We start from the raw sequence: 528868 nt of genomic DNA, 5'->3' as shown, positions 1-528868 counted from the left end.
GTTTCTCCCTGTCTTTGTAGGCAAGTCTAGCCCTATTGTCCGTGAGATATTTTGGTGTCGGCGCTGCGTATCGATCCCAGTACATGTCCCGCGTACCTCCGCACGCCGAGGACGCAACTCCTGGGCCAGTCGACACCCCTATGCACCGTACTAACCAAAGGAATCAAGGCCTGCCCCCTGAGCACGAGCCGTTTACTACACTTTGCAGAACCCACAACAGCCTCCCTTCCACGCCCAAACACACACACACACACACACACACACACACACACACACACACACACACACACACACACACACACACACACACACACACACACACACACACACACACACACACACACACACACACACACACACACACACACACACACACACATATACCTTGTGAGTCCGCCGCTCGAACAAATTTCTTTATTCCAGGCTCGACCTGCGCGCTATCTTCAGCACACCGGTCAACGACGGCATTCATGGATATACACAGCTGGAAAAAGGGAAATTTTGCGTAGGGCACTCACATAAATCCCAGTTAAAAATCGGCCACCTTGCTAGCTGTTTAGACAAAGCGGGTCAACGGGCTTACATCTTCATGTCTGACTAGTGAACAACCTCTTCTGAGTGTCGACGCTGATCAGCGATGGTATGCAAGGAAGCAACTTGGTAGTTCATGACGGATGGCAGTTGGAGCATGCTGTAAGAACCAATGTGGCCCTAGATCAAATTCACTCACAGATTAGACGTGCGTGATGGCATCCAAAGGAATTCATCAAAAGGCAAAAATAGACAATGTTATGGTCAGCGAGTTGGCGCTTTTGGTAGGTGGCTTCACTGCTGGGAGCAGCAATTTGACAATAGGCCATTCGAACATCAAACTGGTCACTCAAAGATGTAGATCGGCAGGCAGCCGCAAGCAAGGATGTGGTGTCAAGTAGTTTTACGGGTTGCTGGCCACAATCTAAGGTGGTGCGTTGAATGAAAAACTTTGTGCATAGATAGCTGCAGCAAAGCAAAAAGTTGTCTCAATAGTGATCAGGACTGATATACATAACAATTAGGTCGGACAAAGTGTAGTGACACCTCATTGCGCGGAGGATAATAGCAGTCGAATGTCGTGTGGAGGGTTTAGGCACTGCGGAGTCTTTCCTGAAGGACTGGGGAAAGAAATATTTTCCGGTGACCGCTAATCAGCATACGGAGAGCACCATACCGCAATATTAACCCCCACAGGAAAAATTCAGCAACTTCGGAAGCGGCATCTTTGTGAGGTGATCAGTTTCAGCTCACAGCGTGCGATGATCAGTGGCTGTGACAACCGTGATAAAGGGCAGGCGTGAGAGGTATGGGGCTGATAAGTCAATGGGGACTAACATAATCAAAAAGCAGAGATGAGCCTGAAAGAGGTTATGAGGCTTGCCTGAAATGCCGGTCCACTGCGTACGATGCTGACAAGATGCACAGTATAAAATGTATTACGCGATGCTGGTAGAAAGCCAACGCTAGAAGCAGGGTTTTCTTGTCCTAGTCTTGCTTTGCCTATAAACCAGGCAGCGGTGTCTGTGGTAAACGGCTAACACTCGATGACGGAGAGAGTTAGGTACAATGGGGATCCATTGAAGACCAGTAGGGTTGTAAACATAGCGGTAGAGCCTTCCGTGTTCAAACCTGATCCGGTGGAGCTTATTAGAGGTTATTGATCACTTGGAGCGCTGATTGTGCTGCAGTAAAGATCACCTTGCTGCAAGGCCGGAACACCAATGCTCATGTCCATCGGAGACAGGTCAATGATTGCAGCATGTAGGTGATCATCAGAAGGCTGACGTCAAAGCGTAGTGTAAAAGCCGCACATGAGGTTTTGTGAGAAGAGGGCAGCGGACAATGAGAGAGGGCATCTGCATCGAGGCGTTTTTTGCCAGATTTGCATGTGATGATGAAGGTACACTCTTGTAGATGTAGTAGCCAGCCCCCCACATGTCTTATGTGTTCTTGAATGACAACAGCCAACAGTGTGCATGATGGTCTGTAACGATGCTGAAGTGGTGGCTTACAAATAGGATCGAAACGTTTTGATAAACCAAACAAGGGTAAACCTTTCTAAAAAATATTTTTTATTGTTCTCAACCAAATATTGCACAAGCCCACTTCCTCCATTCAAAACCTAAAGCATTATGAGTTCATCCTGCTATAATACATTAAATGCTGGGCACATACTTTCTATCTACTTGTCTGAGCCAGGCCGGAGTGATGCTCCGTAATGCTGTAAATACGCTCAGCGCCTTCGAGAGATCGGGTAGCATATGCCAGCATTGCGTTGCATAAAAAAGCATAGGTGTATTTCCCCACTGTTGTTAGAATGAATAATGGCTGTTGCTCTCTCATCAAAGTGTGAAAACACAGGAGTTGAAGTGACTGATTTTCTGTATAATAGGGAGGTATGGTAACACTTGATGGTAGATGAAAAGATCAATTCCGTATTCAAATTGTTGTATAAAGTGCATACAATGCAGGCCAAGTTTCTGATAAAAAATCCCAATTACCAGGCCAACCCAACCCCGGAAGAGAAGATTGGGCTTGTTGATGATTCACTATAGGTTAACAGCTCAAACAACGTAACGCAAAAACGACAGAACAGTATGACACAACGAGTGCTGGCATTCAACAATGTTTATTTCGATAAACACTGTGCAGATAAAGCAGCACCACACTTGCGACAGACACATGAGTTCGAGATATTAAACTTTCTGTCGTGTAGTGGTAACAATGCCCTTGGCGAGAAATAACATGGCTTCCAATTTAGTGCAACAAACTCTTGATGGGGATGCTTCGTGCCTGCAAAGAAACTACGCAATTGGTGGCTACGATAGCAGCGAGCGTGCATGGCGGTCGTCCATCTACGACGGCGCGTTGTATTCATCTGCACTTAATTTAAATTGGGCGAAGAAGCACCTAGAGAACCGACCAGCGTCTCGAAAATTACGGAAACATTTCTGATTCGCTACGATCATTCGGGAACGCTCTCGGCGTACCTTGTGCTGCATAGAAAGTGATCAAACCACGTCTCGCGATAACGAGTATGAACTAGGTCGTTCTATGCGTCACAATAAATATTATAAGGCCGCGCACCCGCGGCTGTTGAACACAACGAGAAATAAATCTTCCAATAGTTCGCGGAGATAGAGTGATTTTCTTTGTGCGCACAAGCGTACGAACTGTATACGAAGAAGTCATATATCTGTGGCACCTGTATTGTTCGCATAATGGAAGTGTGATCACCAAAAAACAGTAGAAAGTCAGCGCTCGGTGTGTCATCTTCTCTAATGTTCTCATTACATTGTTCGTGCTCTTAACACCGATGAAAAATAGTGTAGCCCTGAATCTCTACGCGATAGGAGGTGAAGGAAGTCTAGGCTAATTATGGGTTAGACACGTCGAATAAATATGTATTTCAAAAGGACTGCGAGCAAGGCCGCTGACTGTGCAGAAATGAAGTCAGTGCTTCTGGTTGCCGCGATTACAGAAGAAGATGTCGGAGAGAGAGTTCCAGGTGGTGGTGAGGAGCAGTAAAGTTTGGTGTCTTCGTCAAAAAGAAAAGCAATAATTCCTTCCTTTCGTAATAATGACCATTCGGCACGAGTGTTAAGCACCAAGGTTGGAGTAGGTGAGACAGGAGGCAAGCACCATTCAGTCGGAGGTACACAGCGGTGCTGGGATCACTAAAGCGTCCCACTTCAGGGCGTAACCCAGGATAACAATGATTAATTGCTGCCCGCAAGGGATCAAAACGTGGTAGGGGCAGGGGCAGCCAGCATACGCATAGGGGAGGAGGGAGAATTGGGTTCGAGCACAGTGTCTGCAATTTGAATCTGGATGTCGCGTCAGATCAGGGTAGATGCAAATCCCAGCCTAGATCACAACATGTATGCATGGGATCACTACTAAGTTATTATGATGCTTCTAATTATCATTATGCATGTAATATATATATATATATATATATATATATATAATTATATATATATATATATATATATATATATATATATATATATATATATATATATATATATATATATATATATATATATATATATATATATATATATATATATATATTGGCTGTGTTGTAATAAGAACAGTAATAGAGGTACCATGATAATTTTTGTTTTCAATGACCAATGACAAGTTTACATGTTGTACGCTAAGAAAAATTGGACCTTAGGATTGCAACCGGCAGGTAAGGGGGGGGGGGGGGTAGCACGGATCGAACATGGTACCTGCGGATGCTCAATCACAGGCCCACCGCTCCGGGTTTTCCCTCGGTTTTACGTATATATATATTTTGCAGCAGACTAAACGGCGTTATTACAGGTGAAACATTGACGGATGACGATAAAAAGCTGGTTGTCAGTGGCTCGAAGCCCAGAGCAGTCTGCACGCGTCTTTCTTCCTCTAGCTCTTCAATAAGCTGCTACGGGGTGTAACAATTTCCCCAGGGGCAGACGATTCTCGTGTTGGAGAAAATTCTTCAGATTGACAGGCAGCGTTTCAACGTAGCCGCACGAACGACTTGTGTGTTGCAAGAATGGCGGTTCCCCGTCATAACTTTTGCGCCAGCATAGATAATGTCATTCAGTTTACCGAAACGAAGAAGGGGCCATAATTCTTGTACAGAAACTTCTCACACAATACTCGCTTGAGGATAGGTGCCCAAAGCCAAACGAAGTGTCCAGGAGGAAGTCGGTGACACAGGGAGTTGTACTCTTTCCCACAGCATTGAGAATTCAGGGTGCGTAAGCTTGATTTATACGGGATTCCTCGTTACGTCATATTACTGTGTAACACATGCCTTGTATTTGGGGGAAAGCAGGAAGGTAGTAATGAGGAAACCGCGAGGAGTTCTGGCATGTAGCAAATAGAAGGAGTATACTAGGTAACCTTATGGTTTGCTGTTTTACAAGTGTAATTTACACAGTAGCACCTCGTCAGAGTTGCCATGTCAGACGAGACGTAAATGGACAACATAGTTGTCAGGGTATGGTTGGTGCGTTCGGTGAGACTTGGTCTGCAAGTAATACGGTGGGGAGGTTCGGTAGTCTGATCCACAAAGCTGGATCGTTTACATCAGGTCACGAGCAGTAAATTTCCGTTCACTATCACTTATAACACGGATTGCACCATGGCGATAATCAACAGTGTAAAAGGGAATGAAGAAATATCAGCTCCCTGTGGTAACATGTGCAGCGGTCTACGTGTACCTATTGAGATTGTCTTCACAGACAATCGGTGAGACTATTAGACTGCGCTGATACTGTGTGAAGTATTGGTAGTCTCATCCAAAAAGCTAGCGATCGCCATCTAAAATCGTTTTAGAAGGACCAGGCAGGACAATTCCAACCTTTTCCAGTGGTGAATTAGGCGGTTTGACGAACTTAAAAGGCCTGCCGGCCGACGTTGTATGCATGCCTTAAGTAGTTGATATTGTTCACATATTGCATCGTACTGCTTGGTCCTCTTATAAACTGTGGCCAATAAAACTCCTGCGAATTTCGTGCAGGGTACGAGAGAAGTCTAGATGTTTAGATGTGATATCATTGTTCATAGCATGCAAAACTTGCACGTCGAGCTCATGAGCAAAATATCAGTAGCTCATGAGCAAAATATCGTCTTTGATCCAAATAGCGTTGAAACTGCTTTTCCTTCTGCCACTTCTATAGAAGACGCAGTGAGGGTCGCTTCGTAGCTTACGCCTAAGTCGCTGTACCAGAAAACGTCGGTGCGAGCGAGGATAAACACCTCTCGAAACTGTCTTCATCATTGACTGAAGTCGACAATGGGTTGCGTGCGCAACCGTCTGCACTACAGTGATGTCACACACTTTGTACGTGACACCAATTATAATCATCATCAACATCGACCTGATTATACTCAGTGCAGGATGGAGTCTTCTTCCATATTACTCCAAATGTATATTCGGTTTGGTAGCACTCGTCACCCAGCACAACTGAAGCTGAGCAGAGGCCAACCGGAACTAGCTTTACCCCCAACTAAGCAAAACTTACTGTTTTTGTCCCACACAAACATAACTTTCTGTCGAAGGTGATTCATAAATGAAAGACTGATATGCTAGCACAGCTGCACCGATCTAAGTCAAAACGTCCGAGTTACCATTGTCCGCAAACAATGACACTTTGGCTTTGGGATGACGATCGGAAGAGATATTCGTGACAAACGATGCGGCGACACGAGGATGTTGACCGGATTTTTTGCGGTGGCGGGGAATGATCCTGCGATCGAACACAAGGTGGCAATTGCGTGCACGCCGTTGGGAGGAAGGAGGTCGATAGAAATTATCATTTGGCTGCTCCCTCTGCTGCGTCATTCATGAATCGTGGGGATCGTTGTACAGGGTGTCAAGAATTTGGCCGCGCGGGCAGAAGCGGGAGATCTGTGTGCTGTCCCCATAGTGTAACATATCGGTTGCTGGCTACTTAGCAGTTGACAAAAGGATCCCTTGGAGACAGCGACGAGGCGACGAACAACCGACGCGGCTTACCACGAGGCACTTCAACGGATATCATGAAAGCTACTGGAAATAGGGGTGCGCCGTTGGTTGCTGGGTCAACTTAATACTGCACTTGTAAGATATTTTTCTTGTTTAGTGCCGTCCATGGCGTACGCTGCTAGCATGATGACATAGAGCTAGATGTCTAGCGGTAACACAAGTTGACATTTGTATCTTGATGCTGAGTTTCCAGCTCCTCGCCTGCAGTACTACTGATAATCGAAGTGATGTCTGTAGCCTGCGGGATGTAGGTGCTGGCGACGGTTGTCACATTGTAATGGCGGCCGAATTTGGGCGCTATCCGATGCGCTTTCAGCGCTTCGAATGCACTGAAGTCTTTGATGACATCCACAATCGTAGCAAGGATGTCTCGCCAAAGACGTCCTCAGCAATACCCTTGAGAGGATGCCCTACCTTGTCTTCTTCAAACATCTGGCTGTTGACAATGCGACAAACTTTCGATGCATCCTCGGTGTATTATGTTCATGTCTCACCGGACAGCTGGGCTATCTAGCAAAGTAGATGGTCAGTGCGCTCCTTCTTCGCAGAAGTATCTCTAAAGGACTTAGGACCTTCAACAAACCGGTTGTAAGTCGTGAGGATTTCCTCTTGGCTGTTAACCAAGTCGGAGCCTTGGCAGCAAGGAAGGAAACAACGTTGTGCATGAGGTCGGTATATTTGCAACAATTGTCCTTGTTCCCCCTCTTGTAATGTCTGAGACTTTCTTCAATGTTACCTTCGGGCTAACCGTACACACTACGCGACTCTTGCTGGTGGGGCAAGGTCGTCTCTTCTCCAACTCGCTGTTCCTGAGTCTACGTCTCTTTGGTTGTAGCCACCGGCATGCACTCGAAAAGGTGGCAAACCAGGTACACGGAGGATGTGAAGATGTACTGACGATTGTAGGCCGTTTTTATCCATCCTCTAACTCAAAATGTAGGGATGAAATGGTTTTAATGCTGGTGAAAGCTTTATGCGTGAAAGCTCTTCGCAATCACTCAGAATCCAGATCAGTCTTCGTGCATCTCTCTCTCTCTCTGCTTCTTCCTCGAATTGCTCTTTAGGACGCTACGCGGCAAAGAGTATATTGTCACCTGGTGGCAATATCGGCGCCAAATTCATGTACCCACTCAAGGCAGTGTTTGTAAAAACAAATATTATCAAAATGAAAAGTAATAAACCCGATAGAGCGATTAAATGGTCACGAATAGAATTAGCAAAGCGGTTGCGTCGATAGCAGCCCTTGTGCTCTGTGGTCGTCCATCTTCGGATACCCGCTGAATGTGGTTGCTCAAAATTTACACTTGGCGAGGAAAATATAGATAATCTGGGCAAAGTTGGCTAGAAAATCCTGGAATAATTTGGACATAGATTCACTGAGTAGTAGTCATAACAATTATATTTCGGAGCAACTTCTGCCGCAAAGAAAGGGACAAATCTTGTTTTCTGCTGCACTGAGCATGGACAAGCAGCAAAGTGATAAGGTGCCCTGCTAAAGGCAATTGAAAGCAATAATAAAGCGTAAAATGTTTTGAGGCTATATTTCTTTTAAAAAGCATTGTCTGAATGCTTTTAAAGTGAACAGAGAAGGATAAATATAAATATAGATTTATACACCAAGTGTTTTTAGCGCGCGTAGCATGGCTGAAAGTGCACAAACAATGGACATGTGGGCGTGCAGTGCGCTGCAGCGGTGTTATCGTGCTGTCGAGATGGCTTCGGAGTGCAGCTGCCCAAAATGTCGAAGGACTGGTAAAGGCCAAAGCACGGCCGGAGAGCTCTTTCACAGCTCGCGACGGCGCATCGGCGTCCAAATTCAGACTTCCTGTCCTGGCTTGTAGTCTGCGCCGCGTCGTTGCATGATGTATTACCAAGCATCGATGCGTTGCTAGCGTTTGATGCGTAGTCCAGCGAGTTGTCAATTTTTTGTTTTGTTCCTGAAGGTGTGGACACGTCGAGGCTTTCTTCATCTCTTATGTGTAGCCGCTTTGCTTCGAGCGTTGTTATAGGCATCGAGTGTTACAGATAAATTTACCTAAGGCCCGATGGAGTACTAATTGTTGTGTTCTGTTGTGCAGTTTGCGTACACAACAACGCTCTGTTGTTCACATTGCTTGCAGATGTAGAAGGGTGTCAGCCGGCAACGTGTATGGCTGTAACCTAGAATCATCAGACAATGCTTAGGTGTAAATGCTACCCAGTCGAGGCGGTAGTTCGGGACCGAAGCTGCGGTGAGTTGGGCCTTCCGTGATCTCTTCGGGGACTCAAGGAAGATACTCAGTTCGCCATCATTTCCGTTTATTGCTTAAGAACTAACTGGTTTGCACAAGAATCAGTGTTCGTAGCTTGTTTAGAGAGCGAAAGAGAAAAAAGAGAGCAACAAAAGAAGTGCAAAACAAAATATTTTGCGTTACATTCTAATGCGAAATGTACACTTCAAGAACTCACAATAAAACAAACGGCAAGTGTCAAACTCTTCTAAAGAGACCCGCCTGGCTCCTCTTGTTACAAAACATACAAGATGACCGGCAACAGGAAATTTAAGCCCCGTCAAACAATTTTTCCACACATAGACTTCAAAAGGCAAGGCGCGCAGAAAAATAATTATACGTATGCACCTCGGAATACATAGCAAGCGTCCCGGTTTCCCTTTCTCTTTGTATGCCCAGGCACGGTACCACGAGCCTTTCCAAACACACCCTTCTACTTAAAACCAGTGACTTACGCCATATGTTTTTATGTTCTGACTGCGTTTTGTACCGCATCTCGAGAGAAAATTACTGCAACCCAAGGCTCCAGAGTAGGTTATAACCGTTTTTGCCCGACATATTTTAACCATGTGAGTGGACAGAGGTAGGTATCCACTAAGAATCTCAATACAGAGTCATTACTATCGAGGTTTTAGATGTTTTAGAGGTTTTAGCCCACACCAGACGGGCGCATTCCTTTTCAGGAGCGCCGTATGGTACCTCCATGTAAGTGAGCTTTTGGATCACATAGAAAACTGGGTATTCATGTCCATTGACATACATTTGATACAGTACAGCACCCATGACCGTTTGGCTTGCGTAGCACTTTATTATATTCTATCGGGTATTCGCAAGGCATCAAACGAGATCTCAAACATCAACAAGCGCTTGCTTTAGTATCTGAAAGGCATTCTCTTTAGCGCTGCGGTAAACGACTCACTTTGGCTTGTCCTTACGGAAGTGTCGCTCAAAGGATTCACGAGTTGCATGTACTGTTGTATATCCTGAAAGCAATAGCCTACATGCCCTACGAATGCCCTGGCCATTGTTATTTTTGGCTATTTTAGGGTAGGCAGACGTACTTAGCCGTATGATCTAGGAAGGTCGGCGAACACCAATTCCTACCATACGACTCAAGTGGCTTACTTACAAAAGAGAGATTAAACACTTCTCAAGTTTTACTGTGTCAGGTCTCGTATGGCCTGCAAAAAACGTTCTCGTAAGTGTAGCAGCGGTACCCAACTGTGCGAATATAATTTTGTCACTGAGGCAGGCAACTGCAAAACTCGCCACGCAGCGTAGCGCCTTGCTCATCAGGCTTTCAAAACAGAATGGTGCGTTATTCAGTCCGAAGGTCAAGACAGGTTTAAAACACTTAAAGGGGCTGCAAAACCCCACAAAGTAAACATGCACAAAGGAAAACAAATGCCGCGAACCGCAGGTCTTTCGCAGTCAGGGACCACTTTCAGTGCCCACAAACAAGGAAGAGGGCAAAGTGAACTTTGCAGCGCTGACACTTTCGATACTCTGTTGAATATTTGTAATTAGTAAAAGCTGATGCCTGGTTACCGCATCAGGTTTGCTGTAATCGACACAGAGTAACGGATCTTTCCTTAGCGTTTCGACACTGACCATAGGGAACTACGATCGCTCTCATATTCCTCAATCCCTCCTAATTCTAACATCTTTTCTACCTTTTGTTGAAGAATTTTTCGGTGGTGGGGGTGACATTCTCTACGTATTTCAGTTAACCGGTGTACCTCGTCAGTTATCTCAATGCCGTAGGTGACCAGATGTGTTTTCCTGGTAACCTCGAAAACAAATCTCTAAAGCCTGCGATCGGTTAGTGGAGGCTATCTGCCTGTTCTGGTTCAAGAGAACTGTGCTGGACGGCTAGTTACTCAATCTCAGCTGCGTGTTATCATGCGCTTCGAGCTACTTGCTTGGAATTTACAAGCTGTACTGCTCTGGCATGTTTAAAGTCAAGCTTATGGCTGCCCGTTTGTTTTGGAAAAGCGCGTCACATAATAGATATTGGTGCTTGGGCACTTTTTCCTGAGGCAGATGGTGAATATTTGCACGTTTTCTGTTACGTTAAAGATCCTTTTTGGTTGCCGTGTGCAAAGTCAGGCTTCGGATGCCTGTCTGTTTTCGTTATTGGAACGGTGTATAATACAAGAGGTATTTATTGTTTTTTTAAAGAAGCGGTTTTCCAGTGTCACATTTCTGAGTGCCAGGTTTTCAGTGATTAATCTAAGCAATGTTAAGCGACAAATATTCTACAGACTTATGTGGCACTCGGTTTCCGGGACTCATATCATCATCATTATCATAATCATCATCATCATCAGCAGCAGCAGCAGCAGCAGTGTAGAAATAAGTGTAGAAATTCTTCAGTGGATTGGACGCGCGCTCACCTAGCTCTACGAATTAACCTTGTACAACTCCGCGGGTTTCCTCCAAACATCAATTTTTTTTTCTTTACTTACTCCTTAATTTTGCATTACAAGCACAACGTCGGAGCTGGTCTTTTGGGACATGGGGACCTATACGGTATCGCGCCCAAAACATTTCAATCGCGAAAAATGTATCACGGTGTAACAGAATGTGTGGTAAAACAATGACTTTTTTGCACAGCTTAGCTCGTGGAGTATTGGTTGTGCTTCTTTTTAACTGTAAATATAAAAATGTTTCATAGCAGTTCTAAAACTATCCGTTGCATAAAATAAATAAATAAATGTTTGCACAAAACAATTTTATTGCGCAAGCGGCAGTGCTACAAACTTGAGACTTCTTGAAGAGGCACGTTCGGTGTTTTTAGCCCTCGTAATACACGATTTCTCCCCAATAACACATCACCATATGTCCCGAAAATAACGCTCAATCCTAAATATCCACACATTTGCCCATAAACCACAACAGCTCATTGGAAACAAAAATGATCATGGGAGACTTACGTCGATACCACTCGGCCTTGAACATATGTACTCACAACGCGCACACACATATGTGTATGTGCGTACGTACGTACAGCCTTGGTCAACAGAGTAGAGTCGGGGCGTCTGCTTCCAAGCTATGTAGTGGTGCTGATTTAGCATTAGTGTAGGTCATTCCAATTGGAGTAGATAGGGCAAAACTCTTCTTACCATCAAGTTAACATGAAACACTGGAGATCCATTACAAGCCGCACGAAGGGGCTCAGAACCAGACCCCTTGGGCTCTACACTTTTGCGGACTGTACGTACGTACCGATGTACGTGCGTACGTATGTATGTACGTACGTATGTATGTATGTATGTATGTATGGACGTACGTATGTATATGTACCTATGTATGTATGTATGTATGTATGTATGTATGTATGTACGTATGTATGTATGTATGTATGTATGTATGTATGTATGTATGTATGTATGTATGTATGTATGTATGTATGTATGTATGTATGTATGTATGTGTGTATGTATGCATGTATTTGTTGTCCCAGCGAATAGATACTAAGGGTTCGAAAATATTATGAGACCGAGTTAAGTGCAACCGATTCAGAGCTGTACAGAGTCGCCTGTGTTAATCTGCACTATTTGTTGTTCACCAAATATAATTTTATTATTTATTTTATTTACAAATTCTGCAAGCCATTACGGCCCATGCAGGAGTGGTGCAAAAACTAGCTGCCAGCTTGATACATCATACACATTGCTCAAGACCATAAAACATGCAGAAACACACAAAAATCCTGGAGAAAACAATGGTGAAGGATATAATTACAGACTACACTTTTAAAAAAATTACATGAGATAATCTTCGAGTTCCTTTGCGAAATTATTTGATTCCGTTAGTTTTACCGACAAGGAATTCCAATCTGCAATCGTTCTTGGAAAAAAAACTTTGTTTGAATGCTTCCGTGCGCGCAAAAATTGGGACTAAGGAATTATTGTGGCTATGTCTGGTTTTTCGTGCTGTTGATCGCTTTATGCAATTACTTGAATCTAAACTTACCTTACCTGTAAGAATTTTGTACAAAAATATTAACCTGCTAACTTTTCTACGAGTCTGTAATAGAGGGATACCGCGTTGCTTCATCATAAGTGATGGGGAATCTAGCCTTTTATATTTGCTGAATACAAAGCGAATAGCTTTTCTCTGTACCCACTCCAACTGACATATCTTTTTTGTTATAAGGGTCCCAAATTATCGCCGCATATTCGAGCTTTGTCCTAATAAGTGCATTATAGGCAGGCAACCTTGTTTCAATCGGAGCCGTTTTAAGTTTCCTTTTAATAAACCACAATTTTATTAATGAAGAACTGCAGATATCTGATATGTGACGGGATCATGAAAGATTGTTCGCGAGTGTAACAATGACTAATGTATTAGTAATAATAATGTATTAGTAATGACTATTTATCTATTTTTAATTATTGACACGTGGATAAACGTATCGAGAAATACGACTACATGTTTTGTTTCTTTAAAGGTGCAACTTTTGCAGCTTTACTGAGATGCCTCCAAAAATGCTGTATTGTCACCAGGCGTTATTTGAAATCATTCGCTAAGTGCGTACACCTTGATTCATCGGACAGAACACTGAAGAGAAAAGCGGATTTTGGTATCTATGATGACAGAAGGGGGTATAGTTCGGTGGATGAAGACTAATGAACTAACTCAGCAAAGCTCGGACTGCTCTTACGGAATTGGGACTATTCTTCGAGAGTAATGCGCACGCCACCTGTTTTGATTAAACATGGAATATAGCAGCAATAAGCACATAAGGTGACACGATTTATGAGTGCCGTTTTCTGCTTTTATGCGAGAGCAGTCATGCACTCACTGTTTGCACTTTTCGAGACATCAGGAGACCACCAGACATGGCCTAGCTGGCCGGTAATCACAAATCTACCTCCGCCTTTCAGACAAGGTGTCCAGCATTCACGTCTCTTGGATTACAATATAGACAAGGTGCACCAACGCCCAGAGGCGCCTTCTTAAGGCCTTGTTTAAAAAGGCCTTTTGTAGTAATGGGATTTTGTTATAAGTAACATTGTAGTGTATGACGGCATACTGATGAGTATATAATGATAGACATATAATTAGACAGTTCATGAGCATGTGATGAGTATTTGAGGTAATAGGCCAAACATTTTAAGCATCAATAATGAAGCGGAAGGCAGGAAGGAGTGCACGCAAAAAGGATCTTCGTATCTGAATTAAATCAATGTACGAATTCTTAAATGTCTTGTGGACAATGAAAGTTGATTGTTCTTTTATGTAGCCATCGCCCGAAAAACAATTCCCTTATTTGCCGTCTTTCTGAGATATATGCAATAAAGATATTTTTTTAAAGCTAGGACTTCCCCGCCATCATCGAGCCAAGGTAGGTATTAGACACAGGATCTAACTTGGGTACGGAGCGAGTAGCCGCCGCCAAGCTTCTTGAAACGAATAGCGTGCGGAGTCGGCAGAGCTTGCGTCAGCTTTCTACACCTGCTTTTTTGCCACACCTGGTAAACATTATTTGCTGGGTAAGTGAATCCTCAAGCATATACTATTGCCTGACGAAAGGCCACACAGTTTTCAGCCTGCTGTTTAGCTCCACCTCCACGGCTGCCTATTTGTCTCGCCTCCCAGTACCTTCACCTTCAAACGCATTAGACACTTTCCTATCGTCTAGACCCGGCTGTTAGGCACTTGAGGGTCTCAGAAATCAATGAGAAAGCCGTGCATTGCAGACTGCACTTCCACTTCGAATCAAACAACATCAGTTCGTTTCTGCCGAGAGTTATGGTTTTTCCGCCCTGTAAACTATGTTTTCGATATCAGTCTAACCCAGCTTTACAACACAGCACAACAATGGTATCATTTGTATGACAGGGCTTTCCTGCGCTATACGGCAGCCATCTTTAATTGATGCAATTGCAGCAGCCTTGGGCTAATCTTTTTCTACAGAGTGAAATCATTCACACCTAGATTACTTTTCTAGATAAATGTTATGTTTGGTAGTATGGTACATAAGCATTTTACGCAGAAGTTATATTATGCTCATTGCATGCAAAACAATATGAATTCCATTATATTATGACGTAACTCTGCACTAGAAAGCTTTTATGATGAGTTGAACATTTTTGATGATTTTGTGCACATATACATAATTATATTTAGTCCTCTATAGAAAATAGAATAATAAAAAATTTTGTATTTAGAGATATAATTAGAAAAACAAATAGGCAAACATAAATTGCGACATTACCTTTTTCAGATCAGTATTGAGCCTTGTTACGACGCTTTCGAGAGACTTTGCTGTGCAGGACAAAACAATGATTAGAGCAAGAAGGAAGCACATGGTATTTTGTTCCGCGATGGAGTTGTGATGAATGTCGAGCAATGGCTCTTGTAGTCTTCGCGCAGAGTGTTCTGCCTATCGTCATCAACCGTTGACAATTGAAAATGAGCTTTATTGTTATATGCAGCGATGTCGATTAGAGTCTCGAAGCATAATCCACAGGCCTGACAGTCTATGTTATGAAAGCCAAAAAAAAATTGTTTTTCTGTATAACATTGCAATGTTGTGAAAGCTGGTGCTCATGGCAAGGTTTGAGAGATTATGGCGGAATAAACCCAGAACATTCTTTTGGCTCCAAATATTGATTGAGAATTCTCCCTTTCGCTTAAATAAATAAATTCTCAAGTTTAAAGAAACAAATTACGTATGTGTTTTTTTTAATCAGTATTTATTGCCTCAGGGCATCAGTAGGGTATGAGATGAAGAATGAATAAATGACGAAATGAATGGAAAAAGGTTGGCTGATTTTATGAAGTCCAGAAGAGAACGATGATGAGGTCCCTGCGTCCGAGTAACATATGAGGCAGAATCGGTTGCTGAAAGGCCAGCTATGCTCAGGTGCCGGATTCGTTTAATTTGAGTGCTGGGAAGTCCCACAGCAAGTGGTGGATGTGGGCCTCAACATCTTCGTTTTTACAGATTGGGCACACTGGGCGGTGATATAAGTGTTGGAAGTATGACCCCGTCCTAGTTACAGCTGGTGTAAGGGTAACACCGACCCGGATCCTCCTAAGCGCAGCCTGCCCTGCACGGGTGAGACCTCGGGGAAGGAATATCGCACACGGAGGGATGAGTGCACGTGTGCAGCGCCGGAGGTGTTCCTTTATTGACAAAAGGAAGGTAGCGTCGTCCACTCCGTGGAGCCGTGGGATTGATGCGTCTTGGATTACGAGGCGGGTTGCTAAATAAGCTTGACTTTAGGAAGCCAGCAGATCCCCTGAGACCCACTCAATGCGTACAGACTGTTGGATGCGCGCCGCAAGCTGGTGGATGTCTTGGCAAATTTTAGGGCAGCGGCTGACACGTCGAAGCAGACGTACGGCTTGAAGTGCGTTAGTACGGGTGACTACGTGGGCTCTAGGGAGCATGGTTATGGAAGCCACGGAGCAGAGTGCCTCCTGAACTGTCACGAGCTCAGCGCAGAAAGATGTAAGTGGTTCCGAAAGCTGACACGTAGTGGTCTGATTCAGGCCAGGTCTCCGTGGACAGTAGACTGCCGTTTTGGCTTCACAGCCTTGCAGGCTTCCATCCACGTACACTACTATGGAATCTTGAGGCAGGTGAGTAGTTTGCTCTTCAAATTGCTGGCAAAGCAACGATGCCGAGATGGCAGATGTTGGTCTGCGGATATCAGTTGGCTTGTTGTCTCCTAACTGTTCAAATTTCCAGGGAGGGAGAACTGGGCGCAGGTGGCTCAAGAATAATGTGTGACGTTGTATACGCCCTCAGTACTTGCATGGAATGTGACAAAGTGGCCTTGAGTGTGCGAGTATCACGGCGCTGCTGCACCAGTTCATCTATGGTGTTGAGCTGCGCATTCTCCTGTAACGCTACTACCGGTGTGAGTCGTGGAAGTCATGTTTTGGTCCTCATAGCTTCTCGATTTACGGCTTCAAGGCTCTTGTAAGGTGCTGGAACTGGACCTGATAAACAATACGTGGCTGCAGAACCGCCCTCACTAACTGTCGTGCAACAGACGAGCCAGCGCCACCTGTTTTAGGTACAATTCTTCTTATTAAACTCATAGTTTGAAGTGCTTGCTTTCTGGCCTGAGAAAGCCAAGCAGTCGCTGATCCTGATTGGTGAATTGTTAAGCCCAGAATTTTCAGGCTCGAACTTTCTTTTATTGGGGTGCCTGATAGAGTCGAAATCGATTTGAGGTAAGTTTACTGCGTCCTGAGAGGTTGGCGACTGACCTGTATGAAGTTTTGCACACAGAAAGTTGAAGGCCAATGGAGGATGCGTAAAAAGAGATTACGTCTAATGCTGACTGAAGGGCTGCCTCTTGAGGGAGAAGATCTTAGTGAGTGCTCCATACCGTGATATCACCTGCGTATTGCAAAAACTTGATTTCCGGGATATCATGTAAGCGCCACGCCAATGGTATGAAAGTAATATTGAACAACTTCGGAGACAATACTGATCCCTGGGGTACGCCACGTAGTGAAACGAATGAACCGACTGTGTCACCACTGAGGCGTATTGCAAAATTTTCTTCCGTCCAAAAATGATGCGAAAACGTGTGTACTCTTGGAGGGAGACAAAGCATGTCAAAGGCATTCAGAATTGCAGCATGACTGATGTTGCCATATGCCTTTTCAACGTCCATTGCTAATATGGTACGTACATTGCGGCTGCAGGTAGATGATAGAACTGCTGATGCCAAGACAGCCAACCCGTCCTCGGTACCTATGTATGGACGAAATCCAATTTGAGCAGGGTGATAAAAACCGTGCTGTTCAAGCCACCAAGAAAGTCGCATGGCTAGCATTTTCTCTGCTAGCTTGAAAAGCGTTGATGTTAAAGAAATTGGTCGTAAATTGGCGAGGCCTGTTGGAGGCTTCCCAGGTTTGGGAACAGGGATCACGACAGCGGTTTTCCAGCTCGGTACGACACCATCACGCCACACTTTGTTTATGGTGTCTAGTAGTTCAGGAAGTGCAGCAGTTTTGAGGTTCTTGTAAGCCTCATACTAAATTTCGTCCAGGCCGGGCGCTGTTTTCCGTTTCGCATCGTCAATTGCAGCCAGCAGCTCAGACATTAAAAAGGGGCTCGCAATTCCATCTGCGTCGGCAGCAGATGGTAATTTCCATGCGTCTGCAGGGATACCTGCCAAATTAAGATTTGCAGCTGAAGGGTGCAGTATATAGTATTTTGGGAAACATTTTCATGCAGCTTCTTTGGCGAAATTGCTCGGCGAAAAATTAGCCGCAGAGCATGCTGTTGCTGCTGCGTCAGTAGAACGACGACCGTGTTCGATTGCACGAAATGTTCACCAGAGTGAGACATTCGATGATTTATCAGAAAATTGTTCACACCATGCATGTCACTGGCGTCATGAGAGATCGCGTTCATATCTCCGAGCCTTCGCAGTAAGATAATTCAGTCATGTACATGCCTGCCCCGAAGTAGGGTTTCGCGTAGCAGCCAGCTCAGCTTGACGGCGGGCTGCCCACAAGTTAAGCAGGCCGATATCTGGTGCCGGCCGACCTACATCAATCTAGGTAGTAGTCGTAGCGCTGTTTAGTGCTCTTTGTATACGGTCAACAAGGAGTAACGGCGAATCTGAAGACATACTGTCCAGACATGAGCGAAAGCTGTCCCAATTTATCACAGAAAATTTGCGGCATAAAAGGCGGAGGAGACGGGAGGGATGGAGACCGAAGATGATAGGGTGGTGATCACTTTTCCAGCAGTCTGGCTCCATGTGCCATGAGGGAGTTCCCGCCCCCAACCACGACGTCAAGTCTGGAGCATAGGCAGCACAACTTATGTAACGCAGAGGCCATGTTGCTGCCCCAGGGTGATTAAGCAGAACAAACAAGGCATCGGTGAAGGCATGCCGCACACGCTTACTACGAGGGCTTGCAGTCGGATACCCCTTATCCGGGTGAGGGGCGTTAAGTCGCCTCTGACTAAAATTGGACACCCGGGGTAGTGCCGACGAACACTTATAACCAACCAAGATTATTACGGTAAGGGGCGCCTCCAGCTGATCGAACGTAATATGAAACAAGAACAACGGTTTCTTTCAGAAATTTCGCAGCAACTTCTACTACCTCTTGGTATGATGTGCACCAGTTTTCGAGAGAAAGGCGCATATGAGGAATACGCGTTTCAACATATACCGCCGCTTTTCTCGGGGGAAGAGCAGCCTGCACGCGACGGTCGGTCATTGGAGGAGGCACGTAGCCGCTGAAGCCCGGAATGGATGGCAAGGCGTTCGTTTCCTGAAGTAACATAGTTCACACCCGAAGCTTGTTAAATCGCAGTGGGGTCTTAAGCTCGGCCACCTTCGTGGAACTGCTTCTACAATTCCACTGTAGTACACCAGAAAGACCTGATTTCGCAATTTTCGTGTGCTAGTCCAAGCGCTGCAGTATCACCAATGTCAAGTTGGACAACTGGTTGACCATATTGTGGAGCAGCGATGTACATCATCATCATCATTATCATCATCATCATCATCAGCCTGATTACACCCACTGGGCCTCTCCCATAGTTCTCCACTTAACCCGGTTCCGAGCGATGTTGCAGAGTTATCATTAGGCGTTATGGTACACTGGGAAAAGGCAGCAAATGGCCCTGTTGCGCGGGATGAAGGCGGCGGTGCTGGGCAAATGCTAGATTTGGCGGTTACTTCTGCAGCTCGCCGACGTCGAGCAAGCATTTCACGGTGTTGTCGGAGCTTAGAGACCTTTGCTAAGAGACGATTGATTTGCTCAACCACTACAGCCATATCGTCGTCTGGTAGATCAGTACGCTGCTGTATTGGCTGTTGTCGGCAGCGTTTCTTGAGCACTGTATCGTTAGACTTTGCGTAAGCTGGAGGACACTAACACATAACTAACGTACGTGTTAGTGTCACCTGATCTCATTCCCCAGTACCTGTCTAGTGGCCGCTCCCATGAGAGAATCGATGGTGATTCCTCTAGGGCGGCAGAGGACACATTATGCGAAATTCTACCACGTGAGGGCAGTACAAAACAAATCCCCTACTGAGTACAATGAGGACCCATAATGCAAGCGAACAGGAAGCTGGCAAGGTCGTTGTATTTGTGAGCGTGAAAATATTCCTGAAACCTGTCCATTACAGCATTCCGATATCAACGAATGGGGCTATTTTTGCTTCATTCCAAAGCCGTGGCCAATTTACGCACCAGGGTGTTTCTGATTTATATTATCGTTACCGGCAAAATACCCGGTAATATCTGCTAAGCATTTATAGCTATCGTAGAAATGCTATTCTAAAAATTGTAACGTCTTTAAATTCGGTACAAAAGACGTGCCAATAAGTTTTTCAGTCTCCTGCAGAAGCGTGTGTGGCTTACACATTTTTAAATGTTATATTCAGAAAAAGCCCTTCATAGGTTGTTTAAATGTTTTACGAATATCTTAGTCAAAATTTTTCACTCCAAAGAAAGCCGTTTGAGCGGTCTTTAACTTAAACGGGTTAAGTTTTTAGAAGAATGTGCAGCGACTTATAGCGCCTGTATATGTACCGATCAAACTGACATCATTTTATGTGTTACAAAGCTGAAACGCAAAATATAGTGGATTCATAATTTTAGCAACATTTGTGCGACTCTTTTCTTTGAGAGCCAATGCAATCTCGAAATTTGCTATTCATCTTGAGATCTTCTGGCGCCTCGGGTAAATATTTTTTCGAGCCTTATTCATTTTAGAACGCTAAACCCTGCTTTTTCCGTAGATCTGGTTACCTAGCAACTGAACGCCCGCCAAAACCTTTCCTTCTTCCTACCTGAGCTAGCAGTTTAGTAGATATGTGCCTGTCTTCGTTGAACACAATGGTGCTACACAAGAGACTCTTGTGAGGGTTTCTTGAGGGCGTATCTGACGTACATCATTTCCTTATTGTGTGGTTTTGGTAAATAAAGTCTTAGGGCAGTCTCATAGAAACCAGTTTCCAAATGTTTTGATTAAGGCTTTTTTATCAGCCGCAAAGTGCTCGCAGTCGCGCGCTGCCTTCAAGAACGTTTTAAATTACCTACAGTTGATTCGCTTAAAAAAGAGCACAATTTGTGTTTAAAAATTAAACAGCAGCCTGGACAATAATACATTGCTTCTCGCTAAGAGGAGATAATTTTTTAATGAACTGCCACCTTTGTCAGTAGTTGTCTACTTTTCATCATTGATCTCTGTATTTCGGAATGCCTCTATTCGCGGACGTTCATCAGCGCATGCATATAGAGACTTCAGACCACTCTCAAGTATATGCACTTCCAAGAGCGGACCTGTGTGGTTTGGTACTTTACTGAATTTGACACATAATCAAATCGCTTTTCTTAATTTTCATGGCATGAGTGTGATCAGTGTAACCTCGTTTGTATTTTAAGCACTTTCTTTTGTACATACACTTCCGTGCACTAAATAAAATTCAATAGATAGTTAGCGCTTTGTCTTTTGTATATCTCACCTCCTTGTCTTTTTTGCGCATCGACCTTCGGCAAAATGAACGAGTTCCACCAACTAACATTCTAAAACAGCCATTAGATGGGTAATACTATGAAAAAGACCTGCGTGCTTTTCACGGTTTGGCAAATGAAGGCTTCGCTAATGTGTTGGGAAGCAAGTACTTTCCTTCATTTGTACAGGCCCACAAAATTTTTTCAAGCATCCTTTTCACGTTTGACTAAGAGGTCAGCTTTCACGTACTTCAATATCATGTAAATACCAAAGTGGGGACATGTTTGTTGTGACTGAAAGCTTCACACTGTGTATCACATTCACACATAGTCAGCCACGCACAATTATTCATTGGGCTGGTTGGTTGGTTTGTGCGGTTTAACGTCCCAAAACAACTCAGGCTATGAGAGACGCCGTAGTGGTATTCATTAGGCATTGTGCATAGAGAAGCCAGATATTCTATAAGAGGCGAAAATAATAATGGCTTGCGGCTTCATGTTAATCAGCATAGAAGCTACAGGTAACAAGAATCTGTCATCATTTGTCAACGAAACACCCGGTAAACAGTCCGAGGAGAATGTGTTTGTATAGCCTCGAAGCTGTGCTCAGTATGCCGCGCTGACTTTATCGCTCACACGAAGCAGCATGTTTGGCCTTCGTTCAATAAACCTGAGAAGGAATAGATTGCGTCTGCCACACAAAGTGGAACCGGCAGTTTTCACAGTAAGTGGAGGGAAACGAACAGCCGCGCACGCCAGATTGTTTTGTGTAAGATATCCTCGTGAGTACGCCTCGGAGTCTGAGTCACTGCACTGTATTCTTTCTTTGATCCTGGCGTGTGTAGTGAATGGTCCCTGGTATATTTCTGTCCAGATACCTTGGGCAGGCTATAAGGTACCTCTCCAGCGCCTGAAGCATCCTGCCTACCGTCGCTCTACCGAGATCAGGAGGTCGGAGATATGACTGTCGACCAAGTTCAATAGTTTGGAGAGTTTTTTATACGTCCAGATATCAAATACAATCAGTGGCTCAGTGTGCGCTGTGCCTTAGATTGTAGTTTTAAAACGGTGCAGCCTATGAGCTTGTTTAGTATGAGAGTTGTCTTTCACAGATTCAGATTGTCTTCTATGCAGTACCTTCCGTTTGTACAATATAGGCACTGTGCTGGCCATGTCCAGTCCACCATGGAATCAGTCCATGGTCAACACAGTAGCAATATTTGGGCGATAGTTCGTGCAGCCTGCTTTAATGAACATCCGCACTCTGAAGAGCTTACATCAGGTGACCGAGGCAAAGTCGATAGAATTAGTGATTAAACGATTAGCAAAGTGCAAGCACCAGAAAAAGACAGTTGCAAGAGGAGGTAGAACATAAGGCCCAATAACGTCTTGCATGGCAGTCACTTAGGTGTATGTGTGTATTGGCAGGCACCTTGACCTCCGATGTTAAACAGAGCTAATACAATATATGATGTAAGACTCTGATTTTCGCAACCCCTAAAATGCTTGTCTCTTGCAAAAGTAGTGGTTTATCCACGTTGAATGTATCTTTGCAATGACATTTCTGCTGGGAAAAGACTACATGCTGAAGAAGATATATACTCAGTTTTCACATTATCTTGGCATAACTGGAGGCTAGTGTTACTGACAAAGATGGGGCTACATATATAACGTCCTTGAGTCGTCAGGTACAGTTTTCTAATGGAAATTGGCAGGGAGGAATCCTATCATCATTGCTTCCGTCGAAAAGCGGGAGCGCACTAAATGCCCCGTTGGCTAGTGTGTGAATTGGGAATAGGCAGCCTTGGTTCCTTGCCGCAATGCGTAGCAGATAGCCGCTGTGGAGATTTTATTGCACTGGTGGGGCTGCTTTGGCCGGGTTCACAGGGTCATTTTTCTGTGGCGCTAGTGGCGCTGGTAAGATAACAGTGCCCTCAGCGTGATAAAAGCACCATTTCGAAAAGATTTACTTAAGCTTTCGATGCCAATGTGCACGTCTGCTGCAATTTACTAAGTTGACTACTCTGATATGTACGTGGAGGCGACTAATGAACACTTTCATGTGTCTAAGACTACACCATGCCGCCATGTCTGCTCTGTTGGGTTAGCTGGCGGGCAGTTTAGACTGTGTCAGCTTTTGCTTCGGTCGGCTGCAATGATGTAAAAGGAAAGAAGAAGGGCAGAAAGTAGCTGCTTAGCAAAACCGTTATAGTTTTCTGATGTACACGGGGACATAGATTCGACAATCTGAAGCTCTAGTTGCGATTCGAAATTCTCAAATCGAAGTAGCTACCACCCATGAAAACCTTAGCTAGGCTGGCGATTGTTCAGAACCACTCTATGAGCGGTGCACTGGCGTTCTCGATGTTGGTATAACTGTATATTGAAACAAACCTTTTATGGACTACAACAATGGAGATGTAATATTTATTGTAACTTTTTGCTTCATACCAAGTAGCTTTCAACTACACATCAATGACCACCATCTGTATTATATCCAAGACGGCAGTGCGGATGACGAATTCAGTGAGCCCGTGGGTGTCACATGCTCGTTAGGAAGCATGGGTATGCTTAAGGCGGGGATAATGGTTGGCACACAACCTTTTTGCCAAATGCAGAACTGAATACGTCTCACATATTCAAGGCGCTGGTCGCACTAGGTAATTCTTTGTGAGAGCAGCCTATGTTTCTTGGAAGTTCAAAAGGCGCTTCTCAGCTTGTGACGTTGCATGTTTGTACGGTTTCGAAAATTATTTTTGTGTGAGACATTATATCAACTTTCAATAGCTGCCGTTGATTTGTTTATCCACTCTTTGGCATGCTTAATAACTGCCGATTCTCTGCCTCCTCAAAATTGTTTACACTGCATCTGTGGTCGGTATGGTAAACAATTGGCTCAACATGCGTGATCCATCTCATGTATCGCATGCTCTGTGATATGGGGATGCTTCGTTCGATGCGCGTTAGAAGTTGCACGAAGCATAATGATAGATATGTGCTCTGAGAATACTGCGTTCATTGCTGCCTGCTGTTGACTACGGATAGCTGCGTTTCCCTCAGTACTGAAAATGCAAAAAAGCCAATGCGTGCATTGTGTGTGTGTTTCTTGGAATCCATAAAACATGTTTCTCAATAAAGAAACAATAGCCATGGCTTGTACCGCAGGTCTCTCTAGCGAGTAACAACTGTATTGCCTAAATTGCAGAGATATGGTAGCGAGAATAGCGAAAGAAAATCATTTATTTAAGAAAAATAAAATAAAGATAATGCGCGCGTGATGCTATACTGAATGATGTCTTTACATTTTGGATTAGCTGCAAAATGCTCAAACAGAAGCTGGAGTGCAAGCACATATAAGGAATCACGCAACATGTTCTCATGCAGCATACCATTATCTGCTACAGAACGAGCTTTCATGCTTTCTTTCGCTGAAAAATGCTATATAAATTTGTTGTTGCAGGGTACAATTTACGTAGTCCTCTGCTAAGCTCGGATCCCGCTAAACGTAACACTACGTAGTAATATGTTCCAAATGCTAGTGGGTATTGCACTACTGATAAGAAATTTCTATAAGGTTGCACAATTCTTCTTAAGTCATACTAGCGCAAGTACAATTTCATTCTTTTTGTTTGCGCTCAGCATTGCAGTTGGGGAAAATTCTTGCGGTCTCTTGCATGTTTACATTGCAATAAGCGTTATAAAAAGTACACAGCAAAACACGTTTGGAATTAAGGTGTCCGTCTTAGTGCTGCTCTCAATGAAGTCTCACTGGCCGACAGGAATTGTACTTGGGCCTATTAGGGCCAACCTTAAAGTCCCCTCTCTTATGAATGAGACTAATGTTTGCATTCTTCCATGGTTGCGGTACCGTCTTTAACTTCAGGCACTGCGTATAACGGGTGGCCAGATTTTCTAGCACGATATCGCCCCTGTCTTTTAATAAATTTTTGTTATATGATCCTCCACAGCTGATTTCCCCCTTTTCATAGTTTATAATGCTTTCTTGACCTCGTCCTTCATCACTGGTGGAACGTCTGACTGTTTTTAACTACCGCCAATATCTTTACAGTCCTCACTACTTTGGCTACTGTATAGATCTGTGTAGAACTCCTCGGCTACTTTGACTACCTTGTCTATATTCGTGATGACGTTGTCCGCCTTGTCCCTTATCGCATACATCTGGATTTTGCCTATGCCGAATTTCTTCCTTACCGCTTTAAGGTTACCCCCGTTCTTTACAGCATGCTCAATTTTCTCCTTGTTATACTTCCTTATATCGGCCACCTTGCGCCTATTGATCAGCTTTGATATCTCGGCCAATTCTATATGGTCTGTTGGATTAGAAGCTTTCATACTCTCACGTTTCTTAATCAAATCTTTCGTCTACTTAGACAGCTTATCGGTATCCTCTCTAATTATCCTACTGCCTGCTTCTACAGCCCACTCAGTAATGATATCCCTGAAATTATTTTTCATTGCTTTTAGGGTAATGTCGCCATCCTCGGTTAGAGCTGAATATCTATTCTGTAGCGAGATCCTGAATGTTTCCGCCCTCCCCCTCACCGCTAATTTGTTGATGGGTTTCTTTATTACTAATATATTGCGTTCCTTGTTCAGATTTATGCTAATTCGGGACCTCACCATCCTGTGGTCACTGCATCGCACTTTCCCGATTACCTCTACATCTTGTATAATGGCGGGGGTTGAACACCAGTATGAAGTGAATTTAATTTAATCTCCCCGTTAGGACTTTTCCATGTCCATTTCCGGTTGTTAGGTTTGCTGAAGAAGGTATTCATTATTCTTAAGTTATTGCGCTCTGCAAACTCAACTAGTAACTTGTCCCTGCTATTCCTACAGCCAATGCCTGCCCGCTTTTTCTCTACCTTTGCATTGAAGTCGCCCATTAGTACAGTATACTGCGTCTTTACTTTTCGCATTGCCGATTCTACATCTTCGTAGAAGCTTTCAACTGTCTGGCCATCATAACTAATTGTAGGAGCGTAGGTCTGTACAACCTTCAGTTTATATCGCTTATTAAGCCTAATTACGATGCCTGCCAGCCTCTCATTAATACTGTTACGATGAAATAAGAAGGGGTGTTTATTTACAGTGCTGATGTAGCGGAACAAGATGAGGCCTACTAGCGCCCAGAAGCCAACGCTACTTCCCCCTCTTCTACCACACCATCACAATCCTTCATCGTCGTCAGTAGCGTGACATTTCCCCCCTACTCAGACGAAGCCTTCTGGGCGTGTTCGTGTGTCGTTCGAGGCTGACATGGTTTCAAGCGGGCAACATGATATAGTTCGGTTTTGGCAGACCGGCGACCCGATGCTGTCAGGCGGGCTATTGCGTAAGTTAAATCACTAATGCGTTTGACAACCACATATGGGCCGTCATAGTGGGGCCAAGAGTTTTTGACGTAGGCCACGGCGCCGAATTGGACGCCATAGCCAGAATAAATCACCTACAGAGTACGTGACCCGCCGGTGACTGGCATCGTATCGCACTTTAGAACGTTCTTGTGAAGCACCAGACCGTAATCGGGCGATTCTCCGAGCTTCTTCGGCGAGACAGAGGGTCTCAGCCAGGCAGGGGCTTCACGGCTTGTGAAGGGCAGGATAGTATCCAGGGAGTAGCGTGGCGGTCTGGCATAGAGCAGGAAAAATGGACTGTACCCAGTCGTCTGATGCGTGGCGGTAATAAACGCATACGTGATGAAGGGTAGTATGGTGTCCCCGTTCTTATGCCCTGCGTCCACATACATGGCTAGCATGTTGATAAGCGTTCTGTTGACGCGTTCAGTCAAGCCATTTCTCTGGGGATGGTATGGCGTCGAGTGTCGGAAAGTTACGACATATAAACGCATGAGCTCTTCAACAACATCAGCAGTGAATTGTCGGCCCCGGTCAGTGATGACAATTCGTGGCGGCCCGTGTCGTAAGATGACTGAGTGCAGCAAGAAAAGCGACACCTGATGCGCCGTAGCAGATGGAACAGCGGCGGTTTCACAGTAACGCAGATTACAATCCAGCGATTTCCATCCACGGACTTGGGAAACGGACCTACGAGGTCAATGCCTACTTGATCGAACGGAGCTTTAGGGGTCTTCACAGGGTGCAGCAAGCGAGACGGAGTTGCAGTTGAACGTTTGTGGCGTCGACATTGCTTGCATCTGGCAACGTAATCTTCAATAGTCGAGCGCATTCTGGGCCAGTAAAATCTTTCTTGAGCACGGTGGAGTGTTCGAACCGATCCTAAATGCCCAGAAGTTGGATCATCATGCATAACACGCAATACGTCCGTGGACAGCGTCTTGGGAACTACGAGTAGGTATCGCTGGCCGACAGGCGAATAACGCTTTTTCCATAGGAGGCCATCATGCACACAAAAACGGCTTGTAGGTACGCTGGCTTGTGCAAAGAGAGGCTGCAGACTGCTATCATTTTGCTGTTCCGTTTTGAAAACATTCGTGTCAGGGAACGCTGGCTCGAGGGTCGATAAATAATTGTCTAAATCGTCGCTTCAGGTTCAGTCATTGCCATTGGCATCCTAGAAAGACAATCTGCGTCTGCATGACGCCTCCCGCTTTTGTACACCACGGCAAAGTCATATTCCTGTAACCGGAGGGCCCAGCGTGCGAGGCGACCACATGGGTCTCGAAGGTTCCACAGCCAGCAAAGTGAATGATGGTCAGTTACGATAGTAAACGAACGTCCATACAAGTATGAACGGAAACGCTGCACAGCGAAAAATACAGCCAGGCATTCCTGTTCGGTGACTGTAGTTTCGCTCCGGCTTGCTCAGGGTACGACTTGCGTACGCGATAACATGCTCTCGTTCATCGTGCCGTTGGACAAGGACTGCACTGAGACCGATTCCACTAACGTCCGTGTGTACTTCTGTCACTGCAGCAGGATCGAAGTGACATAGGATGGATTTCGACATTAAAAGGAACTTCAGTTGACGAAATGACGTGTCGCTGTCTGCTGTCCAGTCAAAAGTAGAGTTTTTGTGGAGAAGGCACGTCACTGGGTAAGCGACGTCAGCAAAGCGATGTGTAAAGCGTCTAAAATACGAACACAACCCTAGAAAACTGCGCAACTCCTTCACTGTCTGCTGGAGTTTAAAAGACTCAACCGCGGCAGTGTTCTGTGGATCCGGCATTACGCAATCACCATTGACAAGGTGTCCTAGCACCAGCGCTTGGCGCTCTCCAAAGCGGCACTTTTTCGAGTTCAGAATTAGGGCGGCGTTGTGCAGACAACTCAAGACACGTACTAGATGGTCATTGTGTTCTTGGAAGGATTTCCCAAATATGACGATATCGTCCAGATAGCAAAGACAAATGTCCCATCTTAAGCCGCGCAAAACTGTGTCCATAAAGCGTTCAAATCTGGCCGGCGCAATACACAGCCCGAATGGCATAACATTAAACACGTAAAGGCCATCTGGCGTTACGAAGGCTGTTTTTTTTTTTCTTATCCGCAGGGTCCATTGGAATTTGCCAGTAGCCAGATCTGAGATCAAGACAAGAAAAATAGGACGCATCAGAGAGGCAGTCGAGGGCATCGTCTATGCGAGGAAGAGGATAGACGTCCTTTTTCGTAACAGAATTTAGACGCCGATAATCGACGCAGAATCGCCACGAACCGTCTTTCTTGCGTACAAGAATAACAGGGGCAGCCCAGGGGCTAGATGACTCCTGTATCACCTTCTTCCGTAGCATCTCCTCCACTTGCTCATGAATGACTGAGCTCAGATGGGGACACGCGATATGGCTTTTGACGAATGGGACAAGCCGAACCAGTGTCGATGCTATGATGGGTCCGATGTGCAGGGCGAGAGGTTGGTCCGTCTGTTTGAGAAAAGTCAAACATAGGCGAAAAAGCTAGAAGAATATCCACAAGAGTACGGCGTTGAGGTGAGCTGAGATCGGCGCTGATCATGCGGAAGATCGAAGTTTCATCAGCAGGCAGAGGTACGGTGGCACTCGTAGCATCTGTGACCAAAGCAACGACGTGGGGCGCATCGGGTCCACAGGAGGCAAGCTTCAATCCCTTTGGTAAAACTGCGGGCTCGGACGATGGATTGATTGTCCATAACGAGGCACTAGTGTGATGCACGGAGATCATAGAGTGAGGGATAATTACATTTTTCTTCAGGCATGCTGAGTGAACTAGGTGCACCACGGCCTGGAATGAAACCTGCGCAAGAAGTGGAATGGACACGGGGACGAACATTGCAGACAAGGGTGGAACTACTGTGTCTTCGGTAATACTAAAAACTGTTTCTTCATCACGGCCACTTTCAAAAAGAGTCGGCAGATGCGAGCCATCAAAATGAACCTCTTGACTTCGGCAGTCCACGGTAGCGCCACAAAGCTTCATTTTTCCTAAAATGATGTCATGCGTAGAGTGGGGTAAGACTACGATTTCGGCTTGAAATATTGCACCACCCACAGACACTTGCGCACTACACACACCCAGTGGTCGCAACGCCTCTCCACTCACACCACAAAACGTTAAAGCACGGTCATATTCAAACATCACTTTGCGTCCCAACAAGCGCCTAAACTGATTAATCATCACAGACACAGTGGCACCCGTATCTACCAAAGCTAATGTACACACACCATCAATGAACACACGAATTTTGTTTTTGAGCATTGCAGTTGGAGGGATGTTGGCACACAGCACATTTCCAGTGGCCTCACCCCCATCGGTCGCGCGGGTTAATTTTACTGATGGGGCGACATGGAGCGCCGCCGCGGTGATGGAGAACGACGCGCACGGAAGGCGGGTGGAGGAGTAACACTTCGCTCAGATGCTGGGGAATGGTCGCGGAGATTCCCGTTCTGGATGTTGCCGAAGTACCCACGGGGAGTATTGGATTGCTGGAAAACGGGGCTGTATTTCCGATGGTTGGGTACTGCTGGAGCCACCGGGCGGTTATAGCGTGGCGGGAACCTACTGCGGCAGTACCTGGCGATGTGACTTTCGACGCCGCAGCGGTAGCATATCGGTGGGGAAGGTATAAAATGCTGTTGTGGATAAGAGCCAGGCACAGCAGGGTGCATCGTAGGTCTGGCTGAATGCTCACACTGCACAGGAATCCTTGTAGATCTAATAAACGATCTAGGTGCACTTGAGGTGATGTCCTACCTTGGGGCGTCAAGCATCGACGCAGTCGGGTTGGCAAATTGCATTGGCAGGTAGTCAATAGTAGCTGCAATTTCAGGAGCTTGGGAGAAAGGCTGCACTTGAATCGCTTGTGTTGGTGAAGCCGGCCGTTTAGAGGCCCTCTGGAAAGAAACCTCAGCAGATTCATGCAGGCGAAGCGTGTTGATCCGTAGAAGTTCTTCGAGCACGATTTGCTGGATAGTTGACGGAAGATCTAGTTGGGCATGGCCATCAAGACTGGCCATGGTAGGCACGTTGGTCAGCCGCCCAAATTTTGACGCAATACGACGTGTTTTAAAAGCTTGAAACGCGCGGATGTGTCTAATGACATCGGAGACAGTGTCAAGGTTGTCTTTGGCGATTAAGAAGTTGTACACGCCCGCCGCGATACCCTTCAAAATGTGACCGACTCTGTCTTCCTCGGGCATGTTGGAATTGACACATTTGCATAACTTGAGGATCTGTTCTGTGTAAGTTGTACAAGTTTCATCGGGAAATTGAGCTCTTTGAGCAAGGGTCTGCTCAGCCCGCTTTTTGCTGGGAACATAGTCATCAAAACGCAGTTTTAATTCGGTGGCGAACCGTTCCCAAGTCGTCAAGTAATCCTCGCTATTCTCAAACCAGGTCATAGCCGTGTGAGTGAGAAAGAAAACAACGTTTGTTAGCATGGTAAGAGGGTCCTACCGGTTGTACCGACTAACTTGTTGATAATCAAGTAGCCACTTCTCAACGTCCTCACCTTCTTCTCCGGCAAAAGGTAGCGGTTCCCGGTAAGGCTGGGACGGAATAGGGCTGGAGTGGGCAGGTTGCCGCCAGCCTGGCTTGCAGCGTCGCGGCTTGCACGGCTTGAGTCGGTGTGGTCCATGATGGTCGCGAGCGGTGGCAGTCCAGCGATGCGGCGACTACGTCGAAGCTCCAGTTGGTCTTGCAGCGCTGTAGGTAGGGATCGTACGGAGCACCTTCCACCAAGTTGTTACCATGAAATAAAAAGGGGTGTTTATGTACAGTTCTGATGTAGCGGAACAAGATGAAGCCTACTAGCGCCCACAAACAAACGCTTCTTCCTCCTCTTCTACCTCACCATCACAATCCTTCATCGTCGTCAGTAGCGTGACAATAGTATAGAATTCATCTATATTACCCGCTGTATACTTATTGACAAAGAACCCTATTCCTAGTTCTCGCCTCTCTTGTAAACGTCGATAACACAGTACATGCCCATCCTTTAGTACAGTACATGGCTCATTCGGCCTTCTAACCTCACTAAACCCTAAGACATCCCATTTCATATTTTCTAGTTTCTCTAAAGGCACTGCTAAACTAGCTTCACTAGCTAGGGTTCATAGCGTTAAACGTTTCTAGGGTCAGCTTCCAATGGCGGCCTGTCCAACGGAGCCAGGAATTCTTAGCACCCCCTGCAGCATCACAGCTCTTACCGCCGCCGTCGTCAGTTGATCTGCAGCCGCTGGTAACTGAGGGTCGGGGTTTTATGGCAGTGAATAATGCTAAAATATCCGCGCCGCCTCAGGTGTCCTCAATCTAAACGGAGAGATGCAATTCTATCCAAGCATCTTACGGCCTTGCTCAGTGGAGAGTTCATGGCGCGTTTTCTCGGTCCCTTGGGTCCAGTGAGTCGCCCGTAATGTGTCCCTACTTAAATAATCTTGTATGGTGTTCTCGGGATGGCAGCATGGAGTTTTCATGGTAAAAAAAGCTCTAGTAGACTGGGATAGGCGAGATCACGTCGCCTTTTTCTAGGTTCAGGGAGATGGGGTGAGGCGTAGATGTATGTCTGCCGTTCGTTCTCCAGGAGTGGCTGCTCGCCCGTTCCCCTTCGCACGAGCCACGCGACGATATAAGCGCGCGCGCCACAGATGAGTCGTGGTGTTCACAAGTTCGGCGCCTAGCGACACGGTGTGGAACTAGCTACTTACAACAGTGAATGTTTCTTCCTTTAGCATCTAGCGAATACAACGTTCCGACAAGTATAGTTTTATTTCTAACACTTAGAGTAATGTTCCATGATGATTCTTATCCGGGGCGTTCATGTCTACAAAATATTTGACTTGTTACGGATTCGCCACAGCACACGATTTTAGATTCTCTGTAAGAAAGATAGGCAGTAATAAATGGAAATTTTCATATTCTCCAATATACCTGAGAATATTGAAATTTTGCCAGTTTGCCTTCCGCTTCATTACCAAAACCAATCCTGAGTTTTTTTTCCTAGAGGGAAAGCATATCAAAGCTGTTTTTTTTTTATTCTGGTTGTTTACAAGGAAACTCTGGCAACATGTTTGAAGCGTTACTCGCCAAAAAAAGCTTTCTGTTGTTTTATTAGTATGCGATATACACTTAACGTTATTGGTTTTCATTAGAAATAGCTTTCTTCAATCTGAATTAAACGCGAACTATCCCAGCAGTCTGTGTTTAGTGGGTTCGCCAAAAACAATTATGCTTGCTTGAAAGGCCTGATCACAAATATGCACTAAAATTACAGTGGGCATGCAGGCATTCTACCCCGTATTCACAATGGATAGGCAGCGAAACAACCTATAGCGAAGTCAGACTCTCTAGAGTGCAATGCTTTTTTCGCTATTTTGCCCATGGATTTGCAAGACCTTAGGTGCAAAAAAAGACCTTTTGCTTTCCATATATATATATATATATATATATATATATATATATATATATATATATTGTGAAAGAAGGCCAGGTCGAGACGCCAAAGTCGTGACGGCAAGGCAAGGACGCTGTGTCAGCGTTTTATTGTGATCGAGAACCCAGGCGCGTGCTGGAGCCGACGCCGCGGGACGATGGCTATGGTATGTACAAAAGAAAGAAGAAGATTATGGTATGCACAAATGAAAGAAGATCCGTGGAAGGCTCACACAATCTTCCCCGGGGGTCGCAAGCGGCCAGTCTGGCCGCTCCTAACCAACCGATGCACCGCGGCGCACAAACGGCTTCAAGCGGGAGACATGAACAACTTCAGTTCCACGGTGGCGTCGATCGGCTGGGGGATCAACAGGTGTGACTTGGTAGTTCACGGCGGAAGATTGGTTTATGATCTGGTAGGGACCAAGATAGCGACGCTGAAATTTATCACTGAGGCCCTGAGCGCGCAGTGGTGTGTAAGGCAGGACTTCGTCACCGGGACGAAAAGAGACCGCACGATGCGTAGAATCGTAGCGACTCTTGCGATCTTCCTGGCACGCTTCTGTGTTGAGGCGGGCAAGATGACGGAATCTGGCCACACGAGATAAGAACTGGGTAGGTACTGATGTGGAGTAGTCGGGCGTAGAGAAGGAAGCGTCGAGAATTATAATGGGAGGACGGCCATAAACGAGGAAAAATGGAGAATAACCGGTAGTCCGCTGTACTGCTGTGTTATAGGCGAAAGTGACCAATGGTAGAATAGTGTCCCAATTTCGATGATACGGTGTGATGTATATGGAGATCATATCCGATAAGATGCGGTGAAATCGCTCAGTCAGACTGTTAGTCTGGGGATCGTAGCTTGAGGTTGCCTTATGAACGGTGGATGACGCGTAAAGAACTTCGGCAACGACTGTCGATAAGGCCATCGCATGGTCACTTAGGAGCACCCGAGGAGAGCTTTGACGCAATACAATTGATCGTAAAAAGAAATTTGCTACTTCTTGAGCGGAACCGGTCGGTACAGGTGCTGTCTCAGCGCAGCGTGTAAGGTGGTCGACAGCTGTTACAATCCAATGGTTACCCCCATTGGAGAGAGATAGGGGACCATATAAGTCGACGCCTACTACGTCCAATGGCGTGGCGGGACAGGGAACAGGTTGTAGAAGGCCAGCGGGCGAAGACGTCTGCCGTTTGCGACGTTGGCACGGAGGGCAGGATGCGACGTATTTGGCAACGCTGGAAGATAGGCCAGGCCAAAAGAATCGTTTGTCAACACCAAGGTGACCTGCAGTAGCGTCATCGTGGAGAGCCGCCAGTATACGTGGGCGAAGCACACGCGGCACGACAGGGAGCCAACCAGTTCCATCAGGGCAATACACGTAGCGGCGTAGTATGCCATCTTCGAGTTTTAAATTGCGAAGCTGTCGGCGAAGCCTAGCATTGGGCGGGTTCGAAGCGCCGTTAAGGCGGTCGATGATGGGCCAACAGTAGGCATCAGCTAATTGCTGCGAGCGGAGTGCGCGTTTGTGCTCAGAATCGTCAAAAGAAACTGTTGTGATATGCGTCGGGGGAAGAGATGGTCGGCTGTGGTCAGAGGTGGAAATTCGTTGCGAAGAAAAACAGCAGGCTGATTCCGTAAGTGGGCAGCGAGAAAGGGCGTCGGCGTCTTGGTGTTGGCGAGCCGATTTATAAACGACGTCGAAATTATATTCTTGCAGGCGTAGAATCCAGCGGCCAAGTCGGCCTGTTAAATTTTTCAGTGAAGACAACCAGCAAAGAGCATGGTGACCGGTCACAACTGTGAAATACCGACCATAGAGGCAGGGGCAAAACTTTTCAACAGCCCAGACGACGGCAAGACATTCCTGCTCGGTAATGGTGTAGTTTTTCTCAGCTGGAGTCAAAGTCCGACTGGCGAAGGCAATGACTTTCTCACGCGAAGTTACATCGCGCTGCAGAAGGACAGCGCCAAGACCGTGACCACTGGCATCAGTGTGCCGGATGGTAGGAGCGCTGTCGCTGAAGTGGCCAAGAACGGGATCTGATGAGAGGGCGTGCTTTAGGTCGGTAAAAGCAGTGTTGCACTGTTCAGTCCACGCGAAAGAGCTGCGCGCTTTAAGTAGTTCATGAAGTGGCGCAGCAATAATTGCAAAATGCCATATGAAACGCCAGAAATATGACGCCAGGCCGAGGAAACTGCGCAAATCTGCAGTCCGTTGCGGACGAGGAAAGTTCAAGACCACGCTGATTTTATCTGGGTCTGGACGAATGCCGTCACTGCTAACCAGATGTCCCAATATTTTAATTTCCTTTTGTGCAAAGTGGCACTTCTTGGTGTTGAGCTGAAGGCCCGCTGACGAAAGGCGCGTCAGGACTTCATTCAGGCGCTTGAGATGGTCGTTAAAATTTGCCGAAAAGATAACAATGTCGTCCAAGTAACATAAGCAGGTTCTCGATTTTAGGCCACGAAGTACAGTATCAATCACACTTTCAAATGACACTGGTGCGTTACACAGGCCGAAGGGCATAACATTAAACTCGTAAAGTCCATCGGGAGTTGCGAAAGCGGTTTTCTCTTTGTCGCCCTCATGCATTGGTATTTGCCAATAACCTCAGCTGATATGCAAGGTCGAGAAATATTCGGCGCCTTGGAGAGAGTCAAGGGCGTCATCTATTCGCGGCATCGGGTAGACATCTTTACGGGTAATTTTGTTTAGTGCGCGATAATCAACAGAAAATCGTACCGATCCGTCCTTTTTTTTAACTAATACTACTGGGGAAGACCATGGGCTTGTTGATGGACGATTAATATCGCGACGGAGCATGTCATTCACATTTTCTTCGATTACTTTTCGTTCCGAGAGAGAAACCCGATAAGGTCGTCGGCGTACGATCGAGTTACCTTCAGTAATGATGCGGTGGTGTGCAATACTAGTCCGTCCCAGTGGAGGGAAAGTGGCATCGAAAATGGCTTATTGGGCCTGAAGCAATTTCAGCAATTCTTTGCGTTGGTGCGGCGTGAGGTCCGGACTGATTGTCTTCGATAGCATCGGAAGAGAGACGTGCGATGATTCACGTTGCTAAGGTAGCGGGGTGGTGAGCACCATAATGGACTTAGGGTGAGCATCCACTATGCATGGCAGGGAAGTTCCTTCAGTCAGGACGATGGATTCACGCGATGTGTTCGTGGCAGCTACTATCGCTGAGCCGCTGCGGTATCGTACAAGACTTGATGGGAAGGCGATTCCACGTGCAAGATGACGATGAGATGGTGCGATAAGTACCTCCCCGCCAGTGATGTGTTCCGAAACAACGGTAACAAGTTTTTCGCACTGTGGAGGCAATACAGTGTGAACTGCGGCAATGAGGGAATGACGTCCTTCAGACATGTCAGATGAAAAATCACTGTCTGTCATATGAATGACACGGTCGCCACAAGAAATTAACGCTGACGCGGTCGACAAAAAATCCCAACCAAAAATCATCTGATGCACACACGGTGAAAGCACAGCAAACTGCACATGGTGGCGGACGCCGTCTATAACAATTTGAACTGTACACTTTGCTGAAGGATGTAGAGGGACGTCATTTGCTCCACGAAGTTAAGGTCCATCATATGGTGTCGTTACTTTTCGCAAACGGTGGCATAAATCAGCGCGAATAACAGAAATTGCAGCCCCTGTGTCAATCAAAGCTTCGACCGGTAATCCTCCAGCTAAAACGGAAATCATATTGTACGGGCGATGAGGAGGACTTTTGGTAAGTTCGCCGAGTGCAGTTTCACCTCCGGAAACTGCATCGCTTAGTTTTCTGAGTGACGGACAGGAACAGTTGTTGCTGGGCGATGTGGAGAAACAGAGCGGAGTATGGGGAAAGGGACCGGCGTCGGGAAACATGGGCGCCACTTTGTTCAGACGAGGATAGCGGTGGTGGAGAAGATCGACGAGGTGGGCTGCCCAGGTAGCACAGAATGTGGGGCCCCGGTAGGTCCGATGTAGGCAAGTGGGGCTGGGGCAACCATCATAAAACCTGCATCGGTCCCCGATGGGGCTAAAGTGGGCAAGCCCCATTTGGGCTTGCCCCAGCTCCTCCTGCATGGGTCCCATAGCGGCGTTTCTTGGGCTAATGCAGAGCACATTCCTGCATCCAGACCACAAGGGTCCCTTGCCGGATATTTGAGGGCAATCCAACCTAAATGTGGGCTTTTTATGGGAAAGCCCTCATAGATCCGAAGTGAGGCCGCCCCCATTAAATCTTTGTGGGACCAACATCGGCCGTAGTGGGGCAAGAAAACGGACATGCCCACATACTGCCCCAATCGGCCCCTTGTAGGTTACTTGAGGGCAGGTGAAATATGAATAAGGGCTGAATTTGGGCAAGCCCTCGTGAAGCCCAAATGAGGCAGCCTTAGCTAAACCGCTTTAGGTCCCACATAGGCTGTAATGGGGCTGGAAGGCGGGCGTGCCCGCATGGTACCAAAATCGGTCCTTTGAGGGGACTTTGAAGGCCCGTGCAACAGCAGGTGGGCTCTAGGTTCAAAAACAACGTCCAGCCAAATTGGGGCTGCCCACATAAAACTGCTTTATATCCCACATGGGCCGTAATGGGGCTGGAAGGCGGGAGGGCCCGCATGATACCAAAATTGGTCCCTTGTGGGGAATTTGAAGGCACGTGCAACAGCAAGCGGGCTTTAGGTTCAAAACCAACACCCAGCCCAATTGGGGCTGCCCACACAAAACCGCTGTAGGTCCCACATCGGCCGTAATGGGGCTAGAAGGCGTGCGTGCAATTGCGTAATCATTGTTTCCAACCTTTATTTGCATTAGATGTTGCCCTAAATTACTATTATAGATGATTTGTATAACAGTTGTTGCCATGTTTAGTCGATTAGAAATTTACATGGCTTTAGTTCTCGCGCTCGTGCAAATTGCGCTACAAATACTAAAACAAACTGATTGCTAACTGTTGCCTCTTATGTGGTTGCTTTGGACAGCCTGCAACTCGCAGCACAATATTACTGTTCAGAACACACATCTCCACAGCCTGAACAAGATGCACATGAAGTCATTTCGGCTAGATGAATGTTATGAATTATTGTAAAATTTAATATTGTGGCTGTTTAGAAAGTGCAGACATGTATAAAATAATTACCTAATTATGTGCATAAATATTGATTGGGAAGACTTAGACTAGGGCTTTCCATCAATTTCCTACATCGGACCCTTATGAGAATAATGTGGGCAAGCCCAAGTGCGGCTAGCGCTATAAAACCCTCGTTGGTCCTATGTCATTATCTGAGGGGCTAACTGAAATAAAAAAAAAATGTTCCTCCAAAGCGGCTGCCCAAATCGGTCCAAAGTAGGACCATCGCGGGGAGTTGGCGGGATGTACCCTTTTAACAATGCCGGAAAAAAGTGGGCAGCCCCGCAAGGTCTGCCTGCATCGGCCCCTAGTGGGGCCCATTAGGGCTTTGTCGACAGCCCCCTGCGGGCCTACGTCGGCCCCTCTTGCAGCACCCACATTGAGCCCACCGGGGCTGTCCTGCATTGCCTACATCGGGCCCACCGGGGCCCACCCTTCAGAGCCCACTTTGTGCTACCTGGGTGTGCATAGATCGTCGCTGATAACAAGAGGGTACGTCACTTTCGAAGGCGTCGTAACTACGCCGCTCGTTCTGAATGCGTCGACGACAGAAGCGGGAAATATGTCCTCTGATTTCACAGTAGTAGCGCACTGGGCGAGAGGGGCGCCAAGGTGCGTAATAGGGCGGCGCAGGCTGAGCCGTCGTCACGGCGTTGATGTGGTTGTAGGGCGGTGCTTGCCGTGGGGGGGGGGGGACAAAAGGAGGAGGGGATGCAGCAACGTGAGCATAAGTCGGCGCTGTACAAGGTGCAGGAGGGTCAGGTGCGACAGGGTGGGTGATAGTTGCCAATTCTTCTTTAATGATGGTGCGGAGGCTGGCGTCATAGGAAGAAGAGTGATCACACCCGGGCCGGCAGAAAGGGCTCAAGGCTTGGAGCTCCTCGCGGATTATCGCTCGAATTAGGGGTCGTAGATTCAATTCAGTAGAGGGGGGCCAGTAGAGAAGTCTGGCTGCAATCGGGAGGACTGCAGGTGTTCGAGCCGTTGACAGGTCGTAATAATGGAATCAACACTTGATGGATTCTGGGCGAGTAGGGTGTTATAAGCCACAGAATTGATTCCTTTCATGACATGGTGCACGCGTTCAGGTTCAGGCATGGTGGGGCTAATACGCCGGCAGAGTGCAAGTATGGCCTCTATGTAAGAGGCATACGACTCATCGGGACCTTGACGACGGGAAGCGAGCTTGTTCCTCGCGATCTCAGTCCGAACTGCGGGGTCGGCGAAGTATTGGCGGAACTGCTGTTTGAAGGTGGGCCAGTTAGTGGTGTGGGGCTCGCTGTTGATAAACCAATTCCTGGCGACCTCAATCAGGTAGAAGGAAACGTTGAGGAATTTTAAAGCGTCATCCCACCGGTTAGGCACTGCAGCGTTCATAAGTGTCAAGCCAGTCATCCACGTCCTCGTCGCGACGACCGGCGAACAGCGGCGGGTCGCGTTGTCGTGTGGGCACAGTGGGAGGCGGCGGTGTAGCCGAGGTAGAGGGTCCGACCTGGTCGGGACTGCTCTCGGCTGACATAACGATGGTGGTTGTTGCCAAACGGCGACCGCAACGTAGCTCCAGCGAAAGACAGGGCACAAGGCAGTAAGTGGATCAAATTGCACCTCCACCACTTGTGAAAGAAGGCCAGGTCGAGACGCCAAAGTCGCGACGGCAAGGCAAGGTACGCAATGTCAGCGTTTTAATCTGATCGAGAACCCAGGCGCGTGCTGGAGCCGGCGCCGCGGGTTGATGACGATGGTATGTACAGAAGAAAGAAGAAGATTGTGGTATGTACAAATGAAAGATGATCCGTGAAGGCTCACAATAGATATATATATATATATATTGTGAGCCTTCACGGATCTATATATATACATATATGTATATGATGGTGGGCTACTTACTCTTACACAGTGATAAGCTACTGAATGAGGTCGCAGTGTTTTAATTTTCCAGCCATAAAATAATCCATGTGTTTCGAGTCATTCTTTTATTCGTGCCGTTGAAAGATGCTTGCTAAAAGCGCAATTATAGCGTGTTATCTTCGCATGTATATCTGTATACTTCTGTATAGTATGGAACGTGCCATATTTTGATGTATGCGCTAACGCGCTGATCGGTTTTTGTCACGTGACTACCTATTTCTTTGATCTGAAGCTCGCAGATTGTCGTTCTTCTGCCTCTCTTACTTTCCTTGGTATCTGAAGTGCAGGCAGCAGGATAGTCTGTAAAGTGAACTACCTTGAAATCTTTTCAGAAATTTGGCTCTGTCCTCATGGTCATTCATCAGTGCAAATGGATGTAATCTTGCTAATAGCGTCCAAATATTTCTTCCTACATTACATCCCAAGAGATGTCATAAAAAAAGCGGCGTTCATTTTCGGAACTTATTTGTAATGTTCCTAATTGAGAAAAATTTATTTCAATATTTTCCAGCATATATTTTCATCTAGTTGGAAGGCGACTTGTCTCGTAGTTTATGGGGAAGTGGCTTAAGAGAGATTGGTGGCAGTTTCAGAATTACCAGAATAAAAACTGTAATATGTTCTTGTTTGGTTATAGAAATAGGTAGTTTGGGAACTTTAGTGGGGGAGCCTAGCATCTAGAAGCTAGGCGTATATTACAATACTATAAACAGTTAGTGAACATCCCGATGCATGCGATTCAACTTCAGAAATTGTTTCTCGAATGACCACCCTAGCAGAAGAAATGAAGAGGAACCAAACATCTATTCTGTGGCTATGAAACTATCGCAAACCTCTATATCTAGCTCTGATGCAGAGCTTTCTGCAGGTTTAGAAAACAATCACTCATTGCAGCCCAGATCTCCCCTGCAACGTTAATGGCCTTTTTAACTTCCACTTTGATATCAAGGTCTGCAAAGTTTTCCTACTGAGTCCGGGAAACGTCGTGATTCTTTGTAATGATCGCATGCATTTGAAGGACTGTTGGAAAAATATCGTAATTTTTGTTTTGTTCTATTTTCGTCCACACACTGAATGAGGAAGATAGCATTATCTTTCCACCACTCTTATGATTCTGTTTTTTATGGTGAAAAGAACACCAAATGCCTCTACTCCATCTAATTCCCTTTCCGTTCTCATTTGCACTGATACAACCAGATAATACAAAATTCTTCAAAATTGGTTGAAAATAGATGCGAAATCTGGCCTCCAAAATACAGGAAATTATCCCAATCTTATTTAGGAGGTTTCGTGGAACATAAGGGAAATCTTTAAACTAACAAAACAGAAATAGATTGCTGTAATAAAAAGCCGTACTTTGATGCACTTAATTTTGTGCCAAATATAGGACAGTTCCTTTAGGCGATTATATTTTAGAAGTTCACATTGAATTATATACAAATCGGTACACATTTGACCAATTTGCACGTTCGCAAGGCTAAAGGAACGAGTTACTCCAGCCTGCGAATTAAAATCAATGCAGTAGACATTCGCAATTATACAACAAAGTTCTATCGTTGAATATCAGTGTTTTTAAAAATATTTCACTAGAATGCAGTACTGAAGTTGTATGCTAAGAGTGAACTCCAGTTTTATTGACCGATAAAGGTTAATGAGAAAATGAAATGCATGATATTAAGACCCTGTTTTGCTTGTAATATGGAATAAGCAGTGCCTCAAGAGGTATCATTGCGGGGCATTTGTCCTAGGCGGGCTGGGATAAGTTCTGATGTTACATCGTTGACAAATGGATCATATTGCCGCGGTTACAAAGCCGTAATATTTTTCTGCGCTGAATCCACGTTTAGTGCATGTTGGCGATGCTGATGTCACATTGATAAGTTGGAACAATGCAAAGAGCTTTCAATTACCATCCTAAAGCATTACTCCTCGCTTTTTTCTTCCTGGTATATTCCAAAAAGTGCAGCAAATGTGAACGCAAAGCTTGCTGATGATGTTTCGCGCTGCGTGACCCAGTTTTCAGAGTACTGTAAGCACACTGCACTAAGGACAATATTCGTTAGGAATTGACAAATATATGGTAAAGAAAGCTAATGCGCAGAAAAAATAAGTCGGCAGCCTAATTTGTTTATTGTTTCAAAATGCTTTCTAAAACAGTCACATAATAGAATGTTTTGCGTATAGCGAATGACCTGAATTTTATAAAGTGGCTACATGAAGAAAATTCCAGTTTATATCATTCTGTTGATGTTATAAATTTTGTTGAAATTTTATATCTTATCCTTGCTTGAATCGTTTGTTGCCTAGTGCAGTTTGGACATTACATGTCTAACAAAGTTGCTGTATTGTTCAATACAATTGAAATTAGACCTGTTCTCTTACCACTTTTAGGTCAGTGCTTAGCATAGGTTTGATTTCTTTGGCAAAACTTGCAATACTTTGTAAAGAATTAAGCACAACGCAAACAAAGCAGACCACTGGGCTCCGGTTCATGGCGCAAGAAGAATTGCTCCTGTCGGGTCGTGGATAAACCAACATCCAGCGACTTAAAAAAAACGCAAAATACTTGCAAACATAATGACGTGCTTTTGGGCTGTGTATGTCAATGGCAATACTTGCTCAGACGCTGAAACCGTACGCTGATGTGCTGATTCGCAATACAATAAAGGCCTCCAACACACTGGAGTTTATGGTCAATATATCATGGGCTCTGCCAGCATGAATATGGGCTGGCTATCGACGGCAGGCTGATACAGGATGCTATCGGAATCGAATTTGTTTCAGACTCTTGTTGTGATAAGCCTTATGCGCTGTGAATGAATTCGGATCGAAGGAAGTCGCTAATAGCAATTCAAAATGTCCCACATAGGACACATTATTCGCTGATCAATAAACGTAAATTGCATTTACTCTGAAAGAAGATATTGCAATAGCTTTCTATTCACTCGATATTATATTTTTTTAAATTTGATATTACACTTCACCCGGCCAGTTCATGTTGTTGGCGATAGTTTTCTGACAGCGTTTTTGTTCTTGTAACGCGACCTTCTGCATCTGCCTGGCTGATGTTTCGATCAGCAGCACGCTAGGGTGCCTACCCAGCAGCGTCTCCGTCCACGGTGTTAACAGCTTTTGCACGCTAAACATTTCGACAGATTTGCCCGTCTGGTTGGGATGATGATTAAGAGAAACTTGAAAATTCGTCATTCGTCAGTCATCACTTTTTTATTTACAGACACCCAACGTTCAGGATGCGGCTCGGCTCCTTCTTCAGGAGTACATGACGCAAGGCTTCGTGCTCCTCATCAAGCGCCACTTCATGCACCCCTGAAAAAGGAGCCAAGCTGGCTGCGTAATGTCGAATTTCTGTATATAAAAAAAGTTATCGTGGCAGAGTTTTATTTTTTTTAGCTTTTGCACGTGACTCAATCTTTGCGTGTCAAATGGGAAGGATCAAGTGACAGTAATTATGACATAGAACCTACGTCACAGCTATCTTCATAGCTTTCTTTAATCTCTCAGCAGGCTTTTTTAACTTTTGCCCGCCTGTCTGGCAACCCGCTGGCGTGACTGAAGAAGATTTGCCATCCCTGCCCTCTATAAACGCTTTTTCTTTCAAACATTTTTCATTCTCTTTCTGAGACAGGGCAGGGTGAATGGGGGAATGGTCGCCTGGATTAACATTGGTAAAACGTATTTTTTTCGCTCTCCTCTTTTTTGTGGGCGTGCTTACCGGGGAAGAGGTTTCAGAATTCTCGAGCGGGCGGTCGACAGAAAAGCCCTATTCGCAGTGGTTCATCACCGGCCGAACAGCTACGGCTGGCGAGTAACCCTCAGGGAAAAGAAAGGAACAGATTCTGGCTCATCCCTCCCTTCCCCCCTTGAGTGTTGGTGTCGCGCGTCAGGTCTGATGTGAAGCATAGGTGTGGACTGCGCACGTAGACCACCGGTTTATTTCACTGGCAAGTTCCGCCGTCTATACCATCTCGACGAAAAACCCCTCACCCTTAAGCCACAACCGACAGTGAATCCACGAGTGTGAGAGTGCGTGAAAACTCACAAAAAAAGAGGCTATCAAGACCCTTCCTTGATTATTGGCTCACCCTCAGCCTAGTAATAACGGGGAATGTAACCCAATGAAACTCCGTAGCGATCGAGTGTGCCCAAGTCGTCTCATCCTTTCCTTAAACTGCAAAACGTGTAAATAAGCGACGACACTTCTGTCTTGTGTAAAATGGGCTTCATCTTCACTCACTGTCGAGCGCGGCCCCCGAGCCTCTCCTGTAACACCTAGCATCTCCCTCGCCACGCCTCGCTAACTGTATTGCCTTATTCATTATTTTCATTAAGACGTTCTTATTTACGGCCTCTTCCAAACTCTTCTGTCTGATCGCTTCCTTCTGTATGTATGTGTGAGCCCGTTGTGTCCCAAAACGGTGCGGGCTGAACAATTTACTTTATACAGCCCAAACTAACCTTTGTATGCGCATGGGCCGTGCCCTTTTCGTTGCAAGTGCCGAAATAAAGCGACGGTTTGGGTTTATCCTAGCTCTGCGTTGCCTTTTCTCTTTCGACATTCGTTCATTCATGTATCCTCATATAATTGGCGCGACCATATTACATTGAATGCGAGAGTTGGCCAGAATTTGAGGAGCGCTAATTAAAGATCCTAGTAGGAGAATGTGCTGTTTTCTATAATGCATCCAGCATCTTTATCATTCGCTTTCTGGTAAGCGAGCTTGTGAGACTCTCGTATCCACAATTCGCAAGAAGCAGTGCTACCGCTAGAGGTCTCATATGCCTACCAGAATTTCCGCTAACCACGCCTTACCCCCATTTCCCTCTCCGTGCTACGTACCTACATTGAATGTCCAAGGCTTTACCGTGCTTCCTATATCTAACGTTTTTTTTTTTTTTTAATTTCATTTCAGCCGCTTTTTTCCCGCTTCTATTAAACGCACTTATCTCTTTGCTCATCCACGACCTCGCCTTGTTTCATACAACGCAAATCTAGAGACGTTAAGCTTCAAAGTCTGCACAGGGTTGTTCAATATAATAAGGAACAAAGTTATAGCATTCAAGGTAAGTTAATCGTTAATCCATGATCTATGCGCCAAGAATACGTTTTTCTTGTTTTACTGACTTCAATGAATGTTGGCATATGTAATGCCCAAAAGTGATTTTTGAATTTAATAGAGGAAAAACGAGAAGTCTTTTGATCACACTGATAGTTCCTTTTCATACTGAGTGTCCGTGTATGAAGCACTACACGCGGAGAGCAGTGTCAGAAACCGAGCAGCGAGCGGAGCTCGAGGAGGTGGCATGCCTACGTGCTTACTTGCATTTCGTTTACAAATACTGGTCGTCAAGCCGAGTTTCTGAAATGAAGCGGTAGCAGAGTGTTATTATAGGGAGTGAAGAAGAGCTTCAGACCCCCCTTGTCTCGAGTCTGCCCATCTGCAGCGGTTATGAAAGGAGTGTAAATATTATAGGAAAACCAAAAGATCATGCAGAAGAACCTCAGCCTACAAAGCCGGAGCGTCCGTCGCTAGTGAAGAAAAAGAATTGCCAAATAAACGCGTGTAGAGGGCAAGAACGTACCTACACCCCGTCTCTCCTACTCGGTCATCAAAGCGGAGGGAAAGAGCATAGCGGGAAATAGTTCGAAAAGCCAAAGCGTGTTGAGAAGTCAAGGAAGATCAGATTGGCAATACATAGCCATTAAGTAGGTTCTATGTCACCATTAGTGTCACATGATCTTCCCCAGCTGGCGTAAAAAATTGTGTGCCCTTTTGCACAGTCACGCGCTGCACGGTTGCCATATTGTTGTAAGGAAGCGGTAGCTCATTTGCGGTGCGTAATTGGCGGTTTGGTGGTTTTGAAGATAGTAAAGCGATTGCACTATTGAGCTTCAGCACACGAAGGCTACCAGCTATTGCTCTCCTTACAACACCGGATTGAAGCGAGGAGACTCAAATATTTCGCTTCCGGTGAGACTCTGAGCATAAAAAAATGTTTGAGTCGCGGTGAAATGGCAACGGGGGGAAACGACCTATAAACATAAACTCGGTGCAGAAGTGAGGATAGATTTTCGTTCTGCCTGTTTTTGATGTATTTCTTGCTATTAAAAATGTCGATGCGGTTGGATTTCCTCTGAATTGTATACTTATTTGGCGCTTCCTCTTAGCAGCCCTTCGCCGTTTGGTACTTTATGGCTTGTCTAATTGTTGCGCTTTCATCAGTCGCACTAGTGTATTCGTAATACTAAATGAACAACATGACTAGTACAGCATGTGAATGCTGCGCTTATTGTTTGTGGTTCGTTTACTGGCTACTGTTTGCTAGCAGTTCGTTACGACGTTTAGAAATATTGCACTACGGCTTCGATGTAGCGATTTCGTTGCGCGAAAAGGGGCAGAAGAAGCGAAGAAGACGACGATGAGTGCAAGCGCCCAGGTGAGCCGTAGCATTATTCACTAAAAATGTGTGACTCTAATGAGTAGTCAATAATGCTACCTACGAGACATCATTGTGTAGTGACAAATCATATATTTGCCAGACGATGCTTCAAGTGAAGAGTTGACGCTGGCGGCATGCATAAAAGTCTAAACAATACGGAAAGCACACGTCGTGTGCAGCATTGCTTGCGTGCTCTCATTCTAAACTATATTTTCATTATTTCAGACTCATGGGAAGAAGTGAGTAAGAACAGGTCGTGAAAAATTAGCCCTGGATATATGCCTTCAATTGATCGAGGGACAGTTCAATCCATTTTAAGCAATTTCATAAGATTGCTTTTCTACTTTTTATATACAAATTCTAGAGGACACTTTAGACGACTATATTGCGGTGAGACGAAATCAATTATGCGGGGTCGATCATAGCCCCCCGCATACGGCATCTCTATCTCCTTCTCTTCTTTCACTTATATCTTCCTCCCTTCCTATACCGTGCGGTACATGTGTCCGCGGAGAATTGAGACAGATACTGCGTCTTTTCTATCATGTAAATCAATTTCAAAAACCGCTGATCCCTGCTATACTAACGCCTCCTAGACATCTCTGCTTCTGTTTGGTGGGTGATGCGACGTTCGAGGAAGCGGCAAATAAAAGCCGCCCCACGGACACCTGGATCGGACGCCCGGCGGGGTAAGCTTCGTATAATTATTAATCACTTGGTGACGTCATGAGGTGTAAATCGTAAACCCCTTGTCGAACACGACTAGCAATTTCATTGAACACATCAAAGTTCACCGGCTTTCTATAATTTTTTTACAAGAAAAGAAAGACGCAGTATCTGTCACTTCCTGAATACCGCTATCATTCTCACCATAGAGAAGGCGCATAATGAATAGCGTTTCACGAATCGGGGCGTGGGGCATAGAGATTGAGGATGTGGTTCCATTTGACGTTATTATGTTTATGGCCCTTAACTGTATATGGCGCTCCAGAATGGCAGGCTATCACTGTAACAGGGATGCCAGACCTGCTCGAATTTACTTTCTAGAGACTATGGAGTGGTTATTGCCATCCAAAAAGTGGCTGAAGAACCTTCCAAATGGCTCTCAAAGGTAGAGCCTTTGTTGTCGCTGCGGGAATTTTAATGTGACGAGGCCAGTCTAAATCTGACTGATCATGACAATCATTCATGTACATGCCCTTATGTGTCTTTTTTCATGTTTTGATCGGAGGTTCGTGTTATGTTGTATGCCTAAGTCAGGCAGTAAAGAAAAAAAAACGGTGCGTGCGCAATTGGTAAAATTCTGGTTAGGGGATCCAAGGAATGGAAGTTCGATTCGCGGTGGAGACAAGGTTTATTTGTTGAATTCTCACTCTCGCTCTGGAAAGTGCAACACCTCTGCTGACAACCTCCTGACAGCCTTCTGTTGACAACGTTGAGGCATTAGAGTCTTTCGCCTTATTAATGCTAATACATTTCCCTGCCTCACACATTCATACGTGTGCAGCTCAAAGGGTGCCTATGCATTCTTCTTTTTCTTCTTAATAAATGATCGGGGCTCGCTTTTGTATTCGTAGTCATTTTCGTAGGCATTGTCGTTTTCGTTTGTACTCCCTTTCCAGCCCAATAAATCTCCATAACGGCAGACAAGAAACTAGCACAAAATGTGTTTTTACATTTTAAATTGCGCTAGCTTCATTCTCAGGGGGTATACGAATGCTTATGGAAATAAATGAAATTTGTTGTTTACATCGCTACTACTCTGCTCGGCCTTGTTTCTTCAACTAATTTTTGAAGTATGCTAATTTCTCTTTGCAAGCAGCTAACTTTTAATAACTGTGGCCTAAAAACATGCACATCGCATATAGTAATCCTTCAATCTTTAGGAGCAGTCTTTGCATGAATTCGAAAGAAACTGCCTGACAAAAACGGATATTTAAAAGCTCTACACTGCGTGTCTCCTTGTTTACCCGTCATTCTTGCTACATTCATTTTTCTTTCATTTAATTTAGCCCTAAATGACAAAGCATACCACATGCTTAACAGTGTTGTTTCTGCGCGCCGCTAATAAGAAATGCAGCTCAACGGAGAGCAGATACTATCAGGCATTCTACGACCCAGTTAGGAGGAGCGTGGGCACCACTTCTAGCTGCTGCTGTCCAGTGTATCGCCCCCTCTGAGTCCATCTCTAAGTAACCTTACATCATGTTCCCGGGACAGAAAAAGTGTAGATTCAGCAAGTCAGGTCTGTTTACTCGGAAGGTGGCACAGGCGGGTTTGTGCCGCCTCCTCGCATGCCTGGTGAGGCGGGCTCAACTGTAGCAGAATGTCTACCGCTCATTCTCCAGGAACCGAGGAACCGCTGCTCGCCCGTTTCCCTTCGCATGAGCCAAGCTACTCAACAGGGGTATGCCCCATGTTGCCATGAAACCTACAAAACTGTATATTTTTTTTGTTTTTTAGCAGCCGCCGGCTTGTAGCCTTCTCTGATTCTGTCTTGCATATCTATTCTGTATTCTTTCTTTGTTAATACTCGATGTCGCGAGACCGCCTTTATCAGTTTCTTAGTAGCACAAGATGCGCCGAGATCTGTCTCGAAGATTCCGTCCACTCGCATGTTTCTACAATGTTGCAGGTTGTGCCAGTAAAATTTTGCGGCTTTATCTAGATGGTTCTGAGCCGCCTTTAAACCGAGCGCTGACGTGTGCGACAGGCATTCTCAGTTCAATGATCGACTAACACATTTGTTGCTATCGTCGCCGCCGAGTTGCTTAGTTCTTTTGTGCTTGCAAGTCAGCCCAAATAAAGAATTTTTTCCAGTGAACTTCAAGCCTCCTCAATTCTCGCCAATGGCTTTGTCACCACTACGTGACAGTATGGACGTCAGTCATTTGCTTGGCATGTTCGGCGCTTGTCGATTCCGCGTCACGCTATCTCTTCCCAGGATTATATTTCGTTTGCGTTGAAGATCCTGCGTTAAACCGCGATCAGGATCAGAGTTTGACTCAGTTTATAAAAGAAATGTGGCACGCTAACTTTTTAGCTACGAAAGAGTAGCAGGTAATTTAGGGCATACTTTTCCAGACCTTCATCTCGAAAATTTTTGGGAACAACGCATTCTCGCCCTGCGTGAGTACAGAGCAAAGGAAGAACACCAATCCGTAGGCGCCGTCCGAGCTTAATTATGGCTGAGGCGCGCGATTACGTCAAAAATTGTCCACGGATCGATGACATGATTTCCGCTCACGTTTTAATGGTAACATGAGTGCACAACACATATGGCAGCTGTTCCGCACGTGGCAAGGGAAATCAAAGCGCCCTACAGCAGCTGAAGCAACGGCTCTTCGCATGCGCATAAAAGACGAACGGCTGGCTATTCAGGCTGGTGACGTGTTTTTCCCGCAACTTGCTACTATACTGGATACTTCAATTTACGCCAAAGACTCAGAAACTCAAAATACTCCAATTTGCAATATACCACTTCACCAAGATTTAGGTCAACCTTTAATTCTTTCTGAGCTGGACACAGCTTTTGCAAGGGCAAACACCATAAGTACACCAGGACCAGACGGGGTTACTGTCTCGCAACTTTGCAACCTTCTGGAAGGCTATTTGAGTACCTCCTTGATGTCATAAACATTTTGACGACAGGTAAAATCCCTGAACCAGGGAGTGAATAGCTTAATATACCGATTTCTAACCATGAAAGCCACCCAATCAATTCAGCAATTTGCAGCCAATAGCACTGACCAGGTACCTGCTCAAGGTTATGAAACGAATGGTCCTGGAGAGCCTTGTTTACTTCTAGAAAGAAGCTGTGTCTTTAACCCTCACCGAACAGGATTCGGCCAGGGGCTAAGCGCCCAAGACGTGCTCCTCATGATGTGGCAACAGTTTCTTGACGTGCATTAGTCGGTGCAATTGAGAACCATGATTTCCGTAGATGCCCACAAAGCATAAGGCTCTGTAATTCATACACCCATCATTGAGTTAGCCAAGTTAGCTGGAGTGCGTGGCCGCCTACTTACGTTCATTAAGAAAGTTTTTGCCCACCGAACGTATCAATTTAAATTCGGTGACCATGTTAGGAATCCAAGGCCCAAAAATACTGGCGAACCGCACGGAGCGGTACTTTCGCCCACATTATTCAATCTTGTAATGGCGAGACTTGCGCCGCTCCTTGCTTCATTCCTTCCCTGCATTATGCCTTGTATACAGACATCTCTATATGGATAACACCAGGCTCTGTGGGGGACCACGAACAGACTCTCCGACAAGGCGCAGATGACATAGGAAATTTCTTAACCATAGTGGGCATGTCTTTATCACCGGAGAAGACGGAATACGTTGTTTTTCTTAAAAGTCCACACACGCGCAGGCGGAATCAGTCCAAAGATTACATACTTTATACATGTCCGGACAGCGTATTCGACTTGAAACTACCATACGAATTCTAGGGGAGTATGTTCACTAAGACGGATAGGGCACAGTATGGGTGAGTTAAGTAAGGTCACAATGCAAGACACTCCTACACCTCATTAGCAGAATAACCAGTCTCCATCGGGTACATAGGAGAAGGAGACCCGCCAGCTAATTACAGCCCTTCTCAACTACCGCATCATGTACGCATGCAAATTTCACATAATCACAAGAAGGCAGTCTTTAAACCTTGAAAAGCTCAACCGAGAAGCCATCCACAATATCACGGGTCTGCCGAAATACACGCCTCTTAAAAAGCTGTACGGGCGCAGTAGCATGAACCTTCTCTCGGAGATTGCCGAACAGGCAAATCTCGCCCAAAGTGATTGGCTAAGCTGTACCCCAGCTGGGCGGGGTACATCCTAGAAGAACTTCATATTGCTCCAAACAAAAAAGTTTTTCCTTCAAGTGACTATGTGTATCGGCCTTGGGCCCAGCCAATTTTGCTGACAAATGGCAGGCCATTGCCACAAAATATGACTTCTCGTTGTTGCAAATAGGAGTGACCCAAGCGTTTCGCTAAGGCGCATAGCCGCAGCTAAGCGAACACACCAACGGCTCTACCATAATAATATATACTGATTTGACAGAGAAAATGCTTCCCACAACCAATGTCAATAACAGACACTGATGTTCCCAAGTATATCCGACAGTGGCGTGGGTCGATGTCACCCATCGTGTGGTGAATACATATACACTGCCCATCGTCGATGACATCGAGACTGTGGAAGCACAGCTTGCAACCCTTTTAAAAGCAGCGTAGTGGGTAATACAAACCTTTCGAAATATGATTCCAAGCCCAGACTTTATCTCTTCACGGACTCGTCTCGCGCGTATGAAGTGTACAGACGAATGACTTCGACTATGTCAACATACCGTAAAATAACCGGTCATTTATTATAGACATATGACGGCTTGAATCTCAAGCTAAACATTACAGCAACGATTTCTTTGGTGCCTGCACACGCAGGCATTGGAGGCAACAAGTGGGCCAACATCACGGCGCGAGCAGCAACAAGCAAAATAGCAACCACGCCGAACGCGCTTTCAATCATAGCGGGTACCAAAACCTGCCCGTTGGAACCCTCGACCTTCAAAGCAATCGCGAGGAAGCGACAGTGCGAGGCCCTTGACCACCTTCGCAATGGAAGAGAGGAACGCTCCGAGGAACAAGCACGTCCCATTCCCCCTATCCCGGAGGAGTTAAAGAGGGCCACGCAGACATCAGTCTACCGCCTCGCAACTAATACTTCTTTAACCCCATCGTTGAGACAAACATTATTTCACAACGTCCACGACGAAAGATAGTGTCGTCACTGCCGATGTCCAGTGACCACTGCCCATATATTGGAGGACTGTCAAGCGCATTCTGACATTCGAATCAGAGTTCTCGCCTATATTCCAACTGCCATCCGCCCGACCAACTATATATCGACTGGGTCCTTCCGCTGTCTCTCGTCAAAGCGGTCGTCGCTATGCTGTGGTCAAAGCTTGGAGAGTTTGCTGGCTTAGGCCTCTTAGCCAAACTTTACTGCAGATGTCACAGACAATCTAACCAGCACCCTTCTCGGCCGCCACGATTATGCTGCAGCCAGATGCCGCCACAGATGCCAGCAGTAAAAGGGCAGTACATGGCTGTCAATAAATGTCTCAATAAATCAATAATTATTTAGCGCAACTACCGTTCCCGCCGGAAGTGTTCTAATAGAGTAAATCTGCGATGATGATTTTCGTCCGGGAAGTTCAATTGTGCTAAACGATTTCCTTTTTTATGAACCGTCTAATGAACAATAAATGATTTTAAAGGGATAATTTTATGGCCTTTAATATACCAGGGGAGGTTTGTGTCCCGCTAGTGAGTTCCCACTTTTGGACGTAAGAGAAATCTCCATTTTGCTCGTAGCAGACAACCATGGAGACTATTTTTTTTATTCGTAGTTTGGCTTGCATACATTTCTCTTCGCCACCCTCGCTCGATACGGTAGATAGTCAGACTCCTGCTATTGCTATTGTTTTCCGCATTTATTCCATCCATTCGGAATTGTCTAGTGATTGAAACAAGCATTGTTTTGGTTATGTAGAAACTAAGCATTTTGGTATTGTTATGAGGGGGTGTGTGCCTAGATTGACACGGCGACAAACCCATTCTAAGTAATCGAGACATTTTATATTCCGATGAAGAAAATTAGCGAGAAAGTCTAAAGCCATTATTTTATTGTTGCCGTCTGACTATGCTTGCCAAACGAGCAATTACAGGGGATCATCTTCGCAAGTATATTTGTACATCTCCGTATAGTAGTAGGAAACGCGACATATTTTGTTGTAGGCCTTCACGCATTCAACGGTTTTTATCACATGACTGCTTATTTCTTTGATTCGAAGCTCGCAGGTGCTGGGCGTCCTTCCCCTATTGTTACTTTCGTTGTAATCTGAAATGAAGCCAGTAGCAAAATCTGTAAGATGCACTACGTTGAAAATGCTTCAGACATTCGGTTATTCCCTTTATCTCGCCCTTCAGTGAAATTGTTGTAACCTCCTAACATTGCGAAATATTTCTTCCAGTATTACACGAAAAGAGCAATTGACCTGTGCAAAAATTATGTTTATTTGAAAAACGAATTTAAAATCCTCTTACTTGTGAAAATGTGCAGTTCAAGGCTAAGTGGATCTGTTTTGTGGCTGATTGGAAGGACAGCAATCACGTATTGTGTAGAGAGAAGGCTTAAAATAGTTCGAGAAAATTTGTCAGCATGACTAAATTAAAAATGTAAATACTAGTTTTATTTGCTTGTAAAAATGGTTCGGATTACAACATGCGTATTTAATTACCAGAAGTATGTACGGTGCGGCCAAACTTAAATTAGTGCACCAGCCGAACGGCCATTAGTTTGGCACGGAATATAATTCTGTAAGTAGTCTATACGTATCCAGACGTAGAGCAAATACAGTTTTTCAGTTTCTTGAACGTCCTTGTAGCACAGAAAATATTGATCGACCGAACACATTACTGTATTCTTACGGAATTATCGCAAAACTACTTTCGATGCATCTAACGTATTTTCTAGTCTCTACAGAATATTTTAATTGTGTTGACTATGCGTTGCCATCCTATTTGATGGTGCGCCCCGAATGAGCCATACAGGGAAATTCCATTACGAGTCTTGGCGCCACATTGGACGGTGCATACGCGGTTAATGCTGTGGTAGCGGCAGTGTGCAACGGGTATTGCGCGGTGCTCGTGAACGTATTCGGCACCACGGTTCTATCTTCTGTTTCACTGACCTCGCCAGCTGAACCTATAACATTTGTTTTACATGCGGAACCAGTTGGAAGCAGCAGTAGCGGCTGGGGAAAATGTGGTGGACTGCGCACCGCTTCCGCAGGGCGAATACTCATTAGGGATCAGTGCCGCAGTTAACAATGCATGAAGATTTCTCTGTTGTATCTTTCACAATTTGGGAAGCACTCGTAGATTATGACTAGCAGCTTACCGGTATCACTCAAGAGGAAAATACACAACAGTTGCATCTTACCTATATTCATCTATGGGGCTGAAACGTGGAGGCTAACCAAGAGACTCCTACTTAATGTGAGGACAACCCAGAGGGCTATGGAACGAAAAATGGTAGGGGTAATATTAAAAGATAGGAAGCGTGCAGAGTGGGTCAGAGAAATAGCTCAGGTTACCGACATTCTAGTGGAAATTAAGGAGATGAAATGGGCATGGGCAGGACATTTAGTGCGAAGAGAGGATAAGCGATGGTCGCTAAGGGTAACATACTGGATTCCAAGGGAAGGAAAGCGTAGCAGGGGATGGCAGAAAGTTACGTGGGAAGATGAGGGTAAGAAGTTCGCATGGGTCAAGTGGTTGCAGCTAGCACAGAACCGGGTTAAGTGGAGAAATATTGGAGAGGCCTTTGCCCTGCAGTGGGTATAATCAGGCTGATGGTGATAATGACAACGATCTTTGCAAATGTATGAGTTTTCAGTTATATATATTATAATTGCAATAGTAACTATAGACGCAAGCGCACAGAGAACCGCCTCACTAATTTACTGTGAAATGCGAGCCTGCTCAGGTACTGTATTTTTCTCAATAGTACCTATTTATATTCAATATTGTTACGTGGCAGGAGGCGTTCACATCACGTCAACATGGATACACTCAAAAAGAACGAGACACAATCAAAGGGCGTACCGGACGTGAAAACAGACCACTGCCAAGGATTCGGGCCCCGAGCACGCGCCATGTGCACACACACTTCGTCTGCCTCATCTTCGAGGAGTACACCAGTAGCATAATAACTTGACGCCGAAGAACCATCGCGGTGATGCTTAGCGAATGTCGGAACATTGTAGATTCTAGGGTTTACGGCGCGAGACGTGAGGAGTATTCGAATGGATGGTACAGGAAGTGCACTCGAGAAGGCAGGTTCCGGTTCGTGGGTGATGGCTGTGACTTGGCGCCGTACATAATACGGGTCCATATAGCGAGAAAAAAGCTTTTCCGAGAGCCAAATGTATCCCAACTAGATCGCCAATCCAAAGGAGGAGGTTTAATTATATTTGCCTGTACAAAAGTCTGTCACAGGGCTAAGATTTCTTTCCAGCTACCTCCTAAGGATTTGTATTATTGGCCCTAGACTTTGAAATTCCAGGGCACTGTCCGTTTTCCTTAGTGAATGCTTATTTCCCTAGCTGGGTACAAGATACAAAACTTCTAGATCTGCTATTAGTTAATTGTCGAAACTCAGTTCTGGCTGGTGATTTTAACTCTCATCATGTGTCATGGGACTGCAAGACAGATAGTAGTTGCAAGCGTCTTTGGGATTGGGTAACACATAATAATTTTTCCTGTAGAAATTACTTTCATAAGAAAACACACCCAACCTGTCTTAGAAATAACTTTTACTTCTCCCAGTCGTTTTGCTAATAATTGGTCGACACTTGATTGCGGCCCCTCTAGTGATCACATACCGATTGCGTTTGATGTTAATCGCCCTGTAACTCCAGCGACTTCTCAGTGGAAGTCATTTATTAACTGTAATACTATCACTTAACGCTATGCTCTCATCTTGAGTCAGTGACTAACACGGATGAAGAAGAAAAATCAAAGCGCTTATGCTCGGTGATTGAGAATTGCCGTAAGAAGTCTGAGATCTTGGTACGGAGCTCAAAAGGGAATACTTCAGCTGTTTGGTGGAATGCTGATTGTTCCCGAGATTACAGACGTAGAAAGGCGGCATGCAAAACGCTTCTCCACAACCAGTGCCCGAAAAACTGGCGGCATGATTATAAGTTCATTGGAGCTACTTTTAAACGTACAGTTGCAAAAGCGAAGGATGAGTATGATGTTAAGCATTTTGATTTCCTGTCCAAATCTGTCAACCAAACGGCTATTTTTGGTTTTTTACGCTCGCGGAAAAAGATTCCGCAATCACAAATTCTACCTTCCTTTATTGTGACTCTCCATGAAGCACTAGACACAATTGAAACACTTGCCAAAGGACTGGAGAAGCGTTTCTCGTCTACACTCCCTTCATGCTCGATATCTGTAATGCCAATGGATCCAGTTAATTATGATCCTCAAATTTCCGTTTGTGAGCTTCCTTCTATAGTTATGAGATTACCAGCCGCTGCTGATAACGTAACTTCAAAAATTTTTAAATTCTTTTTGACGAGTCATCTGAGACGTCTTAGAGCTAGTAAATTATTTCATCAAACATGCTTGGATACACCCAGAATGAAACTTTGCAAAATAATTATTTTACTTAAGAATAAGGGTGGTACCTTTACCATAGATAATATTAGACAAATTGCATTAACATCAAACATTGTCAAATTAATTGGAAGAGTCATACTTATATGTATTTCGGGCTTCATGAATCAAGGAAATATACTCAGCCCCTGTCAAATTGGTTTCCGTCAAAAGTGTCCCATCTGGAATGCGCATGCTGACCTCGCGAGTCGAGTTCCTTTAGGGCGGCGCCAAAAATGCACGCTGCCTTGATAACGCTAGATATAGCCAAAGCCTATGATAGTGTTGAACATAGCATTCTATTGAAAAAATTAAAAGCTCTTCAGTTTCCACATTATTTAGTAGCCTGGATATCTGAATTCCTCCAAAACCGAGATTTTTACTGTGCATTAAATGGCGTTCATTCTGGCAGATGTAAGCAAGCCAGGGCAGTGCCGCAAGGAGCAGTCCTCTCACCAGTCCTCTTCAACATACTACTGAGCTTAATTCCAGTTATTCATGACGTTCGCAGTTACGTATATGCAGATGATATTGCGTTTTTTGCAACTGCATCGGATATTCAATCCCTTTATCTCAGCTTGCAAATGTACCTGAACTTTATTGAGAATTGGTTGTGTGGCTTGCGTCTCAGATCAGATGTGAACAACAGCGCGGTCCTCGTATTCAATATAAAAGATCCTGTAAATCTGTCTGTAACGTACCAGCAGCAAATAATACCACAGGCTAAATCATTAAAGTATTTAGGGGTCACTTATGATGATAATCTTTCATGGCAGCCCCACATTAACCATATTGCTACGAAAGGGGCTCGGGCCGTGGGCATGTTGCGCCGAATTAGTCGTCCCCGGTCTGGAATGCGAAGAGATGTGCTTTTAATGGTTTATGTTATGTATGTGCATCCAATTTTAGAGTTCGGTTCAGTCTTGTTTTCTGGTTTAGCAGCTTAGAAAATTCGACCGCTTGTTCTCTTGGAGCGAGAAGCGCTTCGGTTGTGTCTTGGACTTCCAAAATTTGTTGCCAGCAACGTGCTCTACCTTGAAGCCCGGATTCCTCCCTTGATATGTAGATTACAAATTCTAACTGTTCAGACGTACCTAAGGATATATGAATCAGAATTTCACCGATTTATATCTATTTTTTGCTGTCAACCGACTTCCTTTTTCGGTGTCCATTGGCCTAAATTTCACCCCCGGCAGGTTGATATGGCCAAAATTTGCTGGACCCTTTAAATGTTTCCCTTCCTACTATTCTACCCATACAAACCATCTGTTCATCTGTTGAAATTGTCTTTGACGACATATTCCTGAATAATGCTAAAGACTTATCATCCGTTATTCTAAACGGATTATTAGAATATCATTTAAGGAGCCTTTCTGCTAGTTTAGTAGTAGCTACTGACGGATCTCAATATAATGAAAAGGCGGGTGTGGTATATATTGTCCGCATTTCGACTGGTCTTTTTCGGTTCGGCTTCCGACTTCACCCCAATTTTTGAAGCGGAGTTTCTGATGGTGGTACTCCCTTTACGGAAACTAGACTCCTTTTCTAAAGTGGCTGTAATTTCCGACTATCTGTCGTTTTGTTCATCCCTTTTTTCTTCGGCGGATTCTGCAATAGTAAAAACCTCTCTCCCCCTGATCCCTAGACATTTGAAAATTGTACGTATGGTATGGATACCAGGCCACAGCAATGTGACTTAAAATGAATATGCTGATAGTTTGGCAAACGAATCCCTCAATGGCCCCGTATTATCTATCCTTCCGGCGACAGCGTACATCACCGCAGCGAGGTTTCGAAGAAACGTTCTATTAAATATGAAAAATGGACATCTTTTAAGATCTGATGACTACCTGCATCTAAATTATTCTTGGAATAGAAAATTATGTCATTCACGGCAACTGGAGATTTCACTAACAAGGCTGCGATGCCGTATCCCACCTTTAAATTTCTATCTTTACAGGTCTGGTTTGACATTGTCTCCCGTCTGCGCATTTCGCGGTGAACAAGAAACATTAGATCACTTTTTATTGTTTTGCCGCCGCTTTACTACGTTGAGAAAACAGTTGATGGAAAGGCCATTGCAAAAGCTTGGCCTTAGTTTAAGTAGCCTGACATTGTTATCATTTGGCGCCACCATCCTTGGGCACAGTCACAGGTCTGTTTTTACCGGCATGCAAATTTGTTGACTGGAATCAAATCATTTGCCTTAATAGATATTTGAACATCACTTGTTCTACAATTGCAGTGTCAATCTCCTGTGTGTGTTCCTACTTTTCATTTTATATTTCACTTATTTCCCGTTTTGATTCCTTTCCTCTAACCCTCAAATACCTTTTTTATGCAAGTATAATTCGAAAATTTTCTTTGCTACTCAATTCTTGGCCGATCCTTCTCTGTGGGTATGTGCCATAAGCTATTTGGTCAACAACGATAACAACAAGGTTGCCAGAGCAGCACTACGGACAATGGCAAGAAGGAGCTGTCGAGATGGCTTCTGTTGTAGTGCTCTTGCTCAGAAGTTTGGGATGCTTGCAAGCGTAAACAGACGAATAGCATGATCGGGACGGGCAATGGCTTCACGGGAGTATTCAGAATGTGGAGGATCAGATGACCGAAACATTTGGTCAAGCGGTGGCTAAGGCTCCCGGCTGTACAAGAGGTAAAACGAATAGTAACCGGCAGTGTAATGACGGGACAAGTTATACGCAAATATAATGTATGGGGGAACGATGTTTTAGTCACGTTGATGACTTACATTGCGGTTATGTCAGTACGAGTGCGATTGAGCCGCTCAGTGAGTCCATTAGCTTGTGGTCGGTAAGCGGTTGTAAACGTATACTTAGTTGAGCACGCGCGAAGAATGTCATCCAGAGCTGCTGAAAGGACGGTGCGGGCACGGTCAGTGAGCAGTTGGCGGAGAGCTCGATGATGAAGAATGAGGTCGTGAAAAAGAAAGTAGGCGATATCAGCGGCAGTACTCGTGGGCAGCGCGCGCATTTTGCGTACCGGGTGGCGTAATCTGTGACTACTGCAACTCTTCTATTGCCAGAAGTGTACTCAGGAAAACGTTCGAGAAGGTCCTACCTAACACGGTATAATGGCTCCGGAGAGTTGTCAATGAGCCGAAGAAAGCCAGCGGTAGCAGACCCAGCCAGCGTTCGACGGTGACACTCATTGTAAGCCCCAACGTAATGGCGCAAAAAGCGGTAGAGGCCAGGCCAAAAGAATCGATGACGGATTCGATCATACGTACGAGTAACACTTAGATGGGCAACAGTCTAGAGATCTCTAGTTCGTGGAGGACGATTGTTTTCAAGTGCTTTGGGCTACTAAGAGAAGAATAGGACCGGTGGGTTGAAGATTCCGGCGATATAAAATGCCGTCAACGAGAACAAAGAGGTTCTATGAAGGGTAGGTTTGGGTGGACGTTAGGCGATCAACGGTGAAGAGAACTTCTGGATCCCGATGCTGTTCTTCGCCTATAGTTGTAAACGGTGACGGAGAGAACAGGTCAATGGCCCATGCGCTCGTGGGAGTATCAGTCTGGGCAACAGAATAACGAGACAGGCAGTCGGCATCTTTGTGCAACTGACCGTAATTGTAGATCGCAGCGTGGTCATATTCTTGGAATCGTAACACCCAGTGCCCAAGGTGACCAATAGAATCCTTTAGAGAATAAAGCCAGCTCAGTGCGAAATGATTAGCGACAACTCTGAATGGCCTGCTACAGAGATAGGGTCGAAATTAACCAACAGCCCAGATCAGGACCAATAACTCTCGATAGGCAATGCAGTAGTTCTCAGAATGCGACAGGAGGCCGCTGGAACAGGGAATTACTAGGTGAGTTCCGGATAGGCGTTGGAAAAAGATGGCTCCGATGCTATGGCTACTGATATCAGTACGGACGTCTGTTGGAGCTGACATATCAAAGTGTACCAAGACCAGTGCGGCGATAAGCTTTCTTATAAGCTGGGCGCGAGCTTGACTTCTGGAAGACCCCCAGGAAAAATTTACAACTTTTTAACATCTGTGAGCGACTGAGCAATGCAGGCAAAACTTGAATGAACCTACCAAAGTAGGAACTAAGAAAAAAACAACTTCGGACGTCATTGCTCGAACGGGGCACCAGGAAGATCTTTACTGCTCGGATCTTGTCTGGATCGGGACGTACCCCCGTGGCATGGAAAAAAAGCCTAGTATCTTGAGCTGACAACGGGTGAAAAGGCATTTTGATGATTTGACAGCAGCCCGGCATGGCAAAAGAGAGACAGAATTTTAGAAATGTCGGCCATGCGAGATGAAGGCGTGGGTGCAGCATGAACTCAAACGAAGCGTGGCTTTTGAAAATTTTGCCAATACGAATGGCGCGCGCTCACTGCAGTAGTGCTGGCTGACATTTTAGTGTAAAAGTTCTGACGGACTACAAAGTGTTGAATCTTTCACAGAGCTTGTGTGCCTACTTCTCGACGTGCCAATCAGTTTGACACTTAAAATTGGCGTGCACATGGCTCGCTTGTTTGAAACAGATGTTTCGCAATGCTTTATTCGTCCAACCTGGTCGGCCAGGGTGATTTATTGCTAAATTGCTACTTGGTACAGTCGATCCGGACCAGGGATGTTGTGGTTTGTATATTCTGGGTTCGGGCAAAAAAACAACTTAAAATTGAACAGACAGATTTGAACCCAGGATCTTCACTTGGATGAATGTATGAACGCCTTAGCTAACCGCCGGTGTTTATTTAATGCATACTTGAAAAGGAGTGTGAGGATAGATATACAGATATGAGGGTTGTATCTTTTGTACAGAATAATACGCACTTATAATAACATTCCATCAGGGGTGGCGTGCACCAGACCGACGGCCGTTATGCTTTCACTGCGGCGAACCTGGTCATATCTATCGGTGCTGTTCCTACCGTTGACTGGGCCTCGAAAGGTTTTCCGCTGATTCAGCGAGGCTTCGCTAGGGCAAACGGCCTCGAGCCGTTGAAGATTTTGTCAATGATCAACGCCGTGCTGTTCCGTCTCGTCTGCGGCAATCTAGGTCACCGTCATCTAAGGCTCGCCCTTCGCCGTCTGCTGCGAGTTCTTCATGGGCAGCTGCAGGGCCGATCGCCCAGTCCATGGCGGGAAAACTGAAACCAGCGACATTCGGGGGTAGGCTCGCCGTACATCACTGCGCTGGACCTCCCATCGACGCATGCACGGAAAGACTGCGCATCGACATTAGAAAATTTCGTAGTTATCGATCATAACGCCACCTAGACGCCACTACGACGCACCTGCAACTACGACGAATGGCCGATGGAACCGACGACGCAACAACGCACCCGCAACGATGACAATTGCCGGTTGAACAAACGACACAAACACGCACCCGCAAAGACGACGAATTGCCGGGGGAACCGACGACGCAACAACGCACCCGCAACGATGATGAATTTCCGGTGGAACGGATGCCGCAACAACGTACCTGCAACGACGACGAATTGCAGGTGAAGAAGATCGCGTGCACCGACATAGAGAATCAGATACTCAGAAGCCTGATATTCGCGACCAGCTTTCGTTGGACATACCCGTAAACTGGATAGTCGCCATGTTCAAGCTTTGTTGGATACTGGTGCTTATTATTCTATTTTGAGTAGCCACTTTGCTGCAGCTCTCAAGAAGGTTTTACTCCATGGGCTGGCACATTTGTTCATACTGCGGGTGGTCACCTGATTACCCCTCTGGTCATGCACTCGGCCAGAGTTCAGTTTCACGAGTCGACAGTTGTGGTAAACTGCCTTGTTCTGAAGAGCTGTTCGCGTGACCTGATTTTGGGCGTAGATTTTCTGCGTTAATATGGCGAAATTATTGACCTCCGAGATTTTAAGGTCTTGTTTTAAATTGAAAAAGCAGTGGCCCTCAGCAGTGCAAAGCGACCACTCAATGTGCTTCAAGTTTATGCGGACAGTATCACGCTGCCACTACGAATCTGCACCTTCGTTAATGACAAATGCAATGCGCTTCATGATGGTGACGCAATAGCGAATACTAACGTCTCGTTACTGTTAACGCAAGGCGTCTGTGTGGCCTGCAGTTTGATCCATCTTCACCGTGGTCACTCAAAGGTACTTGTTACCAATTTGCGCACGAATATCGGCCCCTCCTTCGGGATAATTAAGTAGCTTTCGCCGAATGCATCTTTGATGTCTCGGAGTGCTTGTCCACAGAAACCGCGACACCGCCCACATCCCTCGACAATCTAGATGTCAGTTCAGAGCTATCGATAAGCCAGCGTGAATAGCTGTTTTCATTGCTACTCGAATTCAAACAGTTTTTTGCATCGTCGTCAAAAGTGAATAAAACCCCCATCTCCATGCACCAGATCGTGACGTTCGATGATGTGCGCCCAATCCGGCACCAACCATACCACGTCTCTTCGACCGAGTGCGAAGTTATTAAATCCCAGGTTATTGATATGCTCGAAGATGATGTTATGTAGCCTTCAAATAGCCTGTGGTTCTGCTCGGTCGTTCTAGTTAAAAGGAAAGACAGCACGTTACGTTTTTGTTTCCATTACCGAAAACTGAACGCGTAACCAAGAAGGATGCCTTGCCGCGGATTGACGACTCTCTCGACGCCCTTCGGCATGCGAAGCATTTTTCGTCCATCGATCTAAGAAGTTGCTACTAGAAGATTGAAGTAGATGAGCGAGATTATGAGGTGACGGCCTTTGTCACAGCCTACGGCCTTTACGAATTTAAAGTTCTACCTTTCGGCCTGTGTTCCGCGCCGGCAACATTTCAGCGGATGACGTACACTGACCTCGCCGGCCTTAACTGGCAGTGTTGCCTAGAGTACCAAGATGACTTGGTGGTCTTCGCAGAATCGTCTGCACAATATCTCAAGCGCCTGCGGTCACTAATGGAAGCTCTTCGACCCGCTAACCTAACTTTAAGCCACAGAAAGGCCACTTTGGCTACTGAGAGCTTAAATTTCGCATCCATGTCGTCAGCGCCGCCGGCATGGAGCCCGACCCTGACAAGCTTCCTGCTGTTGCAGGCAAAAAAGCTGTTCGCCGATTTCTCGGCTTGTGCAGTTACTACCGGCGTTTTATCGGTAGACTTCCATTATCTCGCTTAACCCCTGACTCGGCTTATTCGGAGAGACATTTATTTGGACTCACGAGCAAGAAGCTGCTTTTGTCAGGCAGCGTCTCCGCCTCCAATCGCCGCCTGTTCTAGCCCATTTCGATGAGCAGGGGGAGACATTGGATTGGATTGGTAAAACGTTTATTTGGCCGTGCAGTAGAAGGCGCGGTAGCGCGCGCGCGCTCCGGACAGGGCCTACGTCATCCTCTGGGCACCGGCCGCGCGGCCTGGGGCCCCGCTCGCCGTGGCCGGCTCGCTCGTTCCCTGCCGGGCCAGCGCCTTGATGCCCTGCTGGACGGCCCAGAGTTGTTCGTCTTGTTGCTCCCTGCGGCTGCTTCCAGTCGCGGCGGAATCCTCCCAGACTTAGCTTCTTCCTGGTACTTGTTGCAATTCCACAGTCTGTGTGCGAAGCCAGTCGTCTCCGTTCGGCAGACTCTGCATTTTTCTGTCGGGTGCGTCTCGGGATACATTCTGTGCATCAGCGACGGGCTGGGGAGTGAGCTCGTCTGTAGCTGTCTGAATAAAACGGTTTGCTCTCGACTGAGCCCCGAGCAAGGGGGTGGAAGAGTTCCGCGATCTAGGCGGAACGCCTTGGTTATTTCGTTGTAGGCGGTCATTCGGTCCTTGGTGCTGAACCACAGCGGCCAGTCGACAAAGGCGCGGTCAGTTAGCGCGCGCGCCTCGGCGTGTGCCGTCTCGTTGTGGTTGGCGTTGCGGTCTGACGCTTCGCCCGCGTGCGCTGGGAACCACTTGATTCTCACTTGTCTGTTGCCATCGTCGTTCTTGGTTGCCTGCAGTATGCGCACCGCCTCCTTCGCTATTCTGCCTTTGGCGTAATTTCTCACCGCCTGCCTCGAGTCGCATAACACTGTGTGGCTGTCGCGGTCGGCGATGGCCAGGGCGATGGCCACCTCCTCCGCTAGCTCTGCTTTAGTGCATCTCATGCTGGCCTTTGCGCGAACGGTGCCGGCCGCGTCGACGACGACCGTCGTGAAGCCGTGTATCTTGGCATACTCAGCCGCGTCAACGTAGCGTGCGTGTGTGTCGGCCGCGTGCTGGTCTATCAGCGCCTTGGCTCTCGCTGCTCTCCTCCCTTTGTTATACTCCGGTTGCATGTTCTTCGGTACCGAGTCCAGTCTTATGTAGCGCCTGATCTCATCGGAGACGGGGAGCTGCGTCTGCTCCCTGCCTTGATATCCAATTCCCAGGTTGTTCAGGATTTTCCGGCCGGCCTTGGTATTAGACAGTCTTTCGAGTTGTGCGGCGCGTTGAGCCTCGGCTATCTCCTCAAGCGTGTTGTGCCCCCCCCCCCCCCCCCCAGCTGTAGGAGGCGTTTGGTGCTCGTTGTTTCGAACAGTCCCAGTGCCGTCTTGTAGGCTCTGTCGATGAGTATATCTATCTTGTTTCTCTCGCTCTTCTTCCACTTGCGGTAGGCCGCCACGTACGCTACGTGACATATGACGAACGAGTGGATCAGTCTGATCAGGCTCTCTTCCCTCATTCCACTTTTCTTGTTCGTGACTCGTTTGAGTAGTCTCGTTGCATTCTCCGCTTTTGCAATGAGCCAGGTGACAGTATCGCGGTTTCTGCCGTGCGTCTTCATCGTGATTCCCAGCACTGATTTTGTTGATGCTTGCGATCGCGTTTCCCTCTCTGGTCTTGACTTTGATTGTCTGGTACTCTCTCGGGCTGCTTTTGGGTTTGCGGTGCTTGACGGGTGGGTAGACGCGGAGCTCCGACGAGCCCGATTCCGTCGAGTTGGTCTTCCATCGCATCAACAGCCGCCTGTAGGGTGGATTCGATGTTGGCATCGCTGCCCCCTTCTACCCACAGCGATTTGTCGTCGAGGTTCGTAAGCGCCTTGTTGGTGATGCGGTCCAGCCCGGCCGCTGATCTGCTGTTGAGGTCCTGCAGTGCCGTGCGAACTTCTTATACGTCTATATCTCTGTCGAGACGGGCGTTGTGCAGCCCTCCGTATGGCCCGTGGCACTCCGTGGGCGTAATCGGCTGGTATCTGTCGCTGATGCGTGTCGTCACCTTATCGGCGCCGTGTTTAGTTACTTCTCGATGGATGAGTTTCGCCAGTCGGTCCCTTTGGTGTGACTTAGTCTTGGTTTTGTCGAGCAGATGCTTCAGCAAGTTCCATGTTTTCCCGTTGTGCATCTGGCCGTCGGCAGCATTGCATATCTCGTTCCACTGTTGCGCACATAGCGTGCGACAGTGGTCCTCGATTGCTCTGTTGAGTTCTGCGACTTTATTTCGTAGCCTACGATTAAGACGTTGTTTTTTCAATCTGTTGAGAATGGACTGCTTGGCCTCGATAAGGTGGGCCAGTCGGCTATCCATTCTGTTCATTTCGAGGGTAGTTACTATATCCTTGGTTGAAATTCGAACATCTTGTAGGATCTTGTTGGTCCACGCGTCGATGTCGTCGCTTTCGGTCTCTTCCGCCTCCTGATTCCTGTTATCTCTGAAAGCGGTCCAATCGATCCACGTATGCTTCCTGACGATGGTACTGCTCTGCTCCGGTATGACGATTTCCACGATCATGTGGTCACTGCCGAGGTCCACCCCCGTGTTCCTCCACGTGATCGGGATCGGCTCGTTGTTCTTGACGAACGTGAGGTCGGGGCTGGTATCTCGGGACACGGAGTTGCCCATTCTCGTTGGGTAAGCCGGGTCGGTTATGAAGGTATAGTCGAGTTCCGCCGCGTTGTAGACATAAATACACACCGACGCCAGTAACATTATCCTTGGGGCGGTTGTCATGCAAAATCATGAGGAACAAGTCTTCGCCTATGCCTGCCGTATTTTCTCCCGCGCCGAGATGAACTATTCAACTTGTGCAAATGAATGCCTCGCCATTATTTCGGCTCCTGCGAAATTTTGCCAATACCTTTATGGTCGTCCATGTAAAGTGGTCGCTAAATGCCATCCCCTGTGTTGGCTGGCCAACCTGCGTGACCCATGCGGCAGCCTGGCGCGATTGAGCCTTCGCCAACAGGAGTTCGACCTCACTATAGTCTATAAGTCCCAACATAAGCATGAAGATGCTGACACGCTCTCTCGTGGGCCTGTCGAGCTCGCTTCACCAGACACGGAATACGCTGGCAGATTTCTCAGAGCTGTTGACGCCTCAGATATGTCTCATCAGCAGCGTACCGATCCAGAATTAGGTGCCCTGATCGATTATTTAGAAGGTCAGCTAGTCGCCATATCTAAGTGCTTTTCTCGGAGCCTCTCAACTTTCTCCCTGAGAGGTGGTGGGCTCTGTAAGCAGAACTCTAGATCCGAGTCGATAACCTACCTCTTAGTGGTAACCACAGCTCTGCAAGAGGAAATCCTTTCTGCGTGCCACGAGGAACCAACTTCTGGCCACCTGGGCTATTCTTGCACATTTGCTAGAATACGACAGACATTCTACTGGCCCAACCTTGCCACTGTTGTTAAGCGCTTTGTCGAGAGCTGTCGATAAAGACAGTTTCGGAAGATTCTGCAAATCAAGGCCTGCAGGCCTCTTCATGCCGATAATACCACCATGCGCACCGTTTGATCAAGTCGGCATGGACCGTCTCTGTTCTTTCTCTCGGTCCGCTGGTGGCAGCCGTTGGGTAATCATCGCCACAGACTATCTGACTCGCTATTCCGATACCAAACCGTTACCTAGTGCTACATTTAAAGTTACCCATTTCTTTGTACACCACGTCATACTACAGCTTGGTGCGCCTACCTGTATTATTACTAATAGAGGGACTGCCTTTACTTCGCAAATGATGAAGTTTTTCATCTCAGTTGTACAGCGCATCGAAAAGCTACTGCTTACCGTCCGCAGAGCACCGGGCTGATTAAAAGAATAATATCATCGCGGACATGTTGGCGATGTATATGGACGCTCAGTACAAGACTTGGGATGCATTCCTACCATATATGACATTCGAGTACAATACGGCAGTCCACGAGACGACACATTTCAGGCCGTTTTGCCTCGTTTACGGCAGGGAGGTTCGGACGATGCTGTACGCAACGCTCCCTTGCAAACAGATAGCGAGCGTTGTTCTGACGCCGAGCAGTTTGCCCAAGATCCTGAGCAAGCATGCCAACTAGCACACGTCCATATCACCTAGCAACTCTGCAAGGATTCACGTCTGTACAACCTCCACAACAGACAAGCTTCATTCAGCATTGGATACCAGGTGTGGGTGTAGACCCCTGTTCGACGCTGCGGGCCATTAGAAAAGCTAAATAGCCCCTACTTCGGACCTTTGGAACTTATAATATCATGCGGCGCCTCCACAACCTCAACTACGAGGCGCTCCCGGATGGACCAGAACACAGAGGCCGTTGACTACCTCGTACAGAGAGAGTTCATGTATCGCGAATAAAGCCACATTTTGCGCTGTGACTGACAAACTCAGTCAACCAACTTTTTGTTTGCTTTTGTCTGCTTGTGTGCGCGTGTGACTATGTGCGTTACGCTTATGGAGGGAGGAATGCCAGGGAGTGCTCGGAGCGAAAAGACGTTGAAATGAATCGGCTACGCACTCGTAGGACATACCTAAAATTCGGATTATAGAATTCTACCTGTACCGGCTCTTTTAAGCTAGTCACAGACGCCAACACCGAGGAAATGTGAAGGATGTATTGTTGCTACAGAATGATACGCACTTACTTTAACATTCCATGAAGAGTGTCATGTCATCGAAATTTCGCACGCACTCGGCATTGGGGTACATTCAGGTTCGAGTGACTTCTCTGCTAAACGAAAGACTTTAAAATCGGTTATCGTGCACCTAACGAACATTGAAAACTTCATGAAGAAACCCGTTTACGGTTTCAAGAATCTGAAGGCCCTGAGGCCGTGAATATATGACACGGTAGGCATTATTCACTAAAAGTCCTGAATATATCAAATTTTATGAATGGCTATAGGCAGTTCTGTCATTTGAGTAATTGCAGAATATTTGAACGGAACATCGGAGTTTCAGAAGGAAGTGTTAGTTGTCCATGCTACAAAGGTTGCTTTCTTCTGAGGCCATGTCTTACATGAAAGGGGTTTGAAAACAGCAGAAGGAAATATGTTTAACAGTATATCTTCTGGGCAGGCTATCAAGTCTGCATCCCATCTTCTCCTGCATACCCCTAAAATATTAGTGATTTAGGTTCATGCCTATAAACTACATTCGTACTAGATACAGAATCTAACAACAGCACTAGTGCTTCAACGAACTTATTTAAGCGCCTTCGTGATCGCAATGTTGCATACTGTTACTTTAGCCGGCCTATGCCACGTTTTTGTACTAACTACAAGTTCACAAAGTCCTTGTGTTGCCTCAATGTTAGAATTTCTCTCGCACCTTTGATCCACACCAGTGTAACCTTAATAAAGTTCTTGATACTTTTCAGAAAAATGTTACCCCTTTGACGAAAAACTTAGCATCTTCTGTTGCTCTGCCGTTGGTCAGGGCTTTCACTTCGGCGTAGCGAGTCATGTATCGGTTCCCACGATGATCCACTTGTTTCCCGCTGATGAAGTTGGAAGGGGCCGATACGGTGCATCCCAATTCGTTGAAAGGGCTTTACCGGGGGAGGTATTGAGCTCTGTACACCAGCTGGTCTAATCTCAGGTGTCTTGCTACGCTGGCACTCAGGGCACGCTTTCACGTAATCAGCAACATCTGCAGACAACCGCGGCCAGTAATACCTCTCTTGGATGCCATGCATAATTCTCGACAGCACGAGGTGCTGTGATGTCGGCTCATCGTGGAACGCATGCAATATTTTCTTTTGGAGTTCCTTAGGCGCAGCAAGGAGGTATGTTCTCCTGTTTGGTGGATAATGTTTCTTCTCAAGGACGTAGTTGTGCAACGCGAAGGATGACAGCTGATGCCTGAAGACTGTCGGAGCTGAAGCATTTTTACTTATAGGTAATCCTCCAGGTTTTCCAATAGAGGATCCGAGCGCTGCTGCTATGCAAACCTGATGCCCAGGAGGCGCGCCTTCTTCGCATTCCTTCAGAGGCGAGTCTGCATTGCCCCGCCACAAGCAGTTTGCATCCGAGTGCTTGCGACCAGACTTATTCTTGCAGGCGTATGCTTCATCATCCAAGGCGGCAGGAGGGGTCTTTCGAATTGGCAAGTCAGCAGAGCGCATGGTGATCGCTTACTACATTTAACGGTCGTACGTATAGGTAGTACGCAAAGAATTTCGACGTGGGTCAGATGATCGCGAGGCATTCTTTTTCAGTCGTCGAATAATTGGTTTTGGTTCATGAGAGGGACCTACTGGTGTAAGCGATAACTTTTTCTACACCGGCATGCCTCTGAACGATAACGGTGCCTATACCTACGCTGCTTGCGTTGGTATGCATTTCAGTCTCGGCGTTTTCTTCAAAATGACCGAGAACAGGTGGGGACAGTAAGCAGCGCTTTAGTTCCTCAGAGATTTTTACTTGCGGCATTCTCAACTTAAGCGGTACGTCTGCCTTTTATGCAGCGTCAAAGCTTCGGCGAGGGACCAAACGTTCTTGATGAATTATCGGTAATGCGCGCATAGCCCAAGGACTCGGCGCATAGCTTTCTTATCACCTGGCTGGGAGTCTGCCCGATCGCAGCTCTTTTGATTGGTTCTCGAATAACGCTGTCATTAATTACTATGTGGCTAAAGAACAACAGCTCCTCCTAAGCGAAGTGGCACTTCTCTGCTTTCAATGTTATCTCTGATGACTTGATTGTGTCGAGCACTGCGCGAAGCCTTTTCTATTGGTCTTCAAATATCAAAGAGAAGACAACGACATCCTCTAAATTCACCAAACAAATATGCCATTTCAAGCTAGCCAGTACTGTATCCTTTACTCGCTGGAACGTCGCGGGTGCGGAGCAGAGTCTGAACGGCATTACCTTGAACTAGAAGAGGTCATCTGGTGTCATGAACTCGGTCTGCTTGCACTCTCTTTGGTCGACATCTTTTTGCCAGTAGCCACTCTTTACGCCCATCGATGAGCTACACAATCTAGTGGCGTACTTCACACGCTAGATATCTTTAAATTTTATTCGTTTCGGAGAACTTGCAAAGCAGGGAAAGAGCACAAATAATCGACAAACAAGGCACACGCGTGGAGCGAGACGCTGGAGGATTCTTCATTCCTTTCATTAGCCAGGCATGGTAATACATCAATGTATTCTCTTCCATAGCTCTGGTAGCTCTGCAAGCCATACGGAGAACTGGTGACATTGATGAGTTTGCACAGAACGGGCAATTTGCCTTTACTTGCTTTTTTACCTTGCTTTGCAGAGCCAGTCCAGTGTGTCATGAATCACCGTGGGAATCCATTACATGACTCGCTACGCTGAAGCGAAAGCCGGTAGAGCAGCAGAAGTTGCTAAATTTTTTGTCGAACGAATTCTACTGATACACTGCTCTGCTGAAGTGCTCATCACGGAGAGAGAAACTGCCTTGACGGCCGAATTCATGCCGGTCATTTTGCACAACAGTCAAACTAGTCACCGGAGGGCAACTGCCTAGCATCCCCAGACCAACGGTCTTAAGAAGTGCTTCAACAAAACAATCGCAGACGTGTTCGCCATGTACATCCACGCCGAACACAAGGCATGGGATGCCATTCTGCTGTATGTGATCTTCAAGTATAACACGGCCGTACAGACGATAATCAGATCAACCCTGTTCAAGCTTGTGTACGGCAGGGAGCCCACGACAAAGCTCGATGCGATGCAGCCACACGTGACAGAAGACATCCTCGACGTCGCCGACTACTTGCAGTGTGCAGAGCAAGCCCGACGACTCGCCCGGCTGCCTAATAAAGACCAAGAACGCACCGACGCGCGACAATAAAACTTGCGACGACGCGACTGAGAATACAACAAGCCGGAAGACCAAGTCTGGGTATGGACGCCGATTCACGTGTCACCGACTAAGTAAAAAGTTGTTACGTTGACACTTAGGGCCATACAAAATTCTTCGCCGCGTCGGACAACTGAACTAAGAAGTCAGTCCCGACGATACGACAGCCTTCCAACAGCGACTTGCGCACCCAGAATTCGTAAACAACAAAGAGCACAGCAGAATCTGCATTGGAGTAATTCGAAAGCTCGGAGGCTACTGGTGGTTGCTTCTAATTGCATAACTCACTTATTGTTTACACATTTTAGTCTTTGGTAGTTTCGAATTGCGTGCCAATCCCTTCCTATTCCCTTTCTCGACTCCACTTGCGGTTGCGCGACGTCATCCTTGCAGTCCCATGACTTCACTTCTTGTTTACCCATTTGAGCCTTCGGTAAATTCAAATTGTGCGCCATTCCCTTCCTATGCCCTTTTTCGGCACTACTTCCTTTGCGCGACGTCAAATCCTTGACGTCACCCTAATTGACTGCTTTGATTAACTAGTTTAGTCGCTGAGACATCAAAATTGCGCGCCAATCCCTTCCTATTCTCTTTTTTGGCTCAACTTCAGGTTCTGTGACATCACATTCTTCACGTCACCCTAACTGACAGATTTATATAACTATTCCAGCATTCGATACATTCAAATATTTCGCCAATCCATTGGTTAATGAGACCATTTTCGCATTTACCTTTACATTGTTGCCTCTAATTAGCTATCTAATTAACCTGATGGCCTATAGATTTTTTCGGAAACAATCCTTCACCATATATCGATCGACACCACTCATGAACCTTCACCACTTCTCAATTACTCACCACTGCTGCAAACAACTTTTACATTTTCGCCTGTAATTAATTACCTAAATACCTTTCTGGCCTAAATATTTATTCGTCAACAACATTACGTCACATTCTATTGATTGACACCAGCAATGAACCTCTACCACGTCTCAATCACTCACAACTGTGGCGGTCACGATTTTGTTAAGGCGGTCTGCGGACGCGGTCTGCGGGAGATATCTGTGAACATAGCGAATTAATGCTTTCGCATTATATTCTATACTTTCTTTAAATCTGGTAAGGATTTGACCCTCATCCTGTTCCGTGGAGTCTGCGGGAGGTACCCGGGAGATGAATTCTGCGGAAACCCTAATCGTTGCCTCATTTCAGCCCAGACCCTGGTGACCAGGAATCGAGATTATATGTTTTGTCGAAGGACCTGCATACCTCATGGTCACTCGACGTATTCTTTCTGCCAGAGGTGTTACCCAGCCGGTCTCATAGTTCCGCCACGCCCTTCGTGAATCCAAATATAATCATCGGCGATACAATACACAAGCAAAAGGGCTCAGGAAGGCGCCGAACGCGTGCTAATTCGGATTTTTACCAACATAATGTATGCCCGGCTATTATGAAACACTTTGACCCGATCGTCAACGGCACGTGCCAGCACTGTGACAATGTAGGAGATACCCACTACATGGTGTGGGCCGTCCAACAAAATCCAGTTTTAGCCCCCAACCCTAACCTCTACACTAGAGGACTGGGAGGCGGCCCTGCTTGGCTGCTCGAACCTTCGAGCCCAAAAAGGCTTTGTTCCGAAGAGCCAGGACGGCAGCATCCACCAATAGTATCCCCCATTAGGGACACCACCTAGTATGTGGGTCTCCCTAGGGGGCCCACACCCCTACTTCAAATAAAAGTTTTTACCACCACCCATGATTCGTACATTTTTTACGCTTGAAGCCGTATTACGCGCGTTAAAGAATCCGTGATATTTGAACTGTCTAATGTTGATGCTTAACCTTCTTGCTTTATTTAAAACATGAAGGCGATGTATACTAAAGAGGGTGGGGGGGGGGGAGAAAACCGCAGACCATTCAATCTGTATTTGTTACAGCTTCTTGCATGCGACCTTATCAGTGTGATTGTAGCGCCGAGATCAATTCTGTATTGCTTTTTTTTCATGTTTGTTGTCGCGAGACGTAGCTTTATCAGTCTTTTGTTGTCGCGAAGATGCGTGGAGATGTCTCTCGAAGATTCCGACCACTCGCGTATCTTTCTGCAATGCTCTAGGTTGCGTTAGGCACTGTTGGCGGCTTTATATAGATGTTTGTGCGCCGCCTTTACACTGAGCATTGACAAGTACGACGGGTATTCTTATTGCGACGATCGACGAGCAGGCTTCTTGTTATCTCCGCCGCCGATTCTCTTATTTATTTTGCGAGAGCAAGTCATCCTAATAAAGAGTTTTGTGACTGTTTTTTCGATTGTGCCGGTCACCTTGTCACTCCGCCGTGATAATATGCGGTGGGAAATGGGCCGATGGAGAGGAATGTACCTCTAATTTCCCTGTATGGCACGTCGTATTCTCGAAGAAAGAATTATTTTTTGGAACAGATGGAAAAAGCATTTTCAAATTTCGCGAAGCCGCAAAGCTGCAAATTTTAGGTCCTGAGGCACAAGCACTGATATGAAACCACACAGAATCAACGGGTTGATAACGTTAACGTCTTCCTATTGCATAAACGTACTTGTTCACATGATATATTTTTATGACTCGACCGATAAGTTGGCACTCTCAGTGTTGTGTGCGCAATTTCCATGAACAATATTTAGCATTCAGTTCTTCCAGCTTGGCCTTCATTACTAAATTGTATATGTTAATACTTAGGCAATGTCACTAAGCTACATTTGAAATACCAAGGGCCCAACCAGTCTGGCTATATAGTTTTTATTTCAATTACATATGTTGGCATGAAATCCCTGGAATCTGGAGTTGTGCAGAAAGCGGGTGGGGCGTCATCGTTTTCTCCATTTTTGCTCCAACGCAACTGTTTCCCTGCCGAAATTGTGAAGACTGTAAAGTGGGGCTGCGCACTTCTTTTCGGAGGCTGCACGTCGAGCATGCTTGTGCGAACCGAAGTTGCTTCCTCCTTCGCAGAACCGTGACATTTGTAGGAAGTGTCGGTGGCACGTGTACTGAATTAACTGTGACGAAATCACCGATTGACGCGGTAAATGAGGAAATGTTACTCTGTTTGAGCTAGGGATACTATGGCAAGAGAAGTAACCAGGTAAGGTACCCTGCCTAATTGTTTAAAGGACTACAAACATCTATTGGAGTGAGAAATGTTTTGGACATATAGAAACATAATTTCTCGCCAAATACGTTGTCAGATGGTTAATCATAACAACACAAAACTTTTACCTTAAATGGTGGCACCGGGAGGATATTAAAGCTTTAATTAAGGCAACCTTAGCTGCCTCGCTTCGTTCTGGACTTGCAGCAGCAGGCAACTAGAAAGAGCATTTCTGTCACCTGCCTTCGACAGCTCGTCCCATAGTTAGCACATGACTGCTAAGCGCTACCCTTCACAATCATTGTTCCGTTCAGATCTGGCGCGCAGTCTTCCAGGCCACGTGATAAAGAGAGAAGCCGTCTCTATTGCAGTTATTAGGTGATATAAAGCCACCCCAACCTATCAACGAGCTACAAAATACAAGCGCTCCTTCCCGGTATGCAGCAAAGTATAAGTTAAATGCAATTTTAAAGCACATTATGTGCCCATCCTGCACACTACAAAATGCTTTAAAGTACCACAAAGGATGCAATAAAAATAAGCTAACTTATTTCTTCTACCCTTTACTTGCACAGGTACAGGCCTCGGTAGAATAACAAATATCTGCAATATTGAATGAAAGAGGTGGTCTGTGAGGCCCACTATGTCACTGCCCACAAAAACACAAGAAACGAAGCCAAAGTAATGAATATTCTAAAGTGACTATAGAGAAACCAATAAAACTGAAAATCGGGTCAGTTGTTTATTTTCGTGTCCTGGCGTCAATATGTCTTACATCTGAAGCCTTTGCCAGAGTTTAGAACAATCTCAACTCGGAGCAAACTCTAGCATTGTGTCTAAGGGTTCGTTTGCTCTCCTTATCATAATTTTCTGGTTTTATACGGAAGCGTTAGGATGCACCTCGCTCATGCAGTTTTAAGATTCGAATCTGCTTTATATATCGAACATATTTGTACCACATAAAACAATGTATGCCGATCACTCCTTCAGTAGAGTGGAGGGCTGGCCAGTTGTTACATATTAGTAAAGACTGAAACAAGGCGAAGGACGCAGACATAGAGAGGCACGACTCGTTTTCAGTTTTGAACCCCGTGAAACACGGTAACTCGAACCACCTTAGCAGGCTGAAGTGTTCGAAACTATTTTGCCCCAGAAGGAGCGCAGCGGGGTTTGCGGAGCCTTTTCCAAGCGCACACCCCTGTGAGAGCCGGGCGCCAGGCCGGGGGACGCTTGTACCCATTTTTACCGGTGGGTGTCCGGCGGCGGGTTTCAAACGAACCACCTGATGCTCTCTGTCAGCGGCGCCCTTCCGCGCACTTGAAACTTTAGTAACAATCACTCCTTTCAGCTCGTTCTGCGTTGTCAACCAGACTAGTGGGCATTTACTGCTTTGCTCTCAATTTTCGTCCATTCCAGACATACGCCTCAATGGAAGGCGTTTTAAGTAGCTCTGTCTGTGTATTTCTAGGTGTTACAGATCAAGCATCCAAAGTGACGTGTGCGTTAATGGTATCGTAAAATCAAACAGCTCCTCTTCTTACCGTTCTGTTCCTATATATTGGCATAGGTTACGCTCACATCTGGTTATAATTCAATCATAAAAGGGTTTCTCTAGGCATGACGTCTCGTGGCCTAAACTTGATCGCTACTTCAGCTCAGTCAGTTTCGGCGTCTCTAATATTTATATATGAAATACCCACTTTTCATTTCTCCTTCTCCTATAGCAGGTAAGTACCAGCCTTCAAATTAAAATTTGAAAATTGAAGCACCTCTACAGCAATGTCTATATTGGCTTTCAAAGTAGCCCTCTGCTCACAGTTAATAAGTTAGACGTGAACAAACCACATAAAAATGGCTTTTGCACCTTTATACTTACCTTCGGTTTGTTTAAAGAACCACGAAGTAAATATAGCGCAAGTATTGTTTCTGTTCTGGTATTCAAGAACTTCAAGGTGTTGAGCTTGTTTGCCTGCATACAAAAGATGTTACTAGGTACGAATATACAATAAATTTAAACGTTAAGCTTTGACACGTTCACCAGATCTTGAATATTTCAAAATTCATACCTATCTTGAATTAAAAAGATGGTTTTGCGGCAAATAGAATCTTTTCGTTGCTGCTATTATTTACATCGACTTGATTCACTAATGATCAAATAACACTGTTCTCATTTCAAGAGAAGGGACGTGTATGGCATATATATAGTCTCCTTTGAGGCTCACCCATAGAAACTTAAGCTCATATTTCGCCGCGCGGCAGCAACATCCCAGTCGGAAAAAGCAACAGGAAATTGTCTGATGTTACGACAGAATTTCTGTGCGGTTTTTGACGGGAAACCTGTTGTGACAACAGAACATTCTGTAGTAACATCAGAAATTTCTGTAGTTACAACAGAAAAGTGCTACAGAACTACAGACAACAGAAATGTACTACAGAAAACTGCAGAACTACAGAAAAGTACTGCAGAACTACAGAAAACTTTGATGGTTGCGACAGAACTACAGGATATTTTCTCGTATTTTTGACAAATTTCTGTAGTTTTTTTCGGCTGGGATGACATTTCTAGCGTAGCGACGAAATCTGAAACGTCAGGACATCGCTGGAGTAGACAGTTAGCTTGGGCACTTGCAACAAACGAGCACTGTCGCTCCATTTTTTCGGGACACTGAAATGCTTCCGCCGAAGCAACACAAAACTATCATAGAGATCAATATCGTAAAATGAGACAGCTGCTTACCTTAGCATTTTGTTATTAAACTTGACATAGGTTACGCTCACATCTGACTCTCAGCCACAACCCCCCGCGAAGTGAACGCGCGAAACGCTAAAGGACGAGACCCGCGGGTAAAACTATATAGGTTTTTTTGCCAGGTTCTCCGCAAGGACTGCTTTCCAACTAAAAGGTCTCGTTCTAAGACGTCTCGCATCCTTTCTTTAGAAACAAAAAAGGCCAAATTCCGCGTTCTGTGAAAACTCATCAATGTCGCCAGTGGCCTAGATGGCTTGGAGCGGTATCGCAGAGATTACAATGATGTAATACCATGACTAGAAATCGAAAGGAATGAAAAATTCTCCAGCGTCTCGCTCCCCGCATGGGCCTTGTTTGTCGACTCTTTATGCTCTTTGCATGCTCTGCGGCCGCTCTGGAAGCAACCAAATTATACTGCGTGCGAAGTACGCCACTAGCTTGTTTGAATGCGCCTTAAGGGCTTTTGTACAGCGATCAGAAAATATCGAGGAACAAGGCTATGTTGTTACAAAACATCCTTTGCTGAGGAACTCACTAACAGATTTCCGTCTATGAGCCAATAACAGAAATATATCGCAAGCGCAATACAAAGGCATACCTGCGGGTTGGCATCACTGAACACCGAATCCTCGCCAAAAGCTTCATAAGTACGGACCAAAGATAATACATACATCGTAACCATATCATAAGAGCCGAAATGAATACAACGAACAACACAACGACTTACTATAACTGAGCTTGTATTTCATTTGCCGTCTGAACCAATTACCTCCCGTGCTGCGCATAATTGTAAAACCGAAGTATCCCGAGATACAATTCCTGCAGGATTGGTCGCTATCATGGGAACCGCGTTTCGCCGTCAGTAGTAACTCATAGCCCTCAGTGGCCTGCTCTACATCTAGAAGTAAACAAGAAGTCTCTGGCCGTTAACTATGTTTGCTTCTTCGAATTTTGGGCAGTATTGTGTATTCTGGGCGAAATAAGGTGGTGCATTACCCAGCGACTTCATCAGATCAGCGCCATTCAGCGATGCTTTGTGAGCCTATTACGCAGTGCCAATAAAGCATAATCCTTAACTAGTTTTCTGACAATGACATCTACCCGTATTAAATCGGCAGTGAGCTTTGAGCTAATTGCTAAACCCTACCTTATTACTCAATTTCGTGCACGCAGTCTTGAGATAGGCAGCCGTGTTTTCCAATAGCAGCGGGCTTATCACTGGTATTTAGGGATCTTACTGGTTGCTATCGATCAGTGGAGTGCAAATGAAAGCTTCATTTTTAAGACCCTGATTTATATTCGGTGATAAAGGGTATCACTAACACTTTTAGACGGCAAGGCTAAGACCAGTGAAAATACGAGAATTATGAACAGATAAATCTAGCCGTACTACTCACTTATTTGTTGTCATTTGTTATTAATAGCTGAATATTTAAAATGTGAAATGACTGAGCTTCTAGCATCTAACGTTAGGCTATCATCCTGTGAGAGCCCGGCTATTTCGCCTGCCAACTATCACCTGTCAGAGGCACACTTTATTTTACCGCTCTCGCGTTAACAGCCCCGTTTCCCGAAAACCCGGCACAGGCGCTGGAGTTGGCGTGGGTGTCCGACCCCAGCGTCGGGGTGTTGAGCGAAACGTCAGGAGCATAGTTCTGGCAGTCAGTCGCTGGTGGCTGCCATGGCCGAGCACAGAGTCAACATAGATCTGCCTGACGTTAGGTGTGACAGGAGCTGCAAACTTGGCCTCATTTTATTGCGAAAGCAATACTACTGTACTCTGATAGTCAGCACTTCACCATCGACATGCACCTGTGCGTTGTGCGACGAAGACAAAGAAGAAGTACGCTGGGCTCGCCGTTGCAAGGTCCTGTCCTCACAGCTCTCCATCTGAGCGTCAATAAACGCCCTATTACAATCGGCGGAGGTGCCGGAAACGATCCCACCCAAACTGGAACTGCGAAGCCGTACACTACCCTCTACGACCGCCATGCAAGACGAGTCCCCTTCGACGCTGCCGGCCGTTCCACCCACGATCATGTGTGCTGGCATCGTGCGAAAGCGTGATCCTTGCCTGTTCAGCGGCACGGCCGATCAAGATGTCGACGACTGACTGTCATCGTATGAAAGAGTAAGCAGCTACAAGAAGTGGGATGACTCAGACAAGCTCAGTAACGTCATATTCTATCTGACGGACGTGGCGAACCTCTGGTTTCGTAACCATGAGGCTGACCTGTCATCTTGGTCGACATTTAAAAAGAATTTCGCGGAAGTGTTCGGCCGCCCGGCAGTGCGTAAGCTTCGTGCCGAACAACGTTTACACGATCGTGTTCAGCGCGCTGATGAGACCTTTACCAGCTACATAGAAGACGTCGTTGATCTCTGCAAACGAGTCGACCCGGCCATGCCGGAAGCAAACAAAATCCGCTACATCCTCGAGGGCATTTCTAAGGACGCCTTCCAGATGCTGGTAGCGAAAGATCCCACCAGCGTTAGTGAACTCGTGAAGCTTTGCCAGAGCTACGACGAGCTCCGCAAGCGGCGCGCTTCTAGGCGCCGCTCCAGTGTGTGCGACGAAGGCGTATCCGCATTAGCCCTGGATGGTTCGCCAACTTCTGAAGGGAGCCCGCTGAATCAAAAGATCAAAGATTTTATTCGTGAAGAGGTCGCACGTCAAATCTCACTCCTTCCCCATTTTCAAGACTCGGGCCGCCTCGTTCCTGAACTGGCTCCATCTTTGGCCCCTGCTATACGCCGTGTCGTGCAAGAACACGTCGCTGATGTCTTGCCGTCCAACCCCGTGCTGCCGCCTGTGACGGCACCTCTCACGTATGCCCAAGTAACGGCTACGCCACCACCTTCGCCCACGTCTGGCTGCTATGTGCAGGTCCCTGCCTACCGTTCACCGCCGCATGCTGAGCCTTCGTTTCAAGCCCCACCCTCAAGGTTCCGCCCACATCTTATGAAACCTTGGCGTACTACGGACAACCTTCCGATTTGCTATGTCTGCGGTCGGCCGGGCCATGTTGCGCGCCTTTGTCGCCAGCGCCTCCAACCTTCAAAGCTTGACTTTCGACTTTACCCGTACGATACCGACTCACGCTCGCAAATGATTCCGCCCGGTTCTCAATTTGTCCCACAAGATCGCCAAACCTATACCACTCGTCGATCACATTCTCCTCTGTCGCCGATCGCTTTCTCCAATGCTGCGACGTTCTACCAGCACCGTTGAGGGAAACTAACAGTCGCAGTTCCGGGGGCAAGAACTGCGCTTGTTTCGAATTCCTCAATTCCTCCATGTCGTCCCGCTAATGTTATCAAAGTTTCTGTAGAAGGCGCCACAGTTCTCGCTCTCGTCGATACCGGTGCAGCCGTCTCCGTCATCAGTGAAGCGCTCTGCCGTCGAATTCGCAAAGTGACCACTCCGATTTCCGACTTTTCGCTCCGCACCGCCTCATCACAGCACATTCACCCCTCCGCATCTTGCACAGCCCGTGTGCTCATTCAAGACGTCTTGTACCCCATCGAGTTTATTGTTCTGCCGAACTGCTCGCATGATATCATCCTCGGATACGATTTTCTATCGACTCATCAAGCCGTTATTGACTGTGCTCGTGCGCAAATTGCCTTCGCCCCCCTCTGTGATGCCCCCTTCTGTGATACCCCTCCCCGCACTGCAAAACTTCTCGTCGCCCATGACACCGACATTCCTCCGTTCTCTGCTGCCCTCGTACCACTGTCTTGTGAGTGGGTAACTCCTTTGACTGCAATTTTTACACCTTCCGAAGCCACCTCCCGTCATCCCTGCCTCCTTTTTCCGTTCGCAATTCTCGAAATTCAAGACGGCAAGAGTGCACTTTACGCCTCGAACCCATTTTCTTGCCCAGCAGTCCTGCTCCGTGGCGAATGCATTGGACGTCTTGAAGAGCTTGATCCCAGTCATATCACCACTCTTGCTGACTCAACCCCCTCCTTCGACGTTTGTCTGTGCTCTTGCGATGTTGCGACCGCTTCGACGCCCTCCGACGTTTTCCAACATGCTATTGATGCTGATCTTCCACTTGCGCAACGTGATCAACTTGTCGCCCTCTTGCAGAACTTCGCTTCTTCATTCGACTTTCCTCAAACTGACTTTGGCCGCACGTCTGTCGTAGAGCACACCATCGACACCGGTAAAACTGCACCTTTGCGCCAGCGCCCCTATCGCGTGTCGGCTTCGGAGCGCCAAGTAATTGCTGATCATGTGGACGACATGCTCCGTCGTGGTGTCATTCGGCCATCCCACAGTCCCTGGGCGTCTCCAGTTGTGTTGGTACCTAAGAAAGATGGCTCTTTCCGGTTTTGTGTCGACTACCGCCGGCTCAACAAGATCACGCGCAAGGACGTCTATCCTCTGCCACGCATCGATGACGCACTAGACTGCTTGCAGGGCGCCGAGTTTTTCTCCTCGTTGGATTTACGATCTGGCTACTGGCAGGTGCCAATGGCTGACACTGACCGCTCTAAAACTGCCTTGATCACACCAGATGGATTATATGAATTCAACGTCATGCCCTTTGGGCTTTGCAACGCCCCGGCCACATTTGAACGCCTCATGGACACTGTGCTTCGTGGATTCAAGTGGCGAACCTGTCTTTGCTATCTCGATGATATCGTAGTCTTTTCTACCGATTTTCAATCCCACCTGCTCCGACTGAAGGACGTTCTCACTTGTCTCGCTACCGCCGGCCTCCAACTGAATCTGAAGAAGTGCCGCTTTGCTGCTCGCCGACTAACAATTCTAGGTCATGTCGTTTCTAAGGATGGCATTCTTCCCGATCCCACCAAACTTCGTGCAGTTGCCGAATTCCCACGCCCAAAATCACTGAAGCAGCTACGAAGTTTCATCGGCCTGTGCTCCTACTTTCGCCGCTTCATCTTAAATTTCGCCTCTATTATTGCTCCTCTCATCCAGCTCCTCTCCGGCAGCTCCGACCTCTGCGCATGGACACCTGCTTGTGATGACGCCTTCAACACTTTACGCTGTCTTTTAGTTTCCCCTCCCATCCTCCGCCACTTCGACCCGAATGCGCCAACTGAGATTCACACTGACGCTAGAGGTATTGGGCTAGGCGCCGTTCTCACCCAACGCAAACCTGGTATCCGAGACTATGTGGTGGCGTACGCAAGCCGCACCTTGACCAAGGCAGAGTCCAATTACTCTGTTACGGAAAGAGAATGCTTGGCCATTATTTGGGCCATCGGCAAATTCCGTCCGTATGTCTATGGCCGACCATTTTATGTGGTCACTGATCATCACGCTCTGTGCTGGCTGGCGTCCCTCAAGGACCCGTCCGGCCGCCTTGCTCGCTGGGCTCTTCGCCTCCAAGAGTATGACATTCGTGTCATATATCGCTCAGACCTCAAGCATACTGACGCGGACGCTCTTTCGCGCTCACCGCTGCCTCCCTCTTCGTTGTCTGATGAGATCTGCGCCTACGATTTGTCTTCGCTTGCCACTATCGACATGGCCACGGAACAGCGGCGCGACTTGTGGATATCTACACTTCTGGACTTTCTTTCAAGTCACTCTCCAGGTCGTTTGTCTCGGGCGCTTGCCCGCCAAGCTCATCATTTTTCAATTCGTGACGGGCTGCTCTATCGCTGCAATTATCTTCACGACGGAAGGAAGTTGCTTTTAGTCATCCCCCGTCATCTCCGCGCCGAAATTTGTGCTGCTTTCCATACTGATCCCCAGTGCGCCCACGGCGGAGTGTTGAAAACCTACACGCGCTTGCGTCTACGCTTCTTCTGGCGTGAAATGTACCGCTTTGTCCGCCATTTTGTCCGCTCTTGCCAGTCTTGCCAACGCCGAAAAACTCCTCTCAAGTCCCCTGCTTCGTTGCAGCCGTTGCCCTGTCCTGCCCATCCGTTTGATCGTGTCGGCATAGATCTATACGGTCCCCTTGCTACAACTTCAGCTCGCAACCGCTGGATTATCGTGGCAGTGGATCCTCTAACCCGCTACACTGAGACATCACCATTGCCGTCTGCTTCCGCACGCGACGTGGCTGCCTTTATTCTGAAAAACCTGGTTCTTCGCCATGGTGCCCCTCGCGAACTGCTCAGTGACCGCGGACGCGTTTTCTTATCAGACGCTCTTGAGGCTCTCCTGAAAGAATGCCGCATCATACACCGCACCGCTACCTCGTACCACCCTCAGACGAATGGACTGACAGAACGTTTTAACCGCACTCTCGGTGACATGCTGGCTATGTACGTGAACACCGACCATTCCAATTGGGACCAAGTTCTACCGTTTGTTACTTACGCATATAACACCGCGACACAGGCCACTACTGAATTCTCTCCATTCTTTCTCGTTTACGGGCGCGAGCCACCCTGTACTATGGACACACTTTTTCCCTACCGCCCTGACGTTTCCGAATCTTCCCCGCTATCCGATGCCGTCACGTACGCAGAAGAATGCCGTCAGCTCGCCCGCTCTCTCACAACAGAAAATCAGTGGCAACAAAAATACCTCCTTGATACCGGCGAAGCTTCGTCATATCTCCCGAACACACTGGTGTGGCTCTGGGTGCCCTCCACAACCCCCGGCCTTTCAAAGAAGTTTCTTGCTCGCTACCACGGGCCATATAGGGTCCTCCAGCAAACATATGCAGTCAACTACGTAGTTGAGCCAGTCACGCCCTCTGCGGACTTGCGTCGCCGTGGTCGTGAAACAGTTCACATCAACCGATTGAAGCCATTCTATGACCCCGCTGTGCTTTCCGCGCCATAAGTCGCCAGGATGGCTCCTTTTTTTTACCCGGGGGGAAAATGTACTGTGATAGTCAGCACTTCAGCCATCGACATGCACCTGTGCGTTGTGCGACGAAGACAAAGAAGAAGTACGCTGGGCTCGCCGTTGCAAGGTCCTGTCCTCACAGCTCTCCATCTGAGCGTCAATAAACGCCCTATTACACTACTCTAGGTTTCGAGCCTTCAGCGTAGAGCGGCCTGTAGCCACATCTTACCCACGTGACGCTGTGACGTCACACCCCACCTGGGCACGCAGAAGCAGCCAACTTTGGTTCCTCGTTTCACATGGGACGGTTATGCCAGAATCAGCCTTCTAGAACCCTGGTATTCACGGTACCCATATAGACAACTAAGGCACGTTCATACAGATTGGTTAAAGCGGGGCTTTATATGTGGGCTGAGGAAGAAGAAAAAGAGAGGAAGAAGAACGCTCGGTCACCTAGAGCTAATACTTTCGCTCAATATTTGGTTCAGCAGCGTTGAACCCTTGTAATTGTTTACTATGGGAGAGTGATATCAGATACAGCTTGCCAGGAACATTAATTTCACGTTAACCCTAGCCACGCAGGATTTTTTGCTGTCGTTTTAGTGCCAGTTTATGACAAATACAACACAACATACAAGCAAGCATTTGCATGTCCCCTACCGACATGGCGGAGGTTTTCTCAATATAAAATTTTCTATAATTACCCACACCTGTACTTGAACAAGTCTTGGTTAAAATGGGGTTTTATATTCGATGAGGGAGAAATGCTATTGCGTCGTACCCTTAAAGGTGGAGCTTAAGTGTCCCCGACAAGTTTTTCAAGGACCCTATGCCTATTACATCACTTTAAACAGCGGATACCACCAGCGCGCAAGCGCAAATTTTGTCCAGGTTTGTTCAACATTTGGCTAATAATGATCGGGATTTAAAGAATAGTTCATAATATGGTCGTCTGCACGGTAATTTTCTTCAATATAAATGATTTAAATTTACTTCGCAGTCGTTTTTTCTCATGCTAATTGCAACGTATTTCCTGGTTGACCGCTTTTCTAGTCTTGGAACTGTAAGCGGAATGTTGTTGCCCGTAGACCACTTCCTTAAAATATTTTCATTTTTTTTTTCATATGCTCAGTGAGAGGGTCACCTATTTAGAGACCATCAGCGCGTGCTCCAAAAAGAAGAAATATTTTGCGAGAGCCATTCCAGGAAATTGTAGCACGCCAAAGGACGCCCATTAAAGCTAGGCATTGAAATAATCAATATTCTACACTGTAACACGTTGTGGCGAAGTAGTTTTGCACTTTTCTTACCTTTAATCGCTTTCGATACCATTAACGAACAGCACATGAGAAAGAGGACGTTTAAAAACATTTTTTTAAATATTCACCTTAGGGAAAGAACAGCACGGCAAGCAAACTGTACGCGGAAGAACAAGAAAGATTACAAGAGGAGAGAATATCACAGGAGGAAATAGCACAGTGACAAAACAGCGCAACACAGTACGCTGCAGTGTAGACCGAAGAATGTGCTTGCTAAGTCAGTTGCAATGCACTCGTCGTTTCTTTGGCTTTGCTGGTTCAGTTTTACCTTTGCTAAGGAAGCAGGAATTGGTCAGCGTTATTTTGCTTTTAAAATAAAGAACAACTAGCATATGCTTAATATAGTGTTTTCTCAAAATATTATTCATGGGGCTCAAAGTGGTAACTTTTGCAGTCAGATACATTAAAGACCATTCGTCATGATGCTGAACCAAGGGATAATAGGTTGAATATAGGCTTTTAACGCCATGGGATTCTTAACACGTGTAATAATGGAGCTGATATGTGTACTCCTCAAGCAAATAGGCTTGTAGCGATATATCTTAGTAGGGAAATGATTTGTATTTTTAAACTTTCCAAAAACCTGGGCATCCTGCCTTGCAGTACCGGATAACCTCGCGGGAAAGTTCGTACGAAGCAATTAACTGCTGCACTCACTCGCTTGAAATAGGTTTAATGCGTTTTTCATCGAGATAATCTTATTCAGATATTTCTGAGGTAGTAAAGGCTGCAGTTACCTACCAAGGAGGTTCTCTCAGGTTTCTACCGAGGTTAAATACTAAAATCAATTATGAATAATTTTACCATATTCTGCGAGCGTAACTTCTTGAGTATTTCAGAAGTTATATTTTGTCAATGCACATTTTGACAGCTCTTTGGAGTTGCAGTAGCATAGAAATCATAATCCTCCTATTAACCATATCAATAATTTTCGGCTTTTCAATTGCTATTTGTATGCCATGGGCCGTGCCAGAGTGGTTCAAAGAAAACGTGAAGTTTAAGACTGTCCATCCTTTAGACGACATGCCGTGAATGATTGGAAAACCTTCCAATTCTGATCACAATCGCAGCAAAGGCAAACAGAACAGTTTTGATGCTTCGAGAACCTAACAAAGCTACTGCGCTAAGCATAAAAAGTCACCAAACTTGCTAGCGGTTGGCTCTATTCTTGCGGGTCCAGTTCGCGCCTGCTCAGTGGCCGACTACTCTTTGGTGCGAGCACATCGTATGTCACCCAGTACCTTCCTGCAGCCTCTGAGCTCAGAGGCGCCGGCTAGGTGCAGTTGTGTTTGTGCATGATGTTTTATTGCGTCTGCAATGGTGGCGGTTGGATCCTGAAAGTTGAGAATAAAGGAGAGCACTATGCGTCGGCTGAGGGAGTCAATGAGGCTTGCATCTGTGGTATTCTCGACTGACTTGTTTTCACTCGCTGAGCTTTGATGATTTGTGACCAGGTTGTGACCCTATGTCATTCTCCGTCTACCTCCGTCTAAAATGAGCAATAGCTAAAGCTTAACTCTGCTACCGCGTGGGTTATCCTTTGTCCTTGGCGGTGACAATTATCCCTGAAATTTGGTGCATCTTCCTGCGCTGCGCTATTTTTTGCCTTGGTGAGATTTCATTGTGTTATTTTGCAGCTGCGTTATTTTCTCCATGCGCTATTTCGTTGCTTTCTGTTATGCTATTTTAAGGCATGTCGTTGTCTTTATGCGCTATTCTGTCGTTTTGCTGTTTTTCCCCCTGTTGACTTTACTCTGCTCTTTTTATGTGCTCTTCGACGCATGCCATTTTGCCATGTGCATGTCTGCATATCAGTCGTTCTTGGCAAATTCCTGTCGACATTTCTCAGATAGTAAAACTAAACTTTGACAAATTCTTAGATATATCGCCGAGTACATAAACCGAATGGCATCCAGCAAAGGTATGAGTCCACTGGCTTTCAGAGATAGCCTGCATAACCTTTTTTTTTTTTGAGGGGCGTGTCTCTTTGAAAAATTAATAATTTAGTCCCAAAAAGTTTAACACCTATTCGCCAATTATTGTTACTTTGCTATAATAATTGTAGCTTATGAACAGAAGCGCCGCCGCCAGGCAGGGCAGCGTTTTCAATATCCTGCTATGGATCAAGCATGGAGCTTCATCGACGTAATCTGGCCATGCTATGTTTACTTATTTTTTGACTTCAACAAACACGGAGTTCTCAGCTCGATTGTCGAGTATAAATGTTATTGTCATTGCCTTGTAGATGTTGCAAGAGACAGTGTGTTTCCATGCTTATTCCAACTCTCACATGTTTGCAAGATATACACAATAAATCAAAGTTGTTTAGATTTTCACCTGTCTTTCAGCGACATGGGATAATACAGTCTTCTCCTAACCTGCCACGACGCGAATTCCTCGTGCGTAGTGCAGTATACTATTATCAGGTCATTTCGTTTGTTTGGGCATGCCACGTGCATGCTGCGTGCCCTGGCATGTATATGACTACCCCATTCAAGGTGAAAATCCCTGTCCTCTGCAACGACAACCTAAAATTAATTTCTGCTACTTTCCACCTCTTTTCATGGTAACTAAAAATCCCAGTAAACATCAAGATCCGTTTATTTAGGCATATTCTTTTTTTTTAATCCAGAATATATTTGCACAAGCTGCGCCCTTCTCCAAATATAGGTTGTCATTCCTTCCTAATCCAATAGTTCGACAATAATTTGAACAGCATATTGATCGTATCATGCAGCAAACTGACATTTATCACTAATAAATACCTGGCACCACCGAACTCTAAAAAACCTCAGAACTTCATATGGACAGAATATAGAGCAAACAGATCCCTTGATTCCAGGCCGCTCAAATAATGGCGGAAACAGTGACTTCAGAAAGAGCCTGAATATAAATATTGCAAACTTGCATGTTCAAGATGTGTCTCAAAACGGACAAAATTTATACGCAGGCAACGAGTTCCTTTTCAGCGTAGATCTTTACAGGGGTCAGGCCACAGGTAATTCCTGTGAATAATGTCCTAATCGTATCATCGGTGTCAAATATACCCAGCGCCTTTTGAACACCGTTTTCCTTTAGGGTAAAAGGCAAATGTAATATTAGAAATAACTGGCAGGCGCATAAATAAATGACCTCGTGAGTGTGGAAAAGAAAACCTGAATTTTCAGCATCACTACCAAGCAATTTAGTACCACCATTTTAGCTACGGCTCATGGATACCACTTTTATTTGTGAAAGAATAGTCAACGTATAACTAAGGGTTGCGATAATTGTAAGCCACCTTGAAGGAAACCTTCAAGTATTTTAGCAGAATAAAAATAAGTTCTTGTGGCCGTGGTGTATCATCAAATTAACGTCTCTGAAGCCCAAGCCCAACAAATAGGATTTACAACCTACGTTTGCAGCTAGCTGTCTGCAGTGTTTCTTTATTATACATTTTCAGCTTTATATAGCTCCACATTTGTCCTTCTCTTTTTTTATATACGTTCATTTTCTGGGTTTTCGTCCATTTTTGGCTTTATCTCTTTCGTTGGTTCTATTTATATAACTCTATTGTGCAACTTTGCGGCAGATTTTGTAACGATCCACAGCTATAAGCCCCCCGGCTACTACCATTGTTATTTATTATCGCGAATAGCGACACGTTTCTCATTAGTTCAACCTTCCTGTTTTGGCCGCCACATACATGCGCAAGATATTTTTTATGCATTCATTCATATAATCATTCATTGAATTTGTGTCTGCTTCAAGCCCCATCGCTAGCCGTTAGCGTCAAGTGTTTTTAATTTTTCAAGGCATCCGACAACAAACCGCAGTGAGTGCTGTTTATACGTTAGCGAACTGGATATTTTTCTGCTGCGCTGACACAAAACGTTATGCGTTCAACGTTCGCTTTGTTGTTTACGGTAATGAAGGTGGAGAAAATCACGCATACCAAGCATGGGAAGCGTTCATGGCGTGAAAAACAAACCAAAAGACGCACGAAACTCGCGAAGAGCACAGAGCAATGGTGGCAAGGCAGCTTCCTATCGCCAACTGCGTGCAGCGCCGAAGGCTGCATGCATTCGGACAGCGAGCACCCATTTAGGGAAGAGCGTGAACACGACAGTATGACAAGTTTTTCCGGGGACCATAGATAGGTGTTCAAAAAGTGCAGCAGCAATTTAAACATATTCATGTTTCAAAGTAGCCTCTTCATGCATGCTAAAGTTTGAGATCAGTTACTAGCAGTGGTTTTCCTGCAACAAAATATTTTTGTGAGACATTAGCAAATAGTACCCTTGGAAGAATAGTTCTATTTTTCTTCATCATTCATAGGGCTAAACTATTATGATCGCATTGCAAAAGTCTCTGCTTTCAAAAGTAGAGTAATAGTCCTGTTACATGGGCACTGCAAAGGCGTTTGAATAAAAAGCACCTTCCAAAAAGAGCTTCATTCGCAGACACACGACAGAGGTCAATCGCCTTCTCAGAAGCGGCTTTTTCCAGAAGCGGAGATGGCCGATCTCCTTGAGCCGTAGCCTACAATGTAATGGACACCAGTGACTATCTTTTAATAAAGAAATGAAGCAAAAGTTGATTCTTGTGTTATGTTAACGCATTATAAAAAAACGTTTTACACTTAGTAGAAGGTTAGGTAGACGCAATAATGCACTTTCTCTACAGCACTCTCCTAAGCAGTTCGAAGATTTCAAGTGATGATGCTAATCATCGGTGCGGATTGACGCCATCTTTGATTTAACGTTTGTGGCAATACTGCAGTCAAATTTACAATAAACAACGTTCAATATTCTATGCACTTGATTTATTTTGATTTATGTGTTGTGATACGTCGGTTTATTCTGAGTGGTCTTGTTTCAAGACCTAGCGCCACACTTTCGATAGCGTCCTCGGAAGAAAACTCTCAAAAGAGATCGCCAGCCCGTGTGTCTGCCATCCAACTCCTTCAGAATACAAGTCTTTTAACTTTCTAAAAGACCGCTTAGGTAAAACAATATTTGCTAGCTCGTGTGACAGAGGCATAAGTTACCTAAACAGGGAAATAACACCATATCCGCTAAAATGTGACTGAGCTCTCATTGACCACGAGAAAGAACAAACAACGTTTCGGAAGCGCCGTTCAGAATGAGCAACCGGTTGAAGGTCACTGGCTTTTTGTAACTGTACCGTCTTACGGGTTTTGCATAGAAAGGGTGCAATGTGGAATTGTTCTGTTATATTCTGCTAGGCGTAATCTGGATCATGAGTAACTGGATATTTTGGCTGGCTGATAAAATCTTTTCTGTTGGCATTATCTCCTCTTCGTCCATTTTAATTTCGTGTACTTCGCATCTTCCGCTTTTGTATTCGTAGTCACCTTTTCTTTACGTACGTCGCACGCATTATCCTCTAGGCGTCTCCTGAAATCTTTTGTTTCGCCTATATAAACTGATGAACAGTCGTCGTAGTGAGTTTTGTAAACCACGCCAGGAAACTTACCACAAGAGAGTTGGCCGTTCACATTACAGGCTCATTCGTGTCTTGCTTGTTGGGACAAGAGAAGCGTGGACGCTGTGCTTACGGAACGCTTGCGCAAGAGCCTCGCTTATCCCTGCTAGATACGAGACAGGAACACGTTTTGTTCTCGTTGCGTCATCAATGTCGCTTTCCCTGACACTAGGCTTCTTCGATGGAGCCGATCATATTTTGGTATAATTGCTACAGAATGAGGATAGCCGTTTCTTTGTAACTAATTTTCTAAAAACTTCATTTCGTAGTTCAGGTCTGCGTGATCACTGCATACATCCATAGCAGAATTTATTAGAGAAGATACCAGTGAAAGTTTATGAGTAATAGGGATCACTGAATGAAAATCTAGGTAGCTTTTAAAATGCGTCAGTTTTCTGCGCACGCTAAGACCAGTCACCAACTGGTTACCCCGTTAAGAGTTAAGTGAAGTCTCAATAACGTTGATGTTATCGAGAAAGGTGCGCGTGTGCTTTCGGTCTATGACGCAGCAGCCGTCCTCCACATACCTAAGGGATATGTTCGGTCGCTATTGGACTTTGCTTTCGATGGCTGTCCCAATTTTTTCGTCAAAGTTGTGCTTGTAGAAGTTTCGCTTTATATAAAAGGCGTCTTGACGAGGCAAAGATGAAAACGTTTACAAAGTTCCGCTGCTGTGAACGACGTCCGATCTTACCAAGAGTTATCATTCTCGAGGCGTTTAAAAAAACGGGCGTTTTTCTACAGGTGGTTGTAAAGCTGAACCGTCATCTGATTCAGGCAAGGACTGAAGAACGTTAGCTGGCAAGAAGCGCCTAGAAACTGACCTGAGTTTTTGAAAAGCGACATTTGGAATTCATTGCCTCAACAACGTTAGGCTTGACGTGAACCAAGAAATATACACAAGAGAAGATAGAAATTTGAAATTTCAATATCAAAATGGGCACACTTTACTCAATGTAATGGGGACAGCCATGAGGGCCGCACCACTATTCTAAACACGGAACGTATTGTCCTACCAACTGAAACCATCCGAAAGCAATGTACTCAGCCGAAGTTTGAATTGCAACCAAGAGAAGGCACTGGATTCAATAATGATTACATATGCGTCGTAGAAGGGGCAGAAGGACTTACTTCGCTTACAAGATCTTTAGGACCCTTTTCGAAGGCAATACGAGTGTTGTCGGCCTTAAAGAAGATTTCACCAAACAGCGCCCTTGGTCAAGATAAATCTCGTCATCAATCCGAAGCAGCCGGGCTAAAAAGGATATATCTATCCTATCGGAAAATAAAGGTAATATTACTGTTATCTTGATCGGTCACCACAGAGAGAAAAAATTGAGGCCTAGCTACAAGATGAGAAACCTTACTGCTATATGCCCAAAGACCCTGCGCCTAAAGGGCAGACGCTTCTTGAAAAGATGCTCTCACAAATCTTCAAGAGACTCCCCCCAGTCCACGGAAAAGACTTATTATCTGTACAAGCGATTTAGAGCCCGTAAATACAGACTGCTGAATGTGCAACAGGGGACTCCCCAGTGCCCAAAAAAGCATTTTAGAAACTCTCTGTTCTCGTTGTCTGTGTACCTTCATGACGTTCTTGCCCCATTGGCTGGCAAGACAGGCCCGGACATTAAGAATTCATCCGACTTTATTAACAAGGTGAAATCAGTCATATTAGAAAATATATGAAATCATTTCTTTCCATATCTGCTCTCTATTTAAAGGGTACTTACGGATTTCACAGTGGACACATGCAAACATTGGATTGAGAATGATACCCTCTGGCAAAATGGCACGCCGTTTCAAGCAGCGGTGTTTTGAGAACGTTTGCATTTCTTTTCGCCAACACTTATGTTTACATTACAGCGAAAACACACATCTGCCAGCAGAGTATTGGCACAGCAGTTGGCAGCCGTCTCGGTGGCAGCGGCTAGCATTGCTATCTAACCCATTTAAAGCAAGCCGTGGCAACCTTCTACCCGCGACCGAAAGTATTTGAGGTCTGTAGGTGACGGCTTCTTCATCACAGGCCGAAAGCACACGTCAACCTTTCTCGATCATCTTACACAATTGTGACATCAAATACATTTACTGTTGAGAAAGAGAGCGATAGCTGTCATCTGTTCTTCGACACAGTGGTAGCCCGTACCCCGACTGTCATTAGTTTTTGCGTGTACCAAACACCAACGTAGTCTAGAATATACGTAGGTTTAAAAACTGCGCACCCCGAGAGTCATAGGCGATCAGTGGTTGCTTCTGTAATCAACCTTGGCAGGGAAGAATGCAGTGGAGACGCAGCTCTAATTCACGAAATGAGGATAATCGAAAATGACCTGCAAAGAAACAGCAATCTTAATTCCTCCATCCGGAATGCGACTGCATCGAAGAAGCGTGCTGCTAGGGAAAGCGAAACTGACGACGGAACAAAACCGAAACGTGCCCTTGTCTCGTATGCAGCGGAATTCCGCCAGGCGTTTGCGCGGAATTTCCGGATGCACGGCGTCCATTTTGCACCTGTCCAGACAAATAATATACAAAATGAGATCATAATCTCGAAAAACCACCTCCCTCGTGGCAAATATTCAGACATGGTTTACAAAATTGCTGCACGGATGGTTCATATGTTTACACAGGCGAAACAAAGTACTTCACGACAAGCATGAAAGATACTCATTATGATGTACATAAAAAAAAAATTGACAACGAACCCAATCGTGGAGCATGCGAAGTCGAAGTAACCTGCAAGAATTGTAATGTGATGAGGCCGAGATACTGTCCACAGAAGAGAATATATCAGCCAGCTAAAATATCCGGTCACTCATCATCACGACAATGCATAACGGAAAGAACAAACGATTGCATATTGCACCACATCCATGCGAAATCTCTAAAAACGATACTAACTGCTACAAATTCCAGGGATTTTCAGCCGGTTTCTCATTACGAACTAGGAAGCCTCATGGCTCCCGAAACAATCTCTTTTTTCTTACAGTTGTCAGTGGCCAGCGATGATACTGCTGCTCTTTGCAGCGTAGATGCCAATAGTGCTCAAATCTTGTTCCATTGAGTATGAGTTGTTGCTGCTTTTGCTGACGTTATTTTCCTTGGTGAAGCACTGCATGCATTAGCTATGTCATCACTTCCGAGAAACAATTCACGATTTTAGTCTGAAACTTATAGCTATTTTTTTTTTGATAAACATTAAGCTAATTGGACACTGTGTAAAAAATATGAAAATGAAACAAAACTTAATAATAAATACTTCTTTTAGGTGCTGTTCAATATCAACGGGGAAAGTTTCATGTAGGGGTGAATGATAGTAACAATCAACCACAATAGCTGTCATATATGCAAGTTAAAATGCATAAAAAAAAAATTACTGACAAACATTACAAATCTTAGAATTGTTTCCGACAATCGGGCATAGTAGAGAAACTTACTGGCTCATTGCGCAGACGGAGCAGGAAAAAGGGAGGATAAAAATTTGTATGCCAAAATATTCTTTGCAACAAAAGTTATCAATGGTCACGTAATTGTATGTAACAAATTGCATGTTTTGAGTAAAACACGTATGAATGTGTGAAACAAAAGTCTGGGTACCATACAAACAAGCAATATGCCTAGAACACACCAGGATCATTGATTGGCTTCTTTTCATAGTCAACACTGTTTACATTTGTGTGAGTTAAAGCATCTTTTACTTTTCTGTCCTTTTTTGTGCCCCCAGCCGACTTCCGCGCGTCAAAAAAGGTGGCGCTGACGGCCTCTTCTGAAGTTTTCAATATACATTCTTAACCACCGGCAACACCGATAACGACATACCTAAAGCAGACACCACTATAAATGCGTTCGTAGAGTTTCAGTGAAGTTTTCTTGCATTCGGGGTATATAGTTCCTAGCATTTCTAAGCACTATATTTCTGGACACGCAAAACATACAAAAAATGCTGAGAAGAATATGAATATTCCTATTAAATTGAAAAGATGAATCTTAAAGAGTGTATCAATGTCATTGGCCACATTGATTATTTGAGGTATACTCGCCTAAATAGGAGACCACGTGTTCCGCACAGAGTGCACACTTGGTGTATGGGGCACGTAAAACCTTCACTGAAGTCGTTGTTTTGCTGGGAACGTAGCCAGCTTTCAAGGATAGCTATAAAAGTCTGCTGAAAAGCCTAAGCTATTACTCTGCGACTTAGAGAGGATTGAAAAAATAACAGAGACAACTTTCAAAGCAAAAGTGGTCAGTGCAAACAACAGTGCCGGATCATTCTTCAGCCCTCTGGTGGAAATTTGAAGTGTCCTAAACATATCGCGTTCCTCAACGCGCTCCTAAAGCTCCTCAGAACATACTTCAACATTTAGCAATTGAATAGGAAAAAATAGACTATTGAGAAAATTTTGGGGATGTAATTATACACAGTGCTAATAATTTCTGCCTCAATATTTTTGAATAAGCAAGGAACTTGAATATTTAAAAATATAAATTCTTTTTTTTTAAATGCGTATTCTTTTTAAAAAAAGATGCGTAAAGTAAAAAATACACTAACTTCTTTTATGCAACAAAAATCACTTTGTCAGCAGGGTGAATAGAAATGTTTCGACATACAATTTAGAGGCTTTCGGGACGAGAGGAATATGCTCAGCTTCACTTCCTTCTGAATTCCTTTTCAAATTCATTATGAAAACTAACCATTCAACAGCGCTCTTTTAAATCACGCTGCCACTGGATCATTCATTGAGTGTTAGTATACGAATTACTGAAACGTCTATCGCCAAACGCGCTTCTGCAGAAAAACAAGCCTATAAGAAATTGGTACTAGAGAACGAAGCCGAACGAGGAGTGAGAAGTGAGCCAGAGCTAATTGAAGCTACAGGCAATACATTTTAAACAAATTTGTTAATATGAGTACTTGTGCGAGAGTGGAGTATGTCTGGGAGACAAAGAAGACGTGATCTTACGAGATGTTCTCCATGACTTTCCTCTTTGCTTTTGCTTGTTGTTTCGATGTTTCCTCTCCAGAAGCACAGACTCTGGGACAAAAAACCCTCGATTGATTCTGCCCTGCCATTTCTCTATTTTTCTGTACATATTGGAAAGAATGAAAATACAATAATACTTGATGAATATCAAACGTTAATTCGTTGCAAGAAATGAGCATAGCGACTTACCTTTGTCCGGATTTTATATATCTTCTTGTAAATGAAACGTTGCTTTCAAATATCTTGATATTTTTATCCACTTTGCACGTCACCGAAGTGTCGTTAGTAGTGCTGTAAACAGTCCAGACCTTTGGAGAGCCCTTAAGAAACTTGAATGTGAGGAACGAAATTACTGAATTGTCATTGCTAAGCTCCTGTTGGGAATGAAATGTACACCTCTTCTCTGAAAGAACAGGTGCAGGGTTACAAGAGCAAGACAACATATTTTAGAGTATAATATTTCTCTCAGGTACATATCTCGCCTTGATATTCCTTCTGTAGGTAACCACTCATTAAAACTTTCGCACATCAGTTTTAAATCCCAATATTCCATTGTGTACTTCAACATCTCTTTACGTTTACAAATGCAAGCTACACGAAGAGGGTGAGCCTTTTTCAGCAGAAGTAGAAGTTAAAGCTCCTTGTAGCGCGCTCGGGCCCACCCGGGGGCTGAGTACAGTTTGTCGGCTGGTAAATGATTGTGGTTAGCAGATGGATATTACAACATTCGCGCCACCCGTCACAGATATCCATCGAAAACTTCAAGCCGGTCTGCTATCGTGCAAGTGGCTTTCATTAGGACGCGTCATAAGAAACCGCAATACGGCACTAAGTGTTCCTCATTTTTCATTCGATTTCAGTTTGTCTGGTCTTTCGCCTGATTCTCCTTTCTATAGCTAGAAACAAATTTTATCGATAGCCCGAATGTGAGGAGCGGGAGTTATTAGATGCATTAGTAAACGAAGACATGGTGAATTTGTTAGGCGATGTAACATTTGGCACCCCTGTTCGCCGACTAGAAACATTTATGCAGACATCAGTTCGACGATCCTGCTTCTGTAATCCTCCTTTTGGCCAGCATTTATCATTATTGGGGCGGTTTAAACTTAGTAACTGGAATTATTATTCAATTTTATTTATTATACTCAACATTGTAATAAATATAGTTACAGCGTGGAACCTACACTTATGACGGAGTCGCGCCAGACGAGTGAAGTCAAATACTGGCAGCGTTCCAGTATGCTGTCTCCAAAGAGTGGCACGGCTTCAGACGAGCGGCGGGTGAGCGTTCATTTTTTGCGGAACGGCGACCCGTTGAGGTAACACGTGCACATTGATAGGTGCTGTACTTCTTGGCACGATCACATAAGGCACATCATACTGGGCCAGTAGATTCTAGTTCAAGGTGCGGCGCCGGACTCGATGGCAAAACCACATCATTAGGTAACATGCCTCAGGCTTCCTAGCATTCCTTTAAACGCTCTTGTGATTCAATCAGTCGTAAGCGGGTAATCCGACGAACTTCTTCAGTCAATGACAGGATCTCAGCGACATCCAGACTTTCACTTGTGGACAACGGCAGGATTGTGTCGAGTGTGGAGCGCGGCGGTCGAGAGTGCAGGAAGTAGAATGGACTATCCTTTAGTTTCATGAGTAGCCATATTGAATGCGTGGGGGAGGTAAGAGAGTATGGCGTTCCCGTTATTATCCCAAACCACATTTAATACAAGCATTTTGCTCAGTGTCGTCTTAATGCGTTCCGTCAAACCGTTTGTCTGTGGATGATATGGTGTTGAGTGCCTGTAGGTGACTGCACATAGACATAGCAACTCTTCTACGATATCGGCATTGAATTGGAGGCCTAGGTTACTGATTACTACTCTGGGTGGTTCATTCCACAAGAGGACAGAGTTCTCAAGGAAGAGCGACACTTGATGCTCGGTAGCTGATGTTAGAGCAGCTGTTTCACAATCGCGATTAAAGTAGTCTGCACATATAACTAACCACAGATTGTCGTTTGGAGATTTGGGAAAAGGTCCACGCACATCAATTCCGACCTATTAGAACCGATTGCAGGGAGGTGCCGCGAGGTGAAGTAGGCCATTTGGAGAGGGGCTAGGGAGTTTTAGATGATGACACTGCGTGCAGCTGACAAAGTAACGACCGGTCTTGAACGCATTCTCGTCCAGTAATATCAATTTTGAGCTCTACGGAGTGTGCGAGCAGAACCCAGGTGCCAAAACGCTCGGTTCACATCCATCACAGCTAAAATAGAGCAGCACAGAGCCTTTAGAACAGCAAGTAGGTATTGTGGGCCCACAGGAGTAGTAGTTCTTGTTCCACAAGGGACTATCGCGGATACGAAAACGGCCTTTAACTCCCTCGTTGCATGCGGTGGCAAACAGGCTATAGAGCAGTATCTTCACGTTGCTCACTGTTAAACACCTGAACGTCGAGAAAGTCTGGAACAATGGCTGAAAATTAATGACCGAAATTGCCAGTATCCTATTCTTTTTAAGGCAGAGGCACTCGCGAGAGACACTCTGCTCGGTATGTCGGCGCCCGCTGTTGTATACAAGCATGAATTTGCGCTCCTGTACAGGGAGGGCCCAGTGCGTGAGGTGACCGAATGGATCTCGAAAATTGATGAGCGATCACAGGGAGTGATGTTCGGACACAATCATGTATGGGTGACCATGCAAGTACGATCGGAACCTCTGCACAGCGAAGGTAATAGCCAGACATTCTTGTCCTAGGACATATATTATGGTGAGGCTACCAAAAAACAAACATAAAATAATGTGCCTCTGCCCGTACCACTAGGTATAACGGGCTTCTTTGCACTGTGACGTGCTGAGGGAGTGGCTCGCATATGCAAAACGTGCTCCTGCTAATCTCTGCGCTGAACCATAACAGCGCAGACGTCAACGCCTCTAACATCGGTATGAACTTCTGCTGGTGCGGAAGGGCCGAAATGCCGCAGAACAGGATGTGAGGTCAATAAACACTTTAGCTAGCGGAATGAGGTATCGAACTCGGATGTCCAGTCAAACGAAGTTCCTTTGCGAAAAAAGTACTTCAGTAGATAGCTGATGTCGGCAAAGCGTGCATAAACGCCAGAAATAGCAACATTACCCCAAAATCTGCGGACCTCTTTGACGGTCCGTGGTGCTTCAAATAACTCCACAGATGCCGTTTTTCGAGGGTCTGGTCTCGCGCATTGCTCATCAACGAGATGGCTGAGCACCAGAGGTTGACACTCGCCAAGTGGCAGTTAATAAAAGTCAGGACTAGGCTGTCGTTATGCAAACCGCCCAATGTGCGCTTTAAACAGTTATGCTCGTAACTGTTTTACGAAAAATGACGACGTTGTCAATATAGCATAGATATATGTCCCCCTTCATGTCACGCAATGCCGTGTTCATACATCTCTCAAATGTCTCAGGCACATTAAAAAGTCTAAACTGTGATGCACGGGGCTGGCAGAAGTCTTAGACAGCCGAGTACTGCAGCAGAAAGTCTACAAGTGAGCGGCGTTGAGTAGTGCTCAGCGTTTTGTTGATCATGCCAAGAACTGTGCGTTCAGCCCTGGAAGCTGGAACGGGTTCCGCCAGGACATCTACGACCGACGACACAGCTGGAGGTGCATCGGGCTCCCATCAAGTTTTAAGCCACATGGCAAAATGACAGGCTGCGATTATGAATTAATTGTCCACAACCACACGCTGGCATTAACTAATGTACAAAACAGTGTGGCTCTATAGCTTGGCGCTTTGAGCAGGTCGTATGCACTGGTTCCACTAGCGCTTCAAAACTTTTACCTCTGCCATGGGAAGCGAGCACTGGAACACACTGCTGCTTGTGATTGCTCATAGTATCTTGATATACACAAAATACCATTCTGGAATCCCATGCACTTTCAACTAGGCTGGGCGCATGCATACATGTGCGGACATACCTAAACAGAACACACTTTTCGGTTCAAATTAAATTCAAGCCTTCTGCACTGGAGATAAAAAAAAACAATATTTGTTCAAGAGAAGGACACTGACATCTACTTTAGGTTCCCATATATCACGACTGCAAACTTCAATTATGCAATGCGGGAAAAAATTTTAGAAGCAAATAACGTGCTCCGTTTACTTTAGTCCGAAGGGGTACGCTCAAAACAAAGCTAGCCCCAACATGAACTGGAGGGCTTGTTGGTCTCACATCTTCAAGTGGTGCAGCGCAATGACACGAAGCCTAGATAAGAGAATGGGACAGACATAGCGCTGGAATGACAACATAAGTTTATTCAGGGTGCCACCGCTATATATACCCAGGCGCCGCAGAAAAATCTGAAATGGAAACATGTGACAGCACAGTCAACCCGTATCACTCTGTAATGCAGATATTTTCATCAACTAATGCTGAATGGTAGGCCTGCTAGTAAATCGTATTCAGAGAGTAAACCCAGCCAAAAAGACGCAAACACGAGAGAGAACTTCACAGGATAGGGGCTGGACGTTGGCATCATCATTCAACCTTGCTTCAGTACTTTTTTTCTACTAAGGGTTTTTTCCTTTTATGTCAATCTCTGGGGAATCGTGCCAACATCCAGCCCCTGTCCCTTGACGTTATCTCACGTGTTTGCGTCTTTTTGGTTGGTTTTACTCTTTGAATTTTCGTCAAGTCTTGTAATTACAAGATAGCAGATAGTTCAGTTCTTTCTCGAATATAGCAACGGATGGTGTGCTGACACATTTCGCACCAAGCTGCTTAATTTCGTATGCCTCAATAATCTCCCTTGTTAGCTTATCTTTGTGGGTGTTGACAATTTGGCTTTCATTGAATGAAAGATAACACCAGCAGTGACGACAGTGAATTCCTGTGTGGCAAACAGCATTCTAAACATTAGTGCTATGTTCTCTACGTCTGTCATTCAGACAACGGCCAGTCTGGCCGATGTAGGAAAAACCGCAGGAGAGGGGGATAAAGCAAACGGCAGCTTGGTGCGAAATATGTCAGCACACCATCCGTTTCCTTATCAGAGGAAGAGGTGAACTATCTCCTATCTTGTAATTGTCGAACTTGAAAATATATGCATGCCAGAGTGATACGGGTGACTGTGCTGCCACATGTCTCCATCTCATGTTTTTCTGCAGCGCCAGGGTATATATAGCGTTGGCACACTCAATAACCCTATGTTGTCAGTTGAGCGCTGTGTCTGTCCCATTCTCTTGTCTAGGCTTCGTGCCGTTGCGCTGCTTATGTGATTGACCGTCACTCCTCACAACTTGAAAAAATCTATTTCTAAAACAACATCATGGGTAAAACTAGGGAAAGACGAATTCTGCTTGATAAATGGCTCCGCGCAATTCAATTTCAAATTTACACACTTGCACATCTCTTTGCGTCCCAGCAGGCATTTAAATCTTATGCTAACATCAAAAACAGTTGCAGCGGTATTAACGACAGCTATTGCAGATACACCAATAAAGACCACGTAAAATTTCTTCTTACGAGTTGAGACAGGAAGAGTGCCGTAACAGAGCGATGTTCCGGTGACGTCACATCCATTGTTCGCGAAGGGAGTAGTAGGCGAATATGTCTACTTAGGACAGGTAGTAACCGCAGATCTGGACAATGAAAAGGAAATAACAAGAAGAATAAGATTGGGATCGAGCGCATTTGGCAAACACTCGCAGATTATGACCGGCAGCTTACCGGTATCGCTCAAGAGGAAAGTATACAACAGTTGCATCTTACCTGATCTATAGGGCTGAAACGTGGAGGCTAACCGAGAGCTGGGGATGACTCAGAGGGCTATGGAACGAAAAATGGTAGGGGTAACCTTAAGAGATAGGAAGCGTGCAGAGTTGGACAGAGAAATAACTCAAGTTACTGACATTCTAGTGGAAATTAAGAAGAAGACATGGGCATGGGCCGGAGATGTAGTGCGAAGAGAGGATAACCGATGGTCGCTTAGGGTAACAAACTGGATTCCAAGGGAAGGAAAACATAGCAGGGGGCTAAAGAAAGTTAGGTGGGCAGATGAGGTTAAGAATTTCGCAGGAGTCAAGTCGATGTAGGTAGCACAGGAATATATGGGAGAGGCCTTCGCCCTGCAGTGGGTATAGTCAGGCGGCTGATGATGATGATGTGATGTTCTCGTTGAAGCTCTTCAGCCAATGCCCAGTTTTGTCCACCTCGGACATACGAGGCGAGGCGATCTTGCAAAGTTTCAATAGTGCCTCAATATACTGGGTGCATGTCTCACCAAAACGTCGAGCCCGATGAAGCAATATCTGCTCGGCCCTCGTCTTTTTCGTCGAGAAATCACCAAAGCACTTTGTTAGTTCTTCCATGGAGCGGGGTCAGGATGTCAAGGTATCCTCGTGCTTGTCATGCCATGTCAGAGCTGTATTTTGAGCGAGAAAATGAAGTTCCCCAGCTGTTTGTTATTGTGCCTCTTGTTATAGCGGCTCACTCGTTACTAGTGGGTGATCCATTCGTCCACGTCGTCCCCAGCTGCTCACGCGAAGTAGCGGAGCTCTGGGTAACGCGGCCAGGAACTGCTGGGCGTAGGCCTGTGTGGGTTCTCCATCGAGGGACATCTCGGTCACGCGGAGCGATAGGCCGGTACGACGTCGACTCCAACGTAGCTCGGGTGGATGCGTTGTTTATTAGGACGCACCCTTGAAGCCTCCACCAAGATGATACAGAGTGGAACCTACACTAAGGACAGAGTCGCGCCAGACCAGCGAAGTCGCTCGCTGACCGCGTTCAGCAGAGCCACTTCATCGTTTTTACCTTCCCTTCTTTCATAATTTCCTTCAACTACGGCGTATTCGCTCCTCCGTGGCTCCTCCGTGACAATATGTTTATTTTTTTTAAGCAGGCTGGATAAAAATGAAAAATGGATACCTTCCCTTAGTTTTGTAGGCTTACAGAAGTGCAGTAGACATTTTGGTTTGCGCAGAAATTTGAACATGTTTGTTTGAAAATCATGAAACAAATATTAGAAAACCGGGATATAGAATAATAGGTCTGTTCTAGTCGCGTATGTAATCAGTTCATTTATAGGTAAATTCCTGTTACTCAGAGAAGCCCCTACATCTGTTCAAGTTGCTTGTCCATTATGCTTCTTGACTTCCTCAGCATGTTGAAGCAACCCTAATTGGCTTATGCTTTGACCGTCCCATTACACTGCAGTGTTCTGTGGCGAACATGAGAGTTTAGGGGAAAACGTTATCAGACTACGGTACTCAAGTTGGGAGCCATTATAGGATGCTTTGTCTACAGACCAATTAGGCCAATAGCGAAATCTGAAGGCTTGCTATTTATATTGTCAGGCATGCGAATAGAAGAGAACAAGGAGGTGCAAAAAGAGGCTCTCCGGAATAGAAGTGGAAGAAGAGGAAGCTCGCTATATCTTGGTTAGCACATCAGGCTAAGGAGCAGAACCACTTTGTAAATAAACCTTAACAGTGTGGTGGAAGGTGCTGAAAGATCACCACGGATTCCTCTCTACCTCGTTCGAGCCGACGACTCGCTGGGCTCCCCCCTGTGACAACCACAATGATTCTAGACGGGGATGCACGGCAGCCAGGTCCAGCGGCACCCGCATGGCAGCATTACCGTGAGCCGCGGACCTTTCCTGGCAAGGCTGGCGAAGTCGTGGACGACTGGCTTACCAATTACCAGCGGGTGAGCAAGTACAATCGCTGGGATGCCACTGTAATGCTGGCAAATGTTTTTTTCTTGGACTCCACAGCCCTGACATGGTTTGAGAACCATGAAGCGTCCTTAACGAGCTGGGAGCGTTTTGAAGAGGAGATTAGAAATTGTTTCGGGGATACCACGGCAAAACGGAAATGCGCTGAGCAGACTTTATTCCAGCGAGCCCAAGGGCCTGGTGAAACATGCACAATGTACATAGAAGAGGTCCTAAAACTCTGCAAAGCGGTGAATCCGATCATGTCTGATGACGACAGAGTTGGCCACCTCTTAAAGGGCATCGCGGTGGACGTATATAACTTTTTAATTACAAAAGAAAGCTTAGCTTCTCCCACGGCCGTGATCAAGCACTGTCGTACGTTCGAAACTTTAAAGCTGCGTCGCATAACCCCGAAATTCGGCTGTCTGCCTAACGTGACCACTGTTGCAAGCGTGGATTCTCACGAGGACTCACATGAGCCTCGCCAAATTGTCCGTGATGAGCTCTCCCGCCATCAAGATGTGAACCGCAGTGCAATTCCCTGTGATTGCTGCTCCCTGCAGGCAGCTCCCATCCAGCGCTCTTCTTGGCGTTCTACCACTCCTCCTCCCGCCCGTGACCACCGAAACGGCTCATATGGCCCTGCTCCCCCAGCTCGTACCCACTACAGGGCGCCACCTCCTCCGCAACAACCCCAGCGGCTGGACTTTGCTGATCGCTTCGATCCTGTTACCGAGGACTATTATTTGGACCGTGCTCGTGAACCACCCGTCTGTTACCGCTGTGGTATGCTTGGCCACATATCCAGATTCTGCCGCCGCCGGAACCCGCCACCACGCTACCAGCGCCAATGGTGGAATCGCCCTTCTACCGTGAGTCCAGAAGTCCGTGACCCGACCTATCCCCCTCCTTCAGGCTCTACCGCTACGTACCACCACGCAACGACTCACCAGTTTCTGATCGCAGCCTGACTCCTCCTGCCCGCCACTCCCGACAATCGCCTTCTCCCCGCCGTTCTTCTCCGCCACCGGGAAACTAGCGTGTGCGGCCGATGGAGGTGCGGTCGCCAGGTCATCGATATTGCCAATTCCTCTACCGGTCGTTATGCTGAAGAACCGCTTGGAAGTGTTAGTGGATGGTGTTTGTGTTATGGCCTTAGTGGATACGGGTGCTACAGTTTCCGTGATGAGCTTAGATTTTAAGAACCGTCTCGGCCGCCAAATATGTTTGGCTGGAATAGAACTGTAATATTTCGAGGTATAAGGGGAGAATCGTTGCTTCCGGTTGTTATTTGTTATGTAAATGTGGCGATGACTGGACACGAGTTTAGAACTGAATTTACGGTGCTCCCTCGCTCTACGCACGACGTTATTCTAGGAGTTGACTTTTTACAGCAGAGTGGCGCAACTCTCGACTTCAACAGTGGCGAGATATCAATAAGCCCCAGCCTTCGATCGGCCCTCGTCGAAGAATCACCGCGGGCGGTCCAAGTGTTTTCTGTCTTCGAGGATACCGTCGTTCCGGCGATGTCCGCCATCTTCGTCACAGTTGTGTCTTCGGGTGCGGTTCCCAATGCCTTCGACGCTCTTGTGGAACCCGCTTCCCTTTCCGGTGCCAAAAAGAGTGCTTTGGTGCCCCGCAGCGTTGTTCGAGTGAACGAGGGCCGTGCCACGCTTTGGACTGTCAATCATGCCAATGAATATGCCGTATTTCCGCGTGGTTTGAAACTCGCCGACTTTGAAGAACGCCTTTCTATGCACATCGCCGCGTTCAGTGACGGCGTTGCTCGTTCAACAAGACGTCTTGATCATGCTGATTCCCAGTTTCAGTCTATGATAAATGAATCGCTACCCACCAACGACCGCCGAATATTGATGGAAGTTCTTATGAAACATGCGGACGTGTTCGACTTTGCTCGAGATCAGCCACCACCGATTCCGCCTTCCCGCACCCATCACATGATCGACACTGGATCTGAACACCCGATTAGACAGACACCATACCGTGTTTCACCTTCAGAACGTAAGATAATTGATGAACAGGTCCGTGATATGATGCAAAGAGGAATCATTCAGGAATCATCTAGCCTATCGGCTGCCCCTGTGATTCTCGTGAAAAAGGAAGATGGCACCTGGCGATTTTGCGTCGACTATCGCTGACTCAATACTGTCACGAAGAAGGATGTTAACCCGCTCCTGCGTGTTGATGATACCACTGACTGCCTCCATTCAGGTTCCTACTTTTCATCTGTTGATTTACGGTCCGGATACTGTCAGATACAGATGCATCCGAAAGACAAGGAGAAGACAGCATTCGTGACTCCCGATGGGTTATATGAATTTAACGTGATGCCTTTCGGCCTATGCAACGTTCCGGCTACCTTTGAAACATTTATGAACACTCTTTTGTGGACTGAAGTGGCAAATTTGCATGTGTTACCTAGATGACGTAGTGATTTTCGGGAGGACCTTCGCCGAGTATAACAGCCATTTAGCTGTGGTCCTTAACTGCATGGAGAAAGCGGGTCTGGTGCAGAACTCTAAGAAGTGCCGCTTCGGTGAACGCAAGATCGTTGTGCTTGGGCATTTGGTTGATAAAGACGGTGTTAGGCCTGACCCCCAGAAGATTGAAGCTGTCAGCTGCGTGAAAGAGCCCAAATCTGTGAAAGAACTCAGGAGCTTCCTGGGACTTTGCTCTTACTTTCGACGCTTCATCCCTAATTTCGCTGACGTAGCCTACCCCCTCACATGCCTCTTGCAGAAAGATATTCCTTTCGAATGGACTCCTGAATGTAATTCTGCGTTTCGCCAGCTCAAGTTTATTCTTACCTCGCGGCCCATACTGCGTCATTTCAGCCCGACAGCTCCCACTGAACTCCACACTGACGCAAGTGGCATCGGCGTGGGTGCTGTGCTCATACAACGACATGACGGAAACCAAAACGTTGTCGCTTATGCAAGTCGCACCCTTAGCAAGTCTGAACGCCACTATACCGTGACGGAGCAAGAGTGCCTTCCCGTCGTTTTTGGCGTAGAGCGGTTTCGCTCGTATCTTTATGGACGTTGCTTTACAGTCATCACCGATCATCATTCACTTTGGTGGCTGGTGAATCTACGCGACCCCTGCGGTCGGTTGGCCCGCTGGGCATTACGCCTTCAGGAGTTCAACTTTACAGTGTCGTACAAAAGTGGCCGCCAACACGCTGACGCTGACTGCCTCTCGCAACTACCCTCTGCGATTACACACTTTGACGACTATCGTGCCGCCGTTTCCGTACAATTTCCGGATCTTGCCACTTTCCAGCGAGAACAACGAAAAGATCAAGACTTGGTATCACTTTTTGAAAAAGCTCGTGATCCGGCATCTGCGAACCCTTTCTGCATTCACGATGGTTTGCTGTATCGAAAAAATTATTCGTCTGGCGGTGCACGCTTTCTGATAGTCGTTCCGGCTAGCCTCTACTCCTCTGTTCTACAATCTATGCACGATGACGTTACAGCTGGGCACTTGGGGTTTGCCAGGACTCTTACGCGCATCAAGGAACGTTTCTACTGGCCAAATATGCGTCGAACGACTCAGCGTTACGTGAACTCCTGCGTGCAGTGCCAGCGGTTCAAGCTCCCCACGGCTTCTACGCCGGGCCACTTACATCCGGTGACACCACCGACCACACCATATGAGCAAGTGGGTGTTGACCTCATAGGCCCGTTTCCCCGCTCGTCCAAAGGCAATCGCTGGGTCATCGTGTGCGTTGACCATCTCACGCGTTACTGTGAAACTGCCGCCATCCCTTCCGCCACTTCTTTCTTCTCCACGCTGTCGTCCTCCGTCATGAGCCTCCTCGTGTAGTTATCAGTGGCCGAGGCCGCCAGCTTACGGCAGATGTTGTGGAGCAGCTTCTGCGCTATTGTACTTTCCAGTTGCGTCACTCTACGCCGTACCATCCCCAGACAAATGGCTTCGTCGAACGTACAAACCGGACACTGACGAACATGCTTGCGATGTATGTTGACTCGCGGCACAAGAACTGGGATGACGTGCTTCCTTTCATTACATACGCCTATAACACCTCGAAGCATGAGACAACTTCCTATAGTCCATTTTTCCTCCTCTACGCCCGTCCGCCTCGACGTTCTCTTGACACCATTTTGCCGTTCTCTCTCGACACCGAGCCGTCTGTTTCGTGCACCCTCTGCCGCGCTGAAGAGGCTCGTCGGGTCGCCCGATTACGCACTCTGGCCTCGCAGGACCGCTCTAAGCAGCGCTACGATCTTCGGCATCAGGACGTCTCCTACCTTCACGGCGACTTAGTGTGGCTCTGGACACCTCTCGGCAAGCGTGGTTTGTCCCAGAAGCTGTTGTCGCACTACACAGGCCCATTTATTGTGCTCAAACGCATCAATGAGTTGAACTACGTCGTGTCTCGCCAATGTTCCCAAGGTCGCCCCTCTCGGAAAACACAGGTAGTTCATGTCGCAAGAATGAAGCGCTGCCACTCTCGCTCGGGACTCTGACTGACAGCCCAGGGGCGTCGTCTGCGAAGGGGGAAATGTCAGGCATTCGAACAGAAGAGAACAAGGAGGTGCAAAAAGAGGCTCTCCGGAATAGAAGTGGAAGAAGAGGAAGCTCGCTATATCTTAGCACATCAGGCTAAGGAGCAGAACCACTTTGTAAATAAACCTTAACAATATCATTTTTGCACCAACGATGGCACAAACATGTCCCCACAGAAATCGCTGTTAGATGTTTCATCCACCTGATTTGCGTAATCTTCTGAAGCCTTCTGATGTCCTACGTTTAACAAACGTAGCAGCGATTTCACGGTTACAAACACGCAGTATTTGAAGGCACTGCATCCATCCTAGGGAACATTTGGTCACTAGTTCTGTCGCATCTATCTCTCGCATCGAGAGGTAAGAAATTTTCACAGGCGCATTCTGGTGAGCGCCATAATGCATCACTGTTTACACCGAACAAGAGAATATATTTTACTACCTATTAGGCTCCATCCAGGAAGCATTTTATTCACAGTATAATGCGTTGGTTAATTCACAAACCAGAGCGCAAACCCTTCAAATGTTTCTTCACGCTGGTTACTATTGCTTGTAAGTGCTTGCAAGCTAATGAGCTTTGCTTCTGCTCAGTTTTGACGAAGTATTTTACGAAAGATAGCAAATAAATAGTGGTGATAGTCCGCGTGCAGCGAAAATACTTGAATAGGATAAATTTGTTTATTGCCCAGAAAGGTCTTTTTGTTTGTTTCGTAAAAAAGGTTCCGGAATAAATGTTTACAATAGTTAGTGAAGAGAAAGAAATCCCAGTTTTCTAAATTGTCTACACCCGGACATTATATCAAGGTTTGGCTAGTGTTCATGGTTAGCATCCAAAGTGACACTGGCTACGAGAGGCGCAGTGGTAGAGGACTCTATAAATTTCCGTCATTCGGTTTTTTTAACCCACACTAATGTCGCTCAGTACACAGTGTCCTTATCCTCAACCTATGGCAAAGAGTGGCCACAGTGGCAGGAATTTCACCCTCGCTTCTATGTATCTTTATACTGTCACGCTACTGACGACGAGGAAGGATTGTGCTGGTGTGGCAAAAGAGGAAGAAGCGTTGGTGTCTGGGGCTAGTAGGCTCCACCTTGTCCCGCTGCCATAGCACTGTAAATAAACATCCCCTTTCGTTTTTTACTGTAACAACTGGGTGGAAGGTGCTCCGTTCGATCCCTACCATTGGCGCAGCAAGACTAACTGGAGTTTCGACGTAGTCGCCGCCTTGCTGGACTGCCATCGCTTCTAATCATCATCGACCACACCCAATCTAACCGTGCAAGCCGCGACGCTGCAAGCCAGGTTGGTGACAGGCCTGCCCCCTAGAGCTCTATTCCCTCCCAGCCTTACCGGGAACCACGACCGTTTGCAGGAGAAGAAGGTGAGGACTTTGAGAAGCGGCTGCTTGATTATCAACCAGTTAGTCGGTACAGCCGGTGGGACCCTTTCACCATGCTAACAAATGTCGTTTTCTTTCTAACCCACACTGCAGTGACCTGGTTTGAGAATAAACAGGACAATTTGGCAACTTGGGAACCGTTTTCCACCAAGAAAAAACAGCGTTTTGGTGACTTTACCGAGCAGGAAGCGGGCTGAGCAGATCCTTGCTCAAATGAGCTCAATTGTCCGATGAAACTTGTACCACTTATACAGAAGAGATCCTCAGATTATGCAAATGTGTCTATTCGAACATGCCCGAGGAAGACAGCGTCGGACAAATTTTGAAGGGCAGCGCGGCTGACGTGTACAACTTTCTAATCGCAAAAGAAACCCTTGAAACCGTCTCCGATGTTACTAAACCTATCCGCGCTTTTCAAGCTCTCAAAACCCGTCGTATTGCGCCGAAATGTGGCCGGCTGGTCAACGTGCCTACCGTGGCCAGCCTTGATGACTATGCCCAACTAGATCTTCCGTCGACTATCCGCCAAATCATGCGGGAAGAACTTCTGTGGCTCAACCCACTTCCCCTGCACGAATCTTATAAGGTCTCTGTCCAGAGGGTATCTAGACTGCACGCTTCACCACCACATGCGATTGCAGTGCAGCCTTTCGCACAAGCTCCTGAAGATGCAGCTTCTATTGACTACCCGCCTATGCATTTCGCGAATCGGAATGCGTCAATGCTTGACGTCCCAAGGTATGACGTCACCTCAAGTGTACATAGATGTTCAATTCGATCTACCAGGATTCCTGAGCAGTACGAGCATTCAGCCAGACCTACGACTCGCCCAGCAGTTCCTGGCCCCTACCCACAACAGCATTTTCTACCTTCCCAAACGATATGCTACCGCTGCGGCGTCGATGGTCACATCGCGAGGTACTGCTGCAGTAGGTTCCCGTCTCACTATAATCGCCCGGCGCCTCCAACAGTAACCAGCAATCTGCAATACAGCCTCGTTCAGCAATCAAATACTCAGCGTGGGTATAACCCCAACGTTCATAACGAGAATCTCAGCGACCATTCTCGTGCATCTGATAGGAGTGTTACTTCTCCACCCGCCTCCCGTGCGCGTCGTTCTCCATCACCGCGGCGGCGCTCTATGTCGCCTCGGCAGTAAAACTAACCAGTGCGACCAATGAGGGTGAGGCTTCTGGAAATGGGCTTTGTGCCAAAATTCCTCCAACTGTAATTCTCAAAAACAAACTTCGTGTGTTCAATGATGATGTGTGTACATTAGCTTTGATGTATACGGGTGCGACTGTGTCTGTGATGATTAATTAGTTTAGGCACTTGTTCGGACGCAGTGGGGCGCTGCGGTCGCCGACGAGAGGGGACGTGCTTCTCATCGGCCCCTGCTATTATGCCAATTAACGCAGTGTTAATTTACAGTTACCGCGATATATTTGGTACCAAAGTGTGCGCGAAGGTGCGGGGCATCGACCGGTACCAGTTTTGACCAAGCGGTACGTGATTATCCCGATTTACGAGGACTTTTCTCTGGTGCGGTGCGGACTTTTCTCTAAGCCTAACGTCGGCCTACCACGAGTACGGCCACCGGTGGTGACGGGCCCGGCCGCTAGGCCTAACCCGGCGACGAGTACGACCAAGATGGCGTCCGAAATGGAAGCGTCCGAAATGGAAGTGGCCACGTCGATGGGAGACAACATGCCGTCAGCACCGAGCATCGGCAGTCTCGGCGGGCGTACGTGCATTGAAGTTCAAGGAGAGGACATTACACCGGAAGAAGTCGAAGGCTGGTCGGTCTCCGGCAAGCGCGTCAAGCAGATCATGGCCGGCAAGGAAAACGGTGAGTCCGCCGCCATTACTCGCCAGTCTAGACCCAAGACTAGGGCCAGCTTTGCTAAGAGAGTTGCAGCCTCGGTAACGAAAGCGGCGAGGATGCCGATGGACATGCCGAAGGAAGACACTAAGATAGTCATGAGACCACGGGGAGGTCTCAACGTAGCGAGAACTGAGGTTTCAATAATTATGTCGGCCGTCATGACGGCGGCTCGAGTAACGAAGGAAGAAGCCAAAGCAGACACCATCTGCACGAACGCGCAGCAAAACATCATCGTGGTCAGCACCCCGGACGAGAGGCGTGCCACGCTGTACTCTAAGGTCAAAACCCTTAACGTAGGAGACAGGCCATACGAAGTCAGCGCCTACCGAACGGCGCCGGACGGCACGGTCAAGGGAGTCATCCGAGGCATAGCCGTAGACGACACCCCGGAGGAGATAGCCGAAAACATCGTGAACCCGTGCAACCCCCTAGCGGTGGAGGCGCACAGAATCGGCAATACAACCACGGTGATAGTACTCTTCGCAGGAGAGAAAGTACCGAACTACGTCAAGTATGGCTCGATATTAGTCAGGTGCGGGCTTTACCGCAAGCACTTTGACGTGTGCAGGCAATGCGGCAAGATCGGCCATAGAAGAGACGTATGCCCGAATCCCAACACCAGAGTATGCTTCGGCTGCGGAATCGCGAACCCCAGCGAGGATCACAAACGCGAATGCAAGCCCAAGTGCAGGCTCTGTGGGGGACAGCATCCAACGGGCGAGAGGGAATGCAAGAACAAGTACAAGATGCCGTATGTGCTCAAAAAACGGCAATGGGAACGCAAGATGGAAGCCAAGCAGCAACAACTGGATCCGAAAAGCTTTCCGCCGCTGCGAGAGCCGTCTGCCGAGAGACCCCGCGGAGATTCGAGGCAGCGCGACAGCAGCCGCAAGAGGGACAACAGCAAGGGAGGCAGGAGCGCCAGCCGCCACAGACCGTCGCAATCGGGGGAAAGAGTCGCCTGGGCCGAAACAGTCAAGGCAAACATGGCAGAGAAGAGACAACCACCGGCCCAAAACGCCACGAAGAACTTCCAAGAAGAGAACGGGGTGGTAATAAAAGCCCTAAGAGACGAGAACGAGAAGCTAAAGCAGAGAATCGCCGAACAGGACGCAACCATCAAGGAAATCAACGCGAAGCTAACGACATTAATTGCGATGCAGCAAAAGCAGCAGCTGTTGCCGAAGCCCGCACAAGAGAGGAAACAAGAAGAGATAACCGAGGACGAACCAGAGGTCGAGGTGGACCCGAGAGCCACGAAAGCGGCGGGACCGGCTCCCAAGAGGAGAGCCATAGAGGGCGCCAGGGAACGAAAGACAATGGAGAGAATCGAAAAACAGGACGACAGACTCGACCGTCTCGAGGCGATCAGCAAGGTAACCAACGAAAGCCTTACTGCGCTCACGCAAACGGTTCAGCAGATGACAACGAACATACAGAGCACGATCCAGAACATGATGGCGCAAACGCAAGCACAGCTGCAGACGCAGATACAGGCACAAATACAAGGTATGGAAGCACAGATCACCGCAAAACTGCAGCAATCATGGACGGGACAGCACGTGCAGCAACATCCACACCACCAGTGAGAGACCTCTTGGTCTGGCACTGGAACTGCAACGGCTTTACCGGCAAGAGAGCGGTGCTGCAGCAACACTTGCAGCAACTAACGAGGAAACCAGACGTCATAATGATTCAAGAAACACACAGCGAAGAGACGCCGAGACTGCCGGGCTACCGGTCGCACGACAGCCCGCCGAGCAAAAGGGACACGTCCAAGGGCAAGGGCAGAGGGGTCTGCACCTTCGTTAGGAAAGGGATCACCTTCGTGGAACACGAAATGATCGGAAGAAGCGCCATCGAACACTGCACGGTGGAAGTAATCACGGGCAAGAAGAGGAAGGAGAGCACTTTCCTGGTGAACGTCTACAGCAATCCGTCCCACGGACAACAGAAATTCAAGGCACTGCTCCACAAGGCAACTTCAGTCGCGGGGAGCAATACGCTCGTAGTGTGCGGAGACTTTAACGCTCCGAGCCAAGACTGGGGCTACCACAGAACGACAGTCAAGGGGAGAGAGCTGATGCAAGACGCCACCGACGTCGGACTGAACCTAATCACGGATCCGGCCTTTCCCACCAGGATTGGCACTTCTGTTACGAGAGACACAACTCCGGACCTTACCTTCGTCAAAACTGACGGAGGATCAAGAGAAGCGAAATGGAGAAACACGGGCCAAGAGCTGGGCAGCGATCACTACATCGTGGAGGTCGTCGTACCGCTCGAAGGCCAAGGCAACACCGGCATAAGGAAGCATCGCATTACGGACTGGGACGCCTTTCGAAAGGCGCTATCCGCGGTGCAAGAGGACATTACGGACATCGAGCAATGGGCGGCCAACGTCGTTGAGACGACGGAAGGAGCCACCAAAGAGCTAGAGACGGACGAACGGATAGACAAGATGGACAGTCGGCTGGCCCACCTGATAGAAGCCAAGCAGTCCATAAAGGCGAGGTGGCAGAAGCGACGAACCAACCGAAGTCTAAGGAAGAAGATCGCCGAGCTCAACAGGCAGATCGAGGTCCACTGCAGGGTGCTATGCACCCAACAGTGGAACGAGGCCTGCAACGAAGCCGACGGACAGATGCACAAGGGCAAGACGTGGAACATGCTGCGGAACCTCCTCGACGAAACCAAGACCAAGGGCCACCAACACAACAACCTGGCCAGGATCCTACACAAGGCAATCTGCGAACACGGGGAAGACGAGGTCAAGCGGCGCTTGGACGCCAAGTACCTGCCGACCACCCCCACGGAAAGACACCCGGATTACCAAGGCAAAGAGAACGAGACGCTAGATCGCGACATCCAGACCTGGGAAGTCAGAGTTGCCCTGCAGAATCTCAATGGAAGGTCTGCCGCGGGTCCCGATCGAGTGACCAACAGAGCGCTCAAGAACCTCAACGAAGCGGCCATCGAAACGCTCACGAACTTCTACAACAAGTGCTGGCAAGAAGGAAGGCTACCCAAGCAATGGAAAGCAGCCAAGACGATCCTCATCCCCAAGCCTGGCAGGCCACCCAACATAGAGAACCTCAGGCCGATCTCGCTCACTTCGTGCGTGGGAAAGGTCCTCGAGCACGTTCTCATGAACAGGTGGCAGCGTTACCTGGAAGAATCGGAGTTTTACCCAAATTCCATCATCGGGTTTCGGAACAAACTCGGGACGCAAGACGCCATGATCTTACTGAAGAACGAGATCATCGACGATACGACGGGCACCAAGGACAACAGAGCCGTACTCGGGCTGGACTTGCAGAGCGCCTTTGATAAAGTGAGGCACTCGGCTATCCTGGCCCAAGTATCCAGGCTAAACATGGGCAGGAGGACATACCAGTACATAAAAGACTTCCTGACGGAACGGACCACCGAAATCTGTGCGGGAGACCTGCAGCTCGAAGAGAAGAAGCTGGGCAGCGTCGGAACTCCGCAGGGGTCGGTAATCTCCCCGCTACTCTTCAACCTCGTGATGATCGGGGTGGCCACCCGGCTAGAAAGAGTAGCGGGAGTCCGGCACACCATCTACGCCGACGACGTTACGCTATGGGTACCGGGAGGAAGCGACGGACACATCGAGACAACGCTGCAAGAAGCGGTCAACGCCATCGAGGAGCAGCTGGACGGATCTGGACTCGTTTGCTCTCCGGCCAAGTCAGAACTGCTGGTGATTCCCCCGAAAGGATCGGGCAGGAAAAGAAAGAATATGGAAGTCAAGTACGAGCGTCCCAAGATCACGGTCAAGACGGCAGGAGGACAAGTAATACCGGAGGTCGAGAAGATTCGAGTACTCGGGCTGCTCATCCAGCGAAACCGAGCCAACGGTGAAACGGTCAACAAGCTCGCGGGCAAAGCGGCTGCGGCAATGAGACTCATCAAGAGGGTGTCCAACAGAAAAGCGGGGATGAAGGAGGAGAGCCTGACTAGGCTCGTTCAATCCTTCGCAGTTAGCCACATAACGTACGTGGCCGCCTTCCACAACTGGAGGCCGAGTGAACGTAACAAGATAGACGCCACCATACGCAAGGCATATAAGGCGGCACTCGGTCTCCTCGGGAGCACGAGCACCGAAAAATTCATGGCGCTGGGAGTCCACAACACGCTGGACGAAATAGCCGAAGCACAGAGAACGGCGCAACTCGAGCGTCTCTCTGAAACGAGAACCGGAAGACAGATACTGCGGGACCTTGGCCTCGAACCGAGGGAAGGCAAGCAGCAGAAAGACGTACCTATACCAGATAGCATCAACAGAAAGCTCAGGGTCTTCCCGATCCCGAAGAACGTGAACCCCGAGCACAACAGGGAGCGGAGGTTGGCGAGGGCCAGGGCTCTCGTAGACCTCCACGCCAGAGAAGAAGGCGCCGCCTACGTGGACGCGGCGGAGTATCGAGGGAACACCGACGCATACGCGGCGGTGGTTGTCGGGGCATCGACGGGTGCAACGAAGACCGCGGTGAGCGTCCGGACTCGAGAAGCGCACCGGGCGGAGGAGGTGGCCATCGCCTTGGCCGTTTCCGACCCCGGATGCACTACAGTGTTGTGTGACTCTAGAACGGCAGTGAAGAACTACGCCAAGGGTAGGGTATGTAGTGAGGCCGCGCGCATACTGCGCAAGGCCGAAGACATCGAACGCAAAAGTCCTGTGGTGATCAAGTGGTTTCCGGCCCACATGGGCAGTGACGTGTCGGAACGCGGAAACGTGAACCACAACGAGACGGCCAACTCGGCCGCGCGAGGACTAACCAACCGCGCGGCTGCAAGCACGGCCGACTCGGAGTCTTGGTCGCGGCGCAGTGCCAAGGACAAGATGACCACCTTCAACGAAATAGTGAAATGGTACAGACTGAACAGACAGACTATGCCGCCACCTCACCCGGGGCTTACCCGGAAGGAGGCAGTGTTATACAGACAGTTACAGACAGGGTCCCTGCTTACCCCGGTGCTAGCTAAGCACATGTGTCCGAGTGTGCACGCGAGCGACATGTGTAGACTATGCGCGAAGGAGAGAGCCACCGCGGCTCACATCCTTTGGGACTGTAGAGTAAATCCGCGCGAAGCCAGCGAGAAGACGACGATCCCGCCGCAGCTAGAGGCTGCAACGAGGAGCTGTGATCAAGAGACACAACTCAAGGCCGTCCAGCAGGTCTCGGCAGCTCTAGAGAGGCAGCGACCGAGCGAAACCGAGGAGAGGGGGGGCAGCACCCCCAAGAAGGGGGCGGCGGCCCTCTCGAACCCGCGGAAGTAGCGAGGGACGTAACAAGACCTCAAGGAGCACAACGCACGAGACTGACGTAGTGGCCGCGTCGCGGTAAAAGCTTGTCCTCCCTGCGTGGAGGGAGCCTAACCGACTCTGCAGGCATTTTAAATAAAAGTTGTTCTCTCTCTCTCTCGGAGAGGCGTTGCGGGTACTAGGCGTGTGTAGTGCGCAAGTGTCCGTGCGTGGTGCAATTTTTCGAGCCGAATTGGTCGTCGTGCCCCACTCTACGCACCACATTATTTTAGGAATGGACTTTTTAAGGTTTTGTGGCGCTACCGTGGACTGCCAAAGTCAAGAGGTTGATTTTGACGGCTCGCATCTGACGACTCTTTTTGAAAGTGGTCGTAATGAAGAAAGAGTTTTTAGTATTACCGAAGACAAAGTAGTTCCACCTTTGTCGGCCATGTTTGTTCCCGTGTCCGCTCTACTTCTTGACTAGGTTGCATTTCCGGCCCTGGTGCACCCAGTTTACTCAGCATGCCTGAAGAAAAATATTATTCCTCAGTGTATGATCTCCGTGCATGACGGTAATGCCTAGTTATGGACAATCAATTCATCGTCCGACCAAGCAGTTTTACCATTGGGATTGAAGCTTGCTTCTTGTGGACCCAATACGCCCCGCGTCGTTGCTTTGATCACAGACGCTACGAGTGCCACCGCACGTCTGGCTGCTGAAGAAACGTACATCTTCCGCATGATCAGCGCCGATCTCAGCTCACCCCAACGCCGTACTCTTGTGGATATTTTTCTACCCTTTTCGCCTTTGTTTGTCTTTTCTCAAACAGATGGACCACCTCTCGCCCTGCCCATCGGACCCATCACACCATCGACACTGGTTCGGCTCGTCCCATCCGTCAAAAGCTATATCGCGTGTCTCCATCTGAACGCAAATTCATTCATGAGCAACTAGAGGACATGCTACGGAAGAAGGGGATACCCTTCATCACGCAAGCGTTTAATATCGCCACGCATGAGACGACTGGTACAGTCCATCCTTCCTGCTGTATGCTAGGCCGCCACGCTACTCTCTGGATACTATCCTGCCCTTCTCAAGCCGTCTCGCCGAAGAAGTTTGGAGAATCACCCGATTACAGTCAGGTGCTTCACAAGGACGTTCTAAAGTACGATACCATGCCAGTCACCCGCATGTCATGTACACTATAGGCCATTTAGTCTCGCTGTGGCGTCCAATTCGGTGTCATGGCATACATCAAAAGCTCTTGGCCAACTATGACGGCCGATATGTGGTTGTCAAACGCATCAGCGATTTAACTTATGCAATACCCCGCCTGACAGCATCGGGTCGTCGGTCTGCCAAAACCGAACTATGTCATGTTGTCTGCTTGAAGCCGTGTCAGCCTCTCAGGACTCCCAAACACGCCCAGAGGGCTTCGGCTGAGTAGGGGAGAAATTTCACGCCACTGACAACGAGGAATGATTGTGCTGAGGCAGAAGAAGATGAAGCGTTGGCGTCTGAAGGTAGTTTCATCTTGTCCCATTGCCATAGCACTGCAAATAAATACCCCCTTTCTTATTTTATCGTAACAATACTTTCAAATCTTCCGCTGAGGGTACTTTCCACGAGCCCCTATTTTAATCTTAAATTTGTCGGGATTTCAAGCCATTTAACGAAATTTAATAGCGCCTTTCCTACTTTTCTTACTTCTCTTCTGCCTACCTCTTCTCTCCTTCCTCTACATTTTGTGATTGTGTACTCCTTATAATTTCATTACTTTCTTTCATTTGGCATCCTCATTACAACCTATTGCAACCTCCTTACTGAAAATGTATGTTGACGTCAGAACCCATTTAGATGTTTCACACCTTTCGTCGAATCTCGCATATTCTCTTAGTGAAATCTAGCGGAGTCTCGCACACACATTTCGGAGACGCCAGATATTCACCATGAGCCTAGAAAGGCTTTCGACTAATAAAATATATAATGAGTTTACGACCGTTACCAAATAAAAAAAAAGTAAAATCAGCTTTCTTACCTCCTTTAGGTAAGTACTGAGCATAGGCATCACTTGTTTGGTCGAGCTTGCATTATCTGACAGGGAATTCAACATGGCGAACACCATGAACATCTCAGGGATCCACTCCATAACTGTACAAAAATTGCCGCTGTCAGGCCTATTTTAAACCTATTTCTAGAGGTTCGATATATGTCTCCAAAACTAGAAACACAGAGCAGCGCTTTTGAGTTGTGTGCATTAATCTCTATAACTGCGACTACGTCGAAACCACTTTGCTGATGCGACGATTAGCAAAACAAAAACTTCTACACATATAAGTTTCTGCGCGGTTTTAATGTTCAGCTTAGAAACTGCAGAATTAAATAACATCTGTCTTCGTATTTTTTATTTAAGTCTGACGTTTAACCTTTCCAATAAGCAGCGTGAGGTATTTTATTCTTTGCGAAGATTGCGTTGTTGTGAAACAGGCAGGGAAAGGCCATCTCTTGGTTATAGGGCATTTTCAAGAAAGCTGTCGCAAGTTGTAAAATTTATGGCAATATAATGTCATCAATATTTATTGGCAAAATGTTGGTCGCTGTTCGGAAGTACTCGGGTTAGAACCCGACCGCCGGAAGCTACGTTTTAGCGGAGGTGAAACGGAGAGGTTTCTGTGTGCTGTACAATATCAGTGCGCTTTATTGCGCACTGATATTGTACTGGAAGGACCAATCAGATCTATTTATATCGTGAGCCTTCTGTGGACCTTCTTTCATTTGTACATACCATGATCTTCTTCTTTCATTTGTACATACTATCATCCTCGTCGCGCGGCGCCGGCTCCAGCGCGCGCCTGGGTTTGTGATCGGATTAAAACGCTAGACAAGGCTTCGCTGTCCTTGCCGTCACGACCTCCCGTCTCGACCTAGCCTTCTTTTACAAGTGGTGGAGGTGAAAGTTGATCCCTTTGCTGCCTGGGCCCTCCCTCTCACTGGAGCTACGTTCCGGTCGCCATTTGGCAACTGCCACCATCGCTATGTCTATCGACAGTACCCACGAAGAGGCCAGACCCTCTACCTCGGCTGCACCACCCCTCCGACTGTGCCCACACGACAGCGCGACCCGCCGCTGTTCGCTGGTCGTCGCGATGAAGACGTCGATGACTGGCTTGACACCTATGAATGCTGCAGTGCCTACAACCGGTTTGACGATGCTCTTAAATTTCTCAACGTCTCTTTCTACCTTATTGAGGTCGCCAGGAATTGGTTCATCAACCGCGAGCCCAACACAACTAACTAGCCCACCTTCCAACAGCAGTTCCGACAATACTTCGCCGACCCGGCAGTTCGGACTGAGATCGCGAAGACGAAGCTCGCTTCACGCCTTCAAGGTCGTGATGAGTCATATGCGTTTTACATAGAGGCCATACTTGCACTGCCGGCATATTAGTCCCACCATGGCGGAACCTGAATGAGTACACCACGTCTTGAAAGGAATCAATTCTATGGCGTATAAAATCCTAGTTGCTCAGAATCCTTCAACTCATCATCATCATCAGCCTGATTATACCCACTGCAGGGCGAAGGCTTCTCCCATATTTCTCCACTTAACCCGGTTCTGTGCTAGCTGCATCCACTTGACCCCTGCGAACTTCTTAATCTCATCCGCCCACGTAACTTTCTCCCGCCCCCTGCTACGCTTTCCTTCCCTTGGAATCCAGTTTGTTACCCTCAGCGACCATCGGTTATCCTCTCTTCGCACTACATGTCCTGCCCATGTCCATTTCTTCTTCTCAATCTCCACTAGAATGTCGGTAACCTGAGTTATTTCTCTGACCCACTGTGCAGGCTTCCTATCTCTTAATGTTACCCCTACCATTTTTCGTTCCATAGCCCTCTGAGTTGTCCTCAACTTAAGTAGAATTCTTTTGGTTAGCCTCCACGTTTCAGCCCCATAGGTGAGTACAGGTACGATGCAACTGTTATATACTTTCCTCTTTAGCGATACCGGTAATCTGCTAGTCATAATCTGTGAGTGCTTTCCAAATGCGCTCCTTCCCAATCTTATTCTTCTTGTTATTTCCTTTTCATGGTCCGGATCTGCGGTTACTAACTGTCCGAAGTAGACGTATTCGCCTACTACTTCCAATACTTCGCTACCTAATGTAAACTGCTGTTCCTTTCCGAGGCTGTTGAACATTACTTTAGTCTTCTGCATATTGATTTTCAAGCCTACATTTCTACTTTTCCTGTATAGGTCACCAATCAATATTTGCAGTTCATCCCCCGAGTTGCTTAGCAAGACGTCATCAGCAAATCGCAGATTACTGAGGTATTCTCCATATGCCATTATCCCTAACTGTTCCCATTCCAAGTCTCTGAATACTTCTTTTAAGCAAGCTGTGAGTAGTACTGGGGAGATTGTGTCTTCTTGCCTAACACGTTTCTTTATGGGAATTTTGCTGCTTTCTTTATGCAGAACTATGGTTGTTGTGCAGCCACTATATATATCTTCCAGCACTTTCACGTACGGCTCGTCTACCCCCTGATTTCGCAATGCCTGCATCACCGCCGAGGTTTCAACTGAGTCAAATGCTTTCTCGTAATCAATGAATGCTATGTATAAGGGCTGGTTATATTCCGAGCATTGTTCTATCACCTGATTGATGGTATGGATATGATCGATAGTAGAGTACCGTTTCCGAAAACCTGCTTGATCCTTTGCTTGATTGAAGTCTAAGGCTGTCCTGATTCTATTAGCGATTACCTTAGTAAATACCTTATACGTAACAGACAGTAAGCTGATCGGTCTGTAATCTGTAAGGTCCTTAGAGTCCCCTTTCTTATGATTGAGGATAATGTTTGCGTTCTTCCATGGTTCCGGTACCGTCGATGACATCAGGAACTGCGTATACAGGGCGGCTAGCTTCTCTAACACGATATCCCCCCACCGTCCTTCAGAAAATCTGTAGTTATCTGATCCTCTTCAGCTGATTTCCCCCTTTTCATAGTTTCTAATGCTTCGTCCTCATCCTTCGTAACTGGTGGAACGTCTGACTGTTCTTCCCTACCGCCAATCTTCTTATGGTCCTGACTACTTTGGGTACTGTAGAGATCTGTATGGAACTGCTCGGCTACTTTGACTATCTTGTCCATTTTCGTGATGACGCTGCCCTCCTTGTCCGTTATCGCATACATCTGGTTTTTGCCTATGCCCAATTTCTTCTTCACCGCTTTAAGGCTACCCCCGTTCTTCACAGCATGCTCAATTTTCTCCATGTTATACTTCTTTATATCGGCCACTTTGCGCTTATTGATTAGCTTTGATACCGGTAAGTTGTCAAAGGAGAGGGAAAATTTCATTAAGAAACGCCATAGTATGAAAACTTCCAATCCAACAGCCCAGACAGAATTGGCAGAGATATGAAATCTTATCAATAAGGGCAAAGTGGCCAATACATTGAAGTATAACATGGAGAAAATTGAGCGTGCTGTAATGAACGGGGGGTTGGCTTAAAGCGGTGAAGAAGAACTGGCCACCCTGTATACGCAGTGGTTGGTGTCATCAATGGTACCGGAATCCAGCAAAAACACAAGCATTACCCTAATTCATAAAAAAGGGTACGCTAAGAACTTCAAAAATTACAGACCAATCAGCCTACTATCTGTTACGTATAAGGTATTTACCAAGAATCGCTTATAGAATCAGGACAACTTTTGACTACAACCAAGCAAAAGATCAAGCGTGTTTTAGGAAAGGATACTCTAATATTGGCCAAACCCATACATTCAACCAGATGATACAAAAATGGTCGTAATATAACCACCCCTTAAAAGCAGCATTAAAGGGACACTAAAGAGAGAAAGGAAGTGGGTTTGCATCGATAGAATGCCAGTTCCTGATTACAAAAAGACCACTCTTACTGAAAACAGAGCTGTTATAAGGTAGCAAAGAAGAATAAAAGAAATACAGGTATCGCCACCACAGCCAAACGGCCGAGGCTCGCAACTACAAATCACGTGACGCGCTAGGGATCCCGGAGGCTGACAAATTCGAATTACGTTGAATGTTTGAATGCGGTAGTACGTTTTTTCTCAAACATGATAACACTCTTTTATCATACGTAAACGACGGCGAAAAGCCAACGTAAACGTTGCAAGGCAAATACAAAAATATACTTGGAGGCGCCACAGGCGCCCACTTCGGTTTTGGTTATGTTTCGGCTCAGGCATTTCGTGCGCACTCGGATAGCTTGTTTGAACCTGCAGCGCCTGAATTACGAGCTTGGAGCAGCAGATGCGCCTTGATGGTTCCCATTTGAGCATTCGGAGGCACGAGCGAGCGAAATCCGCTACCGCCGACACGCTCCTTCGTTCACACTTCTGCGCCAACATATCGCCGCCGTTGCCGCTTCGACTGCGACCTGACCGCTTGACTGCAGCTACGTACGCCACGAAAAGCATACATATGCTAAGTACCGGAGGAAAAACGCATTATCATTCAATTGTTCACTAAATCATGGCACATCTGACCAACATATACTGCGTCAACAAGACCTTCAACGTGCTATTTGCAGGCGTCGTAAACAAAAGGGGCATACATGCCGCTCATGCCAAGGAGAGCGTCGATATATTGCGCTCGTCGCCCGGCGAAAAAAGGGCCTAGGGTAAAAAGTAAAAACTAAAAATAACGAAGCACCAGAAATACATTACAAAAGGTTAAAAAAAATCGATTTGTAAAAAAGAAAAGAAAAAAAACCACCAGAAGCTGTGAGGACTCGAACACGCTACTACTGCTTGTTCCGTAACGCTCGGCGCTAACCGCTCGGCTACGCCGCGCCACGAGAAGCTTGGAAATATTTCTAGTTTTTATGTCATGGCACCATTTACAATAAAGTGTTTCTGCTGCCGGTCTAAAAATTACTTCTTGATCATCGGCGCATGCTGCCTGCTCTCACGTCTTGCAACTAATGTTCTGGATGCCTATGCGCACTATATTGTGCACTGGATCCATTTTAACATGTGGAATTTCACAGCGCTGGCAAATGTAGTGGCGCCGGCACTTCGGCCATGTTCTGCTACCGTGGACGTAATTTTCGCTGAACACGGAGCTGTAGCACAAACCTTGAAGGAAAAAAGTGCGACGAAGCTTCAAAACTGACAAGCGCAGCAGCGAGGACACTATTTTGCTGGTAACTAAATCTTATTTGTATGTAAACATGTCAGGAAGCGTTACGATGACCGAGGGCTCGGTTTGTTTATACACAGTGCAAGAAGGAGCGCAAAAGCTTGTGAAACATGTAAAGTATTGTGCATTACAAGCCCTCTATGTTTTTTTTTCTTCCTTTATGGGCCCATCGCTGGGTAAATTACTCTCTTCATCGTTTTATTTATTTCGGATGAGGCCGTCATTGCGAGTACGCTGTTGCCAAGTTGGCCCTTGAGGAATGCGACGCCGCGGGCCGCGCCGGCTCGCTAGCTATCACGGAGTCTCCGCTTACGTCATAGTGTGCGTCACTCGACTCCGACTACGTAGTCGGAGGGCACAGTTTGAATTCGACCGGCGGGAAAAAGAAAAAACCTCAACTTCTTATCGCAATATCTCAGCAATTATTCGATTTTTCGCTGCCGGATATGCGGCGACAGTGTCACCAAATGTAGTTTATTAAATTTTCATACCATCTTTGGCTGTCTTTAGTGCCCCTTTAATTGAGAACGAAAAAGCATTTGACTCTGTAGAAACCTCGGCGGCCATGGAAGCATTGCGAAATGAGGTGATATAGATGAGCCGTACTGGAAGATATATATAGGGGCTACACAGCAACGATTGTTCTGCACAAAGGAAAGGAAGAAAATTCCAATGAAGAAAGGTGTTAGGCAAGGAGACACGATCTTCCAATACTATTCACAGCTCGCTTAGAAGTATTCAGACAGTTGGAATGGGAATAGTTAGGGATAAGCGAATATTGAGAATACCTCAAGAATCTGCGATTTGCTGATGCCATTGTCTTTCTAAGTAACTCAGGATATGAACTGCAAATAATGATTGGATAACCTAAAGAAAGGAGGAGGAGGAAGATGAAGAGGAAAGGCAGGCAGAATAGCAGAAAGGTAGGCTTGATTATCAATATGGAGAAGACTAAGGTAGTGTTCAACGGCCTAAGGGAAAACTGCAGTTTACGTTAGGTAACGATGCACTGGAAGTAGTAGCCGTATATGTCTACTTGGGACAGGTAGTAACCGCAAATCCGGACCATGAAACGAAAACAACATGGAGAATAAGATGGGGATGGAGCGCATTTAGCAAGCACTCGTAGAGCTTGACTGGCACCTTACTGGTATTGTTCAAGAGGAACGTATACAACAGATTCACCTTACATGTACACACCTATGGGGCTGAAACGTGGAGGCTAACAAAAAGGGTTCTACTGAAGTTGAGGACAACACAAAGCGCTATGGAAAGAAAAATAGGTATAGGAGATAGGAAACGTGCAGAATGGGTCAGAGAAATAACTCAAGTCACTGACATTCCACTGGAAACCAAGAAGAAGTAATGGGCATGGGCTGGACATGTAGTGCGAAGAGAGGATCACCGATGGTCGCGTAGGGTAACAAACTAGATTCCAAGGGAAGGAAAGCGCAGACTAAGCGGCAAAAAGTTAGGTGGGCAGGTGCGGTGAAGAAGCTCGCTGGAGTAAAGTGGATGCAGCTAGTACAAGACCAGGTTATTTGAAGGGAAATGGAATGAACCTTCGCCGATGATGATAATAATAGGAAGCATTGACTGATAAAACAAAATTGTAAATCTTAAGTTACCTATACTAAGTTTTTGCGCTAAACATCGAGACCCCATACTCGCACCAAGTTTTATATTTCAACAAGCGCTACAAATTATTTTTACTAAATATATTGAGGCAGATTATTATATATATCTTATGCTAAAAATTATCATTAACCTATTTTTGAGAGATCTAAGGTAGTTCAATGCAATTCAAGGGACACTGAAGATGGGATAAGGCAACTAGATATATGTAAAAGCAGCTGGAGTACTTTAGATTTATTAAAAAATTTAGTTCTCAGTGAGAACGCGCATTCAAAACAAAGCCACTTGTTTACAGCCCCAGCATGTGGTAATAAATTATTGATTGCTAGATATCTTGCCGATTGCCGTGAACGGCTACGTTGCTCCGAGCGAACTGGATTGAACAAATGTCCATAGTCACAGCCACCTTTTTCGAGTAATACTGCTTCGTCCGAGGCCCTTCGTGCCGCATCATCTAACTGAGAAAACGACCAAATATGCATATAGACATATGGTATGCAAAATGAAACTCTGAAGAATTTCGAGTTTATTTTTGAGTCCTTCCCGTTTCACGGTTGATGATGGTAATGTGACGAGCGCTTGAACACTAAATATTAGGGGCACCCGCATGATGCCGCTTCCGGGTAGATGCGAGAGCACCTGAGCCGCACCTTTTTGTTCGTTGATTGTTCGCGTTTTTGATTATTTCCAGTTTTGCGGAAATGAAGGCGATTTTATATTTCACCATCCATGGGGCACAACATAAAATGGAATACCTTTAGCGCGAACAAAAATGAAAGCATGAGAACAGAACAGACACGAGCGAGTGCTACTCTTAACTGGGAGACGAAACAGTCATTGTGCTGCACGTCATTGCATCTTGTGACTAACCGCAGCTTTTTGCAATGACGTACTTATCCCAAGCCGATCACATGCCTTACGATGAACAATCATGTTCTTCCGGTTAACTGCTCAGGACATCCCCTTTTCCTGTTCTTTCAAGTGCTTATTCAAACAATGAGCAGATTGTTATGTCGTCCCTTTGTCCTTTTTTGTTTCGTGCTAACGATATACGATTGCCATTTTGGGGGAACTCGCCCAGCAGGACCTTTTACTGAACAAACGGATATTTGCAAATTGGTTTAGAGAACAGGAAAGGCACAGTATCTGTCAGTGTTGTCAGCGGGCAACTGAGGCACTCCGCAAGCGAATGGACATAGCCTTAACTACAGTTATCTGTATTTTCTATACGTATCGAAAACTTCCGAGAAATGAAACGAAATCCGGTCACAAATGAGTGCAATAACGGATTTTCGACTGCCCAAGATTTATACTGCCTGCACAGTTCATTACTGCCAATATGGCAGAATGCAAGTTATTGAGCAGTGAATGTACGCAGAATGTGCCGACCTCTTGCGGAAGCCCGAATATGAGTTAACCACACACGGGGTAGTAAACTTTGGTTTTATAACTAGCACACACACACACACGGCCGCTTAGAAGGCAGCAGTCAAACAGTCATATTAAAACATTCACCCCAATACAAAAAACTGTACATACGCAAGACTAGAAACACATCTCAAATAGAACCATTGTTTTAGTCTTTTTGCTCCCCTTCAGAATGACAAGGTGCCATCAGCGCAATATGTTATGGAAATGCAATAAATTCGTTTTATACTACATATGGTCACAATAATACCGACTCTTGATTGTTCCAACAGATTAGGCGCTTTCAGTAGATTGGACAGTTAAAAGTAGTCTGTCACTTCGCCTAAGAAAATATATATTTGAGCTATGGCAAAACAGAGCCTCGTAGGTGGCCTCACTGACCATGTGGATGGTTGTGGTGACCAAGGTTTTTGATAAAATTTGAGAGTCCACAATACGCTCCACGGAACTAAGTGGCGTTCATTGTCCGGAACGTCATTGGTCATAGCCACTGTTTTGCCGTCACAAGAGTGTGTTGATGGTAAAGTCTGGAGCTAAGTAGCAAGGCTGCGTCTCAGACCTCTAGGACAGGTTTGAAGATGGGAGTAAGATTTCAATTCCATTGGCAGTTTCAGACCATGTCTAAAGTGTGTTCAAATTTTTCATATACTTGCACTGTATTATGGCGGAGAAAACGGATTATAGCTAAGTATAATAGAGCATCGTTCGGAAATCGGCGTGATGTGCGCTCTTCCGTTTTACTGCAGCAGAGGGCCGGAGTAGGATGCCTCCAACGCATCTCACAATAATAGTCTTTATTTCGTGTAATCGCAACCGAGGAGCCCGAATCTCTGCTTCAGCGGGGTTATGCGCAACTTGTTTAGGCACGATTGGTGGTTTGCGGTATTTGCGATATCTCACTGAGCCTGTCGCAGTAAATTCGTGCAATCGTGCAAGTGCAACATGAATACGTACAGCGAGAACCATGCAGAAATGCAAAATCAACAATACAAATTGCGTTCGCGACCTGCCAAACAGATAAAGAAACAGGTTCATTGCACAAAATGGGAATAGGTGGTTGACCAGGTGGCCTCAAAGGGGTTCCTAGTCGGGGGCAACTAGGATGGCTCGAAAATGAAGAGGCAATTATTAGCTTGGCGAAATGTTTGTCCAAGTCCTCCATAGAGAGAGGTGGCATCAGCGTTTATGCATCAGTTCTGCATTTCCAAACCCAGAGTGTGTGACCATGAGCTTAATACACCCCTTTGTTTTATCGATGACGTACGGGGTCGTGTTATTCACTGGTTATCAGGCATAATCATGAAGGAATAGAATATAGTTTCTACAAATTAACAAAGCGTACAAAAAATGGACACGAGAAGAAGGCATCACATAATACTGAACGGATACTGTAAACGCTGTGCCGTGTTGTGTGTCGTCTTCTTGTCGTGTCCGTTTCTTTGCGCTTTGTGAATTTGTATAAACTGCACCAACTAGCCAAGACCAAGATCGTCATAAATTACATTTTATGAACGCCAAAGCATTGTGTCTTGCGCTCAATCGAGGCTGGATTGGGGAGCGCGGCACGCATATCTCAAGTCGGGATGGAGTTATTGAACTCAACATTTTTAAGCTGGCGCTTTCGACGGGAGCATCCAGGTCTATTAGCCCTTGAGCCGTCTGATTAGACCTCGAGTATACACGGCCGACTCTCTAGTTTCCAGAGTTTCCCGCTTTGGATACAACTGATACAACGTTGACGGCATATATAGTCGAGAGGGCGCGCAATACCAGTTCGGTGGCTGGGCGGACATAATTTTAGAGTAAAATTTCAATGGCGCTTTTGGACTCACTAAAGATTGCTTTACTACGAGACTGCACACTGACTACTGCAATAGCGAGTATGTTGTCCTCGTCTGGAGGGTTTTTGCTTACGGTAGAAGTTTTTGTATGTATTCTGAGTGCATTGTACAGCGTTAACATACACTGCCTGTTCGTCAGTCGAGTATATGTCGTTAAGGTTACCTCCTTTAAAGCCTGGCTAAATATGTTTAAATTTGTGTCTGCCAAACAACAAGTTCATTACTAAAGATTTTAGAATGAGGTGGCTGGCAGCACTGGCCGGAAGAGGGGGCATGTATGCGTAAGACCGATGGGGTGAACGCCAAGACGGTCGAAAATGGAGCGTACCGTGGTGTTGTGTAAAAGGTCCGCAGCGTGGTCTCATTTATTTGACTATATTTGTTGCGCAGTGCGTTGGTGACCTCCAAGGAAGCATCGCCAGGAAAACGGTGAAAGTTCCTGCTTTGAATTAAACACGGTGTCCAAGCTATTTTTAGCAAAGGGTTAAAAAGAGAAACACTTGAAGTAGGCCACAAAAATAACTCGTATACAGCTACCAGCTATCTGCGACACCACAAAATAATTTTATTTTGTGGATAAATATAAGCAATTATGATATTTACAAATTAAAAAACCTTTCTTTTAAAACAATAATTGGATGTGTAAGGCTGGAAAGAACGTCCTAAAACCCCCATTCTAATTATTTCTGATAAATAACGCCTCACGTATATCATTTTACCAAGCTCCAAAGAATCCCAGCGAAATACAAAAATAGTATTAGGCGACTGGCGCAATCGTGGCCTACGATGGCGCTGCTGTCAAGCTGGGTTTCAGTGAACGACATCAGCTCACTCAACAGACCAATAGTTCTAACTTTACAAGTGAGCGCATGAGATGGTGAACTTAACTAAGCTGTGAAGATAGATCGCCTATAGTATAGGATACTAAGTATCTCACCGCCAGACCCATAATTCACAAGCGGGTGATGTCATCAGCGTATAATGAGTAACGCACACCAGTGATGGAGGCCCGGAGCGACGACACACCACGCATTGGAGTTTGAAAGAAGGAACAGATTTTTCCAGAGGGAGGTAAACCTGCGCAGTACACAGGATGAAAGGTAGAAATAACACAGGATCCTGTTCTACCTTTCGTTCCGCGTTCTGCACTGGTTAACATTTTTCAAATACTGTAGGTTTCTCGAGCTTCTGCTCTGGAGCACTAACTAACGGCGGCCGGTAGTGTGCGCATAATATCTGAACTATTTGTCAGTACTAATGTCTCCTAGGTGTAACGGGCGATTGTGTAGGACATCTTCAATTTAGGTGTAAGTGCGATCACCTAGGTTATCTGCGCGATATTAGTGAGAATTGAGTAGTGCGACACCTCTGCGCAGCCGCCGGCCGCAATATTAAATTGGAGGGTACATCGCGGGGGCGTTAACAGTACATCTTATTCTGAAACCTTTTTATTTTATGAAATCATATATGGCTGTCATCACCGCGAACCAGCCTGATTGAGCAAACATTTATACGTTTAAAGCAGACCGCCGTGTGACACTGCCACAGAAAAGAGCATGTGGAGCAAAATGTGCTTTTTTGCAGGGTGATAAATATTGCTAAGCTTGCGACTGCAAGAATCAAAATATTACATGACGCCCAAAGTTTGTCTTACAGCCTTCCCGAAAGCAAATATCAGAGATACATGTCCACTGCTGCCAGACATTTACAAATTTCAATTGCTATGTTTTGCGTAAGCTTCAGTGTAATAATGCTTTCAAAAGGCAAATTCACAAAATCTTCAATCTTCTTAGGCATTGAAAATCTTCCTGAGGTAGCATTGTACGTTTACGCCCTTTGAGTGAAGTGAAATTTTGATAGGGATAAGCCTCCAATTAACCCGGTCTTGAGCTAGTTGCATCAACCTGACATCTGCAAATTCCTTAATCTCATCCACCCACCTAATGTTGTAACGTCGCCTGCTAAGCTTATTTTCCGTTGGAATCAAATCGGTTACTGTTAGGGACCATCGATTATCCTTCGATATACATGTCCTGCCCATGCCCATTTCTTCTTCCTAATTCCGATTAGAATTTTATTAATTTCAGTTATTTCTTAAGCCCACACTGCACTTTTGCTATATCTTAACGTTGCACCTACCATTTTCCGTTCCATGTCCTGCTGAAGTGATCTCAGCTTAGTAGAACTCTTTTCGTTGGCCTCCAGGTTTCAGCTCAATAGATCAGTACCGGCAGGATGCAAATGATATAGACTTTCCTTTTGAGTGATACCGGTAAGCTGCAAGTGATAATGTTTGAGTACCTTTTATATGCGCTCCACCTCAATAATCATCTCTTGCTATTCCCTTTCGAGGTCTGAATCCGCGGTCACCACCTGTCCTAAGTAGACATATTCGCCTAACACATCCAATGCTTCGCTACATGTTTCAAACTGCTGATTTTTCCCCACGCTATTCAGCATTACCTTAGTCTTCTGCCCATTATCTTTTTTGCCTCCCTTTCTGCTTATCCTTTCCAGGTAATTTGTCATTAGTTGCAGTTGGTCCATTTAGTTACTTAACAAGGCAATGTCATCAGCGACGTGCAGATTACTGAGGTATTCTCAATAGACTCTTATGCCACACTGCTCCCATTCCAACTCTCTGAATACTTCTAAAGAAGCAGTGAATAGTACTAGGTACATATATAGTAATAGTACTAGGTCCAAACATATTTCTTTAAGCGAATTTTGTTAGTTTTTGGGTAGAACTATTTTTGCTGTACTGCCACTATAGATATCATCTAGTACTTTGACATTCGGCTTGTGTACGCCCTGATTTCCCAATGCCTGCATGACGGCTGATGTTTCGACTGAGTCAAGTGCTCCACTGTAGTCGATGAATGCTATGCATAAGGGGCTCGTTATATTCCCAGCAGTTTTATATCGCCTATTTTATTGTGTGGATATGATTGATGGTAGAGTACCCTCCTTGAAATCGTGCTTGATCCTTTGGTAGATTAAAGTTTAGGGGTTCCTGATGCAATTATCGGTTATCTTGGTAAATATCATGCACGTAACTGATAGTAAACTGTCTGGTCTGTAACTTTTCATATCATTAGTGTCTCCTTTAATATGAGTCAAGATAAATGTAGCTATATTTCATGCTTCCGGTGCTTTCAATACCCTCAGGCATTGTCTATGTAGGGTGGCCAGGTTATCGAGTACGATATTCCCTACGTCCTTCAACAAATATACATTGCCTGACCCTCCTCAGCTGTTTTCCAGCTTCCGTCGTCACTGGTGGAACATCTGACATCTCTGCATAACTGCCAACTTCATTTTGTCCTTACTATTATGGCTACTCTAGAGGTCTGTATAGAAATCTTCCGCCCCCTTTGTTATCTTGTCCATATTAGTAATGACATTCCCCGCTGGTCCCTCAATGCATATATCTGATTTCGCCTATGTCTAATTTTCTCTTTAGCATTTTCAGGCTATATCCCTCACGGAAATGCCATATCTTGACTTATAAAAAAAATCCAGATCATGTATATCAGAAATTGGGCAGATATGGCATATTAGGACAGCTCTAGGCCAGATAAGGCGTATCTGCCCAATTCCTGATTTCGAGTACCAGATAAGGCATATCTGGTTGTATATGCCTAATCTACCCAATTCCTGATTTCGAGTACCAGATAAGGCATATCTGGACAGATATGCCTTATCTACCCAATTCCTGATTTAAAGATCTAGACCGCATGGCATGTAGGTTTTGAACTATAGATCTATACATCTGCATATCAACATAACACTTTATTACAACACACACAAGACAATTTCAGTATTGCAGCTAAAGGCGCGCTCAATCAAGTTTGCCAAGGGAATCCTGAATTCCCCCTCTTATTTCAAACCTTACAGGAAAATAGCTTTGAAACCACAGGTTTTCTTTCTTCCCTGCCTATATGGAATTGCTCAAAGACGGGCCTGAATTACGTGTGTATAATCATCATCATCATCATCAGCCTGATTATACCCACTGCAGAGCGAAGGCCTCTCCCATATTTCTCCACTTAACCCGGTTCTGTGCTAGCTGCATCCCCTTGACCCCTGCGAACTTCTTAATCTCATCCGCCCACCTAACTTTCTGCCGCCCCCTGCTACGCTTTCTTTCCCTTGTGTATACCGACGTGTGTATACCGAGGGTCAAAGACATGACATCCGTTAGTAAATATTGAGATTCTACTCATTTAGGCGCGATACTATAACAAACTTATGGGACGTCTGAACAGAATAATGTCTACACGAGAAGCTAAAGTGAAAGACATTAACCTATTAAATTAGATATTACATTTTTATTCTACTGTTTTACACACAGAGCTTTAACCAGTAAATGCTTTTAGTTTGAGCTGGTTTACTTGCGAAGCTAAATAAAATAAGCGGCTAATAATCGAACTAGACTATTGAAAGGGAATTTAAAGGTTTGTCGATACCCGGAACAGGTACCGCTAAACGCAGGGCGATAAAACACATACTGCTGGTACTGCTGATAATACCTAAACCTTGGCAAAGTACATAGAGGCTGTCAGGAAGCACTGGTGTTACCTGAAGCAGAGACTGCAGTGCAAAATGAGCGAACGCGCGTAACTCGTGCTTGCTTTTGAAATTAAAAGAGAAAACAAAAAAAAGCATGTCCGATGGCATTTGTCATGACAGCGACAGCTCTGCCCCTAAACCAAATCAAGCATGAAGCTACCTAGGTAGTGCAAATAATAATAATAAACTACGAAGGACCCTATCCACCCACTTAAATTTCCTAAAATTGCTGGAGCGAAAGACAAATTAGCAACGAAATGTACGGAAAAATATCACATACTGGCAATTACAATCCAATTTACTTATTGGAAAATTTTTCCATCAAAATAATAAAGTGAACAATATCCCGAGAATGGCAAGTGCTAGTTCCCGACAAGAAGTCTCACGCTCACGGTTTTGGTGATCGGGCGTGAAGATGAGGCGGCACGATGAGGGTTCGCTCCGACGCAATGGTGAAGGTTTGGCTGGGCCACCCAGGGCAGAAGCCTCGAAAAGCTCAATCGACCATCCGGTTCGCTGCCAAGGCTGGGGAGGCAGCTTCAACCTGCACTGGGACACAGCAATTTCCTCTGTGCCGACAGTAAGATTGAAGCTCTTGTAGGTTAGCTGTCGCATTTTTGTTACATGCACGTAGCTAATAGCGAACAGGCGCTGGCACACAAACACCAGCATACACAACATGCAGCACGCCCGCAAGCCGCACCGAACTCCGATATCTGCCACCGCGAAAGGAACAGTTGAAAGGGGGAGGGAAAAGAAGCAAGCTCACACAAAACGGAGAGCTCGCGGCCTACGCGGTATAGAGCGTGGCAGCGAGGAGGAGGGATGAAATGCGAGCCCGCTACGCAGGGGCCGCCGCTGTTTGAGAGGGAAGAGAGGAAAGCGGGAGAGGAGTCACTGTTTTGCCAGTGCGGCCCTCCACGCAGCAACCTCCAGCTGTATCTGAGGGTGAGTCCCCGTCTAGACAGCTCGGAGGGGGCCGTATACCGAACTGCCATCATTTTCCATAAGCCATAACACAGCGTTTGCCGCGGGAGGCGGCGAGAGCGCGCGGTATTTACCGGTCGCTTAGCCGTTGGGAGCCAGAAGAGGGGCGGTCATGCACGACGGGTCCTCCCGTGTGCGCAGCGTACTCCGTGTCCGCTATCCCCGGGCATTTTCCGGGAGAGGCGGCGGGAGACGACCGCTCTCGTTGCCGGCAGGATCCAGAAGCTCTCTCTCGTCTTCTCGCGGGAACCCGCGTAGACGTCTCGGTGGCGCAGCCATCGCTGGCCTCCTTCCCCCAAGGGGAGGTATTTACCTCCTCTCCCAGCCGGCGCTGCCATGAAGCTCATTGGGGTGGTGGTGGTCGGTCGCGGCGAAGTGGGAGGAAACTGGTTTTCCACATCCCGCCCTTCTTAAATGTTCACCTATGGTTGTCGAGAGCTGCTCCTTGGACGCCATCCGCGAGGTAAACACCAGGCTTAGCAGGGCGATCCGAACGTTGGTGTCATCCGACGAGCAGCAAGGTGAAGGGGCCCCCGCTGTCCATCGGCAGGTCCCAAAAACCAGCGTGACGGCAAAGTGTTGTTCCCGCTGACGCCTCTTTGTTGGCAGGCAGGGGGTTGGCCTCCCCTCCCGTTACGCCAGAATGGTTCCGTGAGACTCCGAGCTTCGGTGATTCACGGCCGCAGGGCACCAGGCAGGAACGTAAATAATGGCAGCAGATCCAGGAGGCTTCACTTGATATCTGCACAACCCTCCGGATCTCCAAAAAGGTTGAATAAATTGAGCAAAATGACCATTTGGTAAAATTCGGGCCAATGCGAGTGCAAACAATTTTATCCGGCACTGCACTGCGTTCCGTTAATCCGAACGAAGCACGGGCATCCGCGGTTCGTTTGCTGGCATAATAATCTGGTTCCACAAAATTTCCGATTCTCCTTCTCAGCCCAAAAATACCAAGTTCATTTGAACGAAGTTAGCTTTCTCTAATTCAGCGAGATGTTCGGCTACAGCGAGGTCAATATAAAGCAAGCAAAACGCATTTGCGCATGCTGTATGCCACGGTTAGACTTTCCTCCGACGTGCGACAGGCAGCTCCCCAAAAAAGCCTTAAGCCTATTCGCTCTAGCGCTAAGAACAATAGCTAGAACGCAGCGCCGCGAGAATGTGAATCTTCGCCAAGGAACCCAGGGTGACCCTACTCGCTCGCTGCCATCCAGAGGCAACTTCTGAGCGAACGGCGCCCACCGCGTCGAGCGGTGTCGGAGCGCCCCGGTGCTTTCCGGCAATCACGGCTGCAATACCAGTCAGCCGATTGCGGCACATGGCTCCCACAGCCAAAGAGACAGAAGAAAAAATATTTACAACTATATACAAGAAAAGTAGGGCCACCGTCCCCACTGAGGCACTCACTCGCTTCCGGCGTGATGTTCTCCGTGGACGGCTCGGTCTCGCGCTTCATGTACGGACTTCGTGGCTGCACCTCTCAAAGGTCTCGACACACACAAACACACACAAATAAAAATGCTGCACACACATAAACACACAAACGCACACAAATACATGCACGACCATTTGTTCTCGCTGCAACTCCTCCCACCTCGCTGTCAAGAAAGCATATTAGCCTTGCTAGTATAGCGATGTTGGGTCAGGCCTAAAGTTAAAAGTCCGGGCAGGCACTCCACGCCGCGAACTGACTATTGTCCTTAGTCCCTAGGGAGGGGTAACTAGCTCAAGTGCTTCTGCACGAGAGAACCACGTTGAGGCGCCATTGTGGGTGTTATGAAGGGGGGACGGTATTCCGCCCCACTCCTCCGCAGGTGCAACGTCCTCGCTGGCGACCCGCGAAGGGAACAAAGGGGACAACGGACGGGGACGACACATAGTTAATACTCCAATGCTATTTATTGCTCTTGCAAATAATACAGAGCATGCCGGATCATACATCAACAAGGTTTTCCTTGGAAGGGCAAGGCTACGTAAGAAGGGCTTTTGACTCACCGGCTGGGGAATGGGGGTGCGACTTCGGCGGCGGACATTTGAACGCGCCGTGAATATGGTGGCAGGGATCTCCCGTGCGCGCCGCATTCTTCGGACGAAGCCATACCACGGCGTTTGCCGCGGGAGGCGGCGAGAGCGTACGGTATTTACCGGTCGCTTAGCCGTTGGAAGCCAGAAGATGGGCGGTCGTGCACGACGGGTCCTCCCGTGTGCGCAGCGTACGCCGTGCCCGCTATCCCCCGGCATTTGCCGGGAGAGGCGGCGGGAGACGACCGCTCTCGTTGCCGGCTGGATCCAGAAGCTCTCTCTCGTCTTCTCGCGGGAACCCGCGTAGACGTCTCGGTGGCGCACCCATCGCTGGTCTCCTTCCCCCAAGGGGAGGTATTTACCTCCTCTCCTAGCCGGCGCTGCCATGCAGCTCGTTGGGGTGGTGGTGGTCGGTAGTGGCGAAGTGGGAGGAAACTGGTTTTCCACACACTATAACATGCAGGCCATGCTGAGTGTAGAAAAACCGAAGCTCGACCATATGCCAATATTCAATATTTGCCGAAGGTAGACGAAAGCCATATATTGCTAATATACAATCACTATGGCGCCAACATAATTAACGCCCCGATAAGGTTATATAAAGTCATGACGATGCCATATATGCGCTTTATAAGGGCACATAAGGTCACGAGGCTACCATATATGCCCCTGATCAAGCCATATAAGGTCCCGTTACCCGTTCAGGTATGGAATATATGTTGCATGATATGCCAAATCTGAGCCATATAAGGGCAACATTTTGCGCATCTATGACCTTATCTGGCCCAGATAAGGTATTATTTGCTGCCTTATATATTTGTATCTGGCAGCATATGCTCCATATCTGGAGCAGATATGGGATTCCGTAAGGGATATGACCACTCTTTAGAGCATTCTCAACTTTTCTCATGCTATCCTTACTTATGTCAGCCACCTTGTGCCTGTTGGTTGGCTTTTATATATCTGTCAGTTCTATCTGGACTGTTGGGGTTGAGGATTTTATACTTTGGCATTTCTTAATAAAATCTTTAGTCTCTTATACAGTTTTCGGGTATCTCTATAACAATTCTATCACCCACTTCTAACGCGCAGTTTGTGATGATACCTGTGAAATTATTGTTTGTTGCTTCTAGGCTAAGGTCGATTTCCTCGGTTAGCAATAAATGTTTATTCTGCAGCGAGACCATGAGTTCTACTCCCCCTCACCACTAATATGTTGATGGACTTCTTCCGCACAAATCTGGTCCGCTTAATGTTGAAAACCAAAATAAGTCTAGACAATATTATCCTTGTGGTCACTGCATCGCACATTTCCGATTACCTCAATGTCCTGCTTATTGCCACTGTTAGAACACACCACGAAATCAATTTCATTTTTAGTTTACCCGTTAGAACTTTCCATGTCTGATTTGGTCCCTTTGTTTGCTAAAGGAGGTATTCATGATTTGTAAGTAGTTGCGTTTAGCAAACTCGCCTACTCACCTAGTAACTCCCCCTGCTATTTCTTAATCAAATGCCATAGCCGCGATTGCGTGGACTCCAACTTCCTTTCTACCTAGCTTAGCATTGAAGTCGCCCATCAGTACAGTACAAGGTGTTTTTGTCTCCCCATTTATGATTCTACATCTCCATAGAGCCTTCTACTGCCTGGTAATCATGCCAACGTGTAGTGCTTATGCTAGTACAATCTTCAGCTAATGCCAGTTATTTAGCGTAACTCTGCCGTACGCTGGAGCATCTTGATGGACGCCCATTGACTGAAATCAGGATTTTTGGTCCCTGGCCACGGCAATCGTCTGTGGTGAAGGCCTCCCAGGCGCTGCTCCGCTTTAAGAAAAGCACAGCCCTAACCAAAAAGCTATGAGTTTGCTTTTATGTTCAGTGATATGACTCTGACGAAATGTGATGTGGCATATGTCTGTGATGTGACTGTACTAACTTCAGCCATCCCTCTCTCACAACTTTTACGTCCACCCACCCCCTTCCCCCAGTGCAGGGTAGCAAACCGGTTTGTGCTACGGGTTAACCGCCCTGCCTTTCCTCCTTATCTTCCTCTTCCTTATAATGCCGGCTACCCTCAATAATGCTATAGAATTCCTCGATATTACCAGCTATAATCGATAAATAAGGAAACCTAAGACTAGTTCTCGTCTCTTCGGTAAACCTTAGTAAGACAGCACACGCCAACTCTTCAGTACAGTATATGCCTAATTTGATCTCACCTCACTACGCCCTATGATATCCCATCGCATACCCTGTAGTTCCTATAACAGCATTGCTAAGCTAGCCTTACTAACTAGGGTTATAGCCATAACCATTGCAAGGGCAGTTTCCTATTGGCGGCATTTCGTCGGAGGCAGGCATTCTAGTACCCCCTGCTGATTCACTGGTCTGACTTCCGCCGTGGTCAGTTGCTGCGCAACTGCTGATGACTGAGGGCCGGGGTTTCGTAGGACTAATCATAGGATGTTGTGGCCAATTACTGCACCATGCTAGCAAACTCCTGTTCTGGTAAAGGAGTACGTTACCACAGATGTTAACCGCATCAGGTCGCACCCGATTCCTGTTTTGTGGAATTCCATCGACTAGCATTTTTTTAATCTGGTGGTGGATTGCGCAGCACCATGATTCGAACCACGATCCTCTTACATCCGAGGCGGATGCTGTACCTCTGTGCCACAGTTGGATATCATAAACGTTATAGCCAAGAAAATGAACGCTGGACTAGTGTGTTGTAGTCAATTTGTGTTAACTGCTGTTGTTACTATGATTAGAATGATTGTCATAAAGCTTATGAACACTTTAGGCTAACAATACAATTGCATATATCCCCCATAATATTCTCGATCAATCTATTGGGCATAGCGCACTGGTAAAATGCGACCGCAGAAATGCATTTCAATATAGAGCAACGCAACCACGCAGATTGCACGTCATCGCAGCGCAGAACAGCAGTTTAGGAAAATACTTTCACATACGTCAACAAAATTTCGTATGGCAAAAGGTCGTAGCGCAAGATTCTCAAAAATTGTGATACTGCGAAGGAAAGTAAATATTTGTTTACATGTCACAATTTTAGCCCAAACATGATAATGGCATTCTCCACAGCTTGAATGAGCTGCTCATCAAACTCGCTCTAAGAAAACGTTGGGCAAAAACTCCTAAATATCAACGGGCACATTTTAAGTTCAGGCATGCATTTCATCCAGCGATGAAAAATGATCTAGGGAGATACTTGAACTCAGAACAAGGTGTATTGTCATAGTGGCTTATGATTGTGTTTACACGCATTCTCAGTACTATGCAATTAAATAATTTTAGGAAGGACCCAAGAGGGCAACTCCAGAGAAGCCTCGATGCTATTACATGTAAAATAAATGTGTCAGAAGTTCTCAATATGAAGAGAATATATGCCAAACTGATCAATCGAGAACATTTTATTTTTCTCGCAGAGTAATATTATAGATAGCGCCCCGGGAATGGCGCTATCGAACAAGACCATTTACGGTCAGCACTGTGCTTGATGATGGCAGAGTCGTGGAGGACTGACATAGGCATCGGAACTACTGGGCGTGGCTTATTCGCTCTGTGGGTCACCTTTAAAACTTTTTGTTCGCCCTTTATTCGGTTGTGCATGATTTTATGCGGTGCTCCTCGCGCGGGCAAGGGGGACGGGAGCACTACTTGGAATTAGCCCGGCACACTGCAGATGCAGTTGACAGCTAGCTTGCAAACAGCATCGATCGTAGAAGCACTGCCTTCACTTTAATTCCAGGTCATGCATAATGCATTCTTTGCAAAAGTGGGTAGTAGCTAGTGCTGTTTGTTGGACTCAATATTTATTCAAAAAAAGCACATTTATTTACCCTTCATTTTCCAAACACGAGGAACATCGTGGAAAAAGGAACCATATACCGTGACTCCTATACTAGGTCCTTGAATTAAAGACCGCATGCGGCCGTAGAACATTTCATGTGGGAGTGCTACCAACACGGCATGCTTCTGATATAGGAGTTTTGGCTCGTGGATACAAACGCTATGATTGAAATCGGATGTTTTGCTGAAAGTCTTCCCGCATGCGTCAGAAGCGAAACCACTTGCCGTCTGCAGTGCGCCAGTACCAACACGGCGAAGTCTTGGCGCCACTGTTTGAAAAGCATGGTAATATCTGTTGATATCTCAAATAATACGCGCTTAGGTAAAGTAACGTAGAAAAGTAAAGCTTGCTTGCTGTCTCTCATCTGTAACGACGTCTGGTAGGAGTGATGACTGCAATACAAGCAGATTCCTTCTCGCAGCTGCGAACAGCAGCTACCTGCTTGGAACAGCTCATTGCTCTCGTACTTAAGCTCTGAAGCTAAAGCGTCGCCTAAAGTACATCTTTCGTTTAGTGTGAGACGCGGTTCATAGTAAAGTAATTACACGAATAGGCGATTTACTATAGCACTGATCAATTTCAAAGCGCCACCAGCTGCGGGTTCGATGTGCAACTGTTTAGGCCTAGCGACGATTTTGGGCGCAGCGCAGAAGCAGATGCGTCATCCGCCGTTCTTGCGGGCACCATCGTTTTGATAAGAGTGCAAAATTCTGTTCGGCATGTGTTGCCATCTTCTAACTTCTTGATGCGGATGGAGCCCGGCCATTTTAGAGCTCAGCCCTTTCCCTAGCGAAAAAATCGTATGAGTCACAATAACATCATACAGATTTCTCATACTAAACTCATACTTAAATCATACAAATCTCGTACAATCTCACGTATTTCTCACACGTTGAATGATATTTGTATGAGAATATATGAGATTTGTACTAGATTAGTATGAGAAATCTGTATGAGGTTATTGTGACTCATAGAGTTTTTTCACTAGGGAATTGTCACCCGTTTCTGCGTTTCGCGGCGTCGCAGGCGCCGTTGTCCTTCTTAACCAGCTCCATAAATAAATTAAATAAATCTTGCCTTCACCACGAATTAAACCTCCATCCCTTGGATCTCCTGCCGAGCACTTTAACCAACCGCGCCATGCCCGCGATCGTGAAACGCACATCATTATTCTCCTTGCCTAGCGTGAGGATGACAGCGATGAATTTGACGTATCAATTAGTGATAATGACAATGAAGACATTAGGAATGTCATCATTCTCAGACAATAATTTGCGAGAGAAACCTTCAAAATAGTTTCGCTCACGTGCATTTTTTACTTTCTTGGCAAGCTCTCGTAGCCTCTCTTTCACGCATCGTCCAGTTTAACCCACAAGAGGTTTTCTACCACTTAAGGCAATTTGGTAAACATCACGTTCAGTGCATTCAATATTTCATTTCGACTTTTTTTAGCTGCTTTTTTCGAAAAACTATGTACCAAACGGCAAACTTTGATATTTGAACTTTGGACACGGAACTTTGGAACTTTGGACATTGAACATGGTAGAGACGAGGTAAAAAGCCAGTTTTCGCAGCTTGACTGCACCTCGTGCCCTACAAACAGTAGCTTGTCACGCTGTACAAAATACCCATCCACAACCTAATAAACGGCACAAATATGTGTGGAAATAACTCATCAAAGACACTTTCTAATGATGACAAAAAGAACGCAGGATGTAGTATGCATACCCAGCCACAATACCCAGCCACAACCGAATATACAGCACAAAAATGTATGGGCATAATGTATTAAAGGCCATTTCTAATGATGTCAAAAATAACGCAAAAAGTAGTATGCATTTACCCGGCATTACCGGTGTATTTGCATATTATTGATAATGAGAGCAAACGTGATGCATCGTGTGGACAAGCAAAGCTTAGGCTTTCGCATTTCTGCAGATTGCACACTACTCTCGAAATTTCAAAGCGCACCACTTAGGCGCCCGTCCCTGCGTTCCGCTGTAAGTAGTAACTACTAACTAGTAACGTAATCGTCAGCGTAGCGGTTGTCCCTCGTATCCACCTCCGCAGCGAAAACGAATCTTACCCTATCAGATAGAGCATCAATAAAAGATGTGCATGACTAATTTGCCGGGCTGTAAAAGAGGAGCTATTTGATATAGCGGAAAACGAATTGCAGCATAGTATAGAGTGACAAGGAAATGTGTGCTAGTGACAAAGTGGTTTACTTGGTTGAATAAGGTTTTTTAGAGCGAATAACATTAGTTATTAGTTCACAGAAAATTAAAGGCACAATGTCTGTCACATCTGTTCTGCGGACACCTGTACCTCGCCGTAAATGGAAGGAAGGAAGATGGGAGTAAAAGCGAACTAAGTGAAAGGGGAGCCGCAGTGGAAAGTTCAGTAGAAATTTCGGCCACCTCGTCTTTAACATGCACTGGCATCGCATAGCAAACGAACTCCCATTCGGTTCTCACTCCATCGAGACTTAATCAGAGCCAGTTATGGGGTTTACAGGAAAGGAAATGCAAAATAACTTTAACTCACGGAAGTGGAAATAGTGCGGAATATGTGTGAATAATGAAAAGTGGCCTGCAATTATGAATACACGTCTTGCTTGAACTTTTGCCTCATTTTACCGAAAAGCAGAAACATATAGAAAGCGGCGCTCAAATTTCGCATTAGGAAGTAACGTAATCGTCGGCAACATTTTCACGTACCGCCATACCTTAAGTCGAGCAAACTCTTTTGCGGAGACAGGACGGTCTGTTTGTTGCGCCGTAGGGCGATGCTCGAAAGTTTCATAGCAGCGCTATCGGTCATCAGTCTAGACACCTATATTACGTGCTGGTCTTGAAGCATGACATTTCCGTTCAAAGTGTACTCAGTGAAAACTTGCTTACGAATTTCAAGTCAGGCGCAGACGCACAGCTTCCTTACCGTTCGCGCCGACTCAGCCGCTGACTTCGTAATGAATTGCCGTGAAAGCAGGTTGGTTATAGGAGATGCAAGACACGAATATTATTTTAAAGGGTGTTTAGTTCATAGCGCAATCGCTTTATTAACAAATTGCAGGCGCAGAAAAATTTTACTTATGGTCCAATATTTCTGCATCTCAAATGGCCTTTATATGCACCAAAAATTATATTAAATCCAAAAAACGTAATTCATAGAGAAGGGAATTAAATTTCCTGTTTAGCAAAGCATACGGCCGTGTAGGAGCAATCTGGCAGATGGCGAGGCTGCCTTATTGGTCGGTATAGAGGCAGGAATGGGCATTTGGGCTAGTAGGGTTGATCAATGGCTTCTCATATATGCTTGACAATTGCAGGAATGTGTTTGAGCGCATAATTGACTTTAACAACTGTCTCGGCAATTTTTTCATGCTGTAGAAATTTCACCAAATGCACGATGACTCGCTTCCTCCGCCCTCATTGGTCACGCACGGCTTGTTCGTTTTTGTCTATTGAAATTGAGTGACGAGTCCTGGCTGTCACTTCCAGATGACATCGCGGACGACTCACCGACCACAAATCGTGTTCTTCACATGAACCGTGACAGCGATTGACTTTCGCAAAACTCGACAAAGCGGCATCACGTGAGTTCACCTCGGCTAAAGGTCTGCGTTGCCATCATGTGGCGTAAGACGTTGCTCTTCGCGACACACACGAGAGTTTCAATTTTGATTCAGGTTTTGCTTGCGTGCGTGTTGTGCGTGTTGCTTGCGTGTTGTGAAAACGAAATAGCGTACTTTCGTTACTAAAGGCTTCTCCCACGGAAATCAACCTTTATCTCCTTGCGGTCACAAAAATGGCTTGAGTTGATGTTCAAGACAATTTAGGAGCACTAAAGTGACAACATTCTGGGCTGGTTCTACAGCAGTGATCAATTTACAGAAACCTGAGAAAGGTTGAGGGTCACCGGAGAAGGGGTAGGCAGCGAACGCGATGGTTTAATGGCATCCTCGAGGCGCTGCAGATGACGTTGTGTGATGTTAGTAAGATAGTGAGGGACCGGAAAGCATGGCGTGACATGGTCCATAGGGTCACGAAGAGTCGGACACGACTGAACGACTGAACTGAACTGGCGATGACACTGGACAGGAGTGCGCTTCTGCCGTGCCGGATTCAAGGTCTGTAGACCCGGTCGGCGGCAATCGCGTGTGCTCGTTGCACCGCTTGGTCCTCGGAGTAGCGGAGACGATGACGCTTTCGGTGCGGTTCTTGGTCTTCTGGGCAGTTGGCATATGGTGCGCGGCTGTGTTCAACGCCCCAAAAAATATTGCCAGGCCATTACCGAACAGCATGTGGCAACGTCGTCCTCCTGTTTCAAAGGGGGTGCAATATATATGTGGCATAGAGTGTGACGGCTGCTTCCGCCCACACCTCATCCTGGAGGCGGGGGGTGATGACATCGTCGTCGTGCCCTCTACGCTCACATTGAGAAGGCTGGAAGGCTAAACAAGAATAAATGAGATTAGTTTCTCACGTGTCCGGCGTGGCGTAGTTCTTTCGAACGTCGGTTGGTTTTCGGATGGGCACTAACTTGATTCCAATGCACTGATTTTTCTTAAAAGTGAGATGATTTACTGTATTAGCTTTGTATTGAAATATCGACTACTTATTAGATTGGGTTATGAACTAGTGGATTGGACTGGATTGTTTGTTCATGAACCGGACTCTGATTTGGCTTTTTATGGGACCAGTGTTAGATTTGCTTTGGATTTGTCTGCTCTGAAGAACACCTGTGAACACCACTCAAGAGTCAAGACAGGCCTTCCCCTTAACATGCGAACAACCGATGTATCAAAGCTCGCTTGGTTGCAAGTCATAATCGGGCGCATGGTAAATCATACACTGTAGCTACCCTTGCTCGCAGAAGAATCGTCAATTCACATCTTTCCTGAAACGTATTATTTCGTACCAATTATTAAGCGAAAACGTTCATTGTAAAGCTCAGTTAATTTTGTACGCTTTATAGTCTCACTGCGACTCACGATATAAGGGGTGTCGCAGTGGATGGCTCCGCAAATTGCTACCGCTCGGTGTTCACTATCGCGCACTCATATAGCACAGCGCACGCGAACCTTAATTTTCACCGTCACTGAAACGCGCTATTGGCGCCATAATTTATTTCGCGGCCTTGAATTTAGGAATCATGCGCCATACTCAATGAGACACTGCGGAGAAGAATTTACAAATTTAAATCATATGACGCATGCACGTCTGAAACGAATAAAACTGGAATGAAATGTCGTGCATGCGATGATTTCGATTTCACGATGAACATCATATTTTATTCACAACCTTTCACACGTAGAGTATCACGTGCGTTGTGTTAGATCGTGACACTGATGACCGAGGAGGTTTTTAGCGGCAGAAAATCGCACACCATGATGACGACACCGAGCTCTCTTCTTGACGGTAATCCTAGATATATTTTTCTTAAACAAACCGCACCTCCAATACTTCCGTTTTCCTAAATTGTGTATATACGTTCGTAAGAAGGAAGCGTTTCACTTATCATGAGGGCTTAATGTCGCAGCATTACTAACAACTACAACGCAATATCTCCAAAAATTTAACTCAGCATAAAAAATGAACAATAATTTTGAGCGTAATAACAGATATAAATAGGAGTTAAAGCAAAAGTGAAATAAAAGAGAAAAGGAAGAGAAGAACAGACATTTCTGTAAACACTTTCTGCTAACATGATCTGTGGACTCTTTTTTTTTCACGAATAGCCTATTGATGCTTACACAATAGAAGGTGCACCTAACTAGTGAGGAGGCAAGCATGTTAAGCTGAACAGCCTATTCCTGTTTCGAAAATATCGGTTGCATCATCAGTAAATGCTGACATGCAGTTCTGCCCCTATCCGTGCTCTGTCCAATTTTCCGGGCGACTGCACATATGTCGTCGAGTTGAACCTCCGTCGCAAGCTAGACACCTTGCCCAACTTGACTAACAATGGATGGTAATGTCCGGAATGTAACGGATGGTAATGGCCGTAAAAGCTGCACAAGAACGGCTGCGTGTCAACTTTGATGCAAAATCATGCACTTTTTGTTGAAACCTTTCTTCAACTTTGAGCTATGGCATAGGCGAAGTTCCTTGCAGATATCGAGCTGTTTTCTTTTGAGCAAAAATCAGAAAATGAAGATGGCGGAAGTAACAAGGAAATTGTGCGTTTAAACCCTTCACTGGCAGATGGTATCGAATAATTTTCACCGGCTATTTCAGTGAAATGATTGACGATGGCTCGAATACATCAGTAATTTTTTTTATTTGCATGTGGGACAGAAGGCGTAAAGTTTCATTTCATTCACTTTAAAAAGATTTTATATATTTTTATTAAGGGTAATTGTTCACTAATGGCTCAAAAACGAAAATAATGGCTCAAAAGCGAAAATGTGGTAAATATTCACATATTCTTCCTCAGAACTTTGCGAAATGTCTTACGCTCTGCTGGCAGTTGAACACACTTCTTATTCACACATACCTGGAAAACAAAATCCGGCCGAGGTAATTACAAAGAGGCAAGCCGCTAATAAACCCTCACTGTTCATTGGAGGGTCAAATTCTAAAGTTAAAGCTCAGCTACTTTGGTCACCTGATGAGATGAGAGGAGTCGCTGGAGAAAGATTTGATGTTGGGAAAGGTTGAGGGTCGCCGGAGAAGGGGTAGACAGCGAACGCAATGGTTAGATGGCATCCTCGAGGCGCTGCAGATGAAGTTACGTGATGTTAGGATGATAGTGAGAGACAGGAAAGCGCGGCGTGACATGGTCTATAGGATCACGAAGAGTCGGACACGACTGAACGACTGAACTGAACTGAAGCCGTTAATGCCGCATGTGATCACAATTTCTTTTACAGCATGGTAAACAATTAATTTTTTTTCTTGGTTGAAAAATCTATTTTACACCTTCCCAATGTGATTCTGTACAGGAATGATGCTTTTAGTTCAACATTTTGTCGGTGGAGTTCCATTTTAAATTTCATTGTAGAGCCGTACAAGCTTACTACACTGAAATCAGCTCATCATGCAATTGCCATCATCTGCTATTCAGCATCACATTATGAAAACGCCATATTGCCGAAGCCATTCAAATTGTTATTGTTATTTTTGTGACAGCCGTGACACCCGGTCCTATTACTCTGAATCTGGTTCTTTGATTGTTTCTCGGGGCAACGGGCGTTCTAGATTGACGACCAGAGAGAACGTTCGCTATTATCGCCGCCGCTGATTTGCTTAGTTCTCTTAAGGGTGCTAGTCAACGAAATAAAGTGTTTCATTTAAGTGCAACACCAGTGTCTTATTTTATTGCTACCGGGCTGTCACCACTACGTGGCAATATTTTAAAAATAGTTCTTGCTTCAGAGTAGCCCATACAATTCCTCAGATAAAGTGCAGGTAGATTGGGATGAGTGCGACCCATTTCTGTGTCACATATTGTCCACGTGTGTCATGATATTGCTACGGGGATGTACTTAATGTAACAGCACTGCGATGGGCTGAACTCGACGCTGAGACTTAAGTAGCCGTGCAGTGTCCACTCTGCCAGCGTCGTCCTCTTTCTCAACGCTTTGTCGTGCTCGTGTTCCTCGGTCGTCATCTTAGTCAGTGAGCCCATCACTTTGGTCCCGCGTATCCAGGTAACACTACCCTCCTCGGCAAAAAGCAACGTCCCGGTGCGTATTAGGCGTGCGATGTGGAGGGGGAGTAATATGGCTTTAGGCGGGCGACATGTACGATTTCTGAAGTGGGTGTAGCAGTCGGTGCCTTTGGGTGGAGCGGTGAAATCTCGTAGGTCACGTCGGTCACTGGGCGTAGTACACGGTAAGGACCTGTGTAGTGGAGCAGAAGTTTTTGACACAACCCCACACCACGGCACGGAAGCCAGAGCAACACCAGAGATCCAGGAGGATAGTGCACATCGCGGTGGTGAGCGTCGTAGCGGCGTTTTTGAGCTTCTTGAGAGATGGTGAGATTGTGACGAGCAATCTGGCGAGCAGCGTCGGCTCGGGCGATGGTATCGCGGGCATAGGTTGTGACGGGGCCAGCGGCGGGAAGCAAAGTGTCGACGGGCAGTAAGGGGTCTCTTCCATAGAGAAGATAGAATGGAGAGTACCCAGCAGTGTCATGACGCGAAGAGTTATATGCAAAGGTGACAAATGGCAGACTAATATCCCAGTATGACTGCCGGATACGTACATTGCATGTCGGTGAGTGTGCGGTTAAGACGCTCCGTAAGGCCGTTCGTCTGAAGGTGATACGCAGTGGTGAACTTGTGCCGAACGGAGCAAGAACGAAGTATTTCCTCAATAACTCGGGAAAGGAAACAGCGGCTACGGTCGGTAAGTAGTTTACAGGGAGCACCATGGTGTAGTATGACGTCGTACAAAAGGAAGTCAGCAACGTCTGTGGCGCAGCTAGTTGGAATGGCGCGAGTGATCACGTACCGCGTGGCATAATCGGTGGCCACAGCGATCCATTTGTTTCCTGACAAGGACTCGGGGAAGGGCCCTAGGAGGTCTAGGCCAACACGAAAAAATGGCTCAGTCGGGATAGCAATCGGCTGCAGGTGTCCAGGTGGTAGCACAGGGGGTTTCTTCCGGCGTTGACAGAGGTCGCAAGCGGCTACATAACGTTGGACAGAGCAGTAGAGTCCAGGCCAGAAGAAACGCCGGCGCACGCGGTCGTATGTGCGTGAGAGGCCAAGATGACCAGCTGTAGGGGCGTCGTGCATTTGTTCGAGAACGGCAGAGCGTAGGTGTTGGGGAACGACCAGCAAGTGCTCAGCGCCATCAGGTCGCATGTTGCGGCGGTATAGTGTATTCCCATGAAGGAAGAACAGGGCGAGGGAAGAGTCACGGCTGTGTGTGCGGAGGCGGTCGATAAGAGAACTGAGGTTTGGGTCCAACCGCTGTTCGTCGGCTATGTGAGAAAAGTCCGATATAGAGAAGACACAGGGGCCCGACTCATAGTCAGTAGAGGAAGGGGGATCGACGGGATAACGGAACAAACAGTCTGCATCCTGGTGAAGCCGACCGGATTTGTATACAACGGAAAAGGTATACTCCTGCAAGCGCAGTGCCCAGCGGCCGAGGCGGCCAGCAGGATCCTTAAGGGAAGAGAGCCAGCATAAGGCGTGGTGATCGGTAATTACAGTGAATGGTCGGCCAAACAAGTAGGGTCTGAATTTTCCGACGGCCCAGACGAGAACCAGGCACTCCCGTTCCGTAATAGAATAGTTTTGTTCCGCTGATGACAGGAGGCGACTGGCGTAGACAATCACGCAGTGTTGGCCGCGTTGTCGCTGTGCAAGAATGGCCCCAATCCCGATGGCCACTGGCGTCGGTGCGAAGTTCCGTTGGGGCAGACGGGTTGAAATGGGCCGACACAGGAGGATTGATGAGAACAGCGATGAGGGTGGAGAATGCGTTAGCCTGCTCTGGTCCCCATGAGAAAGGAACGCCTTTCATCTGCAGATTTGTGAGAGGACGAGCAACAGCGGCAAAGTTTGGGACGAACCGGCGAAAATAAGAGCACACTCCTATAAAGCTGCGGACATCACGGGGTGAACAGGGAGATAAAAAAGAACTGACAGCGCGAACTTTGTCGGGATCGGGTTGCACGCCGGTGGCATTCACCAAATGGCCAAGCACTTTAAGTTCGTGGCGACCAAAACTGCACTTCTTTGAGTTCAGCTGAAGTCCGGCACGGCAGAAAAGTGCCAAGATGGAAGAAATGCGACGAGGATGGCTTTCGAACGAGGGCGAGAAGACAATCACATCATCCAAGTAACATGGACAAGTCGTCCATTTGAAGCCACGGAATAAGGAGTCCATCATTCGTTCAAACGTAGCAGGGGCGTTGCAAAGTCCAAAAGGCATAACCTTAAATTGGTAAAGTCCATCGGGTGTGACGAAAGCTGTCTTCTCGCGGTCTTATTCGTCAACAGAGATCTGCCAGTAGCCGCTACGAAGATCGATTGATTAAAAGTAGCCGCTGCATGTAAACAGTCCAAGGCATCGACTATTCGCGGCAGCGGGTAAACATATTTCCTTGTAATCTTGTTCAGATGTCGATAGTCGACACAAAAGCGCCAACTGTTGTCTTTCTTTCTAACGAGCACTACAGGAGATGCCCAGGGGCTGTTCGAAGGTTCGATGATATCGTTGCCCAACATCTTGTCGACCTCCTGCTGGATGACTTGGCGCTCAGAAAGGGACACACGATAAGGCCTCCGATGTACAGGCTTTGCACCGCCGGTGTCAATGCGGTGAGTCAGAACTGATGTTTGGCCCAGAGAACCGGCAGCAAAGTAAAAAATGTTGGAGAAGGATAACAAAAGGTTGTGCAGGTCCTGAGCGTGTTCGGGGCTGAGGTCAGAGGCAGTCATTGCGGAAATAGGGTCGGTAATTGTGGTGGAGAGTACGGGTGTTGGAAAGACGCTTGAATGTGGGCCAGTAGCGAGTGCACAAATGGTGCAGCGGTGAGCGTAATTGGAGTAGCGGTCAACGTAAGGAAAACGTCGAGGTGGTGATGTCCAGCGGCTGCGGCAGTGGCGAGCGATGTGGCCAATACGCGAGCACGTGAAACAGATCGGCCTGTCGTCAGGGGTGCGGCACTCATCAGGATTGCGGTATCGGTAGCGTGGCGCGTAGGTGTTGCGGGGTGTAGCGGTGGCGACCATGGGAGGGACGGGGCTCGAACTGTGGTGTTCCACGGGGTGGCTATAGGGGACGCCCAAGTTGGCAACCTCTTGACGAACACATGGCTTGAATGAGGGATATCGTCGCTAGGTTGCTGTCCGAGGAGGGCGGGTTGGATGCAGCAGGAGCGAGCGCTTCCAGTTCACGACGCACGACGCGTGCCACATTTTCAGTGTTGGAAGGTTGCCTTAGGGTCGGCAGATCCTCGAACGTGGAGGTAGGGGCAGCGTTGGGGAGCCGATTGAAGCGATGTGCAATGCGTTTGTGTTTGGCCTGCTCGCAATGTCGACAAACCTGCAAAACGGAGTCAACCGTAGCACAGTCCAGACAGAGTAGAAGGTTGAAGGCATCGTCGGCTATGCCTTTGAGGATGTGCCCCACCTTATCAGGTTCTGGCATTTCTTTATCAACTTTCGGCAGAGGGCCAGAACGTCTTGTATATACGTAAAATAAGGCTCGGTAGATGTCTGGGTACGTTTGGCGAGGTCCCTCTTGGCAGCGAGTCGACGGCCAACCGGTTTTCCGAACAGGTCACGGAGTTTTTGTTTGCAAATATCCCAGGAGGGTATTTCTGCTTCATGTGTTTCGAACCAAACGCGCGCCGTGCCAGTAAGGTAGAAGATGGCATTGGCCAGCATCAGCGTGGCGTCCCACCTGTTGTGCTGGCTAACACGCTCATAAAGCGAAAGCCAGTCCTCAACATCGACCTCATCTGTGCCGCAGAATGGGCCAGGGTAACGGGGGTGGACTACGACGACAGTTGGAGTTGAGGGGGTAGATGGAGCCGCGTGGGTTGTCATCGTGACGGTTCCGAGGTGACGGCGCCTGCGGAGATCCAGCTTCAGATTGTGTCGAACCCGCCATCTCCACCAAGATGTTACGGGGATGTACTTAATGTAACAGCACTGCGATGGGCTGAACTCGACGCTCAGACTTCAGTAGCCATGCAGTGTCCACTCTGTCAGCGTCGTCCTCTTTCTCAACGCTTTGTCGTGCCCGTGCTCCTCGGTCGTCGTCTTCGTCAGTGAGCACATCACTTTGTTCCCGCGTTTCCAGGCAACAATATTCTTCAATCAGACAACATACGAATGTTTGCGTACATATGCACACATCCCTGGGAAATTGTTGCAGTGATATAAAAGAGGGAAAGGAAGGTCTAGAAAAAGATACTCTTTCATAATTGATAAAAAAAGATACTTTTCTGCCGCTCCTCTTATTTAGGAACAGTTACGAGCTTTGTCGCTTTTCTTGTCAAACTGTACATAATGAAAAAGAAATGAACAAGGGTAAATAAGGTACGCCTCAGTTCGCGTATGAGCCCGTTTCAACAAGTGGACTTCGTCTACCCGGTACTGTGGGTTTTTACCTGGTACTGCCGCTTTTGCTTCTTTTGTAGGCCACAGGATCTCTGGTCCAGGTTGAGATACATACTCAAGATTATTATTTTTTTGTCAGTTGTGGTTCACTGTGCGGTTATTATCCTGTGACTTTGCACTCCCCCTACCCCCTCCTTTTAAGAATTGTCCCCCTAGATATATGCCTTATCAGGGCCCTTTGCATAGCCTGTTCCTTTGTAAGGTTTATCCGCACCAAACCCGCTTTAGTGGTGACTAATCACCTACTCGGCAATGCAGGTTTCCCTGGTACTGGCGCTTTTACTTCTCTTGCAGGGCACAGAATATCTGGTTCCAGGCTGATAAGTAAATACTGAATATTTTTGTTTTTTTTCTTTCACTTCATGACCCACTTTTTTCTCTCCCATCCTCTCCTCCCCACTCCTTCACACTCACTTTCCCCTCTCCAGCTTATCTTCTTCGGAAGCAAAAGCGCATTTAAACCCCTGCCAGTGATGATCGCTATGCCCACACGAAGATAAGCCCACTTGTCGAAACGTTGGCTAATCTGCGAACTGAGGCGTACCCCATTTACCCTTGTTCAGTTCTTTTTCATACCATGCAAACCATTATCTTCTTTTCGTTCTACCTGTACATAATGAAGGTATTTATGACACATGTTTTTGATTGCTGGAGCAGGCTCTGGTTGCAAACATTTAGTTAAATACCAGTAAAAGGACAATGGAAAGAATCGACACATTAAGGAAATTTTGAGGGAAATAGTTATTGATGGAGATTTATTCTTTCACTCCAGCATTAGTTATTCTGCTCAATTAATAATTCTTGCCCTAACCTAAATATGCAAGCATGGTTTTACATTTAAGGCCAGCAAATGTAAATGGAATATAGTTTTTGCCTGATTTATATGCTCGATGTCCTATTAATTCAGCTGAGTGGCAATATGTCGTAACACTTGGTACCTGTCGTAACTTTATTGGCAAGAGAGGGTATACTGAGAGGTAGCTTCTGGTTGCCTATCGACAGTTATGGTCTAAAATTTACCTGCACAAAATGCAAAGCAACAACCTTACCCTTAGCTCATTTCCACCGGATGTGCCACAGGACAAGAAGTCTGGGGCATCGTGGCGAAACAGTTTGATGTTGTCAGCGCCCAACGGAGTTGCGCAGATGAGGTCACAGTTTTGCAAGCTGTATTCATCACCATATTTCTATAAGATGAAGAAAACAAGGTTTGGTTAGATCACATGCTGGAACGAAAAGTTTCATGTTCAGGAGTGAAGCAAGCATTTTCTTATAACAAGGCATCGCTTTAATGTTTCTTTTCGCCAGTTGCAATCCCTGTCCATTGTTAAAAAGCAAGGTCTAACATTATGCGCGACGAGTGCATAGAGACATTACAGTATCTATCGGGTAGAAAAAGCAGTTCAGAGAATACTTAGCCTCAGATTTTAATGGGATTAGGAAAGAAAGGTTATGGCTCCCGTTTGCGACAGGTCCTTCTGCCGATCCCCATTTCCGTGCTTTCACTTTGATAATTTCTTACCACTAAACCTTAATATCGCCTGTCGTATATCACCCATATTAATTAACATGACTTCGTCGGTCATCATAATAAGTAAAAGTGAGAAATATATATATAGGTGCAAATACTCGCCTGACCAAACTGTAGGAGGTGGCTACGTTAACCAAGAGTTGCGTGTTTTACTCTTTCCTCAACAGTTCCGTAAACTTTTATCCCATGTCGCTCTCACATATCAACTGAGAATCCCGAATAAGCAGCACATGCCATCTCTTGTGTTTTACTGATGTTAAACAACTTGTAGTCCAATAAGTACCAATACATGTCAACTGGCAACTAGTGTCTGCTAGAACCAAGCCCGCAAGTTTCTCCTCACAACGCCGAAAACACCGACAACGGAGAATTTTTTTTCCACAGCGTGAACTTTAACGCTACTTCGTTCAACTCTCAGCTAGGCATCTAAACGGGGGCACTTACCTGTATAAAGTATATGTCGTTCAAATTTGGGTGAAGGTGCTTGCAAAGGTTTTGGTAGTCACTTGATACTGACTTAAATTTTGCTGACAAAAGTGGGACAGAATGTCGTTTAGCGTTATCTAAGAGACAGGTTGCCCATCCTTCTCTGCAAAAATGATAGCACATTCAACGCATCGATCATACGCCGAGTATATGGTTGTCAGGACCTTTCGCATTTAAATGTTTTCTTAAGGACAGTATTAGAAAATTGAAGCAGGAAAGACTGACAACTATGAACTCATTTTATATAAAACAAACATTTGTCACTCTGGAACAACTGCACAGAGATATGGACATAGCTCTGCTCCTTGTTGATAAGATCGGTGGAAAGGTATGTATTGCTTTGCAGCGTTGACAAATATACTTATTTGATTAAGTGTGATGTAAACGAGACCATGACTGGAAGAATTGCCACGTTGGCAAAGTGTCGCCTTAAATAGAGCGCAGTAATCACGGCAGAACAACGAGCCTAGTTGCAAAAATGAACGCTGAATTTTTCTGCTTTCATATCTCACACCGAGGAGTTTTAAATAGCATTCACTCTCAGCTGCACACACTATGCTGGTTGGTTGGTTGGTTTATGGGGTTTAAACATCCCAAAGCAACTCAGGCTATGAGAGACGCCGTAGTGCGGGACTACAAATTTCGACCACCTGGGGTTCTTTAACGTGCACTCACATCACACAGCACACAGGTGCCTTACTTTTCGCCTCCATCGAAAAGCTGCCACCGAGGCCGAGATTCGATCCCGCGTCCTTGGGAACAGTAGTCGAGCGCCCTAACCACTGCGCCACCCCGGCTTTTTGTTATTGCATGGATTGGTACAAATGCATCAGTAAAAGATTGTGGATGCCATGCCCCTTGGCTGACAACGGTGTCTAATGGACTTTCATTACCACAAGTTCGTCCATCAGACTCAAGAACTCCTCCGTAGCGTCTTGCTGCTTCAAAATTTCTTTTAGTTTATGCACTTGTTCAACAAAATAATCACATACAGATCGTGCATCGACATCACAGTGTCTATAAGCCATCCTACTCCTCCAAATACTGTGAAGGCCAAATAGCATGATGAGGTCATACTGAAAATCATCATTAACAGTTGTCAAGTACCGAATTACACGTGGCGTCAATGGCAGGTCTTTTTTAAGTGTCCTTTGCATCCCGACAGTCCAGGAGCACGTGCTCAACTGTTTCAGGTTTCCTACATAGTAGACAGTTTGAGCCCTAAGGTACAAAAAGGCCCTTTTCTTCCATCCATGTTTTGACTGGGAGGGTTCCTGTATGCAATTTAAAAAAGAATGTTTTTACGCCCGGTGCAACAGTCATGTTTTTAACTCGTTTGAGCACACCTTTCCCTGGGCCTTCACAGTATAAGGTTCTGTACAATGGAGCTGGGAACAATTCTGAAATAAGATCCTTGCACTGTCGCTTAGGTGGTACCGTCGCTAAATACTCTACAGAGTACCTCACGCGCAAAAACTTGAACGACCACACCCCTTCTCGCAGGAAGCGTGACACAGTGTATCCCCGAGCAGAGCATGAAGAGACTATAAACTCTGGAATTGCACTGGATAGCATGATTTGCATAAAGGTTCTCAGGAATGCATATTCTTGGTCACGTAGGAAACAAAACCTTAAAACCACCTACCGCACATATAGATGCATTAGAGACAACCCTCCGTCTTTAACTCGCCGAGAGAGATTATCTCTGCTAATTCGTTCCCAGTTGGACGACCAAATGAAGACCGCAAATACACGATGGAACCTTTGTATATTGCTTCGAGCACAATACAATACTTGAAGCAAATACATTATTCTTGCCACCAAAAAGGTATTGCATACAGTCGCACGGGCGAAAATAGAGAGGTTACGTCCCATCCATCCTTTCGTCCTTTCCCGTATTTCTTCCGCTTTTTCATTCCAGTAATTCGCATTTTCCCCTGACTCCCAAATAAACTCCGGGCTTTGTAGCCCATCTTACTCCACAGAAAATTTCCGGTTCCTCTTCCCATTATCCGTGCCAGACTCCGAGATTTTTCTTTAAATTAACAGCACTACCAGTCTGCCTGCAATACCTTTGTGTTACTTTGAAAGCTTCCGAAACGCTTTCGCGGTCTTCACAAAAAAGCGCCAAATCATCATCGTATGCAAACATTTTCACTTCACATACTCCCAACTTAAAATCACGGATGTATTCGTTAGCAGTTACCATTCTACACAATGGTTCCAAATATATAGCAAAGAGGAGAGGAGACAGTGGACATCCCTGCCGCACAGATGCTCCTACATCAATTCTTTCAGATAACACTTTGTTAATCATAAGGCGTGTAGAGCAACATGCATAACCCATTTTATATTTCTTTCAATACAACGGCACCAACACCAATATGTTCCAACAAACAGTACAGTATTGCATGAGACACGCGATCAAATGCTTTTTAAAAATCAACTTGAACCATGGCCACTCTCCTGTTTAGAGCATCGCAGCACTCGAACACACTACGCGCTACATGAATATTATTAAATATGCTTCTGGTCTTTATTCCACATGTTTGATGAGGTCCAACAATATCTTTTATATTGTATTGCAATCTCTTAGCTACCACCTTCATCAGAATTTTATAATCTACATTTGTTAACATGATCGGTCTATAGCTTGTAACTTTTAAAAGCATGGCTGGCTCATCAGTCTTTGGAACCATGACCGTATGCGCGTTGCTAAACGACGGTGGCAGATATTCCACATCAAAGCAGTCCTTGAAAAGCCTATAGAGCATGATAGATAACTCACTTTTAAGGCTCTTGTAAAAGGCCGCACTCAAACCATCTGGTCCCGGGGACTTTCCGACATTCAATTCATAAATGACTTTTTCTATTTCCTCCACACTTATTTCGTTATCTAACTCTTCAGTAACTTCTTTGCCTAATATTGGCATCAGAGGCAAAAATTTATCTCTAAACCCTTCTCCCTTGTTCACTTTGTGCTTTGCTCGAAAAAAGCTCACGGTAATGCTCCACGAAGGCGCTCGTAATTCCGTTTTGACCATCATGCCTCTGCCCCTTGTATTCAATAACCGTTATCTCGTTCGCGCGCGTATATCGCTTTTCATCAGCGAGGGCGCGTTTTGTTGGCTTCACTGCGCCACCCCGGCGGGGTACTTACTATATGTGGCAAGTCAATGCCTTTCGTTTTCGCCTACGCCCTCAAACCGGCCCTTGCCGCGAAATATAAGGTGCAATGGCATTACAAAGTATTTGTCAGAATTTGTGGGTTTGGACCACACAGAAAGTGCGTGGTTGTTTTTTTATTGTTCTTTCTGAACAATTAACTCCACGATTATTTTGTACTTCTCATTTATAAAATTTCCCTATAACTTATTTGTGCCAGGGGCTGCCGGCTTTCTTCTTATGCTATCACGCAGTCACATGCACGTAGTCACGTCGTCAAGGAGCAAATTTAGAGCATCTTATTTCATGTTTCTGTGCATAAGAAGTTGAATATGTAATGGCACGAGTCCTCGGCCCGGCCAATACACCTGTGCCGTGTAAGCCGATGCACCCATGACTATTGATATCAACATCGCTAGCGGCGAGTGATGATGCACTTCAAGAAACTCAGAAATGGGCAAGCACGGCTGCCTTTAAGGCGCCATCCGCTTCGTTACGTCATTCAGATAGTTCACCCATCCGAGGCTTTGCGAACTTATTGAACAGTACTGTGATTGCTGTGATGATCAGCAAAAGGAACTTTTTTGGCAGCAGTTTACGCGTCTTCAAATCAGATCCTAACTCCTGTATAAATTTAAGTGAGCCGTGCTAAATTCGAACAATATCCTTGCAGAGAATTCATGAAGACATCTGTTCTGACCGCTGGAGGTGCATTCTGCAAATGAAATAATTTCCTTCATCTGCTGCGTTGCTGTAATTATTCCAGATTTGTTCATTTTTAATGCAGAAGCATTACTTCGCTATAATAATATTAATAATTAATTAGTTCACAGGAAGGGAAAGGCGCTGTATCTGCCACGCTTGCTCTGGGAGCACCAGAACAGCGCCGTAAGGGAAGGGGTGAAGGTGGGATTGAAAGTGGAAAGAGACAAACATGATATATTCAGATTTCTGTCCGCAGAAAGTGCCCGCTAAATTGTGTCCTTAACAGTTGTGAGTAATTGAGAAGCAACAGAGGTTATTGAGTAGTGTCAATCGATAGAGGGTGACGGTGACGTAATGTTGTGTCCTAAAATATTAGACCAATAAGTTAATGAGGTATATATATATATATATATATATATATATATATATATATATATATATATATATACAATAAGCGATTCACAAGAAAGGAAAGGCGCAGTACTTGTCACTCTTCTTCTGTGGACACCTGAACCGCGCCGTAGTGGAAGGACAGAGGTGGGCGTGATAGCGGAAAGAGAGAAAGAGGTGCCGTAGTGGATGTGACGTCAAGGATGTGATGCGACGCAACCAGAAATAGAGCTGTAAAAGGGCGTAGGAAGGGATTGACGCGCAATTTGAAAGTACTAAAGAATAAAATGGGTAAACAAGACGCGAATTAAGCAACCAACAGCAGCATCGGTGCTTTCGCATAATTCCAATGTATATTCGGCAGTGTTCTTTTATATTATGCACCTTCCCTACAGCGAAGGCACTGGTAATTAAAGGGCACTGCAACACTTCTTGCAAAAATCGGGCTTTCATCAGAAACCCACAGTTTTTCATGCTGCCAACTCGAATATCAGATTCAAATTAGGCAGAAAAAATCAGAAATAGCCTTTTTTAAGTATAAATGCACAGCTCGCGCGCCGGGGCTCACCGCGGGTCGCGCCGCCGCCTGTGATTGGACAAGACGTGGTGTGACGACATTTTGAGGACCAGGAAAGCTGCCGATGCTGCTCCGCTACGCTGCGTGCTGATCGCAGCTCTCTGCGGTTTTTTGAATGTCATTATGGCATGTCATTTCCACTCGAATGACCATCGGGATTTTCACCGTATGTATCCGTACCAGAGCGCCCATAAACGATCTGGCACTTCCATTGTGGGGAGCGTAGGCTTTGCATGACATCTTTCTTTGGATAGACTAAGACACTTTGAAAAGAATTGTGTGTAATTATTAGCCCAAAATGCATGGCCCGCAGCGAACTTCGGCGTGCATCTTCCTGGGAAGAAAGGGGGCAGCGAACAATGCAGTAGCCGACTGCCTCCGTCTCAGGCCTCCCCCCACCCCGTGAAGCCATTGTTGTAAAAAAGGGCCCGAGACATGGCGTATCAAATCCTGCTTTGAGTGGCAGGCGCGATGCCTTCGGAAAATGAAGAATTTTATAGAAAAGGTAAAGCAGTACACAGTTGCCGCCAGACAAATGAACAAATTGAGAAGTGCGGTTGCCGAGTTCTGGGCTGCATGCGAGGCATTGACGGAGCCTTTGTACTGGAGACCTAGTCAAACACGCATAATGCTGCTTGAGTCATGGGTCATTTAGCACACGTAGAGAACCTTTCCTTTTTATCGTACGCTCACAATATACGTACAGTGAACTGACGGCTGACTTATGTTGAAAGCCAAGCTGCAGCTCCACTGCACCCCTGCCTTGATGAGAAAACCATGTTTTCAAATGTTCTTGCTTACAAGAGCCCTCATCGCTTTTATTTATAATTTAATTTGCATCCCCAAAGAAGACAGGACTATGTAAAATTACGAGGCAGCAACGGGGGTAAAATCACAAAGCAATATATAAACACCTGCGGTGCTTATACTTGCTTGGACGCATCGAAGAAAACTTCGCTCTGTGCGCTCCATACCTGAATGCGCCCATACTCAGCTAAGCGGTACACTCTTTACCTTCTAATAACGCCCCTGTAGGGGTTTCACAAACATATCAGGCACGCGGCGTGCTGGAAAGGATCTCGCCAAGCCGTCACAACCTAGCTGCGACAAAACAATGGGCTTTTTGTAATCATCTCCTCGTTCGCAAAGATCATCAGTGCGTGCTGCTGCTGAGTTTTCCGAAGTTTAGCAGAGAAGTCGTTGCGCGGAGCTTTGCAAAAAAAAAAAAAAAAAAAAAAAAAAACGAGACACGCGAATACAGCTATGCGCCGATGGTTTCTGCCCGAGATTCCACTGAGTGATCAGATCGAAATCAACGCTAAACGCAAAGGTTCATGTAGAAATGAAACCTTAATTGTCAGAAAGTAATGTAACTATGAAGTACAAGCCTTGCCTCCATTTTCTTTCTTTAATAAACGTGGATTTAGGAAATAGTGGCTGGCACGACTCTTTTGTGCGAGGAAATAGAAGGAACCGCGTTATGGTCAAGGCATGCCTTTTAGACAAAGCCTCATAGAAATCGCATTAGGGACGGACTGTATGTAATCACAGTCACGAAAATGCTTCGAGCGGAATGTTTCCTTTGACCGGCTTGAATTTATCGCTCGTCTCAGCAGCACTGCGTTGTTCCGTGAGCTTTTGACACGGTGGAAGACTGCAGCGTCGCGTCCACAGCTGCTTGTGCATCCGAACACACGCAAAGCTCTGTTGTATCAGGTGCAAAGCACTAAGAGACGTGTTTTGTACGTCCGCAACGAACGCAAGACGAGGAAGAGCGCACTTTGAAAGCTCCCTCCGTTGGCTCTGAATGCTTTCGGTTCCTCAAAGTGACGTCACGACGAACGGAGAAGCCAGCTTTCTCTCTCCGCTTTCCTCTTCGGTAGCAGTCTTGCGGTGCGAGGGAGATTTGAATTGCACGATTTTAGTCGGCGATTTCGTAGGTGTTTTATGCAAATCGAGGAGATAACTTCACAGACTTGATCAACAAATAATCTACTTCAAAAATATGTACTACTGGCACATTTGAAAACCACTGTAGTGTCCCTTTAAACGCCGTTCCTGCATGCTCTGCATGGAACTAGATATTATGAAGTCCGAAGGAACTATGAATGGCGCTTTTGTTCATAATTTTATTTGCCGTTATTTCGATTCTGACGCGCGTAATGCATGAAATGCAGCTCTCTAGTAGGGCCAAGCGTACTCTGACGATTTGTGTGGATTGGTCTTACCTATTTATAATCACATATTTATAAAATTTATTTATCTACTAAACCAATTCATAAGGAAACGTGGTGAACAAGAAAGTTATATATATATAGGTTGGTATCTAAGAAAGCCATTAAAAAAATTATTTGTTTATTTACTTTTGAGGTCTTTCCGCAACAAAGGGGGTGTATACATGTGATCAAAATCACAAATCACTTGCGGGAGAGAACAAAATATGATATCTTTCAAAAATGAAACAAAAAAGAACACATTAAGGAAAAGAAAAAGTGGTCAGGGTATACAGAAAGGAGATTTTTTTTTCGCATCTTTGAATGCCGTGGGATCTTTCATGCAGGCAATGGTAGGACACAAATGGTATCATTCTGTTGCAGTTTTTCAAACAAAGAATAAAAAAGCAAATTTCTACGACCAAACTCAGAGTGAACATTATGGCGTGGGACCGACGCGTGCTGACAGGTAAGTTTAGGCCACATGATTTCACAATTTAATAAGGGCTTAGCGAAAATTATTTGTGAAATAGGCAAAACCTTGAGAGGTTTCTTCAAAATTTTATATTGGAAGGTCTATTGTTGGCTCCATTAATGAAATACAACAGCACGGGCATAATGTGAAAAATGAAACCTGATTGATTTCGAACTGCTTCGATATCGTCAATTAAGGTACCAAGAGACGGTACCTATGTAATGGAGGCATATTCTAGTTTAAGGCCAAATTAAGGTTTCTTATAAGGTATATTTTTAACGCATAATGTAATAGCAATCTCCCAAAAAGCTCCCGAGTTCTTTCAAAAAATTAGGCTCTTTGACGCAGGTGACAGCTTCAATTTTTTTTTTGTTCGGGCCTAGAACCATTCTTTTTTTCAATAATATCTTGAGTTGCCGGAAGCGGCACTTGTTAGAGTTCAGCACGAGACCAGTTTCATTCAAGAAGTTAACCACAAAAGCTAAATGGCTTTTACTCTCGGCGAAGGTCCTCCCGAAAACCCCTACGAAATTTAGGTACACATGCAAGCTTCCCACATAAAATTGTGTCAATAAATTTTTCAAAGGTAGCCGGAGCGTTGCATAGGCCAGAAAGCATCACAATAAATTCATATAACCTATCTGTGTTCAGGAACGTAAATTCTTCTTTTTCTTTTAAATGCATGGGATCTGCAAGTATCTGGGCCTTAAGTAACAGAAGTAAGACGCTTAATGGAAGCAGTCAGTGGAGCCATCAACTCGCAGGAGCGGGTAGACACCCTTCCTTGTACTGGTGCTCAGCCGGTGATAGTGGTTACAGCACCCCATCTGCAATCTTTCTTTTTCACGAGGATCAGAGAGGCGGCTCGATGATTTCTGAATAAATTCTTGTTGTAGCATATCATGGGCCTGCTTGTCCATTATCTTACGTTCTTAAGGTAAGATATTTAATCGCCTGTTTTACTGGGTATGTAGATCCGGTGTCGATCATGTGATCGCTGCGGGAACTTGGAATCGATGGTTGTTGATCTCGAGCGAAGTGAAACACGTGCACATGTTTAAAAAGAACTTCCATCAATATCCGGCTGACCTCGGTAGGTAGCGACTTGTTTATAATGGGTTGTAATTGAGAATCGCTCCAATCGAGATGTCGTCGTGGACGAGCAACGCCGTCACTGAAAGCTGTGATTGGCACAGAAAGGCGTTCTTCTAATTCGGTGAGTTTCCAATCACGCGGTAATACGGCAATATATATATATATATATATATATATATATATATATATATATAATACGGCAATATATATATATATATATATATATATATATATATATATATATATATATATATATATAAATATATATAAATATATAAATATATATATATATATATATATATATATATATATATATATATTTATATATTTATATATATTTATATATATATATATATATATATATATATATATATATATATATATATATATATATATATATTGGAATTGACATCACATATGCGCACATACCATTAAAATATGGAAAAATATTTCAAATAACAAAGCGCTTCCTAAGATGCCTATAGGTCAGTTAAAGAGCTTAGGAATCCAACTACATTTTCGAACAAGCTCTGTGACGCATCACTTGCGCATTATCTTTACTTTTGCTAATGTAATATGCCACCAAGATTTCGATCTCGCTGAGTACTTTGCCCCGACTAAAGAAAAATGCCTTTCTTAAGAATTAGGATGTATTTCTACTTCCTGCAGTGTTTTGCCAAATTCGCCTCTTCATGCACAGGGTGCAGATATTTTATATTGTCGAAATCGGGCGTTTAATCAGCGGCCCACTTACCCAACTTACACTTTCCCTCAAGCTATCGATGTTAAAATATGTAACATGTGCTATAGAGGTGAGATACATTGACGCGCGATTTGGAGCGCACAGTGCAGCTTCCGGCTTTTGAAAAATTCTCCTGTACAAAACTGCCAGTTTTCGTGGGGCTGTGGAAAAAGTTCTGACAGAGTGGTAATATTACCGTCCTGCTTTCGGCTCAGAAAAGATCTCTAGAATAACGTGTACTTGGAACATGCGCTCATTGCAGACGCTGCCCTTTCGTATAAAGCTATATTCAGTGGTGTGAAAGAGTTCTCTGCTGCGCGATCTCAACACGTTTGGTAGTAATGCATTTTGATACTTATGCTCCATTGGCTTGATTTGGCTTGTGCGGTTTAACGTCCGAAAACAACTCAGGCTATGAGAGACGCCGTAGTGGATGACTCCAAAAATTTCGATCGCCCGGGGTTCTTAGCCTGAACTATCATCGAACAGCACAAGGGCACGTTTGCTATCTTCCCTCTAGCAAAATGTGGCCGCTACGGCCGGGACTTGATCCCGCATCTTTGGTTACAGTAGTCGAGTGCCGTACAAAATACACCACCATAGCGGAGCGTTATGTCCTATTTGTTACCTTTGAATGACAGAAGCAGTAGGCACGAAGCTTTTATTTGTTCGTGGGTCATAGGCTTAGACCATGGTGTAAGAAAATTTAGGTCGGGACAAACACAAGAACGGGGGAAGCCTTAAAGCGGTAAAGAAGAAATTGGGCATAGGCAAAAACCAGATGTATGCGATAAGGGACAAGGCGGGCAACGTCATCACTAATATGGACAAGATAGTCAAAGTAGCCGAGGAGTTCTATACAGATCTCTACAGTAGCCAAAGTAGTCAGGACCGTAGTGAGATTGGCGGTAGGGAAAAACAGTCAGACGTTCCACCAGTGACGAAGGACGAGGTCAAGAAAGCACTAGAAACTATGAAAAGGGGGAAATCAGCTGGAGAGGATCAGATAACTACAGATTTGCTGAAGGACGGGGGGGATATCGTGCTAGAAAAACTGGCCACCCTGTATACGCAGTGCCTGGTGTCATCGACGGTACCGGAAGCATGGAAGAATGCAAACATTTTCCTCATTCACAAGAAAGGGGACTCTAAGGACCTTAAAAATTACAGACCAATCAGCTTACTGTCTGTTACGTATATGGTATTTACTAAGGTAATCGCCAATAGGATCAGGACAACCTTAGACTGCAATCAAGCAAAGGATCAAGCAGGGTTTCGGAAACGGTACTCTACTATCGATCATATCCATACCATCAATCAGGTGATAGAAAAATGCTCGGAATATAACCAGCCCTTATACATAGCATTCATTGATTACGAAAAAGCATTTGACTCAGTTCAAACCTCGACGGTGATGCAGGCATTGCGAAATCAGGGGGTAGACGAGCCGTACGTGAAAGTGCTGGAAGATATATATAGTGGCTGCACAGCAACCATAGTTCTACATAAAGAAAGCAATAAAATTCCCATAAAGAAAGGTGTTAGGCAAGGAGACACAATCTCCCCAGTACTATTCACAGCTTGTTTAGAGGAAGTATTCAGAGACTTGGAATGGGAGCAGTTAGGGATAAGGGTAGATGGAGAATACCTCAGTAATCTGCGATTTGCTGATGACATTGCCTTGCTAAGCAACTCGGGGGATGAACTGCAAATAATGATTGATGACCTAGACAGAAAAAGTAGAATGGTAGGCTTGAAAATCAATATGCAGAAGACTAAGGTAATGTTCAACAGCCTCGGGAAGGAACAGCAGTTTACATTAGGTAGCGAAATACTGGAAAAAGTAGGCGAATATGTCTACTTAGGACAGGTAGTAACCGCAGACCCGGACCACGAAAAGGAAATATCAAGAAGAATAAGATTGGGATGGAGCGCATTTGGCAGGCACTCGCAGATTATGACTAGCAGCTTACCGGTATCGCTCAAGAGGAAAGTGTACAACAGTTGCATCTTGCCTGTACTCACCTATGGGGCTGAAACGTGGAGGCTAACCAAGAGAGTTCTACTTAAGTTGAGGACAACCCAGAGGGCTATGGAACGAAAAATGGTAGGGGTAACATTAAGAGATAGAAAGCGTGCAGAGTGGGTCAGAGAAATAACTCAAGTTAATGACATTCTAGTGGAAATTAAGAAGAAGAAATGGACATGGGCAGGACATGTAGTGCGAAGAGAGGATAACCGATGGTCGCTGAGGGTAACAAACTGGATTCCAAGGGAAGGAAAGCGTAGCAGGGGGAGGCAGAAAGTTAGGTGGGCGGATGAGATTAAGAAGTTCGCAGGGGTCAAGTGGATGCAGCTAGCACAGAACCGGGTTAAGTGGAGAAATATGGGAGAGGCCTTCGCCCTGCAGTGGGTATAATCAGGCTGATGATGATGATGATGATGAAACACAAGGGAGGCACTGAACTTGAGTCAACAGAAAAAGTGCCAGCCACGCTCCTCTTAACCATGCCGCTGATAGCAGCCTCAGCAGCGATTCAGCTGTTAACGTTCGTCCGAAGAAAAGAATGCATAAAGCAAAGGACGTCGCAACGCTACAATTACTTGGTATCGCTTCATGCGTTTCTGTAGCGCCAACCATTCTCGTGGCCTGAACTGTTTTATCGCCATCTCCAGAAGCATCATCATAGCGCTTTATTCTTACGTCGCGCTCATTACTTGAGTGCGGATGACTGGAAGAATTTATTGTGGTGTTAATACTATAAATTATTGTGTTCCTAACAACATGGCTAAGAAAAGGTTGAAGTTCTACCTAATGCTGCAACAGGATGCTTTGAGGATTACCTCATCGGACCGTTAAGTCATAGTTTTTCCCACAGTGGAAGAACTGCAAACTTAATTTTGTGCAATTTCGCTAGCGTAAAAGATTGCAGAAAACGGCACAAAGAATATTGCGAAATATTCCCGTGCTCAATGATGCGAACGTCATAAAACATTAGAAACCTCAGGGGCATTCTTAATCAGTTATATAATTGAAGGAAATGAGACACTGTCGCACGCCCCTTGCGGGCATATATCGACGTTCCCTACAGCTTACATATCACTACAGTGCAAAAAAACCTAAATGAGCAAACACGATGAGCAAGCGAATAAAAGTACGAGCGAGTGATGTGTACGAAGTCCGAAGAAATTGTTGCAGCGATTTCAGTCAAATTGTTAAAACATTCAGCCTCAAGAAAAACCAGCCGCGATCACTATGCGCATGAACCCCGACGACATGAGTGCATGACGACAACGCGACAGCCGAAAAGCCTCATTAGTCAGGTTGTATACCGACAGGGTGTGTACAAAAAATAATGCATGTTTATTGGTCGAAACAAATATTTCAAGTATTGTTACAAAAGTTACACTTTCTGTCCAGTAGTTCCCTTTGCCATATACACATAATTGCCAATGGCTCCGTCATGCACTGTACGCATCCTGGAAAGGCGCCGACAGGAAACTCGGCCAACAGCCTTTTTCACGGCGGATTGGATCTTTTTTCATGTTGCAATACCGACTCCTTTCAGGGCGCGCTTGATTCTCCGCAACAGGGAGAAGCCTACTGAGCTAGGTCAGCACTACAGGGGAGGAAGGGCAGCGCCTCCATCTTGCGATTGGCCGGAAACTCTCATACATGCTGAAAAATGCGGCTGGGAGCACTGTCGTGATGCAACTGCCAGACTGTAGTGTGCTTAGCATATCCGATTCAAAGTTATATTTTTTGTGTATTTGGGAATCCTTAATGGACACTTGTGTTTCTGTTCTCTCTTCTTTTGCAGTTTCTGGCTACCCACGGAAGTTTTCTTCTGTGCCTTCTTTCCTGGACCTCTTTATCTTCTTTTTATTTTTTTGTGTGCAATTCTTCTCTCCTTTTTTATTTGTTTCTTTTTCATTTCTATGGAACTACTTGTTTCAAATAAGTAGTTGTGTTCTTTGTTTGGTTTTGTACCTTTAAGGTATTGTTTATATATATTACATCCATGTTTTTCCTATAAATTGTTTTTTTTTTTATTTTGGGAGTTTAGTTCCTTTTTTTGTCTTAAATTGGGTTAAGCTGTGCAAAACTTTGCTGGTCCGGGCTCCCTCTCTCGTTCTTTTACATTTTTTGTCATAATCTGAGAGGATTAATAAAAGGTAAAATATAAAGGTGTACCCTTTATCTCAATCTCTCGAGCACACCCATGTAAGGAACAGCATTTATTGCCTTTCCTTTGGTACGAATTTGTTGTTAACCACGTCCTTGACGTCCTTGCGTTGCTTTCTCTTTCGACTTGCTCATTCTTGCTTTCTTTGGATGGGGTGCTCTCAGGTTTGCCATTTGGAAGTTTGGAACTCCGCGTAAGCGTTGCACACATATAGCCATCTTTAATAACCGGTAATGACGCTTTCCAGGTTTTAAAGTACAATTTTAGGTTGAAATAACTTGCAAAATTTCTGTAGCAGTCACCAGTCGGTTGTTCTTGTACTCATAAATTAACAATTTGTGCACCATTTGGCACACACTTTTTCCTGCTGAAATTGTCACTTATGATCTTGTTCACGATAATTTTCGGAGCATTGAAAGTCTCTGTTATCATCCGCAGCACTCATTGCACTGTACTTATAAAAGACATTGCGAACACGAAAGACACCTTCGTCACTTTTGATAGTTTATGGCAATCTAGAGTAGAATGCATTATTGATACACTGGAGGCTGGCCTTAAATGGCCCAATCACATTAAAATATGGAAATATGACAATACTGAATTTCCGTAGGCTTGAATCATTTGGTAGGAGTCTGCAAGATTCCCGATCGTGTACCGTTGTTCGCGTGCTGATTCCATCGAAACTCGTGAGAGGGGCACTTTCAGTAGGCACACGAAAACAGCAGTTCTGACGTTCTCAGACCCTATGGCAGACTGTGCTAGCCAGTGATGAAAAGTTAAGTCACCCCCCCCCCCCCCCCCCCCCCTAGCCCAATTATTATGCGCACAGTATACTCGAAAGTAATTGCAGTACTTTCAGGACACACCCTGTACAATAGGGACGCAATGAGTTGGCACACTGCCAAGTACCCGGGTGGGATGCCGTCAGCGCCCCAGTAAACAATTAGCAAATAATTAAGAAGCCATCGGTGCACAACATCTTGGTCTACTCTCACCATGCGCAAGTGTGGAACTAGTTAGGAAAAGCATGTTAGTGATCTAAAATAATAGGTTTCAAACTGCTAGTAACTCTCTGGTCAGTACGCGCATAAAACAGCAGCCTTCATTTCTGATTGCCGTAATCAGTGACAAAAAAAGAATTCTCAGTGCCCCATTGCGACAAGCGAACATGTGCGCAATTATGTTTTCCGAGTACCTAACGAAAATGGATTCCTTATCCGCATTATTTACATAGCAGTAATGGTCCTACTCAGATTAATAAGCTCCTTTCAACGCTATATATTTATATATATTATTCGTGTGTGTATAATACCTGCTCCATAATGCTGCTTGAGCAGCACCGCTTCAAAATAATAATAACAAAAATTTTTTATGTTGTTCCTTTTTTCATTGTTGTAAATTGCCCTTCTCTTCTGTAGCCTACACTTTACTTGAAGTAAAGAAAAAAAGAAATAAGGAAGAACACAGGAATTCTGAGAGCACCGGAGAATAAAAACTTCACAAATGCGAAAGCCTGAACGTTGCTGTTACACACGGTGTATCACGTTTGCTCTCATTGTCATTATCAACTAAATGCATGGTCATTATTATAGTGACTGTGATAATTCTCATTAAAACTAATAGCAGCTGAATTGTCATCGCTACTATCATTCTCACGGTAGACAATGAGAATTACAATGTTCATTTCACGATCCCGGGTATGAAGCCGATGAATAAAGCGCATGACTGAGAGACGGAGGTTCGATTCCTGGCGGAGACAGGGTTTTTGTTTTCTGAGCATGTGATCGGTGATGATTGACAAATTACATATCAGCGCACAGATCCGATACAGATTCCATGCACAAATCTCGCGCACAGGACTTAGGTTTATGAGTCTAGAAAGGTTCCTCCTTAAAAAAATGGAAAAGGAAAGGAAGTAAGGATTATTGCATTGCATATGACTTGGAAACTCGCGGAACAGATGTGGCCTGTGGAGTGGTGTTTGAAAACTCACATCTTAGCAATAAAGTAACGAGCGAACAAGAGAACAAACTTGCGCGCGTAGTGAGGACGTACGGTTGAGTGGGCGCATTGATCCGCTACCAAAGAGCCTAGGTCCAATGCCAAACGAATCAGCGATTGCTAAGGCTTTGAAGTCAAGGTCCAACCTCTTATTCATGCAGAAGGTTCCAATTAAGTGCGAAAATAGCATCGCCGACAACGTTTTTATTTATTCGCACACTAAGCAACTGATTCAGAAAACTGCTGTTAAATAATGAACATATACAAAAACAATGCGGCAACAATATTCACCTCCAATCATCGCCTACAACAGTTTCCAAGAAATTCTCCTTCAATATGTGCCTGCTATTCGTAGCAAGGCATTGCCGCTCACGATATCACAGACCGCTTAGCGAACTGCTAGGCTTTAGATAAACTAGGAGACTTTATCTCAAACTGGCGGGGCGCGCTGTGTCCTCAAGAATATATCTTGCGCCGTAGTTTTGGCTAAACGAGGTGGATAATTCTGGACTTCGTTTTTAACCTTTATTTTTTAACGCTTAAGGAACGGCGCATTCAACTGTGGCGATGTCTGAATTTAGGTCCTTAAGAAATGTTTCGTTTTTCAGAAAAATGATATCTTACGGACATCAATTAATCTGCCAATATTACGCTATATTTTATCACGCTTTTTGTATCTGAAAAATGCGCCCTGCAAAATTTATATAAAAGCATTTTAAAAACTCGCCGCTATCACGCTAAGAATCTTGCTATTTGAATTTATTTTTAATAAATGGGGGGGGGGGGAAGTGTACTGATTATTATTGACATGTTTGCTTTGTATTTTGGGATGTAATGTCCCTAGGCAACTGAGGCTGTTGGGTACGCCGTAGTTGAGGGCTCGGAAAATTTCAACTACCTTGGATTCTTGTTAGGTCATTGTTAGGGCACTGCATAGATCAGTACCTGGGCGCGCTGATTTTCGCCGCCATCGGCCAGCGGCCGCTGCAATTCTAGCAGTTCACCGCTGTGACTATTGAATCACAGCGGTGTTGTTAAACACATTGTCTTGTTCGCAGTTTATTCCAACATGCTCTTACTTTCGATTTCTTGTCTCGTCTATCTCCACTTACGTACACACCTCCATACACGCTGACAAATATGAAAATTATGTTTTGCAATCAAAAACCACGAGGAACATGCTCATAGTTGAAATACCCGAAATATCCCCTCTAAATTTAACCTTATACGCTCCGCTTTTGGTTGTCATGTTCGGTCATACTAATTGATCAAAATGCATACTTCTTTAAATTGCGTCGTAATATTTTAACCACTCAATACACAATGCCTGAAGAATTCTTTTTACAAATTTCATAAACGTCGCACATGCGATTACGAGTTTAAAAAGTCTTACATTGATTTGTCGCCCCCTTACGTACAATTGTATCTTTGTGATGCTGAAAAGTTGAGAAAATTGTGAAAACAAGGATTTTCTTCGCACATTTTAGAAATTGCTCAAAGTGAAATTTGTTTCTAATCAAGATTTATGTTTTCTCTTTAGCTGCTAAACATGAAGTAGTTATCAATACTGATTGCTTGGTCTTAATAGAGGGTCACTTGCGGTAAAGAAAAACATACTCGCACCAACCTTCCGACATTCAATATGGGCGTCGAAAGTTTCTCTCGTCCAGCATCTATATTAATAAATTGACTGATAAAGGAGCAGAAGTTATTTCACAGTTAGGATACACACAGGCAGGACCCTTATTAAGACAAATGACAGCTTACCGAAGGAACGCTACAACCTGCAACGTTGTGCAGTTTGAGAAAGAAGGCATAATATATTTGCTCCTTTGAGTACTCATTATATGCATGCCGTTATCCGGACAGCTCACGGCCCCTGGACTGTGTTTGAGATAGGTCGGCGCAGATTGACCGTCATGGACGGACCCTAGCCTGCATGAAAAAAAAAGAACACATGGCTAAGAGAACAGAGGCAAGAAGCCATTTTTAAACGCAGGCGTAATTATTCTGGTATGCCTGTTGATGCCGCTAAAGCTGGGATAGGTTACCGTGAATAATAGAGGGTGCTGTAAAAATAAAGTGGCGTTCAGAGCCCACAACGTTTATTTGCATCGAAAGTAATGGCTCCAGAGTTTCTAACGTGATCAGTTTCAGGCAACCCTTACCGGCCCTGAAAGCAAAGCCTATCACTGTAAGTGTTCTTGGTTAGACACTTTCTTCTTACAAGGAATAGTGTGTGCGTCTTGCCAATGTCTTACCACAAGAAAATAATTTCTTTTCTCGAGATCAAGAATAGCTCTGGTTTAGCTCATCTAAACCAAGTTTTACACACGAAAGCTTTGTTATGCTTTTTTATAATGTGTTACTAAGCCATGTTAGACTCATATAGATAAAGAAGATTAGTGAGCAGGGTAGCCTATTAGGGAAGGTCAGACAGGGTGCTTTAACTATTCCATGGCTCTTTGCTAGCGCCAAGGATACCTCAATCTGATTTAGACGGCACGAAGGTGCCGATGGCAATAAAAGAGCCGCCTTCATCCAACGGCCACTGCAAGGGAACCTGATGAATCCGACACAGAAAATCGTATTCTCTAACACGGTCCCAGCGTTTGTATTTTGGACTTGAAATTCTTGTGGATATAATCCAAAGCTCGCTTGCATAGAGACAAACGCAGACTCTGATCTTCGCGCATCACTTCTTTGCGCAGAGAGAAAATATTTCCATGCAGAGAAAGTGATCAGCTACTATACATTGAGGTCCTAGTTGTCACCGGTTGAACCTAGTTTTTAACCATCCGGATATCGTGAGACATTAGGTCCGTGGCAGGGAAATCCTCACGAAGACACCAACAATTTTGAAAAGTGACAAGGGAGCTTCGTTTATATTTATCTGTTTGAATTGATAAGTGCATACGTGCTGCATCATAACCAGCCGAAGGAGTGGCAGCATGTATATAACGCCATTCTGAACAACAATGCATAGAATGCAAATTCGTCAGGTTGGTTCGCGAAACCAAATAAATCGGATTTTTTAATAATATTGTCACATTAGGCGGTGCAACGCATAAGGAAAGAAGAAGAACGCATACGCATAAGGAAAGAAGAAGACTCTCGTGAGTTTTTGAGAGAAGACGACGTGCAACAGCGTCGGCTGGTATAGCTGACGTTGTGCGAGAACGGCACCAATTCCATGACCACTTGCGCCGGTGCGTACTTCTGTGGGCGCTGACGGATTGAAGTGAGCCAACACTGGCGGTCAGGTGAGATGGGCAATAAGAGCGACGAAGGCGGCCGATTGTTCGTGGCCCCAGGTAAAGGAGACCTCTTTTTTCAGAAGCTGCGTGAGCGGACGGGCTATTTCTGCGAATTTCGGTACAAATCGCCGGAAATATGACCAAAATCCGAGGAAGCTACGCACGTCGCTGCTAGATTTCGGTTTAGGGAAATCCCTTAAAGCGCGAATTTTGTCGGGATCCGGCTGGATGCCAGGGGTGTTGACTAAATGTCCTAGGACCTTGAGTTCCCGGCGACCAAAGGTACACTTCTTGGAGTTCAACTGAAGGCCAGATCGTCGGAAGACGCCAAGAATAGCCGAAACACGATGGAGGTGGCCTTCAAAGGTTGATGAAAATATGATGACGTCATCGAGATAGCACAAACATGTGGTCTATTTTAGCCCGCGTAATAGGGAGTCCATCATACGCTCGAATGTCGCAGGGGCATTACATAAGCCGAAAGGCATCACCTTGAATTGGTAGAGGCGATCCGGGGTGACAAAAGCCGTCTTTTCACGATCTCTTTCGTCAACACAGATCTGCCAATATCCAGAATGGAGATCGGTGGAGGAGAAGTAGTTAGCACCATGCAGGCAGTCGAGAGCGTCATCGATCCTTGGAAGAGGGTACACGTCTTTCTTTGTTAAGGTGTCGATAATCAACGCAAAACCTCCAGCTGTTGTCTTTCTTTTTGACGAGTACTACCGGAGACGCCCAGGGGCTGCTCGACGGCTCAATAATGTTGCTTGCCAACATTTTCTCAACTTCTTCCTGAATGATCCTGCGTTCGGAGAGAGCAACTCTGTAAGGCCGTCGATGAATAGGTCGGGCATCTCCAGTATTAATACGATGTGTGACGACGGACGTTTGGCCCAGGGATCCGTGACCGAAATCAAAAATGTCGCTGTATGACCGCAAAAGGCCGGCAAGGGTGCTGGCATATTCGGGACGCAGGTCAGAGGCAACCATGGCTGAGATGCGGTCCTCCGGACTATGTGATGGGACAGGTTATGCAGGTACGTCGGCGTGACGGTCGGACAGCACTGCAGAAATAGTAATGCTGGACAAAGGGGACAGCTCGGCAAGGAAAATGCCCTCCGGGAGAACTTGTGAAGACATGCTGAAGTTGAGTACGGGAATGTAGGTGAGGTTATTCTCGACGTGTACAATGTTATGAGGCAGGACGATGTTGTGCTGTAGAGTGACGTCGGTGATGGGGTTCACAACGTAGTCGCCGTCAGGGAGGGAAAAGGTGACATGTGCACGTATACTGCCGCCTCGGGAGGTAGGCGAGTAAATGTACTGGGGCGGAGGCGAGGCTGGGATTGGTCAGCACTGGGGTCGTGAACACAATAGGGCCGGGCTAGGCGCAGAAGTCCGGAGGAACAGTCAATGAGGGCGGAATGGGCTGTTAAAAAGTCTAGGCCTAAAATCACGTCTTGAGGACAAGTAGTAAGGACGGCGAAGAGCACAGGGACGTGGTGGCCGGCGATGCTAACGCGTGCAGTGCACATTCCGATAATGGCAGCAGTGTTTCCATCAGCAACACGAACTGTAGAGGTGTTAGCGGGCATAAGAACTTTTTTGAGGCGCTGGTGGAACGACGAACTAAGAACTGAAATATGGGCTCCAGTGTCAATGAGAGTGGGCACAGGGACTCGATCTACGATGACATTGATCAGGTTGCGGCGTGGTGCGATGGTCGAAACACAGTTGGCTGTCCGGGTTGGTAACGGAGCGTCACGTCCGGGCGCTGCGTTGCCTTGTTTCCCGAGTAGGTGCCTTGGTATGTTGGGGACAAGCTGCGGCGACGAGTAGGTGATCGGGAATGGTGGGCTTGAGGCGATGGAGAACGGCTAAACGACGGTCTTGCTCTGTGTTCTCAGTACGAAGATGTGCAGGGGTGACAGAAACGCGTCGTGGTGCATAATAGTTATGGTGGACAGAGCTGTAATAGGGTTGAGAGGGGGGAGCCGAACGGTTGCGGCAATAGCGGAACGTATGGCCAGCTCGACAGCAGACGAAGCAAATAGGCCTATCGTCAGATGTGCGCCACTCCGCAGGATTGCGGGTAGGGTAGCGCGGTGTGTAGGGCGGGGTTGTGGCAGCAGCAGCAACCACTGGGATTGGCTGTGGTGCAGGAGGTGGTGGGGCAGGATTTGAAACGAGGCCCACATAAGCGAATTCTTGGCGGACAACAGCCTGTATCATACCTATTGTTGCCTGTGCAGGAGGTGACGTATGTGTAACAGGAGTCAAGGCCTCGATTTCTCTGCGGACGATAGTAGTGAGGTTATTCTGACTTAAAGGCTGCTATAACGTGGGCAAGTCGTCACATGAGGATGTAGTCGCCGTGTTGGGAAGGCGCTGAAACTGATGGACGATGCGGCGCTGCTTCGCCTGTTCGAAACGGCGACAGACTTCCAGGACTGAGTCCACCGTAGAGCAGCCTTTGCAGAGAAGTATATTGAATGCGTCATCAGCGATACCCTTAAGTATATGGCCCACTTTATCATCTTTGGTCATGGAGGTATTCACCTTTCGACACAATGCGAGAACGTCCTGTATGTAGGCCAGGTATGACTCGGTTGACGATTGAGCCCGAGTAGCCAGGTCTTTTTTGGCAGCCAGAGCTCGCCCAATTGATTTGCCGACTAAGTCCTGCAGTTGTTTGAAGATGTCCCACGTAGGCATCTCCTGTTCGTGATTGGTAAACCAGGTCCTCGCCGTTCCCGCCAGATAGAAGATGATGTTTGCAAGCATTATGCTAGCATCCCAGCGGTTATTCTTGCTGCACCTTTCATGTTCGTCGAGCCAATCTTCAACGCCCTTGTTGTCTTCGCCGTTAAAGATAGGCGGTTGACGGATTTTGGTTAAAATCGTGGGGGCAGCTGGGGTTTGCGTAGCGGGTGATGCGTCCTGGGATGCCATGATTACTGTGGTAGTCGGTGGGGTGAGCTCAGGGAGATGACGTCCACTGCGCAAATCCAGGTTTCTGGCGTGAAAGTACGAGGAGCTGTGGCAAGGGGAATCGAAAGTACCTCCACCAAGGTAGCTTATACCGGCAAAATATGCGACCTGATGGCCCCGACCTTCTACTAGTAGTCCCTCAGCACCTACGCTCACCCGTCCTTCAACAGCTTCACGACGTTCCTACAGCGGGTCATTTAGGCGTCTCTCGCACATACGGCAGTGTGCTTCGTCGATTATTTTGGCCAGGCCTATATCGCGCAGTCCGCCGTTACGTAGCTGCTTGTGACCGCTGTCAACGCCGGAAAAAGCCATCAGTTTTACCAGCTGGACTTCTGCAGCCAATCGACATCCCCATAGACCCATTTTCTCGAGTGAGTCTGGATCTTCTAGGGCCTTTTCCACTGTCCGCATCGGGGAACAAATTGATTGCGGTGGGCACTAATTACACCACACACTACGCGGTCACACGAGCAATACCAACCAGTTGTGCAACTGATGTCGCTGCTTTCCTCCTCAACGATGTTATACTCGTCCATGGAGCTCCCCGCCAGCTGCTCACCGATCGTGGCCGTTGCTTTCTGGCTCGTATAGTCGACGAGATCCTACGGCGGTGCAACGCTCGTCATTCTTTCACGACTGCCTACTATCCACAGACGAACGCCTTAATCGGACACTGACTGACATGTTGTCTATGTACGTTTCTGATGACCACCGTGACTGGGACATAACGCTGCCATTTGTGGCCTTCGCTTGCAATTCGTCGCGACACGACACTACCTGGTACTCTCCCTTCTATCTTCTATACGACTGTGAACCTCTGCTTCCTTTTGACAGGCTGCTCCCGCCTGTCACCACTGCCAGCTCATATGCTCGTGACGCCATAGCCCGAGCTGATGCTGCCCGCGTTGTTGCTCGCAACCGACTCGCAGCCTCTCAGCGCTCCCTGAAACGTCGCTATGATTCCTATCATCGCAACACCGAGTATTCTTGCGGCTCTCTCGTGCTGCTCTGGACTCCAGCTCGCCGCGTTGGCCTCTCGGAAAAACTTTTGCCTCGGTATACAGGACCCTACCATATTTTACGACAAGTGATACAAGTGACATACGAAATTGCGCCCTTGCATCCCATCCGCCATGCCTCTACGCCACGCACCGTGACGGTCCATGTTGCACGCCTAAAACCGTACTACATGGACGCTGGTTTGGACGCTAGTACGCACCGCGACGGTGCTTTTCAGCCGGCGGGGTAGTGTCACATTAGGCGGTGCAACGCATAAGGAAAGAAGAAGAACGCATACTCATAAGGAAAGAAGAAGACTCTCGTGAGTTTTTGAGAGAAGACGACGTTCAACAGCGTCGGCTGGTGCCTACAGAGAACGCTTTTTTGGAAGCCTTGTCTTCGGTCTCTGCCTTCTGCTACAAGCTGAACTACCCCGTAACAATATCTACAGTTACTTCTTGTGGGCAATAAAGGTGCTCATGTGCTTTAAGGTGAACTTTTAAAGAGAACCTGAGACCACGTGGCTGCTGCGCTTTACAAAGCACCCCCGAGTGAGTCGGCGAAAAGCAAACACACAAGGTTCATTTGCATTAAACAGCGTAGGCTGCTCTTCCTGAGGTGACCATGGGGGCGCTATTTCTCGGACGTTATCGTGGACAGAGATTTGAAAAGTCTTTAGGCCATGTGATCGGACGTTTTACAGTAGACGGTACTGTGCATGCTCCTTAAGATGTGATCATTATCAGCACTATCGTCAGCCGGACTATATGTACTGCAGGGCGAAATTGTCTCCCATTTTCTCCGAAATCATTTTGTCCTCACCTACATGCATCCACTTCACCCCTGGAAACTTCTTAACCTCATCCGTCTACCTGACTTCTTGCCGCCTCCTGCGGTGCTTTCCTTTAGTTGGAATCCAATTTATAATTATTTTCGGCCATCGGTTATACGCTCTTTGCATATGGCCATGTCCGGCCCATGACCATTTCTGCTTCTTTATTTCCACTAAAATGTCAGTAACTAAGTTTGGTTCTCTGATCGGCTTATTTTCACGCTTCTTTTGATTTAACTTTAAATCTACCATTTTCAGTTGCATTGTTCCAATTCCCAAAAACATGGACTCCCTACACAACAGTGAAAGACGAAAGGCGAGAAGTCGCCACCTACAAAACAACGTCGTCAGAAACAATAGCGACATACTCTATGTAGACGCCAGTCCATATCTGGGGAGAAAAGCGGCGGTAGCCACCACAGTTGACCACACCGGAAGAGAGGTGACCAGCTCATCGATTAGGACCAATAACTACATAGAATATGCAGAGGAAGTTGCAGTTAAACACGCCAGCAGCCAAGGTAGAAAACACATAGTACTGAGCTATTCTCAAAAGGCCTGTCGTGCCTTCCTCCTGGGGCGCGTATGCAAACAGGCACACCGAATAATGGAGCAGGAAAAAAGACGAGCAACATGAAGCACACAATCATGGGGATACCGGCACACGAGGGAATTGACGGCAACGAGGCGGCCGACAGGATAGCCCAAGGGCATACTTTCCGGGCACCTGCGTTAGCTGCCCCAGAGCCGTCAACCTCTTTCACATACAGTGAACTAATACAATACTTTAAATTAGAAAGAAAACGATAAGCAGAACCACACAAGGACCTCAGAAAACAGGAGGCAGTAACCTGGAGGAACATAGAGGCTAGGACATTCCCAAACCTAGCAAAGTACCCTAAAATCTGGCCCGAAAAATTCAACAATAACACATGCACTGCATGCAGTGAAGTCTCGGATATCCTTCACATGATATGGAACTGCAAAGAGCAATTAGAAATATAAAGCTCGAGCGCTCAGTCAAGCGGAGTGGGAGGCACAGCTGGCCCACACGGGTCTCTCTGAGCAGCACAGCCTGCTCACCAGGGCCCGGGAGACAGCCCAATCCAATGGTATCCTGGACTGAGGAAACCACCCACGCTGTTCCGTTAACCAATTAAAGTTTACTCTCTCTCAAATTAGGTAGATCCCTTTCGTTAGGCTCTATGTTTCAGCCCCGTAGGTGAGAATCAGTAGGATGCAACTGTTGCACACTTTCCTCTTGCGTGACACTGGTATGGTGGTAGTCATTACGTGCGAGTAGCTTCCAAATCCATTCCGTGCCTATCTTAAGCTGGTGTTCATCTTCCATGCTGTTCAACATTGCCTTAGTCTTCTGCGTGATGTCATTATGTATAAATTGCTATAGTATAAAATAATAGTATAAATAAATACTCTGCCCACATGGCTATGCCATGCCATTACTCACAGGTGCATAATTTCATGGGCGGCCACCATTACACCCTTCAGTGTAAGAGGCTCCTCAGTTACGACGGCTACCCGTGACGGACTGCAAGCGGCACCAGCAGGAGCGAAACCTGTAATATTGAGGCACAATTTCAGGAGCGATATCTACATCCACTGCTCTTAATAAGGAGCATTGATTTCAGTTTCTTTCATGATAACATATCAGAAAGGAAGGGTTCCCTGGGCCAGGCATCAAGAAGCGCGTCCTGCCAGGTGTCAGGAGTCGTCCCTTTGCGATAAGCGGTAACTACTCCCAAATGCTGAAACCGAGAAAGTATAATTATTTCGCCAAACTTTTGATGTGCGTGAACCCACGGCGCCCATCCATGTGCTGTGCTGTATTATGTGTCGTCAGAAATGCTGCCCATACAATTAGCTGCAGCCCCCCACTCTTGAATTCTTATTAGCCATACCTCTTAAGGACGTAAACACAACTAACCCAAGTAAACTTATTACGGACGTAGAAAAGAATCCATATTCTCTTATTCACAAATGAATGGTTTCAAAATCACAATTCACTGTGGTGGAGCCGGAAAAATGAATTGAAACCAGGGACACTTCTCCAAAAACGACGGAAGAAGCAGTAGAGCTCCAATTATTTGCGACATTTGATGAGCGCAGGACGCGACAATAAAAGTAACACGCTTTTCACACTCGGATTATTTTCCTGCAATAAAAAATATTGATTTTATGTGAACGTATACGAGGGACGTTAAAATAGGTAGCCTTACTTAGAGGATAAGCTTATGAGGGTGCTCGAAATTATTTGCCGATGTCATGATTTTCAGTAAAGTTTAAGCATGCCTTAGGTATAAACTAAGACAGGCTTGATTTTCACTTTCCCATCTGGCTTCACAATCAGAACTGACTTGAATGGAAGGGCATTACTATTGCATTCTTCATAATTTCGTTGAATACTCAGTTTATAGCAAGCTTTTAAAAGGTGGCTGTCAGAGAGCACGGAAAATTATCTCATTCTTAAGCCATAACTCCGAATACCGCAGTTAGCACCTGCGCTCTGAGGGAGCGTTGTATCGCGCATATTACAAAAGCAAAAACTAGCAATGCAGCTACCATGACCTTCTACAGAAAGATAAAAAATTACAGTTATAAAAAATGGCGTTAAAGGGACAAGCTCTCTTAAGTAATTTGCGTCCCTATTTATATGAGGATGGTAATGATTGGCATTTATAGAAATTGCTGCACCTTTAGCAAAGGCCTTTTAAGCTGTCGCGCATTGAACTGCCTACTACTTGAAATAAATGGTAACACATTCCTAAACCCTTCTGTATATATTACAGAATGGCCAGCATTAGAATTAGTGCAGAGAATAGAATGCAACGATGAACTTCCAGGGAAACAATTGCTTACGCGATGGAGTGCTAAATAAAAATTAACTAGCAAACGTTCCTACTAAGCGGAAAGCTGCAGACACGGATTCAGATCATTACAGAAAGTAGCTAGAATGATAAGGGCTAGACGCAATGTGCAGTAAAAGACGGAAGTATATGACACAAATGATTATGATTCGTTAATGACTGCGACATTGCAACTAGCGTGGAAAAACACAAAGGAAAGCGACAAAAGGTACCGATGGGAAAGCACGCTGGAGTTTGGCTTCAACTGACGTTTAATGTACACGTAACGATTAAACGTCAGCTGACGTCTAGTGTGCTGTCCCGTCAGTACCTTTTGTTGCTGTCCTTTGTGATTTTCCAAGCTAGTTGCAGTGTCGCAGTCATTAACGAATACACACCAACTAGCCCAACTGTCTTTTATGGTCATAATGATTATGAGGTCCCTTTTAGCCTGTGAAGCAAAGGCTTGGAGCAGTGTAAAACTGTTCATATAGTGCAAGCAATGACGAGATACTTGCAAATAGGGATATTAGAGGAACGCTGACAGATGGTGCCCAATGAACGAGGTGGGGGCCAGCCATTCTACTTGATGTCAAATGCAAGTGTGTAGCAGCACTGTAGGTCATCACAAATTTGCTGATTTGAAAAGCGAAAACTTAAGCGGGACAAAAATTGTCTTCCTAATCACACATACTGTGTGTTCATTGCAACGTCATCACCGCTATGCGTGGCTCAAAAGGCAAAGTAAGCACTTTGTGAGCGCCATAGAGAAAGAGAACAGATTGTGTTAACAGTTTTTATCATTTTTTGCATGCCAATACATTGTCGTTAAATCAGTGCTTAGTTATCTTAACTCTTCTAATATGTCGCCGAGTGCTAATCAGAAGCCGCTATATATCTATGTGTATCAGAAGGGTAGATACTTGGGCTTGTTGGTACATGATCGAAGGGAACAAAATGTAGCGCACCAAGACAAGGACACAGAAAGAAGACACACACAGCGCTATGTGTGTCTTCTTTCTGTGTCCTTGTCTTGGTGCGCTACATTTTGTTCCCTTCGCTTTATGTGTATGTTTGTTCTGTAGTGTGGTAATCTTCATCGTTATTACCTATGACATGCATCGCGAGCTGGCACTCTCGAGGACGAAGAAGTTGGTCGTTGTCTTCGTGATTCGGTACGCCTGACGCTCCGCTGCGAATTCATCCTAAGCAGCTGAATCCCTCTGCGTTGACTGAATAAACACACCCCCTACAATTGGTGCAGGTGCTGCTGGGTACGTTCCCGTCCACCCTGGAACTAAGAAGCCGCACATTGCGATCTGCGTCCACCATACAGGATGATACCGCCTCGGCATCGCCACCCCTCCCAACCACAGTCCTCTGTTCTGGAGCTCTACGGCAGCGTGACCCATGCCTCTTCAGTGGCACGGCCGATCAAGACGTCGACGATTGGCTGTCGACGTACGAGCGTGTCGGTAGCTACAAAAGATGGGACGATATTACCAAACTAAGTAACGTAATCTTTTGTCTGACTGACGTGGCGAACCTCTGGTTTCGCAACCATGAGGCAGACCTGCCATCTTGGTCTGCATTTAAGAAGAATTTTTCGGAAGTGTTCGGCCGCCCTGAAGTTCGCAAGCTCCGAGCAGAAAAACGCTTGCGCGAGCGAACTCAGCAGGCCGAAGAGTCGTTCACCAGTTATATAGAAGACATCATTGACCTCTGCAAGCGTGTCGACTCCCTAATGTCAGAAGCGAATAAGATCGAAAACATCCTAAAGGGCATCTCTGAGGACGCGTGCCAGATGCTGTGGGTGAAAAGTCCTTCCACAGTCAGTGACGTGATCAAACTTTGCCAGAGCTATGATGAGCTTCGTAAAAAGCGCACTTCTACTCGGCGGTCCAGTGGCAGAGACGACGCTATCACTAGCGCTGGGCGGTTCTACTCCATCAGACGACAGCCCTTTGCTTCAACAAATCAAAGCGTTCGAGAAGAGGTCGCCCGTCAGCAATCACTGATCCCTCAGTTACAGGATATTGGCCGCCTTGTTCCTGACATGGCTCCGTCTTTGGCAACTACCATACGGCGTGCTGTGCAAGATCACATCGCTGATGTTCTTCCGCCGAGCTCCATGCTCCCGCCAAGCCCCGTGCCAGCGCAAGTAACGGCACCACTGACTTACGCCCAAGTTGCGGCCAGGCCGCTGATGCCATCAGCATATCTTTCCTACCAGGCCGCTCCTTCCGATCTTCTTTCGCCTTTGCCTGGGTCTGCATTTCATGTCATTATTCCAAGGGTACGCCAACGCCCTCGAACCCTTGGAGAACCGCCGACAACCGGCCAATCGGCTACTCTTGCGCGCTGACGGGTCATGTCGCATGCCTTTGCCACCAACGCCTTCCACAATCTAGAGCTGACCTCGGGAACTACTCCTACGATACAGACCAGCCCTCGCTAAGAACTCCGCCCGGTTCCGACTTTGTATCTCGCGGCAATCAAACGTATACCACTCGCCGATCATCTTCCCCTCGTAGCCGTTCCTCGTCCCCACTTCGACGTTCTACCGGCATTGTTGAGGGAAACTAACAGTCGCAGTTCCCCGGGCAAGAACTGCGCTCTCCCACTAACGTAATTCAAGTGTTTGTCGACGGCGTCGCAGTACTCGCTCTTGTCGACACGGGTGCTGCCATATCCGTCATCAGTGAAGCTCTTTGCCGTCGTCTTCGTAAGGTGACCACCGCACTTTCCGACTTTTCGCTTCGCACCGCTTCATCACAGCGCATTCATCCCTCAGCGGCGTGCACGGCCCGTGTTCTCATCGAAGACGTCTGATACACCATCGAGTTTATTGTACTGTCTTGCTGCTCACACGACATCATCCTGGGCTACGATTTCCTTTCCACTCATCATGCCGTTATTGACTGCGCCCACGCGGAAGTTTCCTTTTTACCTCTTTGTGATACCGTCTTGTGTGACATCCCTACCCGGCCTGTAAAACTCCTCGTCGCCAATGAGACAGACATTCCTCTATTTTCTGCTGCCCTCGTTCCACTCTCCTGTGAAAGCGTTATTAGTTCGACTGTCTTCTTCACACCTTCCGACGCCGCTTCACGCCATCCCTGCCTCCTGCTTCCATTTGCTGTCCTCAAGTTCGAAGATGGCCTTAGTGCAATGTACTTCTCAAATCCATTTTCGTGCCCTCGGTTGCATTGAAGAACTTGATCCCGCGCTTGTAAATACTCTTCCTGCAACGCCTACTTCATTAGACGTTAATGTGCTCAGCTCTTGCGATATAGCGACCGCTTCGACACCACCCGATGTTCTTCAACAAGCTATTGACGCAGATCTTCCACCCGCACAAAGCGATCAACTCGCTGCTCTTCTACAGAACTTCACTTCTGCCTTCGACCTTCCTCACACTGCTCTGGGTCGCACATCTGTCGTTACGCACACAATTGACACTGGTACAAACGCACCTTTACGACAGCGTCATTATCGCGTGTCAGCCTCTGAGCGCCAAGTCATTGCTGATAACGTAGACGACATGCTTCGCCGGGGCGTCTACAGCCATCTAACAGTCCATGGGCTTCTCCGGTTGTTTTGGTCACCAAGAAAGATGATTCCATGCGGTTTTGCGTCGATTACCGTAGACTAAACAAAATCACGCGCAAAGATGTCTATCCTCGGCCGCGAATCGACGAAGCCGTGGACTGTTTACAAGGAGCCGGGTATTCCTCCTCATTGGATTTGCGCTCTGGCTACTGGCAGGTACCGATGGCTGATGATGACCGCTCTAAAACTGCCTTTATAACACCGGACGGCTTATACGAGTTCAACGTTATGCCCTTTGGCTTTTGCAATGCCCTACCTACTTTCGAGCGCCTGATGGACACTGTTCCTCGTGGACTAAAGTGGCAGACCTGTTTTTGTTATCAGGATGACATCGTAGTTTTTTCTACCGACTTTTCTTCTCACCTTCTCCGCCTAAAGCATGGCCTCACGTGTCTCGCCAACGCTGGGCTTCAGTTGAATTTGAAGAAGCGCCACTTTTCCGATCGAAAACTCACAATTGTAGGCCACGTATCTCTAAGGACGGCATTCTTCCTGGTCCCACGAAACTTCGCGCAGTTTCAGAGTTTCCGAAGCCAACCTCCCTGAAGCAGCTCCGGATCTTTATCGGCCTCTGCTCCTACTTTCGACGCTTCATCTTGAACTTCGCCTCTATCATCGCTCCTCTGACCTAGCTCCTTGCCGGCAGCTCCGAGCTTTCCTCCTTGACTCCAACCTGCGACAAAACCTTTAACACTTTACGCCGCCTTTTGGTTTCGCTCCCATTCTACGCCACTTTGATCTAACTGCGCCTACGGAGATCCACTCTGACGCCAGCGGTATTGGGCTTGGTGCCGTCCTTACCCAACGTAAGCCTGGTTTCAGCGTGTATGTTGTGGCATACGCCAGCCGAACATTGACGAAAGCAGAGTCTAATCATTCAGTCACAGAAAGGGAATGTTTGGCAATTATTTGGGCCATCGGGAAATTTCGTCCCTATGTGTATGGCCGACCGTTTTATGTTGTGACCGATCCCCACGCTTTGAGCTGCCTCGCCTCTCTAAAAGACCCATGTGGTCGCCTTGCTCGCTTGGCTCTCCGTCTCCAGGAGTATGACATTCATGTCATTTATCGGTCAGGTCTGAAGCATACGGACGCGGATGCTCTTTACCGCTTGCCATTGCCAAGTGATACCTTATCTGACCACGTCTGTGCTTACGATTTGTCTACTCTTGCCACTATCGACATGGCTAGCGAACAGCGGAATGACCTCTGGATCAGGGAACTTTTGGATTTTCTCTCAAGTCCTACTCCCGGTCATTCATCCAAAGCGCTCGTCCGGCAAGCCCACCACCTCTCCATTCGTGACAGTCTTCTCTATCGCCGCAATTATTTCCTTGATGGACGGAAGTGGCTTCTAGTCATCCCGCGTCATCTCCGCGCCGAAATTTGTGCTGCGTACCATGAAGACCCACAGTGTGCTCACGGTGGCGCATTGAAAATCTACACGCGCCTACGTCTGCGATTTTACTGGCGTGGAATGTACCGCTTTGTACGACATTTCATGCGCGCTTGCGAATCTTGTCAACGCCGAAAAACTCCTCAGAAGTCTCTTGTTTCGTTGCAGCCATTACCCTGTCCTGCTTGTTCGTTTGACTGGAAGAGGGCCATATATCTCTATGGCCCTCTTCCTCCTACTGCTGCTGGAAACCGGTGGATTATCGTGGCAGTAGACCATCTTACTCGCTACACTTAAAACATCACCGTTACCCTCTGCCTCCGCAAGAGACGTTGCTTTGTTCCTGCTCCACAACTTGATTATTCGCCACGGGACTCCGAAGGAACTCCTCAGTGACCGCGGACGCGTTTTCTTGTCCGACACTCTTGAGGCCCTACTGAAAGAATGTCGCATCATTCATCGCACCGTTACTTCTTACCACCCTCAGACGAATATCCTGACAGAACGTTTCAACCGTACTCTGAGTGGCATGCTGGCGGCCATATACGGGCCATATACGTTAACGACGCTCATTCCAACTGGGACCAGGTTCTTCCCTTCGTGACCTACGCGTATAACAACACTGCGATACAGATCACCACTGGATTCTCTCCCTTCTTTCTCTACGGGCGCGAGCCAACCTGCACAATGGGCGCGCTTTTGCCCTACCGCCCTTATGTTTATGAATCAACGCCACTCTCGGACGCCGCCCAGTACGCAGAAGAATGCCGCCAACTAGCTCACTCGCTTACAAAGGAAAACCAGTGGCAACAAAAACACCATCGTGACACTGGCGAGGCTCCTTCTTATGCACCCAACTCCTTGGTGTGGCTCTGGGTTCCTGCCACAACCGCCGGCCTTTCAAAGAAGCTTCTTGCTCGGTATCACGGTCCATACCGAGTCCTTCAAAAAACATCTCCTGTCAACTTCGTAGTTGAGCCCGTTACGACCTCTGCGGGCTTGCGTCGCCGTGGACGCGAAATAGTTCATGTGGACCGAATCAAGCCATACTACGATCCTTCTGTCCTTTCGGCTCCGTGAGTAGCCAGGATGGCTACTCCTCTACCCGGGGGGAAACTGTAGTGTGGTAATCTTCATCGTTATTGCCACTGACATGCATCGCGTGCTGGCGCTCTCGAGGACGAAGAAGGTGGTCGTTGTCTTAGTGATTCGGTACGCCTGACGCTCCGCCTCGAGTTCATCCTGAGAAGCTGAATCCCTCTGCGTGGACTGAATAAACACACCCCCTACAGTTCTGAATCTACGCTACTAATGTATGTCTGGATGGTATAGAGGAAGTATTACGCGTTTTGTGCTCAGTATTTTGCGTGCATATGGCACAGGTTTGTGCTATTTTACATCATCTCTAATCTGTAGTACCTAACATGGCAAAAGATTCAATTTCGCTGATTAAAAGTACAAACTCTTGAAAACAAACCAGCAAAGAAGGAAACAATCCGTCACGCATGTTTCTATTATATAGTTCATTGGTCACGTATTATAATTTCTTACACAGTGCTTTAAATGGTGATGCTATCGGCATATATAAAGGATTTCGAACCCTATAGAAAACACAAATATTGCCTCAATGAAGCGCCATATTTGCTTGAGTCGGGCAAGAAGGCCAGCGCTAAGTGTTATAAAATGATAATGGTGAATCCCGGAACAAGATAAAAGCGTGTATATGCTGCAAAAAGAACTGCTTGGCACAACTGGTTACGGTCGAATCAATTTGTAGTCTTCCTAGCACTGGAGGATGTTTAATCCTCATGAGGTTTATTATTTCATTGATGGCTACACATTACAGCACTCATTTGGGAAAATATAAACACATAAAATTACGTTTAGGAGATTCACAGCGTATTTACAAGCACGAAAGCAGCCCCGGATGGGCTGAGGCTTCGGAATTGTGCTGATGCTTCCGGCGCGTTTGCTCATGCGTGGCCTTCGTTACGCAAAATTTATCCGATACAACCGTTCCATAACACGAAATTCGGTCTTCGACATCAGGGATATTAACCAGGAGGAAAGAAGGTGGCATGCGCCCCGTGGGCTTCTATGATCCGGCGCGCGGAATCTCAAAACGTCAGCATTTGCTCCGAAACTATGTACCAGCTGCGCGAGTCAACTTTATTACCAGACTCGTTTTCCAGCTATGTTTAGCCAAACAGCCTGCCCCCTGATGATACGCACTCTTGCTGAATTGAAAAGAACCAATGGCTACGTGATCTGTGTGCACATCGAACGGACATGAGCTTCATTCAATAACCAGGCGCTGGTCAACCCATCCTTTGTTTCATCTCCAAGCACGCATTTTTTTTGTGATAAGTGACTGCGACAATAAACATTGTATCCTTACAGCAGCTCTCTTGTGGCATTCGGAAGTGGCGGTTGTCAACCATTTAGGCAGAGGAGAGCATCAGTTAATTGTCCTTTCCAAGAAGAATGAAATAGAGTTGTCTATCACTTTGACATTTTTGTCGATTTTTTTCATTTCTTTTTTGTGTTTACTCTCTCGCTCTCTCTTTGTTCTTTATAGTGCGGTTTTTTGCCGCTCAGGCACCAGAAGAGACAATATATTCATAGTGAGGCCTGTGTAGCAGCATGAGTTTGAGATCCTTGTTAAACGGGTAGACGACGCTGCCACTAGGGCTGCAGTAAGTTCTTCTTCGGCCGCAATACCTCCGTTCTGCTACATCGCTTATTGGTTTCTCTCTCCGCATAGGGGGAAATTCGCAAGCGGGACTACTTCCTTCACATGAACAATAACACTACGCTGCGCATGCGGCAGCGACACCCCACGCGCATGTTTATTAATTAGTTAGTTCGCTGCCTCGCCCGTCGAAAGAACTAATCATAGATTACGTTCCTGAGCTTAAGTCAATTAATAATGCATACAAACTGGTTATACAGATATCTACGAGCTGGCTATCGTGCGCGAAGAGCAATAATGTTGGACAAGAATTTTGTGAGCGACAGGCATTGGAGAGTTCGACTTGCCACCGATTTGGAAGCTCAGAGAAGAATAAAAAGGAAAGGCTATTCGTCCTTTTAGAGCTAACGCTTTGCTACTCTTTGGTCAACATGGAGCGGCACATTATTTTGCACGCTTGACCTTCAGCCTTATAAGGACGAAAAGACACAAGCCCCGAAGACTAAATATTTATGACTATGGTTAATGTACATAAGTTCGATATTTCGAGATTCAGAAAAGTTCGCAGGTTCGATGTCCTCTTTGGTGTCACTGTTGCTATAGAACCTTTTACGCATCTTGTTGTGAAGACACCGAAGCGATGATGAGAAAAGGACGTGCACGACAGCTGCTCAGGTACCAGCCTCTTCTCATTTGTTGCATTTGCAGCTCCATTTGCTCTGTAGGCATCCCTAACCGATATCTATATGGCATCAAATTTGTCATCTTTCATTTATAGTTTTTCGTACACTTTAGATGAATTGTACCACGACCACTTTTCACGACTCGTTGCGGGGGTATCATACCATTTCGCTGCCTATTTGGGACGTATCGGAGAGTATTTTTAATGATAGTCATTCATGCCCTCAACACCACAGTACGCTGCATGACCAGCGCAGCGAGGAGAAGCGGGCAAACGAGCTCTGTTTCATACACATAACCCGTTCTGAGGGGATAGGGATTGCTGTTTATTTTTCTTCATTCTGTCTCTCTCTTTCTGCTGTGTCATCCGCACAATGCCTACCACTTCTCCATTCTCGTAATCTCAATTTACTTATCTTTCACTTCCGCCACTTTGATCGCTGACGATAAATACGCTTCATCCACAGGACGGATCATGGTGAGCTTCGTATATCATACCGTAGACGTTAAGAGTTACGTAGGGACTATTCCCAGATGGTTCACAAATGAACATTTCAGCCCTGCCCTATGTCCATGACAAGATGTATTAAAGCCGTGGGTCTCTTAAGCAGCAAGGGGCTCTCTTTGATACGACTTGGCAGGTACTGACGTAGATTTTACCATTTGCTGCCGACTGGTAACTTGCTGTCAGAAATAGTTGTTTAAAGATTGTAAGCTACTGCGCTGAGCAATGAAATCTTACCAAATTGTGGAGGACTAGCGTGCTACGCTGAATTCCTAAAGGACAGAAGTTCGCGTGTTGGCTCCACAATTTATGTTTTCAGCGCAGTGGTCTTCTTTTCTGGAAGAACTTCGCGACCCTGTAGACCAATAACAAATTCTGTTTTTGACGTATTCACTATCATACTGCCATACATCCCAGTTGATTGTCCCTTCATTAGCATGCGAGGGCAAGAAGATTTCATCGCCACACCTTCTCTAATCAAGGCGCCTGAATATTTAATGTTACGCCTTAACTTCTAGCCATCTGTATGCTGCTAAAGCACGCATAATCAAATACACATTGCCTTGTGCGCGTTGGTTGACCGCTTGTCTCATTATTTTTGTCCTTGACGGTACAGTGGTGATATCGTTTAGAAGTACCGTGTGATGGGCGATTTCCAAATGCAGCGGTGCTGAGGCAAAGAAGAGCGGAAATCAGGAAAGAGAGCGAGCGTGTCAACCGTTCAACCGTGGCTGTAAACCTTCGGACTAAGAAACCCCGCAAAAGAAGTTTGTTGGTAGAGTCGTAACAACGTTTCTTTCATGGTCACTCTGCCCCATAACTGTTAATTAATTCGAGCAGACACGTATTGTTCCCTGTCCAACGCTAGGTGCCGGTCATGCTGGTGCGTAGCGTCTGAAGAATGCTTAACTAGATATGCATAGCCGATACCGAGCGTGCCCTGCGAACAGTTTTTGTAACATATGTAACTGTCTTTTATGGGGGTGCGCCAGGACCTTTATCGAAAGTATGCGCTCTTAAGAGATACGACCCGCAGCATAAGCTTCTAATAGAACCTACTTGGTCGTTATTTCTTTAGACTACAATGCATAACAACCAATTGTCAATTGTCAACCAATACGCACTAATCACAATGTAATAGTAGACGGCGCTCAAAAAAAAAAACCCTTACCATAACAAAGTTACGCCCCTCATTCGCCTTCCGACTCAGCAGCACCGCGCAGTCGAAGCTCATGCAATACATTTCAATGATCTGACGGCAGTACACGTAGCTCAGCTGAAAAGCAAAACAACGCCCTCACACTGTACGCTACAAAGTTTATAGAGCTAGCCAACGCTGCCGGATTTACTGCCGAAGCGTGTAAACACAGCGAGGTTACTGGCGCGCCTGTGTTTTCGGAGAATTTAAGCTCTTTTTGGCCGAAAGCATCCGTTCCGCGGCAAAGGAGCAATGAATTCTGCAGATATTAGATATGAATTTCCGTTCTAGGAACCAGGCAATAGTGTGCCGAGCCAAGCTTCAGGCTTAATTAGGAATCCTTATAATTCACGACCGCGAGTTTCCAACAACTTAGCCCAAAATGATACTAACTGTCGGCACTGCAGTCATTTTAGGAATTCTGAAGTCTATTGCGAAGTCGTAGAGACGCTCCTAAACATCTTTACGCACAGCCTCTTCCTCGAAGGGCGCGATGGCGCAAACATACATACATACATACATACATACATACATACATACATACATACATACATACATACATACATACATACATACATACATACATACATACATACATACATACATACATACATACATACATACATACATACATACATACATACATACACACACACATACACACACACACACATACATACATACATACATACATATATACATACATACATACATGCATGCATGCATGCATGCATGCATGCATGCATACATACATACACACACACACACACACACACACACATACATACATACATACATACATACATACATACATACATACATACATACATACATACATACATACATGCATAATTTAATTACCATTCATCAATACAGAGTATATTCTCGTGCCCGCAAAAGTGCAGGAGCGCTTGTGGGCGGGTCACGGCAATCGATGGGCGCGTGCGCCACGCCAAAATAAGCAATAATAAACTAAAGGTACACCATACAATATAGTACATGGCAAAAACACTTTCACGTAGCATGATGTGCAGAATTACTAAACAACCACTTTTGTGCTTCTCGATGAACTTGAGCAAGAGACGACCACTGTACAATTTCATTTGGCAATCTATTAAACTGATAGAGAACGGAATAGGCACGACACCTTTTTCCTTGTCGGTGCTCTCTGACCCGACCGTTACAGCAAGTAATGTACGTCGCCGCCCAAGTACTGCTGACTCTTCATACAGATGGAATGTCGCTTAGTTCAACCTGCGTGCACTACGTCGCCTCTGATGCCCATCACACATGCGAGCCTCGACTGTTTTCGCCTGATGACGGCCCACTTATTTAAAATGTTTTTTTTTTGTTTTCTATTCTACGACGCGATTTTGTTATGACAAAAAAGCGGCCACCCCAAGGGGCACTGCACATAAAGCCAATTAGACAGGTGCCACAAACGGACGCGAATACTTTTATCCCGCAATTTTTACTAATCATTATTGCCTGCCAAGTATTTTATATTTACGATACATCTTAACTTTACAATAAATGGTCAAGTTCAAAATCACATCAAGCTAGCTTACCATTAGACCTTGTGTAAATTTTTCCGTTAGGCAGCCTTGATCCAATCTTGTCACTGGAAACATATGGTTCCATTTATTAAATAGGGGCACGGAGCAGGCGTCGAAAACCACTGTTAACAAGTCACGTTCGTCGTTAACTAAACCACGCCAAAAATTACTGTCATTGAAATGCACATCTAGACGCTTAGCGCAGAAGTTGTTATTCGCATTACATCAATAAAAAACTTTATCCCCACTACTTATCCTGTCGTCTTTTCTGCAGTTCAAAAATATCGCAGACTTACCACCCATTGCCAGCTTATTGAACCGAATTTCGCTGTTTAATTTCAAAAGACTTCCCAACAAAATTCCACGAGAATGATAAGAAATCGTTCTTTGGTAGATTGGCAGCAGTGGTACCGTTTTACGAAAGAGAGGAAACTAGCACCGCGATTAATCTAGATCGCATAGAATCTGCATAGGAAAATCGGCGCACATTAAAGATGTTGGCTGTTTTGAAAAGTAGCGCATCTGGCAATCGCGTGCCTAACTATACGGAAGGCTGGCACAGACCATTTGCGTTGTCGAGATAAGGCCTCGGCTTGATGTTCGCTACTGCACCACAATCAGATAACCAGTAGCGCAGAACAAAGCTGGCAGTATTTTTTGCCCCGTGCATTACCAAAAGAAAATGGGAAGAAATGCTATTCTCTCAAAAAAACCTTAGCTTTTCAGTACAGGCAGGTCTAAATTATTAGTTTAGAACATTTTCCCGGCCGCTTCAAATGCACGTGTATAAAAATCTTCAATATGTATTGGAAGAAAGATTTAAAAATTAATCAATACGCGTTCATAGTTAGAAAGGCGGGGTTGCGAGAAGGCTGTGATATGTTAATAAGACGAGTGTTATGTGTTACATGGAGTGGCATATTTTGCATGCGCCATCATGTGCAATGCTAGAGGCCTTTTTCTTTACTTGTTGCAACTTAGAAACGGGCTCTTTTTTTCACAAATAGCACTAATTCTTTATTAATGGCGTAAAATGCAGTCGGAATATGAAGATTACGTATTTATGTGTTGTATTCAAAACACTTGCATCTTACTTGGTCAAAAGCAGGACGATGTCATCGTCTTCAAATATACTTTCTTCTTCCATCAGGAATTTTGAAATGCCATTGACGGACGAATGTTTGTCCACTACATCATTCAAATCCGGGAAATACTTAAGAAATGAGGCCTCTCGCTGTTTCTAAAGAAAAAAAACACCATTTGGTTAAATATCTTCTACACAACAGTGCTGTTAATTTCCTATTTTTCCTATCAACAGCAATGCTGATAGAGTAAACATAGACTTGACCAATAATACGTTTGCATTACTTAGAGTTCAACGTCACGGTGCAGTTAGCCATAATCTGCATAATTTAAGTGTGAAAAAAAGCGGCTCCTCAATAATGGCTTCATATCCTAAAGGTGCAAGAAGCGGCTGCTTGGTACTAACATTGTTGCTCTGTTTAAATAATTTTTTTTCACATCAACCACACTTGACGTTTTCTGTATAAACACTATACAGCTGCGCACTGCGAACCAGCCGCGGTGGTGCAGTGCTTAGATGCCCGAATAATGCAGGAGTATCCAGATTCGATCCCGATCGCCGGTGGCTGCGTTTCGAAGTAAGTGAAACGAAGAGGCATCCCTGTGCCGTGCAATGTGGTTGTTGTTGTGGCGACTGTAAAAAGAAGGAAAAGAAAATGCACAGGCCTGCTACTGGCTCTGTAGCTGAGCCACATCGCTGCTTTGTGCGGATAGAGAAAATAGAAAAGAAATGAAGAAAAAGAAGAGGGAGAGATGAAGACACGCGTCGCAACAGCCGTCATCCGCCAAAATATTGGTGGTGAGTGCAACGACGACCCATAACAGATGCAATCACCAGTTGCAGGATAGCCCCCACCGCAAGCCCCTTTCGCTGTGCAATGTCAGGGCGCGTAAAAGATCCCCAGGTGGTCGTAATTACTCCGTAACCCTCCACTACGCCTTCTCTTTCTGTCTTGCCACTTTCACTCCCATCATCGTCTCTTCCTCTTCCCTTACGGCGCGGGTAAGGCATCCACAGAAACAAGTGTGACGGATACTGCGCTTTCCCTTCCTATGAACCAATTATCTGCGCACTGCAAAGAAAACTTCTGGTTATTCCGGAGTACCATATTAAAAAGAATGTCCTCAGAAAGGCATCTAAGGGGAAGGTCGATTCGTTCTTGTTGTTTGATGTAGCACGCAATGATGAACAATGATGAATTCGCACTGACAGGCTGGAAGGAAGAGGTGAGGCATAGATACAAGCGGTGACTAGTGATGAAAGGGTTGAGTTAGAGGCTAACGTCTAAGGTCGGTTCAGGCTATCAGGAACGCGTATATATTTTATGGAAAATAAAAGGCAGCAGTGTCAGTGAGAAAACTGAGCAAAACACAAATCTAAAATAAGTTAGGCATAATAAATACCGTGATATCTTTATTCAAGTGCTCTAAAAATCTGTCTCTGATTCTGAAGAACACTTGAGCATTAGAATGCAGTCTTATATAGCATCAGAATGCTAACATAATGACTGTTCAGCCCAGTTAGCGAGTTCGAGATGTGAAGAACTTGTCCACCATGCAGCAAAATACTATGATCGCTAAAACAAGCGAATACGTTCACCATAACGCAATCACCAAGTCCCCGAAGATTTTTTGTTAGTACATTTGGAATGTTTCGAGAAATGCGCTCATTACATTTCCAGTCATTTCCACTCAAAGAAAGTTGATGATGCTTTGGCATTTAGATGATCTTACCATGAAGGTGACGCCGAACAAACTGTTCCTCAGATTCTGCGGTGTTTTAAGTTAAACTTATTGATTTAAATTAGAATACACGGTTTTCGACAGACACCAAATAAGGCGTCTAGTTTTGACACTCGTGCTCTCTGAAACATATCTGCGCTTGATGTACTTCCAGCGCTTATACAAGAGCCTCTGCCCTTCCCGGCTGCCCATTCAAAGAGTTAGGTACTGGACGCCAATATTTTCTACGAAATCCGCTTAGATGTGGTCACGGCGCGAGCATGAAACCAAATCCATTTTGGCGCGCATACATTAGGCTAGCCAGTGCAAGATGCACGGCAGTCGTGTGTGTAGCAGAGCCATTAATCGCTGAAAGCAGCATTCAGAAGCACAAAAACAAATGAAGAACTAGCTGATAAGAATACTACCCGGATCTCCTAAATCCAATGAGTCTCCCACAACGTGAAAAGCCTTGCGATCACAAAGTGTGTGGAACCTAATTTAGAAGGGCTGTCCAAGAGAGTGAACCAAGAAATTAAAAACAAGGCCTCTCATAACATATATCTAGTGATTTCTGTCAACTGCTATCGTGGTACTTTCGACAAGATTACATTGTCGTGGAGCCGCTTTAACACCGGGTAAACAGATGCTGCATTAGGGAAAGGCACCTCGGACACACAAAAGCTATAAAAAAACAGTCTCGCCGAAATAAGAGAGAGAGAGAGAGAGAGAGAGAGATATTTTAATGGCAACAGGAGATGTCTGCCTGGTGGTAAGCCTAGCATGCTACTCCTGATGAGGGTTGAGGGATGAGGGTGACAGATTGTGGGAGGGGAAGGGGAAATAAATGAGAAATAAAAAGAGAATCGGTGTCGCACACTTTCACACGCACATAAGAACACACAGATGAGTTTTAAAGGGTATTGACCAACCATGTGTTCTTAAGAAAAGTTAACTTTCATACGCACATAATCACACACAGATGAGTTTTAAAGGGTATTAATCAACCCTGTGTCCTTCAGAAAAGTTAGTAAGGCCTTGGTAGCTCGCGCAGCAGACGATCCGTCGCACCAAGGACCCAGGACATGTTCAAGGCGCAAGGTTGTTTCTTTAGGTAAGCTTAAATTATTGCGCAGTGTCCTGCGATGTGCAGTAAACCGTTGACAGGAGGTTACCAAATGTTCAAATGTTCAAAATGTACCAAATGGCCGAAACAAGGGCGACATATTGCGCTTATTGCGAAAATTTTCCGGCTTTTTAGAACAGAACCACTATTACAACGTGATACAAATATGAGACCTCATGGCTAATATCTGTGTCATTTCAAATCGGCTAATATGGGGACGGACGCATCAGCCAACCATCTGTGGCTGTAATTCAAGAGGTCTCATCTTTCTTAATCAGTGCTGGTATATGATAGTTTGCGAATGTAGATGTGCTATATTAATTTTTCACAGTGAATGTCTGAATTTAGCATTTTCATGCCCTGCATCTTTATATTGCTTTCTTCATTCTCAAATAAACAATCTCTTTCATCCCAGTTTTCACAAGTACTTAGACTGGACAATTACCGGTCTCTGACGTAGTGAATGTCATATCTTTCGCGTGGTTAATACGAGGTTTTTGAGTACCATTTTTTGGCAATCTATTAGAGATACTGAGAAAAAAAGATTGTCGTATAACTTTTCTGCCGGCTTATTACTAACCGCGGTTTGTTTGAAGCACTGGCTTCTTGTACGCTTCAATAAAAACAACTTTAAAAAAGGGGGCAAAAACTAGCCCAGCAACACACTCCTTCATTAGAGACGTATACAAGGCGGTCATTGTTTGTGCGTCATTTAAACTTCCCGCAATAGTAATTGGCAGTGTCTCGACAACCATGTATTGAGGATAGCTCATTTCGTTTGTTCTTTGAAGTTAGCTTGTTCGTTCACGCATTAGTTTGCCCCATCGTTATTTCGCCCGCTCGACATTCACTAGTTCATTCCCTAGTGTGATCACTACTTTGCTAATTCAGTCCCTGTAGCATTTTTTCAAATTTGTTTACGCATCACAGGATTGGCCTTTCATTTCCTCTGTTATCTATATTGTTCGCTCAGTTGTTTACAAGGAAGTGATTTGTTTGCTCGTTCGTTTGTTACTCAAAAAGGCAGAATTTAGGCTATTTAGTCTTTGGTCTCTGATAAATCATCGGACTGCTCCGTAGCGGAAGTTACCTGAACTGTGGAGACAGTCACGGCTTCATTGAAGTAACAAAGTAGTGGGGATAAATTTGAACTTTCCAAGGTCACTGAAACGTTTTCCGTTATCCAGCCCCAATATGGATTAGCGGGTGCAAGGATATGAGTGAAGAGTCGGATAAAATATAGTCCTGAGTAATAACTCAGCGAGTGACACTCGAACATTTCCGAATGGTGATGACTCATTGATATCGCATAGAAATTATCGAACCGGATCAAACATGTAATTGGCGGAAAATCTATTCGTGTTGTGGAAATTCACGGGATAAGCCAGTTTTGAGCGGTTTATGGCGGGAAGTGGTGGAAAGCGCTAAGGGACGCCATCGCATTTCCACAATGGAGGAAAAGAACTAGAAAACTAACAAGTAAGTATGCTAGTTACAAGGACGCAGAAATAAAGAGCATTAAGCAACAGGTGAAAAACACAAAAGGTAAAAACTGGATAAATTCGATGGAAAAAAAAAACAGTGTGGAATTATACCGAAAGTGGGAAATGCAGATCAGGAAGGAAGATTTCTTTGATAAGTCAAGAGGCAGTGCCCTACGTTTTGAAGCTAGATCAGGGTGCCTTAGAACACGCAGCTACAAAAAGAAATTTAACAGTGGAGATGACGCATGGTGCTGTATGTGGAAACTCCAGTGAAACAATTGACCATATTATACTCGAATGCAATGGGATCCATCCGGAAGTTGGTGCAGGCGCAATCACTGTTCCTGAAGCTCTGGGGTTTAGAGATAACAGTGGCCGGGTGAATAAACCGGCGGTGGAAACTAGCAAAAAACGGCTGGAAGATTGGTGGCTTAAAAGCAGAGAAGTGACATAATGTTAGTAATGTAGGAGCAAAATTTAATAAATAGAATGATGGTTTAGTTAAACATTCTAAATCAATAATTAAGATATAGGGAGAAAAATGAGCATGATAGCTACTGCTACCACCCCGTTTCAAAGGGGACGCTCCTATATTCCATTCCATCCATCCATCCCATGGAAGGCCAGATTAGCAAGTCCATAAGGTTTTTAATCGTTGTGCCGGTTCACCTAATCAAACGCGGCCATGTTTTGCGGGATGCTGTATTTTGAACTGTGAGAGGACTGAACTGAGAAAGTGTACTAACCGAACCGGTACAATGAGATAACCACGACACTCTGGTCGGGTAGAGTGCTGTCCACTCTTCCGCAGAGTAGCATAAACGGTAATACTGACCTTTTATTCGCTATGTTCATTGATAGGAATAAAAAACCAAGTATTATTAGCACGATAAAAAATAATTCTTCACCTAGCATCTCTATTGATTGCTATGATCCCAGGGAGATTTCACTTGGCAACGAGGTGTTAAGGCTACGAGACGATGGCAGTGATGATCCTGGGGGCGACGGAAATAGATTTATTGCTACACGATTGCCTTTTACGGCAGAGATGCGCCGGGCGTAATATTCTGTTTGCTATCGCAACGGTTCGGTTCATGTATATCTATTTTCCTCCAAGGACTTTGCAATTCTCAGGAGAATATAGCAAATGTCTTACCGACAAAAAAATCACGCCAGATACTGCAAGCTGCAGGTTGAGAGTGTCACGATCAAATGTTTCGTACAACCAGTTCACCTGTGTAGTTTATAAAAGGACATGACATAAGGGAAACATTGAAAGTAGAAGGAAATATTGATCCTGGAGACGACGAATATACTGCACTAAACGTTGCTCTTGCACGATTTTACTGCTGACAGGAAACACCTGCTTCAGTGCAGAGTATAGAAAGAAATTGAAATAGAGACATCAGCCGATGCTTATAAATTAAAAAAGACGCAATTTAATCGGTAATTCGATAATTTCTACTCTACCGGAATACTGTGTGTGGAAACAACGCTAAAAGACATTAAAGCAAAAAAAAAAAGAATGAAGCCTAGAACTGTTGGCCAACATAAAGTATTAAATATACATATTTATGTTTCTTCTTTGTTTCTGAGCTTAAGAATATTAAAATATATGACTTCGAAACAAGAAGCAACATATCCACAGATGTTCCTTAGAAAAACGTGTACCATTTTACTTTTACATTCATGAAATCACCGATTGGGTTCTCTGGTTTTTCTTGACAACTCCTTATATGAGCACGACAGCTAAGTGTGTGAACTAATGAGAATTCTACGCCTTTAAGTGATTATTGTGACAAAATATCATCTGATATAACACAATATTCTCCAGTTTCTTCAAAAACTGAACCCACGTTTCCGTTCTTGCTGTTTTATGTATTCGGTTCGATCAAAGGAAATATTTAAAACCATTTTTTGTAGATAAGAGGCCCAGATCATTCCCATGAACATCAACGTTAGTAACAGACACATTGTTTTTAGTAGGTGACAGATAACACGTGAACAGTTGGTCGATAATATTAGCTGACACAATTGTTACTAAGCCCTATATATTAGATACTTTACAAATAAAACCCAGGAAAGGTACAGCGCAAAAAGTCACAAGACGAAAGGAACAAGACGGACAGATGTGCGCGTCTTCTTCCTTTCGTCTTGCGCCTTTTTGCGCTGTACCTTTCCAGTACAAACCAATACCAACTTGCCCAATTGTCTACACTTCTTCAATACAGTTAAAATACCTGTCAATTGGTAAACAAAAGTATTAGTTGATCATCTCTTTCTCGAGCGAATAACGGGAAGCTGCATTCTGTTCAAGCCAAAACACAGTCATTGCAGGTCGTTGCAAAGAGCAGAATATCTATGTGCTTAATCTCTATTTCTCACCCAATTTTCGCAAATGAAGGATTCAAAAATGCAACTTATATATTTTTGAGCTAATATTGAGGCTTGGTCCTGCATGGATATAAAACGGTAGTATGCAATACGTATTGGGTATCGGCGTCAGTGTTTAATCCGTTCCTGCATTGAAATCAATCGGTAGTATACAATACGTATTGGGTATTGGCGTCAGTGTTTAATCCGTTGCGGAGACACATAGACGTCTGGTTACGCAATGAGACGCCGCTGCGCTGGTATGGCTGCAGCGCAAAGCCATTTGAAACATCTAAAAGTGGGGTTATTACTGCTGTTCCACCTTCAGAAGAACGCTTTCATTTATAATATGCACTCGACATCACACCGCCTGGTAGAACTTCTCAGAAAATAACCAGTTGACAATCTGTTTTATTCGCGCAGAAATTTAAGCGATATTCACCTAACCATGAATCAAACCCCATATCTATACCCCTAAGATGAAATGTAGGGGATTGCTGCATCGTAAATTAAAACAGTCACATATTGTTAATATACGCAAAAGGCGTTCTTTAACGTATTCTTTCAAGCTTTAGCAGGCAGTACGAGTATTTTAACTAGACATGTGTTCCAAAGGCTGCCTAATGAGGGAATATAATCTCTGATCATGTAGCTGGCACGAAATGAGTACTATAATTTGTAGATGAACCGAGCACACCTCCTTCCATTGTATCATAGTCTATTCCTATTCAGATACAAATACCACAGAGCGAAGGCCGTAGTGAAGAAAAGCGTAATTCCCCTCAATTGAACAGTCATTATTCGATTGCTCCAAAATATCTGCCTTGAAAGTCCTATTTTCATAAACGTTTACAGAAAATTGCGATAAAGGAGCACTGCCTTACTACTTTTATTCCGTTTGGGTTTGTTTTCATTCTCGTACGGAACGTAAAAAGTGTTATTATGCACAAAATTGAGATACACCCACCACATAGGAAAATTCAGTTTTCTCTTTTGATGATATCTTCCTCGAAATTTCTAATACTTTATATAAGTCAATTGTTGAAAAACATATGTCGTGTATTATTTACGAAATACCAGATTTCTGTTTTCCAAAAATTGAATCTCTGCACAGTGCCCACTTTTTTATAATGCCCAATATTCACAAAGGCAGATTGTTTGTTGTGTGGGCTAATTTTGTCCTAAACCTTACTTTCGTCTCAAAAATTCAGACACGCTCTGGAACAATGAAAAAGAGCGAGACATGTACACGAGAGAAGGGAGAAATAACGGTCGCTATGTATGAATGCAACAGCCGAGTTGAGAGGTGTTTTCCTATCCTAACAATTCCTCTTGGTCTTTATTTTATCTCCCTTATATGTTTTGAGTAAGCTGCGATGAAAATAATATGAATTGTTGAATAGTAGCAGTCATTTATTTGTGCGTCCTTCTCCTGACGCTTTTGTTTCGTTCTGACTTTTAACGGTGACTTGCACCGAGTAAATTTTCAGCCAGATTAGCCTTTTGAAATGTGCTTCTCTAAATTATTACTTTTCTTACACTACAGGGGATTTCTGGGTTTTAGAGACGTACATTGTTTTGGGAGGAGGTGTAGGTCAATTTGATCTTTGAACTGTTAGTTGTGCAGCGAAGGGATATAAAGAAACGAAATCCCACTACATGCTAACTACAAAAAACATCAGGTGTCAGAAATTTTAAATGCGAAAAAAATTCAACTCACAAGGTAAACAAATACCTGCAGATAATCCATGAGATCAACTTCAGAGCCAGTCCTTCGTTCTTTAAATTCGGCTGCGTATGCGCTTGTAATAAGCACTCTGGTTTTTACTGTGATGCTTGTGCCTGTAAAAAAAAATATTTTCCACTACGTATCCAATAACTCCTCTTTCTCTCAAATATGGCTCTAGAAGGCTGATTATATGAAGTTTAAAGGATGTCCATGCAACGACGTAGAAGGATGGGATAAATATATCAGTCGGCCATAAATATTTAATAGCGGTCAAACCAAAGTTATACAGTGAGCAGTTGAGTAAGAAACTACGCTGATAAACCCATACTATAGCGCCTCATGGGTACTTATATAACGCAATGAATTTTGGCTGAGTTACACAACGCGCAATATAGTGGTATTGGAAAGATTAATATGACTCTTATCAATCTAGTGCTGTCCCCTCGAGGTAAAAAACAACGTTGACAAGCATGAGTTTTGGGTCCTATCGATTAGAAGTTTCCGACAAGTCCGTAGTTGCGCTGTCATTGTTCGGCATCAGCATTGTCCGTACCAGTGAAAAGGCAAGTGTCGCATGGTCGGCTGATGATGACCGACGTGAAGAACCCTATTTCTTGGATCGAGCGTAGTATTCTGATGCATCACAGGAGAGCAGGCACCATCTGCCGAGTTCCGTCTTGTGCTGTTTGAAGCACCTGCCACCCCTCAACGAAATAGGTCAAAATAATGGCTGTGTGTTCACAGATATTTAAAAGAGAGTCGCAATCCGCATAACAGCGAGGAGCACCGGAGGATCATCTTTCGTCGCCTTCTAGGCCTCCTTTCTAGATGACGCAAACAAGGAAACACTTTTTTTCGGTTTAATTAAACAATACTACGTCTAACACATCAAACCATACATTCATTTGTATAGTCTACAAAATATCACATAAAACTCTCGACTAGAAACAAAGCGTCTTATTTTTGCACTCTAAATGAATGCTGTGTGAAGTTTAACGAGAAAGATTACGAAACGCATTAACAAAACATTATTATTGCTTCCCTTGCAGTCGGATAATCTTCAGATAAAGAGTACAAGATGGATCTCTGGTAACCTGCATTTAACTTCCAACAGTGGCAGTGAACCTTATTTTGTAGGGCATATTTATAATTGAAAACATTTACTAATATTTAACAATCGCCTTTTAGAATTAATTAGATCCCTAATAACAAAGAAGTTGAATTAGCTATTCTGCTGGATACTTTCAAAGTCACTCACAGCAGTATTGTTGACTAACACATGATGCACACTAGCATCGTGTGTATATCGCCGCAATGGTTATCAGTGCTTTTGCCAAAAGCGAAAATATAAAAGTGGAGGCAGCATCGCTTCTGCTTAAAGAAACAATATCTTGTGAAGTGGTCGAGGAATACATGGCAACAACTTTTCTGCATCATATAGAGGTCCCCATCTGGCGTCAGTAATAATTTTTTAGCATTTTTCTAAATATTGTAGATATGCATCACGAATTTATAGATATGGTTTTAGCAGGTGGCATTCACATAAATATGATTTAAACTCACAACAAAAGGATCTCCCGTTTTCAAATTGAAAAAAAAAAACGGCTTATTTAACCTTGGAGCAAAGTACATAAAAACAAATTGAAACTGTGTTTTCTTCATTAGGTGTGCACTGTACAGAAATTGACACCAATGTAATAACCGCAGCGTTGTTTACACCGACATTGATGATCAACTTCGAACATTTATATTAATTAACAGCCGGTGCATCTTAACCAAAAGAAATGGCTAATTATTTATACACAGTCTAAACATGATAAAGCCCTTCCCTCATTTTGCTGTGCTATTAGCGAATAGACAGATTGATGTATTTCAGGCGGACAATAGTGATACTATATTTACGGTAATTTCATCACTGCATTTCGGACTATATATGAAGCCCACTTTCCACTAAAGAAAGTGGCCGTGCCATTAAGGGCTAGGAAACATTGGATAGCGTCTGAGTTGCTCCAAATTTTTAGGCATAAGAATAGCTTGTACGCACACTTCGTAATAAAAAACGATGAAAACTTGTTTGCGCAGTTCAAAAAGTACCGAAACAGTCTGACATTAAAACTGAAGGTCTTTCGAGAAGCTTACTTTAAAAAGATATTTTGGAGCTCGACAGAGCCCCGACGAGATGTTATCTAGAACACATTATATTCCATATTTCCACCAAATGTCCCTGATTACCTTGATAACATTAAGCTTGATGCAAAGCATATTTATATCACTGGCTTAGCTGACGCTTTTAACAACTTGGTTCTCAACATTCCTCTCAGAGTCAAATAGGCGACATTTGGATCGCATTGCATTCTTGAATGAAAACAGCCCTTCATCACTTTTCTAGGGTCCGACAAACTGCGCAGGAGATGTTTCGTGTATAAACACAAATAACAATAGCAACTCAGGGAACTTAAGTAGCCTCCAAACGGCGAACATTAGACATGTTCTTCACATCACATGCCCCGATATTACGCACATTTAAAATCTTATATTATCTACCGCTCTATTTCCGAAGGCATTGCAAAGCGCTTGAGTGATACCGATTTTCAGAAGTAGCAACAATTATTTATTTCAAAATGACCACCCTATGTCTAAATTACCAGTATCCCTAAAGGTATATGGAAGCTATAGCACTCTAATGCCATTTTTAACAAGCATATTCTTCTTGACTTTCAACTTGGTTTTCAAAAGAATTGATCTACAGAAAAGAGTACTACTTACTCAAAAAGAAATAATAATAGACAAGTTAAAAAATAAGGAGCTAGTTACAGGCATACTTACATATTTTGCAAAAGCATTTGATTTCTTAAGTCACAAATTTCTTGTCAATAGCACGAACGCGAAAAATCACTACACATAACAAAATCATACCCCTCACCTAGAACACAGTATGTACACTTTAAAGTTTGATTGTCTTCAGTACAGAGTATTTACGCAGGAGTTCCCTGGGGAAGTATAATAGGTCGGATTTTATACTTATTTTTATCCAAAATGATCTCGTGCAATGTGAAGATGGTAGTAAATTTGTATCCTAAGTAGATGATAATTCAATGTTCTTATCAGTGAAACCAGTAGGTGATATTGAAGGAAAAGGAAACAAAAAATTTAAGCATTGCCGGCAGATTAATTTTGAAAAGAGTAAAGAGTGTTGCACTTTCCAAGAGAGGAAGGTAATATTTAGCTCACTCAATGTGTGTTTAAACCATGATTCTGTGGAGATAGTGGATTCTGTCCAAATTATTTTTGCGGTATTTTCGAAGCACTTGATTTGGAATCATCATGTTGATTATATCAGATCCAAAATATATTTAACTCTTGAAGTAACACCGCACCTGCTCGCTATTCTTCCTAATAAAATTGGGCTTTTAGTTCATAGCCCTGGATGACTGTATAGCTATACTGCATTACATTAGCGGCACCACTGGTATCCCTAATTTGACCAAGTTGCAGTTTCCTTCATATATGGTCGACCGCAAACATGAAATTGCCTAAAGGAAGGCACATTGAGCTTAGGCGCAACTGTGGCCAGATTAGTGTACCAGTGAATCTGGCACCACACTGCTCTAGGTGCAAAGACTGCACACCCTATTTCTATGAGACTACCGCCTCGCTAAAATCAAGGAATTTTCTACCAAGGAAGCTGTGGGAGGCTTAGTGAATTGAAGCTGGAAAAGAAGGTTGATGAGTAAGTAGCCCTACTGTGACGCTATGTAAGCAAGAGTAGGAATTCTTGAAGTAAAGAAGTGAAAACTTATTTTTTTTTTTCCAAACGTGACACGTGCGCTACTGTATCGATTGCACCGTTGCCGACTTTGATTGCTATTATGGAATGTTTGAACGTCCTGAGATTATACATGCGTGTATGCCACAATAAAATTTTAAATGAGTGTTTGCGCTCCAGTTTTTTGTTTTTTTTCTGTTCTGTCAAAGTTTTTAAAAGCGCAGTAGTGTTTGAGGAAAAGGCATTCCAGAACTTGACCTTAAAAAAGCTTTTAATAAAGAAGCGCACTACACGGTACTAAAGCAGCTGGTAGAACTCAACCCAGGAAGGAGAGTGTTTAATTATATCAGAAACTTTGTGAAGGACCGCAAAGTAAAATTTAAAGAGGATCTATTACTATCCGATCCGTTGAAACTCGGGAACAAGGGCACAACTTAGGGAGCGATCTTATACTGCTTTCTGCTTAGCCTTGCACACTTGAGGCTGCCAAATACACTCACCGCCATTAGAAACTTAGAACTTCTACGCTGATGATATTCCTGTATGGATCAATGAAGGCTGAGATGGAAAGACAGGAAAAGATCGACAGGTGGTTTCCAGGGCAGTTGAAGTTGAGGCAACGAAAGCGGGGCTCGAGTGCTCACCGGGCAAAACAGAAGTGTTGGTCATTAGAAGATGCAAGGCAGAAGACAGAACCTCGACTATTACGATAAAAATGCAAGGTAGTGATGTTAAAGAAGTCAAAGAGAAAAAGATTTGGAATAAGGAGGAGGAGGAAAATGAGGAGGAAAGGCCGGGAGGTTAATCCGTAAAAGAAACCGGTTTGCTACCCTGCACTGGGGGAACGGGATGAGTGGCTATAAAAGTCGTGAGAGGGATGGGTGATGTTAGTACAGTCACATCACAGACATGTCACATCACATCGTGAAAGTCATATAATGGAACATAACAGCAAAATCATAGTCTTTCGAATAGGCTTGTGCTTTTCATTGAGCGGAGCAGTGCCTGGGAGGACTTCACCGCAGACGATCGCCATGACCAGGGAACTAAAATTTTAATTTCAGTCAATGGGCGTCCATTTAGATGCTCCAGCGCACGGCATATACACTGTCTTTCCTCACTGTATATGAGGCACTCACGACAAATGTGGCCTATAAACTCGTCGCACCCACAGTTTGTACATGCAGGGCTGTTTTCCATACCTATCATAATAAAATACGAGTTTGTGAATGCTACACCAACCCACAAGCGGCCCAGCAAAGTTTCTTCGCGTCGGGGTAGGCCAGGTGGAAGCCAGGTGTGAACTCGTCCGCCCGAAGATTGCCCGCTATGCCGCTGTGTCCTGGAAGCCATTGTAAGATGATGTCATGTCCTTCATTAATTGCATAGTGATGAATATGTCGTATTTCCGCAACGAGTTGTCCATGGGCTCCACGGCGAAGAGCCGCTTTTAAGGCTTCCATGGCTGCTTTTGAGTCTGCGGAAATAGACCACCGCTGGGGTATCTGCTGACTGATATGCATACTCGCGAAACGAAGAGTGGTTAGCTCTGCAGCCATTGAAGAAGTCTGGCAAGTTGTCCTAACCCTTATTTCTGTATTAATTGAGGGTGTGACCATGGAGCCAGAAGAACTCACGGCATTCATGATTTGCATGGTGCTCATAGAAGTATTCAGGAGAGATTTGTTTTAGTTACGTCGGCGATAGATCGACCTTCTTCCTGATGCCGGGTATTGAAAGAAGAGCGTGTGGTTGATGCATGCTCCATAGTGGAGATGGCGGTCTAGATGCGGGTGTAAACTGGGACGGCAGAATAGCACGATGCGCATCAACGGTCTCTGTAAAAGATGTACGTGGCCTGGTAATAGGAAGACTGGCCAAATGATCACAGGGAGCCCGGGAGATGTGTCGGAGATTTTGCCCTCAGGGCGTCAACTGTTAGGTATGTAGCTATGGGATGCTCACAATTAAAATAGTAACAGTCGTAGAGGCACATTTTGGCAATCCCAGGCAGGTTCGCAGAGAATAAGCTTGAATTCTCTGTAAATTCCTAAGTTGGTTTTCCTGATATTTCTAAGTGCAGGAAAACTGTACCGAAGAAATCCCATAAATAATGCACGGTATAGTTGGAGCATCTACCGTACGGACGCTCCCCATGACTTTACCCCAATAAAGGCAAATACGTGATCAATTGCTTGTCAGCCTCTTTTTTATGAATGAAATATGGGGAGTCCACGAAAGATTTCGGTCATAATCCCTCCCAAAAAGTGATGGCTGCTTTAATAGGATATACCTAATAAACCCAGTAAGGCGAACTCGCTAGAAGAAATCATAGAATCTTTCCACCAGGCACAAAGGTGAAATAGTTGAATCGCTTATCGAAAAAAGGCAATTAAATAGCACGATCCCTTCCAAATTATTAACGAGTTCATACTAAACATAATGACGTCCAGGGGGAGGGAGTCAAAAGTTTCCATGCCGCAGGTTTTGCTTCTGGTCAGCATATTCTGGCACGTGAGATCCCATTAAAGCTATAAATTATCTCAGAGGTTAGAATAATGATTCTTCTACCCTCCACATGTATTTTGAAATTTGGGGCCATCGTAGCTGCCTGACTATACTGCTCAGAAGTAGAACCTGTGGCCTTGGAACTTTTGATCACCCCTGTATATGCTCCCGTATTTATTCGCACTTAAGGCCAATGTAGGGAAGGTCGATGCTATCATCAGGTCGGCTCACAGAACAGCTCTAGAGCTGCCTCGTTTCACAGCCAACGAGAAACTGACCGCTGACCCAATACCACAATTACACCGCACTTGTGCTACAAACTAGGGAGAAGAATATGCTCACGCAGCTCATTCTCCAGAGAGCAACAGGAGATGTGGGGAAAAATGCAAACCCGTTAATTTCCAGACAGATTCATTTTTTTCGAATTACCTTGAGTCAGAAATTAACTCCTCCTGAGCTTTTAGGTGAAATAACATCGTTAAGGCGTATGTTTTGGACTGTTTGGCCAGTTCATCGTACCAGAGAACTTATGCCTCATCCCTCTTATTCATCCCTCGACGCTTGGAACGGCGGCAACCAGGAGATTCAATCCCAAGACGTGGCTTGGGCGTCTGGCGCCCGGGATATTCATGGTATCATAGGCATGCGCAGAAAACCTTCCCAACCCTCACCTTTTCTTTTTATAATTAAGTTGTTCTTCTTCGTCTGTTTCCTCTTAGCCTGCAGTAACTTGTTTCTTTTTCGGTGTTCACATCAATATTATTGTTGACCTTGTATGACGCTTCTATTATTGAGACGATCGCAATTTAATTTGCTTTGTTTTAAAAGCACCAAGAGTGTATGATGTTTATGATTTCTTTCTTTATAGGTCAGCGTTAAGCGCTTTTATGATTTTATTGCCCGTTTCCTTCAGTTTATTTTAGTGTTTCACTTTTTTTTATCTCACCCCTTTTCAGGAATTTTCCACAAGGTTTGATGGAACACCTCGTCAGTACTGTACTAGCGCTGCTTGCTTAACCGCATTCCAACTTGAATAAGCTGCCATTCTCGATTCCGCGCATAAGTATGTCTGAGTAGAACAACTTTGATTATGAAAAGGAAAAGCTAAAGTACCATCGAGAGCAGAGGTCGATTTGCGATAATAAAGAAAAAGAAAATATGAGAAACATTGTAACCTCCGCCACATTATTACGCCGCATGCTACCATGTTTGAGTCTCGTGCCTTTTAGATTTTTTCTGCATAAAACAGACGCCATATTTATTATAGGAATTTCTGGACTGTTTATAAGCATCACCTGAACATTTATTTGCCTCAGTCAGATAACACTGACAGAACAGCCATGTACTTAGCAGTTCATAGAAATGACAGGACAAACAGCATCCTTCCTTCATAATCAAAAAGCTCGTTAGTGAGGAGTACCTTTCTTAAGCAGGTATTTTCTATTATAACTCTATTGCGCATGAAATTGGCTGTGTGTGAGCAAATTTGATCAGAGATTGGTGTTTTTTTTGAAGGTGTTGAAAATTATTACCGTAAATACGCTACCAATCAAAAATAGTTCTGTAAAATCGTTCAACAAGACGAATTGAAGCTGGTCAGAGGCGGTGGTTCTACAAAAACCGCAACATTATAATTTGTATCCCGGCCTCCAGTACAATATACATGAGCTATATTAGTCGAAACCTTTCATAATTCGGGGAGATAATTTTTTTCGAAGACGTATATATACAATATCTTGTAAAGACCAAGAAAATAATTGTGTAAGACACTCTCGTATATTGAACATATCAAAAGTGGCGAAGATTGAAAGATTTGTTTCGTTCTTTTTTTATTTCTGTTGATATATTTGTAAACTTCAAAAACAACTGCAAATGTTCTGGAAGTAGGATAATCCGCGCATTTCAGCGAATCATTCAATCTACACAGTTATAACACTATTTTCTCCACAAAATATGGAAGAGCGCTTTCCAGTCGAAAACAACTTGAAAGACAGGTGCCATACGGGGTGGCTGACTGTGCGATATAATTAATGCTTTTGGAAGTAGTAGGTGTAGAATGATCAGTTAAAATCTGTTATTTATGTAAAATGTGGAGGAATCCGCGCACGGTAATAAAAAGCTTGTGATCTGAAATCTGGGGTCAGTTTAGGTTCCGATTACATTGAAACACGGTAGAAATATCTTGAGGAAGATTCAGCGCCATCAGCAGTGCTTATGGAGGCCTTGCGTATGGACTGCCAAGTGAGGCTAATATTAACACTAGATGTGAACTGACACGGTCAACAGCTGCTCCGATGTCAGATATTCTTGTGACAGTCGCAAAAATCATAAAAGCAAGAAACAAAACGTACACAAAGAATCTACACCTGCGTCAATGTGACATGTAATGTTTGCAAAGGTTACTGAAGAAAAATGGTAAACTGTGACCTTAAATTAAAAGATAGATGTTTTTTTGGCTTCGGTGTAACAGAGAGGCTGCAAATTTTGGGGATATCTTAATTCGAAGCCGTGCAGAACCAGCAAACTATCACCGACTGAAGCCGTGGCAAACGCTAGATTTCAATGAGTACTTTGTCTCGGTATCCACGCATGATAACGGCAAAAACCCGACCTCGACTCGCTTCCACGTAACACAGCAAGTCTGGATGGTTTAATCTTAACAGAGTCGGGTATCCTCTCCTTCTTGCTTGAAATAAATCAAAAGAAAACTTCTGGTCCTGGCAACATACCAAATGCGTTCCTGAGGCTTTATGCGGTGTTGATGTTCGAGTTTCTACTGATTATTTATGAAAGATCGCTCCAAACAGGCGAAATTCCAGAGAAGTGGGAAATTGCTAAGGTTATTCCTATATATAAATTTAGTTACTCTACCAACACATCAAATTACCGACCAATCTCGCTTACCTGTACGGCCTGCAAAATCCTTGAACATATAATTCTCAAATACATTATATTATCTTTAGAAAATAAAACTTAATTATTGCCAATCACTATGGATTTAGAAAAGGATTGTCTACGACTACTCAGCTGATCGAAACAATCCACGACTTAGCGAATACAATAGGTAAACGTGGTCAAACCGATATGATATTCCTAGACATGTCGAAAGCGTTTGATCGGGTTTCCCAACCTAAACTCCTTCAGAAGCTTATCCATTATCTCGATGAAAACAACATTTCCAACTGGTAGAAAAGCTATCTAGTAGGTCGACATCAATATGAACATTACGAAGATCACTTTTCGCATAACGGCAATCTGTTATCTGGCGTCCCACAAGGCGCAGTTTTGGCTCCTGTACTATTTCTTCTTTTTATTTACGATTTGCCTAATAATCCTCACGTAACCATAAGAATGTTTGCAGATGACTGCATTATATACAAGGAAATAACCTGCCGTGAAGACCAGACAACCTTAAACAACACGCTTGAAAATATAGAACAGTGGTGTCCAACATGGCAGATGGCGATTAACAGAGAAAAAACAGTTAGCATGACTCTAACGAATAAAAAAAAAACAATGAACTCATATTTTCTAGATGGACAAATGTTGAAAAAGGTGGAAGAGTGTAAATATTTGGGTATAGTAATTTCATCAGATCTAAAACGGAACAAACAGGTAACATATATTACTAATAAGGCTTAGGCAGCTCTGTATTCACTCAAGCGCTCGCTTAGATCTGCATCAGCTCACACCAAACGTCTAGCATACACGTCACTTGTTCGCACTATACTCGAATATGTAATAGTTTATTGGTTCCCCTTCCGTAAACAGTACATAGAAAAGTCTGAAAGCGTACAACGAAAAGCAACTAGATTTATTTTAACAAGTACCGCCGTCATGACTGCCCTACAGTATTATTAAAACAAGCTGATTTTCCGACTATTCAAAATCGCACCAGCAAAAAGAAAAAAGAAAAGATATATAGTGACGGCAACCACTGACAACTATCAAGAGTAACAAACAATCGAGGGAAAAAATAACAAGGGACAGATAAGTGAATCAGATATGGATCAGGATACCATCGCAACAAAATGACACAGAACGCTACATGGCTTTTTTCGATAAAGTTTCGATGAAACTTTCAAGCGATGTACAGTTCTTCTTCTTAATGGCAGCATGAAAATTGACACCAGTAAGTACTGCGTACCGTCCATTACACGCATACAAGAACAAAACACAGTAAACAGTTGACTGAATACAGATTTCATAACTACATATTCAGGTACTGGTTTTTCCTACAAGCAATCCGTGACTGGAACAGTTTGCCTAGTGACACTGTGAACTGTACATCGCACGAAAGTTTCATCACCACTTTATCAAACAAAGCCATGTAGCGTTCTGTATCCTTTTGTTGCAACGATATCCTGATCCATATCTGATTCACTTATCTGTCTCCTTATTTTTTCCCTCGATTGTTCGTTACTCTTGATAGTTGTCAGTGGTTGCCGTCCCTATATATGTTTTCGTTTTTCTTTTTGCTGCATGTTGAACCATACCACCTATTCCTCCTTGTTTAGCGCTTGCAAATGGAAACATAGTGCATATGTATCGCTTTGGTTGATTTAGTGCACCTATGTCCGCGCCTATTTGAACTTTGTTTCAATATATATTGTGCCCATTTCCTGCAATGGCCTCAAATACGAGGCTAGCAGTATGTTTAAATAAATAAATAAAAAGCTATGTGTTTAGGGGGATATACAATTCAAATGTTTTTCTCTGTGAAATAAAAATTTAAAGATCAGTAGAAGAAAGCGAGGAGGAAAAAGATAACTAGAATGAGACAGACTGTGCATACTTGCTTTGGAAGAAACGTGTAAAATAGTTCAACGTTTTTCGGAGCCAACGGCGCCGGGTGCTGCTTGGGGAGCGGCGGGCAGTGGCGTGGTGTAGATTACAGACTGAAATGTTAGTCAAGTTTTATGGTAATTCAGCTATTGAAGCTTCGCCACTAGACGGACGGGCTTTCACCGCAGCTGTAGACTTCAGCCTTTAGATAGGGCGCATAGCTTTAGTTCTATATACAGCTAATGGGTCTGTCAACTGTGGCATTGGAATGAACCGCGTTTGCTGCGGAATCTTCTATCTCTTTAGGCATAATTATATGGTCACGCAACGTGGTCTCTTGTTGAGTAACTACCGATCACTTCACATAGTGTTTAACTTGCGCGGCACAGCAAAGGGCCAAAGGAAAAGCAAAAATACTGAAGACAGGTGAATAATTTCCTTTTATATACATAACTTGCTTAGAAATTCGTGAATGATTTTACTCCACTCAATTCCTAACGCTGCTGCTTCTTCATATTCTGTGCACCGCCGGGAAATCGACGCGTTTTTTCTGCATTGCATCTGTTCAGGGATAATGTGACAAGGAACCATGTCTCTGGTATACTAGGAAAATTGATACTTTTAGTCGTGACATCAACAGTGCAAAACACATCATTTAGCAAGTGATTTTTGAAAATTTTTTGAAAAAAGTTGGGATTATGTTTCCCTTTAGCTTGAATTGCAGGCTGAAATATTTAAAGTCTTGATGATGAGTTACAACCAGGAGGTATAGAACCAGAAAAATTAATTCTAGAGAATACAACAACGGCCCTCAACAAGAAAAATAATGATTACATACCGCATGCAAATCTTATTTTCTATTTTATTTATTTTTTTATTTAAAGATTACAAAAAAAAAGCAGCTTTTTGAAATACTCCTAAACACCATATGGCAATGATGAAGCTTCGCCACTAGACGGACGGGCTTTCACCGCAGCTGTAGACTTCAGCCTTTAGATAGGGCGCATAGCTTTAGTTCTATATACAGCTAATGGGTCTGTCAACTGTGGCATTGGAATGAACCGCGTTTGCTGCGGAATCTTCTATCTCTTTAGGCATAATTATATGGTCACGCAACGTGGTCTCTTGTTGAGTAACTACCGATCACTTCACATAGTGTTTAACTTGCGCGGCACAGCAAAGGGCCAAAGGAAAAGCAAAAATACTGAAGACAGGTGAATAATTTCCTTTTATATACATAACTTGCTTAGAAATTCGTGAATGATTTTACTCCACTCAATTCCTAACGCTGCTGCTTCTTCATATTCTGTGCACCGCCGGGAAATCGACGCGTTTTTTCTGCATTGCATCTGTTCAGGGATAATGTGACAAGGAACCATGTCTCTGGTATACTAGGAAAATTGATACTTTTAGTCGTGACATCAACAGTGCAAAACACATCATTTAGCAAGTGATTTTTGAAAATTTTTTGAAAAAAGTTGGGATTATGTTTCCCTTTAGCTTGAATTGCAGGCTGAAATATTTAAAGTCTTGATGATGAGTTACAACCAGGAGGTATAGAACCAGAAAAATTAATTCTAGAGAATACAACAACGGCCCTCAACAAGAAAAATAATGATTACATACCGCATGCAAATCTTATTTTCTATTTTATTTATTTTTTTATTTAAAGATTACAAAAAAAAGCAGCTTTTTGAAATACTCCTAAATACCATATGGCAATGATGAAGTAACCACTCTCTATAATTTATTCGCTAAGTGGGAGAGGCAACTATACAGAAAATGCAATATCGAGAAATTTTACACGCTGAGAGGGAAGCGTTTTTTAGGCCCTATTTGTCAGTACTGACACATAGTATCCGCAATGAAGGAGAAATATAAAATTGTCCGGTTCCAAGTTTAAGCCTTATAAGCGTGTGGTTGCAAACAAAGTAGTGCTTATGATCTTTCCCAAGATATTACATTTGTCGGATATTTAAGCAATGGGGGAAACAGCACATAATATAAGAACAGCGGTAAATCATGAAAGTAGGCGCTCTGGTTCGCGACAGTAGCAACACAGAAATCCGCGTAAACGCACCGAACACACTATGCTAATGCTATGCTTCTTTTTAATAACTTGATCCTTTAACTATCTTTGAAGCTTCACAGAGTTTGTAATTTCACTTCTGTGAATTCAGAGCCATGCAATTCACTGTTAGCAGTGCTAACAGTTTATGTAGTAGGTAATCGTGCTGTTATAAAGAACATTTCCTCAATACTGAATTCTGCGATCCATGTCAGTTTCTCGCCTCTTGTAAAACAGACATAAGTCGGGCTGTATCATTAAGGTAACACATTAAACTAGCATTAGTGCCCCTGTCCTCATTTACATGATAAAAAAAAACGACAAAAAACTACAGGCATCGGAATCACTAACTACTGTCGCACGCGACACGTAAGCTTCGGAATATATTCCAAAGAAAGAAGGCTGACATCGGACTCTGGTCTTAACTGGAATGCGCTAGGATATTCCTAAAGGATACACTAGTTCTCAAATACTGAATGAAAAAACGATGAACTACAATTTCTCAACAATTAAAGAGCTTTTACTGCTAAAAACAACTTCCACACTCTCATTGAGAGATATTTTTTCTAATATTATATGAATCTGGATTTCACTAGTTTCTACTTTTTAAATAGTGACATCAAATAATGTACATAAACTGATGTGCGTGACTGGGCGAAATCAAAAAAGTATATTTTAAGAAAACAGGCATGTTTTTCATAAGACAGATATGAACCTGGTTCCCAATAACGCGTTTTGTTTTAGAGTGAACAAATCAATAATATGGGAGTACAATACTCCACTGAAAAGTCAACTAAACGCCTCTAAAATATTTGAGGTATTTGATAAAAACACTCAACTTCCGCTTTTCATGGATGTGACGCAACTTTGTAAAGGCTCTGCTTTAAAAGCAAATGTTTTTCGCGGATATTTGCATTCGTACAAATTTTTTCACTATTTACTTAGATATTTTCGTACCTTCAAGTACTATTTACTTTAGAGTAAGGAATCGATTTCAAGAATTAGATCTAGAAGAAAAACAGCCCGAAGAGATGTCGTCTGATGTTCGTGATATAATACAAGAAGTTGCTACTAAGGTAGTTCCAAAGCAAAAGAAATGCAAGAAAGCAAACTGGTTATCTGAAGAGGCTTTGCAAATAGCTGAGGAAAGGAGGATGGCAAAAGGCATGGGGGAAAGAGAAAGATACAAGGTTCTCAATGCGGATTTTCAGAAAATAGCAAGGAGAGATAAGAATGCCTTCCTGAACATACAGTGCCGAGCAGTTGAGGATGACAGCCAATTAAGGAACACAAGAGCTCTGTATAAGACAATCAAAGATATCAAAGGAAGCTTCTGTGCTAAGATGGGCGTGATAAAGGACAAACGAGGCAAGGAGCTCACTGAAGCCGCAGAGATAAAGAAGAGGTGGCAGGAATACACAGAAGAACTGTACAAGAAGGACCCGAATGTGCAAACCCAACATAAGACGGTTGTGATAACTGATCGCGAGCCGGGCATTCTGAAGAGTGAAGTTGAATGGGCCTTAGCCAGCCTTGCTAAGAACAAAGCTAGCGGAATTGATAGCATTCCAGCTGTGTTGCTTCAAAACCTCAACCATGACGCTGTTAACAATCTGCATACATTATGTCAGAAGATTTGGACAACCCTGCAGTGGCCACAGGATTGGAGGAGGTCAGTTTACATCCCCATTCCAAAGAAAGACAGTGCCAAGGATTGTTCCAACTACCGCACGATCGCGCTTATTTCGCATGCTAGCAAGGTGATGTTGAAAATCCTCCAAGGTAGGCTGCAGCAGTATGTGGATCGGGGGCTTCCGGACGTGCAAGCTGGGTTTCGCAAGGGCAGAGGAACTAGAGACCAAGTTGCCAACCTTCGCTGGATCATGGAAAAAGCAAGAGAGTTCCAGAAACCCATCTACTTCTACTTTATTGATTATGCGAAAGCGTTTGACTGCGTAGATCACAGCAGATTGTGGAAAGCTCTCCAAGAGATGGGAGTTCCAATTCACCTCATCTGTCTCCTCAGGGAACCTGTATGAAGGGCAAGAGGCCACAGTCAGAACTGGGCATGGTCTTACAGATTGGTTTCCGATTGAGAAAGGAGTGAGGCAAGGCTGTATACTGTCGCCCTGCCTATTTAACCTATATGCAGAGTGCATCATGTGGAAGGCCGGTCTGGACGAGTCTTCAGCTGGAGTGAAGATTGCTGGAAAACGTATCAACAACCTTAGATATGCGGATGATACCACTTTAATTGCAGAAAGTGAAGCGGAACTCAAGAGACTTCTGATGCGCGTACAAGAAGAGAGTGAGAAGTTTGTGCTTAAACTGAACATTAAAAAGACAAAGATCATGGCTTCTTGCCCTATCAAGTCCTGGAGCATCAAGGTACAAGAAGTGGAAGCTGTGACAGATTTTCTCTTCTTGGGCTCCAAGATTACCTCGGAAGGAGACTGCAGCCATGAAATTAGGAGACGCCTGCTTCTGGGAAAGAGAGCAATGGTTAGCCTTGACCGCCTAGTAAAGACCAGAGACATTAGTCTGCCAACCAAGATCCGTATAACTCGTGCTATGGTCTCTCCAGTTGTGATGTAGGGATGCGAGAGTTGGACTGTGAAAAAGGCTGACCGCCGAAGAATTGACGCGTTTGAATTGTGGTGCTGGCGAAGACTCTTGAGAGTTCCTTGGACTGCCAGAAGATCAAATCAGTCAATATTGTCGACCATAAGCCCTGACTGCTCATTGGAGGGTCAAATTCTAAAGTTAAAGCACAGCTACTTTGGTCATCTGATGAGAAGAGAGGAGTCGCTGGAGAAAGATTTGATGTTGGGAAAGGTTGAGGGTCGCCGGAGAAGGGGTAGGCAGCGAACGCGATGGTTAGATGGCATCCTCGAGGCACTGCAGATGAAGTTATGTGATGTTAGGAAGATAGTGAGAGACCGGAAAGCGTGGCGTGACATGGTCAATAGGGTCACGAAGAGTCGGACACGACTGAACGACTGAACTGAGCAAGCAACAACAGAAGCGGATGACTACCATCCATAAATATGCAACCCCACATTAACAAAGCCGCACAAAGACCATCCTTGTGGTCGCCTGTGGTTAGCTTGTCTAAAACAGGATGCGTGTGTTTCGTGGAGCTTGATTCACGCTTACACCTTTCATTGGAAAGGACCTGACCGCGGGCAGGCAGCGCCTGACGTCGTGGCCTTGATCTCTGGCATCGTTACTTCAAACAACCTTAGGGGAATCAATCAATCACGCAGATATGGCCATATCCACAAATGTTAACAACACCTATCAATATCCACAGCATGAATTAGTGTGAGACATTGATGCGCAGCTCTAGTCCTGTTATTCAAGCAGCCGTAGAAGCCTGGGCCGCGGAAGCCGCTGGGGTTCAGGGGTTTTCGGGCGCCTCTTTACTTTATTTGATAACAATAAAGTTCTCGCCATACTCTTGATCAATAAATCCTCCGTTTTGACTCCATCTAAATGCCGACTGTTAAAAGATTTTTTTTTCGATTTTCAATTTCCAAGAGCATCATATGACTTTCTGGAGAAAGCGGTCTTTAAGGCTACCGAAATAATAATGCGCGTACGCCTGCAGATGTGTGTTAAACTTCATTTCTCATGTAAAAGCATCGCTATTCAGACCTTCATTTTCTGCACTGTGTGTTGTGAAATGTACATCAGAAGGCTTGATTAGAGAATAAGGGAACACTAAAGTAACAAGTTGAAAGCTATAAATCGATAATCCTAATTGGGAAGCCTATCTTCTTAGAGAACTCCGGCTGTATTCTTGCGTCGTTTTCTTAAAAAAGATGAAGGTGACATATATGCTTGCTATATTTATTCCGTCAGATTACAAAAATATATCCAGTCAGTTACTTACCAACTGCGGACATCTGGCACATAACGGTAAGTCCATAAAGGTTCGCAAAAAAGACTTGCTGAATTTCTCATAGTTTCTTCTAGAGCGAGATCGAAATGTTAAAGGTAAAACAGGCTTTCCTCAAGTGTACGTCAGCACCGCATATAAAAAACACTTACTAAGACATATCTCGAGGTGATTCGTTTATTTGGCTCATTTTATGAACATGCTGTTTAATAATAGGAATGTTGGATGCGCTTATATTGTTATGGATCGTTTTATTCTCTATTCCGCCTGTCACACTTGTATGTTGCAAAAAAAAATCGCTTTGTTCTGTGACATTGCACCTCAGTTTGAATCGGGCGACTTTGCGAAGTTCGAGAATGTTTATACCCGTTAAGCAAAGCCAGCAGTGAGTAACAACCATATTTTTTACGCCGCAGCTGCTCACTTGGGATTAACAGCGTCAACTAATTTAAAGCTCAGCTGTGACAAAGGAGCTAGAGAGAAATGTTGAACATTGTGATCACTTACTTCAACATAGACAAGCACCAAGCCTCTGCAGGCGACAGTTAATATACGTTACTTAAAAGAAGCAAAATTAACAAGAGAGATGAGTATATGTTCAAAACCGAAAATATTTCAAACAGAATTTTAGTTGTTTACGCATTCCTCAGAATGATTCTGCAGTCAGGTTTAAAAATATAACGTTGTTGCCCGCAGTATTGTGGCTATTTTTTGGCACGTTTTCATTGCTTTGCTTAAGTGAACAACGTCACATTCTTGAAAATGAAAACGTTTCAGCCCTCCCTTTGTGAAAACCTGACGTTTCTGCAAAGCTACGCTCTCAAAATTATGAAAACAATAAGTATCTTACATTTTCAAGGAAAATTGCAATCGCTGGAACAAATATATTGTCGGTCTTGGTGTAACTGCTATTTCTTCTGCCACAGCTAAGCATACGAAATGTTTGTTGACTCTTCTCATCACAGGGATACAGCATGTCTATGTTCGCCTGCGTGTATCACAGTCGCTGTGTAATTAGGAAACGAATTTGTCAATTTCACCTATATTTACACCAGTGTCAACATCAATACAGAGACTGATATTGCGGAAAATGCACAAAAAGCATTAAGCAAACGGTTAAAGAGCATCTACTGACGGTCTCGTGCGTATTGTAGCAATCCTGAACAAAATGAAACACATGGAAGAAGACAGAAAAAAGAACGTTGAGAAAGACGAAGAGACACGTGCCCGTTCCAAGACTCGCAGCCGTTGCCCAGCTGGGCTCCTTGCTCTCTCGACCTTTTGCTGAGCGCTCCGAAGTCAAACCCCGTCGCAACAAATTCGTGGAGGTGCCGGATACGACTACCCTCATGACGCATCCTCCACCGCTGGAGCTTTGTCGGAGCCGTCGCCTGGCAGGTACCCCGCCCATATCAGTAAGAATGCAACAGGCTACCGAGCAGTTCCGAACGTCAACACGGGAGCATCTTCCCCCGTCTGGCGATGTGCCACCCACGACTACGAATGCTACGTTACCGTTTCGTCAGCCTCGTTCCTTTGCCGGTCAAGCAGGGAAAGATGTTGATGACTGATTCACTCATTATGAACGTGTGAGCCGCTACAGTCGCTGAGATTCGGTGGATAAACTGGCGAATGTTGTTTTCTTTTTGACGCAAACCGCGCTGATGTGGTATGAAAACCACGAGGACACCCTGGCCACTTGGGACAGTTTTGTTGAAGCAGTCAGGGAATATTTCGGTTACCTATTTACAAAGAAGAAACAGGCCGAGCAGACACTTGCACAAAAGGCCCAGGCGGCTAGGGAAACTCGCACCACCTACATCGAAGCCATACTCAAGTTGTGCAAAGCCATCGACAGCATGGTGACTGAGGAAGATAAAGTAGGCCATCTGCTCAAGGGCACTGCGGAGGACGTCTGCCACTTCCTCATTCCAAAAGACAACTTGTGTTCGGTCTCTGACGTTATCCCACACTGCCGGACATTCGAGACCCTCAAGACTGCCCGAATTAAACCGAAGTTTGGACGGCTCGCAAATGTCTCTCCAGTGGATACTATCGAAGAATCTTCATCTCAAAGCCTCCTGTGCGCCATCTGCGAAACTGTTCGCAATGAGATGTCATGACGTGAGCAACTTGCTCGGCCTAATGGCTTCGCCGGCGACACATGTGGTCTTTAAACCTATGGAGGTGCATGCCCATCTATGTCAGCGAATATAACCGACTTCGCGTATTGCGACTACATGTACACCCCGCGACCAAGACCAGACGAGAGTTACCAACAATTACCTTACTATCAGCGCCGAGACATTCGCTCTTACTCCAATCGTACATCATGCCGACCGCCGAACGACTACATCGTCCCGGAACCACCATCTGGATATTCGTCGCGTCCTACCACGCAGGAGCCAACTCACACACCCCTTTTTGATCGACCTGTTCCGGTGTGCTTTCTTTCCCGCTACAGTAATCGGCCATCGGTCAGGAATCCCCCCCCCCCCCCCCGAGCATCAAACCGACGCGCCGTCCAGCCCTACATCGATACCAATCGGCCAGAGCATCCTCCCCGGAGGGGCCGTTTGCAAAACGAAAGGTTCCGCAGCCATTCTCCAGCGTTTGACCGCAATGTGACACCGCCTCCTTCATTTCGTGTGCGCCGTTCCCTGTCACCACGGCGCCGATCTCCACCACCCTTGCAGAAAAACTAGCCAGCGCTGCCGATGGAGGTGAGGTCGCTGGACAATGTGCGCTGCTACCTAGTATTCCTTCGTCTATGCACATGTTAAAGAACAAGGTTAATGTAGTGGTTGACGGTTTGTCTACAATGGCGGTGATAGATACTGGTGCTACTGTTTTGGTAATGAGTTTAGGTTTTAAGAGCCTTTTGAAGAACAAAGTTATGTTTGCTTGGGACAAAACTGCTAATTTTTATGCAGTGAGTGGAGATTCATTGTATTCGGCTAGGGTATGCAGCGTTAAAGTTTTTTGGGGGGCTCACTATTTCCAGTGGGAGGAGGAGGAGAAAAGAAGGGCGAAAGGCAGGAGTTTCTAATACTGCCCCGTTCTATACACGACGTAATCTTGGGAATTGACTTCCTGCGTATGTGCGGCGCTACAGTTGATTATCGGACGGGAGCGCTAAGTGTTAGTGATCCTCTTCCTCGTGAACTTTCGGAAGAGTCATAAAATTATGAAGAAGTTTTGTGCGTGTGTGCTAAAGTCGTCGTACCGCCACGTTCTGCATTGTGCGTCCAGGTGTCCAACTCCTGTGCCGTTAACGACTCATTTGAGGCTATTGTCGCGACTCTTGATTCACAGTGCGTAAAGAAAAATGTGTTAGTACCGCATTGTTTGGATTGTGTGAAAGAGGGCCGTACTGGATTGTGGACTCTAAATTGCTCACCGGAACCGGTTGTTTTTACCGCGGGCTTGAAACTAGCTTTATGTAGTGCAGCTATACGGAATTATGTGACTCTTTTTACTCCTTCCCTTGTTAACCCCGCTACTAACTCACCTGCTGACGGAAGCTTCTTCCGATAATCAGCGCATCGTTGAACACCTCACAACGACGGATGTTGAAGAACCTCTTGTCCCAGCACGTGTCCGTTTTTAATTTTGCGCAATCCGACGGCTCGCAACGTTTTGCGTTGTCATGGTTGTGACATGGTTGTGACAGACCATCATGTCCTGTATTGGCTCGTCAATCTTCGTGATCCATCTGGTCATCTGGCGCACTAGGCTTATCGTCTGCAGGAGTACGACTTCACTGTTTCGTACAAGAGTGGCCGCAAACATGCCGGTGCAGACTGTCTCACCTTTTCTATGACCGAACGTGACTCTGCTGACTTCGATCCCTGGATCTCCTCCGTCGTTTCCGTGTTTCCTGACGCATCGGCACTGCGGACTGCGCAAGAGACGGACATAAGTCTCGAGCCACTGCTTGTGGCGGTACGCGATTCCACAGCTCCCAGCTCATTCTGTCTCCGTGATGGCCTTGTGTACAAAAAAGGCTTACTCCAGCACAGGCACGAATTTTCTACTTGTGGTTCCTGACAGTTACCACTCGTGCCACCTGCGTGCCATCCTGCATGCCATGCACTCATCCTGCGTGTCATGCACTTCCGGTCACCTGGGCTCTGCCGAACCCTCCATCTTGTCCGCAACCGGTTTTATTGGCCGAAGATGCTCCAGACGACTGAGCGATATGTGGCGAGCTGCACTGAGTGCCAACGACACAAACAACCTACGTCCACGCCGCAGGGCCTGCAGCATCCTGTGACTCCACCATGTGATGCATTTGAGAAAATCGAAATCGACCTTATGGGCGCCTTCCCGAAGTCATTCGACGGAAATTGTTGGGTCATGGTTTGCGCCGACTATCTCACCCGCTACTGCGAAACGGGAGCTCTTCCTTCAGCCACCGCTCACCACTTGTCCCTGTTCTTGCGCCGTTCTGTGATCCTCCGCTATGGACCTCCGCGAGTGATCATCAGTGGTCGAGGTCGCCAGTTTATGGCAGATGTTGTGAAAGAGCTTCTCCGTTTGTGTACGTCGCATTTTCGGCATTCCACACTATACCACCCTCAAACAAATAGTTGACGGTGTGCGCCAACCGAACACTCGTCAACACGCTCTCTATGTACATTGCATCAGACCACAAGAACTGGGATACAATACTGCCGTTTATAACTTTTGCCTTCAACACTGCAGCACATGATACGACAGACTACAGCCTGTCTTTTTTCTCTATGCCCGTGATCCTCGGTATTCTCTTGACACCATACTTCCCAATGCCGTCTATGACGAACTTTTCATCGTCGAAACTCTTTGTCGGGCCGAAGAAGCTCGCCGTCTCGCCCGTTCGCGGACTCTGGCTTCGCAAGAGCGTTCCAAAACTGGGTACGACAGACAGCATCGCCATGTGTTTTATGCACCTGGAGACCTAGTATTGCAAGGCGATCTCTCCGGAAATGTAGTTTAACCCAGAAAATCTTGGCACAGAAAATACTGAAATCAGGTCATCCTCCAGTATCTCTCTCGGCCCTTCGCCCAATTTCCCTGACGCCAACAATCTGCAAGCTTTACGAAAATATTCTCGCCACTCGCTTCTCGTGGTGGCTGGAATCCCGTGATTGTTATCCAGAATCCCAAATTGGCTTCCGCCCTCAAATAGGAACGGAAGACGGCCTTGCTACTTTGGCTGCTCACGTGCGTGACCCCTCTCCGCACTCTCATCTTCTTAGAACTCTGATCGCTACAGATATATAACAAAGGCATATGATAACATCCTTCACTCAGCCATTCTTGCCTCCCTACAAACTCTTGGTCTCCTCACAGGTTTCTCCTCGCCATTCACGCCTTTCTAACAAATAGAACGTTCAGTGTGCGTGTCCATGGAAAGCCCTTTGGTCACTTCTCAAACAGAGGAGTGCCCCAGGGCTCTGTTCTCGCCCCTACATTCTTTGTTGTGGCCTTCATTCCACTTGTTCGAGCCCTAGAGGCCATCCCTTATATACGCGTGCTTGCGTACACCGATGATATAGCCTTATGGTGCTGTCACCCAGATACGTCTGTCCATTAGGCGGCCCTCCAGCATGCGCTGGATGTATTGACATTTCGCCTCCCTCCTTTGGATCTAACTCTTTCGCATACAAAATCCTGTTTCATTCTCATTGGAAATAAAGCTGGCTTACGGAAAGCTCCCACTATAAATTTTTTGATGGATAATACCCCGATTCCTCAGGCACAAACCGTTCGCATTCTTGGTGTTCTTCTTCATTCCTCTGGGACTGGCACCCCGTGGCTGACAGCCATCCGTAAGACCGCTCACGCTACTTTAGGTCTGATTCGTCGCATAGCTATGCGCTCTGGCGGCGCGCGTGTCAGCTCGGCCCACCAGCTTGTTCGCTCTGTCCTCCAGCCGCGTATACTCTACCAAGCACAGTTTCAACGTCTCACCCGCAGACAGTGGGACTCCCTTGAGGCCATCAGTCGTGAGGCTATGCGTGCAATAACATATCTTCCCCGCCTAACACCCATACCAGCACCTCAGGAGTACGCCCAGCTAAATACGCTCACTGAACTCGTTGATCAGAGGATGGCAAACAGAGCTCGCAAACAGTCTCTACAACTACATCATTTAAAGACTCTACCTCCATGGTCGTACTGCCAGCTCACGGCCAATCGCCCCACTGCTTCCCCGTCGGTATCATCCGCACATCTGCCTGAAGGGTGCATATTATATACCGATGGATCACATACTGCAGAGCGAGGAGTTACTTCTGTGTATAGTCCCTCTCATCCGCATCTCAACTCTAACGTGACATATAACGCGGATACGTGCACCCCTCTGGCACTGGAACTTGAAGCCATTTACAATGCCATACATTCCCTTCCGCCAGTTCCTACATTCAGTGCAGTTCATCTTTACACAGACTCTCTCACTGCTCTTAAACAGCATAAGGCCGTTCGACGCACATTCCAAAAACACAGTCCATACATTTGCTCTGTTCAAAGTACCCATGTCCTGTGCGCATACACTGGATTAGCGGCCATGCTCGCGATCCACATATTGTACAAGCGCATGCTATGACGCACATAAACACATCAGGCGATCCACCACCTACCCCTCTTCCCCCAGATCCGTTCCTGTCCCACGTTTCCGATTCGCAAGTTCTGCGCCAGCGAACACGCGCTCTCATTCCTCCGTGTTCGTGCCCTCCCCCCCCCCCGTAGTCTTACTCGGCAGGAGAGGTAACAGTGCGCCGGATCCGGGCAGGGGCGGCTCTGACCCCATCTGTTCGACATTGATAGCGGGAAAAAGATCTACCAGTGACTGACAGGTGCCCTCACTGTGACACTCCATCTGACGTCTGCGATGTGCATCACTTATTGTGGACGTGTACATCAACGACTCACATTAGGCAACGAATAATCATGAAAGTGGGCCTGCGGTGGAATCGCGATAGTGATTATGCGAAATGGACAATTAACAATCGCTACACTGCCAACCTTCTCGAATACATAAGCGCAACTGGACTTCACTCCTTCTTTTAACTTTCTATCTCCTGCATCCCATTCCCCCTTTCGCAACCTATGCCTTGTGGCAAACGTTTCGAAAAAAAAAAATCTTGCCGCATTACGCTGGCCCTTACGTTGTCCTCGACCACGTCAGTGACCTGAATTACGAAATCGCATGCATGACCGCAACTGGTCGTCGTTCAGCTACACCGGAAGTCGCTCATGTCACCCGGATGAAGCCATGGCAGTCCCGTGGGAACTACTAACTCTCTCGCCCAGGGCGGCTTCGGCTGTCCCGGGGGAAAATGTAGCAATCCTAAAGAAGAGGAAACACATAGAAGGAGACAAGAAAAAGGACGTTGAGAAAAACGACGAGACTGGTGCCCGTTCCGGACTCGCAGCCGTTGACCAGCTGAGCTCCTTACCCCCTCGACATTTTGTTGAGTGCTCCGACGTCAAACCCCCGTCGTAACAATATAGAGGACTTGCGCAGGAAAATAACCACCAGTAGGATGTTCTCAGAGTTCTCTAGATACAGCAGATAAATAAAAATTATACATGGAGAAAGTAATGGAGTTAAAGAAAGTGCATGGAAATACTAAATACTGTGTTCTTCTTTTAATGCTGATATCTCTTTGTGGAATTATTTTAACGCGAGGAATTGCATCTCACTTACTTTTAGTATTACCTTATTATTCGCTGTTCATCGAAGGACTTGAGGGGTAATTTCTACTGGTAGCTAATGCACAGAGGGCTGTTTCCTCAACAATGTCTCTTCACACCCCCTTAAGTAGTCAACGAACGAATATTTCCGTGATTAATGATCACAGAACGGACATACGGCTTTCGCTTGACTAGTTACTACACTAAATAATTTAAATATGCTTGAAACGTCATCAGGCAATGTCTAGCCAGCACATTCATATTGACTGGATACGCCGTTATTCTAAAATTATTTCATTACATATGCACACCTGAAAGCGACTCGCACTGAATAAATAAACCGCGTCAATGCCCACGACTCACATATGTCATATAGAAACTGAATCCAGCATTTATGCGCTAAACTACTTGTGATTGCGTTGAATTGCAAGTATTTGTTCCAAGAACAGAGATTGTACCATCGTCTTAAAGCTGCCATAAAAACCATTCTGTTTCGTTTCAGATTGCTACCGAGCGACGCCGACACGGTTGTAGGAACGCGCTGTTTATAGACATATAGTTTGTGTTTAGATTTATTTTCCCGCCTCCTTTTCATGCCAGGAGCCGTGATGCCTATTGCTATTCTTTTGCGGCGGAGTATGATTGGCTAACCACGCAGACAGCTTGCGTACGCAGACCTCTTTGTTATACGCTTGTGCTCGGCAATAAACGTATCTTCTCATTGCTTTTAATCGAGCCCACCTAGAACCAAATTGAAACTATCCATAAAAGAATGAGGCAATTCAGCAACGGTCACCATCCGGAACAGGTTTGAAGAGACTCACATGACATTGTTATAGAGAACGCGTTCCTTTTTACTTGGAACTTTTTCGGACCACGGTGTCGTCCACTTGTACCAATAGAACAGTGCTCGCAGCTTCTAAATAACGAAGTCTATTCAGTTGTGCTCTAGGTGATATATAATGGTTAAGCGTATTTGCCCATTTTCAGTTCTCAGGAGGATTCCTCATAGTACAAAGACGTGGAAACTTTGATATTGTAATTAAAGGAGCTTTTTTTGGTGATATTTATCGCGTCGTCGTGTTGTTTGTAGTTTATGCGGTACTGAGGTACGTTTTTAACATCATTAGGAAAGCCCATCATCGCAAGTCTTATTTAAGAGCATTTCCCATAGAGGGTAACCTGCAAAGGTAGCACAAAACAATCAATGCATTTAGGGCTACATTTTACATGCAAGTTGCAGACCCAGAAAAACAAGGTATGCTCATGAAGATAAAAAAAATAAATTATGGTCATCTCCGTTTAGCTCATAATTGTATAAATTCAAGTAAGAATATTTAGCGAACCCAAGCAGACTGAAATAGCACGCCTTGTAAAATGTTTTACAAAGTTCAGTATTTTTAATTTGTGGGTTAGTAAGTAGAAATAATCCGAGAAATTTAGACTGTGCACGACACAAAACCAAAACTTTTGCCATCAGCGCAATTTTGTCCTGCCTAACTAAAACAATGTCTTCATTGATGAAGCTTGCATTTCTACACGCGTTACATATAATTTGACCTTGTAGCTTTCTGCAGCTCACTATGTGTTTCTAAATTAAAGAAAACACACACAGCTCTAGGAACGACAGATTCTTATGATGTAAACCTTCAGTGGGAGTTAGCCATTCAGGACAGTTTTACCATCTCTTCTACAGAGCTAGGTTGATTTTTAATGTTATTCCATTGCACTTGATTTACACATAAATTTTCCACCTTGGTGTTTTGAAACTGTCAGCACTTAAAAGTACTTGAACAAGAAGTGAGTTGAGACGATAAATGTTTGTTGATTCCTAAAATTAGGTCTAATCTCTCAATGACCACACCGGCAAGCATTAAGGTAGCCATAACCCATACAGGTTACATACCTATTCAATGGTAAACTGAATGCGAGGATCTCACGGCAAGGTTTTTTCTTTGTGAGGTGAGCATAAAGATTGATTACATTTTTTATACAGAAATTTGGGTACCAATATTCTCTTATCACCATGTAAAACATATGCTCAGTACGTTGTGGAGGTGGCCTCAGCCGACTCAATGTAACCAGACATTGTGTCGGTAAAGCAACAAAGTGAGGTTTGTTAGTTAATTTATGTTCAATGTTGCATGTGAAGGATAGAGCTATAATTATTATCTGCTTTCTTTTACACATCAAGTTCATTTACAGATATTGGTATATATGTCCTACCATGAAGATATTCTTCACTCTGCCATTTTTTTCAAGCGGCACTTATGTTTAGAAAATGTACCAATGAATCGAATTTCTAGCGTAATATTTTCGGAAATAGAGTCCCCAGCATAAAGGCATTGCAAATATATTTTGCAGATTTCTTCAGATTTTATCGCTAGTACTACAACTTCTCTTGACATATACTCTTTGCGGAGCCCCAATGTATTCGGTATAGAAAGGTTTTAAAGGCCGGGTCATTATTTTAGGAAACTAAACATAGTGCTTTTATGGCCCCTTTTTCTATGCGTGCGCCCTTCGCGCAGGTCTAGTTCATGGCTTCTTTTGAAGAAGCAAATACATTGTGGTTGTCCTGTACGGTGTGCGAAGCAAAAGGGTTGCCTAGACCCAAGTAGCACACATTACGTGGCCCACCTGGGGCCCGTATGGGCATGTTGGGCTTGGGTAACCACAATAACACCTATTAGGGCCGCCTTTAGGGATCAAGCGGGCAAGCTTAAATTGGGCTTGCCCCTGCTTTTTCCATCTGGGCATCATATAGGCGCGGAAAGGGCTAACTGATTACATATTCCCACATCTGGCTCTCAAGGGTCCCGCTTGGGAAATTTTAGGGCCGATGCAAATAAAATTTGGGCTCTGTGTAGGAAACGCCTGGGCTAATCTAATGGGGGCTGCCCACTCAAAAGCCGAATAGGTCCCGCATGGGCCGCGGTGGGGCTAAATACGGGTATGCCCGCACATTGCCTACATGGGACCCTTGAGGGGTACTGGAGGGAAGGTCAGACGAAAATGTGGAATTCATGCAGAAAATTCCTGGGCTGCCCCAAATAGGGCTTCCCACCAAAAACCTAGATAATTTCCGCATGGCCGTTAGCGGGGCAGGCAAGTACTCCTTCCCGCTTCTGCCCGCATCGGTCTCTTGCTGGGCAATTTAGGGCAGATGCGATGCAAATGTGGGCCTAAAGCAAATAGATGACGGGCTAGCCCGATTGGGGCTGCCCACGCAAAACCCGAATAGGTCCCACATGGTTTGCGGCCGGGCTGAAAAGCGAGCACACCTCCACGCTGCCCACATGGGTATTTCTTGGGGTACTTGCGGGAAAATGCAACATATATTCGTAGTCCATGCGGTAAAAATAAGGTCAGTCCAATTGGGGCGGCCCATGAAAGAACGCAGTGGGCCCCAAATTGGCCTTAGGCGGGCATACCGCTCTGAAACGTCTCCACCCTATATTTAAGGCACCATTTTATTTATGTAAATTATGTTATACCGGCCACTAATTGCCTCTTCTGAAGGCTTCACATAACTGTCCTAAGCATATCCATGCAATGAATGAAGACTATCTATGTTTACTCTACACACTACGTTAATTATGCAGTATCGACAGAAAATATGCAACAGTAACTGTTCCGCTTTACGGGTATGTACTGAACGACCTCCAAATGTTTCCTACGGCATTACTATTCTGCACGCAGCACCGAAATAAATATTCAGACCAACATGTTGGGGTGATGTGGGCCAGCCCACATTATTGTAGTGTTGGGAATAAATTTCTATCAGGTTACTGAGTGTAGCATACAAAAAAATAGTGCTTAATGTTTCACACTTGATTATTGGAATTTGGGCAGCCCTGAAAATACCCTATTCAACCCATGAGGGCAGCACGTGGGTCAGCCCGAAACTGACTGCCTTTCGCAAATCCCGCGCCTGTACAAAGGGATTAATCGACTTCAAAATTAAAACCTTGATCAATGGGATGTCACTGCCTGCACAAACGTGGGACCCATTAATGGTTCTGGTGTGCTGCCCACATTCGTCTACCTGGGCTGAATGCGGGCAGCCCCATTTAGGCTGCCCACACGGATACAGTTTGGGACCGATCGCGGCGAAATTGGGCCGCCCATGCGGGGCCCCTCTTGATACGTGTTGCAATTCCCGCATGGGGCCCGTATGGGCTGCTCTCATGGGCCCAACGCGGGCCCCCACGTCATAGCCCACTTTGTGCTACTTGGGGACTTCATGCCTGCGAAAGAGGATTCCGCATTATTTTGAGAAGCCATTAAGAACTGCTTCCCAAATGTGTGTTTTGTAAACAATCATGACACACGTTGCCTACTACGGACGTGCGCGGAAGAAAAAACGAATTTAAAGTCTGATGTTGGGAATGTAGTGATTTCATGAAGTACTGTTTGGTTCTTGGCGGGAACTTCTGCTTTCTCAAACATTCTCTGGTCGAAAGAATTGGCGAGTTATGGGCTCTTCTTTCCATGGCCTTGATTGTCCACATCATTTCACTTGCTATCATTGCCGCAAGATTTGATTAGTTGGCGAAAATCTTAATTTTCGTTTCCTTAACCATTCGTTGCCAGATATATTGCCTGGTATCTGACTGCTTGTTTTACCCGCTAATGGTGAAGGCAAAGGGGAAAAAGTAAGTGGTCTGCCTTTTATCATGTATAAATTTGTCTCATTAACAGTGTTCTCATTTTGTGGACCTTTTTTTGGTTGTTCTTGTATTATTTATGTTGCAAGTGAATAATTATTCTTCCGTATCCTCGAGTATTAGGTATGTTGTCTGCTTATGCCACTAAGTTGTCAACAGCCAAATTTCTTAATGAATAAGGTATTTCCTTATATGCCCACCGGAAGCTCGAACTCCACTGGTACTATTTGGTGTTTTAAGTCTGTGTGAATAGGAGCTCGAGTAAATTCACTCGTTCCTTTTTTTAGATAAGATTTCACCAATACCGGCTTCCACAAAGCTGACACAAATATAGGCGGTGAATTGGTGTCATTCCATGAAGTATAAGGGCGAAAGCTTCAAATAAAATTCGGCCCACATCCCGCAGCTTGACACGCGCCCAACGGGTCGCAGCTGGATCAAAGAGGGCATCAGTAGTATTCCCTGGAGGTATCCGTAATGCAATGGGAGTAGCTACCGTTCGAGATGTACTTGCAGATTGTGACTAGCAGCTTGCTAGTAATGCCCAAGAGGACAGTATATAACAGTAGCAACTTACTCGTACTCACCTACATGGCTGAACATGGAGGCTAACGAAAGGGTTTCTACTTCAGTTGAGGACACCGCAGAGAGCTATACCACTGAAAATGGTACTCGCCACGTTAAAAGGAAGGAAGCGTGAGGAGTAGATCAGAGGAGTGACGTGAATACCGACTTTACATTTGAAATAAAGAAGATATGGGCAGGGCATTTAGTGCGCGACAGCATAATCCATAGTCGCGAAGGGTAACAAAATTGGATTCGAATGGAAGTAAAGAGTAGCAGAGGGCGACAGAAAATTAATTTGGTGGATGCGGTTATTGGCTTGTTAACCGGCGTTCGGCGGTGACAGCGGGCGGAATCTCTCGCTGCTGATGCCCTCCTTCATTAACACCTCCAGGCCAACATCGAAGCCACAGATGCCTCAACCGCAACCTCTAGTTAACCTTGAACAGACCGATCGATGCGTGTAAATATGGTTGAGTGAAAGGTTCGCGTATAGTGCCGAGAATACTGGTTAGTGCTCATTGTGATGGCGGTTCACCATAGGGTGGTGTGGCACAGTTTGTAATGACAACCCCAGACCGGCATCTGGGGGAGTTCCGCATAGTGAGTGTTATAATTTTGTATTACTCATTGTTATTCGACTCTCAATATGTGGTATAAACGCTTACCCCCTTCATGGATCACTGCCTTGTCGTGGCGGAGGGGCTTGCGAAACTCGATGAAGTCGTAACCTCTGCTGTGCTGGGCCACCCAAGATAGACAGGTCACGGCAGAGAGTTCTGACAAAATCGAATTCACTGGAGAAGTTAATGGCAACCCACTCCAGTATTTGCTGCCAAGAAAACGCTATGACCAGTCACAATAGCATTAGTGATATGGCGCCGGGAGATGGGCCCCCCAGGTTGGAAGGCGTCCCACGTGTTACTGGGGATAAACAAAGGGTGATTCCTAGTAGCTCCAGGAAGAATGAAGCGGCTGGGCTAAAGCCAAAAGGACACTCAATTGTGGATGTGTCGGGAAGCGACCGGAAAGTCCATTGTTGCAAGGAGATGTATCATATAGCAACATGGAATGTAAAATCTATGATGCAAGGTAAACTGGATATCAAGCAAGAAATGGACAGATTGAACATTGATATCTTGGGTATCAGCGAGCTCAAGTGGACCGGAATGGAAGGATTTAACTCCGGCGACCATTATGTCTTTTATTGTGGGCACGAATCCAAGGGAAGGAATGGGGTCGCTCTCATAGTAAACAGAAGAATGGGCAAAGTAGTGCTAGGGTACAACCCCAAAAACGACCGAATGATTTCACTTTGGATCTAAAGTCACCCTTTCAACATAACAATTATCCAAATCTATGCACCAAACCCTACTGCTGAAGAAGCTGACGTTGAGAGATTTTATGCGGACCTGCAATGCCTTTTAGACCGCACTCCATCATCAGATGTCGTTTTTGGCATAGGAGACTGGAATGCAAAGGTCGGGAGTGAAGAAATATCCGAAATTACAAGCAAGTTCGGTCTTGGTGAGCCAAATGAAGCTGGGCAGAGGCTAGATGAGTTTTAGCAAGAAAACAACCTCACCATAGCGAATACTCATTTTCAACAGCACAAGAGGTGCCTTTACACATGGACTTCACCGGACGGTCTGTACAGGAATCAGATCGATTATATCCTTTGCCTGCAAAGATGGAGAAGCGCTATACAAGCAGTAAAAACAAGGCCTGGGGCCGATTGTGGCACCGATAATCAGCTTCTTGTTGTCAAATTAAGCTTCGATTGAGGAAAACGCAGAAAACTAGAAGGCCTTTCAGGTATGATCAGGATCACGTTCCAACAGAATATGCTGTCGAAGTGAGGAATCGATTTCAAGAATTAGATCTAGAAGACAGAGAGCTTGAAGAGATGTGGACGGGTGTTCGTGATATAATACAAGAAGTTGCTACTAAGGTAGTTCCAAAGCTAAATAAAGGCAAGAAAGCAAACTGGTTATCTGAAGAGGCTTTGCAAATAGCTGGGGAAAGGAGGTTGGCAAAAGTTATGGGGGAAGAGAAAGATACAAGGTTCTCAATGCGGATTTTCAGAATATAGCAATTAGAAATAAGAATGCCTTCCTGAACATACAGTGCAAAGCAGTTGAGGACAACAGCCAATTAAGGAACACAAGAGCTCGGTATAATACAATCAAATATATCAAAGGAAGCTTCTGTGCTAAGCTGGGCTTGATAAAGGACAAACGAGGCAAGTACCTCACTGATGCCTCAAAGATAAAGAGGTGGCAGGAATACACAGAAGAACTGTACAAGAAGGACCCGGATGTGCAAATCCTACATAAGACGGTTGCGATTACTGATCTCGAGCCGGGCATCCTGAAGAGTGAAGATGAATGGGCCTTAGCCAGCCTTGCTAAGAACAAACCTAGCGGAATTGATGGCATTCCAGCTGAGTTGCAACAAAACCTCAACCATGAAGACGCTGTTAACATTTGCATACATTATGTCTGAAGATTTGGAGAACCCTGCAGTGGCCACAGGATTGGAGGAGGTCAGTTTACATTTCCCATTCCAAAGAAAGGCAGTACCAAAGATTGTTCAACATACTGCACGATCGCGCTTATTTCGCATGCTAGCAAGGTGATGTTGAAAATCCTCCAAGGTAGGCTGCAGCAGAATGTGGATCGGGAGCTTCCGGACGTGCAAGCTGGGTTTCGCAAGGGCAGAAGAACCAGAGACCAAATTGCCAACCTTCGCTGGATTATGGAAAAAGCAAGAAAGGCCCAGAAACCCATCTACTTCTGCTTTATTGATTATGCGAAAGCGTTTGACTGCGTAGATTACAGCAGATTGTGGCAAGCTCTCCAAGAGATTTGAGTTCCAATTCACCTCATCTGTCTCCTCAAGAACCTGTATGAAGGGCAAGAGGCCACACTCAGAACTTGAAATGGTCTTTCTGAATGGTTTCCGATTGAGAAACGAGTGAGGCAAGGCTGCATCTGTCGCGCTGCCTATTCAACCTATATGCTTAGTGCATCATGAGGAAGGGCGGTCTTGACGAGTCTTCAGCTGGAGTGAAGATTGCTGGAAAACGTATCAACAACCTCAGATATGCGGATCATCATCATCATCAGCCTGTCGATACCCACTGCAGGGCGAACGCCTCTCCCAACCCGGTTCTGTGCTAACTACATTCACTTGACCCCTGCGAGCTTCTTAAACTCATCCCCCCACCTAACTTTCTGCCGCCCCCTGCTACGCTTTCCTTCCGTTGGAATCCAGTTTGTTACCCTAAGCGACCATCGGTTATCCTCTCTTCACACTACATGTCCTGCCTATGCCCTTTTCTTCTTAATTTCCGCTAGAATGTCAGTAACCTGTGTTATTTCTCTGACCCACTCTGCACACTTCCTATCTCTTAATGTTACCCCTACCATTTTTCATTCCATAGCCCTCTGAGTTGTCCTCAACTTAAGTAGAACTCTCTTGTTTGGATATGCGGATGATACCACTTTAATGGAATAAAGTGAAGTGGAACTCAAGAGACTTCTGATGCGCGTATAAGAAGAGAGTGAGAAGTTTGGGCTTAAACTGAACATTAAATAGACAAAGATATGGCGTCTTGCCCTATCATGTTCTGGAGCATCAAGGGACAAGAAGTGGAAGCTGTGACAGATTTTCTCTTCTTGGGCTCCAAGATTACCCCGGAAGGAGAATGCAGCCATGAAATTAGGAGACGCCTGCTTCTGGGAAAGAGAGCCTTGGTTAGCCTTAACCGCCTAGTAAAGAGCAGAGACATTAGTCTGCCAACCAAGATCCGTATAACTCATGCTATGGTCTTTCCAGTTGTGATGTATGGATGCGAGAGTTGGACTGTGAAGAAGGCTGACCGCAGAAGAATTCACGCGTTTGAATTGTGGCGCTGGCAGAGACTCTTGAGGGTTCCTTGGACTGCCAGAAGATCAAATCAGTTGATATTGTCGACCATAAACCCTGACTGCTCATTGGAGGGTCAAATTCTAAAGTTAAAGCTCAGCTACTTTGGTCATCTGATGAGAAGAGCTGATTCGCTGAAGAAAGATTTGATGTTGGGAAAGGTGGAGGGTCTCCGGATAAGGGGTAGGCAGCAAACGCGATGGTTAGATGGCATCGTCGAGGCGCTGCAGATGAATTATGTGATGCTATGAAGATAAAGAACGGAAAGCGTGGCGTGCCATGGTCCATAGGGCTACGAAAAGTCGGACACGACTGAACGACTGAACTGTGATAAACGCTTTCAGTACGTTCCATCACGATATTAAGTATTTGGCTTGGTACAGAAATATATGATTTCTCGCTGCAAATGGAACTGCTGGATAGACCTTAGCAGACGATATTACTTAGCTGACGATATATCTTAGTGGGGCTTAAGTTATATTTGCATGTTTTTGTAGCTTTGCTGAAGCATGTCATTTCTTCAGTGCGTGTCATATCTTTGGTGAATCCTTATTTTGGTAGCAATTAACCGTCCGAATGCCACAGCGCAAGATTGAATGCGTTTGAAATTTAAAGCTTATTATCAGTTTTCCTGTTAGAAGAAACTCCAGGATTCTAAACAAAAGGCGCTTCCTTGCACCTGACGAGGTTCAAGTCCCTACACGATCTCTACTTTGGGGGCACAGCGGCATACAGTTGAAACACGAAAAGATCGTTTTATCTGGACAAAAAGGTATAAATAAATAAAACGTTGCGAAACAACACGAAAGCACTCAAAATACTCAACAATTTATAGCATCAGTCATCTCCTAACACACGCACAATATTTGTACGTAGCCAAGAATAATAAAGGCAACTTAGTACATGCTTTAAGACAGTTTTATGTCCTCATTCATATATTGTTTGTAACAACTTTCTCTCTTAAAAAAGAAAAAATAATAATATAACTATACTTTATCGAAGGCATGCTTTAATGCATTAACCTATGTGTGACATTAAGGTATGGCAATAAGATCTTCATTGTATTTAAAAGCATAGGCATTTGGGATCTTGGTCATTGCCCACCATGGATGGTTGTCTTCTTTGGCGCTCTATATTGGCTCTTTCGAAGATCAAATATTGTTTAAAATCATACATGTTAGCACAAACGTTTCACGGGTTTTCATATTTTATCATTTAATTAAATTACAAGCTTGCTTTCATAAAGCTGGTCCACCCTTCGTATTCCACAGCTATATCGGAAAATGTGCGTGCTTTCGCAAAATTTCATATCTTCTAATGATAGAATTCCCTTCTTCTGTGCGATAAATACTTTTGCGATATTGCTACCAGTAGTTGGGTCCGGTACAAGAAGACAATGTTATTTATGGGACTGAATGATTAGAGAGTAAGTATCTGCTCTAAATTTCTCAAAAAATTTGAATTCTTATTCTCTATTGAGCTCCTACCATTTGATATAGTTTGGTACAGACAGTATGCCCGTAATCCACAGGAGGTGGTCATGAAACACTACAGCTAAAATTTTTATTGCATATGTGCGCTCTAATACTACATTTTCAATGGACAGTCGTGAGAAGTATGAGATGGGGCAAAGTTTGAGCATTCATTTATTGATTACTCCATAATTTTCTTTGACAAGAAGAGATTATTTTGTTTTTTAAAGAGGTTTCCTTTCGATGCATAATATCCCTACGTCGTCATCATATTTATTACAAAACAACCGCGAATGTTCGCAATTTCGTGCGAATATTTTGTTCTTTCTCATATAGCTCACCACTGTACAACCAAAATCGAATGAAAACATATGGAAGAAAAAGCTCTAAATCATTTTCCTTTAACCATTAAAGGAGTTCTACGTAGGCAACAGTTCGCGGCTACTTCTAGTTTTGAGAGGCTGGGGCCAGTAATGAAGACATGTAAATCGAAGCTGGTCATGTCATTTATGTGATTCAGAAAAAGAGACCGAAGAATTCAAAGCCTGCGGCACATCTGTGGTAAAGGGTTCTAATGTAGAAGTGGTCGTACAATGTCTCACACATTGTTAGCGAATTGATAAGTAGCCACTAGTAATTTGAAGTGCTCGTCCTCGTGCAGCATAAATCCATAGGTTGGTGAGTAAAGTATGATATTTACCAGTCACAGGCTTAGCATATAAAATGCAGGCTCCCAGAGTGAATAAACTGCGTTCGATATTATCTATGTGTCTTGAGTAGATAATGAGCTAGCTCAGTTGACTTATGACAGGATAGAAGACAAATTCAATAACACAAAAACAAGTTCAGCCTATATGTTACACATATAAAAAATTATAGAGCGCTGCTAGTTGCGGTTCGACTCATCCAACAGCAATGTCTCCAAGTTGTCCAATGTCTCAAAGCCTGTGCTGAGTCGTGTGAAGTTTGCCATGGCGAGGCTGAGATTTTCGGTCGCAGCCGCATCGGTGTCGACTGGTGAATTTATTGCTCGATACGCCGGTCATGTTGGCTAGTCTTCGTCCGGAAATAAATTGTCTCTGCTTAGGGCTGGAAGACGTTCGACTCCTCTCGGACCTGTCCAACTAATATTGTTCAGCTTCATTTCGCAGCCGGGTGAGTGCATAGAACCTATCTGTTTTTTCAGACTGGCGTATTCTCTCGCCCAAGGTGCTCGTCTTTTGCGTTCTTTTGTTCTTTTGCGTTTCTTCAGTGCTTTGAAAATAAGTCCACAGACGCAGACACTGGTGGCCTTGCTCTGGCCTCACACACAACGCATTCATGAAATTATAATAGTCACAGCGTCATAACTATCTTGGTATTTCATCCGGGCTATTCTTTTAGAATCCTTACGTATATTCTGCTCTTCTATACAAAATGCGCTCGAAACGTATTTTGCAGCTAAGGTGTAAACGAGGCGTGCGTTTCAAATCCCTCTCCGAGAGGTTACCTGTCCGCATGACTGTCCGTGTGAATGCATGGATGGCGCATTGATGTGATTGCTGCTTTGCTATGCCATGAATAATTAAAGATTCTAGTGAATGCCCCAGTTGACTGAAGAAATTCGGGTAAAACGCGACTATGCATAGCATAATCGCGTTTTACCCGAATGTTTTGGCAACTGGGGCCTCCACTAGAATCTGTAAATATTCATACCTTTGAATGTAACATTATACTATAAGAACCAAGGTTAATTTTAACTGTACTGTACAATTTCTGATACGCGCGGCCGTGTCTACCAGGAACGGAAGGTGACGTGAAATAGAGAATACTGCGCTTGCCTGAATTAAACCCGAGCAGCTGTCCTTGCTTTCTTCCTTTTGCTGCATGCATTACAGATTTTGAAATCCCTAAAATACCAAGTAATTGATTTCTGAAAAAATGTGATCTGAATGTCATGATCTTTTCGACATTTTTCTGGGGGCTGTATAGCTGCTATATAAAGAGATATTGCTATGAGTCCCGCTTAAAATTGCCTTTTTAGTTAATTCATGCAAAGAATTGCAAAGAACGATTCACTGAATACAGATGAAAAGCAGCGGCTTAGGCCTCAAAACTTATATAAAGAAGCCTAAGGTATTGTTCAACAAGTTGTCAAGGAACAGCATAGGTGGCGAAGCACAGGTAGGCGTTTATGCCTACTTAAGCACAGGTACAAAACGCAAGTTCGGGCCGAAAAATGGCCATAGCTGGGGGAACCAAATTGAGATGGCGCGCATTTGGAAAGTATGCGGGGATTATATTATAATACTATCAGCTTACCTGTTTCGCGCAAAAGGAAAGTATATAGCAAATGAGTATTTATGGTGCTGAAACGTGCAGGCTAACGGAAAAGAAGGTTCTCAGCGAGAACAACGCCGAGAGATATGGAACGGAAAATGGTAGTTATAACCATACGACGTTATACGATACAAAGTGTGCAGAGTCGGCTAGCAACGTAACTCGAGTTATAGCATTGTAATATAAATCAAGAAGAAACGAAAACTGCCGACATTTAGTGCGAAAAGAGGGTAAGCGATGGTAGTTAAACGTAACGAAATGGATTCCATGAAAACGAAAGCGTATCTAAAGGCTATAGAAAGTTAGGAAGGCGGATAAGGTTAAGAATTTTGCAGGACGCAAATGGATGCAGTTAGCACGCTGACGAGTTAATTAGAAGATTATCACAGAGGCCTTCGCCCCTAAATAAGTATATTCCGGCTGCTAAGGATATTATACTTGCTGTGCATGTTTACATAAGTTCAGTTCTTAAGAACATTTTCTTAGTTCCAAACACTTCAGAAATTTTCTGCATTACAATTATTGGAGTGTATTTTATTACTACTGTACGTCGCGCGGCGATGTTGATTTGTCAAATATTCAAATATTTTTCTTCACATCTTTAGGAAAGCTCTTCAAAGGAATTTTTATTTGAGAACACTTCCCATAGCCGTTGACAGAAAAAACAATTACAAAATTCTTATTAAAATGAGCCTTTTATTTACAGGGTCAGCCCCCAAAATCGGACATTATCCTTACCTCTCCTCTTAAATCGGCCTTGAGCCATGGTGACCATGAGGAACGCGAAGCGGAGGTACGACATCTGCATCACTAGGCATTAAAAGTGGGTCATTAAATTATCTACCATTTGCTACCAGGATAAACTGAAATTTTTGACAACGACGTATGTGAGGATGCTGCTCCACCGGCTCACAATACAGTCAACATAGTCCAGGTACAAAAAAAAAACAGTGGTTAACAGGCCATAGTGAAATTCTTGGCAAGGACTTAACTGAGGATTGTGCTCGATCGGCTCACGGTTATTACTTACCACTACGCAATGTGAATGACACTTCTGGCCGGCTTGAGTGTTGGATCCTACGTTTGCAGGAATTTGCGAGCAATCTGGTCGCAGGCACACCGATGCTAATAGCTTGTTGCGTGTACCCCTGCTACCTTACCAAGACAACGCAGAAGACGATGCATTCATTGGTGCGGTCACATCGTCCGACGTCATCGCCGAACAACGTGTGGACGAAACGTTGACGATGCTCACAGAGCATCTAGAAATACATCATCCGTCGATACCCTTCCAAATGGCACGCGGACTGTCATCGTGTTTTTTTCGGGGCTGAGCGTTGTATAACAAAAATTCCGCCTCCAGTGACAAGTTACCTTCTGGTAATACCAGCCGCCTTTCGCACTGAGATTCTCCTCGTCCGCCGCTACGAGGCGGCCTCCGAGCACCTTACGTTCTAACGAATACTTGCTAAAGTGCGGCACAATTAATATTCGTCTTAGCTTGCCTCATGTGTGAAGCGATACGTTCGGAGCTGCAGTGAGTGCCTGTAAAACCGCCTGGCATGTCTAAGTCCATCATGCTCCCTAAAACGCTTTTTGAACCAGTCGGCATGGACATTCTTGCGCAAATTCACATGTCAACGGGAGGAAACAGGCCGATAGCTGTTGAGACAGATTATCTGACGCGTTACGCCGAATGGCAGGCTCTGCCGCAAGGCGCAGCATTTGAAGTTGCGCGCTTTTTTATGCGGGCAATCGTGGTCCTACATGACACTCTGTCAGTCGTCATTACGGATCGGGCAACAGATTCATAGCTCAGCTTGTCCACGACATCTTCGAGCTGAGTCACGCCTGCCATGGAACTACAACAGCATACCATCTCCAAACAAACGCGCTCACAGAGCGCCTGAATAAAAGGCTGGCCGACATGATTTCTAGGTACATGGATGTGGAAAACAAATTCTGGGACCAGATACTCCCTTACATCACATTAGCATACAGCACTGCAACTCAAGAAACAATCTAGTTTAAAATATTCCGTCGGGTCTATGGAAGAAAAGTGCAGATAATGCTGGACGCCACATTCACGTGGGTGGATGATGACTTGATACCAGACACGGGCTCCTTCGTCGCTCAAGCCTAGGAAGGTAGCCAGCTTGTTCGCTTGCACAGCAGATCTCAACAAGGCACGGACTCCAGAAGTTACATTTTGCACTACAGGGAAGTTACCTACAATCCAGGTGATCGTGCGTGGGCGTGGACCCCTGTCAGCCAAAAATCATTGTCCAAAAAACCATTACAGCACTATTTCGGACCTTATGAGGTGCTCCGTCGTGTTAACAATGTGGGTTATGAAGTTGCTTCACGTGGAACTGTGGCTCTGAGTTGCCGGCAACCGCCGAGCGACATTGTGCATGTAATGCGACTTAATACGCACTTTCACTTCACAGCAATGAGGCTCCAATTTAAACTGTGTTCGGCTTGTGCGTCTTAATTTATTTTTGCTTTCACCATTTTCGCCGTTCTTTTCCTCTTCATGCACTCTATTCCGCGGCGTTCCCTTTTCAATTTCACTGCTTTCTGTTTCCTTTTACGTCGACCTCTGCTTTGTACATACCCTCGCATCGGGAGTGTGCTCTTCCTTTTCGAGGTACTAATGCCATGAGCATGACATATGTAGCATGCGATAAACGATCTTCTGAAGGGTTGATTGCGCAATGCGCAGACGGCAGGTAAACGAAATTCGATTGCGCGAGTCTCTATGGGATAAGTAGGTTAATGATAAAGCGTTAGGCATTAAACCTTCCGCTTCTCGCCTGCTGTTAGTGGCATGGAAATGCTATTTCCAATTTGCAGCAACAAAAAGTAAATGCCTGATTCTCGCTGCAGGATGGTAGTAGTCTGTTCCTCTCACTCGGTTTTGCTTCCACTTGACTGACTACTTGGAAATGCAAGGAAGTGACCTGATAAGAAAATTTATATTGTTACGAGGTTTATTTACAAAGACGTTAGAATGCGCTGGAAATTAGCACACCACAGCGGACACACTCAACTTCCTCGTCCTCTTCTGCTTATTCCGCCAAACCTCATCTTCCATCAATGAGGACCGCGAGAAGTGCGTGACATTGCCTTCTTCGCAGACGATGCCCGCCGGGCGAGTCAAGGTTCGTCACGTTGACAAAAGGGCTTCATAGGGCCACGTGGACTACTTGAGTCTTCCGAGAACGACGCCCTTGGGTGGTCAGGCGTGAGACTACAAAGTTTACTGCGCTGAGGCATTCCAGTACAACGAAAGGGTCAGTATAGTGGTGCAAGAGTTTCTGGGACAAGCCGCGCTTACGCAACGGCGTCCAAAGCCACACCAAGTCACCAGGGGCTTAAATAACATCTTGGTGACGCTTGTCGTAGCGTTGCGTGTAGCGTTCCCGTGAGGATAGAGTGCGAAGTCCAGGGAGTTGACAAGCTTCTTCAGCCAAAGAGAGAGTATGCGCAAGTGAAGTTTCAGCAGGGAGTGAGAAAGGCAGAAACGTGTACAAAGTGCTTCGTGGAGGTCGTGCATAAAGAAGAAAAACGGACTGTAGCCTGTCGTTTCGTGCTTAGCAGTTAAATGCGTATATTATAAACGGAAGGACTTCATCCCAGTTTTTGTGGCGGGAGTCGACATACATTGCGATCATATTGCTAAGCGTCCGGTTGGTGCGTTCGGTAAGACAATTTGATTGTGGGTGGTAAGGAGTTGAATGGCGAAAATGGGATGAGCAGTGCCGAAGAAGTTCTACAACTTCTGCCGTAAACTGTCGGCCACGATCGCTTATTAACACACGAGGAGGCCCATGTCGAAGAATGATGGACCGTAGCAGGAACGCCGAGACATCAGAAGCGGTGGCTGACAGTATAGCAGCGGTTTAACAGTACCGCGTAAGGTAGTCTACGCACACTATGACCCAGCGGTTTCCGTTGGAGGAACGGGGAAAGGGTCCTAGAAGGTAAATTCCCGCCTGTTCGAATGGGGTTCGCGGTGGCGTTATAGCCTGAAGATGACCCGGCGGTGAGCAGGTTGGGGGCTTGAAACTCTGGCATTGGAGGCAGCTGGCCACATAACGTTGAGTAGTTTGACGCATCTTCGGCGAATAAGCACGTTCCTTAGTCCTGTGCAATGTCCTCGCGAAACCCAAGTGTCCAGCTGTGGCATTTTCGTGTACTACTCGAAAAACCTGACACCTAAGACTTGAAGGAACTACCAGAAGAAGCCACGCATCTACTGACGAGTAGTTCTTCCTGTGTAGTACACCGTCACGAATGCAGAATGAAGTCGTAGGGTTCCGAGAACTTGCTGCGTCAAAAGCGGCGCCAACTGGTTGTCGTTCCGCTGCGCAATCTTGAATTCACCAATATCGGGGAAAGGTGTAGAGATAGCAGCCATATATTCATTCAAGACGTCATTGTCGCAATAAGTAGTCTCAAATGGCAACCGTGACATGCAGTCAGCATCACCGTGCTTACGACCACTCTTAAAAGACACAGTAAAATTGCATTCTTGAAGGCGCAAAGGCCACCGCGCAAGGCGTCCACAGGGTTCACGAAGGTTTACAAGCCAACATAAGGAATGATGGTCCGTCACAATTTTAAATCATATCCATAAAGATGAGACCTAAACCGTTGCACACCGAATACAACAGCTAAGCATTCCTGTTCAGTTACTGTGTAATTACGCTGAGCCTTGCTTAACGAACAGCTTGCATATGCAACGACATGTTCATTGCCATTGTGGCGCTGTATGAGGACCGCACCAACTCCGACTGCTCTAACGTCAGTGTGAAATTCTGTTGGAGCTGATGGGCAGAAGTGAGGTAGTACAGGTCCTGATGTCAAAATAAATTTTAACTGACGATAGGCGGAGTCACAATCAGTAGTCCACTTTAAAAGCACATCATTTTGTAGAAGACAAGTAAGTGGATTTGCTAGATCAGCAAACTTCGGAAAACTTCGGAACACAAAGCCGGAAGTAGGAGCAAAGCCCCAAAATATCCTGAGCTGCTTAAATGATTTCGGTGGTTTAAAACAAGTGAGAGCTTCAACTTTTTTCGGATCTGCCTGACACCATCCTTGTCTACAAGATGTCCAACTAGCACTGTCTGGCGCTCTCCAAAACGACATTTCTTCTAATTGAGTACCAGACCAGCTTTCTCAATACACTCCAAGACAACCTCTAATCGACTGTTGCGTTCACGAAAGGTAGTTCCGAATATTACTACATCGTTCAATTAACACATACAAATATGCCACTTCAGACCACGCAAAACTGTATCCATGAATCTTTCGAACGTGGCTGGAGCTATACATAATTCAAACGGCATCACGTTAAATTCATGCAGCCCGTCTGGGGTGATAAACGCCGTATTTTCTATATCTTCCGGGTGCATGGGGATCTGCCAATAGCCTGATCGCAGGTCAACTGAGGAAAAATAGGAGACGGAATGTAAGCCATCAATGGCGTCATCAATACGTGGCAAGGGATACACGTCCTTCTTGGTAACAGTATTCAGCCGTCGATAATCAACACAAAATCGCTTGTTCCATATTTCTTTTTGACTAGAATCAAAGGGGCAGCCCACGGACTAGACAATTCCTGAATGATGCCCTTATGCAGCATATCACGAACTTGTTCTTCGATGGTTTGGCGCTCTGATGGGGATACACGATAAGACTTCTGACGGATTGGATTGGCAGTCCCAGTATTGATTCGGTGCTGAGTACGGGAAATGGGAATCCGTGGTGGCGAGTCCCGAGAGAAATTGAAAGCCGCAGTATGTTTCGCCAGAACTTCCACTAAACCGTGACGGTCACTTGTTGGCGGGTATTTGTTAATCATGGCAAGAACCTTTGTCTCATATACTTCTGAGCATGCGGTAGCCTGGGAATTGTCTGTGCTGAGCACGGCCACTGATTTAAAAGTGTCTTCGTCAAAGTTGGCAAGTTTTAGACTACGTGGTAATACAACAGGTTCGTTAGAACAGTTAGCCACAAAGAAGAATGGCCATTCATGACAGAGATGATGCAGCGGGGAATCAGAATACTTTTATTCGCGCAGTTGAGGGTGAGTGGTTCAAACACAGCGTCGAACGCATCACTGGCACAGCTTGAAATAACAACTTGTATAAACTCTGCTGACATTGCAGGAAATTACTATGTCGTCCGAAACCGAAAGCGTAATCGGATTGGACCGCGAATTTTCACGCAAAGCAGATTCAATTCGAGTGCACACAGAAATGTATCCGTTGCGCAAGTCGAGAGTGGCCCCACATTGTTCCAGGAAATCGAGTCCAAGAATTTCGTCATGCGTTGATCGAGCCAGTACAGCGAATTCAGTTCGGAATCTGTGGCCGGCGATAACAAGATTCACGGAACAATCTCCAAGTGGGCTAAGCGGTTCGCCACCAACACCACATAATGTTGTCGCACTATTCGAAGGAAATATAATTTTACGATCAAGGCAGTTTTTAAAAGCGAGATTTATAATAGAAATGGTCGCACCTGTGTCCAACAACGCCATAGCACGTACACCGTCCACAAACACTTCATTCCGTTCTTTAACATCGAAACGGGCAGAGGCGTGGCTAAGCTAGAATCTTTTGCGACCTCACCTCCATCGACCGCACTCACTAGTTTCCCGGAGGTGGCGACCGTCGTCGGGGGGAAGGGGAGCGTGGTAGGCGCCGAGATGGTGGTGTCAGGCTGCGGTCAGAGGCCGGTGATTCGTTGCGGTTCAGCGCCATTCTGCGTTCTTGTCGGCTAGCTGTTGCTCTGTACTCATTCCGGACAGGTGTTCTATATGAATCATCATTGTCAGCAGGAAACCTTGTACGGGAGTTCACCCACTGTCGGCGATACTGCTGGTACGGACGGCGGTTGCGGCAAAAACGCGAAATGTGGCCGATCATCCTACAGGCATAACACACTGGCGGCTCACGTTCATTCGATGAATAAGGATCATCGTCGTTTGGATTAAACGCTTCATGTTCTGGATGTAGTCGATGAGGAGTACGAGAGTGCTCGCTGTTGTAGGCATTGATGGTAAGGGGCTGAATGTTCGGGCGATGAGCAGCAGAGCATCGGGTGTCCGAAGGAGACGTAACAGAGGGAGCATAACAGGTAGAAGATGGGCTATTGTCTGACGAAGAGGTGCCACTGCAGACGGGTCTGACTTGGCCCCCAACATCTTGATGCCTCCGAAGCTCTTCGCCGACGATCTGTCGAATTGTATCTGCAATGCTTGTCGTTTCAGACACATCCACACTGGCGACAGTTGTGACATTAGGCAACCGACCAAACTTCGGAATGATACGGCATTGCTTCAAACATTCAAACGAGCGGCAGTGTCGTGTTACATCAGCGGTAGTATTCAAATCGTACTTGCAAATAAGAATGTTGTACACGTCTTGCGCTATTCCTTTGAGGAGGTGGCCCACTCTGTCTTCCTCAGTCATCCGAGCATCAACTATCCTGCACAACTTGAGGACTTCTTCTATGTAAGTTGTGCAGGTCTCTCCCGGTACCTGCGCTCGCTGAGCCAGAGTTTGTTCGGCTCTCTTTTTTCGGGCATCGGCATCGCCACATCCCGCTCTCATTTCTTCTATGAAGCGATTCCAGGTGGTAAGAGATGCTTCATGATTGTCAAACCATGTTAGCGCAGTTTTTTCAAGAAAAAATACCGCATTCGCTAACTTGGTATTCGCATCCCAGCGGCAGTATTTGCACACCCGATTGTAATGGGTGTGCCAGTCATCCACGTCTTCCCCGGGCTTGCCATAGAAGTGCCGGGGTTCCCGTTAAGGCTGTGCGGTGCCCGGTTGAGCCGTTGGCGTGGGCTGCGTTGAACTATCTGCTTGCGCCATCTCAGTTCGTAGGGGGGGGGGGGGGGGGGGGGGTAGCCCAGCAATTCTTCTGCTTCAACGAAGTAGTGGAGGGGAGTGGTGATCTGTAGCCCGCAAACTCCAGCACACTTGTTACGAGGTTTATTCACACAGATGTTAGTATGCACTGGAGATTAGCACACCACAGCGACAGACCCAGCTTCCTCGTTCACTTCTGCTTATTCCGCCAATCCTCATCTTCCTTCAATAAGGACCGCGAGAAGTGCGTGACAATATTAGAAGACGTAAAGAACAGGGGCGCATTCCGCTGTTCTTACTAAAGCCTAAGTGATTATGGTTTTCCGGGTCTGTGTATAGTGCGTATGCAGAATGTTTCGCTACGTATGTCGATTCCCTTATTCCCTTGAGCACTCCATGATGCAAGTTTGCGCTCTAGAAACATTCATGCTAAATCAGTATATGCTTCATAGTCAATGAAATGTGGCGTCGTCCACGAAAAAAGCTCATTGCTATTGTCTGATGTAGATGATATGACCTCACTGATATATTTAGCACACCAAAGCGCTCCTGTTTATGGCATATTACAAGTTTGATGACAGTAAAAAAGAACTTGATATGCAATACGAAATCTAACCCGCCTCACGTGTCACATTATTTGCGTTAATAGAGATAATATTTTGTATTAGAAGTTAAAAGTGACGCGTGGCGTTCAAACAAACAGTTCCTCTTTTTGGGAGTCAGGCAAGGCAAAAACTAGCTTATACAGTGTACGCTTGTACGGCTCGGGAACAAGCGGCAATTTAAATGTGGGTCATGTGAAAAGTGAATCTCTCAACAAAACTAACGATATGCCAATAACACTTTCATAATAAAAGCAAGCACGCTGTTTGTGATGGTCGTGGTAGTGGTTATTTTATTTATATATAAAAGAGAGGAAAAGATATTTGCCAGCCCCGGTATCTGCTATCTGATATCTGAAGTACCTGAACTGGGACAGCGGAAATAAAGGAATAGCGAGGAAGGGGTAGAGGAAGGGGTAGAGGAAATCAAGGAGGTGAGCGACAGGGAGAAAGAAAACGGTAGGTAAAAATAAAAAAGAAATATATACACTATAGAACAATATACAGTAGTTTGCTTGAGCAGTTGTGTGCAAGTTAAATTTTTTTTAATAATAATTGAAAGCCTTCTATGGCCCCACAACAGAAACGCATGCATGGCAAGGATGAAAATTTCATCCTGGTGTCGGATGTTCTCCTTGCAGGTGTAATCCACAAATACTTACGCATAGACTGCGCTTCAGCGTTGGAATTCTCACAACAGGGATGACCTTTGTAGAACTTGTACGGATAAATGTCTACTTTTTTGACCACATATATCAGGCTAAGTTTTGTTTTACTAAAGGTGTGGCAGCAAAACGGCAGTAAATGCAATGAAACTTCATTTGCTTTGGCAAAATGTTTCCAGATTGCTGAAAAAACAAAATAACTGCCGTTATAATGAGCTTTAGGACTGGCAATATTTTCTCAGAGGCAGAATATGCTGTTTAAGCGGATAAGCCATTTACTTCTTCGGAATCTAAACATGAAGTAGGAAAAGTTTACGACAGTACGCGCATAAAGTTAGAAGCACAAAAATATATCTTTTGTATAATGTCAGGACTACTACAGAGGTCAGATATTTTTCTCCATGCAAGCAGCTACATGTTGCAAAAGTCTGTTAAATGATTTTGCAAACGCAATTCATTCCAGGCTCGCTACAGTACAAAGCTAATATGATGCCCACTGACGGCGCCGACGTGTCGAACGTATGGCTGGAAAAGTGAGCCGAATGGTGACAACGCTTCTCCGTCATGAGCGATGGAAAATCTTTGTCATCAAGAACCTGATTACGTCGACTGCAAGGATGTAGTTTCTTGCGTACTGACTAGGTAGTAGATAACCTGGCCTGCTCTCTATGCAGCCAACTGCTCCCCGTAAACACCTTTAGCTATTCACATACCCAAGTCCCTGTCACACTGTGCTATACTTGCGCTTTCTTTGAATCCAGTCGGTTAAGCTAAGTGGCCATAAATTATGCCGCTTTTGCAATACATGCTGCGCGAGTGCACACTTCATCTTGTTGATATCGCCATGAATCATAACAAGAAAGTAACTCTACCTAAATTGATTTTGGCCTATACGCCTCTTTGTGAAAATTATTTCTTGCAGCTTCTATTCCGGTAATCGTTACCCTCCACGCTTCGCCGATAATATGGGTATGGCTTCCCAATGTTAATGCGCTTCGAAGGAGGCCCAGGCATGTGCGAAAGGCCTGACACTGGACTGCACGGAGGGCACGCAAATTAGTTTTGATACTGTTTGAAAGTATGGGCGCACAGTAACGCAGGAATCGTAAACATGGCGATGAGTACAACTGTAGCATTGACTGTACTAACGAGTCCCATGATTTTAAGCCAAGAAAGTTGAGTAAGTGAGCGATGGAGGCCAGCTTTTTTTTTAACACAGTGCAATGCGGGCTCCATGATTGAGGGTGTTCTACCAGAATCCCATGCAACAATAAGATTCGTAGTAAGAAATAATATTGCCATTGATGTGTACCGCATATGGATCCATATATTTGCGTGTAATTGCAACTAGTCTGCACTTTCACAGTGAAATGCTGATACTTTGATCATGAAGATAAGATGAAGTTATTTTATTGCCCGCAGAAGTGTTGCGCGCACCTCGAGACGGGTCACAGAGGAGGCCAAAATACAGATGTCATTGGCATACATTGATAACTGACAGTGGCAGGGAGGATTTTTAGGAGGGCAGTGAAAGTAAAATTAAACAAAGTAAGGCTGAGCACGCTACCCTGGGACACGCCATGGCGGGTATAATACGATGGAGTCGAGCCAAATACACATTGAATAAAACATTGATCTTGTAAGATAGCTCTGTATCCATGCAACCTATCGACCACTGATGCTCTCAGTTTCCATCGCATCAAAGAGGGCTTCCCGGGCCACGTCTTCGTAGGCAACTATGACATCGAGAAAAAGTGCCACGCAGAGACCTCCAATTCGTTTGTGTGATTGAACCGTGGACACGAGGTCAACGACGCTGTAAATAGATGAGAGACCTTGCCAAAAGCCGGCCATTGCTTTGGGGTATATAATGTTCTTCACGGAGTACCACTCAAGGCGCGTCTAAACAATTCCTTTCATGACCTTTCCGACGCAACGGATCAATGTTATTGGCCTGTACAATGTGGTCTCGAGAAGATTCTCATGGTTTTTGTAAGGGTACAAGCCGACTAGGTTTACATTCCTGAAGAACAACACCATCGAGTCAATAGCGGTTATAATATTTGAGAAGCCCTTCTCGCGCGTTTTTGTCAAGCTGGGAAAGAGCAGCGTATGTGATTCCATCTGGCGTTGATGAAGACTAACACCTAGATTGATCTTGCAAGAGCAGAGTTCCTCACGAGAAAAATGACACCCATTGCTGATTCCCGAGTAGTCGTTGCACCCGCAAATTCCTTAGAGAGGACTGTTGCTACCTCAATCTGTTTACGATATTGATATACAGCCAAAGCACAGAATGGCCCTGTTTGGTGTGGAAACATACGAAGGCCTCCACAGTCCACCAGATAAGGGACATTGGTTTTCGGGGATCTCCGCCAGTATATTCAATCTTCGATTGGTCTTTCCTGCATACGTCTCGCAGCTGTCAGATCAGTTAAGCACTTCGTTAGTCTTTATCTTCTTTCTGCTCGCCGCCGAAGAGCACGTAAGCGTTAAAATTCGATCTCAAAGCCACTGTAGCATTTCAAGCAATCTAATCGTCAGTGTGCAGTAAGATGAAGTGGCGTATTGCGAAACCTCTGCTGGTTTTGGATGACCACTTGAGCTAGTAAGACGAGGAACAAGAGCAAAACGAATCGACTGAGTGCTGTCTGCTAACACAGCATTTGCCTTACCACGCAGTCATCACTGGTATATTGCAGGCTAATCAACAAACCAGACACATCGGCAGCGTTTCACTGTGCCTCGTAACAAATTCCCCGGCCGGAGAGAGAAAATCAAGGTTAAGCAGCCATCTGCACGTGGCTCGGCCGGCGGCGCCTTCTTTATGTAACCTTAAACTTGGCTACGATTACGCATGTGCAGCGAATACCGGTCCTCAGCTTCAATTTCGCAAAGTAATAAAAACAAGACAAAACAGCAGGAACCAGAAAGCAAGAATTTCGAGCACAAACACACTGTACGCCACCGGAACGGCTGGTCGTTCGCGGTACCCAAATCTTCGCTTACGCCCATAGAGGCCGCATTTGTCAGCGAACCTAGCGTTGGCGGCAGTTTCATGATCATTAAGAGTATTGAAGGTCCGTGGTATTACTCAAACGTTTCACAACAGGTTCAGAAATTAAGTGACAGATTCCAAAGTCCTCGACTGTCGGCCAAGCGTAGGCAATCGATTACCGGAAAACAGTGTTTCAATAGACGCGGGACAACTACACTCTAAATACAAACACTCCTCGGAATGGTGCAGGAACAGCATAGAAAAGAACAAGAGAAATTGGCGGACAGTTTATTGTAAGAAAGTTGTACGACTGTATTTAACTACAAAGCAACTTTCTGTTTGCCTCACACATTCGGTTGACAACTATTGGGTTTGTAGGTAGCTTCTGCAAGTGCAACCTACAAGCAAAGCATAAAAAATCATATTTTCTAGCGAAGCTTTGAAGATGATGATCAGATTGCGCACGTGGCACGAAAGGTGTTAAGAAATATGCAAAGATAAATGTATGTGCTGTTATAGCTTACACGTACTACGGACATTTCCCGCTGTATGTTCTATGATGCTTCAAAAGTGGCAAACGACAACGCGGCAAGGCGATGGAAATTTGGTGGAAAGAAGTAACTTCAGCATCCGACGCGCGAGTTAGCCAGGCGTAAACATTGTGCCCCTGGTGTAAGAGGAGTTCTGGTGATGGCGTGCCGATTTCAGAGCAAATGCTGATGCTGGACTATCTCGCTCGTCACGTGTGCACACGCGTAAACGACAAAGGAAGTCTCTGTTTTGCTAGTAATCTATTACTGTTCATAGGAAGCACATGTCCGATCATTTTTTGTGTTTTTGCAGATAATTTTCCAGGGCTGATTCTCCGCTGGACACCAAACGGAGCGAAATGTTTTATGAGCGCGGAGGTGGGCGGTAAACTCAAAACTAATGACCTTTTATGCGGTGCCGAACACAGTCTCTCACTGCAGCGAGTTCCGTTGCTGAAGAAAACAGAAAAAAGAGGCTCCATTCGAATGCCGGCCTCGACGGCAGCTTTTTGATCGGGGTGAAAAGCAAGGCGCCCGTGTGCTGTGCGTATCAGTGCACGTTTAAGAACCCCAGGTGGTGGAACTCTTCAGAGTCCTCCACTAAAGCGTCTCTCATATTCTGTGTTGCTTTGGTACGTTAAACCACACAAACCACCACCGCAAAAGGCTCCACTCACGGGGCGATCATGAGTTAGCACATGGTTCTAGATGTGATGTAGCTTTGTTGGGACTATATAGCAGCAATGTCTACTGCTGCGTGTGTTTTTTAAGCTCATTTATTCAGCTAGCCGTGCGCATTTTTCCCCTTATGCTTACGTTTCACTATCTTTCTTTCTTTACTTGCCTTGCGCTAAGGTTTCAGTTATTGCGTCGAAGAAACACTGTTTCGTATGCTTGTAACGCAAACCAAAATGCAGCCAATAAAAATAAGTTCGAAACATTCAGTAACCTACATTTTTTGTGACGGTATTTATATTTCCCCTTTTAAACCTGCTCGTGAAGGGCGGGAAATGAACAATCTAAATACATTTCCCTCACTATCCAAACTTACGTAAGTGGAATAATATGTCCTTCTGCGCACCTCCACGCCTTATGCTTATATTTTGGTCCATATACTCTTTGTGTTCGCATACATGAAGAAAAAAATGTTCCCGAAATCGAACGCATTGCACGGCGGCTTGTGCCGCACATTCACACTTCATGATCGTTACCACTGAAGGCTTGAAGTTATAGAATGTTTGTAAGATAAGAAAGAGTATTCTGCAGCTCGTTTTGGCAGCAAATGTAGCAGATGTAACTTTCTCAGGAGCATACTCGCGAATGGTTATTTTTGTCATATGTCGGGCCTACAGTTAAAATTATTTTGCCTCAACTTTCCTCGACAGGGCAAACACGGTCGTTGGTCCCTCGGTATATTTAGCGCAAGTCGAAAATTCTTCCAAGTAAGAGCCACGTTTTAGCGAAGTCTCAATCAAAAAGATCCTATACATTTGCAAAAAAATGCCTCACTAAGGAGATTGCAATTTCGACTCTGGTAAAGAAACTTGAACAAGGAAAGTAAATAAAGATTGCCAATCCAAAAGCAGGAGAAGAGCTCACTAATAATTAGAGAAGGCTTAAGAGATTCACGCAGCAGCTAAGGATAACTATAAACTTAAAGCAGAAACCTTGGCGTCATAGCCGAGATAATGGCTACAATTTCATTTCCTTATTTCATATCGTTGCGTTTATCCGCTCAGCGCCTTCTAATCCTCTGGTTCCGCAAGATTCCAAGGCGGACAAAGAAGCATTGCTTTCTCTTCTAGGAAGGAAAACACAATTAGTATCTTTTGTTTTTGCTAATGAAGTACACTCTTAATCATGTCCCGGGCATATCGCAGGCCATTGATGCGGGATTAGGGGACAAATTAACAGCGCATTTAAGCAGTTAATGCGTGTGGTAAGCATTGAAAGCAGCCTTAATTTAGGCGGCATATTTTTTATGCTGCCTACGGTATATGCGGCCTCGTAATTACGCAGGACATTTGTATGAGGTGAAAATGGTTAAAATGTTCCTGCTTACTAAGTTGTATTCTCGCTAAACAGTACCACTTTTATATGGCCAATGGGAAAATTTTCACGACAAAAAAAAAATGTTTTGAGTGTCTAGGGCCCCCAGCAGATGAGTATTGCTCTTTCACAGACACTATATGCATGCATGTGCTTATAGATAAACCAGGTTGATTTCGCACAGAACACATGCACTGAACGCCCAAAGCAAGAATCGAACCTTTGCTTACACCACATGAAACAAACGCTTTACCACGGCTCCCCAGCTACCAACTAGCCTTTCATCACACACTTCTATAATTCATGAACAATTAGTCAGACGGTGACATATCACCTAGAAGGTAGCATTTATTATACTCTTATTTTAAAGGGGACGAATATAAGCACGGCACCCGCTATACAACACCAAGTGCGAAAAAATTCGCCGAGCGTAGCAGAAAAGGAAGCTATAGGAACACCAAATGTGCAGATGCAATGAGTGGCATTATACCGCGTGCCAACTTTGTAACACTCTTACAAACGTTGCATATATTATTACTTATTCATAGGCGGAATGATCTCTTATACATAATAGAAATCAGTAACAGCCTAAGAAACCGCATCAGTGTTGAAACAGTTCAGTTCAGGCGTTCAGTCGTGTCCGACTTTTCGTGACCCTATGGACCATGTCACGCCACGCTTTCCGGTCTCTCACTATCTTCTTAACATCACATAGCTTCATCTGCAATGCCTCGAGAATGCCATCTAACCATCGCGTTCGCTGCCTACCCCTTCTCCGGCGACCCTCAACCTTTCCCAACATCAAATCTTTCTCCAGCGACTCCTCTCTTCTCATCAGATGACCAAAGTAGCTGAGCTTTGAAACACCTCTTGTTAAACTACTGGCCGTATCACAAATGCATCTGTGATATCATTTATAATCAATAAAGGATTAATACTGCATCTCACTTTGTAATACTGCAAGTGTGTATACCCTACGTAGGAGATTGAAGCAATGCATTACATGGGGTAGACAAAACAGGTGGGCCCGCATATGCAAGTGTAGCTTTTTGATCGACATTGGAGGCTTCTAGAAATATAGGTAATGAGTGCACAACGGAGAAACCTTGTTACAGTTTATTTTTTGTCATCCTTTGAACAAAGGCAGTAATTAACAGGATTTCACACATATGTGACTGAGGTGTGATCTTCAAAGAGTATAAAATTCACAAGTAAACAAAAAGAAACATGAAGGGTAATCGTTAAGCAGCTCAGCTGGCTATGCTATAATCCTTAATACAGTTATTTACTGAAAAGAAGAACATAAAATTACGCATGTGATCTGTAGGGCAATAAAAGTAGACATGGCTGGACATCTCAAATGTTCAGAGGAGACCAGTGTGCCAGTGAGCGTACAGTTATTGCGCATGTGTTTATGAAGTTTAGTAGCTTTGCTTTATTACGGAACAGGAAATTCAAATGCCGGGTGATGATGACTTCGCGCCGGCAGTGTAACGCTGGTGTTAATGAGAAAGCTTTGGGATGGAGTTAAAAGGGCAAAAACTTAGAATAAAGGTGGTGTAGGAGAAAAACGCCACTGATAAAATAGGAATACAAAGAAATGGGTTATTTATAAAGAAGAATAAGTATCATCGCCCCCTGCGAATTGAGCCTCCTGGCACTGAAAATCATTTTTTGCGTTCATTGTCATATTGTTTTCTTTTATTTTATCTCTCTCTTTGCTTGCAACTTATTGCTGTTTTCCTCCTTTCCTTATTAACAGCCTTCTAACACAAGTTGCGAGCGTTACAACGCGGTCTCAATTTGGTTTTCGCAATGTCGTATGTCACGGCTCGATCAGTTTTCCAAATAGCCTATGTCGCGCTCGACTGTAAATATTCTTGGGCCTTCAAGAAGCGTTAATTGAGTTGTATGGAAGAACCCATGGACATTATATTGACACATGCCATTCATAGACGACGACGATTTGAACCGGCGATTCGGAGAAGACGACGAAGCGAAACAGTGCTCCGCTTTCGTGCTGCCCTGACTGGCTGTTGGTGTTCTTCGGTGTCAGAGTGCCAGAGCGCTTTCTGTGTAACGTTACGTTACAAATCTGGTGGAGGTGCTGGGTATCGATCCAGTCCTGCATAATCAACCTGTCAATACGGAGCTTACCCCCGTACATCAACGCCTCGGCCGCCGCCTACGTGGAGAGCCCCCTGAATTCGGACCCCTTCCGGCCGCTACCAGGACGACGCATCCTCAGACGGCCGTCGAACCTGCTGCAATGACATCTGAGAGCAGGCTTCCCACCCACATCCTGTGTCATCAGCCGCGAACACCCCCCTCCTTTCATGGCGACGTGTTCGAGGACGCCGAGGACTGGCTTGAGAACTACGAGCGAGTTGCTCGTTACAACGGGTGGACTGATGAGCGAAAGCTCCACAACGTGTACTTCGCCCTTGAAGAGTCTGCACGGACATGGTTTGAAAACCATGAGGCTGCCTTCCCATCCTGGGCAGCCTTCTGTCGTGATTTCAAAGCCACCTTTCCTAGCGCCGACCGCCGGGAGCGAGCAGAAGCTGCGCTACACTCGCGCAATCAGAGCCCGAACGAGAGCGTGCGTATGTTCTTTGAGGACATGACACGCCTTTTCAAGCGTGCAGACCCACAAATGCCTGAAGATAAGAAACTGCGTCACCTGATGCGGGGCGTTAAACAAGAACTTTTCGCGGGACTGGTGCGCAGTCCACCGCGCACTGTGGCGGAGTTTCTCAGCGAGGCAGCGACCATGGAGACAACGCTGCAACACCGAGCCCGTCAGTACAACCGTGACGTTAACATCATTGGGTCCGACGCACCTCCTGTGCATATCGGCAGCGACATGGACGCACTAAGAAATCTCATCCGTTCTGTCGTGCGGGAGGAACTGCAAGCGCTCCGGATGCCTTGCAACACAACAGCTTTTCCTTCACTGGCTGAAGTCGTCTGGGACGAGGTGCGTATGGCAGCTCAGCAAGTTGCTGACGTTGTTCCCCAGCAGCGCGTTCCCCACCAGACGATCGACGCGAGGCCCACCTACGCGTCCGTCTTACGTAGGGCTCCCCCGCCGGACCATAGTATCAACGCCGCAGCTCCAGCAATGGAGCCGCAGGGTCCTCGCATGGAGGGCCTCGCATGGAGCCGCATGGGGCCTCACTACTCCCCTCCGCCAATCTACCAGCGACCCCGTCAAGTATGGCGGCCCCGGGACCGTCGCCCCCTGTGCTATCATTGCGGGGAAGCCAGTCACCTTTACCGGGCGTGCCCGTACCGCCGCGTCAACATGCGGGGTTTCGCCTCGGAGGAACTCCACCTTCGGAATGACGAACGGCCTACTGAGATTGCAAGCGACCTTGCAGCGCGACAGTATCCCGTCACGTCCGGTTACCAAGAGCGTCGGTCTACGTCCCCGACGAGCTACCGCTCGACAAGTCCCCACTCTTCCCGACGCCGCTCCTCTCCCAGCCCTAGCCGGGAAAACTAATACCAGCGGCCTTCGGAGGCAGGGTCGCTGATGTCGGGAAATGTGAAGATCCTCCGTCATCGTCAGGCCGACCCGACGAGATTTCGCTTGTGTCAGGTAGCGACAGCATCCGGCATACTACCTCCGATTTATGTGTAACGATTGATGGAGTGGATGTCACCGCGTTACTCGACACTGGTGCCGATTATTCAGTAATGAGCCGTGGTCTCGCCCAAGAATTGAAGAAAGTTTTGACACATTGGTCCGGCCCGAAAATTCGCACGGCGGGAAGCCACTTGATCGAACCTGCAGGCAAGTGCACAGCGCGGATCGGCATCCGTGGTTTTGTGTATGTCGGAGAATTTATCGTGCTTCCTGAGTGTTCGAAAGACTTGATCCTCGGTCTAGACTTCCTGCAGACCAACGGCGCTGTCATTGACCTGAAAGAAGCGCGTGTTTCCTTTTCGACGAAACGAGCCGTGGCGCGCATTGAAAACGAAGATCCGGGTCTGAACGTTTTGCGTATAGTCGACGATGACGTGAGGGTTCCGGCACGTTCTAGTGTGTTGGTTCTTGTAAAGCATGACTTATTCCACGATTACGAGGGCATCGCGGATGGGCACCTTCCGCTACTACTCGAGAAGGAATTAGCCGTTGCTCGAGGACTCGTACAACTCCAGAACAGTTGTGCTACTGTCCTCCTGACAAATTTTGCTAAGGAGATGCGGCATCTCGCCAAGGACACGGCTGTTGCCGTCCTTCACGATGTTACTGCCTTGCCTAATTTATGCACCACCGGAGCGAACCCTAAAGAGGAGGCCGCACCTTGTCATGCTCTGCAGACCGTTAACATTAACCCCGACTTGAGGCCCGATCAGAGGAATCTTCTTTCGGCTCTTCTGAGCGATTTCGCAGACTGCTTCACCACAGGCTCTAAGGTTGGTCGCACTCCTGTCGCCAAGCACCGAATCATCACCGATGAGACCACGTTACCGGTATGCCAGCGCCCGTACCGGGTTTCTCCTAAAGAACGTGACGCCATTAAAATGCAAGTGGATGAAATGCTTGCGGACGACGTGATCCAGCCTTCGACGAGCCCATGGGCATCGCCAGTGGTCCTTGTCAAAAAGAAAGATGGCGCCTTGAGATTCTGTGTCGATTACCGAAAGTTAAATAACGTGACTAAAAAGGACGTATATCCGCTGCCCAGGATTGATGATGCCCTCGACCGACTATGCGACGCCAGGTACTTCTCATTAGACCTCAAAAGCGGATACTGGCAAATTGAGGTGGATCAGAGAGACCGGGAGAAGACTGCATTTGTGACGACCGACGGCCTATACGAGTTTAAGGTGCTTCCGTTTGGTCTTTGCTCTGCACCGGCCACGTTCCAACGTATGATGGACACGGTTTTATCAGGTCTGAAGTGGCAGTCGTGCTTGGTGTACTTAGATGATGTCGTTATTTTCTCGCCTACTTTCGAGCAACACTTGGACCGATTGCGCATCGTGCTTCAAGCACTCAAAGGCGCGCAACTAACGATCAAGCCTGAGAAATGCCACTTTGCTTTCAAGGAACTACGCTTTCTCGGCCATGTTGTCAGTGCACAGGGCGTTCTTCCTGATCCCGAGAAGACTACCGCAGTGTCAAATTTTCCACGCCCCACCGACAAAAAGGCACTTCGACGATTTCTAGGTCTTTGTTCATACTACCTTTCCCGAAGTTCATACTGCCTCGCTGTTGTCTGGGAACGCAGCAGATGCTTCTAGAGGAAGAGCAAGCTGATATAAACATAACAGTGTTATATTCTCGTATTGCTCTGAAACAGCCTCTGCTTCTAAAAAGAAAACACTGTGGTGCAGATGTTGCAAAACCATTTGTATAGGAAAAGGATCAATGCGTCTTCGTCTCCCCCGGCTTGACACTGAAAACCGGCCTACATATGCCGACAATAAACTCTGTCTAACTCTTATTTTTGGGCCTTAGAAAAGAAATCGCATTCCGTGCTACTCGCATAATCGTATAATAGGGGCGGAGAGAGAACTGCACCATTTGTGCCGGCAGTCTCACGTCATAGCCATGCGGTCAGTGCTAGAGTCCCCGCAGAGGCGAACACTCTAGACGCGCTAAGGTAGGCGTGCGTCAAACTACCAATTTTTGTTAAAGTTATATTTTAATTTTATTTCTGCACTACAGCATCTTCCCTCCCGGCCGCTCACTTCTTTCATCGCCTCCTTGCTGTCTCTTCCCGCTACCGGGGTTCATATCCTTACTATATAGCAATAGTAGAAACCACTCATATGATAATTAGATTTAAGAGCCTAAACTTCCTTAAAATTTACTTTTGAATATACATTTAGCTTGATATGAAAGGCACAGCCAGCTACCATAGACGTTGCAAAACATCTTGAAGGTCACCTGAGAGCCAGTTGTACATAATTTCAAGTAGATATTGCCTCAAATCCTTGTACTCTTTGTTGCTGATGGTAGCCGCTGTCATGTGGCCATGCACAGTAAGGAACAATCTTGCGCTGTCTGTTTGCTTAAGATTAGTGCCGACGAAACGGAGTTTATTACTACCTTTGTATAGAGCGATACGCCGAAATATATCTAGAATGATTGCTGCCAAGCCCAACAGGCAGTTTCCTTGGAAGTTCTAGCTTAACTTGACTATTATACCGCAATGTTTTATTCGCTCAGGAATGCTCATAGTACTTCTCAGCTGTTAAGCTTGGTAATGAATTGGAATGCCTGTTCACGATACCTTGAAGCAGTACAGGATAGCAAGCTCGCTTCTATGGTTGAATGAAAAATCTAAAGTACATGAACATTACTGCCCGTTGCGTGCTCTACGGCTTTGTCCAAGTCAACTGATTTGCCCAAAATAACGACAATCTCGGGGATCGGATAGGAGAGTTCGCGCTTCTTTTGCCCTTGCAGCAGTTTGAACATCGGACCTAATTTTGAGGCCTTTGCCGCTAGGGATGTGCATCTTGCTTAAAGATCAGAAAAACGACCACAATGAAGTTCCACAGAGCTGAACGTTTTTAATTGTCTAGCGTGCAGTTCTAATATATACATGAAGACGGCTCTAAAAAAACTTCCACGGAATTTCAACAATCTGTTTTCTCGCGGAGCATATAATCAGTGCCTTTCTGCAGAACGCATCTTTCTGCTACAAAGTTGAGCATGTGCTGAAGGGAATGGCTCCGATAGTCACTTTTCTCAAACCATCCCTCCCTTATAATATTGAACTTTGATGTGCTGCATGTACGACACGATTTAACCTTGGAGCCTTAGCAAACGAGCATCATCATGAACAAAGACTGGAATTTGGCTCCATTTCCATTTGTAGGTGGTGTTGGGACTATCAATCTACTTGAATACATTGATGAAGTTGAAGTTGCTTACGTTCGGATAAACACGTAGCGACAACTGTCGTGTATGGAGTTTGCGTCCACATGCTCTAGTGCAGCATTTACCCGAGCAGTGAATTATGCTACAGCACGCAGCATGTACATTTCTAAATTATATGGGTATAAGATCCTTTTCTTTAGATTTCCGGCCATTTTTACGTCATTTCTTAGGGGTGCTAATAAAAAACGCCTGCACAGAGTTCCCGTTGAGGGCGTCTCTGCCATCTGATATTTCGCGTTGGAGGAGCCCACAGCGCTTATTTGTTAAGGGAACAGGGTAGGTCCTATTCTTGCCATGCATTTTAGGCTATGTTCCTGACCCTTTTTCTCATGATCTGCTCGGGTTAGAACATTAACAATGGTGGCATTGTAATCAGCAATGTTAGGTAGTGTTACTGAACTAGGATAATTTCTTTTTAAGGGTTAGTTTTTTGTTATCGTTTTTTTACTGGACCCACCAAATTTTAGAGCCATAATCTGCAGTAAATAGCCTGTAAATAAAAATCGTCTGCAATAATATTTATAATCCTAGTTCAGTAGACTATCTGTAATGTTTGCTCATTGTCTGGAAAATTTATCTCCCTTGCGCCTGTAGTTTCTTAAAAAAAAGGTCAAATGCAGCAAAATTTGGTGTTTTGAGATAATTGGCTTCGAAGTGGAAGAAAGAGCTTTATTGCAATATAGGACTATAGAAACAAATCCTCACGCATTTTTTCAATAGCCACCAGCCTGGTAGTCCCCTCCATCATCAACTCTTCTTTTCTGCGCTAGCTGCCTTGTTTTCCGGGCCTCCTTAGTGACCAGTCGTGTAGCCCTCTCTGCAAAGTACAGTCGCCGCCGGTCAGCTTCGCGCAACAGTTGGACTGTAAACCGTCCTGGAGAAACTCTGAATGACCTCAGAACCTCGGCTCGAGCAATGCTGCCATCATTGAAAGTTAGCACAGCATCCATTGTCGCTATTTTCAGCGTCTTCTTACCAAGAAAGACATTTTTCGGGGCACGCTGCCATACAACGTTGTTGAACGCCTCATTCGCGTTCTGTGTTTTTCTATGGAGACATTTCCGGAGAAGCTCAGGCTTTGAGAGCTGCTGAAACACCGGCTTCACTGCTTCAAGGACCGCTGCAGACGCGCAGACGCGCACGTGGTGCAGACGCAGACATGGTGGCCGCGGCGCCCACTCCTGGGTTGTGTTGCGGAGAATTGGTGTCATTGGAGATCGACTTATGCCGGTTTCCGTAGAGGAGACGTTTTTTAAAGCACTTCTTTGGCTTTGTCATTGCATTACCGCTAAATAACCAGCACATAGGTATAAACAAACTCGCATGTCCGCGAAAACACGCCGACACACGAGCAAAATGCCGCGCGTTGCGAGTAATCCAGCTGCGTCTTAGGATTCGTTTGGGCCACCCTAGCTAAGTGAAGTATGCTAACTAGGCTTTCACTGTTGCCAGATGAGTGACTGCCATTCCGCTAAACGTGACAAAAAAATAGGCGCTGAAAAAAAAATTTTTTTTTTTTAGCTTAGGAAAGGCACAGATCCCGAGCATGTCAAAAGGGGTGTGGCTGGATGCTGCCTAGGTTTCGAAAAATGTTGATTTTGAGGTAAATATTTCGCTTGCGCGCAAATGAAAGACTGGGCTATGTTAAGGAAAGAATAGAGATTTTAAATTACACAAAAACAGAAAATCGATTTTTTTCGGAAATTTTGCCTACCCTGTTCCCTTAAGTTCATGTCAACACTGAGAGCAAATAACAAATTACACTGTCGAGCTCTGCTTGGCAGCTTAATGATCGTAACGAGCATCGATCCTACAAGTGTTTGAATAGCGTAGTATTTATGGAGTATTCGGTCAGAATGCCAACTATGGCGAAGCCGCACGACTCAATAGCACAGATGTTATATTTTGTGCACATGAAAAGGTCCTTACAAAAAGTTGTTGTCTTATATAGAAAGAGCAAGACTTTTTCTTAGGGCTACTTCAAGCGATGAACTACTAAGGTCATATGTGTGCTGGGGAGAACCTTTTTTGAGTGTTCAGGAGTGCTGTTGTTAGGTATTACCTTCACACAAAAATCTCCTTAGCTATCAGAGCAGAATGAGACTTAGGTTTTAAATAAGGCTCATCAAAGATTAAGTCCTTTGTTGCTTGCAGCTTATAAGTGAAACATTATTGATTGTTATTTTATTCATTGCTGTGCTGATTCCCGATTATGTTGGGCTTATTCCTGCGTGTCGTTGAAGCACGCACTTCGCGAGAATGTATAAGAGATTTAGCGATCGGGTATAATTATATCATTTAGGAGAAACAAATAACTGTATGACACACCCTCTTCTGATTTATTCTGTGAAAATCTTCTATGTATTCCCACAGTTGTCTCTTTACTTAAGAAGAAAGACTGCCTGTTTCAAACATTTTCCCGCTTCAACAACTGCTTTGTTGACGAAGCCTGCTGTATGCCATCGCTTCAGAATTCGACAAATTTTGTTTGCGCTATCAGCCGTTCACCCTCTATATATTTTTATCGGGTTTACATGGCATAAGGGCAAATTTTTCGCACTGTTGAAAGGTGTCCACTATTTTGTTCGATGTTAGTATTAGCAGTTAACACAGGTGAGCTATGTTCTTCATATTCGTTACTATGCTTCCTCAGAAACCGCATGGCCACTTTCGTCAGAGTTTTTTCTCTTAGCTTCTTCACTACACGGCAATGAACTTCATAGAGCGGGATCCGTACGATGGTTCTTAATACTTGGCGCCAGGCAAAAAGAACACTCATCAAAGACGGCTGGAACCAAAGAGAAAGGAAATTTCAGGTGCGACAATCCGCAACGTAGTCTCTTTCCAACAAATGCCTAATGCAAAAAACACTCCATGCAAACTTGGAAGAGCACTCAACATGTGTAGAAGGGCAGCCTCAGCCAGCAAGTGGAGCCAACATTTCGACAAGTGGACTTGCCTTTGTCTGAGCAGCCCAGACGAAGACAAGTCCACTTGTCGGCTCGGATTGCAAACTGAGGCTCCTTCCCTTCTACGTTGTTTAGTGCTCTGTCATTCTGTGTTGCTATCTTCTTTTTCTCATTCTACCCTGGACTCTCGATGCTGCCTTGTCAATTAATACAAGGTTTCTCTCTTGGAACAAGATTCGCCGTCACTTCGGAATTAGTAAATACGAACATTTATTCCTTAATTTATTCCTTAATTTATTAATTTATTCCTTAAGAGGAATAAATTCCAATTTATTTCAATCTAAAAAAAAAAGAAACACTTGCTTAGGCGTATGCATGCAAATCGTTCAGGGATGCGTACAGTTCAGAAAAGGAAACCAATTTTACTCTTAAAAACGATTATGGAAAGTTAGTAACGAATGCAGCCACAAGCCTTCGTAGGCAGGTGATATCTGGCTACCAACTGTTTACCTCCGCGTGGATGGCAGTGCTTTAATTAATGGGAAAATGCTCACCTAACGACTACGACGTGATGAAAACGCGCCTCCGAGGACACTACTCCATGCCGTTGGTGGCTAGCGCCATTTAACTGGCTCCTTATAGCCGAACATGAAACCTGAAGACAAAAAGAATTGGGAAGACATTCCCAGGCTAACTTGAAAGCTATCGGTAGCGCCACATACTCGGTCTATTTCTTAAAACCTTAAGAATGAATTCCATCTTATTATAATGTAAAAGCTAGCACCTTCAAGAATATTTATTTTCTACTTTCACATTCATGAAGTATATAATAATAATGTCCTCTGTCATAATGAACTATCGCGCTTTCCTTTATTTACTTTGGCGTCCTGCAACTCGTCAACAAGCGTTTTAAGGCACAAAGCCATGTGCTCTCCGGTCACCATAACACAAGCGAGTTCCCAGAAAGAGGTAGGTGCGCCGAGCTCTCTTGTACCTCATAGGGGGACAAGATAGCTCAAATTGATTAGAAAAGCTCCCATTGTATGCGCGTAAAATGCACAGGCAGTCGGAAAGCGTTCGCCATCGCTACTGGAGCGCGGCGGTGATTCGCCATCCTATCTAGAGGCTATGCCTGCGCGTAAGCCACTATCTAAGCAATGATTTCGTTTTCTTGGAGGAGCAATGTGTACCACCGCAAATGGAAGCCAAAATATATATTAGCATCCAACCTGTGGCATCTAAAAGCAACACATAATTTTATGCGCCCATATTACGTTGATTGGCGAGTTTGACTCTAGCTTCCTTCATAGTACGATGTAAGTTCACTTCGCTTTTCACACACGCACACACACACACCCACACACATACGAACATACATACACAAAGATGTGCGTATGCACATGGTCATATGCACACACTGAATTTAAATACACGTTCACTTATTTAAATCATTACAGAAATAATTCAGGAAGAAAGCATCTACGCAAGTTATAAGGAACGCTCAACGCTCATTGAAATGCTGCCAAAAATAATTTCACTATATCCCTTCCCTTATGGAGCGGTTCAGGCGTCCGCAGAAACAAATGTAATAGATAATGCACCTTTCCCTTCCTGTGAACCAATTATTATTGGTTTTGTTTGATTTGTGCGGTTTAACGCCCCAAAGCGACTCAGGCTATGAGAGGCGCCGTAGTGGAGGCCTCTGGAAATCTCGACTACCTGGGATTCTTTAACATGTACTGACATCGCACAGCACACAGACGCCCTGCTTTTCACCGCCATCGAAAAGCGGCCGCTGACGCCAGGATTCGATCTCGCACTCTTGGGAGCAGTAGTCGAGCGCCGTAACCACTGATCCACCCCGGCGATTTATTATTATTATTATTAGCACCCCTAAGAAATGACGTAAAAATGGCCGGAAATCTAAAGAAAAGGATCTTATACCCATATAATTTAGAAATGTACATGCTGTGTGCTGTAGCATAATTCCCTGCTCGGGTAAATGCTGCACTAGAGCATGTGGACGCAAACTCCATACTCGACAGTTGTCGCTACGTGTTTATCCGAACGTAAGCAACTTCAACTTCATCAATGTATTCAAGTAGATTGATAGTCCCAACACCACCTACAAATGGAAATGGAGCCAAATTCCAGTCTTTGTTCATGATGATGGTCGTTTGCTAAGGCTCCAAGGTTAAATCGTGTCGTACAGAGGGCAAAATGCATGTCTAGAACGACCGAACTGCGTGCTCCGGGCCGCTCGGAGCTACGTGCGGGACATCTAGCGATAACGCCTGGTTCGAGACGGGCGGAGTGTGGGCATGCGCGACCAAGCTGATAGCACTGCCTGTCTTTTCGGGGCTCGCAGGCCGCCGCGGCTTTACCTTCTGCTTCAGTCGTCATAAGCTCTGATGTGCACTGCCAGTCTGCGAAAGCGCATACGCGGCGGAGCGCACGCCACTGGCTTCTTTTTTTTTTTTTACTTTCTTTTTGTGCATTATCAAAGCTCTGGCAGGGAGCATTTCAGCGCATCATTCACGCGCCGGTGTACTGCATCGCCACCGCATCGCATGATGCGGTGAAATGCTTCCTGCCAGAGCTTTGATAGTGCACAAAAAGAAAGTAAAAAAAAAAAGAGAAGCCAGTGGCGTGCGCTCCGCCGCGTATGCGCTTTCGCAGACTGGCAGCGCACATCAGCGCTTCTGACGACTGAAGCAGAAGGTAAAGCCGCAGCAGCCTGCGAGCCCCGAAAAGACAGGCAGTGCTATCAGCTTGGCCGCGCATGCCGACACTCCGCCCGTCTCGAACCAGGCGTTATCGCTAGATGTCGCGCACGTAGCTCCGAGCGGCCCGGAGCACGCAGTTCGGTCGTTCTAGACATGCATTTTGCCCTCTGTACATGCAGCACATCAAAGTTCAATATTATAAGGGAGGGATGGTTTAAGAAAAGTGACTATCGGAGCCATTCCCTTCAGCACATGCTCAACTTTGTAGCAGAAAGATGCGTTCTGCAGAAAGGCACTGATTATATGCTCCGCGAGAAAACAGATTGTTGAAATTCCGTGGAAGTTTTTTTAGAGCCGTCTTCATGTATATATTAGAACTGCACGCTAGACAATTAAAAACGTTCAGCTCTATGGAACTTCATTTTGGTCGTTTTTCTGATCTTTAAGCAAGATGCACATCCCTAGCGGCAAAGGCCTCAAAATTAGGTCCGATGTTCAAACTGCTGCAAGGGCAAAAGAAGCGCGAACTCTCCTATCCGATCCCCGAGATTGTCGTTATTTTGGGCAAATCAGTTGACTTGGACAAAGCCGTAGAGCACGCAACGGGCAGTAATGTTCATGTACTTTAGATTTTTCATTCAACCATAGAAGCGAGCTTGCTATCCTGTACTGCTTCAAGGTATCGTGAACAGCCATTCCAATTCATTACCAAGCTTAACAGCTGAGAAGTACTATGAGCATTCCTGAGCGAATAAAACATTGCGGTATAATAGTCAAGTTAAGCTAGAACTTCCAAGGAAACTGCCTGTTGGGCTTGGCAGCAATCATTCTAGATATATTTCGGCGTATCGCTCAATACAAAGGTAGTAATAAACTCCGTTTCGTCGGCACTAATCTTAAGCAAACAGACAGCGCAAGATTGTTCCTTACTGTGCATGGCCACATGACAGCGGCTACCATCAACAACAAAGAGTACAAGGATTTGAGGCAATATCTACTTGAAATTATGTACAACTGGCTCTCAGGTGACCTTTAAGCTGTTTTGCAACGTCTATGGTAGCTGGCTGTGCCTTTCATATCAAGCTAAATGTATATTCAAAAGTAAATTTTAAGGAAGTTTAGGCTCTTAAATCTAATTATCATATGAGTGGTTTCTACTATTGCTATATAGTAAGGATATGAACCCCGGTAGCGGGAAGAGACAGCAAGGAGGCGATGAAAGAAGTGAGCGGCCGGGAGGGAAGATGCTGTAGTGCAGAAATAAAATTAAAATATAACTTTAACAAAAATTGGTAGTTTGACGCACGCCTACCTTAGCGCGTCTAGAGTGCTCGCCTCTGCGGGGACTCTAGCACTGACCGCATGGCTATGACGTGAGCCTGCCGGCACAAATGGTGCAGTTCTCTCTCCGCCCCTATTATACGATTATGCGAGTAGCACGGAATGCGATTTCTTTTCTAAGGCCCAAAATAAGAGTTAGACAGAGTTTATTGTCGGCATTTGTAGGCCAGTTTTCAGTGATCAAGCCGGGGGAGACGAAGACGCATTGATCCTTTTCCTATACAAATGGTTTTGCAACATCTGCACCACAGTGTTTTCTTTTTAGAAGCAGAGGCTGTTTCAGAACAGTACGAGAATATAACACTGCTATATTTATATCAGCTTGCTCTTCCTCTAGAAGCATCTGCTGCGTTCCCAGACAACAGCGAGGCAGATATAATGTCCATGGGTTCTTCCATACAACTCAATTAACGCTTCTTGAAGGTCCAAGAATATTTACAGTCGAGCGCGACACAGGCTATTTGGAAAACCAATCGAGCCGTGACATACGACATTGCAAAAACCAAATTGAGACCGCGTTGTAACGCTCGCAACTTGTGTTAGAAGGCTGTTTATAAGAAAAGGAGGAAAACAGCAATAAGTTGCAAGCAAAGAGAGAGATAGAATAAAAGAAAAGAATATGACAAAGAACGCAAAAAAATGATTTTGAGTGCCAGGAGGCTCAATTCGCAGGGGGCGATGATACTTATTCTTCTTTATAAATAACCCATTTCTTTGTATTCCTATTTTATCAGTGGCGTTTTTCTCTTACACCACCTTTATTCTAACTTTTTGCCCTTTTAACTCCATCCCAAAGCTTTCTCATTAACACCAGCGTTACACTGCCGGTGCGAAGTCATCATCACCTGGCATTTGAATTTGCTGTTCCGTAATAAAGCAAAGCTACTAAACTTCATAAACACATGCGAAATAACTGTACGCTCACTGGCACACTGGTCTCCTCTGAACATTTGAGATGTCCAACCATGTCTACTTTTATTGCCCTACAGATCACATGCGTAATTTTATGTTCTTCTTTTCAGTAAATAACTGTATTAAGGATTATAGCATAGCCAGCTGAGCTGCTTAACGATTACCCTTCATGTTTCTTTTTGTTTACTTGTGAATTTTATACTCTTTGAAGATCACACCTCAGTCACATATGTGTGAAATCCTGTTAATTACTGCCTTTGTTCAAAGGATGACAAAAAATAAACTGTAACAAGGTTTCTCCGTTGTGCACTCATTACCTATATTTCTAGAAGCCTCCAATGTCGATCAAAAAGCTACACTTGCATATGCGGGCCCACCTGTTTTGTCTACCCCATGTTATACATTGCTTCAATCTCCTACGTAGGATATACACACTTGCAGTATTACAAAGTGAGATGTAGTATTAATCCTTTATTGATTATAAATGATATCACAGATGCATTTGTGATACGGCCAGTAGTTTAACAAGAGGTGTTTCAACACTGATGCGGTTTCTTAGGCTGTTACTGATTTCTATTATGTATAAGAGATCATTCCGCCTATAAATAAGTAATAATATATGCAACGTTTGTAAGAGTGTTACAAAGTTGGCACGCGGTATAATGCCACTCATTGCATCTGCACATTTGGTGTTCCTATAGCTTCCTTTTCTGCTACGCTCGGCGAATTTTTTCGCACTTGGTGTTGTATAGCGGGTGCTGTGCTTATATTCGTCCCCTTTAAAATAAGAGTATAATAAATGCTACCTTCTAGGTGATATGTCACCGTCTGACTAATTGTTCATGAATTATAGAAGTGTGTGATGAAAGGCTAGTTGGTAGCTGGGGAGCCGTGGTAAAGCGTTTGTTTCATGTGGTGTAAGCAAAGGTTCGATTCTTGCTTTGGGCGTTCAGTGCATGTGTTCTGTGCGAAATCAACCTGGTTTATCTATAAGCACATGCATGCATATAGTGTCTGTGAAAGAGCAATACTCATCTGCTGGGGGCCCTAGACGCTGAAAACATTTTTTTTTTGTCGTAAAATTTTTCCCATTGGCCATATAAAAGTGGTACTGTTTAGCGAGAATACAACTTAGTAAGCAGGAACATTTTAACCATTTTCACCTCATACGAATGTCCTGCGTAATTACGAGGCCGCATATACCGTAGGCAGCATAAAAAATATGCCGCCTAAATTAAGGCTGCTTTCAATGCTTACCACACGCATTAACTGCTTAAAGGCGCTGTTAATTTGTCCCCTAATCCCGCATGAATGGCCTGCGATATGCCCGGGACATGATTAAGAGTGTACTTCATTAGCAAAAACAAAAGATACTAATTGTGTTTTCCTTCCTAGAAGGGAAAGCAATGCTTCTTTGTCCGCCTTGGAATCTTGCGGAACCAGAGGATTAGAAGGCGCTGAGCGGATAAACGCAACGAAATGAAATAAGGAAATGAAATTGTAGCCATTATCTCGGCTATGACGTCAAGGTTTCTGCTTTAAGTTTATAGTTATCCTTAGCTGCTGCGTGAATCTCTTAAGCCTTCTCTAATTATTAGTGAGCTCTTCTCCTGCCTTTGTATTGGCAATGTTTATTTACTTTCCTTGTTCAAGTTTCTTTGCCAGAGTCGAAATTTCAATCTCCTTAGTGAGGCATTTTTTTGCAAATGTATAGGATCTTTTTGATTGAGACTTCGCTAAAACGTGGCTCTTACTTGGAAGAATTTTCGACTTGCGCAAAATATACCGAGGGACCAACGACCGTGTTTGCCCTGTCGAGGAAAGTTAAGGCAAAATAATTTTCACTGTAGGCCCGACATATGACAAAAATAACCATTCGCGAGTATGCTCCTGAGAAAGTTACATCTGCTACATTTGCTGCCAAAACGCGCTGCAGAATACTCTTTCTTATCTTACAAACATTCTATAACTTCAAGCCTTCAGTGGTAACGATCATGAAGTGTGAATGTGCGGCACAAGCCGCCGTGCAATGCGTTCGTTTTCGGGAACATTTTTTTCTTCATGTATGCGAACACAAAGAGTATATGGACCAAAATATAAGCATAAGGCGTGGAGGTGCGCAGAAGGACATATTATTCCACTTACGTAAGTTTGGATAGCGAGGGAAATGTATTTAGATCGTTCATTTCCCGCCCTTCACGAGCAGGATCAAAAGGGGAAATATAAATACCGTCACAAAAAATGTAGGTTCCTGAATGTTTCGAAATTATTTTTATTGTCTGCATTTTGGTTTGCGTTACAAGCATACGAAACAGTGTTTCTTCGACGCAATAACTGAAACCTTAGCGCAAGGCAAGTGAAGAAAGAAAGATAGTGAAACGTAAGCATAAGGAGAAAAATGCGCACGGCTAGCTGAATAAATGAGCTTAAGAAACACACGCAGCAGTAGACATTGCTGCTATAATGTCCCAATAAAGCTACATCACATCTGGAACCATGTGCTAACTCATGATCGCCCCGTGAGTGGAGCCTTTTGCGGTGGTGGTTTGTGGGGTTTAACGTGCCAAAGCAACTCAGACTATGAGAGACGCTTTAGTGGAGGACTCTGAAGAGTTCCACCACCTGGGGTTCTTAAACGTGCACTGATACGCACAGCACACGGGCGCCTTGCTTTTCACCCCGATCAAAAAGCTGCCGTCGAGGCCGGCATTCGAATGGAGCCTCTTTTTTCTGTTTTCTTCAGCAACGGAACTCGCTGAAGTGAGAGACTGTGTTCGGCACCGCATAAAAGTTCATTAGTTTTGAGTTTACCGCCCACCCCCGTGCTCATAAAACATTTCGCGCCGTTTGGTGTCCAGCGGAGAATCAGCCCTGGAAAATTATCTGCAAAAACACAAAAAAATGATCGGAAATGTGCTTCCTATGAACAGTAATAGATTACTAGCAAAACAGAGACTTCCTTTGTCGTTTACGCGTGTGCACACGTGACGATCGAGATAGTCCAGCATCAGCATTTGCTCTGAAATCGACACGCCATCACCAGAACTCCTCTTACACCAGGGGCACAATGTTTACGCCTGGCTAACTCGCGCGTCGGATGCTGAAGTTACTTCTTTCCACCGAATCTCCATCGCCTTGCCGCGTTGTCGTTTGCCACTTTTGAAGCATCATAGAACATACAGCGGGAAATGTCCGTAGTACGTGTAAGCTATAACAGCACATACATTTATCTTTGCATATTTCTTAACGCCTTTCGTGCCACGTGCGCCTTCTGATCATCATCTTCAAAGCTTCGCTAGCAAATATGATTTTTTATGCTTTGCTTGTAGGTTGCACTTGCAGAAGCTACCTACAAACCCAATAGTTGTCAACCGAATGTGTGAGGCAAACAGAAAGTTGCTTTGTAGTTAAATACAGTCGTACAACTTTCTTACAATAAACTGTCCGCAAATTTCTCTTGTTCCTTTTTATGCAGTTCCTACACCATTCCGAGGAGTGTTTGTATTTAGAGTGTAGTTGTCTATTGAAACACTGTTTTCCGGTAATCGATTGCCTACGCTTGGCCGGCAGTCGATGACTTTGGAATCTGTCACTTAATTTCTGATCCTATTGTGAAACGTTTGAGTAATACCACGGACCTTCAATACTCTTAATGATCATGAAACTGCCGCCATCGCTAGGTTCGCTGACAAATGCGGCCTCTATGGGCGTAAGCGAAGATTTGGGTACCGCGAACGACCAGCCGTTCCGGTGGCGTACAGTGTGTTTGTGCTCGAAATTCTTGCTTTCTGGTTCCTGCTGTTTTGTCTTGTTTTTATTACTTTGCGAAATTGAAGCTGAGGACCGGTATTCGCTGCACATGCGTAATCGTAGCCAAGTTTAAGGTTACATAAAGAAGGCGCCGCCGGCCGAGCCACGTGCAGATGGCTGCTTAACCTTGATTTTCTCTCTCCGGCCGGGGAATTTGTTACGGGGCACAGTGAAACGTTGCCGATGTGTCTGGTTTGTTGATTAGCCTGCAATATACCAGCGATGGCGGAGCACTGCGTGGTAAGGCAAGTGCTGTGTTAGCAGACAGCACTCAGTCGATTCGTTTTGCTCTTGTTCCTCGTCTTACTAGCTCAAGTGGTCATCCAAAACCAGCAGAGGTTTCGCAGTACGCCACTTCATCTTACTGCACACTGACGATTAGATTGCTTGGAATGCTACAGTGGCTTTGAGATCGAATTTTAACGCTTACGTGCTCTTCGGCGGCGAGCAGAAAGAAGATAGAGATTAACCAAGTGCTTAACTGATCTGACAGGTGCGAGACGTATGCAGGAAAGACCAATCGAAGATTGAATATACTGGCGGAGATCCCCGAAAGCCAATGTCCCTTATCTGGTGGACTGTGGAGGCCTTCGTATGTTTCCACACCAAACAGGCCATTCTGTGCTTTGGCTGTATATCAAGATCGTAAACAGATTGAGGTAGCAACTGACCTCTGTAAGAAATTGGCGGGTGCAACGACTACCCGGGAATCAGCAATGGGTGTCATTTTTCTCGTGAGGAACTCTGCTCTTACAAGATCAATCTAGGTGTTCGTCTTCACCAGCGCCAGATGGAATCACATACGCTGCTCTTTCCCACCTTGACAAAAACGCGCGAGAAGAGCTTCTCAAATATTATAACCGCTATTGACTCGATGGTGTTGTTCTTCAGGAATGTAAATCTAGTCGGCTTGTACCCTTACTAAAACCATGAGAATCTTCTCGAGACCACTTTGTACAGGCCAATAACATTGATCCGTTGCGTTGGAAAAGTCATGAAAAGAATTGTTTAGACGCGCCTTGAGTGGTACTCCGTGAACAACATTATATACCCCAAAGCAATGGCCGGCTTTTGGCAAGGTCGCTCATCTATTTACAGCGTCGTTGACCTCGTGCCCACGGTTCAATCACACAAACGAATGGGAGGTCTCTGCGTGGCACTTTTTCTCGATGTCATAGTTGCCTACGAACATGTGGCCCGAGAAGCCCTCTTTGATGCGATGGAAACTGAGAGCATCAGTGGTAGATAGGTTGCATGGATACAGAGCTATCTTACAAGATCAATGTTTTATTCAATGTGTATTTGGCTCGACTCCAGCATATTATACCCGCCATGGCGTGTCCCAGGGTAGTGTGCTCAGCCTTACTTTGTTTAATTTTGCTTTCACTGCCCTCCTAAAGATCCTCCCTGCCACTGTGAGTTATCAATGTGTGCCAATGACATCTGTATTTTGTCCTCCTCTGTGACCCGTCTCGAGGTGCGCGCAACACTTCTGCGGGCAATAAAATAACTTCATCTTATCTTCATGATCAAAGTATCAGCATTTCACCGTGAAAGTGCAGACTAGTTGCATTTACACGCAAATATATGGATCCATATGCGGTACGCATCAATGGCAATATAATTTCTTTCTACGAATCTTATTGTTGCATGGGATTCTCGTAGAACACCCTCTATCATGGAGCTCGCATTGCACTGTGTTAAAAAAAAAGCTGACCTCCATCGCTCCCTTACTCAACTTTCTTGGCTTAAAATCATGGGACTCGTTAGTACAGTAAATGCTACAGTTGAACACATCACCATGTTTACGATTCCTGCTTTACTGTGCGCCCATACTTTCAAACAGTATCAAAACTAATTTGCGTGCCCTCCGCGCAGTCCAGTGTCAGGCCCTTTGCACATGCCTGGGCCTCCCTCGGAGCGCATTAACATTGGGAAGTATTGCACTCGCTAAAGACAACCCGCTTTGGACGTAAATTGCCCAGACTTAGTGCGAATGTGCCGATGCGGACATAAGGAATGGAGCACACTTTTTCGTCGAAAAAAATTTATAGCCTTCTACTGTGAACTTGAAAAACAATATTTGTCCAAGTTACAAGGCAGTAGAGACTACTACAGCTCCGCATATACCGTTGTTGCCAATCTCAATTATCTGAAGCTTCAAAAAATTTATAAGAAATCTTTTGTTTGCACCGATACATACGACATGTTTCAAAGGTTCGACAGGACCACCTTGACAGTTGCCTCTTCAGAAACCACATCCTGTATTTGTAAAGATCATAGCGACTCGCCGGTCATTCATCCCAAAACAGTTAACTCCGATAGCCCGACCTGCATCACCACTATCGTGTCTGCGGCTCCCATTTGTTGGCTTTTTTTTTCGGGGATATCGCAGAAACGAGATTTATGAACGGCACTGTGCATGCTACACAATGGGTATTGGGACCGTACTCTTACGTCCATACTGATGGACCAGTAACCCCTACTACTTCTGTGTTCGCCATCGTCGTTCCTGCGAGACAAGAAAACATTTACCATCTATTTTCACACAAAACTACCTCTACTGGAGCAGAACTGGCCGCAGTTCGTGCTGCTGTAAAGTATATCTCTTAACAAACTTCTCAAACATGGGCTCTGTTCTGTGATTCTAAACCTTTCCTGCAATGGCTTCAATCGGTCTTAACGCAAGGCGATCATGAGCAATTTGTAGCGAAAGCGCGACATCTTCACACCCACACATCACAAAAAAGTCACAAAATCATCTACTCGTGGAAGTCATAATGAAATTGTAGACAAGGATGTAGCTTACGATGCTGCTCGTTTGGCTCACGATACAAATAAAATTATCGATATATCCTCTCCCCGAGCCTACCCAGCAGGGCACCTTTGACTGCTCGTCCGAAACGTGACTAGACAATCATGTCAAGGCTGGACATCCAGATCGCACCACTTTGTCCAACTTCTTCAACTACAGATGCTATTCGGCCTCCCCGGCTGTGATGTTACATAGTTGTGTTGCCCGTGGCTGGGAGTGGCGTTTTTCAAAAGCCGCCCAAAATGAAGCCTGCAGCTATTGCGAAGATATTCGAAGGGCTCGCACAGTGTTTAACGATGCAAAACTACGTCTTCGGCCATTTCCAAAGTGACGCCATATTTAATTCTTTCTGAAGTACCACCCATATTTTTTTTTTACTCTGGTAGAAATAAAAGCTTTTGGAACGACTGTATTTAAAAATGTTTACCCATCGGAGGCAGAACATAAACAGCTTATGTTCATTTATTTACATATATAGGCACAGGATCGAATACATTGCAGAGGGAAGTGAAATTAAATACATTGGATGACACAGCATATTCAAATGCCATCGGGAGTGTCGGGAATTCATCTTCAATGACCACCAAGCACTTTGTTGCTATTGGTGACGGCGAATGTGCATTTGTTCGTGGGCATTAGTCAGCCCCAAAAAAGTGTTTCCTTTCGAAACTATTGGCCGTTTTCTTAACTTGTGATCAGCCGTCACCTCTACGTCGGACTATGTGGATACATTGCTTATTATGTACGAGGCTCCAGATCTTTTATTGTACACAGGTACAAAGCCTATGACAGCAACGGCTAAGTAAAAAAAAAAGTTAATTGCCGTAGTGAACACCTCGGTACGGTGCTGGAACGTGTGCCAAAGTACGTCGAAATTCAGAACGGCGTTATTGGGTCATGGTCTGAGAATTTGGCAATAAACTGTCATATAGCATTTTCGCTTTACCGTTGATGAAACCATGCCGGAAAAGTGATAAGACTATACCCATTGAACTGCACAATAATTTAAAAAGTTAACAACCGACAACACTATCTGCTGTGCAATTATCGCGAACAAGAGCAGATGCCCTGTGTTTCCTTAAGGTGTGCGCCTGAATGCCGCGAAGAGCACTCAAGCAGTGGGATATTTTTGCGCTTTCGTCGGCTACAGTCTCATATGCTCAGTTATGAATCATCAAGCTAAAATCTTAAGCTGATCTCTGGTCAGCGTGATACGTGATAAAGCGACGTACTGTTAATCCTGTGCTCAGGTAGGTCCATGAGCAAGCCGGCCGAGAAAATCAAGCGCAGTACGAATCCAGTAAGTGGCGTCTGCGAACACGGCCTTTGCCTTACCGTTCTCTGCCGTGAAGTGACTCATATGTTGTAGGATAATCAGCACACCACACACTGTGGAAATGTTTAAATGTCTTCTTATAAAATGATAATTCTCCGCGTACCAGCCAGATGATCAACGGATGGAGCAAGCTGTGGATATGCCAGCAGCGCCTTCTTCATAGAAGTATTACGTTCAATACGTATACTTATTGGCAGCGAATACATTACCTAAGCTTCAACTTCGCACAAAGTAATAAAAGCAGGAAATAACAACACGCACGTGAAAGCAAGCATTTTTACGTGAACCGCACTGTACACCACCATGCCGGCCGACTTCTCTAGGCACCTCGATCGGCGGCAGCGCCTCTGGCGGCTGCTTTTGTCTGCGAAGCAAACGTCGGCGAGAGTTTTATGATCCTTAGGCGTATTGAAGGACTCGGCGAAAAGACAATAAAGGATGCCTTATTGCATTAGGCAGAAAAAAATTATTCCTTTGCAACCGTTCGTTGGCACCAGGTATTGCTCTGGCAGATTTTGGACGACCTTAGCATCACTTGAGCTAATTTTTCGGCACTAACTGCGCTACGGAAATGGGGCTTCCTGGTGTTAGCCACCGCTTCAAGCCGTCCTTGTTAGGTTTCATTTTTTACCTCGATTTTATTAATCCACTGCTAAAACCTGCAAAGATACTTTTTTCCTATATCTTGCTAAAACTATTCGCGCATGTTGCTCAGATCGGGATTCAAAAATGAAGGCAAATTTCCTTTACAAGCTGCTGAACTTCCGAACCCTTGTATCTGTTTCTGTTTCGCAAGCACCTGTCTCAAAATGCATTGCTTCACAAGCCATGTAGCAAGTTCTGTCAGAAACCTTCTCTTGCAAAATGCTTCAAAGAGCCACAAAAAACAGACATTAGTACAGCAAGGGTCTTTCTTGGGCACTTGGTGTAGTTTACACATTCTGGCAAAGTCTGAAGCGTGAAAACGGCAGGGGTCTTATGTCTCTCACGTCCGTTCTTTATTTCGCTTTTGGCTTCGTCGAAATAAGTAAAGAACTTATTACTTTAGAACCAACAGCTGGGAACAGCGAACTAAAATGGCAATAAATTTTTGTACCTTCGCCATTTAATGTCAAGTCTTTAGTTGCCTCAAGACTTTTTTCTGAAAGGCGTATATAGAATCCAATAAATTCAATCTAAACCAATCCAATAGTATTTATAGCAATGAGTCGTTATTTTTACAACTCTATACTCTTTCTATGCTCACTACAATAATTCTTGTAGCAATACTGTTACTTAAAATTTCCAAAACTTGCCTCGGTTGTATTTTGATTAACTGAGGCAAATATTACTCACAGGAGACTAAAATGGTAAAAGTAGCTCACGATTGGGCAGAAACAACAGTAGCATATGCTAGTGTGCTTTCATAAGTGTAACCAGCACATTTCAAAGCTCTGTCTGCATAGAAGATAGGATACTGCGCTTTACGGAAGTTATGTGTAACTCAAGTTAATGCTGCCTTTATATTAACAAGGAAAGTCGTGGTGCTGCTCATAGAACCTGGTCGATACTCAAAGGGTACAGTTGTTAGGGGCTGCCGAGAATATACCATGACTTCAAGCGACAGAAATGAGCATGGTTTTCAATTGTATTGCTTTCCCACGTTGTAAAACATAGTTTTCCTTAAATATTATGGTCCACTGAAACTATCGTGGTCTATTGAAACGCCCAAACTGTGCCGGAGCCCGGGGTCTCCGGCAGACTACCCAGGCGCTTAACCACAGTACCACCACGGCGCAGACAAGCGTTTTCGACCACCTGGGGATTTTAAAAGTGAACTGACGTTGCACACCACATGGACGCCTCTCTGTTCCGTCTCCATTAAAATGCGCCGGCCGGTAGTAAGTTTGAAACGCAAGACGAAGTCCGAAAGCAAATGTTTTGTTCGCATTAGGCGCTTACTTCGTTCGCAATATCATCTTACTGGCATATCCCGCAGTCAGCTCAAAACAAAAAAGTGCTCAGGAATGTCGGGTTTACAATGCGCCCAGCAAGAAAAAAGAACCTCCAAAATTTTTGATAACTGAATTTCAGCTATAGCGGTATTTATAAGATCATCGGTCGTCATATAGCAGTACTGCGTGTTGCATATTTTATATCTAATCAGCTGGAAATCACCTACGGTTACGCCCTGATTAAAATGCGAGACTACCTTTCGGTATTTATCCCGACCGCCAGCGGCTGCGATGCAATGGAGGAGAAACGTAGAGGCGTTCTTCCACTGTGCAGTTTCATCTCACGTTAAAGAACCACAAGCGATTGACAATTACTCATATTTCATCAGAATACAGCACCTCTTTCTCCCTTTACGATTTCTCTATAATCTCCTCCCTTCGATTACAGTACGGTTCTGGTGTCGACAGTAGCATCTTTCCTTCCCTGTCAATCAATTATTAATAATATTATAACTAAGTATATTGTTCTAGATTGAGGAATTCTAGAGAGCTCTTACTTTTTCTCGTAGGAAAAGAAAGACAGCCAGCTGACAATATTTAAGCCTATCTTTGTTTACCCAATCTTTCCTTTTTACTAGTCGCCCCATAATGATAACCTCTCTACGGATAGCGGAACTCTGCATTATCAGTAAACGAAGATTTTTTACATCCCTGTTGAGTATTTGTTGCCATTAGGTTGTGCACTGTAACGTTTGTGAACTCGTTTCATAATGGAATGGATCGTTTTCACCAACAAAATAGACGCTACACTGAGAGCCACACTCCAATTATTTCGCTTGATTTAGGGTTGTCCTGTTCGTCAGGCGACGCTCGTGCCTCAGAATCATTCCCTGCGTTGATTCAGGAAGACAACTTACTATTGAAGCTCAAGTCTGGTATCAATCATTGCATCCAGGGTATAATAAAGGGCTAAGTACTCACAACGTAAAAAGCAAACCTCACACATGTTCACACTCGATGAAAATAAAGCTTCCTTTTGTGACACCTAAAGACTAACCTATTTCTTTCCTTACATTATTGTAAGAGCAAACATGGTTATTATCTGAATTGAGCGAAATCCAGAGCCTGAATGTAGTTTCAGGCTTTCTATGCACTCATTAAGCTGTGCCGCCCGTAAATCAAAGCACACAGTTAGAAGCGGGGAAAACAAGAGGGGAACTTACCAGCGCAAAGGAACTCGCATATTCACCTACAGAGCCAGAAGACAGAACAATGCCCACGGGTATCACTTCTTTCGGTGCCTTCGTCAATTTTTGTTTTCGATTCATCGATTCCGCTGCGATGGAAACAAAGTTCTTGTAGGCACGTTAGTGCAATTCAATGGGAATATTGTTGGATTCTTTTCCGTGGAACAGCTAAGTCTATTGTTAGTTAGGCGAGGTTTCAAGGTAGGATAAATTCGTTAGAAGAATTCATTGTACGCGCCTACCGAGATTGTTCAAAGTTGCAGGTTTGTCGAAAACAATGCCCCTCGCTAGCACGCATAGAGAAAGAGCCGATTCCAAAATGCTGAACTCGCAAGGCAGAGCGTTGGCCAGGTGAAAAAGTTTTCTCTCTCAGACAGTAGTGAAAGCAGTGTCGGAGAGCGAGAAACGAAGTATGGAGCGTAAAATTGTCAACTAAATGAACTTCCACCTTGGGCGACAGTGAAAGCGTCACACAGGAAAGACGATACGTATATAAATAAAATACGTATAAAGAGATGCTGCAGCAAAGTCTAAAAATTTGGAGTGAACTTGGAAAATGTCAATTATACTGAAAATAAAAAATACCACCTTGTATATTTTTCAGTCTGTAGTTCTTTTTGGGCGCGCACATCCCAAGCCACCTCCGGTGGAGGCGGGAGGCGGGGTCGCTGCTCCCGGCCCTACGGGGCGGGAATAATAGGCACCCAATGTTTGCAGTGGAGGCTCGCTTAGCACCGGCGGTTGGACTATTGTAGGCCGTGATTGCAACCGCCACCGCTAGATGGCGGATGACGGCTGTTGCTACTAGAATCACTGGATTTTTTCAGAGTACCTCATTCGTTTTCCCCGAGCCGCCGGCTCGCCTATTGGCTGATGCGCGTCACGTGACTTCGCGTCGCCATATCACTACCAAGCACGTGCGTGGAATACGTGTCTTGCACGAGTTCCTCTTCTTTCGATTGACTCTCGCAGCGTACACGTGAGAACTCCTGCTGTGCCTCTGGTGCGGCACCAGGCCTGAGTCTAGAAATGCATTTTCTGTGTGTTTGAACGAAAAGAGTGATCTGTATCACTGGTAGTTGTGGCTTCACAGAATCGACCAGGAAAACTTCGGGCCATCAAGGAACACCTTGTGCGGAATACGCTGGTTCATTGGTTTGAAATTTTGGTCGTTTAGCCGCGAAGGAAGCGCACGAAATATTCAACGTAAATATTGCTACGCGCGACAGAAAGACGCGCGTAGCAATATTCACGTTGCAATATTCAGAGGCAATATTCTGTCTTCCTCTTTTTCTTGTTCTATTTTTTCCTCTCTCCGCACGAGGAAGCGGAGGTGGCTTAGCTGCAGAGCTAGTAGCAGGCCCGTGCATGTTCTTTTCCTTCTTCCTACAGTCGCACCGACAGTAACAAGGCACCCCCGGTGCCCCGAATGACGCGAGGTGAAGAGCGTGACGTCATAGCTCCATCGTCCGGGTGTCATCATTCGCAATAATTCGAAGTGGTATCTCGCAATTTCGATTACTATAGAACCGAGTAGTCGTCTTGGCTACAGTCATTCCGTCATTCCATAAGGGACGAATGCACCTTTTACGACGAATAAAACATTTAGCAGCAAAAAAGAAAGAGCCGGGATTTCGGCTGTGAGCTATAGGCGTAAAGTGACGGCGACCAATTTGAAGCAGTGGGTATGCGCACCGGTGAGACAGAGAGGCCACATTCTCATGAAGTCGAGCTTGAAAGAAATGGAAGATCACGTTTGAAGAGCACCAAATAAAATAGAGACCGTCTATAGTACCACCCGACACCGATTTATTATAGCCTTCAAATATAGGTCAAGGCCCATATCATAGTCGCGTTACTTGGAACCAAACGGGCTGAGAAACTCAATGGCAGCGACACCAATCGCTTGAAAGGATATCTTCTCAATGACGTAAATATTGAAACTACTGAGAAAAATAAAACAAAAATTACCTTTCCAGGTTCCTATGTTGATTAGATTAGGCTTAATTTCCTAAAAAGAACGCGGTATACTTGTTGAGCAGTAATTATAGTGAACCTTATTTTTGGTGGCCTCTTTTGTTATATTCACTTGATGGAATCTTCCAGACATCGATGGGTACGATCGCTAAAATGAGTAGGTATGCCTACAGCTGGGGCTCACACGCGCCTTTTTTTCATGACGCGGCGGTGGCGTATTGCCAAATCAGCGCCTTGCGACCGCTCCTTTTGGCACCGCCACGCACGACAGAAAGCGACTGGCTTCACTCTTTTCAAGCACGATTGCGTTTATTTAAAAGAAAATGTATTCCGGTATTCGAATGAGGCGTGGAAAATTATAATAAAATGTTATAGCAACATGAGAGAATAGTTAAAAACAGTTTTTTTTTCATTCGGCTCGTTTTTTTGTACTCCGCATTTTTCAGGCATACATAGCCAAATGCCGCTGTATTATTTTCTTGTTCTTGATTTTTTTCTTAAAATGTCCCTCGCCATTAAAACGCCGTGTCGAAATATATTGCGACAGTGTTTAACACCAATCGCGAATAAACCGACGTAAATGAACGCACGAACCTAATTATTTTGAAAAAATAAGCCAGCTGAAGTACAGAAAGTGCAATACAAAATAGTTCGTCATTCAACAAACTAACGTACATTGAAGAAAACAGAGTGTAAAGTAAGCCTGCAAAATTCAGATTTTTGTTGCGTATTCTCTACGGCGAAATCTAATTCTGCGTTACGATGCATTGCACCGATCATTGCACAAACATTGTCGCTAGATTTTTGACGTCCAGGGCTACAGGAGCATCACGTATACCAAAACAATACTCTATTCACTTATTCTGCACATAGAGAACGCGCAAGGAGTGGAAAAGAATTGAGTCGTGTGAAACAAGTGGGGCACCCACCAGTCAACGCCATTAACTGGACGTATAGTCTTTGTAGAAAGTGAGCCCAGAGGGTTTGCTGCTTAGCCACATCGGGCGGCTTGTAATGCATTTCCATGGTTCTGAACCTCTTTATAGTAAGATGTTTTGTCCTACCCTCTCGAATGAAACGTCTCCGCTAAGGCTAAATCAGCACCACTACATGGCCCAGCAGCAGACCCCATGGGCTCTATACACGTCTGACAAAGGCTGTACATACGTGTGGGGCACATCACACCATGAACGTTCCCTTCAGATTAAAACCACTTCGTCGGGCATTGATTCATACAAGTCACGGCTATCCTTTCTGACAGCCTCAGTTGCTTCGACGGCAGCCTATCGAAATGTACGTCTTTCGTTTAGCGGGCACCTTTCTTCTCAGGTTAGAACGAAAGTTAGCAGGACAGAAGGCACGGTATTTTTCGTCAGTCATGTTACCGTGGGAGACAAACATTGTTGCCTTCTATTACTATGTACTAGAACACATACTTCTGTAACACATTTGCATTGGAAAGCAAATAGCGCACTTCAAAAACACAGACACAGGAAGGGAACGACAACACAGAGCTGTTGCAAGTTACATATTTGTATACCCGCTCAATGAACTGCTCGCACAAATGGCATCCGCACTCAACTGATCTCGCCTGCAGCCGCATGTCGGAACTATCAAGAGCGAGCTCCCACCTTTTGAACAATTCCGGATATCGCGGCACAGTAAACTGAAACTTTCGGTTCCTACCTCGTTGTCTTGCAGCCATATTTGCAGACTGGTGCATGGTTTTAGAACTTCATTCCGATCACGGCGCTTGCATACGATCTATGACACAAAGCAAGCAGACGGTAAAAAAGGTAACTCTCATCTGTTTATTGTTTCAAAGCCAGACCACGAAATGGTGAGTTTAAAAAAGTATTTCGCGCGACTGGGCCTGCAACAAGCAATGGGATTAAATAAAATTGAAGTTGGCAAAACGCGCGACGTAATGGCGACAAGGAGTAGACTATTCGTTGGCCAACAAAGGGTGGTAGGGTGGCTCCATGTCAGCGCCGCCGTTCAAGGCGCTGTCATGCTCTAACCGGCCCCACGCTTCTTTCCCGCTATGATGCCATTTTGAAACATGGATGGTGCTCGGAGCGCTCGCAGTAGCGTGGTTCAAGAAGCTAAGTTTGCATTTTTATAGGCTGCATATGACTCGCTGTTGGTTCTACTTGTTTGATAGTGTTAAACAGCGTGCCTCACGAGCTTGTCAAGTCGACCGAGTGAGCAATACGAGCTTTTGTGTGCACCAATGTGAGCCGGATGAAACCGTAGCAGACTAGGTTGTTTTCGCTTCCCCCGGTACTCAAAGGCAAGCAAGAAGTGGGAAGCCCAAGTAAAGCCGTTACGACGGAAAACAACTGGAAGCTCATATATCAGCGAGGTGTAATGGAAGACTGTTTTGTCATATTGACATACATTTTCGAATAAATACACGTTCTATACGCCACTGGTGCGGAAGTAGCATATAGGTACGCGAATACGTACGGTAGAGAGCGCAAGTGTTTTTCGTTTTGAACATAGTTTTTCTACACGCGTAGGGCCTTAGCTGATGTATAGTCGAGCGAAGATGTTTTTGGTTGCAATTTCCGGCGGCTTTTATGTCAACGCTCCTAGCTGATATTTTAGATTAGTATTTATTGCATCGTACTAATCGCAAACGATGTAGCCGGTGTTATGTTTGCAGGAATAGTTTCACTACGCTGTTCGTAACACGACATTTGCAATATTCATTACGGACCGTGCTTCATGCAATGTGGCGGAGTTCAATGCTTAACCATGATGTGTCGCGCCTAAACTGCTGTCAACCCATAATATGCTACTGAAATTTTCCTGGGCTTTCTGGATTGGTATCCGTCGTAGCCTGCCATTCTGTGGCAACGTTAGAGGGTCGGAAATGTGCCGCATGATTTTTATGAAGACTTTCCTTTAGGCACCTTTAATGACCGAATCATTTTCTTCAAAGCATTTGTTTGTCTATATATCTGCGTCAATAATCACATTTGGTCTTTTATCTTTCTCTAGCCCCACTTTGATGAGAACGAGTTCGTAAGAAAGCGACAGGATGAATGCCGCCAGTTAAAGTTTGCAACTTTGTCCGAGCTCTTTTACTTTAGACGTAATAAAAGTACTTGAGTGTATCATTACTAATCGAGTTGCAGTGATTAGAAAATGATGACATTTTTTTCATTATCCATTCAGGTCAACAAAAGCAGCGTCTACTCCCTGCGAGACCGCTTGCCAAACGTACACCTGCAGGATAGAAAGGTACCAATTCAACATCATCTGTTGCTCCAGAAGCTGGTTAAGCGAGCCTGCTGATTCGGACGACAGTCATGGCTACTAGAGTGTGGCTGGCGTCAGTTTGCTGTAGGGTGCTTTGTTTCAACTATAATACCACACTGTGCACACTAGCTTTTTACTACTATTTCTTGCTCCCTTATTTCGTGATTTACATCTCTTCGCGGTTTGCTTTCATTAATTATCTTAATGGTTAAACGTCATTGTAGATACACAACGTTTCTAATTCTGGCTCTGTCATTTACAATATAGTTTAAATTTTACATATTTTACTGCACTCAACATTAAACGAATAATTGCTCTGTAACCAGTTTTGGTAACCTTACTGTCTGCTAGGAATGAGGTTGACAAGCTTCGTTACAAACGTGTATGCAGCAGAAATAACGCTCGACCGCTCAGTGTCTAGCATTTATTTTACAACAGCCAGACAGTTCAGCATCCAATTCAGTCGGTAGAACTGTGATTCAGGAGTAGCCAAAATTGTTATTTGCAGTTTTGTTTGATGAACTTTTGTGGCTGCTTTTTTGGAGATCATAATTTTTTAGAGTCGATTACTTTTGTTTCATATTCAATGCTCTTAGAAAACAACATCTAGAGTTTATGATGACCTCACGTTCACCTTTGTGTAGGTTCACGTGCATAGTTCAATAATGAGTAGAGATCGCTTTGAGTAAATATAACGAAACATGTGCGGAAATAAGTATCACTAAAAGAGGAACCACAGTGTACAGAGCAACCGGTGTGCACCTCCATGGCACAACCAACCTCTGCCTCTGAGCGAATGTAAGGCCTCTCGATGGTGTGTCGCCCATAAGAGAAATAAAAACGAGCGAGATCCTGGTCATGGCCAGAACATGTAGTGGAAAAAGAGGGTAACCGATGGTCGTTTAGGGTAACAATGTGGATTCTGAGGGAAAGAAAGCATAGCAGGCGGCAGCAAACAGTTAGGTGGGCGGAGGAGGTGAAGAAGTTCACAAGGGTCAAGTGGATGCAGGAAGACCGGGTTAACCGGAGGAGTACAGTACAGGAGAGGCCTTCGTCCTGCAGTGGGTATAGTCAAGCTGATGATTATGATTATATACCTGGTGTCTCAGCTAACTCGCATTAAGTATTAACAAATTGAATATTTAGTATACGGTAGAGAAATTAGTTGCAAACAGCTGCCAGCTTTAGGCTCCAGTCAGGAACACTACCCGTAGTGTCATCTGAGGCCATTCGACCGGCTTGGTTGATGTGGAGCTTATATCTATGCCGAGTGGTTTTCACTTTGTGTAGCCGCTGACGTTGGCATGGTAATGAGTATGTGTGAGATAGTAGCGTCTGATATTACGGAACTACTTACTTTAGAGAGCAGCAAAGAGCGCGCATGCTAACGAGAATTGAAAGGGGGACCGCAAACGGCGACCTTAACGCTGTGGTGTCATAGAATAAATGGCAGCATAAAAAGAACAGGGACGAAGACCAGGCGACAAGGACGGCGTTAATTCGCCTAAACATCTCTCCCATTTGAGCTGCCATCTATTCAAGACGTGTATCTACATACGCAATAATAGAAATTATTTTTGTCAACCTTTAAATGCTAAATGAAATTGCCGCCCCACCCCTCCACGCTCTGTCAGTTTTTAGTTCAATGATGTAGTAAAGGTGAATAACCAGAACTGGATAACTGGAGAAATGTTCTTTAGAGATGATATTTTATTTACCAACTTCATAAGATCGAACGAAGCTTAGCACCACTGTATGTCCGGCAGGTGATTCCATGTACCGGCGTTTTTGGGGAGCTTTGAATTAGATGTAGTGATGGAACTATTCAAACAAATCTGAACAGGTTTCCTCAATATTTCCGATCATATCAGATAGGCGTCACAGCTTCTGGTCATCCGCTCGTTGTGCGGTTCACTACAGATGCCTTTGATGAGTGCGTACGTTATCTCCCTTTCACGTCCAAATTGCCTGGTAATATATTGCAGCACCGCCTGAACTTAACGCTTTGTTCTTACACAAATAGTGAGAGTTGGCGCTGCTACCCTAAGAAAACCGAAATGTTGCCTTATACTCCTGCCCCTCGGACGTCGGAAAGTATGCAAGAGCTGGCTCCTGTATGCGTTAGGTTCTCTCATAGCTTTTCTCTGGATCACTTTCATTTAATATTTCTTGACAAAGTGGCTTGACGGAACAAGGGACCGTTTTCTAATTTATTAGGTGTGATACTTAGGCCTGGTCGTGTAGGCTTGCAGGTTTCGGCGTTTAAAATCACAGTTGCATACTAACAAAACGTCTTTTTTTTTTTGCTTTCAGCACTTTGTTTCCAGCCTTGGTGGAAAAGTTTTTTTTAATGAAGGTAATTGGAATTTTATCTTTGGTTCATCTGTCTGATTACACCTGACACTTTTAGCATGCCTTCCATTTTAGCGACATCTCGGCATATTTACCGGACCAGAAAATGCAGTAATATTTCGCGCTCTCTTTTTTCCCGTAGGCCCCAATGGTCTTCACAAAAGATCGGCAGCTGGAAAGACAACCTTTGAAGGACACTATCAGCTTCTTTACTTCAATTCTTTCGACGGAACACCGGGGGTATACGAAACAATCCTAGCAGATCAGGTATCATTTGTCTGTTTTCGCCCACCTTTAGTGAGACACCTGAGCCGATGGGAACTGCTCGCTGTGCTTTTGGGCCTCGTTCCCATAACCATGCGTTGTTCCCAGGTCTTATATGAAAGACCTGAGTCCGCGTGCTTCATAATGCTTGTCCGCCGGCAAATTTCTCCTGTTGTGTAATTGCTTGTCTGGCTGAGGTTCAATCTCCAGTACACAATACTTGGGTATTGCTCGCCCACGTCGAAATATGTTAACCTAACGTGGCTGTAACGATAGGATTACTCGGGCGAAACGTATCACCGCGACTGTCAGACTATAAGACAGGAGCTCTCAGCTCTCATATAGAAGCTACCCGACTTCTCCGCGCGTTTACAGAACATTCAATACGTACAAGCGGGGGCGCCAGAGCTATTGGGTACCGCATCATAAGCACCGTCACGGTAAATAATGTTGGTTCTGAGTTTCTGCCAAAACCTGAAGCTCTAAATATTTTCTTTCTCAAAATGATGCTGCAATGCGCCGCCAATAGGGCATTTCCAAACTACCGTTATGCCTCTACAGCCGTATAATATCAGCATGGCCGCAATTCTAGCTCACCGAATTTGTGTGTGGCTTTGGCCTGACGTATACGGTTGCAACTGTTACTGTGCTTTCTACCACTACTGTCTGTGTCATTTTACGCATTATGGCGTAATGCTCTAAGCGCACAGTATTGTGTGTGGTATAATTTGACGATTTTTTAAATTTTAGGACCAGGTTTTCTCTTTTAGGTTTTGGCCGTTAGTTACGCCGCGACCCCATTTCTCTTCGTCTGCTCCAACGTTCAGTGGTATCTGTAACATATGGTGCTGTTTTACAGATTTATTCAGCTCGAGAAGAGCAGACAATCTAAGCTTCCAGTGCTTACTCTAGTTTGCAACCCATCGGCAAAACTATAACCTGCTACATCGTCGTTATCTTCCGCTTCTTTCAAACGAATATACTTGTGGAAGTAGACTTTTACGTGTCATGGGAGGCACGCTGCACCCGCGTTTGCACTTTCGAGTTTTGTTCCTCGCAGAAACCTGTCTGTTCACTCGGCGGGACTGAGCTTAACATTGCCTAACATGTTCGGCTTCACTGATAAGTATTTATCTACAGTCATTGGCATAAGATTGTAGAGCAACTGCAGCCCCCTCTAAATGAGCGCTGGCATGACCACATTTACGTGAAAATTCTAGGCAACTCAATGCTCTGACATTACATAGTGCTTTTATTACCGTGGTACGTGTACTTGAAACAATAACGGGAACTACTTTAATGCCTTGCCAGATTGTGATACTGCGCCTAAAGCCGTGTGATCTTTTACGCCATTATTGGACAACTTTACAATTTATTTATGATCTTATTACAAAGAAAACAGTAATAGCTTCGCTCTGCCAAGTAACAGGTAAGGTCAACCTGGCCGGCCACATGACCTTCAACAAATCCGAGGTCACAGTGTGGCCTACAGTTTAACAATGGCGCCATGTATGGCAGGACGTCTGCCCATCTCTAAACATAAGCCTAACCAAAGTCAAACAAAGTAAAACGACCATGTCGCTTCGCCTAACTAGGTTTAGCAGGGTTAAACTTCAGCCATGTTCATATACGTTTTCGACACTGCACTCAGTCTACTGGCCTATACATGAGCAGTGTTAGATGCCTCTACACAATTTTTAGGGGGCTCACAGAACAATAAGGAGCTTGTGGTAATTCGCCATTCCCCTCGACATCCCAATGCGGCACACACCCTACATTTTTCTATCATGGCAGCCGACAACCCTACTCCTGCTGGCCTCCTTTACACGCAGCGGATTCGGAAACCGCCGCTTAGGAGAGGCCTTGGCGTATCCCGGAATACGGCCCCTCCCTTCGCGCCGCTTGTCTCCTTGTGCTGCACTACAGTGTTCAGGAGAGAGGACACGGAGTAATCGGATGGCCGCATGCTGATACTGCCGAGTAAACAACAACACATTGAGAAATCCGAATATGCACGTTGACCCGCGTGTCCCGTCTCGATGTTTCGTTCTCCCTGGTCAGGAGTGTTACCCGAGCTAAGGGTGTGGAATCTGGCTCTGAGTGCAGAACCGCAGTCCCATAGAACCCTCACAAGCCAGGATGTCAAACCGGAATTCTTTTTCGGGGTCGGTTCGGGTTCTGGTTCATGCCTTGCGGATTCGGGTCGGTTTTCGGCTACGGAGACTCATTTCGTACCGGTTATAACCGATTCGACCCTGCCCGAGCCGGTTCAAACGGGTTCAAACCAGTTAAGAAAAAAAAAAGAAAGTTCGGGTGTATTTTTACGCCACTCTTTTTAATACTGAGTTTTCTTTCCTATTACAGTATATATAAATTATAGGGTCTCTTAGATGTCTCGTAAGGGGAGAAAGGAGAAAACCTACCCTTCCTCTCCTATCATTTGCCTCTCATCGTTTGCCTCTTATCGACGTTTTTTGCAGTGCTGAATATAATTATAATTAGTTTACAGGAAGGAAAGACACGGTATTTGTCAAACTTTCTCCGGCAAGTGTGACATTGGAGGGTACATCATCGCTGCTGTGATGTGACATTCGTTAGCGCGCATTCAATTTTGGGATGGTGGATGACGCGAACGCTAGACAAAGGGAACAAACACATCTCGCAGAATCTCGAGTACACTTCGAAGGCGTTGACAGATCTCGCGAACGGGATTTCGTTCCAAGAGCCTAGAAAGGCTTTCGCCTTGGAAAACCTGGAGATTCATATCGTGGTCCGTCTACCGTTCTTTTTTTTTTTTCGGGAGACGCGACGGGCTCCACTTGTGTTGTGCATGCCTAAGAAAAATGTCTATAATGAGGGAGTGATTATTAGAGCAAAGGGGGAGAATAATATTTATTATAATTACCACATACCAACTAAAGCTAATATGCACCGAAAGACATTTTAAAGAAAATATTGTTTCAAGTTGCCCCCCGCCCCCCGAAAAGGAAAAAACAATGAAAGTATAGGTTGCCTGCAAAACTGGATGGGAACAGTACTTTTAACCGGTTAAGAATAGTTCCTCCAATTTGTTCCGCTTCGGCTGAAGTTCCAAGATGGCAGAAAAATTACGGCGGCTCTTCTTCTCCACGGAGCACGGTGAAGATTAAATCTCTTAAATCATTTGTGCTATACCAACCCGTTTGCGTATGGCACGAGCTTCCATTGGAAGTGAGCAACATGAACACCCGCAATGCATCAGCAATCAAATAGCTAAGTTGGGTTTGAAAAGCGGCTTCATATGGGAATTATCAGCTAAATCGGCGCCTCTGGTGGACAGAATCAATTGTACAGCTTCCGCCGCAAAAGTACAGAATCGTCATTCGAGGATTTTCTGCGAAAAATTCCATGCCTGATGAAAAACCATGAGCTAACAGGTAGCATATTAGTCAGGGCGCAATACGCATCCGTCATCTATTACGTCTACACAGAAAGCGTTGCTAAGCAGTCCTACCACTGGTCCCAATGTATCTGCCCTACCTCTCACCAGCTTAGATGAAGAAAGTGTAGTGTGGTAAAGAAAAACAAATTAAAATTTTACCTCTTGCTATAAAAAGCTTTCCGCCGCTCATTCTAAAGGAAAACTCTAGATTGAATGGCCGACTCTGATTTCCTTCAAGGCGAACACGGAATGTTCCACGATCCGACAGGTGGCTTTCCAGATCGTGTTGCTAGGTAACCTAAAGGTAGATTTTTTCTTGCATGGCCGTTCATGACAAAGACTTTGCATAAGTCTTCCCCTTTACAGTGAATAGGAACTAATCTAATCAGTTTCACTGGGTGACATGCAGCCACTGAAACCATTGCAGACTATGATGATTAGAAGATTGAGATTTGGGGAAGTATCGGACGGCGGGGCCACTGAAATAGCCTTCTCCTTCTCACGAATGCTAAGCTTGTCGACCGACGGGGTGTAATGATGAAGCTGGTAATTTTTTTGCTTTGTGTAATAGAATTCATTTATATTTTATTCTATGCAGAGCAGCGTTTTTATCCTTTCTGCAGGACCTTGTAAATAATAATGGCAATTAGACTTAACGTTAAGATTTATTGTGCAAGCAGAATAAATTGTTAACGACTGATTGGCTGTTTACTTAAAGCATGACTTTTTATTTTCCTTTTCAACCGATCTTTTTCTTCCGCAAAAAATATGCAGGACAATTTGGAGATTTGTCACGTAAGCATGTGGACAAAATGTTTATCACATGTTTCATTATATTTTTAAAGTTTTAACGGACTTTTAAAGAAAGAAGAGTGCTTGATATAAGCGCACGCCGTACATACCCGTTTTTTTATAACCGAAAATTGCTGCTCCATATATAATATAAATTTGTACACTTCAAGACAAAACCGCATGCAAGCGAGCACACCCTATTTTGTGTTCGAAATAAAATGACGTCCTTTCGGTGCCTCATATTTTTGTATCATGGCAAAATTTCGTTTGGAAGCCTTCTAAATGAATTTAACCCTGTCGGGTTAACCCTACAATGGCTTTCGAGTGGCAGCTTATGCATACCAGATCTTAAAAAAGGCCATTTTGTCGGATGCTCTCTTCGTGAAACACTCAGCTGCTCATTATTAAGCTTACCATTATCACATGAAGAAATTATTTCGTCATAAGAGGTCAGTCTCTTATATGTACAAAGGACAAGTCAGAAACTGACACGAGCAAACTGTTGGGTTATGTATTAGCGAGATATGCCTCAGTAGTTGACACTGTTACATTGTCACGATACCTTGTTCAAACACTATCAATATGCAAGCAGGTGACAAGCGACGTGAGTTGAACTTTGCTAATATAGGGGCCAACAAAATGAACACAGTATTAAATACAAAATGACTACTCTATGCCCTATAGAGTCATTATCGCCCGCTGCCACCTATTGAACCTATTTAGCAATAAAAACAAATCACTGCCCTAAAGTGATCTGGCAAAACTTTTAACTATTTTTCTTCTCTTCCCGGAATGTGTAAACCTTGAATGCCGTAATGCTGTCAGTTAAATGGGAGGTTACTATATCCCACGGAGACCTCAGTGTATCGGTAAGAAATTTCTTGTTTGATTGATCATCTTTGTGGGGAAGATATAGAAAAAATATTTATGTGGGTCTCGATAATAATGCTTGATTTGATTGTTTTCCTAAACCTGAAATAAAGGTTCACTAGTTAAAGCTACCGTCATGGCCTCTGAATTTCAGCAAGAGAGTTTCTGGGGCTAATGTTGGATTTTAGAACCATTAAGCGCCAAAAGGCAAGGAAGTAAAAGCAACACAAGAAACAGCGCAAAAAGTCGACCGGAATTTATTGGGGCCACGCACGTATGTACACAGAAGAAAGCGCACCAAAAGAAAAGAATAAGAAGAGTCTCATCGCATGCTCATGCCATTTGACAGGGTGACCGATGTAGTACCGACGCAACAGCTGCATTCTTGCCAATTAAGCGTACCTCGATTTTTTCACGTATGTATTAATTACACTCCTTGTCTCGACAGTCAGTTCAGTCGTTCAGTCGTGTCCGACTCTTCGTGACCCTATGAACCATGTCACGCCACGCTTTCCGGTATCTCGCTATCTTCCTAACTTCACATAACTTCATCTGCAGTGCCTCGAGGATGCCATATAACCATCGCGTTCGCTGCCTACCCCTTCTCCGGCGACGCTCAACCTTTCCCAACATCAAATCTTTCTCCAGCGACTCCTCTCTTCTCATGAGATGACCAAAGTAGCTGAGCTTTAACTTTAGAATTTGACCCTCCTATGAGCACTCAGGGTTCAGGGTCGACAATATCGACTGATTTGATCTTCTGGCAGTCCAAGGAACTCTCAAGAGTCTTCGCCAGCACAATTCAAACGCGTCAATTCTTCGGCCATCAGCCTTTTTCACAGTCCAACTCTCGCCTCCACACAACACAACTGGAAAGACCATAGCACGAGTTATACGGATCTTGGTTGGCAGACTAATGTCTCTGCTCTTTACTAGGCGGTCAAGGCTAACCATTGCTCTCTTTCCCAGAAGCAGGCGTCTCCTAATTTTATGGCTGCAGTCTCCTTCCGAGGTAATCTTGGAGCCCAAGAAGAGGAAATCTGTCACAGCTTCCACTTCTTGTCCCTTGATGCTCCAGGACTTGATAGGGCAAGACGCCATGATCTTTGTCTTTTTAATATTCAGTTTAAGCCCAAACTTCTCACTCTCTCTTGTACGCGCATCAGAAGTCTCTTGAGTTCCCCTTAACTTTCTGCTATTAAAGTGGTATCACCCGCATATCTAAGGTTGTTGATACGTTTTCCAGCAATCTTCACTCCAGCTGAACACTCGTCCAGACCGGCCTTCCTCATGATGCACTCTGCATATAGGTTGAATAGGCAGGGCGACAGTATGCAGCCTTTCCCCAAACATCTACTTGCAGGTGGTTGTGTTAAGACAAGTTGCATTTCTTTGGTGTGCCACTATACGGTTGTGTTCTGCTAGTCTTGGATTTAAACATCTGCCAGTTTTCCCCTAATACTCGACCACAAGTAACATAAATACGACATACCATTCCTTATGCACAATTCAGAAATTCATTTTTGTGCTTCCTAGTGCATTCGTTTGAGCGGCTGCAAAAGTTTGACGTGGCCCAAACGATGGCGGTACGTCCCTCCTCGTTCCTCGAATAGTCGCTTCAGCTTTCGAAACAGAACGGCTGGCGTAGGCGATAACTTTGTTTTTTCTGTTAATGCTCGTGTCAATATGGAGTTCCGTCCGAGCGTTTCCTCAAAGTATCCGAAGACAGGCGGGGGCTGCAAGCGAGTCTTAAGTTCCTTGAAGGCTTCAGCTTACGGTGCTTTCCGCTCAAATGCCACGTCGTCCATTGTAAGCTGCGTCAAAGATTCAGGCAAGCGCGGCAAGGTCTTTACAAATATTCGGTAATACGCACACACTCCAAGGAATCGGCGTAGAGCTTTATTGTCACCCGGCTGTGGAAACTGTGCGATTACAGCTGCTTTCTGTAGGTCTCGGCCAACTCTCTTCTTTCTCACGGCAGAGATAACAGCCGACTGCTTGTAGGCGAAGGGACATTTCTCGGCTTTTAGCGTTATCACTAACGAATTCATTGCGTCGAGAACTGTACAGAACACATTGAGATGGTCTTCAAACTTCGAAGAGAAAAAAACATCATTATCTAAATATATTATAAAAATATGCCACTTCAATCTAGCAAATATGGTATCCATTACTCGCACTAATATCGCTGGTGCCGAGGAGAAGCAGAATAGAATTACCTCCAAGTTGAGGAGGTCGTCTTGCATAATGGTCGTTGTCTTCTCGTAGACTTTTTTTTTTCGACTTCAATTTGCCATTACCCGCTCTGCATATCCATGGACAAGAGGTACTTTGCGTTGAAAAACCAGTAAACATTGTTGCCGATGCGAGGGACCGGGTAGGCGTCCTTCGTTACGTTGTTCAAGCGGGTGTAATAGACGCAGAAACAGTATGCCGACTTTCTTCTTGAGTAGAACCCCTGGCGCCGCCCAGGAGTTATTCGATGACTAGATGACATCATCGCTAAACCGTTCTTCTACTTGGTAACGGATGACCTTGCGTTCTAGCGCCGATACAGGAAGAGGCTTTGACGAAAAGGTCGGGCGTGTTCGTCCGCGATAATGCGCGCTTGGCCGAAGTTTAAACCACTTTTGACGCTGAATAGAGCACTCTATGTAGCTTTCGAACAGAGTGCGAATGTTGTGCTGCCTCTTCCAGAGTACTGCTAGGTTATGTCGAATACAGGCTCATTGCCCCGGGTGGATGCATTATCTGAGATTTGATCGAGGAGGGCAAATTATTCGTTATCTTCTCAAGGAAAGCGATCCTTGTGCTTTTGTTAAAATGACGGTGTTTGTCGGCAAAGTTTATCCCCAGTACCTGCACTAGATGTCAACTGGTTGTGACAAAGCACTAGGCCGCAAATGAGGAAATTAGAGTTAAGCTGAATTAATGTGTTTATTGGGCTGATTTTCACTTGCAAAATATAAGCCAATAGACGATGGTAGTAGCATGAAGCATGTTTGCCGGTCGTCGATCTACTAAAGTGCGGTGCACTCGGCAACGCTCAATTTAAACCAGTCGCAGAAACAACTAGATAAAAACTAAAAAGGTGACTAGCACAGCCCAGAACATTCGAAAACAGACACGCATGGCTGGAATCATGCGATACATCTCGGCGCTTCTTGCGTAACAAAGAAGATCATAAGCCGCGTCTCGCGAGAACGAGAAGGAATTACCAAAGAGCTGGAAATCGTTTTGTACACATACAGTAACTTTAATACGGCCGCAAACTGTCGGATGTTGAAAAGCATTAAAAATAATTGAATGGTTCTCGCTAATACAAAGTTGACTAAGAAAGCTGTGTGATGAAAATGTTTTGCTCAATAATTTCACGTACTGTAATCAATGTGGGCTATCGCGGTTGCATCTCAATGCCCTTTACTAATGTATTCACAGTTTGTTTTATAGAATCGTGCTGTCCCTCTTAGTGATCGTTATGTTATTTACGTAGGAAAATAAATGGCTGAAACATACGGGGCAAGCCTGAACATTTTCGAAAACCTTCCAGGGTTTTCACGCATCAAAGAAATGCTTGTCTGGTTCATGCTGACCTCTGGCCTACTTAGGTTTCCTTTGAGGAACGGAAAACTCTTTAATCCATACATTTTGCACATTGTCACCCTAGTATTTTATCGATCACGTCTTGATTGTACTGTTCACCGGAGAACGTGTCTGTCCAATCTCTCTGCTACGGTGGGCGTTTTGAAAGCTTAATGCTTTCCTTATAACGAACACTTTTTGCCAAAGGTTTCAATCAAACGAAGTCTGCTTTATAGTAAGCACAAAGTGATGCTAAATTAACCCTAGCTGAGGCCCCAACTCTTTGAGATGGCTCAAAAACATCTACTTATATTCGGATGCTTTGAGACAATAGTAATACATTATCAGCCACATTGAGCAACTAAGACTCAAACCTCCTGGGCACTAAACTTCTGACAAAGACTGCAGGATGCACTCAAAAAAAGTAAGTAGTGGTTCACACAATTCGGAAATCTAAAAGCTTTAGTACTTGGTTTCTGTCATTCATATTAAAACACTGCGAAAAACACGAAGACGGAACAAACACAACAACCCGAACGCTGCCTTTGGACGACAGCGCTCCTATTGTTATCCTTGTTCCATCTTCGTCTTTTTCGGTCTGTTTTACTACGAATAACAGTTTTATATCGTATATGCAAGAAAAGTTTTATTGTTTGAGGCATGTCACATATTTTAGGAAGTAATACCGGGCATAGCCATTGATCTCAAATCCATAACATATTGATTAGAAACATCGGAAAAGAAGCAGTTGGTTGAAATCATCTACAGCCTCCTCTGGCTTGAACACACATTTCATAGGGACGCAGTCTCTGCTGGCTGCTTGAATGAGGCAGTTTCTAGGAACGTGCACTTCAATGAACGGAAACGGCAGGGAAGCAGTAAAATTCTCTTCTCCTGCACAGCTAGTTGGTTTTTTTTGCTTTAGGCGAAGTTAAATTTAAAATACAGGTCACGACCTCCTTTCGAACGAATATAAAAATGGCACATCGACGACTCACAACAGAAAAGTATGCATTCAACTAGGTAATTCACCACTTCTTTAGCAAATAAATACCCGACAGGAGACTATTCGTCATAATTTTCGTCCCTAGTTAGTCATTGGAGGTGTATAGATGGATTGATTCCGAATAAAACAGTTTACTCTACTAAGGCAACTAAGACTAAGTGATGCTGCATTGGAAGACTGGTAATTTCAGCCGCCCACATTCCTGTTCAGCTCATACAATGCATTTTATAAGGGTGCCCTGCTTTTCTCCTCTATAAAAAAAGGCTACTGCAGCCCATAGGGCCAGGTCTGATTCTTAAACTAGTAACAGGTGTTCTGATTCTCAGTGGCGGCAAGTGCTAGGGGTGGGAGGTTACGCCCCGTGCATTTCAGTTTTTCCAAGCGTCGGTCAAAGGAAACGCAGGGACTGAAAAATATTTGTAGGCAATATTTCGTTATCATTTAGTAATATAAGATAGGCGGCAGTTACGACTGAGCGCTAGCTCGCTTGTGGAAATATTTTCATACATTTCTCTTAAACGGCAAGTCAATGTTTTAGGATTTCGAAAAACTATGCAACGTAGAATGAGGAGGGATTGAATTGAAGATAGTTTAACTTCAGCGTTCCAGAAGGTTGTAGTTTTGCGCGGTTTTCTAGGGCCGCATATTTATTTATCATAACATTGATGTAAAAGCCTAACCATAGGCCTTAATTACAAAATGAAGAAGACCAGTGCAAAGCCTGGAGGTTAGATGATTTAAAAGAAGCGGTGCTTAATATCTGCCAGAAAGGACCAGTAGAGTTGAAATGGTTTACATGATCTACCTGAACTTTTATTAGGCATGTTAAGCAGGGATCCAGGCACTGGTAGCGGGCACTGGTAGCGAGCAGGACCGGAGCAGGGGTGGCTTAACTTGCAGTCAGCTAGTCCGCAAAATCACTTTCTCTTCCTCCTTCTCGGTGATCTGCCCAATTAATGGGAACCTCTTCTTCACAATCTTGCCCCCGCAGAAAAGAGGAGCCATCCTGGCGACTCAAGGAGACGAAAGGAATGCGGGGTCGTAGTAAGGCTTCAAACGGTCGACGTGAACAATCTCACGCCCACGGCGGCGAAGGTCGGTGAATGCGGCGAGCGGTTCAATTAGGTAATTCACTGGAGAAGTCTGTTGGAGCAGTAGGTAGGGTCCGTGGTACTTGGAAATAAACTTGCTGCTCAGGCCGGGTGGTGTCGATGGGACCCAGAGCCATACGTGAGCACCGGGAGAGAATTGATGCACAGGGTGGCTGCTGTCGCTGTGCGCTTTCTTCTGGGCTTGCTCGTCCGAAGTAAGCGAGCGAGCCAGCTTGCGACATTCTTCAGCGTGCCTGGCAGCTGCTGAAAGTGATGTGTACTCTGACATATCAGGACGGTAGGGGAGGATGGTGTCGAGTGGAGACGAAGGTTCACGCCCGTACAGCAGAAAAAATGGTGAGAATCCGTTAGTTGCTTGAACGGCGGTTTTATAGGCATAGGTTACAAATGGGAGAATCTTGTCCCAATCGGAGTGGTCGGAGGCGATGTACTTGGACATCATGTCACCTAGTGTGCGATTGAAGCGCTCTGTCAGTCCGTTGGTTTGAGGGTGGTACGCGCTGGATGTCCGGTGGGTGGTTTGGCATTCGCGTAGGAGCGCTTCGACAACCTCGGATAGGAAAGGTTTGCCTCGATCACTTAGAAGTTCTCGGGGGGCACCGCGCCGCAGAATGAAATGATGAAGAAGAAAGGACGCGATAGCGGGTCCCGTGGCATCCTGAAGTGCTGCTGTCTCCGCATAGCGAGTAAGGTGATCGACGGCCACGATTACCCAACGATTTCCTGCAGGTGTGTACGGTAGAGGTCCATACAAATCGATGCCAACACGATCGAATGGTGGATATGGGCACGGAAGGTGCTGTAGTGGAGCCGGCTGATGGAGAGGAGGCGGCTTGCGACGTTGGCAATCGATGCACGAACGCACATACTTACTGACGAAGGTACACATACCGCGCCAGTAAAAGCGCTGTCGCAACCGTTCATAAGTCTTAAATACACCCACATGGCCACACTGCGGATCGTTGTGGTGAGATGCGCAGATATCACTTCGAAGATGGCGAGGTACGACGAGCAGCCACTTACGGCCATCTGGCATATAGTTGCATCGATAGAGAAGATGGTCACGAAGGGCGAAATGCTGCGCTTGACGACGAAGGGCGCGAGGAGCCGGTGAAAGTGACGAGTTCGTAAGAAGATCGATTAGTGATGTAAGCCACGGATCCTTGCGCTGTTCTGATGGCATGTCGTTGATGGACAAAGAAGACAAGGCGGAGCTGGAGGCAGGAGACAACGGAGCGTCAGGCGACACTGGCGAGCGGGATAAAGCGTCTGCGTCGGAGTGCTTACGCCCTGTACGATAGATGACTCGAATATCATACTCTTGTAGTCTAAGCGACCAGCGGGCGAGACGGCCGGTGGGGTCTTTTAGTGAAGACAACCAACATAAAGCGTGGTGGTCCGTAACAACATCAAATGGGCGCCCATACAAGTATGGCCGAAATTTCTGAAGCGCCCAAACAATTGCCAAGCATTCCTTTTCTGTCACCGTGTAGCTGGTCTCGACCTTGGTCAGCGTTCGACTTGCGTACGCCACAACGTATTCATCAACACCGGGTTTTCGTTGGGCAAGAACAGCGCCGAGGCCGGCGTCGCTGGCATCGGTGTGCACTTCGGTAGGAGCAGCAGGATCGAAATGGCGCAATACGGGGGGTGAGGTAAGTATCTTGCGCAATGTCGTAAAAGCAGCATCGCAAGCCGGCGACCAGGCAGAAAGATCTTTGTGAGCGCTGAGAAGTCGCGTCAGAGGGGCAATGATGGTCGCAAAGTTCCGAACGAAACGCCTAAAATAGGAGCATAAGCCTATAAAGCTGCGTAATTGCTTGATAGATGTTGGCTTCGGGAACTCAGCGACAGCTCGAAGTTTAGATGGATCAGGGAGGATGCCATCTTTGGACACTAAATGCCCTAAAATAGTGAGTTGGCGAGCGGCGAAATGGCACTTTTTCAGATTGAGCTGTAGACCGGCGTTGCTAAGGCATTGCAAGACGGTTTCAAGGCGAGTTAGGTGGGTCGCGAAGTCGGATGAAAATACAACAATATCATCCAAGTAGCAGAGACATGTGTGCCACTTCAAACCGCGGAGAATATTGTCCATCATGCGTTCAAATGTGGCGGGCGCATTACACAGGCCAAATGGCATCACGTTGAACTCGTAGAGCCCGTCGGGGGTGACAAAAGCTGTCTTGGGGCGATCGTCCTCAGCCATCGGAACTTGCCAGTAGCCAGAACGTAAATCGATTGAAGAGAAAAATTCCGCTCCATGCAAAGTGTCCAGCGCGTCGTCTATGCGTGGTAGCGGATAGACGTCCTTTCGTGTGATTGCATTAAAGCGTCGGTAGTCCACACAGAACCGAATAGACCCGTTTTTCTTCTTGACTAAGACGACCGGGGACGCCCAAGGGCTACTGGAAGGCTGAATTACACCCCTACTGAGCATCTCGTCGACTTGCTCATCAATAATGCGGCGCTCTGAGGCTGATACACGATAAGGGCGTTGGCGTAATGGGGTGTGCGTACCAGTATAGATGTGGTGAGAAACAGTTGACGTACGACCCAAGGATAGCTGCTGGATGTCAAAGGAAGCTTGGAATCGGTTCAGTAAGTCGAGGAGCTTGGCGCGTTGATCTGGAGCGAGAGCACTGTCGATGGCTTTGTCGAAGGTAGCCAGAGGCGGTGAAGGAGACGAGGAACGAGGTGGGCTAAGGGCACTGACGTTGTGGGATATTGTGTCGGCACAGGTGGAGAAAACCGGTGGGACGGTCACAAAATTTTCTGATCGAACAGGCTCAGCATGCCCAACGCACTCGCCACGTTGCAACGTGAGTGGATAGAACGAATCGTTAGTAATGGCTAGTTCGGTGCGTCCACTTCGTACACTAAGGACGGCGTAGGGCAGGGGAAGGGTGGCTTAACTTGCAGTCAGCTAGTCCGCAAAATCACTTTCTCTTCCTCCTTCTGCCCAATTAATGGGAACCTCTTCTTCACAGGCAGTACATTATGTACGTTTCTTTCTTCTAAGCGCTTTAACATTGTCATAAAAATATTTTTTCCATTGATTATTTTACTTTCAAACTATTATGCATATTTGCCTAAAGGTCTTACTGCTCTTTTTGTTTTTTTTTCTGCACGCACAAGATAATGTTCGCTCATTTGTGGCGGCGGGGTTTGATTTCGATTGAGCATTTACTGCAGCGCATGCTCCATGGACGCATTCCATAATGGCCGTGATCGTTAAGAGAAAAAGGGGCCTTTCCTCAATTAAACAAACTGGAATTACGAACTCAAACCAGATAAGATTTCAAACAATCATTTCTTTAAACGCTTCAGGGATGTCCCTTGCAAAGGGCTTTCAGTGCACTTGTGACAGCAAATGTGCATTTCTCTGTCTACGCTTTCGAGTAGTCTCCCAATTTGAGAACTCACAGAACTTTTAAACTTATCGTCGACTGTTATCACGTGAGACAGGTTGTGTAGCCTTCGCAGTGGAGTTATCGCATTGCCAGTGGAATGATTTTAATGGCTGAAAGTAACCATAAACCGACGTTCGCGGAGGAAAAACCTTAGAATAAAATGAGACATTTGCCCGGCGACGATTCAACACGCGGCGCAAAAAACGACGGTTCGTGCCCGATCTAGTATGGTAAGATATTTTCTCCCGTCGGTCGCTGCTTCACTGCATCTTCGTGGACGTAACACAATCAGTGCGCAGAAATACGTCTCGCAACCCTGCTATCTACAATGGCCGACGCAACAGTCGGCTTCGTTCTATTGCGAGCACACCTTTGTATATACCGTCTAAAGGATTATTTCAAGTGACGTGAATCGTAACATTTATGATCAAACATAATCGAATCTGCGATCGAAGCTAGCGCATATGCTTGCACCGGCAGGGGCGGTGAAAAAGCTGCCGACGCCAAGCGCACTGCGGGTACTCCTCAGATGATGTGCATGCAAGTGCTTTTTTCTTGCAGCGATTAAGTAACTCCTCTTTGCAATGAAAATAACGTATCGAACTCCTAATATTACTGCTTTCGTGTGGGTTTTGATGCGGTAGCAATAAATATGCACCGATGATCTCTTTTACTGTGACTAGTCGCGGGGTTTGATCACCCGTTGCCGTCGCAACCTAAGCAACATTGGCCGACTGCCGACATATGGCCGATCATCGGCAGCTGGTGGGTAGCCGATTATCGGTCATATGGGCCTTGGAATTGCCTTTTTTGCTAATGGTCTTTTCAACGAGAAACCTGAACTGTAGGCTGAAGCGACTGCCAACCCCAGTAAATAAAAAGGTTGAACACGTGAATGGTAACAGAGAAGGCGCGTGCGAGAATTTGAGAACCCCATTGTAATCAGCAGAAATACTGCAACCCACTATCAAACGGCTATCAAACAAAAATCCGGCCGCAAGTAAAAACAAAATTAAGTGGACACGCTATTACATAAAGAGATGATCAGAATGTGTTGAATGAAATAAAATATATAGAATCCCAATGAGCATTTTTTTTATCTACGGTATCAAATGCTGCTTAATCACGGCGGTGAAGTAGCAACGATGTCAAGGAGAAAAAAAAAACCTCGGAAACTCTATCAGTCGAGCTATGTAGTAGGTGTTATCCGTCGCTCTATCTCCTAGGAAGCAGACTACAATTTATAGAGATAACCAGGGTATATGTATATCCTGGTCTGGAAATAAATAGCGTCTAAAATATTTTTATTGATGATATCGAATCCTGCAAAATGACAGCAGTGAAGTAGCAAGGATGACAATAGAAAACATAACCTCGGATATTCTATTGGTTGAACTGCGTCGCAGGTGTTGTCAAGGGGACCCTCTTCTCTCACACTGACCACTGCTAACAAAGCCCGCTTAGAGGGCTGAAGGTTTATTTGCTCGTGTTGACAGCTGCCCATCAGAGCGTTCTCTCAGATTACTCGAGGAATACGAGACGCGACTTCCCGCCCGCGCACTGAGCCGGACTTTCATTTTTACGAACACACACCTTATAGCTAAGCGGTTATGTGCATTGAACCGCTGCGAGGGAAGGAAAAGAAATCACCTTCATGTTTCTTTTATTTTTCAGGTGTTCCCACATATCAGGCAGGGCGAAAACAATATATGTCAGACCAATAATTTTTTGTTTTTATCAACATAGGCACAAAAGCAAAGGTGGCGCCTGATTTCTCCATAAAGATGAAAAAAACCAAAACATGGCGACACATTTTGAGAGAAGCATTGTTCCCACAAACACATCAATATAGAGACAATATAACCCAGGCCCATTTCTTTTCCCACTAATATACTCAGAAGGTCATCGTTGCTGTCGGCAGGGCCCTCAAGCATCGCCATCCAACGGATACCCCACCTTGTTCGTTGTTGTCATGCTCAAAACAATGGATGCATACTGATCAAAAAATTCTGAGAATCGGCCCCCTAAAGCTGCCCAGTGAGTTGCTGTTTAACCGAAATTATCCCCACCAACTTCCGTCAAGTTTTAAGAAATAAATTCTTTGAGGCAGGAAAACGAAACAACTGCGTGTATTCGCCTGCCGACTTGCGCTACACAGTCGTTTTAGCAATTAATAATAAGTAAATTATATAATTTGTAATTCGAAAGTAACATTTAGACAATAATTGTGTTTTGAAAAAATGAACAGGACCTTCAGAAACCCCATTCCAGTTACTTGCGATAAAGAAAGCCTCATGTATATCTTCGTTCTGAGCTCCAGAAAAATACCTCAGAAGGTAAAAAATTGCCGTCCCTAGCGATTGCATGGCGCGCATTCCCGTGACCCCATTGAGCTCATCCCAACCGTGGCTTGAAGGAACGAAATCAGCAGTGGCCCTGGCTGTCAGTTGCAGGGACAGGGCGACATGTCTCGGGTGGTTTCTTTGCCCACGTAAACCAGTCAGCGCATCTGAAGGGGCAAGTTGCAGCCAGCGCGGGGAGCTCGCTGCAGAAAGCGGGAAAATACAAACCTACCTTTGGCGCAAATAGGGTTTGCCTTATTTTATGTTATTGATAGACCGGCAGAGAGGCTCGAGGTAGGCCGCAAACAGCAGGGGTGACAGGGGGCAGCCTTGCCTCACTGACGACAGCACACGAATGCTGTCAGTGAGCTCTCCATTCGCAATTATCCGTGTCGTGCAGTTCGCATACACCATTCGAACACCTTCCTCAATCACTCGCCCTATGTTTGAGTGTGCCAATACTTCGAACAAGGCATCGTGCGAAACGCGATCGAATGCTTTGGCGAGATCCCGCTGTATCATTGCCACTCGAGATCCAATCGCGTCACAACACTCCAAAACAGTTCGTACCACGTGCACATTAGTTGCGATGCTTCGACCTTTAATGCCGCACGTCTGGTGTGGCCCAACCAGACTCGGTATTACACTTTGAAGCCTTTTCTCCAGCACTTTCATGTATATTTTGTACTCCACGTTGGTGAGGCTTATCGGCCGATAAGAACCCACCAACAGGCGTTTTCCTGGCTCATCATACTTCGAAATCAAAACAATGTGCGAGGTAGAAAGCGAAGGTGGAACTTGCTTACGCTCGTATGACTCGTCTAGCACTTTAAGCAAAATCTGGGCTGTGTAATCTTTAAATGCTTTGTAGAAAGCAGCGCCAAGCCCGTCAGGTCCTGGCGACTTTCCCATCGGAAGCTCGTCTATCGCACTTTCTATTGTTCTTCTACCCTGAACGGGCCCGCACCGAAACATATAAAATGTCATTTTTTCTTCGAACAGCCAATGACTGGAATGACCTTCCATCCGAAGTGGCGGCCATCACCAATCGTGTTCTATTCAAAACCGCCATTGAAGACCATCTGTGTTCGTATTAACTTTTTGTTTGCCCACCCCTCATGTAATGTCCCCTGTGGACCCTTGAGGAAACAATAAATAAATAAAAATTCTATTTCTGTCAAACTTGTGGGTCGTTCTAGACGCGTTTTAACATCATCATCGAGTTTTGGCATTTGGCGCAAAAATTCTGCCTGAAAGCCATTTTGACTTCGCGTTTACGGCCAAGCAATTCATTGTAGTGTTCTATAAAGGCATTTTTGATAGTAGCAGGGTCACTAGTTACAGCACCTCGGTTGTCAATTTGCCGTATTTCCTTTTGATACGCGTGCCGTTTTTCATCTGACAGCGCTCGCTTAGATGGCGTCTCCCCCGCCCAAAATTTTTCCGACCTTGCTCTTATCACTGCTGCCTTATACTTTTCAGTGTCAATGTTTTCAAGTTGTCACTTCAAGGCTTTTATTTCTTGTGCATATCTTCGCGGCTGGATGCTATCCATGCTAAGCAAAAACTTAAGCTCCTCGTGCATTTCTTTCTCTTTTCTTTTTTCGTCATATCGAATTGCGCTTGCAGTTTTGATAGCTAAAAGCTTTACTCTCTGCTTTAGCTCCTCCCACTCAACTATACAGCTTTCGGCCTGCATCGAAAGTAATTTATCGAGTTTCTTTCGTTGTCTCTCTTACAAAACTGTCGTCCTCTAAAAGCTTCACGTTAAATTTCCACAGGTGCCAGTTAAATCGTGACCTCCGATGTTTCCTGCCAAATGTTCCAATTACTAAGCAATGGTCACTGAAGCTTACGGGCTTAACGTCATACTCTGTGCACAATGAAGCCAGTTCAACAGAGACATAAATTCGATCTAATCTGGCGTGGCTATACCTTTGAAAATGCGTGTATTTAGGGTGTGCGTCGTAAGAGAACAAATAGCCAACGTCTTCGACATTACATTCATTAATTAAAGAGTGAAGCAGCTGAGCACTCTTATCCCTCATTAGCAAATTTTTTGCGTGGCTACATATATATATATATATATATATATATATATATATATATATATATATGAAGGAAAGAAGCCAACAGTCGGCGAGGCCAATGAAAGCATTGGGGATGGTACTTTGTCTTTGTCTTTTTTTTAATGTTTTACTTGGATAATCACAGAAATTAGTAATCTGTTTAGGGGAAAGATAATTAGACACAAAGTAGAAGAAGAAACAACGTGCCGATGGTGGGATCCGAACCCACGACCTCCGAATAACGCGTCCGGTGCTCTTCCAACTGAGCTACATCGGCCGCTGTCCCCCCTGCTACTTTCTTGGGCATTTATGTTGTCTGTATACGAACCTTGAGAGTGTTCACCAGCGCCACCCTCAGCCATAGCGGCGGACGTGGGACGTCCTTTGTTACCGCCAGCGTCACGTAGAACGTGATCAAGAGCGAGGGCGAAAGCTGTGCTAGAACCCTCTTACGCTACCTATGGCTTCAAGACTGCCAGAACCGAGACCCCCGTAAGCTACAAGCAGATCAATCAAGAAGAAATGAGAGTGCTCGTTATAATACATGAAGGAAAGAAGCCAACAGTCGGCGAGGACAAAGAAAGCATTGGGGATGGTACTTTGTCTTTGTCTTTTTTTTTTAATGTTTTACTTGGATAATCACAGAAATTAGTAAAGCAATCTGTTTAGGGGAAAGATAATTAGACACAAAGTAGAAGAAAAAACAACGTGCCGATGGTGGGATCCGAACCTACGACCTCCGAATAACGCGTCCGGTGCTCTTCCAACTAAGCTACATCGGCCGCTGTCCCCCCTGCTACTTTCTTGGGCATTTATGTTGTCTGTATACGAACCTTGAGAGTGTTCACCAGCGCCACCCTCAGCCATAGCGGCGGACGTGGGACGTCCTTTGTTACCGCCAGCGTCACGTAGAACCTGATCAAGAGCGAGGGCGAAAGCTGTGCTAGAACCCTCTTACGCTACCAATGGCTTCAAGACTGCCAGAACCGAGACCCCCGTAAGCTACAAGCAGATCAATCAAGGGGAAATGAGGGTGCTCGTTATAATACATGAAGGAAAGAAGCCAACAGTCGGCGAGGCCAAGGAAAGCATTGGGGATGGTACTTTGTCTTTGTCTTTTTTTAATGTTTTACTTGGATAATCACAGAAATTAGTAAAGTAATCTGTTTAGGGGAAAGATAATTAGACACAAAGTAGAAGAAAAAACAACGTGCGATGGTGGGATCCGAACCCACGAACTCCGAATAACGCGTCCGGTGCTCTTCCAACTGAGCTACATCGGCCGCTGTGTATATATATATATATATATATATATATATATGTGAAGGAAAGAAGCCAACAGTCGGCGAGGCCAAGGAAAGCGTTGGGGATGGTAGTTTGTCTTTTTTTTAATGTTTACTTGGATAATCACAGTAATTAGTAATGTAATCTGTTTAGGGGAAGATAATTAGACACAAAGTAGAAGAAAAACAACGTGCCGATGGTGGGATCCGAACCCACTATCTCCGAATAACGCGTCCGGTGCTCTTCCAACTGAGCTATATATATTCTGATCTGGAAATAAATAGCGTATAAAATATTTTTATTCATTATATTCAATCCTGCAAAACGACACCAGTGAAGTAGCAAGGATGAGAAGAGCAAAAATATAACCTCAGAAATTCTATTGGTTGAACTCCGTCGGAAGTGTCGTCAAGAAGACCCTCTCCTAACACTGACCACTGCTAACAAAACCCATTTAGAGGGCTAAAGTTTTATTTGCTCGTGTTGACAGCTGCTCATGGGAGCTTTCTCTCAGGTTACTCGGGGAATACGAGACGGGACTTCCCGCACGCGCACCGAGCCAGACTATTTCACTTTTATCAACACACATCTTATAACTAAGCGCCTTAGCGCATTCAACCGCTGCGAGGGAAGGAAAAGAAATCACCTTCGTGTTTCTTTTATTTTTCAAGTGCTCCCACATATAAGTGCGAAACAATACATGTCAGACCAATGAACATTTTCTTTTTTGTGGACATAGGCGCGAAAGCAGACGTGGCGCCTGACTTCCCCATAAATGTAGAAAAAACCTAAACCTGGCGACATATTTGAAGAGGAAGCATTGTTCCCACAAACACATTAGTATAGAGACAATACAATCCTGGTGAATTTCCATTCCCACTGTAGTGAACTACACGAGGATATACGAAGACGAGGATTAAGGAGGCGAAAATATCACGAAGACCAGGATAAGGACGACGAAGTGCCGCTGCGCTGCTCGTGCTCGCTTGTGGAGACTGAGACTGGCTGTGTTCTTGTGTGGTTCGCCGTGAACCTTCGACAGGGCTATTATCCCTGTTAAAGCACAGTAAAAACCCCCTTTCACTTGGTGGAGGTGCTGGGTAATCAATACAAAAGCGAAACGAGCCATCTTTCTTTTTCACTAGCTCCACTGGTGAAGACCAGGGGCTTTGTGATGGACGAATTACACCACGTTGTAGCATGTCCTCAACTTGTTCATTGATCACGCGACGCTCTGCCACTGACACACGATAGGGGCGCTGTCGAAAAGGCGAGTTAGAGCCGGTCTGAATGTAATGCGCGACTGTGGAAGTGCGGCCGAGAGGTGTGTGGGCGGCGTCGAAAGCGAAGCGAAATGTCTGTAAAAGGGCCACGAGCTGAGTCCAGTAGGTGGAAGGAAGAGCGTCATCGATGGCGGTTCGGAAGAAGTCGTCAATCAGGCGTCGGATCGGACTGCAGAGCGTCAATGTAGTTACTGCGGTAGGTCTCGGAGGCATCCAAGTCAGAGAGAACGCGGGCTGGTTGAATAGAACCGGGAGATTCCCCACGTAGCAGAGTAATCGGGCGTGGGGACGGATTGTAGATGAGTAGCTTCGTGAAGCCACCGTGAACATCGAGAACAGCAGATGGCAGCGGCAAGTGCTTGCGGTGGATGAAGGATGCAGACGGTGTAAATAAAACACTAACGTCTGACACGGCAGGACACGAAAGAGGCACAAGGGCACAAGCCTCTGGTGCTACGTCGACATCTTCAGCGATGGTCAGCTTTTGAGGACACACTGAACGGTTGTCGTCGGGCAGTGCGTCGCACAGTGCAGAAAATTCTACTTCAGCTCGGGCGCAATCGATCACGGCGTTATTTTTAGACAAGAAGTCCCATCCGAGGATCACGTCGTGAGAACAAGATGACAAAACTACAAACTCGACACTGTACAAAATACCTTCAATGACGACACGCGCTGTACATGCTGCTAAAGGTGCAATCCTCTCTTCACTGGCAGTGCGGAGCGACAAACCGATAAATGACGTCGTAACTTTTCGTAATCGTCGGCAGAGTTGCTCATTAATCACTGGCACTGCAGCACCCGTATCGACCAGCGCATATACGGACAGACCATCGATAGAAATCATTATAATGTTCGTGGGCGGAATATGAGGCCTTGAGCTTTTCGCAGAGTACGCAGTTCTTGCCTCAGGAACCGCGGAGCTTAGTTTCCCTCGTCAGCAGGTGGTGGGCGCCGGCGCATTGGTGACAGTGACCGGCGACGCGGAGAAGGAGAACGACGGGTTGTATATGAACGCTGTTCTGGGGCATACGCAGGCGGAGAGTGGGCAGAACGAAGCAGCGGTGGGGAGTAATCAGAAGACGCAGGCTCGGCCATGCGACGACGACATCGGCGGGCCACATGTCCAGCGAAACCACAGTAGTAGCAAATAGGACGATTGTCCGAAGTACGCCAAGGGTTGTAATAGCGCGCAGTGGGCGGATGAAGCGGGGCCGTTTGAGGAAGCGGTGCAGGGCGTAGAACAGGCTGCATGGGTTGTGACGGCTCAGGCGGTGGCCGCGCAGCCACAGCCGCGTAGGTCAAAGGGGCTGGAACAGCAGGTTGACTATACTGGACTGGTGCTTCGACGTATGTCAAAGGAGCAACAGAAGGAGCTTCAGGAAGCGTGGGGAGTGCTTCCGCGACCTGTTGGCGGATGACTTGCTGCAGCTTTGGCACCAAAGGAGTGGTAGCGTCAGGACGTTGGCGAACGAGGGATAGTTGACGGGCAACTTCTTCTCGAACGAACTGCTGTATTGTGGCAGCAAGGTGGACTGGTCTGCTTCAGGTGTTAAATCTGCAAGCGGCGCGGGGTTTGAGAGCGAAGAGCGAGTGATGTTACGGCGCTTGCGTAATTCATCAAAGTTGTGGCATGCGTTGATAACGTCGACGACGCTGGCTGGATTTTTAGCCAGAAGCATGTGGAACGTGTCATCATCAATTACTTGCATAATGTGATCAATCTTGGTGCTCTCTGACATTGAAGCGTCCACGCGCTTGCACAGGTCTACGACATCTTCAATATAGCTGGTAAAATTCTCACGAGGAAGCTGTGCACGGCCGCGCAGGCGTTGCTCAGCGCGCAACTTGCGCACTGCAGGCCGGCCGAAAATATCGGCAAAACTAGACTTGAAAGTAGACCACGATGTGATATCAGCCTCGTGGTTGCGGAACCATAGGTTTGCAACGTCCGTTAGGTAGAAAATGACGTTATTGAGTTTTTGGTTGTCGTCCCAGTGGTTGTGAATACTGACCCGCTTATATGAGGCCAGCCAGTCTTCCACGTCATGGTCGCCGGTTCCGCTGAAGATAGGAGGATCACGCTGGCGCAAAGCTCCAGCGCAGAACACCGCGGATGAGGTGTTCTGCGAACGAACACTAATATACTCAGAAGGTCATCGTTACAGTCGGCAGCGCTCTCAAGCATCGCCATCCAAAGGATACAACACCTTGTTCGTTGTTGCTATGCTCAAAACGCTGAATGCATACTGTTCAAATAATTCTCAGAATCGGCACGCTAAAGCTACCCTATGAGGTGCGGTTTAACCGAAATTATCCCCGCCAACTTTCGTCAAGGTTTAAGAAATAAACTATCTGAGGCAGGCAAACGAAAGACCTGTGTGTATTCGCCAGCCGACTTACGCACCACAAGCATTTTAGCATTTAATAATAACTAAATTATATAACTTGTAATTGTAAAGTAACCTTTAGACAATAATTGTGTTTTTGAAAAAATTGGACAGCACCTTCGGAAACCCCCCTTCCAGTTACTTGCGATAAAGAAAGCCTCATGTGTATCTTCGTTCCGAGCTCCAGAGAAAGAACTTGGAAGATAAAACATTCCCATGCTTAGCGATTGCATGGCGCGCATTCCCGTGGCCTCATTGAGCTCATCCCAACCGTGGCTTGAAAGAACGAAATCAGCAGTGGCCCTGGCTGTACGGCCCCGTTGCAGGGACAGGGCGGCATGTCTCGGGTGGTTATCTTGCCCACGTGAACCAGTCAGCGCACCTGAAGGTGCAAGTTGCAGCCAGCGCGGGCAGCTCGCTGCAACAAGCGGGAAAATACAAACCTGCCTCTGGCATAAATGGGTTTGCCTTTTTTTATGCTAACCTCGCTGCAGCCAGGGAATCTTGCCTAATTCCAGAAAATGTCGTTCTAATGAGCTTGATATGTTTGGCCTGGGATGACAAATCGGAAATTTCGCTGATGCAGACCAATAGGCTGCAAACGAATAGCGTTTGTGCGTTCGACAGAAAGAGCTAGCTTCGTACTGACAAACGGAATGCCGTTTGTTGCCGAATAACATTGTTTGGCAATCACACTGGCCTCTTTTTTACGATATTATTTGGCTCATTTCATGCAAGCTTTTGAAGAACCTTAGTCAATGCAGATATTGACTAAAGCCACCCGGACCTCGTGCCCGCAGCCCTGCTTCCGTGAGCCCCCTAAGCTGCGGAGTCTCATTGAACTAGTCCGGCTCAAAGCGACAGAATGCCAACCCTTTGCTGCAAAGAAAGGCACATCAGGAGGAACAACAGCACACCGTCCAGTTGGCTTGTGGACCTTCCTCTGAACAGCATGCCTCCCTTTACGTTCTTGCTCTACTTATGGTACTGGCGCCTTCCCTGTGCGCGCTATCCTGCTGTCGTCATTCCAAGGCTTGCCTATGTCTGGAGCATGGTATCCGAGAAGCAGCTTTCGACAACCAGAGGAGCATATTTAAGATGATGGGATGTGGAAAACCAGTTTCCTTCGCCGTCACCACGGCCGACCAAAGCCATCTCAGTGAGCGTCGTGGCAGCGGCGGCTGGGAGAGGAGTAATTACTTCCCCTGGGGCTAAGCGGGAATAGCTATGGGTGCACCACCAAGAAGTCTACATAGAGATAGGATTGCGTTAAGAGAAGACGTTTTCATAAAACCTAGCGGCTCAATTGACTGTAGCGCCCCAAGAGGCCGTTGCTTGACGCACATCCGCTTTCGGTCTAATGCGCGCGGTTTGAATGCCGGTGTGCGCTGCGGCCTGGCACTCCGTTTGAATGCCAGCAAGTGCTGCCGTCCTGCCACTCACTGTTGGCACCTTATTTGAGTTCTGTACGGTGTGCTATTACGTTTCAGTTCTTTGTCAGCATTGTAAAATAAAGTTAGGTTGAAATTGCTGTTACCCGCCAGCACCACAGCTGCGGGACGCCTTTGCCAAACTGGAGTATTACAGATAAGACGCCAGGGGCTTTGTGAAATGAACATATATTTTGCGTCATATAAAAAGAGAACTGATACGCTTCGGTCACCTCTGGTGCGTAAAAGCAACCCCGAAGACAGGCAAAACGCCATCCTATGTGCGCATTACAAAAAAATAAACAAATTACAAAAGGCAATAAACAATACATAGGTAGACAAATGTAGCATGAGTGATATAAAAAGTATCTCATATGTATGATTAAGAAAACCGACATACATTAAAAACACACTCATGGCTTCCTGAGGAGTATCCTTATTTATTTTAAGCTCACATTTAAAGCAAATGAATTGCCAATCGACTTGAGTATTCCACAGGGAACAGTACTGAATTCAGCTTAAATGCACAACTCCCCGCACCGTCACCGGAATTTCGGTACAATTTTGTAAATAGTATTCCAGCATATGGTCACTTCTTTCATCCTCAGCATTACCTTCTTTAGAAACTTTCAACAGTTTCTTATCGTAAATATGCTGTAAGTCCGAAATAAAGTGGAAAACGTTCAGGCTCATGTTAAATATAGCCTTGCATTCATTTCACAATAAAAATAAAAATAGCACTATTTAAATTTAGAGTTACAATGCACAATAGTTTTAATAATAAGATGGTTTCTCTATGCGCGTCTTTGTACCTGGGTCTCTTTGGGACGCTAAATCATACAATCCGACCAAGCTTAGCAACCACAGTCATCACATGGCCAATATGTTGGAATGTGAAAATATGAATTGATATAATATCTCTAAAAAATCTCGCGGATATTTATTTCATACCTATGCTCATATTTTTTCAGGTTGATTAACAGTTATATCGTTGTTGACATACATGACCTAAAATTTAAATCACGTGAAATGGCAAGCAGATCGCCATAAGAGCTCAAACCTATTCACTCCTGGGAGGCGGAAGATTGCTCCAGGCATATTGCAAGTATGCTGCAATTGTTCCACCAGAGCACACAGCAGAGACTTCCGGTTTCGGGCATCAGCTGAAAAATTCATAGTAGAAGTATTCGTTATTTTCATTTAACTTTCACCGAAAACCTGTAAACAGGCTAAACGTGAAAAAGCTGTAAGGAATGAAATTGAGAATAGGGTAAATATAATTTATTGAACCTCTACATACGTACCTACTTAAAAAAGACAATTCCACTGAGAAGATTCTTACAAATATTTTCCAAGCATTGCGCCATTTTCCGATGCTGAACTTTGGTTTAAAAGCAGCATTGAAAGCAGACTACATGTTTCATTCTATAAATATATTTCTTAGACGGGGGGCAACAAGACATGGGCAACCAGTCCGACGTAGATATTGTGTGTAACGTACACTGAAAATTATGACGCGGGTAGAATGCATGTTTTCAGAAATAGAGAGATCGAATTTATCGCCCCGCCACTTCTTTGGTATCAAGCTTTTCATAAAGTTCTCAGCTTTTAATTTCCTGTGACTATAGGTGTAAAGCGTATGGTGTAGAGTGCGTGCAATGCAGGGTTTTTTGTTGCAGATGAGTGAGTCGTCGAAGCACAAGTGTCTGTTTTTGTGTGTGACATTTTTTTCGGCCATCTTAACAGTTACGGTCTCGCACCTACAGCTAGAAGAAATTTGAGAGGAAACACAGGAAGTGCGCGGTCTCCTCGCTTTTCATAGCGCAGCCACCGACATGAGACAAGAAGCAGCTGCAAAGGCGCATGCAAAGTAAGCTTAGTTGAATACTCTTTTCGAGCATGACCCCGGCTCCAACCATTATCCTCTTCTGCTGGTGACAGCCCCTTTGCGAAATGCGAGGGCCACACGCCCCCATATTCCTTCTCATCATACCTTTTGCTGAACAGCTCAAAAGCGCTCGTCCTTAAGCCGTAAGTCTATTATTTCTATGTTCAAATTTCATCCGGACAACACATGTTACTCGAAAAAAATTTACCTTTGGTTAAGGAAGAAAAAAAAAACGCCCTGATCAGCAAACCTCAACACTAAACCACGCAAAACTAACGGCTAGGTAAATACAACAAAGAGCGTCTGGCTAGGGTTCGCTGTTATGTAACTGCCCGCCAACGGGCGAGAGTTTGTGGCGCCATGGCTGAGTAGATAGGCTTTTCTCTTCCCACCTAGACCATAGTGCTGAGCTGAACTACTTAACATGCAGCGTAGTTTGCAAGAAGACATTTCTCACCTTGCTTTTGCTGGAATCTGCCCGGGTGTCACAAACGGGCGCTCATGACGTATGCGCCAGGGCCAGTTCACGATCTGTGCAATTCAAGGAACTGGCTTGCGCGGTGTGCGTAAACGGTTAGAAATGCAGCAATTTTCGGCAAAGTAACGTTCCTCATCTTACCGCTCTGACAAACTGCAGTAGTTTGGCTTCGAAGGCCATGAAAACCGTAAACATGCAACGTCCGTCATCACGAAGAAAGACGTTGATCGCATAGGCGGCCATGTCCTTCCGCAGTCTGACTTGTTCTACGCCACCTGCACCCCCGCGCGTGTGACGAGTGCTGATGGCGTCATCATTTTGATGTTGGTCAATTGAATTTATTAGTCGTGCGTCATTTCTTGAGGCCAGAATTCACCTAGTGTCCGCTCTTTACCAAATAATTTGTCGACGAAGTATACCCGGATTCCCCCGAGGAGACGCTAAGAAACTTTTGTTTATCCAGCCGCCAACGCGGGCGGTAGTCTCGTCGCCTCTCCAGTCAGATTTCGGGGAATAGCTGGTCCGGAGTAGAGAGCACCAACGGGAATATTTGTCGCGCATGGCAGCCTGACTTCTGGTTCTCAACAACGAAGTGACCGGTAAACACTCAACGCTCTCGCCGCAGCACTCTGCAGATGCAGTGGTATGGTTTGTACGAAACATGTAGCACTCTCGGGAGATTTCGCAGTATACGCTGTTGAAATCGCACCGCCATTTCCCTAGCCGGTGAGTCCCCAGAAACCATTTTACATAGCCCTGTCATTCCAAGGAATGTTGCTTTTTATTCAGGTATGTTCTGTATTATTTGTAAGCGCAATAAACAACATTTGAGTGTCAATGCCGCGTCGTCCTGGTCCCTGTACCTTTGCTCATTCAGCCGCTCTTAGGAGATGACCCAGCAACACCGAAGCGACGGGGTGGAAGACATCTTCCACATACTGCCACTACAGATGCTTGTATGTTGATATGTGCTGCTACAAAGAGCACTTTTTCTCAAAAACCAAAAAGAATTTCTTATAGGAAGGGAAAGAACAGCCATGAGGAATTAACGGACAAGGCCTGGCTCTGTTTCTTTTTCTTCAAAGAAAAACGTATTGACATCGTGACTCTCTCACGTCTCACATGCGCTTCGATACACCAGCAATGGTACCAACGATGACGCGTCTTCACCATGGAAAGGTGGCTGATGAGCTGCGCAACAGAAACGAAATAAGCGGCAGAGTGCTTTCAGAGCAATGGTAGTTCCCGGCCCTTTCTCGTATGTGTTTCTCGATTCGTCGGGGAGGCTCGTGCATACCAGTTGGTGCCAGTCTTTTAAGCCTCATACAGATGAATGAATCTCCCGATAGTGAAGATTTCGAGATCGTAGCTTATGCCTTCATAGTGGCGTGTAACCGGCACCACCATGACAGCGCTCTTTAGGTTAGGACTGCTCATGCAGGTCTTCAGCCTAGTTTTCTCCGTACTATGCGTTATGACAGCCTTTTCACCTCTTCGGAATCGTCCGCGTTGGCCACCGCTGCAAGTTTCATGGAGTCTCTTGTCACTAACTAATGTCCATGTTAAGCGACGCCAAGCCGCTTAACATAGGCTTTGCCTGTTTCATATTAGTTCGAAAATGGGTTCATATTAGTTTCATATTAGTTCGAAAATGCTGAGGGAAATAACACCCTCAGCATTTAGAGTGATAGCGACGGTCCTGGGCTGAAGAAGCACGTGAATGAAGGAAGATGGTCCTTGACCGCGTCGTGCAAACTTGAGTAAGGAGGATGGCTGCCAGAGTAGGCAGCGAACGAAATCTTTCATTGCTGTTCTGTGCTGATAGCTAAGCGAATCGGGGATTGCGATATGATATTGGTTGAGACACCGGAATCACTGGTGACAAGGACCCAGAGCCACTGCTTATCGCACAGATGTTGTTATTCTCAGGAGATATCAAGTATTTTCAGAAGGTAAGGGCATGCGGGTACGGTATAGGTCGGTGCTTGTAATGGCACTCTCCAGTATTTATACCTTTCTTTCTCAATAATTTGAGCTTGAAACAATTTGTCTTTAAAGAATTGGTGACGTAGCTAACATGAAATTTATAAACATAGGAGTGCACACCCACGGCGCCTGCGTTTCGATGGAGGCGAAACGAAGTGGCATCCGTGTGCTGTGCGATGTCAGCGCACGCGAAAGATCCCCAGGTGGTCGAAATTAATCCGTAGCCCTCCACTACGGCTCCCCTTTCTCTCTTTCCACATCACTCCCACCTTCATACCTTCCCTTACGGCGCGGTTCAGGCGTCCACAGAACAAGTGTGCGAGATACTGCGCCTTTCCCTTTCTGTGAGCCAATTAATATTATTAGGAGTGCACACATGAGGAGGAGGAAAAACTTTATTGAGCCCTATATTATTTGGCGGTTTTTGGACGTCTTCAGAGATGTCTGCTTGTTGTATCCACAAGATTCTTCTCCGTCGACTTCGTCCACTTTTTCACAATGGTCGGTTGCCCTTAGTCCAGGGCTCCGCTGGCTGCTGCCGCCCGTTGGGCTCGCTGTACCAGACCCTGCTGGTCTTCGCAGCGGTCGCTGGACAGCAGAGTCTCCCATTGCTCCGCACTCGGGTTTCGAATTTTGGGGACCACATCTATGTTTTGACATGCCCATGTGATGTTATATAGTGTTAGTGTTTCATCGCACCACGGACATCTGTCAGCGTATATGGTAGGGTGCATTTTGTTTAGTATGTGTAGGTTTGGGTATGAACCCGTCTGTAATTGTCTCCATATGACAGTTTCCTCTCTGGTAAGAGAACTGTGCGTTGGGGGATATCGCATTCTTCTTCCTCTATAGTTTTCTAGTATGGCCGAGTATGCCTTGGGTGCTGGCAAAAGTTCCGCGGACCCGTCGGATGCTCGGAAAGTAGTGTATGCTCGAGCTATCCTGTCAGCCTCTTGGTTCCCTGCCACCCCCATGTGCCCCGGTACCCATATAATTTTGTGTGTGGTCGTGTTTTCTTCGTGGTTTTTAATTCTGTCGCTCGCTTCGAGGAGTATACGAAGCGCGTGACGACCAATCCTACGATTCATGAAATTTCGACAGGCTGTTTGAGAGTCTGTGAGTATCGTTAGCGACCGCCCAGCTCTATAGCCCTCCGCCACCGCTAGAGAAACGGCTGCTTCCTCGGCCTCTGCTGCTGTGCAGTGTCGGATAGAGGCGCTGGTCACTTCGCGAAGAGACGAATTGAACACCGTGGCCACTGCAATTTTGTTCTGTCCTCCTCTCGAGGACGCGTCTGCATACACAGTCGTGTCTTGAGGAGCGTATGTTTTTTGAATAAAATCGGCCCTTGCTTCTCTTCTACCTTGGTGGAGGTTAGGGTCCATGTTTCTCGGGATTGGAGCTACCTTGAGGGACTTGCGAAGTTCGTCGGGGATCGTTACCGTCCTCGCTATTTTTCGCATCTGCTCACAGTATCCGAGTCCCTGTAAGAGCGCTCTTCCAGTCGTTGTCTGCAGCAGCCTGAGTTTTTGCGACTCAAGCTGCGCCTCGCGTAGTTCTTCGAATGTGTTTTGCAATCCAAGCGCCATGAGCCTTTCTGTAGACGTGTTGCGCGGTAATCGGAGCGCCGTCTTATACGCTTTGCGTAGCAGGGCATCCGCTTGTTGTATTTCACTCTTGTTGAGGCACTGGTAGGGCAGGCTGTACATAATTCGGCTCACTACCAAGTTTCTAACTAGTTTTAGTGTGTCCTCTTCGCGCATGCCATGCCGCCTGTTGGTGATGCGGGTGATCATGCGTGTCACTTGTAGCGTTGTTGTTTTGAGCATGGTAAAAGTGTGACTACTGCGTTGGTTCGATTGAACCCACATACCTAATATTCTTATTGTTGTCTTTTCAGGGATGGGCATTCTTTCCAGGTAGATGTTGAGTTTCAGGTTCTCACTGGTTGGGACGGTCCGGTTTTGTTTGCCTCTCCACACTCGAAGCAGTTCCGATTTCTCGGTCGAGCATGCGAGTCCTCTTTCTCCGAGATATTTCTGTACACAGGAGGCCGCTTCCTGTAGTTTTTCTTCCTTCTCCCCGACGGAACCGGTGTTCGTCCAGACTGTTATGTCGCCTGCATACATGGCGTTCCTGATGCCTTCGATCTTCTCTAGTTTTCGTGCTAGACCTATCATAGCTATATTGAAGAGGATAGGTGAGATGACTGATCCTTGTGGTGTTCCTTTGTTTGGCGCGTGAATTTTGGTCGATCGAAGGTCTCCCATGGCGATGGTGGCCGTTCTATCTGACAGGAAGGCTTTGACGTACCCGTGGATTCTGCGTCCGCAGTCCAGGTCGTCTAGGCCTCTAAGGATTGCTTCGTGACTGACGTTATCAAATGCTCCCTTGATGTCAAGGGCCATTATGACATTTTCACCTGTTCGGGGTACGTTGCGGAGCACATCTTCTTGTATTTGAAGCAGCACGTCCGCGTCGAGAGTTTTGCTCTGAAGCCGAACATGGTATGGGGTACATGTTCATTATCTTCCATGAAATTTTGCAGTCTGAGCATCACCACCCGCTCGTAAAGCTTGCCGAGGCACGACGTGAGCGAGATGGGCCTGAGATTTTCAATTTGGAGCTGGTTGCCAGGTTTAGGTATCATAATTACTTCGGCGTGTTTCCAGTCTTCGGGAACCGTCTCCGCCTCCCAGTGTTTGTTTAGAAAGCTTACGAGCTCTTGTATGAGGTCGTCACTCAGGTTTCGGATCAGGGCATTGTCGATTCTGTCGGCTCCTGCTGCCGTGTTTCTGGTCGTATTCCTTATGGCCGCATAAACTTCTTCCAGAGTTATTGGACGGTCGAGTTTCTCGTTTTCGGCTCCGCGATAGTTTCCTTGGTATCGTGAGGGGTTGCGATCACCGAAACATTTTTTTCGTGCCTTCTCTAAAAGGTCGGTGTCCGAACCCTCGAAGGAGTGAATGAATGTGTGGATGCATTTATTGTTTCCTGATTTTGTTTTGGTCGTATCGATTAGTGCTCTTAGGAGATTCCAGGTTCTGGCCGTACCTAAGGTTCCCTTAAGCGAGTCGCTGAATTGTTCCCAATTTTGTCTCGCGAGTTGCGCTGCGTATTCTTCAGCTTTTGCCGTAACGTCTGCTATCTTTTCCTGTTGTGTTTTTGCTTCCGCCATCTTTTGGTGAGACTGCGTCTGGCTTCCCATAGTCGCAGAAGGTGCCCGTCTACTTCGGGCGTTGTTGTTGTTCGTCTTACACTTTTTGTGCATTTGTCTCGCGTTTCTGTCAACATGCCGCTCCAGTCTTCTAGTGATTGAATGCCACCTTCAGATTTTTTGCAAGATCCGCGGAACGCGTTCCAGTCCGTGAGTTTTGCTTGTCCGATCCGGCATCTTACCTTTTCCGATGCTATTCGCGTCCGGAGGATAAAGTGATCGCTACCTAGGTTTTCCATCATGTTTTCCCACTGTGACTCCTTGCTCTTCCTTACGAACGTGAGGTCCGGGCAAGTGTCCGTGCTCACACTATTACCGATTCTCGTGGGGGTCGCGGGATCTGTGATTAGCTTACAGCCAAAATATTTGGCTACGTCCGCTAATGTTCTTCCCTTGATATCTTGTTTCCGGTATCCCCAACTCGTGTCCATGGCGTTGAAATCTCCCACGATAATGAGTGCATTTTCTTTGGCCAGCTTGTGCGCTCCGTGGAAGAGTTCGAAGAATTTGGCTTTTCTTTGTCTTGGCGGGCTGTACACGTTTAGTACGAATGCGCTCCTTCTCTTTCGCTTTTTCGGAATGATTTCGACAAGCGCGTGCTCGATGTCCGTGTCGGCGATGGTATCGTGCCTGATTTTGGTGATGGCTTTGAGACTAGAACGGCTGCTTTACCTCCGTTTTGGCTCTCGTAAACATCGTACCCCTGTAAAGAGGGCCTGGTTCCAGTCTCTTGAAGCGCAATCACATCGGGGGGTGTAAACTGTGTGTTTATGTATTGTTTTAGTAGGGCCTGTTTTTTTGCGGTAGCCTCTGCAGTTCCTCTGACGCGTCTTGGTCATGTTTACGTGTTCGTGCTGTTGCCTTGTTCGACAGCGAACGCCGTTAATGCTGGACGGTTGTACGCTCTTTCCCTAATGTTTTCGTTATGTCTTTGTTTTCGAAAAGCACTTTTGATTTCTGAGATCTGCCCCTGAAATTGTGCTTGCATCTGTTGCATTTGAGATTGGATTTGCCGCATCATATCCTGCATCATCTGTTGAATTCGTGTTTCAAGTTCTCCATAGTTGGATGCTGTGGCTGTTTTGGAAAGTCTCTAGTGATTTCAAGCTCCCGCTGTTGTGCCTTTAGTGTTTTTGTTAGTTCCTAGACCTTGCGTTCGAGCTCATTTTGTTTGAGTCGAGCGAGTTCAAGCTTGCGTCTGAGTGCATCACTGCTCGCGTCTTTAGCTTCTTTGAGAGGAATATTTTTGTTGTTTGTATTGTTTGTGTTACTATTTTCTACCGAGTGCGGATCAACGGTAGATGCCCAGCTTACCTTGCTGCCGCCTTTCTGGGAAAGCTTCTTTTTCTACTTTTCTTGTTTGTTCCCCTCCTGTGAACCGGCCGGCGACAGAGGTGGGAAGGAATTGGACCTTGATCGGCTCCTCGAGGTCTCTCCTTCTGAGCTGAACCATCGCTTGCGTGGTCGCCCGCGTTGGCCACTGCGCCCTCTTTCCCCGCTGGGCTTTGGTCTTGCTTTTTTCAGTCTCTCGGGGCACTCTTTGGATCCAGTGCGATGTGCCTCACCACATATTAGGCATTTGAGCTCGCACACATGGCCTTTCGTCGGATTTTTATCTCCGCACAGTCCGCACACATAATGTCCGGTGTGGGGCACACGTCGGAGCGGTGTCCTTGCTGGAAACAGACGTAACACACTTGCCTCGTGGGGCGGTACTGGTAGCACGGTAGTTCCCCTCCGTAGTATGTTACGAATTTCGGCAAGATCGGGCCGTCGAACGTGATCACGGCGGTCTTGGATTTTCTAAGCATCCTTGCCTGGAGAATGGTTACTCCTTGAGTTCTGACTCGTAGGTGTGCTTTCAGCTCTTCGGGAGACGTACCTGGGTCAACACCGTGAATTACGCCGCGAAAGACGTCCTCCGGAGCTGCCACGTAAGCGTTGACCTCGTACGACTTTCCGGCGAATTTAAGGCGGGTAATGCGCCGCACCAGGTGAGCCGTTTCTTCATGTGGGGTGCTAACGATAATGATATATGATCATGTGCGAAGCCTTACAAGTATGTCCTCGTCCTTGCATTGTTGGCCGCACGCCATGATAATGGCGCGCGCTACTTTATGTGTGGTGAGTGATTTCACCATGAGTCCTTTCTTAGGTCGAAAAATTATTTTGATGTTTTAATAGGAGTCCTTAAACAGGGCGCAACGCCGTCAACAATCAATGGAACGTTCTGCGATCAGTCGCTGCACTTTTGTAAGCGCACGCCCGAGCGTCGGAGAGAGAGCTTCGTTGTCGTCGTCTTTCCTGACCGTCACGCGCGTTGAACATGATCGTCGTTCTCTTCAAAGCATCAGGCGCTGAACATATCGGAGCCCAATACCTGTTTTACAACTTCCCCCGGGCGAAAAGACGCCATCCTGGCGGGTCATGGCGATGTGACGATGGCAGGGTCGTAGTAAGGCTTCAGGCGGTTACTGTGTACTATTTCACGATTGCGGCGACGGTGGTCAGTGGATGGCGTAAGGGGTTCGATGAGGTAGTTGACGGGGATGTTTGCTTGACAATACGGTAGGGGCCCTGATACTTGCTCAGAAGTTTGGATGAAAGGCCGGAACTGGAGGAAGGCACCCATAGCCAGACCAAAGAGTCTGTACGGTAAGTAGGAAGAAGTGCAGATTGATCTCGGGTGGTTTTCTGCAGTTGCTGGGCGTGAGAAGGGAAGGACCGGGCAAGCTGGCGGCATTCTTCGGCATAAGTTGCAGCTTGTGAAACAGTCGTGAATTCGGAAGAATCCGGTCGGTAAGGGAGAATGGTGTCCATGGTACAAGAGGGCTCACGAACGTAGAGAAGGAAGTATGGCGAGAATTCTGTGCTTGCTTGAGTGGCCGAGTTATAAGCGAATGTGACGAATGGAAGAACGCGGTCCCAGTTGGAGTGGTCTGAAGCGACATACATTGCCAGCATGTCGCCCATGGTGCGGTTAAAACGCTCAACCATTCCATTTGTTTGCGGATGGCACGCGGAGGTGGCGCGATGAACGATTTTGCATTCTCTCAGAACAGCTTCGACAACTTCAGAAAGGAAGGCAGGACCTCTGTCACTTAGCAATTCTTTGGGAGCACCGTGGCGAAGAATGATGTTATGGAGGATGAAGGAGGCAATGTCTTGGGCTGTAGCAGATGGCAAAGACGCCGTTTCGGCGTAGCGTGTGAGATGATCAATTGCAACGATGATCCAGCGATTGCCTGTTGATGTGCTAGGAAGCGGGCCGTACAGGTCGATTCCAATGCGCTCGAAGGGATGCGCTGGGCAGGTCAGCGGCTGCAGAGGAGCGGCGGGCTGGCGAGGTGGGTGTTTTCGGCGCTGACACTCTTGGCAGGACTGGACGATCCGACGAACATAACGGTACATCCCACGCCAGTAGTACCGCTGTCGCAGGCGAGTGAAGGTTTTCAATAAGCCTGCGTGGGCACACTGGGGATTGTCGTGGTAATGGGAGCAAATCACAGAGCGCAGATGGGTCGGAATAGCAAGCTGCCACTTTCTACCATCCGGAAGGTAATTCCTACGGTAGAGGAGCTCGTCTCTGACGGCGAAATGGTGAGACTGGCGACGGAGAGCGCGGCAAGGAGGTCGTGAAGCGCGGCCAGATAAAACATCCAGGAGTGAAGCGATCTATGCGTCTTTGCGTTGCTCGGAAGTCATATCGGTGGGCATGTCGGTGGGATGTAGGACGGATATAGCAGGAGTGGCTTCAGACGGCAATGGAGAACGTGAGAGAGCATCAGCATCGGCATGTTTACGGCCAGAGCGATAGATGACGTTAATATTGTATTCTTGGAGCCTCAGAGCCCAACGGGCCAGTCGACCAGAAGGATCTTTCAGAGAAGACAGCCAGCAGAGGGAGTGATGATCGGTGACGACATCAAAAGAACGGCTATACAAGTAGGGGCGAAATTTTGCTATTGCCCAGATGATAGCGAGACACTCTTTCTCGGTGACGGAATAGTTTGCTTCAGCTTTTGTTAGGGTCCGACTGGCGTAAGCGACAACGTACTCATCAAAGCCAGACTTCCGCTGAGCAAGTACTGCGCCGAGGCCGACGCCGCTGGCATCAGTGTGAATTTCCGTGGGAGAAGAAGGGTCGAAATGACGCAGGATTGGCGGAGTCGTCAGAAGGTGGCGGAGTGTCGCGAACGCATAATCACAGTGTGGAGACCAGGCTGAAAAATCGTGGCTGGACAGAAGCTTGGTGAGAGGGTTGATGATTGTGGCGAAATTGCGAACGAAGCGGCAGAAGTACGAGCAGAGGCCGACGAAGCTGCGGAGTTCTTTCACATTAGTTGGCTTGGGAAATTCTGCCACAGCGCGCAGTTTTGCCGGATCGGGAAAAACGCCGTCCTTGGAGACGACATGCCCGAGAATTGTTAGCTGTCGTGCTCCGAAACGACACTTCTTTAAATTTAATTGGAGGCCAGCGTCGGTCAGGCATTGCAGAACTGTCTCAAGGCGCTGGAGGTGAGATGGAAAGTCTGGGGAAAAGATGACAACGTCGTCCAGGTAACAAAGGCAAGTGTGCCATTTGAGCCCTCTGAGTAGGTTGTCCATCATGCGTTCGAATGTGGCAGGGGCATTGCATAGTCCGAATGGCATGACATTAAACTTATAGAGCCCATCGGGTGTGACGAAAGCGGTTTTTGGGCGATCGGCCTCTGCCATCGGCACCTGCCAATAGCCGGAACGCAGGTCTATTGAAGAAAAGAACTCAGCTCCCTGTAGGCAGTCAAGAGCGTCATCGATACGAGGGAGAGGATAAACGTCCTTGCGCGTAATCTTGTTCAGTCTGCGGTAGTCTATACAGAATCGGATTGAACCGTCTTTTTTCTTGACCAGGACGACCGGAGATGACCAAGGGCTGTGCGACGGTTGGATCACGTTGTGCTGGAGCATGTCAGTCACCTGTTCGTCAATAATGCGGCGCTCGGCGGCTGAAACACGGTACGGACGCTGGCGCAAAGGGGCATGCGTGCCGGTATCAATGCGGTGAGTAACGGCAGTTGTGCGCCCCAACGAAGGTTGCTGGGAGTCGAACGAAGCCGCGAAACGTTGTAGGATCGCGACAAGCTGGGCTCGTTGTAGGGGCGTCAGGCCAGCGTCGATGGACCGGTGGAAAACTTCGAGGGAAGATGGAGTGGCGACAGGAAGAGGCGTTATGGCGCTGATGTGAAGGCCGGCAGTGTTATCGACGAAGGAATAGGTGGGAGTGGAATCGAGCAAAGCAACGCTACCCAGTGACTGGCCACGGAGCAAAGTAGTTGGGCAGGGGCACGGGTTACAAACGAAAATAGCACTTGAGCTGCGAAAAATTTTTAGCACAGCATGGGGCAGCAACACAGCTTTTTGGTCAGCGCATCGTAACGAGGGTGTGTTGATAACAGTGGCATCGGAAAGAGCAGCACAATAAAGAGGCACAAGCACTGAGGAGAAAGGCGGAACATCGGTGCCCTCTGCAACGTGCACAGTAGCGGCAGCAGCAGCGGACGCGTCGAAAGAAGTTTCGCTGAGGGGTGATAACTCAAGTTGAGCACGGGCACAGTCTATTATGGCGTTATGATTGGAGAGGAAATCCCAACCAAGGATGACGTCGTGTGATGAGCTGGCGAGGACGAGGAATTCTGTTGTGTATTGAACGTCGTCGATGACAAGGCGGGTGGTGCAGGCGGCTAATGGTCGAATGTCCTGAGCGCTGGCGGTGCGAAGAGAAACGGCAGGAAGCGGCGTCATTACCTTTTTGAGCTTGCGGCAGAGGGTGTAATTAAGAACTGATACGGCTGCGCCAGTGTCTACAAGTGCTTCGACAGGAACGCCTTCAATGAATACGGTAATAATGTTGGCTGGTAATGAAACAGGTCTTGTGTTATTCCCTGATGGCGCAGTTCTTGCCTCCGGAACTGCAGCCGTTAGTTTTCCGTGTGACCGGTTGATTGGCGGCGAAGCATTGGAGAACGGGAACGACGGCCTGGTGAAGGCGAGCGGTGGGATCGGCGATCGTAATTTGAAGAGGACTGCGGAGGAGGCTCAGGGAACACGGGCGGGATGGACGGGGTATGATTGTACATCGGCTCCTATTCAAGTGGTGGAGGTGCCAGCAATCCCTTCAACCTGGAGCTTCGCAGCCGAGCGTTGCCTACCACTTCCGCGATGCCTGAGACCGCCAACCAACCGCCAACCCCATCGCCTGCCATCTGTCCCGGTGCAGCGCGTCAGCGCGACCCAGCAATCTTCAGCGGCACCGATGACACGGATGTAGAAGACTGGTTGGCGTCGTATGAACGCGTAAGTGCGTACAACAAGTGGGACGACAACGTGAAGCTCACAAACGTCATTTTTTATTTGAGCGACGTGGCCAATCTATGGTTCCGCAACCATGAAAGTGACATCCCTACCTGGGCGGCTCTCAAGACCAGCCTGACCGAAGTTTTTGGCCGTCCCGCTATACGTAAGCTTCGCTCCGAGCAACGCTTGTAAAGTCGGGCACAACAAACCGGCGAGAACTTCACCAGTTTCATAGAAGATGTCGTCAACCTCTGCAAGCGCGTCAACCCTACCATGAGCGACGCTGAGAAGATCGGGCACATTATGCAAGGTATTGACGATGACGCCTTCCATATGCTCGTCGCCAAAAATCCCCAAATTGTGTCCGATGTAATCAGATTCTGCCAAAGCTTCGATGAGCTGCCCAAAAGGCGGCTTTCTACACGACGTGCTGGCCTTCAGCAGGCCACCCTTTCCAGCTTGGCTCTCTCCGGGGACGGTGCCCTGGATCAGCAGTCGATCTTTCAGCAGATTCAACACTTTGTGCGTGAAGAAGTCGCACGCCAGCTTTCTTTGTCTACCTGCTACCCAGCACCTCCACCACTTGTAATAGGAGTCCTTAAACATGGCGCTACGCCGTCAACAATCAATGGAACGTTCTGCGATCAGTCGCTGCACTTCTGTAAGCGCACGCCCGAGCGTCGGAGAGAGAGCTTCGTTGTCGTCTTCTTTCCTGACCGTCACGCGCGTTGAACATGATCGTCGTTCTCTTCAAAGCATCAGGCGCTGAACATATCGGAGCCCAATACCTGTTTTACAATGTCATTTTTTGGGAGTGGCGGCAGTCTTCGCCTAGGCCTCCTCTGCTCCACCTGTCCGGTCTTGTTGCAGCCGGTCGCATTACCCAGTGATTTTCGATCATGAGGTTGGGCGTCCGGGCCGGTTCCCGTGCCTTTCCGTTGTCCTTGTCTCTGAAGTTTTTTTTTTTTTCTGGCGCTTGGATTGAACAAGCTCCCAACTGGCATCGTTGTTGTACCCGACGCGCTCTGATGAGGAATCTGACGGGATTCCGTCTTCGCTTCCTGACTCGGCGTCTCCAAAGTCGTCTTCATCCATCCCTTGGAATTCGTCAAGGAGGGCATTTGGTTGTTGTGGCGACGCACTTGGGTCTTGGCTTGGCCCTGCCATATGGTCTCTCTTTGAAGAAGCGTCGGTGCTAGGCGCCGCCGTCGTCAATAAGCCTAGCGTCCCATGCTCTCCCGATGTCGTGCTGGGCGTCCCGTCAGGGTTAGCGGGCTGGGGCCCGCTTTGGAACTTTCAAGTCCGGTAAAGATCCGAAAAAATTGGTCCTACCGCTTGAAATATGGCATCCAGGGGATCCAGCATTTGATGTCTTCCAGTTCCGAATGAAATCCGGTGGCGAAAAAGCGTTGGTCCGGTGAAATCGGTCAAAATTTGCGGAGCCGAAGTGACGCGTGTCCGCCTACTTCAACCGCCATGAAGGAACTCCTGCACACATGAAAAAATCAACGAATGGAGGCTATTCATATTTTTTATCCATAATTCTTGCTGCATTTTGAACAAGACACTGGGCATTTCAATTTAAGAGTGCGGGACAGAATCCGGGCGGCATAGCCAGCGGAGCCCTGGACTGAGGGCAAACGACAATTGTGCAAACGTGGGCGAAGTCGACGGAGAAGACTTGTGGATTCAACAAGCAGACATCTCTGAAGGCGTCCCAAAAACCGCCAAGAAATATAGGGCTAAATAAAGTTTTTCCTCCTCTTCCTCCCGGCCACAGTGGCTGCTTTTCTGGGGAGGCGAAAATTAAGGCGCCCGTGAGATGTGTAAAAAATCTCATGTGGTAAAAATTTCCGGATCCCTGCAATTTGGCGTCACTCATAGCGTGAACCATTTTGGGTCGTTAAACTGTATATAGCCAAACCAAGTATCCTTTGAAAGGGATAATGGTGTCCCGGTCAGCCATATTAATGGTATCGCGCATGCGCGTGTACGGCATAAGAAATCAGAAACACATAGCCCATACATCCATCGGAAAGTGTTGAGAAACAAAAGGTCTCCAAATGCAAGTCTCAGGCTTCTCATTGAACCGCTTTCCAAATATCTCGGTATTTGAAGTTTACATTGAAGCTTTCCGATTTTAACCTTGGTGTGGTGGTTCATAAAGGAATTCATCATTGCTCACAGGCTTTGTTCAACAGTTAGAAAATTACCTACGTGTACTTCCTTCCGTTATCCTGAGCCGGGTACCTTTATTTCTGCTGACCTGTTTGTATTAGTAGTGTATGTTCGATTGAAATCCTTACGCCTGGAATCATTACGGCTGCAAACGTTGAAGCTGTCGTGACAGGTACTTGAATGTACTGTGACAAGCGCTCCGATTTGTTTGCTCTAATATCTAAAAATAATTTTGATAGACATTGTTATAGGGCAAATTGTTTCGGCAATATGGGCCACCATATTAAAATAGTTTGTGACCTCGGAAAGGAATGGATGCTGAAGAGACTTCTTCAATACGGGCAGGAGTGGTATGTGGATAGTCGAGATATGAGTTTTCTTTCATGTCGTTGTATGTTATAAGCCTTTACGGCTCAAAAGTTGAAAAATGGCGAATGCTTTAGTGCGTGCAGGGATGAATGGCACGCAGTGGACAAGGATGTAAAAAAAAAGACTTTGAGACACACAAGAGCTCGTCGTTTCTTTTCTTTTGCACCAGCCTATTGCGCGCTGTTCATTTCTCTCATGCTATACCTACATGGCTAAACTGCCGAACTAGTCTTCGGGGCAGTAAAGCTAGTCAGATGCGACGCCGGCATATAGAGGTTCGGCAGGAGATGCCTTATACAAAGTACATATTTGTGGCATTACTTCGGTGACCCCATATTCAAAGCAACAGGTGGCCTGTGTTCGTTCTGTTCTTATGTGTTTCTGCCTGCGGCGCTTACGACACCGATGAACACAAGTTCAAACAATAGATCTCCAGTAGCGGAGTTACACAACAAAAAAAAACTTTCGCAAGCGTGCCGGTTAGAGTCACTCTTATCGATCGACATGTCCGCCGGCAAATATTCAGCAGTAAGAACCGGCTGCAATTGATCAATTAAAGCCGCTTGTATCGATCCACATGTCTGCCGGCAAATATTCAGCAGTAAAAGCCGGCTATAATTTATCGGTGCGCAACAGGTTTGTGACGCGACTGCTGCATAATTAAGACCGAGGTTGGAGACCGAGGAAATATATTATGCAGAATTAAACAATAAGGGTTTCTAGTGCTGAGTGTATAATGTTCGCTAACCGTTTGCATTTTACTTTCTTTTAAATGCAGTCCTTTACCGTTTATAAATTAAACCGTGTATTACTTTCCGTCCTGCCTAATAAAGTTTTTTCGTGCAATTGATATCATTCGCCCTTCATGCTCACATGAAGTGCATAAGTAACACGGCTTTGTATCGCGTATTTTGTTATTTTTTAAAAATTTAGTTTAAATTTGTATGTATTACTTATGGGTCCTTCCTGCTATTTTGTTCCATGAGATTGACAGTATGATTAAATAAATAAATAGCCTTCAAAGTTGCTCTCGTCTGTAAAATTTATTCGCATAAGAAAAAGGTCATACAAATGATCAACATTTTATATAACAACTCTAAGGCCGCAGTGGTCTATTTTAAAATGTTTCGGCGCGCACACTAGAGAAACCAGCGCAGGTGGAAGTTCCAAGCGGCTCTCAGACGGCGGCGCGGCAGATTGCCCCGCGCAGCCATCGGCGGTTCTAGTCTATGACGAAACTACATTAGCGGTAGCAGGCAGGTTCCGGCTTAGAAGTCGTAAAGAGCGCTGTGAGCTCGTATTGCAGTTAGCGTGCCAGCTCATACAGCTGTGCTTAGTTTTCGTTCAGCCTCTTTTGTCAAGTGTAGTCTTCCTCCTGTCATTTGTAAATAGGTTTTGTGTACTTTGTGTGTTTTGTTATATAAAGTGAAGTTTCCTCTTGCCTCTTCAAATTCGTGGTCCTTCGTCTCTGTGTGTATGTGTCAACTACAAGTTGCCTGGTAAATCGACTAGCATCTTGAAGAGGTTTGGAAGAAGAAGAAAATAAAACTAACCTGACCTTTACAGCAACTTTTTAGTCCTGATCACCAGCGAGCACTGCAGGAAATATTGTTCGGCTCATACTCCGCGACTAGAAGCATGGTGACTCGGGGACCGGGCCTTGCAGTTTTATTGCGATAGCAATACTGCGCCAGGTTTCGAGCCGTCGCGTATCCCCGGCGGACGCCGTGTTTGACCTTGAACAGCAACCGCTTCAGCCGAGGTTCGCCAGATGGCGGCACCGTCGGCGCGCCGCGCGCTGCAGCGGCGCCGCTGCCGCGCCGAACAGATGGTTCGCCGCTACTTCCGCCTCGCCGTGTTTGATTTTCTATGCTTGCTGCTAAAGAGAGGTGTCAGCAAGAAGCTGCGGCAAGGAAGCGATAACGTGCAAAAGAGGCAGTGAAAGAAAGTTGAAGAACGTCGTGCTAAGCATCGTGCACAAAATGAAGCTCGGCGACTGCGTTCTAGCTCTCCAAGTGCTTCCACCTCGTCGGCTACTGATGAACAGATGACTGTTCAGGAATGCCGCAATGCCACCAAGCGCAGACAGCGCGCTGAAAAATCGCCGGAAGAACAGTCCTAACCATTGTGTGTCATGTGTTGCTCTACAGCCAAATTATCAAACCACACAAGCTATGCCACAAGCGAACACACAAGCGTAGACATGCGGACGTTGCTAACTCACTTTACCAGGCTGAACCAGAGCCAAGCCACTGCCATTTTTTTGATGTCTGAAGTGAATTCAGTCATCTGTCTGCGCGCTTGCATGTGATCGTTGAGTGCAGTTCTGCCATGGTTTGATATTTAAGAATGACTGTTCACATCGCATGATACCAGCTTAATAAACTCTAGTAGCTCTGTTACTAACTTAATGGATGCTTAATGGATGGAAATAATGGGGAAGGGGTCACTTTAATACATCAGAGATATAGGGATCCACCGAACTGTTTCCTTCAGGGGCTTGTTTATTGTAGAGAAAACGTCACTGTAGTGTGCCGCTCAGTAATGCTATACCAGTGGACTATACAACGTTCCTTTGGACAAACGGTTAATGTGGCAAACTGTGCGTGTATGCAAATGTCCTGAACAGATGTCAGCACAAAAGAGCCATGAACTTAGGGCAGTCGAAAAAGACGCCGCTGAACGTCCGACAACGTTTATTGCGAATGATTCACGTATACGTATACATACACTCTGTGTCGTCACCGGCAACGAGTGCGCAAAAATATCAGCTTTTTTTCCGGAGAGAATAATAGATTCCGGACTGACACATTCTTCCCCAGATTACATATCATTTACACTTCTACGATTTCTCGTTACAAGCCTGTGTCCCTTTTTTTCTAACCTAAGTATCTGTTTTGGTGCTTAGAACGATATTGAATTTTTTTTCCTTAATGAAGAGTTGCGCGCACAACAACAAACAGTCAGAGGAATAAAACAAAGGGGACAAAAAAAGCGAAATTCTGGATCATTTTTTGTCTGCCTGCGACGGTGTAGCTAGTGCACGCAGCTCTTAAGAAAAAAGCCATGCGCCGATTAGCCCGAGAAGAAGTCTGCCTAACCCACCTAAAACCGCATACTTCAGAACATTTGCAAATATTCTTCATGAATATCATGCTTTTGTTGGAAAATTGTAAGAAGATATTGCAAAGGCCTTTCCATCAAGCTGGAGCGGATTGGGAAGCGGCCCTAATCAGCTCCAACCTCGCGTCACAAATACCTTTAGTTGCGAGAGCTCTGATGGCCGCTTCAGCCAACGGACTCTCATACTTAAGACCCGAAACACCGTGCCCCTATTCCCTAAATTTATCCCCTAAAATAAATTGTTTTCTTCCGCTACTACTGCCTATTACTATGTGGAGATTTAGCTTCCTTAAGCTCCAGTATTACTTTACTATTTAAGGTACTTCTCAACAAAGCATTCAGGTGGACACGCTGCAATGATTGCATGCTTGATAGTCACAGCCATGCACGATTGCGCCGAATTTGAAGTTTGCCTCATTAATTGGCGGGCAAGAGCATATCAGTCCAGCACTACTGCCATTATAGCAGGCGTGGGTCGGGGAGGACCTTTTTTGTCGCAAGATAGTTGATACATATTTTTAGTGAATGCTTCTTGAAATGATTAAAAATCGAGTGAATGCTCTGAGCACATCAAATTAAGTGTACAAAGCGCTTTTTTATCATAGAAAGGGGGAAAAAAGTGCGGCTTCATCCTGCGATGTACTACGTATAGAGAGTGAAAAAATAATCGTGTTAATATTACGTAGCTGCGTGGGGAGTAATCGAAACACCGGAAAAATTCATACTACCAGCTCGACAGGAGCACTTATAAGTAGACTCTGTCTGAGCTTATTCACAGATGTAAAAAATGCCGCTTCCAAAAACCTTATATCGAGAAGATCTTTAGGTCGAATGCAGCATTTTCTAGCTAATGCTGGGAAAACTACTAGCGCGAGGTTCCTGCTTCTGCGCTGTTCTCACGCGTTCACGAGAAAAATACGCAGGACTGTTAGCTGACGGTTCGCCCTCATAACTTCCACTGTATACAGAAAGCGCTCCCCGACTTCAGCATCTCTTAAATATATACACAAAATATCCCTTAGATGTCGGCCTAAATAGCGGTGCGGTTGTATTCGACCTGCAATGCTACCCACCAGATATAAATCTGGTCCTGAATATAACTAATACCATATAGATTATCTGAGGAACTCATTTTATTAATAATACTCCACAATACTTTTGACCCTCTGGATTCTGTGATAGAATCCAGTGCACAGGAGGGCTTGTTAGTAAACTCAGCTTAAATGCGGTCGCTTAATTCACGATTAAAAGTGATAGCATGTTGTAAGCACTTAGCGTGACTAGTTAGAGACATGCGCATTATCATACGCTATGCGTACTGGATTCGTTACGGCGAAAATGTGTCGCCATACATCGGGTTGAGCAAGAGATTTCACGAAGAAGTGAAAACCATGCTGGAGAAAACATCTGAGCGGCAGCGATGAGGAGGCCACCGCAGGTCTCGACCTGATATGGCTCTCTTAACATAGAAGCGCCACCTCATTCCAGCGTGAACTCCACATCTACTTTCAGGGCGAGTGGAAAAACGGGCGAGGAAAGTTGAGGACGCCTCGTACGGAATTTATATGACATACGTGCCAGCACATAACCTTACAGCTCTCTGTCATTGCTGCTAGCTTCTGATTCTGTTATTTTTAGGATCATATTTAATGTTGACCAATTATAAAAGTAATGCCCTAATTTCTCCTTCAACTTGTGCGCCTTATGGTGAGCCGTGTGTGAATAGTGCAGAAGATGGGATGGAAAAGCATTTTTTGTAGATGTCTCATTACACCTTCAAGAAAGAAGCCTGTGTGGAGGGCGTTTGTTGATTGTCGTGCTATCCACAGCTCCTTTATATAGACCAAATTCCAGTCGCGTAGCCGTGGCAGGAAAACTAGTTACACATAGCTCAATCCTGCATGAAGTTAGTGTTCTGGTTGGTTTATGATTACTGGGATCTTAGACCTCTCTTGACCCCTTTAGCTTCATTCTTATCAGTTTTTACGTAGTTTTTGGCAGGTTTATACTAAGACGAGGCTGTTAAACGACCCATGCTACAAAAACTCCGGGGTCGCTATCACAGGAAGCAGCATCAGTGGCGTTGGACGTGAGTGAGAAATTTAAATCTTTGCGATGGCATGGCTTCCCAAATATATGACCACGTACAGGAATTTAATGTGCTTCCCAGTGGTCACTGTAATGCTCACTTTAAACGTGAGTTTACGAGCGGAATGGAAGTGAATGGAATATCACATTTAAGGTGACCTAAAGTGCGCCGCATGTCTCAGAGCATATACATTTGAGTAGAAATAAGTCTATTCGGTATACAATTGGCAATAATTTGAGGCTACCGCCAGCAGAGTGCTACAGCCAGCGTATCGATCGTCAGCATCTCACATGGCGTGCGTGGTCGGAGTAAGCGACGACAGATATGGACATTCCACAAATATGCTGGATGCACCTCAGCAGTTTGGCGTCTGGAGCGTGCGCTGGGCATGACATGGGTGAGATCTTGGCTCGGAGTTGTCGGGGTGGCAGCACTACAGCCTAGCCGCGCACAGGAGGTCACTACGTGCGGTCTCATTGCAGATTGTACGCTGTTTGATCACTGATTGGTTGGTACTGTAGAGTACTATTACGTGCTGCTTTCCATCACCACGTGGACGCTCATCTGATTTCGAGAAGATGCCTTAGATAAGTGTAGCACAGAAGACACAGTTTTAATTGTAATGCATGCTAATACAGCCAAACAATTGCATAGGTAAATATATTCGCCTCTCCTTAATTCAAGTCTGTTAAACCTCCACGTTGCAAAGGATCATAGCAAATAATAAACTTCTGGCAGGCAGTTAGAGGGCTCGAGATGGTGCAGACGGTCAGGGGGCTCTTCCTGCGCAGACACAATTCCGCGCACCAAATCTCATTTCACTTTGGAACATTTACATTGCTGATGAAGGTGATTTTACATACAGTCCTATTATTGAGCTCTTCCAGATTGAGTATTGACATCACAACAAAGCGGTCCCAATTCAGAACAATAATTCATTTAACTCTAAAACAATTAATACCGCATGTGTGATTTCGTTGACTTGTCAGGTATTCGGAATGATGTTTGCGTCAAGAACATAACATCACAGTGCACAATAAGTGAATAATCGATAGGCTCTGGTGTATTACAGAGGCCTCTATTCAAATTAAACGGCTCAACAATTTAGTTAGCATAATAGAATGTTGGCACCGGCAATGCGTGCTAACTGTAAAAGTACATTTCTGTGTGAATATAATGGCCAATTCTCTGAACGCTTTTTAACGCTTCTAGTTTGGAGTTTGAAATCGTAGGTTGCGAGGAAAGCTTTAAAAAATGCCGTAAGTGCCACTAAAATAAATTCCACGATACCTGCTACAAGCCTGCCTTACAGTCCAGATACTGCAGTCATAAGAAATGTTCCAATTTTGGCTAGTTGGTCATTCACACGGTCGTACATTACTGCGCTTTGTCAAAAACTTGGAAAAAAATCAAGAAATGATACAAAACACAGATGCGCAGCTTTGTTTCGTGTTCTGTGTCCCAGGTCTTCAAAAAGCGCAACAATTTATCACTGCGGTCACAGCAGTGAACTCCAAAGTCCTGCAAACAAAATGTCACAAAATGAAAAGAGTTGACTCTTCTCTCATGCGATAATGCCGCAAGTGAAAACCTGTCTCATTTGTTTTCTGACTAGCAGGTACTTCAGATCAGCATCCTTCCATAGGAACGTTGATAACAATTTTAAGGCTGAAGCGCTGTACTGAAACCTGTCGTCAATGTTGATGTTGCAGTGACTCTAGGAAGAAAGAAAAAAAATGCACGGGCCTGCTACTGGCTTTGTAGCTGGGCCATCTCCGCTGCATCGTGCAGACAGAAGAGAACATAGAAAAGAAACAATCTGCATCCATAGCTGAAACCGGAAACCTCAGAAAAAGGATTAGGTAACACCCTACCGACGAAGTCAAAGGACGAAGCCCACAAACACTTGAGCGAAGCACGATAATAGCAACCCCTATGCCAGTGATTGGAACGTTCTCATGCTATTGGCAAGAAGGAGGAAGATGAGGAGGAAAGGCAGGGAGATCAACCAGTAAAATCAACTGGGATAGTTGAAGTTAGTACTGTCACATAACAGACACGTCACATCACATCATGTCACAGTCATCTCATAGCAAACTCATAGCCTTTCGATTACGCCTGTGCTTCTTATGAAGCGGAGCAGTGCCTGGGAGGCCTTCACCGCAGACGATCGCCATGGCCAGGGACCTAAAATCTTAATTTCAGTCAATGGGCGTCCATCTAGATGCTCCAGCGTACGGCACAGACACTGCATGCTATTGGCAAAAAGTAAAATAAAACTATGAGGTTGTTTGCTCATAGAATTTCTGCGCATTCAGTGGATACCAAGATACGATTTACCGCACAAGAAGGATCATCTTTGAATGTACCTTCGTTTTCGACAAAAAATGCGCATTATAATTCACATTATACTGAGGAAATAAGTAAGCACAAAAGGATATTTTATTTTAGCTGGTAAAATCATCTCCTACTCTATCGCAAGTGAAGAAATGTTTGTTGATATTCGTAAACGTATGAGAGCCAGGCAGGCTTCATAACAACTGTAATTTCTTCATTTCGGCTTTCGTCGGGCCTGTAGGCTGTAACTCTAGAGGGCCTGTTTCGCCTATTGTCTTCTTTTACACTGTTGCTTCCTTTACGTCTCCTAGTTTATATAATTTTATCTCCCCCCTCTCCCCGCGCCTAGCTGGATTGAAAAACGGCTTCTTTTGCTGATTAATTTCGTCACCTTTCATCCTAGTTCCTCTCTGCCTCCCCTCCTTAATTCTTCGAGAAAGCCCCCTAGCTCTTTCTGTCTCCAAACACTTATCATGGCTAGCACTTTCAAGTGATGACTAGTGAAACATACTATAGTAAATAACGCACTCAATTTAATTACGTCGAAAACCGTAACACTCCATCATTCACTTAATCGGGATAAGGGCACTCCTATGGGCTCTGAACCAAAACTGTATTTAACCTAATTTGTTACGTTCTTGTGTTTACGAATTCAGTATGATTTGCACTCACCAGGCGAGTTTACGCCGTACATTGGATTCCATTGCTTCACTTCGGTTCTGACAAATATTTGGCGAGACGACAGGTGCCCTCGAAAGCAGGAAAATTGATCTCGGTGAAAAGTTCAGATTCTTCTAAGTAAACATGGCGTTCTCCTAAGTGAAATGTTGCTACCATTTCCTTAGCCTGTAAGTCGGAGCTGCAGATGCGATTGCAAGCTATTGATTGCAAGCTATTGCAAGCAAAAAAAAAAAAGGCTATACGCTGAAACAAACCTTCAGATGCCGTTTAATCATATATATTCCCTTTTGTCTTTCTTGCTTTGCCGGAGACTTAAGTTTACTGTTGCAAGCTTACCTTATGTCCCCTCATAACACATGAAGTCTGTCTGATCTTGGGGATGCACAGTTTTCTCACATCAAAGGACAACTAAAGTGAAAGCAGCCAATTACGGAATCGGAACCATAGTTGAATACATCTAGAACGACTGTTAACTATACAGAGTAATAGCTATCAATTTTAACGGCAGTTTATTAAATATTAATTGCTCGAAGTAGACGCCACATCGTCCACCTATACCTACAGCTGTCACTATATGTCAGTGGTGGGGTCTGTGTTGTCACATTTGCTTCTTAATTTATTTGTCAATGATTTTCTTGGTGCTGTCTGATGTAGCATCACGTTTCAGTATTCAGGTGATACAGTTATTTTGTCAAATAATGCATCTTTTCCTTGTAGCAATGGATGACCTTAGGATTTATGATAATGGTAACCTGTTTAGTAATACTGCTGGTATATCAGTAGCAATTATTATCCTACATCACTCTGGAAGAACTGAAATGAAAATATGACGTCGCTTTCGGTACTTATATCTATGGAAAGAACAAACATCCTAATATCTTTGGTGCTTGGAATTCATATGGTTCAAAATCAGCAGTCCGCATCAAAAACGCAAAAAAAAAATTCAATTACATAATATTATTTAGGCATCGCTACAGGACCCATATAATTTATTATTTTAGAATGGTTAAACCGAAACATTAACAGCAGATTGTATTGAATCACAACCTCTTGCTTGCATGCTCCTTGCCATAGTTCCGCTTTCATTAAGCCAGCTTGACATCCACTTTAAAGCTGACTGATGGATACTTCTTACTAAATGAAATGAAAGTTGCCCGATAGAAACTACAGTCTCAGCTCCATAGAGAATCTCCTTAACCACACTCCACTCATGTTCTCTTTAACAATAAACCAAAACATACGTGTGTCATTTGCAGTGATATATCACGAGGGTTCACCTTTAGCCATAGGGAGCCCATGCACTGAACCAAATTCTTCACAGGAGGCTTGTTGGTGCAGTTAGTTGGACATTATGTTAAAACATAAGAACTATGTTCAAACATAAAACATAATGTCCAAACCAGCAGCGCAATAAACACCAGTGCAATGTTTGTCTTTCTATCTATCCGTGTTTCTAGCGCTGCTTTAAAGTAATTCTTCATACCTTGCGTATTCTTGGGAACCCTACATACGCCCTTTCTTACATTTTCAGTGTCCAAACTGGGAAGTGTACCGCTGCGGCAGATAGAAACATTATTAGTGATATTATGGTGTTTTTTGTGTTATCAAGAGAACATTTACCGCTCTGAACCACATCGGACATCCCCAGTTTCCCACTGACGGACTTTTTGCCCTGTTAGGGCCGTTACCTGTCCAACGTCAGCGGATAAATTTCAGCTCAGATTGTGAATATTAACTGACGCTTTGTGTAGCCTGCTTGCATATACAGACCAGACAACCTTAATAAAAGACGGAGATTTAACCCTTTCAATGCTTTCCTGCGACATACTTTCAATAAGGTTCGAGCAAAACTAATAAAGGAAGGGAGAGGAAAAAACGAGTCCCGAAATTTGTTTCACGAGTTTCGCAGTTAAAGAAAAAAAAACTTTGTTTTTACATTGAATGTGTGGCATAACGTTCGTAGCGTTCTGCGAAATACAAGACTGCCATGTGCAGCAATAATAAATACTCATGGTGCATCTATATTCTTATTTCGTCCATGATGTATGTGGTTTTCCAACAAATCCTAACATCATCACGCAACAACGTATCATATTTAATGGACTGGGTACAAACGCGTCGCAGAGAGGGTGTACATCTGTGAAAAGCAGGTCACTAACCATCGCAAAAATTTTTTTTCACCGATCCCACCGAACAGGACTCTAAAACAAGTATTTACCGTAGAGTTTTAAACAGGCGCTCATAATTCCGCAGCGATGCCGAACACAGATGATGAAAAATTTTAAACAACGCCGTTTCCAAGGTACAAACAAGCAGCACTTTAACTCGGGAAAAAATACGATCACATGAAAGTCCAGCTAAGATTGAGCCGTCATAATAAGCTTAAATTATTGGTTTTAACTTGTATTTGCAACCTTTTTGCATCGAATATTATTCTTATGGGCAGAATAATATGCCCATGTATACGCGTTTGCAAAATAAATGCCCAATTTGTGCTACTGACGGCATGCCATGCAAAACCACGCAGTTGATATTAAACATTGCATTGTTTTTCTATGCATGGTGATTTAGACTGTGCGTATTGTTGCTAGAATGCGCAAGATTTCGGCAGTCGACGTTCGTTACAGCCATTTAGACTGCTACTACCACGTATCGCTTTCTGCCTGCCAAGCGCCCCCTTTAGGCATGCGCAGATCACCTTCAAACAAGGGGTTGGTGCCAGGAGGGAGACAGTGACGTCAGTACCTGCTGACTCGTAATCACTTCACTCATACGCGTTGACTGCACGTCGAAATACGTTAAACGGTATGAAGCCGTGGAGATGTGCGCGATGTTAAAATTATTTATTATTACCTGAGCTTGATAAACGTGAATCGCTATGAGAAGAGATTGATTGTTTCACTCTAATCTTCCTGTCTCAAGAAACCGCAGTACCTTGTCATATTTTTATGTGAAGTGGCAAAGTTCCAGATGTGAAACATATCCACTGCAAAATAATTAGCACTTTTGTCAAGGCTCCAGCAACGAAAATGTTATATGCCTGTGCGGGTATGCTTAAAGTTCTAGTGGTTTACGCGCTAGCACCTAGAATGGCATAAACACGACAACGCCGAGCGCGAACTAACAGCAGGTTTTAATCGAAGAAACGGAAGTCATTTTTATACACAAAAAAGGGCTCGTCATCAGGGCAACATAAGGACACGAGGAAACCTGATGACATCTATCATCGTAGGTATCAAAGGCATATGAGTGAAAAGCAATGTCCTCTTGTACTTCAACGGAAATCTCAATGATGCCTGGCAACATGTTATATCAGATAGCTGGTTCTTTACTTGTTTAGAATGTGCTAAAGAAACCCAAGAAATAGATCTGGCCACCTCGAAAATGGGAGCATCTGCCTCTGCAATGTCCTCTTGTACTTCAACGGAAATCTCAATGATGCCTGGCAACATGTTATACCGGATAGCTGGTTCCTTACTTGTTTAGAATGTGCTAAAGAAACCCAAGAAATAGATCTGGCCACCTCGAAAATGGGAGAATCTGCAGAAGACGAAGCTGACGGGAGCGGACGCACTTCGATTGGGCTCGACTAACAAGAAAGGAAATTGTGTGGAAAATCCAACAAATCCTGGAAAGTTTGTTTCGAGGACCTTCCTGAAGTCATTCGAAATTCACCGAGGCCTTTCTAAAACCCGTGAGTGTTTTATTGGACATCGAAATGGGCTTTTGAAGTTACTCGGCGGCGGCCATGCTAGGCGATGCAAGGCCTAGTAATGCCGACCCAGAGCGCATGGATACCTTAGACCAAGGCGAAGCGGGATCTAGTGGTCTGTGTTCAACAACCGCTAACCCAGCTCACTCGGCTAAAAACCAGGGAATGGAATTAGACGTCCAAATCCAAACTTCTAAGGACATGGAAGAGGGTCGTGCCTGGACGCCGGATGACCTTTGCTCCAACTAGCACGTAAACATATGCAAGAAGAATCGCCAAAGGTTAGCAAGAGGCGAACAAGTCGTCAGCGCAGGAAAGATCTATGCTCCCCCGACACACTTGCTGCAGACCGTCGTGAAACCGAAAAAACCGATGGAATCGCCAGTACAGCCGGCTATGGATCAAACAACGTCTCAGAAGAGGAGGAAATTACCACCCCTTCCTAAAACTGACTATAAGGTGATAATAAGACCCAAGACAGGCATGGAAGTCAGAAAATTCGTTCCTACCCCGTTCTCAAGAGCCATCGTGGCTGCCTGCAACAACCCAGCATTGTGCGACTTCTCCAAATTTATTGTGAGACCCCGCACAGGATCGAACATCATCATAGTCAGCACTCCTTACGACGTGACTGAGGACGCCATACGGCACATCAAGAGTCAGACCTTGGAAAACAAGGATTACGAAGTCAACGTCTACCTGGCGGCGCCTGAGGACGTCATCAGAGGAGCTATTCATGGAGTGGATCCAAACACACAATCAGAGAGCTTCTATCAAAACAAGGGGTCGAGATCGCTCAAGCACGAATGTTGGGAAAGTCTCGCACGGCAGTGCTAACAATCATAGGCCCCATTCTCCCCCGCTACGTCATCTATTACGGGGGAGAGACGGCATGTTACCCATATCGACCAACTCAACAGATCTGCAAAGACTGTCTCAAGGCAGGCCACAGAGCGGATGTCTGCCCAACACCTAACGCCAAAGTATGTCGGAACTGCGGCCTTCATGAACCAGAGGAAAACCACACCTGTGAGGCCAAGTGCGTGGCCTGCCAGGTAAACCACCCAACAAGAGACAAGGCCTGCAAGCAGCGCCTCAGGGCACATATCGGACGTTACAACAACAAAGCTAGACAAAGCGATAACATACAGCAACAAAGCCCCCCAAGCAGCACGTCAGCCGGAGAGATCAGCAGATCAAGCCGATGGAGCGCCGATGGTTTTCATCGGAGGAGGAGGAAGAGCAGCTGGCAGAGAAACAGAGACCCCAGTCCTGATCGAGATCCAAGGGACGGGACGTGACAGCCTACTATTCCCAACAGAAGACACAACAGATTAGGCCCAACCAGCAGGGACCACCAGAAGCGATAGGGGCGACGCCAGACAAGCTAGAGCACGACATCAAGAGGGTAAGCTGGGCTCAGGTTGCCTCTCCTACTGCTCTAAACGGGTATGGTCCATGCCAGGATTGCACTAGGCTCGAAGAGCAAAATAGACAACTGAAAATCAAACTATCAGAACAACAGAAACGCCTTAATAAGGTAGAACAACAACTCCTACAAATGGGTCAGAAGCAAACTGCTCCCCAACCCTCATCAATAGTATCGGTACAGCCACGACCGGTACAAAATTCTGTAAACACCTCCGCATCTCAAACTCAACAGGCGAGTGTACTCCAAACGCAACGGCAGAAACCGCTTACACAAACTCTCGGACTTCACACTCAAGAAAATGCACCAATCATTCTTAGTCAAATGCAATAAATGATTAATCAAATGCAGCAGACAATGACACAACTAACCAACAACTCCAAGATCAACAAATTGCCACGCAAACTCAATTTGCGGCAGTTCAAGAAGAATTCAATTCGAAAATCCAAATAACTCAGGGGGTGCGAAAACGCACGGGAATCCCCGATGACCCTCGACTAAAAGCCGACCGAAGGTCCGCTGGCATGACAGATCTCAGCTACTGCGAATCAGTGGCGAGCAACGCTGATGGCTGCCTCCCCTAACCGGCAACCAAACCACCTAGAGCTCTGGCAGTGGAACTGTCGCTCCTTCAAGAGGAAACGCAGCTCCCTGCAGACTTTTATTCAAAATCAACCGATACCTCCGGACGTCATCTGTCTCCAAGAAACAGGATGCACAACATACCTCAAAGGATACCTCACATACACCCATGACACGGCACCTAAAATAGCTACACTAATGGCCCCCACACTAACAGTCATACCGCACGACCTTCCCTTCAGTGAAATTAATCAAGTTCTCATCGAAGTCATCTCTCAAAAAAGAAGAAAGCAGAGTGTGTTTGTCCTAAACCTTTACAGTCCTCCAAGCAACACGCAGGAGGATTTTAAGCCACTTTTATTGGAATGCACACCCATAGCGGGAACGAACCCCCGTATTACTATGGGGGACCTAAACGCTGTACATACGGCATGGGGCTACCACAAGGACACACCGAAGGGAACCAAGTTGTTGGAAGCGGCTGAGCAGCTAGATCTCTGTCCTATGACGGACACCATGTCCCCCACTAGAATAGGAAACAGTGTAAGCAGAGACACCTGCCCAGACCTAGCTTTCACCAAAAACATGACATTGCACCTGGACCAATCTAGAAGAAACACTCGGCAGCGATCGCAAAATCCTTAGCTTATCCCTAATGACAACCCGTATGAAAAGGAACATTGGCTCTACTAAAATAACGGACTGGGATAAGTTCAGACAAATTAGACCGCCACATGACGGCATCACAACAATTGAAGATTGGGTTCAAAGCCTAAAGGATCCTCATGCAAAAACGACCAAGACCATCAACACAACGACAAAAACCCCAGAGGTAGACAGACATCTCCTACATTTATGGTAAGCCCGAAAAAGTCTATTGAAACGATGGAAAATGCAAAAATAAATAGAAAACTTAAAATGAAGATAGCACAGGTTACGGCTGAAGCACAAGAGTATGCTATAAAGCTCACCAAGCAAAACTGGGCAGATTTTTGCAATTCGCTGAAAGGTACCCTAAGCATGGCTAAAGCATAGTCAATATTAAGAAGCATGGAAGACCCCTCAAAAACCAAAACGGCCACAAGAAGAACCCTCCGCACCATAGCCCATAAATACCCGGGCACAGATGCAGAGTTGATCACCGCCATGCACAAGAAATACATAGCAGACCCTACTCCGGCTTGCCAAACTTCATATGCGGGTCAACCAAACCCCTCCCTTGACATCCCCATAACACTGGCGGAGGTCTACTCAGCCGCCCGTACATTTACAAGAAACAATGTCCCTGGAGGAGACAAAGACACCTACGCCATGATTAGGAATTTAAGCACCGAACATCTGCAAGACCTAACGAAGTACATCAACAAAGAACTGTGGGAGAAGGGACAGGTCCCATTAGCTTGGAGACACGCGGATATCATCACCATAACAAAGGCTGGAAAGCCACCGGCTGTGGAGAGTCTCCGTCCTATCTCCCTCACTTCTTTCCTGGCAAACTATGAAAAAGTAGTCCACCTCAGGCTCCAAAATTACATCGACGAAAACAACATCTTTCCTTCCTGCATGCTGGGCTTCCGCAAGGGACTCTGTACGCAAGATGCTTTCCTCCGGATTAGGGAAGAAGTCATCAACACCATACCCCGAAAAGGCGAAAATTTCATTCTGGCACTAGATCTCAAAGGAGGATTCGACAACATTGGCCACCAAACCATATTGCACGAATTAAACAATATGAACTGCGGGGAGAAAATCTTCAAATACATGAAGGCTTTCCTCTCAGATCGCACAGCCACCATAGGAATTGGAGAGATCCGATCACCAAAGTGCCCATGCCGAACAAAGGTACACCGCAGGGTTCAATAATCTCTCCAATGCTATTTAACATAGCAATGATAAATATAGCAAAAAAAAAACTGTTGACCCGCAATGATATTGGCTTCACTTTATACGCGGACGACATCACCATCTGGGCTACTCAGGGATCCTTGGCGCAAAAGGAGAAGCTCTGCAAGCCGCTATAGACATAGTCGAGGAATCTGACGGGGAGAGCGGTCTTCAATGCTCCCCAGAAAAATACGAACTTATCAGGCTACACAGAAGAAATTACAAGTCCCCAGGAGAAAATCAGCTCTCTCTAGGAGACCAGAAAATTTAAGAGAAGGACAAGATCAGAGTTTTGGGGCTGTGGTTGCAAAGCAATTTGAGAGTGGATTATACAATCAAAACACTCAAAACCACAGTCAACCAAATTTCCACAATGATTAGAAGGGTGACCTGGCACCGGAAAGGGATGAGGGAGGAGGACACCCTCCGCCTTGTACAAGCCCTAGTCGTTAGCAGGATTACCTACGGGCTCCCATATCGCGAAATTAGAATCACTGATAAAAGGGCCAGTGAGACTACCATAAGAGGAGCCTATAAAACGGCCCTAAACCTCCCGCCAACAACATCAACGAAACGTCTTTGGGCACTCGGAGTGCACAACTTCGAGGAGCTCAAGGAGGCGGTTCTAAGAGTCAGAAACAACACCTAACAACAACGCAGGCGGGTAGGGAAATCCTGTCAAAACTAGGACTATGGCAAGCACTAAGAACTTCCGGAAGTTGTCTACGTGGACATAGGGGCTTACGGCGAGCCTGGCAAGTTCACAATAGCTGCAGTTGACCACCAGAAGAGGCCAATTATTCAGGCTTCGATCTATGCCAAGGATCCTGCGGAAGCGGAATCACTGGCAATAGCCGTCACCATAAAAACACAAGACCACCAAAAGAAGTCATCACACGTAGTGACGGACTCCGAACCAGCCTGCAGGGACTACCTGGCCGGAAAACCTCACAGAAGAGCGTGTGCAATATTCCGTTCCATCTCCCAGACGCACATAATTACATGGACACCTGGACACGAAGGCCTAGAAGGAAATAAGGTAGCGAATTATCTAGCCCGAGCTCTCACAAACCGGGCGGATCCCCATCCCTACCCCACCCCTCTCCTACGACCCTACGGCGACAGGCTGGAACACCTACGGTTAGAAAGAAGAATTTTCTCACCACCACACGAACAACTTCCTTCCTCGGACGCTATAGACTGGAGAAAAATACAAACACATTCCCTAATCTTCGCATTTTAAATAAGATAAGCCCAACAAAATACTCGAGTTACTGTCCTTGGTGCGGTGCAAGCCCCACACTCTATCACATCTTTTGGGAATGCCAGGACAAACCTGGCCCAACGTTAATAGTGCCATGCCCGACACACGAGCAGTGGGAGGCGGCCCTGACCAGCGACAACCTGGACCAGCAAGCCTGGATTATCCAGCTAGTCCGCAACTCAGCTGCTGCCTGCGGAGAAATTTTATTTCGTTCAGGAGTCTCTCGTGGACCTTCACTCGCTTTCTGACCGTTACGTTCGAAACGGCATTAACGGCAACGTGGCTCAACGGAGCCGCGGCGCATGGCAGCTAAGCGATAAAATAATTACCATAACTGCCTGCTGGGCTGCGAAGGGTCCATCGGCGTACCTTCTTTTCTGATTATTATGCCCTCAGATTATTCCCTCCTCAACCACCCATTCGTTTATTGCTCTCGCATATATATTTTCGAAGAGGCCGATTTCATGGACTTTTGAGCCCGAATTCACGCATACGGTCTTCAGCGCACCAAAAATATCGATCCTGCGCTTAGCTGACTGCCATAGCGACTGAGTTTCCAGACCTTGTCCAGCCGCCGAAACGGCGACGGGGGCGACGGAAGGCGTAAATATATATTTCTGGGGCAGGGAGGGGCACCATCGTGTCCGGCGCGCCTGGGGATGGCATGTCGTCGCTAACTGATCTCCATGTGGCCCACGAATTTCAGTTTCCTGTGACAATAGCGACACAGTGCATTGCGAATGGTGTCATACATTTTCGATTCCCATTCAACTTCCTTCTGCTGCTCAATATTCTGGCAAGTTTATGATCATAATCATCATCATCATCATCATCACCATTCCCATCACCATCATCATCATCAGCTGACTATACCCAATGCAGGGCGAAGGCCTCTCCCATATTTCTCCACTTAACCCGGTTCTGTGCTAGCTGCATCCACTTGACCCCTGCAAACTTCTTAACCTCATCCGCCCACCTAACTTTCTGCCGCCCCCTGCTACGCTTTCCTTTCCTTGGAATCCAGTTTGTTACCCTCAGCGACCATCGGTTATCCTCTCTTCGCACTGCATGTCCTGCCCATGTCCATTTCTTCTTCTTAATTTCCACTAGAATGTCGCTAACTTGAGTTATTTCTGTGAACCACTCTGCACGCTTCCTATCTCTTAATGTTGCCCCTACCATTTTTCGTTCCATAGCCCTCTGGGTTGTCCTCAACTTAAGTAGAACCCTCTTGGTTAGCCTCCACGTTTCAGCCCCATAGGTGAGTACAGGTAAGATGCAACTGTTATATACTTTCCTCTTTAGCGATACCGGGATTGATATATCTGTGGTATAGCTTACAAAAAATCAGGAAAATATGTTGTTTCAGGCTTTTCACAAAGCTGTACTAAATGTTTTCGATACCGCACTGTTTGATGCGCTTAGAAAACTAGTCACTCGCTAAAAAACTATCGCTTCTAAGTTACATGATCTATGTGTATACACGCGTGACATGTTATGGTCTTAGAATTCGTATGGCCTTGGAATTGCTCTTTGGAAAAATGATAAACGTACTGCAAACATTGTAGAGGTTCAATCTTCCTTCAACCAAGTTTCACGAGCATAAGCTATTGAATGCAGTGTCAGTCACTGCCGCCGCGTCTATCTTGGTTGGCTACGCAATTAGTAAGCTTCTCGGCAACAGGCTCCTCAGGGTTCTTCGTAGTCCGATTGCCTCGGTAACCTGTCTGACAGGGCTGGGGTCTCTACCTCTAAGTGAAGGGTACTTCGTCTAAGACACGAAGTCATATTAGGAGTGGAATCGGCTTCCTTCAATGAAAAAACTCAAGGTCATTTGTATCCAAACATTTCTTCTTCTTCATATTCTTCATCTTCTTCTTCTTCTTCTTCTTCTCCCTCATTATAATGGCGCATACCCACTGTGGGGGATTAGCCAGAATTCGTTGTAGGTGACATAATATAATTGATAATATCGATTTGACTCTATGATAGATCACCTAATAATTAGGAGTTAGTGTTGCAGAAATAATTTGAAATTTCTTCTTGAACACTCGCACCCTATATTAAGCACCGTCTTCTTTATCAACTTCCAACTGCAACATACTCTCACTGTGCAATGAACATAATTCGCCTTCATAGAGTTGTATCTTGATGAAGAGTGGCAGCCATCGAACTGGCGATATCGAGGTGAACTCGTGAATAACATACCGCACCAATCATAGTGTACATGAATATCTGATTTCATCCTTTGCAAAATTCTATCTTGAGCTTTGCTCTTATTTCTCTTATTTCGGAACTCTTTTCTTTTTAAGCTGCCGTATGCGCCACGTATAAGAAATGTATCGACCCCCCCCCCCCCCCCCCGTGATTTCGTAAGAAGTATAAGTAGCCATCGTTTCTAATGCAGCGTTAAGGGTGGTGTGATACGATTTTCTTTTGCATTCATCATCCATCTGCTAGTCAAGTTATAGGGACAGGAATTCGTATTGACGAATGCAACTCCAATTGTATGCCATTAATTGTAAGACACTAAACATTCATTTACGCCAAAACCTACTGAACTAAGGACATCGAACATTTGACAAACTATGCGTCACTTTATCAGTGCAAATATAGCGTTTCCGTTTAAGGTCAAGGTTAGGCGCCATTATAATTTTTTTTAACCTGTCCCTACTTTTGCGCTACCTCTTATATGTAGCCTTTGGGGTTTAGCTTTTTTTATCGAGATTACGTGGTACCTGAATGGACGTTTATCAGCAAGAGGGGTCAACTAACAATGTCGAGCGACTAATCTGTATACGTACGCTCTTTTCTTGCATATTAACGTTTTTCTATACTTGGCCTCAATTATTGGTAAGAAGTATCGACATGTTCATCAAAGGAATGTCAGCTGAACACGCCCCCCCCCCTCCTCACCTAATACTTACACTAAAAAAAAAAGATGCACATAAGAGCTCAAAAAATTGAATAACGGCATGCCAATATCTCAGTGCAGAGTGTACGCGAAGTCCTACACGATCCTCTTCGCGTGAGATCAGTAAAACTTGCGATTCCGGGAGTTGTCAGGTGTCTCAGATTCTTTATTGTTCAGAGGAAATCACGAATCCTATTTTTTTTTTTTTCAATTTGTTCACATAAGAGCTAGTGGCCAAGAGAGCACGGTCGCATACAATAAACCTACACGGGTTTGGCCCTAAATGAGCTATAGAAATAAGGAAATATGTAGAGGGCCCTACTGACGGAGTGGAGCTTTCCTGTGGAGAACGTCGAATCTTCTTAAGATTTTCTGTAAGCGCCCAGCAAAAGATACGGATTCGAATAATACAAATACAAGGGGCTGTAGATCAGCCTGCGTATTAAAGAGATATCTGCATGCCGCTCTGTAGGAGTGAATAGTGATCATGGAAAAAAGTTTTAGTGAACCATGTTTTTGGGTTTTTTTTTTGTTAACAAATGATGCGTGAATATAATTCTTACATGAATAGAAATTGAAGAATGTATTTCCGGTGCAGTTGCGAGCTTCCGACGGTTGTCTGCCTGTCGGGAGATATGCATTGATTAGTTTCCTTCATTTAATCGAGGAAGAGCGAATTTCTTATTCTAGTATAAGGTCAATATAGGCGAAAAGCAAGGCACCCGTGTGCGGTGCTATGTCCCCCAGGCGGTCAAATTTCCGGAGTCCTCCATTACGGTACCTCTAATAGTCTGAGCGGCTTTACGACGTACATCCCATAAACGAATCGAAACCAAAAGGCGTAGCCAACTCTAATCTCGCGTAATGGTCTATATTCTGATCGGGCCGTTAGCGATAAGGCGTCGGCACATAATTAAAATAGCAGTTAATGGTAATACTTGTGGCCAAACAATACAATCAGATAAATGAAATATTATATTTTATTTGTAGAATTTGGCTGGTATATCCTAGAAAGACGATCTGTAAATGCCGTCCCGCACGTGAAATTTCGCTGCCTTTAGACGGGCCAGAATTCCGACCAAATTAACTTTCGTGTGTTTGCTCGTATCAACTTTTTTGAAAATTCGAGAATTTCGCGGCATACTATTCCAACGCTCCTCTATTTTCTTATTTTGCCAAGCCAAATTTCACTAAATGGCGCTCCACTCTAAGCAATCTCAAAATAGTAGCGCCCATTTACAACTTGACTAAACGTAACCTCTCTCGAGACCGATTTGTGTGCGATGCGTTTTTCTTCCAACCAGCACTGTCCGTAATGACACTATACAAGAAACAAAATACTATTGTTGTGTATAGAGGGCGCTATTTCATCACGAAGGTAAAAATTGGATAAATTCGATGGAAAAGAAACAGAGTGTGGAATTATACCAAAAGTGGGAAATGCAGATCAGGAAGGAAGATTTCTTTGATAACTCAAGAGGCAGTGCCCTACTTTTTGAAGCTAGATCAGGGTGCCTTAGAACACGCAGCTACAAAAAGAAATTTAACAATGGAGATGACGCATGTGCTGTATGTGGAAACTCCAGTGAAACAATTGCCCATATTATACTCGAATGTAATGGTATCCATCCGGAAGTTGGTGCAGGTGCAATCCCTGTTCCTGAAGCTCTGGGGTTTAGAGATAACAGTGGCCGGGTGAATAAACCGGCAGTGGAAACTAGCAAAAAACGACTGGAAGATTGGTGGCTTAAAAGCAGAGGAACGACATAATGTTAGTAATGTAGGAACAACATTTAATAAATAGAATGATGATTTAGTTACCCATTCTAAATCAATAATTAAGATATAGGGAGAAAAATGAGCATGATAGCTACTGCTACCACCCCGTTTCAAAGGGGACGCTGCAATATTCCATCCATCCATCCATCCACAACCTACTGTCATCTGTATATAAACATCGTCATCAGAATAAACGGGGGTCATTTGGTGGCACGCGCCGCCCCGGAATCTTATCTCTCCTGGGCACCGACGCGCGGCGTCACCACATACAGGCGCAGTCGACAGACCTGCGACTTGACATTTGGCCATCTCGACGACAGGATTGCGGATAGTCACGCGCGGGAGGCGTGTCAGGCGATGGATTTGTCTGCGCTACCGCCAGTGGGCCTTTTCCTGGAAGTACAGTCGAGCGCGATTTGAAGGTTATCGCGCGAGCGTCGACCAGCCTTGCACTCCAGGCACCTGGCGGCCGGGTTTGGAACAGGAAAAATCATGATTTCGCACTCTTCTCTCCCTCGCTCACTGTTCCATGCAACAACCATCACCCCCGCGACATACTCACCGCCCTTTCTCTCTATTCTAAGCTTTCCATTTGTTGCGATAAAGTGTCCAGTTTCTGATAATACCGAAGAATAAGTCGTGAGCACAACGATAACTGCCTGTTCGCAGAACCAAACGAAAAAAAAAAATGAGTGATGTCCCAGCAGGGAGTGACGGCTGCTAAAGGAACAGCAAAAAGAGTGAGGGAAGCTAGCTTGATACCTCCCTCGCCTCGGCAGGGAATTCTGGGCCATGGCGCTGTTCATGTACCCGGTCGACGCTCGCGCGATAACCTTCAAATCGCGCTCGACTGTACCTGGACAACCGCCTGTACCATGGCACCAATGGAAGGAGGACTTCGAAAATTTTCTACAAGCAACCGGACCCGACGAGAAATCGCAGGTACGGAAGAGGGCCATTCTATTGCAATGCCTAGGCGTTGAAGGCCGTCGGGTTTTCCGCACGCTTACTCCGGGACCGGTCACGAGCAAAGCTTCTGCGGACGTTTACCAAGAAGCGCTCGCCTTGCTGGAACGCCATTTCACAAGCGCTGTGAATGTTCTTGTTGAGCGTCGCCGATTCACGCTGCGGCGACAACTTCCGGACGAACCGATACGGGACTACGTCACTGCTCTCCGGCAACTGGCGAAGAATTGCGACTTTGGTGATTTTCTTGAGACAGCTTTGCGTGATAAGGTTGTGGATGGCATTCGAAGTGTAGAACTGCGACAGAAGCTGTTACTGAAAGGGTCGACGCTTACGTTGGATCAGGCCGTTGACATCCTGTGGGCGTATGAAGAGGCGGTAAACGGTGCTCGACTGTATGAAGACTGTTACGACGCTTACCCGGTCCAGCGAGTGACGGAGGCAAGAGGTCAGCCGCTGAGGGGCGGTTCTTCGTCGGCCTCGGTGCGCAAGTGCTACCGATGCGGCTCGGCAGGACATTTAGCCAACTCGCGGGAATGCAAGGCACGAGGGAAGCGTTGTGAAAGGTGCCACAAGATTGGGCATTTCCAAGTAGTGCGTGAAAGTCGCGGATAAGCCGAAGTGCGCGCTAGTCGAGATGAAGACTGCACGGAGGTGTTGGGCGTGCTGACAGTGACGCAGGTGAAACGGGGGATTTTGGCCGTTGATGTGTGCTTCGAGGACGAATTAGTCCAGCTGCTGGTAAACACGGGCTCAGCTGAGTCCATTTTACCTCACCATTTATACCAAGAAAAGTTCGCCTGCCGGTTTGACTTAGGTCCTGCCGTGGCGACGCTGCGGGACTTCTCTGGCCAAACAATTCCCGTCATGGGGTGTTTTGTGGACAAGACGGGGTACGGGAGTGTATCTGCCAACGTTCGTTTTCACGTGGTTCCGCAGGGCATGACATTGTTGGGTTTAGATGCAGTCAAGCAGCTGCGTTTGCGCATTGATGGAGCATCTTTGGCATGTTTGCAGACGACTGTGAGCACCGAGTCGCTGCCCCCAGAATTATGTGAGTTTTCTTCCCTTTTCTCTGATAAATTTAGTTTGGCAAAAGACTTTGTGCATGAAGTGAAGTTGCGCGCCGATGTGAAGCCCGTGGCAGCGAAGGTTCGGCGCCTGCCTTTGGCACTCAGAGAACAAGTTTCTAATGCGTTAGCATGACTGGAACAGGAAGGCATCATAGAGCGTGTAAACGCGTCACAGTGGGTGTCGCCGATAGTTGTAGTGAAGAAAAAGGATGGAAGGATGGATCCGCCTCTGCTTAGATTTGCGGGAAGCAAACAAAGCAGTGGTGGCTGATTGATTTCCACTGCCTCATACTGAGGAACGTTTGGACGAGCTGAATGGGGAAGCATGGTTTTCAATATTAGACTTGGCATCCGCATACTACCAAGTGGAGCTGGCTGAAGGCAGTCGAGAAATAACAACGTTCGTGACGCATGAACGGCTGTTCCGTTTCCGCAGAGTATGTTTTGGCCTCGCTTCGGCCCCTGCTAAATTTCAGCGGATGATGCAGGAGATATTGAAGGGTTGTAATGGCGTTCTGTTCTATATTGAGGACATCATTGTCTTCGGCAGGACAAAAGGGGAACACACCAACCACTTGCGTGAGGTATTGCGACGTATTGCTAAAGCCGGCTTGCAACTAAACAAGAAATGTGTGTTTGAAGTGCAAGAACTGTCATTTTTGGGCCACCATGTCAGTGCTGAAGGGCTCAGGCCCCTCAAGTCGAAAGTTGAGGCGATTCTTCACGCGCAGCCACCGACTGATGTGGTTGGTCTGCGTTCTTTTTTGGGACTTCTTGGCTATTATTCTCGCTTCATTCCACATTATACAGAGGAAGGGGAGCCATTGCGGCGGCTTCTTCGCAAGGGCCAGGAGTTCTGCTGGGACCAGAGTGCGGAAGACAGTTTCTGCAAGGCCAAGTCGCTGCTGGCATCGTGCGGCGCTGTGGCCATGTTCGACAGCGCGCTACCGGTACAGGTGACTGCTGATGCTTCAGCCTACGGGTTAGGTGCTGTGTTGCAACAAGTTGTTGATGGGGAGTCACGCACGGTGGCATTCGCGTCCAGGACCTTGTCACCACAAGAGCGCAAGTATTCTACCGGAGAACGGGAAGCATTAGTGTGCCTATGGGCTTGCGAGCTTTGGCATGTGTATTTGTGGGGCCGAAAATTTATTTTAAGGACTGACCATCAGGCGCTAGTGACCTTGCTATCCAGCAATGGCACAGGTCGGCGTCCCCTTTGAATTGAAAGGTGGTGCGCAAGACTCATGCAGTATAACTTCTCCGTACAGTACACAAAGGGAGAAACCAACGTGGTGGCTGATGCACTATCTCGGTTGCCCGTGCCATCAATGGAAGGTGAGCCTTTGGCGGAGGTAGTTGCTGCAATATCAAGTGTCGTTATGAAAAATCAGCTACAGGAAGCAACACAGAATGAAACGCTGCTGCAACAAGTGAGCAGCATGTCGTATCTGGCTGGCCAGAAAAAAAGGAGCTCGCAGGAAAACTGTTGTTATTCGCACGCATTCGGGATGAACTGTCTGTTGTGGAGGTGTTGCAGTTTCGTGCAGAGCGTATAGTGCCTCCAGCAGATCTCATATCCAAGTTTGTTGCACTTGCTCATGAATCTCATCGGGGCATTGTCAGAACAAAGCAACGGCTACGAGAGTTATGCTGGTGGCCCAGGTTGAATGACGATGTGGAAAATGCCATCAGGAACTGTGCAGTTTGTAAAGCCGCAGATAAGTCTGCAAAAACTATGACAGCACCATTGCAGCCAGTAGAATGGCCTGAGAAGCCATGACATAAGTTAGGAATAGATATTGTGGGGCCAATGGAACGTACACCGCCTGTCTGCAGGTTTGCAGTAACAATCGTGGATTATCACAGCAAGTGGCCTGAACAGGTTTTTGTTTCATCTATAACCGCACAGTCAGTAGTCAAGGTCTTGCTAGAACTTTTTGCACGGGAAGGGTACCCAGGAAGTGTGGTCACAGACAATGGCCGTCAATTCATGCCCACATACTTTCAGGAATTTTTAAAGGCCAGGGGTATCGACCATTGTGCGACATCATTGTATTACCCTCAGTGCAATGGCCAGGTCGAAAGGTTTAATCGCTTTCCGAAGGAGTACCTGCAGACTGCGTCACAGGAGCGCAGGCCATTGAAGGAAGCCATCTTGGAGTACCTGAGTGTCTACAGGGCTACACCACACGCCACAACAGGGGTGTCTCCAGCATTGTTGCTATACGGAAGGAGACCTCGTACTCGCTTAGATGTAGTGGGCCTTCCAGGAGAAGGATTCTTCAATGAGCCAGTGGCGCACATGGCAGACTTACGACAGCGGGTCAATAACCGGCAACAGCAAGTGAAAAGCTACACGGATGAGAAACGGGGTGCCAGAGATTCCACCATCAATGTGGGGGATTTTGTGAAGGTACGACGAGGTTTCGGCGTAAAAAGCGAGCAGAAGTTTTCCTTGCCCCTGGAGGTGAAGAAGCGTATAGGTAGGAATTCATTTTTGCTGGCAGATGGGAAGAAATGGAATGCGTCGAAGTTGTCAGTAGTTGGCCGGGGAGGTCAACAAGATGCACCGCTGTTGGTTGAGAAAGTGAAGGGGCATCGTGCTGTAGCAGTCGGGTTAGAGATGGATGTGCCTTACTTCGAGTCTCCTGCTCCTGCAGGCGTTGATACTCGGGACACGGCTTTGGCAACAGCAGACACTGCAACATCGGGTGATGATCGTCAGGAGTCTGTGCAGGATGCGGCAGAGGCAGACACACTGCATGAAGAACTTTCTCAGACTTCTGGTGCAGAGTGTGTTGTGCTTGACGGGCAGCAAATGGAACATTCTCAACAGCAAGGAACCACTGGGCGGACGGAAAATGTGGCTGCAGGGGTGCCGCGTAGATCTCAGCGACAACGGACAGCGCCCAAATGTTACCGGGATTAACTAACCTAAATATACTAGTTAGTGTTCTGGTTTGTTTCGTTTTTGCCTGCCTGCCGCAATCTTGAGTTTTAGCATGCATTTTGGTTGTTTATCTAAGAGGGGAAAGATGTTGTGTATAGAGGGCGCTATTTCATCACGAGCACAACCTACTCATCAGAATAAACGGGGGTCATTTGGTGGCACGCGCCGCCCCGGAATCTTATCTCTCTTGGGCACCGACGCGCGGCGTCACCACAACTATCTGTAGCCTTGTACAATGTAAAGCCATATTGGCCATTTTAGCGCATTTGGCATATTCCATGCAGCTTCCTCTAGTTGTTACTTCGAGCTTTGCAAAATGTGACAAGAGACAGCCGCACTTGTGTGCAGCTTAGATTGCTCATATTCTGCATATCGCAGAAGAATTTCAAAAGCGCAGTAGCGTGAAACGAATTCGTTTGATGACAGACCGCGCGTGCGTCAGCTGCAGTCGGGATAAAGAAATGCCTCATCAGTAAGCAATTTTGAATAACATTTTCCGCCCTGCGATATTGGCGCTCAAAGCTCAAGCTGATATTACGCTCGGCTAAGCACCTATCAACATTCAGAAATGTTTTAGGCACTGTGTGCAGAACCGTCGCCTCCTGCAGTTTTAAAATGCCAGCCGAATGCCTCTCTTCGGAATCGGAGCAGTCAGTACACATCGCTTCCACTATTCCGCGAAGTTGCGCTACCCTTCCGGTAACAGCAAATGCCCCAGAAATTTTCTGAGAACCTTATTCATTTCCGCCTGCCGCCGGCCCTCCTACTGGCTTATGTGGGTCACGTGAGTTAGTGTCGCTATATTTATTTATTTGTTTATTTATTTATTTATTTATTTATTTATTTATTTATTTATTTATTTATTACAAGTTCCTGCAGCGCCCCAAGGCATTATTGCAGGGGGAGAGATGACAAGTAATCTTGCTGGGAACGCCTGCAAGATTCTTCCTAAGCGTGCGTACGAAATCGTGTCTTGCGCGGGTGGTCCTTGTTTTTCGATTTATTGTCGGAAAGGAAGAAAATTTTACAGCACACTACAGTCAGAAGCAGCCCGCCTGTATAATATACCTTTGCGTGTGGCAACACGAATGAGCAAGGGAAGGGGCTTTTTCTCTTTCCAGAAGAAAAAAAAAGATCTGCAGCGGCCGTCATGCGGGTTCGTAGAATCGCCCGGAAAAAATTCGTGACCTCAAAGAGGAATCTTTTTGTGCGAGATACGACGGTTGACTGGTTCCGCATTTTGTTTGTTTAGAAGAAAAACAAGCGCCGTTCACGCGCACGTGCGCGAAATCGTAAAAGTTACAACGCAGTGTGCCGCGCATGCAAAAGAATACGCCGAGTCTATTTTCTATGCGGAAATTTGCAAAAGCAACCCTCACCCTAAATAAAATATCTTACCTGCTTGTGAGAGATACACCTATAATCAGTTGTGGCTAAATACTCGCGCTCTGCTTTTGTATGCGCTCGGGCCCTTGCACATGTTTGGACCGATATGCACCCGGCTCTCTTCCTTTTGTTTATAGTTTTTATTGTTAACTAGAGTGTGCCTGAAATTTAAATGCGCAGGTTTATTAGCCTTATATTTCCAGTTAACTGTCGTTGCAGCTCCCAGCAGGTTTGTACAGACTAGTATATAATGTGAATGCCCGATGAAACACATTTGTTGCGTGTTCGAAACTGGTACCTTCTGGCCAGTGTCTGTCAACCACACATGGATGCCTTGCCATGTCATTGTCGTACTAACTTTTAACGCCAAATAATGAGCAGCGTGCTAGCAAATAGGTGGCATTACAGAGTTGGCAATGAAACTATAACAAACGAAAAGTGCAATATATTTACAACCCGTGCTGAAAAAGATGACATAGCAAAACATAATTTGTTTGTCTCAAAATGGGTGAGACCAGCTCACTACCATTACTTCCTATTCAGTTAATGACGGCACTGCAAAAGAACGCCACCTTCGCTTTCGTGGCGCGGCGACAGAAATATAAACGATATTTTCAAGAGACATTACTATCATGTATCCAGATTCGTTTACGCTCTCTCGAGAACATACTGCCTTATTTTGCATCACTTGTACATTGTGAGTGATGCAAGCAATCATGTTCCACACCTCGTATTTCAGTCTGCTGCGTCGTCATCGAAGTACGGCATTTTCCTCGATTTAGCAACTATGAGCAATGCAATGAATGAAAACTTATTTCAGGCAGACTAGTTACAAGAGTACCGATCTGTCGAACCAAAAAAGCACTGATGCCTGACTAGTGTCAGCCTCACAGTACTATATGCGCACGACCATGGCATATCCATTCATATTTCCACGAACCAAAAAAATCTTTTATCTTGTTTATTTTAACAACCACCAACATGGGCGCTTCTGAGTGCGATTGTAGCGCACTGATCGATTTCAATATGTTCTTTCACACATAGTCATTTTAAAATGTTGTAATACTTTGCGCTGCTTGATTTGACCAAGATGGGCGGGGATGTGCAAGTGCAGGCAACTTGCAGTTTTCGCCGATCTACCCGCACACTAATTTTATCCCATCGATTGCTCACTATAGTAATGAACTTAGCAAACACACAAACATTGTTGGTACTGCCCAGAACGAACTCGCCAGAATCTTCCTGTATTGCAAAGCCTAAAAAGAGGTTACAAGCCTACGGAGGTGACCATTCACCGTTCAAGTTGCGGCCGGGCCCGGTGGTCTGAAAGGGAAATGGCGCTCGCGGGCACCTTTGTAGAAAATTCTCCAGTTACTCTAGTTAAGAGTGCTTGAGTAATGCCTGCGTCACGGCGCAAAGCCGACGCTGACGTTTTAGCGATCGCTCGCTGCCATTTATGCATCGCGCGTCTACTAGATTTCCTTCATACCCCTTCTATTGTAGATCTGTTTTGATTCGTAGCGCGGCGCGTTTTCAAAACCCAATCGGGTATGAATTGCTCTGTCTTTCGAGAGGTGGCTGTAGCGTTCGCTCCGATATCACTTGAATATTGGAGCTGGACAACTTTCAGAGTTTGTGAAGTATTTTTTTCGCTCATTGCTGCCCCTTTCAAGACGATAGAGGTTTTTGTAAATTTTTGCATTTGTTCGTCGCACCCACAAAAGCGTCTCGCTAGTTCTGAGTTTGTCCGCGTCTTTCCCTTATAGCCTTTGCTTCGAGTCTCTCTCACGCACTTCTTTACTTCTTTGCATCTATTATATAGCTCGACCAGAAGCAAATCAATCCTCTCAACCCAACAGTTATAAAAGATAATCCAATGCGGCAACTTAATTGCAGCCAGTACGGGGTTTCGTATCAGTTGCGGCGTCATGCTTTCACAAATACGTTCGTCTATCGTTTCCTAAAATATTCGTAGCTGCAGGCGACCGCGGACAGTGAAAAACTTTGCAGCTTCAGGGGTAACAGCTTCTACTAGCAAAAGTAAAGCTTCGACTTGACAGCTGCTGATCGCTCGCAGTTTCAAAAAAATCTCTTCTCAGGGAAGATTTACGATGCCGTATTTGTTTATTTCTTGTATTTGCCTAGCTAAATTAGACTGAATAAAAAACCAGTAGAGGTCAAAATATTACTGGCTAAATTTTCTCTTTCCCTGCAGAAGTGGCGCAATGAATATGGAGCACGGCTGCTGTGATGAGCAATGCGTGATCGAATTCAGGCTGCAGCACTCGCTTTTCGATGGAGGCGAAAAGCAAGTCGCACATGTGCTTTGCGATATCATTTCTCTTGCAAGAAAGATCACCAATAAGAAAAATTCATGAGTTGTAGTCAGGTGAGGTCGTGGAGGCAGTGAACAATTGGCTGTACGTTAACATATTTCTTTCTCAGAGTGAGACGTTTTATAAAGCAAGAGTCATCAATATGCCCTGTTTAAGCCTCAGGGAAAAAGACAGATGTTTCCTGGGTAGAAAGGAGAGGGTGTTTCCGCGATTCTTAACGCGCGTGAAAAATGCTTGTCTGCGCTATCACGTACCACTATCTTTCAATTTTGGGCGTTTACAAAAAGATGCTTCTTCACTTTAAAACTTTGTAAATTTCATGATAACGGAGCGTTGCAGCCCTTTAAAAATGGCGTCTGAGATGATGTGCCCGTTTGATTCCATTAATACTTGATTGGAGGGGGGGGAGGGGTGTAAAGGTGCACTGAATAGTGCCAAATAATAAATTCCTAAGATTGCGAAAGGGTTTCAGAGGGGTTACTATCAGGTAAATAAGGTAACGTCGCGAACGATTTTCCGCGTCGTAGAGACAGCCTATCGCACACTAATTAGGTAAGCCGTTTCACAATGGTTTGGATCTTTGCTAGATTGCAGCGGAAAGTATAGGTAGATTTTCTTAGTGAGTTTCTAAAGCACTGATGCGTGCTGTGGGATCAGTCATTTTATCTTACATTGATGGTATTGGCCCTTAAGCCTCGGCACAAGGCTTACTAATTCGGTCTGGCAAGAGGGCGTATTATTAGTTCGTTAAGGATAGCATCTAGCCTATCAAAATCAGGGGCACTCTCACTATCAGCGTACAGTATTATTCATGATTGAACAACATGAAAGCCCTCGACGCTGATAAATCAACACTAAGAGCTCGGAGGTTTTACAAAATAGTATGTGCTGCTTTTCTTTCAGGCTAATATGTGAAGCTGTGGGGATTAAAATTTGTTGCGGTACAGCCACCAAGCGCAAGCACACACACTATGAGTGCCATTGCTGACAACGAGGCCTTCCAATTGCGACTAAGGATACCATTTCTTTGAGCCGGTAGCACAGAAAAGGGCATGTTTATAGGTAAAACGAAGAATGTACTTTCTTCATATGCGCTGCGCAAGGGCTCGCGCAGATCAAATAAATACACGGAGCATTACGCAGATAATAATTCGGCAGAAAACGTTGCATAGAGAAGACGAGTGAATTAATATATTTTGAGGCAATGCCACCAAGCCTTCCTATGATTTAAAATGTGATGCGACTTTCACATCACTGATCGATTTTATTTATAATTTGGAATTCATGACTAATAGGCTAAAAAGTAGAAAGCGGTGTAACTTGTTTTTTCGTAGAGGAGGAAACAGCGGTACACTACAGAAATTGTCTTATTAGACACCAGCACAAACAACGTGTCCGACAGCCGTTAAAAAGTGACGTCCTTCAAACAACAATCAGCCAAGAAGATAAATTTGCGCCAAAGCTGAGGGCCTGTTTAAAAAATAAAATCCTTACGGCCTACTACTTCGACAGAGTGCTACCCTTGCAATTTTACAAATCGCAATAGACCGTGCCTTCAATCAATCAATCAAAGTGATCTTTATTTGTAGGAAACGAAATACATAAAGAATATTTGGACCGATAGCCGGGGGGCTAGTAGACGGTCCAGTACAGAATAAACTTGGTCAGGCAGCCGTAATGAGCGCATACAAACACACACACACACAAACATACAAAAAAAAAAAAAAACGACTCAAACAGACAAGCAAAAAGAATCAACAGGCACGGAGAAAAATACTTTTCAGCAAGCAATTCATAGGCAATTAATACAAAACGCAAGCGCACACACACAAAAAAAAAATGGGGGGGGGGGGAGGGGATCATAACTCTCCTTGGCTGTTAATAAAGAACATTTTACAACTCATTTTAAAGTTACCTGCAAGTTTTACATTAATAGGCAACGTGTTCCAATGTTTTGCTCCAGAAAATTGTACTAAACGTTCTCCGTACACATTGTGGCAGGCAGGGAGGTTGAAATTGCCATTTAATGCGTGTCTTGTATTGCGAGATGGCAACAAGAAAATATCAAGTGGCAGAGGAATACTAGTATTAATGATGTTATTTACCAATACACAGATTTTGTATTTAAGCATTGATTCTAAAGAAAGTACTCGATTTTCTAGAAATAAATTATTGTTGCTGCAGTCGAAAGATACGCGGTATATTATACGCAATGCTCTCTTCTGCAGTCTCTGTAAGGGAAGTAGATAAGTTTTGTACGTTTGTCCCCAAGACTCACAGCAGTAGCTGATGTGGCAGTGAAATAACGAAAAATACAGGGAACGTAGTATGGTGTACGGGAAATACCTTTTCGCCTTGGTAAGCGCGTAGCAACTGAAAGCTAGCTTTTTAGATAGCTTATCTATCTGCTCTTGCCAGTGCAAGTGTTGGTCAAAGATGATTCCAAGGTATTTGAAAGAACAAACTTGCTGAATACAATCGTTGTTTAGAGATATGTGAATCGTACTAGGGTCAATGTTTCTTCTCTTGGAGGGGAATACTACATATTTAGTTTTATCTACATTTATTGTTAGTTTATTAGCACGAAACCATTCTGAAACATTAAACAGTTCGGACGTTATCGTATTTTCTAGGCCCAAGAGTGACTTAGATGTGAACAAAAGAGCAGTGTCATCTGCATACATAAAGACTTTTGAAAATTGAACGGCCTGCGGTAGGTCGTTCACGAAAATGGAAAACAAAACAGGACCCAATACAGATCTTTGCGGGACCCCGCAAGTCACGGGTAGTAGTGTGGAGTGTCTGTCACTCAGCACTACTTTTTGTTTTCTAGCGGAAAGGTAGCTATCAAAAAACTGGAGAGAGGCATTAGTAATACCACACGATTTTAATTTTTCCAATAACTCTGAGTGACAGACGCACTCAAATGCCTTTTTTATGTCGAGGAATATTACTATTGCAATTTGATTTTTGTGAAGAGCAGTGTTAATATGGTGAGAAAGTGATGTGACAGCAGTGGTTGTTGATTTGGCTGAGATAAAGCCATGCTGCTCAGCACAGATTACATTATTATCAAGCAGAAACTTGTTCAATTGTAAGGATATTAATTTTTCAAAAACAGTATTGATTATACTAAGCACAGATATGGGTCTGTAACTACTGGGGTCATTGGGATCTCCTGTCTTGTAGACTGGCACAACTTTCGCAATCTTCAAGCTTATTGGATACTGAGAGCTAACCATCGCATGGTTAATTATGTTGCATAAGGGGGTGCACAGAATGTCGATATTGTCTTTTAGCACCTTCGATGGTATTCCGTCATAACCACAAGCTTTGTTTTCTCGCAGATTTTTAACTACTGACCTCATTTCTTCTTCAGTTATCTCCCGGAAAGCAAAGGTATTATTTGTTGCAATAGGTCTTCCTAGGTGAGGCGTTGTTGAAGGAAAGCCATTAACCAGTTTTTTTCCTCGATCGACGAAATTATTATTGAAGGTATCAGCCATCTCCTCTGAGATTAAGTCTGGAAGGATATGTTCTTTTTTCTTTAATCCAACAACATCGCTCACAATTCCCCATATCTTTTTGGAATTTCCTTCCTGTCTCATAATTAGATTAGTGTAGTATTGTTTCTTTGAGTTCCTCATCATGGCGACCGATTTGTTTCTGTAGCATCGAAACTGTTCCCGGTAATACCTATTAGTTCGATTGTTTTTCCACTTATGATAGTATGAATCTTTCTTTTTCAAGACTTCAAGTATAGCTTTTGTCATCCAAGGGCATATACCATGGTCGTAGTTACGCCTAGTGTATGTGTAAGTGGATCGGTCAATGACGTCTGTGATTTTCCTTATCAGGTATTGATATTCAATATCTATGTCATCATCATGCACGCCTTCGAAATCTGTGCACTGAAGCAGCGATCGCACTTGAGCGTAATCGATTCGGGTGGTACGTTTTTTAAACTGCTTGGGAGGATAAAGCAAAGGGTCACATTATTAAAGAATAAAGATGGGATTGTGGTCTGAGATGGCAATGTCGCACACACCAGCAAACACATTTATGTCCTTGTTGCAAAGCACATGGTCAATCAGAGAGGCGGATTGGTTAGTGACTCGAGTTGGCTCATCTATAACATTTGTCAAGTTAAAGGACTGTATCAGCAAGAGGTAATCACGGCAATCATCTTTCAACAAATCAATGTTGAAATCACCACATACAATCAAAGACGATTTACCCGTCGCAAGTGATAATAGCGTAGTTTCCATTACGGAATAGAATTTGTTTAGACAAGCGCTAGGTGGGCGGTAAACAACACCTATAATGATGCCACACTTCATTTCAATGAACAGTGTTTCAACTACACCTGCTTCATAACTAGCATTGCATTTACAGCAGTTCAGTTCAGTTCAGGCGTTCAGTCGTGTCCGACTCTTCGTGACCCTATGGACCATGTCACGCCACGCTTTCCGGTCTCTCACTATCTTCTTAACATCACATAGCTTCATCTGCAATGCCTCGAGAATGCCATCTAACCATCGCGTTCGCTGCCTACCCCTTCTCCGGCGACCCTCAACCTTTCCCAACATCAAATCTTTCTCCAGCGACTCCTCTCTTCTCATCAGATGACCAAAGTAGCTGAGCTTTAACTTTAGAATTTGACCCTCCAATGAGCAGTCAGGGTTTATGGTCGACAATATCGACTGATTTGATCTTCTGGCAGTCCAAGGAACTCTTAAGAGTCTTCGCCAGCACCACAATTCACAATTTACAGCAGTAGTCGATCCCTTTTCGAACAAAAAGTGCGAGGCCACCACCACGTGATACACTATCCCGCGGTCGCGAGAGGAAATTGTACCCAGGAATTTCAACAGTTTCACCTTGCTTGAGCCATGTTTCTGTCAGCGCAATAACATCAAAACGATACGAGTAATGTGACAGATAAGCAACCAAATGATCGAGGTTTTTCCTAGCACTCCGGATGTTGCAGTGTAACACAGATACCTGACCGCGCCCAAGCCATTTGTTTTCGATTTGAGCAGAAGTGTAAGTCATTCGGAGATACAGCGATTACAGGGTAGCCTATTTATTACTGTACCTGGGCGAGGTCAGCCATTCGCGTCACCTGCAGTACGTGCGAGTTGTCTGTCTTGCGCATCAAGATTTTACCTTCTATGACCCAGGCATACTTCCAACCCTTCTCTTTTTTTGCCTTCAAAGCGTGGCCCAGCAGCACTTTTTTTGCCGGGCACAAATGCTCGTTAACATAGACTGGTGAACTCTTTTCTTCTGAGCTGTTGAAACCCAGGTGAAATGTGTTTAGTCTTTGTTTTTTGGCAGCTTTCAGCATTTTGTCTCTAGCGGCACGGGAATGAAATTTGACCACCACATTTGACTCTTTTTTGTTCATCGATGGCACTCGGTGAACGACATCAATGTCACTCTCACTGATTTCAATTTGCAAATGGCGTGATATATTTGTCAAAGTAGCGACAAGGTTTTCACCCTGGACTACAGGAAGCCCCTTGATTTCCAGATTACTTCTCCTGCTGTACTGCTGCAAGTCAATCACCTCTTTCTTCACGTCTTCTAGTTCTTTTGAGAGGCGATCGTTGTCTTTTTTTATTTCTACGCTTTCAGCTTTCACATATTTCAGTTCCTTTTTCATTTCAGCTATTTCTGCCTTAAGCTCCTCAAAAATTGTGTTAATGAACTCCATGGATTTCCGCACTGGCTCAAGCTCATCTTCAATTACCTTTTTGAGGGCCTCTTTCAGCTCTAGCTGATTTGTCTCAAAGTGTGCTGACATGTCAGCAAGTGCTTTCACGACTTCCTTTATAGTCGAAGGTGCCTTGTCTCCCATAATATCATGTACAGACGGACGGAGCAGTCCAAGAGCCGCTATATAGCAACAAGCACCTTAAGTAAAAGAAGGCTCACACACGTACCTGCACAGAATGAAGCAGGCAGTTAGTTGCAGCTCAACGTTACGGCGTCCTGGACTGCTCCGGAATGGTGCTGAGGATGGGCTAGACAGCGGATTTTATAGCCTTCCTGTGACGTCGATGGCCCTTCGAGCTGCGCAAGCGCAGCTGACTGCCATATTTATATTGAAAATCTTGACGAGAAGTCACTGAGCTCTATCCAAAATTACGACAAAAGGACGTATCTTCACCCAGGCAAAGGAATGTCGTATTGTGGAAAGCGTGACTATCGTGTTAAGACTTCCTAGCAAGCTTTCTGCATTTTTCTTAGTGTCTTTCATAGATTCCTCTGGCTCTCCTCTCGCATAGATGCACTTGGATCTGTTATGTACAGTCGAGCGCGATTTGAAGGTTATCGCGCGAGCGTCGACCAGCCTAGCACTCCAGGCCCCTGGCGGCCTGGTTTGGAACGGGAAAGTATCATTTCGCACTCTTCTCTCCATCGTTCGCTGTTCCATGCAACAACCATCACCCCGGCGACAAACTCACCGCCCTTTCTCTCTATTATAAGCTTTCCATTTGTTGCGATAAAGAGTCCCACTTCAGATAATACCGAAGAATACGTCGTGCGAACAACCGTCACTGCCTGTTGGCAGAACTAAAAGAAAAAAAAAGAAAGTGATGTCCAAGCAGGGTGTGACGGCTGCTGAAGGAACAGCAAAAAAAAGTGAGGGAAGCTGGCCTGATTCCTCCCTCGCTTCGGCAAATAATTCTGGGCCATGGCGCTGTTCATGTTCCCGGTTGACCCTCGCGCGATAACCTTGAAATCGCGCTCGACTGTACGACCCGAATGTCCAGCGCCGCGGTTATGCTTTGCAAAAGCTGAGGTTTGATGAGACCATCTGCCTTTCATTCGAGATGTACTAGGTTCGATCCCTGGTGCAACCAAGTAGCCGCTGGATCTTAAATAGGTGCAAGATATTGCCCAGCCTTCGGCTCGATTCTTCTGGTTTGGAATGCTTAAGAAAAGTGTTAGAAGTAGACGTGCTCTACTGTGCAGCGCTCACTCGTGTTTTTTTAACAGGCTGCCTTTTTTTTTTTAGCTTACTCTGATTCATCGTCCGCCGAACCCCCGCAGCACACTACCCACATTGACGAAATCCCAAATCCGATGAACTTTTTACGTCTAGAATTCTGGCATCACAGCTTGTTGCAACCGGAATTGTCAACGCGTGATGGCGCAATGGCTACAGGACGCGGTCTATATCTACCACCATTTCATGAACTTCCAAATGGGCACAGAACCACGTCTGCTATGTAGCGCTCATAGATGTTGATGTTGCAAGTTATTTACCTTACCGCTCCTGCTGCCACGTAAAAAAAAGCGAGAATCCTTCTCTGGTTTTGGTGCAGTGTCCCAGGGAAGGGTCTCTTACCTGCAAAAGCTGCAACAAGATTGCAAAATACTTGCTTTGTAGGATTGCTTATGTCTGGTGAAGCTGCAACAAACCTTGTTCAGTGGTGGCGAAAGGCAAGGCACCCATGTGCTGCGCGATGTGAATGTGCAATAAAGAACTCCAATTGGTCGATGTCACCGGTTAAAAATTATGCGTTAGTAACGATGCGCCCTTAAGGATGTGACGCTACCAACGACCATTAGAGTGAGGGGGGTAGCTGTTTCGGTCTCAAAGTAGATGCCTTGATTTGCGTGGCACGCTCAGCCGGAAGTCAACTACCTTGTATTGGCAGAAAGTGGTGGCTACTTGGGCGCCCAGGTGTCGCTAGCTTAAGCCAAAGGAAGGGTCGGAGTCAGAATTACCAAACAAAAATAAATTTTATGCACAGCAAGATAATGCGCATAACAATATACACTAGCATTGAAAATACACATGCAAGATGTTCACAGAAAGTCAATCCAAAGCAAGCATCCAACTAGAAAGGCTTTCAATAGCACAGAGGCTTTACAACACTGAAAAATGAACGAGAGAGTGAAATAAACAAACACCAAATTGTTCACCGGGCACTGTCGCAGACCGACGTCTGGAGAGTCGCGATGTGGCCGCCATGTAAGACGAGCTCAGCTCCCTCGCAGATCTATGGGCTTGTCAAGAAGCGGGTGAACCCCGGGAGCATAGCAGTAGCACATGCGAACTCGCAGAAATAGTATCTAAAACACAGGGTGGCTCGCACAAGCGACGCGACCTCAATAAATAGGGCGCCCCGCGTCTGCCTACTACGGCGCACCAATGCCGCCGCGCACATAGAATTCGCTCTTTTTAGTGTTCCATCCCGCCGAGTCGCGCGTCTTCATTGGTTAAGCACGGCCGAAACTTCTCGAGACGACCCGCAACTTCCAGCCAGTTGAGTCACAATTGCCGTCGAATCAGGAGGAGCTGGGTTTACACCGGAGCGTGCAAGGCTACGGGCTCTCCTCGCGCGAGCGTTCCACCACATACGAGAAGGTTCTCGGATGTGGTGGTTCTCGGACGCCCACGCAGATGGCGCGTGGGCTTCCTTCGCGCCGCGCTGGCTCAATACAAATGCTCATGGAAGACAGTTAGGCTATTTGGTGTGTATACTTTTGGTGTGTATACGAAAAACACAATGCACAGCGACAAAAGGTACCGACGGTACCTTTTCTCGCTGTCCTTTGTGTTTTTCCAGGTTAGTTGCAATGTCGCAGTCATTAACGAATACGAATGCACGCCGATTTCGTGCCAGTCCACACTTTCGCATCACTACACTACGGCGTTTCGGTAGTGGACGACAGCTGTGGCGGCGTGCGTCTTTCTCTCCCTTTTCTTTTTCTTTCTTCTTTATTTTCTCTTCTGTCGGAACAACGCAGCGGAGGTGGCTCCGCTAGAGAGCCAGTAGCAGGCTTGTGCATTTTCTTTTCCTTCTTTCTACAGCCACAACAACCACGGCGTCGCTCATAGCCTTAGTAGCTTCGGGAACCAAGCCAGACCAAATGCTGTAGCTAGAAGTGAAGACGTGGAGGCAACTGTTTTTCTACCATCCAAAGAATTGAGTCAAGGCATGAAGGTATTCGCCATGAACCGCGCGCAGTAAAGAATTTGCAGGTGTTCATTGACATCGAAATGAGACAGGTGTCGGCTGCAATTTAGTTGCTTGATATTGATAAGCTTGCTGTGCTGGACATCTCTAACAAATCAAACTGTATTGATTCGCTCCTTCGTTATGCAGAAAACCGCCACCACTCTAATATAATTTATTTCGCTCTACGCAACACTTCGGACGAAACATAGGCAACAGGATAGTTAAGCGGGCGAGTTGGTGACACATCATCGAAAAAAAAACAGCGCGAACAAACGGGGACGACAGGAAGAAACAACAGGAACAGGCGCTGACTCTCAACTAAAATTTAATCGCAGAAAACACATTTATATAAGGTACAGAAAACAATAAAACACCAAAACCAGACCACACGTGTTACTATGTGATGTCCAGATAGGCAACTTCGCAGTCACGCAGGAGCAGGGAAGGTTTGCTGACACACAATCTTCCTTTCTTGGCCATATTATACGCCTCGATGATTTCCCTGGTCAACTGGTCGGTTGACCAGGGAAATCGGTTGACCAGGGAAATCATCGAGGCGTATAATATGGCCAAGAAAGGAAGATTGTGTGTCAGCAAACCTTCCCTGCTCCTGCGTGACTGCGAAGTTGCCTATCTGGACATCACATAGTAACACGTGTGGTCTGGTTTTGGTATTTTATTGTTTTCTGTACCTTATATAAATGTGTTTTCTGCGATTAAATTTTAGTTGAGAGTCAGCGCCTGTTCCTGTTGTTTCTTCCTGTCGTCCCCGTTTGTTCGCGCTGTTTTTTTTTTTTCGATGAAACGTAGGCACTTGGAGAAGAAACCAAATTACAAGACTTCAATGCTGCTGAACCAAATATTGAGCGAAAGCATTAGCTGCGGGTGACCGAGCGTTCTTCTCTTTTTCTTTTTCCTCGGCCCACATATAAAGCCCCGCTTTATTCAGGCCGTAAGAACGTGCTTTAGTGGCCTGTAGGGGTAACGTGAATTCCATGGTCCTAGAAAGCTGATTCTGACATAACCGTCCCACGTGAAACGAGAGACCCAAGCTGGCAGCTCCTGCCAACCGCTTGAGTTGGTAGCCGAGCTCTCACCCTAGTGTCATGAGTGTCATGTGGGGTGTGACGTCATAGCCCGTGAATAAGACGTGGCTACCGGCCGTGCTATGCTGAAGGCTCGAAACCTAGAGTAGTATTGTTTTCGTAATAATAAGAAAATAGATGCACCCTCGTGGTAGAAATCGCACTCTCTAAATAGAGCGCGCACATCCGCACAGCGGCTCAGGAAATACGAACAAGATAAATACTGACAAAATAGCGTACATGTTGCATTCCTCAAGGACCAAATATCGCATTCTTCAAAAGGGGCACACATTCATAGACAATAAATATGCTGTACGAAAGTGGTTTTCGTTCCGGATTCGGTTGGCTAGAAATAGCCTAGTTTGCCACGCTGTCACCAGCCGCATCGTGTAAGCTAAACACATATTGCGCATTGGTGATGTAACCAACGCGTTTGATGCGGCATCTTCAGCCGTGTTTCGAGCTTCAATATAGCTCATCTGAAAAGATGCAACTGGTAAGACCATGTCATTATAGCCCTTCTCATCGTACACGCACGCAATCACGGTTGCATCTCTACATTAACATGCGTGTTTACTACTAAAACACGTGAGAGTGAGCGGTACAGCTCACTCTCGCGTGTTTGGGTAGTAAACAGGTGAGAGTGAGCTGAGTGAGCTCAGTCAATTCAGTAGTAGGTACCTAGTTCCACCAGATATTCTGACGGAATTGCGCGATAACATCAGTGCCATGAAAGCTAAATTTCCAAAATCTATTATATTTCCGATAAGCGATTTTAGCTATCCTGGTGATGACGTGTCGAACCACGAATCTAGCTCTCGCTCCTCCAATAAATTCATCCACGTTTCTGGTTTTTCGCTCCTCTAGTTACTTAATCCCCCGCAGAACTAACACCGTTCACCCTGAGTATGCGTGCCATTTAGAGAAATTGCGGCAAGAAAATGTCCTTCGCATCAGTACATAAATCCGAATCTGTCATCATGATCATAACCTCGATCACTCTTCCTCCGATTTCCAATAGAGCGCACAAATCCCCACGCTGCGCAGTGCTCTTAAGAAATATCGTAAATCTTTTTGTCTAGCGTAAGGATTATAGTAGCGATGATAATGATGCGGCTCTACACTAAGTCATACCCAAACAGATGTTAATAACGTGGTATGGAACCTGCTTGCATATGGTTCTGCAAACTTACATATATATCAAATACATGACCACAAAGCAATGGTCGGTGTGCCGACCGGACAAGTAACCAGACACAAATAGACTTGTTTCCTCAAGAGGCCCTTTGCATTTCGAAAGAAGCAACACCAACCGATCAAGACAAGTCAATAAAATTTCTCAGCGTCTGTATAAAAAATAAGCAGTTTTGTCATATAAACACAGCAGTAGAACTAGCCCTAAAATTCAATCCCCGCCACTGTTTCCGTTTTTCGATGAGGGCGAAAAGGAAAACGCCCGTGTACTGAGTGATATCAGTGCACGTTAAAGAACCCTAAGAGGACGAATGTTTCGGAGCCCCGAATACCATCGCGAGTCATAGACTAAGTAGCGTTGGAACCCACCAGAACAAACTGCAGAACTAGTCTTATTGTCCTACGGTGTCCTTAAATACCTGCTGGAAGTCTAATTTTAATGTAGAAGATGCTTTCGTGTAGTTATCTGAGGCTTAAATTGAAAAAAAAAACCTTTAGACGTCAGTGCCATATATGGACATTTATTCTTCCTTCTTGGCGTCCCGCTGTGCTGCTACACCACCAAAAAATATTTTGCCTTGGGGCTGTCCGACCATTCCGCTTCATTGAAAAATAAAATGGTTAGCCAACGTCTTTGATAGGTGTGCGACGCTACAGTGTTCTACGACCTGGTGACAAAGGCGTGTCAGAAAACAAATGTGATTGTATTCACAGAAGTATCACCGGCGGTTTTGTTCAGCATCTCATGCGCACGCGAGCATGTATTCATTTGTGTTTTTGAGAGCCGCGAGAGTTTGCTGTGAGGGCAAAGGCCTGCTTTCATCTCCCCCATGCGAGGTGAAAGATGCTATTCATGGCAAGTATAACCTCTGGAAAGAAAGAACGCTCCGCAGAAGTCAGAAGTTTTGCTTGCGCTGCAATCATCGTGATTAAGATGCCTAGCATAGCACTTTCATCTGCAGACTGGAGATTAGGAAGTGTCTAGCTTTTGTCTCCCTAAGGTGACACTACAGAAATATGCTGATACGACTTACTGGCCCGGTTCTGCGGTGGAAAGGAGTCCACCTTGACGAGATGGCTTACGTACTATACTTACGCTCATTACAACCTCCCAACCTCCGGGAAGGAAGTCGGCGTAACTTGACTCGAGAAGCAATGGCCCACTCTTGTCTGTACCTTGTAAATGACCACTAAAATGCTGTTTGAGTATGGGGTTCACATCACTACAAATCTACACTACACTACTACATTACTACACATTACTACACATTACTACAAAGCCACATTTTTACAGAACAATGCACTATGCGGAGGCGAAAAGAGTTTCCACTATTTTGATTACTGTCATGTTATTTAGACTATACAGGCTGTGCGCAGAAACTCCGTTCAGTTAAAATCGCTTTCGAATATTTATGTCTGGTAGACGAAGGGAGCAGGAGAGTTGTGGCAGCGATCTCGAATTAGGCCTATTAGTACTCGCACATTCCGGTCGGATAGTGATGGAAATTAGCAGCCTTTCAGCTTATTAAATCGCACCGGTCCTCTTTAGGAAGCGCCTACTATATTTTGCGAAACGTAATGAGAGCGGAGGCTATTCCGCAGGATAGCAATTCTTGCCTAATTGCATCTGCTGCCACTAATTGCTTCCCCTGTTTGTTGAGAACCCACCTACCGGTTTCCTTCATCGGTGTGAAAGGAGTCTAAAGTTCAAATTCAATATACTTAGGAACTTCCCCGTAAAAAGATAACACGTCCGGCAGTGCAATTTACCCACTTTCCGAAAGTGCGTGCGGTGGTGGTTCTCTGAATACATATTGCAAAAGAGGGCTGTTTTCATGATTAGCCAGTATGTTATCACCACTCTAGTCAGAACAAGAACAACTATCACCCACGCATACACAGGCCTTACCACCATAATATCCCTACAAACGAGAAAGGATTTTCAAAGCTTCGTCTGGTTTTTATGAAACTTCTATGAAATGATGATCCCGTAACGAAATAAGCTAAACTATAACAATATCAGTAAACTGAAGCCGCATTAGATAGAATGTTGACCCAATCGGATATTGAATCAAACGAATGCTGTGGTAGACACTGACGCAACTATGGGGAACTCCTTCAGACCTGTGAAGATTGGATTAAAACATTTCGAAGACTAAAGAACTAGCACAGTGAAATAGTCGCGAAAAAAGTGACTTAAAAATCATCGGAAATATCCAATGGAGTATGACCAATGACGAGGAAGAACTAAATTGTTGCAAATATAACATAAGAAGCGGTTTTTATTCATTCATCATCTCAATAGTAGCGCGAAGACAGTAAAAGTAAAATATTAGTGTATTATGTTGTCTGTGTTTCCAAAAGGCTGCGTTGAAAAATAAAGAGTGCGGCAGGTGCGTGGAATTTAATGATGCAATATATTTCTATAAATATTAGAATCCTTAATTAGAAGTTAATATAAAGTGTTTCATGAGAATGCTTTGAGTTTCATTGTTCTTTACTGTAGCTATGTCAAAAATAAATTTACACTGCGACATTTTGCTCCCATAGAGAAGTCATGATTGTTTCTACTCCCTCTCGTATTGAACCCGCTTGGATACGCAAGGAATTACCTTGACAAAAAAAATACTGTGACAATTATTCAGGTTTTTTTTCCACTGTGTCCGTTCTCACGCAATACCATGGTCGTAATTTGATAATTGAGAATAGTCAGTCAGCCATAGTCATTATGTTTTCATTTACAGGCGATACTGTATGGCTTTTATCTAACCAGCATGCTCATATTGGTTTTCTATGCTTACTTTGCAGTCTTCTAAATATATCCTAAAGTTCTTAAAGGCTTCCTTTTCTCAACGTTCTTCTAAATTTCGCTTTATTATATTACACCGTTTCATTTCCATCTCAAGCGCACGGCCTTTTTCTACCCTCATTGTTGAAATTGTATGCTTTGGAAACTGACCAAGAGGAAAGTTAATACATCAGAACCCAAAGAGATCTAAAAATAACAGTTTAGGAGCCAGTTGGTGCATGATACGCAGAACAGCAGCGGAAAGAAGACAAACACGGAGAGAAACACGACACAGGCGCACAATGCCAACTGTAATACAAAACAGAACCAGAACTTTCTCTTTCGCCATGTGACAGCTATGAAGTCTTGTCAGCCACCTTCGCCGGTAGCGGATACCGAGGTATTCATGAACTAGCCTCTTCCCAGTCACGGGATAACCATGCTGCAGCTACACGGGCCCGGCCTGTGTGGCTCGCTTTTTCTAGGTGGCCTCCGCTGTTGTTGAAAATAAAGACGAACCGCCGCCTTGGCCCCAAAGAGAGAGAGAACGTTGCACCCGCCGGCAGGTACGAAGGTCATCAAGGTAGGTTTTTTCTCCGCAGAGCTTTCCTTTCAGCCCACCTGCAAATAGCGCACGGCTTTTAAAATGACTCATAATGTGATGGTAGGCTATCATTTATAGCTTTCAATCGTGTCTTTTCTCTCCGGCAATAAGCCATTGTCTTAATTAGCTCGCCATTCCATGCTGCGGCAATAATTCATCTGCTTGCTGCCTCTTTGTATGGGTGTGGACATTATATAGGTAAGTTGGTTGCAATTCATTTATATCAGCAGCTCGCACACAATCAGGAAAAAGAATATACGTCTGATTGTTGGCGCCCTGCTGATACAAATGTTTCTACAACGCACGATCTATGAAAGGGAAATGGTAAGCTCGCACAAGAAGCCAAAGTCAGTTTCAAGAGCTAAATGCGAGTGTTCCACTGGAAAATGGTGCATGTGCAAAAGATTTGTTGATGATCATCTGTAGAGTAGCTCTCCCTGTCGAAGCCATGGCTACTGATGTGTGATATTATGCCACTGTGTCGCCTAGAATGCCGTTATCAACGGCTCTATTGCAAGGAAATCTTAAATTTGGGAGGCCTAGTAAAGGGTGTTGGCACAATGATAGTATTGATGGTGAATAAAAGCATCCTAATCAGTAGGCATTTAATTTCTTGTTCGCTACTACCGCTTTGGTGCCTTTCGCTGATCACCTTGTCGCATTGCTGTGCCTTAGGTTGAGAACGATAGAGGGTGTTTGTCGTGTCTTTAGCAGTGTTGCGGCGGTCTTGAAGAAGAGGAACCAACAGACCTCCTAGGCTTCATTTTGGCTGCAGCAGCGTAAGTGTTCTCATATTTTTTGTGACATTGCATTGACTGATTTTTGGAAAGAACTTAGGTATTCGTGAAAATTGCATCGGGGTCAGGTGGCGAACCATGACGGTTGGGGAGTTTGCCTAGTGCTTGCTCCATTTGCGCGTATGTGTAGCAGCTTTCTTTTTAATGCACCCTCCTTATGAAGAAAGGTAGGGGCCAACGCAAGGCTGCTCTCACGATGTGCATTATTAGTGCGAATGAGGGCCGGCACACACTTTGAAGTGCACTCGGCCACTACAGCGTCACCATGCTTTTGAAATTTGTAGCATTGTGTTGCGGCTCCAACTCATCCAGTCACAGGGCAACTACAACCCAAAATCAACTCGTCTAGGTAGTGGTGCATCTCTAGCGAATTCCATACCAAATATGTCGGTGCGACGAAGTAGTCATAAAATTTATGAGCTTGAACACGTCAAAACGTGCCGCGCAGTACAATTAGCGCAGTCTAGCGTGCGCTGGCAGCGACGTCGCGTGGGAGATACGCGCGGCTAATGCTATTATATGAGCGGTTCATACCCTCCAGCTCCAGGCGCCCGCTGTCTGCAAATGCACAACGATGACTGATAACAACGGCGCGGGCACTCGACGACGGCTTAGTTGCTTCTTCATGCATGTGTAAAGTGATAATGTGATCCTATAAAAACGCAGATTCGGACAGCACACCAGATTTCTCGCAGCGCACTAGGCATGTAGCATTCATAAGCGTGTGCCTATCTTTAGCTATTATTGGCATATGTTGTGGATACCTTACCCGGTAGACCGCCCTGACAGACAAGCCAGCAAACAGCATTCCTGCAAGTTTCGTATCCGCTTTTTTAAATACCTTATCCACTCGTATCTGGAATGCGAACACAATGCCAGCGATCGCTAGGTTGCGCTGAGTACACAGCGCGGCCCGCTTTGCCGCGTTCACGTTCATAAATTTTACTACTGTACCTCCTTGATTTTGCAGTCGTCTTCAGGGGTGTAAGTGATTAGTCTGTCTGCTGAATTAACGCCTTGGTCATGCCGTTACACATACAGACAAGCGTGGAGATCTTCATTTTTAGAGGCTACAAGCACGTCTTTAATTGTGCCATAGCTGGTCGTGTAAGAGTATGGCGCGCGGATCTCTACAGCGGCTCCAGCAAGGTTAGTTACTGTGAGCAAATGGTTGGCAGCAGTCAGCATCGAATCGGTGAGCATCAATTTCCCGTCCTCGTTGAAACGATGGTTGAGGAGTGTCTCTTAAGCCGACGCTTGAATCACCGAAGTCGTGATGTTAGTGTTAGCTTTCCAGTGATTTCCTCCTAATTCGAGGATTTTGAGTTTAACATAACACCAGAAGCTTTTTATCTTGTAGAACACGATCGTGAACGACGCCAGGTTTAGGTCCTGTGCATGGTCGATCAAAGATGCGTCACTAGCTCGCTCTTCCCGCAATCTCTTGTTCGCAGGGCCCTGATCTCTAGCCTCGGCTAGAGGAGCCGCTCAAATTGTCGTTTGTGTTGCTGTCATCAGCGTAGGATGGAGTTTAGTTTGTGGTGATATTCCGTGCTGACGTGGTATGCGGCGCAAGGCGCCTAAGACCTCGCTTGACGGGGTTCCGCCGGTGGCAAGGAACATCGCGGACGCCACATGTCGAAGACACGAATAAAACAACGACAGAATACTCGAAAACTTAAAACAAATTTGTCAAACATTAGGAACCGATCCCGCGCAGCAGGCCCGCTAGTCATCGCCTTCTTTTTCATTTGTCTTCGCACTAGCTAGCCCGCTCTCATTAAGCTGTTACATATTTTTCCGAAGTGGCATCGGCCAGCTGGTTGATTGTATTTTCAGATCCTGCGATACCTGTTGGTGCAAAAACCGGTAAGGAAGCAGGGACCTTTAATTGAATGCGATTTAGGTGCCGGTTAAATGCTCTTAGCTGGTACTAACAGATCAGTCAGTTCAGTCGTTCAGTCGTGTCCGACTCTTCGTGACCCTATTGACCATGTCACGCCACGCTTTCCGGTCTCTCACTATCTTCCTAACATCACATAACTTCATCTGCAGTGCATCGAGGATGCCATCTAACCATCGCGTTCGCTGCCTACCCCTTCTCCGGCAACCCTCAACCTTTCCCAACATCAAATCTTACTCCAGCGACTCCTCTCTTCTCATCAGATGACCAAAGTAGCTGAGCTTTAACTTTAGAATTTGACCCTCCAATGAGCAGTCAGGGTTTATGGTCGACAATATTGACTGATTTGATCTTCTGGCAGTCCAAAGAACTCTCAAGAGTCTTCGCCAGCACCACAATTCAAATGCGTCAATTCTTCGGCGGTCAGCCTTTTTCACAGTCCAACTCTCGTATCCATACATCACAACTGGAAAGACCATAGCACGAGTTATACGGATCTTGGTTGGCAGACTAATGTCTCTGCTCTTTACTAGGCGGTCAAGGCTAACCATTTCTTTCTTTCCCAGAAGCAGGCGCCTCCTAATTTCATGGCTGCAGTCTCCTTCCGAGGTAATCTTGGAGCCCAAGAAGAGAAAATCTGTCACAGCTTCCACTTCTTGTCCCTTGATGCTCCAGGACTTGATAGGGCAAGACGCCATGATCTTTGTCTTTTTAATGTTCAGTTTAAGCCCATACTTCTCACTCTCTTCTTGTACGCGCATCAGAAGTCTCTTGAGTTCCGCTTCACTTTCTGCAATTAAAGTGGTATCATCCGCATATCTAAGGTTGTTGATACGTTTTCCAGCAATCTTCACTCCAGCTGAAGACACGTCCAGACCGGCCTTCCTCATGATGCACTCTGCATATAGGTTAAATAGGCAGGGCGACAGTATGCAGCCTTGCCTCACTCCTTTCTCAATCGGAAACCAATCAGTAAGACCATGCCCAGTTCTGACTGTGGCCTCTTGCCCTTCATACAGGTTCCTGAGGAGACAGATGAGGTGAATTGGAACTCCCATCTCTTGGAGAGCTTGCCACAATCTGCTGTGATCTACGCAGTCAAACGCTTTCGCATAATCAATAAAGCAGAAGTAGATGGGTTTCTGGAACTCTCTTGCTTTTTCCATGATCCAGCGAAGGTTGGCAACTTGGTCTCTAGTTCCTCTGCCCTTGCGAAACCCAGCTTGCACGTCCGGAAGCTCCCGATCCACATACTGCTGCAGCCTACCTTGGAGGATTTTCAACATCACCTTGCTAGCATGCGAAATAAGCGCGATCATGCGGTAGTTGGAACAATCCTTGGCACTGCCTTTCTTTGGAATGGGGATGTAAACTGACCTCCTCCAATCTTGTGGCCACTGCAGGGTTGTCCAAATCTTCTGACATATTGTATGCAGAATGTTAACAGCGTCATGGTTGAGGTTTTGAAGCAACTCAGCTGGAATGCTATCAATTCCGCTAGCTTTGTTCTTAGCAAGGCTGGCTAAGGCCCATTCAACTTCACTCTTCAGGATGCCCGGCTCGAGATCAGTTATCACAACCGTCTTATGTTGGGTTTGCACATTCGGGTCCTTCTTGTACAGTTCTTCTGTGTATTCCTGCCACCTCTTCTTTATCTCTGCGGCTTCAGTGAGGTCCTTGCCTCGTTTGTCCTTTATCACGCCCATCTTAGCACAGAAGCTTCCTTTGATATCTTTGATTGTCTTATACAGTGCTCTTGTGTTCCTTAATTGGCTGTTGTCCTCAACTGCTTGACACTGTATGTTCAGGAAGGCATTCTAACCTCTCCTTGCTATTTTCTGAATATCCGCATTGAGAACCTTGTATCTTTCTCTTTCCCCCATAACTTTTGCCATCCTCCTTTCCTCAGCTGTTTGCAAAGCCTCTTCAGATAACCAGTTTGCTTTCTTGCATTTCTTTTGCTTTGGAACTACCTTAGTAGCAACTTCTTGTATTATATCACGAATATCAGACCACATCTCTTCGGGCTCTTTGTCTTCTAGATCTAATTCTTGAAATCGATTCCTCACTTCCACAGCATATTCTAATGGAACTTGATCCAGATACAGCTCTCTAAAAATCAACGCCAGCAGTCGTCATGTATGATACAGGCGAGCCGCCTCATGAACTGTCTTCGTATCAGACGTCGCACAATGACAGACCGAATCCGATCATCCAGCGGACGCAGCTGGCCGAGAGGCTGCCACACAGAGACGTGGAGAGCGTGTCGAGCGAAACGTGCCAACCACTTTCGCTTTGGTTACTTGAGATTAGCAGGGTGAAGCCCGTTCCTAGTTTATTATTTTATTCACTAGAATGAAAGCGCTAACATCGGATTTTCTACTGGCTTAGTGCGCTCGCTTTAAAAGTGAAGAGAGGAAGGAGGGGATTTGCATTTATAAAAATGCCGGTCCTATCCGAAGAAATCCACCGTCATATATATTTGCACACTTCTCGATGGGGGCCTTAGCCTTCATGCAGCAGGTTCAATCGACACCCGGAATCCTACTTTGCACCATGTACAACAGGGGTAGTCACATAGGGCCTTATGTGTATGACCAAGCTTTTGTACTACTTCTCGATATCGTTACATACAGCCTCGATAACGCGACATACAGCTACACTTCTTGTTCACTGACCAGTTAAGCGAGAGCCGTAAAATATTGGTGATATTGTGACATATATTGGTGATATTGTGCTCCTGCCACCTATTTATGGGTTGGAAATGATTGTTAAGAAGTATAATACATCTAAGAAAGCTGTTATGAAAAAATGTTTCCACACATTGTTTATTTTTATTTGTGGGCAAGTCCACAGCAGTCTGTCCGAAATCTCCGTAACACAGAGAACAATTCATTTAAGCTGGCATCAAGCATTTGGGGACATATGCACACATTTTACACTGTAATTAGGCAACGTACGTGCTATCAAAGCGATAAAGCCTGATTGTGCTTGTGAAGAAGCCGAAAGAAATGGCGGGCTCAGGTACGCTTACCAGCATACGTCGTTCGATTCTATGGGGGAGAATTTTGGGCAAGATATGCAAATACACATTCACATTTTAACATTACGGTACTGCTGAATACAAACACACGAAAATAAGGGTTATATGATATCAACAAGCCATTAACCACAGATATTTCATCAATATGTTTTTTGCAGTGAAGCGTAAATACACAGCTAAAAATGGACATTTTTGTTCTCTATTGGCGCGATTACGAAGGAGAGAATTTTGCTTAACCTAGTTTAAAGGTGGTTGTGTCGCTTCGGTCAGAATCATATGCAGTGTTTTTCTCTGAAGTATTTTTAACATTTGGTTGCACTGGATCAATACAAGCAATATGTATGCTCTTGTTAGAAGACACAACGTTTGAATTTAATTTTTTTTCTATTACTTGGGGGCGTTTTAATTCATCGCACAATACGTGTAGTAGTTTACAACCATGTTGAAATATTTAACATGGTGAAAAAAAAATGGCATTGGAAAAACCAGGTTCATCAAAAACGCTTTGGTAGAAATTAAAACATGCAAGCCCACTAATAAAGAAAAAATCCACGACATTTATGCTGGCCATGACCACAGTCCAGAAAGTTTAAAGTTAATAACCACAAAGTTATGAAAAACATCAACGTTTAAACTACAATGCACAAGTTTACGACAGGGATCTTTATAACGAGAGTTACAGAAACATGTGTTCATTAAGTGAGTTGTTTAAGGGGAACACGAAGCTTATTAACCATGAATGTATAAAGAGAACCTCAGCATTCATGCCTGCAATGCAAGCAAGCAGGATGAATTGTCAACCAGGGCAAAGAAGAACCATACATCTGTATATTAGAGAATTTATACGAACGCAGAAAAACGAGGGCAGTCGCCCATAAAGATAATAAAGCTCTGCAACAATGACAACTGTCAGTGTGTGTGTTTTCTAAGTAGTCAGTACTTCCGCACAAGATATATTTGTATACCTCGAAAGGAAAACCTTGGAGAGCAGACTCAGTGGGTAATGCGCCAATTACAACATCATCATCATCATCATCAGCCTGACTATGCCCATTGCAGGGTGAAGGCGTCTCCCCTATTTCTCCAATTAGCCCGGTTCTGTGCTAGCTGCATCCACTGAACCCCTGCGAACGTCTTAACCTCATCCGCCCACCTAACTTTCTACCGCCCTGCAACGCTTTCCTTCCCTTGGAATCCAGTTTGTTACCCAGAACGACCATCGGTTATTCTCTCTTCGCACTACATGTCCTGGCCATGCCCATTTCTTCTTCTTGATTTCTACTGGAATGTCAGTAACTTGAGTTATTTCTCTGACCCACTCTGCACGCTTCCTATCTCTTAATGTTACCCCTAACATTTTTCGTTCCATAGCCCTCTGGGTTGTCCTCAACTTAAGTAGAACCCTCTTGGTTAGCCTCCATGTTTCAGCCCCATAGGTGAGTACAGGTAAGATGCAACTGTTGTATACTTTCCTCTTGAGCGATACCGGTAAGATGCTAGTCATAATCTGAGAGTGCCTACCAAATGCGCTCCATCCCAATCTTATTTTTCTCGTTATTTCCTTTTCATGGTCGGGATCTGCGGTTACTAGCTGTTCCTAAGTAGACGTATTCGCCTACTACTTCCAGTGCTTTGCTACCTATCGTAAACTGCTGTTCCTACCCGAGGCTGTTGAACATTAACTTAGTCTTCTGCTTACTGATTTTCAAGCCTAACTTTCTACATTTCCTCTCTAGTTCACCAATTACATAAGTGAGGCAAATCAACGACCAAGCAGAGTGCGCACTGTAATTGTTTTACAAATTAGTACGCAGAAGACTAAAACACCCGGAAGTCTCGCTTAGTAGCAGAAGTTTAACGTAGCGGAGGGCATATAGTGTCAGACGAGCAAATCTGTTTATGGCAAGTTTTCACCGCGTATCTGGATACTGGTGGTGAAATAGCTCTAAGAAGGAACGTGGTAGAGTGCATTACACATGTAATCTTAGATTACCAATAGAAGTGTCAGTACCGGTCAAAGCAATGTATTTAAGCGCTGCTTCACACAAGTATTCATCTGTCAGGCAGCACCACAAAGACTAACATAAGATTTCATTTAAAATTGTGCATAACAATGACCGCTCTAAAAAAGCAGCGTGAAGCGGGAAGAAAGCAGAGTGGATTAGTGATTAAATTTTTTTTAGTTGATAGCAACAAAAATATGCATGGGCAGAGTATTTAATACGCAGATGGGACAGACTTTAGTTCATGAGGGTAACTAAGCTGATTTCGAGAGGAGAAACGTGCAGTAGGAGGTCGCAAAAGACAAGCAGGTGGGCAGATGAAACTAGGAATATTGAGGTAGCAAGCTTGCTGCAACTGTTACAGAGGGGGAATAACGTGTAGGCTATAGGAAAGACCAATTTTTCCTACACTGAGTGTAATTAAGCGTGTGATAAAAATGTTTAATGAAGGCTACTATATGAACCATTCTGTCACTATTATATCATTGTCTATGGCCTCAACACCCTGCAGGCATACCCGACACGCCAGTTTTCTTGAATAACATCCTATACATTGTCTGTGCTGCGGTCTCGTAGAATATCTTTGAAAGCGACATAACACTTGATGTGCTTCTTACCGGTAGTTATAAATACTTTGACGCAGAATAAAACCATAGGAACAGGGAACGCTTACGTCAGATGGGCGTGGACACCTCCCTTTCCTGTGGTCATCGTAGTTTGATGAACAGTTCAGGCTCACCGCGCGACAAGTGAACTTTTTCAGGCAAAGACATCAGGCCACAGCTTTCGACTACAAATACTTCATGGCAGCATTTTGTACAACCATATGTAGCAGCTCGCCACTTCCGAAAAAAACTGAAAACCTCACATCGAAGCTAGAGCTGTTAAAACTACGCAAAACTTAATTGGTGACATTGTTAAGCCCCATGATTAACAACACACCGTTCGCACTTCAATCACAACTTTTTACACACCGTCCTCATTTCAGGCACAACTTTTTTCGTGAGCAATATTAAAACTCAAGGCACACAAGTATTAGTATACTCACAGAGTAGCAGACATTATTTTTTAATTTAAGCATTTCGCTCTTGGCAATAACGTATAATATGTCAAGTTACCTTAAAGTATGCCCTTAAAGTATTCAAATGACAATGTCTTCATTGCGACGAGGAGAACGGTCTGGTCTGGATCGAAGCCCAGCCATCGACACCCGTAGCGCCAGCCAGCATCTTTGAACGCTGTCGCAGAGCGTGGCACGGAACATTCGTGAGCCGGCATTGTACAGCACGAAGTTGATGGAGAAGTTTGTATAGTACAGGAGCATGAAGTACCGCTGCAACACATATGGCGTCGAGATCACATCGGGGTTTGTGGAGTGTCGCAGAGACAACAGGAAGACGTAGATCCTCATTACGTAGCTGGGCAGATTGAGCAGTATGAAGACAGTAGACACCAAAAGAAGCATGCGTGTGACACTGATTTGTGTGGCGTGGGCGATTCCGCCACCACTGGTCGCTGTCATAGTACCATCCCTGGACACCACCATGTCGCCGGTCTTTCTTGACGCCGATGAACCTGACAATAGAAAGGCAGCATAAAGAAATGTATTTATTCGTATCACACTATAATCACTTCACCAATAAGGAATTTGCTTAAATATTGCATGGGCTCAGTGCTGTCGAGATGCTGACGAACAACTAACAAAAAATTGCATTGGCGAACTGGGAAATGCAGCCTGGGGTGCTGTATGTGAAACATACAAGTGCTGCACCACCCGTTAAAGCCGAGAAAAGTGGTCTCTCGACTTAATGCGAATTAACAACTTTATTTTGTGAAGAATGCATTGAGGTTGCGTAACGTGCCCCGCCCATTTTGGCCGATAAAGGTCTATAATTTTTATTTTTTGCCCTCAATAGTGACTGCGTGACTAAGTAATATTAAGGAGGTTGATGACAAAAATAGTGGAATATTTACATCTAATACTGTGTGCTTCCAATGGGTCCTTTATTCGCACATATATGTATAGCTTTAGCCATATGTATATATGGAGTAACACTAAGGGAAAGCATAAAGCGTAATATTGTCAATCTTATGAGCAATGAGGTGTTTATCTGTGACAACTGATTTCCTGTTGTATATTGGAAATGTTTTAATAGGATCAGTGATAATTCGCAGTTTCTTTTGAAACTTTTAACTTTATAGCTAGAGCGCAGTGACTGACTTGCTTACCTTTCTTGAATGTTCCTGAAAGCTCGCATTTAGGTTTCCTGGGCTTATTAAATGTACTAATTTTGTTATCATTCTGTCGACTATAAGGACAGTGTAGACGAAGAAAGGCCTTTAAAGTTATGAGACTCAGAGGAAGAAAAAATGATGATATATTTACACTGGGTTTTAAAATAGACATTTGATACAAATAAATTCAAAAGAACATCTACAAAGAACTTTCGTTCAGGTTGCAGCATTAAGGGGGAGGTTGGAACTCACTTAACAGCCATTGGGGTCTTTAGGCAGTCATTACAAGCGGCGAATCTAGACGTGTAAGTAAACGAGAAAAAAAGAATGGTACAACATAGCTTAAATGCTTAGAGTATGAATAAGCGTGAGTAGAATGTGCATTTGCATCCAAAATATGCGGAGTGGGAGAAAGCTCCAAATCTATTACAGGCAGCGCAGACGGCAGTCTTTGATATTATTATTTGCTCTTTCCGCAGCACCAACGTACAACTAGCAACCTGAAAAAAAATTCTAGGGGTGCACTCAAGCATCGTTTCCTTACGCTGGGTAAGGCGAAAGCCTAGAGATTATATGTGCATGCTCTGTTCCATCTTCGGTGCGACCACATTTTTGAGATATAGTTCCATTTGGCGGAACATCGCCGACCATGCAATGCCCAATACATGAAATGCGTTGCTTCTGTTTTTATGTAGAACTTTTAAGATTCCAGCTTATCTATTCTTAAAGCGTCAACGTACGCTCTTTAGTTTGATCGATTGAGTCTGGTGCAACTACATCTGTATCTGACAGCTCAAATATTGCGAAGCTGCCGGACACCTGCAAAGAGCGAGCTCCTTTCTTGAGGTGTCGTGGCGACACGTCCACAGCTCACCTACATTTGGTATACTAGCGATTTTCTTATAGCTATCTAGAAACAAAATGTCTCATTGTCTACTTGTCCATCCCTATATATAGACAAATTTGTCCCCAGACTCAAGCCCTTATTTGCGATGTAGGGACGTTTGCCACAAAGCATGACGTCAGAGTAGTATGACGTGACATTCTTTTATACTTTTTGTTCCTCAGAGGGTCCAGTCTCGGAGCTTATCAGGAAATGAAAACTTTCGGCTTAAATTATTAGACCTTGCGGCCCGTCATAGACTCGCCAAGTTCGGCTTGCGTATGTAAGTGCACTTTGGTTCTGTTTTCGAAGTTATTTGCGCAACAAATGGAATCGCTCCAGGCGGAGACACAGAACACGAGAAGTTGCTTTATAACAAGTGTGGCGCAGTCTGCAGCAATGGCGTAGTTGCCGATGGCAGTGAACATGCAAACCGAGCTGATCTGTGCTTCGCAAAGGATTCAAATCATCTTCGCGTACGAATGTTCTGTTACTTGTTTTATTTATTACGTGCCAATCACGAAGTGCATAATTCCGCACGAAGAAAACACCAGAATTGCTTCAGGGTCTGGGGGCTCAAGCAGATAAACTCCTGCGCGCAACCTTTCTTTCTGAGCAAACGCGGTTTTAGGACATCTGCGCGGATGGAAACCTGCACAAAAAAAAAAAGTGCGCGGTTTCCTTTGTTGCTTTTTTTGTTTTTTTCGGCAATCGTTTTGAGTCACAATTGCACCCTATCTTTAAGAAGAGAATCGAACGTTGATGCGCTTTGCCGTCGCTCATGCGCAGAGTACACTATCGCGTTGCGGCAAATGTTAATGTGATCTTATAGCGCCACTGCGAGACTGCTCTCCCCAGGAGGCTCCTCCTAAAATTCTAAGAGACGCACCCCACGAGGCATTAAACGTATCTCAATGCACATTGAAATATTTCCCATATATATAAAGGTATTGCTCTCCACCTCTAGTAAATTTTCCACACAGCCCATTTTGTTTATTACGTTCCCTAATTCTCTCTCCTACGCAGAGTAGCAAGCCAACATGTTCTTAACGCCAGCTGTTTGTTTGAGGCGTAGATACCGCGTACACAGCATGCATACAACGCTTTATTTAACTAATTTGATGGATCTACTTCCGTCACTTTTAGCGAAGATTCATTTCAATGGTGCATCGCGTTTTGAAGACAAGGTTGTAACTTTTGATGGGCAGTTGGAGGTGTCAACGTGCTCTGGGAAATGGGCTTCATTAGAAGTTTTGCAGTGGCAATAGCAAATGCGCCAGGGGCAAATTATATGCATTGTAAGGGGTTTATTGGAGCACCAAGACCGTAGGCAACGTCCGCAAACCAAAGCGACGGGGGTAGCGTTCGAACCAACAGCTTGCCAACAGTGCAGTGCCAACAAGGCTCCGGCTCCACTTCGTCTACCCTTCGGGTTGGCGCGCGAGCTGATGGCGATCGGGATTACTGCAATACCCCCCGGCGGAATAGGAGCCGGGGTGGTGCAGTGGTAAGACGCCCGACTACTGTGCCGGAGTACCCGAGTTCGAACCCGACCTCGGCGGCTGCGTTTCGATGGCGGCGAAACGAAGAGGGGTCCGTGTGCTGTGCGATGTTAGCGCACGTTAGAGATCCCCAGGTGGGCGAAATTACTCCGTAGCCCTCCACTACGGCTCCTCTTTCTCTCTTTCCACTTTCACTCCCACCTTCCTGCCTTCCCTTACGGCGCTGTTGCGGTGTCCACAGAAAACAAGTGAGACAGTTACCGCGCCTTTCCCTTCCTATAAATAAATGTTTTTTTTTTTAAATCAGAAGGAGCCATCTTGGCGACTCATGGTGAGGAAAGGGTAGGGGGATCATAATACGGCTTAAGGCGGTTGACATGTACAGTTTCTCGGCCCCGGCGGCGATGATCTGGAGATGGGTTCAAGGGCTCTACTACGTAATTGACGGGGTGCTGTGCGATGTTAGCGCACGTTAGAGATCCCCAGGTGGGCGAAATTACTCCGTAGCCCTCCACTACGGCTCCTCTTTCTCTCTTTCCACTTTCACTCCCACCTTCCTGCCTTCCCTTACGGCGCTGTTGCGGTGTCCACAGAAAACAAGTGAGACAGTTACCGCGCCTTTCCCTTCCTATAAATAAATCAGTTTTTTTTTTAAATCAGAAGGAGCCATCTTGGCGACTCATGGTGAGGAAAGGGTAGGGGGATCATAATACGGCTTAAGGCGGTTGACATGTACAGTTTCTCGGCCCCGGCGGCGATGATCTGGAGATGGGTTCAAGGGCTCTACTACGTAATTGACGGGAGAAGATTGTTCGAGAATGCGGTAAGGTCCATGATAGCGCGATAGGAGTCTGGATGAGAGGCCGGGTGCTGAGGAAGGCACCCAGAACCAAACGAGGGCACCTGAGGGATATGAAGGCGCTGGGTTTGTAGGGTCCCGGTTATGCTTTCGTTGAGCCTTGTTCTCCGTTGTGAAGGATCGCGCCAATTGTCGGCATTCTTCGGCAAATGTGTGCGCTTCAGACAGTACAGTGGTCTCTGAAGCGTCGGGGTGGTAGGGCAGGATATGTATCCATGTTGGACGTGGGTTCACGACCATATAAAAGAAAGAAGGGGGATAACCCAGTCGTAGTCTGCGTAGCCGTATTGTAGGCGTACGTTACGAAAGGCCGCACTTGGTCCCAATTAGAGTGAGCGCTATCAACGTACATGGCTAGCATGTCACTAAGGGTGCGATTAAATCACTCAGTCATGCCGTTCGTTTAGGTGGTCAACGGCTACGATGACCGGGTTAGGTTAGGTGGTCAACGGCTACGATGACCCAGCGGTTGTTAGCCGAAGTGGTCGGAAGCAGGCCATACAGATCGATACCGACACGGTCAAAAGGACGGCTGGGGCAAGGCAATGGCTGCAACGGAGCGGCTGGCTGAGAGGGTGGATTCTTGCGACGTTGGCAGGCGGTACAGGATCGGATGTATTGACGAATTAAGCGGTACATACCGCGCCAGTAATATCTCATACGCAGTCGAGAATAGGTTTTCATGACACCTGCATGGCCGCATTGGGGATAGGCGTGGAAAGAGGCGCAGAGTTCAGCACGGAGATGTCCGGAATCACAAGAAGCCACTTTCGCCCTGTAGGATGGTAATTGCGGCGGTATAAAAGTCCATCACGAGTGGCGAAGTGGTGGGCCTGACGACGAAGTGCACGGGACGGAGACAGCTCTGCGGGCGTAGACAGGAATGTTAAGATATCCATGGATCCTTCTGCTGCTCAGATTTCATGTTGGTAATGTTGAGCGGCGACATATCGTAGACACAAACGAAGCCAGCCGTCGAGTCGTTAGGAAGCGGTGAACGGGAAAGGGTATCAGCGTAGGTGTGCTTGCGTCCAGATCGATAGATGACGTGGATATCATACTCCTGAAGACGTAACGCCCAGCGGGCGAGGCGGCCGGAGGTGTCTTTGAGGGAGGATGGCCAACAGAGCGCGTGGTCGGTAACAACGTAGAATGGGCGACCGTAAATATAAGAACGAATAAAACTGAACTGAACTGAACTGAAACTTGGTAAGGGCCCATATGATGGCCAGACACTCCTTTTCGGTCACAGAATAGTTCGATTCCGCTTTCGTGAGGGTACGACTAGCGTACACGACAACATACTCGGAATATCCATGTTTCCGTTGAGCAAGAACAGCGCCCAGACCTACGCCGCTTGCATCAGTGTGTACTTTTTTAAATTCCATACTCTTCGTGCTATATACCAGTGGTGCCACATTTTGGGCAAACGGCAACGAACAAAAGCTCACTCAATGAATAATGCAAAAGTAATAGTTTATTTTAAGGCAGCTAGAATGATGTTCGTTTTTAATACATGTACAATGATTGTGGGCATATCTTAAAATCGAAATGAAATTGGGTCTCCCCAATAATATTTAATTTTGTCGGTTTTCATAATCTTCATAAAATAATGGGAACACATTTAGTTCAAATAGCAGTCAATAGTTTAAAAAACAGACTGACGGAATACACGGGCATATGTTTACAGCAAAATGAGCAAGTAAATGAGCACGGATCGCTTGGTGTAGGCTGTTGCAAAAATGTTATTGACAGAAATAGTGAATACCGTCGCCTCTGGCATTAAGAAAAGCAAAACGTAAGAAACTAAGCGAAAAGGGAGGTGTGGCTATACGTCACCTCTTACTTACCTTGAGATTGTTCGAAGTGGTCTAGACTGCCGCGTGTTGCCCGCTGCTCCTTATAACGAATATAGAAGAGGTATATGGCCCGCGCAATCATTAAATTCATGACAGTAATGAGTAGAAATGGCAGAACAAAGGTCAGCACCGTGTCAAGAAGGTTCAAGTAGTACAGGGCACTGGAAAGGAAAATAAAAGTGCACCAGTTCAGGTTAACGTGAAAATCGACAGATTAGTGAAAACGTTGTCGATATATTACTGCGCCAAAGCGCTCAAGATAGTGAAGCATACTTTACAACTTGTCCCGCAGTTGTCATAATCAAAACTTCTTGGTTAACAAGTTTGCTTACTGTGAATTTATCTCACATGCTCACAGTTTTTTTTCTGCCTACAAAACCTATATTAAAGTATAAATATGTATTTTTACCATAATATACTGTGTCTATCTGCAGGAGGAGAAGTAAATCTAATTTGTTCTTATAATGATAACTAATAATTTGTTTGAAATATTTCTCTCGAGCTAAGATAGTTTTGGATTGAGGTTATTCCAGCTATAATAACTAATCTAATTGATTTGACGAAATATTCTGCCCCGTGGCGTTTGAGGTGGAATGTGCGAAACTATTGAATTTGTGTTATACATCTTTCTGTTTGCCCTGAATTTTCAAACGTCATTTTACTAAAAGCGGCACTTATTCATGGCTATTGTTTCAAACGTATCTATTAACCTTGGAAAATTTTGAAACGTTTAAGTTCGATATTACTTTGAATTCATTTTAACAAAATTTCTAAACTGGTCCGCCGCCTGCTCAATATCTTGTGGGAAAATGGACTGTGTTATATATGCAAATGATGACGATTCAGCGTAAATATACCGGCCACGCGGTTAACAACCATACCTTTAAAACAATTCCATAAATACTGTTCGAACAAATATTATGGCCAGGCGTTATTATTTGAAAGCTGAAGATTTTGACAGTGTTTTGGCGTGTTGTCAAGGTTTCACTCGAGCATTATTAAAAGCATGAAACTTTATCCACTTTTTTGTATTAGCCAACAGCACAGCTTCTATAAGCGGTTGTCTTCCCAACCTGAGTTGATGTCATTTACCTAATGGGTTTGAGGTTCCTCATCGCTGGTAGTTAGCTTGCTGTACAATTCGCAGTCTTGTTTAGACTACTGGCAGGAGACCATAAAATTCTAAAATGAAATCAAAACCTAAATATTAGTTCTTTCTTTTTCTGGCGGCAGGAATATTTCCCTCTTCATAATTCTCATTTTGTGAGAAATGAAATGAAGTATTCCTCTCGCTGCCACCAAACTTGCGTGCCTCGGGAAACTGAACTGAGCCGTCTTATGTTCCCAATATCAGCTAGCGACTTTCCTAGGCACGTTGTCGTCTGAAGTAAAGTATATTGTAGAATACTGCGTAATTGTCAATACAAATAACAGCATTTATGAACCCGTTGCCAAAAATATTGATCTCAGTATTGAACTTCATATTGAGGTCGTGCTTAATGAAATTTACTATTTTTATATAGATGTCTTTATGTATCTCGGACAATATGTTCTATTAATGTTTTCATCTCATAACTACACACTATATGCTGTCCCGCCTTAGCGCTATCTAAGCGTTCAGTGTCTTTTACATACGGAGCAAGTCGAATTGTTCGATACATATCTCTCTAATGAAATTCGGCAATGCACTTGTAAACTTTCTGTGCAAATTCGCCTTTATTTTGTTTACGTTATAAAGACCGTTATTAAATGGTTAATGAATCCAAACAAATCTATTTTCGGGTCTGAAAAGTGTTTCTTGTAGTCTTCAAGCAAACGGTAAGCGCTATTAGTAATGGCGACTTATCGTTTCAGCTATGTATCAACCTTAATTTATTATTTCGTATCATGTTTTAATTACGTTAATTAAGCGAGCGATATCAAGTTTAAAGTCGGTTTTGTGAGATGTTCAGAATTTTTTCCTGAGGTTATATTTTTTTTCGAGCGATTCTTTGATGCCCCCTTTAATATGCGATATGTATTGCCTCTGGGCATCTACTGGATTTGTGATGAGAGGTGAAATAATTTTTTTTATTATATTTTACTTGCATGAACATAGACGACGGCTTTCGTTAGCAGTGGGGAAACAAATCATTTCCTATCAATAACTCAGCTCGTTTGAACAGGCCTACTGCAATCACTATGCGAATATAACCTTCGCGGAAAATACGCTCAACTCACAACCTTTACATTCACATTCAACTTTTACCTGTTATGTTCATTTCAAAAATTTGCTTCTCAATAGCGTAAAATACTTCTGATGACTTTCTCCCTCTCTCTCTTCCGACTTTAACCTCACACTGCCCAGAGTATCACTGCAAATTCAGTGAAACTTCACATCAGAGCATATATTATTCACCGCTTTTCATTCCCTCTGCGTCAGGTATATTCTAAACGTATTTCAGAATCCACATGTGACATTCATGACAACCAGTTTTTCCTAACAGCTCTGCGTAGTCGCCAAAGAAGTGCGTTGATAAATGTGTATTACCTTCGTATCCTATATCATCATCATCATCGTCTTCGTCGTTGTCACCATAATCATCATCATCAGTCTGACTATACCCAGTGCAGGGCAAAAGCCTCTCCCATATTTCTGCGAAGTTCTTGACCTCATCCGCCCACCTAACGTTCTGCCGCCCCCTGCTATATGCTATATCCTAGATGCTAGATCTTTTATACAAAGATACAAAACGAATACAAATATTTGTGCGTTTTGAGCCCTAGTTACTTTTTGCTCATATATGTGTGCTTTAACCACTTCCTAAAGTGGGCCATCAAAACACTGGCCGGTATCATTTGCTCCGCTTGGATCAAGGAAGCCCCGTTTCTGCCACCGTTCCCAAGCAGCCACTGGACCAACACAGGGGATGAATATGTGTTGTTACCCCGAGGCGGACATGATTATTGGTCAAAAAAGTATTATTATCTAAGTCGGAACAGTTGAAAAAAAAATATTGTCTGATTATCTTTGTGCAATTGTGATTATAACGCCCAAAATACCATTTGTAATGACTAACAATTAAAACCCCTTTTCATACGATTAGAAGGAAGCAACAGAACATCATGGCAGAATAAAAGAATGCTGAGTGTATACCTGAACCATTACCTCTCCTTTCATTAAGTAATATTAGTTTGCACACATAGTAGTCCTACTAAGTCTCTCACAGTCTACTTTCCAGAATATACTAAGAGCAAATTAAGAGGCAATAGTAAGATAAAGAAACGAGAAGGCAATTTCAATACTAACAAAGAGAGAGTAAATGTGTAAAAGGGGATTCCGAAGAAATTCTAGCGCTGTTTACAAACATCTCCACAGCTTTGATGTACATTTCTCCCCCCAATTTTTTTTTTTAGTTCTTTCTTGCTTTTCAGTAAAGAACAATTTTCTTGTTTGTCTGCTTTTTATTTAACATAGATGTACACCCGTTATGCTTTTTACGGTGCGGGTTGGGTAACGTTATTTTTCTATTCTTTTTTTAATTATCTCACGCTATTTTCAATATGCTTCAAACACTGCCAAAAACACATTTGACTTTGAGGGCATGAACAACAATACTGAACAACAAGATTTTACCTAGTAATTTCATTTCCATTTTAAGTTATGAGATCAATATATGGTAATATAAAGAACAGCATATAACATGAATTTAGTATTCTGATCCGAGGAGCTCACCTCTCATATTCCGGATTGAGACTGCACTCGGCTAACTCGGTGTCGACATGCACGAAGGCGAGCAGCGGCGCATTTAGCAATACGCTAAGGAATGCCGTTGCGCCGATAACCAGTCGGGACCTCCTGATCGGGGAGCTTGTCTGGAGCTTCCACAGCGGGTAGCGCACGGCTACGAAGCGTTCAGCTGTAAAGCTGACCGTCAGCCACACGGACCAGCACGCAAACGCCGAAGACAGGAACACTGTGAGCAGGCAGAGGCCATGTTGGTACACCTGCAGGGACGTATGAGAAGAAAGAGAGGGGCCGCGTGCCGTCAAAAAAATGAAAGCAAAGCGCCATACCTTGATAAGCATAATCTGTCAACCCAAAGTGTATATGTAATTAAAGTCTAAGCCATTACGAGACGAATTGTAGCATGAGCCGCTTTCTCAGTAGACTTTTAGAACCTAATATGGCAGCACTCTCAATTGATTATTTGTTTTAGTAAGGTGGTATTCGCAAAGGGAAAACTGATTCGTTTATCTTAGAGTCGTTTACCGCATCGCATGTGTGACATAACTTAACTGACAATCGGCTACTGCATGATCGCTCAATTTGTTTTTAACAACGAACGAGTCAACTCACGCCGACCCCCTCCCCCCCCCCCCCCAAAATCAGTTGATACCAAAAACAAACAAGCTAAATCGGTAAACAGGCTAGAAGGAATTACCTAATAGGAAAATCCCTAAAATGATGAACTTTCTACATTTTGATGCTGCTAGAATGAGAAAGGTAGATATCTTGTTTGTACGGTAGATACCAAGCAGATATCTTTTACGTACGGGCAGTTCAGGTATTACAATAATGATTAGAAGAATACCGCCTCCAAAACCACATTTGCGTCTAAGAGCTTCGAACAGTCAGAATGTAAACAAAAATGACCAGCATTACAAAACTGTCAAATAAGAAGTCGTCAGAACAGAAGTTGCCACAACTATTCTGTTTATGGAACACAATTTAGGACGGTACTCTCAAGCTCCACTTTAAAGTATGGTTCGACAACAGCCTGCGATCTTTTCAAATTACACGCGCACTCTTACCGTACCGTCGTAAGATACTGCTTTAAAATAAAGACCACAGATGATTTAATAATCCATCTTTGCTAACCAACACTAAGGGTGTAGTTGGCTTGACTTGCGTATCTTAGCCTCTGGCGGTTCTGCAGCGGGGTGTTTGTGCGTTTGAATTCTGCGTAAAAACCTTGATTATTTTCTGCGTGAGGTTGACCAGTTCATGAAGGAAACACACAACGATGTTTAATTCTGTTACATTTCACGTTTTATTTACTATCATACAACACGCGACGTGTTTAGGATAACCTTTATGGGATGTTTTGAATATCCTGCACGAAGTTACTTGGCTCTGAGATGGCAGCGATTGCAGCCAATATGAAATTGTATCTACCACTCAACGACGGCAACGGCGTATCTGGGCTAATGGAGGTTTTTAACTCTACATTGTCAATATAAATTTGAAGTATTCAAATATATTTCCAACGTACCCATTCGTGCCTCGAAAAGATACGGCGGACGTCGATATATAAGCTCACGGCTAAAAAATGCACGTCCGTATGGCTAAGCGTGAATGAATCGTCTCCTCTATGATATGAGCTAGTCGCAACTCTCGATGAGATGCTACGAAGAGTTCACCCATTCTAACATAGATCATGCTCTTCACTCAGGATTGTGTACGGCAAGCGCCGCTTGTCAAGCACATATATCTGCCGGCAATGGGACGTCTCTTATCGCATACATCTGGTTTCTACCTATGCCCAATTTCTTCTTTACCGCTTTAAGGCTTCCCCCGTTCTTTACAGCATGCTCAATTTTCTCCATGTTATACTTCCTTATATAGGCAACCTTGCGCTTATTTATTAGCTTTGATATCTCGGCCAATTCGATCCGGTCTGTTGGATTGGAAGCTTTCATACTCTGGCGTTTCTTGATCAAATCTTTCGTCTCCTTACACAGCTTACCGGTATCACCTCTAACTATCCTACCGCCTACTTCTACCACGCACTCAGTAATGATATCTCTGAAATTATTCTTCCTTGCTTCTAGAGTAATGTCGCCATTCTCGATTAGAGCTGAATACCCATTCTGTAGCGAGATCCTGAACTCTTCTGCCCTCCCCCTCACCGCTAATACGTTGATGGGTTTCTTTCTTACTAATCTGTTGCGTTCCTTCTTCAGATGCGATGTATGCGATAAGAGACAAGGCGGGCAACGTCATCACGAATATGGATAAGATAGTCGAAGTAGCCGAGGAGTTCTATACAAATCTGTAAATTAGCCAAAGTAGTCAGGACCGTAATGAGATTGGCGGTAAGGAAAAACAGTCAGACGTTCCACCAGTGACGAAGGACGGGGTGAAGAAAGCATTAGAAACAATGAAAAGGTGGAAATCAGATGGAGAGGATCAGATAACTACAGATTTGCTGAAGGACGGGGGGATAAAGTACTAGAAAAACTGGCCACCCTGTATACGCAGTGCCTGATGTCACCGACGGTACCGGAACCATGGAAGAATGCAAACATTATCCTCATTCATAAGAAAGGGGACTCTAAGGACCTAAAAATTACAGTCCAATCAGCTTACTGTCTGTTACGTATAAGGTATTTACTAAGGTAATCGCTAATAGAATCAGGACAACCTTAGACTTCAATCAAGCAAAGGATCGAGCAGGGTTTCGGAAACGGTACTCTATTATCGATGATATCCATACCATCAATCAGGTTATAGAAAAATGCTCGGAATATAACCAGCCCTTATACATAGCATTCGTTGATTCGGAAAAGCATTTGACTCAGTTGAAACCTCGGCGGTGATGCAGGCATTGCGAAATGAGGGGGTAGATGAGCCGTACGTGAAAGTGCTGGAAGATATATATAGTGGCTGTACAGCAACCATAGTTCTGCATAAAGAAAGTAACAAAATTCCCATAAAGAAAGGTGTTAGGCAAGGAGACACAATCTCCCCAGTACTATTCACAGCTTGCTTAGAGGAAGTATTCAGAGACTTGGAATGGGAACAGTTAGGGATAAGGATAGATGGAGAATACCTCAGTAATCTGCGATTTGCTGATGGCATTGCCTTGCTAACCAACTCGGGGGATGAACTGCAAATAATGATGGATACCTAGACAGGAAACGTAGAAAGGTAAGCTTGAAAATCTATATGCAGAAGACTAAGGTAATGTTCAACAGCCTCGGGAAGGAACAGCAGTTTTCGTTAGGTAGCGAAGTACTGGAAGTAGTAGGCGAATATGTCTACTTAGGACAGGTAGTAACCGCAGATCCGGACCATGAAAAGGAAATAACAAGAAGAATAAGATTCGGATGGAGCACATTTGGCAAGCACTCGCAGATTATGACTAGCAGCTTACCGGTATCGCTAAAGAGGAAAGTATATAAGAGTTGCATCTTACCTGTACTCACCTATGGCGCTGAAATGTGGAGGCTAACCAAGGGAGTTCTACTCAAATTGAGGACAACCCAGAGGGCTATGGAACGAAAAATGGTAGGGGTAACATTAAGAGATAGGAAGCGCGCAGAGTGGGTCAGAGAAATAACTCAAGTTACCGACATTCTAGTGGAAATTAAGAAGAAAAATTGGACATGGCCAGGACATGTAGTGCGAAGAGAGGATAACCGATGGTTGCTTAGGGTAACAAACTGGATTCCAAGGGAAAGAAAGCGTAGCAGGGGGCGGCAGAAAGTTAGGTGGGTGGATGAGATTAAGAAGTGCGCAGGGGTCAAGTGGATGCAGCTAGCACAGAACCGGGTTAAGTGGAGAAATATGGGAGAGGCCTTCGCCCTGCAGTGGGTATGGTCAGGCTGATGATGATGATGAAGATGAGGATGATGATAAATAGGACGTACTACACCGTGGCAATGAGATGAAAATTGCTCGTGATTGGGCGTATACGCACATTGATGAACAGCTTTCCCCTCGCACTAATACATCCCCTCAATCTACCTGTAATGAAAGCGAGCTATAATTTACGGTGTCTTAGATCCTGAATCTACCCGCGAAGATCGAGCGCTGGCACAACACAGGCACATCGCCATGAAGAACATTAGGCCGTCCTATGTAATACACGCACTGCAATCTGTATGAAATGCCATGCTTGTACTTAAAATGCAGATAGAGGAAATATATTTCTTGTTATATTCTTCTTTTAGATCCTTGCTGCGAGTCGTGGCAAAAGACATGCTGAATCTACTTAAACCATGTAGCTATAAGTTGGAACAGTTCGCCTTTCAAGTCCGCGGCCAGCACTGGACTGGGGAAGGAATTTTCCCACGGTACACCTTTGTCTTGCTAGGAAGCCAGCCTAGGCGGCGTTTGATGTTCAGCTGCTCTTTGTGGGTCCCGTAATGGAAAGCAACGCCTTCAGAAACACGCTAATGTTCAAAAATTGAATAGTTTTACTCTTTACACTTGCCCACCAATCTGTTTTCAACAAACATGTAGGCAGACGCTGACAAAACAATGGAACACTCAAGTCGAAACCAAGCACCTGTGCGTCTTTAGAGATCTGTAGAATCGCCTCTACAGTTTTTAAAATTACGCTTTAAATTTAAAAAGTCCGCTGGGACATTAGACCCACATGACAGCGCTGCCACGTGAATAAGTATCGCAACAGACCGAAAGCTGATCTCATATAAATAGCTAACCAAGGTATTCCTTATTTTTATGGCGTATCAGCGTCCAATGCTGCCATGCACCAATAACGAGGTTTAATCTATTTATTTTGTGCGCAATAACTAAAATCTTCTTTATGATGTAGCTTGTTAAGGAACAGTGCTTCGTTCAGGAAACAAAACATGCAGGGAATTTGAACTAGTGCAGCCTCTACTAGAATAATCCTATGGTGGAAAGGGATCTGTTGCAAACCTGTACAAAATGTTTTTCTCTCAATTCCTCGCGTCTGGTGCACATGAAATTAAGATATTGTTTATTGTTAGTTCATCTTCACGCTCCTTGCATAATGGTTTGTCTTCATTCATAAGTATAAAGATGATTGTCAGGTGCGGGTGCGTCTTCTGTGAAGATGGCCTAAAATATCCTCCATGATGTATTTTTGATGACTGCATGATTTCGATTTCTCAATGACTTTTAGGACAAAGTGTAGTTTGTTTTTATTTCAGTGTTTCAAAAAGCCTGCCATGTCACTCTCACATTTCGTTTTACAAACTTCTTGGTATCTTCATGAAGCATAACTGCACTCTGTAATTTAGCATTGCGGCAAGCTAATGTGGTTATTTCTTTTTGTCACTTTTTAAGACAGTTGTCCCGTGTTCATACATCTAGGGCTTCTCACGACAGGAACTTGTGGGAAGTCACAAAAATAAATGATCCCTGCTATCATGAGCTATCTAATGTATGCATATATATGTCCATCGCTCAGTGGAATGCTTTTAGCATTATATTAGAACAGCTATTGTGGTTTCTAAAGCACTCTAGTCCGTTTAAAACCGCGCCATGCGATTTACTTATTCAGATTACTCATATCATACGCGCGTAACATCACTGAAAGCAAAAGCTAACCTTCCCAACCTTGAATCCTGTCGTAAAATAGACAGACTTTCACTTTTCCACATGTTTTGTCATTTCCCTAAGTCATTCCATTATCACCCCTGCTCACCGCATTTCACTTCGCACTAGTCACCCGAACGCCGTCCACACAACCCGAGCATCCACGTCTGCACATCTCAAATCATTCTTTTCCCAAACTGCAAGAGACTGGAACGACCTGCCAGCTGAAGGTGTTGCCCATCCTAAACATGAATTTTTAAAGACATTCATCACCAAAATATTTATATGATTTGTTAGCCCACCCTTCATGTAACACCTCAAGTGGGCATTTGAGGTACCAATAAATAAAAAAACAACGATTTCTTGAGGTGGTCTTTTAATAGACATTAATGTGCCATGCACGTGCACCCACTGAAAGACGTTTTGATCGTGTTATGTAATGATGCCACCCTTGCATGCATATAGGTATATATTTCAGAACATTCAGGGCATCAGGTGACCATTTGCCACCATTGTTCGCACGAAAATGTCTTTTTTCATGAATGTTAATTAGCATAATTAACAGATGGACCCTGTGCAGAACCCAAAAGTGCCATGAGCCAATTGTCTCGAGCCTACACGACATGCCAGGAGCTGCTATTTCGAGCTTACAAAGTTATATTTTAAAATATGTTCCAGGACGTTCCAGCTCTGAGTATAAAAGTTACTCCTCGGTCAGGGAGACACGTTAGTACAGTTTGGTTAACGCAAGGCTTACAGATGTGTACGCTAGGTTGTCTTTCACAAAACGGCAGCCTAAGTCGCATGCTAATGAGTATGTGTGAGATAATAAATACATTATTTAGGAATTAGTGAATAAGTTTGCAGCAAAGGGCATGTATATTAATGGGAATTCACAGTTGGATCCGCAGACAAGAGCCATTAAAGCTGGTGCATCATACCCTTACAGATGGAGATTAGGCGTCTCCCTAATTTTTTGTCTGCTCCGAAGTTTTATCGTTTTCTGTGTTCTTCCAGGTGAAGAAGATATGAAAATGATAGCATCGAGAATACCCGAGACCATCGGTAACGAGGATTCTGATCTCAACAGCGCAGTAAATATTTCAAAAAAGTAGGGTGGATACTGACAACAGTTGAAGCTAAGCGGAAAGGCATGAAATTGAAAAGCAACGAATGCAGAGATGTGCTATGAGATGACCAGTGTGTGTGTGCGACATCTGTTTTCATTAGTTTAATCACTGTATTGGCCAAAACAGATGGACCCTGTGGTTTTGTGAGAAGTGCAGTTTAGTAGCATAGGTGCAACGTTGCCCATTAACAATTGGAGTGAAGTAAGTGCATTGTTTTTGTTAAGATGTGAATGGTTTCCATGTAAACATTAGGATTAATTTCTTCTTAGAGAATATCTGCTGAAATAAGAATATAATGTGAAGTAAACTAGGGTTTTTTGCTATTCACTTTTTATTGTATAAATAGTTCTGTGAAGGAACACACAGGATAGAAGGAAACATAATAGCATGCATATTGTTACTTTACCACGTCGTGTTGCCAGTAGTTAGAGTGCTTGGCTGCCTAACCCATGGATGCAAATTTGATTTCAGCCACACCAGTGGCATTTCAATAGAGGCAAACAATAGGCTGTCATGCTCTGTGCGTTGTCAGTGCATGTAAAAGAAACCCAGGTGGTCGAAATTATACCGGAGCCCTGAACTGTCGTGTCCCTCATAGCCGTAGTAGTGTTACGCTATTCATGGTCAGTTAAACAAATGTAAAATGACCCATTTTTTCTGCATGTGGCAGTAGCTGTTTTTTAGCCTTCATGAATATCAAACTGGCTCCACTTGGCCTTCTGTCGACTCTTTATATGTGTCACACTCACACTCGCTTGTGTATTTTTCTAAGGGGACCTGTGCACGCATGGAGAGGACCACTGCTTTTAATTTGTCAGAACTGAAATGCATGATCGACATCAATCCTGTAATTCAATTGCCTGCTATTTGAACGGTCCAGCATTGATGCAATAGTAAAACAACTGCAATTAGCAAATTAATTCATGAAGGGAACCACGCCAAGAACTGCTTTGGTATCGTTTTCAACAAATCTTTGAGAACTACAATACACCAAATGTTGCGCAACATAGATGAGAGGTTACAGATTAAACAAAAATATACATCCTACCTGTGGCATGTAGGGTTTCCCATCCTAAATTGACATATGTAGCTATGAAGAATACTGCAGTGGAGGGCTTCAGCTTAGTTTGACTGCCTGGGCTTTGTACATAACGTTGACATCTCGCAGAAAACAGGTGCGTTTGCATTTTGCCTCCGTCAAAGTGCTGCTGCCATTACTGAGATTAAATATCACAACCTTGGGGCAAGTAGCCGAGCGCGTCGCTTATATGTCGCAGCGTATATATACACAGGCTATACACGTCAACATTTCCAGCATTATAGCTGTCACATGGATAGCGGATATTCATACTCAGCTTTGGATTGACAAGCTTAAAAGTGTACCGTTTGTGTTCGTCTGGTACGAAAAAGCAAAAGAAAGTAAATAAAAATTGAAATAAAATTAAGATATTACATTGATAAGTCATTACCCCATAAAGCATATTAATTCCTTTAGTAAGGGTTTGGTTCGGTTTGTGGGGTTTAGTGCCCCAAAGCGACTGAGGCTATGAAAGGCGCCGTAGTGGAGGACTACGGAAATTTCGACCACAGTGGGTTCTTTAACGTGCACTGACATTACACCGCACACGGGCGCCTTGCTTTTCGCCTCCATCGAAAAGTGGCCGCCGAGGCCGGGATTCAATCCCGCGCCCTTGGGAATATTAGTCGAGCGCCATAGCCACTGCGCCACCTCGGCGGGGGCCTTCAGTAATGATAAAGGGGCCTTCAATAATAGTACAAAGCCAAGGTGATATGCCTGGAAGCTAATATCAGCGTGTTAAGTGACGCATCTCATCACAGACGGAAGTGAGGAAAGATTGAAGAAACAGAACTACATAGCTACCCCTGCAGACGATAATCCACATAATAACGAGGACCAAATGAGCGGGCGTGCGGGCCGCGGGCTGGCCGTCATCAACTGCCATCACGCAGTATATCACCCATTCCAGGCTCTTTTCTTGGCACTGTACTATTATTTGTAATTTCAAATTTCACGTATTATGTAGCACTAGAACGCTAGAACACTGTAGTATTACGTACTTCTTGCACGTCGCACGCCTCCTATTAAGTTCGATTTAGCTACATTTGGCTATTAGTAACAAGTTGTTGCTACAACCACATATCCGGGAATCTTGGATCCGTGCGGCATTTGCTACGTATGTAATGTATCCTAAGGTAGATCTACCCTGGAGGCTAACCAATAGGGTTCTACTTAAGTTGAGAACAACGCAGAGGGCTATGGAACGAAAAATGGTACGGGTAACATTAAGAGATAGGAAGCGTGCAGATTGGGTCAGAGAAATACCTCTAGTTACTGACATTCTAGTGGAATTCAAGAAGAAGAAATGGGCATGGGCAGGACATGTAGTGCGAAGAGAGGATAACCAATGCTCGCTTAGGGCAACAAACTGGATTCCAAGGGAAGGAAAGCGTAGCAGGAGGAAGCAGAAAGTTAGGTGGGCGGATGAGGTTAAAAAGTTCGCAGTGGTCAAGTGGATGCAGCTAGCACAGGAACGGGTTAATTGGAGAAATATGAGAGCGGCCTTCACCCTGCGGTGGGTATAGTCAGGCTGCTGCTGCTGATGATGATGATGATGACAATTCTTTTTATAGATGAAAAGTTTAAAGCTAGTGGCTGTCCCACCTATTCAGGAACTTAATTGTTTGATTATCGAGTGTTAGCTCTGCAATGTCTGAACAACCATTTTTGTGGTTAATCGGAGGCCGTCTGGCGGCGGCGATAGAACATTGACGCAGACGGCATGTTTGGCTCCCCATCCATCACCGTGTGGCAGTGAGAAGCGAGGAATGCGGTGTTTGCATACACCCGGTCCCGGCAAACTACATTATCTGGTGGGTGAGTGGATGGATGGATTGGTGGATGAAAGATGGGTGAGTAGGTGGGTGGAGGAATTGATGGATGGATGGATGGATGAATGGATGGATGGATGGATGGATGGATGGATGGATGGATGGATGGATGGATGGATGGATGGATGGATGGATGGATGGATGGATGGATGGATGGATGGATGGATGGATGGATGGACGGACGGACGGGAGGAAGCTAGGATGGACAGATGGACGGATGCATGGATGCAGGCATGTATGGATGGATGGATGTCAGGAGCGTCCTCTTTGACACGGGGGGTGATAGTCATCGCCTTGCTTAAAAAGAATCACTATTAAACCCTTTCCTCAGAACTTGAACTCCACCACACATCAAGGCCGAAGAGAAGCAAGAGCTAAGAACCTGCACAAGACCCTGAGCCGGCTACAGGATGTCATCTACGTCGAGGACGCCGAATACACGGAAGACCCTAATAAATATTCGACACGTGGAGGCACACACACCAGCCAGACTCGCTATGGCGGAGACGATTTCCACGTCCAGACCCCCAGTGGCGGAAGAGGCCGCCCTTTTCGCGGCCGCACATTCGCGGCCGCAAAAACAATACGAAGAACAAATACCACCCCATAAGTCTGACCAGACAACAAGTCGTATGCAGACAGCCACAGAAGAGGACCATCCCCAACCCAAAATACATATCAAACTTTATAAATAAAGATGTGAATCCCTTCTGCTGCTTTTGCGGAGAGAATATAACTTCGAGCATATTATATGGGCATGCAAGACCTGTAAGCCTCCCTCAGAACTCTTGCCTGATCTCTCTAAAGAAGCTTGGGACAAGCTAAGGTCCAGCGATGACCCTGAAATTCAGGTCAAGGCGTTTGAATGGGCTGGCGTCACCAAAGGTCTCCACGGCCTGCGGCACGCTAACTGACTTCCCCTATTCTTCCCACTTATTCTGAATAAAGTTTTCTCAGCCTCAGCCTTTCTTTTTTTTTATTTTTAACTTAGATAATCCATCAACTTTAAACGGCTTTCTTTTTCGAATGATGGTATATATCTTTAAATACTCGTGTTTAATTTCGATTTATATTCCATCCATCCCCTCCCTGCCATTCCTCCGCCAATCTTCCAAACGGCTCTCGCTTACTTCCACCGCCATTTAGTTCACATTTCATTTCTTACCTCCAAAACCAGGGCTTCCTTCGGCTGGAGTGATCATCTACACTGTAGAATACAAGCAGCGCCATGTAGTGAATAGATTCTGCACTAATCTAGCACGCCAACTTTGTGTATGTCCAATTTCGCTACCTTCTGTATACTCCTTTGTTATATCCAAACTAAATCTGCGAGTCACATTTAGATAGCTATGTGTACAGCGAAAATCGACGAATCGCTTGACAATTGTGGGAAACGGTTCATCTACAATGACCTCGTGAAGATCCCCTTGGGACATAGATTGGGCAAACAAAGTTGGCCGATGCGAATTCCCCCGTCGATGTTTATCGAATTCTAGACTAATTGCGGGGGACTATGCTCAAACTGGGAAAGAAGTAGTGGTACTGTGGCTTTCTTTTATCTGTCCTTTGTTCTCGTGTTCGCGCTGTTTAAATAAATAATGAATAAGTACCAACTCACCCAACAAGGTATCTTGAGAAGTAGCGGTGCAGGCAAATATTTCTTACAGAATACAAGAACAGCAGTTTCTAGTGTGAGCGGCAACAGAGAATTAACCACCTCTGTAACAATAGCAAAAATATTCAACAAATGCCTTTGCTCTACTTACGTTTATTCCGCGTTCATTGAGCCAAGCGAAGGACAAAACTATGAGGAACCCCGAGTCGGACACGGCCAACGCTCCCAAGTACAGGCTAGAAGTGCGACTCCTTAGCTTGGTGAAGAGGAACGTGACCAGGGACAGGATGTTGCCGATGATGCCCAGATAGATGATGACAGGCATGTACGCCACATTAAGAGCGTCCAATACTAGTATGGCCATCGACGGCGAGGACAGAATGGCAGAGAAATTGTTGCGGCGTCTGGAAGATAGTCTGCTCAAATTAGATGGTGGAGTCAAAAATTCGGAAAGGATGTTGGCTGTCATGTTCATGAAGGATGCGCCAATGGCTGCAGCCACTTCAGTCGCGTGAGGAGCATCAGCGCCACCTTCTCCGGACATGCCGATTTCCTCTGGTAAGGAGGTAGACATCATTCTTCCTGCTCTGGCGTTCAGCTTACTCTCCTGTTAAAAGAATTGAAAAGGAATGCAAATTCGCAGACACTCCTAAATGTGAGACTCTACTAAAAAACATTATAAAATGATATTTAGGATTACTTTTTAATACTCTTGCAGTAAATATTTTAGTTCAGCCCACAAAGAACGACACAAAGAATTAGAAGGCAAGTGAAGTTTGAGTTGCTTTTTTTTACCTTCGGAATTATTCTCAACACTGCATTAACTCTTACTATTATGAGAACCATCCGCACCAAAGCCGAAGCGAAGGCTTATAGTAAAGCATGTGAGTAAATATATAAATATTCAGCAAAGCACTTTCAGCCCCGACTGGAACTATGCCACAAGTCAGAAATGAGAGATTTCATGTTTTTTATTCGTCCTCTGGAAGTTCAATAACACGGAAAGTTGAGCTAGTTGGTACATATTTTTAAGGAATAACAGCGCGGAGACAAAGGACAAGGAAGAAGACAACACCTGCGCTGTGTTGTCTTCTCAACACCTCTGGAAGTACAACATTACCGAATATCTTCACTTGCCTCTGAGCCTTTATGTTATTTGCAATGGCGCACAAGTTTCAGAGTTAATAATCGCCGGTCTTACTTTAGGTAAATAAGGTCACTATATGCGAATTTAGTGCTTTTTAACATCACTAGTTCATCTGCGCTCTTACCATTCAGTTTTTCACAAACTTAAACACTGTGCTTTCCTCTCGACAAACACCGCACAACCTATGTGAACACGGCCGTTTACGTATGCGCTCTTTCAGAAGCAGTAAAAATCGCTTCGCTTCCAGCAGTAGGAAAGATGGGATCCTCATTCATTAGTTAATGTAATTTGGACGTCATGGGACACCTTTATATATATAACAAAAAACAAATGCATATTTTGTCATAGATTTGAAACGCACACAAAAATACGCAAACACATGTATGCATGTGTGTGTGAATGAACGTCTGCGGGTCCCGTGAAGTAGATGCAAGTTGAGAGACCTACAGTGGAACGTTTTTGTGCAGTTACTGGTAAGTACATTCCTCCACAAGAAATAGGTGCTTTTTCAAAGGAATTACAAACAGAGGTATTTAATCAATACCTTGCTCGTCATTTTGCATTAAAAAAACGCGGAATGTGGTTTTATTATGGTTATTTGCAGAAGAATGTCTTCTACATTCATATGAAACAAGCTCATATTTTGTTCAATAAGAGTGATAAAACAAATGCATGCCTTTATATCACCAGCAACACTCTCATGTGCAGCGGATGCCTTGACAAATGCGTGCATGCAAACGATTGCGATTCCTAAAGAATGCATTATCAGTAATCGGGAATTCCCTCATTGCCACTCTAAATAGAAAGCTTTAGGATTATATCAGTTGCAGTATTTTCTCATCCTGAGTACATCAAGTAAAACTAATTAATTGAAGGAGTACGCCGCATTAATATATAGGGTTTCCACGAAAACGCCTTTCAGTGAAGCTTTGCCTGACCGCACATTTACATCGGAGCTTCACACATATCTATAGGTCACGTGCGTACTCCACCGTCGCAGCATTTTAACACTTTTAGTGGTCTTCAAGGCACACAGGAACACCGTTTTTGGTCGTAATCATAGACGCGGACTCAATATTGTTAAGGATGTGTTCTAATGTATTTCGTGTAAATTTTAGGACAATAATGAAGTGTAATCCAAATCATTGTTCACAACTTTTCGGCGAGTTTTCTACCACAAGGTCATCATCATATTCCCATATTCCTCCAATTAACCAGGTCCTGTGCGAGCTGCATCCACTATACCCCTGCGAACATCTTAATCTCATCCACCCACCTTATTTTCTGCCGCCCCTGCTACGCTTTCCTTCTCCTGGAATCCAGTTTGCTGCCCTAAGCGACTGTTGGTTATACTTTCTTCGGGCTACATGTCATGCCCATGCCTATTGCTTCTTCTTGATTTCCCTGAGACTGTTGGTGATTTGAGTTATATCTCTGACCCACTTTGCACGTTTCCTCTATCTCTGAACGTTACTCCTACCATTTTTCTTCCCATAGCCCTTTGCGTGGTCCTCAACTTAAGTAGAACCCTCTTTGTCAGCTTCCACGTTTCAGCAGCATAGGTAAGTACAGGTAAGATGCAACTGTTGTATACTTTCCTCTTGCGCGATACCGGTAAGCTGCTAATCATAATCTGGGAGTTCTTGCCAAATGCGCTCCATCCCAGTATTATTCTCCTTGTTATTTCCCTTACAAGTTCCGGATCTGAGGTTACTACCTGTCCTAAATACATATATTCACCTACTACTTCCAGTGCTTCGCTACCTAATATGAACTGCTGTTCCTTCTCTAGGCTAATGAACACTACCTTAGTCTTCTGCATATTAATTTTCAAGCCCACTTTTGTTTACTTTTCCTGTCTAGATCATCAATAACTCTATGCAATTCATGCCCTCAGTTACTTAGCAAGGAATATCTATCATCAGCATATCTCAGATTACTGAGGTATTCTCCATCTACTGTTATCCCTAACTGCTCCCATTCCAAATCTCTGAATACTTCTTCTAAGCAAGCAAGCTGTGAATAGTACTGGGGAGATCATGTCTCCTTGCGTATCATCTTTATTTATAGGAATTTTGTTACATTTCTTTATGCAGAACTATGGTTGCTGTGCACCCTCTATATATATCTTCCAACACTTTTACGTACGGTTTGTCTACACCCTGATTTCGCAATGCTTGCATCACCGCCGAGGTTTTAACTGAGTCAAATGCTTTTTCGCAGTCAATGAATGCTATGTATAAGGGCTGGTTATATTCCGATCATTTTTCTATAACCTGGTTGATGGTATAGATATGATCGATTGTAGAGCATCCTTTCTGAAAACCTGCTTGACCTTTTGCTTGGTTGCAGTCTAAATTTGCCCTGATTCTATTAGCGATTACTTTGGTAAATACCTAATACATAACAGCTAGTAAGCTAAATGGTCTCTAATTTCTGACGTCCTTAGGGTCCCCTTTCTTATGAATTTAGATAATGTTTGCGTTTTTCCATGGTTCCGGTATTGTCGATCACACCAGGCATTGCATATACTGGGTGGCCAGTTTTTCAGGCACGATATCCCCCCGTCCTTCAAGCAATCTATAATTACCTGATCCCCTCCAGCGGCTTTCTCCATTTTCATAGTTTCTAAGGCATAGGTTCAAAAGGCAAATTAGGATCATTATAATTAAGTGAAACATACTTTGTTCAATGTGAAAACTAGCTAGATCCCTCGCTTGCAATGGACATCTTGGGATCTAAAATGTTTGTCAACTCTTCGCAAATTAGAAACAGGCAGTCATTCACCACAAGTTCATGCCAAGAGTTCTTGAAAATTTTGTTTTTGAAAAAGTTGTATGGCCATAATAGTGACATTCTCCGCAGCTAATCTTCAAAAAGCGTTCGTATTAAATGCGTAATACTTTTTCTCCCCTTTTCCAACTGTGATCAGAAAAAGATGCGCTTTAGACTGGATATAAATGAACTGCCTCTAGATATTTCCATCCCATCAATTTTAACGCAAGAAGGTTTGCTAAACGAAGCCATCTTTCTTACTTGTACAATTTGGATGAAGAATACGTTTAATAGCTTTTTCTGCAAAATAAGGGACATTAAGAGCAAGCTACGGCTTTTCTATAGTCATTTCTTTTTTTAGAGTGGCGGATAGGATCGATTAAATTTTTTCCAGATACGGAATGCTACATTGTGCAGCAGCGCATTTCCCAGCAACTCTGAAAAAAAAAAAAAAAACTGCACGTAACGGACAAAATCTCCATCTAAGGAACGTATTTAGATTCATTGCTTCGCGGTACAAAGTTATAAGTCATTCCAACGTATCTTTATATTTAAAGTATTTAAAAATTTGTGAAATTGTCTTGGTGACCTGCCTTTACTATTAGTGTTCGTTTTTCTATTGAAAAAAACGAGCCAATATTCTTTCCTACAAACTAGTTAAAGAAAATATAGTAATGTTTCTCTGATATGAACATTTCTTGTACTGGTTTTTTTGGTGAAGTGGTTGTAGTAACTGAAATTTCTGTAATAACATCAGACCTCTTTGCAGGTAAGCAACATGCTGCAGAAATCAAATAACAGAAAAGTGCTACACAACTAAAAAAAAGCTCTTTCTTCACTAGAGACAAAGAAAATATTTTAAAATCTTCTCGAAATGCTTGTTCAGTTTCTTCCGGCTGGGGTGACAACAAGTGGGAATACAATATAACATTTCTACATTGTACGCCGCAGAAAAATACTTCATCTCGCATATTGCTGTAAAATACCTGACTGCCCTAGTAGGCAAAACATTACCATGGCCCTCCTATACCTTCAGTGCATAGGTACAGCACAAACTCGTACCTAAAGCATGCCTTCAATATAGGAGAAAAATCCGACTTTCTCAAACCTAAGCTAGCTACAATCGCATTTGCAGTATAAGCGGCGTGGCAGAGAAAACAGCATTCGCGCAGACAATTTTAAATTTACACATTTGATAGCCACGGCACTGCCTTTAAGTTAAAAGCCAATAAGGCCCAGCAGGCTAACAGAACAAGAATTATAACACTGCTGATTTTCTACTCACGATTTAAGGTATGTCCACTTGACCTAACATTTCTAGTGACGTTTCTCTTCGCAATGCAGTAGTAGCCAAAATGAGGAAAAGTACGTGTAAAATCTCTGCAGAACACACCACTGCTCTTTCGCTGATTTTCCAAAATTTTCCAGCAGAAAACAACTTTTTCGTAGCTGACACAGTTCTAGGGTTCAATTAATGGTCACAATAAATTGATTGCACAGCACCACGAAACCAGCGACGGAAAGAAACACCACACGCTCACGCCACGCGTCGGATTCTCACATCGATATGAAACTGCAGACGTGTGCTGCGACTTTTCAACTAACCACGCATTGCTTTTTCGGCCCAAAGAAAGTGAGCTCCGACTGAGATCGTGGCGGTGAAACCACACGTAGCTAGTATTCGCGAGCGGGCCCTGGAAACCACGCAGCAGTTGCCTCTCTACTGCTACTCTCTATGATCCGAGCTTTGAATTGATCTCGTTATATATGAGTACAACTCCTCCTCTCTTCCTCCTCCCGCGCTGTCTTCCTTTTTTCCCCTGAGAACTGAGATGTGGCGCCCTCTTGAGGCAGCCGCGGTACCTAAAGCGTCGGCCCCTGTTGCCAGCGATGTGCATGTGGGCGGTTTTTGTATTTGGTACTGCATTCCTTCACCCCGTTTCAGCTGGAAGGCGCGGTCATGGCTCTATCGATTGACTTGTAGTGTAGGAGAATTCTCAAAGGTAATTCCCGATCCTATATCTTCTGTTTGCGCGCTTTAGTTCCACATCGATAGGAAGCGCCAGAGGCGTTAATTAGGCATCGTGTTTCATTTTCGCACTGAAGGGCCGCTAATTTATTTCATGGCAAGGCAAAAACTTTGTGCCATTCAAGCTTCGGCCGTAAGAAACTTCACGCAAGGGACCTCGGCGAACTTATTCTGCGCGATCATCAGTACTCATAGCGACGCGCAATTTGCGGCCAATGCTGTGTTTGCTGTCGGCTGAGCTGGAAACAACTGGTAGCTTAGAGTTTATTTCTTTCTTAAAGAGGGAAAAGGACGCAAAAGTTACACTTATTTATAATTTCACTCTTGTTCGTGGTAGTTTCTATTAGGTACCAAAACGCTTTTGGGCAAGCAAAAAAAAAAAGGGAAGCGTTTTCAGAAAAGGAGGCTGACTATTCGCTATTGAGCGTAGAAAACGAAGTCCGCATTGTGACTGTAATTTATACTCCTGCAAAATTCTATATGATTATTTTCCTTTGTCACACTGTGTGCATATTGCTGCTCTGAATGCTTCCGATATTAGATGAACTGATGATTTTCTTAGGGCGCAACATTTCTTCGGCGAGCTCATGCGTGGCTTCAGTTCAGTTCAGTCGTTCAGTCGTGTCCGACACTTCGTGACCCTATGGACCATGTCACACCACGTTTCCGGTCTCCCACTATCTTCCTAACATCACATAACTTCATCTGCAGTGCCTCGAGGAAGCCATCTAACCATCGCGTTCGCTGCCTACCTCTTCTCCGGCGACCCTCAACGTTTCCCAACATCAAATCTTTCTCCAGCGACTCCTCTCTTCTCATCAGATGACCAAAGTAGCTGAGCTTTCACTTTAGAATTTGACCCTCCAATGAGCAGTCAGGGTTCATGGTCGACAATATGGACTGATTTGATCTTCTGGCAGTCCAAAGAACTCTCAAGAGTCTTCGCCAGCACCACAATTCAAATGCGTCAATTCTTCGGCGGTCAGCCTTTTTCACAGTCCAACTCTCGCATCCATACATCACAACTGGAAAGACCATAGCACGAGTTATACGGATCTTGGTTGGCAGACTAATGTCTCTGCTCTTTACTAGGCGGTCAAGGCTAACCATTGCTCGCTTTCCCAGAAGCAGGCGTCTCCTAATTTCATGGCTGCAGTCTCCTTCTGAGGTAATTTTGGAGCCCAAGAACAGAAAATCTGTCACAGCTTCCACTTCTTGTCCATTGATGCTCCAGGACTTGATGGGGCAAGACGCCTTGATCTTTGTCATTTTAATGTTCAGTTTAAGCCCAAAATTCTCACTCTCTTCTTGCACGCGCATCAGAAGTCTCGTGAGTTCCACTTCACTTTCTGCCATTAAAGTGGTATCATCCGCATATCTAAGGTTGTTGATACATTTTCCAGCACTCTTCGCTCCAGCTGAAGACTCGTCCAGACCAGCCTTCCTCATGATGCACTCGGCATATTGGTTAAATAGGCAGGGCGACAGTATGCAGCCTTGCCTCACTCCTTTCTCGATCGGAAACCAATCAGTAAGACCATGCCCAGTTCTGACTGTGGCCTCTTGCCCTTAGATCCTACCTTTTTCCACTTGTTTACGGAGCAGAGTAACGTGTTTGTTGTCACCCCTTTTGAACCCTTAGAAATAAGGCTACTCGTATTTATAAATAAACGCGATCGAATATGCCGGCTGCGAAAGTATGAAGGCCCGTGAAACTTGGGAATTTCAAATTTCCGTTATACTCGACGAGGTGAGCCCTGCTAGCATTGAATCAGTTAACGTGCCAGTGGGCCTTAGGGAGTTTATGGCGCTATATTGTTTATTCTACGCTGCGTGAACAACAAAAGTTTCTATCTAATCCTTAGACATCAAATGTTGGTTTCGTAATACGAACTGCCCGGGACAAAACCATAGAAGCCATGTTTTCGATAATAAAATTAGTTTTCGATACCACAGCACCAGACTCTATACTAACAAGCACAGCAAACGAGAAAGCGAGAACTAACTTCTTTAGAAAATGAGAGATGTGAAAGCTTACATGCAAAACATTTGTAACCCTTATTGAGCCGCGAAGCTTTTACAGATGCGCTTCTTTGCCTTGAAACATATCTTTAAAGCAGTTTGAATATAAAAACCATGCATAAGCGTGATGCTGATTTGGTGGATAGGGCAATTGTTTGGTCGGCACGAGATTTATACAGGATCACAGCTCTCCCCTTCCTATACCACGAATTTGCCCTCAGTTCCAGATGTAATTTCCGGGGCAGGTCATCCCGGTTGGTTTTTAAATCTTGACGTAGAAATATCTCTTGAAGCAGCTGACGTTCCCACGCTTTGCTAAAGCAGTAGGCAGAATTGTGCTACAAATATTTATGCATCGTGTTAAGCGAGTCATTAAACAAAGGCTATACGGACTGCAGAGCGGCCAAAAGTAACTAAATTCATAGAATTGGAGAGAGAGCATTTATTTCGAATTAACGTCCATTATCTTTATTCCGTACAGCATGCAAAGCTTTAGAGCACATTAGTTATGAACCTACAGCTGATGTCCCAGAAAAACGAATTTTAACTAAAGGACACATCTTTAGCTGAGGATTTTCTACCCTCATTTAGCTAGTAAGTGTATAAAAATATACGATTGTTGCAGGTAATCAACAAAGAAAAGTAGACTGAAGCTATATGCATGCATATTGAATACCATTTGAATAGCAAGCTTCTTTACAAACTAAGTAATTAAATAAAAATGGCATATTTGTCGCGTGAATTGCAGCTTACTTAAGAAACCGTCCTGAGTAAGTGTTACCAAATATTTCTTCTACCCCTCCAGTTTTTTTTTTTTACTACCGGCATGCCCTCGAGGTCTGTGATTTGATAATGTGTGTTAATTATGATAAAACTGTTCATACATATAACTAAAAAAAATAACTCTCTCCCGCTTAATTGCGCTGAAAACAGAAATTCTCTCCGAACATGGCACGTTGACAATGACGCAGCTAATTAATGCTCTAAGCAAACAATTTTTGTGCGAAGTGCTCTCAAGCCAGCCCTCTCCCCAACTCTGCCCGTGAACGTTTACTTCTCTGTACAACATCATTATGCTCCCCATGTTTGAACATTCCATCAACATTTTAGGATCCTTTCACTGAATCTATTGTTGCTAACGAAGAGTTCAAAATAAATAAATGCGCTTTAACTCCTACTAACGCACCCGCATATCACTGCTCCTCATAATCAAACTGCTTTTCTTCCACTCTCTTCAGATACCGCAGCTATCATGTATGTTTATTCTTCTTGAATTAAACAAAGGTCCAAGAAATATTAACACATCCAATATTAAATTGTGCTCTGTATGGCACAAGGCCGCGGCATGATTTTACAAGGACATTGTTACACGCAAGAACAAACGATATTAAGTACCCAGGCTTGTCCCTTTCAACAATTACAGACTTCAGTAATCTTTCTAAAGTAACGAAAACTTCTTACTGGTTTTGCAGTGATACCGTCCCATATCTCGTTTGCACTATCTCATTAGTGTTCTTGCCATTTAAGATCTCCATTTTGTTGTTTGCAGAATTTATACACTTCTATATCGCGTTTTAGCCCTGATAGGAATTTGCAAAGCCTCGAAGTAATAATAAACTTATAAATGAAGTACGAATACTTGGTGCACCAGCTCTTAGTTCCGACGATGCAAGTGCCTGTGTTCTCAGCGAGGTTTCGTGCTTTTTGAGTCGCGCCGTGAAAAAAAGTCCAAACGCAGAAAAAAAGCCGTCCATAGGTAATTTCCTGGGTTCATTATGAGCGTATTCTAGGCGGGAATCACAAAACACAACACGTCCGGTTCAATTCTTCGGCTAAACGCTGGTGGACTACCGCACGTGGTCCTTCGACGGTACAGCTGCTGACGTGGCAAAAGGAACACGCCAGGAGCCGCCGCGTTTGTCTAGCAATCGAGCACCGCCCTACGAGCTGTAGAAATTGTACAGTCGGTGCCTATATAACACTTCGCCATTTTGTTCAAAATATGACGTAAGCGTGACGTGCGCAGTAGGACGGTACCAGGTTACGTAAGCACACAATCGAGTTACGCATTCTGAAGAAAATGAGAAATAAAGTGACATAAAAAGCGCGCTGTCATCTGCTACTATATATTGGTAGCAGATGACAACGACGATGTTCCTGCTGGTGCAGGTGGCATTCAATTCACGTCCTTGGGTACTGCAACCGCGGCCCTAAATACTGCGCAACCGCGGAAGGACCCTTGTGCTTTGTCGTAGCAATGAGGAGTTTTCTAGATTTTTAGAGCAAGAAAGAGGGCATCTATGGTTGACGAGACTTGGCTTTCTTAATGTAGAGACGTAAGGAAAAGTGTTATACAATATGCAGCCGGTGGCTGCCGAGCTCTAGAAAACGGCATTTAAATGCCCTCTTGCGACATGGACAGTTAAAGCGGCGCATGCATCTCGATAAAATAGGGCGCTGCCACGTTTGTTCCGATCCCAGACAGCAACTGCTGAATAGCATTGCAATGCTAATTTCCCGAGCTCCACCATCATCTATGTGTTGGATACCATTTTCGCTTACGACTGTACATAGGGACACACCAACCTGTAATTCCGTCTGGGCAATACCAATGGTTTTATTCAATTATTGGAGTTTTATTGAAGGTAATGCAAACTGCAGTATGTAGTGTTTACCTTATTTTATCTGTTTTTGGTACCTGATCAGACTGATAAGCGAGAGATTTATTGTTTATCAGCACGATATCCAGCGGCGTCAGTTTCCAGCATCCGTGGCATGAATTTCGAAAGAATGACGAATGGTCTTTGGCCAGTGGCATAAATTGATGGCAGCCATGTCATCTCTCGTGTACAAACTGCCAAGGTATCCTCGTAAAACCATGCTATAAGGAATGAAATAAATGACATCTAAAACACATATCAATTCATTATATCCAATCCTCTAAAATGACGGCAGTGAAGTAGCAACGAGGAGAAGGAAGAAAAATACAACCTCGGAAACTATTGGCCAAACTACGTCGCAATTGTTGCCAGGGAGGCCCTATCCTATCAGACTTCCCGCTGTGAACAAAGCCCGTTTCGAAGGCTGAAGGTTTAGTTGCTCGTGTTGACAGCTGCCCCTCAGAGCCTTCTCTCAGGTTACTATGTGAATAGGAGAGGCGACTTCCTATCCTAGCAACGAGCCAAACGAACGATTTTACTTTTACATATACACATTCTTATAACCAAGCAGTATTGTACATTGAACCACTGCGAGGGAAGGAAATAAAATCACGTTAGTGATTTTTTTTAATTCTCAGATATCCCCCCACATCAGACAGTGCGACAAAAGAAATGTCAGACCAATAAAGTTTTTCTTTTTTTTGAACCTGGGCACAAAGCAGATGGTGGTGCCTGATTTCTTTCTAAAGGTTGAAAAAAAATCTTAACCTTTCGACACTTATTGAGATCAAGCACTGCTTTAAAAACATAACAAAATACAGGCAATACAATCCAGGTCCCTTTCCTTTTCCGCTTAGATGCTCACAAGGTCATCGTTGCTGTCGACAGCGCTCTCAAGCGCCGCCATCCAATGTATTCCCCAACTTGTTTCTTAATGCTATGCTCGAAATATGCTCCAATAACTTTCAGAATCGAAACGCTAAGGCTGCAAACTGAAGTGATGTTTAACCGAAAGTATCGCAGCTAACTATAGTCAAGGGTTAAAAATAAATCTCTGAGGCCGACAAGCGAAACAAATGTGTAGAGTTGCCAGCTGACTTGCGCACCGCAGGCACGTTTTTACAATTAATAATAAAGAATTATTATAACGTGTATGCATTAAATACCCCAAAGACAATAAATGTGTTTTGCAAAATCAGAGAGCAACTACAGAAACCCCTTTCCAGTTATTTGTGATAAAGAAAGCCTCAAGTGTATCTTTGTTCAGAGCGCCTGAGAAAGATCGCGAAACTTAAATTCATGTGTCTAGAGATTGCGTGGCGCACATTCGCGTGCCATGATTGAGCTGATTCCAACCATGACTTTAGTGATCGAACAGCAGCAACCTTTGCTGCCCGGCCCGGATGCAGGACCAGGCCGATTTGTCCCCGGTAATTTCCTTGCCCACGTGAACCAGTCGGCGCATCCGATGGTGCAAGTTGCCACCAGCGCGGCGAGCTCTCTGCAACACGCGCCATCATACCAACCTGCCGCAAGCGCAAGTTTTTGTATTCTTTCATGTTAAGCCCGCTATATACGCGAAATTCTACCTAATCCAGAATACGTCGTTCGAATGAACTTATTATTTTTGGGCTGAGAAGACGAATCGAAAATTTAGCGGATCCAGACTAAGATGTGCCGGCAAACGACCGCGCTGCCGCTTTCTACGGAAAGAGCGAGCTTCGTTCTGACGAATGGAACGCTGTGTGGTGCCATATAAAATTGTTTGTCAATCGCACTGACCTCCTTTTTACCAAATCAACATTTTGCTCAATTCATTCAGTCGTTTGAAGAGCCGTAGGTATATGCTGAGATTAAACAAAACCACCAGGACCTCGTGCCTGCTGCCTTGCGTCGGTGAGGCACCCTAAGCTGCTGAGTCTCACGGAACTAGTCCGGCTCAAAAGGCCAGAATGCCAACCCTTTGCTTGCCAAGAAAGGCGCGTCAGCAGGAACACCATCCCGGCAAGCTTGCTTTTGGGACCTCAGTTTGGAATTCGGGTTGTAGGGCTCTGGTACCTGCCTCTGAGACTCTGGGCATCAGGGCAAGCGGCAAAGCGATGAATGCGCCACCTAAGAAGTCTACTCGGATTCCCTCGAGACCACCACAAGGAACTTCTGGATCCGGCTGTCAACGGAAGCGGTAGTCTATCGCCGCCTCTCCCGTCAGATGCCATGGGGTAGCTAGCCCTAATTACGGAGCACAAATGGGAAAATTCGTCAAGCATGCCCGTCCGCCTTCTCCGCCCGGCCCGCCTGTCCGCCGACAAGGAAGCAACCGGAAAATATCGCACACACTCGCCGCCGCACTCTACAGAGGCTGTGGTATGGATTTGTACGAAGAATTTGGCGCTCTCGGGAGTTTCTGGCCACCATTTCTGGTGCGGTAATGTCCGCTGCCGAAGTCGCATATCCATTTCGCCAGCCGATGAATCCTCCCCAGAAGACTTTCTTACGCAGCCTTCTCATTAGAAGCAAAACCTTGTTAAAGCTATATATCCAGCCAGGAATGCTCTGCGTTGTTTTCAAGCGCAATAAACAACATTTGAGTGTCACTGCTGTGTTGACATGGTCCTTCTTTCTTTGTTCACTCCGCCGGTGTTAGGCGAGCACGCGGCAAACGCGGAGTGCCGACAGGGCGAAAGACGGTCCTTCTCACAGCCACAAGAGATGCTTGTATGTTTATATGCGAAGCTGCAGGTTTTCTGAAAAACCAAATAGAGTTTCTCATAAAACGGGAAGGAAGAGCCACGAGTGATTCACGGAGAGGTCGAGGATCTTTTTCTATTCTTTTAAGATTATATTATTTGCTCATGAATCTCTCGTGTCCTTTGCTCGCGCCTATACACTGGTAATGACAACCACGGCGGCGCGTTGTAACTGCCGAAAGGGAACCTAAGACCTGCGCTATAGAAAAGAAAAAAAGTTGCTGATTGCTTTCTCAGCAAAAAAAGAGTTCCCTGTCTATCCTCGTGTGTGTTTCTTGATTTATCGGGAAGGCTCATGCATACAAGCAGTACCACACGTTTACGCCTATCAAGTGAAAGGAACCTCCATGTACTAAAGGTTTCCAAAGTCGTAGCATATGCCTTCATAGGGGTGTGTAACCGGCGCCACCATGGCAACGCTTCTCACGTTAGGGCTGTTCATAGAGGTTCCCAACCTGGTTTTCACCTAACGGTGCGATCATGACAGCCCTCTCCCCACTACGATATCGTCTGCGTTGAACACTGTTTCAAGTAATTTCATGGACTCTCTTGTCGCTAAACAACGTCCAAGTTCAGAGGCGTCGTGTCGCTAGCATGAAAATTGAGTGGTGCCAACCGCGCAGCAATTTGTTGTGCTCAAGCGCCACTGCGAGCTAGCCAAGAGTCATTACGTCAGTCTTCCTCCGGGACGTATGAGCGGCGCGACCATGGCAACGCCGCTCGCGTTTTTAAGGCTACTCGTGCAGGTTTTCAACGCGGATTTTCTGTTGCGATACGATCGTGACCGCCGTGTTGTCAAACATATGGAATCATAAACGTTGAACCTTTCGTCATTGATGAATGCCTACTCACAGAAATGTGTTGTAGCGCTAACATGGACATTACTTAAAGCCAGTTGCTCAAGACTGCACTGTTGTCAAGCGCCACAGCGAGTTAAAAACGTCCATCACGTCAGTCGTCCTATAGGTATTCTAACCGGTGTGACCACGCCAGCGGGGTTAGCGTTATTTAATGCAGGACATGCAGTTCTTCGACATGTCTTTTCTATTTTCGATCGTTATCGATGTGAGGAATAATTGGACATGTGGTACGGGTAAGAAGGACAGGAGGGTAGGAGTGACGGGGGATAGAACATATTCCAGTACGTATTGGCTCCGCATAATTGGCGCACTTAAGATCGAAATCGCAAGATATTCTAATAATATCTTCAGCAATTCGAATGAGAGCGATGATTCTGGGTTGAATAAGCCCATGTACCAAGGAAAGTATTCCTTGATCGCGTCGGGAAAATATGAGGAAGGAGGACAGCGGCCATAGTAGGGAGCAGACATAATATCGCAATGCAGTTCTGTGCTGATAACGAAGTGGATTGGGGAGTACAAGTAGACGTTGCTACAGACACCAGAATCACAGGTGACAAGGGCCCAGATCAATTGCATTCCGCTCAGGCGTTCTTACTCGCAGGAGATGTCAAGAGAGGAGTTTCAGATGGTAAGGGCATGTGGGTACGGGATGTATCGGTGCGTGTAAGAGCACTTTGAATAATTTACATCCATCAATATCACTGATTTCAGCTTCGGGTAGTTTTTCCTCAAAGCACTGGTAACGTAACTAAAGTAGGAATTTAAACATAGGATTGCAAACAGGTCAAAATCAACGAATGAATTCTATTCGTATATGTGGTCCTTAATTCGTAGCTCCAATATTCTTTAGGCAGAATATTGGGAATTTGAATTTAAGGATGCGGAACCGAATTCGGGCCACTGCGCCCGCTTTTCGGTGGAGGCAAAAAGCATGACGCCTGTGTGCTGCGCGATGACAGGGTACTTAATAAAATTCCAAATGGTTGAAATTTCCGGAGCCATCCACATTGGCGCCTCATAGCCTAAACCGCTTTCAAACGTTAATCCTTAGAGCCAAACCAAGCACCCTTTGAAAGGGGTAAGGATGTCCCGGCCAGCCATACTAGTGATGTCACGTAACCATGCTTCCTGCGTCAAGAATAAGAAACGCATAGCCGATATATCCAACGGAAAGTATTGAGAAACAAAAGGTATCCAAATGGAAGTATCCTGCTCAGATGTGAACCGCTTTCCAAATATTTCTGTATTTGAACTTCACATCGAAACTTTGAGATTTTGGCCTTCGTGATGTGCTTAATTAAAGACATCCACCATGGCTCACGGGCATCCTTCAACAGTTGCGAAATGACGTAATGTGTATACTTCTCTCCCATATCCTGTGCCGACAGTATTATTGCTGCTCACAAAATCGTAACACTTTATATAATCGATTAATTTCATACTCGTGGAATCATCACAGTTGCAAACATTGAAGCTTGCATATAGTTAAGCATTCTCTGGAATTATATTTGCTTAAGTAAGCAATATAGAAGCTTTTAATTCTTTTCTTCCATATTTAAAAAGAATTTTGATCGACATTGTCATCCGGAAAATCGTTGCGATCTGTACGACATCGGAAATGCACGGATGATGGAATGTCCTTTTAAATAAGCGCATCAGTGTTTTCGTGGGCAATGGAAATATGAGTGGTCCTTCATGTTGATGTATTTCATGATTATATAACGCTCAAAAGCAGAAAAATGGTGAATGCTTTCATGAGTGCAGGAATGAATAGCGCGCAGTGGACAGGGACGCAAGGAATATGACATTGAGACACACCAGCTCTCGTCATTTCTTTTATTGTGCCCTCGCCATTTGCGCGCTGTTCATTTCGTTTATGCTATAGCAACATGGCTAAACTGTGAAGTTAGTCGTCTGAGCAGTTTAGGTAGTCAGATGCGACGCCGACAAAAAGAGACTCGGCTGGAGATGCCTTATCCAAAGCACCTATTTGTAGCATTACATCGGTGATCCCATCTCTAAGGCCACTATTCGCTCTTATGTTGCATGCTTCAGGCCTGCGGCGCTTACGAAACCGGTGAACATATGGCCAGACGATGGATCTCCGGGAGCGGAATTACACAACGACCACGTAAGAAACCTTCGGAAACGTGCCAATTTGAGCCACTCGTATTGATCGACATGTCCGCCGGCAGATATTCAGCAGTAGGAACCGGCTGTAATTGTTCGGTGCGCTGCAGGTTTGACTGGTGATTTTTGCATAGTAGAGGCCAAGGTCGGATACCGAGGAAAATGTCGTACCCAAATAGACAATAAGGGTTTCTAGTGCTGATTGTTTATTGTTCGCTAACTGTTTGCCTTTTTCTTTACTTTGTTCTAAATGCAGTCTTTTATCCTTTATAAATTAAATCGCGTATTACTTTCCGTCCTGTCTAAATAGCTTGAAATGGTTGCATTTATCTCACTTTGTGTTACCTGGCTTTGGAATTTTGTTCATACGTGTAATTGATATCGCTGACTCCTCATATTCATTTCGCAGTGCCATAAATAACACGGCTTTGTTCTGGTATTTAGTTTTTTCTTCTTAAAATTTTTCGTTTCAGTTTTTATGTTTTACTTGTGTGTCCTTCCTGCTACAATCTGTTGTGAGATTTATTGTATATATAAATAAATAAATAAATAGCTTTTAAAGGCGATCTCGTATGTATGCTTTATTTGCGTAAGACACTGGTCAAACAAATGACCTGCATTTAAATTGGCAACATTTTAAGCCTCATCACCAGCGACTTCTGCCAGAAATATAGTTTGACTCAAGCTAATCGGCATGTTCCGCGACGAGCAGCATGGGCGACTGGGCAATGCTGTGGCTTCCAGTTTTTTAAGTCTGAAGTGAATTCCTTAATGTGTCTGAGCACTTGTATGTGGTCTTTCAGTGCAGGTCTGCCATTGTTGATATTTAACAAATGACTTCTCACATCGCATGATACCAGCGTAATATTCGGTTCTAGCTGTGTTACTAAAGTTAATGTAAAGGCATTCAAAAGTGCTTGCTGTTTGGAAATAATGGGAAAGGGGTCACTTTAAAGCATTTCGAGATCCACAGACGGTTTCATTCAGGAGCCTTCTTGTTGTAGCAAAAACGAGATTGCAGGCTGTCGTTCAGTATTGCTATACAAGTATACTATACAACATTCGGGCGGAAACACGGTTGATTCGGTAGATTGTGCGTGTCGGTACATGTCCTGAATAGATGTCAGCACAAAAAGGCCAGGCGCTTACAGAAGACGATAAAGATACCGCTGAACGTCCAACAACCCTTATTGAAAATTATTCACATATGCATATATACACTCTGAATAGTCTATCGTCATCGGCAACGCGTGCGCAAATACGTCAGCTTTTTTTCGGAGGTAATGGCAGATGCTGGACTGGCACATTCTTCCTCAGATTAGATATCATTTACAATTCTACAATTACTCGCGTGACATGTTCTGTGTAATTTTTATCAAATTTAGGTACGTTGTACGGAACGATATTTCGTTCTTTTTCTTAATGACGAGTTGTGCAAGCAAATACACACAATCACAGGAATAAAAATGAGCAGTCTGAAAACCGGAATTCTGACTTCATGTGGGCAGCTCTTCATTTAGAAAAAAAGCCATACACCGACTAACTGAACAACCTATCCGTCTAAGCTACCCAAAAATGTATACTCGATAAAATCTGCAAACATTCTTCATGAATACATACTTTTCTTGGTAAAGTGGCAAGAATATAGTGCAAAGGCCTCTCCATCCAGCTAGGGCGGATTTCGAGGCGGCCCTATTAAGCTCCGACATTGCACCACAAAAAGTCTTAGTTGCGAGAGTTAGGGCAGCAGTTACTTCCAACAGAATCTCATACTGAGGATTCGAAAAATCAAGCCCCTATTCCTGAAACAGTTTCCCTTAAATACAAAAGGTTTTTTTCCACTACTAATGCCAATAATATTTTGAAGGTTTCCTTCAAAATGCTCCAGTTTTAATTGACACTTTAAGGCCCCTCTCAAAAAAGCATTCAGGTGGTCACGCTGGCAATGATTTCTGGCTTGATTGTTACAGCCGTGCAAGACTGCACTGAATCTGCCCGTCGACTCATTAAATTGAGGGCAAGAGCCTCTCAATCCACCACTACGTTCGCTACTACTTGAAGTACTACAGGCATGGACCGGGGAAGACCTTTTGTTGTCTCAAGATAGATAATACCTATTTTTCTAGAACGCTTCATGAAATGATTAACAATCAAGTGAATGCCTTAAATACAAAAAAGGAATCTACAAAGGATTTTTTATCCTCAATGGGTTGACAAAAGTGTGGCTTCATCCTGCGATGCTTCCACGTACAATAAAAAAGGAATCGTGTTGATTTTACGTAGCTATGTGGGGTGAAAAAAATATAGAAAAAAAAGACTTTCCAATAGTTCCAGAGCAACACCCACAAGTACAGACGCTGTCTGAATGACTGAGTATGTTTACAAATGCAAAAAGTAATGCTTCCAGAAAAAAAATGTCATGATAACAGCTTTTATTCGGATGAAGATTGGTGGCTATGCAGGGAAAGCTATCAGCGCGAGTTTCCTGTTTCTGCGCTGTTCTCGTGCGTTCACGAGCCTAAACGTAGAAATTTTAACTGACTGGCTCGCCCTTTACACTGTATACAAAAAGCTGTCGCCGACTTTAGCATTTCTTATAAATATACACATAATAACTCTGGGATGGGTTATTTTGTACTCGACCTGCAATGCCGCACTCCGGCTATAAAGCTGGTCCTGAGTGTGAAAAATACCATTTTTATTCTCTGAGCAACTTATTGCATTATTAAAACTTTAAAATACGTTTGACCCTCTGGATCTTGTGCTGGGATGCCAGTACACCGAAGGGTTTGTTTTGTTAGTCAAGTTAAATGCGGCCACTTCACCCACGATCAAACGTTTAGCATGGTATAAGAACTTAGCGTCACCAGCTAGATATATATGCCTTATTTGCGCAATGCGTTCTGGTTTCTTCACTGCGAAAAGATGTCGCCGTACGCCGGTTTGAGGGCAGATTTCATGGAAAAGTGAAAACCGTGCTGGAGATAACATCTCAGTGGCGCCCATTCAGAAGCCACCCGAGGTCCCGACCTTATATTTCTGCGGTAAAAGAGATGGCCCAACGCATTCTAGTGTTAACAGCGCATCTACTTGCAGGGCGGGTCGAAAAGCTCGTCAGAAAGGTTATGTACGCCTTATGATGGAGTGTTTATGACATATGCATCAGCACATAAATTTGTAGTGGGAAGTGTGTATTGTGTCATCACTGCGAGTTTCGGATTCTGCTAGTTTTATGGTCATGTCTTCGGTTGACTAAATTTAATACGAATTCCTTACATTCCATGACCTGCTGCAAAGCGATACTCCTGCAACTCGTGCGCATTGCTGCTCTGCCTAGTGTACAATAGAGCTAGAAGATGGGTAGAAAGGCATTTTTTGATAAGTCTTAGTACTTCTTGAAGAAAGAAACCACTCTTAAGGGCGCTTGTCGTTTGTCGTTCTCTCAACAGATCCTTTATATTGACCATTTTCCAGTTTCATTGCTATGGAAGGAACACTAGTCACACATAGCCTCATCCTGGAGATAGTGTTTCGGTTGACTAGTGATTACTGGGATCTGTAGGCCTCTTTTGGCCCCTTCTGCTTCATTCTTACCAGTGTTTGTGTTCTTTTAGCACGGGTATTATTATCGCGAGGCTGTTGAAGGACCCGTGCTACAAAAACTGTCGCTGTTGCCGGAAGCAGCATACATGGCGTTGGCTGTGAGTGGCAAATTTGAATGCTTGCAATGGCATGACGTCCCAGACATATTACCACGTACAGGAATTTAATATGCCTCCCAGGGCTAACTTTTATACTCACTTTAAAACATAATTCACGCAATAAATGAAAGTGGATGAAACATGGCATGTAATGCGAAATAGAGAGCCCCGCATTTATCCGAGCATTTGAATCTCAACAGAAATATGTCTCTTTGGTATAAAATTATGAATAATGTGTGGTGTGATTGGAATCTGTTGTACTTATGATGATGTCATGGCTTGAGCCCTTTTTATCAAGTGATCACATTGGATGCTGGGTCATGCGTTAAAAAGTTTTCGACACAAAATGAGCGCGTTATTGACGTGAGTTTCTCATCTAACCGGCCACGCCACCAGTGTTCAAAATGTCATCTGTTCGGTTCCGCTGCTTTGGCCTTGTCATTTCTGTCACGCACTTCGCGGCTCACTCAGAGTGCTATCGCCAGCATGTAGATTGTCAGCATCTGACCTGGCGTGCGTGGCCGAAGTAAGCTGTGGCGATAGATGAGGGCATTACCGCAAAATATTCTGGATCCTCATCAGGAGTTTGGCACCTTGAAAATTCCGTGTGCATCCCAGGCGAGATCGTCGGGTGCGCAGCACAAAAGTTTAGCCTGGCACAGGAGGTCATTACGGGCGGTGTTATCGCAGATGGTCTCCTGTTTTGATCTCTAATTTTGTAGACTGCCAAGGTAGACTTACATGCTGCTTTTCGTCACCACATGGCAGCCCCTCTGGTGGCGTGCAGATGCTTTTGACGTTTGTACCACGAAAGAGATATATGTAAATTTATTGCATGGTAGTAGAGCCAGAACAAAGATCTACATACATATCCATATTCACCGCTCCTCAATTCAGGTCCCGTTAGCCTGAATGTTCCAAAAGGTCGTTGCAAATATTAAACTTCTGGGAGGCGTTTATAGGGCCCGAGATGGTGCAAACGGTCAGGGGCTCCTCCTGCGCAGCTGGCACTCCGAACACTAAAGCTGTTTTGAGTAAGAGCACTTCGTCGATCGAGGTGATTTTGCGTACAGTCCAATCATTCAGCTCTTTCAGATGAAGTGGTGGCATCACCCCAAAGCGGTCCTAATTCAGAACAATTTTTCGCTATACTTAAAAGCATTTCATAGCGTATATGTGATTTCGTTTTCTTGTCAAGTGTTCGTAATATTTAAAGCAAAAATATACTATCGCGGCGCTCAAAACAAAATTATCGATAGCCTCTAGCGTATTACAGTGGCGGGTATTCACGAGGAAATTATCTATTGTGCACAAAACATTGCCTTGGTGATGCCCCGGTAATGTGTGCAACCTATAAAACAACATTTCTGTGAGAAAATGGACTGCCCATTCTCTGAAAGCGTTTTAAATTACTACTTTCGATGCTTCTAGATTTGTGTTTGCAATTGTAGTTTCTGGTAAAGATTTAAAGAATGCCGTAAACGCCATTAAAATAACTTCCGCGTCACCTGTTAGAAGCCTGCCTTACAGTCCAGATACTGCGGTCATAAGAAAGGTTCTAATTTTTGCTAGTTGGTCATTCACATGGTCTTACATCGTTGAGCTTTATGATAAACTTGGACACAGGACAGTAATCGACAAAAAACACCTGTGGTCACCCGTATTTCGCATTTTGCGTCCCAGTTCTTTAAAAGCGCAACGATATATGACTACGGTTATAGCAGTGAACACCAAAGTCATGCAAAACGAAACTGTAACAACATATAAATGATTGGCTCTTTTCTCCTGCGATAAGGTCGCAAGTTAAAATCACCATCGCTTGTTTTCTGACTAGCAGGTTCTTCAGCTCGACGTCCTTCAATACAAACAGTGATAAAGATTTTAAGTGTCAAGCGCAGTATTGAATACTGTCCTCTCTGAAACCTGCATACGTAGCTGAAACAGGAAACCTCAGGAATAGAGTCAAATAGCATCTCTTCGACGCAGCCAAATAAAACATCGTCCAAACACTTGAGCGGAACTGTTTAATCGCAACGCTATGCCAGCAATTGGGACGTGGCCCATGCTGTTGCCAAAGAAAATAAAATGAAATTGTCAGGACTCTCGCTCGCAGAATTGCTGGGCATTCAATAAATGCGACACACGATTTACCGGAGCAGAAAAAATATCTTTTGATGTGCCTTCGGTTTTCAGAAAATAATGCCCCATTGTATTTCACGCTATGCTAAGGAAATAAGCAAGGAAATTTACGTTATTTTCTTCGTATGGCAATCATCATCGACCCTACCGGAATTGAGGAATGTAAGTCGATATTAGGAAACGGGGGAGTGTCAGGCAGGCTTCATAACAACTTTGGTTTCTTCATTTACGCGGTCTTCGTTCCCGCACTACAGGATCTGATTTTAGAGTGCGTGTTCCTACTAGTGACTTGATTTGCTCCCTTACTTCTTTTGCTTCCATTTCGTCTCTTTCCCCACCAGCAGCATAGAGAAACGAATTCTTTCACTGAATAATCTCGCCGCCTTTCATCATTGTTGCTGTCATCCACCTCTCCTCATATCTTCGAGAGAGCCCAGTATCGTCCTCTGTCTCTGTGAGCTTTTGTGTGGGGAAACGCTGGGTTTGTTGTTGCGCCGACATCGGAGCGAGGCACATGCCGGACCGGCGTTTCGTGAGCTCACGTGCTAGTGGCGAGATCTACAAAGCCCGTGCCATGCACGAGGATCGGAATGGTGACGTGACGGGAATCCGAGGCACCAAAGAAGAGAGGGAGGCAAGGGAACAGCATTCAAGATTAGAGGTGAAGAGAGGACTGATATCTGGTCCACGCTGCTGGGAGACACCTCTCGCGCCACCGGTGTAAAGATGGCGGGAATAATGCTTCAGACTGACGTGGGGCCATCGACGGGTCTTGCACTCATCTCGGAATTAGTTGCGCTTCCGCTGTCAAGCTCCTGGCGCTACCGATTCAAATTCACCGGCGTCTCATTCGTGTCCGCTCTGCTCCTACATCCACCAGATATTTATTGAACGCTGCATCGCCGCGTTCGGCCGATGCAGCGGCCGAACGCTGCATCGGCCGCTGCATCGCCGATGTGTAAGCTGCATCGCTGCAGCTTACACATCGCGTCGACCCTGGCTACTAGAGATCACTGCCTTGTCTAGGACATTCCTTATCTCTGAACGCTTTCATTTAAATTTTAGTTTGCGTGTTTTGTGTGCGTTCTTCTTTAAATATTATCTCTCATTGACGTCGTAGCTCAATTATAAAAACGGCTCCATTTTGTTTTGTTTCCTTTGTTTGTGATTGTGTTCGAATCCGCTCGCGATAGCGCCCCTTCTTTGAGTTCGTTGATGCGCTCATACATTATCGTGACATTCTCCAATCACATATAATGGCTAGCAATTTGAACTAGCCGACGAGTGAAAAATGCGATAGTAAATTGCGCGCTCCTTTTAATTATGTCAAAAAATGTACCATTCCGTCCTTCACTTCATTGCGTTAGAGGCACTCATATGGGCTCTGTAGCGTGACTGTTTCTATTTCAGCTATGCTATGGAGTTAACTTGTTTTCATGAATTCTGTATGATTAGCCCTCGCCAATCGGGCTTACGACTTACATGTGATTCAATTACTTCACTTCGCTTCCGACAAATTTCGGGCGGCAGGGCAGGTGCCCTCGCCAGCAGGGAAGATGGTCGCGGTGAAACGGCCAGATTCTCTGAGTAAACATGGCATTAGTTCTGCAGAGAGAAATATCGCTACCTGGTTCTATATTTAGGAGCTGCAGATGCGATGGAAAGCTGCGGAACAACAAAAGCAAACGCTAACGATAAACAATACCTTTAGACGCCATTTAACCTTCCCGTATGTCCTTTTGCCTTTTTTCTTAGGATACTTATTTAATTTGACTGGCTAATTTATTCCATCTAATAAGATATGAACTTTCTCAGCGGTGAAGTTTCTCGGATGTAATGATAATGCCTGCGGAAATACTCTCAATGATGTATTTGCATCATGATTTTCAGCTGCATCCTCTACCAATCACCCTGCTGTTTGAAGCGGTGAATGTTTATCTTGCATTCCGTGGAATGCGTTCTGTAGAATGCATGCAAGTTTTCAATGACAATGAAACAAATATATTGCCTGTTTGACAAAGAACCATACAATGTTTTCCGTTTGCACATTACTACTGTGTACCTCTCTTCACTTGCTAAAGAACAAGGTGCTGAAATCGCACACATAGTGCGCACCATTAAGTAGCGCCACGAAACACTACAATCTCAAATCGAAGCTTCAGTCATTCGTTGCACAGGACAAAAGCATAATGAGTCAAATTACAGTCATGCATTAGGTATCTAAGGCGGTGATGTGGCTCGGTCGTGGAACGCCGTCGAAGCCCCAAATAGACTGTGAGAGTGAGAAGGAGAGCCCCCTTGGAGTCACTGTAACAACAGACGCCGTCCAAAGAGGGGGGGCGGGCATAAACTTGTTGCAGTTTAGTGAATATCTTTGTTATTTTTGTTATGTTTTTTTATACCATATTGTTCGAACCTTTGCAGTTGCACTATTATCGTTGAACTTGAAATATTTTACAATAGAACGTCATTAGTCGAAACAAACTTTTCAATCCGTTGCCAGCTAAATTAAACACGTGCCAGCTGGGATAAAGTAACAAAGAATGTCCTCTCATACCTCAACTGAAATTTCTATGGGGCCAGGCAGAATGTCGTAGTGGGCAGCTAGCTGGTTCCTTTTTAGAGCGCAGCGCTTCGAAGCCCGCTCCAGCGTTTCACGTCGCCGTAGCCATCGCCTTTGTCCATCGTAACCAGCTCCGCAGCCGGGGAAGCGCGTGCTCCTCCCGCCACCGTTCGCCACTGCGTGTGCCCTCATCCCATCGAGTTCACCGGTTGCTGCGCTCTCTTCTGCCGCCACCGTTTGACGCTGCGTGCACCCAGCCCCCTTTTCCTGCGTGGCAGTGACGGGGTTCTCCGGTTGCCGTAATGCCGGAGCGGCATCAGCGGATCACGGTGCATGCATCCCAAGCCGAAACGCAGAGCCACGTTGACTTGACAGGCTAGCAGCGTCAGCGGAGTCAGTCAGTCGCTTCTATCTCGCGCCGCTCAACGTTCCTATGTGCCCATGCGCTGCCTCCCACGACCTTCCGATAACTTAATTGCTGTCTTCAATCCTCCTGCAATGCTATCCCTGTGCGGCGGCAATCAGAGCGCCAGATAGATGGCGGCGGATATTGATATATGCACCGCCCGAATTTAAATGCATAGCCGCCGCCTTTCCTGCCCAAGCCTACTGCGAACCGCCTACATAAATGTGTTCTATAATTTTACATACATGTCTTGCTCGAATTATTTGCCTCAGTCTGTCGAAAAGTTGAAACAGCTGACGAGCTGCGCTCAAATTTCGCATTACGAAGTGACCTACCCATCGACAATTTTTTTTTTGTTTTAGTTGGGTGAAGGACCTAACAAATCAGATCTGCCCACCTCCAAAATGTGCGCTTCTGCATTCTCGTTCTCAGCCAGCCGTCTTGCTGGCCATCAATAGTACCTGGGGAGCTAAAAGATCTTAACGACACTGGAATGAAATGCTCTCTTTCTCTGTGTGCAGTCCACATTCCAGCACAGCTGTTATGGGGCTAACCATGCTCTGTAGAAAAATGGTCAAAATAACGTCAATATCTTCACAGCTCTATTTCTCAGCATTATTCGTCATTTCTATGTGATCGTGCTTTCAGTCATTGGATGTTTACTTGTCAGCCAGGAATGCATTTAGGCTGTTAATAAGACAGTCGACCATCATTTTCAAAACACAGTGCGTTTGATCGTTTTCATATATGGAACATAATCGTCAATATGACAGTTGATTGTCGTTTCCAAATGATGGTTCATGTCATTATTTGATATCTACACTTAGACCGTCAGTATGATGGCCGGCTGTCATAATCACATTGATGTTGCTATCATTTTGACGTACAGTTTCTCAGCTGAAGTGCAGTGAACTCATTGATATGTCATTGTATAATATGCCGTCCTATTGACGGCATTTGTGTCGGTGTGAAACACATTTAAAGCCTAAATATGACGTATTCATGTGTTTTCACTGCATTGTCCAATGGCATTTAAACACTTTTTCGCGCGGTACAGTATCGGTTTATAATTTTTTATCATTCAACTTAAATCATATTTAGGCCATCAATATTGTGCTTTACGAATCCATCAATATCATTATAGCTATATTTGTCTCAAATACATTTACCTAGAATTCCTTACAGCTTCGGTTGTAAGACACTGAGCAAAGCTGAATTATAAGTTAAACTTTGTGCTGCTCAAATCGAGCCTGGAGAGTTAAGTCCAATTGCTTATCTTTGTCATTTGAATCTCTTATTTGTATTGTTAGTCAAGGATTTCTACTCCAGCTGTAGTGAAGCTGCAGTCTGAATCGCAGAATATCACTAAAGAAGTCACAAAAATTGGCACTTTTAAAAAGGCCTTTATTCTTATAAATGCTCTAAAATGTAATTAAAAATACACTTAGCACTTGCAGCTTGCGGCTTGCAGATTCTTCCCAAAGCCTGCATGGTGTACATATAAAACAAAACATGACGTATACTCATATTATATACGAGATCATATTAAGGGCATTTAAACACAGAACCATATCGGACCGTAAGAAAAGTGTCCGACATAGGCTGAAGCTAACATCAAATGTAAAGAATACAAACGCTCAATAGCAATAACTCTACCAGTTGAACCGCACATGACAAGCCAGGCATGAATCCATGTATCGCTATATCCTTTCCAAGCGTGCGCACGGAGGACTGTCGTGTGCGGGAGATCCACCTTTTTCGATTGTTCGTCGAAGCGGAAGGAAAGTTATGGACACACAATAGACAGTGTAGCGCTCCTGGGTGAAGTACTTTTTGGGTGTGGCAACACGTATGAATAAGAAAATTTTCTCCACTCCGAAATAAAAAAAACATTTATCTGCAACGGCTGTCATAAGGTTTCGTAGAATCGATCGGGAAAAATTCCTGCTATCAAATAAAATCTATTGTGCGAGATATCATGCTTCTCTTGTTTGATTTTTTTTTATTAGCCGCAGAATGACTGCAGGATCGCGCACACGTGCGTGAGATTGGAACCGGTGTTCAGGTTCTAAGGCAGTGTGCTAATGTGTGCGTATATTCCAAGGCAGGAATACGCAGCTTTTATTTTGCATTTGGAATTTCGCAAAGAGATACACCTTTATTCAGTTGGGCATAAATGCCCATAATCGTCTCTGACAGGAGCGCGGGCGCATCCAGATGTCCGTATCAACATGCAGCCGTTCCTCTTCATTTCTTTAGGATTTCAATTAACTTCAATGTACCTAAAATCTGTCTGCACATATTTATTATATTTTTATTACGACTAAACCGCCGTTGCGGCTCCCAAAAAGCAGGTACCGATTAGATATAATGTGAATAATCTTCGCAATACAATTGTTGCGTGTTTTCAAAATGGTAGCTACGGGCCAGTGTTTGTCAATCGCACATGAAATCAATGTACTATGTACAAAAACTGCCATTTTGATGGGACAAAATTCCGGTGTCTACGACTAGTGGCAGTTCGCGCGGCCATTAAAGGAGCACGTCTCTAAATTGCAATCTTCCATGTTGTTGATAAATGCCCAATAGCCTGGAAAGTACGTTTAGCATTTGCAGTAGCAAACGTTCTCAGATATAACAGGGGCAGAGGTAATTAAGGTGAACGAGAAAAAAACAGTGGTTTCTAGAAGGAATCGAAAGCAATAACAAAAACATATTTTGACCGCTTCTAGATAGAGCGACCATTCTTAGGCATCCGAAATGTGCGCACTAAACTCAGTCACTTTTTGAAGCCCAGTTTCCCATCTGGTATGATTCAAAAGCTCTGGGCTTAAGGTGTCGGCCATCTTAGGTGACATCAAGTAACCTGCGATTAGTCTTAGTGTGGCCGCCATCTTGGGCGGGAGCAAGTGACATAGGGTGAGCCTTAGGGTGGCCGCCACATTGAGTTTCATAATGCGACCTCTGTTTGACATTACGATGGCAGCCATCTTGAGTGTCAAGGATGGCTGCCAATCTTGATGGACACTGTTTTGCACACAAAGAAATTCTTATTCAAGCCCGTAGTGGCCATGTGAGAGACCGGGACAAACCGACCTGAAATCGCCAAACGTGAGAAATAACCGCTAACGCTCTTAAAACTCTGAGGCAGGCGTTCCTAAATCATTCATGTGGTGCAAATTTCCTGCTCATTCCTGACCTCTTCACGCTGCGTCGACGCGCGAAAACACAAAACACCGCTATTCAGCACGACTATTGTTTCAGAAAGAGAGGAATATATTGATCGAAGGATTAACGTCCCAAGCGCCACTGTTAAATTTTCAGCGATGTCATCACTGCGCGCATTCAAAGTTTTAATTCTTGAATATAAGAACATGTCCATCTTCGAAGCTTTTCATCTCATGAGCGAACGCCTGAGCTTACTTCAGCTTTATATTGAGCTAGTTTTAATCGAATAAAAGCTTCATTTCACTCGGCCAGTCACACATGATCATGATGACGTGATACTCGTGCCCTTCCCCGCTGTGCACCAATATGATTCCTAATATTCGCTCCGAAGCATGGCTATTACTACATGTAAAGGGTAAACGTAGGCGCGCTAATTTATCCACCAGCACGTCGACTCAGAGGCGCGCATCTTGACTGCTTATTAAGAACCATGGCGGTAAGAAATTCCCCGAAATTCAATTGCATGCGTATGAGAAAACATGAAATCCAAACCACAAGGAATCACACCTTCAAGAATCACAGCTCCGTTTCAGAGAAGGTGGTAAGAAATTCACAGCGATTTTCTGATTACCCTTCTAATTTCTGAAGTGGAAAACTAATCGTATGCCATTAAATCCAGCTTCCTATTTAGCCGAGACCGTTTCCATAAAGGGAGCTCTTATACTATTTGGCAATTTATGCATTTCATCACTTCGTTTTATACCATTACTCCACGAAGCACCTTAGCACGTATTTAATGGCCGGATTTTTTCCCTCACCATTCGTCTTCAATCTGTCCCTCCCGAATTCCCCTTCCTACACAGAGTAGCATGCCAACGTAATATAAACGCCGGGAAAATTTAATGTTCTGTTCCACATAAATTTCCTTGCCATCATTCGTGTTTCCTCAATGCACTGTGCTTAAACTTGACTTTCACAATCGAGTACTATATTTCGACATGCGTACTCCCAACAATTTCATAAAAGGCGCGCTTGTACGACACTACCAGGTGCTGGCAGCAAAGGGCATACAGGCCCTTTTCATTGGCTGCAGCTGTGCGGCCGCTCCGCCTCTTCATTGACTAAGCGGCCTAACGCATGCGTTGTCATCTTCTCGTTAGCGATTAGAGTGCGCGTCGAAAAAAAAGGGTTGGGCTTACGACAGACATGGAGGAATCCATGACAGTGGCTCAGTGCTACGCACTAGACACCCAACCACAGTAAACAGGTAAGAAGATATGCGTGAGAGGGACGGATAGAACACATGAGGAATTTCCGCGCTTTAAAAACGAATAAATGTAACTCTGGAGGAAGCCAACATATTGAACCAGCGAAATACGTAGAAACGCAAGAAAAGTGCACGGGTGTGTCTGGACTAACAATTGAGGTTTACTCGAAGAAACGGTCGACCAAGGAACTACAAAAAAAAAAAAAAAAGCGTGTAAAGGTATGAGCCATTTTAAGAATGTGCGCATAACTAAAATGATAAAAGACGTATTTTGTATTTTGTAAACATAGTTATTGAGATTTCAACTCATCGGTATTACTTGGTCCTTCCCGTTCGCAAAGCGCTTTCGCTAGTTCCACTCCTATTCAGTTTTAACGAACAAGCCTTCGAGGCCTGCGTGTGATGCAGAGCGCAATCAGGAGCTCTGTGTTAAAAATACAGAATGTAAAGACAGAGGGAGAGAGAGAGAGAATAGAAGGTCAGGGAGGATAACTAGGCGGTTCCCAGTAGGCTACCCTAAACGTGGCTAGGGGAACCAAGAGAGAAAAAGGAAAGTCTGCCAAAGGAGTCTATCACATATCCAGAGTTCTGCAGCAAAATTGCGAGGAGAGCTTACGTTTACCTCGGAATTCTAATATATACTTTGTCTCTGACTTCACTTCCGGCGGTCTCAAGTCGGCCGCAACGCGCGACAGAAATTCTACTTGACTTCAAAGGCAACTTGCGCTTGACCTGACTGGCTCGAAGTCGGGTCAACATTCAAAAAAATAAACTACCATATGCAAAAGCATTGTTTTACTTCCAAGCCAACCCTAAACGTAGCCATGCATATTGCTCTCGCGTAACTACAGGTTTAATTACAAGCTAAACCACATATAATGTTTCTAATTTTTTTTTCATTCATTTTTCATTTATTCATTATTTATTGCGCATTTTGCAAAATACAAACGAACATAGATTATTTATGTTCGATTTTATTTTTTATGTTCGAGGCTATATGTCGGTGCTCCAATATTTCTGAACAATGCTGCATTGCGGCTGAGAAAATGAAGGCGTGCAGCTATTGTTTACGTTACTGTGCCTCTAGCAGTCCACTCTGGCACCACAACATACCCACCCCTAACCCATAAATGAGTGTGCCTATCTTGGTAAAGGAACAGCGCAAGAGACGGGACACAGACACAAGGAAGCACAATTATAAGGCGCTAACTATTAATTGAGGTTCATTGCAAAGAGGCAGCGAATATATAACGAAGAGAACAGGGGTTGGTACATCCATAACAAAAAGACTCTGTCCCCAGGCTGCAGAAGATAGTGTCGTCAGAGAGTGAAATTAAAACATTTTTGCTAATGATTGAAACTGTGGTGAAAAACAGCCGTCGATGGAAAACAAGACAAACAATAGATTAACAATAATGAAAATGAAAAGGAAATGTAATGGCGGTAAAACCTATAAAACTTAAACGGTAAAAATGTAGGTATAAAGGGCCTTGGTGAGAACCGAACACACTAAAACAAACTGAAACGGAATGGCAGAGGCAATTGTAGGCGTCCAAAGGAGGGTAAAATCTTAATCTTTAAAAGGTATAACATTATGAGGAGTAAAATGCCTACGGTCGAAGCAGCAATTAAAACCGGCAAATATGTAAATGAACAATGAACAATGACTATGAACAATAAACGCTAAGAAAGGAAAGAGAACCATCCCAACGCATGCCCGGAAGCGGTTAGGAATGTCAATTCTTTCTCCGATAAACAGATTGATGGTGTGCTAGCAGTGTTCCTTGGCACGACGGATTTTGATAGCTTCATTTATCTCCCTAGACGCAAGATCTCGTCTTTACCGATGATCGAACAATTATGTGATACAGGGGCGCAAGGTTTATTTTTTTCACAGTTTGTTGCAGTGATTGGCCATATTCCCAGAAATTAGTGTTTCCTACATTATTTTTGCGCTCTTGCAGCCTTATATGTATACATTTACCCGTTTGACCAATCTATTGCCTCCTGACGGTCAGGAGCATAGAATAGATAACACCGGAGGCACAAGAATCGTTGGGATTGCTGCGCGTCTGCCCACAGCCAAGGTACAGGTTGGTTGTTTACTCTCCTACAGAGTGAGACAAGCTTGTTTGGAGAAAACAACGTGAACGCCTGTGCATTTACAAACCTTCTTTAAACCGTAGCTGGTTTGACGAAGGCAAGGCAAGACGACGAAGTTTTGGCTGTTGCTCTGTTTTGAAGCCAGTGAACGATTATTGATCAAGTTTCCAGCCACTGATATCAGCAGGAGCAGAGCGTCGCCCGCGTCAAGGAGCCGTCAGACCTGCTTGATGAAACTATAATCGAGCTGATGTTCACATGTTTTTTGGTGGCATTGAGACAATAGAAACTGATGATGCCTCGCTTGATTAATTTGGAGTGGGCGGACGAATATGAAAGGAGAGGTTTTTTAGCTCTAGGCTCATAGGACCAGCAGGGGTGTACATCACAATAAGAAAAGCGTAGGTCGAGGAAACGTATGGTGTTTCCCGGGAATTCAGACGTTAATACGAGAGGCTAAAGACACCGGTCAAACCGGTATTGTACTTCGATAGAACGCTTTCTAAATTCTTTTCCGGTATATTTTAAAAGCACGAGATGGTCGCCTACAAAACCAAAACGTTTTACCACGCAGGTGCCACGCACCGTTTTCTGGAGTAATCTATCACAGTAGGCAAGTATTAGTTCGTTAAGGACAGGGGCTGCACATGAGCCTATGCACACACCTTTCCTTTGCAGGCAGTTACGCTGGTTCCAGGTAACAAAGGAGGACTTGAGATAAAAGTTTAGGATTCCCAGAAATTCCTGGCTATAACACCCTGATTTGGTTTTGGAACTTAACTACACCATTATTGTCAATAGCTCTTCCACACAATTCAATAGTTCCTGGTGCGGCAAGGAATAATATAGGTCCCTGATATCAATAGAAATATTTTAAGGTCGTTAGGCGGATACGCCCCTAAAACCTTCATAATATGCTCAGACTCGACAAATGCAAAAACATCATTCACCTTTAAATGCTTGAGTTTGTCCTTAATGAAAGTAGCGAGTACCTTCGACCAGGAGTTTTGCTCGTATACGCTCTAAACGGGCAGCCCGGTTTGTGCGTCTTAGCAGAGAACACATTACCCGTAAATTGTCTAGTGGATTTCAAGGAGCGCGCCAGCGTATCAAGTTTAGCGGTCTTACAGACGCGAAGTGTTTTGTTTACCTCTGACAGGTTGACAGCTGCCTTACTTTCGAAGGCAGTCTCTAAGGCGGTGATGGCTCTCGTGTTATATTTGTCAGTTGTAAGCACGGTGAAACCGCCCACTTTGTCAGAGGGGAGCAGAAACAGTCCGTGGCTTTAAAGGAAGGTGATAACTCGACGTACTGGCAGCGTCCTAGAAGACGACTTGCGCTTAATCAGGAGGTCGACGACCTGGGAGAGGCACCTGTCCTTGTCGCAGTCCGGAGCTCGTTGTGCCACTTGCCTCACCTATGTATGTATGTATGTATGTATGTATGTATGTATGTATGTATGTATGTATGTATGTATGTATGTATGTATGTATGTATGTATGTATGTATGTATGTATGTATGTATGTATGTATGTATGTATGTATGTATGTATGTATGTATGTATGTATGTATGTATGTATGTATGTATGTATGTATGTATGTATGTATGTATGTATGTATGTATGTATGTATGTATGTATGTATGTATGTATGTATGTATGTATGTATGTATGTATGTATGTATGTATGTATGTATGTATGTATGTATGTATGTATGTATGTATGTATGTATGTATGTATGAATGTATGTATGTATGTATGTATGTATGTATGTATGTATGTATGTATGTATGTATGTATGTATGTATGTATGTATGTATGTATCCGCCAAAATGCTATCTTGAAAGTTCTAATCCTCATGTTTTCACAAACTCATTCCACTGAAAGGGAATGATTTTGTACCCTATACTCTAATTTGGTACTGTAGGTTTGAGGTAATATACGTGACGTCACTTCAGCAGATCTTTATTTGCACATAGCACGGGAGGTTTTATTTTGGATATATACCAGAGTAGTTTGCATAATATGTTATTACTTCTTACACCTAAAAGTTAGTTACTATGTAAATTATTCATGATGGAAAATAGCGCGAAAGTATACGAAGGACGGAAGGAAGTAAGACACGGACAAGCGCTATTTTCCATCATGAATGTTAACCAACTCGTCCAACTTTCGGCATTACTATGTAAATTACGGCCATTCATCTGGCCAATGATTATTCGGACAAAGCATCACACCGGCGCCTTAAGTAAAATACTTGACGGAATATAGTGTCTGTGTTTTGAATTGCTTTTTGCACCGAAGTAAATGTACTCCGCAGTTCGTGCCTTTTCGTATGGTCATGGTACCCGAACCTGTAGTGGGCAGCAAAAATTTAGGTATTAATTTTAAGCCAAGTGAACAGCGAAAAACAAAAGATAAATTGCGCTCACAAAGATTTTTGTGAAGAAAACCTAAAACAAAAATGTTGCTACGCATTTTTCGTCAGAATAGGTGCTTATTTTAAATCATTGCAATTTCCACGTAACCGCGCCACACATGACAAGATATCGGTGAATGAATGTTAAGCTTGAATGCTCAGACTTCATCTTTCGTAGTAATTGGACTTTGTGGCCCCTTCCTCACTTTTTCGAACTTAGTACAGAAATGATAGAAATTTCTTACTTGCTTTTACGAGACTGTTTATCAGGTTGATGCTGGCGTGAAATTTATTCGAGAAATGCTGCTATGAATAAGGCATTACCCTTTTCAAGAAAAATTGAAAATATAGTACCATTACCTCTGGTAAATTACCTTCATCGCCTGTTTATTTGTTTGAACATGAAGGACCCTCCAAGTCTGCAATTACTCTCAAGGCTTCCAAGCAAAACCAATTACGTATCATGTAAGGTGAACGACTGGGGTGTAGTGTCGTATATTACTATGCTCGAAAATTTTTCTGTGCGGATGTCATTTTGGGTTTGCTGTCATCAGATCAGATAATTTGCAATGACAATACAGAGTGGGCCGGGTGACGCTTTCAATTCATGTTCTTCCAAATCGCCGAGACCGAATCGAATACCTTTTTTTCTGGTCTACTTTTTGCAACCTAAATATGTTTACTGGTTGTTAAACTTTTGTCTGCTTTTATTAGTGCTGCTAAGATGCGCAATATTTTTGAAACCGGTCTTTTTTAATTTTTCATACAAAAGACGCGTGTTTTTTCTCCTTTCCTAATGTGTTTTCTCAGTGGCCATATGATGCTTAAACGCATTTTACTTTAACTAAATGCTCTACTGTAAAGCAAATAGAGCTGCACAAAGAATGCGTCATTTAAAGCAGATTATTTCGGGCGAGGGTCATGCTTACCGCCGTAGAGGCTGAAGGTTAGAAAATACATAGTTGCTGAAATTACTGTGGCACCTGTTGTCAAACGGAGAAAAACCAGAGTGCACTATATTAGAAAAAAAAATCACAAGCAATAATTACGGTCGGCAATCTCATTCATTTAGTTATTGAAGGCCGACAGCCATTTTTTCTTGCGAGCAAGGAATCTTAGAAAGCAACATGATTTAAGAAATTATGGCAACATGTCGACGCTTACAACTAAAGTGAATATTTTGTGTACACATCCCACTGATGAAATAAACATTTCTGTACCCCATTCATGCAGGGCGTGAGAAAAGAATTTGTTTGATACATACGGTAAAAATGATCTCGGTAGCGTCATCCTTAATATCAACTTTTGAGTTTCTTTAGACTACGCGCAGATCACAACCTACCTACGAGAAAGGACATAACATAATATATATAGTCGAAATTTCTGTACCTGACGATGATAGATCCTAAATAAGGCTATTTTTCCGCGCAGATAGGAGAAAGAGAGCAGGCAGCGGCTGAAAGCAGCCATAAATGTTTGACATCGTTTGAAATTCGAAAACTTTGCGACAGTAGCAACACATTGCGAGCCACCTGATGTTTCTGTAAAGCAAAGCTGCGGCATATGAAATTTCGACAAAGAATAGACTTTATAAAGAGAAACCTTTGAAAGAGTGCCTTCATTTATATATTTTTATTGTATTTATGTGAATGTGAGTGTGAAGTGGTACAGATACATGGTTGATAATCTAATTTCAGAATATAACACCTAGAGTGCTGCAAATATTTGAAGACATGTTTCAGGAATTTTGATATTGATACACTAAAATTGGTTAAGGAATTCATCGGCATAGATTAAAACATATTGAAGTAAAACCAAACATTTCAATAGGTAAGCAAACTGATAAAAGATCAACTGAGCTTGTTCCATTAGGTACGTAGCAAAAGAGTAGCATGGACTAAATAATACTTAGGATGAACCCATACTTGGTGAAGGAAGAAATACGTTCCTGCTATGGTGGCTTCTCGTAACTCCTCTGACAAGAATATCCAAATAAATACATATTTTATCTCAAGAGAAGCAAATCATCGTCTTCTAAGGAAGACAGTATTTTTTGCTTTGAGGCTCCATCTCCAGCGCATGGTAATCATGCACGCTTGAAACCAAGCTAGACACTGAGACTAGGCCTAGCGCCTCCTTTTCCATGCTTGCGGAGGTAGCTTTGCTGCGTACATTCAGGATCGAGGCTGTCCTGAAGTCAGCTTTGGACATTACCTCTTAATACGCTTCATCAATTGGGCTTCAACTTCCGAGGAGCATAACTACATATGCGTTGGTCGCCAAAGGCTGCAAACATCGTAAACTTGCAACAAGTCAAACTCGTCTCAATTGGTACCCAGCTACAAAAAGGTCCGAGGGTAAAAATTCTGGGTTTGATGATTCAGCAGTCAGGATTGGCAACTTCTTGGCTTTCTCAGGAAAAAAAAGCAATCTACTCAGATATAGGCCTTGATTAGGGGTATTACTGCTAACTCGGGCGCCACTGTTTCATGGGTTTCGGGGCAATTGGTGAGGGCAATTTTGCATCGACGGCTGATATATGAAGCCCAGATTAAACACTTTGCAAAAACAGAATGGCATCGCCTTGAGGCAGTGAACCAAGAGGTCATGAGAACGACTACGTGCCTTCCGGGCTTCACTGCAGTGTGGCTTTACAAGAAATTTGCGGCTCAACACCATAGACGATCCGGGGCACCACCGTCATGATACTTGCAGACTTAAGGCCAGCCTATCGCCTTCCCAAAAGCCGCGATGGCTTATGCAACTACACCCTCTATTTTTCAACTACCCGAACCAGTTTTTCTTCTCTAGAAGTACGTCTAAGTAAATGAAAGCAAGCCAAGAAGTAATCTCACACCGACGTCTCTCTACCTGGAATTGTCGGTTCAGCAGAGATTAAAAGAGCAAGAGGCTCACCTGCCTCAACGGTGCATCTTTGTATACATGGATGCAAGCATTCAAGGATGCAAAGCAAAAGCAGCGTCTACTGCCCCTGCATATCTCACCCTAATCCGACCTGAACGTTTCAACAAAAGGAGCCCCCTACATCCTTGTGTGCTGAGCGCATTGCAGTTCAAAAGGGCACCCCGCTCCATGTTCTCATCCGTAGAGACGCCCTGCAAGCAGTTTGGGTGCTTCGGCGTGTCAGCAGCTGCCTAGGAATATGCCAGGACATCCAAAAGCTCGCGTCACGTATAAGAGCTGCTTGCGTCCAGGAGCGAGGCGCCTTTTCATATGACAGCCATAGAGAAAGAATCGCATGAAGAGCGGAAATAAGGCGAAGTCTGGCCTAAGGAAATGACGCTTGACTGATAACGTTAGTAACAGCGCCACGAAATAGATTACGCACCATTTGAGCTCGCGTGTTACGCTGGCGCAGACTGTGAAAGGGCAGGGCAGTCTACGCGAGATGCGGGTTTGTTCGTGAGTAAAGAATGGTAGTTTTTCGACTTCCCTGCCTTCGAAGCGAAACTGCTGCAGTTTGTCAGGACGGCAAGATGAGGACCGTTATTTTGCCGTAAGGGAATAAATACTCATTGGCAACCACATGGCTACGCTTTAGTGGATGTCAATTAGTAATGACTCTTAGCGTAACTATAGTTGATTCGACAATAGCAGAAAAAATCCTATCGTATTAGGAATTTATGAATAATAATTTATTATAGTGGAGGTAAAAAACAAACCATTTGAAAAAAAGGGAGTTCAAGCTACCGATCTCCGAAATTAGCTCCCGCTTCTCCACCGATGAGTTATAGCTATCTGCTCTGCAGTCTCTTTTTTATTAGGTAGTTATATTGCGTGTGAGCTATTCTGCACAGTGCTCGCCTGCGCTGCCCTCGTCCATACTGGCGCATGTAGAACGCCCAGTACAAGAATGAGCTTGACATACAACGGGACCTAACGGGAAGGTTGGAGGATCATAATTAACCATCTTATGCTACAAATGACATCATGAGTACTAGATCAAAGCTCCATTTGAAGCTTTATACCCTTATTGTATACTCTATCAAAATGACAAAAAAAAAACTAAGTAAATGTGAGAGGAAGCAAGCATCGAGCAAGAGGTTATTGCAGGCAAAAACCTATTGAAAATAAAAGAAAATGAGAAACTACAAGAGAAAAAATAACGAAAGCCAATCAGAAGAAAATGAAAACTATGGCACAAATGTCGGGCAGCAAAAGTGGTTTTTAGGCTGCCCCGAGACAAAATGGCTCATTATTGAGAGGAAAAAAAAAACACAAGGCTGGAGCCAGCGTGCCAAGATCCTTGCGATGTGCTCGCAAGTGTGCACAATAAAGGAAGGGGCGTTGAATTTTGGGAAGGAAGGGAAGTCAAAAAAATAAGACGAGGGGAATAGAAAAGGGGAGAGAAGGGAGAGGGGGCAGCTCAATGGGGGGGGGGGGGGTGTAGAGAATGCAGGTCCCAAGAACAAAAAAAAACGTGGGAGAGAGAAAAGAAAACAAGGAGGAGAAACAGGCAGGAACAAGGAACTGACGGGCAACTAGTGATAAATAAATACAAAAAACTTAATTGAACAGTCATTACGGAATGTATCAAAATAAATTAAAGCACTCAAGGCAAACAGGACAGCCACATGTCCACATGGCAGGAGCAGGGCCGCAGCCCACCAAAATCGGCCAAATGGCGCCCCTGACCATAAAGGACATGTTATAGACTTTGTATTGACCGGTAGGACTACGGACCATCCGGGCGGGAATGAACGCGATTGACAGACAGAAGCAGGGAAGAGTCACGAACGGCAATGCGTATAAGCAGCGCGCGAGAACGAGCGGAGGATAAAAAAGAAAGGAAGTATTGAGGGGAAAAAAAGTTCGGATACCCAAGCAGCATATTTGCTATTTCCGCAGTGAATGGACAGGCGCGTAGGTAATGAATGACGTCACCCTTAGCTTCACCGCATGGACAGGAAGGCGAAGAGAGAAGTGCAAAGCGATGGAAGTACGAAGGAATCGGCCGTGGCCCGTTAGAACAGTAACAAGAGAAGCAGACGGAGGGAAAGAGAGGTGTAGTCGAAGAATGGAATGGACAGAATAGACAAGAGGGTGTCTGAGTGATCTGCAGTCTAGATGGATGCCCACAGCTTTAGAACAGTAGTACGCATAAGATTGCGCACAGACAACCGACTGATCAATTTATATGTTCCCACCCTCTATACGTGGTTGTTGAAAACTCATGAAAGGCACTTTCGGCCATATAAATTACATTAGGCGTTTATTCAAACCATACCAAACATAAACGCTCGCGTTATTTGGAGCCGCGTCTTGCTTACTTAATTCAGCCAAAACACTAAAGCATCGTTTTTACGAACTAATCATTTCTTACTTCTCATATTACGTGTTAGTAGGCTTCGATTACTATTTCTGTGTAAAACAATCGGCCCATAATAAAGTTTGAAAAGTGATAATTCTGCGCAACTTAAGAGTTTTTGCACCCAAGATTGGGCGCCAGATGCAAGTATGTAAGCACCATGACGGTCTCCCGCTTGCGACTAGTTTCTAAATTTGTCCTTTCATGAGTGGCCATCGGAATATACAGCAGTGTAGGCTTTTATGGTGAACAAAATCCTGGCTTGACAAACTATGCTCCCAGGGTGCGGTCGTTCTCATGACTTTTTAATAGCCGCAAATTATTCATTTTAGCACCAGAAACAAAGGAGTACTTGTGCTGGAAGCTTTCCAAAAAATTTTATTTGCGCAAATTTCTCAACACCAGCACACTTTTAGTACCACATCTCTGTCAAAGGTTCTTCTTGACCTTCTTAGGAAAGGCCGTGAGTTGATTCGATATTTCAGAACACTGGTTGTTTATGCAGACCTACAAACACGAAGTAACGCAAATATCAGCTCCATGAATAAATCCATTTGAATATTTTTATGACTGAAAATTTTAGTAACTTTTTGGCACAAACTAATGTGTATGAAGTTAAGGGCTAACTTTTATGGACAGTAATTAAGTAGCGATTAAAACGCTGCCAAATATCTTATTCCCAGGGATTTCATAAAACAAGTTATAGCTTATTTATGTACTCAGAAAGTAATTTATGTCAGAGGCGAGAGCATCAACAGAGGCAAAAAATACTAGGCCTTAAAAGCTCTGCACGTGAACTGATCTAAACATAAGCCTGACCTAACACATTACTCCGAAATCTTATCATTACTTATCCGAAATCTTCTTAATTAGCTTTGCCCTGTAACTAATCAGAGTATCTTCCTGGTCTCAACAATCCGCTATGAGGTTCGCTGCCTGCTACGCCTGCCTTTACTTATAATCCAGGCATTTACCGAAGGCCGCCATGAGCTATGTTAGCGTTACATGCTCTATCCATGCCCACTCCGCATTATTTCTGGTGCAGTGTCATCCAGTATTGCTTATTTTCTCTGATCGTCACATCTTTACTTGCAATTAGATAGTCCGCAACTCCGTCCTCCATTGAAATTTATTCATTGAGTTTCGCTCTTATAGCTGACGCAGTTGCTAAAACGGTTTCTGTTAAACTATACTGAGAAGTTTTATTTTATGATATAGGAGTGTCTCGGAAATGACCTCCAAATTATTCTTTTCATCTAGGTCCTTCACCACTCAGGTGGTCAAAATTTGCAGTCACTATTTGCCCTGATACAAGGAATTCACGTGTTCCCTTATCACTTCAGCGATTTACTATGTATCTTAAATTGCATAGATGCGATTTTGGCATATCACTTTTTAAACATCCCGTTGTGGCGTTTTGTCTAGCTCTTAATCAAATGTTTAATGTGTTTGTATGAGATACAATGCTAGATTATGTCTTATCCTTGCCAGTACCTGCTCTCCGAGAAAAATACTTAGGATATTGTTTTCAAAACATTTGGCCGGGCGGTCTCTGTCCAAAGTCCACTTCGTAATCTGCCAAGATTCAACTACTTTGATATGAACTACGAACAAAAAAGACTATTAATACGAAAGCATCACTTCGCTATGTTCAAAGATTTCTGTACTCAGACCGTGTCCGCAAAATCGCGTCCACCGCATTTGTGAGTAATTGAGAAGTTGTAGAGGTTATAAGTGGTGTCAATCGATATAGGGTGACGTTTTGCTATCTTCATAAAGATAATTAGTCCGAAAAGGCAATGAGGTAACTAGTTACAAGCAAAACATGCAAAATCGTGTCCATAGCAGATGTAATTGAGAAGTGGTAGAGGTGACTGAGTGTTGTCCATCAATACAGGGTGATGTCATGTTGTGTCCGAAAAAATAGTTAGGCCAATAAGTTAAATATTTATATAGAGGCAAAAATGAAAACGTAAAAGTGAAAATTGTCTCATTAGCCAATGGTTTCGCATCATATTAGAATGTATCAAATACTAAATTATTTTAGTCAGTCGATTAGGGTGGCGCAAAGATGTGTCAAGTAGTGAATAGTTAATCAAATCAGTCAGTTAAGAGGAAATAAAGGATGTGCCATCACGCAACCCGAATTCGAGCAAAGAAAGGGCATAGTAGGATTGGCTCGCAATTTGAAAGCATCACAGACTAAAATAGTTCATTCAGTCAGGCTGACATCAAGGATGTGATGTCATGCAACCAGAAGCAGAGCTGGGAAAGGGCATAGGAAGGAATTGGCGTGCAATTTGAAAGTACTAAAGAATAGAATGGGTAACAAGAAGGGAATTAGGCAACTAGAAGCAACCAAACGCAGCATAAACGCTTTCGCATTACTCCAATACAGATTTTACAGTGCTCTTTAATTTTTAAAATGCAGCTCTAACGACATATTTTTACGCACATTCTTTAGAACGTGCAAAAATGGCGGCTATGAAAACGCAGATATTGTAGTTTCATTCCATGTGCTAAAGATATTAAAAAGGAAACAGGCTACCAAATTTATTTATTATATTAAAATAGTTCTCTTAGAAAGTAAACAGTTTGATCGCTGAATGCGGAGCGATAGATGATAGGCAAATGTTATAAATTGTGCTTGGTTTTTTAAAGAATACTAGAGAAATTGAATTTCTTGCTTTATTTTAGATCGTTCGTCTTAGCACGATGCTTTTAGATGACTCTTCAATAGAAAACCAGGCCCGATATTGCTGGCGTAAGGTAAAGTTGGGGACATGTGAGATCATGAAATCAACCGGAATGTGAAATGAAGGTGACATGAGGTATACCTGGAAAATGCGGTGGCCACATGACACAAAGGTACACAGAACATATATGATCAAAATTACAAAGGTTTGCAATGTATACAAATGGCATTTGCTAACAAGTATTTGTAATACTTTAGTAACGCGTACATACACACGAAAAGAACTAAAAGTGGCGCTCCCAATTCTTCCTCTCGGTGCACTTCACTGTCATTCACGACGGAGAAACCGCAGCTGTAATACTAGTGCCTTCTGTATGGTTTTGTAAATTTGTCCTTGAAAAACTGAAACAAATATGTTGTGTACGCTTCGTTGGACCATTTATTGATGTCTTGAATGAACGGGACACTTCTACGATAAAGTCTTCTGTTTTCGGTGTTCGCGTAATTTTCTCTTGCCGATGCGGGTGGTGCAAACCCGAGGTGCTGCCACTGACACGGCGTTAATATCGCATAGCCGTCGTGGTACAGACTTGGCATACTTCACGAGGCCTTCAAAAGAAACTGGCACACATTTAATGCATGTGTATCGCCGGAGCCGGAATTTTGTAATCTTGTATAGTAAAAACAGGTTTCTGATCTGTATGAATATTTCCCGTTTGTCAGCTCAACCGATGGTGGTTTCAATTTGCTTGTTGACGAGTATATTACTAAGACCGAAAGCTCAAAATGTCTTTCGTAAATGCAAGATTACGATGTTTCCTGCCTGAGAGTGCATGGGTCCTTGCTGTTTTTGGTTTATTATTTCAGAAAGAGGAACTGGGGGGGGGGGGGGTCTGCACGAGCCACCCATGCACAGGAAATGATTTCTTCTCATAGGCATAGCATGCATTCGTAACTGACACCATAAATACAATATTATTTTCTGCAAGATCTGGCAATACATACAAGTGTATTATCTATGTTAGGGACTGAACAAACGTGGATTTATCACTTTCTTGTTCATGCTGGGCTTCGTTCAATTTCGTGCAATAAAGCCGAACATTCTCCTCTAGTATGCATCGCAGGGAGTGACTACGTGACTGTAATTGAATTATAGGCCCGCTTTAGTATAAAACGTAGTGCGCACAACCAAATTTAAGTGTTTTTGTTTTTATTTCTGATTCATTGTTCTGCTGCCTGTTAATGCTTTGGCAAAAATCGGCAAATATTTATGGCGATGCAAGCTGATCCATCCCTGTTTGTCAGTGCAGTTTATTATCGTTCTGAAGTTTATTATTTGATATTAGGAGAACATGATTTCGCCTATTCCTTGGGAACAAAATTATCAACACAAAACGTTTTTTATTGATCAGCTCTTCTGGCCGGAATCACGGATTTCGATGGTGCTGGTCCGACGCCTGCTCTCTCGCTCTACTTGGGCGTCAGGCGAGAAAGAGACAGTAGCGACGCCGCGAGCTTAGGTGGTGTTTCGCCGGATTACAACTCTTATCCAATGAGAAGGGGAGGACATAGCTGATTTTAACAAGAGAGTGGTGCGTATCACATTTGCAGCTGTCCAAGCCGTCATCGGTCAAGCCGTCAATGCTTTACAAGTGGGTGTTTTTCGGGAACTGAATAACCGCGTGTCTCTCGCACACCCTCGAATTCCTACTTTTTCCCCTAGCGTTAGTCGGTCCTCGGCCTTCATGAAGAGTCGACGCGTAGGCCTGGTGCTCATTCCACATTGTCTCCGCCTCGCTCACCGGGCCGCTCGGTAATAAGAACCATGCGGATGGTTTGAAAACAGTTAAACACGCGGCTGGGCTGTAAGTTTGATTGCCATCTGTACGCCCTACTGAAAAAGTGTATGCGAAATGTACGAGATTGCTACGATGTGGACGAGAAATGTGGGAGATTTCTAAGAGCTATGCGATTTGTACAAGAATTCCATGAGGTCTCTTAGAGCGTCTACGGTGTCTCGTAGAGTTGTACGAGGATTGTACGATGTCTCGTAGGGTTGTACGAGGATTGCAGGATGTCTCGAACGAGGGCTCAAGCAGCTTGTAGAAGATCTCGTACAGTTCCCGTAAAACTCCCACAGACGCCGTACGCGGTCTCGTAGAGCTCGTACGCTCAGTTGTAGGAGACATCGTAACGCTCGCTTAAAATCACGATGCTCGTACAGCACCAGCACTCGATTTCGCAGTGCTCATTCAGGGTCCATGCGAGTTCAGTTGGCTCACTAAGCCTCCCCGTAAAAAATTAAACCAGTTATAGCATGGTTCCATTCGGCCCCACACCGACCCAATTAGATACAGCCATATATGAGCTCAAATGGGCACAAAATTACGACCAATTTGGCAGCTAACGGAATTACCCAAATGGTTTTGCAAACAATGGGCACTCCCAGTTGTTCCCACGTTCACAATGATCATTTAGAATCCCAACTGGATTTTCCATATTATACACCATTACATTTCATTTATGTCCTATCCTATTGGATATTCAAATTGGTTTTGAAAATTTGAATTGGTCCCCGGGATTTCAAATGGCACTTCATGGTATATATATAGTTCTCAATTGAATGTTCTAGTTGGTTTGGAAGATATTCATAGGCGTATGTCCTCATCATTTCAGTTCAGTCGTTCAGTCGTGTCCGACTCTTCGTGACCCTATGAACCATATCGCGCCACGCTTTCCGGTCTCTCACTATCTTCCTAGCATCACATAACTTCATCTGCAGCGCCTCGAGGATGCCATCTAATCATCGCGTTCGCTGCCTACCCCTTCTCCGGTGACCCTCAACCTTTTCCAACATCAAATCTTTCTCCAGCGACTCCACTCTTCTCATCAGATGACCAAAGTAGCTGAGCTTTAACTTTAGTATTTGAACCCCCAATGAGCAGTCAGGGCTTATGGTTGACAATATCGACTGATTTGATCTTCTGGCCATCCAAGGAACTCTCAAGATTCTCCGCCAGCACCACAATTCAAACGAGTCAATTCTTCGGCGGTCAGCCTTCTTCACAGCCCAACTCTCGCATCCATACATCACAACTGGAAAGACCATAGCACGAGTTATACGGATTTTGGTTGGCAGACTAATGTCTCTGCTCTTTACTAGGCAGTCAAGGCTAGCCATGGCTCTCTTTCCCAGTAGTAGGTGTCTCCTAATTTCATAGCTGCAGTCTCCTTCCGGGGTTACCTTGGAGCCCAAGAAGAGAAAATCTGTCACAGTTTCCACTTCTTGTCCCTCTATGCTCCAGGATTTGATGGGGCAAAACGCCATGATCTTTGTCTTTTTAATGTTCAGTTGAAGCCCAAACTTCTCACTCTCTTCTTGTACGCGCATCAGAAGTCTCTTGAGCTCCACTTCACTTTCTGCCATTTAAGTGGTATCATCCGCATGTATGTCCTCATATTTGACAGTTAACCAGAAAAGGTCATTAAGAGAATTAAAGTTTGTGTCATAGGTCTACAGTTTATCACCGAGTTAGACAGTTTATACTAATTTCCTTCATCTGGTTGGCGAACCATATTGTATTTACATGTTAATTCCTGAATAATCATGAAATATATATGGCATATATATCAAAGTTTAATGCTTTCGTATATCTACATGGCCGTGCTGCTTACATTGAATGTAAAATATAGGCAATAGAATACATATTCTTTAATAAATACAGAGTTCAGCATGAACATATCACCAAACAAAAATGTATCCGCAATATATATATCATGGCATGAAAGAAATGCGGAAGAAATAAGATGAACTAAGACAAGATTTCAGCATTGTAACTTAATTCATTGAACGCACATCAGTGGCATAACATGCAGAAGATCAAAGATTAATTATAATTATCAGTGCAAAATATAAGAAGAGAAAGTAGTTACACAAAGTTAAAATAATTTTGGAGCTTCAGCTAGTTTACCTCAGTAATAAACGTGACAGCATCTTAAACATAAACTGCATTTTTATCCGCAAATTTTTATATAACGTTTCTCGTTTAAGGTTATCTACTTTTCAAAATTATTACAAATGTAACAGCATTCACTAAATGCCCCACTAACACACCTTTGACCCTACGTGGCTATAGACATTGCATGCAGAGGGCACACATGGGTTCGAGCTTTAGTATCAACATATTTATTTTATTAAACTACTATTTTCTGAAATGCCCTCATTAGAAGAGCTTCCTTGATAATTGGCTTCATTTGCACCCTCCCTATTTTGTTAGCTTTATTTCACTGTGGGATGTTTGAAATTCTCACGCGAGGTCGTGTAACTGTGATGTCATGACCAATATGTCGACTAATCAGAATTTTTTTGGTATTTATTGTGCAGAATCTTTTCATTCGAATGAAAACTGTTCACTTAAAGTTTAGTAAATGATGTTCCTGCTGCACACCTTGACTAGCACTGCCCTTCGTTCATTGTATCTGCCACTATGCTGTGTCCACAATGTTGATGTGTTGTCGCTGCCATGTATACGATAGTCAAACTGGCAGTCAAAATCACCCTCATATTGTGTTTTGCATAAGAATGGAGGTGACGCACTATAACTGCACAGCTTTACCACCGTCAGGCATCACAAATTTGTATGAAGAATTGGCTTCGAGTTTCATCTGTAGAAGGAAAAGTAAGTGTGATAGCAGAAATGTGAAAACCAACTCCAGTACTGAACTTCACGAACTCATAATCCCTTGCAAAGACCACAGAAAGACAATTCTCAAACGACTGAACAGCACTAAAAGATGGGAGGGGAGAGAAGTTGTTGTTGTTGTTGTTGTCCTCTAATGTGATGGCACATACCCACACAGGGGGATCGGCCATGAATTGGGGTGCAGAGATATTAGATTTTGAGATGTATAACTACATCGGAAAAATAAAAAAATACAAAATAAAAGCTAGGGAATAGAAAAGGAAATGTAAATATGATAAACCAAAGTATATAAGAGTAAATACTAACGCACGCAGTAGGAGAATAGTAAGATTTATATGTACAGATTAAAACTTCAAAGCATATTAGCCAGATAGACGTTTTGTTTCTATTAAGAAGTTTTGAATGGCGGTAAAAAACATACCTGTGGCTGTACCCAAGCATGGTGGCACCGAACGATAATAAAATTTGGCTGCTGAAATGGCGTATAGAGAAGATGACAATTCTGCTTCTTTCTCTACATCACTCATTTGACTGATTATAAACAACCGGACTGACTCTCTTTTTCAGCACAAGGATATGCCGAGCAAAAAAGCTGCTACAGCCTTTTGAGTTTTGACTTGCACATCTACATCTATACGCCATTTTTAAGTTTCCTGAGACTATAATAAACCCTTGCTGAACTGAACTACTCTGAATTGAAGCTTTCTGCTGCATAATGACACTTGCAAATGCTGTCCGTCTCATTGTCAAATGAAAAAAAAAAAAAAGAAACGATTGAATCGGTGATCTTAGACTGATGAAAAGATGCAAAAATCCTAGTACTTTATGAGGGGCGATACACACAGTATATGTGTTGCATCTCGAAGCTATGCATACTATAGACATATATGCTGCAGCATAATATTGCAAGGAAATGTCTTTTAGATGGCATATTTTTCAGTGTCACTGTAGGCTGCGTCACTCGAGATGCGTAACCTATTGAAGAAAGCTGCACGTGCAACTCGTCCACCAATATATGCTGTGCAGTTTCCAACAGCAGTCCATAATTATTTATGCTGCATGGAACAAGCAGCTTGGCTGCTTTTGCTTCTTTACTGCATGTATGCTGTAGGCCAAAGAGACAAGTTGAAATATTTGTATGGTCAGTTTCATTAGTGTTTAACTGAAGTAACGTGCACGCAAACAGGTGTAGGTGAAAACTTCCCCGGAAAAAACGTCTCCGGAAGAAACGTCCCCTGAAGAAGCGGCAACTTGGAAAAACCGTCCCCAAGGCCAAAACCGGCCCTAAAAAAGATTTATTCCGGAACACACATGAAAAAAACAAATTGTATGCCATTCTTTCTTGGCTTTAAGTTAAATGTAATCATATGGAACCTGCGTCCTCTGGGGGCCCGAAATGTTTACAAAAACTGCGTAAATAAAAGCGTGTCACTGTCACTGTATTAGCGCTGCCATATTTTTTTTTTGTCATGAATGCCCGCATCAATTCGATGTTCGCGGTCAATTCCAAGCCGACAGGTGAAACCGCTGTAATAAAGTTAACATGCATCATTCATCATTGCAGCTCGCCACGGGGAAGCGTAGTCTACGTCCTATAGCGCAAGACTCCAGCCCCATTCGGGGACATTTTTTCCTACTTCGCCAATAGGGACATTTTTTCCGGGGACATTTGCTCCGGGGACGTTTTTTCCGGGGACGTTTTTACCGGATCCCGACGTAAACACCCCACACTGTCTTCGCTTGAAGCTTGACCGGTAAGCTATTTTTGCATGTCGCATATCTTGCCTGACTGCACGCGCCATGCTTTCACACAACTGTTTTTGCTTTTGCTATAAGCTAGAGCAATTAAAGTTTCATTACAATTCAAGAGTTAAACACTGGTAGTAGTGATGCACACATCACAAAAGAAAGTATCGCTTGCGGGTGACCAGTGGAACAGTGTGCGACAAACAAATCAAACAAATCCAAACAAATCACTTGATCTTCCAATATAAACGCACAACTAAAACAATGGCCACTGTCGCTGTTTATGATCAGGAATTTTCGCAAGGTACATGGCGATGCATTGGGCCAAAGCTCCAATTTGCTGAACCACCGCAACGCATTTCTTATCTGTCAACCCGACGTCTATGACAAGCACGTATAGTTTTTCCAGCATCGCAAAAAAAGAAGCGAAACTCATGGTGGTCTTTTCCGCCACCGCTACCTTTCGCTAGCACCGTCACATTTCTGAATGCGCAAACTACAAACGCGCATACACGACAAACATGTAGCGTTAGCGCGTAGACACTTGACATCGTGCTTGCCGCTGTTAGGCGAACAGCAAAGCCGTTGAAGTCGGCAACTTCCGAAACCGAAACAAGTCGAAATCAGTCGAAGCAGCCGAAGCTGTAGTGCTAGTCATAGCCATTGGTGGCGGCGTCCCGGCGCCGCGCTTTCTTTTGTGCTGCTGGCGGCGTCATGCTCTCGAGATTTGCGAGGCACAGAGCGCAGCAAAATAGCTCGTGCGATGTGCAGAAGCGTCGTCAGGTTCTGTGTAAACCTGTGAAAAAAGTGTGCCGGCGTGCCCAACAGGTAGTGCGTCTTCCTTTGTGCGCTTTCACTGGAAACACTACGCTGACGGCGGGACTATTGGAGGGCGGTCACCACCCGGGACACGTTTGGCATCTCAGATGTAAGTAAATTTCCTTCTGTCCTGCACATTATCCTGAAAACAGCGCAGAACTGGTCATGCATGCCAACACAATGCTAGTTTGTTAGTTCGTAAACAACAAGACGCGTTCATAACAAACGGTTGTTTGGTTTTGACAAAGTAAAGGGGGGGGGGGGGTTAATGCGTTTGCAGTGTCTTGGAAAAGAGACACAGTGTCATGGGCTGCACGATTGGAGTAGAATATGCAGTACAAATTATCATTCGTAAGCTCATTGCGGGGTGCATGATGCCGGTGCCGTACTGCGATTCAGCCTTCGGCAAGAATTTAGTATAGGCAACTTCGTAAGTGCCTTGACCCGGTCCTTATGTTGTGCTGCAGTTGAAGCTCCGGCGCATGTGCATTGAATATACACGGACTGAATAAGCGGTAAAACCTACCTGCGTTACGACAGGGCTAGCTCATTATTCAACTGTTCCATAAATATTGCGGATTATGAGATAAGGAGCCGGCGAACACGCGACGGCAGTATGATTCATCTGTAACCGTACTTAAAGCACCATTGTCGAGCCTTGGGTGCAAGTAGAAGGTAAATAAAACGTTTTTTTAGCTATTTTGAATTTTTTTACCTGTATTGGCTTCACATTTTCTTTTGCATAATTTGTTTTGACTGAAGTAATCCACAAAAACTACAAAGTGCATATAAATGACAGACACCAAACTCAGGCCTTCAGTCCAAAAATAGCAGTAAGGTGTAAAGTTATTTATGCATTCAACAGTACCAATAGTATTGATTTTCTTGTGTAATTATCTACAAATGAAGCAAAAAAAAATCTGAACTAAGTGTGCTGAGATGCCCCATCGACATCTTCCCTGATATGAAATGTGAATCAAAATGTGTGCAGGTTTTTTTGTACTTAGTGTATGAAATTAATGTAGGTTTTAAATTGAGGAGTGCATGCAGGATTCCAAGCAAAACAAGCCTTTGCTTAAGGTATCATTCCAGTGTGGTGTTTTTGTTTATTTATGCATGTTTTGTAGAAACAACTGTAGATGTTGATAAGGAAGTGGTTTCGGGGGGTGGCTGCTCCTGGCCCTACGGTGCTGGGATTGATAGGTCACCGCAGCTTGCGGCGGGGGCTAGCCTGCCACTGGATTTCTATCTGTTGTAGGCAGTCTTTGTACCTACTACCGTTTCAGTGGTGGACGACGGCTGTCGCGACGTGCCTCTCTCTCCCACTTTTTTTTCTCTATTTTTTCTTCTGTCCGCATGAGGCAGTGGAGGTGGCTCAGCTACAGAGCCAGTAGTAGGCCCGTGCATTTTCTTTATCTTCTTCCTTTAGTAACAACAAGTGGTGGTGTGTCTGGATCTAGCTCATGAATGGCTACCACAGTTATGAATGGTTTGGCGGTCGCATGCACTTCCATACATGGTTTGAACAGTCACGTTACGTTCTGCAATTTACTTCTTTTTACTTCTTGAATGGATGTGTTTCCACTTTTGAGTGCGTAGCCTTTCACAAATCATAATTGATCGGGTGAGGTGTTTTGACATGATAAAAGTTTTGGCAGTTCGATAGCATTGGCCCGTCATGATGCACAAGCAGCAGACTGCTTGCTGTGCTGGTGCCAATATCTTCCTAGATATCACTTGATCATCATGTCAGTGTTGAGATCATTTAATGGAAGTGTGCAGACAGCTATAATCCCACATTTTCTTCACTGGCTTGCAGGCAGGAACTTGTCAGCAAAGCAGCTTTAAAAAGGAAAGCTCACAAAAATTATTTCTCTAATTGGCTGTTAAAACTGGAAAAAATTATTGTATAACTAGACTGCTCACTCACCATGTCAACATTAGCAAAAAAAAGGTTGGATAATAGAGGCAGTTGCACTGCAGTCCTGATAAATATGTTAAAGTTGTTGAAACATAACTTGAGCTTTGAGTGCAAAATGAATCCCAGCTAGATCTCCTAGAGAGCAAGTAAAGTTGAAAGATGGAAACATGGCACTTGACTGAATTCTCTTGTGAAAATTTATATATCTAGTCCGACTCTGCACATTCTTCCGAGTTGACGTAGTGGGAGCTAGGGATGAACTTTTGCCTTTCTTGGTGCACTGCTTGTGTGTAACCCTAGTTGGGGTATAACATTGCATGTTCAGAGGGTGGTAGGGAAGCAAACTTGGTGGCACTAGGAAGGCTATGAACAATATGAGGATGATAGGCTGCCTTTAGACTGACTGGCTTGCATTTCTCGGTGTGTTTTGTATGTGCGAATGTTCCATACGCTGCCACATATGTCTTGGATTTGATGTTGAGGTGACTGGAATTTTAAAAAATTCAATGTTATGATCCAAGTCCTCAGAACATGCTGCGATTTTACTCCTGGATTAAGTTGCAGACATTGTTTGCTGGGCATACATACCTTTGAGAGGAAATCCAGTAGATGAAGGTACGGGCAGAGTGCTTGCTTATTATTCCAACCTAACTGCCCAAACAACGTCACCATTTTCTGGAAACAGATTGTTCAAGCTTCCAGCCTTCCGGTTGTTCACTCGTGCAATACAGTGAAGCGCATTTACGCCTTGGCACATGGCAGGCACAGGGGCTTGTTCATCGCTACTGTACTAAGTCAGACATCAAGTGTACTCGAAATGCCTTTTTCCATTGCCATGAAGTAGGGTTTAAAAGAAGGTTTGATGACGGACATACTGTTTGCTCTGCTAGCAGGTAACGAAGAGTTAGCATAACATTTCTTACAAGTTACACTATCTGGCACCTCTTTATGTGTGTTGTGCCTGCTACGTTACTGAATCCTTTGTGTGAGATTGGAGGTCGCTGCAGGATCACAGACTTTTATAATGCTACTTAAATTATGAGCAGATCGAAGTGGTAGATAGTAAAACTCTGTTAATGGTGAATTCCAATAACAGACTGTGGTCACTTAGAGAACATTCTTTTCTGCTCATTTTGGACCAACTGTATTCCAAATGCAGATCCGGAACACAGGTTTCATCTTCCAAATGCAGATGAGGAGCGATTTCTGAGCCAAGATCGCTCCACGGAGCAGTCTGGGTTGCTCTGCCGAAATCAACAGGACCGGCTGGAAGTTTACTTGAGTATGTGTTCAGCTGCACCTACCATTTCCAGTAGATTGTCTCTGCTGCGCTGGCTGTGCCCTCTGCAATATTGGACTATTGGTGCTTGCCGCTGCTGCGAATGCAAATTGCTGTCATGAACTAGCGCTCACTTTTGAGGACAGCAAGTCTGAGAACAGCAGTATTCTGCAATAATCTCAGCTCAGAGTGCGACTGGAAAACTACGTGCAGGAACAATCTTTGTGTGCTATTTGTGAACTCGAAGCCATTCCTCAACTCTGAAACAGTGAGAACAGTGATCTGAGTCTTTGTTTTATTTGAGAATAGTGCCAAAGAAATCTTACCGTGCTTGCCCGCACTCGACTATCTGAAAGAATGGAATAAACTGTTGAGGTCAACACCATTCTAAGAAGTAGCAGGAGAAATGCAGACCTATTACAGGTTTAAAACAGACGGCATGTGTACACGAAGCACAGGCTAGCGCACACAATGACTGGCAATTCCTCTGTCAGTCCATGAGCACTACCTACTTGCGCTAGCATGAGTTCCAAACACAGTCGGGACACAATCTGTGCTGGATGCAGGTACTCTGTTGTGGAGCGGGCAATCCACTTAAGTTCTGGGATTGTAATTCACTATGTGCGGAGGAAAAGCAAGTGAACATCTCTCTGCTGGCATATGTCACATTGCCTGCTGCCATCGCTTTTGGTTTCAATATGTGCTAGTGACAGGAATGCTCACAGCACAAGTGGGAGTGGAGACACTGATCTGTGCCATTATGGAAATGCCAAGATGTTAGCATGGGCAAACATCTCTTTGCATCACCGAAGGTTGCCAAGGCTCAGCTCCATGTACGAGCAAGCGAGTACAATGCGGGCATATTTCAGACAGCTCGTTAAATATGGGCCTACAGCAACAGCTGCCGTACCTTTAATGAGAACTCTCGACTAAAAAGACGCAATTTTACAAAGAGCAAAGCAAATGACTTCTTTTTTTTCATTTAACAAAGCAGGTGGTCAGAGTGAAGAACTCATGCCACGACTGTTAATACGCCTCTACTGCCCCATTTGTAAAGCAAGCAGATTGAAGCTCTCGAATGAGCATGTTTACATTCGTGAGCAGCTATGTTAGATGTGTGTCCAATGGGTGGCACATTGTTTCATTGTTCAAAAGAATACTAAACAATAGGTGGTTTGGAACTTAAAGGGGAAAGAACAGAGGAGCTGGCTGTATTTTTGTTTTGTTTTTTTCCTAAAAGAAAAAAAAGGCTGGTTGTAGATGCAGAAATCCTGTGAATGGTGAGAGGTGGGCAGGTGCCAAGCAGTCGTGAACTGCACCTGGACTTTGCAAGGAGCCTCATGCTACTCATGAGCCACAGCTTGGCCATACCTAGCCTATATAAGCTTGGCTTGTACAAAACATGCCTGCAAATGTAACCCTGCCTCAAAGCTGCCTACACCCTACTGTGGCAGCTTCAGCGTTTAGGACATTTTACTAGTGAGGACATGTAGTGCGAAGAGAGGATAACCGATGGTCGCTGAGGGTAACAAACTGGATTCCAATGGAAGGAAAGCGTAGCAGGGGGCGGCAGAAAGTTAGGTGGGCGGATGAGATTAAGAAGTTCGCAGGGGTCAAGTGGACGCAGCTAGCACAGAACCGGGTTAAGTGGAAAAATATGGGAGAGGCCTTCGCCCTGCAGTGGGTATAATCAGGCTGATGATGATGATGACTAGTGAGCTGGGTGACACGGGCTCGGTCTTAGCTGGGGTGGTTACATTTCGATGGTGGAAAAATGCTAGGTGCCCATGTGCTTTATAGTGTCAGTGCACATTAAAGAAGCGTAGATGGTCGAAATTATCCAGAGCTATCTACAATGGCTGACCCTCGAAGTCAAAGTTTCTTTGGCATGTTGAACCCCATGATCAAATCAAGGCTGCCTACTGTTAGCATTAGTAGAGTACCTTCGCAATGCCACAGTCTGCCCCTCACCGCACTCCTAAATTTCGTTGTTTGCAACTCTACTCAGGTTACTTAGTTTGATGACCCCTTTTCCTGAAACAGTAGCAGTTGATGAAAAGAAGTATAAAAGCATATCTCACGCCCGTGCACTGAACTCCGAGAAAGGTGCTGATTTGAACATAATTTTTTCTTTCATGAGAATTTGGTCAGTGTCATATGACCCTTGGAAAGTCATATCTCTGCTGAAATGTTCATGTGACAATCTGGGTAGCTTTTATAGATGGCTTGGATATGATATCATAAGAGCTATGATGGTGAACTGTGCTTAGTGTCTGCAATACCTTCATGATGAAGATGGTGAATGCAAATTAGACAGATTTTTGCTCTACTTTTGGTTCACCAGTGGGTGTCTAGTGAGTCGTCAGTGCAAGCTATCCATAGGTTCGCTTTCTTCATGCAATTAACATAGCTGTGGAGTTCTCATAATAGCAAAAGTATCATATTTATGGGTCACTAACTTCTTTTTTAATATAAGTAAATATGCCGTCAGCAACCTTAGAGCGCAGCGTGCTCTTTACCTGTATTACCTGTTTATCATGGATAGAATAATCGTGGTGTACTCTTGTGCTACTTTCAATGTCCATTTCTACACGGTAGCACATCACTATACTCAGGGTTAAATGTCTGGCTATGCAGCTGAAGCTAGGCAAGAAAGTGGAGGCTACATACCTCTCTTCCCTTGCCATGTAGAGTGGGTTACTTCAGCGCTAGTGACCTTGCATTAACTCTCCAACTTTCTCCCTTCACTTCAAGCCTGCACATGCCTAGCCCAAATAGTGAGCAAACCACTCTCCTCGGCAAAGAGACTAAAACTTGTCTCCTTTCCTTTCGTACCTTGGCTGCATAGCCCACAACATGTCTCCGTGTATAACAAGATTCCATGCCATATTTCCTCTTACTGTCGGAGCACCCTCTGCTTCTGCTGTACCACCCTTGCAGCAGCCCACTGTTTTGTTTACCACAGAAATTCATGTCTGTGCAAGCTACACTGGCATGGAGAGGTGCATTTCTGAGCCAACTTTCATGCTTTATGACGATGCTCTCTTTGATTGCCTTTAAGTTGCATCAAACCTGGTCATGTGTGTTCGTCAGTACCAAATGAAGTAAATTTCTTTGACTAACATACTTTGAGAACGATGGCAATTTGCATGAGTTGGTAAGGCGTTATCTTGAAAGTAGCAGCACGAAAAAACAAGGATGTGAAAGGAGGCAAGCAGGCAATAACTCGCAACTAAATTTTATTGACGCGAACATGAAATATATAAAGCCAAGCAACGCCGCAAACTGCTCAGCCACGGATAAGCAGACAGCAAAACATGAATCACTAAAATATCCTAACGGTTCAATTTATGTAGATATAGGTAGAGGTACCAACTTGGCTGTGCATTGTAAAGAATTGCACTGGTTGCTTTCAGTTTCTTTCAGGTGCGCACATTCTGGCTGTCATACATTTCAAATCAGACGGAAAATCATTGAAGCTGAAGGCATTTCACGACTAGGTAATGAATGTGCTAGTGAGCCGTCCATCGTGTTAACATGCAGTGAGTTGGGATATCTAGATTAGGGAAGTGCTCTTAAATTTTAGTGACTCATGTTTTGCTTTCTGCTTACAAGTGATTGAGTGGTTTGCATTGTTGCTTGACTCCTTTATATGTTGCAAGTTAGCGCCTGTCTTGTCTCCTTTCACAGCCTTGTTTTTTCGGGCTGCTTGTTTCAAGATAAAATACAAGTTCCGCTACTTAGGTCATAAAATGAATTCTAATGAAGTGCCACATCTCTTAGAAAAGTAGTATTGTAGGTGCAGGCATGTATTAAGGCCCTGCACTACAAATTAAGAGGCTCACTCGATATAAAGCATAAAGGGAGAGCTTGCCTGATCTTGGGCTTAGTGGGCATTAGTGGATTATGGATAGGTTGATGTTAAAATGTACTTGCAGTTAAAATCAAGTAAATGCTTTATTTGTAACTAGGGGCACTGTGATGCCTGACCTGTTCTTTTTTCAGGCTGGCGACGAGATGAAGTGAAAGGATTTATTTCAGTGTTGGTATGTCTCGGGTGATGTCAACATTGTTTCTTCTCTGGCTTTATAGGCAGTCGCCCTTAAACGAACTCAATCCTAAAGTGAAAGTTTGAATCCAAAGAAATATTAATCTGGGATTACTTAGTAGGCAGAGGCGAATTCATACAGTGACTTACACCAGCATGCCACGCATCATTTGAAGAAAAAAAAAACAGTATTGTGGTGTTCCTATTCTATGCCTTTATTTCTTGCTCACAAAGCCTCTGCATGTAGGTCTTGCACTATATTACGCTTTAATTTGTTGGTTCATGGTACTTTTTACCTTACAGCAAGTTCCATGTGGCTTCAAAGCAATGACTTCTTCAAGCTCTACAATACCCTTTGCCAGAATCGCACAGTGCTATGATGGGCAAGTAGGACATTGATGTAAGTGCTGAAGACATTTTTCAGCATGTGTAGTTTCTTATCTGCCTAACCTACCATTGCATTTGTGACTCGTTATGTTTATTTTGAGGTTCATGTTTCTTCAGTGTTTTCTTTGATTGCTGCTGTTGCTTACTGGCTATGGCATTTGGCTGCTGAGCCTGAGAATATGGAATGGAATGGTGCCTGGGGCCTGTCGATACAGGCAAAATGCAAATTTGCCTATATGTTGGGCAGTGCCAGTGCACAGTTTAAAGAACTTTTTGTGGAAGAGGGAGGGCTCTGGAAATTAGCCTAGAAGCCCTCTTTCATGATGTCTCTCATAGCTCATGTTCAGCCTTAGGGTAATAAAAGGACATTGAGGACAAGCTGAAGCTGGCTTGTGTTATACATTTCTGCATTCTATTCACTAAAAGGCTATTTTACTTAAAATGCAAGTTTCTTTTTAAGGTAGGAAAAGCCAGAAGTTTTGAAACAAATGTCATTACCAGCTGATTTTATAAGATGTGAGGATAGTACACCTTGAAGTGAAGGCTCATGCACCTTCACTGTGGTTGCTGCAGTTGTTGGGCTAGTTATAGTCCTCTGACTGCAAGTTTAATTAGCAGAATACAGTAGTGGCAGTGCAGTCAATATAGGTTTCAGTGGTCTTGACATTGCACTGCTTTCACATAAGTACTACCATCTTTCATTTGAAAATGATTGACAGTATTCTGAGTAGTGGCAGGCCGGCCACATGTGATCAGAGTTCTTGAGTGCATACTGGTTGCAGATTTTCACCATACCGCCATGGCTGGGATGCCACGTACCGGGATGCCAGTAGCACTGCGGCAACTGAGAAGGAAGTGGTTGATCGTTTAATTGGATGGGAAAATTCAGTGTTATCTGTACTTTTAAGTGTTAAGCTGATGTAATTTGTGCATGTGGAATCATGTCAAGCAGTTATTACTTCTCGGCTAAATGTATTGGCGGCGGAGGTACTACAAACTACTGAGGAAAGTGTTGCTGGCTTCTGTCCTCATTGAAATGGAGCTGCTGATGATAACAAATGTGGCAAGAAACAGGTGGCCTTGCTTCCACCTTGAAATATGTGCGTGTTTGTGAAAAGCATTGTTTTGAGGCTTAAAGGTAACCGATACCATACCCCTTCCATGGAGAGTAGACCAAAGCAAATCCTCATGATTTGTGAGTGAGGAGGGAGAACTCACAAGTTTCAGCAAATGTAAATGGCGGTATGTGGTTGTTCTGGCAGAATACTTCTGGAGTGCTTCTCTCCTCAGCGAAAACCTCTTCACTGTGGCAGCAAAACCTGTTTTGGGGGCAGAAATAGGGTGCTGCCGGGAGACATCTCTTGTGACAATGACCACATTCATTACCTGCTCCACTCTGCCTTGGTTTGCTCTCTCTATTAAATGGATTAAGCGCTTAAGAGCACCTTAACCTTACAGGTACCATTCATAACCCCCCTCCATTCCCTTCTGGTTTTCAATAGAGAAGGCATGCTCCTCCCAAGATTCGTGCATAACATGAGACTTAATACAGAAATATTCAGCATTGCACCCAACTTCTGCCGCAACGGGGATTGGGAGAATATTTTTGCAGGTCCTGAGTGCACAATCACATAATACTTCATTGACATAGCCTACTATATGTCACCTACACATTACTCGTGGAGTTTGTATTTTTTTTTCTTGAGAGAAAAGCGCTGCTCAGTCAAAAGGCACGATGCGGGGGAATGTGGAGTGAGCACTGATTCTGTGTGTTCGCAATTTTTGCTTAGCTTTCGTTCTTTTTCTTCTCGTGGTTTGGCAGGGTTGCTGATATTCGAGCGACACAAGAACTGAGTCATGAGTCTGCTTCTTCGCAGTGGGATCGTGCGTTTGTTTTCCTCATTGTAATGAAAATGTGCAAGGTTACTGACCCTATGTGGGGCTGCGAATATATTTATAGTGCATGCGTTATTTGCACACATGCACACCACACACTTGCAGTTTTGTAGTGGCGAAAATAAATAGCTGTCAAGACTGAGAGCATCTTCTAAGGGCACATAAATGTTGATGTTTGAAATGCGAAAATAAATAGCTGTCAAGACTGAGAGCATCTTCTAAGGGCGCATAAATGTTGATGTTTGAAATTAAGCTGCGAATTTATACAAGATGTGGCTTAGTTTATGAGCAATTTTTTAGCACTATAGTTGTTTCATGTAACGTGTTTAACTTAAGGTACAAAGGTGGCCGACTGAGCCCTGTGCTCTAGCACACTGTGCACAGAAGCAGTCAAATCTTTAGTGCTCCCTATCTTCTGCTCAGGCCAAAGCAACCCATACCTTGTTGACACAAAAGTGACGTGTCTATATTATTCCTGCATATCCTGCGTGGCGGTTTTTTTTTCCTTTTTCATTCTACTGGGAGGGAGTGAGAAAAGGGCTGCAAGTTCTTTCTCGTCTATGCGGGAAGGACGAAAGGGTGCTGGGTGGTTGGCTGTCAAAGTGCTTTAAAACGAGTGACTGCTTCAAGCTGCCCGGGGCACTCAATAAATTGTGGGTGGGTGGGAAGGGGGAGTGGAGGTAGTGGGAGGGGGGGTCTAGCTGTTCTCTGAGCTAGCGCGCAGCAGCATGTATGCTTCTTTTTTTTTTACTTAGCAGTGCGGAAAGTTTAAAAAGTGAGAGCGGGGGGGGGGGGGGGGGGGGGCTGGCTTGCGCAGGTGGCGCTGTTTCAAACGAGTGACCGCCTGGAGCTGCCCTTGGCAAAGCACAGAGCAGTATGCACGCTTGCTCCTTTTTTCCGTAGCAGTGAGGGGTGCGCTGTGATAGCCTGAGTGGCACTGGAGGGAGCACTGAAGGTTTAGCTGCTTCTGTGCCCGTGCACTGGGGCAGGTTTTGTACCTTAAGTTAAGCCCGCTATGTGATACAAGCCTGAATCACTTTGGGGCGTTAAACCCCATAAACCAAACCTTATGTGAAACATCTTGTATACTATTTCATGGCTTAATCCAAACATCAATGTTTACGCACCGTTTAGAAGATACTCTCTTTTGACAGAATAATTTTTTGCGCCACTTCAAAACTGCATGTGTATGGGCGTGTTCGCAAATAACTCAAGCTCTGGTACTGAATATATGCAGCCCCACATACGGTAAGTACTCTTGCACATATTCATTACACTGCGGAGAGCAAACGCACCATTCCGGTGACATGATGCGAAAAATCCGACTCAACTCCAGAGTCCCCGCGTCGCTTTGCATACCAGCTGCCCCACTAAACTATGGAAAGAAACAGAACGAAAGCAAAAAATTGCAAACGCACAGAATCAGTGCTCACTACATTCCCGCGCATCTCGTCTTGACTGAGCAGTGCGCATCTGTTAAAAGCAAAATCTAGGAGATACATATATGTGTTGTATAGGCTACGTCATCCATGTGTGACGTGACTGTACACACAGGACCTGCAAAAATATTTTCCCACAGGAATTGCGCTATGCAGGATAGCTGACACTCTGAGTTTTGCAAAGAGCCTTTGTAGATAATTGTGCCCCATTTTCACCCTAGTCAGTTCAAGGAGCAAGAGGCACGCAGGAGCACAATTACCTATTATACTCTGTATGATTCTGAATGGGCCACGGCTCCTGTGCCATTCGCAGGGCAGCGTACAGCTTGTGAGATTGAGTATCGTGAAAGGAAATTGGCACTTCACAAAAAATCCTTTCACTTGAACTTCAACTCCATGCAGCCCTCAATGCCTGCTTTTCATTTGTTGGCAGTTAGGTGACCTTGAGGGCTCATCGACTGCCACTCAACTTGTAAACACGGGACATTATATCATTTGCTCGCTATTTGTGCTTTGTTCTGCGAGTTTATCCAGCTTTTCACAAAAGTGGATGCAGTGAGTATGCATAGATCTGTTCTGTGAAGCATTGGCTGAGTGACGGCCCAGGTCAACCCTGTTCAACCCAGAACTTCTGGCATATTGTTTCGTGGGTATAGCTTTGGCTACCCTCCTGAAATCCTAGCTTTTGGCACCAAGTATACATAACCATGGCCTATCACAAACTGCAATGCTGTAATTGATCATCACATACTTCTGTGGTGCTGCACATTTCAAATTGTCACTATATGGGAGCAATGTTTCAGAACCTACTTAATGCAGAGCTATGATACACATTTGAGGACTAAGAGCAAGTTTGCTCTGCATGGTGGCTTCCAGAGACAGGGACACACTTGTGGGGAAAGGCATGTTGCGTACATACCTTCCAACCCTTTGATTTTCCAGAAATTCAGATTTTTGACCGAACTTTCTGATTGCACGATTACTGCCCTAAATGTTCCGATAAGGGGCTTCTGCCTGCAAAGAATGGCTTTTACAAAACCGGCACTGAGGAATCAGTAGCCGCGTCTTAATTGTCAGCATCTCCATCAGAGGTCCCACTAGCACAATTGGCATCATTGCCTAAGCAGTAAATCAATCAAAGCAGACTTTAGCTAAGCGAGAGTAGGTGTGGCTGGCCGCACACACAGTTGGTGTACTGCGTTTCTTGTAGGCAGCGATGCGGAGCTAATGCAGCCGCAGTAGATATAGATGCTTTGCTGGCTTCGCTTTTGATCTGAGCTAAGGGCAGCTGCTCGGTGCACTTCACGTTAAAGGATTTTTCCAAATGTCACGCCACCTGATACTCCTGTGTTGAGCTCAGCCGCATGCCTCATCTTACCAAGCTGCTCTATGCACAACAATGCCGTGATTGCTCTTCTTTCAGAACCATCACAGCCAACAATGGTCGCAGACGACATTACGTGCAAAAGGGCTAGTAATGGTTTTGCATTAAAAGCTTACAGCACTCCGATGGTGCTGAGAGAAAACTGTGGCGGTGGGCATGCAGATCAGTTTTGCTTTAGCTATGGAGACATAGCGAGAACACTCGGTGACGGCCTGTAGATATCTCGGCGTACACCTTTAAACATGTATTGCACGCTTGCTGCTGCATGTGTGTACGCTCAGGATGTTTAGATTAGGACTCATCGGACACTGCCTGAAAGTGGCAGCCCCCCCCCCCCCCCCCCCCTTTCGGACATTGAAACATCAAACATGGCCTCTTCATCACCCCCTGTTGGGCAGTCTTCCCATTTTTGGTCTTAGCACATATGTATAAAGGAAGCTGGGGGCCCACTAGCAGCGCAGTTGAGCCTTTGGAACAATGTGAACATTTGTTCTAGAGGCATCAATGGCTTAGTTGTCATATCAGGGTAGTACAGACGTCTTCAGACTCGCGGTGCTGTCTTAGTGGCTGGTTCACTCGTTTTGTGGAGACACATTCACGATAGGCAGAAGGCATGGCTTTTCAAGCACAGTGACCATTGTGGCTCCCAGCTTTGTTTGTAAACCAATCAGGGAGTTAAATCTGTTTGTTTGGGTGCATAAGTTGCAAAGCAGCATGCATGTTTTCTTCCCTTGCCCCTGAGCCCTGCAAGGTCAAAGAGCAAGTGTAGCAGCAACTTCAAACCAAACCCTAATAAACAAATTTGGTCACTAAATTTCACATTTCTCAATGCTAAATTCATGCTACATTTCTCATGTTCTACATGAGCTGTATCACAGCGGCAGTGAGATTGCCTGACATTAAAGTGTTTTCAGCTGTTTTTCACAGCTGCCTTTTCATGCATCCTGGGAGACATGTTCTGCTAGCCTGTGAATATTGAGGTTGCTTCTGAACGTTCAGAGGACTTGACATTAGGGCATGAGTCTGTTATGCCTGTGGAATAATTTTTAATTCAAATTTTGCCATTGGGGTCGAATTCACAAACATGTCTCGACTTGACACTACCTCAGCTCTATAAAGTGAAGAAAAGTCTTCTCTACTCAAGGTTCAGTTGAGATTCTTGAATGCTTTTCAGCATTTCCTATGACTTCGTATCCTCTTGAAGTATCCCTCCACTCTAGGCAGAACACATGGCATACAGGGACTAGACAAAGGCCAAAATTTGTTCTGGAAAGTACATGCCACTACGTGTAGCCAGGTCATTTTGTAATGTCAAGTCCTTCTGAACAAAATTAACAAGCTGCCTCAAGAGTCGCAGCCTAATAGGTTGCGGCAGCCGCTTTTTGATGGCGACGAAAAGTAAGGCACCCGTTTGCTATGCAACATCAGTGCACATTAAAGAACCCCAGGTGATTGGAATTTCTAAAGCACTCTACTACAGCGTCTCTCATAGCCTGAGTTGCTTTATTGCATAAGAAAAAGTCCCAGTCTAGTAACACTGCTCTGTTGTGGCCGATGAAAGACACGAACGCAGGCAGCCGGGAATGGAAGTGAATTTTATTCACCAACGCCTCGGCCGATATAGCCCTTCTTTTGCGCAATATAAGATGTCAGTTTAGGCGCATGCGCAAGACAAGGGCTATATAAGCAAAGGCATTCGTGAATAAAACTCGTTCCTGGCTGCCTGCGTTTGTGTCTTCCTTTGGCCACAACAGAACAAAAATATGTTTTACAAACTGCATGAACAAGGCAGCTGTGAAAAATGGCTGAAAACAATTCACGTCTGGCAACATTTTCTGTCATTGACATAAAGCTTGTGTAGAACAGGATTTAGGCATTGAGAACTGCTAGAATTGCTGTGAAATCTAGTGACCTAGTTGCGTGTTTGCACTCGGAGTGCTCGGCGGTGAGCGTTGAGCACATGTAAGATACAAAGAAGCATGTTGCAGCGCATGCACCTCAGCCAACAAATTTGACTTTCCAGAATCAAATGCCGCTTGTTTCCAAGCAAGCTAGGAGCTGTAATTGTAAATGTACTTGACTGCGAATATCCCTGAGCCACTCTGAAGACAGAATTGACCCCCCCTCCCCACAGCACCGTGCGTCTAAAGACATTATGCACCAAGGCAATCAGCAAGCCATCGATGTGTGCAGCACAGGTGTTCCATGGCACAACTGCACCTCCGGTACCTCCCTCTTCTTATTTACAATATGCCATTCCCTACAATTGCACCACTGTTCACAGTGGTTCATAGAAACCCCTGCACATGCTTTGTTTGCTGTTAGCTGTCAAATGCTTGCTGCAATTTGGCACTCGGCACGCTCTAAAATGTTGCTGAGGCATCCGGTGACAACTTGAAATATGCCTATACCACAGCAGTATAATGCGGTGATCAACTACAGCATTAAAAGCTGCACCTGACAACAGCTATCCATGCTCATCGTTAGCTGCATGGACTTCGAGAGAGTTGTCTTGGTCGTACTTGAAACAATGTTTCAGTATTTTCGAGTCAGATTGATGTTCCCACAGAGCCAATGCTTCAAAGAGTGGGTCTGTGAATCGTATTGTATCCGCTTTAATAAAAGGCTTTGTATGCAGTAGAATGAAGTCCGCACAGCGTGTGAACGCTACAATGCCTCATGTTTGCAAGTGGAGGTCGAAGTGGCCCTATATTAGTGTCATTGCCACTTTGAAATTCGTGAGAAAACTTTAGTTTTCTCCTGCACTCGAGGAGCGATTAAAGTAAAGCTTCATTTCTAAAAAAAATGCCTCGAGGATCGCTGGGAGTAAAGGTTTCAGTCAAGGACTCCATGCATTCTTTCCACATGGTATCTCTCAAGAAGACTTTGTTGGAAGGAACGCTCGGAGGCCGTCATGAATTCTAACCAAGCCTTGAGTAGAGGAACAGCTGTTTCCTTCACTCTGGAGCAGAGGCAGAAGGTTGAGTCGAGGTGCATCTTCATATGATCGTATACGTAGGATTGCATAATCTTTCAGGTTTGGTTTTATTCTTCAGCCGTGTATGCTGAGCCATATCCAAGAGTGCACACTTCTACTTCTCGAAGGCCGTTTAATTCTCCAGTTTTGCACTGCTCTCTTGACTTTGTAGTTATTGTAGCTTTTCATGAAGCAGTGTACAAATGTCATTGATCGATAGGTGAAGAAAAGAAGCCAACAGTCGGCGAGGCCAAGGAAAGCACTGGGGATTGTACTTTGTTTTTTTTTTAATTTTTACTTTGGTAATTTGCACAAATTAGTAATGTAATCGGTTTAGGGGAAGATAAACACAAAGTAGAAGGAAAATCAACGTGCCGATGGTGGGGACCGAACCCACGACCTCCGAATATCGCGTCCGGTGCTCTTCCAACTGAGCTACATCGGCCGCTGTTCCACCTGCTACTTTCTTGGGTATTAATGTTGTCTCTATATGAACCTTGAGAGTGTCCACCAGCGCCACCCTCAACCATGCCGGTGGACGTGGACGTGGAGATGAGAGTACTCACCTTTTTTTTTATTTTTACTTTGGTAATTACACAAATTAGTAATGCAATCTGTTTAGGGGAAAGATAAACACAAATTAGAAGGAAAAACAACGTGACGATGGTGGGGACCAAACCCACAAAGTACAATCCACAGTGCTTTCCTTGGCCTCCCCGACTAATGGCTTCTTTTCTTAATGTATTATAACAAGTACCTTCATTTCCCTACGGGGGTCTCGGTTCTGGAAGTCTTGAAGACATAGGTAGCATAAGAGGGTTCTAGCACAGCTTTCGCCCTCGCTCTTGATCACATTCTGTGAAGCCGGCGGTAACACAGGACATTCCACGACCACCGCTATGGTTGAGGGCGGCGCTGGTGAACAATCTCAAGGTTTGTATAGAGACAACATTAATACGTAAGAAAGTAGCAGGTGGAACAGCGGCCGATGTAGCTCAGTTGGAAGAGCACCGGACACGATATTCGAAGGTCGTGGGTTCGGTCCCCACCATCGGCACATTGTTTTTCCTTCTACTTTATGTTTATCATTCCCCTAAACAGATTACATTACTAATTTGTGTGATTACCGAAGCAAAAATTAAAAAACAAAAAGCACAATCTCCAGTGCTTTCCTTGGCCTCGCCGACTGTTGGCTTCTTTTCTTCATGTATTATAACGAATACCCTCATTTCCCCTTCATTTATCTGATTGATCGATAGGATATGGTTCGAAGGCCCTTGAAATATCTGTTCGACTGAGGTATTAAATTTTGTGGGGGTCTGATGCTGAACAGTCTGTATGCTCGTGTCAGTTCCTCAGATTTCTGTATGTCAGAATCGAAACTTTTTGAATTGAATTGTCAAATAATAGTATAGCACCTACTTGTCCCTTTCCCAAAATATTTGGAAAGACATGAGCTGAATTTTTGGATCTGGGATATAGTCCTGCTTTTTTGCATTTTGCAGACGTCGCACAGTGAAAACCTGTATCCAAGCCCGAACCCAACAGGTCAAGAGCAGCAGAACAAGGGAACCTATATCCAAGCTCCAACCTGGTGGACCGAAAGCAGATGTTTTGTGACCGCGGTGTGTCAGCCATGCTGAGACATGGTATGAATAAAGCCAATCCAGGTGACCACATGTGTCTTTTCCAAGCATGCATGCTTTACACATGAGGCATATCTCATGGAGGGCATCATTTCTGCAAACCATTTTGTCACAAATGCAGCAAACACTGATTGAGGCCATGCACAAGGCCTAAAGCTGGGATATTAGTATTATGCGCAACACAAACATGAGTAGTGGTGTAGGAGCCTTGCAACCATGCAGAGTATCACTATAGCATGGTAGCATTCCTATGTCAATGTCTCTCGTCCTCTAAGATTACACTGCTGTTTTGCATCTTTTGAGTCCTGAGTCTCGAACAATCCTCACGCTGTGGGCGGGTCGGTAACCACGCACAGGTTTTTGCATGCCGTACCTTTTGAAGCGAAAGCTTGTCTATGCGTATCAGACTGCAGCTTCGCGTGGCTTCACATAGCCTAGTTCTGCGCATGCGTGTGACGTCACAGCCAAGGCCAGCTGTGCAGCCTGCTCGCCAAGCTCTGCCAGCATTGCCTAGCAACGCTTAAGAGGTGTGCGACTCCTCCTCAAAAAAAAAAAATTGTCTCCACCGGGAATCTAACCCTCATCTCTTGGATTCCCAGCCAAGCGCTTTACCACTGTGCCACCCCCAGATCGTTAAACGCTGTTCATAACTCCGCTTGTCTACCGTGATCCAATGGCTTGGTGCCACATTTGAATGTATCAAATACTAAAATATAGTTAAGTCAGTCAATTAGGGTGCGACCGAGATGTATCAAATACATGTTAATTAAACCAGTCAAGCTGACGTCACGCTACCTGAAGTAGAGCCAAAAAAAGGGCATAGGAAGGGATTGGGCGTGAAATTTGAAAGTACCAAAGACTAAAATAGTGAAATCAGTCAATTAGGGTGACGTCAAGGATGTGACACGCAACTGGAAGTAGAGCCGGAAAGGAGCATAGGAGGGTGTTGGCACGCATTTTGAAAGTACCAAAGACTAAAATGGGTCAACAAGAAGTGAATTAAGCAACCAACAGCAGCATCCGTGCTTTCATATTACTCCAATGCAGATTCTAGACTGCTCTAATTTTTTACACACCTGTCATGCAACAGTACTACGATACATATTTTCAAAACATATTGATGCAAATACAAGAATTGTAACGCAGACTGAAGAGTCTCCAAACATAAATTGTGTGACATTACACTCCTGCTACATATTAAGGTTTGCACTTGATCGACGATGTCAAATACATGACAAGAAAGCGCAACTTCACAATTCAACCTGCGAAGGGGACGGGCAAATCAGGTGCTGATAAACTGATTAAATTTTGGCATGCAGCAGACCTCAAGGCGCAGAAGCAAATAGGACATGAAACATCTGGCTCGCAGACCAGTGGCAGCTCTTAACACACAGCTCTGCATATATACGTGTTTAGTTTTGTGATGGGATTACGCAGTCATGCATGTCATGTATGTCGTACACTTCACGTAGGCTGTACGGCCACGTTGGGTGTACGTTCACCTAGGCTGTACGTTCTCCTAGGCTGTACGTTCACGTTGGTGTACGCAGCAATAATTGCGTACAGCAGTCTTGTACAAATCTCGTACAATTTTTCCAGTAGGGCGGGTCAAGCAGGGCCGTCTGGCACTGCGTAAACAATACAATGCTCCGCGCCTACTTCACATTATATTAACTGTGGAAATCGGCTGTACAGTCGTGAGCGAAAGTGGTATACAACACACCGCCGGTGGCGAATTTCAGAAAAACTGCATTACAATGCCATTTAGCTACAGCTATCCGTGATCGAAACGATATTTGCGATTCCCATTTTATCAACATGCATGCATGTCACTGTCCCTACATTTGTCGCGGTCGTTAGATGGCAGTTAGATGCAGTTTTCTTGTGCTCGGTCACCGGCTGAGTGTTGTATGCCACTTTTGTTCACTACTGTACTTTTTCGCATATTATAATGAATGGTGAAGCGAGGTCCAAGAGTAAGAGCTGTTTTCAAAGCATCCTAAAAAATTATTTCTAGCCAAGATAGAGAGCTTCGTTTTCTCATGGAAATTGACTATGTTTTCATTACGGCAGCAGGATATATCATAAAATACAATATATCAGGCTTTTAATTTCCAATCTAATCGGCGGGATTACTCTGGTATGATGTGATAATTGACGCAAAACATCGCATGTAATTACAAAGAGTTTTAACGTCGCGTCTCTTACGCCAGCTGCGTAAGGAAAAACTGAAACTGATGACCATTTTCTTTGCACACTAAGTTTGAACAAAGAAGAGGATATCCCACTGAGGGTTCGCACAAAGCAGGCATTTCTTGTCGCACATCGCTTTCTTGCATGTGCAAATTTTTTTTTAAATGCAGCCCAAGATTTTTTTTTCCAAGCCCTGTAACTGTCTCGTTACTCATATGAAGCGCTCGAAATCTCGTAGATGACAAATCTCGTCCTCACTTGTCTCTAGCTTACCTTTTAATTTCTCGTTTTGCTTCCAAAAGACTCTTTGCAGGGCTTCGAAGCGAACACCTTGGGCCGCATAGTTTTGACGAAGACAGTACATTTACGTGGAAGAAAAGAAGTTAGAGTAATAAATGAAGGTTGCTATTGTCATAAATGAACTAACCATTGAACTTTGCTAGAAGGACTAATCGGGCTGTTTAACAAAAGATTATTATCAATGGAGCAGCGCGCACACACCACCGACAAGAAAAAGACAAAAACCAAGGCGCTCACTACCATTATCATCCGCCTAACTACATCCACAGCATCGCGATGACCTCTTTCATTTTCCTCCACTTAACCCCGTCCTGTGCTGGCAGCATCCGCTTGATTACTGCAAACCTTTTACCCTCATCCGCCGACCTAACTTTCTGCTATACACCCCGTACCTTGGAATCCAGTTTGTTACACTTAGCGACCATCGGTTATCTTCTGTTCACAACATATGCCCTGCCCATGCCCATTATCTCTCGACTTCCATTAGAACATGAGTAACTTGAGTTATTCCTCTTAATCACTCTTCAAGCTTCCTATCTCAACCTCCACGTTAGCCTCCAGGTTTCAGCCCTATAGGCGAGTACAGGTAAGATGCAACTGTTGCATACTTTCCTCTTGAGAGATACCGGTATATTTCTAGTCATATTGTACGAGTGCTTGCCAAATTCGCTACATCCCAATGTTATTCTCCTAGCTATTTCCAATTAAATTTCAGGATCTGCGGTGGCTACCCGTCCTCAGTGGATATATTCGCCTACAGCTTAAAGTGCTTCGCTACCTAACGTAAACTGCTGTTCCTTCCTGAAGCTATTGAACATTATCTTAGAATTGTGCACATTGGTTTTGAAGCATGCCTTTCTACTTTTTCTGACTAGGTCATTAATCATGCTTAGCAGTTCGTACCCCAGTTAAACGTCATCGGCAAATCGCAGATTATACTTAGGTATTCTCCCTCTACCCTTATTCCTAACTGCTCCCATTCCAAGTCTGAATACTTCCTCTAAGCATGCTGTGAATATTACCGGGGAGAGCTTGTCTCTTTGCTATTACTGATCTTTATATGAATTGCATTACTTTCTTTATGCAGAATTATGGTTGCTGTGTAGCCACTATATATATATATATATATATATATATATGAAGGAAAGAAGCCAACAGTCGGCGAGAAGAAGGAAAGCATTGGAGGTTGTAATTTTATATATATATATATATATATATATATATATATGTCCCGTAAAGTACCGCTTCAACGAACGTCACTTCTTTTTTTTTAAGGAATAACAGCGCGGAGACGGAGGACAAGGAAGAAGACAACGCCTGTACCAACTAGCTCAACTTTCCGTGTTATTGAACGTCACTTCAACACACTATTCAGTTGTACGAGCTTTTTTCAAATCCCCCTCCAAATCGCCATTGAACCCAATGCAAACGCCCTTCAGTTTAACGAAAATCAAAGAAGCGCATTTCAGTTTTACGAACGTATTCCGCGGCGCCACGTATGTCTCAAAGGTCACACTGATCTCTTCAACGAGTATAACACGCCCCTTTTTACTGCATATTTTTATTCCGAGAACGGCGCGGCCATGCTTTAATAAAATAGGCTACCTAGATAGGCTCGTAGCCAGCACAAGCCATAGCTGGCTTTGCACATTTTGTTGGCTCCGTAGCTATTAGCAGCCAAAGCCATAGCCGCAGCTACAGCCTCAGCTCTACTGGCCCTACTGTGAATAGGCTGCGCGTGCTTCGTACTAATAATGAGTGCCAAAAGAAAACGCTTGTCTCTTGACGAAAAACAAGAAGTTTTACGTCGACTGGACTCCGGGAAGCGTCAAGTCGACGTTGCGAAAGCTTTTGAAATTCCAGCGTCATCGCTGTCTACCATCAAGAGCCAGCGCCAAGCGATCGCGGCCGCATCGGAAAGTGCGCAGCTCGGTCCCGCGCGCAAACGACTGTGCGCTGGGTATTTTAGCAAAGTCGATGACGCTGTCGCCACATGGCTCAAGGATTTAAGATCCAGGAACATTGCAGTTTCTGGACCCATGATACAAGAGAAGGCCGTGGAATTTGCGGCGCTTTTCAGTGTTACCGGCTTTGAAGCAAGCAGTGGGTGGCTGCATCGCTTTCGGGCGCGCTACGGAATCAGTTGGAAGCAAGTCTCCGGTGAAGCAAGGAGCGCGGACACCACTGCTGCAAGCACGTGGCGTGAAGAAAAATTGCGCGACGTCATCAGCGCCTACAGCCCGGACGACGTATACAACGCCGACGAGACTGGTGTGTTTTACCAGCTGCTTTCGGACAAAACCATGTGCTTCAAAGATGACGCGTGCAAAGGTGACAAACGCTCAAAAGTGAGAATTACAGCATTGTTTTGCTGCAACGCATCGGGCGCCCACAAGATGAAGCCCTTAATCATCGGTCGATACGCCCGCCCAAGGTGCTTTAAAGGGCTTGCATCGCTGCCTTGTGATTACGCCCATAATTCAAAGACCTGGATGTCGCGCGACCTGTTTACGAAGTGGATAGTGGGCGTGAACAATGAAATGGCCAAAAAGAATCGCAAGATATTGTTAATTTTGGATAATTGCTCGGCCCACTTAGTCGACACTCGTCTCAGCAACATCCGAGTTGAGTTTCTCCCGCCCAACTGCACATCAATCTTGCAGCCTCTTGATCTTGGCATTATCAAAAATGTGAAGGTGCACTACAGGCGTCGGCTTGTGCAGCGCATTCTGATAAATCTCAGAATGCAGAAGCCTGAGCCAATTAATGTGCGACAGGCAGCTGAAATGCTCACAGGTGCTTGGTGGACTGTGAAGCCAACAACGATTGTGAACTGCTGGCAGAAAGCAGGTTTAAACGCTGCAAACTGGTCTGCTGTTGATGCCAGTCCTGAAGAGGAAGAAAATGACAGCGATGAAGGGAGCACTGAACCTGGTGGCTGGAAGGAATTGTCAGAAAGACTGGGTACTGACAGCCCTTTGCCTTTTGAGGACTATGCCTGCTATGACTCCCAGGTTGAGACATGTGCCACGCTGTCTACGGAAGACATCGTAGCAAGCGCACTACTTCAGGAACAAGAGGAGGAGGAGGAATAATCTACCGTAGGAGCACCAACTGAAGAAAAAATTTCAGCTAAAGAAGCATTGGTGTGCTTGGAGAAATTAAAGACCTTTGCTGCCCAGCAGACTTTTGTGCCCGAGAAAGTTCACGAGGGCTTGGACATAGTGGCCCAGTTCACAACCGCTGCAGTCTTAAGTGGACAAATGCAGAAAAAGATTACTGCATTCTTCACAAGGACCTAAGTAGTGAATATCAACTTGCAAATAAACGGGTTGATATCATTCGAACACCCTGTTCTTCCTTTAGCGCAAGATAACAAGCTCCGACATACTTATTTCAAATGAGTGAACTTTCACTTCAACAAAGTTTTTCCCGGGGTCCCTCGAAGTTTGTTCAACTGAAGTTTCACTGTATATATATAATGTTTCGTGGCGACAAGCGATGACAACATGAAGGAGAACAGGGGACAGAGAGAATATGCTCGATGGTCATGAAATGACGTTTAATGAATCTGTGTGCGGGCCTAGCGCGCTCGCTACGGCCGCTCACTGAGCGGGGCTGGGGGCTAAGCGGTGGTAGTTGATCAGATCTGGGCTTGATGGGCTGGGGCGAAGCGGCTCGGCGATGTCCCTTCGCCCTCGGTTGATGGTCCCGGCTTACAGATGGCGTCGAGGCTCCAAGACGAGGATGGAGATGATGTACGTCGCATCTCCAACCAAATGTTAAATGGCGACAAATGATGACAACAGGAGAACAGAGGACAGAGAGAAGACGCTCGATGGTCGCGAGATGACGTTTAATGAATGGGTGTGCGGGCTTAGCGCTCGCGCTCCTGCCCACTCCACTGCCTTCTTCTTCCTCCTTCGTCCGTTCCTTAGCGCTCACTCTAAATATAAGTATTTGTTTCCCTCTGTTTGGCAGGTGAAAAGGTAGAAGGATGGGTGTCTGACGATTTTTAAATCGACTTCCTTTATATGTGCGAGTTAGTAAACAATGCACTCTTTAAGTTCACTGCAGAATCTGTATTGCGAAAATGCGAAGGCATTAGCACTTGCTGCATCTCCTTACCCACTACTTTAAGATCCGACCGCCACTCTTCGACCTTCGACTAAACGATAGGTAATTTTTGGAGTCTGATGTTGGGGTCTCGCAGCATTCATGTACTGTTTGACACAACCTTCTTATTGGCTAGCTGTGGGAGGTCATCAAACCTATTACGTCAGTGATAGTAAGAATAAGACATGACATGGCTTGCAAAGACGCAGATTTGCGACGTCTCATATATCATGACTTACAACTGTGACAATATGTCCGTGAGGTCACCAAACCATTGTCGTCAACCTATACCTGGGAACAGCTTTTCGAAGTTTCTGTTTATTTTTAACTTTTTTCATACTTCTGCTGTCGCTTCTCTCAGTGCCCTCCAGCGTCCTTTCGCTAGATAAGAAGAATTACTGAGTCGTAGTCAAGATCCGGGCGTAGAGTAATGATTACCGCACTCGACTGCGAATTGGGCGCCGAGTAATGATTACCGCACTCGACTGCGAATTGCAGAGATGGCGATTTGACTCCTGACGGTGACACGCCATTTCTTATTAAGTATGAATGCAAACTACGCTTTTGGGTCAAGAGACTCTGGCTACACTTTCTGTTCACATTAAAAATGAAACAAAATATGTCAGCTTGCCATGACGTCACGATTGGACCAACCCTGGCGACACATAAGCCAGGTCGTCTTTGGAAAGTGCTACATGGAAAAACAGCTCTTTTGTTAAGATGGTTGCTTATTCGTAACAAATGCGATAATAAAGTTGAGAAGCATTTCATTGTTTAGAAACAAAGGCCGAATTTTCCTGTGCACTGACGGATGTTGTTCGTTTTATTGACACCAAGACGTTTTTGTTTGGCAGCGTACAGAGCTAAATTATAGATCTCGTTTCTCTAAAGTGTTTGAAATAAGTAACTAGAAAAGCGAAGAATTGATTGTGCGGCTGCGGGCACAATGATGACGTTATGCGGATTGACTGCGAAAGAATTGGCACCATCATACTTGCAAAATCTCAACAGCAAGCTTCAAATTTTTTTTTATTTATCTGCAGTGATGTTTTGCCATGTTGTTGCTGGCTCTCTATATGCACAAAGCATTACTTTAGAAACGAGGTATTAGACGATATTGTCCCCAATTATTCGCTATCTGTAGCATTCATGCAATTGTCACTATAGCCCGTTGATACACTCACAATACCTAGGAACCCGTTCAAAGCTGAGGCACGCTTTTCAGTGTTTAAACAAGGTGCACTAAAAAGTCATGAAATGAATTTAAAGACATATAAAGAAATAAGTACTGTATCCATTCCCTCTTTATGCGTTTCTTCCAGGTTAGTTTGTCTACTTTGCAGTATCTCTGAATACTGTAGCTTAGCCTAGTGAATGACCGCAAGCCTTCCATTACGGAATTTCCGGCCCACTTAGGCCTCATGAAATGTTTTAAGAATATGTGTCTTTTCAAGCCGTGTCTCAGTTCAGTGTGTTCATTTCTAAGGATGAAATAGGTGAGTCTTTTTGAATTTTTAACAGTTTTCGAGCATTTGTACTTGTGCAATGAGGAGCAAGATTAGAAAGTTTGGAGGTATAGCTTCCTTTAGCGTTCCAATATGCTCATCTGAAACCAGATTGGGTATGGAGTAGCGCTCGAAAGCATCTGGAAAAATGCAAAGGAAGACAACAGAGCCTCTGCCATCTTAAGAAGATAACTTTTTCACAGATAGTTTCATAACGAGTGCTTTTCTTGTAACGCTTACCTTATAGTCTCCTTTAGGTGTTTTCCCGCAGGTGTGTATGGAGGAGCCGGGCGGTATATAGTATGGACATAGCCATCCTCGTGCCAGGTGCGCACAACGTAGCATTGTGAAATGTCAGTCTAATCGTTCAATTTAGGCAAAAAGAACAAAATCATTTTCGGAAAATTGAAGTGTGTGGATCAGTGAAAAGACGTATGAACTCTAAGTAAGATATTGCGAATCAAGTATTGATAATGCAAGTGTTCCAGTTTCTCTGCAATGCACTTAGATTGTAAATATTATTATCATCGAAACCAATGCTTGCAAAGCATGCGCTTTCTGAACTCGCGCCCACTTCAATTGTCTATCTGGTAATCTGTGCTAATGGAGGATTCTCAACCGTAATTCTGTGAAAATTATGAACCTTCTTCACTGAACGCAGGGGGACAAACAAGGCACAAAAGATTTTTCTGAATATAATAAATGCATCGTTTTGCAAACGCCAATTTAAACCGCCATTTTCTGCGATTTCGGACTTATCATCTCTACTTATTGGTTGACTGAGGTTAAGCACACAAGTTATGGATGCGGAAAATATATCGACACTATTCACAACATGTTTCAACCATGGTTACTAGAACTTAACCTTTCTAAACATAAAGCATCTTGGTCGCAGGAAGTTCGCACTATAATCCTTTAGCCTTTCCGTCCTGCTTTATAACGAAAAAAATACATAAAATGCAGTTATGACTGAAAAAAGAACTGCGCAAAAACGACGAGACAAGAGAAGTGCAGAACGCCTACAGACTAACTGACTTATTGCCCCAACGCCTCTATCGTGCATCAACAAAACTCATGCGTACCAAAACACAAAATCCTCTTGTCCGCCCGAGAAAACCTAGCTCCTTGCTGTAGAAGTGAATGGAAGCTTCGCTTACACATTTATCAGGCCTTGATATCACGATTTTGAGGCTACCGGTTTTTTCTTTCTTGCGCACACCCGATAATCTTAGTGGGGCCGCAAAATGCGGCACATTCTTGTTTATCTTGCATGCATGCTCTGCGTTGCTGAGGTAAATGCTGTTCACATGCTGCAACTAAGGCATTCGCCTGCTCCCACAATCTTTTTTAATGCATCGGCCCTTGTGGCCGAAATACACCTTGCCACAGCTGAGCGCGATCTCATAAATATGTTCTGAGTTACAAGGCACAAACAAATTCGTGTGAATAATGCCACCATAGAGAAACATACTTACGTAAAGAGCGGACACTTCCATAGGGCCCTGCGGCCGAGCAGCGCCAGCGCCCCGAGCGGCTGGTCAGACCGCTAATTTCGTCCTCCGAGATTTTCGGCACGTGATTTGCTGTTTCGGTTTCGCTTTCGATGGAAATGCTTTCAATTCTGACTTACCTTCAGGTGTTAAAATATTCAACTACATTGTCCGGAGTTGCGCGTAACTGCTTTAACGATGTCATGCATACGGACGTATTAAAATAGCGGATCGCAACCTATTTACTGGAGATACCGGCAAGGTTCTTACAGAACATAACCGTGGCTGAATTAGTTCATGCAGGTTAGAATAATGCGATCAGAGCTGTTGTTATCGTATTTTTTTTGCCGTTATTGAACCGCTTTTCTCAGTGGCACACAAGGAGGCAGTGGTTCCATACAAAAAAGTTTATTTTCTTGCTCACATATTGAATGGCACAGGAAGAATACTGGATCACACACATTATAAAATACATCATATTACGAAGAGCAACAAGATTGAAGGTATGGTGAAGCACGCGGAACAGTATTACGATGAAGAAATTTTGCATACCGGCTGTGTGTTTTTCTTCTAAAACATCACCCGTGAGAATAACAGAAAAGGAGCTGTGAACTGGTAGACACAAGTAAGGAGGAAAAAATGCAGGCACAGCCCGCGCGGAATTTCTATAAATCAGCCTTGATCAGTAGGCTGTTCACAAATTTAAACACACCACACTGAATACATAAAAGTAACTCAATGCTATGCTTATACCCATAATCGCGGACAAAATTGCCCTCTGCCCATATGGCAAAGTATTACAGGGAATCCACTATTTGCGACTAAGAGCAGTAGATGTCGTCAAAATGCAGGCCCTGAACAGGCAGCAGCGCTTTTTAGACCCCAACGAGAATGCTTTAGTCATGACAAGGAATTCGGCACGTAAAAATGGTGCTTACGAAGCGGCAAAAACCCATGCTTTTTGCAAACACAGCGATGTAAACATCACTCACAAAACGATCCCAAATGCGCAACACACAGTTCTTGTACTGCCGAATAAAAGTTTGTGTTAAGATACATCGGAGCCACCGAAAAATGCTTTGTCTTAAAGCTGCCTTAAAAAAGTATGCAATCGAAGTAATGCACTAGTTCTTCAAAAAACACGATCCAAAAACATACAGTAACTGCACACTAAAAGTGTGTCAGGACTCCTATTCTATGTTACACGTGCAAAATAAGGTCACGTTGCGCAACAAACGACTTGCTAAAAGCGTTCTTAGTTCAAAAAAGAGCAAAATTATTTCTGCAGACAAAAAGAAATACGTTACCGGCCAAACGAGGTGATGCATTGAAAAGCACGGTGAGGTGGGCGTAACCGGCGGCGCATGACCGGCTCAGCATGAATGTTTATATGGAAAGAGCAAGGAAAGCATACGCTTTGATGCAAGCCAGTGTACGTATGATAAGCTATCTACCTTTGAGGTGGAGTGGAAGCAAACATCGCTACGCCGCCTCGCGGGTGGTCAGACCCTTGCTTGCTCGGCCGCGAAAAGGCTCGAGTGTCCGCTCTTTACGTAGGTATGTTTCTCTATGATGCCACACCTAAACTTTAATGTTTGTATTTTCTGGCTACACTACACATACGAGAGAGCTTTCAGGGTAGTGAAAATCTTGTATCAACCCCGACCTTTCCGCTAACCTTCTTCAAGCTATGCGAGGGCCTGTGAACATAGGGGACCATTTCAATCTTCCTCCTTTCTTTTGTATCCGCCTCCAGAGGTTGGCTTTGAGCGTACGGCCTTTCAACAGGACTCAACCACTGCCTGAAGGAGGACAACTGAAAATACCGATGACCGTAGCCGACCAATTGGACCATTGAAGCCGACCTGAACCTTATGGGAACAAGACTTGGCTAACGAAACCCTGAGGCAAGTAGACGCAATCCCCCTAATAACTGGCTTCTACTGGCCCGAGTTAAAGGGCAGGAGGGCTTTTTGACCGAGTCATGTACGCCCAGCAGAAGTGGCCAGGATCGTTAAAAAATAGTTTATATTGATGAAATGTAAGCAAGAGTTATCAGGAAGTAAGTAGTTAAACTAAAGCTGGCAAAGGTGGACTTAGTAGATACTAAAACCTCGCTCGCCCCCTGTCTGAAGTTATCGTTGTCGTAAATATTTAAAATGGTGCCAAATTCATCGACGTATCTTAAGAGCTCAACTATACGGTCGTCGTCAGTAAGTACCCGCGAAAGCTATCTGTCAATCTTCTAAAAGAATCTCAGATCAAACGAGTTACACACAATCCGATACAGATGCCGCGTTTCTGCACGTAAGATTTATCCCGATTACTCACAATCGTCTAGGTAAGATGCACCTTAGAAATTCTAAAAAAGCCTTCTACTGAAATGCTATACGCATTCTGAAAATGCACTGCACCAGAATGTTCGAACGCCAAAAAAGGTGCTCCTGCACTTTGGCTCGCGCCGTTTGAAGTCGTTAAAGAGGGGGATGGCGTTTACTTGCCTCAGCTATTCTCAAGCCAAGTCTGGTTCTTATAAGTTAAAGGTCAGTTTCCATGCTCAAATATTTATCCCAAGGTTTGAGGGGTTTCCGGCAGCCTTTCTTCAACGAGTGACTAATGCCCTATTGAAGGCCTTATGCCCCAAGTTTCAACTCTGGAGGCGGGTACAGAAGAGAGGAGGAAGACTAAAGTGGTCCCCTATGTTCACAGAATCGCATAGCTCAAAGAAGGTTGCCGGAAAATTCGGGGTTGATGTCATCTTTTCTGCGCCCTGAAAGCTGTCACGTTTGTGCAGTTGAGCCAATAACGACAAAAAGAAGAACGTAGGAGTGGCATTGTCAACAGAAGGAAGTTTGTGACATGGAAATCAGAATTTATGAGGTTCCGCTCAGCTATGGCAAGATGTATGTCGGTCAGACGGGCCGATATCTTAACAAAATATTGTTGTAGCACGGTAATTCCATAGATGCGGCACGTGGACAGCGTTTACCTAAGCATTGCAGAGCCTGCATGCATGATCAATAAGAATGTACTCCGCTTTTTAGCCAGACCAAGATTATCAGATGGGCACCAGAAATGAAAACGCAGAAAACTCTTGATGCCATCGAAATTGTGAGATTAGGACCTGATAAATGTATAAGCGAAGCTTCCATTCATCTGTAGCGCAGGGAGCTAGATTTTTCTAGCTGACGAGATGATTTTGTGATTTGGCTTTGCGTATTGACGCGCATGCGCTTTGTTTAATGAAGGAAGCAGGTGTTGGCGCAATAATTAATTGTTAGTCTGCGCTCATCCTGTGTTGTTGCTCTCTTCTCCCCTCATTTTCGCGCTGCTGTGTTTTTCAATAATTCGTTATACATTACCCGAATCGCACTCTGTTAAATTAAAGTCGACTCTTCATTTGGACACTGACAATATCAACGAACCACTACTTTCTTACCTCCTTCAGATGAAAATAGAGCGACCGTGTTCATGCGCAATAAATTTAACCTTTGTCGTATTTAGTTTCGATTGTACCGAGGTTTTTCTAAAGTCCCTAAGCGACCCAGAGAAGCGTAGTTCCCAGTCATACCGCAAAGCTATCTTCTCTAACGCTGTATAAATAAAACAATAATTATGCAGTCATGTAAGAGAGGGAGAAAATAAAGTACTGAGTGGGTAGTAGTTTAGAAATTTTCTATACTCAGCCTACTTTTTTTCATTGTGGAACAAATTTCTACAAAGGGATGAAATTTTAGAATGCTATTATTACCCTGATCTGACCTAGTCTGTCATCATTATCAGCCATTGAACAGCGCAATACAAGAAGACTAGTACTGACGGAAGCAAAACAGCGAATGTCTAATTTTTCTAGTGTTCCTAGCTCGTGACGTCGTTTTTCGCGCTGCTTAATGGTTTATTTCTTGTATCTTCTACGTGTGTTAGTCGACCTGCATAATGGTTACCAGCTTTGCATCTTATGATTAGAGCATTGCATACAAAATTCAATTTCAATTCAATTTATTCAAGACCGTGGAAAGTTGGGGGCGCCGACAAAAAGCCAGAAAAAGGCTTGTCAGAGGTCGTCGCAATATTCACGTAATATTCATTCAATATTACAAGAACTATGTCTTTCATTTACAGGGATAGTTTCAATCAGTACGAAATATTAGCAGAAAAGAACTCTAGACACTATAATATTTTACAATTGTCAAGCAGGGGGCATTTACCAGAATTCTACTACAGACGCAAGTCATTGTTTCAGGGGTAGGCTTTACTTATTGTGTCACCTGTGGTGCGCCACCAGCACCTAGGATCCCCCCCCCCCACCCCAAATCTTGATTCTTTCTTACAGGAGTCGCATCTTAAAGATTGGCCTGCGGTTGTTTGAGAACTTATCCGTCCTGTATAGGTTTTATGTACCTTATATGCGGGGGACTGCTGATTTCACAAAGTGCCACACGAAACTTATTCTCTTTCACTGAAGTAAATGCAAGAAGTAAGTTCCCTTTACCTATGGGGATATCGTAAATAGGGGTATTTTTTAGCGTATTAAAATAATGCTGACCTGCACACACATCTTAGCTCCCCATATTAAGCACGAAATGTTGAGTAACTGTATGCACGTGGAATGCAAAGTAGTTCCTGGCACCAAACGTCTTTATTTCAATTAAAATTGCTAGACGACATTCCACTTATTCGGAAACTGTGAGTTTCAGTAAAGATGAATTTCAGGCAGACAAGTTAGGAAAAAAATATTCAATGGCCGAATATGCTTACAATACGTTCGAATGCGCCAGCGACAGTCTTGAGCGCAATTATTTTTAAAAGCACGTTAGGGCATTGCAATTCCTTATTGAACAACTGCCAATGCGACAGGTTTAGTTTGCATTTTTATTACTCAACACACTGCTTTGCATTTTCTATTCAAAAAGATTAGAAGGCGAAATATTTTCTTGCCTCTTGGTGAGCGGAAATTTTTGCAGGCAGTGTTCGCAAGGAATGTCGAAGGGCAGTGTTCGCACGGACTTACGCTAAAGAAGCAAAACTGTCTCCACCGATACGCTAACCACTGCGCCCACACTACTACTCCACGTCGGACCGGAGAAATTCTGATCGTAATTCGTCCTGTCTAGCGCGAGAATGATAGTAGCGATTACAATTCTGCAGTTAGTGATAATGATAACTGTGGTGGCAATGGTAATGAAGTTCCAGTTAGTGATAATGGTGATAATAGCGATGGCAATGACGATGCGTTTAGTGAAAGCAGTCCTAGAAACTGACCTATGCCATTTGGCAAAAAAACCGGACTAAACGCAGTCCTGTAACTTTTCTTTCAAACTGGGAGCTCTCGCAGGGGGAAGTCTATGCAAAAAATGATAAATAGCTCAGCTGCAAGCGGAGCGAACCAAAAACATATTTCTTTTACTGATAATAATTTACATATGCGCCATGACGTCAAATCACAGGAATTGTGTTCGACGCGCGATTAGTTTGAAAATTAGAACGTGCAGCTTGGCGCTGCGATGGCTTCTAACTGCTAAGTTATCTCAAGCTAGGTTACAAGAAATTTGTTTAAGAATAGGAGGTTAAACTGAAATTAGCCTCATTCGTGCTAGTGCCGCAGTCTGACATATCCCACACATCTGACGCTTATCTTTAGAGGGCTTTATCGTTAAGTAGTTGCCATGACAAAGGTATATAACTTTTGAGATTTAAACCGATAATTTGGCAATTTGCTAAATTGAATGCCGATTTATTATTTTTCACGTAGATACCACTGAAGTTGACCAGTCAGGAAGACAAGAATAACTACGTATGAAAAATGTTGATTGGGGCGAGCTGCATCAACAAATAAACAGTATAACTTAGCGGCGAAGACAACAAACGCACGTTTGGAGATCGTCAAATTACTGCATGCTTGCTGCTGTCAACAACGCTACTTTTAAAGACGATAAATGAGAAATTTCATAATACCCTACGGCAAATAGACCAGTTTGGACTGTTATAGAGGCAGTCATGTCTGGCTGCAGCAATTGCAGATAACCTCGGTGCCTATTTCACTCCAAAGAAAATGACGACCTTGCACCTGGTGGCGTTGGCCGCGAACAAATAGATTAATGTAATAGCTGTAGGAATCCCAATGAGACAATGTTTGGAAGAGTTTTGCGTGTTACGATTGGGCGTGTCATGGAATGCCATGAATAGGTAAATTTCAATTCCCATGGGTCTGCTTCTTTTTGCCTGAACGAATTATGCAAAAAAATAGTCAAATGATGCACTTCATGAAAAATATATTGCCGCTAGTTCTGCCGACAAGAAAGCTTTGTTTGAAATAAAATCTTGAATACGACGTTAATAATTTTTTAAAACGTTTTTTTTTTCGACTTACGTCTGAAAAGAAGACTCCACTTTTTTCAGGCAGCATTTCCTTACAAAGTTGCGTGGTGTTTACTAGAATAGGTGTTATCATTTTTTTTTATAAGTTGCCTCGAATGACGCTTATTTGGCTTACGCAAGCATGTTCCCCGTTGGCTTCTGCGAATGAAAGATTTAGAGTACATTGCTATGGTATGTTGACTTAAAGGAGGGCATTCAGCGATGACGATGTAAAGTGATCGTTATTAAAATTCGGATGTCCATATGAAATTACTTACGTTATATTGCTGTATATCCCGTACTGTTCAACCAGCCTGTAAAGATTGATTTCTTAATTTGAACTCTAAGAAAAATCTCTTGAATATCCAATTCAAACGTATAATAGTAATGCTAGCGTATGTCGAAGTTCGGTTTATCGGAACATCCAATATTTTTAACTACCGACTTGTTAATGCGCTTCTATTGACTCGTTCACAAAGCAGTCCGCTCAGCTGCACTGCGTCGTACGCCTGTTGGCAGTGAGGACGGTGTAACATTGCCGGAGAGGATGAACGTCGACGAGCCTTACTGCATATAGCCATTGTTCTGGTATGCTTGTTCTTAATGCGACATAGCTTTCCTGCGGAAAATCCTAAGCTCCGCCGCACTGCTTGGTTTGCAGTGACGCCTGGGCAGCGTAGCGAAGGCTTGCGGTGGCTGTGACGTGGTCTTCTTCGCTCTTGAAGGAGGCGACGAAATGAAATGCTCACTATTTTACCCTAATTATTATGCAATTCAAAGCGTTTCATTAACAGAAATAGACCTACAAGATGAGCAGAGATATTTCTTAATGTATCGTCCGCAGAATCGTTGATGCGAACCCCAATCACGTCAGCACTTCTGCCACTCGGCGAAAGAACGAGGTATGATTAGAGCTAGCTTAGACTCTCTGGTCTGTCCCTAGCAAATATTTTGAGTACGTGTTTAGGCTCAGGGACAGAGCCATGCTAGAGCGTGTAGTCTGCTCTTGGTGACGATTCCTGGCGTGGGGTGACGCTCCGTGCGCGGGTGTCCGCGATTAGGCCTCTGGGGGGCCGGATCTGTGATGAATGCTGAGTCTTCAGTATGCCCCCGCGAAGCGCCTAGCCGCACGAAGCGTGCCGGTAGCGTGAGGGAACCATATTCACACTTTTAGGTAATTTGGTTGCCTTTTGCATGTGCTTGCTATATACGGTAGCGAAAGCTATACCGCGCTAGGTTTTCAAGCCGTCGGCGTGGCACCGTGGAATCATGGGCCTGTGCCGTGTTGGCTAGCAACTCTCCCGTAGTAAAGACCGAGAGCTGGACCAGGCGTTAAAAGAGGAAAGAAGGAAAAAACAGGCAGAAATAAAATAAAAAGAGAAAGAAGAAGAAAAAGAAAAAGGAGAACAAAAAGGAACATTAGAGTGGAAAAAAGGAAATAAAGGAAAAGAAGAAATAAAAGAAGGAGCAGAAGGAGCAGAAAAAGAAGCACAAAAATAAGAAGACAAAAAAGGAGAAGAACAACAAGAAGAAAAAGAATAAGAAGAAGGCAGATAACTCGGTAGTTGGTAGACGCAAACGACAACACCGATTTGCTGGGCCAAAATGTTCCTTCGAACGTTGGGCCGGTGGCACAATAAATTCAGGTGTCACGAAAAATTCGCTGCAACACTCCCAGCTTTCACTCTATCACTAGGTTCAAGCCATGCTTAATCCCCCCAATGTTTTCATTGCCTCCATATCAAACTACACCGCCATCCTCTTTAGTTTCGATATGTGCGGGATCGACTGTTACATTTAACATATATAACCTTGAAACATCCTAACCATATTTGAGCCACAAGGACCTGTCTCAAAACTGTTCATTACAATGATCACCAGTTTCTAAGCTAAGTATTTTTTGCTACCTTCTTAGCGTGCTTAGAAACCAAATAGTTTCAAGGGAGTAGAGGTGTGGCCGCTTTTTGTACTGATCTTTACCGAATCAAAATATATTTTGCAAGCCCTTGATTGCAATCCCAAATGAATAACAGCGCAATTCCTCTAGAAAATGTATTTTGTTGTTCACAAACGTCAACATATACTTCAACAGTGTAACTAACATACGGTTGACATCCCGATGTTGCTGCCAAATACCTTGTCTCTAAGAAAAAAACGAGTTAAAGGTGTGAAGGTTGTTTGCTCGTCACCTTTATGTCTCTTTGTAACATACACAACTCAAATTGCACGTTTTAATCTCTGCCTTAACCTGGATGACCTTTGTGTTCTCAAAGTCTGATTATTGCTGTAAGCGTCCGTGACACAATACTATTTGGTGGAAAACTTTCAAACAAAAGATATCGTGCATTCTTGGTGTCTGATGTCTAGCTGGTAAAAATATCTAGGCTGACGGGAAAAAAAATGATCCAGTTTGCTAGCCAAACACAAAGATGAAGAAATAAATGACTTCATGTACCGTATACAACAAATAAAACATACATTACGCTAATTTAACTTCCCTTTTCCAATTAATCATTTGACTATAAGCCTAAGAAGGCTCAATTACTAACCACATCATGGTAGTGCATTAGTTTGGGCTCTCGGCTACTGTGGCCCAGAATGCGGTATCGAATCCCGGCTGCGGCAGCCACTTTTCGATAGAGGCGAATAGCTAGGCGCTTGTGTACAGGCACGATGTCAGTGCACGTTAAAGAACGCGTTGTCTAAATTTCTGGAGCGCTCCACAAGGGCGTCTCTCATAGCCGGTATCGGTTTGCTAAGTTGAACCCCGCCAACAAGCAAACATTCACAAAGCAACGAAATAAAAGATTCAAGAACTAATATGAAAACACCTTTTTTGAAATATATATTGAGTCATGCATAAAGTTTTTGTAGGCCTACATTACGACGCATTGCATAAACTCTATGCTTGCAATCAGCTTACTGCAATGAGCGAGAAGCATATCTTTTTGCATTCTTAAATGTAAAGATGAAGACATAACTCTTTCAGCGAGTTTTGCAGAAATATTGAAAGGACCTCTTTTGCTGGATCCGTTTTCGGCCAAGGAAGTTTATCTTTTTATTGCAGGAATCGAATAAACATTGTTGGTCCCCGCGGCAGAAAAAAGTTATTTTCGAACTTTTTTCCCCAGTAACAAAATAAAGATAAAAATGGCAGGCCAATTTTACATAAGGGTACAAAACTAGGCTAAATCAAAGAAGCAAAATTGCAACGGCGCATCACTGTCGCAAAGAGTCTAACAGTGCGAAGGCTTTGCTTGGCTTATTGGTATAGTCCTTTAGAGCCCAGAATAATCTGATCGTGCATTGCTGATTGCAATTGAGAGCAGTCACAGAAATGATGAGTCGAATGACGGCATGTATAAAAGATGCTCGTGTGGCAGGACGTGGTGACAGAAGGAAAAGTGAAGAGGGCACCGTGAGAGAAGTATAGCGAGCACAGAGGGCACCGCACTACCAGTGGTGGTGTGCACTTCATGTTGAAGAGTGGGAATCAGGCATCACGTCAACGTATAGTGTTAACAACCTTTCATCTTCCTTTATGGTAATTTTCTAAGTTTATTTTATAGATACTTCGCTTAATTTAAATCAGGAACCTAACGTGCAGAACGCTTTGGCTGCAGCCTTTATACTTATTCTGTGACCCAATCATGCGAACTTGTGCCCCGCTGAACCGCAAGAACGTTACCGCGGGGGGCCTCATACGGTTCTGTTAGCACTCAGAGGTTTACACTGTGAATTTGAGTGCACACGTGTCCCCAACCTATCCCCTCTAGTCTGCGCTCACCTATGTCATCATCATTATACAAATCAAGAGTGTTTACTCCGCCGTATCCACGCACAGTTATATTTCAATGAATAAGCCGCAGCCAGCCTAAGTGCTGCATGCAGTAGAGAAGAGCTGAAAACCCTATTTTACTCCTAATATTTCAGAGATCGGTCATGAATCGCAGTCCTACAATATGGCATTTTTATTAAGGGATGTCACTATTGCCAACTTCTAGGGAACCCAAACGTTTTATCTCAGCAAGACATGTGTTTTCGCGCTATTATGCTCCTTCGGGCCCTTCTAGAAGCGCGATAAGCTGATTCAGGTTCTTATAAGGGAAAACACTACGTTGGAAACTCAACGATAATGGCTCCTGTTCATAAGCAGGCCGAGCCGTTACTACAAGCCAAAGAGCGCGCTGTTCGCTTCGTTGCTTGTAAGGAGCCTCATTCTAGCTGACCAATAAAAAAAGGCAGGCAGGCTAGAGTCATTTCTGTCAAATGCAGAAGTTGATAAGCCAAATTAAGGCGTACTTCTCGCTATGAAATGACGCTGTTCGATTACATGATTTAGGTTCAAAGCAGTGTAAACGCTAAAGCGCTGCTTAGCTGTTTCCCGACGGATATTCAGTAATCTCGTATTGTTTTGCTAGGAACCGAGAATAAATTTACAGAACGCAATGATTTCACAACTTAGGAGGCTGTCAGCTGTACAGAAAAAAAGTTCTTGATTTGCATTCACATAATATAGATATACAAAATTGCATTTTTTCATAGTAGCCGATAAGGTCAATACCCAAGCGGCAAGCCTATGGTCGGCCCGCACTCGGCCCTTGCCAATATGGCCGACTGAAACTCACCGGGCCGAGCTAGGCCACCTACCTCAGCCCGAGGTCGGGGATTGACAATGGCCTAAGAACGGCCGATCATCGGCAATCGACCTCGGGCCGAAGAGTACGGCCGACTTGGCCAGCCTATTGCCGCGCTAGGGTCATGCATGGGCCATGGCTTGCCGACTTGACCAGCCTACTGCCGCGCTAGGCTCATGAATGGGCCATGGTTTACCCACACATGGCCCAACCACTTCGGCGGTACTCGCCGGCCGGTGGTTTATCCACCGTCGGCAGTGGACCTCGGGCCAACGAGTATGGTCGACTTGGCCAGCCTACTGCCGCGCTAGGGTCATGCATATGGGCCATGGCTTAACCACACATGGCCCAACCACTTCGGCGGTACACGGTGCCCGGTGGTTTATCCATGTATAATTAGTGGTCTACTCATCCATGGCCTATGGCGTACCCATTAAAACGTCTGCAGTTCAATTGTGCATGGAAAATTAGCGCCGCGGCAGTATTTTGAGATGCGCATCTTCTCCTCCAAGCGGGCTCTAACTTTGTGGCATCAGTAATGGTGTTCTCCGGGCAGGTGAAAAGCAACCCATACGTATGTAGCTCAAAAAAGCTTGAGCATCGTCAAATGTAGGTTTAAACAGCACTTTTTATTGGTTTTTCCTAAATATTCGAAACATGCTCAAAGCCCTGCTAATAAAAAAATGGCACTTACAGCTAAGTTTGTGAGGCTTCACATCAATTTATTCTGGCTTTCAGCTTCTAGATTGAGTTGAAGATGTCACGTTTCCCTGCTCGTTGTGCCCGCCGTCCTATTACTTCACTGTCACGAGCCATCGCTTGATTGCTGCCGCAGTCTTCCTGGAGTGAACGTCACTCAGGTACACGCTGCCTCTCCTCAGGCATCCTAGAAAATATACGAAAGAAAATATCAGCCTTCATTCCGTATTCATATGAGTTTCCTAGCCTGTTAAAATGATAAAAGGCTGTCACTCAAGCAATTATAAGGACCTTCAGTGGTATCAGTAGTGATGTAGTCATCCGATGATATCTGAAGTCATTTGAAATATGAGATGCACCATTTTACACATATACTGCTTGTCCAAGCAAATTTGATCCAAGGGATAAAAAAGACATTTCCGAGGCAGTGGAAGGAAACCAGATTTATATTGCTGGAAGCTACCTTGAGCGCCACAGAAAAGGTTTTGTTTGGAATCCTTAATTGACATTATTTACCTAAATTACTGATTAATGACTTACACAATAAATGGTGTTGCTACTTTGAAGAGTACCGGCACAAACCACGTTTCATTATTAGCGATAAAAAACCATCACGTCTGCATTTCGTTCCCCACATACAATAGGAAACCCCGAAAATACAAAAATCAGATTGCCGGACAATACAATTGAGGCCTTGGCTTGGCTCGACAGCCCTCTGTAGCGTTAGACCTATAAGTTGCCTATGGTTTCTTAGTCCGCGCCAGCCCAACCGTTCAACAAGACCGTATTTGTACTTTACAGCTGAAAAATAATGTTCCACTCATCTGTATCCTTAGCGCTTTGTAGTCATTATCCGCACTGCAAAGTTCAGCGCGCTCAGTGTAACTCGCGCCTTCATGTGCGCCAAAGGGCTGACGCGAGGCAACCATCGCCAGCATATCACCCTTACTCATGCTTGGGACCAGCCATCATAGTGGCAGGTTGTTTCGTCCGCTCAAAATCATGTTGAGAGCAGCACAATTGAGGTGTGCGAATGGGCTGGTAACGGTTTCGGTATCTACATAACCGGTTTCTACGTAACACTGCAGATAGAAAAAAAAAGGTACACATGAGGTTTCTAACCGCAAATATCGAAACAGAGGTTTCCGAACGTGCTCACCGACTCTGTAAATCGTATTTATTGTCTAAAGTGAATATTTAGTACTTGGAGCGAATAAACTCACTTCCCTACGTACAAAATAAAACTTTACTGTGCTGTCCTAAGAGGCTGCCGGCAATGCGTCATCGGTTTCCATCGCCTGTTTCTAATGGTTTATTTCTAACCTTTGGCTCAAGCTATCAAGCACAGCAGGTGTAATGTAACTTGAATAAAACCTGCATGAGGTCATACATATAGGTATATTTGTAAGCTTTACAGATTTCACTTACAAATATTACGAGAATCGCGTCACTGCGGTCTTTCTTTAAAATTGACACCAATATTCGTGGCTAAAATAAAGTACTCAACGTATTAATTCAGCTACGCAAGTGCAGCTGTAACAGAAAGTGAGGCCTGGCGACACCGAAGGTGTGCCTAGCTTTCAAATTTTCTTAGATGGCCCTACCATTCGAAATATGTCATTTTAAAAATAAGCCCTTGATAGTGGCTTTCTCACAGCGTATATGGGTGCCTTAATAAGAAACATAATAGAGGTCCCATGACCATCTTTCGTTTCAAATGAAATTTTTATATGTGGTGTGCAAATATCTAGACACAAAGGAATTAACCTTAGTTTTGCAAGATACGGCGTAGTTTCTTCGAAAACAAAAAAAATATTACGGTATATCTTTAGAGGTAGAAAACGCTGCTTTTGCCATTTCAAAATGTTGCAAATTTGGATACCATGATTTTGTCATCTGCTATTTTTTACTCACTAAATGTATGCAGGTTTTACATTTACAAACAGTATTAGGAACCCGTTTTGTTTTTGCAGTTGAGTTATTAAAAAAATCGCAAACTTTGGTTCAGGAGCGATGCGCTGTAAAAATATGCATTTTTAACCTTGTATACTGGAATGTGATGCATTAGGTCGGTTGCACTAAATATGTTTCCCCTTCCTAACGCATGTTCTTAATTCCAGGCAATATTTGGAGCTCCAGACCGCTAGGTGTGTTCTACACAACGCATAAAAATTGCCCAAAATTCGAAAACAGCAGTAAAGGGTAAATTTGCTGCGATTAAAAAAAAGATCTTCGATCTTCAAATACCTCTCAAGAATCTTCAGTACCTCACCAATATCGCGGACTAAAAAGCGTTGCGTTATATTGTTTAAAAATATAACATTAAATATTAAACCAAGTGCTTGTCCTGATAATGGCGAAATGCAGCCTGCATTTTTGCAAGATCCAATATTATCCTGGTACTGAAACTATTTCTCTGCATTATCTAGGTTCCATTCTTTATTTCTGGAAAAACTTGAAGCTCTAGGTTTGTTTTTTTCTACATATAATATTTAAATTGGCCAAAATTAAAAAAAAAATGGTAAAATAAGAAAAACTGATTAGGACTGAAGAAAATGCCGCAACATCGATTTTTATCGAAATCTCTGGAAACGATGCAAAGTACTTTGTTAATATGAGTCAGTAAATATATCGAATTCTGCAAAATCTAAAATTAGAAATATAAAAATGCCTGTTTTTAATCTATAGATTTGCTTATATGACTCCCCCTTATAGAGTAGGCATCAAAACTTCAGTTTAGTATTTGCTGAATTTAGTTACATTTTACTGTAAGTAAAATTTAAAGCTTGTCAGCGCTAATAAAGCCTTTTTCTGCTTGTCAGCAAGGACATAATCTAGCTTAAAATGGTATTAATTCGCTATTTCTGTCAATTTCATGGCAGAACGCAATGAAGGCTGCACTTTTTCTCTGTCTTTCATTCTTTTTTATTTCTAGGTGCAGTAGTATTCAATCTAGTCTATTAATATATTATTCCTTTCTCAGCTTTGACCATAACTAACAATAATATATTTTTGAAGATCGTTTTTAAATGTGTAATTTTTTATAATGCAATCATAAGCAAATTGCTTTCCAGCGTTACAGAGAACACACATAGCAGCTTAGATCTCCAGATTCTGCCTTAAATTAACAATACAACCTGGGTAATAAAGACAGAATATTTTAGTGCAAACAACGTAACGCATCACGCCAGTATGTAAGGTTGAAAATAAACATTTTTGTAGCGCGTTGCGCTTGAAGCAAAGTTTGCAATATTTTACTAAATCAACTGCATCAATGAAACAAGCTTTCAATACTTCTTATACAAATAAAAGTTTTGTTGATGTGGTGAGTAAAAAACAATGAATGACAAAATTTTAGTGCGCAAAAGCAGGCCTCCAAACGTGCAACATTTTGAAATGACAAAAACGGGGTTTTCCAGCTTAAGTGATAGGCGTTTTTTTTTTTCTGAGAAAACTACGCCGCATCTTGCAAACCTAAGGGTCTTTCCTTTGTGTCGAGAGATTAGCCCACGACATAGGGAAATTTAATTAAAACAAAATGGTCATGACTCCACGATTACTGTCCTGTCCAAAGACATCCATATTTGTTTTCATTTCGTCTCTTCAAACAGGCTGGTTTAGGCAATGCGGTGAATAAAAATATCATCATATATATTAAAGATTTTCGCGCTACACGTTGTACCTAAAGCTACCTATATTGTCACAACTGTCATTCGTTATTTGTAGCTGAAACAACATCACAAAAGGAATTCGATTGCAAATTGTTCGCGAGTTAAATAGGCGTACGGGATGACACACGTGTACTCTGCAGAATACAATTCAAGAAAGAGCAGTCACACACTATAAGCAAATAAGGCTATGATACGGAGCATATGTATTACTCCGGTTAACAGTAAAAAAGTCGATTTTTACCACATTAATATATTCGACAAACTATTGCATGTACACATAGGAACACAATTAATGAACTCATTCACGCATCTAATGTCTATGGGCATTAGATGCATGGATGACTTCGCTTTATTCCAATTCGTGCGTTACTGAAAATAATTGAACGAGGAAAAATTTAATGTCTACACAATTTTCAGCGAGTATACCACAAAATATACTAAGGTGCTTCATACATAGTCACATCACCTAGCAAGTGAAGTGAAGTTTTTAGGCAGGCATTTCCACTGATTATCCTCTTCTATATACCCTTGCGCCCCACAGGACACAGATCTTCTGGGGGTACCGAACTGTTGGTTTTCGCACCAGTGATACAACTTAATCGAACCATTTCTACGTAGAAAACACTCTCGATGCGCACCTAAAAAAATGAAAGCATGTATGTTTAGGCGAAATCATTCACCCGTGATAAAATAATATGATTTGAACAATAAAATCAAATGATCACACCCGAAGCAACAAGAAAGTGGTGGAGAGATAGGAATTGAAGCAATGAAAGGCGGTTGCTTACTGCAAAAAGCCAATAGCAAGAGGTCCACCGTCTATAAGAATAGGCAATAAAAATAAGGCACATTTAAAGGTGCATGCAGCAGTTACAGTGATGCAGTGCTACCTTTTGTTAGGCAGGCTTTTCCGCTGATTATCCTCTTCTTTATTCCCCTTCCAACCACAGGACACAGATCTTCTGGGGGTGCCAAACTGTCGGTTTTCGCACCAGTGATACAACTCAATCGATCCATTTCTACGTAGAAAACATTCCGATGCACATCTAAAAAAATGAAAGCATGTATGTGTAGGCTAAATCATTCACACATGATAAAACAATATTATTTGAACAATAAAATCAAATGATCACACCCGGAGCAACAATAAAGTGATGGAGAGATAGAAATTGAAGCAATGAAAGACGGTTGCTTACTGAACAAAGTCAATAGCAAGAGGTCCTGCGTCTATAAGAATAGGCAATAAAATTATGGCACATTTAAAGGTGCATGCAGCAGTTACAGTGATGCAGTGTTACCTTTTTTGTTTCACTGCAGCAGTTGGTATAAATATTGCAGAAATTGCTAGGCATCTCAGGTAACCCCATTGAAAACCTCATCCAAGGTTGCTGCGGCGTGTTATTTGCAGCTGTTAACGGTAAGACAGGCTATCCTATGAGTGCATGTTCATTTCCTCCTTTTTGTACCTTGATTGAAAGCGACTGAACAGTGGGTGTTGTAAGAGGTGCAGCGTCCCTATGAATAGGGAACAAAATTAAGTTTTGCTTGTAATAAACAAAGGTACAAAAAGGAGCAAATATGCTTGCAATAATTGCATGATGACCTACCTTTTCATCAACAGCTGTAAACAACCTATCACTACTAGTCGGTTCTTTGGATAGGGTTGTCAATGCCAGAGCTTAAAGCTAAGAGCAATGTGAGTAATATTTATAGTGGTCACGGCCGTAAAGAATTAGCACAGTACTGCATTACTGTAACTATTCAACCGTCCATTTATACATATTGTTCATAAAGAGCCATGCACATCTTATTAAGTTGCTCTTTTCTACTCCCAAATGATTTCCTATACAATTAGAATACGTGGGTCGCTGCTTCGGTTTAAAATTTTTGTACGATGGCTATGACGTGCACTTCATGCATACAGTACGTCAGGCACAAAGAGCTATAATTGCCGAACAGGCGGACCTGACGTCCTGTCCCATTTAAAGTGCGCGCCGTGATCGAGCGCTTCGCGAGCTATATATCTCGGACGATATGGTCGCCTCATACCGGCCGTCAATTTTTTGTACAATGTGTCCCACATGCACGTTGTTTACTTTCCAGTGACAGGGGCGCAGTGCACAAACGGCTGATGCGCCTTTTTGCTTGTTTTGTTATTTTCCTCAGCCTTCGAAGCGCGTCTGCGAAACCGCTCTCCTATTGTAGCCGCTTCCTGACAGCGCGCCCTCACCTGAAGGTGCGTTCTCAGAAGGGGGGCGTCGATTAAGAAAATTTTGAAAAGGGACTCACTTGCGCTGTTCACGGTTTTCAAATCCTCAATATGATATTAACCATTATAAAAGTGGGGGTTCATTATTACTAAAGTATAGCCTAATCATCAAGCGGCATCACGCGCATAACGTCTGCCCCACTGTAAAATTCGCTTGCACAGACCGCGCGGACAGTTTTCAAAGCATCGTCTGTACATTTGAAAACAAAAAACTGCCCTAACTCATAACAAAATCCAAAAACTGAGCGAACATGGCTTCCTGCGCGCAGAAAAGACGCTGTCCAAAATATATGTACAAAGCTGAGCACGTAGTATTCGGTTACTAATTGATTGCGGCGCGCTGCGCAGTCAAAAAACTGCGCAAATGGCTGCCGGTAGTGTTCTGTCGCGCGTTGGTGGCACACACACCTGTTATGCACGGCTTCTCTATTTTCGGCGCAAATGTTGTTCATATCGCAGCCAGTAAATAAGTCCACGCACTTGCTTGCATGTAACCCGGACGAAAATTCGCTTAGTTCTTGAAGTCATGCTTCGCGCAGTTATTTCGAGGAAAATACGGAAAGGGAACATTTGGGACTGGTAGGAGATTATATAAAACCAATTATGAAGCAATGGCATGCTGCAAAGATATATACTCACGGTCTAAGATGACGGCTTTCACTGAGTCCGAGAATGCCGATGGTTTCCCGCCGTTGCTGTAATCCGTACTCCGGCGACATTTCACAGCTCTACTATTCACAGATATGTAGCAAGCACAAACCGGAGCACATGTAACGTATATAGGCGCAAGAAAAAAATTATACACAGCACAATGAATAAGAAAATTAACGAGGGAAGCAATTAAAGAAAGGTATAAGAAGCGGTCACAAGTCTTGTAGCGTCTTCATCAAGCTCTGAAATGAACGCTTCGGGAGGAGGCCGCACAGCCGCGCAGCGGGGGATTCGTAGACGCGGTGGAAGAATGAACTGCTCAACCAGTGCGCGTCGATTCCCGCCGCGGTTTTGTGTTCGCAAGGACTGCGCGTGGGAACGAAGGACCAACGACCCTCTCGACATTCCATTCCTCCTTTACCCCAGCCTCTCCTGTCTGCATCGGCCAGCCGTGCCCAGAGATTGGACCGCGCCGATGAACGGCCGCCAGCGCGCACCGCTCGAGTCGAGGTCTAATAAATAGTTTTTGTCTGTTCGCAAAAGCATTGTTTCTTCAAGCCAACTGCGGACATAACATTTTCTAAAAAAATATAGAAAGCCTCCCCATCTACCATCCACAACGTTGCGTAAATCTATACAGTTGGTGCATCGAAAAATGCGCACGTCATCTTTCCCCTCCCGCTTCCACCTATGATCGAACAAAAGACGGTCGTTCGACCTTTTACATTTACTTCAAAATATTATATATTGTTGCATGATGACTGATTAATAATATCGAAGAGGCGGAGTTCCGAACTTCTCTGCTGTTCTGGCCAAATTTAGTTATGGATTACACAAACTATGGTCAAGTTAGCTAGCTGAAAATTATCTGACTGAATATATACATGTTTTTATTTGTATTCAGTTAAGTTTCGCTATTCGGGTAAGAGTAGATGTTTTTATAAAAATTGTCAAGATCGGCCCAAGAAACGAAATTTTCCTAAATTGCAGGCCTTTGTTTCAGAAAAGGTTCATGGTAGAGCAGCAATAATTCCACACTATGTTCTCAGCATAGTTATCCGCAAACAGGTAAAGCTTATTTTTGTGACATTTTAATACAGATACGATCGCGCTAATTTACAGAAAACAGAGAACATTGAAAATTTCTTAGGAAAATAAAAAAAAAACTGTTTTAACACTGTTTAAACTTCTTCCGCCTATTCTACACAACCTCAGCTTTCAAAATCATTAAAAACACCGCGCATAGTTTTGTTGCGCTAGTAACTATGGCCACTTTGATAAAGCCTTTGTCCAATTATAGCGCACCGCGCAGATCTGAAGTTCTCCGGAATTTGTGAATCGTTCAAGGTTTTTAAATTTTGGCATATTATTGTAACAGGGAGAAATACATTTATAAAAGAGGGTTAAAGATATATGCATTGAGAAACAGCCAAGGAGCCAGGCAATGAGGGCCCCCAGTTCGACGCACTTCTTTTTCTTAATCTTCCACAAACGAGCGCGCCACTTCGTCCTCATCATTCTCCAGCTATAAAAGTATTTCTTCGGTTATTGTTTGTCTCGACTTCGCAAATTGACGGTAGCAATGAATGATTCAGAATCAGTTTTGTACGCGTCGAATTCCTGATGCGCTGTGGCATCAGGCACCACACAGACGTTTTTCGCAATCACCTTCACCTTAACGCGAATTACAGAAGGAGACGATAACGTTCAATGAGCAAGCAACGTATTCCAAATCATTTTAGTAGAATGGAAAAATTGTGAAGGGCATGGAAAACTGCCTCAGTAAAACACAGTGTTTCTGGTCTGCATCCGTTTTTTTTTTCGAATGACTCGACAGCGCACATTATTTTCATTCCTGTACAGTTTCTTCCATGCAGTCCTGGCTAGCGGGCCTGCATGAAGTGTGATCATCAGATTGAACGCGCGACAAAAGGCCCACTTCAGGCCGTCTGGATGCCGTCATCTGAGAGAGGCACGAGCATCCGGTTACCAATTGTTTTTTTTTTCCTTTTTTTTTAGCATTCGATACCTTGCTTTGCCACTGCAGCACCAGTTATGCTTTCCACCGATCGCATCTGGCGCAGCAGTTTCTCATGCGGCAGAGGCTGTCGCCCGCGCTGGTGAAGCGAGCTTCCCGACAGTGATTAACTTTACCCCGTGTTATTGGCGTCCGGTTGCGGTGCGGAAAACAGGCGGATAGAATAGTGAAGCTCTAGTGCTGATGCGTTGAACTGCACAAGGAAGTATTTTTTATTAGTTTTGGGTAGCTTCACCATAATATATGTATCGAAGTCTGTCGGTCTGAAGACGCAAAAACGAGCTCTCACTGCACCGCCTCTTAAAACGAACGTCTAGGGTGAGCACACCCACGCGCTCATGGCCGCTCCGGTCATCTCAACATCTCAACATTACTGTCCTCATTTCCGTCGACATCTTTTCCCCACTGTTGGACATATTTTTAGAACCTGAAATCCAATCCTGCTTGCATTTTATTCGCTTAGTGGCCAAGAAGTCAGACCTACAGCAATTGCAAATTCCTGTTTAAGGGTCTTATTGGACTGGTCGTAACTACTAGTGCACTAATATTGTGCAATGTGTTTTTATTGACATTGCAAATTGATGTAGAGAAGAATACGTGAACAAAGTTTAAAAAGAGATTATAAACGGTTTTTTTTATTCTGCTCGGAAATTTTCATTGTAATAATGGTGAAGGTGATTGCGAAAAACGTCTGTGGGCTGCCCTATGCCAGAGCGCATCAGGAACTCTACGCATACAAAGCTGACTACGATTCATTCATTGCTGTGTCTGTCACAGCTAGTTTGCAACGTCGAGACAAAAAATGACAGAGGATGATGAGGACGAAGTGGCGCGCTCGTTTGTGGAAGAATAAAAAAAAAATAAGTGCGTCGAACTGATTGCCTGGCTTCTTGGCTGAATACAAGTACCTTCGCACTTGTATTCAGAGCTCGAGCGTAATCACTGTGCCATCACGCCTTATACGCTTCAGATTCGGATATCAATTTTGTAGAAATTTGCGGAATCCTTGTGGATTGTGGGCGAATGTTCTACTTGTCATGGGTCCCGAAAGCGATAGCGCGCATGCATAGGCGGAATTTCTCGCCGTTCTTCCTAAAGGCTCAATAGGCCTCATTCTGGAAGCGACGGACCAACTGAGCATAGGCATTAAAAACAGTTGAGCAGAGGCAATTTACGAGACTTTTGCGGCCACAGGCCGACAAAAATGACCTTCCTTTTGAGACGTGTGCTAGCGAGGTAAGCACACCTGCGAGAAAAAGTGGAGAGGCCACGCGCTTTGAAAAGTCTGCACGTGCGCCTTTTCTGACGATGAAGCGGTTATTTCTGTTTAAGGTACTCTCCTAAATGTAATGGCAATCTTGCCCAAATAATTTTGTCTGGCGCATTGTTTTGTATAAAATAAAAAAAAAGCAATCGTAGCGGTTTGCTCGAAGCTGTACGTGTTGGTTCAATGCTGGGAACTAAAGCTGGAACGTGAAACCGAAGGAGGTTCTTGCCTCTATCAGCCTCTCTCGCCTCCCTGCTGTTCACCGGTAGTCTGCGCAGAGCGTGCGCAAGCCAACAGCGCATGTGAGACGCGCCAGCACAGTCGGTGGGAAACAGGCGGAGGAAGAGGGTGGATGTTTACTCTGCGGGCGCGTTGAGGCCAAATTACAGGCGCCGAGGAGCTCGTTTCATCGTACTGGGCGCGCCGCTTTCGAGCTCGCACGATGTCGACAATCGCCGAACCTTTCGCTTTCGCCGTAGTCCCTTTATGTTCTCTCTCCGAGTGCGTTTTTTTTTTTCGTTTTTTTTTTTTGTCTAGATATATATAATCTCGCTATTACTGCCTGTAATATATAGATATTGATGGTTATTCGCTTATTTAGTCGAGTTTGCATTTTTCCACCTTTTCGCGTTTCAGGGTTTGAACTGTTGTCATATTACTTTTATGGATTCCGTTACGCGTGTTTTTACGTTGCGTTTCTTCGTGACAGTAAATAAATGCATATTGTAGCGCCCGAACAAGAAGCGCGATCGCTTTGACAAAGACGGCGACGCTGCTGCCGTGACTCGCACGCATGCGCTGTTCCGCTGCTGTTGTGCTGCACTGTGCAGTTGCCCCGACTTCGAACCATTCTTTGCTGTGTCTGTCACAGCTAGTTTGCAATGTCGAGACAAAACGTTACTGGATGATGATGAGAATGATGAAGACGAAGTGGCGCGCTCGTTTGCGTAAGATTAAGAAAAAAGTGCGTCGAACGGGGGGCCCTCATTGCCTAGCTCCTTGGCTGTCTCTCATTGTATTTATCTTTATTCCTCTTTTGTAAGTATATTTCTCCCTGTTACAATAATATTGTCACGTCTCGGTAGAACGCCAAGGAGGGCCTAGCGATAGATGGTTTGGATGGTCGACCAGAGCGAGTCTTGCGTTCAAGCTTCTTTCTCTTCCAGGCTCGCCCTTGTCGTCTCATATGTCATCTTTTGCTTCGCCTTCTATGTGTCATTTGCCCCCCTCCTCAGGAAGCATCGTCTCGATGAGGTCGTGGGCGATTCACAAATGCCGTAGAATCTTCAGATCTGCGTAGTGCGCTACGCCTTGCACCAGGGCCTTATTGAAGTGGCCGTAATTACTTGCGCAACAAAATTATGTAAGGTGTTTTAATGATTTCGAAAGCTGGGGTATAGTGGAGAATACGTAGTAAAAGTTTAAACAATGTTTAAACTATCTTTACTTTCCTAAGAAATGTTCAATGTCCGCTGTTTTCTTTAAATTAGCGCGATCGTATCTGTGTATTGAAAAGTTATATAAATATAAGCTTTAGCTTTTTAATACATAACTATGCTGAGAACATAGTGTGGATTTTTTGCTGCTCTGCCATAAACCTTTTTTGAAAAAATTAGGTCTGCAAAGTAGAAAAAATTCGTTTCTTCGGCCGATTTTGTGAAAATTTATAAAAACATCTACACCACCTTGAAAAGCGCAAAATAGCTGAATACAAATAAAAACATGCATATATTTAGTCCGATAATTTTCAATTAACTGTAATATAATTTGCGTAATTCAAAACCAAAGTTGTCCAAAAGAGCAGAGAAGATAAGCGCGAAACTCCGCCTCTTCATTATTAATTTCGTGTGACCGGAAAAATGTTTTGGCAGCAAGACCAATTGCAGATCTCTTCTTTCCATTTATCTGACAATGTTATATAAAGTTTGGAAATTAATATAAAAGGTCGACCGACAATCTTTTTTTTTCTTACGTGGAAGAGAGAGGGAGAGAGAAAACTTTTAATGAGCATAATAATCAGTAAAAATTCCCAGGAGCTGGGTGGTCAGTGCCCCTAGTCCAGGGCTCCGCCTAGCGCGGTTAGAATGATCGGACTCTAAACTAATAGGCGGAACAAACTAATTTGTTATTTATTGCCGATATATATGTTGCGCGCCATATAAATGTACCGGGGCTTGTCATGCTCGCAGTCTGCGCGAAAAACTGCCATTTTTTTCTTTTTTTTTACCACCATTTGAATGCCCAAAACTAAAATGGGAAATTCGAGTCTTCCGGCATTTCATTTTCTAGGGATTGCTTCTAGAAAGTACACTCATCGTATTCGTTCCTTTCCCCAGGTAAACAGACGATGCTGCGCGTAGTTCCTTATGGATAATGCAAAAGCAATAGGACAAAAAACGGCTGAGAAAACGGTCAATTGTTCGATCAACTTGCGGCAACGTTTTCTTTCTCGGCAATGAAAAAGCTACCTTCTAACCATAATTTAATGTCACATAATCGTGCTATGACAACATGGTTTCGTTTTGTATGCGCGTTCTCACTAACAACTGGATTTGTCATCATCATCATCATCAGCCTGATTATACCCACTGCAGGGCAAAGGCCTCTCCCATATTTCTCCACTTAACCCGGTTCTGTGCTAGCTGCATCCACTTGACCCCTGCGAACTTCTTAATCTCATCCGCCCACCTAACTTTCTGCCGCCCCCTGCTACGCTTTCCTTCCCTTGGAATCCAGTTTGTAACCCTCAGCGACCATCGGTTATCCTCTCTTCGCACTACATGTCCTGCCCATGTCCATTTCTTCTTCTTAATTTCTACTAGAATGTCGGTAACTTCAGTTATTTCTCTGACCCACTCTGCACGCTTTCTATCTCTTAATGTTACCCCTACCATTTTTCGTTCCATAGCCCTCTGGGTTGTCTGCAACTTAAGTAGAACTCTCTTGGTTAGCCTCCACGTTTCAGCCCAATAGGTGAGTACAGGCAAGATGCAACTGTTGTATACTTTCCTCTTGAGCGATACCGGTAAGCTGCTAGTCAAAATCTGCGAGTACTTCCCAAATGCGCTCCATCCCAATCGTATTCTTCTTGTTATTTCCTTTTCGTGGTCCGGGTCTGCGGTTACTACCTGTCCTAAGTAGACATATTCGCCTACTACTACCAGTATTTCGCTACCTAATGTAAACTGCTGTTCCTTCCCGAGGCTGTTGAACTTTACCTTAGTCTTGTGCATATTGATATTCAAGCCTACCTTTCTACTTTTCCTGTCTAGGTCACCAATCATTATTTTCAGTTCATCCCCCGAGTTGCTTAGCAAGGCAATGTCATCAGCAAATCGCAGATTACTGAGGTATTCTCCATCTACCCTTATCCCTAACTGATCCCATTCCAAGTCTCTGAATACTTCCTCTAAACAAGCTGTGAACAGTACTGGGGAGATTGTGTCTCCTTGCCTAACACCTCTCTTTATGGGAAATTTGTTACTTTCTTTATGCAGAACTATGGTTGCTGTGCAGCCGCTATATATATCTTCCAGCACTTTCACGTATGGCTCGTCTACCCCCTGATTTCGCAATGCCTGCATCACCGCCGAGGTTTCAACTGAGTCAAATGCTTTTTCGTAATCAATGAATGCTATGTATAAGGGCTGGTTATATTCCGAGCATTTTTCTATCACCTGATTGATGGTATGGATATGATCGATAGTAGAGTACCGTTTCCGAAACCCTGCTTGATCCTTTGCTTGATTGCAGTCTAAGGTTGTCCTGATTCTATTACCGATTACCTTAGTAAATACCTTATACGTAACAGACAGTAAGCTGATTGGTCCGTAATTTTTAAGGTCCTTAGAGTCCCCTTTCTTGTGAATGAGGATAATGTTTGCATTCTTGCATGGTTCCGGTACCGTCGATGACACCAGGCACTGCGTATACAGGGTGGCCAGGTTTTCTAGCACGATATCCCCCCCGTCCTTCAGCAAATCTGTAGTTTCTGATCCTCTCCAGCCGATTTCCCCCTTTTCATAGTTTCTAGTGCTTTCTTGACCTCGTCCTTCGTCACTGGTGGAACGTCTGACTGTTTTTCCCTACCGCCAATCTCACTGGATTTGTACTAGAGGTTAAGTAGATCCAGGGATGTAATCGGCGTCCACTACAAGCATATTGGGTCGGGAGTGCTAGCCGGCTTCCTGGCCCACATGGCACGCGGCCGACCGTGGGCTGCCAAATGCCCGAGCTACCGTTGCCAAACAGGTTGGCATTCAGTTGGGTTACAAGCTCGGGCCATGGTTGCTGGCCGACTTCTGCCCAACCTAGTACATGGCCGACCATGGGCCGCCCAATGACCGAGCTACCATGGCCAAATTGGTCGGTATTCAGTCGGGTGCTCGAGCTTGGGCCTTGCTTGATGGCCGACTTCCGCCCTACCTGGCACATGGCCAACCATGGGCCGTCATTCGACCGAGCCCCGAATGCCGGCAGGTCGGCTCCCGACCAGCTGCCGACAACCGGCCATAGGTTGGCAGTCGGTCAACGCTGCTTGGGTACTATTGCGGTTATGACCCTCTAAGATATCGTGATGTGCCTTTTTCTTATAACGATCACATAAAAGGAATTGCGTAATGAATAATAACGAATGCATCCAAAAACCGTTAAAACCCAGATATCTGCCGCCCAAATCCGTACTTTAGCAAAAATAATTTTATTACATATAAAATTCGTTTCATGGAAAGAACAAAGGAGAAAATCACAACCTGTAATGAAAAGCAGTGTTGAATCAGACCAGACGGAACATTTTGCCTTCTTATTGTGCATAAGACTGCAGATCATTATAAGAAGAGGGCTTAAAAAGCTCAATAATACTGTTCTTGAACACAGTCCTATGTTGTTCAGGCAGCACTATTGTCTTGTGGTTGGTATATTTGGGTCTATATTACACACGGCAAATTCCCCGTTTGCCAAAACATTAATACTTCCACTGAAAGCAATATCGTCATGATGCAGCTACTACTGATGCGAGCAAAAGATTCTTGCCAAGACTATTTGCGACATTTTACTAATATATTTGTGATAGATTCATCACGTTTAAAATTATTTTTAGTTGATTCTATATTTAGGTTCTACTCCGCTTGTCGCCCTTAGTCCCTAAATCGACTGAGTTTTATTACACTCAAAAACAGGCATTGGAGCTTTTAACAGAAAACGTTAGTTGGACGCGCCCAAGATGTGGATATTTCCTTGAGCTGATAATCTAACACACGAATGTTTTGAAACCAGCAACCGTCGTAATAGCTAAGCCTTCTGCTGACTCCTTTTTACGAAAAGTGCTATTAACTCTATAGGCTCTCTCTAGTAGTTCACTGTATTTCCGTCAGCTCTCCACTTGAGACGCCCCATATAACTGCGTTCTCAACAACTTTCCTGAGCAGAGGAGCGCTGTCTTGCCGAAAATCTCTTCTGCTCTTGACACTATAGATTTCGCCCCCCCCCCCAGCATTCTCCCGTGGTTTACGCAATGTTTGGTTGAAGCAGCACGCTCTACATAATCTCAAAGCCCTGTCATGTTAGTCATCATCTTAATGGCTCTAGTGTTCCTGAGAACAGATTCTAGACATCGGAATCTCAAGTGAATGGTTGACTTATTAAGCACTCATTTCCAAGTTCTGTACTCTCTACCTCTCCACTTATTTCATAAAAAACTCTCATTTGTTTCTAGTACCCCTGCTGCCTTTTTCCGCTTGTAATCTGGTTGCGTGTCCTCAAGCATTGGTTGAAACAAAACATGAGGTGATGGGTCAGAGCTTCTGATATTCCACTAGAGAAGGCGAGTCTTAGCCTTTGACAATTATTAACCACTGCTTCAGCATTACAAATCATATCTTGGCTGCACCGCCACTGTGACTGTATTTTCTTGATTTTTGACGTTTCTATAGATAATTTATATAAGATGGCCACGAAAAAAAGCATGCTCCTTCGGATATTTGACGTATTTTAAAAATTAGGAGCCGCAATATTGTTGTGCTAATCAAGCTACGTTTCAAGGCGGCCGTCAGCACAATGTAAAAGAAGCTTCGTTACTCAGACTCTGTCGCACCTTATAGAAATCCCCAAGTGACATATATAAATATAGAGGGTCACGTTCTACAAATTACAAACAGAAAATTTCATGCTTAAATAGTACAAAGCAAACGAAGCACACGCAAGACGAAAAACTCCCTTGCGCTGCTCCTATGCTTATGCGAGCATGTACAGGACGGTTTAAGCGAACGCGTCCCGCAGATCTTATGACTGCCAAATCATCGTTAGGCGCCCATTCACGCTTTCGTAATCACTGCTCAATAGAACTGCTCACAAAGCACCGTACAGTAAATTTCAGCTCTTGTCCAAGACGCTGAATTTAAAGTCGACGCTAATTGACGACTATGCCACCTGACGTCACAAGCGAAGAGATTAAATGAGGTTTATGCAAAACAATATTTACAATATATGTAGAAAGGTTGGGAACATATGGAACTAGCTAACTCGGACTAGTCGATGATTATGAGCTATTTCATAGCACAAACCACTGCACTGGGCCATGGGGTTGAGTTTTTATGCCGCGGTGTCCTTCTCACGTTTGAATATTAGCCCATGAATCAAACATCATTCCGATTTGTTGCTTGCTACTTACCGCTCCCCTCCCGAATTTCTTAGAACTCTAAACTCATTCCCGAGATGCATATACAAGCACATAGAAACAAGTCAAAGCTTGCAAATGGCAGTTACCCCAGCGGCCATATCAGCATGCTGAATCCGGGTCTCAGCCCCACAACCTTAACTTGTACGCAGACCCCTCTCTTACACACAGAGAGAGAACATACAACCAAATACCCGATCCTTTCATCGCTCACCTTCTTAAACCCATGTCGCTATACGCGTTGGCACTGTGCACCTGGTCACCCCATATGCCACTGTTGACAACACTAATTTGGAGTTGTCGTTTCACAGTAATCGATAAATGACCGTAAGAGGTCTTCACCCTTGCTATTGTTGCTGAAACGACCCTCTCCAGGCGGGGGCATATCCCTTTTGTACGCCTGCTATTCCTACTCCCTCCATAGATGCAGTTCACATAGCAAGCGCGAAGAGAACAGTGTTAAGAATCCACTTTGTCCTATGTACATAAAAGGAAAGCTGACGCTTGACTGTGCTCACCATCTTTCCGCGTACCAACACCGACCCTTCCAGCAGTACTGTATTGCTGGAACTGTGCCGAAAATTTTGGCAGTTATTTGGCAGGCAGCAGATTTTTTCCATTAGGAAACCGATCTCAGAGTGCGTGATTCATGGAATGTCAAAATATGCGCTATAGTTCTCAGTTATTTTTCACAGAAAGTACCATGACGCACCAGCGGTTTAGTTTAGCATGAAGCATAAATAACACCACTAAGAATGCCAGAGCAATGCCCATGGCAACACGCATGTCAACTTAAAACAAGCATTGAAATTGCAAGGGGCGTTCGCTGTATCCAGCCACTTGCGTGCGCTTTCGCCATGCGTTTTCGCTACAACCAAGGCTTTTATTTTTCGGGAACCTGCAAAATCTACATGACATATTTCTTGACGTTTTATTGCGATAGCAGTACTGCACCAAGTTTGCCAAGTTTCAAGCCGTAGAGTGGCAATGATTGAGGCCATGCTTTTTATTTATTTAGAATACACCTCAAAGGCCTCAGGAGTTTGATATTACAGCCGAGAAGGAGAAGGAGAAGGAGGAGATGGAGTCGGAGGTGGAGGCGGAGAGTGTGAAGAGAGAGAAGGAAAGGGAGGAGGATGAGGAAGAGAGAGAGAAGGAGTAGGTGGAGAACGCTTGGGCACCGGCAGCTAATACTTTCGCTCCACATTAGGTTCAGCAGCATTGAACCCTTCTAATTTATATGTGGGCAAGTAGCTTACGCTCTCGCGTCATATTCTTAAACGATGAGCTTAAGTGTCCCCAGTAATGTAGCACTTTACACTGATAGGGAGTAATAGGGGAATAATGTAGCAGGCAAAAGAAGGTTCCGCCGTTGCAATCGCAATTCAGCTAGGGTTAAGCAGAGTTAAACCACAACTAATTTTTTATACCTACCTATGCTTGTGCCTCCATAGACATATGGCGCCTATGTACCGAATGAAGGCCACAGCCTGATTCAGGGTGCAAGTTGATAAAGTTAGGTCCCCATGTTGCATGTTCGTGTTCATAACAGAAGTTTGTTCATTAGCGCATTCCCTGGCTCCAGGACTGTTCGGGAGATAACCGGGTGCGATCTCTCCTTCGTGCACTGCTCCAAGTCTGCAAAACGAAAGGTTGTAAGCATATGTTATCAGATGCAATAAAGAGTTCTTTAAATGTCACAAAACACACCAAACATTGATGATTCGATATATATAAAGAAGCCCTTGTACAGAAATTCTGGACTTGCCGGCGTCTTCAACGTTGAGCGCATTTTGGTCTAAAAATTCCGGTTATCGCTGTGGGATGCATTATTTCGCAAGTGACATGATCGGAAACGAATTGGCCGGAAGGAAGGCCGGACCTTACAATACCAATACGCCTGACAAAAGCGGCCAACTAGCACCATTTCTTTTGGATAGAAATTAGACCATATGGAACTGCTGGATCCCTAGTAGCACAAGATACTTTAAATCTACGCCGGGACGTTCGTACAACGTGGTAGAGCAAAGCTTTTCTAGTCATGCCATGTGATTTTTGACATTATATTCCATCCGTATGCTAATGTGTATGTGTGAGATAACAAGGAAATGATGGACTGCTGATTATGTGAATATCAATGTGTGCCTACGCAAACGAAGTTGCTCTAGAAAAGGCGCTGACGGCAGTCGTTACCTGCCGCGTCACACCGTTAATAATGAAGCTTAAGTGTCCACCAATTTCTTCCTACTTATATCTAGGCCTTACTATCATAATTGTTGGCAAGCAATTAATGCAAGCTTACCTCCATCCTCAGGAACGGCGATATATAGAGCACGTTTTTGAGTTGGCTTCTATGCACAGACAATTTTAAAATTTAGACGCACGTTCGGATATTTCTTACCAAAATTAGCGCGAAAACCATTTCGGTGTGGGGAGAAATATTTTTCAATTATTTGCAGTTCAAAGTTTTTTTTATATTCTGCACAACTTCAGATTTCATGCTAGCTTTGTGAACAAACAATTAGCGCTTTAGCGCTTCACACGGAATGTCATTTCAGCCGTCCTCTAGGTTTTCAGAAGACGTTTCATTACTGTATCTCCTGAATGAGTAGGCAAAATTTTTGTGCTTTAAAAGAGTTGGAATACACCTGCTTTTGGCCACAATCCAGAATAATCACCTTCCGAACACAAGTAAAAATTTTCTCACGCAAAACAAAGGTGTTTTTTTTTTAGAAAAAATCTTGAAGGCCCTTTTGACAGCAAAAGTGCGATGAGGCGACAGCCATTATAGCGCGGACACCTATATCCCCCTTTCTTTTTTAACTTCTATCTTGCTCCCTTTCTTTACGGTGTGGTACATGTGTCCGCAGAGTATTGAGATGGATACTGTGCCTCGGTCAACTGGCCGCTGTGATTCAGCACCAAGGACCGAATGACCGACTACAACGAAATAACCAAGGCGTTCCGCCTAGCTCGCAGAACTCTTCCACCCCCTTGCTCGGGGCTCACTCGAGAGCAAGCCGTTTTATTCAGACAGCTACAGACGGGCTCACTCCCCAGCCCGTCGCTGATGCACAGAATGTATCCCGAGACGCACCTGACAGACAAATGCAGAATCTGCCGAACGGAGACGGCTGGCTTCGCACACATTCTGTTAAATTGCAACAAGTATCAGGAAGAAGCTAAGTCTGGGAGCATCCCGCCGTGACTGGAAGCAGCCGCAGGGAGCGACAATCAAGACGAAAAACTCTGGGCCGTCCAGCAGGTCATCAAGGCGCTGGCCCGGCAGGGAACCAGCTAGCTGGCCACGGCGAGCGGGGACCCAGGCCGCGCAGCCAGTGTCCAGAGGACAACGTAGGCCGCGTCCGGAGCGCGCGCGCGCTAGCGCGCGTTCTACTGCAGGCCCAAATAAACGTTTTACCAATCCAATCCAATATCCTGTAAATCAGTTTCAAACGCCGCTGATGCCAGCTGTACTAACGCTTCCTAGACAACTGGATCTGCTTCTGTTTGCTGTATGGTGCGGCGTTCGACGAAGCGGCAAATGAAAGACGTCACACGGAGGCCTGGATTGGACAACAGCCTGGTGACGTCGTAACCTGTCGTGATTTCATATCGCGCGCCCCTTTTAGAACACAACTAGCATTTCATTGAATCCACCAAAGTTCCATAATTTGTTTACCGGGAAGGAAATGCGCAGTATTTGTGACTCCCGGAATCCTGCTATCATCTTCAAGGTAGACAAGGGGAATCACGAAGTTCGTTTCATGATCTGGGACGTGGCGCAGTTGGTAAAGCGCTGGGCTATTGATCCAAGGAAGGGAGGTTCGATTCCCGGTGGACAGAAGGTTAAATTATTCACTTTTTCCTCTCACTCTCGAAAGTGTGACACCTCTGCTGTCAACCTTCTGCCGAGAACGATGAACATTAATGGCTTTGGTCTTAAGAAAATGGTAACCCTTATCTGTATCATAAGTGTATGAATGCAAGGCTCCACACAAAATGTACCTTTATTCTCACAGAAGATTAGGTTGAACGCCTTGGGATGTTCTGCAGCCCACTATGTTCGCTTATTGTTAACCATGTTTTGTATTTCTCTCCGCTTGTATTGGTCAATACATTACCGGAAGATTTATTGGTTACCTCATAAGTATTTATGAGCCGATGGGCACACTGTTTTTTGGGAGCGTGATTTAAGTTGCATAGTATTTGAACAGTAGCGACGAAAACAACTCTCACAGACGAGACAGCAGCCGAGAATCAAACAGATGCGCTGACTAACTAATAAATTGTTTATTGCGAAACAATCTGACCAATATATACCCTGTCTGTATGCTGTGTTTTCGTCGTTTCTTCCCACAACGAACCAACCAGCCTGACTATTCTTATCAAGGATGCACAAACTTAATTTGTAGACATTAGCTATGATTTGTTTAGAAGGAGAAATTATTATTTTTGGAAAACCTGTGATTTCTAGGGAAGTCCTAGGTCGCAGCGTACGAAATCCTGTTCGTACACGTCACTCGCCTGATATTATACATGTATTCTTGCTGCCTTGCACCAGCTGATTTCTCAGTCTAAGCTCATATGCAAATTATGTGTCCTTTGCTATTAATGTACTCGTTACTGTGTTGAGGATGCCCTCAACAGTCTGTGTTTAAATACGAACAATCCACATTTTAAACAGCAGTACTACTTGCCACCTGCGTTTCCTTTGCAGCAGGCGTTCGTGTAAAATGCAGTTATTTTTTTACCGAAGTTTGAGTGTCGTTTTGAAGCGAAAAGCTTCACTACGAGGTGCGGAGTTAAGCTTCACATATGCCATATGCCGCGACTGAGTGATGTCATAGCCTAGGCCAGCTGCGCAGCCCCATCGCCAAGCTCTTTAGGCGTTGCCTAGCAATACTTGAGGTGTGCTTCTTCGCCTCATATAAAGAAGTATGCATCCGGGAATCGAACCTCCATACCTTGGATACACAGCCGAGCGCTGTACCGCTATTCCACGCCCAGTGTCGTGAAACGCTCTTCATAATTCCTCCTGTCTACCGTGATGATAGCGGGATTCCGCGAGTGATGCGTCTTTCATAGCCTGAGTCATTTTGGGGCGTTAAACCCCGCACCCAAACTGATACTGAGATTTGCGCACATTTTGAAAGTACCAAAGACTAAAATAGTCAATTCACTCAATTAGGGTGATGTCAAGGAGGTGACGCACCCATCTGTCGTCCGCTATGAGGACCAAGTGGGAACGAGTGCGGCCCTACGCCGCCGGACGGCGTTACTTGCCTTCCGCGAATGACAGATGCTGTGCCTTTCCTTTCCTCTAAAAGAATTATTGAACGCCGGTGAACTTAGACGCGCTCGACATGGAAGCCAAGGAGAGTTTAGCTGCTGACGAACAGCACAGAAGACTGGAGAAATTAACTTCTTCTGATCTCGAGGTAGTCACTGCTTTTCGCTAGGTATCCAGGCATAGCTGAGCTAAGCCATCTTAAATTTTTTGCAAAACATTTTCTTTTCTAAAAACCTTTCTACTATGCTTTAAAACAGCGGATAGCGTAAGAAATGCTCACGTATTTTATGTGACTGAGTAGTGAAAGAATTGATTCTTGGTTCACGAGTCAACACATAGCTGCTTTGAATATTATTTGTTCTGGAATGATGCTTTCTTACTTAGGACAATACAATGGATGCTTTTAGATGAGTGTCCTAATATCCGACTCGTACATAAGGAATATCCAGAACATTCGATTATGCAAAGGCGAAACAGACCTCCTTTCGAACATCAGTTTTTTATTGCTTCTCTGGAGCCGTATGTCCTCCTGTCTGTAATCATTATTTTTTTTTTAAAACTTTATACAACCTCTATTTTCCCTCTGCCTTAGCGCATGTCAAATACTGGCTGCATCAGGTCATGATTCTAGTATTGTTTCGCAAGCGCCAGGCTGGCGGAGACAGCAACACTTTGTTGTGGAGCTTAGCACGCGCTTGCTTGTGCGCAGTTGTTCTAGACCATACCTCGTCAGGAACTATAGGTCTGTAATTGCAAAGTTCGTCCTTTACGCTTTGTAGCAGCCGATGCTCTCACTGCTTAAACGTCTTCATTGCCGCCTATCTTTAATCTTGCTGTGACGCCAGTCGCCGTTTACGTCAATAGTATGCAACCTTCTGTAATGTCCACGCCGAAATAAACCTACCGAAAATCCTACTAAACTCTTAAAGCAATGCGTCTCAAATGCATGTTCGCGGACCTCACAGGTTGTGCGAAGCGATGTTGTGCGTCACGAAATCAACACCCCCACACAAAAGGAAAGTTAGCACGATAGCTCTGGCATGTCCAGACAGTTTTCCCAATGTTAAAATCACGGATGGTTGTAGAACTTTTATTTCCATCCGAAGTCGGCGTCCTGTTCCCCGCCCCTGGCACGCGTGCTGGGGAAGACGGGAAGTCGTGCGCCCGCGGATTAGAGGCTGGCAGGTAGCCTTTGGCTTGTTGCGGCCTCTTCCGCCAGATGGAGGGTGCGGTGCTAGATCGCAGGGTCCGCGCTTCGCAGCAGGGTATCCCAGACTTCTCTACTTGTAATATTTTGTCCTATCCCTAGAGATTGTGGGCCCTCCCAAATTATGTGATCGAGGGCCCCGTTCGCTCCACACTGTTTGCATAGATCATTGTCTCTAAGGTCTGCTAGCGCGTGAAACGCCGAGACCGGGTTCATGAACGTATTAGTTTGTAGCCGCCTCCACGCGACAGCCTCTTTATTATTTCGGCTAACATCTGGCGGGGGTTCCTGATGTCTACGTCCCAATTTATAATGGTCGATAATTTCTCCGTAATTTTACAGACGCTCGTCGTATGCCCAGTGTTCGGAGGGCTCGATGGCTACCCGGAAGCAGAGAGCTCGGGCTAGTTCGTGAGCCACCTCGAATATTAACTGAAATTTCCTATTCAGTTTCTTTGAGTGAGGATTCTGGCTGCCTCCGGCGATATCCTCCCCTTTCCAAAATTTTGGAGGGCAGTTTTGATGTCTCTAATTATGACCTTGGCTTCCGTTGCCATGCAAGCTAGCGCTATCGCTCCTTTCTCCGCCGTCTCTATGTTGCGGCCTCGGATGGTTGCCGTGGATACCGGCGCCCCTCGGCCATCGACTACCGAGGCTACCGCCGCACTTGTTCTACCACTTGCCGCATCAACATAGATTGCTTTTTCCGCTCCCATGTGCTTCAACCGTCGCTCTAGAGCTTCGGCTCGTTTGGCCCTTCTTTCGACATTAAATTCTGGATGCATGTTTCTAGGGAAGGGGGACTTATCAAAGCATTAATGCTTTCCCTACAAATTGTGACTTCTTTTTGAACTCCTCTGTCTGGGTTAAGGCCTACTTTTGCAAGGATCACCCTGCCCGTGTCGGTCGTGCTTAGTCCCTTTAATTGGGAGACTCGCACTGCCTCCGACAATTCTGCCCACGTATTATGCACCCCGAGTTCGAGCAGTCATTCGCTCTAAGTACCCATAGGCAGTCCTAGCGCCTTCTTAAAGCATCTTCAGATCAGGCAGTCTAATTTTTCTTTTTCTCCGGCCTTGATGTCGAGATAGGGCATGGCGTAACTGATTCTGCTTATTACGTACGCCTGGATTAGTTTTAGTAAATTTCTCTCCTTGAGGCCTCTTCCTTTAGTAGTGACCCTCCTCAAGAGCGCGAGGGTTTGCATCGCGTAACTTTTTAATTCTTCAGGACCTCTCCGTTATGGCCGTGAGATTGGAGGACCATCCCTAGAATCCCTATCAGATCTACTTTTGGCGCCAGTTTGCTCTCTACCTAAATATGAAACTTCCTACTATTCTTGCAGCGGAGGTACTTTGAGCTATATACGAACAACTCTGATTTTTGAGGGGAGCGCGAGTGTCCCCTTTCAGCGGCGTAATCGACAATGATGTCGGTCGCTGCCTGCAGGCATTCCGCCGTACTCGCATCGCTCCCCTGGTTAATCCAGAGGGTGATATCATTCGCATACATGCTAAAATTCAGCCCCTTGATTTGGGTATATTTACCCGGGGGGCCTCTCATCGCCACGTTGAATAGGAAAGGAGATAGCACTAAGCCCTGCGGTGTGACCTTGCTACCTAACTCTATCGTGGGAGTTTCTAAATTTTGAAATATCATGCAGGCTTTTCTGCCCGATAGGAAGTCATTTATGTAGTTGTATGTTCGCTTCCCTACTCCAAGCACTTCTAGCCCTTCAAGGATAGCCTCGTGCCTGACATTGTCGAAGGCCTTGGTGAGGTCTAGACCCAAGATCACTTTAGCGTCTTTCGATCGCGAGTCTATGATATCATGCTTTAGTCGGAGTATTACGTCCTGCGTGCACAAGTGTATTCGGAAACCAACCATTTCGTGCGGCTACAGATCGTTTTGCTCCATGAAGTACGTTAATTTAGTCGGGACTACGTGCTCCAGCAACTTCCCTACGCACGAGGTTAGGGAAATTGGTCTCAAATGTTTCAATTTTGGGGGTTTGCCAGGTTTGGGTATTAGTACTATGTTTCCCGTTTTCCATTGATCTGGCAACTGGCTCGTTTCCCAAACTTTTCCAATGAATGGCATTGGAATTAATGGAGTCATCGCTCATATTCCTTAGAATTTTATTGGTGATCCCATCGGGCCCCGCGGATGATTTAGTTTTCAGTCTTTCAATTTCTGCCCTCACCGCTGCTTCCGTAATGGGGGCGTCAAGCGCCTCGTTGGGCGCGCCACCGTGGCTAAGGAGGGGGAAAGGGGAGGGGGGCTGTGTGCAACGTACGTTTTTACTAACTTATTCATAAATGCCGCATCGTCTCCTTCAAAGGCATGTCTGAGATTTGCCAATCTTATTGCCGATTGAGATTTTGAATTTGTTTGGTACAGCAGATGCCGGCGCATGTCCCACGTTTTTGAGAGATTCATGCCTCTCTCCATTTCGTCGCACTTGCTGAACAACATTTGTTCGCACAATTTGATCGCGTAGCTTTCAATTTTCTTGTTATATACCTCGCGTTTCGTCTTCTAAGATTCTTATTCCACTTTTTCTTTTTCAGCCTACGTTCAATGCTTTGTTTGGCGTCCCATATGTGGAGCACTTGGCCATCTGCTATACCAAGAGCATCGTCTCCTACAAGCGGCTTTGTCGCCTCCCCAACGCGGTGTTTGAGTGCCTGTGTCCATTCCTCAATGTTCTTAATCCGTTTTAATTACGCGGTTGCCCTGATTTCTCTAAAATGATCCCACTTGGTAACTGCCGGTTAGCGCGCCCTGTGCGTCTTTACGCCCTCTTTGAAGACCGAAACGATGCCAAACTTTTGCTCAGAATTTTGCCAGTCTAAACCCTGTAAGTTTTTTGAAAATGTCAGGTCTGGGGATGTGTCCGCACATACGCTGTTACCCATCCTCATTGGATGATCGGGAACCGTAAGGAGGATGAGACCTAGCTCGTGCGTGTTCTCCCATAGGTGCCTACCTTTGGTGTCCTGTATAGCGTAGCCCCATTCTTGATGGCTGGCGTTAAAGTCACCAACGATAAGCAAGGAATTATTCCAAGACGCCTTGATGGCTTTGCGTATAGGGGCCCCAAATCTAAGTTTCTTTTGCTTCGGTGAGCTATAAATGTTGAGAAGGAATAGACCGGGATTCTTCTTTCTGTCCGTTAATATCCCGAGAAATACGTTCTCGACATCCCTGGAATTCAAATCGTGGTCTATCACCGCTACATTGCGCTTGACAAAGGTTCCACCGTCGATTTCGCGCCTCTATCGCTTTTGAACCCCTGGTATCCCATCAGTTTGGGTCCCTTCCCTGTTTCTTGAAGGGCGATTGCGAGGGGGTCTGAGTGATGAGTGGAAGGCCTTGCTACAGCAGCGCTCTCTTGCGCTGGAAGCCGCGACAGTTCCACCGCCAAATTTGATTTTCATTTACACGCCTGGCCATTTTGCAACTGCGCTAGGGTCTGGTCGACATTCTGTTAACACGTGTTGACGGCTATGAGCTCGGTTCGAACTCTTTGAACTTCCCCTGCAAGTGCCTGTACCTGGCTCTAAATTTGGTTCATGAATTGGATCATTTGGCTCATCAATGAATAAAATTTTTCGTCAAGCCTATTTTCGAGTGCTTGGAACAGGTCTGTATTGGCGATTTTGCGCTTCTCCGGGGGCGGGCGAGACGCCTCCGTCACCATTTGCTCATCCCTTTTAGCCGGTGGCGCTGCTAGTGGCGGGGCGACTTTCTGAGCTGGCGGCAGTTGCTTCGCGGAAGTGGGAGCCCCTTGCTTTTCTGTCTGCTGATTCGAATTTTGATTTTGCATCCGCTTTTAATCATCCCCTTATGCTCCTCAATTTCTCTTTTAGGAATTTATACTTCCTCCTCTTTCTCCTCTTTCTTATCTTTCTCAGGTTTAGCCTGGGAGGCCCCGCTGTTGAAGTTTACTTTTTCAAGGTCTCCGCTGACGTTCGGCTTGGTCCGTGGATTGGCCGCGTCCCTCGAACTCGACCGACTTCTGGACCCAGTCCTGGAGCGTCCCATGGTGAGAGAACTATAACGCCCTCGATGCTGCGGTGGCATCTTGTTGGCGGCAGATTCCAACCTTGGGAAGGAGTCTTCTCTAACGCGGAAGTCTCCTCCTCCTTCTTGCTTGACTTTCGGTCGCCCTGTGTTGTTTTCGTGTTCTGCCTTCTCCTTCACTTTTCGCTCCCATTGCTTCTTCACCTCGTACGGAGTCCTGTATATTTTCACGTGGTGGTGACCAGGGTCGATGGCACAAATGAAGCGTCGGTGGTTTCACTGAAGACACTCTACCGGGCTGGCTTGAGCCCGAAAAAGAACTAAGCAACTCGGCAGCGGCGATAGCAACCAACGTGCTCGTCGATCGTCGAACAAAGAATGCCCGTCGCACTCGTCAACATTGAATTTAAAGGCTGCTCAGAACAATCTAGATAACGTCGCAAACAGCTACCAGCACAAGCTGGAACTTTGTAGAAAGACGCACGAGTCGCCGTAATCTTCGGGACAGATCTCGGTGCATCTTGCGCTACAACGAAACTGATAAATGTGTGACTCGCGACATCGAGCATAAGCAAAGAATACGGAACTGATACGCGATCCAGAATCAGAGTGATAAGGCCGTATGCCGGCGGCTGCCAAAAAAAACAAAGTTTTCAAGGTTTCGCGGCAATATTTACTTACATTTCGGTCTGCCAAGCAGGTGGCCCTTGCCGCATAACTGGCATTTTGCCTTGAACCGGTGGCCTTGCGGCAGCCTCTCCATTCCGCAGCTTCTGCACTTGAGGTTGCTCGGGACCTGACAGACGTCCTCCCTGTGACAGAGTCTCTCGCAAGCATTGCAGACTTCATATGTTTGCGGTAAAGTTGACACCGCTGCGCCATCGAAGTCAGGCGAACCCATCGTGGTAGTTTTCTCTCTTCAAAGAGAATTAGTACAGTTATGGAATTTTTGCCGAGTATCCGCACACCCAAAACCAGCGGGTTGCCGTGGATTCTCGGCCTCTCCATGATGATCTCGTCGGTATAAGTAAGCGGCAGGTCAGGTTATGTATCACGCCCTTGCCGCAATCCTCCGACGTCACCAGGCTGGCTGTCAATTCGATTTTCTCCCCTGCGAACACAAGGTGTCTTAGGCTCGCATAGCGTCTCTTCCTTTCGGCGCTTGTATTTGCAGAAGAACGGCTGATTGGGCGAGTTGGTGAACCATGATGGACAGTAATGTATATTGCGCAAAAAGACGAGACAAAGAGGAGAAGTGGACAACGACGGCGAAGAACTGACAACTGAATTTATTCGAAGAACGGAAGAGTATATATATAAGTACACACACATGCGCATAGTCAAAAATGTATAAAAATCTATATCAACACATGTAAAACTCCCCCCATCACAAGCACGTGGTGAAAACCGCCGACGCACTATCGATTGTGCAGCATGGTCATCTCTTTTTCGGTCAATGCGACGGACGTTTTACTAACACAAACATTTTGCTTTCGGTTAATATGGAACGCCTCGGCGATTTCTCGAGTAGTCTGGTCTACTCCACCAGACTACTCGAGAAATCGCCGAGGCGTTCCATATTAACCGAAAGCAAAATGTTTGTGTTAGTAAAACGTTCGTCGCATTGACCGAAAAAGAGATGACCATGCTGCACAATCGATAGTGCGTCGGCAGTTTTCACCACGTGCGTGTGATGGGGGGAGTTTTACATGTGTTGATATAGATTTTTATACATTTTTGACTATGCGCATGTGTGTGTACTTATATATATACTCTTCCGTTCTTCGAATAAATTCAGTTGTCAGTTCTGCGCCGTCGTTGTCCACTTCTCCTCTTAGTCTCGTCTTTTTGCGCAATATACATTAGCTTGTATTTGCCACGAGGATCGAGTGCTGCTTAATATTCGTCGAGACGACGTCCTCCCCTTCCTCGCCCGGGCGGATACCAGCTGCTATATTGCGTCAGCCAAGACTGCGTTGCCAAACTTGAGCAGACGCATGAGGTTCAAAGCCGACTTCGATTTCTCAAAGTGATAGAAACGCAATAGGATTTCGAAAACACAGAGTGCGCACAAGAAAGAAAGAGAGTGTATTTTGTAGCGTTTGTTGTTTCTCGAGCTCTGGAGGCACTGGTCCACGGTGTTCCAATTTAAAGCGTCTCGGGTCTCCGAAGAGCGAGTGGCGAGGTGTTGGCAGGAGCGAGATCCAATCTAGCATAATGCGTACCGCCGCCGACTCGTCGCTCGTTCCTCACGTCCTTTAAAGTCCGCTACTTATAAGCCTTATAAGCCAGGCTTATAAGCCTGGGAACATAAGCCTTGGTTTAATCCTATATCCACAACCTGCTCCCAGAACTGCGGCAGCGTTCAGCACAATATTCCCCCGGTCCGGTATCCAACGTCTCCAGCGACTTCCACGTGTCCACAGTGGGCACCGTACGTGGGTGACAAGCACTGCTTAAAGCTGGGCGTCATGCTTATATTTAGGATGTTTATTTTAGGCCCTAAACTTTTTGCACTTCCGATGCCGACGTGTTGTCGCTGACCTTGGCGTCAGATCGTAGGTGATCACGAAGGTGAACCTAAAATTTTTTAGAGTTTCTTAGTTCAGAATATGGCTGCTACATGGTGCGCGGCCGCTGGAGCCAGTCATCTGTCAACAAAGTTATGCCTACACCCTTGGTTGACGAACTCTCGCGAGAGGGCGCCTTCACACTGACCTGCAGGCAGAGCGGGCCATCTTAATACTTTGGGAGAATACGAGGGGGAGATAACGCCGCGAGAGCTTTGTGATCAATGCAAAATGCACGTGTAGGTCCTATCTAGAAGCACCCTTCGTGGTGACATTCCTTCACATGCAACGTAACCTCGCCGCGGAGCGACGAGCAAAAATGTAATGCTGTTTCCAGAGCGCTACATCGCTAATTAACCCATTTACTGCTTACATCTTGTATGGGTTTGTTCTGAAGTATAGCGGCCTCACGTAACTCAGCCTTTGAGACACTGTAATGCCTGGCTTTGAATATTTCGGCCAACTGGGTTATCTTAACCGGCACTGACATCGCACAGCATACCCGCTCCTAGGCTTTTGCCTCCATAGAAAAGCGCCTGACGCGGCTGGGATTCGAGGACGCATTCTTGGGAACAGTAGCCGAGTGTCCTAACAACTGCACCACCATGGCGGGGCTAGTCTTTGAATCATGCTAGACATCTTGCCCAAATAGTAATTTAAAATCAATAATTGGCAAAACTTATTCAAACGAATTTTTTAACAGCGTTACATCATTCCTCATCACATGGCGTCAACTTATCGTGGAAAAAATATTGCGGGCAAATCGCCAGCGCGGTAAATACCAGTATGATACTCAATAAGAGTGTTAACACGCACCTACCCATGCGTTCATAGCATTGTGCACACTTTCTCCCCGATGACGGCTACTTATGTACACGTAGATTTTATTTCATAATACCTAAAGGCGTAAACATCCCTTTTGCAAAGTTTTTCTTATCATTTCCACACCTGCTGATAACTTAATAGTTGTGTAAGCATTAAGGGCATTCAGCAAATTTGTTCGTTTTTCCATCTGGCACTTTTCAAAGAATCATGCTTTGCTTCTCATGAGAGATTAAATTCACGAGAGACTGTTGTCCTTATTCAAGGCGCACTACCAACAAATCCGAAGGCTCTGCATAAAATTAACTTGCTCTTCGCACTCTTTGAAAGGCGCAGAGCAGTCACAATCTTGCCTGAAAAAAAAAACAACATACAGAAATAGCACGCATATGCTTGGAAATAGCGCATGCTTAGTTTTTGAATCCCTATAACAGCCTGAAATTCTTTTCTACTTTTTAAATATGAAGGGTTGTTTTTAGCACTTAATTTTTTTAAGACAAATAACATGAAGGACAAATTATGTACACGGGTAGTCAAAAGCTCCAAGGCCGCGTTTTGTGCTCATGGTAAGCATATTCAGGCACTTGAGATCCCATTAAAGCAATAAGTCATCTCTGAGGTTAGAGTAATGTTTCTTCTACCCTCCACACATGTTTTCAAAACCTGGGGGCGCCGTACCTGTCTGACTATAGTCCGCAAAAGCAGACCCTGTGGCCTGGGAACTTATGACTAATCCTGTACTTCAATTTAAAATACTCATGTGCTAATTCGGCACAAGAAATACACATTGTTCAGAGAGGGAAATGCGTTCAACGTACTACAACAATATTTTTACGAGAGTATTGATTGCTTTCTATTGTCTGTCAGCTTTCACTTGCTGTTTTTGCTTTGAAATAAAGAACTGATTATAATGAAGAGAATTCTCTTTTTACTTTTTCTACTTCGCGTTGCCAATCCAAATATTCTGCGTAGCATGCCACATAGCTTGTGTGAAGGTTCTACCTGCGATTTTGTTGCCTTTGTTCTACCAGGGTGCAAACGCGTAGTCATCTTTTCACTTCACACTACTACCAAGTCTTATTATTAGTTCTCAAGTCCAGTGCGAGCTCGTGCCAATTCAGTGTATAAATATCTGATATGCCTTGTATTGTATTTATTCTATATAAGAGAGAAATGTGTATCAAAGGTTTCCTGAGTAACTTTGAAAATTGAAAGCAGCTTTACATACACGTGCAGAGCTTCATGTACAGCCGTATTTTCACCGTCGAATGTCTTTGGAGTATCGTGAACCGAACAACTCTGTTTCTTTGTACAGGCCCCTCCAAGGTTGACATAGCCTTGATGTATAGAAAGTAGATATGTTTTGAACAAGGTTTAGTGATAGCATCCCATAGAGCTAGGTACATACATACTTTTATTCTTCTTAAACGTTCATCCAAACGGAAATATTGACCCCCAATTCTGAATACCCTAAGCTGTATTTTAAAACATAGATGGTACTTTTAACAACCGGATGTACATTTTTAGAGTAAGATGCGTTCTTTATTTCTAAGGAAAGCATGATACCCTTCGCATGACAAGTGACACATATTCATTGTGTATAAGACTTTGAATACTTTTTACTTGAAGGTAGGTTTTTATTGCCCTGTCATTAAACCCCAGATTTTTAAAATTACTTCACTGCTTTTGCGAAGGCTTGGCTTTTTATATTGGCTTAAGAGCAAGAAAGTTCTTTAGGTAGATAACGTGAATTTTTAAAATATTTGTCGCATATCTTTACGCGCTAGGCTTTTTCTTTCGAAGCTGTTCGGAAGACATTTTAGGTGATATTTTGTCACGGTACAGGTTTAATGAATTACGTAACGATACGCGAACATAACTGATAATACGCAGTCAGAGTTCGCTTGCATTACTGAAATTTCAGAGCCGACCCATTCCGCCGTTATAATGAATGAGTGCTCTCTGGCTTTTCGCTCTCTTAGGAGGAACGCGCACATACATATATGCATTAGGCAAGATCAAAAGAATCAATACTCTTGAATAAGAAATTTAGAGTAACCGCTAAAATAACAGCTTCACACGTATAATGTTTATGGTCTTCAAAACCTCTGTAGGCGCTCCGGCAATATTTCGTAGTTGACGTCCTCGGTGCTCCGCAAGATTATAAGGCCAAAAAAGGAGAGGTAAATAAACTTTTCTTAAACCTCGGTGTTGAAAAGGTGCCCTTATAGCACATACGCCTGGTATCTGGGATCGTGATGACAATTCTGCAGCGGAGGTTACACCTGCGCGTATATTTTACTTGCTTTGGCACTGTGAGGACGCCTGATATTGAATTCTGCTTGCTCAACATGTTCTGAAATCTCCGCTTCAGAAGAAAGGCAGCTTGAAATTTTGCAAGAGAGTTTCGCATTGAGGATCTCCTGTACGTCCTTGCCGTTGAGGAGGCAAATTGATGTGAAACATGTCATCTCTAGGTCAACCGTATTATGCACTATTGTAAAATTTGTAAAATCACAGCCTATGTCTTGTGATGGAAATCAACAATCATTACCATCATGTACGCCATGATTTTTTCAAGCGCTCTTCCTAGCAGTCTCTTTTTGTCATTCTTGTTTCGCATTGTTATCGCAACAAGTCCGCGCTTCTGTGACCAAGCCTGTATTTTCGCCCGTTCGTCTGGGCATGGTAACCAGTAACTGGTGATCGGATGTATCACTGAGTAGAAAACATTTGGCGATTATGTTAACAGTAAAGGCTGCCGCTCTAACACTAGTAACGTAGCTAGGGGCGCCCTGCTAATTTACAATCTAGCAAATAATGAAGTGGGCCTCTCCAGGCACTGGGGCACAAGGTAAAGTATAATCTGGAACATAATAAAATGGACCGCTTCAGAGACTTTGCCAAAAGGCAAAGTACAATCTTGCACGTAATGAAATGGGCCTCTTCAGACACTGTCACACAATGCAAAATACAATCTCTCACGCAAATAAATAAGACCCTTCAGACACTGTGGCACAAGGGAAAGCACAATCTGGCACTTGACACTTCTCTGTATATCGAGTGACATAGCCTTGTAGCTATTAATACTACATGTTTGCAACCTGAGGACAAACGTAAAGGGCAGAAAAGACCCATGCAGACCTGATCGAAAGATCTATTTGGTGGCGCTAAGAACTACAGAAAAGCTGCTCCCTTGATTGAAGCAACCTTGTGATGCTGACATTGGCGACATCTCATGACAGCGCTCCTCCTCCGCGGTGGTGTAGTCAGTACGGCACTCGAACTCTGTGCGCAAGCATGCGGAATCGAAACCTGGCCGCAGCACCTGCATTTTGGTGCTGGCGAAATGCCAGGCACCCGTATGTATGTGCACCTTAAAAAGCCCTAGGTTGTCTAAATTTCTGGAGCTCTCCACTACTGCATCTCACATCCCCAAACTGCTTGTTGCGTTCTACCCCATAAAACAAACAAATCATCTGGATAGCGTTTAGCAACATTGAGAGCCTTAGGCTGGTAGAATATCTGTCAAGCTCACATAAATGCGCAAGAGCACCCAAACAGGCCAGAAGTGTGGACGTAGAAATGATTTTCTATTGTAGTGCTGTGAATAGGACGTGGAGTTTGAAGTTGAAGTTGAAAGTTTATTTTTGAATAAAAAGACAACATACAAGAATATACAGTGAGAGGTCCCATGGTAAAAGACCGCAGGTGGGTGCTCCTATGGTAATAGATTTCGATAGGCAACATAAAGAATAATATTATTGTAAGAAAATCTATGAAGCAACACTGAAAATAAATAACGCAATACATAGTAAAGAGTGCATTGCCGACAGATTTAGATACAAAAACCGAATACAGAAAAAAAGTACAAAAACACTTACGAATTCCTCGACACAAAAGATAAAGAAATCACAAATTAAAATTTTTTTTTTAATTTCAACTTGAACAAAGAAAGTGTAATAGTTTGCCTAATGTCGAAATTCAAAAAAATTCCAAAATGATATGGACGAAAATTGAAGGCCTTGTTTCCCGTAGTTATTACTGGCCTTAGGTGACTCACTGGCGGCCAAGTGTGCAGGGAACATGTTATTATTCTGGTCATTTCTGCCTGGGCTTAAATGACTGCTACCGATGTAATACACATGCACATTATGTAATCTTCAATAAAAAGAAAAATGGAAATAAAAATGTCTACATAAACACAAATTTTGAATTTTGCATAATATACTGCGCCTTTCACTGTCAAGCATACATAAATCGTCATGTGGGGTCTTCGTTTCTCGTATTTATTCCACTAGTTAATTGCGTTGCTGTACAGAAAAAACCGAACTGGAGCAGCTGTCTCTGTAAAAGCGATTTCCTTCAGCAAATATTTTATCGAACCTCTCATTAGCAAGCAGACCGATTCTCTCACATGTTCTCCACATATGGTCCTATTTAGGAAACGGAAAACCATTCAACAATGCATTACCAGCGGGTTTTACTTGAAGATGTGGATACTTTTGTGTGTGTAGGGAACAATTGGTATCTGCGTAAAAGAAACCATGTCATGATAATTTGTGGTTCCAGTGTTTGATGATTGGTTGCTATGTGATAGGTGATCACAGAAAAATAAAATATTTTTATTGATTGCCTAATCAAATAAATCGATTAAAAACAGAAAAAAGGAGGTTCAGTTGTCTCAAAATGCCCAAAATGAAAGCGAATTCTTGATTAAAATATTTTATAAAATTTAGTATGTACGTAATGAATAAATTAAAATAAAAAAACTCAAATGAAGGTTTTTAAAAGTTAAAGTATGTCAAAGGGCTCAAAATAAAAAAAAGCATAAACGATACTAATTAGGTACTTGTGGATGGTATTATAATATTTTTATTTTATGTATATGAAAAAATCAAAATTACAAATGGTGTAGAGGTTAAAGAGTGGTCAGAACAAAAATGCAGGGCTTGATGACAGTGTTTACAATATGGTGTGCACTTGACTAGCTAATTGAAAAAAAAAATCACATAGTGGCCGAAGTCATCACACTGCTCACTGTAGAATGGCACTGTTTGCTAATGTTATGTATCGGTGTATAAATATAAATGGAAGAAAATAATAGAGGAAAACGTTAAAATACAAAATTTCCACACTGAAAAATGTTGTCCATACGCTTTATACACTATTGCGGCATATCCGATCATACTTCAGTGTTCATCTCCGGGAAATCAGAAGATGATATTGAAGAAAAAGCAAGTAGAACAATTGATGCAATAAATACATGGGCAAAAGCAAATTTTCTGAAGAATAATCCTAAAAAGACTAAAATAGTGTTGTACTTTCCGAAAGGGAAGGTATTGTTTAGGCCATTCAATGTACGTTTAAACTGTGATCCTGTGGAG

The 528868-nt window shown here is 44.9% G+C and overlaps 3 protein-coding genes and 1 pseudogene across 3 annotated transcripts; all 4 read right to left on the bottom strand.

The window, feature by feature from the left end:
• Positions 1-64217: 64217 nt before the first annotated feature.
• On the bottom strand, positions 64218-332383 carry LOC146174160 (uncharacterized; annotated as a pseudogene).
• Positions 139412-219611, bottom strand: LOC146174161 (venom metalloproteinase antarease-like TserMP_B). The gene is made up of 10 exons (XM_084584258.1): positions 219481-219611; positions 202465-202571; positions 199513-199590; positions 194036-194181; positions 192954-193006; positions 179906-180014; positions 172123-172290; positions 154764-154908; positions 153838-153975; positions 139412-139486 (listed from the first exon to the last, which is right to left on the bottom strand). Exons 1-10 carry the CDS (start codon positions 219500-219502, stop codon positions 139412-139414), a joined length of 1041 nt encoding a protein of 346 aa, XP_084440384.1. The 5' UTR covers positions 219503-219611.
• Positions 332384-384141: 51758 nt separating the features above from the next.
• LOC146174159 (uncharacterized) lies at positions 384142-405832 on the bottom strand. Its single transcript, XM_084585330.1, has 4 exons — positions 405440-405832; positions 394054-394325; positions 390330-390499; positions 384142-384575 (listed from the first exon to the last, which is right to left on the bottom strand). Exons 1-4 carry the CDS (start codon positions 405830-405832, stop codon positions 384142-384144), a joined length of 1269 nt encoding a protein of 422 aa, XP_084441456.1.
• Positions 405833-497183: 91351 nt separating this feature from the next.
• On the bottom strand, positions 497184-499810 carry LOC146174158 (uncharacterized). Its single transcript, XM_084585329.1, has 4 exons — positions 499574-499810; positions 497556-497711; positions 497454-497484; positions 497184-497303 (listed from the first exon to the last, which is right to left on the bottom strand). The coding sequence occupies exons 1-4, from the start codon at positions 499651-499653 to the stop codon at positions 497184-497186; spliced, it is 387 nt and encodes a 128-aa protein (XP_084441455.1). The 5' UTR covers positions 499654-499810.
• Between the last annotated feature and the right edge of the window lie 29058 nt (positions 499811-528868).

Source organism: Amblyomma maculatum, chromosome 11 (assembly GCF_055883805.1).
Source record: "Amblyomma maculatum isolate TAMU_Amacu chromosome 11, ASM5588380v1, whole genome shotgun sequence".
NCBI classification, from domain to species: Eukaryota; Metazoa; Arthropoda; class Arachnida; order Ixodida; family Ixodidae; genus Amblyomma; species Amblyomma maculatum.
The sequence above is the reverse complement of the archived record's forward strand: the minus strand, read 5'-3'. Positions and strand labels throughout refer to the sequence as shown.

Bases quoted from the DNA above. Each gene is read 5' to 3' on its own strand.
- LOC146174161 (XM_084584258.1), bottom strand. From the start codon at position 219,502: ATGTGCCAGATGTCCGCAGTTG. The intron at 202,572-219,480 runs GTAAGTAACTGA...TTTTTTTTACAG, and splicing joins GTGCCAGATGTCCGCAGTTG to GCACAAGCATCACAGTAAAA. The intron at 199,591-202,464 runs GTATTTGTTTAC...TAAACTACACAG, and splicing joins ATCTCATGGATTATCTGCAG to GTGAACTGGTTGTACGAAAC.
- LOC146174159 (XM_084585330.1), bottom strand. From the start codon at position 405,832: ATGTCCGGAGAAGGTGGCGCTGATGCTCCTCACGCGACTGAAGTGGCT. The intron at 394,326-405,439 runs GTAAGTAGAGCA...ACGTCCCTGCAG, and splicing joins TCAATGAACGCGGAATAAAC to GTGTACCAACATGGCCTCTG. The intron at 384,576-390,329 runs GTAAGTAAGAGG...TTCTATTGTCAG, and splicing joins CCACTTCGAACAATCTCAAG to GTTCATCGGCGTCAAGAAAG.
- LOC146174158 (XM_084585329.1), bottom strand. From the start codon at position 499,653: ATGTCGCCGGAGTACGGATTACAGCAACGGCGGGAAACCATCGGCATT. The intron at 497,485-497,555 runs GTAGCACTGCAT...CTATTCTTATAG, and splicing joins AAAAGCCTGCCTAACAAAAG to ACGGTGGACCTCTTGCTATT. The intron at 497,304-497,453 runs GTAAGCAACCGC...TCATTTTTTTAG, and splicing joins CTTGCTATTGGCTTTTTGCA to GTGCGCATCGAGAGTGTTTT.